The sequence below is a fragment of the Oryctolagus cuniculus genome, chromosome 20 (genome assembly GCF_051225735.1).
Source record: "Oryctolagus cuniculus isolate XC-2025 breed Fujian yellow rabbit chromosome 20, ASM5122573v1, whole genome shotgun sequence".
Taxonomy (NCBI): domain Eukaryota; kingdom Metazoa; phylum Chordata; class Mammalia; order Lagomorpha; family Leporidae; genus Oryctolagus; species Oryctolagus cuniculus.
In genome coordinates this window covers 40,569,677-41,137,603 of record NC_142886.1, presented here as the reverse complement: position 1 = coordinate 41,137,603, position 567,927 = coordinate 40,569,677, and the positions used below count along the sequence as shown (strand labels likewise).

At 51.0% G+C, this 567,927-nt stretch overlaps 3 protein-coding genes, 2 long non-coding RNA genes and 2 other non-coding genes across 36 annotated transcripts; 3 read left to right on the top strand and 4 right to left on the bottom strand.

Annotated features, from left to right (window-relative positions):
- Window positions 1–8,995: 8,995 nt before the first annotated feature.
- On the bottom strand, window positions 8,996–16,626 carry LOC149120149 (uncharacterized). Of its 4 annotated transcripts, XM_089322735.1 has the most exons (5): window positions 16,480–16,626; window positions 14,916–15,115; window positions 14,455–14,590; window positions 12,407–12,501; window positions 8,996–12,276 (listed from the first exon to the last, which is right to left on the bottom strand). In XM_089322735.1, the coding sequence occupies exons 1-5, from the start codon at window positions 16,503–16,505 to the stop codon at window positions 11,810–11,812; spliced, it is 924 nt and encodes a 307-aa protein (XP_089178861.1). In that variant the 5' UTR covers window positions 16,506–16,626; the 3' UTR covers window positions 8,996–11,809. The 4 variants fall into 4 exon arrangements, 1 of the variants encoding a protein (XP_089178861.1); XR_016226878.1 differs by lacking the exons at window positions 8,996–12,276; window positions 12,407–12,501 and adding an exon at window positions 12,511–12,955 and having other exon boundaries at window positions 16,480–16,624; XR_016226879.1 differs by lacking the exons at window positions 8,996–12,276; window positions 12,407–12,501 and adding an exon at window positions 12,968–13,581 and having other exon boundaries at window positions 16,480–16,624.
- Window positions 16,627–39,186: 22,560 nt separating this feature from the next.
- Window positions 39,187–39,259, bottom strand: LOC127484686 (small nucleolar RNA SNORD103/SNORD85). Its single transcript, XR_007911851.2, has one exon. It is a non-coding gene; the product is annotated as a small nucleolar RNA SNORD103/SNORD85 (small nucleolar RNA).
- Window positions 39,260–62,672: 23,413 nt separating this feature from the next.
- Window positions 62,673–252,728, top strand: RPS6KA5 (ribosomal protein S6 kinase A5). 6 transcript variants are annotated; one of them, XM_002719601.6, is made up of 17 exons: window positions 62,673–63,057; window positions 118,962–119,033; window positions 150,423–150,641; window positions 175,509–175,624; window positions 179,553–179,660; window positions 194,011–194,094; window positions 197,332–197,435; window positions 210,748–210,898; window positions 214,224–214,385; window positions 215,279–215,404; window positions 215,777–215,910; window positions 217,197–217,290; window positions 220,459–220,629; window positions 224,918–225,109; window positions 229,152–229,311; window positions 231,199–231,362; window positions 233,086–252,728. In XM_002719601.6, exons 1-17 carry the CDS (start codon window positions 62,955–62,957, stop codon window positions 233,320–233,322), a joined length of 2,397 nt encoding a protein of 798 aa, XP_002719647.2. In that variant the 5' UTR covers window positions 62,673–62,954; the 3' UTR covers window positions 233,323–252,728. The 6 variants fall into 6 exon arrangements, with proteins under 6 accessions (XP_002719647.2, XP_089178226.1, XP_051682093.2 ...); XM_089322100.1 differs by lacking the exon at window positions 179,553–179,660 and having other exon boundaries at window positions 62,690–63,057; XM_051826133.3 differs by lacking the exon at window positions 118,962–119,033 and having other exon boundaries at window positions 62,691–63,057.
- A 19,161-nt stretch (window positions 252,729–271,889) lies between these two features.
- TTC7B (tetratricopeptide repeat domain 7B) lies at window positions 271,890–517,424 on the top strand. Of its 19 annotated transcripts, XM_089322091.1 has the most exons (23): window positions 272,125–272,252; window positions 275,821–276,174; window positions 291,748–291,902; window positions 296,429–296,597; window positions 334,257–334,387; window positions 349,679–349,800; window positions 381,510–381,588; window positions 387,320–387,492; window positions 392,464–392,527; window positions 396,657–396,794; window positions 413,368–413,451; window positions 414,137–414,241; window positions 419,976–420,093; window positions 421,893–421,950; window positions 428,562–428,634; window positions 431,147–431,307; window positions 452,445–452,561; window positions 459,763–459,860; window positions 464,015–464,179; window positions 466,304–466,354; window positions 474,307–474,447; window positions 488,099–488,301; window positions 516,511–517,424. In XM_089322091.1, exons 3-23 carry the CDS (start codon window positions 291,753–291,755, stop codon window positions 516,730–516,732), a joined length of 2,622 nt encoding a protein of 873 aa, XP_089178217.1. In that variant the 5' UTR covers window positions 272,125–272,252; window positions 275,821–276,174; window positions 291,748–291,752; the 3' UTR covers window positions 516,733–517,424. The 19 variants fall into 19 exon arrangements, with proteins under 19 accessions (XP_089178216.1, XP_089178218.1, XP_089178210.1 ...); XM_051826141.3 differs by lacking the exon at window positions 275,821–276,174 and having other exon boundaries at window positions 271,992–272,252; XM_089322084.1 differs by lacking the exons at window positions 275,821–276,174; window positions 291,748–291,902; window positions 516,511–517,424 and adding an exon at window positions 489,898–500,161 and having other exon boundaries at window positions 271,892–272,252.
- Window positions 305,708–317,613, bottom strand: LOC108178639 (uncharacterized). 4 transcript variants are annotated; one of them, XR_016226470.1, is made up of 3 exons: window positions 317,285–317,613; window positions 315,470–315,622; window positions 305,708–305,982 (listed from the first exon to the last, which is right to left on the bottom strand). It is a non-coding gene; the product is annotated as an uncharacterized LOC108178639 (long non-coding RNA). The 4 variants fall into 4 exon arrangements; XR_016226467.1 differs by lacking the exon at window positions 317,285–317,613 and adding an exon at window positions 315,963–316,707; XR_016226468.1 differs by lacking the exon at window positions 305,708–305,982 and adding an exon at window positions 312,254–312,493 and having other exon boundaries at window positions 317,285–317,611.
- LOC127484670 (U1 spliceosomal RNA) lies at window positions 315,462–315,625 on the top strand. The gene has a single exon (XR_007911839.3). It is a non-coding gene; the product is annotated as a U1 spliceosomal RNA (small nuclear RNA).
- On the bottom strand, window positions 455,988–459,880 carry LOC149120148 (uncharacterized). Its single transcript, XR_016226471.1, has 2 exons — window positions 459,745–459,880; window positions 455,988–458,751 (listed from the first exon to the last, which is right to left on the bottom strand). It is a non-coding gene; the product is annotated as an uncharacterized LOC149120148 (long non-coding RNA).
- Window positions 517,425–567,927: the final 50,503 nt, after the last annotated feature.

Sequence of the window (567,927 nt, the reverse complement as noted above, 5' to 3'; positions counted from 1 at the left end):
ATCAGATTAAAGTTAAAAAAAATCTCAATAAATATGGGGAAAAATGAGCAGCATCTAACATTTATTAATAATAACTCATAATTAACTTGAATAAGAACTTGATTAAGAACATCTAACAGGGGAAAAGAAGAAGTGAAAGCCTACATCATTGTACTCATGGGTGAAATGATAAAGCATTCCCTTCAGTATTAGTGGAGAGGCCTAAAACCCTGCTATCATGCCTTACACCAGCCTGAGTAGTACAAGAAGAAAAGTACAAGGGGCCAGCATCGTGGCGCAACACTGGCATTTCATCTGAGTGGCCACTTTGAGTACTGGTTGCTCCACTTTGGGTCCAGCTCCCTGATAAGGCACCTGGGCAAGCAGTGGAAGATGGCCCAAGTGCTTGGGACCCTGCACCCATGTGGGAGGCCCAGGTGGAGTTTTGAGGCTCCAGGCTTCACCTTGGTTCAGCCCTGGCCATTGAGGCCATTTGAGGAGTGAACCAGCAGATGAAAGGTCTCCCTTTCTGTTTCTACCTCTCCCTCTCTGTAGCTCCGTCTTTCAAATAAATAAGTACATTTTTAATAAAAGGAAAGAAAAAAGAACGCAAATCAAAGTGTGTAAGAATTGAGAAGGAAGGAAAAATAAGTTGTGAATGTTGATTATCTCCATGGAAAAGTCAACATTTTCTACAAATAAATGAACAGTTCAGGGAGACTTCTGGACACAAAATCAGTGCATAAAAGTCCGTTGCAGCAGTGGGTATGTGGCACGGGGGTTAAGCTGCTGCTCGGGATGCCCACCTTCTATATCAGAGCGCCTGGTTGCAGTGCCAGCTCTGCTTGCTGTCCAGCCGCCTGGGAGGAAGCAGGTGAAGGCTCCGGTAGTTGGGCCTCTGCCACCCTGTGGGAGTCTTGGACAGAGTTCTGGACTCAGGACATCAGCCTGGCCCAGTCCTGGTTGTTGCAAGCCTTTGGGGGAGTGAACTAGCAGTCTCTCCCTCTTTCTCTGCCTTTCAAATAAGATGAAAAACACATAAATAAAAATATTAAACCAAGGATGTAAAATATCTCTACACTGAAAATTACAAAACATTAAAGAAGGAAAAGGAAGACACACATAAAAAAATAGGAAAATCTTCCATGTTCATGGACTGGAAGAACTGATATCATCAAAATATCCATACTACCCAAAACAATTTACAGATTCAATGTAATCCCAATCAAAATGCCAAGGACATTCTTCTCCAATCTGGAAAAAAATGTAGAATCACAAGATTTCTTGAATAACTAAAGCAATCCTAAATATTAAAAACAAAGCTGGAAGCATCATGATATCTGATTTCAAGACACATTACAGTTATAATCAAAACAGCTTGGTACTGGCACAAGGATAAATATTTCAGCCAATGGAGCAGATTAGAGGCCCTAGAAATTAACCAATGCCTCTATAGCTAACTAATCTTTGACAAATGAGTTAAAGTCACTCCTAGAGAAAGACAGTCTCTTCAACAAATGTTGCTGGGAAATTTGGATCTCTGTGTGCAGAAGTATGAAACAAAACCTTTTCCTTACACTCTGCATAAAAATCAACTCACAAGGGGTCATAGTCCTGAGATCATAAAATTATTAGGGGAAAACACTGCGTGGTATTAGCGTAGATGAAGACTTCATGGATAAGACCCCAAAGTATAGGCAGTAAAGGCAAAAATGACAAATGGGGTTACATCAAGCTAATAAGCTTCTGCACAGCAAAGGAAACACTCAACAAATAGAAGCAACCAACAGAATCAGAGAAAATATTTGCAAACGACACATCTGATAAAGGATCAATACTCAGAATACATAAGGAGCTCAAGAAACTCAACAGTGGGGCCAGTGCTGTGGTTCAGTGGGTTAAGCTGCCACCTGCAGCACTGGCATTCCATATGGGAACCAGTTCGAGTCCTGGCTGCTCCACTAACAACCCAGCTCTCTGCTAATGCACCTGGGAAGGCAGAAGATGCCTCAAATGTTTGGGCCCCTGCACTCATGTGGGAGACCTGGAAGATGCTCCTGGCTCCTGGCTTTGGTCTAGCCCAGCGCTTGTCATTGAAGCCATTTGGGGAGTGAATCAGATGGAAGAGCTCTGTCTCTCTCTCTCTCTATAACTCTGCCTTTCACATAAATAAATGAATCTTAAAGAGACTCAGCAACAAACAATTAAGTTAAGAAATGTGCTGAGGATATGAACAGGCATTTTTCTTTTAAGATTTTTATTTATTTGAAATTCGGAGTTACAGAGAGAAAGAGAGGGGAGAGGAGGGGGAGGGGGAGAGAAGGGGCAGAGGAGGCAGAGGGGGAGAATATGAGAAGATGGGGAGGGAGAGAAGAAGGGGAGAGATAGAGGAGGGGGAGAGAGGGAGGGGAGGGACACCTTCCATCCACTGGTTCACTCTCCAAATGGCTGCAGTGGCCTGACTGAAGCCAGGAGCTTCCTCTGGGTCTCCCACGTGGGTGCAGGGGCCCCAGGACTTGGGCCATCTTCTTCTGCTTTCCCAGGCCACAGCAGAGAGCTGGATCGGAAGTAGAGTAGCTTGGACTCGAACTGGTGCCCCTATGGGATGCCACTGTCACAGGCAGAGGCTTAGCCTACTATGCCACAGTGCCTGGCTCAACAGTGGTTTTTCTACTTACTACTTGTTGAATTCTTTATATAGTGGAGGGTTAAAAAGCTGTGATTATAAAGAAAACTGACAGCATGTCACTGTTAAAAGAAAAAGAAGAAGAGGAAGGAGGGAGAGTAGGTTGGGAAGTACCATTATGCTCTCAAGACTGTATATATTGGGGCTGGCACTGCAGCACAGTGGGTAAAGCCACCACCTGCAGTGCCAACATCCAAGATGGGTACCAGTTTGAGTCCCAGCTGCTGCACTTCCAATCCAGCTGCCTGCTATGGCCTGGGAAAGCTGTAGAAGCTGGCCGAAGTCCTTGGACCCTTGGACCCGCATGGGAGACCTGGAGGAAGTTTCTGGCTCCAGGCTTTGGATCAGTGCAGCTCCGGCCATTGCTACCATCTGGGAGGTGAACCGTGGATGGAAGACCCTGCCCCCCTCCCCCCCCCGCCTCTCTGCCTCTCCTTCTCTCTGTGTAACTGACTTTCAATAAATAAATGAATCTTTTAGAAAATTTATATATGACATACATACAATTTGTTCCCTTTATATGAATTTTAAGAAGTAAAGAGTCAATTGCATTTCTATTCACCAGTAACAGAAATGTACTTTAAAAAGATACCTTCTAGGATAGCAAGAATACCAAATAACCAAGGGTATATCTAACAAAACATGAAACCTCTTGATAAAGAATATAGTAAAACTTTACTGAAAGACAAAAGAACCAATAAATAGAGAACACATTCATGAGAAAGATTCAATATTGGAAATATCAGATCTCCTCCAATTGACATATACACCCTGGGTGGTTCCAGTTAAAATCCTAACCAGGCTTTCTAAAAGGAACTCTCAATAAACTGGTTCCAAAATGTCTATGTGAAAGTAGAGGGCCATGAAACGCACCATCACTTTCAAAGAAAAACAGACAAGTGTGCATGCTGGCGGAAGGCAGGCAGCTACTCCGCCAGATATCAAGACCCAAAACCACAGCAATTAATACTGAAAGAATTCCCTCAGCTCAACAAAAGCCCAAACCAGACAAATAACCCAAATAAAAGTGGACAAAGGACTGGCATGGATCTTTCTCCAAGGAGACATGCAAACGGCCAATAAGTACCCAAAATAATATACAGCGTTACTGTTCATGACAGAACCACAAATGGAAACCACAATGAGACACCACCTGCACATCCTAGGATGGCTGCTACCAAAACCAAAATCAGACCATAAGCCCCGGCCAGGGTGTGCAGCAGCTGGGACTCCTCTGCACTGCTGGTGTGCACGCCAGAGCGGGAGCCCCTGTGACGACAGCATGGAAGGGCCTCCACAAACCAAGCCTTGAAAAACCGCACGATCCAGAAATAGCACTGCCTGGGACACGCTCCGAAGCATGGAAGGCCGAGACGTGAGCAGGTGCCTGTACACGGGTGCTCCTGCAGCACCATTCACAGCAGCCAGAAAAGCAGGAGCAGCCCAGAGGTCTTGGTGTGTGGTACAAGGGAGGATCATGCAGCCATAAAAAGCCGTGCAATGCCGCACCACAGTGCTCTCTGCCTCGTTTGCCAAGGGACCACAGCAAACACAGCATTGAAGCGCAAGCATTCAGAAACTTTGTTACTTGATAGCGAATTTATGCCTGTTCCACTACTATACATCAGTCAAAACTGGGTGCATTATTTTGTGTACCACTTTCATGTCATTTTTCTAGCAGTGAGGTTTTTTTTTTTTTTATAGTTGTGATATCATCAGTCTGCAGTGGCTTTGGGGAAGAACTGGGGTTTCACACAGAAAATCTGAGAGTGTGGGAATAAATCCCAAACTCAGGTGCAGACGCCTGATTTTGGACAGACGGCACTGTTAATAAGTGGCCACAAATGTAAGATCGGAAACTGACTATCTTATAACAGTCACACACATTGAATTCAGGTTGATTAAGTACTTAAACATAAAAGATTGAATACTTAAATAGAAAGGACAAAATTAGAAACTTTTAGAAGATAATAGGAAAGACAAGAATATCTTTTGTACCTCAGGTTTGACATTTTCCTATATAGGATAATTTTGACATCAAAACGAACAACTTCTGTTCAAAAGTTACCATAACTAAAACACAAAACCAATCCCAATCTGTAAGTAGATATCTGACCACATAAAACTGACACGGGATTATATTCCAGAATACATGAAGGCTCTCCGTGAATCAATAAGGAGAAGACCAACAGCCCACTGGAAAATCAGGTGAAAGATACGAGAGAGTGGGCATTTCACCGTAAGGTAAAAACAGATGGTCCATAAACATGAAATACTCTGATTCAATAATAACTAAATACATTATAACTGTAAGGAGATCCCAGCCAAAGCCACGAAGCTGACAGAAATTAAAGTTGACAAGAATGATAACAAGCAAAACGCTGTCAGAAGCTGCCCGTGGAAGGGCTGACTATTAAGACCCCTTGGGGAGGGAGCAGTGTTATCTCACATAGTGAAAGTCCCTTTACACCCAGTGGCTCCATGCATAGGCATATTCTCTTAAGAGAGGACAGATGCGTGTAACACGTGCTAACCCGACAATGGAACGCCACACAGCGGGAGAAACGAGCCGCAGGAATCTCCATAAACACGAATTCCAGGAGCAGAATGCTGCAGGAAAGACATCCAAGCAGAGTACAGAGTTGTATTCTAATACAGAGCTTGTCGGCTCTGCAAACTAAATACATGCCTTAGAGATTTAAGGCTGTGTGTGTGTGTGTGTGTGTGTCAGGGGGTGGTTAGGACTGGGGAAAATGAGCACAGAATTGGGTGTAATTTCCCTCAGCTGGAGCGAGGAGGGCATGTGATTGGGAAGAAGCACACAGAAGTTTTAAGAAACTGATCTATTTCTTACTTGGGTTTGTTTTACTATTCTTTCAGCTGAACACATGGCTTAAGTGAGGATGAGTACAGCCATGCACTGCATAACATTAGCAGTTATCATTAGCAATAGACAATTGTATTCACGATTGGCAAAAAATAATTATTGCATGCATCTAATGAAATACCTAAGGTCACCAATTTTATAAAGAGAAAAGATTCAGCTCACAGTTTTGGAGTCCAAGTTCAAGTGGCCCCATTGGCTTTGACCTCCATGAGGGTGCAGATGGCAATGGGGAGCCTGGAAGAGTGAGGGAGCAAGGGAGCCAGGGGGGTGATGGGCCTATCTCGGGCTTTTATAACCATCTTTCACAAGAACTGCCTTCCAAGGGCACCTGCCCAGTGACCTAAAGAGCTCTTGCTAGCCCCGCCTCCTCAATTACATTAATCTCACCCTTAATCACGTTAAGTTTCCACCCTCTCAGTCATTAACTTAGGACTTTGGGGTTTGGGTTTAGACATCTCATGAGTCTGGGTACCAAATTGTATCCAAACTCCAGCAAGGATGTTTTAGTTAACGACAGACTGCTGGGGCCAGCTGTGGTGCGCTGGTTAAGCCACCACTTATAACACCAGCATCCCTTAGAGGAGCGCCAGGTTGCACCCTGTCTATTCTGCTTCTAATCCAGCTCCCTGCTCATGTGCCAGGGAAAGCAGCAACAACGGCCCAAGTACTTGGGCCCCAGCACCTGCATGGGAGACCCGGAAGAAGCTCCTGGCTTAGGATCGGCTAAGCTCTGGCTGTTGTGGCCATATGGGGAGTGAACCAGAGGGTGGAAGATTGATCTGTTTTTGTCTCTCCCTCCATTGCTCTGCCTTCTAAATTTTATATATATATATATATTATATAATATATATTTAAATGATAGACTATTTAGGACAATGATCCCAGAAGATCCTAATGGAACTGAAAAACTCCTGCCTAGGAAGGAAGCTGCCATAATGTTGCAATGCAACACGGTGCTTGGGTGTTTGTGAGGGTGCTGGTGCACCAGCTACTGAGCTGCCAGGCACAGGCGAACATGTGCAGTGCGTAGCACCAGAGTTTCATTGTGATTTTAGAGTGTTCTCCTTCTACTCATAAAAACGTCTGCGCCAGCAGGGGTCTCACACGTTTGTCTTGTGTTTCTGTGGCTCCCGATTCCGTCACGTGACTGGCCTCTACCCTCTACGTCTGAGAACATTCCAGCAGTCACACCTTGGCAACATCATCTCTTCTCAGGAGGAGCAGCAGCACGTGATGGTAAATGACAAAGTCCACAATTTTTGAAAAAGTGAGAAAGAGATCAAAAGCCTCTAGGTGAGGGCTAAGGATGCAGGAAGATAGTCAGGTCCCAAGTGAGCCCCATCAGAGTCACCCATGCCTTCTGTTGGAATGACCCAGAGAGAAGAGGACTGCTAACCTAGGGCTCCATGGAAGTCAACTCAGAAATGAAGTCGGGAAAGAGGAAGAGAGTGCCAGAGTCCCAGGGGGCAGAGAAAGAAGGAAGTCCCCACCCTGGCATGGGAGTGTCTCCGTCCAGCCTCTTCCAACTCGCACTCATGGAGGCGGATACAGTCCTGCTCTGGATTTCTCTAACATCAGTTGCAATAAAAAATGTCCCAAAACACCAGGGGCAGTGTTTGTAAGGGATAGTCCCTAGTCTTGGAAATACACTTGCTCGTGCCAAGGTGGGAAGGACAGCACAGAGACCCTCCTGTGCCAACTAGGAAGTGAGTGCTACCTGTCAGGTGGAGCAAAGCCACCGAACGCCCTCCTGTTGAATCTGGCCAGTCCAGCCACATGACCGGCGAGGCTGGAAATTTAGACCCAGTTAAAAAAGAAAAAGCAAGCAGCCGCAGCCAGGTTACTAGAGGTATCTGTCACTTGTTCAGCCTTCAGTCAGCTCTGGCAGAAAAGGGTGCAAATGACCCCACTTTAGTTTTCTGAAAGCGGGCAAATGAGAGAGCAAAGCCATGTGCTCCCTTACCTACCCATGGCCAGTAACTCCACTGAGCTGGGAGCCAGAAAATAATTTTTCAGGATTGCAAAAGTCAAATTCTCTGCCCCAGGCTAGCAGTGCAGGAAAAGGCTAGCAGGAGGACACACCACGGCGATAGGACAGCAACCCCCGGGCTTCTTCCTCGGGGTCCCCTCCAGCAGCTCCTGCTCTGCACACCCTGCCTGAGCAAGCTGCAGACAGCTGTCCACCAGGGAACAGCAGCAGGGCGAGTGCACCTGCTGGCGCGGTGCACCCAGGGCAGAGAGCAGAGACAGCTGTTAGGGGACATGGCAAGGACAGGGTCCAGATTCCAGAGCAGGACTTGGCTGCATTCCCAGCTCTGGCTGGCAGCTGCTACACTGGGGTGGCTCTGGCAATGAGACTAAAACTCGTAGACAGGGACTGGGTGGTTAGCAGGAGACTGCTCAATTGGCAAGGTCAGCCCTGGATAGCTTGCTTATGACTGCAAACCACAGCCTGCGAGAGCACACAGGTGCCAGAGGAATCTGTTCTCTGACCCTCCCCCACAGAAGGCAGAGGGTGAAGGATGGCCTTCCAGGGAGCGCTTGGCAGGTACACCTGGCTGCTGGCAGAACTCATCAGTAGCTACTCAGCAGCTCCCTGGCAATCTCCCTCGGCAGATCGCTGGGTGAGTGAAAACAAGGAGGCTCTCTCCCCTTCTCCCCTTTAGGAGGTACGTGTGGATCTTTCTTGCCAGTATCCTAGTTTTTTTCTCCACCATCAAATACTGGGGATGTTTGAATTCATCACTGAGCTAGTGGTTGGCAGATTATTAAGCGCAACATGCAGACCTGAGCAAGAAGAATGTGCATCAGCCTGCTCTGTTTCCAGGCAGGCAGCTGGTACCATGTTGGGGGTTGAGGGGTGGGAGAGGCACATTTCTGAAATGGCTTACAGTCAGCTCTCTGCGTCTGTGAGTTCCACACCTGTGGACTCAACCAACCGCATGTGGAAAATGCTTGGGAAAAAAGTGTGCCTCTGCTGAACACAGACTTGGCATTCCTAATTTACTCCTCAAATATTACTGTGATGTGACCATTTGCAGTGTATGCAGTACTATTCATAACCTAGGGGTGGCCGGAAGCATACGGCAGGACGTACACTGGCTATATAAAGCACTACCCCAGAGGTGCACACTCGGAACCGCGGTTAAGATGCCATGTGGGATATCCTCATCCCACCACAGAATGCTTGGTTTGAGTCCTGGCTTTGCTTCCGATCCAGCTTCCTCCTACGCCCTTGGAGGCAGCAGAGGGTGGCCTGAATCACTGGGTCCCTGACATTCACATGGGAAACCCGGATGGAATTCCTGGCTCCTGGTTTTAGTCTTGCCCAGCAGGTGGTGGCTTAACCTGCTATGCTACAATGCCGGCCCAAGTTTCTGCTTTAAAAAAAATTGAAATTCATTTATTTTAGAGAGAAGAAAGAAGGAGCATCCCATTTACTAGTTCACTCTCCAAATGCCTGTTACAGGCTGGGCTGGGCCAGGTTGGGCTGAAGGTAGAACTAGAATCTTCCACATGACGACAGGGACCCCACTACTTGAGACACCATGGCTGCCCCCTAGGTCCCCACTAGCAGGTCCTGGGTGTCTCAGTCGGTACCCTAACCCCTAGGCTAAACACTTGCAGAAATGTCCTTTGTTTTGAGCCACCACACTTACGGTGAGTCATTGGGACAGCCCTAAGAAATTATTACATGCCCGGGAAGTGTTTAGGGCAGGTTTTCTTCCAGCTGGGGGCTGTCAATCACTCTCTGGGCTGCGGGTGATCAGTCTGGCCAGCCCACTGCCCTGAGCACAGTGCTTGCTTTGGGGTGGCGGCGCGGCCCACACCAGGCGATGAGAGCCATCTTCCGGAGGCGGGGAGCTCTTGGAAAGAGGCATTTCTCGCCTGCAGAATTGCTCCGTGCAAGGGCAGTGTAGGCAGGAGCTGCCAGTAGTCATTTCTGTCACCCCATGGAGAGAACTGGCCTGGGAAGGCAGCCAACGCATCCACAGAGCCAAGACTAGGAAGGGGGACAAGGGCTCGATGAGGTCACCGCCGACCCTGCAAACAACCGCACCGAGCCAGGGATCCAATCCCCTTTCTGCTTAAATCAGTCTGTGACAGAATCTGGGCCATTCCTGAGAGCAGATTCGGAGCAAGCAGCTTCCAGGCTAGCAGGTGAAAACCTCACGACGATTTGCTTCTACTGAAGCACGGAATCAGAGCAAACTGGGAGGAGCCCCCGTGACACGCTCGCCTTGGCCCCCACGGCCACCACCGACCCTTTCTCCAAGCCTCAGGGGACCCGGGGTAAAGGCTGTTCACAGCTAAGTCTCATCTGCCTGGGATTAACAGCAGCGACTCCCGCAGACGACCCACTTCCACCTCCAGCCTCACGTCCTGATGAACCGTCAATCCCACAGGGCAAGTGCAGTAGCACAACGGATGAGTGGGCCGAGACAGAGGCAGCAGCAGGGAGGCAGGGAGGCGGGGGTTATGTTCCTTCTGCTTAGCTCCTTGAGAGTGCAGTCCTAGGAACAGCTAGCGCACCCCCAGCTGGCGGAGCATGAAGCTTCTGATGACCAAGGCCAAGCAATCCTCCCCTAAAAGGTTGACTGGGGTGGGGGTTTGGCCTGATGGTTAAGACACTGGGTAGGATGCTCACGTCTAGGACCAGAGTGTGCGAGTTTGAATCTTGGCTCCTAATTCCAGCCTCCTGCTAATATGCACCCTGGGAGGCAGCTGGCAACCGCTCAAGTAGTTGGGTTTCTGCCACCTGTGGGGGAGACCGGGACTGAATTCCTGGTTCCCAGGCTGGGCTCTGCGAAGACCCAATCATTGTGGGCATTTGGGGAGTAAACCAGCGGGTGGGCATTTAGTTTCTCTGTTGTGCTCCCTCTGCCTCTAATTTAGGAAGAAAATTTGGCAACACCCTGAAGAGTTGGTACAGTGGAGCCGATCTTAACGTGCCAGGCTCTGTGAAGGAGACATAAAACAGTCCCTTCCTTTACAAGCACAGAGCACCGGGAGCCTGCTGGGCACCGGGCTGGAGAGCTGGCGCTTCAAGGGGGGAGAGGAAAGTGCAAGTGCGCTAGGAGGTGGCTTGAGTCGAGCTGCACAGACAGCAGGAAGTCAGCGCCAGGAGGAAGGCAGTGCACAGCTCTGCACCCCTGGAGCAACGGCCGAGACGGGCAGGGGAACAGGGGAGACCGACCGGGAAAGGGAGGAGAGCGAGCTGAAGGGACGAGAACTTCAGGGCGAGCACCGGGCCGTGGGGGCATTGGAGGCAGCCATGAACAGGCAGCGGTGGAGGGTGACCCAGCGCCGCAGTCCAGGGGCCCTATGTCACAGCTGGATGTCATAGTCCTTTGCAAGCAGGACTCTCAGTGGGAGGGGAGTGAGAGGACATGGAGATTCCAGGAAGAGGCAGCCTCACCAGGACATGGCACCTGATTGAATACAACAGGTGCCAGGAGATGGAGGAATCCCAAGATGTTAGCAGATTTCTTTTTTCTGGCACGGGAAGCATTCCAACAGCAACACCCATGGGAATAAGGGCTAGCAGAGAGACAGGCCTTGGAAGAGACTGAAGAGGAGTTTGACCCTGAACAGAAGCAGGGGAGCCTGTGAGACGGCCGCTCGCAGAGGCCCTAAGGGGCTGGACATGCTGCCCCAGGTGTCAGGGAGGAGCAGCACAGGAGAGCTCGGAGCCAGCAGCTTGCCCTTGGCTGAGGGCACCAACAGGGAGGACAGAGGGCGCCAGCAGCAGTGGGCGGGCACAGGGCTGAGTGTGGAAGAGGAGGTTTCTGGGAAGGAGAAGGTGGAATCCAGAGACTAGAAGCACAGAAGGAGAGAGGCGCGAGTGTGGGTGCACCGGAGCCGAAGGTCCCGAAAGATGCGGCGGGGCCTGGGAGGAAGAGCAGCCAGAAACTGGATTGCTGCGGGTGCTGGAGGACCAATGGGTGGGGAGGCGGTGTAGACCGCCAGTGTAGACAATTCCTTCTAGAAGCTTGGCTGTGAAGGGAAGGAGGAAGAAGGGGGCTGCAGAGAGAAGGCCATCAGAAACATGGGATCAGGGACAGGGTGTTCTCCTGGCTGGAGAGACGGGGCGGGGCACGCGATGAGAGGTATTGAGAGAGAGGAGGCTGAAGACGTGAGAGAGCAAGGCAGGGAGGCAGGTTCCAGGGGGGACGGGGTCGGGGAGTCAGCCACGGGCAAGAGCACCCCTCCTTCCCCAGAGGGACAGAGGAGCCGAGTGGTTGCCAGGTGGGGCCTCACGCCCCCACTTTCCGGACCTCAGTGTTGTTCAGTTTGTCATTGGACAGGATGGATTCAGTGTCAACAGTGAGGACCGTGAGACAATGAAACAGATGTTCTGAAAGGTTGAGGAAGAGGGGCAGTCTCGAGGAGGGGTCAGTGCAGTGGAACAGGGATATCCAGGGACTTCTGGAATGCCTGCCCGGCAGCCTTGGGGGCAGAGAGCTGTCAGCGGTCCAAATAGACAGAGGACCAAGTTCCCCCATCAGCAGCCAGCAGCCTAGGAGGATCCAGCAAAATGTTCCAGACGTGAGGTTCAGCCAGGGAGCTTCACACAGAAAGGGGTGAACAAGGGTGATTGCAAGCAGATACAGAACGAGAGAAAACCCAGCCGCCACAGCCAAAGCGCACCCTGGGTTAACAGCCGACACGTGTCCAGTTGTTGGCAGAGGGTCAGCATCACTGTGTTGACACTCGATTCTCACTTTGGAGGCCAGTGGGGTAACAACAAAAAGCAGAATTTTAGAATCAGATGTGGGTTCAAATCCAGACTCACCATGTCCTTCTCTGAGCTCAACTGTTTTGTCTATAAAATATGAAAAACTCATGCTTACAGAACTTGAAAGGGCGAGATGAGAGGATTCGTGTAATATATTCTCGCTGGGTTGTCTGTCTTGTTAGCGCGTTGACTTCTGCCTCTGGAAGGTGCCTGGCACACAGTAGATACGCAAAAAGTACAAATTGTTTTCTTTATCTGTTAGGCAACAATCAAAGCGCCTTCCAGGCCTTCTCTTCTCCTCCTGAACTCATCCAGCCTCAGCTAACTGCAATCGTGGGAGTGGAACACTGAGCACTAACCCTTCCACTGAGCCAGGCTATTCCTTGGCAAGTGTGGAGGGTGAACTCAGACCAGGGAGACTCAGGACCATGTCGCCTCCCCTCAACCACCAAACAGGTGCCTTGGCATCTTTACCACAGCCTTGTGGGCTGGTAGGAAACTCCTGGGGAGGTGGGGAAGGTTCCCTCCACATACACAAGGACGGGTGCCAGTGGGATGGGAGGAATGCCGTCAGCCATCCAAACCCACAGTCACGAGGGACAGTGACGATCTACAGACAACAGCACGGATTCTACACGGCATGCGGGAGAAGCTCTTGGAAGAGCTGGAAGAAAAAAAAAAACAAACAAGTAAAGACAGAGCCCAACTCCACTCTTGCTGGGCAGTGTGGCTGGGGGGAACCAAGCTGCTCCCACCATGGGCAGTCATCCCAGCTGGCCACCGGAGCTCCTCACTCTGCCACCAGAGCTGTGTATCTGAAACATGAAGCCGAGAGCCAGCCTTGGAGTCTACTAGTGAGGAAATCCTCAGGTGAGACAGGCATGCAGCCAGCAAGAAGCAGAGCTAAGCTGGGGTGAGAAACTGGCAGGCTCAGTAGACACCAACCACCTCCACTCCAGGTCTAAAGCACGCGTCTGTAGCAACGTGGAGCCGAACCTGCTAGCTGTTCCCCACTCCCACTTGCCCTTTCTTCCCCTAAGAGGGCCCCTCAGCTGAGCCGACCCTACTGGGGACTATTTCTCCAAGCTTCCCCTGGCACGGAGTATGGCCAAGTTCTGGCCAATGAGCCACGAGTGAAAGGGTTTGCCCAACTCCTGCATTACAGCGTTGAGAAAGGGGATGCTCACCTCCTGCTGCTTCCCTCCTCTTACTGGTAGGAATGAAAGGTGGAGGTGATGAAGCTTGTACTGCGCACAACAGGGAGCAACAAGATGGAAGGAACCCGGGTCCCTGAAGGACATGGTGAATTGTTTTCCTGTCCTGATATACCTCTTAGCTATTAGGGGAAGAGAAAAATAATCTTCCATTCATTTTGGTATGAGCATTAGGTACAGTGGTTAAATGCCGCTTAGGACCTTCGCTGCTCCTATGGGAGGGCCTGGGTTTGAGTCCTGGCTCCACTCTCAATTCCAGCTTCCTGCAGATGCACACCCTGGGATGCAGCAGGCGACGGCTCAGTAGTGTGGTCCCAACTACCCCTACCCACACGGGGGACCTACACTGGGTTCCAGGTCCTGGCTGCCAACTTTGGCCTGACCCAGCCCCAATCACTGTGGGAATATAGGGAATGTACCAGCAAATGGGAGATCTCTCTTAAATAAACTTTTAAAAAATCTTAAGTTACTGAAGGACCACAGCAAGTCCCCGAGCATCTCAAGTTGGTTTCCTCTTAGTGAGCATGGGAAGGAAACTCAACCGGCTGACCTTATGGAGCTTCTAGAAGGGTAACACGAACTTATGTGCATTTAAGAAATGTTTTGAAAGCTATAAAGTGTGACACAAATGAAATATTGCCTTCAGGAAGGTTTGGAAATCCTTAAAACTAGAATAACAAAATAGGCTCTTTTCTTTGTCTTTAATGCAAATACCATCTAGCAATTTGGCAGATCGCCTGGGAAGGCTGCACAATCTGCCAGGGAGATGGGTACATTTGGTTTTGTGCATCTGTCATCCTCCACTGAAACAGGGAGATAGTAACTGAAATTAGTTCCAAGAATGCATACCTGTGTGCTTGATGCGAGTGCACACCCATGCACACACACTCCTATGCGCGCGCACACACACACACACACACACGGGCTCTCTGCAGAAGAAAATCATTACCTCCAACACCAGCGGTAGCCGCTCTCACTGCCCAAGGGAACCGCAGGTGCAGAAGCTGGGGGCGGGGTCAAGCAGTGCAAGCACAGCACACCAGAGGGCGACTCTGCCACCTCCGCAGCTCGGCTGACACGAGAACCTGGCGGGGCCAGACCTTTCAGACTGACCTGTGAAGTCTCCCATTTTTCCAAGAGTGCTAACATTTATCAATAACACATGTCAGGGACACTGACTAACGTCCCAGGTCCAACCCTGCAGCCGGCGGTGGCATCGGACTCTTTAAGACAGACACTTCATTGTGATAACCCACACATTCCAGGTTAGCCTTCTTTCCGTTTACTCTGCCCTGCCCCGCCCCGCCCCGCCCCACCCCACCCTTTGCCGGCCTCCCCTGTCCTACTCCTGGCCGCTCCTTCCCGATTGCACAGTGCCCGGTTACCCTGAAGGCACAGTGGCTGCCCTACCTTGTGCGCCAGTCGGTGCCAACATTCTTCCTGCTGATAAACTGCACCTGCTGCTCTCTGCGAGCACGCAGGTAACGTGTGCTTGTGTTCTCACAAGGTGAGGCGGGGTAGTCAGCTCGCCATCACCCACAGTACAGGAGGCGGACATGGATAATCCTTGAAGAGGGAGCTTCAGGAGCCACACCGCTCTGTCTTTAGCACTGGTGGAGGGGGGCACACAGGTCACAGACTCAGCACTGTGGTCACCCGTGTCACATTGGAGTAGGGGCCCCAAGTGGAGGCCGAGACAAACGGACTCATGACTGGAGAAAGCCCTGGAGAGGATGGAGCCCTGCCTCCAGTCCCACAGGGAGGCGGCCGCCCCGGCCACTGCATCGCCATCACCTTTCCTTCCTCCAGCGTAGGGAGGGACTTTGACCTCTGTAGCCAGGTGGCCAGCCTGCAGTCTCTGACCCCGCCTACCCCACGGTCACTCCCAACTTTGGCCGTGCGCACCATCGCCTCCTGCCCAGCAAGGTTGAGCGATGTCTTGCACAGTCGCCACTTCTTTGCTCTCAGGGAACCTTGGGGTTCTAAGGGCAGTGACTGGGACCGAAAGCCCTTGCGGGAAGGAGGCTGGGGAGGAGCCACTCTGCCTACGCTGCCGTCAGTCACCAGGAGCTGCCAATCAGAGCCCCACTTCTCAAGGCGAGAACAGATGGGCCCAAGGAGAGTCCCGGGTTCTGCGGGGCAGCTCCCTGGAACAGGCTCTCTGCAGACCACCTGGGCCCCCCAGGTGGGCGGGGTGAATGCAAATAAGCTAGGGCAGAGGGGCTGTGCAGCTTTCTCTCCCCTCTGCAGCTACTGCTTCTTGGAACGGCTGGGCTAGGGCTACACACAAGTCCTCTTTGTTTCCACAGCCTTCCAGAATGTGTGCCCGCCACTCGGCATAAAGGCCCCCTTTCTTCAGCTCACCCACACCACGCGGGCTTGTTCTGCAGGGCTGGTCTACAAGCCCGGGCCAGCCCCAGGCGCTGACTGTCAGCTCCACGGACAGCTTGTGCTCACTCACAGGGCCCGAGCAGCAGCCAGCTCCAGGCCTTAAAGGTACAGAGCGGCTGGTGGCCGGACCCCACGAACTCGGGACTCCTGTGGAGGTAGCTTGGCAAACATAGTTCAAGGACTTGGTCGATATGGCCTGGATCTCTTTGAAAAGCTCTGAGGTCCTTTTTTCCCCCAGGAGTTCCAGAATCCTCCAGGTGATTCTGATGGGTGGCCCGTCTCGGGGATCACCCTGCACTGCCCAGGATTCAGGCTGCGTAGCAGTCAGGGGGATCCTGCTGAGATGCAGATTCTGAGCCAGAAGGTCTGGGGTCGGCCAGGGTGAGGTTCTGAGCATGGCTCTGTGTTCCCACCGCCCACACCCAGGGTCTCCAGGCCTCGGGGTCCTCTCCCCCCGCAGCTCAGCTGTTCCAAGGGCAGCAGGCAGCAAGCACGAAGCGCTCAGGAGGTGTTGGGAAGATGGCGCTGACCCTGACTTTCCCGATGCCTCCCTCGAGCCAAGAGCAGCCTGGCTCCTTCTCACCTCCATTCCTCCTGCTTCAACGCCATCGGGACCGCCCTCGGGACCCACTCACACCATGAGATCCTTCACCAAATGGTCCTCACCCGCCCTGTGGCTCCACCTCCCCCCGCCTTTCACGCATCTCTGCAGCCCTGCCCCAGCACGAGTCACTCACGAAGGCCCGTGGATCGCAGGTGCTCCCTGTTGTTAGCTCCAGGCCTTTCGTGCCCCTCCGAGGCCGCCTCCTGCCTCCGCCCTTTCTCCACCTGGGAAACTTCTTCCCTCCGTGTCAAGCTTGGCACAGGTGTGACTTCCTGGAGGCAGCCCTTCCTGGCTCCTGAGACCAGCTGAGATGCTTCCTCTGTGTTCCCAACAGTGCCCCACACTTCCCCCCTCACAGCTCTCACCTTACGCACAGTTAACGTCAATTGCCTGTACCTGTGGCTGCAGGTTCATGGGGCACCAGGCTCACCGCTCAGTCTTTACCCGATTTCTACTGCGTGTTCATGAATATTGGGATGAGTGGGTGCATGACGGAATGGGTGTACAGGAAAGTTCACTTTTATTTTTAAAGATTTATTTATTTACTTTGAAAGAGGGAGAGAGAGAGAGAAGGAGAGCGAGCGCACTTCCCTCTGCTGTTTCACTCCCCGGATGGCTGCAACAAAAGCATTGGCTGAGGCTGAAGCCAGGAGCCAGGAGCTTCACCTGGGTCACCCACGGGGGTGGCAGGGGTCCAACACTTGGGCCATCTTCTGCTGCTTTTCCCGAGTCATTAGCAGGGAGCTGGATCAGAAGTGGAAAAGCCGGGACATGAGCTGGCGCCCACGTGGGATGCTGGCATGGCAGGCAGTAGCTTTCCCCGCTGTGCCTTGACGCTGGCCCCGAAAGATGTCTTTTATTTTAGAATCAGAAACCCTATCCGGGGCACTGCGGGACCCGCAGGGCCTCAGGTGCAGCTCTGCAAAGACCTGCACTGGCCACAGCTGCCACGCCCCTCCATGTCCCCAGTGCCAGAGAAACAAAGTCGACCGAAAGGCTGCTGTCAGATTGGTCCTAGGTACAAAGGAGCCAAATGCCATCTGTTACGTTAAAGTTGATGATGCCACAGCCAAAGCAGGGAAACAACCCCAGGGTCCAGAACAGATGAAGGAGCAAACAGGATGTGGCTTCTACGTACGGTGGAATACCATTCAGCCATCAAAAGGAACGCCATTCTGCTCCAGGCTACAGTAAGGATGAACCTTGAAGGCTGCTGTGACCTGAGCCTTGTGCCCCATCCCCGATTCACGTGGACACCTGATCGCCAGTGTGAGGTGAGGCCTTTGGGAGGTGGGATGAGCCTCTCTGTAGAAGAGGCTCCCGAGGTGGAGGTCATGACGCTGCTTGGGACGCCTGCATCCCGTATCAGAGTGCCTGCTCTGGGTCCTGGCTCCTCCACTTCTGTTCCAGCTCCCTGCTAATGCACACCCTGGAGGCAGCAGGCACTGGTTCAAGTACTTGGGTCCCTACTGCCCACGTGGGACACCCAGCATGAGTTCTGGGCTCCTGGCTTTGGCCTGGACCAGCCCTGGCTGTTGTGGCCATGTGGGGCGTGAAGCAGTGGATGCAAGAACTCCCTGCCTTTCCAATCAAATGCAAATGCATGACAGAGCCTGCAGAGAGCTGCCCTGGCCCTTCTGCTCTGCAAGGACACAGCAAGATGGGGCAGAAGGCGAGTCCTCGCCGGCAACCTGATCCACTGATACCTTGGCCTTGGCCTTGCTTTCTAGTCTCCAGCAAGAAAGAACAGTGGTCCGAGGGCTGGAGGAGATGGGAGTCACAGTCTAATGGGCACGAAGTTTTGGTGTGGAAAGGCACAGCGGTGATAGCTGTCCACCACATGAGCACAGTTAATGCTGCTGGGTTGGAGACTTAAAGATGATTCAAGAAGGGGCTGGCGCTGTGGTGTAGCAGGTTAAGCTGCCGCCTGCAGCGCATATGGGCACCGGTTCAAGTCCTGACTGCTCCACTTCCGATCTGTTCCCTGCTATTGTGCCTGGGAAAGCAGTGGAGGATGGTCCAAGTCCTTGGGCCTCCGCACCACAAGGGAGACCCAGAAGCTCCTGGCTTCGGATCAGCTCAGCTCCAGCTGTTGCAGTCATTTGAGGAGTGAACCAGCAGATGGAAGACCTCTCTCTGTCCCTCCGTCTCTCTGTAACTGTGCCTCCCAAATAAATAAATCTTTAAAAAATGATTAAACAGTTACATTTTACCTTATTTGTGCTTTGCAACAATAAAAACCATTACAGACATCGAAAGCTTTATCAAGCAGCAGTGCTGGGGCCTGAAGGTGCCTGGCCTTTCCTTCCCATTTCTGAGGGACTGAAGGCAGAAACGCAGAGCCCCGGGTTAAGCCGTGCGGGTGACCAGGTGCTGTGGCTCGATGCCTAGTCCCACTGTGAAGTACTGAGAGGCGGGAACTTCCTCCAGCGACATGGGATGGGGTTTGAGGTAGGAAAGGAATCGAAGGGAGATGAGTCCATGTAGTGGTGCCCTAACCCAGTGGGACTATGACTTAGGAGGAGCAGGAGGAGAGTCCCGGGCCAGGGCCATCTGTGTGGATTCAGGCCTCCCAGGGCTCTGCAAAGCCCCTAACCAGCAAGAAGCACCTGCAGAGACGCAGCCGCCGATCTGGACCTCTCCGGCGTCCAGAGCAGCCGGCAGATTTGACCTTCATTCTTCGTAGATTCCTCGGTGTGTGGTCTTCCCTGAGAGCAACTGGAAGCAGACTCGACTTGGACAGCACAGGTGCAAAGAACGAGAAATATTTACGATCAGTTCCTTAGTAGAAGGGATCCAGGCAAAGGCACTGAGGGAGAGAGAGATGACAACACCGTGAGGGTGCGACAGTGTACTCTGGAGAAGCAAGTGTTTGCGACGGGAGAATTTAGAGCGAGAATCGAGCTGTTGGTCGCCATCGTTCAAGCTGAAAGAAGGTCCCCTCCAAGCAAAAGGAATGAAACCCAGGTAACTGCTGCAAGCCAGGCCGTTATGGCTGTTTCAAAGTTAGCAAAGGGGAAGGCATGGGAAGGAGTTAAGAAGCTTGTCCCCAGGGAGGTTCCTAGCTAGGTGGGAAGCTTCTGGAAATGCGAGACGTTACAGGCTGGGTGTTTGTGTCCCCAGGACTCCTGTGTGGCAGCCTCAGCCCCCGGGTGGAGACAGAGCCTTCTGGGAGCTAATTAAGGCTCCCGGAGGGGGTAAGGGTGGGGCCCGGCCTGACGAGATTAGTGCTTCTCCCGGAGGGCTTCCTTCCTGGGAGCCCACTGAGAGGTGACCGCAGCCTGCAGGCCGGGACGAGGGCCCTCCCCACACCCCCGCCACCTCCCCCCGATGCGGGGCTCACGGGAAAGCCGCTCCGTCCCAGGTGTTCTGCACTGCCGCTGGAGCTCGGACAGTGGGGCTGAGGGGTTTGTCCTCAGAAGTGGACTTGACCTCTTGGTGGAATTGGGACTGTTAAAAGAGAGATCGAAGTCCTTTGCCTGTTCCAGCTCCGTGCAGTCCCCGCCCACAGTGCCCAGCAGCCCTTGGCGTCTCTTTGCTCTTTTTCTGGTCCATCCGAGAGGGTGTAAGGGCAGGCAAACAGCAAGTTCCCATCCGGGTGGGACTTGGACTCTGGCCTCGCCCCTTTCCTGTTGGGACAGGGTCTCCACCTGGGGGTCCGCCCCCTCCCCTGTGACTGCTGCACCTGCAGAATGAGGTCCCCTCACTGAGTCTAGGGCAGCCAGCGGGCAGCCCCACAGGCCCAGGAAGGGATGCAGGCCCGGGCTTGGCCACCACCTGGCATCTTCAGATGCCCCAAGGCACCCCAGCACCTCCTGCCACAAGTCCTCTCAGCGCCCAAGCTTTTCATTCGAAGCACTAGCCGCTTAGGGAATTCTAAATTTCTGAAATTATGCATCTGACTCTGCTACCTGACATCAGGCTGTGCAGCCTGGGCCAAAGTGACGGGTACACAGTAGGTGCTCATAGACGCTTGTTGAATGAATGACTCAACAGGAGCCAGAGGAGGTAGAGAGCGAGTTCTGGAAACTGTACCCGGAGCCTGAGCGCTAACTCACTCCTGTGTTTACTTCACGTCAACCTTAAGTCGTGCTAACAATAGGGGCCATTTCCAATCATACTGGTAATTACAGTCCCTGTTTCCTGAATGCTTACTGTATACCAGCGTCATAGTTTATCTAACTATTCCCATCTCAAAGATGAGAAAGCCAGGACTGGAGTCATGGTGCAGCAGGTTAAGCCACCGCCGCCACATCCCATATGAGTGTTGGTCCGAGTCCTGGCAGCTCCCTGCGAATGTACCTGGGAAAGCAGCAGAAGATGAGGCGGCCCAAGCGCTTGGCCCCTGCACCCATGTGGGCAGCCCGGATGCAGCTCCAGGCCGCTAGCTTCTGCCCGGCTCAGCCCTGGCCATTGTGGCCATTTGGGGAGTGAGCCAATGGATGGAAGATCTCTCTTTCTCTGTCTCTTCCTTTGTCTAACTCTGCCTTTGAAATAAATAAATGAACCTTTAAAAGATTGGAGAAAATGAGGTCGTGAAAGTTGGTTAAACGCCTTAGCTAAGGCCATACAGACATCAGGGATAGGCAGGGCTGGAACTGTTGCTCGGTTCTTTATCCGTCTGTATATAAAACTTTTTGTATGTAATTATGTATACAAAAGTCTTCCAAAAGTTCATGGAAAATCTAGATCATTAAAAATCATATGTCGATTTCAAGATTTTTTTTTACCAAAATAAAACTTATCCTTTATTCCTTTTTCCACAAATGTTGAGTATCCTCACATGCACACATACACACACACATGCGCACCATTGCATTTCCTCTCCACATAAACTCTGAGAGAAAATAGAGGCTCAGAGAGGTTCAGCAACCTGCATAAAGTCACACAGGTGGGAAGCCAGAGTCTAATTCCAAAGACCACTGTTGCATTGAAGAGCATCCTCACCACAGCTCGGGGGGAGGGGACGTCACCATGGCAAGAGTCAAGACATTCTGGTGGGTGGGCACCAGGGTGTGGCCCAGCGTTCTGACTTCACTGAGCAGAAGGCCAGAAGTTCCTTCCACAGGGGCTGGGCCCCCTCGGATGGCCCGTCCCACTGGACTTCCCGGCCGGCAGCTCGCTCGCTCTCGCTCGCTCTCTCTCTCTCTCTCTCATGGAAAGATTTACCTGCCAACCTCGTGGGCACCTTCCTGCCCTCCCCGGGCCTGATGGTGCCAGCCAGCTGCCCTCACCTGTGTGCCAGGTCCTCGCCTGGCTGGGAGCTGCCGGAAGCTGCAGTAGCCTGGCCTCGGGGGCACAGCAGGTCCTGGGCACACGGTGCCGTCAGGGCAGAGGGAAATCTGGCTACTGCTGGAGGAGGCCCTCACACGAGCGCCTTCGGCCCAGGGGCCCCAGGGCTGGCTGAGCTGCCACAGTACATTTCCCAGCCAGAAATAACGCCGTGGCCGCGGGGGCACTTCCTGTTTTGCACAGACCAGTTCTTGCAAACACAAAGAGGCAGGAGGCTGGCACACACTGGGCCTGCTCCGTGGCTGGGAACTGTTGGGTCAGGGCCGGGCGAAGCGGCCAGCTGGCCTTGCCCTCTGCAGGGCCCAGGCCGTCACGGGGGGGGCCCTCCCCCTCTTGCCCCGTGCTGCTGCCACTGCAGGCGTCCCCAGAGGCTGCTCTGCCTCCATCACCGATTTGCTCAGGACCCTTCCGTGGCCTTCCCAGCGTCCACAGAGCCAAGTCTAAAAACACAGGGATGGCGACCCTCCCTCTGGCCCCTACTTGCAGGGCTGAGGGTAGGGAGAAACTAAGGCAATGTTGAAGGGGGCCCCAAACAACACAGCGACTGAGAGGAGGACGAACTTTGAAGCAGCCAAGTGTTTGCAGAACAGCACGCGGTGTGCGAACACCCAGGTCTTCAGTGGAGACGGTGGGTGACTGAGCCTGTCCTTGGGTGCTCGCCTCCTCCCCCGCCCCGTCCTGGCCCCGGGGCCTCCTCACCTTGTCCCCAGAACCGTCTAGGAAGTTCCACCTGCTCACGGCCGCTCCTGGGTCCCCTCACCCAGGTGAGCCCGCTGCTCTGCTCACCAAAACTGCTTCGGTGCCCAGCTGCTCTGTTTCCCAAAACCCTTCCCTGCCTTCTCCCTCTCTGTGCGTCTTGAGTGTCCCCCCCCCCCCACCTTTTAAGACTTACTTATTTGAAAGGCAGAGTGACAAGAAGAGAGAGAGTGAGAGAGATATCTTCCAACCACTGGTCCACTCCTCAAATGCCTGCAACAGCCAGGGCAGGGCCAGGCCGAAGCCAGGAGCCAGGAGCTCCAGCTGGGTCTCCCACAGGGTGGCAGGGCCCCAGGTGCTTGGGCCATGATCTTCCACTGCCTTCCCAGGTGTGTGAGGAAGCTGGATCAGAAGCGAAATAGAGGGCTGGAGCTGTGGTGTGGTGGGTAAAGCTGCCGACAACCCATGTGGGAGCCGGTTTGAGTCCTGACTGCTCCACTTCCGATCCAGCTCTCTGCTGTGGCCTGGGAAAGCAGTGGAAGATGGCCCGAGTCCTTGGGCCCCTGCACCCGTGTGGGAGACCTGGAAAAAGCTCCAGGCTCCTGGCTTCAGATTGGCCCAGCTCCGGCCGTTGCGGCCATTTGGGGAGTGAACCAGCAGTTGGAAGACCTCTCTGTCTCTCTGCCTCTGCCTCCCTGTAACTCTGCCTTTCAAATAAATAAATAAATCTTAAAAAAAAAAAAAAGTGAAATAGCCAGAAAACTCCAACATGGGAGGCAGGCGTCCCAAGCGCCGAGCCCACTGCGCCACGAAGCCCGCCCACTCCTGGGAGTTCTCACTGCCTCGGCAGGGCGTTCAAGCGCCCTTAGCAGCAGCACAGAAGTGCACAGGTTCCTCCCGGCACTGCCTGCCCTCCTGTGGGAAGTCCTCTCTGCTTTGTGCGTCTGGCCCCTGCCCAGCCCCTGGCCCCACGTGGCTTGCACTCCCCACCATCCAGTGCCCATGTCCTTTCTTTCTCTCTGGCTGCTGTCCATCTCCCGGCCCCAGCTCTCAGCTGTGTGCCCGTGGCTGAGTTCCACAGCCTGTGACCAGGCCTGGTACGTGGCACACAGCCGGCCAATGTCGTCTAGCTGCTCTTTAGTGCAACCTCAACACACGAAGCAGGCAAGCAAAGCATTTCAGTTGGTGTGCAATCACCAGATGTTCGTGGTCACAGAGAAAGGCCGCGGGAGGAAACATGCGGGGTGCTTGAACGTGAACCCTGAGAATGCACTTGTGGCCACTGGGGGCCACCGCATAGCAGCCGCTTTGCACTTGAAATTTGTGCTGTCTTGGCATAAACTCAAGAGAGTGTTTATTTGCCTCAGATAAACAGCTACACATTCTAACTGTTAAAAAAACCTTTTCAATAGGTGCATTGTATGGTGTGGGAATCGGAAAAGCTCAGAGAACAGTTGCTCAGGTTGGCCTCGCAGAAGCTCTTGTAACTTCAAGAAGACCAGTTCCACATGAGGGATTCTTGACACCCCAGACACCCGTGGCCAGGGTAATTCCAGGGCGTGGGGGGCTGCCCATGGGGGGCTGCTCTGTGTGTTGTAGTCTGCTCAACAGCACCCCCAACTTCTGCCCGCCAATGCCTGTAGCACCTCCTCCCTCAGATGTGACAATGAAAAATGTCCCAGATGTTGCCATATGTCCCTTATGGGACAAAACTGCCCTGGGTTGAGCGCTGCTGCTCCAGAGTGGTGGGCAGAAGCCAGATTGGAGTAGGACGAGGAGGGGCGGGGTGAGGGAGGGAAGAAACCCTGCACAGATGCATGTACAAACAGGGTGGGAGCAGAGTGGCAAGGGACAGGGTTGTTGCTTTAAAACTGTCATTTAAATACTTCCAGACATGACGAGAGAGAGCAGAGAAGCTGTGCAGGTTGATGGAAGAGACACAGGACAGAGTGAGAGCTTGTTGATGAAGGAGAGAAAGATGGAAATCGATGGGGGTGGCGGGGAAGAGAGAGGGTTAATTGTGAATTTCTGGGGTAGACAAAAACTGGGACCCTAGCCACAAGTCGAGGGATTCGCCTTTGCAGGCGCTGACTGCAGTGAGAGAGAGGCCTGGTGCAAGGTTGGTGTAGGCAGCTGTGTATATTTGGCAATGGCAAGAGGAGGGATTCCCATCTGCCACCTCTTTTTTCCTAGCCAAGCATGTGGCCCGGTCATCGGCAGAGCGGGGTGGGGACGGGGGCTGGGGGCAGGTGGAGAAGGCACCCTCCGCGCTCGCCCGGGACTGCAGCAAGGCGAGCTGCAGAAGGGGAGCTCAAAGGGTCCTGTGGCAGCCCCCCCAGCCCACTTGCAGCCTGCGGCCAGGAATCTGAAGAGAGGCCGCCCTGTGTGGTACGCGGATTTTCTCCAGCAACGTCATCTGCTCTGGGAACAGCACGGAGCTGGTGGATGAGCCCTGGCGATGGGCATCAGCTCCCCCGGGCAGCCTGCAGGAACAGGGCCCAACATTTAGTTGTTTCCTCATCTGCCTGGGGAGAAACATGGAGTCTCTGTGCACCTTATAGATCAACAACCACGGGGCTGGGGCAGGCACTTGGCTCAGAGGTAATGACGTCATTTAGGAGATCTTCCTTCTACATTCACGTGTCTTGCTTTGATTCCCAGTTCCAGGGCCTGACTGCATATTTCAGCCAGTGTGACCCTGCGAGGCAGTACAAGGAGTTGGGTCCCTGCCACTCACCAGGGAGGCCTGGGCTGAGCCCTTAGATCTCAGCTTCGTCCATGCAGCTCGTTACAGGTGTTTGGGAAGTGAACTGGCAGCTGGGAGCTCTCTCTGTATCTCAAATAAATAATTAAAAAAAAAAAACAAAGAAAGAACCAGTGGGCCACAGCACTCCCTCATCCCCAGGACATGAGGCACAAATCTCTCAGACCGTACCCAGTTCCCTAAGTCCGTGCTCTCTTTAGGGCCTGAGAACCCCAACCCTGCCAAGACATAACCAGAGTCCACTGACCTCCCCATCCCTGGGGGTTGCCCCTGCTCCTCGCAAGTCATGCCTGTTTCCCACTCCCAATGCCACCTTCCTTTTGGCTCCTATGCCCAGTCCCAGACAGAGATTAAAGAAAAAAAGCAACACACAAAATTCTAAAGATTATGATCTCCTCATCTTAAAAAGAGGCAAGGTGGCTCCAGGACACGAAACAAAAGGAACCGTCAGCACAAGGAGTTTAAATTCCCCCCTAACACCTTCTTCTGGAATCTGTCCTGTCTATCCATCTGAAGACTTGGAGAGCAAGAGGGACTTTCGGAAGCCTGGGGCACTGCTCACTTTATTGGAGCCAGGAAGTCAAGTTAGATGAACAATCTCTGGTGGTTTCCTTGGACTTGACTCAAGAGCACTTTGATTTGCTGAGTCTGCGATCTGTGTGGCATTTGCAACATCCCGGAAGTGTTATAGTGTTACTCCCCCGCAAGGCAGTGGGTGGCTTTCCATGTCCTCACGGAAATGTCTACATTGTAAGGGCAGGGGGATCTCTGGCTTCTGAGGACCTCCAGGTGTGGGTGCTGGGCGGGCTAGCACCAGGGGGCAGCCTAACAGCAGAGAGGGGCTCTTGAATGAAGTGCCACAGCCCACACCCAGGAAGGGATCCTGCATGCTTCCATTTACATGGGGTGTCTAACATGGTCAAACTCCTAGGTTCAAAAAGGGGGTGTGGCCAGGAAGGTGGGCAGTTGCTAACCAATGGGTATGAAGTTCCAGGAAAGCCAGAGAAAGCTCTGGGGACTTCTAGACAACCCTGGACCTATGGCCAGCACCTGTGTGCTCAGACATCCCAGGGGGCCCCATCTCCTGTTCAGTGCTCTTGTTCCGTTGTAGCAGCAGCAGCAGCAGCAGCAGCAAGGACCCCTCCTGTAGGGTTTTGATTAAACACAGATTGCTGGGCCCCAGCGCAGAGCTGACTCAGCTCTGGGGAGCGGCACAAGAACTCCAACATCTCCCTCATCTGGGGAAGGCTGCTGCTAGGGGACATGCTTAACATTTTATTCACTTACTTTTATGTATTTTAAAGGCAGAGAGCGAGACATCGATCTTCCACCTGCTGGTTCACTCCCTAAATGCATGAAAGAGCCAGGGCTGGGCCAGGCTAACGCCAGAAGCCCAGAACTCCATCTGGGTCTCCCAGGTGGGTGGCAGGGGCCCAAGTAGCTGAGCCATCCCCAGGGTGTGCATTAGCAGGAAGCTGCTGTGGAAGCGAAGTGAGGACAAGAACCCAAGCACTCCGACACAGGAGGCAGGCATCCCAAGTGGCGTCCCAAACAGTGTGCCCCATGCCAGTCCTGGGAGACCACACTCTCTGTAAGCGCTGGCCTCAGTGGAGAGTGTCGGATTTGACTCTGAATCCTGGCCTCAGGAGATATGCAACTTGGACAAGTTACTGTACTGGGGCCACTGACTTGAATGCTCACTTCTAAAATAGGGATCCTCATCTTGCACCCTTGGAGAAGTTGTTTTGAAAAGCAGAGAGAAGTCATGCCAAGCCCAAGGCCCTCAGCAGGCACTCAGTAAGAGAGAGCACTGGCTATTTTTGTCCCCATTGGAATACACCTCCACAACTCATCGCTGTTGGGACTTGGCATTCCGAGCAAGCTTGGCCCCAGCCGTCGCGGGGAGGTTACTGAGTTGGCAACATCGCCACCCTCTCTTCCTCCTCTTCTGAAAAGCCAGGCACCAAAATAGCCCTCGGCACCCACCAAGGCACCGCCAGCAATGGCATGTCCTAGCGGAGGAGATAACTGATCACTTACAAACCTCAAAATATTTTAAGTACATTAACTTTAAAATCTGAGTCAGGATGAAAAATGAACTTGGGCTCATAGGAAGTTAGCACTGAGAGGAAACTTGAAAACCAGTGAATTTCCTCCTGAAAGGTGAAGAAACCAAGACCAGCGACTTCCTTGCCGGAGGTGGCGCAGCGAGTTAGCCGGCAGGTGCAGGCCTGGAAGCCAGTGTCCACCTGCCAGTGCTTGGCTCGGTCCTTCACATCCTGATCCTCAGCCCAGCTACTCACAAATGTTAGGATCTCAGAAACAAAACCACAGGTTCCCTGAGCCGGTGGGAGACCTGAACTTCGGAGTACTGAGTCCAAATGATTCTCACCCTGAGGCAGAACCCAGGGGCAGACAGCTGAGGATCTTCCAAGGGAACAAGGGAGATTTTTTTTATGCTTACCAGTAAGGGCCGCTGACCCCACACCTTGCCACCTCCCTTCTTAATTTGCCATTCACTTTGGCAGATCATAGATAGAACAGTTTCTTGGTTTTTTTTCTTCTAAAGTGGCTTCCTGCTTCAAGCAGACTCCTTCCTTGTAGCAGCGCACTTCAAAACATTTGAAATCCAAGCATGGTTTTTTTGTTCATAAGACACCTTGTCCATGAACTTCCCGAAGACCCCTCCTCACCCCACCCCCACCCCGTGCTCTTCTTCCTCTCTCATCCTCCTTTCAGGCTGCACCCTGTCCTGTGCCCAGGGCAGAATACACATCTTTTCCTCTTACTTCATGTACCAGGATCAGTAAGTCAAAGACTTACTCACACTCCATTTTCTCTTATTCTGTTGCTTTCTGTCCTTCAGTCAGCCAGTGCTTACCAGGGCCAGCACTCACTCACTCAGTCAGCCCTGCTGGCAAGGATGCGCCCCTTCTTGCAATCAACACACACGGCCAGCTGCACACAGACGTGCTGGCCGCTGTGCCGTGGGCACCAGCCCTGTCCTCGGGGCTTCTGTGTCCAGCAAGGGGCCAAACACACAGCAGGGTCGGGAGGAGACAGGTGGGGTGCAGGGCTGGTCCTACAAGCCTGGAGGAGCCGATCCTTTTTGGGAAATTTGTAAGCTGGTTGTTAAATGTAGCCATTATCAGAAATGAAAGTATGCAAGCTTACAGTTAAATATATTAAAAGCAAAGGCAGACTTAAGACCCCTCACTTGCTAGTTATATTTTTGGATGTTTTACTATTATCTGTGCTCTTGAGGTTATTTATAGGCCCTGGTGGAAATGTTACACAACGGTGCCCCACTGGGCATCTCCAGCACCGTGCTCAGTGCCAGCAGGTCAGTAGCTTGACATTGGCCGTGGTGGGGATGCTTGTCTTGTGAACTCGGCAAACATCACAAAGCGGGGCTTCCCCCCCGTTCTTCCTGAGAGCTGACTGCTCGATATCTATCACCCACCCCTGGACGAGTGACATCCTGTGAGCTAGGAAGAACCTGATGGGTGATTAGAAATATTCAGAGCAGGAAGCTTCGCACCTGTCCTTGAATACAAAGTAGAGAGAGAGGAGGTGTGGGGCTGGTGGGAAAAGCTGTCTGTCTACAAGCCCGTCTCATGGGGACTGTCCACCTTGAATTGTTTGGGGAGGGAATAACAAGGCATTTTAAACAATACCTTTATTGAGATATAATTCCTAAATGGATACAATTCACCTGTTTAAAAATGTACCCCTGAAATGGGGTCCCTACCCCTAACGGCTTTGACCTAGCCTTTCTCAGGTCCCAGTCTCTCTCCTTCAGCTTGCAGTTCATCTGTGGGCACTGTGGGGATTCCAGGCCAACTCCTGGCTAAAGAGGAACTCACTAAATTAAGGGAGCAGCATAAGGGTCAGGCTGCCCAGCAAGACTCAGAATCACAAAGACTCGGAATTCAGTTTTCACCTCCATAACGACCATCCTGATGCTGGACTCTGTTCCCAAATGCTTCACCGGAACCCCCAGCCCTGAACAAACTAATACCCAGTCTACCTGTACACCCCAGACTGGAGCCCACTTTGCCATCCACAAAAACTCATCCAAGGAAGGCCGTGAGCCCCTTGCACTAACCAGAGACCTGCCTGTGAGCTGATCACATACTGCACAACCCCAGCATTAACCCGTAAGATTCGTTACCTTAATTCCTTGGGGGAGTTGAGGACCTGAGTGACAGCTGTCCTGTTGTTCGCTCTGTGCACTGCAAAATAAACCCCTACTGTCCTCTACCACTCCAGTGTCAGGAACTGGCTCGCTGCATGTCGGGGAGCAGACCTAGCTTTCTTGGGGTTCTGAAACACAACTCTGTGGTTTTTAACATAGTCACAGTCACGCAGCCATCGCCACACCAATCAGAACATTTTCTTCACCCCAAAAAGGAAGTGCCGGGCCCCTTAGCAGTCACTCTCCATTCACCCCAAGCCCCCTTTCCCTACCAACCATGGGCAATCACCAACCTTCTTTCTGTCTCTGTAGATTCAAGGCTGTTTTTTTTTCAAAGCCAACACAGAAATTGTACTAGTTAATCTTGCAGGGTGTCTCATGGGTAGCGTGCCCTGTGCTAGCCTAGCAATTTACCCGGCTTTCCTTATGTGAACTCAGGAAAATTGCCCCTTGATCACGGTGGACCCAGCCCGCCCAGCAGGCCAGCTGGCTTTTCTGGGAAGGAGCAAAGTTCAGAGTCCCTGCAGGTGAGCTGAGCTGTCATTAGGGCTAGCCCCAGGCTGCAGGTGCAAGCAGCGAACTGGGTGGGTGAGGCATTCAGAGAAGCCAGCCAGGGTGGTGCTCAGCTGGACAGCGGCTGGTGGGGCGTGGTGGTGGGGAGCCAGGGCACTCCACCAGCAGACCAGGTGCTCTGCAGAACGGCTGTGGTCAGCCCACAGCCTGTGTGCTGAACAAGTGGCTCCATCGCCACCTCGGCCCCAGGAGGAGGCCCCGTGAGAGGGACTCACTCCCTGGTCTTCAGCGATGTGTCGCTCCACCTGCTCGGCTGATGCAATATCACTTGAGGGCAGGACACGGGCCTCCATCCAATGGCCCCTGAAATCCTCAGCCTTTCTGGTGAGTGTACCATTATCTCCAGAGGCCTCAGACGAATTCTTGGGATGGAGGCTTAGAAGGGGCTGGAGGGAAACTAGCACCTGTCTCAGGTCAGCAAAGCAGGGTGCAACCTACAGGCAGTGGAACCGGGGAGCTGAGCGTTTGGGATTGAGTCTCTCAGCAGTGGTGATGGTTCTAGGTGAGAGAGGGAGTGAGCGAGTGTGCCTTTGGGAAAGATGGGCTTGGGTGGAAGGCTGGGGAGGGAGGGAGGGGAGGACCCCTGAAGAGAGCCATTGAAGATGCGCACAAAGTTGAGAAAAACTCAGAGGGGTTGCTCTAATCTGCTCCCTTCTGCCACCATTACCCCTGCTCCATTGGCACGGCCCATTTCCTCTCTTCCCACCCCACACTATAAATAGCTGCAAGCCTCTGTCCTTTGCCTTGGGCATGGGTTTTTCTGCTGTTGCCACGTTTCTGAACTGAGTAAAGCATCTTTGGGGCGGTGGTTGAGCTGCTGCTTGGGATGCCTGCACCCCATATCAGAGTGCCTGGGTGCAATCCGACTTTTAAAGATTGTATTTATTTATTTGAGAGATAGAGAGAGAGGTCTACCATCTGCTGGTTTACTCCCCAAATGGCCACAACAGCCAGAAGTCGGCTGATCTGAAGCCAGGAGCTTCTTCCAGGTCTCCCATGGTGGTGCAGGGGCCCAAGCACCTGGGCCATCTTCTACTGCTTTCCCAGGCCATAGCAGGGAGCTGGCTCACCCATATGGGATTCCGGTGCCTTAGGAGGAGGTTTAGCTCACTACGCCACAGCTGGCCCCCAACTCCTCTATTTCAGATCTACCTTCCTGCTAATGCAGATGCTCAAGTATTTGGGTCTGTGCCACCCATGTGAGAGACCTTGATCAAGTTCCCAGCTCTTGGCTTCAGCCTGGTCCAGCTCTAGCTATTGATGGTGGTATCTGGGGAGTGAACAAGCAGATGGGAACATTCTCTCTCTCTCTCTCCTCTCTGCCTTTCAAATAAAATGAAAATAAATAAATAAATAATTTAAAAGAATCTCATTGGAAATCTACGAAAGAAATGGATTGAATATTGTGTATTTTTTTTTTAACAGACTTGATTCCAGTAGGGGAAAATGGCTCCCTTGCCAAAGAATGTGGAGTGTTTCTGACAACCATTTGCCCACCTGCAGAGATGCAGCGACATGCAAGCCCTCAGGGTGGCTCTTCCTGGCCGGTGGCCTTGTGGTGGCCGGCATTGAGAAGAGGGGGGGTTTTGACCCCCACCAAGACCAGCCCTCCGCCTCTTCCTCTTCCTTCCTCAGGCCCCCAGGAAGCACCAGGTCCCGACAATCTCCTGGGGACTCTTGAGGCGCAGTCCTCACTGTTGTCATGATGCTTACGGAAAACAGTTCTGGACGACAGCCCCGCTGGGGAACGGCATGTGCCCAAGGGCTGCTTTCCTGGCTGTGAGAACTGGAGGGGACTCCTCGTGGGGAGGGGCCCCCAGCTGGAGAGGCGCTGGGGCTCTAGACCCTGCCTGACAGCCTCACCGCGAGCAGGCTTCGTCCACTACAGCGCGAGCCTGTGCTGGGAGCGCGTGGCGCAGTCTCGCTGTAGCCTGTCCCATCTCGTGAGGGGGTGGCTGAGCTCTCTCCTAGGCTGGAAGAAACCCTGCCTAAATCCACAGGCTCCCCGACGCCTTCCGCCTCTCTGCCCACCCTGGCCTCCGGGGTGCTGTTTGCACACAGGTTGCTGTTGAATTTCTGTTTCTTGTTTTCAATAGTGGTAAAATACACACAATAGAAAATTTATCACTTTAAAAATTATTTATTTGAGGCCGGCACTGAGGCTCACTAGGCTAATCCTCCACCTTGCGGTGCCGGCACACCGGGTTCTGTCGGGGCACCGGATTCTGTCCCGGTTACCCCTCTTCCAGGCCAGCTCTCTGCTGTGGCCAGGGAGTGCAGTGGAGGATGGCCCAAATGCTTGGGCCCTGCACCCCATGGGAGACCAGGATAAGCACCTGGCTCCTGCCTTCGGATCAGCGCAGTGCACCGGCTGCAGCGCGCCGGCCGTGGCAGCCATTGGAGGGTGAACCAACGGCAAAGGAAGACCTTTCTCTCTGTCTCTCTCTCTCACTATCCACTCTGCCTGTCAAAAAAAATTATTTATTTGAAAAGCAGAGAGAGTTCCCATCTGCTGGTTCACTCCCCAAAAGCCTATGATGGCCAGGGCTGGGCCAGGTTAAAGCTAGGAGCTGGGAGCCCAGTCCAGGTCTCGCACATGGCTGGCAGGGACCCAAACACTTGAGCCGTCACCTGCTGCCTCCCAGGCTGTGCATCAGTAGGAAGCTGGAATTGGGAGCAGAGCCAAGACACAGACCCAGGCAGTTGGAGGGGGGTGATGGCGTCTTAACTCACAGGACAAATGCTGCCCCCAAATTTGCCACTTTCAGCTTGTCCAGTGTGGTGGCTTTTACGTATATGAATAATAGCGTGCAACCATTGGTGCTATCTAGCTTCGCCACAAGTGGAAGCTCTGTACTTATTAAACAATCACCCCTTATTCCTGCTCCCCTAGTCCCTGACCTGCTTCCTGTCTCTAAGGATTTGCCTGTCTGGGATATTTCCTTTAAATGCAACCATACAATATGTGCCCTTTCATTACTGGTTACGCTCACTTAGCATAATGTTTTCAGGGTCACTCATATGACAGCATGTACCAGTCCTTCATCCCTTTCTATGGCCAAATACTATTCCATTGCCTGAATCTTCCAATTTTTGCTCTCCTATCGCTGTTCTGTATCTTTACTACCCAAACACAGGCATCAGCCCCTTCTTCATTTCCACTGCAATCCCCACTCACAGCTTCCTAGTAGGCACAACGCGGTCACAGCGTTCTGTGAGGATTAAATAATACACCAGAGGTAAAGTGACCAAAAGCACTGAGCAACTAGTGCCCAGTCACATATGATGAATTATTATATAACCATTATAATTATTATGCAATCACTGTGATCGTATGAATCCCTCCTACCTCTTCTGTTTGGTTATTTCACAAAATATCTTAAATGCAATCACGGTTTGATATCAGCAGAAAAAGATGCTTGGGTTAGGTAATAATCTTTAGGATGACATTACATTGCCTACTGCAGTGGTTCCCAATCTGGGGTCTCTGTTATACTCACACACACACACACACACACACAGGCAACCCCAGATGTGTGTAGTCACTGCTGAGAAGGGCAAAAGCCACGCCATGTCAAAGCCTGTCATCGCCATGTGTCTTCCCAATCAACCAATGCTCAGAGCACACTCTTCTCACGGAGAGCTCTTCATATCTGGGGAGAGCCGGAACCACCAGGATACAGCAGCACTCAAAGGAACATGAACGATTCGATTCAGTGTGGATATCAAACCACGAACAAGAGTTCATTGAACGCCTGCCCTTCTAAGCACCACGGTAGGGAAGTGGGCATAGGAACAGACAGAAGAAGGTAGTTTATGTCCTGCACTCTCTGTAGCTGGGAGGATCAGAGCTAGGCCTGTGCAACACTAAAGAATGTGTCAGCATGAGATCAGCTGTTGTCCATGAATCCCACGGGTGATCAGTGAAATGAACATAAGCCAAAGTCATCAGGAAATGCTTCAAGGAAGAGTCTGAAGGATCGACAAGGCATGAAAGGGGGCCGACGCTGTGGCTCAGTAGGCTAATCCTCCACCTAGCGGCGCCGGCACACCGGGTTCTAGTCCTGGTCGGGGCGCCGGATTCTGTCCCGGTTGCCCCTCTTCCAGCCCAGCTCTCTGTTGTGGCCTGGGAGTGCAGTGGAGGATGGTCCAGGTCCTTGGGCCCTGCACCAGCATGGGAGACCAGGGGAAGCACCTGGCTCTTGGCTTCGGATTAGCGCAATGTGCCAGCCGTAGCTTGCCAGCCACTGTGGCCATTGGAGGGTGAACCAATGGCCAAAGGAGGACTTTCTCTCTGTCTCTCTCTCTCACTGTCCACTCTGCCTGTCAAAAAATAAAAATAAATAAATAAAAGGGGCTGCAGGTGGGCTGAGACGGGGGTAGCAAGGAGGATGGGCGCATAGATGTTGATTGTCCTGCCTGGCATCAGGGGTACGCTTTGGCAGACGTGTTCAATGTCTGTGAGCAGGAGGTGTGAGGACGGCGCGCCAGAGCCGCAAGAGTGATTGCCGGCAGCAAGGCCCTGGAGCTTCAGAGCAGAAGTGGGTCGAGTGAAGCAAATACAGACAGGCGGGGATGAGTCCAGGGATGAGACAGGCGGGGAGGAGTCCAGTGCCCTCACTGGAGGCTGCGGTCACTACAAGAACTGCACGTGGGATGGAACAAGGCTCCGTAGCACAAGACTGGTTCCTTACAGCAGGACCTGAGCGCCTTGCTCTCTGTCCAACCGTCCTGGGCCCAGACAGGCTGTGGGCCTTTGCCCAGTGCCAGAGCTCTGTGCCATTTCCGGGTTCAGGAGGAGGTGGGTGCCCTCTGCAAGTGGACAAATGTGCCCAGCTGGCTTTCTAGCTGTCTAACCCTTGGCATAAGCAATAGTCCATCATATGGTGAGGCCCATGCTGGCCACGCCTCCGCCCTCCTTGTTGGGTGGGTGGAAGACCCAGAGGCTGGGTGCCTGAATTCACCCCAGAGGATGCAGCCTCTGGGGCTTACCCGGAGATGGTCCCTGTGGCTTGCCCAGAGCCACCTGGGAGGACAGAGCCCTCCCCATCCTCACTGTGTAGCTCCTGGCAAGGCCCTTGTTGAAGAGACAGCCTGGCTGCACAGGAAGCGGTGGCCGTCTCCCCCAGTGTCCCCTCCATCCCATCTGTCCTGCAGAGCTGACCCATGCCATTCCTCAGCCCCAGCTAGGGTCACTGGAGGGGCTGGGGTGGCCCCCCGTGGCCACCAGGGGACTCTTTCTTGACACCTTTGAGTTCCTGCCAGTGGCTCTTTACTTGCTGGCCAGGACAGGCCTCATTCAGGGCCTCAGCAAGAGACAGAGTGTGCCCCCTGCCCCAGATGACCAAATACTGCCCAGCCCCGGAGGACGACTCTCTTGTCATCCTGGCTTAGGCGAAGAGTGGTGCTCGTGGTCAAAGCAAAGAAACATATATTTAGATTATTTTTAATTATTCAGTTAATTTCCAAGGCGGAGAGAATCACCCACCCATTGGTTCATTCCCCTGATGCCTGCAATAGCTGGGATTGGGCCAGGCTGAAGCCAGGTGCCTGGAACTCAGTCTGGGTCTCCCATGTGTGTAGCAGGGACCCAAACCATCACCTGCTGCTTCCCAAGGTGTGCATTAGCAAGAGGCTGGAATTGGAAGTGGTGCCAGGACTCGAACCCAGGCACTTTAATGTGGGATGTTGGCATCTTTACGGCTGGGCCAAATGCCTACCCCAGGAAGGATTTTTCTTTTTAAAGATTTATTTTATTTATTTGAAAGACAGAGAGGTTGGTCTTCTATCTGATGGTTCACTCCCCAGATGGCTGCAACGGCTGGAGCTGCGCCTAACCGAAGCCAGGAGCCAGGAGGAATGGGCGAGCAGAGGGGCTGCGGACGGCGTCCCTGGCGGCCCTGGGTGCCCTCCTGCCTCCTTTCTTGGTTGAGGAAGGGTCCAGCAGAGGCGGCGGTCCTCCCTCTTCAGGGCCTTGCTTGTGGTACCCAATGCTGGGCAGCTTGGGATCCCCATCACAGTATTATTAGTGGGTTCTGAGCAGGGTGAACAGAAAGACTTCTGGCTTGTGAGGGAGGGACTGTCCCTGGTTACATCTGCAGTCCCAGAGTAATTATTGCCAATGACCCCTGCCTTGTGTGGATGGGAAATCACTTGGTCACCCTCATTACAAGGGACAGACTCATATAAAGACCTCAAGGGGTGCAGTTTGCGGCCAGAACCACGGGCAAGGCAGCCGTGATGGGTACAGGTACATGGTCCCTCACTGTGGCTTTGGCTGCGTTCCCTCGCTTCAGGACAGGGCTGCCACCAGCTCCCGGGTCGTGCATTTGTCCATCTCCATCATCATCTCTGTTGCAAGTCCCCAGACATCCCCCAGGAAGGACCTGACTGCCCGCTGTGGGCAGAGGGCCTCGTGGCTTCAGAGGCTTGGAGCTCTCCAGGGGACCACAGAGGGGACGGAGGTAGAGGCCGATTTTAGGAGGGGTGAGAGGTGCGGAACAGTCAGTGCCCGTGCAGGCCTGGGGCGCTTCTCCCACCACTTGCTTGTGACTTACGTCCCCTCCCTCCCCACAAGGAGACGCCACTCACCCTGGGGTGGGAGATGAGAGGCCGGGGCTTCCCTGCTCGGGACGGAAGGGTCCCTGAGGAAGGGTGCTGCTTCCAGCGTGCACGTGGCTTCAGCTTGGGCCCCCAGGCCCGGAGCACGACTCCACATGCGTGTGCACATGTACACGCATGAGTGTCTGTGTTCAGACCCAGAAAGGGCCAGGGGCCAGAAGGCACTGGGAGCTGAGGGTGGCCCTGGGAGCCAAGGGGCCTCTACGCCCTCTTTCCCTGACCACAGCACCTGTCTCTGCGTGGAAGCTCCCCTCCCCTGGACAAGCCCTGACACAGGTTCCGAGGGCTCAGCTGTGGCCCTGCTGGCAGCAATGGCAACACGAGCGGTGGAGGACACCCTCACCCCACCCCCGGGGACCCGTTGACTTTTCCTGATTTCTAGATTTTAAAATTTTATTTATTTCAGGAGCGGGGAGAGGGCTCCCATCTGCTGGTTTACTCCACAAATGCCTCCAACAGCTGCGGTTGGGCCAGGCCAAAGCCAAGAGATAGGAACTCCATTCTGGCTCTTTCACATGGGTGGGGAGAACCCGAGTACTTGGGCTTTCACCTGCTGTGTGCCTTAGCAGGAAGCCGGAATCAGAGCGGACCCTGCGCTCAAACGCAGGCACTCCGACGTGGGATGCAGGCTTCCCAAGCGGCGAGGCTGAAGAAACTGCTCCGAACATTTCACTTTTCGGTATCGCTTACTGCACGCTCCTGAGGGCAGGGCCCTGTGTTCCACCCCGGGAAGCGGTGCCTGGCACACGCGCTGACTCCTCAGCAGTCACTTGCAATTCCCCGGGGAGCCCTGTTCTCCCGCTCGCCCCCTCTGCCTGGAACAGCCGCCTCTGGCCCTCTGCCTGCCCTGCTCCTCCTCATCCTTGGAGGCACCACTCAGTTGGCACCTCCCCCAGACACCTCCTCTGTCCCCAGCTGGGTTATAAGCCCCTTCCCTGGCTGGTTAAAGGGCTCTCTCCCCCACCAGCCTTCTGGAGGGTAACCCAGTTCCTGGCACACTGTGGGTGAGCAGTGTATATACTGAGTAAGTGGAGATGATTTTGTAAGGAATGTCTCACTCTGGGTGGAGATGAGTAGAAGATGAGTAGGACATTGATGGAGTACAAGAACTTCTTCGGGGCTTGACTTTTTTTTTCCTTCCTTCCTTCCTTCCTTCCTTCCTTCCTTCCTTCCTTCCTTCCTTCCTTCTTTCCTTTTTTACAGATAGAGTTAGACAGTGAGAGAGAGACAGAGAGAAAGGTCTTCACCCCCAAATGGCTGCTACGGCTGGCGATGTGCCGATCTGAAGCCAGGAGCCAGGTGCTTCCTCCTGGTCTCCCAGGTGGGTGCAGGGACCCCAAGCACCCAGGCCATCCTCCACTGCCTTCCTGGGCCACAGAAGAGAGCTGTACTGGAAGAGGGAGCAACCAGGACTAGAACCCGGCACTCATATGGGATGCCGCCGCCACAGGCGGAAGATTAACCAAGTGAGCCACAGCACTGGCCCGCTTTTTTACTTTTTAAAATTTATGAGTGAGTGAGCGAGAAAGCAAGAGCAAGAGAGAGCACACATTTCTGACCCTTCCCCAATGCCCATAGGAACTGGAAACTCGGTCTGGGTCTCCCGTGCAGCTGGCAGAGAGCCAGCTGCTAGAGCCATCACTGCCGCCTCCCCAGGTGCACAACAGCAGGGAGCTGCAGTCCAGAGCGAGTCGGGCACCCTGATGCGGGATGTGGGTGTCTCATCTGCCAGGCCAAGTGCCTGCCCCCGGGGCCTAACCGAAGGGGAGCCCAGGCCGTGAGAGCAGTGTGCGCCAACTCTGCAGCGAAGGGCCCAAGTCCCGGCATGCCTCTGACCTTCAAAGGCCGGACACGTGATCTGCAGCCGCCTGCAGACGCAGCCCTGCTGTGGGCCGTGGGATCGGCCCTGCCCTCTGTCAGGAGGAACGGGGAAGCCTGGGTTCCTGATCGCTATAAAGTACTGAGTCTCCCTCTCAAAGGCCACCAGATCTGATGGGGCTCTGAACCAGGGTGAAAGATGGAGCCTTCAGAGCTGTGGAGACAGCACTGGGGCCCAGGGAGGGGCCGGTCAGCTCTACCAGGGAAGGGGAAGAAGAGTTGAGTTGGCCCCGGAAGTCAGCAAAGGGTTCCTAGGCACAGGTCGGGGTGGGGGTGGGGGACTGCGTGGGCTGAGGCAGAGGCTAAGACTTTACAGCAAACAGCGCTCTTTAATTCATTAACTTATTTAATGAGCTGTGTATTTATTTGAAAGGCAGAGTTACAGAGAGAGAATTTTGACCTGCTGGTTCAACTCCCCAAATGTCCACAATGGCTGTGGTTGGGCCAGGCCAGAGCCAGGAGCCTGGAACTCCATCCAGGTCTCTCCCTTGAGCACAGGGGCCCACGTACTCAGCTCATCTTTTGCTTCTTTCCCAGGTGCATTAGCAAAGGGATGGATCAGAAGTAGACTCGAACCAGCACCCTGTGGGAAGTTGGCACCCTGGGCAGAGGCTTAACCCACTACACCACAGGCGGGCCTTCTCATTATTTTTTTTTTTTCCAGACTGGATCAGAACAATGCTGTCATCAACCAACTATGATCTAAGTGAGGGCAAGTACATATCATCCTTGCCACCCTCTCTATACTTTTAAACCCCACACTCCAGTCCCCTTGGTAAACACAAAACCTCCAACTCCCCCTTAGCAAAATTTGACACAAAAAAATTTAAATCCCGTGGGAAGAGAACAAAGCAAAGGAGTGGGAGAAGCATTGTGTTGGTGGCTTTCCATCTGCACCTCCTTCCTCCCACCCTCCTAGGGGAGCTCCTCTAGCCTCCCCGACACACCACAGTGTGGAGCCCCTTGGTGTGTGTGGAGTGGCACCGAGGCTGAGGCTTACAGAGGGGGAAGCAGTAGGGTGAGACCCAGGAGTAACACGTGGGGCGACCGGAGCAGTTATGACCATCGCAATAGTCCCAGAGACAGAGGGGAAGAGACGGATGTGGGAGATGAAGGCGGGGAAAAACTCACACTCGGAATTCGAGAGATGTGAGGCATGCGGGAGCTTGTGCCGTGGCCTAAGCACAGCCCTCATCCATTCAGTGTGTATTGTCAGCCCTACTGTGCTCCAGGCCATGCCGAGCACGGGGTATGCAGCAAAGAGCAGGAAAGGGCAGCTCCCTCCTTCCCTGGACCTCGTACGCTTGAAGGGGAGGACAATAGGCGGCAGTCAAGCAAGGACGCATAGGAGCAAGAGGGTTTCCCAAGGTGGTGCATGCTGGGGACGTGGCATCTGGGTTCTGAGATTGAGAGAGACGGGGGAAGGTGGGGGGAGGAGGCTACAGTAGACTCGGGGTTGTGGCTGTCACCGTAGAAGTGGCCATGCTTTAGGCAAGAGCTATGGGAAGATCTGAGGCAGGACATCCAAGGCCCCAAGGAATACATATATGGCTGGCATCCTTGTTCTTGGGATGATGGGAAAGCCACAGATGTCTCCATTCACTTTGCTGCTTCCTTTCTTGCTTGCTGGTAACAGGGCATCGGGTCTGGGCCCAGAGACTCTGTGTTTGGATCCCTCTTTGCTCTGAAAGTGTTGGGCAGCTCACAGCCCTCATGGTACAGGTAGTGTTTCGGGCAGGCTCACCAATACAACTCTTGTTCCTGTTCCTTCCCAAATGCGGATTTAGGGTTGGAAGGGATGGCAGGAATGCACGCTCATAGGATTTTCTAAACTAAAGATGCAAGACTTACTTGTCCAGCAAAGTTCACCAAAGGACTGTTTTGGGGGTGGGGAGACACTGGTGTAGGGGGTTAAGCTACACCTGCGATGCTGGCATCCCATGGGGGACTGCCGCTCCTCAATTCCCGGCAGCTCTGCTCTGATCCAGCTCCCCACTGTTGCACTTGGGAAAGCAGCGGAAGATGGCCCAAGTATTTGGGCCTCTTGCATCCACGTGGGAGACCCAGATGGAGCTCTTGGCTCCTGGCTTTGACCTGGCCCACCCCTGACTGTTGAAGTCTTTTGGGGAGTGAACCTCTCTGTCTGCCACTCTGCCTTTCAAATAAATAAAATAAATCTTTGTTAAACGTTTAAAGAATCAATCGCTTCTTGACCTTTTGGCTAAGATCAAGTTGTATGAGTAAAGTTTAAAGAATCTAGGAAGGACAAGGTTCTCCCATAGAATCTCCACCCAGGAACGTAGCACTGCCAACACCTTTATTTTAGCCTGGAAGACCATTTCAGACTTCTGAGTTCTGCAATTATAACACAATGAACTTGTGTTATTCTAAGTCACTAAGTGTGTGGTAGTTTCTTACAGCAGCAATGGAAGCTAATGCACCTGCTGAACCCCCTCAGGTTGCAGAAAAGTGACGCAGCCAGGCCTTAGCTGTGCCCTCAGCGATTGTTCCAGTCTAGGAATGCCTAGCACTCCCTATCCAGCTACTTGAATGCCGCCACCTCACTGCCGGGGGATATGCCTTCTGGTTTTTTCCCTCTTCTTCCTCATCTTCCTCCTCCTTTTTCTGTTTAATGTAATGTGGAGGATTTAAAATTTTTATGTTTATTTATTTGAAAGTCGAGAGATCTTCTGTCTGCTGGTGAACGCCCCACATGCCCGCAACAGCCGGAGCTGGGCTAGACTGAAGCTGAGACCTGGGCGCTCCATCTGGGTCTCCTGCCTACTGGCAGGGAGCCAGCTGCCGGAGCCACCACCGCCACCTCCTGGGGTGCACATTAGCAGGAAGCTGGGATGGGGGTGGAGCCAAGGCTGGAACCCAGGCTCTCTGCTGTGGAAGGCAGGGGTCCCGAGCTGCCTTTAAACTGCTGTGCCAAACGCATGCCCCTCCTGCTGTTTCTTAAACACCTTGGTTGACTTAGCTAATGTAAGACGTGTTTACATAGAACACAGAACCGGGCTTTACCCATAATGACGCTTTCTTCATAAATGCTTTTGAATAGATGAATGAAAAAGGAACAGTTTTCCAAGCTTCCCTTGTATTTCCCAGGAGAATAAACAGTGCACAATGCACACAACAGGCACTCACAGATCTGTTTACTTTTGCTGACGTCTAAGGCATTTTGATCAAGACCCCCGCTTTGAACTGGCTTCATATTCACCATATAGTTGAAGCCTGGTTTGGGATGAGTTGGTGAATAAAATGTTGGTTAAAATGAAGAAACATTAAAAATGACCATACATTCTCTAAATATTTAACTTAAAGCATATAACCATGTGATCATTCCACAGTCTTGATGGCAGACCAAGGACATTGAGGGCGGTCTACCCATAGGAGTTCCCCTTGGCCCTTAGTGCACAGATACCATGCAAAGCCCGTCTGTAATTTCCAGCATGGGTCTCTGTACAATCATGTGAGCTTCCTCACGAAGTCAAACAGAATTATCGAACGATCCAACAATTCTGCTTCTAGGTATATAGTCACACGGAGTGAAAGCGGGGATTCAGATCCGTGTACACCAGTGTTTACTGTAGCTTTATTCACAATAATGAAAAGGTGGAAACCACCAAAATTTCCATCAGTAGATGCATAAACAGAGTGTGTGCTGTGTGTCTTTTTGTGTGTGTGTTCTGTGTGTCTTATTCAACCACAGAAAGGAACACAAATTTAATATCTGCTAACACATGGGTGGACCTTGGAAACATCATGAAATAAGCCAGACAGAGAAGGAAAAATTTGTGTGATTCCACTTCTATGAAACCCCTGGAAAAGGAAGAGACAGAAATTGGAATAGAGGTTTCCAGAGGCTGGCAAGAGAGAAATGAGAAGTTACTGTTTAATGGGTACAGATTTTATGGTGGGAACACTGAAATGTTTTTGGGACAGATAGTGGTGATGGTTATACACCATTGCAAATGCATTTAATTCTACTGAGTTACACCTACAGATGGTTAAAGTGAAAAATATTATGTTATACACAATTTTTAAAAGATTTATTTATTTATTCGAAAGGCAGATTTATAGAGAGGGAGAGGCAGAGGAAGGGAGAGAGGTCTTCCTTCCTCTGGTTCACTCCCTAAATGGCCGCAATGGCCAGAGCTGGGCCAATCCAAAGCCAGGAGCCAAAAGCTTCCTCCGAGTCTCCCATGTGTGTGCAGGAGCCCAAGGACTTGAGTCATCGTCTGCTGCTTTCCCAGGCCACAGCAGAGAGCGGGATATGAAGTGGAGCAACCGGGTCTCAAACCAGCACCCATATAGGATGCCAGCGCTGCAGGTGGCGGCTTTATCCACTACGCCACAGCACCGGCCCTTACACACAATTTTTTAAAAATCCTACTCAAACCTCTTTTCTAAATCTACTAGTGCAATAAGATGAAACATTTACAAATTTTGTTTTGCGCAGGATTCTCCATCACAGTGGTGTTTATAGCTATAAAATGTCCTAAAGAACTTAAAAGTTGATTAGTAGGTTTTTTGTTAGGAAATTAGTGCATACACAAATTACAGACTATTAGGCAGTCATAAGAAACCATACTTACTAAGAGACTGCACTGACGTAGGAAATGCCTTTAATATAACATGAAGCCAAAAAAGGCAGGGTCTAATACTGTGCTTCATTTGATTCCCAGATGTGTTGAGGATAAAAGAAAAAAGTGGAATAAAATCACAGCTGACCCTGAAGTTTCTGAGTCCCCGATTCAACCACCTGTGGATCAAAAATATTAGAAACAGAAATAAACCGCATCAGCACCAGACATGTGCAGGCTCTTTCAAGTTGTCTGTTCCCCTAAACAAGAAGGTATAACAACCAAGTGCAAAGCATTTGCACTGCATTAGGTGTCTCGGTAACACAGAGAGGATGGGGAGCACACGGAGCGTGTGCAGACGTTCTGTGCAAATACTGAGCCACTTCAGTAAGGGACCTGGGCAGCTATGGAGGTGGGGGGGTCATTGGACGGGATGGATGTCCTGCAGACACCCAGGGGATGCCTGTCCTAGAAGGAGGTGCTCTAAGTAGTGGCAGAGGTGGTCCTTAGATGGTTGGATAAAAGATCGCTTCTCCCCGTCGATGTATTACTCCTCTGTGTGCTCTTGTGTTCTTCAGAGAACATAGATTACTTTGAAGATCAAAGACCAAAACCTCAGAGCTTCAGTGTGATGTGGTTCTGGCTTCTCTGGGGCCACGGCATCCTCGAGGGTCTGAGGTTATCTGCTTTCCTAGCATCTGTTCCCACAATCCTAGACGGGGAGGGCAAACCCAGGTTTTCAGAGAGGCGTCTGCTCGTTCGCAGAAAGAGGAGCCTGATCAATTTGGCGAATGAAAGAGAGGGTGGAGGGAGAAACGAAGTGAATGGGAGAGACCTGCTGTTGAGAAATCGCTCCTACTGCAATTTATCATCATTAAAAAAAAACAGGTTCTAAAACCGCAAGTTTTCGTTTTCAGCATAAAAGCAGGCAACCGAGCCCCTGAAAAGTAGATGTAGGCCAAGCCTGTTACATTGGGTTTTTGAGAGGAACTCACTTGAACCACTCATTAGCATACCATTTAAAGTGGCTTGGGCTGACATTCGCACCGCCTTTGGCCCACAGTTAAGACTACAGAGTGTAGTGCGTTAGGGGCTCTCAATGCGTATTGTGCCAGGAAGACACCGCAGGCAGGGTCTGGTTTGGGGGCCAGGGTTTGTGATACTCGAAAGACTAGCATTAGTGTGTGATGGGATCTCTCTGAAATGAGAATCCTATCACAGCACCGCCCCGTCTCCCAGCTCTACAGGTCTTCCTGCATGGTGGGCAGGACTCCCCACCCCGCACAGCCTAACTGTCCTGGTTTCCAGGAGTTTACAGTCCCTCAGCTCTCCCAGCTTTGTCATGCCACCACCCCCCCTTTTAAAGATGTATTTATTTGAAAGCCTGAGTTATAGAGAGAGATAGAGACAGAAAGAGAGAGATCTTCCATCTACTAGTTGGAAATGGTCACAACAGCCAGCGCTAGGCCAGGCCAAAGCCAAGAGTCAGGAGGCAGGAGCCTCATCTGGGTCTTCCACATGGGTTGCAGGGGCCCAAACACTTGGGCCATCATCTGCTGCTTTTCCCAGGCCGTTACCAGGGAGCTGGATCAGAAGTGGAACAGCTGGGACTCGAACTGGCACCCATATGACACTGGCTCTAACAGCTACACCACAATGCTGGTGCCTGTCATGCCTTTAAAAATTTTTACTTGCTTATTTTCATCTTATTTGAAAGGCTGAGAGGGGGAGGAGGGAGGAAGAGAGAGAGTGGGAGAGAGAGAGAGAGAGAGAAATCTCCCATCTGCTGATTCACTCCCCTAATGCTTGCAACAGCCAGAGCTGAGCCAGGTTAAAGCCAGGAGTCGGGAACTCTATCCAGGTCTCCCCCACGGGTGCAGGGACCCAGGTAGTTGAGCCATCACCTGCTGCCTTCCGTGGTGCTCATTACCAGGAAGCTGGGTCAGAAGCGGAAGAGCCGGGACAGCCAGGCACTCCTGGAGGGGATGTGGGCAACCCAAGTGGCAACTTAGCCACTGAGCCAGACACCTGCCTCTGTGCTGCGCCTTTTTCTTCTCTTGCTGCTCCCTCTTACTGGGATGTGCATTCTATCCCCCAAGGCCCCTGCTCTCCCTTCCCAGTGGAGTTGAGCGCTTGATCCTTTTCAGGTCCTAAAGAGGGTCCTGTTAGGACTCTGAGACACTGTGGCACACACTTGGTTCTGTATCTGTCTGCTCCCGCCCTGTCATGAGCTTCCTATGGACAGGCATTGTTTGGAATTCCTCTTTCTGACCCCTATACGCGTGCCACACATCAAAGGCTCATTCAAGATTGTTAAATGGGAGGCCAGCATTGTGGCATAGCAGCTAATGACACCACCTGTGACGCCTGAATCTCATATGGGCACAGGTTCAAGTCCCAGCTGCTCCACTTCCGATCCAGCTCCCTGCTAATGCACCTGGGAAAAGCATCGGAAGATGGCTGGGAGACCCAGATGAAGCTCATGGCTCTTGGCTTCAGCCTGGCTTAGCTCTGGCCATTGTGGTCACTTGGAGTATGAATGAGCACGGATGGGAGACCTCTCTATGTCTTGCCTCTCCCTTCTCTCTCTATAACTCTGACTTTCAAATAAATAAATCAATTTTAAGACTGTTGAATGAGTGAATAAACCACGCAGGCCAAGGCTGGCTGCTTCTTTGCTGGTAGTAAGGATTGATATCAAAGAAGAGATTATAAGACACATGTGGTCAAGACAAAGGGGCAGCCCTTACTCCAATTCCTCTCCTCACCCTTAGCCAGTCAGCCCTAAAGTCAGCCCAACCAAGAGTCAGTTAATTATCTCCCAGTGAGCAGTTCTTCTATCATCCGTCTTTGTCCCCTGGCAGTCACCTCTATCACCAATGGACTCCGTTATGCAATATCTGGGGCAGATGAGAGGCGCCTGATAAGAATGCAAAAAGAAACATCATCTGTTTGATTTGAATCCTTATTTGATGTCTGTGAGGGTTTTTTTTTTAGCACTGACTACACACCAGGAACAATCTAAGCACTTCATTTATATACGTATGTTAACTAAGCTAATTCTCACAACAATCCAGTAAAATAGACATTAGCACCCCCATTTCTCAGCTGAGCAAACTGAGGCACAGGGGTTCCAAAGCTAGTAAGTGGCAGTTCTGGAGTCTGAGCAGGGCAGTTTGACTGCATGGTCCTAACTATGTTGCTTGTACACACCAGCAGTATAGTATGTGATACGTAAGACTTATAACATGCATGCCCCAGTTCTCATGGGTGTGTTAAGTAAGAAGTCAGAAGTTTAGTCTATGTGTGTGTGAGAAAGGCCTGAAGACCAGCACCTACCGGGGAAACTCCAAAGCCCACATCTCGCACTTCAAAGTCCTGCTCAGAACCCGCTAACTGTCCAGGTGGTCTCAGCCCTTCCCCCAGCTAAAGCTCCCAGGAGAACTTTCTCTCCTCAGGACCAAATGGGTTACCTGACCTGATACCAAGGGCAATAAAACCTTCTCAGATGCCCCAAGGGAAGCCCCTCTACTCTGCCCAGCACCAGCACGGGAGGAATTTGCTAATTTTCACCCAACAAACCCTTCCCCTAGGACGCCCCATCCTTTGTCCTGGAGGAGAGGGGGAACGGGGTAAACAGACTCCCTTAAAAACCTAGGAGTCCAAACAGACTGTGTGCTCCGCTCTGCCTCTCAGCTGAGCCACCCGCGGGGCCTCCCAGGTGTGTTCTCTCCATTCAGCCACGTAACCTCGCTCTCCCCCAGTCCAAGGGACTGGGCACTCTCTCTCTCTGTCCCTTCCATTCTGACGATGCCCTGTCCCCAGAAAGCCTCATCACTCTGCTCTCTGTCTCTCGCCTGAATTCTTTCTTGCACGAAAATGAGAACCCCACGGCTTCCACGGCCTTCCCTCCAGTCACAGGTGAGAGTGTGCAATAAAAGAAAAATTGCACTTCAGGACTTGTTCTATCACTGACTTCCAGGGATTGGAAAAATGCTTCTGTGAAGGACCATATCATAAATATTTTAGGCTTTGCAGGTCTAAAGGCAAAACCAAGGATAACACACAGATGCTGCTCTAACATGAGAGAAAACAAAGGCTCACGAGTTGTATGGCTAAAACCAACATATATTAATTGGATGTGATATTTATTATACAAGTCTATTAATGGAAAGAAGGGACTTTTTATTTATTATTTTTTATTTATTTATTTTTTATTTTTTGACAGGCAGAGTGGACAGTGAGAGAGAGAGACAGAGAGAAAGGTCTTCCTTTGCCGTTGGTTCACCCTCCAATGGCTGCCGCGGCCGGCGCACTGCGGCCGGCGCACCATGCTGATCCGATGGCAGGAGCCAGGTACTTCTCCTGGTCTCCCATGGGGTGCAGGGCCCAAGCACTTGGGCCATCCTCCACTGCACTCCCTGGCCACAGCAGAGAGCTGGCCTGGAAGAGGGGCAACCGGGACAGAATCCGGCGCCCCAACCGGGACTAGAAGCCGGTGTGCCGGCGCCGCAAGGCGGAGGATTGGCCTAGTGAGCCGCGGCGCCGGCCCTCCAAGGACTTCTGATGATAGTCTCACCCCCTTTTGTGATGTGTCTGTTATTTTAGGTGTCTTGTTATTGAAATGGGTTTAATTAAATAAGCTGCAGTCCATTGCGTCACACGGGTTGGCCTCCACCCTGACATGGCTGGAAATTTCATCACAGAAAAACCTTGGGATATTTTTGAAGTTGCTTTCCTCTCCCTACCTTGTGCAATCCAAATGCATTTTTAGTTTCTCCTATGGAGGTAATGTAATCACAACACCGCCACCTTGCACATTAACTCATTTCATTCTCGGAACAATACCAACAGCTATTTCTCATTCTCCCAGTTGCACAGATGCAGAAGCTTGGGCTCAATGATGTCAAAGAGTTTCTGGTCCATTTCTCAATGTCCAGGCAGGCCTGGAGCTGATGGCTGTGGGGCAGCAGGCTACTCACACAGCGATGGTTCGCCCTGCACTTCCTAATCTCCGTGTTGCCCAAGCCAGCCGGCAGCGTTCTCCTGGTGGACAGGGCACACAGACAGCTCTGCAAGCGCCAGACTCGCTCAGGGGTTCTCATCTCAACCTCCCTCCCCCTCCTCCTCCATACCTGGCTAGCGCTCAGGAGGAAATGTGCTACTGGCTCTGTCATCCAAAAGGGAGATGATAGCTTTGAGCCAAATGACTCAAGAGGAGAAAAGAGGAGAGACCGGCTGGGTTAGGATCTGCGAGAGGCAGCAGGGCTGTGAGTGTTGCAGAACTAGGAAGTGATCAGACGTACCTTCTGGAAACTCTGGGGCTAAGCAGGTGTGGCTGGGGTTGTCGTAGTCACCCACTGTGACAGGTGGAAGGGGCCTGCAGCCGCGTCCACCTCCGATTCCTTTCACAACCTGTTTCAGGTATTGTCTCCCATGTGCAATATCTAGAGGCAGCAAGCCAGTAGCCACAGCTGGCCTAAGTCATGGTTAGCATGAATTATTTGCCAACATTTAAATTTTTTTTTTTTTTAGTTAGAGAGAGAGAGAGAGAGAGAGTGCGCAGTTGCTCTCATCTCCCATCATCTGCTGATTCACTCCCTAAATGGCCACAATGGTCAGAGCTGGGCAGGGTTGAAGCTAGGAGCCAATAACTCAATCCAGGTCTCCCAAGTGGGTGGCAGGGACCCAAACTATTTGAGCCACCACCACTGTCTCCCAGGGTCTGCATTAGCAGGAAGCTGGAGTCAGAAGGTGTGCAGAGGTTCAAACCCAGATACTCTGCTATGGGACACCCACATCTGAGTCATTTGTCTATTATTCTCTCTCTCTCTCTTTCTCTCTCTCTCTCTCTTTCTTTTCCCTCTCTCTTTCAAAATAGAGAAAATAAAAAAAAAAGAGAGAGAGAAAGAGAAAGGGAGAGAGAAACAGATTTTCTATCCATTGGTTTACTCCCTAAGTGCCCAGGGCACTGGGATTGGACCAAACCAAAACCAGGAGCCCAAAACCGACTCCAGGGTCTCCCATGTGGATGATAGGAACCCAAGTACTTGATCTGTCATGTACTGGGTAATGCATAGGTAGGAAGGAAGAATCAGAAGTGGAACTGCCTAGAACCCAGGCCCTCTGGTATGGTGTCGCTCCCCGTCTTCGTGGGGGAACGACACTAAGCCCTGCCTAAGCTTCATATCCGAGTCACGGCACCATTATGTCGCTCCCCCTCTTCATGGAGGAACGACACAGGACCCTGCGCTGTTCTTTCGTCTGCTCGGCCCTCCCCGGGTTTGCTGCTGGTTCTTCCCGGGTTGGCTACTATCCCTTCCACCTCCGTGGAAGGGCAGTTCCCCCTGGCCACACTCCCCACTTCCGCAGGGGAGCGGCACACCGCCGGCCGGCCGGCTCTTCTCGGGGGCTGCACAGGTGTTCCCCTTAGATGTTCCTGGTGCATGCCGTCTCTCTCCTCCTTTATAGTCCTCCTCCGCCAATCCTAACTCGGCTGCCCACACGCCGAGTACGCTGCTCTCCAATCAGGAGCAAGTCCTACAGTTTATTGGTTGAACTGGAGGCAGCTGTGCGGAAGCTGTTTACTTCTCTCCCAGCGCCATATTGTGGGAGAGCAGATGCATAGAATAAGTCTTAATTCCAGTAACTCAGTCCAGTCCGGGCTGCTCCCCACAGTATGGGAAGCAGAATCCCAAACAGTGTCAGTGCTTACATGCCTGCCCCGTGCCCACATCTTAAATTACTACTTCACCTGGATTTTAATATTTCTTGGAAAATCAGAAGATTAGGCTATGGTAGGCCTGTATTCCTGGGTCGCAGCAATTGGCTGCACCTGAGGATTGACTGTCACTCTGAATGGTGCACCACCCCCTCACCCTACTACCCTGCAGCTGGCTTCTTTCTCTGGCCTCGGCAAATATTTAAGTGTGCAACCTTGGAAGGAAAGAATATGATCCTCAGATGCTGTGAGCACTTAAAAGTGAGCAATTCCAAAATTTCTGTTAGAAGTAGGCCTGGGCTTCTCATCCTTCTTCCTCTTCTTTTTCTCTTTTTTAAGATTTATTTATTTGGGGGCCGGTGCCATGGTGCAGTAGGTTAATCCTCTGCCTGCAGTGCCGGCATCCCATATGGGCACCGGTTCTAGTCCCGGCTGCTCCTCTTCCAGTCCAACTCTCTGCTGTGGCCTGGGAGGGCAGTGGAAGATGGCCCAAGTGCTTGGGCCCCTGCACCCACATGGGAAGACCAGGAAGAAGCTCCTAGCTCCTGGCTTTCGGCACAGCTACGGCCGTTGCAGCCATTTGGGGATGAACCAATGGAAGGAAGACCTTTCTCTCTGTCTCTCCCTCTCACTGTCTGTAACTCTAATAAATAAATAAATAAATAAAATATTTAAAAAAGAGATTTAATTGAAAGATGGTTATAGAGAGAGGTAGAGAGAGGGAGAAGTCTTCCTCCCATTTGTTCACTTCCTAGATGGCTGCAACAGCCGAAGCTGGGCCAAGCCAGGAGCTTCTTCCTGGTCTCCCTGGGTGCAGGGGCCCAAGCACTTGGGCCATCTTCTGCTGCTTTCCCAGGTGCATTAGCAGGGAGCTGGAGTGGAAGTGGAGCAGCCAGGACTCAAACTGGTGCCCATATGGGATGCCGGCATTGCAAGTCGAGCTTTAACCCGCTGCACCCCAGCGCTGGACCCCTCACCCTTCTTATCTGTTCTTTACTGCACTGCTATGGGAGCACTGTGGTCAGTGGCAGGCGCCTCCACTTGGGAATCAAGGAGTGGGTTTGCAACCAGGCTCCAGCGTTCATTAATTTTGCCACACCAGGGAAGACAAGGCCATGTTCTAGATGAGGGGTTTCTCCAGAGCAGTGCACACACCCCTCAGCAGTGCAACAATTCAAGGGATGGCAGGAGGTTTGGAGAGCGCTGTCTGCAGCACACATAGAAGAATGCAGTGTGGGAGGAGGCTGATTTTTCTAGCTGAATCTCAGGATGTGACAGCACTCAACGCGGCAGAGGGTTGAGACCATGGGCAGAAAACAGGGCACTAGTTGCAAGTCTGCATATAGAACAAGTAGGTCTTGCCACCCCACCCCAAGCCCTGAAGTAAGATCTGTCACCTAGGAAAGACACTGTCAGATCTCACTGCTGAAAAAAAATTGAATATCTCTAAGAGAGAGAAATTAGCATATTTTAACATTCAGGACTCCTTAGTGCTTGGAGCCTTGCCATTAACAAGCCCTGCCAGGGGAAAAAGGGCCCGGACAGGCCTCTTCTGGGCTCCACTTTAAATAAGAATGGAAGTTGTGTGCATTAGTGCAGTGGCCAACCCTCTGCTTGGGACACCTGCGTCAGAGTGCCTGGGCTTAAGTCTGGCTGTGCTTCTGCATCCAGCTTCCTGCTAATGCGCACCCAGCAGGCAGCAGGTGACCACTTAAGTACTTGGGTCTCTGCCACCCCCGTGGGAGACCTGGATGGAGTTTCTGGCTCCTGGCTTTGGCCTGATGCTGCCCTGGCTGTTGAGGGCGTTTGGGGAATGAACCAGTGGATGGAAGCGCTCTGTCTCTCTGTTCCTCAAATAAAATAAAAAGAAAGGCCTAAGTATGTCAACGACGCAAAGGTGATCTATATAGAGAGAAACAAACTACAAATAGACAAAGAGAAGAGGGAGCAGCAGTGAAAATGAGTTCCATTTGCATTTGTCCTAGAAGGAAGAGCACAGACGAGCTATGACTGAGTCAGTAAACAGCGGTGGCAGTCTGCTGTTGAAAGGGACACCCCTCCCGTTTCCCAACCCTCTCATCTTCATCTCCAGTTTTCTGGTTCCAATTTTTCTATTTCTTTCTAAATTTAAAATCATGTTCTCTAGAGCCTGCATCATGGCACAGCAGGTAAAGCCGCCACATGTGATGCCAGCCCCCATACCAGAGTGCTGGTTCGGGTCCTGGCTGCTCTGCTTCTCACCCAGCTCCCTGTAACACACCTGGGAAAGCAGCAGAAGACGACCCAAGTATGGGGGCCCCTGCCATTCACAAGAGAGACCCAGATGGAGTCCCAGGCTCCTGGTTTCAGCCTGGCCCAGCACTGCCTATGGTGGCTATTTGGGGAATGAGCCAGCAGATGGAAGACCTCTCTGTCTGTGTCCCTCTTTCTCTGTCACTCAGCCTTTGAAATAAACAAACACATGAATCATTATAAATAAATGAAATCATGTTTTCTGTGTTTAAAAAGTCAACCAGTAACAAGGTGTAACTCACATTCATCTATCTAATTCCAAACTGGGGTCTTTCAGCCATTGCACAAAACGGTCCTTTTTCCTATGGAGCATTCGGGATCTGCTCTGGTTTGCTGAGCTCTGCAGATCCAGAGGCAATCAAGAGCTGCCACAGGGCGAGGACGCCTTTGGGAGTGATGCTGATGCTAACGATGACAACTCTCTTTGCAGATGTCTAGAGCAGAGGAAAAATGTGTTCCCTTCACGTTAGCTTTCCATTGCTGTGAAACTAAAGACCACGAAATGAGCAGCTTAGAAGAATAGCCGTGTACTGCATCACAGTTCTGTGGATCAGGACTCTGCTAGTGCCAATGGGTTCTCTGCTTAGTATCTGACAAGGCTGAAGTCGAGGTGTTGGGCAGGCTGAGCTCCTGTCCAGAAGCACTGGCGAGGAACGCGTGCAGGCTCATCGGGTGATCAGCAGAATTGAGGTTCTTGCAGGTGGAAGGCTGAGGGCCTTGCTTTCTTGCTGGCTGTTAGCAAAGCCTTGCTCTTAGCTCCTGGAGGCAGCTCTCAGGGCCTTCCCTTGGGGCCCCTTCCCTTTTCAAAGCCAGCGGTGGGATTCCGCTCAAATTACCACCTTTTCCAAGCTTGGAATCTCTGATTTCTCCACCTGCCACTAGCTGGAGGGAACTGTCAACTTTTATAGGTCTCATGTGACTGGGCTGGGCACACCCAGAAAATCTCCCTATCTGAAAGCCAACTAATTAGTAACCTTGATGACATCTGCAAAATCTTTCTTGCCGTGGGACATAGTCATAGGAGTAACACCTGGGGACAAGGGTCACGGGGCTGTCTTGTGGGATTTTGCTTTGCAGGCTTCTTCTATGTCAAATTAAGTTTAATGGCAAATAAAAGAAATGGAAGTACAATGGAAAGAATTTCTGAACTTCAGCTAAAAGTGCCACTATATCTACAAAAATTTTTTAAATTAATTATTTTTGATTTTTAAAGATTTATTTATTTATTTGAAAGTCAGAGTTTCACAGAGAGAGGAGAGGCAGAGAGAGAGAGAGAGAGAGAGAGAGGTCTTCCATCTGATGGTTCACTCCCCAGATGGCTGCAATGGCCGGAGCTGTGCCAGTCTGAAGCCAGGAGCCAGGAGCTTCTTCCAGGTCTCCTACGTGGGTGCAGGGGTCCAAGGACTTGGGCCTTCTTCCACTGTTTCTCCAGGCCATCAGCAGAGAACTGGATCAAAAGAGGAGCAGCCAGGACTTGAACCCATGCCCATACAGGATTTCGGTCCTGCAGAAGGCTTAACCTTCTACTCCACAGCACTGGCCCCCCAAATTCTCAAAATATACCTTTTAAAGGAAAGACAAAGTAAAAAAATAATCACTGGGAGGTTGGAATTGTGCTTGTGTGAAAACGTTGTGCTCACGTGCTTCTCTTTGGGGAGTGAATTATTTCTTTGCCGTGAGAGACGAGTACATTTACATCCTTAGAAGTCTTCCCACTGCCCTCTCCCCTCTCTTACCCATGAAAGTACTTTGAAAAATTTCCAAGAATGTGGATACCTGTAGTTCATTCCCGCCTTTATACTTAAGGAACAGCTTGGCAGAATCTAAAAATCATGACTCAAGTTTTCCCACCCCTAAATTGTGCAGACTTTGCTTCATTGTCATTTAACAGTAAGTGTTGCTCTTGACTTCTCGATTTGATGTATTCTGTTATCGATTGCTCTGTCCTCAGTTCACTCTCACAGTGTGTGCTGTCTCCAGTCTTCATTTCAGACATTCCTTCTGTTGCTCCATTGTTCTGTTTGTTCTGAATGCATCTTCAGGAATGCCAATTATGCGTCTATTGGACAGCCATTGTTTATTTTCCTTAACTGCCACATTTTTATAATTATTTTAATTTCTTTGTTCTTTTTCTATGTTGTTCCATAAGAAAACAGAGTGTTTTCACTTGGGTTCATTTGGGTTTTGGTTGATTCAGAAATGCTTTTCTCCGTTCCCTTGAGTTTTGTCACTTGAGTTTCTCCTTTGTTGTTCTATGATTCTATATTTGTATCCCTGAACTTCCTCTTTGATTTTTTTTAAAAAAGATTTATTTATTCACTTGAAAGAGTCACACAGAGAAAGAAGGGAAGGCAGAGAGAGAGAGAGAGAGAGAGAGAGAGAGAGAGAGACTTCCATCCACTGGTTTACTCCCTAACTGGCTGCAATGGCCAGAGCTGCGCTGATCCGAAGCCAGGAGCCAGGAGCTTCTTCCCAGTCTCCCACACGGGTGCAGGGGCCCAAGGACTTGGGCCATCTTCTACTGCTTTCCCAGACCACAGCAGAGAGTGGAGCAGCCGGGACTCAAACCAGACCCCATATGGGATGCCGGCACTAAAGGCAGTGGCTTTACCTGCTACACCACAGTGCTTGCTCCTGATTTTTTAAAAATATAGTTTTAAAGTGAGATCAGTTGGTAACTTCTTTAGTGCAAACGAGAATTATTTGGTAAATAACACAGGAAGGGTAGAAGGAGAACCTTGAGGCGGCTGGCAGCTTCCCCTGGCTGTGTCTCCAGGTCTGCTCACTTCCTTTCCATGAAAGAGTGTCTGAGACACTCAGTTTGGGCTTTCAGGAGTAAGTGAGGTCCCCAGCACTGGCCTCCCTCTCTTTGGATTAAAATCTAGCAATGGCCCCTCCACCACTTCACTCCCTCCTTGCCAGGGCACTTGCCCATTGCTTGAGAGGCAATAAATAACTCAGGCTGGCTTCTCTTTGATTTTTATAATTATCCATGGACTTATTTGAAAGACAGAGGGAGAGACAGAGAACTGGTTTATTCCCCAACAGCCTGGGCTGGGCCAGGACCTCCACGTGGGTCTCCCACAGGAGTGACAGGGACCCAGGGTTGCCTCCAGGGCTGCAACAGGAGGAAGCCAGAATCAGGAGCTGGGCGGAGCTTGACCCCAGGCACTGAGGCAGGGCGTGTGGGCATCCCAGCTAGGCCGGATGCTGGCTCCTCTCTTTGCTCTGGCCTCCCCTGGTACTTCACAGGAACATAGCCTTTCGTCCTGTGAGCTCTGGGGTCTTATTGCTCACATCTAAATTTGCACAATGTTTACCTTATCTGCCTATCACTCATATTAAACTCAATTTCTGATTTGTACTTATTTGGAAAAGGAGGTGTATCAAAATCATAAATGAAAAATACCATCCCTTGCCACAAAGAAGAAATAACTATTAAATTCATAAAAATCGATAGCATGGTCTAGCCAGATACAGTCATCTGCGGGAAGCTGACTCTGAAGTTTATACTTGCCTTGTTAGAAAGAGAGATTAGTACCAATTATAGAAAAGCTAAGACTATTGGAACCAAACCAAGACTTTCTCCTTGACTGAATCACAAAGGGAAGAGAACTTAAAAAAGAATCATTTTTCATTATGTTATTTAGTATAACTTAATGACTGTCCATGTATCACCTGAACGTCTCTCTCTCTGGTAATACAAGTCCCCTTTCCCTCTGAGAAACACCACGCCAATCCAAGAATCAGGGCTTTGTCCCTTAGGACTGCGGCACTGATGTCTAAGGAATTCATTTCCTGCTTGCAGCTGGGGGCAGTGGAAGCCGGCTCGCAGCATTTCACCAATTTTAGGACAGATTTTGCAGCATTCGCAGGGCATACTTTATGGTTTGTGGTTTGAGGCTCTGAGAGTTTCCCTGTTTCATTAAAAAAAAGGGGCTTTTGCTGTGTTTTTGCATTGCTTCTGAAAGATTTCAAGGGAGGAGAAAGGCAGGGAGTAAGATTGCTGTGGTGACCCACAGGTGGACGTGTCGTTTAGGTGACGTGCATCCTCTAAGGGCACTGGCAGCTGAGTGCTGGTGGGCACGGGTTCACACCGAGGTGTGGCCAGATCTCAAACCGGACTGTTCCGGCTCAGCCACGTGCTCCGTAGCATTGCCGGCATTGCGATCTGACGCTCAGCAGTGGCTGATGGCCGTCAGCGTGAACGTCACCCCCACCCCTCACCGTGTTGGTGTCTGTATCCTGCCTCTGGTGCCTGAAGCTTCCTGATTGAAACCACACAGTGCAGGCGCGGACAGGGCCAAAGCCAACATCACGATGTCGACGGTGCTGTTCTCGACTTCCTGAAAGCAGCTCTCTTATCTGAGTATGCATCGGAGTTCTTCAGTCCAAGGTGGTGTGTCGTGGGCTTTCTGGCGTTGCTGCATGTGGAGACGAGGGCCCCGGTCAGATTGCCTGTACAGGGAGATTATTCAGGCTCTAGCAGCTCACACTAAGTGAGGCCTCCTCCCCCTTCTTCCCCTTCCCCCACCCCAGGGAAGGGGCCATAGCTGAGGGCTGGTGAGGCCACACAGAACCGCACCCCAGCACAGGCCTACGAGGCTGAGTGGGGACCCCTCCAGCTACCAGCAGCCCGGGAGGAAGTCCATTCCCAAGGCAAACAAACTGATGTCCCAGCTCCCCAGCCTGAGCAGAAGCCTAGCTTTGTGCTGGACACTTCCCTTCCCCGGCCCATTCATGGACAGACCCTGTCCTCTCTCCTCTACCTCTGGGGACGGTGATGTGTCCCTCACTTCCAGCCGCCACATGGACCACAGGCCACTGTCTGTCCCCCTTCCATGACGCTTCCTCCCTGACTCCATGCCATCTGCTCATACCCACTAATCAGCTTATCCCATCAGTTCACCCCTACCCAATTATTTGGTTCTTACAGCCACTGAGTATATATAAATTTTCCTATCCATATCCCTAGCATCATCACTACCTCTGAAAAGTTGCTGTTTTTCTTTCAATTTTTATTTATTTACTTTCATTTTATTTGAGAGAAGGAGACAGATGGACACAGAGAGCCTTCATCTGCTGGTTCGCTCCCCACGTGCCCTCAGCAGTCAGGCATGGTTGGGCCCGGCCAAAGCCGGAAGCCCAGAACACCATCTGAGACTCCCACACGGGCGGCAGCGATCTAAGCACTTGAGCTGTCTCCCAGGGTGCACATCTGCAGGAGGCTGGGGCAGAAGCAGAGGAGCTGGGATTCAACCCAGGCTTCAGATAAGGGATGCGGGTGTCTTAACCACTGTATCACCGGCGCCTGCTCCCGGTGTTTTCTTAAAATTTCAGTTGCTGTAATCGACCCCGCTCTAATGGCTATACTACTGAGTGGCTATACTATTGAGTTATGCCTGAAGACTCAGTTGTACATTTTAGTCATCTGAGAGCTTTTAAAAAATCCCGAAGTCCAGGCCCCCTCCCAGATGAATGAAATCATGCTCCCTGGGCATGGGAGGCTTCCTCTTCCACTGCTTCTCTCTACTGTCCAGGTGGCTCCAGTGTGCAGCCAGGTGGAAGACTCACCCCTGCTAGCTCCTAGTTTAGATGCCATCATCCTAGCCTCCCAGGTTAGCAGCTGCCTCCTGGCTTCACTGCGTCTGCACAGTTTGGGCCCCCGGGGTCACTCATCTCAACCAGGTTGTTTCCCAACTGCTCATCTCAAACCCTTGGGGGAAACGTCAGTTGCTAAGAGACATGTCACCACCAGGACACAGGCTTTCTGCCTCCAGTGCAGCCCCTGATGCCGGGCAGCAGCTGTCCAACCCGACGTGCTGTATTCACTATGACAAAAACTTTGTGGGAAATAGAATTGAAAGAGAAGCTGGTTTTACAATGTTTATTTATTTTCAGCTACTCAAAAGGCAGAGAGACAGAGAAGAGAGAGAGAGAGAGAGAGAGAGAGAGAGAGAGAGATGGATCTTCAGTCTGCAGGTTTGCACTCCACACAGCCGCAACAACCTGGCCAAATGTGAGCAACCAGTGCCCAAACTCTTGGGCTACCACCTGCTGTTTACCAGGATGCATCAGGGGGAAGATGGATTGAAAGCCAAGGAGCCAGGACTTTGACCTGCACTCCGATATGGGATGTGGGTGTCCCACATGGTGGCTTATCCACTGTGCCACGATGTTTGCCTCTAAGCTTGTTTTTATGCCAAGAAATTTGAAACCTCTGCCTACGAGGGGCCCTCAGAAGGTTCATGACAATGTGTACTGTGTGTGGATTCTGGTTTTCTTGCACCAAAATAAATATCTTAATTCCATTTCCCCCGAATATTCTGAAGGTCCCCCGATTTGCCACAGTGGCTGTTCCCAACTGTTTGCACTTTCCTCAAATCTTAACTCAGCCCTTCCCACCTCTCTGTCACTGTGCTTGTCTCTCCGGAGAAATTCTTCTTCTCTGTGCGCACATTTGAGGGGCATAGGGCTCACTGCTGCTTTCTAAATGTTTCAATTCTGCAATTTTACAGTTATTTGAAAAGAAAAAGTAACGGCAGCAAACACACCCAAGCCCCAAGTACTCCCCATATCCTTCCAGCTGGGATCGTCTTTCTCTACAGTCCCACATTGCTGCTTCTTCTTCACCTCCCATTTGCTTACCAAAGGCACTTTGGAGATTGTCATCAGTGGTGTTCAAGTCAGCAAATTTGCTGGATCTTTCCAGACCTCACCTTCTAGGCCCTCTAGGAGGGGACACATCTGTCCACCCCTTCCTTCTGGAGAGAGAACTGCATCTGCTCATGCCCCCTCCCCAGGGTCGAGACTCCTGAGACTTGGGTCCCTGGCTCCTTTTTCCACATCCCCGCCCTGGTAATCCTATTCATGATCAAGCACACCAGCGATTCCTAAATCGCTATTTCTACCCTGGATGTCTCTTCAGAGCTCCGCGCGCATACATCTCTACATAGCAACTTAATAGTGGCATTCAGTGTCTCAAACCCGAACTCTTGATATTTTCTCTGATACATGTTCGTCCTTTAACCTGCATTTCTCGTTAAATGGTGACACTGTCTTCTCCCGCCCACCAGGTGCTCACGCTGGAAACTTGTGTGTCTTTTCAGACACCTCCTTCAACCTTGCCCACCAAGTCCAATCCCTCACAGGGTCCAAATTATACACCTGGAAATACTCCACCTCTCTCCACCTCTGCTGTACCCACTCTCATCTTCTGCCCTGACCACAGCAACAGTTTCCTAACCGGTCTCCTTGAATCCCACCTCACAGTCTTCAAACATCAACCACAGTGACCTTTTGAAATTATTTCCCCAATTATGTCATCCTCCTGTTTAAGTTCTTCCCATCACTTCCCACTTCACATGGGATAAACTCCAAAAATAAGACCGACCCCACACTTCATGACTGGGTCTCCCCGCCTTCTCCCCTCCCCTCATCCCTTGCTTGATGGATTAAGGGTCTCTCAGGCTCTCTGCCTGCCTCAGGATATCTCCAGTCCACCTCCCAAACCACCCACAACTCACCTGTAAAATAAGGTAGCCTAGATTAGGCTCTAGTGGCCAGCCATCCCTGCACCTCAGTATCTCTCACACCTACAAGAACTGATTTCTTGGGCACATGACGGCTCAGTGTTGGTCAGGTGGCCTTCACGTGAACGAAGCCTTTGTGGTCGCTGTGGAAAGAGAAGGCGGTGTGAGATTCTGGTCAGGCTTCACGATGGCACACACCATGTCTGTCCACACCCCACTGGCCGGATCCCAGTCACGTGATTCTAACCTAACTGCAAAGGAGGCAAAAAAGAAGAGGTCTTCCTGTGTGTCCAGGAAGAGGAAATGAGATTGGTGAGTATCAGGTTAGTTTTCGCCACATCCTGGTTAAAAATATTCATCTTTAAAGACTTGTCTTACCAATACCTCCGTACAAAGGCCTCTCTGCTCCTTCAGCCTAAAGGAGGCATCCCTGAAGTGCTCTGTTGTAGCACCCTGTCATTTTCCTTTCTGGCATGTTCACAATAATAATAATCACATTTCTCCATGTGATTCTTTAGTATTTGTGTCTCTTCCTAGACTGTAGGCACTCTAAAAGCAAGGATTGCATCTGCTTTGCTCCCATTGTGTCCCTACACCCATCACTGTACTGGGTGTACAACTGATGAAAAAGTTGTCGAGTGAACAACTGAACAATTGCACACAGTAGTTGCCTGGCCCCAGACAGTGCACCACCTGTGCAGGAGGAAGACAGGCAAGTGGGCGGTCATAGTTTAGGGGGATACATGCTGCCGGCAAGTGACCGGACGGAGCTGTCACAGTAACCTGAAGGGGCTCACAAGCCTCTGCTCTTTCCCCCAAGCAATGTAACCCAGAGATCTGCAAATGATGATCCCTAGGCCAAATGTGGCTCACTGCTTAATTTCGAATGGCCCATGAGCTAAGAATGTTTTTTTTTAATCAATTTAATTTTATTTACAAGGCAGGGGGATGGGATGGGAGGAAGGGAGATAGAGTTCACTTTCCAAGTGCATGCAATAGCTGAGAGCCAGGCCACAGTGAGGAGCCAGGAATTCCATGCAGATCTCCCACGTGGGTGGCAGGGAGAGGCATTTTCACGCCCCTCTCCGGGAGTGCATTAGCAAGAAGCTGGATTGAAGGTGGGGGAGCCTGATCAGGAACCCAGTCACTCCGACGTGCGATGCTGGTGTCCCGCTGGTGTCAAATGCTTGCCCTGGGTGGTTATATTTTTAAATGGTTGAAAAACCATGAATAGTCATATATTGTGACATGTGAATATGATGTGGGATTCAAACTTGGATGTCCATAAAAATGTTTCATTGGAACACAGCCATATGCTTACTGTCTGTGACTGCTGTTTGAGCTACAATGGCAGAGTTGAGTAGTTGTGAAGGAGATCACATGGCCCACAAAGCCTAAAGTACTTACTCTCTGGGCCTTAACAGAGCAGTTTGCTGACCATGCTTAGCTTAAAAGCTGATGCTGGGGCTGGTGCCATGGCTCACTTGGTTAATCCTCTGCCTGCAGCACCACCATCCTATATGGGCGCTGGGTTCTAGTCCTGGTTGCTCCTCTTCCAGTCCAGCTCTCTGCTGTGGCCCCGGGGAGTGCAGTGGAGGATGGCCCAAGTGCTTGGGCCCTGCACCTGCATGGGAGACCAGGAGGAAGCACCTGGCTCCTGGCTTCAGATCGGTGCTGTGGCTGCCATTTGGGGAGTGAACCAACGGAAGGAAGACCTTTCTCTCTTTCTCTCTCTCTGTCTGTCTATAACTCTATCAAAAAAATTAAAAAAAAAAAAGATGATGCCTACAGGAATTATGCCCAAGTACATACACTTGGAAGTCTCTCCTTTTCCCATTCTCGTATCTGCCTCAGAGTTCTGGTCTTGTAACTGGGCTCCCGCCCTGTTTTCACCGTAGTCCGCCCTTCTTATAAGCAAAGCTAACTGCCGAGAACAGCTTGGAGACTGCACCTACTGTGTGAAGCTTCCCACCGCGGACCAGATACAGCCTGCGGTGTCCAGCCTGGCACTGGAGGTCCCCGGTGACCGCACCACAGCTGCCCTGTCCTGCCGGGCGGCCGGGTCCAGCACTTCACCCACGCTCGCTCTCTGCTGCGGGCCTAGGCTCAGTTACTGTTTCCGCCTCTGGGACTTGCGTCTTGCCCATCTCTGGAGCTGGTTACCTCCAAGGCCTCCTTGCTCTAAAAGCCTGTCGCAGCTCTTCCCCGGGGATGGCCTGTTCCCTCTGCGGGATTCCACCACCTGTGTAGCTTGGCTTTTTATCTCACACTCTTACAGTATCGGCGTGCACACACACACCGTCGGGTTCCGCGTTCCTCTGAGAAGTGATCAGGCGCAGCAGCTGTGCTGTATGTTATTAGACTCTCCATCCTTTCGGCTCCCAGGAGGAGTCCTGCACAAAATGAAATTTTGTAAAATTTTTGCAAAATTCCTAATGGGAGGCTAGGACTGTGAATTCTTCTAATGCCCAAGAATCACCTGTATTTTAAGTCACTGAACTCGTTTAAGGCTCCCTAGTGCCAATGACGTCTTCCAGGGGGTCACGCACCTGCGGATCGCTGTCTGAGTACCAGAGGTTTATCCGCAAACACGTGGGTGACAAGCGCTTTCCTCCGGGCCCCGCCTCTGTCCACCGTGATTGGCGGACCAATCGTTCCAATCAGCCCTCCCCGCCTCTTTCAGCAGTAGCCAATCACAGGCCTCGAGCGCCTCCTGACTACTAGACACTGTTTACTAACAGATAGAAGCTGGGGAATAAGGGGTGTGACCGTTCTGGGGAGGTCAGGGAAGAGAGTGTCTCGGCTGCGCGTGCGCACCCAGGGAGGTGGGCGGGGCAGAACCTCGGTTCTCACCAATCGGAGCGGCCACGCTCCTCCCTCTCCTGCCTCCCCGCCAGGCAACAACAATTCGAGGAGCGGGGCGGGGCTGCTCGTGAAACGTCAGAGCGGGTTGCCCAATGGGAGCCGGCGTTGGCAGACGCGCGCGCCCGGCGCCCAATAGGCGGTGGCGGGCCGAGTGGCTCCTCTACCGTGCTGGCTGTGGGCGGAGCGGCCCGGCGGAGGAGGCGGTGGAGCCGGGGGCCGCTTGGTTGCGCGGTACTAGCGGTGCCCGCCGAAGGGGGAGGAGGCGGAGGAGCGAGCCGTGCGGCCAGAGCGGGAAACAGACTGGTCTCGGCGTCCGAGTTCTGAAGCCGCCGCGCCCCGGCTGCCGGGGCTGCCGCAGGGGTGGTGAGGGGACGGGTGGCCGCTGTCTCCCGCGCTCCCCCTCGGAGCGCCCCGTGGGCTCGGAGAAAGGGAGAAGATGGAGGAGAAGGGCGGCAGCGGCGACGGCGCCGCGGGGACCAGCGGGGACGGCGGCGACACGGGGGAGCAGCTCCTCACGGTCAAGCACGAGCTGCGGACGGGTGAGCGACCCCGCCCTCTGCCGGCCGGGGCCGGGGGAGGGGGCGCGGAGCGCCTGGGCCTGGCGCGCGCGGCGGGAGCCCCGGGGGTCTCGGGCGGCGGCCGCCGAAAGTTTTCCCGACCCCGCGACGAGCGCCCGTCTCCGGGGATGGCGTGGCCGCCCTGGCCGCGCAGGTGACACATCTGTCGCCGCATCCTGTCGGGGGCGAGAGGTGCGCCGTCCGGGGTCGGAGGGACCCGGCTTCTGCACCGCGCCCGCCGGCCTGCAGGTGGATCCCGGTGGGGGTGGGCGCGACCCCCGGGACGGGCGCTGGGGGAGCCTGTCCGCGAGTGATGGGGAGGGCTTGCTCTGATGTGCGAACGGCGCGAGATACTGCACTTGGCCTTGCATTTCCGTCAGAGGTCTCTTGAGACGCACGTTCGAAGCGCTTGCATTCTGCCGTCCGAGACCCCAGACTCGCCCGAGCGGCACACCTGGTAAATGCTGGCCGTGCGGGTTGTTCCTTGCGGAAAATGGCCAATGTGGCCCCCTCCATCCATCCGGTTCGGGTTTCGTCTTTGTGGAGCCCGGTCTCAGATGTAGGGACACTTGAGCATGTCGGAGCAGACCGTGCCTGCCAACCACTCGGTCGGCATTATTGTTTCAAATACTGGCCACGGCCCCACTGGCGTTTTGGGGTCGACTTCCCCGGGTTCAGGTGGGCGCCTCGCACACCTTGTTTCTGTTTTGAACAGAGTGTGAAGTTAGTCCGGGGCCGGCTCTTTCAGTTTTTGTTACATCTGCTGAGATCGCCAGGTAGCGAGCGTTTCGCCCGTGCCCTCGTGGTCCCCTGATGGAAGAGATGTCAGAGTCCTGCTGGCATTTTTACACCGTGTCCGTGTGGTCATCTGTGCCTCTGTTAGACGTCTTGAGTCGCTCACTCCGTATTTTTTAGTTCCTAACATGCCCTGTGTATGTTCCGTGTTTCGCTCTCAAAAGCCAAGGGATGTTTTCAGAGGGACCGTAAATCTTTTACCAGTCTGCATTTACCGGGTGTTGATGTCTGATCTGTGCCAGGCCCGGTGTCAGGTGCTTTCTGGTTTGAAGATTTTGGGTTTTTTTCGTGTCTTACATAATGATTCACTGATTTATGTATGTAGGGTTGCACTGTTCAGCGGCAGCCCTTCAAGTCAAATGCTCCTTAGTCACTGACCGTGGCGCAGTGAACCGCGTTTTGCTAAATGACCAAGGAGCAAACTACTTGTTACTGGGAGTCAACCAACTGTACAGTTTCTGAATTTTGCAAACAATGCTGGCTTTAGAGAAAACAATGAGTACTGCTGTATTCCCCTCCTCTACTCACAGAGTGAATCATCAGCTTCAAGTTTGCATTTTGGAAATTTTTCTGATAGAAGATGAGATTATACTGAATTCATTAGCACTGTGAACTAACGGTGAAGGGAAGTGAATAGTCATCTTGATTTATAACTGTTGAACACTGGAGTGACTGACCGGATACAGTGGTGAAAAACATTGTGAAAGTATAACTTGCAAGAATCACCCATCTTCAGCCAACTGCACTCCTGTCAGCCCAGGATGCTATAATAGGCACCAGAGTAATTTGATCTGATACAGTCCCTTCTCAGAATGGGGACGGGCATCTAGGCAGTGGGTAACTGCCCGTTTGTGCAGAACCCTGTATTGTGTTCCGTAGGATGAAGGCAAGAAGCAGTGAGAGCCACGTGCAAGGACATGGAAGTAGCTCCAGTTGGGTAAACCCAGCAGCATGGCCTGCCTGGGCATGGAGCTGGAAGACGTAGTTCTAAGTCCCAGCCCTGACACTTACTAGATACGTGGATTCAAGCAAGACCCACGTTCATCTACAGAATGGGAGAGTGGAAGGAGACACTTGGAGCCTTGCGGAGAAGGGTGCTTGACACGTTGAAGGCATCCATCACGTGTTGATTGAACGTACATCTAAAAATCGGGCCACGGGGGCTGGGGCTGTGGCATAGCGGCCACCTGCAGTGCCAGTATCCTATATGGGTGCCGGTTCTAGTCCCAGCCACTCCACTTCCAATCCAGCTCTCTGCTGTGGCTGGGGAAAGAAGCAGAAGATGGCCCAAGTCCTTTGGCCCCTGTACCCTCATGGGAGACCCAGAAGAAGCTCCTGGCTCCTGGCTTCGGATCCACGCAGCTCCAGCTGTAGTGGCCAATTGGGAGTGAGCCAGCGGATGGAAGACCTCTCTCTCTCTCCTTCCCTCTCTCTGTGTAACTCTGACTTTCAAATAAATAAATAAAATGTTTAAAAAAAAAATCAGGCCACAGCAGTGTCTTTAAATTGTGTAAATTAATCCAGCGTAATTGGAAAGCAGGTCAGTCACCTGGTGCCTAACGTGTGACACATCGCCTGGCTGTCACCCTGTTTGTGCCTGTCCTGCCTCTCAAGTGCAGTGTAGACTCTCTCTCAAGTGCAGTGTAGACTCTCAAGTGCAGTGTAGACTCCTTGTTGTCCTTGGTGCTGCCTCTCAGCCTGTGCACGTGTCCTCGGTGACCTCCGACACTCGGCACTGTAGTAACTCACTTGTCTGCGCTGGACCGTAAGGTCCCGGGGGCAGACGCCATGTCCTTCCTCTCCTGCAGCCATGGAGTTTGGTCAGGGCTCGAGTATTTGTTGAATGAATTCATCAAGTGGGTGAGAATACAGGAGCAAGTCTAGTGAGAATGTTAAGTTGTTGATGGACTGATGACAGTTGCTACAAAAACTGAAGAATGGAGGATTGGCACTGGGACATAGTAGGCTAAGCCTCTGCCCATGGTGCCTGCACCCCATATGGGCACCAGTTCACGTCCCAGCTGCTCCTCTTCTAATCCAGCTCTCTGCTATGGCCTGCGGAAGCAGCGAAAGATGGCCCAGGTGCTTGGGCCCCTGCACCAACATGGGAGACCTGGAAGAAGCTTCTGGCTCCTGGCTTCGGATCAGCCTGGCTCCAACTTTTACAGCCATTTGGGGATTGAACCAGCAGATGGAAGACCTTTCTCTCCGTCTCTGCCTCTCTAACTCTACGTCTCAAATAGATAAATAAAATATTTAGAAAAAAAATGCAGATCAATGTCACATACATTTCTTGAGCACTTTGTTTTCTAGCTTCTGTGGGACCCGATAATACCAAAAATAACTAAGAAAGTGCCATGCCCTGTGGCAGTAGGGGAAGAGCTGTGTGAGGCAGTAGTTGGGATTGATGGCCATAGGTCTAATAGAACACAAAGTATAAAGGTAGCAGAGAAGGGGTTGGGCCTTTCAGCTTTCAGATAATCGAATCTGACTCTGTTATACCGCAGTGAAAAAAGGGAAATATTATGGGAAGGATGGTAGGTCATTTGACTCTCTCTATTCAATAAGTGTTTGTTAACTCTTTGGTACTGGGTACTGGTTTAGATGCTGGAGTTACAAGGCCTACATCTCTGCCGGAAGGGCCGGGTTCCATCAGGAACGACTGCGACCAGGGACTTCGGTGGTCTGTCCCCACTCCTGTATCCCTGCGTGTCTCGATGTGGTGGATTCTCCGCTATGGTCCAGTCGCTGGGTGATGGGTTCTTTCTTCTCCACTGCTGTCCGGGTGTTCCCACATGCTGCACAGAGACCCCGAGTTTTACATGATACAGCTTCAGATACTAGAAGGAGTGCGTTGTTTCTTTCTTCTCAGCATCAGTTATAAAAATCTTGGGTTAGAACTCTTTTGGCCTGGCTTTGGACAGGAGTCTACTTTTGGATCATTCAGCTGAGGCCAGGGGAAGGCATCATGTTCTACTAACACGACAGCAGCTCTGATAAATGCTTGGTTGGGGCTCGTCTCAACCCTTAGAAGTGAAAGAGTTGCTGGGAAGGTATTTCCTCAGATGCTGGTCATTAAAATAGAGAGCCTGACACCGAGGAGAGTGGAACAAGGTTATCTACCGTAAACCCTAGCGGCTTAAAGTGGTGTGGTTTCTGTGGGTCTGAAATTTGGGCGTTGCTTAGTTCAGTGCTTCTGGCCCAGGGATCCTCCTGAGGTTGTGGTGAGGAGGCTGGCGAGGACTGTGTTCACTTGAAGACGTGTCTGGGGCTGGTGGTCCCCCTCCCAGGGTGTCACTCGTGTCTTCTGGCGGGATGCACTCATTCCTTGGCCTGGGGACTGCTCCACAGGGCTGCTGGATGTCCTCATCTCAGGGCAGTTGGTTTCCCAAGGACAAGTGATCCAAGAGAGAGAGCAAGGTGACAGCCATGGTCTTTTTTGGTTAAACAACTTTATGGAGATATAACTTAAGTACCACACAACCCACGTGCTTTAAGCATACAGTTCAACAAATTTTAGATTTATAGAAATAATCATCACTACCATCTAATTATACTTATAACATTTTTAAACTTAATGCATTTTTCCAAAGTCTGTTTCTGAGAGAGAAGGGAGAAAGAGAGAGAGAGAGGAAACTGCCATCCATTGGTTCACTTCTCAAACATCCGCAGTGACCAGGGCTGGGCTTGGCCACAGCTGTGAGGCATAAACTCAATGCAGGTCTCCTAGGTGGTTGTCAGGAACCAAGTTACTTGAGCCATCACCACTGCCTCCCAGGGACTGCACTAACAGGAAGCTGGAGTCAGGTGCAGGGCCAGGTGTCAGTCCCGGGCACTCTGATATGGGGCATGGTGTCTTAACTAGTGGCTTAGCCATTAGGCCAAAGGCTTGCCCCTGCAGTCTAATTTTAGAACATTTCCATCAGCCTTAGAAGAAAACTCGTGTCCATTTACATCAGGGCCTTTATTCCCACAACCCAGCCCCAGCCCTGGGCAACCACCAGTTTTTATTTCCTCTCCCTCCATATTTGCCTACTGTAAAATTTCAGGTTGTATAATTATCCAGTTGTAGTCTTGTGACTGACTGCTTTGAGCATCTCTTGGTCTCTTTGTTTTCTTTTGCTGACAGATTGCTATTCGTTGTGTCAGTTGTGCTGTGTCCCTCGGTTGATTGACATTTGGGTTGTTTCCCTTTTTGGCTGGATGAACAGTGCCGCTGAGCACTTTGTGGCCTGTGTTTCCTTTTGCTCTTAGGTGTTTATCAACAGTAAAGTGCCTGGATCACGTGGTGTGTCTATGTTTAACTCTGTAACAAACTGCAAACTGTTTCTCCAAGTGACTGTACCTGTTCCGGCCAGGGCCTGGGAGGGCTTCATCTTCCGAACAGCCAGCACTCGCCACATTTTGCTTGTGTTCATCCGAAGAGCTGTGAAGTGGTGTTTCACTGTGGTTTCCATTTGTGTTGCACTAAAGACCTTGAGTGTCTTTTCACACACTTACTGGCAGTTCCCTGTGTGTTTGTAGAGAGGTCTGTTCAGACCCTGTGGTCATTTTTTTAATTGCCTGAGTTTTGAGAATTACTGAGGTGTGGGAATTCTTAAGTGTATTTAGAATATAAGTCTCTTGTCAGACACATGATTTTCAAATATTCCCCCCAACACAAAAGTTTTGTTTTTATTTTTATTTTTTTTATTTATTTATTTTTTTGACAGGCAGAGTGGACAGTGAGAGAGAGAGACAGAGAGAAAGGTCTTCCTTTGCCGTTGGTTCACCCTCCAATGGCCGCCGCGGCCAGCGCGCTGCGGCCGGCGCACCGCGCTGATCCGATGGCAGGAGCCAGGTGCTTCTCCTGGTCTCCCATGGGGGTGCAGGGCCCAAGCACCTGGGCCATCCTCCACTGCACTCCCCGGGGCCACAGCAGAGAGCTGGCCTGGAAGAGGGGCAACCGGGACAGAATCCGGCGCCCCAACCGGGACTAGAACCCGGTGTGCCAGCGCCGCTAGGCGGAGGATTAGCCTAGTGAGCCGCGGCGCCGGCTGTTTTTATTTTTTTAAAATGTCCTGAGAAGCTCAGAAGTGCAATTCACCTTTTGTCTCCTCCCCCTTTTTTTGGCTTGTGTCCTATCTCAGAAATCACCGACTAATCCAGTGTTGTAACGATCAGTGCCTCTGCTTTCTCCTGAGAGTTTTATAATTTTAGCTGTTATATTTAGATCTTTGATGCATTTAGAGTTAATTTTGCGTAGGCTGTGAGGTAGTGATCTAGATTCATTCTTTTGCATATCCAGTTGTCCAAGCACCATTTGTTGGAAACTAGATTCTTATCCCATTTTATTGTTTTGCACCCGTGTTGAAAATCAGTTGGCCATACATGTATGCATTTATTTATTTCAGACTCTCAGTTATGTTCTACTGATCCCCCTCCCTCCCTATGCCAGTACCACACTAACTGGACTCCTGCAGCTTTTCAGTAAGTTTTCAAATTGGGAAGAATAAATCTTGCAACTTTGTCTTCATTTTCAAGATTGTTTTAGTTATTCTGGGTCCCTTGAGTTGACATGAATTTTAGGGTGGACTTGTTGATTTCTGCAAAGAAGCCAGGTGGTAGAATTCTAATAGGGATTGCATTGATTTGTAGATCAGCTTTGGGAGGGTTGATATCTTTCGACTTCTTTAGGTCTTTTTTCATTTCTCTCAAAGGTGTTTCATAGTTTTCAGAGTATAAGTTTAACTTCTTTTGCTAAATTTATTCAGAAGTATTTTTTCTTTATGATGCTATTATAAAAGCAGGTTTTAAATGTTCACTTTTGGGTTATTCATTATGTCTAGAGACAGCTTATGTTTGTGTAGTGAACTTGGCTGTATTAATTTCATAGTTCTGATGGTTTTGTAGTGGATGCCTTGGAGTTTTCTATTTACAAAGTCATGTCATTTCTGAACAGTGATAGTTCTTCTCCCTTTTCAATCTGGATGCCTTTTGTTTCATTTTCTTGTATAGTTTCCCTGGCTGGAGCCTGCAGTACAGTGTTCAAGAGCAAAAGAAGCCATCCTTTGTCTTTTCCTGATGTTAGGGGGAGGAGTTTAGTCTTCAACCACTGAGTATTTGGTTAGCCGTGGGTTTTCATAGATGTCCTGTAACAGGTTAAGGGAGTTCCCTCGCATTCCTGACTTGGGTGCTTTTCTAAATTATGAGGATATTGCATTTTATCACATGCTTTGCCTGCATCTACTGAGATGATTGTTTTTCTTCTAGTGTTGTTATTTTTATTGTATTAATTTTGGGGTGTTAATCCAACCTTGCGTACCTGGGATAAATCCCACTGGGTCGTGTTATCTAAGTACTTACTACCATAAGGCTGGTGTTCTGGGAATTTCTGTGGAAATTCTGGTACAGACAGAAGTCAAGAGTAGTGACTTACTTTTAAAAATTATAATCTGTTTCACCAAAGGATATGTGTAGAATCCCATTGAAAAAGAACATTTCTGGGGCTGGTGCTGTGTTAAGCCTCCACCTGGGCGCGGGTTTGAGTCCTGGCTGTTCGCTTCCAATCCAGCTCTCTGCTATGGCCTGGGAAAACAGTGGGAGCTGGCCCCGGTGCTTGGGCCTTTGTGCCCCTGTGGGAGACCTGGGAAGAAGCTCCTGGCTCCTGGCTTCAGATCAGCCCAGCTGGATCAGCCCAGCCGTTGCTGCCATCTGGGGAGTGAATCAGCAGAAGGAAGATTCTCTCTGTAACTCTGCTTGTATATGTATACATACAAGTTATCATCTATCTATCTATCTATCTATCTATAACTTGTAATTAGCTCTTTAGGAGCATATAACTACTACCTACAGTAAAATACATCAGAAGACTTCAGTATCAATTCTTGTGATCTTGAGTATAATGCAGCTTTACTTCTTATAAACTATCTGAGTGTAAATAAGTACTTGTGTGTCTGCAAGTGTGTGTTTTATAGAACTTCTCCCTTTTTCAAACTTCGCTCATTCTGAGAAGAGTAGGTTTTCTAGGCTGCATCAGGAAGGTAAGAACTCAGATCTTAGAAGAAAAACCCTTTTCACTCTCCCTTGAGGTTTAGAGATTAAGAAAATGATCCCTTGAGGAGCAGAAGCTGGTATCTCAGCCTTCAAGTTCAGGGCGACTTAAGTCTATTTCAGTTATATAATCTATAAGGGGAAACCTCAAGTGGTAAGTCTGATGTTGTAGCAGAACCAAATTAACTTGTATTGCAAAGCAAGGAAGTGTGTTGAAACCTCAGCTTCCTGGCGACAAGTGGTTGGATGAGCAGGACAGAGTTGTTTCCCTGAGAGAAGCTGATCCTTGGCGAGCACTCCTCCAGGGAGAAGCTAGCATAATGCCATCATGTGCTGGTCGCAGCTTCCGCACGATGAACTACATTGTGGGGAGATGTCAGTTCCAAAATGCAGTGCGGGGGGGTTGTCATAGTTCTCTCCTTTGGGCTCCCATAATGATTTACAGATCCATCTATGCACCTCAAAGGTGTGATCACTCCTACATTGCCTCTTGTTTGCCAAGGAAGATGAACAGGGTCTAAAATAGAATCTTGACCTCATTGTGTGTGTTTCTAGCAATGTCCCTCTTGGTTCAGACATAGCTCTTTCTCCAAAACCAGATGAGTTCTCCGATTTTATGTATTCCTAAAGTTGTGAGTGAGCTGATTCATCTGTCTTTCTTTCTTTCTTTCTCTCTTTTTTTCTTTCTTTTTTCAATATTCATTAGACGTCTTCCCTTGTGACTATAGGGAGAGAAAGCTCTTGATTTTTAGTATTGGTATTGCAGGGATTTTATTCTACACTCAAGTTTTTGTGTAGATGTGATTTTTTATTTAATCAATGTGTTCTTGACAGAAAATTGTGTAAATATTTTTGTGTATCAGATTATTTGCAATATAGAAAGTGCACCTGGTACTTGCAAGAATTCTGTCATTAAGCCTTGTATTTAAACACTTTTTTGATTAAATTTTCCATTTGTGACTCTCACTGTTACCTTGTAGATATGCCATCTTTACAGTTTGGGTAGCTGCACACAGGTACATGAGGGAGACTTGGTGGTAGGCTGAATAATGACCCATGACCCCCACCATCCCTGGAGCCCTGTGAATATGTCGCACATTACCTGGCAAAAGATACCCTGCAGGTGTGCTTAAGCACCCGAGATGGGGAGACTATCTTGGGTTATACAGGTGGGCCCGGTGTTACCAGTGGGTCCTTCCTTGTGAGACGGGGCCAGAGGAGGTGATGTGAAGACAGAAGCAGAGGCAGAGAAAGAGAAGGAGCTGTGGCAAGGAGACAGCAGAGTGACGGCACCGAGGGAATGGGGCAGCCTGTGGAGGCTGGGGGCAGATTTCCCCCTGGAGTGTCCACTAGGAGCACAGCTGTGTTTGATTTTAGCTCCCCAAGATGCAGCTTCAGACTTAGGATCGCCGAAACTGTAAGAAAATACGTTTGTGTTGTGTGTAAGCCATCAAGTTTATGTTCATTTTATAGCAGCGAGAGGGAACTAGTACATCCTGCTTCCGCTTGAGGAGCCCTAGCATCTGCAACCGAGCCACGGCAGAGTGGGAAGCAGTCACCTGGTTAGCAGCTGTCCTGGTAGGAGATGGGAGTCCTCCCCGCAGGGCCCCCGAGGAGCCGCGGGGCTGTGCTTGACCAGCTGTTCTGTTTTCCCAGGGACGCTCTGCACTGGGTCTCTGAGCGGTCTTCTTCCACCAGGGCAGGCGCGAGAAGGCTTCACATCTCAGGCCCACAACCACGTGAAATTGGGTCTGGCTGCGTCTTGAGTCATTTGTGCTGTTATTCTTGTTATTTTTCTTTCTTCTTTTCTTATGCTTTAATTCATCCTTGTAATCTGCCTTAAATATTTTCTGGACCAAGGCAGGAACAAGGTAAACATGTAATTAAGTGAATATATTTGTGTGTAAGCATATGTAAATGTAAGTAATATGGAAACTATGGGAAGATACTCTACTTTTTATCCAGTATTTTACTTCTTAAATAAAATCTTTGTCCTGTGGTATTCATGCGATCTTTGTTTTTCTCCTAACAAGAAAAAAGCAAGGGCTGCGATTAGTTGATAGCACTTCTCCTCTTTGTACATAATGATAAATCAGTCAAGCCAGGCACACCACAGGGATCCTAGAAGCGTGAGGCAGGGACTGGGCAGGGCCGCCTTGGCCCAGCCAGTTTCCCACACTCGTGGACTGTCCTATCCTCAGCTGGCCGGGCAGTGTGGTCAGCTGAAGCACTCTCTGCTCTGACCACATCAATAAGCTGTACCGGGAATGCCTGTTTTCCCTAAAGGAAAAATTATTTAAAGTATGTAGCGAGGATAATGTCTCACTTTGTATCTGAACATGATGCTGCATTCAGAGGGCTTGAACACTGAATCTCGGCAGTGTGTTTGCGCTGACCCACTCCCGTGACCTGGAGACTTAGGTTGGTTGTTGTTAAGGAAACATGATTGGTGCTAGAATGGGAACAAATCTAATGAGGCCACACATGATTCAAACTCCTAACTTTTGACCTAATTTTGCCATGTATCAGTTGGGCCCGACAACTACAGTTTTGTTCGTCTTTTAAGGATTTAGTGGATTTTGCCTGTGCCTCACATTGTCGTAGACATTGGGTATTTGTAGGGAGCATATTGGGCATAGCTCTTGCCATCACTGAGTAATACCTAAGAGAGAGACCTTAAATATGTAATCACCCAAATCTCTGGTGATTGCAGCTGGGGTAGGCCCTGTGAAGGTGCTCAGGGCTCGGTGGGAGAGCTTGGCCTTGAAAGCCATGAACTAATAATAAGTGTCAATAATAATTATTAATAATAAATTAGTTCATGATAATAAAGAATAATAATAGCACTAATAATAAGTGCCATAACTAATAACAGTGCCATTAACGAATTGATGAGGACTGCGGGCAGATGTCTGAAGCACCGTGCTCTAAGCAGAGACCTTGGCTGCCGTGGGGTGAAGAGTGTGGAGGACAAAGCATTTCTTTTTTTTTTTTTTTTTTTTTATTTATTTATCTGAAAGAGTTACAGAGAGGCAGAGGTGGGGTGGGGGAGAGATATCTTCTACCCTACCTGCTGGTCCACTCCCCAAATGGCTGCAATGGCCTGAGCTGGCCTGATCTGAAGCCAGGAGCCAGGAGCTTCCTCCCACCCTCCCACGTGGGTGCAGGGGCCCAAGGATTTGGGCCATCTCTTCTGCTTTACCAGGCCACAGCAGAGAGCTGGATTGGAAGTGGAGCATTCAGGACTTGAACTGGTACCCATATGGGATGCTGGCACTGAAGACAGCGGCTTTACCTGCGACGCCACAGTGCCAGCCCAGGACAAAGCATTTCTGCCAAAAGAAGCATCCCAGATGGTCCTGCATCGTGCAGCGGCTCGGCACACAGGGCTTCCTGCTAGAGAGGCCTCTGGCTTGAGCATCATAGTGCTCAGAAAATGGGGCTGGAAATGGAGCCAGGCTGTTTCATGCAGGCTTCTGCAGGTTCCAGTAGAGTGTGCGGGCAGTGAGCGCGCTGGGACACCTTGGAGTTTTAACTGGGGAGTGATGGGATTCGGTGCTGCATTTTGAGATGTGATTCTCATTGCTGTGAGGAGAATAGGAGGAAAGACTGTGGAAAAGGAGGCTGGTTACGATGCCGTTGCAGGAGTTCAGATGGAACGGGGAGGTGCAGATCAGGTCACAGGGGGGATTCAGCGCAGCGAGGGTATTTGAGGTGTGTTTAGGAGGTAGTTCAGCAGATCCGGATGTATCAGTGCCGGGCTCTCTGGCTGGAGCAGGTGCTGTTGGTTGAAATAGTGCGTTAGCTTTAGGTTGCTGTGTAAGAAGGAAATCACACTCAGAGTGGCTTGTAATGACTCCCACCTGTTGGTTCAGGAGCTTAGACTTCCTCAAGGCCTGTCTGGGGTTTGGTCACTGCGTACAAAGGCTAAAATCAGGGAGTTAGCCAGACTGAGTTCTTGTCCGGAGCTCCTGGGTAAAAGTCCACTTCGCAGCTCAGCTGGCGGCATTCAGTCCGTGTGGTGGTCAGTCTGAGGCTCCAGTGTCTGCGCTGGCTGTCCATCAGAGCCGCGCTCAGCTCCTAGGGGCCACCCCTCCATTTCAGACCAGCAGGAGCGTCTGGAGTCCTTCTCGTGTTTTGACTGTCTTCTGACTTCTATACTTTCTCTAACCTGTGGGCCCAGATTGAAGGAAGCTCATGTGATTAGTTTGGGACTGCCTGGATAATTTTTCTGTCATGAGATCAACTTAATTACACATGCCAAATCCCCTTGTCTCGAGAGTGATAGCTCATTTTACTCACTCACTCAGGAGGAGATCATATAAAGGCTGGGATCATCGAGGTCATCCTAGAGTTCTGCTTGGAATTCACAGGTAGTGAGCCAGGGGAGATGCATTTGGGGTGGGGGCGGGGGGGGGACAGAAAAGATAGGATGCCGTTTTAACCAATCAAAGTGAGCTGGAGGTGCCCTTGACATCTTCTGAGGGACGAGTCTGGTAATGGTAACCTAGGCAGTGAAAGCTTATTATGTGCTTTGAGTAGGTGCTTTCGTCAGCTCATTGGATCCACACAACCCCATGCAGTGAGTACTGTTGTTGTTCTTCCAAGTTAGAAGAGGAAACTGAGTCTCAGAGAAGTCAGGGTTGCCCAGGAGATAAGGAGAAGACTTGTTTTGAGGCGGTTGCGGCCCCAAGGCCACTCTAAACCACTGTGCTTTATGTCAGTGGGAGGTACCCGTCTGGAGCTTGGGAAGGAGGTCTCGGGTGCAGATAAGAATCCTGACGTCAGGACTGGTGCTGTAGTGTGGAAGGCTAAGCCTCCTCCTGCAGTGCTGGCATCTCATGTGAGCGCTGGTTCGAATCCTGGCTGCTCCGTTCTGATCCAGCTCCCTGCTAATGCAGCTGGGATAGCAGTAGAAGATGGCCCAAGTCCTTGGGGCCCCTTGCATCCATGTGGGAAACCCGGAAGAAGCTCCTGGCTCCTGGCTCCTGGCTCCTGGCCTAGGCCCAGCCCTGGCTGTTGTGACCATTTAGGGGGTGAACCAGCAGATGGATGATCTCTCCTCTCCTTCTCTCTCTGTCTCTGCTTTTTAAATATAAATAAATCTTTTAAAAAGGATCTTGGCATTGTTGGCAGTGAGCTGGCACTTAAAGCCAAGGTGGCAGGTGAAATCACCTTCAGAGAGGTTGCAGAGTGGAAGGAGAAGGAGAAGACTCAGAACCAAGCCCTGCAAAACTCCAAATGTAAGGAGAAGATAGAAAAGGACTTGAGAAGGATCCAGAGGAGAAACATCCAGAAGGAAAAGTCAGAGAAGACCTGGGAAAGTCATGGTGTTATGGAAACCAAGGGGCGAAGGTGCTTCAGGGGCAGGGTGTGCTTGTATTTGAGTTACCGCCTGGTAGCTTTATCAAGAGCAATTATGGAGGCATGTGGTGGGAGCCGCCAGACTGGAAAGGGTTGAGGAGTGAATGCGAATGAAGACAGCTTTTGAGAGACTTGGTTCTGGGGGGGGCTTAAAGGGAGGGTTTAGCTGAGAGGAATACGGGGGTCAGTTAGAGTTTGTTTATTTTAAAAGATTTATTTATTTGTTTGAAAGTTAGAGTTATATACAGACAGGAGAGGCAAAGAGAGAGAGAGAGAGAGAGAGAGAGAGAGGTCTTCCATCCGCTGGTTCACTTCTCAACTGGCTGCAACGGCCCATTCTATGCTGATCCAAAGCCAGGAGCCAGGAGCTTCTTCCAGGTCTCCTATGCGGGTTTAGGGGCCCAAGGACTTGGGCCATCTTCTACTGCTTTCTCAGGCTATAGCAGAGAGCTGGACTGGAAGTGGAGCAGCTGGGACTCGAACCGGTGCCCATATGGAATGCTGTCACTGCAGGCAGCAGCTTTACCCACTGTGACACAGCGCCAACCCCTATTTATTTATTTTAAGAGATTTTTATTTTATTCATTTGAAAGGCAGAGAGAGAGAGAGAGAGAGAGAGAGAGAGAGGTATCTTCATCTGCTGGTTCACTTCCCAAATGGCCACAATGGCTGGGACTGGGCCAGGCTGAAGCCAAGAGCCAGGAGCTTCTTCCAGGTCTCCCATGTAGGTGCAGGGGCCCAAGTTCTTGGGCATGTTCCACTGCTTTTCCCAGATACATCAGCAGGAAGCTGTATTGAAGTGGTGTAGCTGGGACTTGAACTGGCATTCATATGGGATGCAAGCATTGCAGATGGAGGTTTTACCCACTGCACTACCACACCGGCCCCGGGGAGGGTTTATTTTTTGTTTCCTTGTTTTAGGATGAGTGATGCTAAAACATTCTTAATTTCTTAAATATCACCAGCCTGTATCTATCACAGATTGAGAAATTGAAACTACCTGGGACGATCCTTTAATGCAGCGGTTAAGTGCTGCTTGGGTGCCTGAGTTGTAGCTCCAGCTGTGCTTTGGATTCCAGCTTCCTTCCTGTGTGCACTCTGGGAGGCAGCAGGTGATGGCTCTAGTGGTTGGGTCGCTGTCACCCACATGGGAAGCCTGGGTTGAGCTCTTGGCTCCTGGCTTCTGCCTGGCCCAGCCTCAGCTGTTGCAGGCATCTGGGGAGTGAGCTGGCAGATGGAAGACTGATCTCTGTCTGTCTCTGATGGGATGGTTGCTGATACTAAGATTCCTAGGAAGGGGATGGGAAGGAGTGCACACGGGGTGAGGGGAAGAGCGGCCTCTGACAAGAGAACTTCAGCAGAGAGGAGGGACAGGGACAGTTGCATTTGTGGATGTGGGGACAAGAAGAAATGGCGGTTTTGAGAGCATGAAACTTCTCTGTGAGTGGTGAAGGAAAGAAATTCTTTATTCAAGGAGAGAAAAATAGCTTCATTGTTTTTAGAACTTGCTATTCTGATCTTTATAAAAGAGTTCCTAGCTTCAGGAGGACACGCGGAAAGCTGATAGATGCCCATGCTGCAGATGCAGGAGGGCAGCCCCCGGGAAGGGGCTCCATCTGCGCTCTCTGCAGGGGTCAGATCCCCGAGCATGGGCTCTGGATAATGCCAAAAATTCTTAGTTTTGTCTTTTTGAAGTGTTTTATATTTAGTTCGGTTCTTCTAAGTTAAATTTATTTGGTACACGTTTGGGGGGAAAAGGCTGTTTGTTACTGCTTTGTAAGCATTTGTTTTCTTATTGACTCCGCTTTCACGTTGGCTCAGTCACGTAATTCCAGAAGCAGTTGGATGAGTAAACAGTGCTGTTTTATACACCACAAGTACAGTGAGTCTTCAGGGTGAGTGACCCCGGCAGTAAGAGGAAAGTGGGCAGCGTTGTTTTAAAATACGCAGACATTAGATATAACTTAGTTCTGCCTCCAGCAGAATGCCGTCCAGAGCCCTGGTCTGAGGCCCGACCACAAATCTCCACGGCGTCAGCGTAGCTGACCACCTGGCCGTTGGAAGGAACCCGATGTGCCTGCTGCTTGGCTGAGTTTGGAGCTCTCGTGTGTTCACTGGAGTTAGGCTGATCGGACCCAACAGGCAGCAGCTGAGATTTTAGGCGTCAGAGCAATGTGTGTGCGCTCAGCACTGGGCGGCTGCCCCCTGAACTGAGCTGAGCCGATCAACTGCCGTGGACAGAATTTCCCCGCCTTACAGAAATTAAACTCAAATTACAGAGGGAGTTTCTCTCCTCGGGCAAACAGTTGTTACCTCTCGACTGAAACCAAATTAGTCCGAGAAGCTTATGTTTTGTCATCTTGAGTAAGAAAAGACAAGGTTTTTATAAGGAAAGCTATTTGATGGCCTTATTAGGTTGGTCCCAGTAAGTGAGATTCCGAATACCTGTTCCCCAGTTAGCGTTTGAGAAGCAGATCCAGATATAAAGATGACTGAGTCAGCGTCTGCTGGAGTTGTCCACTTCTTCAGCCACTTCATGTTTTCCTCCCCTTTCCTGGTCCCCACACTCTCCTTCCCAAAATACACTGGAGTATTCTTGTCACGTAAAATAATCCAGCACTGGCGTTTAGCTTAGCACCTAAGGCGCCAGATAAGACACTCACATCCCATATGGGAGATGAACCTGTGTTTGATTCCTGGATTCAGCTTCCTACCAAGAAAACCCTGGCAGGCAGCACTGATGGCTGTCACCCGTGGGAGAGACCGGGCTTGAGTCCCTGGCTTCCAGCTTTGCCCTGACCCAGCCCCTGCCTGTGGACATTTGGGAAGGGAATCAGGGGATGGGAGCTCTCTCTTTGTATGTAAGAAGCTCTCTTGCTCTTTCTCTCTCTCTCTGACCTTCTAAATATTGCCTTCATTCCTTTCCACAAACGTTCTGTTTTTTTTTTTTAAAGATTTAATGTTATTTTTTAAAATTATTATTTTTAAAATTTAGAGTTTCAGAGGGAGAGGGAGAGATCTTCCATCTGCTGGTTCACTCCCCAGGTGGCCTCAAAGATCAGAGCTGGGCCAAACCGAAGCCAGGAGCTTCTTCTGGGTCTCCCATATGGGTGCAGAGACCCGAGCATTTCGGCCACTGCTTTCCCAGGTGCATCAGCAGGGAGCTGGATCGGAAGTGGAGCGGCAAGGACACAAAGCAGTGTCCGTATGGGATGCTGGCATCACAGGTATTGGCTTTACCTGCTAAGCCATGGCGCTGACGCCTCCACTAGCTTCCACTTCAGTTCCTTTGCCTTGGCTGTGCTGTAACATCAGGCATATGCGTCAGTCTCACCGCGCATGTGGGTCTTTCCTTATCCCTCTCCGACTTTCCAGTCAGCCATTCTCACTGGAGTTCCTAACATCCCCTCATTTTCCCAACCCAGTGGGTGGCCCCCATGGGAGTCTGATGTCCCTTCCCAGGAGCAGCCGGGACCCGCGCTGCCAGGCTGCGCTCTGACCCCGGTGCCTGTCGTCCGCCGCCGCCTCCTTCCCACGTCGTCGTCTCTCTGCTCGTCTCAGAAATACCGGTCGTCCAGTGCAGCGCCCGTTTCCTGTAGCTTTGCACTCTCTTCCTGGGAGATGAGCTGGTGTTGCGGCCCGAACGACCGTCCGGATCACCCCCTGATTTCAGCTTAGCTCTTTCCTGAGTTCCTCGTCAGGGCCTTCCAAGAGCCCCCTGAGCAGGACACATTTGGGCAGTCTGCAGAGAGCTCAGAGGTTCAGGTCCGGTGATGCCTCTGCCCTCCACTGTCCGTGTTCTGTTTTGCGGCATCGTCATGCACTCCCACTGGACACACCCTAGACTTCGTCCCTCTCGTCCTCTGTCCCCTCTCAGAGGTGTGAATTACATCTGAGAAGTCTCTGCCACTTCTCGGAGTGTTGGCTCAGTGTCTGCCCTACTGACAATATCCGTGTTGAGCTGCACTCCTCAGGTCTCTGCCCAGCATCCTGCATGTCTTACGTGATTCTCACAGCACACCTGCTGCAATGGTATCGTTTCTGACACTGCTGGTACACAGCCTCACGACCTGTCTTGCTCTGGAGTCCAGCTGTGGCCGTGGCCAACAGTTGTGTGTCAGCTTCAGCTCACTTTAGATCGATGGCATCCAGCTTCAAGCATACATACTGCACAGTGTTCACTGTCTGCTCCAGAACCTTCTACTCTGAGGCCCAGGAGCCTGGTGGAAGCACAAATGCCCATCCCAGCAGCGTAAGGGTGTCAGTGGCCCAGGGCAACCTTAATCATAGTGCATGGGAGCAGATGATAAACGCTGCTCTGTATCCCTCCTGGAGTGGAAACTTTCAGAGGCATTCCATACGTTCCTCAGGAGGTCCGGTCAGATCCGTCGGTAACGCCTCTTTGTATTGGCTTTTCCTCGTTCCCTATTTCAGTTTCCTCAGTTCCTCCTTGCTTCACACTGGGATCACCTTCCAGTTAAACCGCTGCAAGCACAGCCTGGAGTGGGAGATGGGAGTGGCTCAGTCGCTGGGGGAAGTGCAGCACAGGCCCCATTACAGGTGGGAGTGGGTGCTGATAACGCCTGATCTGTGTAACAGCACCTTCAGGGGCTTGGCGTGAGCCTTGAATGGAAAGTGAAGAGCTGGGTTGTGCAGTAGCACTGGGATGTGAGTGGTGTGGGGACAGTGGCAGTTCTTCGCTGGGCTGACTTAGCTTTGAAAACCCTGAAAGCCTCGGGTTAGCCAGTTGTCAACGCAGGGCGCACCGTGAACAGAGGGCCTCCGTGGCATCCTTTGGAAAGGTCCTCACTGATGTGGCCATGAAACTGGTCATGCTGAAAATCAGGCCCAGGATTTAATCGCAAAGGGGGCAGAGCTGTGTGCCTTCTGTGCTGGGTTTGTATCCTGGGTTAGCACTGGCCCCAGAACCACTCTGAGTGAGATTTGGAGGCAGAAGTGAAGTAGTGCCATGTTTCTCCTACACAGAGATGTTGGTGATGGCACTGGTGCAGCGGCAGCTCCCACCGTTGTTGCCAGTCTGCTGTGTCCCACCGTCGGCGTGCAGCAGTGGCCAGGCCTGCCACGCTGTCATCCCCTGTTGGGTCCCCTCGCTCAGCTCCTGGACCTCCTGGGCCGTGCGTGCAGCTTTTCAGCAGGTTCTCTGCGTCACCCAAGTGGGAGATGTGCAGTGGGGATTGTCAGACAGGGGCTCTTTGTCCTCTGGGTTCCTGGGACTCCAGTTTATCCTTGCTCCTCTGGCTTCATCGCCTACTTTCCTTTCTAACTACCTGCTCTGTTGTGTGTGGGCTCAGCTCCAGGTGCAGAGGCAATCATTTAAATAGACTACTTAACCAGTCCCCACGCCCATGTGGGCCAAAGCCTTATGTGAGTTCCTTTTTGTACATCTTTGGTAGTGGCTCTGCCTCGGCTGTGCACCCCTGACAGGTGTTCAGGGCCCCAGTTAGTACCCAGAATGGAAGGAGCAGGGCCTGGAGATCTCAGAAGTGAACATCTGGGTAGAACCTCAACCTGAGAATATTTTTAAAAAATGTGTTTTATGGGGCTGGCGCTTTGGCATAGTGGGTAAAACCACCAGCTGCAGTTCCAGCCTCCCGTATGGGCGCTAGTTCGAGTCCTGGCTGCTCCACTTATGATCCAGCTTTTACTGATGTGCCTGGGAAAGCAGTGAAGATGGCCCAAATCCCTAGGCCCCTGCACCCATGTGGGAGCCCTGGAAGAAGCTCCTGGCTCCTGGCTTTGGATCGGCCCAGTCTGGCCATTGTGGCCATTTGGGGAGTGAACCAGCAGATGGAAGATCAATCTCTGTCTCTTTTTACTCTGCCTTTCAAAAAAGTAAATCTTTAAAAATGTTTTTTATTTATTTAATTTAAAGGCAGAAAGAAGGTGAGAATGAAAAGGAGAAAGCGTGTTCTTTTCCATCCACTGGTTTCCTCCCCAAGTACCCACAATGGCTGGGGCTGGGCTAGGCTAAAATCAGGAACTGGAATTCCATCCAGATCTCCCACATGGGTGACAGGGACCCAAGTACTTGAGCCATCACCTGCTGCCTCCCAAGGTGTGCATTAGTGGGAAGCTGGATCAGAAGTAAAACAGACTCAAACCCAGTCATTATGGTAGGACATGCAGGGCTCTCAAGCACTGTGTTAACTGCTGTGCCAGACCCTTTTCCCAAACCTGAGGGAAAGAAAAGGTATTGGATGGAGCCAGGGTGGCAGAATACTGAGACTGGACAGGGGAGAAATATTAAACTTACATTTATTTTATTAACATGGGAGCACTATTCATATATATATCTCAGTGTCTAAAATCCTAGTAACCTGTTCTTTTTTTTTTTTTTTTTTGACAGGCAGAGTGGACAGTGAGAGAGACAGAGAGAAAGGTCTTCCTTTACTGTTGGTTCACCCTCCAATGGCTGCCGCGGCTGGTGCACTGCATCCGGCGCACCGCGCTGATCCGAAGCCAGGAGCCAGGTGCTTCTCCTGGTCTCCCATGCGGGTGCAGGACCCAAGCACTTGGGCCATCCTCCACTGCACTCCCTGGCCACAGCAGAGAGCTGGCCTGGAAGAGGGGCAACCGGGACAGAATCTGGCGCCCCGACCGGGACTAGAACCCAGTGTGCCGGCACCGCAGGCGGAGGATTAGCCTAGTGAGCCGCGGCGCCGGCCATAACCCGTTCTTGATATGTTGCTGGGATGGCTTTTTGAAGCTTGGACGTGAATATGACATACAGTAAATTAGAGAAATATGCCAGAACTGCTTGGGCAGAGTCCTGAGGTTGGAAGTCTCAGAGAAGAGACGATTGGACTGGGTTATTATATAAGAGGGGGCACACTGTCTGACCGTGATCCTTAGGAGAGGCCGATGAGAGCCTTCCATCACCAAGGTCGTAAAGAGTGCGTGGTGACGGGACACGGGCTGGAGCTGGCGGGAGATGCTTCAGCGGTCCCAGGGATCCCAGGCTGCCCTGCTGCCCCTCTGTGTTGTTTCACTCCGCTGACCTGCAGGTGGTGGGTGCGCGTGCTCACTCCCTTGCCAGTGTGTTCCCCTCCTTCCCCTGCATCCTGCTGTCGGGGGGTGCGCTCCACCCTGGTCTCTTAGGGAAAAGTGTGGGTCCTTTTTCTTCTGTTTCTTTTCTGAGTTCAATCAACTCTCGCTTCTTCCTTTTTTGTTTGTTGGCTCATTTCTGTTCCTAGTTTCTCTGCTTTGGGATTTTTTTTTCGTATCTTAAATGCTTACTTGGAGATTTTGTAATTCAGCGTGGCGTGTTGTGTGTGTGTCCTGTTACTGTTTGTTCGGCGCTCTGGGGTTTCATCAGCTGGAATGCTCTGATGAGCACTTTCCGACGGAGATGAAGCTTTTGTGTTTACCGTTTTGGGGTCTGGGCTCCTCTCCTGGTTGGAGCCTTCCGCGGCCCCCTCTGCAGTTTCTCTTGGGGGTGGTGTTGGGGGAGGGGAGGGATTGTTGTGTCTGTTCTGTCGGATCCTTCATTTTACCCCCCTGTCGTCTTATTAACCTCACTGCCCCTTTCCCAGGGTGCCCACCCTTCTCTGTCTGCCTCACCCTCCAACGCTGTGCTTCAGCCTGTTTGCAGCCCTGGCTGCTGCGTGTGTTTTGGCTTTAACTGTTGGGTCCATTCTGGGGATGCTTTGCCTTGCTGTGAGTCCTCGTGGCCCTGCACTCGTTGTCAGCGTCTCATGAGCTTCCCCTGCCTGTCCCCAGGCCTTGAGCCTGGCTGTGGTGGGTGCCATGTTGGAATCTGGTCTGTTTCTAGTGTTCCATCTCCTGGCACTGCTGAAGGCATGCTGTGGGTCAGTGTGGTTTTATCTGTTCCTTTGTTGGTTTGTGGTCTGTTTCCTTTCCTAAGGGTGAGCGGGGAGAGTTGAAGTCGGGCGGCCTTCCTGTTCCCACCGCCGGGAGGCGCTGTGCTCCTCCAGGCTTGCTCAGATTCCCCTCTCTCTGCCCTGATCATTGCAGCTCCACGCTCAGACACTTGCTGCTTCTTCCATTTGTTATTTACACTTTGCTTGTCTCGCCGTCCCCACAAGTCTGCAGAGGTCTCTAAACCAGCAATGCGTTTTTCCTTTTTGTGATAACATAGTAGGTAGGTACCCACTCAATGGATTAATTGACGTAAAGCAGCTTAGAGACACAGGCAGTTGATGAATGTCACTTCCCCATCAGCCGTGAATAATGTGAATATTCTTGGAGCAAATCGATCTTCAGTCTTAAAAGGAGACAAATACATAGAAAATTTGAATAATAGGTCTTTTAATATAATACTGAAGTTAAGGTAATAGGATTGCCACTTTCCCCATATAATTTATAATGTTAATTAATCTTTAAAAATTACCATGACATTCATATACCTCTTTTCCTATATCGTTGAGCAGGTTTCTTCTTCTTCTTCTTCTTCTTTTTTTTTTGAGATTTATTTGAAAGAGTGACAGAGAGCAAGAGAGAGAGGGCAAGAGAGATCTTCCATCCTCTGGTTCACTCCCCAAATGGCCACAACAGCCAGGTCTGGACCAGTCTGAAACTAGGAGCCTGGAACTCCATCCGGGTCTTCCACATGGGTGACAGGGGCCCAAGTACTTGGGCTGTCTTGTGCTTCCTTCTCAGGCACTTTAGCATGGAGCTGGATTGGAAGTGAAGCAGCCAAGACACAAACGAGTCCCTGACATGGGTTGCAGCTGTTGCAAGTAGGGACAGGCCACGGTGCCTCACCAGCAGCCCTGCCTGACCAATGTAGGCTCTGGAATCTGAAATCGTTCCTTGCCCTTCCTTCTTTCCTTTCTTTTCTCTTTCCTTCCTTAATATATGTGAGAAGGTTCAGTAAAATTACTGCTTTTAGGTGGATCATTTCAATGGATAAGTGACTTTCTACCCCTTTGCTGTACAAAAGGTATTTTATGTGTCACATGGCTAAAATTCCACATTATTTGGAGACCAGGAATGGAGTTCAAGGCTCTTGGCTTTGGCCTGGCCCAGACCTGTCTGTTGCAGCCATTTGGGGAGTGAACCAATGGATGAATCTCTCTCTCTCTGTATGTGTGTGCCTCTCCCTCTGTCTCTGTTGCTCTCCTTTCAAATAAAAAAATCTTTATTTCAAAAGATGCTGTTCAGAATGCCCTATTGAAAGATACTGTTGGGGCTGGTGCTGTGGTGCTAGCAACCCATATGGGCACCAGTTCTAGTCCCAGCTGCTCCACTTCCAATCCAGCTCTCTGCTGTGGCCTGGGAAAGCAGTGGAGGATGGCCTGGGTCCTTGGGCCCCTGCACCCACATGGGAGACTTGGAAGAACTCCTGGCTCCTGGCTTCGGATTGGCACAGCTCCTGCTGTTGCGGCCGTTTGGGGAGTGAACCAATAGACGGAAGACTTCTCTCTCTGTCTCTCCCTCTGTCTGTGTCTCTACCTCTCAAATAAATAAATAAAATCTTAAAAAAAGTTACTGTTGTCAGCAGCAGATGTGTGTCAGCATTGTTTCTCATTGATGTACAGGTTAGAGGGGAAATTAGTATGCAGATTTGATCAGAAATTTTGATAGTTTTGTTTTCTGTATTCTGAAATTAATTAGGAAAAAAGCAAAAAGGGAACAGAAACAAGCGACTGATAACTTGTTGGCCATAATGTGTAGACATTCTTTTCAATAATTTTTAATTTGCAAGGTAATTTTTAGTTTCACTCTTGCATAATTGTTTAACTGTCCCATCATACTTGTTTATTTTGACTATATTTTTGCCCGTACAAAAGAAATGCTAATTAAGTGGCATGGAACTAGAATCATAGTTTCTTTGGAAACATTTTAATGCTAGATAGATATTATCCCTGGGAATACATTTTGATCCTGCTATTTTTAGAGGAGTCATCTGTAAGTCATTCAAAAGATTGAGAACAAAGCACTCTGATCTTTTGAGGCAGGGCGTGAAATTTACAGTGCTATCGCTTGGCTATGATAACAGTGACCATGTAATTCAGGCAGGTGCTTTACCTGAGCGTTCTCATGGAGTGTTCAGCCGTCCTATGTAAAGTGTGTGTGTCTCTCTCTCTGTGTTACAGAAGATGAAACCAAGGTTGAGGACTTTGCTCAAGCTCACACAACTTCCAAGTGGCAAACTTGGACTTCAGAAACTGCTCCGAGCCAACACTTCCTCCATGACTAGTTTTTCGCCCACCAGAACAGATCATACCTTTAATTATTTATTATCAGTTAGTTTGTCACTATCCATTTTCAAATGGCAAAAGTGGTGAGGAGGGAGGGAGGTAAGCCAAAGAAGAGAGAAGCTAATATTTTTGTGTCTTTAGGAATTGCCTGTTACTTGATTTTAAGGGATCAATTAAAAAAATGTGGGGGTGGGTGTTTGGCTCAGTGGCTTGGGTTGCTGCTTGGAATGCTCACATCACACGTTGGCTGCTCCGCTCCTGCTGCATCTTCCTGCTGGCCTGTGCCCTGGGAGGCAGAAGTGATGGCTTAAGTACTTGAGTCCCTTTCACCCTTGTCCTCCAGAAAATTCTGGGTTCCTGGCCCAACCCTGACAGCTGCAGGTGTTTGGGGCGTGAACCAGCAGATGGGAGATGTCTCTCTCTCTTTCTGTATTTACCTTTCAAATAAAATGAAATTAGATAAAAATAAAACAAAAGCATAAATACTTTCTAATTTGTGTAGACAGTAAACAGGCACAAATCTACCAACTAGTGTTACCTAATCTTACTATTTGTGAGGATTAGTTCATGTCCATTTTTCAAAAAAGAAAGCATTACTAGTTTAGTTGAAACCCCTTTCTCTTTCTTTCCAGAAGTAGTCATTATTCTGAATTTAGTTTTTTTTAAAATCTCTCTTATGTTTTAATGCTTTTACAATATAGGTATATATCCTTAAACCATAGTCCCTAATAATGTTTTGTATGGCCTTCTCTTTACGTGTCTGCCACCGTATTGTTCTCACATTATTAAACACGTACCCAGCCTTACAGTCCATGTTGTTTTTACATAGCCCTCCTTGCCAACATTGTGAGAATTGTCATGTGGACATCTGTAGCTCTTATTCACTTATTTTCACTGCTCTACAGTATCCCGTTGTGTGAGTAGACTGTAATTTCTCTATCTGTCATCCTCCTGATGGAGAGTTAGATCCTCACTTTTTCATGGTTATGCACTGATGTTGGCTAGGGCATTGTCTATGTCCCCTTTTACATTGTTTGAGAGTTTATGGAATGGTGCTGCCGCTGTGGCGCAGTGAGTTAAAGCCCTGGCCTAAAGCACCTGCATCCCATGTAGGCGCCGGTTCTAGTCCCAGCTGCTGCTCTTCTGATCCAGCTCTCTGCTGTGGCCTGGGAAAGCAGTGGAGGATGGCCCAAGTCTTTGGGCCGCTGCACCCATGTGGGAGACCTGGGGGAAGCTCTTGGATCCTGGCTTCGGATCGGACCAGCTCCAGCCATTGCGGCCATCTGGGGAGTGAGCCAGTGGATGGAAGGCCTCTCTCTCTGTCTCTACATCTCTCTGTAACTCTGTCTTTCAAAAATAAATCTTTTTAAAAAAAGTTTATGGTATGAGTCTGGGAATACAGTTACTGAGTTGTGGGTGTGAGTCTCTTCAGCTTTGCTCTGTATTGCCGAATGGTAACCAGTTCATATCATCACCAACAGGACACAGGAGTTCCTTTTACTTTATTGTCAACTCTTGGTATTATCAGACTTTTAAACTCCTAGTGGTTTGGTGGAAGTAGAGCAGTTTCCCTTTGTGAATGGCCATTTCCCTGAGCACGGCTAGGTTTGCTGCCTGGATTCCTCTGTTGTGGAGTTACCTATTTATGTCATTTGCTCCCTTTCTTAGAGTTATTGGATTGCTTGTCTTTGAAAGGAGTTCATGATGCTACACACAGCAGAGATACGTGTTCCTGAGCTGATCCACGTTGTTGCCTGTGGGTACATCTTACTCATTATCATGCTTTAAAGCCATATTTATTCATTCTGCTGTCAGTGGACATTTGAGTTGGTTTGTTTTTTCCTACTGAACACCGTATTGCTGTGAACGTTCCTCTGGTGCAGCTCTCCTGATGTATCTGTGTGTGTGCTGGTGTGTGTGTATTTATGTGTGTATGTGTTACCTGCTTCTCTGGAAGTCAGATACTTCAGTGGTTGGGAGGAATATACATCTTCAGCTGTACTGAATGATAATGAATTTTTTTCTCAAAATAGTTGTTAATTTATATCCTTACAGCAGTGTATAAGTAATTTGTTCTTCATTCTGCTTGACAATGTTTATTGTCAGCTTAAGAAAAAATCTTTGCCAGTCTGATAGGTGTGAATCTTAACTCTGACCTTGTGATTTTGAATTTTTATTTCCCTGATTCCTAATGCAGTTGGACATTTTCTGTATGTTATCGGCCGTTTAGGTTTGTTTTTGTGAAGTGCTGGTGTCTTTTGACTGTTTCCTAATTGAGATGTTGTTGTTGTTTATCTATAGGAATTCTTTACACATTCTGGATTGTAACCCTTTGTCGACTTGGAAGTCCTGGCTTTTCTTGACAGTTCTCAGTTTCCCTGCACATCTGCTGTGCCTTTTCTGTGACATGAGCGTGTCTTTGCACCAGCTCAGATCTGCAGGACCCATGCTGTCAGCCAGCTGAAGCCTCCCCTGGTGGCCCACTCTCCTCCACATTCTTACAGCACCACATACATTTTGGGGTGTTGCACATTCTGTTTGGTGTTACGGGTTTTTTTTGTTGATTATGTCTATTCTAATAAGAGGGTAAGGTTTTGGGAAGGATCTTTTTTTAAAAAAAAGATTTATTTATTTATTTGAAAGGCAGGGCAGAGAGAGAGTGAGTGAGCTTCCATCCCCTGGTTGACTCCCCAAACAAATGGCAATAGTGGCCGGTGCTGGGCCAGGCTGAAGCCAGAAGACAGGAGCTTCTTCTGGGTCTCCTGTGTGGGGGCAGGGGCCCAAGCACTTGGGCCGTCCTCCACTGCTTTCCCAGGCACATTAGCAAGGAACTGGATTGGAAGTGGAGCAGCCGGGACTTGAACTGGTGCCCACATGATATGCTGTTACTGCAAGCAGGGGCTTAATCTTCTACACCACCATGCCAGCCCCCAAGGAACTGTATCTTCGTGGTCATTTCCCAGTGTGTATCGCAGTAACTGCATGATTTCAGCTGCAAGGAAGAGAAAACTCAGTCAACTACAATGGCTTAACTAAATAGGATTAAAAAAAAAAAAAAAAAAACCTTACATTACAGGCATCTTGATTCAGGGAGCCCATGTCCTTAGGAATCCAGGCTCTTTCCTTCTGCCTTGACAACCTTAGGGTGTTTTGGCTTTTGTCCTCTGTCTTCTATGTTCAGACAGGAATTTGCGGGACTGAAGAAAACACTTCTTGTTCTTGAGGTGTCTGCTTTGTATCTGGGATTTGAAGTCCTGTGCAGCAGACTTTGTGTGTGCTTAGTTTGGGGCCACATGGTGTCATATGGCCAGCATTTGTAGGGCAGGCTATGAAATGGAATGTTTGGCTTGCTAACCTCTAGACAAGGGAGAAAGTGGTTGGGAATGGAGTTAAGTAGGCCAACCGATAGTGTCTGCCACAGAAGGTTCTCAGTATTCTTTGAATTATTTTCACTTTTTAATCAAAATAATCCACAGAGGTACTTAGTCCAGTCGTACCATGGGGCTCAGACCAAGAGAAAAACACAATTGTCAGTCCTCAGCCTCGCCTACTGTTGCATTCCCAGTTTTCACTTTCTTCTAATATTGTCTCCCATTCTTTAGTCTCATTTTAAAGGTCTTGAGTCACGAATTTTGGATCTCCTCTATTCCTTTGCCATCTGCTTAATGGAACTGCGTTACAGTTTTGATTGAATCCATAGTCAGTCATTAATGGTTATATAAATTCTCTATGCTGAGCCAGATATTCTGTTTTTGTTTCCTTCCTTGTTTGATTTTCCTCCTTAAGCTCTCTGCAGTGTTTTCATTCGCTTAGTTTCCTTGAGTCTCTAGATGTTTCCACCTGCTTTAACAGCTCTGTGAAATAGTTTTCGGTCTGACACTCCACAGATCCCGTAACTCGTGAACTGTACCTCTTCTCGCGAGGACGTCTTCTGGGGCCATCTGGTCCCTCTTCCCTCAGCATCGGTCGATGTCTCAGCTGCTGCACGGTCGTCACCATGGGCTTCCTCTCATGCTCTTCCTTATTCCTGTTTCCTGGGTCCAGGGGCTTTCCCTTTTTTTGTATCTGTGGAGCATCCTCTAAGTAAATTATTGAGAAAATGCAGTAGAGATTAATTTTTTCCAAGTATTAAAATATCTTCCTTATGTCTATACTTTTGTCATAATTGGCTTGGTATAACATTCTAGGTTGAGTTGTCTGTCACTTGGGGTTGTGAAGGCTTTGTCCCACTGTGCTCCGGCTTCTGTTGACGATGCTGTTGGGGGAGCTGAAGCGCTCTGACTCCCACTGCTTTGTATTGCCTTTGAAAAGACTCAGGAAGGTTTTAGGATCTTTTTCTTATCTCTGGCTTGGAGTTTTGGAATTTCACGTGTATATAGCTTGAGGCACTTATTTTGAAATTCATTATAGTGAGTCCTGAGTATATCCCTCTAAGCGCTTCTGTTCTGGGGATATTTGAGTTATATATCTGATAATTTCTTCCTTTTCGTTTTCTGTTCAGAGTGCTGTTAGATACTGGCTACACAGGAGCATTTTGTAATTTTTCTTTTTCCTCTCGGATTTTACTGTCCAGACCTTTAATATTCCAGCCCCTCCTCCCCAATTTGAACATTTCAGAGAGTTCTCTTCCTTCTTTATTTCTTTTTACTCTGTTTCTATTTTATGGATGAAATATGTTCCCTGCAGGCTGCTGATTAGCTATGCTTTCTGTGGGGCTTTATTTCCCTTGGACCCTGGGCTGCCTGGATTCCTTCCCCCTGTTGATCGTGGTGGCTCGCGGGTCTGACCGGTGAGCTTTGGCTCTTCCTGGGGGGACACTTGCCTTGCTGGCTGGAGCCGCCCCTGTAGAGTGTCTCGCTGGAGCTCCAAGTGTCAGCCTCAGTAAGTCCTTTCCCAGCAAAGAAGCCTTCAGATTTCCCCCTGGGGACTGCTGGCCTGGCCCTGTGCTTCCTGGAGCTAGGAGGGAATGTGCAGACGTCTACCTAATTCTGTGTTTTCCAACAGTCCTCCTCCTCATCCCTGCCCCTCGTGTGCCGGTTGAGCCCCAGATCTGATCCTTTCTCCTGGGGTTGTTCACCCTGTGTGTCACGCATGTGCTGGGTGACCCCCAGATGTGATCCTTTCTCCTGGGGTTGTTCATCCTGTGTGTCAAGCGTGTGCCGGGTGACCCCCAGATCTGATCCTTTCTCCTGGGGTTGTTCATCCTGTGTGTCACACATGTGCTGGGTGACCCCCAGATCTGATCCTTTCTCCTGGGGTTGTTCATCCTGTGTGTCACGTGTGTGCCGGGTGACCCCCAGATCTGATCCTTTCTCCTGGGGTTGTTCATCCTGTGTGTCACGTGTGTGGGCATCTGGGGGACATCTCCTTAAACGGTTTTCGGACATTTGCTGTGTCTTTTCTTCAACTCCTTCCTCCTGGCCTTCTGCCCTCTGAGTCCTGAGCTATTCTGGGGTCCCCGGCTGACTCATCTTGCTCATGTGAACAGCTCCCCCTGCAGGCACTTTGACTTGAACCCTTTCTTCTCGCTTGGCCACTTAGTACTCTCACATGTTTTCTCTTCTCTTGCAGCGTGGCTTAGGGTTAGTGCTGTCGTCATAGGTTATTTATTAAACATGTTTCTGTTTCTTGTCTACCTTGTTTGGAAGTATAGAACGGTCTTTATGACCGGAAGTCAGTTACATGACTACTTTCAGTGCATGACGGCCACAGTTAACATACATTGTGCACAGTTAATGTACGTCGTGCACTGACAGCATATCTGACACCATTCTAAGCTGCGCACCTTCATTATCTTATGTAATCCATATAACATCTAGTTTATGCCAGGCTTTGACTTTCCAAAAACATTTAAGTATTTTAACTCTTTATCCCCACAACAAACGCTAAAGGGTCTGTCATTTTAAAAGTGGTATGGAGGCCGGTGCTGCGGCTCACTAGGCTAATCCTCCGCCTGCAGCGCCGGCACACCAGGTTCTAGTCCCGGTCGGGGTGCCAGATTCTGTCCCGGTTGCCGCTCTTCCAGGCCAGCTCTCTGCTGTGGCCCGGGAGTGCAGTGGAGGATGGCCCAAGTACTTGGGCCCTGCACCCCATGGGAGACCAGGATAAGTACCTGGCTCCTGCCTTCGGATCAGCGCGGTGCACCGGCCGCAGGGCACCGGCTGCGGCGGCCATTGGAGGGTGAACCAACAGCAAAGGAAGACCTTTCTCTCTCTCTCTCACTGTCTACTCTGCCTGTCAAAAAAAAAAAAAAACAAAAAAAACAAAAAAAAACAAAAAAAACAAAACAAAACAAACAAACAAACAAAAAAACAAACCGGTATGGAGGCACGGAGAGTTTAAGTAACTTGTCTGAGAATGGATAGCTAAGGAGTGGCACCTGGATTCTATCCTGTGTCGAGATCCCAAGCCTGTCTGTCCCAGATAGCTCCACACAGCGCCTGAGTGGAATTAGAACTCGCTGGACATTTGTATGATATTTTAAAGTATGCTTGGAGTTTTAATTTTTGAGTAAATGATATCTGGATAGGCTGTTTGCTTAGCAATTGTGCCTACTTGCTGTTCTTTTCTGTGTTAAATCTTAATACCAGTTTTCCTTCAGTTATTTTCAGGGTCAATAATATCATAAATAAGGACAGTTTAGTAAAGCAAAAAAACACTTTTTAAAAACTGGTGTGTTTTTCATGCTCCTTTTAAAAGCTGTGGAAGATGCAAACAATAATAAAGTCAATAATGGGAAAGCAGAATTAAATTTTTAATGTCATTCCCCATGAGGAGTCTATGGGTGTTCAATTTTTTATTATTCCAATGTTTCTTTAAAATTCCCATTTACAAGCACACAACAAAGAAAGAATTGAAAAAAATTGCATTTTTCATTGTAATATGAGCCAGATATTATACTTTAAAACCTGCCTTTTAAGCTGCTGTAGGTGTAGCTCAAATTAAGAGTGACTTGAACCTATATATAGATTAACTTCTTTATGTAAATATATATAAATTGATACATCATGTATATGTTACTTTGTCCTTTTTGTTAAAGTCAAGCCTAACTTTCTTTATAAGGGTGTTATAGTTGCCATCATCTTCTATAATTTCAAGTTTGCTTTGGAGATAGTTAATTTTTTTTCTCCAAGAACTTTAATTAGTCTTCATTATTTGAGTGAAATGTGTGCATTTGACACTTCTTACTGCATGTCATTTGAATTTCATTAGAACTGAGCTATTTTGCATATTGAGGTGCTACAGTTTTTTATGCCAAGCAGCACATTTGCTTATTGAGGTTACCAGTGTTTTCGGGGTATTTTAGGTTTCAGATGCAGCATATGGTGGGGATTGCTGGTTCTCTGGCACAGGCTAGGGCTCTGTGTGGTTGGGTGGTTCTGACTGAAGACGCTGAGCAGAGGTCACATGTGAGGCTTCAGAGCCATTGCGTTTACCGGTCAGTGTCACTCCTTTCAAAGCTTTTGTCTCCGTTGCGTCAGCCGCTGGCAGGACCCAGCTGTCGGCTTCTCTTTGCTCTCGGGTCTTACAGTGGGTAGACGTGGAGTAGAGGCCTAGCACTGCACGTGGAGAATGAGTGAGAAATAGCCTTACCTTAAGCACTGAAATTCGGGGGTAGTAGGTTCCTGCATGGCATGACTGTGAATGACAGAAAGGATTTTGGATGTTCCCAGCACAAAGGCATGGTAAATGTCTGAGGGGCTACATATGCCATTCTCCTGCGCTGGTCATTGCATACTATATTCCTGTGTTGAAATGCCACACTGTGCCCCGTAAATATGAGCAGTCATATATGTCAATTAAATTATATGTCAATTAAAAATAATATATTAAAAATGAAAAAAAAAACTTTTTGTGTGGGAAGGAACTGTGTGAAACTTCTCAGGGGCCAGTTCTATGGTACAGTGAGTAAGGCCGCTGCCTGCAGCCCTGCCATCCCATATGGGCACTGGTTCGAGTCCTGGCTGCTCCACTTCTGATCCAGCTCCCTGCTATGGCCTGGGAAAGCAGTAGAAGATGGCCCACCTCCTTGGGCCTCCACACTCGCATAGGAGACCCAGAAGAAGTTCCTGACTCCTGCCTTCTGATCAGCACAACTCCTTCTGGGGAGTGAACCAGTGGATGGAAGACCTCTCTCTCTCTCTCTCTCTCTCTCTCTCTGCCTCTCTGCCTCTGTATCTCTGTAACTCTGCCTTTCAAATAAACAAATAAATCTTTACCAAAAAAAGAAAGAAAAAGGAAAGAAACTTCTCAGACTGTGGAGCTGCAGAGAAATATTTGTTTAAGAGAAAGAGGATGGTGGTGTTTGGTTCTGCACTGCAGGTGTGGTTGGAGAGTTTAAACCTTTGAACACCTCTAAGAGACTTCCAGGCCAACCTGGAAGCTCCCAACTTGCCTGGAGGTTTTTTGTTGTTGTTGTTTGTTTGTTTGTTTTTTGCTGTTTTGTCAAAGTGACACTTAAACAGTGAGCAAGGACAGATGTTCTAGATCTGGAGCATAATGACAGACACCTGACTGCAGACCGGCGTGGATTCCCTTCCCCCAACTTAATGTCAACAGGTGCACATGAAACCATGCGTATTGCATGCCTTCAGCACTGCTGAGAGAGGGGGAGCAGCATAATCTTTAGATTACGTATTAGCGGGGAAGGAAAAGCAGTGCCAAATTCCACAGGGCTCCACTGCCCAATCCTGATATAGGGTGGGGAAGGAGAGCCTTAGAAGATTCTATAAAAAATCCCCCAAACTTGGGCAAAACACTGGCAGTTATCACACTCAGAAAGAGAAACTGTCTTCAGTGCATGTCAAAATGCTGAACCTTGACCTGGGCCTTGTGAATTCACAGATTTGGCCAAGAAAAAGGGCTTGGGGGCCAGTGTGTGGCACAGCAGGTTAGGCCGCCACCTGCGACTCCAGCATCCCATATGGGTGCCGGTTTGAGTCCCAGCTGCTCCACTTCTGATCCAGCTCCCTGTAATGCACCGGGAAAGCAGTGGAGGATGGCCCAAATGCTTGGGCCCCTGTGCCCACATGGGAGACCCTGAGGGTGTTCCGGGCTCCTGGCTTTGGCCTGGCACAGCCCCAGCCATTGTGGACAACTGAAGAGTAAATCAGCTGATGGAAGATCTCCAACTCTCCCCTCCCCTTAACCCTGCCTTTCCAATAAATAAAAAATAAGCCTTTCAAAAAAGAAAAAAGGAGAAGGACTTGGAAGGCAGCTGGACTGGAAGTGGCAGCCTCCAGGATTCGTTGCTTCCAGCGGGGAGTCGTGTGAACAGGGAGTGGCTGGGCGTCTTGCTGACCAGTGAGGAGAAAGACAAGGAGAAAACGACCTGCTTCTCCATCATCCCGTATACAAGGTGAACTTTGCGGAGTGGACAGGGGCCTTTATACCTGGAGTTCTGTGTACCAAATGCCTGTATTAGAACAAAGATTATTCTAAAGCTACTGTAAAAAGAAAACAGAAAGTGCAAATCAAGACATTCCCTCAAATCTGACCATTATGCAGAAAAAACCAGGAGCACAGTACTCCAGACTGAGTAAGTATCCTCAGAAAAGCTTGAAGCAATGTGGGGATAAAGTGCACTTGGAACCAAATGTTGAAAACAAAGCAGGAAATGCATGAGAAAAGGGAGGGAGTATAGTGAGAGTGGACTGGATTCCGTAAGAAAGGTGATGGAGGGGCCGGCTCCACTGCAGATCCAGCTCTCTGCTATGGCCTGGGATAGCAGTAGAAGATGGCCCAAGTGCTTGGGCCCCGGCACCCACGTGGGAGACCAGGAGGAAGCACCTTGCTCCTGGCTTCAGGTTGGCGCAGCTCCGGCTGTTGCGGCCATCTGGGGAGTGAAGCAGCAGATGGAAGACCCTCCTCCCTCTCTCTCTCTCTGCCTCTCCTCTCTCTGTGTAACTGACTTTCAAGTAAATAAATAAATCTTAAAAAAAAAAGGAAAGATGATAGAAAAGAATCATATTAGAAACGATGACTATGCTTAGAAGGTCTCCAAGTAAGGATAGGTTCAAATAAGAATTTAATAAGGGGCATTGGAGAAAAGCAGAGAAACAACTTCTTTTTTTCTAAAATGAGGTACAGAAGGAAGAGAAAAAATGTCAGAAAAAAATGTCTGAAATGGAAAGTGGACAAAGAAGATATAGTGTATGTAACTGGAGTTCTTAAAGATGAAAAATAAACTATCCAAGAAGTTGAATTCTAAGAATAATAAAAGAGGCTAGTGCTGTGGCACAACAGGCTAAGCCACCACGTGAGATGCTGATGCCCATATCAGAGCACAAGTTGAGTCTCCACTGGTCCACTCCCAGTCCAGCTCTCTGCGTATGCAGTTGGGAAAGCAGCATAAGACGGCCCAGTGGCTCCCTGCCACCCGTGTGGGAGATCCAGATGAAGTTCTGGGCTCCTGGCTTTAGCCTGGACCAGCCGAGGTGTTGCAGCTATCTGGGGAATGAACCAGTGGATGGAGAGCTCTCTCTGTCTTTCCTTCTCTTTCTGTCATTTTGCCTATGAAATAAATAAATTTTTAAAAAAGATTATTTATTTGAAAGTCAGAGTTACACAGAGAGAGGAGAGGCAGAGAGAGAAAGAGAGAGAGAGAGAGAGAGAGAGAGGTCTTCCATCTGTTGGTTCATTCCCCATTTGGCTGCAATGGCCAGAGCTGTGCCAATCCAAAGCCAGAAGCCAGGAGCCAGGAACTTCTTCCAGGTCTCCCACATGGGTGCAGGGACCCAAGGACTTGGGCCATCTTCTGCTGCTTTCCCAGGCCATAGCAGAGAGCTAGATCTGGAGAGGAGCAGCCAGATCTCGAACCAGTGCCCATATAGGATGCCAGCACTGCAGGCAGTGGCTTAACCCTCTATGCCATGGTGCCAGCCCCTTTAAAAATTAAGAGTAATAGGGACTGGCACTGTGGCTCACTTGGCTAATCCTCCGCCTGCAGCGCTGGCATCCCATATAGGCGCTGGTTCTAGTCCCAGCAGTTCCACTTCCAGTCCAGCTCTCTGCTGTGGCCTGGGAAAGCAGTAGAAGATGGCCCAAGTCCTTAGGTCCCTGCACCCATGTGGGAGACCAGGAAGAAGCACCTTGCTCCTGGCTTCAGATTGGTGCAGTTCCGGCCATTGTGGCCATTTGGGAAGTGAACCAGCGGAAGGAAGACTTTTCTCTCTGTCTCTCCCTCTCACTGTCTGTAACTCTAACTTTCAAATAATATAAATAAAATCTTTTAAAAAAATTAGGAATAATAAAAAACTTCAGTCTACACTTTTAAATAGCCTACCAGGTATTGGGAAAAGTTGATAATGGTACAATGATTGGATGACATAATGATCAACTCTGAGAAATATCCTAGTAATTCTATGATTAGCATTACTATTAGATTTTAATATGTAGTATAAGTAATATTATTCGACTTGAATGATTTTTAAAAAAATTCTCTGTGCTTCAGGCAAAAAGATAAGATAAATTATACATATCAGTATAATTATCACATCAGAATTCTCAAAAAGCAACATACAGAGTAGGCCATGTGGGGGCTACATGGTTTTTTAAGAAAAACATGAGCAAACTGCAAACCAAGCATTTTACCTAGCCAGCTGCCTTCCAGGTTAAGGGTGTAGAAAGTCTTGGGCATAGAATACCCTATACAAGTGGTCTTTCTGAAGAATCTATTAGACGAATTTCATTTAAATGGCGAGCACTTAATCCATTGACTTACAGAGCTGGAACCGGCTGTGGGAGCAGTATGTAAACCTTGCTGCAGCAGAAATCTAGTCCTCGAGGTATGGCCCACAGCAGCAGAGCTCAGAAATCCTGCAAGCCATGCAAGCGTTGCAGATGCAAGCATTTGTGCCCGCCCATGATGCACAGGTGGTAGGAAGGAGGTAAAGGCTTGGCTCCTCTAATGCTCAACCTCTGCTGCTTCTTTAGCTGCCACCCCGCGTCCTGCGTTGCTGACATTCTGCTGTTCTTGGGAAGATGTGGGCAGATGAGCATGCAGGCTGCTTGATGGGAAGTGGTTTAGCGATGGAGTGGCAGGCTCGGCTTTTGTGCTGGCTAGAGACGTGGACGTTACTGAATGCTCACGTGGTCATCGTGGACACACTCGCCAGTACACTGATGTAATGTTACAGTATTCGGGTCTCATTGTTCAGTTGCATCTTTGCTTTTGTACTCATTACATTCCTTTTTGTTTGAATGAGTTCCCTGATATTTATTGGCTCATTTGGGATGCCTTAAGCCAGTAAACAAGATTAAGGTCAAATGATTTCACATTCACATATTTTCCTACATGAGAAAAATTATAAGCAAATGGTTATAAGCCAACTAAATGAGGCATCCCTTACCATGTTTTGAAATGTAGATGCACATACATATATAACCTTAAGTCTGTGTGCAGCCTGATGTGTACAGCAGATTTAAATATATGTATATATGTATAGTGACCTAGTATGCATTCCTAGCTTTGGTCATGAGGTCATAGAAGGCCGAATATCCCAGTAGTAATAAGCATACTTGGCATCCAGATTTGTATTCTAATACCATTTTCTTTTTATTTTTTATTTTTTTGACAGGCAGAGTTAGACAGTGAGAGAGAGAGAGACAGAGAGAGAGAGTTATAGACAAGAGAGACAGAGAGAAAGGTCTTCCTTCCGTTGGTTCACTCCCCTAATGGCCACTACGGCCGGTGCGCTGCTGATCCGAAGCCAGGAGCCGGTGCTTCCTCCAGGTCTCCCATGCGGGTGCAGGGATGCAAGCTCTCGGGCCATCCTCCTCTGCCCTCCCAGGCCACAGCAGAGAGCTGGACTGGAAGAGGAGCAACCAGGACTAGAACCCAACGCCCCAACTGGGACTAGAACCCGGGATGCTGGCGCTGCAGGCGGAGGATTAGCCTAGTGAGCCATGGCACCGGCTTACTATTTTATTTTATTTTATTTTATTTTTTATTTTTGACAGGCAGAGTGGACAGTGAGAGAGAGAGACAGAGAGAAAGGTCTTCCTTTTGCCGTTGGTTCAACCTCCAATGGCCGCCATGGTTGGCGCGCTGCACCCAGCGCACCGCGCTGATCCGATGGCAGGAGCCAGGTGCTTCTCCTGGTCTCCCATGGGGTGCAGGGCCCAAGCACTTGGGCCATCCTCCACTGCACTCCTGGGCCACAGCAGAGAGCTGGCCTGGAAGAGGGGCAACCGGGACAGAATCCGGCGCCCCGACCGGGACTAGAGCCCGGTGTGCCGGCGCCACAAGGCGGAGGATTAGCCTAGTGAGCCGCAGCGCCGGCCTACTATTTCCTTTTAAAAGAAATTAAGAATACTTGCAAGAGAACTCGGGGACTTGTTCAACAGAAGAAAAGAAAGGGGGCAGACATGTTAGGGCAGTGAAGCCAGCTTGAAGGGACTTCCATGGACAGAATCTGGGACAATTTGTACCCTAAGATAATTAAGGACAGGAATGAATTTTAAACTGGTGAAAATGTAGCAATCTGAGTGGACTAGTAGACAGATGGGTAGGTAGGTAGTAGGTTAGTAGATAGATAACTGGGGAGAAGGGAGGGGTCTTCGCCGTGGTACAGTGTTGACTGATAAACTGATGTGTGCACCAATAGAGGATGAAGACCCCAGGAAGCAGAGACTGTTTGTGGTGATGGTGAGTGGTCCTCTTGACTCCTGGACCTGTGGATGCTGGCTCTAGGAGAAAAATAGCACCATTTATTGGATGCCCATCCAGAGCATATACAGTCTCCTGGTGAACCACCTTGCCACATCCCTGCAAGGTATTGGCAGCTCGCTGGTACTGTCGTTGAGTCTTCCCAAGGCCATTCCACAGTTCTGTCGATCCAGCTGCTTCAGAGTGGTGGAGAGCAAGTTACCAGGCGAGAACAAGTTAAGACCAGTGAATTCCCGGAGCAGGGGCTCACTGCCATACATTTCCTGGGAAGTGAATTCCTTGATCTCAGGCAGTGCTATGTGGAGTACCATGACAGTAGATAAGGCAATCTGTAACGCCATGGCTGGTAGTTTTGGCAGAAGCATGGTGTGTAGAGAAGGCAGATCTGTACCAGAATAAATGTCTGTTGCAGCAAAAACAAAACATCGCCCCTTCGGTGATGTAAGCAGTCCATTGTTATCAAACTGGCACTCGCTGGCTGGCTTATCGCTCTGGGCAGTGGTGCCATATCAAGACTCAGCGTTGGTGTCTGCTGCTGGCAGATTGGGCACTTGGTATCAGCTGTTGCCAGGTCAGCTGTCGTAAGCCGAAGTCCATGTTGCTGAGCCCATGCAAAAACTCCATCGTTAACCACCACGGCCACTTCATTCATGAGCCCATTGGGCGGTGGCAAGGATGGCTAGGGGAAGAGGTTGAGTGGTGTCTGCAGAATAGGTCGTCCCATCTACTTTGCTGTGAAAACCCTTCTCTGCAGAGGTCACCCTCTGATGGGCATTGACATGAGTCATAAATATTTCTGTGTTCATTTTTTTGGGTGCTTATTTAGAAAGCCTTAGCCACACACCTCTTCCCCAGACTTCTGGCCATCCAGTTTTCCAGTTATGTTCCTTCCAAGTCCCTGATCATCCAGCCACACTACTGGCTGTGGCCTCTGAGTTGGGGTGCAATCCCACGTCTGGTCTCTTCTGCTTCCAAGCAAAGTGAAAAGCCAGCTGCACTGCTCGGATTCTGCCCACTGTGCCCTTCTGCAGTGTCCTTCAGGGATGTCCCAGGCAGTGGCTGTAGTGCTGCTGCGGTCCACTTAGGTGTAGCCCCTGCATGTCACCTGGAGGCCATCATGAGCCCGTTTCCTGAGTTTCGTCTTCTGTGTCAGCTGAGTGTGAGGAGCTCTGCCTGAGGCCCTCGGTGCAGGCTGGTCTCAGAGGGAAGGCAGCATTGCAGAAGGCGAGACCGTGGGCATTCGCGCTACTTCCTCACACAGCTTTGCCCTCAGGGCCTGCTTGACCATCTTGTATATCCCACTTCCATTTGGTGATAGAATGCTGCTGTGCATGCCTGACTTTGTAGAGGGGACTCTGCTTTCCTTGAAGGTCAGTGATTTAAATATTAATCTCATCCAGAGAGCTCACAGAAACACCTAGAACAACGTTTTGCCAGGTTTCTGGGCACCCTAGATCTGAAAAAAAAAATTATACATGTGTGAGTGTGTGAGTGTGAGTGTGTGTGTGTGTGTGTATGTAAGAGAAAACAAATGTGACAGAATGTTAAAAATTACTGATTGCAAATGAAGGTTTTTTTGGTTATGAATTAATCAAAAAGATTATAATATGAAAATTGCCTATTATTCTTTCAACATTGGATTTTAAAACCGTTTTAAAAATACATTAAAGAAATTAACCAGTGTACTAGAACTGTGTTTGAGGCCCCAGAGATCTGTGCCTTTTTATATGGCTACTTAATTGTGTTGCTACCCCTGTGATGACACTGGCAGCACTGACTGCCTAACTTCAGGGGCGTGGGCTGCTGCACTTCACGTTTGCAGTGAGACAAGGAGGGACACTGGGGAGCTGACCTCTCCAGTGCCTCGGGTGCCTCCTGAGCCCGCATCGACTTTTCTTATAAAATCACCGAAGCTGGGTCAGAGCACAGTTGCAGCTGAGAAAGCAAACTTAAAGCCTGAGGTAGGAGAGGACAGATGGGACAAGACGGGATGAGTCTCCTTTCCTGGTCCCCAGGTCCCCCAGTGTTAGATTGCGTAGTTCTCTGGGAGTTAAAAATTTACATTTTTAAAACAGGATTATTCTTGGAAATTGAGTTGGCAGTAACCTTATGAAAGTTTATAGCTGTAAGCATAAATTAATACACACTGATATGTGATTCGAGGCTCTGCGTTGTTGTGCCAGTAGAAACCGAAGTGGCACTACTAGCAGCGTGCAGTCTGGGAAACAGAGAAGAGGAAGGGTGTTGACGAAGTGCTTCCGCACGGTGGGATTCCGTGGGGAGGTGACAGTGGCATTGCAGGGAGATGAGGGTGTCACTTAGGAGGAACAGAGTGCTACTGCATTTTCTTCAGCAAGTTGAAATCCCGGCCCTGGGAATGCTGCTCTGCACTGTTAAAAACTCTTTTATATCTTACGTGAAAAGTGTACTTCAAAATATGCCAAAAAACATAACAATGATTTTGGTAGCGCTTTGGAAACTGGACTGTTTGCCTTGTTGTAATGATTTAATTCTTCTCTAATTGTTTGGAAGTTATTGGGTTTTTGCTTATCAAAATACTGAAGTCTGACTTGTATTTGTCAGCGGGGGAAACGCCTTAGCTGAAGGCTAAGCAGTGCGGTGTGGCGTCTGCGTGGGGCAGATCTGCTCTTTATGTCTAGATTCGGGTCCTAGGCAGGGCCGTCTTCAACCTTTGTGTCTTAGGGTTAATGATTTATAAACTGAAACTAAGGGAACTTGCTTTGGAATATAAGTCTTTTTAAAAACCTCTACAGAATCCTTTTGATTTACTATATTGCTCCCTAAATTATCTTTTTCTTCACATTTTTGTGTGTGTTCAGTTTAGTGATAAGACATGGCCAGGAAATTAAGTATTCAAATACACTGTTCACTTAAATAAAGCTATATGTTTTGCTAGTTTTCAAATAATCTGACTACAGTAACATTGTTTGGTGTCCACTGGCCATCTTCCTTTTGGATCCCCACAATTCATGTCCTTTAAGAAAGTTAATGAAGTTTATGCTCACCAAATCTACACCTGCACAAGCCTGCAAATAAAACAATGATGTGGGGGTTGGTGTTGTGGCTCAGAGGGTTAAGCCACTGTCTGTGATACCAGCATCCCATAACAGTCCCAGCTGCTGCGCTTCCAATCCAGCCCTCTGCTAATGCACACTGGACAGTGGTAGAAGGTGGCCCAAGTGCTTGGGCCTCTGCCACCCACCTGGGAGACCTGGATGGTGTAACGGGCTTCTGGCTTCAGCCTGGCCAGCCCTGGTTGTTGGGGCCATTTGGGGTGTGAACCAGCAGGTAGAAGATGGATCTCTCTCTCTGCCTCTTCCTTTGTCACTCTGCCTTTCAAATAAATAAGTACATCTTAAAAAAAGGTGATGTGCTCTTAAGTAACATGCTATTAAAGACATAAAAACAACACAAGAATAATGCGTTAATAAACAAATCATGTTTCTATAAAAATGAGTAACTTGTTTTTAGATGATGTATAAGATTTATCCAAACTGCATGCATTTAAAAATAACTCTTAGAAGCTTTATATTGCTGTTTAGAAATATGGTTTTTCTAATAAGAATTTAATAAGTAAGTAAATATAAAACAGTGACAAAGAAACTCCTCCTTGAATTTGAAAATTTCTGTTATACAATATTCATGTTTTAAAAACTCTCATGTTCTTTTCTCTTTAGCTTCCTTTTTAAATTGAGGTATAATTTTTACATAGATTAAGGGTCACTCTCAGGCATACAGGGCTATGAGTGTTGATGTGCATCCAGTTTATGCACAACATTTTGAGTTTATTTTTCTTTTTTAACTTTGCAAGGTAGAGTTGGAGGGAGGGGGAGAGAGAGAGAGAGACGGAGAGAGACAGAGACAGAGAGACAGACTCCTAATTGCTTGTTTACTCCCCAAATGACTGCAATAGCTGGGGCTGGGCCAGGCAGAGTCTAGGAGCCTGGAACTCCATCCAGGTCTCTGACATGGGTGGCAGGGGCCCAAGTACTTGGGCCATCTTCCGCTGCTTTCCCAGGTTCATTAGTAGGGAGCTGGATCTGAAGTAGAGCAGCCAGGACCCAAACCCATGCTCATATGGGATACCGGCATCACAGGCGGCAGCTTAATTGGCTGTCCCGCAGTGCTGGCCCCAAAAGTTTATCTAAACTTGACTTTTATCGTTGGTACCTGGTGACCTCACAGTCACTCAAGGATTACCATTGTGAACTTTGGTGATTGCACTGTAGCCATTCAGAATGCATTTATTTTGATAACTTCCAGTGTTTTCTCCTTGTGCTTGGTAGGATATGAATGAGAGACTAAGGAACTTATTTTCCTCCCTTGCCTTACTTAGCACCTCTGTGTAGCCATCCGCATTTCTGGTCTTGATTTTTGTGTCGGACTGTGTCCTGTCTCAAGTCCTTCCTAGTCCATCTTCCACAGTGCTGCTGGTCTTTCTAAGGGGTGGAACTGATTACCTTAATCCTTTGCTTAAAACCTCCCACTGGCTCCCCAGTGCCTTTAGAAATATGTACTTTTTCAAACCAGAAACAAATTCTTGTAAGAATAAGTGTCTGCCTGGTGTCTTGCTGTGTCTTCCTTCCCCTTCCCGGATCGGCCTGTATACATTAATGGCAGATTTCCAAATGTGCTATGTTCTATGTTGTCTTTAAAAATTTTTTATTTATTCATTTTTATTTATTTGAAATGGGGAGGGAGATAAACATAGAAAGATAGATGAATAGATAGATAATGTCTCTCATCTGCTGGTTCACTCCCCAGATGTCTGCGACTGCCAGGACTGGAAACTCAGTCTGGGTCTCCCATGTGGGTGGGAGCTGAGCTGGCACCTGCTGTCTCCAGGGTGTGCGTTAGCAGGACGCTAGAACTGGGTGTGGAGCTGGAGCTCAACACAGGCACTTCAGTAGGGGTTGCAGGCATTCCAGGTAGAGTCGCAACTGCAGCCCCGTGACTGTTGTCTTGATGCTTTTTCCTTCTGACTGGTGGGGCTTTCTTCCCACTGTGCGGTCCATCAGCTGCCCAGTTTCTCCCAACCTCCAGATGCAGTGAGAGCCCTCTTAAACACTTCTAATTCTCCGTTTATCCCAGACATCTCTAAAGAGTCCTCGCTCCCTTGTCTCCTTTGGGTCCTGTGCTGCTTGGGATCAGGCATTGTGTGTTGGCACAATATTGGCTACAATTCAGGATGTTGGTTCAGTTAGTAGACTGTGGAGTCACAGGTAGAGGATTGTGAGCGCCAGAAACCTATGAAATAGGCGAGGAGAAGACAAATGTATTTCCACGGAAGTGGACGCCAGAGTTCTTTGTACCGAAGGAATTGCACTGGGGCATTTTTTTTTTTTTTACAGGCAGAGTGGACAGTGAGAGAGAGAGACAGAGAGAAAGGTCTTCTTTTTGCCATTGGTTCACCCTCCAATGGCCTCTGCGGCCGGCACACTGCGGCCTGTGCACCGCGCTGATCCGAAGGCAGGAGCCAGGTGCTTCTCCTGGTCTCCCATGGGGTGCAGGGCCCAAGCACTTGGGCCATCCTCCACTGCCCTCCCTGGCCACAGCAGAGAGCTGGGCTGGAAGAGGGACAACCGGGACAGAATCCGGCGCCCCGACCGGGACTAGAACCCGGTGTGCTGGCGCCGCAGGCAAAGGATTAGCCTATTGAGCCGCGGCGCTGGCTGGCATTTTCTTTATATCAAGTTCACATGGGGACGAGGAGTGCTGTGAGTGTGGGTGGTAGTCGGGCTCAGAAGAAACAAGGGAGACAAGAGCATGGATTTGCTGGTTTTATTCCTAATATGGAGGGCAGGGGGACAGAGAAAAGCCAGAAAAATGATGTGAAGCCAGAGATAGGAGAGAGAAAGAGCCACTTCCCCTGCGGCTGGATGGTGGAACTAGGGAGTAATTCTCCTCCTAGTCCCTGTTGAGAGCATTACTTCATTTTTGCCTGCTGTACCCCTCTTCTGCCTTTCTCTAGAGATTTTCACTGAGGTCTGGCGTGCTAAGGAGTGAGTTTTGTGTGTGTGTGTGTGTGGTTTGGGTTTTTGTTTTTTTCTTAGGAAGAAGGCCAGCAAGGACCCATGTTATGTCTGGATTGGTGCAGCATAGAAAACAGATGGTGGCGGTGGCTGTTTGGCATAGCAGTTGAGACTTGGGATGCCCGCGTCCCACATCGGAGTACCTGGTTCACATCTCAGCTCCACTTCCAGTGCAGCCTCCTGCTAACGACGCCTAGGAGGCAGGAGCTGAAGGCCCAAGTAACTGGGTCCCTGCTACCCCTGTAGGAGACCCAGATTGAAGCCTGGTCCTGCCCTGGCTGTTGTGGCTTCTGGGGGGGTGAGCCAGCAGATGGAAGATCTCTACCCTTCTTTTCCTTTTCCTTTCACATAAAATGAAAATAAATTTTTTAAATAGAAAAGAAATGCTGGTGGAGTAGCTCCAAGGGTTCTGAGGTCAGCCTTGCTCAGACCGGAGGAAACCCTGGTTGACAGCGGCAGGCTTTGGGCTTGCACAGCCGTGATGTTTAGTATCCCGGTCCATTTAGCCTAGACCACATGGAGCTAGCAACTGGGGTGTGCACGCAACAAGAAAGGCCCCGGGAATAGACACACCAAAATGAGGGCAGCTGCTATTAGGAGCGGGGGGTTACTGCTGCACTTGTTTCCTTGTTATAGTTTGTAATACATGAAAAGTTTCAAGAAGAGGAATATATTTACAATACACAGATGCCAGAAAGGGGAAAGTGAAACTAATTATTGAGGAATAGGGAACAGGGCTGGGACTGAAACTCCTTTCTTTACCAAAAACAGGAACTTTTAAATTAATGTTTTTTTTTTAATTGCTGGATTAATGTCTCAGGAAAAAAATCTGTTAGGTACGGAAAACTGGACAAGTGTTTGAATCAACAAAGTTTACATTTAGAGATGCATGGTGTTCTGTAGGTGATGGTTTTGCAGTCAACTGTGGCTTAATTATTTTAGTTTAGCAACAACCTGTAAGCTTCTGTTTTTTTAAGTTTATTTTCATCTACCTGAAAGGCAGAGAGGCAGAGATAGAAAGAGAGACATGTCTTCCATCTACTGGTTTACCCCTGAAACGCCCGCAATAGCTAGGGCTGGGCCAAGCCAGAAGCTGAGCCTCCCGTGTGGTGGCAGCCACACAAACACCTGGGCCATCACTGCGGCCTCCCAGGTGCATTAGCAGGGAGCTGGGTAGGAAGTGGAGCACCTGGGCCTTCAACTGCAGTCCAGTGTGGGATGCGGGTGTCCTGAGTGGTGGCTTAACCTGCTGTGCCACAGTGTCCACCCCACGTTAAGTTTCTATACTTTCTGGGGCTGGCGCTGTGACATAGCAGGTAAAGCCGCCACCACCTGCAGTGCTGGCATCCCATATGGGTGCTAGTTTGAGTCCTGGCTGCTTCACTTTCGATCCAGCTCTCTGCTATGGCCTGGGAAAGCAGTAGAAGAAGGCCCAAGTCCTTGGGCCCCTGCACCTATGTGGGAGACTTGGAAGAAGTTCCTGGCTCCTGGCTTCAGATCAGCACAGCTCTGGCCGTTGCAGCCAATTGGGGAGTGAACCAGTGGGTGGAAGAGCTCTCTCTCTCTCTTTCTGCCTCTCTCCTTCTCTCTCTGTGTAATTCAGACTTTCAAATAAATAAATAAATCTCCTCAGCTCTGGCTGTTGCTGCCATTTGGGGAGTGAACCATCAGATAGAAGACCTCTCGCTCTGTCTCTACCTCTCTCTCTACCTCTGTCTTTCAAATAAATAAAATAAGTCTTATAAAAGGAAAAGAAATTCAGCTGACTTTGAGAGTGGGGACCCTGCCCCGTGTGTTTTTATGATCTCAGCACCCAGGACAGATGCTCAGCGGATGCTTTCTGCGGTGTACATTGTAGTGAGTTTTGGACTCATCCTTTCCCCATCAGTCGCGTTCCTGCTCGGCTCTGATCCTCACAGCTCACAGCCCACAGCTCACTGCTCACAGCCCACAGCTCACAGCTCACTGCTCACTGCTCACAGCTCACTGCTCACAGCTCACAGCTCACTGCTCACAGCTCACTGCTCACAGCTCACTGCTCACAGCTCACAGCTCACACACAGCTCACTGCTCACAGCTCACTGCTCACAGCTCACAGCTCACACACAGCTCACAGCTCACAGCTCACAGCTCACTGCTCACAGCTCACAGCTCACTGCTCACAGCTCACAGCTCACAGCTCACAGCTCACAGCTCACAGCCCACAGCTCACAGCTCACAGCTCACAGCTCACAGCTCACAGCTGGTTTACTGCACTCACATCGTCTTTTAAGACGAACTTTTCCTTGTTTCTAACCACACAGCACATGACTGCCAGAGTAATTTTGCTAAAACATTATTTTCACCCTGTCAAAAACCATTATTACTTATGGATTCAATTAAAACTAATTAGTCTGCTATTCCAGGTTTTGAATCAGCTCGTTCCACATACCTATCTTACATTAAGTTTTTGCTGTTTTTCCCACATAAACTCATTATGGATAATTAGAGTGGTCCTCTTCTAATTCTCTGCTAGGAAAACGGTAATTTCCACTTAGGCCTCTGCTCCAGGTATTGGTCCAGCCCCAAATTCCTGGCCATCCTCTCATTTTTGCCAGTACACATCCTCTGCTTCTTGGTTCAAGTCCCAACTCCTTGGTGAAAGACCCAACACCCACTGGTAGGTATTTGTGAATTTAAATGAGTAGATGAGGACCTATATTCTCAATGAGCTTTTCTTTCCTTTTTTTTTTTTATATATTTATTTACTTATTGAAAGGTGGAGTTAAAGAGAGGGAGAGAGGCAGAGGTAAAGAGAGAAAGAAGTCTTCTGTCTGCTGGTTCACTCCTCAAATGACTGCAACAGCCAGAGTTGAGCCAGACTGAAGTTAGGAGCCAGGAGCTTCCTCCAAGTCTCCCACATGGGTGCAGGGGCCCAGGCACTTGAGAGCCATCTTCTGTTGTTTTCCCAGGTCACTAGCATGGAACTGGATCAGAAGTGGAGCAGCCAGGACTTGAACCAGTGCCCATATGAGATGCCAGCATTGCAGATGGCAGCTTAACCCACTGCGCCACAGTGCTGGCCCCTCAATGAGCTTTTTTTGACAGGAAGAGTGGACAGTGAGAGAGAGAGACAGACAGAGAGAAAGGTCTTCCTTTTGACGTTGGTTCACCCTCCAATAGCCGCTGTAGCCGGCGCACCTCGCTGATCCGAAGCCAGGAGCCAGGTGCTTCTTCTGGTCTCCCGTGCGGGTGCAGGGCCCAAGGACCTGGGCCATCCTCTGCTGCACTCCTGGGCCATAGCAGAGAGCTGGCCTGGAAGAGGGGCAACCGGGACAGAATCTGGCGCCCCGACCGGGACTAGAACCTGGTGTGCTGGCGCCGCAGGCGGAGGATTAGCCTATTGAGCCGCGGCGCCAGCCCAATGAGCTTTTCTAACCAGCATCTCATAACAATGCTGTCCTTCAGGTACCCACACTCCATGAACCTGTTTATTAAATTGTTTCTCATATGAAATGATTAATTCATTGCATAAATTCTGGTATTTGAATGCCTTTGTAATATACTGAGAAATATATTTGAAGTGGCTCAAAAGCACTGTCTCTTTATTTGTACTTTAATTGTAAAAGTGCTTTTAAATTAAGCCTTTTCTTAGCTTTAACACAAGTGAATCATTGGATCTAATCGAATGATTTCAGCACATGCTCTATGCAATTACATTTGTGCAGCTTAGCAGAAACTATGGCAACAGAATGAAAATGCATTTTACTGATTGTTTTCTTCCACAAGACTAGGAAGTTCCAAGTTAAACATCTCACAAGTTTAAAAAAATAGGTAGTATGCATTACATGCATTACAAATTATGTTTGATAATTGAATTGCCTAGATGGTTGGGTTAAGAAACCATTTATTGATCATAGGTTTGTGGCTGAAATCCTGATAGAGTGTGTAAAGGATTAACAGTAGTTATCACTGGGGCCAGCATTGTGGCACAACAGGTTAGGCTGTCTCAGGTAATGCCAGTCTCCCGTATCGGAGTTATGATTTGAGTCTATCACTCTGCCTTTCCAATACATAAATAAATCTTTTTTTAAAAAACAGTAGTTATAGTTGAGTTGTGGGATTATCAGAGATTTTCAAGGTCTTAATCTTTAGGCCCATGTGTTTTGTATGTTTTTCTTTTTTAAACAGTGAATCTGGATTATTCCATAACAGTAAAGTTATTTAAATCTGAGTAAGAGATAATTACTCTATTAGCCTAAATGTACTGTTGTTAAAATTCTGTTGTCATTACTTTACAACCATTAGGATGGTTACGGTCAGAAATTAGCAGGTGTTGGGGACAGTGCAGGGAAACTGGAGCCACTCTGTGCACTGTTGGTAGGAATGTAAAATGATCCATACAGCTCTGTGACAAACAATATGGAAGTTCCTCAAAATGTGAAAATTCAGATGAACATTTGACTCAGCAATTCCATTTCCCATAAGATCTCAGCTCTTCTAAGTATTGAAAGCAGAGCCTTGAGCTACACCTACACCCATGTTCACGCAGCATCGTTCACAATTGGCAGTGTTTGGGAGCTACCCAGGTGTCTGCGAACAGATGGATACCGGTGTCTGCAGGGGTCAAGTCCAGGGTTCCCTTGCTGTTGGACACTCAAGTCCTCTTTATAAACTTTGCATATAACTTATGTAATCCTGTGTATTTTAACTCATCTCTGGATTACTTTTTTTTCTTTTTTATTTTTTTGACAGGCAGAGTGGACAGTGAGAGAGAGAGACAGAGAGAAAGGTCTTCCTTTGCCGTTGGTTCACCCTCCAATGGCCACTGCGGCCAGTGTGTTGCGGCCGGCGCACCGCGCTGATCCGATGGCAGGAGCCAGGTACCTATCCTGGTCTCCCATGGGGTGCAGGGCCCAAGTGCTCGGGCCATCCTCCACTGCCCTCCCTGGCCACAGCAGAGAGCTGGCCTGGAAGAGGGGCAACTGGGACAGAATCTGGCGCCCCGACCGGGACTAGAACCCGGTGTGCCGGTGCCGCAGGGCAGAGGATTAGCCTAGTGAGCCGCGGTGCTGGCCTCTGGATTACTTTTAATAGTTAATACAGTGCAGGTGCTATGTAAATAGTTGTATTTTAAGGTAATAATCAGAAAAAAAGGCTGTACATGTTCAGTACAAATGTGATTTTTCCCCAGGTATTCTGTCTCTGCAGTTGTTTGTATCTGTGGGACCCGTGGATACAGAGAATCAGCAGCACTCTTCATGTGTCTGTGATTTTGACTGTGTATCTCTTATAAATGGAATTAGACTGTGCTTGCCTTTTTGCAACTGGCTCAGTTCACTTAGCATAATGTACTTAAGAGTCATCCCTGTTTTGCATAGATCAGAATCTCCTTCCTTTTTAAGCATGAATGATATTCCATTGTATCAGTAGGCTATACAGTAGGCCATCTGTATACCTGAACATGCCTATTCCTAGGCTTACAAGGGAGACTGTACTAGTGAGTGAACACCAGGGGTCCTACTTCAGGCTTCTGTAACAAAACTGCCAGAGATTTTATGGTTTCAATAACAAAAATTTATTTCTTAGATTTCTGGAGACTGGGAAGTTGGAGGCCAAGGTGCTGGTAGCTCCACTGCCTGGTGAGGGCCTACTTCCTGGTTTGCAGATGGCAGTTTTCTCACTGTACTCTGACATGGTAGAAAATGAAGACAGGAAGTGTGCTGTCTGGTCTGTTTTTATGAGGGCACTAATTCATTTTATCATGAGGGCTTTGCCCTCATGACCTAATTATCTCACAAAGGCCCCATCTCTAAACACCATCACATTGGAGATTGGGGTGTCAACATTTGAATTCTGGGATTACACAGACATGACCATAGCACCGTGTCCCAAGACACGTGTCCTCAGTCCACTTAGCTAACTACCATATGTCCGAAAGGAGAGCAGTATGGGGGAAAGGACAGTCTACCCCAAGGGGTCATGCTGTGCCAGATATTCAGGCAAAAAACCCCAGAGTCCTCGCGTGGAGCTTGCTAATCCTGACGACGCTGCCTACTGCACACGGTGTCTGTTCAGACTTCGGGACTGGTGGCTGATTAGGTCTGTGTTTCTCCTACCTTTGGGGAACCAGGAACTGGGCTGGGCAGAGGCAGGCCTGACAGAATAAAGAACCAGAGTCCCTTGTCTCCTACAACCACAGTGGACGTGAAGAACGGCAGTGGACAGTCGTGTGGGCCAGCGGGGCAGTCTTATTTCTGGTATGATCTAATTCCAGGATTTAGGTAGCCTCCTCTCTTCTGAACAGCATATTGTGGACTTCATTAAAGCATGTGAATGACTCACAAATTCTGCTTGGCTCATGCTTATTTCTCCTTTAGGGTGAAATAAAATGTGTAAATATTTTGTCTTGTTCTAATAAATGTTAGTATTGTTGCTGGGAAGTTTGGGCTTTTGTTCTTAGGGTAACAATTTAATTAAGAGAGATGTCTATTTTTATCATGCTCAAAGGTTTTAATCATGACAGTAGCATGAACATCAGAACTATTTAGACACCTGGATTCATGTTTTTCATTGCTTGGGATTCTATGTAGTAGATGTTTACCATTTCGATGTGTTTTGTCATTATAACTGAACAAATCTTTATAATTTAAACAAATACTCCCCCATGCTTGAGTACGATCCAGCTTTCTGTTGATCTGGTACTGTATTTATGGTCTTTTTTTTTTTTTTGCCTAGTGGATATAATATAAAGGAAATAATTATGGATATTTCAAGGTCTCTGAGATGGGCCTGTGTCATCTCACCTTTGCAATTTTATTTTACTTTTTTAGGTTAATTGTAAGTAGAAATCACCATTGAAACACTGACTGTTGGAAGACTTTTGCTTTTATAATTCAGAATAAACACCACTGCTGGCGGATTCCTTTTCAGAAAGCAGCTTTAAAACCCGAGCAAGGCTGAACGCATGGCACAGCCTCCTGAGAGCACTGGAGAGCGAGCAGAAGCGCACACTCCCGGGGAGCGGGGCGGGGGGGGGGGGGGTGCGGGTGCCCCCTGGAGGGGGCTGTGAGAAGTCTCTGCCTTTGCTCTGACGCTAGCTTCCGCTCAGTGTAGTCTACACTGTGGGGACTCTGGTGAAGAATAAACCTCTAGCCTCTCTGGCCAAGGGAACCAGAAAACTGAAGCCAAGGAACTCTGATCATGGAAGATAGTAGAGGAATAGCTGAGGAGGGCCAGGGTGGCGGTGGGGGGCGGGGTGTGCCTCATGGTCAGTGTCCTCACGTTGGGCCTAACCGCGAACCATGCTTGAGTACAGGAGACTCTATAGCGCAGGTGTGGTCTGGGACTAGGGCTGCCTCCCAAGAAACAGGGTTTGTAGTTCAAGTCCAATCTGACCTTTGCTGGTTAAAACAGTAACTCGCACTGGAGAAAAACAACAACCAAGGCTCTGCATGGGGTACCACTGCCCATGCTCAGGATGCAATGAAAAATTATCCTAGATATGAAGAATCAAGAAAATACACCATATCCCAGGCAGGAAGAAAGTCAACCGATTGTACCCTGAGGCAATGAGGTACTGAGAAAGCCAACACGAATTTTGGAGCTGCTCTTACAGCATCCTCAATGAAATAAAACATACTCTCAGTGACTAAAACAATAGGAGATTTTACCAGCTAAATAGAAAATAATGAAAAAGGAGGTCTAGAAATGAAAAAATGCAATACTTTAAAAATAAATACTGGATGGATTTAATAGCTGAATAGAGAGTCAGAGGGAAAAGTATGGGAACTGGAAGCTAAGGCAATAGAAATTAATGTCAAAAGCAGAGGAAATATATTGAAAACAATGAACAGACTCTCAGGGAATCTCAGGTAGTATCAAACAGTCCAACATACGTGTAATTGGAATCACAGAAGGAGAAGCGAGAGAGAATAGATAGAAAAAATTATTTGAAAAGTTAAGGCAGAAAATCCCCAAATTTGATGAGAAACAAATTTACAGCTGGAAAATACTCAATGAATAGAGGGTAGAATAAACCAAAGAAGTCTACCCCAAGGCACACCATGTTGAAGCTGTTGAGTGCCAAGCAGTAAGAAAAAAATGAGGAGAGGGTGTTCACTTCTCAAGGCAATGTGTTCTCAGCTGGATTTCTCACTGTTGGAATACTATAGCATAATGTCATTTGCATAAAGTAATTTATGTTTATACAAAAATAAAGAGAGGGATAGGAGAAATGACACATCTCTGAACAGAGGAGCTGCGATCCACTTCGTGAACAGCTGACTGCTCCTCAGAAGCCAGGCAGGCCATGAGAGTGGAGGACACGTTTCAGATTCTGGACGAAATGATCCAGAACTGTGTCTCAAGGAAAAATGTCTTTCCAGGGTGAAATTGATTCTCCAATTAGTGGTGACCATAGCATCTAAAATCACTGAGTTGTACACTTTAAAAGGGTGACCCTGGCCATTGTGACCAGCTGGGCCATGGGCGTGAAACAGCAGGTGGGAGATTTTCTCCCTCTCTCTCTCCTCTTTCTCCTCTCCCCACCCCCATACTCCCACTCTCTCCCTGTCACTCTTCTCTCTGTAACTATGCCTTTCAAATAAAAAAAAATTTTTTTTTTAAAGAAATAGTTCCTTGGCTGGTGCCACGGCTCCTTAGGCAAATCCTCCGCCTGTGGCGCCGGTACTCCGGTTTCTAGTCCCAGTTGGGGTGCTGCATTCTGTCCTGGTTGCCCCTCTTCCAGTCCAGCTCTCTGCTGTGGCCGAGGAAGGCAGTGGAGGATGGCCCAAGTGCTTGGGCCCTGCACGCCATGGGAGACCAGGAGAAGCACCTGGCTCCTGGCTTCAGATTGGCACAGGCTCCAGCCATAGTGGCCATTTGGGGGTGAACCAACGGAAAAGGAAGACCTAAAAGACCTTTCTCTCTGTCTCTCTCTCTCTCTCACTAACTCTGGCTGTCAAAAAAAAAAAAAAAAAGAAAAGAAAAAAAAGAAAGAAATAGTTCCTTACCTTTCCAATCTAGCAGCAAATAACTAGATATGAAGAAAATATATAGTATATGGGCAGAGTTTTTGGATAGCTGGGCTTTTACATGCTTAAGTAAATAAAAATTGAGCCCTAATGAACTAGGAACATTTTTTTTTAACACAACTCTTTAACAGTAGCTTAAATTGTTTTGTATATTAAAGAATTTAACATCTAAGTAGAAGAGAGCCAAGTCATTATTTCAAGAGTGATTGTCGGGCAGACCTTTGGCCTAGTGGTCCAGGTGCCTGTGTCTCACATTGGGGTGCCCAGATTTGATGACCAGCTCTGGCTCCTGGTCCAGAGCTTCCTGTTAATGCAGAACCTGGGAGGCAGTGGCGATGGCTCAAGTATTTGGGTTCCTGCCACCTGTGTGGGAGATCTGGATTGAGTACCTGGCTCCTAGCTTCGGTTCAAGCTTTTAAGGGCATTTAGGGGGTGAACCAGCAGATGGGAGCTGTCTTCATGTTTCTGTCTTTTTGCCTCTCAAATTAGTGATTTTTTTTTTAAAAAAAGATTAACTTATTTGAAAGAGTTAGAGGGAGAGATAGATCATTTGATTGATCAACTGATCTTCCAACTGCTGGTCTACTCCTCAGATGGCCTCAACAGCTAGAGCTGGGCCGAGCCAAAGACAAGAGCCATGAGCATCTTCCATGTCTCCCACATGGGTGGCACGGGCCCATACACTTGAGCCATCTTCTGCTTTTCCTAGGCCATTAGCAGGAAGCTGGGTCATGAGTGGAGCAGCAAGAACACAAACTGGCACCCGTATAGGATGCTGGTGTCACAGGTGACAGCTCTATCTGCTACATCACAGTGCTGGCACCAAATAATTTTTTTTAAGTTATTACTTGCAAACCTGGCTTTCAGTGTAATGTGCTTGACATACTAGAGGAAGATACGCTATTGTATGTTTACTTTAAGATACTGCCTATGTTTTGAGTATTTCTTTTTCGATATATATTGATGTCAATGAGAGCTATGTCATGTTCATTGATTTGTTCCCATTATAAACCATTATAAAATTATGCATTAACAATCAAACTTTTTTAAAATTTATTTTTGTTTATTTGAAAGGTGGGGTGAGAGAGAGAGAGAGAGAGAGAGAGAGAGAGAGAGAGAGAGATATCTTCCATCCACTGGTTTACTCCCCAGAATGGTCACAATGGCTGGGCCTGAGCCAGGGCCAGGCTGGATCCAAGAGCCAGGATCCTCCTGCTGTGCTGTTCATGGCTGTAGAGTTTCCTTTTTTGTTGTTGTTGTTGCAAGATGGAAAAGTTCCAGAAGTTGTTGCACAATCATGTACATACACTTAAAATGTTGATAATGGGAAATATTATTTATATATTTTTAACCATGATTAAAGACTTTTTAAAACTATGAACTTAATTAAACGTTGGAAAAACATTGAAACTGCCCCTAAAACTCTGAATTCTAGAAGTTCTATTTGGGCCCAGTTTTCTTAAAGTTATAGTCCCAAAGCATCAACCTATTTATGAACTCCTACTCTAGTGCTTACTGGTACTCAGCAAGCACTATAAATTCAAGTCATTTAACCCTTTCACAACCCTGTGGGGTGGTATTATTTTATTACAGACATTTTCAGATCCACAGAGAATTTGAAAGCATTGTATGTTGAACATCCTTATACTTATGCTCTAGGTTTTATAATTAACATTTTGTTGTATTTGCTTTGAGATGCATTTGTTCATACCTATATTCATCCATAAACCCCATCTTACTTGTTAATAAATTGCAGATGCCAGTACATTTTGGGGTAGGCATTTTTACTATCCCCATTTTACATTATTGGAAATTGAAATAGTGAAGTTAAGTAACATGATCAAGATCATACAATTTTTAAGTGGTAGAACTAGAATTTGGAACAAGCTTTTCCTTTTTTTTTTTTTTTTTTTTTTTTTTTTGACAGGCAGAGTGGACAGTGAGAAAGAGAGACAGAGAGAAAGGTCTTCCTTTGCCGTTGGTTTACTCCCCAGTGGCCGCTGCGGCTGGTGTGCTGCGGCCGGCGCACCGTGCTGATCCGAAGCCAGGAGTCAGGTGCTTCTCCTGGTCTCCCATGTGGGTGCAGGGCCCAAGGACCTGGGCCATCCTCCACTGCACTCCTGGGCCACAGCAGGAGCTGGCCTGGAAGAGGGGCAACCGGGACAGAATCTGGCGCCCCGACCAGGACTAGAACCCAGTGTGCCGGTGCTGCAGGTGGAGGATTAGCCTATTGAGCCGCGGCATCGGCCCTTTTTTTTTTTCCTTTTAAGATTTATTTTATTTATTTGGAAGGCAGAGTTAGAGAGAGAGAGAGAGAGAGAGAGAGAATCTTTCATTCACTGGTTCACTTCCTAAATGGCCACAATGACCAGGGCTGGGCCAGATCACAGCCAGGTGCCAGGAGCTTCTTCCAGGTGTTCCATGTAGGTGCAGGGGCCCAAGCATGTGGGCCATCTACTGCTGTTTTCCCAGGCGCATTAGTAGGGAGTTGGATGGGAAGTGGAACAGCCAGGACTCAAACTGGCACTCATATGAGATGGCAGCATTGCAGGGGCAGCTCTACCTGCTGCGCCAGAACCCTGGCCCTGGATCAAGCTTTCTTAGCCGCTCCTACAGAATGCTGGTTCACATACTATTAATAGCTATTAGCATGGAAGTAATTTTGTGATGAAATAAATCTGACCAATGCAGTATCTCCATCTTGAAGATCCATGTGCATCTTTTCATAGTACAAGATCTGAGGCTGAGGGGTAAAGAAATGAGCTGTTAGCTTAAGCTAACCATTTTCAAGTGTATTTGCCCAGAACACCGTGCATCTAACCTTTGGCCCTAACAGAACACTTGTCAACATCTTGTGAAATTCAGTGAAAAATGCTCATTTACAAGACACTGATCTTGTTTTCGACAGAATGCTTTTTTGAAGAGTTCGTATTTTGAAACAGTTCTAGAGTTCATTGAGACTGGTGCTTTTATTTCAGAGCTGAGACACAGGGTGTTCAAGTGCTGAATGAAAACAAACTCCTGTCCCGGACTTAGCAGCAGGACAGGGGCTGAAAACCCAGCCTGGAGCCTGGGGACGGCACTGAGCAGATGAATGCATCTTCTAAGTCTGTCCAGTTTTCTTTTCAGTTTGTGTCTATTTACATATTAGAATTTGGGGGGCCGGCATTGTGACATAACAGGTAAAGCTGCCACCTGCGACACCAGCATCCCATGGGCACTGGTTTGTGTCCCAGCTGTGCCACTTCTGATCCAGCTCCCTGCTAATGGCCTGGGAAAAGCAGCAGAAGATGCCCCAAGTGTTTTGGGCCCCTGACACCCATGTGGGAGCCCCGGACAAAACTCCTGCCTCCTGTCTTTGGCCTGGCCCAACCCTGGTTGTTGAGCCCATCTGGGGAGTGAACCAATGGATGGAACAGCCCTCTCTCACTGTAACTCTGACTTTTAAATAAATAAGTTTTTAAAAGAATAAATGGAAGTAGAATTTTTGTTCATTTTTGTATTATGTTGGTTAGTAGAGATTCTATTAACACTTTGTGTTAAACTTTGGTATGAATGATACATAGTTCTTAAATCCTAAGAAAAAGTTCTACTGTAATGTGCAGCATACAGAAATTTCAGAAAACTTAGCTGTATTGTATAGAAAATTATTTGGAAGTGAATCCCGATTTAGCCACCCACGTAAGGAGGTAGAACTTTGGTCCTCCAGAGCCCCTTGGTTCCTCTTCTGTTGCTGATTCCCTTACGTATTTTCCTCTCTCTCTCTCTCTCTCAGCTAATTTAACAGGACATGCAGAGAAGGTGGGGATTGAAAATTTTGAGCTCCTGAAGGTCCTGGGAACTGGAGGTGAGTCAAGTTTATTCCTATGGCAAAGGATTGATGTCCCCAGTACAGAAATCAATGAGAAAGTCAAAAAGGGTGAGAATCGAATGGGTGAGCTGTCAAGGAACATGAACAAGCCACTCATAGGAGAAATAAAAAAAAAGAATCTAAAGATTTGGCAAGGATTTAAGAAAACCAATCCTTTTTACTCTGCTGTTGGAAATGTAAATTAGTTCAAGTTTTACACAGAGCACAATACTTTAAAAATCACTAGCATTTATCAAGAGCTCATTACATGCCAAGTACTCTGTGAAGTGCTTTGTATTGATGACTTATTCAGTCTTCACTCAACTCTATTGATATTCACTGCACATCACTTACAATAATGAAGAGCTCAGGACCTCTCAGAAGTCCAGCAGCAGGGGTTTGGTTAAATGGAACATGGGCTGACATATTCTATAATCTCTGTGTAATGGGATTGAAATGATCTGTAGTTCCTAATATTTTGGAAAGCGTTCCAAATAGTAATTGTTCAAGTGGCTACAGAAGCACATGTTACAGAATGTCAACATGTATTTTTCTATGTAGAAAGATCTCTGGGCCTTACCCCTGAATGGTAGCAGTGGTGGTCTCTGGGTGGTAAGGCTATGGCTAAGCTTGGCTGTCTGGTGTGTACTTTGCCATGTCTGAGTATTTCCCAGCACTGTGCTTGCGACTTGGGGTTCAGCGTTGCCTCCCGAGCATACAGCCCGCGTGGCTGCAGATCCTCATGCTGAGACGAGCCCTGTGCTGATGTCACACTTTGCTGCCACTGTTGCTGAAAATCTTAATTCATGAACAAGGAACCTCACATTTCAAAAAAAAATGATTTCAGAGGCAGAGAGAGAGAGAGAGAGAGAGAGAGGCAGACAGAGAGAGAACCCCCATTTGTTCACAACTGCCCACAACAGTCAGGGCTTATTTAGCTGGAGCCAAAACTGGGAGCCAGAAACTCAACTCAGGTCCCCCACATGGGTGACAGGCACCCAACTACTTGAGCCACCTCCTGCTGCCCCCCAGGGTCTGCATTAGCAGGAAGCAGGAACCTGAGTAGGGACTTCAATCAGGGTACTTAGATATGGGATGCAGGCATGTTAAGCACCAGACCCCTGCCCTGACACCTCCTGTGTATCTATTTCCCTGGCCCTGTTCTGGGCGTGTGCCTGCCCCTCCTCAGCTCTGCCCTGGCATGTGCTGCGGTCCCCACTGCTGTGAGAACAGGCTTCTCTCCTTTTCCTTCCATCAGCCGCAGTGCACAGGGTAGCTGTGAGCTCATTTCCTCCACCCTCATCAGGCCCAGGGCTCTTTACCTGGATGGGGAGGGAGAGCCTCAGAGGACAGACGATTTTCAATCCGCACCAAAGTTTAGCTTTGTGTTCTGGGGGATGCTGGTCCTGTCTTAGACTTGCAGGCCCTAACAGACCAGATGGCAGCTGTCCTTAGTAAGGGTGCCTTGCAGAATGCCAGACCTTCTCCTGGACTTCCACAATCATTCCCAGACCTTCTCCTGGACTTCCACAATCATTCCCAGACCTTTTCTCGCCTCCCCTGTGTGTGCTTAAGCTCACATGGGCCCCTGTGTTTAGGTCATTCAGTAATGAGCTTCCATGCCCGGGACTTAGCTGTCTGAGTTTTCCTTATCTCACTTAGCAGTTTAGCCCATCATGTGGAACCAGCAGCTACCAGTGGATACACCTTAAATTTATCCCTTCCAACTAGAGCATTTTGTTGTCAGGAAGAGTTTAGCGTAATTGTCAACTGGCAGAATTTACCATGCATTCTCGCCTTCGGAGCACCCACCCGCTCCCTAAGGGGCGGGGCTTTAATGTCAAACGGGCTGGGACCGTGGCACAGCGGCTTAAGCCGCCACCTGCAACACCCGCATCCCATACCTGGGAGTTGAGTTCCAACTGCTCTGCTTCTGATCCAGCTCCCTGCTGATGTGTCCTGGGAGGCAACAGATGACGGCTCAAGTGCTTGGGCCCCTGCTACTCATGTGGGAGATCTGGATGGAGTTCTGGGCTCCTGGATTTGGCCTGGCCCAGCCCTGGCTAATGCAGGCATTTGGGGAATAAACCAGTAGGTGGAAGATCTCTCCACTTCTGTCTTTCTGCCTCTCTCTGTTGCTCTGCCTTTCAAGTAGATTAAAATAAATAAAATAGAAAATAAAGTCAAAACAATGTCCTCTGTCCTACCTTTATTTCCTACTTCAAAGGCAGTATCTGTTCCAAAGAGAAAGAGGTCACAGTCCTGTGGTGACTCAGTTCTCTTAAAAATAGTACTTGTGACATGTTGTCAAGTTTTACCTGTCAGTTATATGCACAGGATTTGTTTTGTCTACAGGTTTTTTTGGTTAACAGTGTTACTGAGATGAAATTCACATACTGTGCAGTTCCCCTGTTAAAGTGCGAAGTCCTACAGTGCTTCAGGACGTTCACAGAGTTGTGTGACTGTCACCGCAGTCAACGTTAGAACTTTCTGCTTACCTCACAAAGGAACCCTGAACCCTTTAGCTGTTGCTTCCCAGGCTACCACCCACCTGGCCCTGGACCGCCGCTCAGCTGCTTTCTCTGTGTGCATTTCTCTGTGTGGCTTGGGCCGGCTCCTCCAGGCGCCGCGCTGCGCTCTGGGCTCATGCGTGTTGCAGTGATCGGAACGCCATTCCCTTCATGGTTGAAGAATGTTCTCACTGGGTGGATGTGCCTCATTTTTATCCATTTATCAGTTGATGGACATTTGGATTACTTCTTTTTAGCAGTTATGAATGAATGTTGCTCTGAATGTCCACGAACGATGTTTTATGTGAACATGTTTTCATTTCTCTTGGGTATATACCCTAGGAGTAAATTGCTCGTGCAAACAGCAGCTCTATATTTAATGGCTTGAGAAGCTGCCGGACTGGCCTCCAAGGAGGCTGCACCTCACACGCCCTGCCAGCCTGTACAGCCATACAGCCTGTCCTTAGGCTGTACCTCGCACCCCCTGCCAGCCTGTACAGCCATACAGCCTGTCCTTAGGCTGCACCTAGTACCCCCTGCCAGCCTGTACAGCCATACAGCCTGTCCTTAGGCTGCACCTCGCACGCCCTGCCAGCCTGTACAGCCATACAGCCTGTCCTTAGGCTGCACCTCCTACCCCCTGCCAGCCTGTACAGCCATACAGCCTGTCCTTAGGCTGCACCTCGCACGCCCTGCCAGCAGTACACGAGGCTTCTGCTTTCCCCTTGGCCTCCTCAGTGCTCCTTGTCTCTTTTGTTTGTTGTCAGACGACTACTGGATATGAAATCACTTAGTTTGTAAGGATGAAATTCAATAAAACCTATTGTTGTCTGGCTTAAACGATTACATCGCTCCGGCTGGCTCACTGATTTTCTGTTTTCAGAATGTTCACATGAAGTCATGTACACTTTTAAATATTTTGAATGCTACCTTACATAACTTCCCTCTTAAATGTATTCCCATTGTAAGGAATCCTTGAGGTAAGAATGAACTTCTTGTCCCCCTCTTTTACTACAGGTTTGGTGATGGAAAAATATTACTTGGATAAATTTAAATTATAATCAGTGTTGCCTGGAGTGTTTTAGGGTCTTGATGTTTTCAGAGTCTGCCAGACAAGTTAGAATTCTAGTACCAGAGAGGCCTGCAACCCTGCCCAGCAGGAAATGAAGGGGAGCTGGACACAGGTGTTTGCAGGATGCCTCTTGAGTGCTTTTACCTGGTGGACAGCCTGAAGCCTCGTGTGAGTCCCTGACTGGGGTCCCGCACACAGGAAACTTCTTTATACTGGCAGATGCCCTTGGGGTCCTTGCCTGAGCCAGGTCCAGTTAGGCCTGCTCGACCACCCCTGTGGTGCTGAGAGCCTGACCTTGTGTTCTCCCCGTCTCCTGGGAGAACCTGGCCTGGGGAGCCCCTAATTCTTCCGCTGGAGGGTACAAATGGACACTGAGGTGACGTAGAATTATAAAAACCCATCACACGTGGCTTGTTTCTTTCCAATCAGAATTTATCTATCATTCAGTATTATAAGTCACCAGGAAGGCAGGATTTGGATAATCAGGCATGTTCTTAATGGGTAGATTTTCAGGAATAATGCCCTATACATTGTAATGTTTCTCTAAATATTGTTGAATCAATAAAGGAAGGAAGTAGTGAGTTCACTTATCCTATATAGTTAAAGGATTTCTGTAAACGATTTCTGTAAAGATCCTTGACTATTTGAAAGCTAATTGATATTTTTATTTGCAATATTTTGTCTTCCTGTGTTCTAGAGTTTAGAGCTTACATTCTTTTCCATAGAGATATTGTCTGCTTTCATACTATTTTACCAAAAGTAAAAACTTAGTGAAAATATTAACACATTCAAATGAAATTATTTATATATTTTACCTCTACTTTTAATTAAATCAGTAGTGCCAGTTTTATTCTTTTTTTTATTTGTTTAAAGACTTATTTATTTGAAAGGCAAGGTGTGAGAGAGAGAGAGAGAGGGAGGGAGGGAGGGGGAGGGAGGGAGGAAAGAGGAGAGAGATATCATCCATCTGCTGGTTCACTCCCTAGCTGGCCTCAATGGCAAGAGCTGGGCCCAAGCCAGAGCCAGAGCCAGGAGCCAGGAGCTAGGAGTTTCATCCAGGTCTCCCATGTGGGTAGCAGGAGCCCAAGCACTTGGGCCATCTTCTACTGCTTTTCCCAGGCCATTAACAGAGAACTGGATCAGAGTGGAACCCATATGGAATGCTGGCATTGCAGGCTTTATATCCACTATGCCACCCTGTCGGCCCCCCCAGTTTTATTCTCAAAATAGATTTTCAGTCATTATTTTGTAAAAGCAAGTTTTTTTTAAAAAATATTTATTTAGTTACATGAAAGGTAGAGAGAGAGAAATCTTCCATCCTGTGGTTCACTCCCCACATGTCTGCAATGGTCGAGGCTTGTGTTGACCAAATGCAGGACCTAGAACTTCATCTGGTCTCCCATTTGGGTGGCAGGGGCCTGAGTGCTTGGGCCATTACCTGCTGCTTTCTTGGGGAGCAGATAAGAAGCAGGGAAGCCAGGATTTGAACCTGCACTCATATGGGATACCTGCATTGAAGGTAGTGGCTTAACTCCTTGCACCACAATGCAGGTCCCAAGAAAATAAGCTTTAAGAACTTAGACGGTGATTATGTTTTATTTCAAACGTGGTTGGAGTGAAGCAGCATTTATTGCATAGTGATAGACAGCTTCTTTCTAGCAAAATAGAATGTCTACTGAACATCTCAAGCATGCTTTGTGATATTAATTTTCATCTCTGAATTTTAATATATGTAGCAAGAACCATGCAACTAAAACTGGTTCTTGATATGTTAACTTTTTATGTTGTGGTATATTCCAAGTGCAGAAGAAATAAAATAAAAAGAATATTTTCCTTTTCTGAGTAGATGACAACTTAGATAATCATTCTGGAAAACCAGTTTCATTCTTAAGCCCCTAAAGTATAATACCTTTTATTTATTTATTTTTAAAGACTTATTTATTTATTGAGAAATCAGTTACACACACAGAGGGAGAGACATCTTTCATCTACTGGTTCACTCTCCAGATGGCCATGAGGTCTCCCACATAGGTGGCAAGGGCCCAAACATTTGGGCCATTTTCCGTTGCTTTTCCCAGGCCATCAGCAGAGAGCTAGATTGGAGCTGGAACAGCCGGGAATTGAACTGGTGCCCATATGAGTTGCCAGCATTGTAGGCCATGGCTTTTACCCTCTACACCATAACACTGGCCTAGTAAAATACCTTTTAAAAACTCTACTCACTGCATGGATCGGCTAGCAAGAATTAAGGAAAACCCTCAGAGTCAAAAAAGAAGGCAGAGATTTTGCCAGGGAAAGCCACCAGTGACTTGTGAACCCCTTCTTAGAGCTCCATTGCCCTGCTTGTTGTGGGAGTCTGCATCTAGGCTCCATGAGGTGGAGGGGGCTGCTTCTTAGTAAAAGGCAAAATTAGAAAAGAAACCCAGCTTGCACAGGGGACAGGGAGGAAACTTGTGGCTCAGCTTTGGTTCTGGGTGAACACAACACAAATAAATAAAAGCTCTCCCTGAGCACTCGCAGTCATAAGCCACGCATCAGGAGCTTTGCGGCTTGACCTCATGTACACCTGTGTGATCCACAAAAATGTTATAAAAAAAAAGAGTCCAAATGTAGTTTATGTAGCATTGAGTTGCTAGTGTTCTCATGTGCTGGCAAAAGCAAATATAACTCCTCATGGAGGGATGAGCCCAGATCTGAAAGAACTCTCAAAGTTTCATCTTACTACCAAAATTAGAAACATCTATGTGAAGTACCATGAGAGAATGAAGTGGAAACAACAAAGCAGAATTAATCCCAAAGAGACTGTTGAGATTATTCGATCTCAAATATGATATAAATGTTTACATGTTTTTTTATTTTATTTATTTTTTATTTTTATTTTTTTGGACAGGCAGAGTGGACAGTGAGAGAGAGAGAGAGAGAAAGGTCTTCCTTTGCCGTTGGTTCACCCTCCAGTGGCTGCCGTGGCTGGCGCGCTGCGGCCGGCGCACCGCGCTGATCCGATGGCAGGAGCCAGGTGCTTTTCCTGGTCTCCCATGGGGTGCAGGGCCCAAGCACTTGGGCCATCCTCCACTGCACTCCCTGGCCACAGCAGAGAGCTGGCCTGGAAGAGGGGCAACTGGGACAGAATCCAGCGCCCCGACTGGGACTAGAACCTGGTGTGCCGGCGCCGCAAGGCAGAGGATTAGCCTAGTGAGCCGCGGCGCCGGCCTACATGTTTTTAAATTTGCTTTTTTATTAATTTATTTTTATTGACAAATGTATATATTTATGGGGCACAATATAACATTTTGATCTATATATGCATTGTATGAATATAAAAATTTTGAATTAATACATCTATCACCTCTCCTGCTTAGTGTGGTTTTTTTGTGTGTGTGATGAGGATGTTGAAATTAGCATTATATTTTGAAACTGTGGTCATCATACAGTGTATTAGGACACTAAAGTTTGCTACTGCAGTCTAATTGAAACTTTGTGTTCTTTTATCACCATGGTACTATTAAGGAACAGGAAAAATGAGTAGGCAGGTTTTAAAAAGAAGCAATACTAGTTCTAGAAAAAAATTTGTTCACTATCAGGTGAGATGCAGTTACAGAGAAAATCAATGAATTGAAAGATTAAGGGGGCCGGTGCTGTGGCTCACTAGGCTAATCCTTCGCCTGCGGTGCTGGCACCCCTGGTTCTAGTCCCGGTTGGGGCGCTGGATTCTGTCCCGGTTGCTCCTCTTCCAGGCCAGCTCTCTAATGTGGCCCAGGAAGGCAGTGGAGGATGGCCCAAGTCCTTGGGCCCTGCACCTGCATGGGAGACCAGGAGAGGCACCTGGCTCCTAGCTTCGGATTGGTGCAGGCGCCAGCCATAGTGGCCATTTCGGGGGTGAACCAATGGAAGGAAGACCTTTCTCTCTGTCTCTCTCTCTCACTAACTCTGCCTGTCAAAAAAAATTTAAAAAAGAAAGATTAAGGGAAATATGAAGAATGTAGAGTAAAAGGCAATAAAAAGATGACATGTATAATAGATTGAAATGTGGATGATAGAGAAAATAGGACATTTGTCTAATCAAAGTTCCAGAAGGAATTAATAGAATTAGGACTGATCCTGTTCAAACACAAAAAGCAACCAGAGAGAAAAGACTCATTTCTTAAGAACCATGATTAGATTAACAGCTGGCTTTCAGTGACAGCTATGGAAGCTGTAGGAGAGTGGAATCTGTGAAATGTTCAGAGAAAATAACTATGAATCCAGAATTACACGCCTCATGGAGAAGCAGTCCAGACAGTGGGGGAATCGTGACTCCTCAGGTGTCTGAAAGCTGAGTGTGTTTTCTGCCCTACAAGATGTACTTCTAGGTTGAAGGAAAATGATGCCAGGAGAGTTTCTGAGATAGAAAAAGGATCAGTGAACAAACAAAATCTAAACAATTTGATGATGTAAAGCAATAGTTATAAAGTTTTGTGTTTTGTCAAATTCAGAGTTGGTGAACTCAAGGGGCTTCCATAGCCTAGACAGCTCATAGCAAGAGTCTCGGGTGATTACTGACGTCATAAATAAGAGTGCCAATTGTTAAATCAACAGCGGGAGTCACTGGGTTCATGCTCCCCACGTAGGATCTCTGTCCTTAATGTGTTTAACTATGAAACTCAAAAACAACACTACTAGCCGAACAATACCCTATACCTGGTTCGGTTGTGTGAGTGCAGCCTGTTGAAATCCCTGCTTAATATATACTAAGTTGATCTTTAGTATATGAAGGTAATTGAAAATGAAACGTGATGAAGGGCGGGATGGGAGAGGGAGTGGGAGAGGGGAGGGTCACGGGAGGGAGGGAGGTTGGGGTGGGGGAGCCACAACAGTACAAAAGTTGCATTTTATATTCTACTTAAAACTATTGGTTGAACTCTGTAATTAATACACAGTTACTCTTGGGTGTTTAATGCTATAACTAGTACTCAAAAAAATCAAATAAAATGTTCAGTTATTAAAAAAAAGTTTTGTGTTTTGTGTTAGAAAAAGAAGTGTTGGACAAAATAGCGTATCATCTGGACGCTGTAGAAGTTAGTGTTCTGAGGTGGTATTCCACAAAGTTTGGTATACACATGAATCTTGGATTGTGCAAATTACCAAACTAATTGAAAAAGGAGTAGAAAGCCTGCCTAGTCCTATGACTGTTAAAGAAATTGGTCAGAAAGTTTAAAATGGGCCGGCACCGCGGCTCACTTGGCTAATCCTCTGCCTGTGGCGCTGGCACCCTGGGTTCTAGACCCGGTTGGGGTGCTGAGTTCTGTCCCGGTTGCTCCTCTTCCAATCCAGCTCTCTGCTGTGGCCCGGGAAGGCAGTGGAGGATGGCCCAGGTCCTTGGGCCCTGCACCCACATGGGAGACCAGGAGGAAGCACCTGGCTCCTGGCTTCGGATTGGCGCAGTGCGCCGGCCGCAACGCACCAGCCGTAGCAGCCATTTGGGGAGTGAACCAACGGAAGGAAGACCTTTCTCTCTGTCTCTGTCTCTCTGTCTCTCTCTCTCTCTCACACACACACACACACTCTAACTCTGCCTGTCAAAAAAAAAAAAAAAAAGTTTAAATTGTTCCCACTGGGAAAACACCTGGTACAGTTTCAAGACTGAGTTCTGCTAAACGTTCAAGTTACAGCTAACTCGTTCAGAGCACAGGAAAACAGGGGTGCTTCCTCTAACTCATTTTCTAAGGATGATATAACTTCAATTCCAAATATATGTAAGGAGAGTGTGAGGATGGAGAATTATAGTCCCATTTCACACATGTGCAATTTGAATATCAGATTTATAAAATTAAACCCTGTGTGTATTTTCTTTGATGCGCTAAGTGCTTATTGAATGCTTTCACCCGTTGTTGGCCTCACCCTTGAATGCTTGGGTCACAGGCCTCCAAGACAGGCCTGCGGCGGTGAGGGGCCGTTTACAGTGGGTCGCACTTCTGCACTTCCATCTCACGCTGTTCCCTGAGCTATAATGGGTCTATTGCCTGCCATGGGTGCTGCTTTTCCTTCTTAGTTGACTGTATCCTGCTCTTAGGGGAAGATGGGATAACTAAGAAATGTCATTGTAGGTATTTCTGTATTTAAAATCACAGTTTTGATGACTAAATGGAGTAGGTGGAAACTTTTATTATGAATATAATAAAATCTCAATTTTTTATTCAAAAATTTCACCACTAATCTTCCATCATTACCTTTTTAAGATAATTTTTTTCAGCACTACTTGCAATAATAGAAAAGCCTCATCAGATGTCTTCATGTGTCATGTAAGGTTTTCTTTGGAAGTGAAACTGAAAACTCTTCTGATGAATTAATTTTTAATATATTTCAACTAGAAAAAATGCTGTTCATCAGATATACTGATGGAATGCTTGAATGTGAAAGATTTACTTTTCGGTCTCATGCTTAAATAAATACAATATTCATTAAAAATCTCATTTACTCAGTGTGAATATTGTTTTGTTTCTCTTTTCAGCTATTTCCTTTGGTCTTTCAGTGTTCTGTTGATCATTTTCCTAAGTTTGAAACTTTGAAATAATTTTTTAGAATTTATTTTTATTTATTTAAAAGGCAGAGAGAGAGAGAGAGAGAGGGAGGGAGGGCAGAGCCAGGGAGGGAGAGAGAGAGAGAATGTGTGTGAGAGAGATCTTCCATCGGCTGGTTTATTCCCCAAATGCCCACAAAAACCGAGGCTGAGCCACACCAAAAATAGGAGGCCAGACCTCTACCTAGGTCTGCCATGGGGGTGGCAAGAATGCAACTGCTTGAACCATCAACTGCTGCCTGCCAGGGTGCACATTAGCAGGGAGCTGGACTCGGAAGCCAGGTGGGTGTCAGACCCAGGCCCTGCTGCGTAGGATGCGAGCATCCCCGAGTGATGGCTCAGCTGCTGTGCCGGGTACCCATCCTTGAAATAATTTTTGATTCTTTATTTTGATCTCTTGATTTCTAGTTTCTCATAAAGCCTTGTAATTTTTCTTTCAAAATGACCCTTGCGTTTCCTTTCTCTGGTCTTAGTGGCATCACTCATTTTACTGTCCGCATGGATTGTTGCGAGGGCTTTCTTCACTCAGCTGCCTTCCTGTGCAGTCTCTTCCATTTCTGGTGTTTTGTTCCATATCCTATAATTATTTTGCAACCTGATTAAAACATGACATCGTTGTGCAGTTTTCCTATTGAAGAACTTGTGGTTGCCTTTTGCTTCTGTTAATCATCCACGCCCGGATTCTTGCTTTGCGCTCATGTTCCCTGTCTTTCCGCTGCCACCCTGATCCCACCTCCTTTCTAGTGCTGCTGCTGCGTTCCCTCCACTCCTCTACAGTCACGGGTGCTCTCCCACCCGATGCCTGCTGTGTGTGCTCCCCCACAGGAGTGGGGCTTTTCACTTCGAGCTGGAAAATCCTGCACGATTTGCTTCCTTCTCTGAGCTGTTGCCCTGAGAACCCTCCCCAGAGGCTGTGGCACTGAGTAGTCCTCTGGATTCTCCTTCTCGTCGGCTGTCTTTCTTCTGGATTCCAGGCTGTCAGGGTGGGCCCCACACTGTATTTCTCCAATCGCTCCATTGCCCTCTTCCCAGAAGGATGGTAGAAGGTATTATTATAATACTCTGACAACCATATCATTTAAACTGATTAAACTCTACCATCATTCTTCCAGATAGACATCCCAAAGTGCTTGATGACCTCTGGCTCATTTTTTTTTTTTTTTGACAATTATAGACAGTGAGAAGGAGACAGAGAGAAAGGTCTTCCTTCCGTTGGTTCACTCCCCAAATGGCCGCTATGGCTGGCGCTGCGCCGATCCGAAGCCAGGAGCCAAGTGCTTCTCCTGGTCTCCCATGTGGGTGCAGGGCCCAAGGACTTGGGCCATCCTCCACTGCCTTCCCAGGCCACAGCAGAGAGCTGGACTGGAAGAGGAACAACTGGGACAGAATCCTGTGTCCATATGGGATGCCGGTGCCACAGGTGGAGGATTAACCAAGTGAGCCGTGGCGCCAGCCCCTGGCTCATTTTTTAGTAGTAGTTTATTTCACAGTGAAAGTTATTTATGGGAATGGTGCCTCTGCTCTTGTTTCTTCCCTGTTCTCTCCTGATACCTTAACTGCTGCCTTCCTTTTGACCATTTCCTTTCTTTGAGATGTCTGGCCAAATACAGGGGAAGAAAGTCTTCATGTGTGCATTATTCTGATAATGAAATGGAACTTGAAAATCTCAACTATGAGACTCAAGATTGTCTGAGTTGTCTCTGTTCGTCACATGTGAGCATGGGCTTTGGAGATCTGGTAGGGTCTTATCTCACCATGAGAGAAAGAAAGATGGTGCCATGTAACTGTAGGGTGCTGCCGCGTTGGTTCACCGTCTTGTGGGTTAGCTGCTGCCGCAGTGAGCACTCACTGTCTGGCTTTAGTGCTTTCACAGTCATGGAGTACCTGGGTGCAGCTTGGTCTGTTTTCTGTGGGGCTGGGTGAGCCCTAAAGATTAGAGGTGTTTGGCTGACGGTTCTGGAGGGTCCAGGAGGAGCACTGGCATCTGCCTGCCTCTGGCGAGGGCCTCATGGCACATGGCATTGCACGATGAAAGCTTGGGGACGAGTGGAAGTGGGCGTGTGCCTGTGTGAGAGGGAGAAGTGAGGACAGCAGGCCCAGCTCACTGGGTGGCAGGGTGCTCTGTGGAGAGTAACTCTCCCTGGAACCGCGTCAGCCCTTGCATGAGAGGGCCCCCAGGATCGGATTCTAGGAAAGGCCCACTACCTCTCAGGCTCTGCTTGGCGACCAAGCCTCCAGCACACGAACCTTTAGGGGACAAACCAGGTCCACAGTATGCAGGTATCAGGGGTGACTTGCTGTGGTGTAGCAGGTAAAGCTACCACCTGCAGTGCTGGCATCGCGTATGGATGCCAGCTCAAGTCCCGGCTGCTCCTCTTCCAGTCCAGCTCTCTGCTGTGGCCTGGGAAAGCAGTGGAAGGTGACTCAAGTCTTTGGGCCCCTGCCCCGCGTGGGAGACCTGGAAGAAGCTCCTGCCTCTTGGCTTTGGATCAGCCCAGCTCCGGCCGTTGTGGCCAACTGGGGAGTGAACCAGTGGATGGAAGACCTCTTTTTCTCTCTGCCTCTGCCTTTCTATAACTCTTAACTTTCTAGTAAATAAATAAATCTTTAAAAAACAAAACAAAAAAAGAGGGTGACTTGGAAGACCCAGAGTTGAATCCTGACATTGTTATTGCCCACTTGAGTTATTGGAGTAAATCATATGAATTCTGTGAGCCCAATTCCTTTTTGATGTAATTAGACCTATCTTACAATATTGTGTAAGATTGACGAGGTAATTGAAATGATTGACCTATTGCTAGATAAGCATTGTTTGTGGTTATTTTTTCTACAGGGGACTCCACTTGGAAGTTTTCACTGGAATTGGAATAAACAAAATTATTTAGGATTATTACTCATAAGGAGTGATTATTCATTACTTCATTTAGTCACTCACTTTGTTGGCATCTTGAAGTAATTTCAATTAAAGAGATGTTCAAAGAATAAAAATTAAAAAATATAAATGAAATGTTGATAATTGGAATTTATTAACATTTATGAGAAATATTTGTATGTTACCTTTAAAATATCCTCCCTCTCTCTGTCTCCCAAATAAAAAATAACTTTTGATGGAGTGGGTATTTTTCCTAATGGTCGAGGTGCTGGTTCAGTGCCCACATTCCACGTTGGAGTACTTGAGTTTAGCCCCCAGCTCTGGCTTCGCAGGCAGGAAGGAACTGCCAGGAAGGCAGCTGAAGGAACTGGGCTCCTGCCACACATGTGGGATACCTGAACTGAGTTCTGAGCTCCTGCTGTTGACCCCCAACCCAGGGCCATTGCTCACGCTTGGGGAGTCTGGGAGGTCTGTCTCTCTCTCTTTTTTAATTTAAATTTTATTTATTTATTTGAAAGGCGGAGTTATAGGGAAGAGGGGAAGAGAGGGAGATAGAGAGACCTACCGTCTGCTGCTTCACTCCCCAATGGCTGCACCAACCTAGGCGGGGACAGGCCAAAGCCAGGAGCCAGGAGCTTCCTTCGGGTCTCCCACAAGGGTGGCAGGGGTCCAAATACTTGGGCCATCCTCTGCTGCTTTCCCAGGTGCATTAGCAGGGAGCTGGATAGGAAGTGGAGCAGCTGGAACACAAACCAACAGTCATGGAACACTGGCCTTGGAGATGGCCATAATGTCAGCATCCTCTCTGCCTCTTAAATAAAGAAATAATGAAAGGCAAATATGCACATGAAAAAAGAGGTATGTAGCATATCAACTCACAGACTGAAGAATAAGGTCCTGGTCTTTGTGTAGTAGTATTTTTGAGTTTATGAAACCCTGAAAGAGTATTGGCAAAGTGCCTTTGTCATGTCCAGTGAGCAATGACCGGTCCTCACCTCAGTCCCTGATGCCCTCGTGAGAAGGGCTCCTTTTCCGCCCGGTTGCGGCGCCGGATTCTGTCCTGGTTGCCCCTCTTCCAGGCCAGCTCTCTGCTGTGGCCAGGGAGTGCAGTGGAGGATGGCCCAAGTCCTTGGGCCCTGCACTCCATGGGAGACCAGGAGAAGCACCTGGCTCCTGCCATCGGATCAGCGCGGTGCACTGGCCGCAGTGCACCGGCCACGGCGGCCATTGGAGGGTGAACCAACGGCAAAAGGAAGACCTTTCTCTCTGTCTCTCTCTCTCACTGTCCACTCTGCCTGTAAAAAAACAAAAAACAAAAAACAAAAAAAAAAACAACTTTTTTACAACAGATTTTCAAAAACACGTTTCATTTATTAAATAAGACATACATGTATTCTGGGTAATTTGCCACCAGAGGGTGCTGGTAATTGCACTGGGCAACTTAATGACATTGCTGGCTACTTTTTGGTGACATAATAGATGGAAAAAGGCCGGCGCCGCGGCTCACTAGGCTAATCCTCCGCCTAGCGGCGCCGGCACACCGGGTTCTAGTCCCGGTCGGGGCACCGGATTCTGTCCCGGTTGCCCCTCTTCCAGGCCAGCTCTCTGCTGTGGCCCGGGAGTGCAGTGGAGGATGGCCCAGGTGCTTGGGCCCTGCACCCCATGGGAGACCAGGAAAAGCACCTGGCTCCTGGCTCCTGCCATCAGATCAGCGCGGTGCGCCGGCCGCAGCACGCCAGCCGCGGCGGCCATTGGAGGGTGAACCAACGGCAAAGGAAGACCTTTCTCTCTCTGTCTCTCTCTCTCACTGTCCACTCTGCCTGTCAAAAAAAAAAGATGGAAAAAACTCAGTCATGTAAAAGTATGATGACTGAATAATCATTTGTCATTTTATTCTTTTAAGTGTTTGGAAAGTATCCCTATAAAATAATACATTTAAAAGCATGTATTCATTAAATTGTCAAAATTGTCATTCAAAAAACTTACAAACTTGTGTGTCTGTATACCCAGTATATCTTATGCTTCTGTGTAAGCCTATGATGTTTACGTAAATCTTAGTGGCTAAATGTTTGTGTCGTTAATTGTAATCAAAAGATGATTCCATATGCAAGTATTGATTGACATCATCTCTCTAATAGAAATACAATTTATTATTGTTGTCGTTATTGTGAAAGAGAGACAGATGGAGCTGTTCTGTCCACTGATTCACTCCCCCAAATGCCTGTGACAGCCAGACCTGGGCCATGCTAAAGCCAAGATCCTGGAACTTAATCTGTGTCTCCCACATGAGTGGCTGGGACCCAAACACTTGAGCCATCACCTGCTGCCTCCCAGGGTGTGCATTAGCAGGAAGCTACATTGGAGGTGGAGTAGCTAGGACTTTGAATTAACACTCTAATGTGGGAAGTGGACATCAAAGGCAGTGACTCGACCAGGCACCTCATGTCCACTCGATGTATTATTGATGTTGTGTTAGGTGTTGTTAGCTAGAGGCAGAGCCATGACAGTAGCTGCAGGTTGCTTGCTGGGTTGGGGTTGGGGAGGTGTTGGTGGCACAGCTGAGACAGCTCCTGTCTGCCTTGGGCCTTTGTCCAGAGGCAGTGTGGGCCATTGGCTGTCAACACTCACAACACCTGGGGTTTGGGTACACCTGTCTGTAGAGGTTGTCAGCATCCACTGCAGGTGGTCTATACCCCTGCCAGTGAGGCCCACTGATTTGTTAGGTAAACAGTGTGTTGAGATTCGGAGTGATTTCTGGGTATGCCTCGTGTGGTCTTCCTTCATCATTGTTTTCTATTACTTTTCTTTGAGTGAGATCCTCTTGTAATCAAATCGGTGGGTGGTTATCTCCAGGGTCAGCCCCTACTGGAGGACATGTTTTCTTGCAACTCTTTCTTGGAAAGAGAAAGAAAAAGAAAGCCACCCTGGTTTCCAAATCCTTTGGGACTAGGCCCAAGGAACAGCCAGGCGTTCCATGGGTCATCCATGTGGGGGCAGCCAGGATACAGGCTCTGGGCTCTGTGGCTCTGTGCAGCTGCAAGCTGGTCTGATTTGTACCGTGTCGTAGCTTTCTGTGACTCTTAACATACTAGAAGAAAGATAATTATACCTTTTGCCTTTAATTATTCAAGCTAATGCCGTCTGCGTAAGTAGTCCCTTAACTATCTTTATTTTCAGCCCTCGTGTATATCAAGGCTTTTCAGGAGCTGACACCATCCATGAGAAACGTGCTGGTGGGTATCCCTGCTTCTGCTGTATAGCAGTTGCTGATCATTAAAACGGCTAAGTGAGTGATTAGTTTAAGAACTATGATTGGATCACATCTGGAGTAATGGCACTCATTATCTATCTCTTAGCTAGAGACAAATGGCCTACCTTAGCCTATTTCAGAAATGTTTGGCTTATAATTTCAAAGGTTTTATTGTTTCTTTTTACTTTTGGCATTGGTTTTTGTAACCAAACCTGTTTTAGGCTCATTGTTTGCTTTCCTTCCTTCCTTCCTTTCTTCCTTCCTTCCTTCCTAAGATTTATTTATTTATTTAAAAGGCAGAGTTACAGAGAGGCAGAGGCAGAGAGAGAGGTCTTCCATCTGCTGGTTCATTCCTCAAATGGCCACAGTGGCCAGAGCTGGGCTTATTCGAAGCCAGGAACCTAGAGTTTCTTCCAGGTCTTGCACATGGGCGCAGGGGCCCAAGGACTTGAGCCATCCTCTGCTGCTTCTCAGGCGCATTAGTAGGGAGCTGGATCGGAAGTGGAGCAGCCGGGACTTGAACTGGTGCCCATGTGGCAGTGCAAGCAGCGGCTTTACCTGCTATGCCACAGAGCCAACCCCTCATCGCTTTTCTATAATGTTAGAAGACTAATCTATTTTTAAGCAGTCTAACTTTTTTAATCTTAGAAATTTTATTTTTATGGTTTTTCAAAATCTGGCCATCATGATTAACTTAAAATAGTCAGATGGCTCGAATTTTTCATCTTTATTTTAAAATTATGAAATGATTTGTTTTGCAGATTTTTTAATGTTTAAAATATAGTGTGCATTTGAGATCTCTATTTTGCAAAGAAATTTAGGAATCATTACTTTTTTGATAAAAATATAAAATCAAATGCATTTTATTTTAAATGTGCTTTGAAATTTACATATTTAAAATATTTAAGTATTTAAAGGAGATTTTAAAGTCAACAACAAAAAGAAGTGGAATCAGTGCAAGAGCCAGGTTAAAGGACAGTGAGAGATCTTGCAGACCTGGGGGTGAGACAGTCACTGTGATGAGTCTGCAGGGTAACTCTGCTCCTAAGAAGTCAGGCGAGAGAAAAACCTCTTCGGCTACATAAGGATGAATTAATCCAGAATGGTCCCTTTCAAGCCTTTATGACTTATTTTTATGCTGCTCAATAATGTGTATTTATGCATTCGTATAGACATGCGGACACACTTTTCCCACTAATACACAGTATTTGTTATCTGCCAGGCCCTATTCTAGATGCTTGTATTATTTAGTCCTGAAACCATATGACACTGGAACCATGGCTGTCCCTAATAAGGACACAGACTTAGATATGTCAGGTATTTTGTCTAAGGCCACAGGGCAAGCAGCTATCTAGAATTCATACCGAGGCAGCCTGTTGTTCTGCTCTGACTCCTGTGGCTCAGATCTGTCTACATTCACATGCGCATGCAGACGTGTATATGTTTTGTACAGAACAAGGAAACAGAAATTGGATAAAACACTTTTGGTTTATTGAGTTTTATTCCAGTTTTTAAATTTTTGCTAAAGATACATATGTATGTATGTATTTGAAAGGCAGAGCAGTCCTGCGCCATGTTGAATTACATTTGAGAAGGGGATGTGACCAGGCATTCTCATTAGTTGTGGCAGATGACAAAACTGGCCATATATGGACGTCACTGTGTTAAGATATTTTCCTGTTCTAAAACAGTGTCAGCTGTTTCCTAAGTTCACTTTCACTGGAGAATGTAGCCAGGACTCAGATTTAATAGCAAAATCAAAATTAAAAGAGGATACTTTGTGTAAGTTAACTGTTCCTTCCTAAGACGGAGAGGAGAGTGGTGGCCTGGCTCTGGGCTTTCCATCTGAGTTACTGTGTTCTCTTGCCAAAGACCCAGCTTCAACTTTAGGACAAAAATATCAGCTGAGGGAGGGTGTTCGGCAGTCCATGATGGAACCCTTTCTTTCATTTTGTCCTGTTTTCTCATGTGTGTGTTCTGTTTCTGCCCCCCGACCTTTTTTTAAAAAAAGATTTATTTTATTTATTTGAAAGGCAGAGTCACAGAGGGGGTGGGTAAGATAGAGAGATCTTCCATTCGCTGGCTCACTCCCTAGGTGGCTACAACAGCTCAGAGCCAGGAGCTTCATCCAAGTCTTCCATGTGAGTGTAGGGGCCCAAGAACTTAGACCATCTTTCTCTGTTTTCCCAGGCGCATTAGCAGGGAGCTGGCTCAGACGTGGAGCAGCCAGGATTGAACTGCTGCCCATATGGGATGCCAGCATTGCAGGTGATGACTTAACCCATTAGGCAACAACACTGGCCCCTCTGTCTCCCTTTTTTATGCCTTCAACATTATTTGACTTTCTATGGTTTGCCAACTCCAGAGTTATTTGCTAATGATACTAGAAGAGTAAAATCTGATGTAGTCCGTGGTTTTGTCAAGTTTTATAGTCTAGTGGAAGTTAGATAGTGAAGCAATACACCAATAAATGTAAAATCATGTGTCTGATTATTCGTATGATAAATACATGAGCCTATGAAAATTAGAATAAGAGAAATTGTCCTTGTCTGGGATGTCAGGAAAAGATGGTTGAGCCAAGGATGAAGGAGTTACCTAAGCAAAAGGAGGGAGGGTGGAGAGAGGGAGGTAGAAGCCAGATAATGTAGAAACTTGAGGTTATTCAGAATGCTTGTTGTCACAAGAGCAATGAGAGATCAAGAGCTTTGAACCAGAGGATTTTTTTTATCAGTTTAGAGGATGGCACAAAAGGCCTGTTTATTAGAATAAAGGTGAAAGCAAACTCCGAGGCGTAGTGAGTGTGCCTGGGGACCCCTGTTCACCACGACTGTGATCATCTGGAAGGAGGAGAGGGACGGTGTCAGCAGTGGAGAATATGGTGCTTGAGTTCGCAGACATTTGCTGTATTACACTGTGGTACTGTGGTTAATGAAAGGAAGTTGGCTCAACTGGGAGGCCTCGAAAAAAGGATACATGTGAGGTGGGTGAGTGGGCTAAGTTGCTATTGGGATGCCCACATCCCATATCTAAGTGCTAGTTTGAGTCCTGGCTTCTGATCCAGTTTCCTACGAATTTGCCTGGGAAAGCAGCAGATAATAGCCCAAGGGCTTGGGCCCCTTCTGCCCACAGGGGAGACCTGGATGGAGTTCCAGGCTCCTGACTTTGGCCTGGGCCAGCCCTGGTTGTTGTGGCCATTTGGGGAGTGAACCAACAGATGGAAGATACATTCTCTCTCTGTTCCCTCACTTCCATCTCTCTGTCTCTGTCACTCTGTCTTTCAAATAAATAAATCTTTTTAAAATTTGTATTTTGGGCAGAGCACTATTTTTTACATAAATATGTGAAAGTGCATTCACTTGCCTTCAGATGAAGGTACAAGATCTGTAAGGTTGGTCCATAAGCAGTAGTTTAGTCTGCACAAGTCTGTTTCTTTAATGTGTCATCTAAACACCTTCAGGTTCTTTACAGTAAAGTGAAATAGACACATTTGAAGTAACCTGAGTACAAAATCCTTTTAGATCTTCACAATTTTCCCTCTAGCCTTTTATAGTTGTTTCACCCACACCTGAGTTTCAGTCGTTGCCTTTTTTAAAGCATCTTGCTTTTATCTAGTCCTTGCAAAGCACTCAGCCTCATTCTCCTCTTTTCATCACATGCATATTTCAGTGGTTTACATAATACTTAATTTCATTATATAAGAATAACATATACAAGAAGCATCAACATGGCAACAAGTATCAGTGACTAGTGCCAAGCCTGCCGCCGAACTGCAGCGGGGCAGAAGCGTGTGAATGAACTACTCATAGGCCTTCAGTGAGCAGCTGCCCTGTTCACAGAGGGCTAGGGATCAGTCCGGGGCACTGGCTAAGTGGACGTCTCTGAAGAGACATTCTGCCAGGATTTTTTTTCCATAAAGGCAATAGTTTATCTGTTAGGTATGAGCCCAAAGTGTGGCATCTCTAGTAAGCAGTGTGTGCCATATATATGATTGGAAGCAGCTTTAGTAGAAGTTTCAGCGGCGGAAAACAGTGGGCTCGAGGTGACTGAGCCACTTAGGTCCCAGTGACAGCAAGTTGAGCACCAGGAGGAAAGATAGAAACCAGAAGCCTTTCAACAGTGACTCAATAGTTTTTTTTTCAACTTTTATTTAATAAATATAAATTTCTGAAGTACAACTTGTGAATTATAGTGGCTTTCCCCCCATAACCTCCCTCCCACCTGCAACCATCCCATCTCTCTCTCCCTCTCCCATCCCATTCTTCATCAAGAAGAATAGAAGATCAACTTAGTATATACTAAGTAAAGATTTCAACAGACTGTATCCACACAGACTCACAAAGTATAGAGTACTGTTTGAGTAGTAGTTTTACTGTTAATTCGCATAGTACAACACATTAAGGACAGAGGTCCTACATGGGGAGCAGGTGCACAGTGACTCCTGTTGTTGATTTAACAATTGACACTCTTATTTATGACATCAGTAATCACCCGAGGCTCTTGTCATTAGCTGCCAAGGCTATGGAAGACTTGAGCTCACCAACTCTGATCTTATTTAGATAAGGCCATATTCAAAGTAGAAGTTCTCTCCTCCCTTCAGAGAAAGGTCCCTCCTTCTTTGATGGCCCATTCTTTCCACTGGGATCTCACTCACAGAGATCTTTCATTTAGGTCATTTTTTTTTTTTTTTTTTTTTTTTGCCACAGTGTCTTGGTTTTCCATGCCTGCAAAACTCTCATGGGCTTTTTAGCTAGATCCAAATGCCTTAAGGGCTGATTCTGAGGCAGGAGTGCTGTTTAGGGCATTTGCCATTCTATGAGTCTGCTGTGTATCCTGCTTCCCATGTAGGATCATTCTCTCCTTTTTAATTCTATCAATTATTATTTGCAGACACTGGTCTTATTTATGTAATCCCTTTGACACTTAATCCTATCTTTCTGATCGATTATGAACTTAAACTGATCACATTAACAAGTAGGGTGGCATTGGTACATGCCACCTTCATGGGATTGAATTGGAATCCCCTGGCACATTTATAGCTCTACCATTAGGGATAAGTCTGAGTGAGCATGTGCCGAACTGTACATTAAAGAGTTCAACCAATGGTATTAAGTAGAACAAAAAAATACTAAAAGGAATAAAATAGTAAATTGTTCCTCAACAGTCAGGAAAAGGGTTGATCAAGACATTGTTTCTCATAGTGTCCATTTCACTTCAACAGGTTTCCTTTTAGGTGCTCAGTTAGTTGTCACCAATCAGGGAAAACATATGATGTTTGTCCCTTTGGGACTGGCTTATTTCACTCAGCATGATGTTTTCCAAATTCCTCCATTTTGTTGCAAATTACTGGATTTCATTTTTTTTACTGCTGTATAGTATTCTATAGAGTACATATCCCATAATTTCTTTCTCCAGTCTTCTGTTGATGGGAATTTAGGTTGATTCCATGTCTTAGCTATTGTGAATTGAGCTGCAATAAACATTGAGGTGCAAACAGTTTTTTTTTTTTTTTTTTTTTTTTTACCAATTTCATTTTCTTTGGGTAAATTCCAAGGAGTGGGATGGCTGGGTTATATGGTAGGGTTATATTCAGGTTTCTGAGGAATCTCCAAACTGAATTCCATACTGGCTTTACCAGTTTGCATTCCCACCAACAGTGGGTTAGTGTCCCTTTTCCCCCATATCCTCGCAAGCAACTGTTGTTAGTTGATTTCTGTATGTGAGCCATTCTAACCGGGGTGAGGTGAAACCTCATTGTGGTTTTGATTTGCATTTCCCTGATTGCTAGTGATCCTGAACATTTTTTCATGTGTCTGTTGGCCATTTGGATTTCCTCTTTTGAAAAATGTCTATTGAGGTCCTTGGCCCATCTTTTAAGTGGGTTGTTTGTTTTGTTGTTGTGGAGTTTCTTGATCTCTTTGTAGATTCTGGTTATTAATCCTTTATCTGTTGCATAGTTTGCAAATTTTTTTTTCCCATTCTGTCAGTTGCCTCTTCACTTTCCTGACTGTTTCTTTTGCAGTACAGAAACTTCTCAATTTGATGTAATCCCTATTGTTAATTTTGGCTTTGACTACCTGTGCCTCCAGGGTCTTTTCCAAGAAGTCTTTGCCTGTGCCTATATCTTGCAGGGTTTCTCCGATGTTCTGTAAGAATTTGATGGTGTCGGGTCATAAATTTAGATCTTTAATCCATGTTGAGTGGGTTTTTGTGTAAGGTGTAAGGTGTAAGGTATAAGGTAGGGGTCTTGCTTCATAATTCTGCATTTGGAAATCTAGTTTTCCCAGCACCATTTGTTGAATAGACTGTCCTTGCTCCAGGAATTTGTTTTAGATCATTGATCAAATATAAGTTGGCTGTAGATGTTTGGATTGATTTCTGGTGTTTCTATTCTGTTCCATTGGTCTATCCATCTGTTTTTGTACCAGTACCAGGCTGCTTTGATTATAACTGCCCTGTAGTATGTCTTGAAATCTGATATTGTGATGCCTCTGGCTTTGTTTCTGTTTTCCAAGATTGCTTTAGCTATTCAAGGTCTCCTGTGCCTCCATATGAATTTCAGCATCACTTTTTCCAGATCTGAGAAGAATGTCTTTGGTATTTTGATTGGTATCACATTGAATCTATAAATTGCTTTTGGGAGAATAGACATTTTGATCATATTGATTATTCCAATCCATGAGCATGGAAAATTTTTCCATTTTTTGGTATCCTCTTCTATTTCCTTCTTTAAGATTTTGTAATTCTCATCATACAGATCTTTGACCTCCTTGGTTAAATATATTCCAAGGTATTTGATTTTTTGTAGCTATTGTGAATAGGATTGATCTTAGAAGTTCTTTCTCAGCTGTGGCATTGCCTGTGTATACAAAGGCTGTTGATTTTTGTGCATTGATTTTATATCCTGCTACTTTGCCAAACTCTTCTATGAGTTCCAATAGTCTCTTAGTGGAGTTCTTTGGATCCCCTAAATAAAGAATCATATCATCTGCAAAGAGGGATAGTTTGACTTCTTCCTTCCCAATTTGTATCCCTTTAATTTCTTTTTCTTGCCCAGTGGCTCTGGCTAAAACTTCCAGTACTATATTGAATAGCAATGATGAGAGCGGGCATCCCTGTCTGGGACTGGATCTCAGTGCAAATGTTTCCAGCTTTTCCCCATTCAATAGGAGGCTGGCAATGGGTTTTTTCATAAATTGCTTTGATTGTATTGAGGAATGTTCCTTCTATACCCAGTTTGCTTAGAGTTTTCATCATGAAAGGGTGTTGTATTTTATCAAATGTTTTCTCTGTGTCTATTGAGATAAACATATGGTTTTTCTTCTGCAGTCTGTTAATGTGGTGTGGTGATTTAGAACGTTGAACCATCCCTGCATACCAAGGATAAATCCCACTTGGTCTGGGTGGCTGATCTTTCTGATGTGGTGTTGAAATCTATTGGCCAGAATTTTATTGAGGATTTTTGTGTCTATGTTCATCAGAGAAATTGGTCTGTAATTCTCTTTCTCTGCTGCATCTTTTTCAGGTTTAGGAATTAAGGTGATACTGGCTTCATAGAAAGAATTTGGGAGGATTCCTTCTTTTTTGATTGTTTTGAATAGTTTGAGAAGAATTAGAGTTAGTTCTTCTTTAAATAGCTGGTAGAATTCAGCAGTGAATCCATCCAGTCCTGGGCTTTTCTTTGTTAGGGGGGTCTTTATTACTGATTCAATTTCTGGCTCGGTTATTGGTCTGTTTAGGGTTTCTATGTCTTTCTGGTTCAATTTAGATAGGTTGCATGTGTCCAGGAATCTGTCCATTTCTGATAGATTTCCCTGTTTGCTGGCATACAACTCTTTGTAGTAATTTCTGATGACTGTTTTTATTTCTGTGGTGTCTGTTGTTACACTCCCTTTTTCAACTCTGATTTTATTGATTTGGATCTTTTCTCTCCTTGAGAGAGTTATAGACACTGAGAGAGAGAGAGAGAGAGAGAGAGAGAGAGAAGGAGGTCTTCCATCTGCTGGTTCACTTCCCAAATGGGCACCATGGCTAGCACTACACTGATCCAAAGCCAGAAGCCAGGTGCCTCTTCCTGGTCTCCCACACGGGTGCAGGGGCCCAAGCACCTGGGCCATCCTCCACTGCCCTCCCAGGCCACAGCAGAGAGCTGGACTGGAAGAGGAGCAACCAGGAGTAGAACCTGGTGCCCATATGGGATGCTGGTGCACTTTCCCCCATGGGGCTTCAAGCCTCGTTCCCTCTAGGGTCTTCCTGCTGCTTTTCCGCCAGTGTCTCAGGCTACTCTGGTTTCGCCTCACCTCTCTTTCCAGCGCTGGTGCGGAAGAAACTCGGCAGCTGGGCTCCTGAGCCATGGGCGCCTGTGTCCTCCATGTAGATCCACCGTGTCCCTCTAATTCTGGAAGAGTTTCCTCTGCCGTTTTTTCCCTCACTCTTCCTTGAGTCTCCACTTTTATTAAACTGTCTTTTCCTGGACTATCAGTGAGCGTCCTCCCTGTTCCGCCATCTTGGAGCCAACCCCCGACTTAATAGTTTTATGACTGGTGGCTACTTCTGCCAGAATAATGCGTGGAGACAGGTGTATGTACAAAATTTTGCATGTATTTAATTATATTGCATATAAATTGATTGCTTTTGCAGATAGACTATAAAATTCCTTTTAACAAATAGACCTTGTCATTTTAACACAAAGATTAAAGTCTTTTTTTAAACATTTGTAATAAACTTAAGTTTTTTTTTTTTAAGTGAAATGAAAAGATCCATTTGATTATGCTCAAAATAAATTTCAGCAAGAAGACTGCTTTTGCTCGACTTTAAAAAGATTGCAATTGTATGGTGAGTTCAGGGGCCCAAGCACTTAGGCCATCTTCCACTGCTTTCCCAGGCCTTTAGCAAGGAGCTGGATCAGAAGTGGAGCAGCTGGGACTCTAACTGGTATCCATATGGGATGCCAGCGCTGCAGGCAGAGAGGCTGAACCTACTACGCCACAGCACCTTTCCCAAACATATTCTTGTTTTAAAACTACTTAAAATTTTCTTCATTGTGACAAGAAGAGCTAAAAACTTGATCCACAATGATAATCATGGCAAGTGGAATAAGAGCCCCACATTTGGAAAAGCAAACTAGAAAGAAATCTACTCCAAGAAACCAGAAATTTCTCCATGACACTCCGTTTGCTTCCTTTGTTATCAAGCCACTTAGGTCATTATCAACAATTTTGTCCATATTATGCTGTCTCAGGTAGATTAGAATTAGAAATCCACCTTTCAGTTTGAACCAAAATATTACCTTCATAAGGTATCTGTAGTGTTCCTCCAACCTGTAGAGGTTTTTCTCTAGCTCTGGGTCATGATCCAGTTCTCACTTATGAAATGGCTGCTGGGCCAAAGAACACACAGATTTTCAGCAGCATCCAGAATGGTGCCTGTAGATAGGGTCTTGAAAGATATACCAGTAAGGTCATAGGTCCATGCCAACCTAAGTCAGGAAGTATTCCTTCCTGTTACTTGTTCGTAGAATTTACTCTCAGGCCGGTGCCGCGGTTCACTAGGCTAATCCTCCGCCTGTGGCGCCGGCACCCCGGGTTCTAGTCCCGGTCGTGGCGCTGGATTCTGTCCCGGTTGCCCCTCGTCCAGGCCAGCTCTCTGCTATGGCCAGGGAGTGCAGTGGAGGATGGCCCAGGTCCTTGGGCCCTGCACCCGCAAGGGAGACCAAGAGGAAGCACCTGGCTCCTGACTTTGGATCGGCGCAGTGCGCCAACCACAACGTGCCAGCTGCAGTGGCCACTTGGGGGGTGAACCAACAGAAAAAGGAAGACCTTTTTCTCTGTCTCTCTCTCTCTCACTGTCTAACTCTGCCTGTCAAAAAAATTTACTCTCCATCAATCTCCAAATGAGTAAAGCTCCCACCTCAAGTGCAGTCGAGCCGGCACTAGTCCTGGGAAGCCAGTGCCCTCAAGCCCTCCCCTGCTCTGGACAGTGTCTTGGAAAGGCCCCAGCGCTGATTAAGTTGCTGAGGTTCACAGCGACAGACAGGGCCTCCATGGGGTTGCTGACAGGGCAGCTAGTGCCACTGGGTGTTGATACAGAAATCTGTTGCCTGGCTAGGGCAGGAAGCCAGTCTCCTCACCTCAAACCCAGATGCAAACCCAGCTGTGCTGCCTGCTGTCCATCTCGGGGCCCCCATCTGAGCAGGATGTACAGCTGGGTATCTTGCTTGGCCGGAGGAGTTTCCTCTGACGATTCCCGACCGTCCAGTTCAGGATGGGGTCACTTCAGAGACCATCCAACAGGCGCAATGGATGAGGCCAGAAGTTGGCTGCACTTAGGAGCAGTGCATCATTTATCTGGTCGCAAACTAAAAGCAAATCTTATTGCCACCAATTCCAGCTTCAATCACCTCTCTTAAAATATTGAAAAGCACATTCGCAGTCCCTGGGCGGGCGGCGGCCGTGTTCCAGAGAAGGATGACTTCACTCTCGCTGTCTGCCTTGGGCAATAAACTGCTCCAGCCCGTGCGGTCCTTCTCCAGGTTCTCTGCAGCAGGGAGTGTCTTCTCCCCCACGGGGCTGTGTGGAGGCAGCTGTGTGTCGGTGATGCAGCCTACTCATGAGTCAGGACCCTTGTCTGAGATACTTGTTGTCTGCGACTGTGTGAGGTGCTGCTTGAATTTTATTGACCAGCATCACCAGGAGTTACCATGGATCCAAGTGCTGAGGCTTTGGTGCTAACCGTGGCAGCTGTGAAAGTCAAAACAAGAGATTTGTGAGCTTCCTCACAGCTGTTTTCTCTGGATGCTTTCTGAGAGGTGAATGTAGCTGCATTGGCAGAGGATGTGAGCTTGTGTTCATATCGCCAGGAAGCTTCCAGACGCCTTCCCGTGGCAAGGAGGGTGACCCCATTATTTGACCACACTGAGGGTAACATGGCACTCGGAGTGGTGTTACGTTACTTGACCATGTATGTGAACTGAGTATGCCACTCATGCTTTCCTGGAATGAAATACAACATTTTGGCCAGCGCCGTGGCTCACTAGGCTAATCCTCCGCCTTGCGGCGCCAGCACACCAGGTTCTAGTCCCGGTCGGGGCGCCGGATTCTGTCCTGGTTGCCCCTCTTCCAGGCCAGCCCTCTGCTGTGGCCCGGGAGTGCAGTGGAGGATGGCCCAAGTGCTTGGGCCCTGCACCCCATGGGAGACCAAGAGGAAGCACCTGGCTCCTGCCTTCGGATCAGCGCGGTGCGCCGGCCGCAGCGCGCCGGCCGCGGCAGCCATTGGAGGGTGAACCAACGGCAAAAGGAAGACCTTTCTCTCTGTCTCTCTCACACTGTCCACTCTGCCTGTTTAAAAAAAAAAAAAAAAGAAATACAACATTTTTTTTAAAGTAATAGGAAAGAATCAAAGAGAACATTTTTGCAAACACAAAGAACACTTCAGCAGAACCTCCTAGTGATGAGAGGTCTCTAAGTCCTGTTACTGGGATTGGCCTAAAGATAAGGCGATGGCATGGCAGTGTCTTTAATATTTGAAAAATTATTCTGATGGAAGAGCAGTGTTCTTTGTGTGTGTACAGAGGGTACAGAAAGACCAATGGAAGAAGATAAGGAAGCCTGTTTCTGCAAAATATAAGGCACAGTTCCTGATAGTTAGCCCCATCCCCCACCCCCGTCCCAATGAGCAAAATGGGCTGCTTTGCCAAAAGTACTCCTCTGAGAAGTAGTAGCACTGGGTCCATGCCGTGCTTACAGTTCACATCCACCCTGGGACTTGTGCCTGGCTCCTAGGGGAGGCAGCCAGAGCACAGCTGTTGGAGTAGGCCCTGACCAGGGGCTGTCGGAAAGTGCGACCTTGGGCATGTGACCCAAGTCCTCTGTGCTTCAGTTCTCATGTATTAAGTAGAGATGAGTGTCCTCATGCCCTGGAGGGCTGCTGTGGGAAGTGGCTGCTTTACTGCGTGTCTGAGTGTGTGACAAGTACCCAGTGCTAGTGCCAACACCCAGTGGTCTGTCACCTTAGCAGCACCAGCGCTGGAGGAAACAAGTGGAGGAGGCGGCTGGGCAGCCAGGTCTCACTGAGCTGGTGGAAAGGATCCCAGCAGTTGTGAGGACCAGTGGGTTCCATAACCTCTGGGGACCACGGCGCTGTAGAGATAGGAATCTGGGAAGACAGGAGTTTGGAGCAGGGCCCTGTGGATGGGAGGAGCACCAGAGCTCCTGGGCTGCTTGCAGGGGACCTGACTTCTCCCGTGCACACGGTGGCTTCTCCCGTGCACACGGTGGCCTCTCCCGTGCACACGGTGGCTTCTCCCGTGCACACGGTGGCTTCTCCCGTGCACACAGTGGCTTGCTCTGTCGCAGATGCAGTGTATTTCATTAGAACACTTTCTAACCTCATTTCGTTGCTTCTGGATGGATAAACTTTCTCGTTGTTAGACTTCACTGTGTTAGGTTCTGAAAGCTTTTTCCATATTTGTTTCTTTTCTGCCTCACTAAGGTCTCAACTTAGAATTGCTGTGTTTACAGTGAGATAAGACACACACTTCTGTGAATTTTTGCACTATTTCAGAACATGTTCAGTATGTTTACAGTGCTGGTTTTACTAAAGTCTAGGAGCTGGTGTTTAGCCCAAGTCCAGCTCCTGACTCCAGCTTCTTCCTAACAGAGTCTCAGGGAGGCAGTGGTGATGGCTCAGGTACTTGGGTTTCTGCTACACGTGTTGCGGACCTGGATTGAATCCTCAGCTCCTAGTTTGGCCCCAGCTGGGAGGCTGTTGCAGGCATTTGGGGGAATGAACAAAGGGATGGAAGTTCTCTCTCTCTCTCTCATATAAATAGAATTAACAGTTTTAAAAATCCAGAATATCCACTTCCTAGCATTCATGAGGATTTTTTTTATTTTATTCATCTGTAGTGAAGACTGTGGACCTTACAGTCACACTGCTTTCACTGGAGCCAGCTCTGCCATTTCTTGCCCGAGTCTTCTGTCCGATTCCTTCACTCTTCTGAAGCCATTTCTTCCTGAGTGACTGGGTTTATTGAAAGTTCCAGCTTCCGCGGCCTTTGTGAGGGCGCTACAGTGGAAGAGGCTCCCTGGGGCTGGTATGGCCTGGTGCCATGTGTCGTGTGTCGTGCCCAGCCAGCTCCTGATGTGCTGAACTGACAAATGTGCAGGACACGACAGCCTGTCATTCAAGGCTCCTTTATTCTAGTGGGTGGATTGTAATGAACCATATGCTGAATGCTGTAGAGGTGTGAGCAGAGGGTATGGAAGCAGTAGTCGGGGTCAAAGTTCAGACTGACTTGAGAGAGGTTGAATCAGCATTGTGACAGTGGGTAAAGCTGCTGCCTGCAGAGCCGACATCCCATATGCATGAGGATTCAAGTCCTGGCTGCTCTACTTCCCATCCAGCTCCCTGCTAATGCGCCTGGGAAAGCAGTGGAAGATGGCCCAACTGCTTGGACCCCTGCACCCACATGGGAGACCTGGATAAAGCCCCTGTTTCCTGGCTTTGGATTGGCCCAGCTCCAGCTGTTGTGGCCATTTGAGGAGTGACCCAGCGGATGGAAGATCCACCTCTCTCTCTCTCTCTCTCTCTCTCTGTAACTCTGCCTTTCAAATAAATTAATTTATCTTAAAAAAAAATGAGAATGGTTGAATTAAAGCATTTAATTTCAGAAGAGGGACTGGGCTTACCCATCCCTGGGGACATTTGCATTTTTTGATTCATCATTGTAGGGTTGGACTGGGACCTCCTGTTTCCTTCTTGCAGTGGTTTCTTTGCTTTTTTTTCCTTTTGTTTTCTGCCTGCCTTTATTCCCACCTCTTCCTGCTCTCCTTCTACTCCAGGGAAATAAACGCAGAGAACTTGATCTGCTAGCGGGGGCAGCATCCACCTGGCCACAGCCCCTCTGCTGGGGGAGCAGCACACATGGGATTGCGTCCAACAGACCCCTTCCTTAGGGAAAGTGTGGCTGGGTGCACCCAGTAAGCCGTGAATTACTGCCCAGAGATACAAGTGGATTACAATCTAGGATTTTTTCATGTTTATTACAGTCTCCTTTGTGTATATATTGTCAGCTGATGTTACTTTAGGCTTGTTTTTAATAAGTATACAGGAGTCCTTCGGGTATCTGATTTATATGTGTGTGTGAGAGTCTTATTAAGAACAGTCTTTGTCTAGAGCAATAGCAAATATGAGAGTACTACAAAAAGTTAGTGGAAAATTAAGAAAAAACTGCACATGGATTTCCAAAATGAACTTATCTGTTAATTCCATTTCCTTGTGAGCTTTTTGAAGTGCTTTTAGATACACATAAACATGTGTGGACGTGTGTGTGCGCACACCCATGCACACACACATACACACACATATACTCCTCTAGAAGTTTTATCTGATGGCAGAAATATCCCAGGTGTTCTAGAATTGGATTGTGGCTGGTTGATTATAATAACAGCTAGTTTCCTTCAGCTAAAAAAATTGAGGAGAAAATAACAGTAAGAGAGTGAAAGCATAATTCTGTTAGCAGTGGCTGGATATGTAAAATACAGAAGGCTAAGCCTAGAAATATATAGAGAGAGGTATAAAGGTATAAAGGTGAAGAAATCCATCAGAGAGCTATTTGAAACAGCACCAAGGATACTTTTTCCTTTAAAGAGTTTATGTGTGTGTGTGTGTGTGTGTATTAAATACATTTATTTCCAGGGGCTGGTGCTGTGGTGCAGTGGGTTAAAGCCCCAGCCTGCAATACTGGTATCCATCCCATATGGATGCGGGTTCGAGTCACAGCTGCTCCACTTCCAGTCCAGCTCCCTACTAATGTGCTTGGGAAGGCAGCAGAGGATGGCCCAAGTCCTTGGGCCCTGCACTCATAGGGGAGACCTGGAAGCAGTTCCTGGCTCCTAGCTTTGAATCAGCTCAGCTCTGGCCATTTCGGTCATTTGGGGAGTAAACCAGTGGGTGGAAGATCTCTCTCTCTCCCTCTCTCTCTCTCCCTCTCTCCCTCTCTCCCCCTCCCTCCCTCCCTCCCTCTCTTTCTGCAACGCTTTCAAATAAATAAAAAAAATTATTTCCAATAACTCACCATTCTGCCTCTATACATGTTAATTCTGTGTATTTTTCTTTTCTCGCTTTCAGCGTACGGGAAAGTATTTCTGGTTCGTAAAATAAGTGGTCACGACACTGGAAAGCTGTACGCCATGAAGGTTTTGAAGAAGGCGACCATCGTTCAGAAGGCCAAAAGCAGGGAGCACACGAGGACGGAGCGGCAGGTCCTGGAGCACATCAGGCAGTCGCCGTTCCTGGTGACGCTGCACTATGCTTTCCAGACAGAGACCAAGCTCCATCTCATCTTAGGTGAGTGCCGCTGGTCGGCGGGCCGGCACGGACGCCTTCCCTGGGCCCTGGGCTGTCGTGCACGCCGAGCGCGGCGTACTTTGGACTTGCAGGACGTGGAGCCTCGTCTTCTCTGTGCGGTGCTGTTCCCTGGAGAGCGGGCCTGCCTCCATTCCACCCTCCGCTGTTAACCTCAGGAGACGCCTGAGCCCTCGGAGTGCCTGCGCCTGGGCAGCCTGCTGACGGGCGGAGGGGCCACAGCTTCTGCCCTCCAGTTCTCAGGAGTGCACAGGGCTGGGCTGTAAAGGGGGCCTTTATGGAAACCAGGGATGAGGACAGATCAAAGCAGGAAGAAAAGACGGCTCAGAGAAGCTTTGCATTTCTTGGTTAGAAAACAAAGCCTCCGTGTCATGGGTTTGCCACGCATCGGTCAGCCCTCCAGTCCCTCCCGTGTCCACCAAGTCTTTTCCTTTCCTATTAGGGTTGGACAGTTATGGGTGTTGGCAACTGTGCTCAGCCCACACTGCCTGGGTGCTATGCAGGGAAGGTTCACCACCTTCCGTTCCTGCTGGAAGTCCATGGCAGCGCCTTCTGGTTTGTACTGTACCATGGTTGAATAGTCCACCTGTTACCGTTTTGGTCCCGTGCTTGTTTTGGTTTGCATATGCAGGTTACAGTTCCCTTCTAGAACTGTGTTGAGCAGTAGATGAGCTAGGATTTCATGTCGAGTCTGCAAGCATGAGCTGTTTCCCGAAGGCCCACAGTAGTCCGCTATCTGTGGTGTCACTGACCCTGCAGGATGCCCTCGTTAGTGATGGTAAAGATTCCAGAAGCTGCTTAAGCTTGAAAGTTAAGGTTGGAACATAGCTCTGACTCATTGCAAAGTCTGTCTTTCGTTTGCCATCCATTGCTGTTTGTATTCTTTGACTATTGATGGTACAAACTTCTTTTTTACATATGTGGCTATCTTGTTGAAAGCTCTCATTTTGGAAACTATAGTGTTATTAATAGGATGTCAAATTCCATCACTTTTGAACCATGAGGTTACTTGTCAGGCTCACTTTACAATGCTTACCATTGCTAACAATCCTTAATCTTTTTTTTTTTTTTTTTAAGATTTGTCTTATTTATTTGAAAGGCAGAGTTAGAGAAAGAGGGAAGGACTGAGAGAGAGATCTTCCATCCACTGGTTCACTCCCCAAACGGCTGCAATAGCCAGGGCTGGGCCAGACCAAAGCCAGGAGCTTCCTCCAGGTCTCCCACATGGGTACTGGGGCCCAAGCACTTGGGCCATCTTCCACTGCCTTCTAGGCTCATTAGCAGAGAGCTGGATTGGAAGTAGAGCAGCCAGGGCTTGAACCAGTGCCCATAATAGATGCCAGTGGTACAGTCAGCAGCTTAACCCACTGAGCCACCGCAGTCCTTACTTAATCTTTTACACATATTAGGCACAGTCTCTTCTGTCTTGTCCATGTAGTTCATGTCCTGAGCCCTGAATGTACCCGTCTGCTGCAGGGTGAGTGAGTCACTGCCATTTGTCGCCATTGTGTCATCCCGTCGCCTTGTGTATCTGCTGGCTGTGACTTACTGGTTTTTCCACCTGTATTTATTTAATACCTTCACTTGCATGATTAGAAGGAATGTTGTAGACAGAGCATTTTCACAAAAAGGTTTTGGACATTTTCGGCAGCAAGACTCTTCCCTCGGCAGCACCAAATGGAACATAGCAGCGCCAGGGAAAAACAAATAGAAACGAGAGCCCCTGCTTGAATCCCGTCTCAGGGGCCACCAGGTCCTGCAAGTTCATTCCTGTTCCTTACCCTGCACGAATTTCCCAGGAAGCCATGGGAGTCTGACCACTGGTTGAGATGGGACTATCTTGTTCAGGCTTCTCCTTAGACAACAAATTCATCAAAGGTAATTCATATGCTGAAGGCCCTTCCAGGCAGGAGCTGGTCAGAACCCAGGCTGCTCTGTGTGTGTGTGTGTGTGTGTGTGTGTCCCTCTTTGTTCTCTTATCATAACTGTACACAATATGATTTTTATTGCAAGTAGTGCAGTTTGTGTAATCATGCTTTTAACTGAAAAACAGAAGAATGAAATTTTTTGTGTGGGATTAGGAGGCCATTGTCTGTAGTCTTGTTGCTTTTTCATTGTTGGCTCTGCAGGTGTAACCCTGTTGCTTTCGTCACCTCTAGAGTGGAATGTAGACTAGACCATCTGTTCGTCCCACGGTGAGGCGAACCATCAGAAGGCATGCCCTTCTACCTCCTGCCCACGCAGATTTATCTGACACTGTTTCTCTCTCTGCCTGTCTATAGTGGTTGTTATTTGACTTTAAAAGTGAAAATTCTTTAGAAATTTAGAACAGGACTTTGTTATAAACGATTTCTGTGGTCCAGTTGTTCGTTTGCAGTGCTCCAGTGTGCAGTAGGTCAGTTTTCCAAATACTGTGTTGTGCATGTAGCTCCTGTGTTGGTTTGCTGGGGCAGCCGTAGATGGTGGCTTAAGGGAGCTCGTTGTCTTCCAGCTCCAGAGACTGGAAGCCCACGAGCAAGGAGCTGTAGAGCTGGTTTCTCCTGAGACCCCTCCTTGACTTGTAGACTTGTGGATGGCCTCGCCCCTACTGCCTGCCCGGGGTCAGCCCTGCTGCTCTTGTGCGCGAATTTCCTGTTGCCGGGAGGACACCCGTCAGACCGGCATAGCCCACTCTAATGGCCTCATTTTAACTCCAATATAGTCACATTCTGAGGGCTTCAACCAATGAGTTTGGGGAAGATAGACTTTAGCCTTCAACAGTCCCTAAAAGTTTGTTAATTGACTGTATCTAGTGGGTTTTTTTAAAGATTTATTTATTTATTTGAAAGGCAGAGTTACAGAGAGGCAGAGGCAGAGGCAGAGGTAGAGAGAGAGAGAGAGAGAGGTCTTACATCTACTGGTTCACTCCCCAGATGGCCGCAATGGCTGGAGCTCTGCTGATCTGAAGCCAGGAGCCAGGAGCTTCTTCTCCCACGTGGGTGCAGGGACCCAAGGACTCGGGCCATCTTCAACTGCTTTCCCAGGCCATAACAGAGATAAGGATCAGAAGTGGGGCAGCCGGGACTCAAACCAGTGCCCATATGGGATGCCGGCGCTGCAGGAGGCGGCTCTACCCGCCACGCCACAGTGCTGGCCCCCCCAGTCATTCTTAATTGGCTGTGCTAAGCTGAGATTACATAGATGACACCCTGAAAGTAAAAATATTCTCTGGTGTCTTGACACTGTGGATTTATAGAATATGTAGTTATAATACAAAGCATGAACTCCACTTCATAAAGTCCTTCCTTGTTCTCTTTTATTTCCGCACAGTGCTTTCTTCCACTGGGCTCCCGGCTCCCTGTGGCTGTGTCCTTGCGTTACTGTTTCTAGTCTTTTCTCAGGATGGTACTTCAGGGTCTGTCTTGCACAGAAATTAAGTGGAAGAAAGATGTGTGCTGGATTCCTGGTAAGGATGTTCCGTGTCTGTGTTTTTGCCATCTGTAATTTTGCAAAATATCCTTTCTTAGGAGTTGCGCCATGCTGACTCCAGAGCACTGCACGGGAGTGCCTGCTTCTGTGCAGAGTGTGTTGTCGAACTGGGGCATGCTTGCCGGTCAATCAACAAGAGACTCACTGTAGAGCTAATTTTCACTTTATTTTCGAGTGAGGGTGAGCATCTTTTCATATGTTCGAAGGGCTTTTTGTATGTTTTTGAGAATTACCTGTTTAAGCCCTGTGCCCACTGCTTTCACCTCAATTTTGGGAGCTCTTAGATTAAACATCTGTGATAGGCATTGTAAATATTTCCCCATTTTCCTTTTGTTTTTTACTTTGTTTATGATGTTTTTACTGTGCAAAAAATTTAAATTTGTGTACCGTGGAATTCATTTCTTAAGTTATTTTTATGGTTTGTGGATTTTGAGTTGTAGTCAAAGTTTATAAAGGAATTAACCATTTTTTTCTTTTAGTATTTGCATGGTTTTATTTTTGCACAGAGAACTTTGGTCCATGTGGAGTTTTTCTTTTAGTGTGATATGAAATGAGTTGGACTGAATCTTTGGAATAACTTCTCAGTGTCCCCAGCACTCTCTAGTACAGAGTCTGTGTTGACACCTGACCTGAGGTACTGCTTTCTTCGTGCGTTAAATTCTCTGATTTATTTAGGTTGATTTCCTGGCTTTCTGTTCTATTAAACTTGCTGAATCTTGTTCTGGAGCCATGCTGTTCTCATGGATCAAGCTTTTCTTGTGTTTTAATTCCTGGCAGGGCTAGTCCTCCCCTTATCTTTCTTTGCTGTTGTTTTTCGGAGGTTTTCGGAGGACTCTGCTTGTTGGCTTACTGTTGAACATGTACTATAGAATCAATTGTCTGTTTATAGATGAAGAAGACATTATGGTGTTTTTATTGGGATTGTTTTACATGACAGTTACTTTAAGGAGGATTGACATTTTATGATGATGGCGATTCCCGTTCAAGAACATGGCACCTCTTCTCATGTTGAAATCTGAGACCTTCAGGAGTATTTTAGCATTTTCTTCCTCCCCATGTGTCTTGTTAATCTTCAACATTCTTTCACTCCTTGGTCTTGTGGGTGGAGTCGTCTCTTCCGCCATAACTGTGGCTGAAAGCCGTTGGGGTTTCTAAGCCACTGTCTTACTGCTGTTCCTCACTTCCCACAGTCCTTGTAGCTAACCCTGCTCCTGCCCAGCCTGCCTCACCCTGTGTCGTTTGGCATAGATGAATTTTCTTTGCCTCTTGGTTTTGCTGAAGGAGTAAGTCGTGGAATCTTACATCGTTCTTGTTTTTTCAGAAGATGTTGTGAGAGCAGAGCAGACATGGAGATTTAAGTAGAGGCTGCTTTCGCAGCCCTGCTGGCATTCATGGTTCGCTTTAGACTTGCCACAGGGCTTGTTCCATTGGGACGGAATGTGCCTGCTTGGCACAGGCTCCTCCAAACGATAAGATTATTGTAGCGATGCTAGTGTCTTGCCAGATGCTTGCCTGTGACACGGCTGTGAGTAGCTGGTAATGGAGCAGACTTAGATGTCTATCAGAACTGTGTTTGACTGTGTCCTGCACTTGGCTTTACTGAGTTGTAGTTCCCTTCCATTCATTTGTATTCTGTCTGCCATTGTCTAAATCAACAGTTAGCACTTTCTCTGACCACTAAAGCGACTTGCTGGTAGGTATTTTAGGCTTTGCAGGCCTTGAAGTCTCTTTGATCATAAGGTAATGGGCATGGTAAAATTCCAACAAAATTTTATTTACGGAGAGGGGTGGTTGGCTCGAAATGTACTCAGGGCTGTAATGTGTTGCCACCCCCTCCACTCGTAAACTCATCTGTTGTAAATCACATTTTTAAAAATTTCTACAGCATTAGTATCTGTTTAGGCTGTTTTCCCAATCTTACAACTTGGAAACCATAGGTCCTTTATGGTTTTTTCTGTACTTGTATATTTTACAGAAACAGTAAGAGGTATGAAAATATTTTCATCTCTTCTCTCTTAAAACTCACTTTTATTTCAATGCAGTGGGAGGAATTCTGTGTGGGAAAGAGCCTGTAAAAACTGTTTTCGTTGGCTGTTGTCTGGTCTCTGTTAGTGGTGATTTTGTCAGAACATCTGCAGTAGGCTGTCAGATGCAGCAGTAGAATTCCTAGATGCTGGGAAGCAGCTCACAGAGATGTTTACAGAGGTGAGGCCTTGTGTGGTGTCAGTGGCGAGTGCCACCCCGGCCTGTGACAGCTCTGGCTGTCGTTGTGAGTCATCCCTGCAATGGGAGTCAGACGGTTTCAAACGTCAGTTTCACTTTTGAGTATTAGTTTCATGTCAGAATTTGCAAGGGCCAGGAGGCTCTCTGGGATGGAAACAGAATATTCCGGATGCCTTGCAGAGCAGTAGTATGAGATGGTAGAGAGTAACTGAAGGAAATCCTCACTTTTGAGTAAATATGACTTACTCACAGACTTTAGATATCCCAGGTGAGAACTCTGCAATGATTTTGATAAGCTGGGGTGCTTTTACAGAAATTGCTATTGGAATGTTGAGCTTTTTTAAAAGCAAAAAGAAGCAAAGAAGGGAGAAGGCTTTGGCTTGATGTTAAAAATGAAATGGCTTTCAGATGTGGCAGATACAAGATAAGAAGGCTGAGCAGTCAGCAGGGTTGGAGGAGGAAAGGGGGGAAGAGGAGATGGTGGGGAGGGGAGGGGGAGGAAGCAGTGAGAACCAGCCTGGGAGGGAGTTCATGTCTCGGCACAGCTGAAGGCCGAGGAAGATTTGTACAAATCACTGAGCAAGCAAAGACCAAGTAATGATGCAGAGGAGAGCGCGAAAGAGATGTGGTCTGATTCATGAGGACATATGGAAACCAGTAACAGAAGATGCTTTTATGTTTTTAAAGATGGATTTATTTTATTTGAAAGGCAGAGAGACAGAAAGATTCTTCTTCCTCCTCTGGTTCACTCCCCAAATATAACAGCCAGGGCTGGGCCAGACTGAAGTCAGGGGCCAGAAACTCCATCTGGGTCTCCCACATGGGTGACAGGGGCCCAAGCACTCGGGCCACCATCTGCTGCCTCCTGTGTGTATTAGCACCGAGTAGCTGGGACTCAACCCAGTGTCCCAAACGGGCTGTAGACAGCTTAACCCACTGCGCCCCAGTGCCCACCCCAGCAGTGGACTCCTTGGCAGGTACCACCTTAAGAAGAATGTGAGAGATGCAGTTGTCCTTAAGGGAATTTGAGGTAGAAAGGTTGTGTGGCTGGAGGTCGGTCCAAGGATTACTAGAAGTAAGTGGGATTTTGGAGAGTGAGGGCAGGAGAGACTCTCTTGAGAGCAGATGGAGGCTTTCTGTGTGTGAGCGCGGTGACTGCCCTCCCCAGGGTGGCTTGTGCGTAGCCCGAGAAGCTTCCAGCTGCTCCGTGGCCGTCCCTCTGAATCCTCCTCAATGGACGCAGTGCAGAAGAGGCTGCTTCTGCAGTTTTCAGTTCTTCAGGGCTTTTCTAACTCGGTGTCTCCATGGTTTTCAGTTTCTCCTTCCGCTGATGGGAGCACACAAACTGCAAAGCACTGGGGAGGTAGCTGAGTTTCACTCTGCGTCCAGTCCGACTCGCAGAGGTGTGGAACGGCCGAAGCCGTCCTGCCCAGGCGACAGTGTGCGCTCCTGTTCAGCAGGTGGAGTGTTCTCGCTCTTACTGTCTGGCTCTCAGGGCTTCTCTCCAGGGATGTGAACAGTGCAGTTAGCAAAGGTTGTCACATCTTGACAAGATGATTTTGACCACCTAATTGCATTGTTTTGCAGTGTACCAATGTAAGTAAAGAGTCTATGCTTAGGAAGTCATGATTTTGACTGAGATCAAATGCCATTTTACCTACTGTCAATCATGAGATATTATCAGAACTACTCATATTTGGGTAATTTTATCTGAGGGAATTGCTAGAATCTTGGGAATTTTGAGGACATCATCAGTTCAGATTTTCAGGATTTTTTTCACTGTTGTAAGAACCAAGTTTAGGGGCCGGTGCCGTAGCGCAGTAGGTTAATCCTCCACCTGCAGTGCCAGCATCCCATATGGGCGTCGGTTCTAGTCCTGGATGCTTCTCTTCCAATCCAGCTCTCTTCTGTGGCCTGGGAAAGCAGTAGAAGATGGGCCAAGTGCTTGGGCCCCTGCACCCGCATGGGAGACCAAGAAGAAGCACCTGGCTCCTGGCTCCAGATTGGCACAGCTCCGGCCATCGTGGCCATTTGGGGAGTGAACCAACGGAAGGAAGACCTTTCTCTCTGTCTCTCTCTCTCACTGTCTGCAACACTACCTCTCAAATAAATAAAAATCTTTAAAAAAAAAAAAAAAGAAGAAGAACCAAGTTTAATGAGCAGTGTCAAGACTACTGCTCTGCCCTCTAGTGTCCCGGCTTCCCATCTCACACACAAGCACACATGCATCTGTGCCATGTGCTATTCTGAATGGTGAAGAAGGAAGTGTGATTGAAGGTGTGGTGACCCCATCACAGTAAAATGAAATCTGCTTGCTGTTAAATATCTGGGTAAATTAGGTGCCGTTGAAATGAGATAGAAGTTGCATCTGTGGTACGATGGCAAAAATGTAACCTAAATTAAAGGAATATCATTCTGGTAAAATGGCAAAGAATTTTTTTAATGAACAATAAAGAATCTGGATTATAACATTATAATTTTAATTTTTTTCTAGAAGGACATAGTACTGTGTCCTGCATGTTAGTAAGTCTTGAGCATTCTAACTTGTAATTTCTCTAGACTTAAACTTTACCCAAACTTTTTGGTGAAGATTTCTTTTTTCCCTCACAATCGTGGGTCTGATATTCACTCCGTGTGGAGGTACAAGGAACCTTAGAGAAATCCCTTGTGAAGTAAAGTATGAGTCATCTGATAAATGATGCGTGGTTTCAGATTCAAGTTCTTCATGTAGACTTCCTGCAGGACTACGATATTGGCCCCTTGGATGCAGCAGGTGAACTGTATGAAGATACTGGTGATTTAAAGCTCTTCTTTTATTCAACAAATATTTGCCGACTTACTGCATGCCAGGTGCTTATCTGGTGAAGTTGCCAACAGCCTAGACAAGATTCCTGTCCTTGGGGCCATACAGTCTGAAAGGGGGACAGACATTAAACAAGTCAGTACACAATTGATAATTACCACTGAAATAATTATATGGAAGGAAATACAAAGGGTACTAATGAGAACATATAATGAAAAATCCTAAATCTAATCTGCATTATCAGAGAAGACCTTGGAAAAGGGATGTTTAAACTGTTCACTAAGGGGAAGAATAATTGTTACCTGAGCAAAAGGAGGGGACAGGGAAGGACATCTCCAGGCACAGGGCCCACAAAGCGTATGTGACAGCCTGGAGGTAGGAAGGTGTGGGGCATTGGAGGACTGCCAGAAGGTAAGGGTGAGTCCAGGCAGAGAGCCTGCTGCAGCGTGGTAGTAAACCAGTTCACAAGGGTCTTGCGAGTCTGGAATCAGATGAACTGGGTTGAAATCCCACCTTAGTCATTCATTGACTGCATGGTCTTGAGCAAGTCACTTAGCTACATATATGATCTTCTTTCTCTTCCTCCCTCCCTCCCTCCCTCCTTTCCTTCCTTCGATTTATTTACTTATTTGAAAGAGTTACAGAGCGAGAAGGAAAGACAGAGAAAGAAAGATTATGTATCTGTTGCTTCATTCCCCAGAAGACTGCAAAGGCCAGGGCTGAGCGAGGCCGAAGCTGGGAGCCAGTCCCTGACATGAGTGGCAGGGGCTCAACCACTAGGGCCATTTACTGCATTTCCCAGGCCATTAGCAGGGAGCTGGATCGGAAGTGGAGCAGCTGGGACATGAACTGATGCCCACATGGGATGCCAGTGTCACAGATGGTGACTTTCCCTGCTGTGCCACAATGCTGGCCCCTCAACATTCAGTGGCTGCACACAGCTGTGTTTCAGGGGCTCGATTTGGGCTGGTCTACAGGGAAAGTTCTTTCTCCAGTTGTGCTTCGCTCTTGAAATAATCTTTGTCTTGGTTTGCAAAGTGCAGCTGCAAAGTTAAGAGCTATGACGACCGAATAGCACTCATTGACTTGAGTAACGTGAGGACTTGGACGACGGGGAGAGTGTGGGAATGGGAGTTCTGCTGGTGTCTTAATGAGTGAGTGCAGGCTGTGGTGAGCACATTTGCAGCCTGCCAGAGATGCGTACATCCTGCCCGCAGGACCCGTGAATATGCTGGGTACATGGGGGTTAGCTTTTCATTACTGTAGCACATCTGAGAGGAGCTGTTAGGAAGGAAGTCTATTTCGGCTCAGCCTTGGGGGTTCACAGCCTCGTGGGTCTGTCATGTGGTGAAGCTGCAAGAATGATCACATGGTCAGCCGGGAAGCAGGGACGGGAGCATGTTGGCCATCTACCCTCTGTGTGGTCTCTCTTCATAAAGTATCCATGATTTGATCAAGGGCTGCACCCTGACTGTCTAATCTGACCGGATCACTTTGCAAAACTCCACTCTCAGATACCATCATTGGATTAAGTTCCATCCTTAATCCATTAACATTGGTTGTGGGGATCAAGCCCTTGCCACATGGGCCTTGGGGCACATAACTACTGCCCAAACTGTAAGATACAGCCAGTGGGAATGAAGGTTTCTGATCGGGGCGGGCATTGTGGTGCAGCAGTTAAGCTGCCACTTGGTATATCTGCATTCCATATTAGCGAGCTGGTTCGGGTCGCGGCTCCTCTACTTCCAAACCAGCGTTCCTACTAATGCGCCTGGGAAGACAGTGGAGGATGGCCCAATCCTTGGATCCCTGCCACCTATCTGGGAGACCCAGATGGAGTTGAGGACTTCTGGCTTTGGCCTGGCCCAGCTCTGGCTGTTGTGGGCATTTGGGAAGTAAACCAGCAGATGAAAAGTATTTCTTTTCTTCCCTCTCTCTCCCCTCCCTATCCTTCTCTCTTCCTCCCTGTCTTTGGGCCAGAGGTGAGGGAGGGAGGGAGGGAGGAAGGGAGGTAGGGAGGGAGAGAGAGAGAGAGAGAGAGATTGCTCATCAGTTGTGTTTGGAAAGGAGAGAGATCCTGCATGATGTGGGTGTGCCTAAGGTAGCTTTCAGGCCCTCCGGAGTGAAGAGAGGAGAGCATGAGGGAGGTGTGACTACAGAAGAGGCCAGGCTGGTGTAAGATGAGAAGTGTGACTCCACCGCATAGGGGCCTTGAAGATGAACACGGGTCCTGGGCCAGGGAGGCCAGCTGCTCCACCAGCGGCTGGAGACTCCGGGGGCCTCCCTGCTGAGAGCCTCCAAGAGGAAGGCAGCCCCGGTTCACCTCGGGGTTCACCTGGTGGCTCCCGCACCAGACTTCAGCGTCCAGAAGCACCCATGGGTAAACATAGGTGACCTCCGCCACTCAGTAACAGTAGGAAGTGAACAGCCAGCCAGGTGTGAGCTCTGTAGGCCATCTCTGTAGAAGTCTGAGGACAAAGGGAAGAAAGAAGAGGCCCACAGGATTCAGGGAGGCTGGCAAGCTGCTTTAAAATGGAAGAGTTTGTGGCTTTGAATGCTCACATTATTTGTGTGATTTCTGTGTTATTTTTGTGCTTCTTAGAGACGCAGTATCACAGGGCTTCATCTGGCACTCCGAATCCCAGAACATAAAAATCTTTACAAGCCAGTTAGCTGCACTTGAATAAAAACCCGATTTCTCTCTGTAATTTGAAAACTTGAGGATTGCTTCAAAATATCAATTATATAAGAAAATTTCTCTTTAGCTTAACAATGGCAAACTAATTAGACCCTAGTAACACTTCAGGTTTTTAAAATGATTTATTTATTTATTTGAAAGGCTGAACAACAGAGAGAAGAGACAGAAGTGAGAGAGAGAGAAGTCCTAGTAGTACTTTCTAGAAATATATGTTCAGCATAGATAAACCTTGAAATTATGCCTACATTGAGAGAGAGTACGTAAGTCAAGCCACCATAAATTGGGTTTTTATGTTGTCACTACAATTAAACTTGACAGTGTTTTTCAGTTCTATAAGTTGTAATCTATGTCTATAAATAACAGTAGCCATTAGTTACCATTTCATAAGTGTCTGTGGTACAAGAGAATTTCACGGAATTTGTGGAAGATGGTATTAAAAGGTGATGTGAATTTTCCATGAACTTTGTGAAGCTTCCTTATATGTGTGGCCCAACTCATTTGTTAGTCCTGATAACAATATTATATGGGATTTAGGGTTATTTATTGTAATAATATTTTGCAGATATAGAATATGAGCTATTATACCTATAAAGATAATTATAAAAATACAAAAAAAACTGAGCTATACCAATCATATTCGTGTAACAGAGAAGTTCCTTTTTGTGTAACCAGTTTTCTATACAAGGACCAGATAAGGTATTCTATTGTGTGGGCTGTAAGTAAATTTCAGTATAATTGTAATTTATAATGATATAATTTCAGTATGATTATATAGATGTAATTATAACTTGATAAGTGCTTTTTTGAAGAGTCATGATTAGTGGTATTTGATTGACAGCTTCTAAGAACAGGTGTTGGATTTCTTCCTTGTTTACTTCTAATCATTGTCATGAAGAGGGAGCGGTGAAGGTCTCTTCAGGAATCAGTCTCTAGATTTGTCCGGAAACTTCCGGGGAGAAGGAATCGGGGTTGAGAGACTTGCCTCTCAAGGGAGGTTTTCTTCCTGTGTCCCTGCTGCTGTCCCTCTCTCTTCTCCTCCTCTTTTCTCTGCCTGTTGGCCCGTGTCAGTTGCAGTTTTAGTGGCACATGTACTGTTTCCTTCTACTCCGTGTCAGTGTTAGAACTCCTAGATGAAGAATCTGCCCTAATGCTCCTCTGTGTGTAGTAGTCAGCAATGCTTGTAGCCGGCAGTAATTAGTACCTTCTGTGTGCTAGTGCTGGACCCTGTGCGTGCGAGGGAAAATTGCCCTGGCATTTGGTTTGCCTCACTGGTGGCAGATGGCAGCTTTGCTTTCTGCCAGAATACGTGTAAGTTCACTTTTGGAATCAAATGGGAGATCCGTAGTTGGAGGTGTGAATCAGTTGCTGGACTGCACTCTCTGTAAAGCTTCATTTTGTGTACTTGTTGTACACACAGCTCTCAATCCCACCTCCCCTTTCAACTCAGGCCCTTACAACCTCAGTGTCTTAGAGTTGCCTATCAGATCGGCAAACATGAGCAATATTGGTAATAACAAGAGTTGGAACTCTTTTCCTAAGGCATTCATTCGCTGTTGTTGGGTACATCAGTGGCGTAAGTGTTTTTGAAGAGCGTATTTCTGAAAAAGAATGGCAACAATCATAAAAATTTAAGATGTACACATGCTGCGACTCAGAAATCCAAGTTTAGACATCCGTCCTGCCGGTCTGTACCTGCCCAGGCGAACAGGATGCACACACAAGGATGCATCTCGTGGCCTCACTTCCCTCTTGCTTGCATTACTGTCCTGATTATAAGAATGACAGTGTCGACACAGACAGAGACTGTCGTCCCGAGAATCCTGAACGCCAGCGCCCTGGATCTGTAAGGGACGTGAGGTGAAGGTAGCAAATGACTCTCCTTTGTGGCTTTTGGGATGTGTACTACTTAACGAGTTTCAGGCACTGCTCTTGCTGGTTTTTGTACATGATCTCATTTAGTCATTGCAAGCAGCCCTTCTGGGAACGAATTCGTATCTGTGTTTTACAGATGAGGGATCTAGGAGTCCTGACAGACTCCAGGGCACAGAGAGCAGAGTGTGGGGCGGTGGGTGCCTCCTTCCCATGCAGAGCTGCGCCCCCATGTAGGGCCTTCTTTGCTCTCTATTGAAGAAGCAGCACAGTTTCTAGTAGCAGAAAATTAGAAACAGCTAGAACCTCCATTTTTTGAACTCTCTCAACCCTTTCCGGTCCATCTTTTACATTATTATTAGTCGTCTTGCCACAGAGCCAGGATGAGGTCACTCCTCTGCTCAAAGTCCCCCTGTTACTTCCGTTTCCTAAGATAAAGTCTACACCCCATGGTCAGGCTCTCAGGACGACCTGACCCCAGTCTCTGCCCATCCTCCCCACTTGGCCTCTCCTGCCTTGTGCTGCAGCTGAGCTATAGGCTCCGCCCATTGCCCTGTGCACATTCAGCCTTCTTTCCCCCTTGAATGCTGAAGTACTGACTTGAGAACAACTCTGGGTGTTGGCATTTCCTAGCTGCAGGATCCTAGCCATGTCGCTTGATCTCTCGTGGCCCTCTGCCATCCCAACTGTGGGTTGTTTGGTGTAAATGGACTGATATGTAAAGTGCTTAGTCCACCCCGGCACACGGTGATCCATCAATGTGGCTGTGCTAAAATAAAGCCCAGGGGTGGGCGTTGTGGCACAGCAGGTTGAGCCACTGCTTGGGTCGCCCACATCCCGTATTGGCATCGAGTCCCACTTCTACTTCCAATCCAGTTTCCTGCTAATCTGCCAAGGAGGCAGAAGATGGTGGCCCAAGAACTTGAGTCCCTGGCACCCACATGCGAGACCTGGATGGAGTCCTTGGCTCCTGGCTTCAGCATGACCCAGCCCTGGCTGTTGCAGGCATTTGGAGAGTGAACCAGTGGATAGAAGATCTGTCACTGTCCCTCTCTGCCACTCTGCCTTTCAAATAAACAAATACATCTTTAAAATTCCTTAAATAAAGCCTAGAAAAGTACAAGATGAGACTGGAACATCTTGTTGTGCTAGAGAGAAAGAAAGTGTGATAATGGGGGCGAGGGAAAACTCTTCCTTAGGGGAGAATGCCAGCCAGCGTAGAGAAGGAATTATGGAGCCAGAAAATCCTCGCTGGATGCTAAAACGAGTGGGTGATAGTTTGGTGCAGAGCATGTTTGTGCGTAGTCTCAGTTCATCTCCCAGCAGTTTACCAGTTGATTACAGAGGGAGACGCAGTGACTTCGCAGTGGAGAAGCCTGGCCAGCCCCTCTCAGTGACTGCGCCTTAATGACAACCATCAGAGTTAACACAAGTGTGGAGTAAACTCACGAGCATGCTTCATGGTAGCTAGTGAGAGGGTGATGTCCCTGCACTGATCCTTGTTCTAGGAATGTACAACCTGCGTCTAGCCATGAGAAATCATCCTGTGAAACCCAGATAGAGGGGTGGTCCACCCAGTAGCAGGCCTCTTGAAAGACAACAAGGTCAAGACAGGCAGACGACAGACAGACTTCTACTGCCCTGTGCATCCTAAACTAGCTCCTGGACTGTGAAGAGCATGACTGGGGCAAATGCCACAATTTGAATAGGTTATTATAGATAGGTAATACTGGTTTTTTAAATCAGAGTTAAATGTTCTGCTATTGACTGTTACACTGTGGTTATTCCAGAGAATGCCCTTGGAGTGGGCGTTGTGGCACAGCGAGTTACGCAACTGCTGGGGACACCCACATCCCATCCTGAATTTCCTGGTTTGAGTCTTTGTCTCTCCATTCTTCTGATCCAGCTTCCTGCTAATGTGCCTGGGAGGCCCAAGTACTTGGGCTCCTGCAGCCCACATGGGAGACCTGGGTGGAGTTCTTTGCTCCCGTCTTCAGCCTGGCCTAGCCCTGGGTGTTGTGGGCATTTGAAGAGTGAACCAGCAGAAGCGTTTAGGAGTAGAGGAGCACAGTGTGTCCAGTGTAATCGTAATCAGTTCAGGAGAACTAAGTGCATGCATGTACACAGAAGGGGAGGGAGAGAATGCTAAAGAAAAGGAAGCAGAAGTGCACAGTGGGTGACTTTTCTTATCAGGCACGCCAGGACTCCTTGCATCATTCTCACAGGAGTTTTTTGTAGTTTGAAATTGTATCGAGATCAGTTTTTAAAAAATAAAGTCTGCAGATCAGGCATTGTGAACTAGGAGAAATGTCCGCCAGAAGCCACTGGTGGGGGGTGAGGTTTGCTCCAGCTTCCCAGACTGCAGGCCGTGAGCAGGCTCAGACCCCTCTCCAGCTTCCCGATGTAAGCCGGTGGAACAAAAAAAAAAAAAAAAAAAAAATTTTCCAAAACAGTGTTCTTCAAGTGTGTCTTCTGGCATTGTCCGAAGCTGAAGTAGCGTATGGAGAAAGACGCGTAGATTCCACGTGTGCTGTTTCTCAGAACCAAACATGCGGTGATACTCCACAGTTTGAGGTTCTGATCTCTGGCAACAGCCGTGCCTACAGCTCTGCTGTGCTGCCAAATGAACATCCACCTGCTGGAACAGACACTGGGCTAAGATGAGGACCCAACAGGGAGAACGCAGGAGCCCTTCGCAAGGTGAAGGGAGGCCAAGTCCGTTTGTCAAGAAAACAGCCCTGGTCCACTAATGCAGATATAAGCTGCTGCCCTCCAGTTCTGTGCCATATAGCCTGCCAGCAATAATCTTAGCTTGGCAAATTTGGAAAAGCAAAAGATCACATTGTTTACAGTCCCATTAAAAACCGAGAACTCAGTCAGCTCGGGATAGGCCTTGCAGAGCGTCTCCAGCTGGCTACTGTGACGTGCCGATGAGCCCTCCAAAACCTAACCGTTAGTTAAGCATAGAAGACAGCGAAGGTCTGTGACAGATACACGGGACTGTAGGCTCCAGGACACGTAAGTAGTTGAAGGACGGAATAGGTAAGACAGTTTTTCTGACAAAAATGAGCAAGACCATTAGTTGCCGGGTGGCCGCCCCGATGGCTGACAGTGAAGCCGTCTTGGGAGGGGAAGGAGCGCCTGTGAGAGTGTGAGCGAAGCTGTGGCTGATGCCGCAGACTGGGGGCTCTCACTGGCGGGGGTGCTGCCTGCACCCTGCCACCCAGTGAGCCGGGCGGCCCGCTAGTTAGCAACCAGCTGACCTGCGAGTTCCTCTCTGCTCTGAATAGTGTGTTCTTTCCTTCGGGGATTATAGCATCATTGTAACAGTAGTTACCTTGTGGCATTGTTGATGAGGATCAGAGCTCTCCTATCTAAAGAGAACAGGCACCAAACAAGTGCGCAGTGTCTCTGGTTCCAGTGTCTGTTCTTTGGTCTCAGAAGCTCTGGGCTGCATGAAGACACAGATTTTAAAGGAGGTCAGCCAAAACACTTGTTTATGTCTCTGGATTCTCGTCTGCCAGGACCCTCGTGCACCTGCCTTGCTGATCTGGGATGGTTAAGATGCTGCTTCTGTGTGCACATCTGTGGCCGGCAGTGTGTATGGACAGTGCCATTTAGTCCACCGTCACTGTATGACCACCACCACAGCAAGCGAAATGTCAGTAAAAACTGAGTGCTCACACGCTAGTTCCAACATGCTTTTGTAATAGAATAAAAAGAACATAGATTTAAAGAAAAATAAAGAAACTACTCAGGCTTGTGAATGAATTTCCAGATACCTACTGGATCTAAACTTTATTTATTTAAAAGCAGACTCTGGGGGGGGGGGGGAGAGGGAGGTAAAGAGAGAGAGGGAGGGGAGAGGGGAGAGATGTCTGCAGGTTCACTCCCCAAGTGTCCTCAACAACCAGGGCTGTGCCAAGCCTAAGCCCAGAGGTGGAAACTCCACCTGGGTCTCCTGTGTGGGTGGCAGGAACCCAGCACTTGGGCCTTATCTGCTGCCTGGGTGCATTAGCAGGAAGCTGGGTCAGGAGTACAGAGTTGCTGGACTTGAACCAGGCGCTCTTATACGGGATGTGGGTGCCCACTGTGCCCCACATCCAACCGTCCACTCCTGGATCCATAGTTTCATGGAAAAGGCATCCAGGGAGATGCTTTGGCACCAGGCGGACGGCGCTGTGATCCCGGCAGTAGACCGTTTGCAGTCAGGTGCTCAGGTGCTCTACTCAGCCGGAGCCTTCTGCACCTTCTCGGTGAAGAGATGGAGTCGTTCCCAGCCAGTGTAAGAAGTCTGCGAAGACCCTGCCCGTTGCTGTCAGCTGGGGTCTGGCGTCTGCCCTGCTGACTCTGGCCTGTGATCTGCCTATGTTCCTGACGCTGATGCACCTTTCTAAGAGAATAAAAATGTAGTAAGTCAACTAGGAGTAAGAACAGCCCCGACGCTCTTGTCCACATTTTGTGTTATTTATTGTTTGCCTGGCTAAGTTGTTCCTAGTTTCAAGGGCAAGCCCTGACCTTATCCCGCCAGAGTCGCCAGATCTCTTGACAAAGAGGCACCAAGGTACCAGGGTCAGCCTCAGCACACTCTCCGCTGTGGAAGACGGAAACGCTGGGCTCTGGTTCACTCCCCTAAGCTCCAAACCCCACCGTCCAGTTCTTGGAAAAGAAGAGGGTGTGTGGCAGACGGGAACTTGCTGATTCCAGAACGTACCTTAAAGTTAAGGTGATCCAGACAGCATGGTGTGAGACCTGGATCAGCAGAAGAGAACAGAACAGAAGAGACTCCAGATACACACTCACACTCAGGTGATCATTTTATTTTTGACAAATGTGGTGAAGCAATTCTGCGGTGAAACAAATCTCTCTGTCCATGTCGCTGGGACCAGTGGATATGTGTGGATACAACTAGATAGCGTGGACAGTGAATCTCGGTCCTTACCTTGCTCTGTTCACAAAAATTAGTTTGAAAAAGATGGACCTAAGTGTAAAAGTTGAAGGTGAAAAGCCTTTACAAGAAAGTACATAAGAAAATAAAATTATGTGAAAATTAACATACTCCTAAATAACCAATATATCAGAGAGTAAATGAGAAAAATCAGAACTTTGATAAGAGAAAATTAAGATACTACAAAGTACAACTTTGGGATGCAGCTAATGCAGTCCTTGAGAAATTTATAGTTCTAATTGCTTGAATTAAAGATTTCAAATAAATAACTCAATCTCCCACTTTAAGGTGCAACAAAAACATCAAATTAAACCCTAAGCAAATAGAAAGGAGGGAAATAATAAATATCAAAAAAGAAATTTATCAAATAGAGACTGTGAAACCAAGAGAGAAATCAGTAAAAAGGTGGTTCTTTGAAATGATCAACAGATTGACAAACATTTAGCTAGACTGAGCAAAAAGAAGAAGAAAAGGGAAAAAAAAGACTCAAATTGGTAAACTTGGGATGAAGGAAGGGACATTACTCCTTAAGGAATTGAAAGACCTTAAGGAAAATACCATTAACAGCTGTATACCAGTATACAGTATGTTGTTACGTGTTTTCATGTTAGATTACTTGCATAACATTAAAAACATCCTGGTGGCCGGCGCCGCGGCTCACTAGGCTAATCCTCCGCCTTGCAGTGCCGGCACACCGGGTTCTAGTCCCAGTCGGGGCACCAGATTCTGTCCCGGTTGCCCCTCTTCCAGGCCAGCTCTCTGCTGTGGCCCGGGAGTGCAGTGGAGGATGGCCCAAGTGCTTGGGCCCTGCACCCCATGGGAGACCAGGATAAGTACCTGGCTCCTGCCATCGGATCAGCGCGGTGTGCCGGCCGCAGCGCGCCAGCCGCGGTGGCCATTGGAGGGTGAAACAACGGCAAAGGAAGACCTTTCTCTCTGTCTCTCTCTCTCTCTCTCACTGTCCACTCTGCCTGTCAAAAAAAAAAAAAAATCCTGGAAAGACACAAACTACTGAAACTGACTTAAGAAATATAACTGTTGAATAGACTGTAATAAAGAACTGTTACTACTGATACTATGATAACAACTATATGCAAGGGGCCAGCACTGTGGCAAAGCAGGTGAAGCTGCTGCCTGCATTGCTGGCATCAGTATGGACACTGGTTCATGCTCGGCTGCTCCACTTTGATACAGCTCCCTGCTCTCACGCCTGGGAAAAGCAGCCGAGCATGACCCAAGTGTTTGAGCCCCTGCTACCCACATGGGTGACCCGGATGAAGCTCGTGGCTCCTGGCTGCTGCCTGGCTCAGTGCTGGCTGATGCAGCCATTTGAGGAGTGAACCAGCAGAAGGATGATCTCTCTCTCTGTGTCTCTCACTCTTTCTTTGTAACTCTGTCTTTCAGAAATAAATAGATGAATTTTTAAAAACGAAAAGAAAAGGTATGTGCAAAGAAGAGCTGAGGCCCAATTGGCTTCACTGGTAAATGTTATCAAACATTAAAAAAATAATAATAAAAATACCAATGCTTTACAAACTCTTCCAAAAAGTAGAAGAAAAAAATCCTTCCAATGCTTCCCAATTTATCCAAAGAGGGCAATATTACCCTAATATCAAAGCCAAACAAAACAATTATAAGAAAACAACAGAACAATATCTCTTGATTATAAATGCAAAAATACGGAACAAAATCCTATGAAACTGAATGCAGCAACACACAGAAAGGATCATATGCTGTGACCGAGTGGGATTGATTACTGCTATGTGGGCTTAGTTGAACAACCAAAAGCCAATCAGTTTACTATACCAGATTGGTAGAATAAAGAATGAAAACCTTTATTATAGCAGATAAGCCTCTATTATACCAGATTATATAGAATAAAGGACAAAATTCAACACTCCATAGTTTTTTAAAAAAAGCAAACATTGCCGGTGCCGTGGCTCAATAGGCTAATCCTCCGCCTGCGGCGCAGGCACACCGGGTTCTAGTCCCAGTTGGGGCACCGGATTCTTTCCCGGTTGCCCCTCTTCCAGGCCAGCTCTCTGCTGTGGCCAGGGAGTGCAGTGGAGGATGGCCCAAGTGCTTGGGCCCTGCACCCCATGGGAGACCAGGAGAAGCACCTGGCTCCTGGCTTCGGATCAGCGTGGCGTGCTGGCTGCGGTGGCTATTGGAGGGTGAACCAACGGCAAAAGGAAGACCTTTCTCTCTGTCTCTCTCTCTCACTGTCCACTCTGCCCTTAAAAAAAAAAAAAAAAAAAAAAAAAAAAAAAAAAAAAATTGAACAAAGTGGAGATGGAAGTGAACTTCCTCAACCTGATAAAAATGCTTCGATGAAAAACTTCATATTTAATGGTGAAGACTGAATACTTTCCCCTGAAACCAAGAACAAAAAAAATGATATCAGTTTTCACCACTTTATTCAACACTGTGGGCAAAAAATGGCCACAAAAGTCTTCATGTTGAAAAGGAAGAATAAAAACTGTTTGAAAGTGCCATGAGCTTGTGAATACAGAGTGTAAATAATCCACAGACTAACAACAAGAACTAGAAACAGATTTAGCGAAGCGGCCAGATGTGAGAGCCACGTACAGAAACAATCGGGTTCCTGTATACTTGCCGTGAACAATCTGAAATAGAATTAAGAAGACAATTCCATTTACTCTAGAATCAAATAAGATAAAACTCTTGGGAATAAATTTAACCAAAGTACAAAATGTATACTCTGAAAACTGTAAAATGTTGTTGAAAAAAATAAAAGAAAACTTAAATAAATAGAAAGATATTCCTAGTAGGAGCTGGTGTTGTGGTAAAGCTTCCACCTGCAACACTGGTATCCCATATGAGTGCCAGTTCCTGTCCCAGATGCTCCAGTTCCAATCTGGCTTCTTGCTAATGGCCTGGGAAAAGCAGTGGAAGATTGTCTGAGTGCTTGGGCCTCTGCCATCCACTTGGGAGACCTGGATGAAGTTCCTGGTTTTGGCCTGGCTCAGCTCTGGCCATTGTGGCCACTTGGGGAGTGTGGCTGGAAGATCTACCTGTCTCTCCCTCTCTCTCTATAGTTCTGACTTGAAAGACACCCGTGTCCATGGGTTGAAAGCCTGAATATTGTTCAAGTGGCACTATCTTCCAAATTGATTTACAGATTGACGCAACCTTTTATAAAGTTTGGCTTATGTCTTCATAGAAGTTGGCAAGGTAACCCAAAAAATGTGCATGGAAAATCAAGGGCTAAAAACTCTTATGAAAGGGAAGAATAAACTTGGAAGAGTCATATTTCCTAATTTCAAAACGTACTGCAGAGCTGCATAATTGAGGAAGCATGGTGCTGGCCTAAGGTCAGCACGAATCAGTGGAATAGAATTGAAATTCTAGAAATATGCACACTGAAAGTCAAGTGATTTTTTTTTTACAAGGGTGACAGTGAGGAAAGAACAATATTTTTAACTCTTGATGCTAGAACAGCTGCATGCAAAACTGTGATACTGGACCCATACCTCACAGTGTATATAAAAGTTAACTCAAAGTAGATGAAAGACTAAAGGAAAGAGCTAAAACTGTAAATCTTCCGAGAAAATCTCAGGGCAAATTTTTGTGACGTTGTTCTATAATTGGCTAGGGTGATGGTTGCACAACTCTGGATATACTAACAAAAAGGCAGTGAATTTTACACTTCACATGGGTTAATTTCATGGTATGTGAATTATACCTCAATTAAGAAAAAAAAACCAAAATGGGTACTTGTGCAAACGCACACACACAAAAACCTTTAATGGGCAATTAACAACAGAAGATACAGAAATGTCCAGTGAAACAGGGAAGGATGAAGAGTATCAGTTATTCGGGAAAATTGCCAATTAAAACCGTAATGAGATACCATTGCATGCCAAACAGAATAGTATAAGTACCAAGTGCCTGCCTGATACAGAGATTCCCACTAACCTCTCTTATCTTTGCCATGGATTATTGTACCTCATAATGACACTCCAGGGGCCATCACGTCTGCTGTTATCTCCACCACTGTTACAGCCTGGACCACGAAGACTTGTACAGTGTTCAGCACGAACCTACAAAGTAAATAAATATATGCTTATCTTAGGACAAGCCTTCATGCTGGCTCGTCAGGTCAATCCACTGTAAACGCAAGAAGTGGGTTCCCTCACGTTTTAGGTCTGTCTCCTTAGATTTGTACTTTTCCCAACCTCCTCGTAAATGTAAAACAGAACCCTTTCTATACCCTGAGCAGCAGTCACCTCTAGGCTGTTGTTATTCTGTTGGTAAATAGCTGAAGCTCGGAGACTGATCTGCTCGAAGCAGGACAGCAGTGGAGCCAGTGTCTCTCTAGTTCAGGTCCAACAATTGCAAAGCCCTGGTGGTTCTGACTGTGTCCCCTTGCCTCAGGAGACAAGAGGACATGGTGTTTCCTGTAAGAAAAAAATGGACTGGCCTTTTGAGTTTCAGAGCGATCTTTTTCAGAAGCCATATTTAATGTATATCCCAGTATTAAGAATCTGTGTTCAGTTGTTAATGCAATAAGCCACTATTGAGTGCTTTCTGCATGCACACACCATGTTGGGTATTTAGTAGAGAATATATTGATCCTGACTTTTAAAAACTGAGTTTAGCGAAGAAAGCAAGTCTGCAAATAAACATTTGCAGTGTGGCAAGATAATTGCAGTGGTAGGCGTCTTTAATAAGTAGGATGGTAGCATAGGAGGAAGTGATCAGCTCGGCTGGATGCCCATAGAAGGTGAGCTGGTTGAATTGGACACTCAAGGCTGTGTAGGAGTTTGTCACTTGATACATGGCTGCCTCTTTCTGTGCTGTGACTGACTATGGAACCATTTATGCATAATTTATACTTCAATATCTTAGTGGTAGGGTTAGGTAAATAACCACTTAAAAATAGAAAAAAAAATCATTGTTACTTTGCAGGAATGCTGTGTTCCTTTACACCTTTTTAATAATTAGCTTTGTGTTCAGATATAATTAAAACCTCTTGGCAAAATACAGCAGCCTTAGGAGGGAATGCTTTTTGCTGACATGTGCTTTGAAAAATACATTGCAAAACAGCCAGCTATTAGAGTTCTTTAAATTCTGTTGCATCTGCGTTTTTTCGGAATTTAAAGCTTAACTGGGAAGATAAAGGAAGAAATTTGTGAATTCATGAAGAATTTGCCTGTTCTTTTATCAAACTCTGGTAAAATTGACAAATGAATATACTTTAGGACATATGCTTTTCATTTTTCTAGAAAATAAAGCTTTAAACTCTAGTTGTGACTGTAGTTTGTATATAAATGGTTTCATACAAATGCAGCAGTGTTTAATTTCTAATGAAACTATAGTTAAAAAATTTTGCAACATGTACTTAGCAAAAAGTTTATTAGCTGGGGCCGGCACTGTGGCATAGTGGGTAAAGCTGCCGTCTACAGTGCCAACATCCCAAATGGGTGCCAGTTCAAGTCCCTGCTGCTCCACTTCCAATCCAGCTCTCTGCTATGGCCTGGGAAAGCAGTGGAAGATGGCCCAAGTCCTTGGGCCCCTGCACCTGCGTGGGAGACCTTGAGAAAGCTCCTGGCTCCTGGCTTCGGATCGGTGCAACTCTGGTCCTTGCGGCCATCTGGGGAATGAACCAGCAGGTGGAAGACGTTCTCTTTCTGCTCCTCTGTAACTCTGCCTTTCAGATGGATAAATCAATCTTAAAAAAAAAAAAAAAAAAAAATTGGGGCCGGTGCTATGGCGCAGCAGGTTAAAGCCCCAGCCTGCAGCACCAGCATCCCATATGGGCGCCAGTTCGAGTCCCGGCTGCTCCACTTCCGATCCAGCTCTCTGCTGTGGCCTGGGAAAGCAGTAGAAGATGGCCCAAGTCCTTGGGCCCCAGCACCCATGTGGGAGACGCAAAAGAGGCTCCTGGCTTTGGATCAGCTCAGCTCTGGCCGTTGCAGTCATTTGGGGAGTGAACCAATAGATGGAAGACCTCTCGCTCTCTCTGACTCTACCTCTCTCTCTGTCTTTCAAATAAATAAACAAAAAATCTTTAAAACAAAAGTTTTTAGCATGAATGATTTTGAGCAATTGCTAATAGTCACCTGTGTGGTTGTTACCTAAAAGGGGGAGCATTCAGTTATCACTTTATCAATAGATGTCACCTTAGAGCCAGTTTTCAACATCATTTTATTTAAGTTACATGCTCTTGTTTATTTCCTGTTAGAGCCCTTTTGTCTCCATTTCATTGTTCCATACCCTTGGGGCAGACAGGGCAAACTGCAAGGGAAACGGGGCTCTTCTAGGTGCAGGTGCTTTGATTCGGCCACTTTTACTCCTTTTTCTTTGGGGCCCTGTGGGGCAGTCAGAAGGCTCCCTGCTGCCTGCTGCCCGTGTGTTGAAGTGCACACAGGTAGACCTAGAACACAGGGTGTCTGCCTACAGGTCCTCAGAACAGTGACTGTCAGCCATCACAGAAGCAAAGCTGGGAGTTTTGTTTTAGCTACTGTAGCAGCTGAGGGGCTGCTAGTGTGTAGTAAGCCAAGTGTTTCTTGTATGAGGATGGCAGAGGTTCCTGATGTGTTGTATTTAGGAACATATGTTTAAATATCTGTGAATTTCATGTAATGTGAATTTCATGTAATGTTTAATGGCATTACTCTGTGTAATCATTACCTTATGAAACTATTACTGTATGAATCTAGTCATATATTCTATGTGAAACCATGTGCTAAGAATTGTACAACAAACCATATTTCCAAATCAGGGCCTCGTGGTGAATCCAGAGTGATAAAAAGGAAATACTTCCTTTTGTTTATGAATGCAAGTCAAAGAAAGAAAACTGTATTTCGTTTCTAGATTATATAAATGGTGGAGAACTTTTTACTCACCTTTCTCAGAGAGAGCGGTTCACAGAGCACGAGGTGCAGATCTACGTGGGAGAGATCGTACTCGCCCTGGAACACCTCCACAAGGTAAGACGCCTCGCAGGGCGAAGTCTGCAGCCCAAGGAGCTCGTGTTTTGCATGTCCTTGTCTAGGTGGTGGTTGTGAATGCACACTTCCAGAATGTTCCCAGTTTTCTCACTCTAATAGTTCCTTCTTGAAAAATCTACTTTCCTATTGTCGTTGTGGTGCAGATTAAACCTGAGCAGTGTTTTGGCTTTCTTTGTGAAAAAAAAAAAAAAAAATCCTAATCGTTACTACAAAATATCAGTAGGATTAAAATATTTTAATGCTTAAAATAGCCTGTCAAATGAAACCACAAGTCATAATGTGTGTTTCCTCACTTGTGACATACTCCATTGTAGACTCTGCCTGTCCATCTTCATGGTGTCTCCTGATCAAGTGGGGAGTAACAATTATTTCTCACCCTTCACCCTGGCTTTCTCTTCCATTTGGTTTTGTCCCTAGTACCCTGTGTGGTCCAAAGCCCCACCTTTCTCATCCGGTTAGCATGAACTCAGTGCTGAAAACTTTTAAATAGAATTTGTATCCATGACAGTTTGAACTCTGTAAAAACTGATTTAGAACTTTTTTTTATTATGATTACCATTACTAATCTTGATTCATGAAATTTTGACCATTTTTTTCCTTAATGAGGCAGTATTATTGTAGAAGCGAATAACCATTATGTGGACTACTGGCCTGTGTGTTTTTCCTCCAAGATAAAATTACCAACATGATTTTTCCCAAAGGTATGTCAGACCCTGTGGAGACCAATGAGACCTGAGTCACTAAATTGGGAAATACGGGTCCATCAAGAAGCCACTCTTCTCTGTCATGTTGTATTCAGGTCCTACCCAAGCTTAAAATAAACAGACTAAAGTGCTGATAATAAAGCAGAGAGAGAGAGAGAGAGAGAGAGAGAGATGAAGGGCAAAGGCAGGGGAGGATGAGGTTTTTAATGGGACAAGAAGGTTGGAGTAGCCAGATGGAGGCAACAGTGGGAGAGGCTGTGAGGAAAGATGACGGGAAGATAGGAGATTAGGGGGCAGAGGACATTTGGCTCAGCAGGTGGGATGCTGCCACTTGGGATCCACGCACCCCATATTGGAGGAGTTTGGGCTCCCTGTGCCGCTGATCCAGCTCCCTGGGTGACAGCAGGTGATGGCTTAAGGACTTTGGGTCCCTGCCACCCATGTGAGAAACCTGGATTGAGTTCTGGACTCCTGGCTTCAGCCTGACCCAGCCCTGGCTATTGTGGGCATTTGGGGAATGAAACCAGCAGATGGTCTACACCTGTCTCTGGCAGTCTCTGTCGCTCTGCCTTTAAGTAAAAATAGTGAAAACAAATAAAAATTTAAAAAGAAAAGCAAAATGAAAAGTAAAAGAAGTTAGAATCAAGAAAAGGGTTCTTCTCACTCCAAACAGAAACAAAACTACACAGAGGGAGGAAGATGGTTCAGAACAGAAGAGTGAGAGAAAGGACAGCAGAACAAGGAAGGAAGGAGAGAAAAGGCACCGGGTGGAGAGAGTGGGGAGGCAGGCTGAGGCTCAGTGGAGAGGAGAGGGGCAGCCAAGCAGGACTTTGTACCAAAATCCTGGCACCGACCTTGGTCCTTCTGCTGGGATTATCCATGTAGTGACAACCTTCATGCTTATGGTTGTTTTTGTGGGATATAAAATAGGTAAGACATCTTTATTCAAGAAATGGATCGGACCAGGAGTAGTCTACAAAGACCTTTGAAATGTATGCTTGGGGTTATTGTATGTAATTAAAAATAGATTTTTTTCATGTATTTGAGAGACAGAGCGAGTGCTCCCATCTGCTGGTTCACTCCCCAGATAATTACAAAGGCCTCAAGGGCTGAAGCCAGGAGCTGAGCGCTCAGTCCAGGTCTCCCACATGGCTGCAAGAACTCAATGACTTGACTATCACTGCTGCATCCTAGGGTCTGCATTAGCAGGAAGCTGGAATTGGGAGCCGGAGCTTGGCTCTTCACTGTGGGACATGGGTATCCAAACTAGCACCTTAACCAGCTGGGCCAGATGCTTGGCCCAGAGGTAACTTTTTGTAATATAAAAATGATGGTATGAATCATCAGAAATACTGGAGTAAAAACAATAAAATACAAAGCCCTGATTAGGTAAGCAAGAAAATTCAGGTTTTGATGTGTGAAACTTTAATTCTTTTAAATTTGTTTATTAAAGGAAAGTCCATGAATATTCATTACTATTCAAACACAGAAGTAAAGAGCATATACACACATATAGAGAGAGAGAACTGAATGTATTTATATAATTGATGTGGAGTGAAAAGCAATGTAGCTCGGCTGCATGTTGCTTGGTCTCCCTGTCCTGAAAAGATTCAGATTCATACAACACAAAGCCAACAGTATTAATCTCGATGTAGCTACTTATACAAGGTTTCACAGGAAGAGACAAAAATGGAAGTCTCCCAGGAAATGATGAATTAAGCATATAGGAATTTAGTTTTCCCGTAATCTTTTTCTAATGAGATCTTTTTTTAAAAATATGCTATTGGTTGTTAGATGCATGTAATGTTTCAGGCCAAGTATCTGTTCAATGTAGAGTCTGTATGTTTTCCATGTAAAACACTATTAAAGTTCTTGGAGGAAAATTCCTAGTGTTTTTCTTTGTGTAGTTCTGTTTCTAATTTTAAGAGATTATAAAAAAACCCTGCTTTTTCATATAGTACTTAGTGTTGAGAAGAGCAATATTTGTAAGCTTAAAACATTTAATTCAAGCCAACGTAACTAAAAGCATGAACCAAATTCATGCAGATCAGGCACCTCTTACGTGGCTAGATTTGTTTATATAACGTAGCTGATGTATTAGCTGATGTGCTTTGGCAAACTTACATGCAAAATGGAATAGAGAACTATATAAAATGTTATTTGATTGATTATCTCTGCTTTTTTAGAACTAAAGATTGGCTAAAATTAACTTGTTATCTTCAGTCTTACTGTTTATTTGTTTTTTTTTTTTATTTTTATTTTTTGACAGGCAGAGTGGACAGTGAGAGAGAGAGACAGAGAGAAAGGTCTTCCTTTGCCGTTGGTTCACCCTCCAATGGCCGCCGCGGCCGGCGCGCTGCGGCCAGCGCACTGCGCTGATCCGATGGCAGGAGCCAGGAGCCAGGTGCTTTTCCTGGTCTCCCATGGGGTGCAGGGCCCAAGCACCTGGGCCATCCTCCACTGCACTCCCTGGCCACAGCAGAGAGCTGGCCTGGAAGAGGGGCAACCGGGACAGAATCCAGCGCCCCAACCGGGACTAGAACCCGGTGTGCCGGCGCCGCTAGGCGGAGGATTAGCCTAGTGAGCCGCGGCGCCAGCCTCAGTCTTACTGTTTAAAAGCCTGTTATTCAGCAAGGCTTTCTTAGTTCCCTATTTGACACATGGCATTGTACTCGGTACTGGATGAATGCATAAGAAATGAAGAATAGTAGGGTAGGAGAACAGCTGGCAAACAGGAAGGACCCTGCGAGTATCAGTCACTCGTGGGTAGGGGCCGTGCAGACCTGGGAGCCACGGGACTCCCCAGGAAGGGACAGCGTGTGAATCGGTTGCACAGGAGGGCCTCCTGCAGCCCTTGGGAAGTGAAGGACACTGGTGTCTTGGTGACACAGACACCAGAGGGCCATCTGGAGTGAGACCAGGAAGAAGCCTAGAGCCAGGAAGAAGCCGTGGTCACCAGGAAGCCACCGAGATGCTGCTCCATCGGGGGCGGTCCCTCATGGCACTGCGAAGGAAGACGTAACGTTGGGGAGGTGCAGGGGGCCAACTCCTGAACCGGGAGAGAGGGCGTGGCCCTGACTGGCACCGAGAGCCACCCGAGCATGCCGAGAGCAGTGCCTTTTTGTGTTAATGTAGATTCAAAAGACTGTCCTAATGACTTTTTTGGAAATTATTTTAAAATACCTATGTGTTTGTTTTCACAGTTGGGCATTATATACCGTGACATTAAGCTTGAGAATATTCTACTTGATTCTAACGGCCATGTGGTGCTGACAGATTTTGGTCTGAGTAAGGAGTTTGTGGCTGATGAAGTGAGTATTGCATTTCAATTTGAAGTTAGTAATAACGGGATGTAAACAAGGATGAAAAAGTAGCTACAGAACAGACATAGACATTTCACAGACATGGTGATGTGGGTTATGGGCTTGTGTGCAGGTCTGTCTAGGGAAACATTTTGGCATCAGTTACTATAAATATTTTCAGTTTAAAATGACCATGGAACAGCCTGTTGGAATACAAATAAACCTTTCATGGCTCTATCAGAATTTGTCAGTTAGAAAAACTATGCATTTACCATTCCCCGTGTAAGATATAACTGAAAAGTCAAATAACCTTCCAGTTCTTTGGGGAGCATAGTGGCTTAGATGGTAGCCAAAAGAGATCATAAAACGAAGCACAGAGTGACATTACAGTCATAACGTAGGACGTGCTAGAATGGCCTTTTAGATTCACTTGACAGGAATGAAAAAGCTCTGCTAGTTCTGATTCTTTAATAATCTTGTTGTCTTTTGCTCAAAATGAAATAAGATATAGTAGCTAATATGCAGATTTTAAATGTAGAGCACTTTATGTATGCAGTATTAATTGGAACTTGTTTAATATTATGAATACGTTTAATGACATGTAAAATTGTATATCTGTAGTGATTAAATACTATTTATGTAGCAGTTATAATAAAATTACATTATTACAACATTAGTTACTCAATATAACTAAGTAGATTTGAATTCCAATTTAACTTCTATTCAGGAGTTCGTTGGAATGGAATACAGGATCATAGTAAACTTTTTGCAGTGAAGAAGTTTGTTATTGTAAAACATCATTCTTTGGTTCCAAATTAGGTCTATTTGTTTATTTCTGATTGCTTTTTGGGATATTCCCAAAGCAATCCTAGGTGAGTAAGGTAAGTGCTGAAATTATAAAAACTAAAGGTCTCAATTACTTAATATTTACTGACCATTGCCACTATGCTGGGAACTGGACAATACAATGATAAGTAGAATCGAACTGATATCTGCCTTCGTGAAACTGTGGTTGTAACAGTAAATGTCTTGTCTTTGATTGGTGACTTTCAAGTTTGGTCTGTAAGATGTCTTGCTCCCTTGTAACAGCATGGGTGGCTGCTTCGGCAAGCCAAGCACCTTTCCTGTGCTTCCTGAGGGAAGCCCTCTGCGGTGAAAGCCAGGGGCCAACAGCGGGCAGCAGGCAGGCACAGTCTGGAGCAGGAACCAGAGGCTGGCGGGACTGTTTAGGCTCCCGGAAGCCCCTGAATCCTTTGCCATGTGTGAGAAGCCCAAAGCTGGTTAATTTGCACCCCTGGCGCCTGAGAACTGCTGCGTCCCTCAGAGCAGGAGGGTAGGTGTCACTCCCCGTCTTCGTGGAGGAACGACACAGGACCCTGCGCTGTTCTTTTGTCTGCTCGGCCCTCCCCGGGTTTGCTGCTGGTTCTTCCCGGGTTGGCTACCGTCCCTTCCACCTCCGTGGAAGGGCGGTTCCCCCTGCCACTTTCCCCACTTCTGCGGGGGAGCGGCACACCGCCGGCCGGCTCTCTCGGGGGCTGCACAGGTGTTCCTTCAGATAGATGTTCCCCTTAGATGTTCCTGGTGCATGTTGTCTCTCTCCTCCTTTATAGTCCTCTTCCACCAATCCCAACTCTGCTACCCACACGCTGAGTACGCTGCTCTCCTCCAATCAGGAGCAGGTCCTACAGTTTATTGGTTGAACTGGAGGCAGCTGTGTAGAAGCTGTTTCCTCCTCTCCCAGCGCCATATTGTGGGAGAGCAGATGCATAGAATAAGTCTTAATTCCAGTAACTTAGTCTAGTCCGAGTTTCTCCCAGTTGCTCCCCACAGGTAGGTGCTCTAAGGGCCCAGCGGGTTGGCTGCAGGTGTCTACAAGACAGGGCAAGCCCCCAGCTCCCTTCCTGCCCCTGTTCACACAGACAGAGGCACCCTCTCACCCTCAGAGAAGACTGAGAAGGTCCAGTAGTCAGAGAGGGTTCAGAGATGGGCACTGCTGAGGCTGGCAGCACAGGAAAGTGACCCACAGTACTGGGCTGTGCCCAAGGCCTCTTACCACCGCTTTGGGCCTGATGGCTTCCAGGGAGGGCGAATAGAGGATTCCTCTCTGAGAGCAGGAAGAACCAAACACCCATAGGAGCTGGTGAACTCACCCAGCCACATCGCTCTACAGAGAAGCCTGCAGCTGGATAAACCAAGCCCATTTGTGGTGATGTCACAGTTTCTTTTTATATTTTCCTATAACTGTGTGTTTACAGCATTACTGAGAGGGGGCCATAGACTTCAGCGTACTCTCAGGGGATCCTCGGCTTGTGGAGGTGTGGGAGTCCCTGGCACAGAGAGAGGTGCTGGTCACCTTTGGATCTCCGCGGAGCCATTCCTTCTCTGCCCATTCACCCTGTCCACGTTTGTTGAGGACTCCTGTGTGCTAGGTGTTATGAAAAATTGCCCACAGAGTCCTTATCTGTAGGCATTGTGTGTGTGTGTGTGTGTGTGTGTGTGTGTGTGATCCTTTGGAATAGTTGGAAACAGAACCAAAACCAAGACTAAACAGAAACAACTCAAAGTCGATCAATACAAATTAGACAGAAGTGTCGTGTGCCTAAATCAGCCGTGTCATGACTCTGGTGTTTCCTGCTAGTCAGGCCAACAGCCGTCTCTCCCAGAAACGAAGAGGCTCCCAATCTGAATCCATAACTTTTGAGTGCTTAGTTGTGTGGGTGCAAGCCCAAGTGGAGAAATGGTCGTTAGGTCCCTTTGCTGTTTGCTGAATACAGCCCAGCTGTGTTCAACCTAACTGTTAAGCCAGCAGGTCTGCTCCCAGTCCGTCTTTCCTCCTTAGCCCTGGAGGGCATGCTGGCTTCAGGCTTAACAGGGCACTGGTGGGAATTCTCTTCTGAGTTTCCTAAAATTGGATCTAATGACCCTTTGCTCCCCTGATTCCACCCTGTACGTGTTTAGCAAGTCTCCCTACCTCGGCAGTCTCTACCGTAAAGTATCCCCAGAAAACGATTTCTGTTTGATTACCCAGTAGTCCTTTCTGGTTCACATGTCAGCCCTGCTCCCTAGTGTCCAGACACCCTCTTTCATGGAAGGGTTTCTTTTTTCTCCATCCTTCCTCTGCCTCCTTGGTTTCTGTGTGGATCTCCAAGTGCCTTCTGTCTTGTTCATCCTCTTCCTCGTAGACCCTCTCTGGCATTCCAGCACGCCTACTCTCCTCTATCTTAAAATCCTAAAACTGGAGAGGTGGACGGGTGGGTGGATGGGCTTCCCTCAGAATCTGTCCTGTGATGCTGTTGTCCCTTCCTCTAGTGTCAGCACCTGTCCCTTTGCCATCTCTACTTACTCAGACAACACATTTTTTTAAGCATTTTACTTATTTGAAAGGCATAATTACACACATAGAGAGAAGGAGAGACAGAGATCTTCCATCCACTGGCTCACTCCTCAAATGGCTGCAACGAACAGGATTGGGGCAGGCTGAAGCCAGGAACCAAGAACTTCTGGGTCTCCCATGTGGGTGCAGGGACCCAAGGACCTGGGCCATCTTCCACTGCTTTCCCAGGCCCATTGGCAGGGAGCTGGATTGGAAGTGGAGCAGCCAGGACTCAAACTGGCGCCCATATGTGATGCTGGCATGCAGGTGACAGTTTTACCCACTATGCCACAATGGCAGCCCCATCACTCACTTCTTCATTCAGTCCGCTTTGACTTGCGCCTTCTACCAACTTAGCGACACTGTGCTTGCCAATATTGCCTTGACCTCAATTTTAATGCTTTTTATTCCTTCCCTTACTTGACTGCCTAGTGATGACCTCGATGCCTCCTGCCCTGGCCATGTGACTCGACGCTCCCTGACTTCTTTCTCTCACTGAGTTTTGCAGGCTCTTCTCTCCGCCCATCCTCGGTATTCTTGTTATGCCGTACTTTCTCCTCCCATGCTGCTGATCCCAAGATACACGTGACCCTGACCTCTGCTGGGCTCAAGACCCAGAGGTGCTGTAGTGTGTCTCCACCCAGGTCCTCAAACTCACCATTCCCTAACCCGAACTAATGTTCTCCCACACAGGTCTACTCTGTCAGCATATCACCACTTTAGATATAAAAATGCTGGCCTTATTTGGTATGAGAAGTGTATTTATATTTAATCTCCAGGAATTACTTTAAAAAAAGAATTATTTATTTATTTGAAAGGCAGAATTACAAAGAGGCAGAGGCAGAGGCGGGGTGGGCGAGGTCTTAGATCTGCTGGTTCACTCCTCAGATGGCTGCAACGGCCCAGAGCTGTGTTAATCCAAAGCCAGGAGTCAGGAGCTTCTTCTAGTTCTTCCACGAAGGGTGCAGGGGCCCAAGGATTTGGGCCATCTTCTGCTGCTTTTCCAGACCATAGCAGAGTTGGATCAGAAGAGGAGCAGCCGGGACTCGAACCAGCGCCCATATGGGATGCTGGCACTGCAGGTGGCTTTACCCGCTATACCACAGTACTGGCCACCAGGAATTTACTTTTATAGCTTTTACATTCTTTGGTGTTTCTGCTCATGGTAGAATTCTCATTTATACATATTCATTAATAATTTAAAAGGTATTGATTGAGTACCTACTGTGTGCCAGGTATTATAGTAGACCCTAGAAATGTGGTGAACATAACAAATTACTTTCCCTCTATATTCTAGAGTTATTTGTCAAGTATTAACTATTAATAGATAATAACTTACTAAGTAGATTTATATACAGGGTAAACTGGCTTATTTTATAAATTTTTAAAACAAAATTTCTATTATAATGAACACCTTATAAAATTTGATACTTTACTGATACTTTCTTTTCTCAACTGCAGAATTTGATGAATCCCTTGAGATTCTGAGAATAAAAGAAGACACTTCTGAATATCTGCAGTGTGTGTCTTCCAGGACTTTTTTGATCGTATGGTTTAGCAGACATGTGTTGAGTTCTTACTGTGACTCAGACAATCTGCTAGATGCTAGTATTTGATTCTAACACTAAAGACTTAAATTTCTTTTTGAGTCAGTTACTATATTGTTGAGGGGAATTTTATATTTTGTTTTTTAAATTCTTTGATATTAGTTTATAGAATTTCCTTATTTTTAAAAAATCTCTTATAATGTTTGCTTTTAAATCACCAATATTATTATTGATTTGTGACTTTTCTTGATCAGTTAGCCAGAGGTTTGGCTCTTTTCTAGTTTTTGATAAGGAATAACTTTAATCAAGCCTCTCAGTTTGTTTTCTGTTTCTTTGGTGATGCTCCTCTATTACTTTGTTCCTGTTACTTCCTATAAGTTTCTTTCATATTCTTTGAAAAAATTTATTTATTTGAAAGGCCGAGTTAGAGATGGAGAAAGCATAGGGAGAGAGAGATCTTCAATTTGGTTCACTCCCCAGATGGCCACAATGGCTAGAGCTGGGCCAATCCAGAGACAGGAGCCGAGAGCTTCTTCCAGGTCTCCCATGTGGGTGCGGGGGCCCAAGTATTTGGCCCATCATTTGCTGCTTTCCTAGGACTATCAGCAGGGAGCTAGATTGGAAGTGGAGCAGCCAGGACTCGAACCAGCACCCATATGAAATGCTGGCATCGGCCTTACACGCTACACCACAATGCTGTCACCTATATTCTTTTTTCTAAACTTTATGGAGTTAGACATCTAGCTCACTGACATTTAATCTTTCTTTTTTAATAAAGCTGTGAATTTCTAGGAACAGTTTTAGCTGCATCCCACGAGTTCTGATATGTAGCATTTTAATTTTTACTCTAATATTTATTTTTCATTCTTTGGGCCATGAATTATTTATAAATAGACTTTTAGGTTTTTAAATTCATGAGATTTTGGGTTACCTTTTTCTAAGTGAATTCTGATGTGTTCTGTGATTAAAGAACAAAATGTATAAAATTTAATTTCTGTAGAATTTGTGATTTGCTTTGTGACCTCAAACATGGTTGATTTCTGTAAATATGCCACATATATCTGAAAAGACTGTGTTCTCTAGGTGTTGGACTCAGACTTCTGTACGTATTCATAGCATCGATCCTGTCTTCCGCATCTTCACTGAGGTTTTTCCTGCTGGATCTGTCAGTCAGGAGAGAAGATGTTAAATACTGTGATTGCAGATTTGTCCATGTGCCCCTAATGAGATCTCCGTTTTTGTTTGATGTATTTCCAGGCCCACTTTGAGTGTGTCCGATTGTGACGATGGTGATGACTGCGTGACCCTGTCTGGTTGTAATAATTCTGCCTTGCACTGCGTCCTCCTGCTGTGAGTGAAGACGCTGCAGCTTCCTGCGGACCAGTGCTGCTTGCGCATGGCTTTTTCTCTCTCTACTTTCAGTCTTTCTTACTCATTACATTTCAGATCCCTTTTATTTATTTATTTATTTTTTATTTTTTTTGACAGAGTGGACAGTGAGAGAGAGAGAGAGAGAAAGATCTTCCTTTTGCTGTTGGTTCACCCTCCAATGGCCGCCGCGGCCGGTGCACCGCGCTGATCCGAAGCCAGGAGCCAGGTGCTTCTCCTGGTCTCCCATGGGGTGCAGGATCCAAGCACTTGGGCCATCCTCCACTGCACTCCCGGGCCACAGCAGAGAGCTGGCCTGGAAGAGGGGCAACCGGGACAGAATCCGGCGCCCCGACCGGGACTAGAACCCGGTGTGCCGGCGCCGCAAGGCGGAGGATTAGCCTAGTGAGCCGCGGCGCCGGCTGAGGTCCCTTTTTTTAATCTAGAAAGTTTCTGGCTTTCAGCTAGTGAATTAAATCTGTATATTTTGATTACTGATATATCTTATTTATTTCTTGCGTTACTTTATCATCCTTTCTCTTTGCTTTCCCGCACTCCTTCCCTGTCTTTTTATTTAAATGGTTAAGATCGCTTTATTTCATTTCCCCTAATGGTCTAGAAGGATGCACTGGTGCTGTCCATTAGTGGTTTTTCTCCTTCTGAAACTTTCAACCTGTGTACTGATGTCACAGAGCCGGAGCTATCCATTCTCTCTCAGATAGTTGTGATCATTATAAAAGCGCTAGAATGTCTTCACTAATGGGTTCTTGAAATTCATGTTGTTGTTGTTCAGTAGCTTAGTCACACCTTGTGTTATATTTCCCCGAATTAACCTTCATGTAATTAGTGTTTGCATTTTATAAATTCAGTGCTTGTCTACATAAGCTCACTTTTCCTTGTTTTCTGTGTTCACTCTTCTTACATCTTAGTCTTTTCTTTTGAGTTGTGTATTTCTATAGCACAACCTTTAGATTTTTTTTTTAATTTTATTTTGACAGGTAGAGTTACAGACAGTGAGAGAGACAGAGAGAAAGGTCTTCCCTCCGTTGGTTCACCCCCCAAATGGCCGCCATGGCCGGTGCTGTACTGGCCCGAAGCCAGGAGCCAGGTGCTTCTTCCTGGTCTCCCATGCGGGTGCAGGGGCCCAAGCACTTGGGCCATCCACCAGTGCCTTCCCAGGCCACAGGAGAGAGCTGGACTGGAAGAGGAGCAACCAGGACTAGAACCTGGTGCCCATATGGGATGCTGGCACCACAGGCAGAGGATTAACCAAGTGAGCTACACTGCCGGCCCCTAGATTTTTTTTTTAACAAGGATCAAGGAATAGTTAATTCTGTTGTCATCCTAAAAGGCCTTTATTTTCCCTGCACATTTAGTCATCATCTAGCTGGGTATAGATATGTATAGAAATGGACTTTGGCCTTTAAAATTTTTTGTGTATTTCTCAAGCGGTAGACATAGAAACATATACACAGAAAGAGTGGGGTGCTGTGATTGTGGTACAGCAGGTTAAGCCACCACCTGTGATGCCAACATTCTTCACAGGATGCTGGTTTGAGTCCTGGCTGCTCACCTCCAGTCCAGCTCCCTGCTAATGGGCCTGGGGAAACAGCTGAAGATGACCAGAATGATTGGGCCCCTGCTACCCACTTGGGAGACCCAGATGGAGTTCCAGGCTCCTGGCTTTAGCCTGGGCCAGCTCTGGCTGTTGTGACCATTTGGAGAGTGAATCAGCAGATGGAAGATCTCTCTATTTCTCTCTTTGTCTCTCCCTCTCTCTCTGTAATTTGGCCTTTCAAATAAATACCTAAATCTTAAAAAGAGAGTGAGGGGGCATGCACTCATCCACTGGTTCACTCTCCGAATGCCCAGTGGCCAGTGGTGGGCCAGGGCGAAGCCAGGAGCCAGAACTCCAGGGAGGTCTCCCAGGCAGACAGCAGAGCCCACTTGCTGGAGCCATCACCCCAGCCCCTCAGGGTCCGCATTAGCAGGAAGCTGGAATCAGGAGCCAGAACTGGGTATCAAATTCAGGTACTCTGTCAGACACAGGTGTCTTAGCTGCTAGACTAAAAACCCACTCTGCCTTTTGCTTATACATCTTTCTGTTAAATGAAAGATTCCAGAACAAAATAATCCTAAGGCTTAGGGACTTACTATGAGACAAACCCTCTTGTGACCCCTCCCAACTGAAGAGGTAGAAATTTGGCACTCATGAATATACTCGCACTTTTTTTAATCTTCCTGAAACTTCTGCAACATTGTGGATAATTTTGTTAAAAGTACCTTCTAAGTTACTAATCCTGTCTTTAGAGAATCTAGTTAATCTACTTATTTTTAATGCTTTTTAAAATTTCGTGTGTTCTACTTGATTCCTTTTCATATCTTTATAAATCTGTGCTGCTCCATTATTTTATGATGGCTTCCTTTCATATCTTCTACAACATACTGGTCTTTTACAGATTTTCCTCCAGCATCTCCAGTAACCCCCCTAGTCCTTGTGTCTGTGGATTGTAGTGACACTGAAACTTCAGGGCTTATCTCTGGGAGTCCTGGGCCAGCCTCTGAGTATGGCATGTGCCCAGGGAATTGCCATGTCTAACCAGATTTCTCGTTTGTCGTCTTTACTCTTCTGTGGGGAGAGAGCATTCAGATCCCAACTCTACAAGAGGCACGAGCCTGGGGTTTGGAAGTCCTGGGATGAGCACTTTACTTGCTTATTGTTGAAGCTCAGGCAAAAACAAACCTGTGCCAGCGGGTGAATTTATTTCTCTAGAGTTTGCCTTCACTGAGGGCTCAGCTTTCTCAGGTCTCAAGGTTTATGCAGGACTGGTAATTCTAGTCCACCACATCTGAGCCAGGGCCTCATGATTTGCTCTCAGGGGGATATTAAAACGTGAGACCTGTAACTCACTTCCCTCCCTCTGTAGCCATAGCACTGGGCCCTATTCCCACCTCTCTCATTGTCTGCACCCTTCTCCTGGCTGGCACCCACGGATCTCCCTTCCTGTCTTGTGAGCGTAGTCGTGGGTGATTAGCAGTGCAAAATTTACTTCTTTAAAAAAAAAAAAAAACAAAACTCAAACATAAGAACTATGTCTGTGTTGCGGGATTTGCCAAAACTGGAAGTCTTTCTAAATACAGGATGGGAAGAAGACATCTTTTCGTTGGTAATTTTGCATTTAGCTCATAAATTTATTTATTATAAGTGAATGAGCTTGGGACGGAACATTCGGAAATGAATGGTAGGGCTGGCCTGATCAGTTCAGTTCTGGTGAGAAGCATCTGCAAGCTGGGCAGTGGAGTTCCTCCTGGACCTCCCCTGGAGGGAAGCCAGTTTATTTCCAGTGTTTTGTGATCCTGATCACCGAGGAACCAGGAAGCTTCCCTGATTGGCTTATCGTTCAGGGCAGGGCGGGCTCACATGCTGCATTGGCTCTTCTCTTGGTCCAGTGGATTTTCACTCCCAGTCTGGAGAGCTGTCAGTCTAAGTCCTGCTGCTTATAAAATAGTGTGGGCATAAGGGTTAAATTGTAAGCAAATAATAAGCCATAATCATAAGATGATTTAGCTGTACTGTCTTAGCCTTCTCATAGCATAGTTTACGAGCTACTACCTGAAACCTTCCCTGCCTGGACCAGAGATTTTGGGCTGTGTGTTAGGGTGTGTCCCTCCTCTGTCACAGCTCCTCGGTTTGTCTTCTTGGTAGAATTATTTGTTTAAGACACTTTTTAATTAATTCACTTTTTATTTGAGGGGCAGAGAGAAAGAGCTCCTGTCTGCTGGTTCACTACTCAAATACCTTCAATGGCTGGAGCTGGGCTGGGGCCTGAACTGGGAGCTGGGGAACTCAGTCCATGTGGATTTCAGGAACCCAATAAGTTGAACCATCACTACTGCCCCCCAGGGTCTGCGTTATCAAGAAACTGGCATCGGGAGCCAGAGCTGGGTATCAAACCCAGGTATTCCAGTGAGAGAGATGTCTGTCGTCACTGACATCTTAATTGCCTGCTGAACACCTGCCCCGGTGGAATTAATTAAAAGGCATTCTTTATACACTGAAGATAACATACATTTTTCTAGGTGGATAAGTGAAGATTTCAAAGTTAAAATTGGTAATATTTTTACAAATAGAAGATAAACTCTTAGGAAATTGTGGTGGAATTAGAAACCAGTGGAGATAACACGAAAGAAAGCAACCGGATTTAGAGAGGGTGTGATGGCGATGTTCAGGAGTAACAGGCTTGAGCAGGATTTGTCTTGGCTTACTGTTCTCGGTAACCGCGACTTCCCAACACTTAAGCTTCAATTTTTCTGTCCCCTGAAATTTCTATCAAGTGATTACCTTTTATTATTAATGTGTATCCTACCCACTTCTCCTCCCTAATCCCTCCCCAGCCTGAAACCAGAGAAGCTAAAATGAATTAAAAGTCCAAAAACCAAATGGAGGGGTTGAAGGAAATTTCTTTCAATATTTGATTTGATTCTGAGCTTCCTCCAAGTTGAGACAATAAAGAAATGAGCTGCAGCCCAGCGCTGTGGCATAGTGGATAGAGCCAACGCCTGCTGTGCTGGCATCCAATATGGGTGCTGTTTCAAGTCCTGGCTTCTCCACTTCCAATCCAGCTCCCTGCTAATGCACCTGGGAAAGCAGCGGAAGGTGGCCCAAGTCCTTGGGCCCCTGTCCCCATGTGGGAGACCGAAAGAAGCTCCTGGCTCCTGGCTTCAGATCTGTCCAGCTCCGGCCATTGCGGCCATCTGGGGAGTGAACCAGTGAATGGAAAATCTCTCTCCCTCTCTCCCTCTCTCCCTCTCTCCCTCTCTCCCTCTCTCCCTCTCTCCCTCTCTCCCTCTTCTTCCCCCTCCCCCTCCCTCTCTCTCCCTCAGCCTCTGCCTAAGCCTCTCTGTAACTCTGCCTTTCAAATAAATCTTTTAAAAAAATGAGCTACATAGCTCTCATTGTTAGATAGAATAAAATGCAGTAACCAATGGTGATTATCAGACTTTTCCAGTACCAGTAGTAAGATAAGTATTTCATAGATCTTTTACATCAAGTTTAGGAACACCAAAAGAAGAGTCCAGATTTTCATGACTCCCAATTTGTAACATTTAATCTTTGCTTCTTATTGAGAAATAAATATGCATAGTTTCAAAATAATGGGGGGGTGGCGCTGTGGCTCAGTAGGCTAATCCTCTGCCTGCAGCACCGGAACCCCAGTTTCTAGTCCCAGTTGGGGCATGGATTCTGTCCCGGTCGCTCCTCTTCCAATCCAGCTCTCTGCTCTGGCCCGGGAGTGCAGTGGAGGACGGCCCAAGTCCTTGGGCCCTGCACCCGCATGGGAGACCAGGAGAAGCACCTGGCTCTGGGCTTCGTATCAGCATGGTGTGTGCCGGCCGCAGCAGCCATTGAGGGGTGAACCAATGGAAAAAGGAAGACCTTCCTCTCTGTCTCTCTCTTTCTCACTGTCCACTCTGCCTGTCAAAATAAATAAATAAATAAAATAATGGGGGGGGGGGCGGCACTGTGGGTTAACACCCTGGCCTGAAGCGCCTGCATCCCATATGGACACTGGTTCTAGTCCCAGCTGCTCCTCCTCCATCCAACTCTCTGCTATGACCTGGGAAAGCAGTAGAAGGTGGCCCAAGTCCTTGGGACCCTGCACCATGTGGGAGACCCAGAAGAAACTCCTAGCTCCTGGTTCCTGGCTTCAGATCAGTGCAGCTCCGGCCATTGCGGCCATCTGGGGAGTGAACCAGTGGATAGAAGACCTCTCTCTCTGTCTCTACCCCTCTCTGTAACTGTGTCTTTCAAATAAATAAAATAAATCTTTTTTAAAAAAATAATGGGATTGTCTTAAATGGAAATGTTTATATTTGCTAAAAAGATTAGTTTTCTAAATAAAATTCTGGAGTTACTTTTATTTCGTTCAGTACAGCAAAACTTTTATCTTAAAGGTGTCTTAAAAATCCCATGTGGATGCAGGGGCCCAAGGACTTGGGCCATCTTCCATTGCTGCTATCCCAAGCCATAGCAGAGAGCTGGATGGGAAGAGGAACAGCTGGGACTAGAACCGGTGCCCATATGGGATGCCGGTACTTTAGGCCAGGGGTTTAAAACCTGCTGCACCACAGCGCCTGCCCCTTAAAAGTATTTTTTAAGATGACAACAAATGATGTCAGTAATTTTTATTTTATTATAGCTATGTTGTGATTTTTGTTTGATATCTAAAAAAGAGCAATTACATAAGATACAGTAAACTAACCAAAAGCACTTTAGTTTTAACAAGCTTAGAGGGTTTTTTTTAATAATTTTTGAGGTTTTTAACAATTCAGTAAACAGATAAATGCTTCCTAGTGTATAATTTTTCCTTCTCTAAACATATCCAACAAAAGGTTAAAAGTCATTTACTGTCTTTTGTACACCTATTAATGTGGACTAAATTTTATTTACCATTTGTCCTTCTGGTAATTTTCCACATAATTAGCATTTGGTCCTGAAATGAAGGAAAGAGATCATGACATTTGGTTTATGATTAATATCAATTATTTAATAACATGGTTCTGCCAACCTAACAAAAAAGAACATTTCTTTATAGACCTAAGTATACTTCAGTTATTTCTATGGTTTCTAGAGGGAATAGTGATCTTTCAGTGTTTGTAGAACTTAGGAAGAATAATAAGCCATAATTTTATTTTTAGTTATAGAAGTATATACCTATTATATCGATAGTTTTAATACATTTAATGCCATGGTATATATATTCATTACATATAAATTCACTGCATTCCTTGTTTCTGTGAGATTGTGTAACCTTGAGCCAATGAAGCAAGAGACTTCAGCAACTTCGTTAGAGTAGTATTCTTTATAATAAATATTTTTATATTATTATATTCTTTATAATAAAAATAAATAATAAAATGATAATAAAAAGGAGTGTTTACTCTCCAGGAAACCTTGCTGGTGGAATCTATGAAGGGTCAGTTTTGTGGAGTTTTGTAAGATATTTCATGGCGCCAAAGTGCCTTTAAAGGTTCCCAAGGCAGCTGTGGGGACATGCAGGGTGTGCACTCCTTTTACAAATGCTTGCCACCAGGAGTGGCTTAGCTTTCAGATTGTTTGGGATTTTGGAAGATTTGCATGTGTAGTGAGACATCTGGGGGATGGGATTTGAACCTCAACAAAATTCATTTATATTTTATGTACTCCTTAAGGGCATAGCCTGAAGGTAATTTTATGTGATATTATCAATAATTTTGGGCACGAAATGGTTTCCTGGTGTGTAATTTTCCACTTTTGATGTCATGTCCATACTCAGAAAATTCTGGGTTCTGGAGCATTTTTGTATGTCAGATTTTAAAGTAGGGGTCCTCAACCTGTATGTATATTACTACAGAGGGATTCTTTTTTCCCTGTTTAATATATATGTGTAACTACTTATATTTACTCCCTTTTATCATGTTAGGGTAAGTCATGTGACACAGTCATTTAAAAAATTACTTATGTTTATTTTAATTAATTTTCAAGCCCAAAATATTAAATTGGCTCTTGAATTGTTACAGTTCTACAGAAGAGAAACATCTGTATTTAAGAGAGTCATTTTGTCCATCAGTAAAATCTCCGTTCTCAGTGCCAGATCTACACTGTAGATGGAAAGCCACAAGTGAATTTTTTCCATCCTTTTGGATTCCATGTCTCCCCTTCTTGGCATTGAGTCTTCCTTCCCCCTTCAGGTTTCCCAGTCTCCTATCAGAAGAGGAAGTCACCCACACTGCAGGGTTACGTCAGCTTGGGTTGCCCTACTAGGACTATTTGCATTCTTTTAAAAAAAGTTTTGTTTTTTTAAAAACTGAAATGCATGAAAGATGATGGATGAATGGATGGATGATGGTAGGGTTTCAGGCGGGGAAGTTTTTCTGACAGGATGTCTGTCCAGGACTTGTGGTCCCTCCTGGTGACCAGTGGGTTTGTAGGTCGATTCTACTTTGCGCTCACCACTGATGCGTTAACGACTTACTTCTTTGGTCGCTCACCCTGGTGGCTTGAACTGAATCCCTCTTTTGTTTGTTTGTTCAGACTGAAAGAGCATATTCCTTCTGTGGAACTATCGAGTACATGGCGCCAGACATCGTCCGAGGGGGAGACTCAGGACATGACAAGGTACGATCTGTTTTATGTGCTTCTTTATATATTTGTATCAAACACGCAGTGAGGACCGTAGCTACTAACCGAGGTTTATCTTCAACAGCAACTCTGCTTCTTGTTAAACTTGATACCTCAAAACTGACTAGCCCTTCAGATAATTTTTATTTTATTTCCACATAAAGAGCCTATATCTTCAGCAAAGCACCAACTATGACTCTCTTAAGAAAGTACTCTTTTTCGGTCGCGTGGGCCCTGGTGTTTCACAACACCGGTGAAGCACTCGGCACCGTGGAGGCAGCACCGAGCCCGGGGCATGTGCACGTTGTGCCTGCCTGAGTCGTGATGGCGATTCAGGACGGTGCTCTCTGGCATTGCTGATGTCTGGTAAAGAGACAGAGCTACATAATCGTTGCATCTCCTTGACTCAACTCAGGCTCCTCACCTGCAGGGTCCACATGTGTGGATTCAGCCAACTACAGATTGAAAATACTTGGGAAAAAATTCTGTCTGCACTGAGCAGGTGCAGACCTCTTTTCTCTTGTCCTTATTCCCTAAGCAGTACAGTGTAGCAACTATTTATAGAGCACTTCCAGCCTATTAGGTATTATAATTAATCTAGCTATGACTTAAAATATACAGGGAGATGTGCGTGAGTTACATGGGAATTCTGAGCCACTTCGCATAAAGGCCTTGAGTATCTGCAGACTTTGGCATCCCCAGGGGTCCTGGAGCCCGTCCCTCAGGAGTCCCTAAGGCTTTCTCATTGCCAGTTTCTGCCTGTAATTTTGCAGAGGTCCAAGGGACCATGTTTGTCCCTCCAGCAGAAGCAAACATCTTACAAACCTTGGAAAAAGAGAAACTAAGTCTGTTTTCCTAAGCCCTCTTTTTTTGAAGACTTATTTTATTTTATTTGAAAGACAGAGAGAGATAGAGACAGAGAGAGAGAGAGAGAGGTCTTCCATCTGCTGGTTCACTCCCAAACAGCCAGAGCTGAGCTGATCTGAAGCCAGGAGCCAGGCGCTCCTTCCTGGTCTCCCACGTGGGGTGCAGGGGCCCAAGGACTTGGGCCATCCTCTGCTATTCCCAGGCACATTAGCCGGGAGCTGGATTATCGGATGCCGGCGCTGCAGGCTGGGGCTTTAATCCGCAGTGCCCCAGTGCTGGCCCCCAAGCCTTCTTTTTCTTTTTTTTTTTTTTTAAACAAAAACCTCCAGTTTTTGGCCTCTACATTCTCCCTGTGCAAAGTGAAGATGATAGAGGCAGCTTTCTCAGTAATTATGCTATAAAATCTAGGTCACAGGGCCTTTTCTTTTATTCAAGGGTACAAAGTTTGTTCAGTTTTTCATAACACTTTTGCTTTATTAATAACTTTCTCCAAATAAGGGAATTCTGACTGTTTTTGGTCCTGCTCTTCCCCTCTCCTGCATCCTCTTTCGGTATCTGCCTGTGGGATTTTCTGGTCTCCCCTCCAATGACTAATCATACGTTTAAAAGCCCATGTTTCCAGTCTGTGTGGTATTGGTTTAAGGCCCATGCTGGAATCTGATTTTGGTCTCTGCATCATTTCAAATCCAGCAACAGATTATTCTGAGAGTTGACTCAAATGACAGTGAAATGGCTTCTGCAGCCAGATAACCATCCACTGGCCGGTTTTGTTTGTTTTGTGATATTCTTTGAAGCTGTTGGAGGATTTTCTGGGATTTAACTGTTAAAATTAGAAAATTATCTTCTAAGATTTCATGGAATTAAGGAGTCAACTTTCAGAGAAGACCTTCCATCCCTTCTAGAATTTCTGCATCCATGGGTGCTAAGAGCAGTCAGTCAGTATTCTTTCCCACAGAGGAACACCCTGGTGACTGTGAGTTGATTAAATGAGATAATGTATGCACAGCGCCCATTAGTGTTCAATAAATTCCTTTCCTCTCTTGATTTTGTTCTTGCACTTTTGTGTCATGTGTCAGCGTCCAGTGTTTTCTTTGAAATAGCTTCAGCCTCACACATTCTGTGTCACCTCTCTGAAAATTCAGCCCTGGAATTTAGAAGCTGGCAGTTTAACATTTTAATAGCCAGTGAATGTTTCTTATTGGTATAAGCTTGTAGGTTCAGCTGTTACTGACATCTGATTTGCCTACTTACAAAAGAACTAATTTTCAATATATCAAGACTCTTTAAGCCATATGTAATTTGCTGTGCTCGCACTTCAGGTAAGTGCAGTTATAAATTGTTCCAATGTAGGGCACATTTTATTTTCTACTGTTTGAGATCTATCCATCACATAGATTTATGTGATAGGTTCTGTAAGAGGAATTGATTTAGGCAGTTAGGAAAAAAATAACATCATTTTTGTTCTGTGACTTTAAGGAGTTTCGTAAGGTCCATAGGAGTTTAATACTCATAAAAATCACTAATTAGTACTCCCCCCCCACCACCATCATATGTCCAAATATTTCACCTACTTCAAATTTCAAAAAAAATTAATTAATATTTTTTTGAAAAGCAGAGGGAGACAGATCACACTCCTGGCTGCTGGTTCACTCCTCAAATGCCTGCAGCTGTCAGGTCAGCCTGGCCCTGGGGTTGGACCCAGGGGCTGAGAACACAGTCCAGGTCTCCCAGGCGGGGGCAGGAACCCAGGTAGATGTTCCATCACCACTACCTCCTGGCATCTACATTGGCGGGAAGCTGGAATCAGAAACCAGGGCTAGGAATTGAACCTTAGCACTCCAGTGCAGGTTGTGGGCATCTTAACCACCAAACACAGCACCCAGTCTTCTTCAGAAATTTCAAAATGGATTTCAGGTTAGAACTTCTCTGAACGAGGTGAAGCTTACTAGTTGAGGAAATGATTTCAAAGCTTTCTGTGCTGCAGTTGCCTGGATATTTTGTTCTCTAAATGTCTTCATTGTGTGTGCTAATTTAATTCTTCTTGCACAGAAAGTTAGTGTACAAAATCTTTTGTTACAATATTTTCCAGGGGCCAGAATGCCAGTTAGGACTTTTCCATATTGGAGACCTGGACTGAGTCCCAGCTCGTGGCCTCGGCCTGGCCTGACCCCAACCATCGCAGGTGTCTGGGGAGCGACCAGCAGATGGGACTGCTTCTGTTTGTGTGTGTGTGTGTGTGTGTGTGTGCGTGTGTCTGCCTGTCTCTCAAATTACAGAAAGAAAATTGCTTTTTAAATGCATAGTTTTTTCCTTCTTTTAAAAAATGTTTTAGTTGATAATGTATAAAACGGAGTTGCTGTTTTCTAGGCCGTTGACTGGTGGAGCTTAGGGGTCCTGATGTACGAGTTACTGACGGGAGCGTCTCCTTTCACTGTGGACGGGGAGAAGAACTCCCAAGCTGAGATATCCAGGTAAGACCTAGCAAAGTGAATGGACTGTTTTCTTGAAAGAGCTGATTAAAATTTCTCTAATTTCTTAACAGGAATGGACAAAATGATGTTTAGGTGATAAGTTTACACTTATTCATATGTATTTTTATATTTCATGTGTTCCATTAGCTCTTAAGTTTCATGGGATTTTTGTCATAACTTCTGTATGTTCCAAAGCACATTATCTTCAGCTGCTAGGTTCATCATATATTGAGAAGTTTATCGAATAGATACTTTTTCTCCCCTGTTTTCATTTTTCAACTCATGAACTTAGGCTCAGCGGAAAAAATACCATAAAATCTTTGGGTCCTCGCGGCGTTATTCCACCTGTGTCCTTCATGGTAGGTACTGCAGCCCCATTGTTCCCCCTTTGCTTGGGATGAGATCTGTCTGCCCACTAGATTGTGAGCTCTGTGAGAGCAGCGGGCATGCCTGCCTTTGATCCTCAGTACGTACTGTGTGGAATTTGGAATATTTGCAGAATAAAATCAGTAAATGAAGGACTAGCTCAACAATGGTAGACACTACACTAAGACTCATTTTGTTTTTGTCTTGTTTTTACTTGGATTTTATAACTTTGAGAATGGATTTGACATAACATTATTTTCAACTGAGATTCCACATGCAGCGAAGATGGAATGGCAGGGACTGGATTTACCCTGCTGCCTGCAACAGCTTTAGCAGTAGGCAGACACATGGCACCGGGGTTTGGAAGACACTGGACACCTCCAGCGAAGGACAAGTAGCCCTGAGCAGATCAGTGAGGGGAGTCCTGTGCTTGGCCAGCTTACTGCCTTGAGGGAGTCCAGGCTGCAGCACAGGGAGGGGAAGCCCAGATGGGGATGAAGACGTGGACTAGGAGTGCTCAGAAGATCCAGGCGGCTGGAGTTGGCAGGACAGAGTGTGGGAGAGGAGAGCGCTGCCCAGGGGTGTGCGGCAGTCCTGTACGGAGGGCTGATGAGCCCTGTGAGGGAGCTCCTCGGCACAGTTAGGAGACTGCTGCCCTCCAACTGCTCTGCGGTTTTGTAGCTTCAGTCTACTAGGCTTTTTCTCTTTAGTGGAAATTGACAACCTGAGTCTGAAATTCTCATGGAAATGCAGAATACTTTAAAAAGTTCTATTTTTTTTTTTTTTTTTAAGAAATAGAGGCCGGCACCGCAGCTCACTAGGCTAATCCTCCGCCTGCGGCGCCGGCACACCGGCTTCTAGTCCCAGTCGGGGCTTCGGATTCTGTCCCAGTTGCCCCTCTTCCAGGCCATCTCTCTGCTGTGGCCCGGGAGTGCAGTGGAGGATGGCCCAAGTGCTTGGGCCCTGCACCCCATGGGAGACCAGGAGAAGCACCTGGCTCCTGCCATCAGATCAGCGCGGTGTGCCAGCCGCAGCGTGCCGGCCGCGGCGGCCATTGGAGGGTGAACCAACGGCAAAAGGAAGACCTTTCTCTCTGACTCTCTCTCTCACTGTCCACTCTGCCTGTCCAAAAAAAAAAAGAAAAGAAATAGAACAATGTTTCAAGAATTATAAGCTATAATAAGACACTGTTGATATCAAGGTAGGCAATCAATGGAACAGAATAGAGTTCAGAAATAGAGCTATACATACAAGGCTACTTCAGAAAGGTTTATGGAAAATGGAAGTAGAAGTTGATTTTGGTAGAAAAAATTTGAAATCTGTGCATATTGATGGTCTTCAGAAAGTTCCTGGAAAGTGAATATTAGGAAAAAGCATGGCTTTCAGATTTAGGGGCATCAAAATAAACTTACATTTCAATTCTAGTTTTTCATGAACTGGCTGAAGGCCCCTTTTATGTAGGCAACTGATTTTTGACAAAGGTGAAAAGTCACTTCAGCAGAGAAAAAAAGCACGCTCTTCACCAAGTGCCAGACCATTGACTATTCTGATAAAGCAAAATGAACTTCAGTAAATACATCCGGTTCTCAAACGGACCATATATCTAGACAAAAAGCCTAAAGCTTACCGAACTTCCTGAAGAGCACGTGAAGAAAAGTCTTTTTGACCTGGAGTTAAGGTAAAGATTGCACTCTGGAAAAGAAAATATTGATGAGTTGGACTAATAAAAATTAAATACTCTGCTCTCTGCTCTGTTAAAAGAAAGACAAACCAGAGAGCACAGACCAGGATTTTAAATCATGACTCTGATCAAGGACTGCTATCCACAGTATCTAAAGAACTCAAAAAAAAAAAAAAAACGAACACCCCATGTAAAAGCAGGTGAAAGGTTTGAACAGTTTCAGCCCAGGAAGGTGTATGAGCAGCAGATGAGCACCTGTAAGGCGATCAGCGTCGTCAGTGTTAGGGAAGTGCAGGCTGACCCCACAGCGAGATTCTGTGATGTGCTCGCAAGAATGGCTGCAGATACAGAGTCTGACCGCGCCACGAGCTGATGAAGCTGCAGGGGCCGGCTGCTCCCACCCAGCAAGGGGAAAGGTGGGGTGGAGTAGACTTCCAGCACTACTGTATCACCTATCTGTTCCACTCCCAGGTAATCCCCAGAGAAATGAAAACAGGTCCATAGAAATGCTGTACATACCTGCTGGCAACTTTATTTGTAATAACCAAAAAGTGGGAATAAATATCTGTCCACAAGTGAGTGGTTAAACAAATTGTGATTTATCCATACAAGTGGAATATTACTTAGCAATAAAAAAGGAATGATCTTTTGATATCCACAGCAACATGAGTGGTTGTCAAAAATAATTAGAGTGAAAGAAGACAATATAGGGTTTATGCTGGATGATTCTAGTTCTAGAAATTTCCAGCTGATCTGTAGTGGCAGAGTCCTGGTTGCCTGGGGTCAGGAGAGAAGGAGGGCAGAAGAGAAAGGAGTGGGGAGTGACGGGCAGATTCATAATCGTGGCTGTGCTGATGGTTGCACAGGTGTATGCCTTGTCAACTGTATACTTTGTGGAAAGTTTATTGTACTAAATAGTTAAAAACTTTAAAATACACCTTTTCTAGGACAGGTTAGGAGGTAAATTCTATTTCAGTTTATTTAATACTAAAGTCAAGTGCACAAGACTTTTTTTAAATCATAGTGGCTTAAAATCATACCTATTACAAAACTCTATAGATACAACTTTTCTTATTTTAAATGGATTTTTGGACAATTTGAAGATGCCTCAGGATTATTGGAAACCTTGGTGACGGTCTTGGGAGTCTGGGTACCACTGCAGTGTCGTACATGTCATGGGGACAGAGGCCAAGGGCGCCCTTAGCCCTACAACATTCAACAGTCTCCGCTGACTAATCCACATGTACACATAATCATTTTTATAATCTCCTTTCCACACCAGGTCGGGTGATTCTGAACCAAGTGATGTTCAAATAAAAATTTTTTCCCATTTATGTCAATCAGTTAGCATTCTGATTTTAGGAAGAGAAAGAGATACTGAATCAGGTTGTCTAAAAATCTTAAAACTAGAGCAAATAGGTTTTTCAAGAATTTAAATAGGACTTCTTCCTTTAATCAGTTAATTATCCACTTTGTAATGTTAATAACCGTGTTTAAAGCTTAGTGTTAACCTGTGATTGTGTGTATGTGTGACTGAAATTTACAAACAGTATAATAACTGAATTATCCTAAATTACCTTTTCCTTTCAAGGTAATCATTCTGACTGTCTTTCCTGGTACAAAATCTCTTAGTCTGTTCTTAAAATATGTATCATTCAGATAAATGTATCATTATCTTGTCCCCAAATGTCTTAATTAGCTCAAGCTTTTTCTCATTATTGAATTCTTCCACTACCTGATTATCATGATCGTCTCTGAACTCTGCATACATCCTTTATTTTTAAAATTTGAGACGCTTCAAAATAATGTGCTATTCATGTCATCAGTGCGCCATCGTTGTCCGCAGGTGAGACTTCAGGTTCCGGGTCGTAATCAGATCTTACATTGAGAAAACAGTCTGCAGTCTCCTTTCCTCCCTGAGCCTGGTGGCCCCGCACTGTCCCGGAGAGGTGGGTCCTGCGTGTGACCCAGTGGCCAGGAGGCCCTGGCTGTTAGATGGAGCCCCCTTACGATAAACTCCAGCTGTCTTCCCGCATTCCTGCTGGTTAAGCTGTCCTCGAGAACATGGAGGAATCCTATGACTTCTTTCCGCATGTGGACTTGGGGTTTGGAGAGTGTTATCCAGTTCTGGTCCTGGTTCAGGCACAGTCGTTCCCGATTCCTCACATCCTGGTCCCGTTCTGGACAGAAGCTGAGGTGTTGGTCCTGGAGACCTGAAGCCTTGCTCTCGAGCTTTCCTGCGTATCCGTTTCTTATTCTCACGTCGTGTCTGTAGCACGTGCTTCTCTGGTGTGCTTTCCTCAACCTTCTGTTGCCTTTCTGTGTGGAGCCTCTTCTCCTGGGGTATGTGTGGGTACTGCCGGGCAGGCCTACCCGGTCCACGACACTGCAGGACGACCCTGTGCCCCTCAGGCTTCAGTAGCTGTGCTGTCTTCTCCCAGGGTGTGTGTGGGTGCTGCTGGGCAGGCGTACCTGGTCCACGACACTGCAGGATGACCCTGTGCCCCTCAGGCTTCAGTAGCTGTGCTGTCTTCTCCCGGGGTGTATGTGGGTGCTGCCGGGCAGGCGTACCCGGTCCACGACACTGCAGGACGACCCTGTGTCCCTCAGGCTTCAGTAGCTGTGCTGACCCAGTGTGCCCGCCTGAGCACCAGGACATACAGGTTCTTTGCATCTTTTCCATCCCCCGACAGATTCTTTCTTTGTCTTATTTCTTCTGCCTTTAAGATGTAGAAAATATTTGCCAAAAAATTTTTATTTGGTATTTTGTTATTCATTAATAAAATATGCTCTATTAATATTTCATTGTATTATTATAAGCATAATCTTACGTAAGTCCAGGCCTAAGTGTTACCAAAGTACAGGCATTCCACCATACCTGCAAGTTTCACACCTGTGGATTCAAACAACTCTGGATTGAAACAGTTGACCCCCCCCCCCCCGAAAAATTCTAGAAACCTCCCCTAGAGCAGAACGCGAGTGAGCCACATGCGAGCCGTGCACTGAGTCCATGCCGGTGCAGCGACAGCTGCGCACCCCTCTGTGGCCTCCGTGTCTCTCCAGCCCTCAGCTGAGCACTGGTTCCTGGTGTCTCCAGGTGTTCATGAGCTGTGTCATGAAGCCTGCGATGGCGGTGTGCGTGCTGAACATGTACTCTTCTTTTTCTTGTCTTTATTCCCCGAAAAGAACAACGCAGCTGTTTGTGTGGTGCTCACATCGTGCTACGTGCTGTAAGTAACCTGGAGGTGATTCATAGTGTACGAGAGGACTGCACGGGCTGTGTGCAAATGGATCATCGCCTGCGTTAGGGACTTGAGCGTCCTTGGACTTTGGTATCCAGGGCGTCCTGAAACCCTGCCCCGCGGTTGTGGAGGCACAGGGCTCTCGTTAGTGCTGCTCAGGTCAGGCTCAGCAGGCTGTAGCCTGCAGACCACATTCTTTCTGCCGCCTGTTTGTGTGAGCTAAAACAGGTTTTACCTTCCTGCAGGCTGAAGGAAGATATCGATGCATAGTGTTTTGTGACACGTGAGGATGATGTGAGTCCAAGCCTCAGTGTCCCTCAGTCAAGTTTTGGCCGAGCACAGCTGTCCTTGGGTGGCGGGTGCAGGCTTCGTCTCCAGCCCAGGGAGGAACTGGAGGATGAGACTCGGCCAGCTACAGTGGAGGAGAAGGATGTATTTGCAAAGTGAACGTACACACTCAAGAGGAAGGCCAGGCACTCCTGGGAGTGAGCTGCACCAGTGAGGTTCAGGCTCATCCCTTTACGTGATCACAAGAGAGCAGAGGAATTGAATATTCTGAGGGGACGATAGTTGGGGCAGGCTCTGAGTACCACCCGTTTTTTTCTTTTTCTTTTTTTTTTTTTACAGGCAGAATTAGACAGTGAGAGAGAGAGACAGAGAGAAAGTCTTCCCTCCGTTGGTTCACCCCCCAAATGGCCGCTATAGCCAGCGCGCTGAGCTGATCTGAAGCCAGGAGCCAGGTACTTATCCTGGTCTCCCATGCGGGTGCAGGGCCCAAGGACCTGGGCCATCCTCCACTGCACTCCTGGGCCACAGCAGAGAGCTGGACTGGAAGAGGAGCAACCAGGACAGAACCCGGTGCCCCAATCGGGACTAGAACACGGGGTGCCAGCGCCGCAGGTGGAGGATTAGCTAGTGAGCCGCGGTGATGGCCCCATCCGTTTTTCTTTTTTTCTTGAAGTCTCCAAAGTGTCATGCTGTCAGATGCATGATTAGTAGGAATGCTGGCCATGGTGATTTTATGATAATGTTATTATTTTGATGGTTAGCTATAGGTCACCACGGGGCCACAGCCTGTAGCCACGGTAGGTGTGTCCAGCTGACACCAATTCTGAGCAGTGGTTTTGAGGTAACAGCAGTTTGGGTTACCTGAGCCACAGCACGAAGCAGGGCAGGGTTTGGGAGGGTGCTGGGGAGCCACCGGCAGGAACAGGGAGAGGCTGCTGCCCACAGCCCCCTGCTCGCCTGTAACCCAGCCATGCTCATTCCTCCGTGTGCCAGAGCTGAACAGTTGTCGGAGACCAGATAGCTTGTAAACCCAGAACCGTGTCTGGCCCTGTTGTTCGTTTTCCACTGTCCATTGCCAAGTAACAAATTACTGCACGACTTAGAGGCTGAAAAGGAACAAGCATTTCTTACCTTGCAGTTTCCGTGGGTCAGGCCGGCCCCTCGCGGCTGCAGTCAGGTGTCGTCGGGGCTCTGGTCATCTCAGGGCTCCGCTGGGAAACGATGTGCTTGCACACCTGTGCGGCTGTCGGCAGGATCCGGTGCCTCGGCGTCGTAGGGCTGAGGCCTCTGTTCCCTGGTGGCCTTGTGTAGCGTGGCAGCTTGCTCCATCAGAGGCGTGAGCTGGAAGGCAAGCGGGAGTCTGCCAGGAAGAGGCACTGTCTTGTTCTCAGTAATCAGTGGGGTGGCCGCCTCTCCCTGCGCTGTGTCACACTGCCTGGGAGAAAGGCGCTTGGGCCAGCCCTCGCTTAAAGGGCTGTGGGTACAGAGGTGCAGCCGGCCCAGCGACCACCGACCACCCTGGAAGTCTGTCTGCTGGGGGCTCCTTACCAAAAAGATGGCCCTGCGCAGTTCAGGTGATCACTTTATCATTGTCCTCCCAAGGAGTGCTTCTCTTCAGGTGGTTGCTTTATTTTTTAGGTGATTACTGTAATACAGTGGGCTCATGTGAGTTACTACATTCTTCTGAATACGAAGTCAAGATAGCAACTCCGTTGTATTTTTGAATTCTATCCAAGTCAGCCCATCAATTAACACCTTGTGTTAACCCATTTGTGTCTTTTAAAGCTTTGTTTATGGATGTCTTGCTTTTGGAGTCATGTATAGAATAATTGCAGGTATCTTTTTTTAAACTCTGCTTTAATTCTTATTTAAGAAGAAATCAAATTTATTCTTTCCTTGGCCTTTTTTTCTTCCATCTTCAGGATAGAATCCTGCATCAGCAATTTTATGAAGCCTCTCTGATTCTCAGTCTGCTCTTCATTTTTTCCCTCATTTTAGGAAGAAGGAAAAAATGTCAGCATCTGTTTTTGCCAGGGCTTTTTTTAACTCATAACACCCCAAAATCTATTCATGTTTGGCCCCATAACTATTTATCTACACATTCTGCCTTTTTTTTTTTTTACAGACTTATTTATTTATTTGAAAGAGTGACAGAGAGAGAAGAGAGAAAGAGATCTCTATCCACTGGTTCACTCCCCAGACGCCCACAGCAGCCAGGGCTGGGTGCATTAGCATGAAGGTGGACTGGAAACCCAGGGCAGTTGGGACTCAGGGAGGAGGGCGACTCAGATGGCAGCTTACCCACCAAGCCGTGGCACCCGCCCCCAGCCCTTTTGTAATTTTATGTGTTAGAGAGGCAGAGTTACAGTGAAAGAAAGGTCTTCCATCTGCTGGTTCACTACCCAGTTATCCACAACAGCCAGAGCTGTGCTGATTCGAAGCCAGTAGCTTCTCCTGGGTCTCCCACGCGGGTGCAGGGGCCAAAGGACTTGGGCCATCTTCTACTGTTTTCCCAGGCCATAGCAGAGAGGTAGAGCTGGATCGGAAGAGGAGCAGCTGGGACTAGAACCAGAGCCCACATGGGATGCCGGCACCACAGGCAGAGGATTACCTTGCTGGGCCACAGAGCTAACCTGTCCCCCAGCCCTTCTGCAGGGTACAGTAAAACCCTGTCCAGATTCAAGGGTCCAAGATGGAAGAGGTGTGGCCAGGAGAGAGAAGGAGGCCCTTGGCACTCACAGCCCCAAGCTCTGTGTCTTCTTTTCTCTCAGTTTCCTTCTGATCCTTTTTCTCCTGCTTTGGGCAGTTAGATAAATAATTCTGTAATTCTGGGAAGACAAGGAAACCAGAAAGTGAGAGTCAGCAGCTCTACCTCGTGAGCTAGGAAAGACTGTGAGTGTTTCAGTGGAGGACAAGTAGAGAGCCCTACCCCGGGAGAACGCGCGCCGCTGGCAAAGCAGTGAGGAGCCATGTGCAGGCATCGCGTTCAAACTGTGCCCAGAGGGAGCAAGGCGCCGTCCGCGGGGCCCGGCGAGTCCCTTCGTTCATCGACTGTTTGTGGAGGGCTTGAGTGTGAGCCCCTGCTCCCTTGGAGTTTGCATGGTCGGCTAAGGAGAAACAATAAAGAAATACGTAAGATGCTATAAATGGATGCCAGGATGCCAGATAGGACAGAGGAAATGGGTAGAGTGGAGTGGGACGGCTCGAGACGGCTCCTCTGACAGACCCGTGAGCAGAGGCCGCAGTGGGGTCGGCGGTGGGCGATGCCCCGTGTCTGCTGCGTTGTCCTCAGGCGGGACACTTGTTATAGAGACAGTTCCTCCTGTGTATTCGTGAACATACGACACACGTGGACAGAGTTGCCGTGTGCACTTTGTCACTCCCTTGCCCGCAAAGGAACGACACTGCTCCCAGCTGATCGGTCTTCAGTAGACTTTATTTAAACAGGATAGAAAGAGAAACCCTTGAGCAAGGGGAGCTCTGAAAGAAAGGGGAAGCTCCCGTTACTATTTCACGAACAGCTTATACAGTTTATCATTGCAGAAGCATGTAATGCAAGCTTAGTCCATGCTACAGTCCATGCGGTGGGCTCCAATCGGGTGCCTGATCACGCACAGTCCATGCGCTCCTTGTCCAACCATAAAGGTGATCACGCGCCTTCATCCAATCAAGCTCCTGGTCATGTAGCAGGCGACTCGGGTGCTAACAACAAGCTTCCACCTGGTGTTTTCTCAGCCTTGGTCAGTGGGAAAAGAAGTATGGGAAGCCCCAAGGCCGTAGTTGTAGACTCAACCCTGGGGTTATGGAACATCCCGATATCGCAGCTCAACAGAAACCATAAACATCCACACAGCAGTAACTATTGCAAACGGTCAGCAAGCCAGGCCTTAGCATGTGGGCCCATGGCCGGCTCATGGGTCCCCACACACTTCTAAAGCATTTTATTATGAAAGCACTCAAACATCTGTCACACACACACACACACACCCTTGCTTCCTATCAGCCCTGCTAACACCCTTGCTTCCTATCAGCCCTGCCATTTAGCCGTCGAGTCTCAGCATAGCCTGTCTCACTCTTGTGTCCTGACCCTTTATCCTCTAAGATCTTAAGCTAACCAGTTGTGCTTTTCTCTAACCAGGTGGGTTTTCAGAAACTTTAACGTTCAGAAATAGGAAGAAAGTTTGTATTCATTTTATATTGATACAGATTTTTATTTCATTTTATTTTTCATGCATAGTTCTTCAGTCCACTTGGACTTTATTTGGGGTTGTGGTATAAGGCTGTAAGGCAAGGGGTTTTGCCCTTGTGCTTTTACTTTTCCACATAGCTGGTTTCTCTAACGTGTGTTGAACAGTGCAGCCTGCCTTTAGTTAACCGGCCACTCTTTAAGAATGTTATTGAGTTTTTATATATACCTGGGTGTTTTTTAAGGTGTCTCTTCTCTTCACTTGATTTGGTTGCTGTCTTGCTTTTATAACTTTGCTTTATAACACATCTTAATATGGAGCTGGGTGTCTTGTCCCCAACTTCATTTCTCAGAATTTTCTTAGCTGTACTATGTGCTTATTCTTGCAAATACATATTAAAGTCAACCAGGCTGTAAAATACCTTGCTGCCATTTTAATTACTGGTTCTATTTCCTGCTTTTTGGAAGGCAGTCTTTCCTTATCTAGAAGACAGGATAATAATAGCAGTCTTTTGATCAGTGTTGTGTGGAGTCAGTGATCCACGCACGTGCAGTGTTTAATGTGTGTATCTACTCAGAGCCTGTCCTGATTTTGCAGAAGGCTCTAAGATTTATTTGGGCCCTACCTAATTGCAATTCATTTCTGATGTTTCTCGGATCAAGTTTGAAGCAAGAAAAAAATAACTTTGGGTTATTACCACGTTAAATCAAATGGAGCTCAATCAGCTTCTGCTCATGTTGAAACGATGCAGAAATCAAGTGCATTGGAGGAAGTGACGCGGAACACCCCAGAAGTGGCTCCCTGCCTGTGTTGCAGGGCGTCCTCCACTCCCGTCCCCACATCTGCAGTGCCTGTTCTGTGTGGCCAGCCGTGGTTGGGTTCAGAAGGATTCTCACACCCACGCACCACCAGAGGCGGGATCTGGTGTGAGATTCACTTACTGTGTATTAGGGTTAGGACAGGAAACAGTGCATCAGTGGGTCAGCCTCAAACACGACTTTCTCAGGGATCCTTCTGACTGCCCGGGCTTGGCTTGCCAGCCAACAGAGGGCACAGTCAGCCCTTGGAGAGGAGATGGAGCGGGTGGGTGGCTCCCTCCAGCACGGGGAAGTCACCACAGTAACTGCAGCTTACATGGCTGTCCCTTGCACGGCATCCGAGGCCCCAGAGAGACACCACTGGGTTGAAGAGGGAGCACACGGAAGCTGGGGCTCCCTGAAAGCCCTGGAATGTGTCCTGGAGGAGAAGCCCCTGTGGCCTGTTCTCGCTCTCATGCACAGGCAGCGGTCTTCCAGTGGTAGCCGTCACATCCGGGCGCAGCTGCCGTGTCAGGCTTGGCGTTAACCTGGACCACCTCACAGAAATGTGCCATATAATTAATAAAAAGCGAAATCCGAGGTGGTCTTCACACAGAGGCAAGGTTTAGCCTACCGTGAGCCCTTTCTCCTCACCACCCCATCCCGGGTTTCTGATTCTGTTGTGGCGCCGCACTTCCCCACGGGAATAGTTTCAGAACTGTGAAGAGCGCTGAGGAAGCCCTGTGCTGCCCTGCAGCCCGGTGAGGTCCCCCGGCCTCCTGGAGCCCCAGTGACGTCCCCCGGCCTCCTGGAGCCCCAGTGACGTCCCCCGGCCTCCTGCGGCCCGAGTGAGGTCCCCCGGCCTCCTGCGGCCCGAGTGAGGTCCCCCGGCCTCCTGCGGCCCGAGTGAGGTCCCCCGGCCTCCTGTGGCCCGAGTGAGGTCCCCCGGCCTCCTGCGGCCCCAGTGAGGTCCCCCGGCCTCCTGCGGCCCGAGTGAGGTCCCCCGGCCTCCTGCGGCCCCAGTGAGGTCCCCCGGCCTCCTGCAGCCCCAGTGAGGTCCCCCAGCCTCTGCAGCCTGAGTGAGGTCCCCCAGCCTCCTGGGCGCTTACTGCTTTCATTTCTCATCTGCTGGGTTCACGTCCTGCTGGGCCTGGCCATGTATTGCTGCTTAGGAAAGGGAAGGATCTGGGGCTGCCTCAGTGGTTTTCCATGCTCGCCCATCAGCACTGTGTTCAGATTTGGACTCCAGTTCTGCCCAATGTGTTCCCTGCCCCGTCAGAGTCTAAGACCTCCGCTCCCCGTCTGCTGCACTTGCCAGCCAGAACTGCACAGCACAGCTGCTGTGTGTGCCCGGGACAGCCTCGCCAGCTTGTGTCTCTTCTCTCTCTCTCTCTCTCTCTCTCTCTCCCTCTCTCTCTCTCTCTCCCTCTCTCTCTCTCTCCCTCTCTGCCCCCTCTGGCCGTGGCACCTGTGCGGAGCCGCCCCTGGTCTGCATGCTCTTCTTCTGGAGGCAGCTCCCTGCCTGCCCCTGCTGCCATGGTGGACATCGTTGCTTTCCCAGGACTGGCTCTTCCTTTGCCCAGCGCCCGCCCTGGAGCAGGCTTTGAGTAGGGTTGCATGGCTCTAAGGTTTATGAAATCACAGATGACGCAGAGTCGGTAGCCTAAGAGGATGACAGCCAAGTGTACACCCCCCTGCCCTGATTCAGCAAAAGTGAGTATCAGCGGCAGTGTGTTCCCCTATATCCTGATCCTTTGCCAAAAGTTGAATAAAGGTGAAGAAAATGGGGACAGCTATAGTTATTTTCTCCTGAGAAACAGTTCCGAGCATCACTCTCACATATGTCTGTGCCTGATCTGGAAAGAGTCGTCTCTGTCATTGCTGGAACCCCTGGCAAGCGGTGAGCCATGGGAGAATGTTAAAGTACCCAGAAGAGAGGATATTGCTTGCTTCTTTGCTCGAGCTACCAGCATTTTCTTTATTGAGCGTAAACGACACTGCACACATCGTAGATCGTCAGAGCATCATAATTCCCATTGGAGGTAGATGGTGTTTACAGGTGAGGAAGCTGAGGTTCAAAGAGGTGAATTAACTGCGCGTGGGGCTGGCGTTGTGGTGCAGGGAGTTAAGCTTCTGCCTACGACACCAGCATCAGCTCCCTGCTAATGCTCCTGGGAAGGCAGCAGAAAATGGCCCAAGTACTAGGGCTCCTGCCACCCACGTGGGAGACCCAGATAGACTTCCTGGCTCCTGGCTTCTGCTGGCCCAGCCCTGGCTGTTGCGGCTATTTGGGAGGTGAAACAATGGATGGAAGATCTGTCTTGGTCTCTCCCTCTCTCCCTCTCCCTCTCTCCCTCCCTCTGTGTGTGTGTTTCTGCCACTCTACCTTTCAAATAAATAAATAAATGCTTTAAAAAATAATAACTGTGCCAAGGTCACACAGCCACTGAGCGGCAGAACCAGCCCTGGACTTGGTACAGGCCTGATGATAATCCCTGTTAGGACTGACTTATACTGAAATGTGATCCAGTATTTTTTTGTTCATACTCATTTGAGTTTCAGATATTTGATTTCATGGCATCTCATTTTAAATATCGGTTTTCAACTTTATTGGGATCCTGTTGGTGCTTATAAAATATTTTTATCTCTCTGCCACATGTGCTTTCATTTCAGAGTGAGTTTCACCTTCTACTAAAAATACTGTAGCGTCGTCCCCGGGTTGTTTTCACAGCGAGTTTTGTCTGCCCACAGGAGAATATTAAAAAGTGAGCCTCCATATCCCCAAGAAATGAGTGCGTTAGCCAAAGACCTACTTCAGCGCCTTCTGATGAAGGATCCCGAGAAGAGACTGGGCTGCGGCCCGCGGGATGCAGATGAAATCAAGGAGCATCTCTTCTTCCAGGTGCGTCTGTGGGACAGGGTGGCCCCTGCTGTTCGCAGGGTGATGGATCGGCTTTCTCGGGAGGTGAGCGAGTGCCGTCCCTTCCTGGGGACCGGCTCTCCCGTTTCCCCTTGCATTGTGCCTTTTTTGCTTTCCTTTCTTGTCACGACAGGGAGGGACCCTTTATGAAAGACCAGAATTGTACTTGCATAGACTACGTGGAGTGGGGGTGGGGAGGTCCTAATCGCGTTCTGTTTCCTGCGCGCTGGCGGGTTAGTTTCTGAGTAGTGATTTCCATTGGCAGTCTTGGGATTCAGACACGTGGACCAGGGAGGTTTTGTTCTATTCTTGACTTTTCTTGGTTCATGAGCTATTATGGCCACTATGTTTCACCTTTTGTTTTTTAATTTTTATTTCTTTGGGAGATAGAGGGAGAGAAAGAACCAGAAAGAGGTTTTCCATCCAAGGGCTCACTCTCCATATGCCCACAACAGCTGGGCCTGGGCCAGGCCAAAGCCAGGAGCCCGAAACTCAGTCGGGTCCCCGCGTGGGGGCAGAGACCCAAGTACTGGAGCCATCAGCTGTCGCCCGGGGGTGTGCACCAGCAAGAAGCTGGGCCTGGAACCCGTGGCCTGGGTGTCACCATCCCAGGCAGCGTCCCTTCCGCTGCGCCGGACGCCTGCCTGCTTCACTCTTTAGGCGGTGGTTTCGTGTCCTCCTCGCTCAGAGCCTGCGATTCTCGGTGAGGCGTCCGTGCGGGCAGTTACGCGTGTGCTCTCGTCCTCGTGCCGACGCTTCCTCATCCTGAAAAGGCTGCGTGAGGCCGTCTACAGGACACCCAGACGTCTGCTCAGTTTAGTGCGCTCAGCGTGCTCCCCCCAAAAACCCTGCTGTTTAGTAACTGTGGGGAAGTGAACGTGGCTGAGTTTGCTGGCCGTTTCCATCTAAGTGGTCAACCTGGGCGCCCTCACACCCCGAGCGAGTAATTCCGTCGTATCAACACATGCGCCTTCCGTGTGTGAGGTAGAAAGGGGCCATCGCACGTTTATTCTGTACTCTATAAAGCAACCTGTCACATTCCTTGCATCAAAACAAATGAAAAGTCTATGCCAAAAAAAAAAAAAAAAACTCTCCTGTCAAATAAGTTTGCATGTTGCTATGTATTGCTTTCTAAATATTTAAAACGTACTGACTAATGTTTAGAATTATCTCTGTATTTCTGTGCTCAAAAAGACCCATTTACTTCTCTCACTTTACCTGTTTTTCAAAATACCACTGCACATCTTGTAGAAGTCCAGTAGCTTAGTGAGAAACGCATTGAGAATAAAACCAACGTCTCAGTGTGCACATTTCATAAATGATAGGACTTGGAAAGATCACTGTTTGAACAAACTGTTTCAAATACCTTGTTTAGAAGTTTGGCTAAAACATTAACAATCAAGTAAAATTCAAGAAAGTATTCAAACAAAAATACCCCCAATTATATTTTCCTAGGAACTTTTGCTCCATTGTTCCTTGTGTTTGTGAATATTATATAGTATGTCATTAGTATTAGAAAATTTTTCCTTTGTGTTAACTCAGAATAGTAATTTGAGATTATCTACTTGTGTTGACTGTTTAAATCACAGGGAGACTTTCGTAAAGAGCAGAGTTTTGCTTGTAACTCTAAATGGAGGCCGGCGCCGTGGCTCACTAGGCTAATCTTCTACCTGCAGCGCTGGCACCCTGGGTTCTAGTCCTGGTTGGGGCGCCGGATTCTGTCCCGGTTGCTCCTCTTCCAGGCCAGCTCTCTGCTGTGGCCCGGGAGTGCAGTGGAGGATGGCCCAGGTGCTCCGGCCCTGCACCCGCAAGGAAGACCAGGAGGAAGCACCTGGCTCCTGGCTTTGGATCGGTGCAGCGCGCCGGCCGTGGTGGCCATTTGGGGGGTGAACCGACGGAAGGAAGACTTTTCTCTCTGTCTCTCTCTCTCACTGTCTAATTCTGCCTGTCAAAAAAAAAAAAAACTAAATGGATTTTTCTCCAAAAGAGGAAAGGAGGTGGAGGGGTCGTAACAGCATTCAGATTTCTGTTTTAAACGTTCGCCTGCCAACGGCGTGTTTCCTTCGATTGCCCCTTCGCCCTAGGAGTTGCTCTTCATGTGTGTGCAGCAGCCAAGCACAGCTCCTCTGCTGCTGACAGACGGGGTGGGGGTGGGGGGCAAGGCGAAGCCCAGGAGACAGTGCCCAGTCCTGGCCCCCCCACGCTGGCCTTCCGCTGACAGCATCGGTTCTTACCCCGGCCTCCTCTTCCTCTGGGTGAAATAACGGCGGTGACCAGAGGCTCTCTGAGACCCAATCCCACGGGAAACTTGGAAGATCTGTAGTTCAATGGTTTCCCATTTCCATTGCCTCCACACGGGAGCGGAATACATTTATGGTGGTTGATTGAACCAGGCATTGGACGGAGTCACATTTTGCCATCGCTGAAGTCAGCAGGCGTCTTAGTTACTATTCTAGCTGGTAACGCTTTTTCTCTCTTAATGGTACATGAAATAATGGTTGTGTCACCATCCGTGGTGACATCTGAAATCTGAAGAAATGTCACAGATCTGTAGGACTCAACTCAGTGAGTGTTATCTGAGGTTTTAAGTGACAGCGCATGGGAGTAGAATTGAGTGATGGAAAAACATCAGTTGCTCAGTACAGAGAGGGTTACTTCAAAAATTCATGAAAAGTTTATTTGGGTCCAAAAACATTTTAAAATTCACGATTTTTTATATATAATATGTACTTTCCACGAACATTTTAAAGACCTCCCATAGGTGGAAGAGGGATTGGCTTATCCCGTGGGAGAGAAGAGAGGCAGTGTTCCGAGTGCTGGGTAAGATGAGAGGGAGGAGCCAGCACGTCCGTGGGACCGGCTAGGTGCGGGGCGAGCGGAGCAGCACTGTTGATAGGAAGTAAGAAGATTCCCCTAGCTGGCAGTCATCGGGTCCGCTGCAGTTTCTGGTTTTCTTTTCTTTTTTTTTTTTTTTTTTTCCTTCACACCTTTTTCAGGCCAGCTCAGGATGAGTCCTTTATCTGGCATCTCTAAGGGGAAATGAGCATGTCTTGGCGCCCCCTAGAGGACACTGTGAGACTCTGCAGAGATGGAAAGCGGTCACCCTCAGGGCTCTGCCTGGGCAGGCGCTGGAATCTGCTCAGAAACGCGGGCTCTTGCTTGGAAAAAGAAATTCTTTCCATCATTGCTCTGAAATATCTGCCCTTCGTTTTAGCCCTGTCTGAATCTGTCTGTCTTCGTTATTCTTAGAAAATCTATTTTGACTTTGTTGATTTCTCTTTGTACCCATTTTCTTTCTCTGCTTCAGAAAATCAACTGGGACGATTTAGCTGCCAAAAAAGTGCCCGCGCCATTCAAGCCGGTGATTCGAGACGAACTGGACGTGAGCAACTTCGCCGAGGAGTTCACAGAAATGGACCCCACCTATTCCCCCGCAGCCCTGCCCCAGAGCTCCGAGAGGCTGTTCCAGGTAGCGTCCGCGCAGCCGTGCTAGAGCTGGTGGCTTTGTACCTGAGAGTCTGTGTATGCCCAGGCTCTCCCGTGGGAGTTACAATAGTGTGTTACTTTTGCCTCTTGTCGTATAAAATACCCTTCAGTCCACAGTGTTACCTGGTGCTTTATATTCAGGGAATAATGTTCATTACTTTCCAACTGCTACAGATTTAGAAAGGGCTCTGGATTTGGAAAAGGCTCTGTAGCAGACTGACGGTGAAATGCTGGACGTCCTCAAGCTCTGCTGCTGCTGCTGCTGCGTGTGCTCGCACAGTGGTTAATCTGGCCCCGGACCTGTCTTGTCCGTCCCATGTCACGACCCAGCCGATGGCTGGACACGTAGTAAACGATTTACAGAAGCGTTCGCTGATGAATTAGTGAGCAGATTCATCGGCTTTGTGTCACTTCATTAGATTTTCTCCCCTCCCAACGGTAATTATGCTGAAGAAATAGACTAAACGTCAAATCGTTGCAGAATTCGAGACCCACTTTAATGAAACTTACGTTTTCCCAGCCTGAAACCAGCAGCACTTCAGACTGCTTTGTCGTAGCACCTCAATGACATCTTTTTGAGGAAGTCAGTCGTGTCTGTAAGTGAACTTCTGTCAGCAGCACAGAAGTCAGATTTTGAGGGTGGAGTAGGGAGAAACTCTTGTTCTCCTTTATTACTGAATTGGTTGAATTCTGCCAGAAGATGGCATTATCTCCCTCTGTAAAGCATTTTTCTATTGATCTGAAATAACACCACATTTGGGGCTGCAAATAAGATCAACTCGGATTGCATCTCAGCACAGTCTGACCTGCCCCAGGGGGACAGCCTGCCCCAGGGGGACAGCCGCAAGTCTGTGGTCCTCGTCTCCTCTCTCTCAGGGCTATTCTTTCGTGGCTCCTTCTATCCTCTTCAAGCGGAATGCAGCCGTCATCGATCCGCTGCAGTTCCACGTGGGAGTCGAGCGCCCTGGAGCGACCAACGTTGCCCGGAGTGCGATGATGAAGGTACACAGATGTGGGTGTTAGTGATGTGGTGGTGGACCACATGAGGGTTGAAGTGCCAACAGTGGTTATGGTTAATACTCTCAAGTCCAGTGAATTTGACCAATGAGCAGTTTTTAAAAATGAATAACAGGAAATATTTCCTAGAGAATTATTACCAGTTTGAATGAGCTCCCTTTTATAATAATAATTATGTATTTTAAATAAAAGTGATAGATGAAAATAGAAATGAGCTCAGTAAGAGACAGTTTAGATTTTACATGTATTTCACAAATATTGATGAACGCTAACAATCTTACATTGCTCTACAGCTGTATTTATCCCTTATACATAGCTAACACTTTCTAAAGTTGAGCGGTATTGGCTTCTTATCAGGACTCTCCATTCTACCAACACTATGACCTAGATCTCAAAGACAAACCACTGGGAGAAGGAAGTTTTTCTATTTGTCGAAAGTGTGTGCACAAAAAAAGTAGCCAAGCATTCGCCGTCAAAATAATCAGCAAGAGGTATGACCGTTCCTAGCAGTCTTTCTTTGTATGTGCATCCTGGCCGGTGAATTCTGTAAAGTAAAAGCTGTCTGTTGAAAAGGAAGTCAGCAGAGGTTAGAAGGCTTTCACCCACAGGTTTAGTCACTGTACTTCTGGCTCTGTTAGACAGGTAAATCCTAGCCTGATATGCTTTGAGTTTATATAGAAAACTTTCTTGTGATGGTCATGTAGTTAATGTATTAATTTTGTATTTATTTAGTTAGTGATTTCAGCAGTTACTTCCATCTCTGTTAGCTACATATTTGAAGTGTTTTGTTTGAAGTTATTCAGTAAACTGCTGATTGCTGTGAGAGCCAGCTAGTCTTTTTGGTGACTGACCATTACCTTTGTGATCTTTTTTTTTTTTTAATATTTATTTATTCATTTGAGAGGCAGAGTTAGAGAGAGAGAGAGAGAGAGGTCTTCCATCTGCTAGTTCACTCCACAAATAGCCACAATGGCTGGAGCTTGGCTGATCCTAAGCCAGGAGCCTCTTCCAGGTCTCCCACGTGGGTGCAGGGGCCCAAGCACTTGAGCCGTTCTCCACTGCTTTCCCAGGCCACAAGCAAAGAGCTGGATTGGAAGAAGAGCAGCCATGTGGGACGCTGGTGCCACAGGTGGAGGCCCAGCCCACTACACCACAGTGCCGCTCCCACCTTCATGATCTGCATGCTTAATCCCAAATTGCTGGGCAAGCAGGGCGTCCATCTCTTCATATGACTAGTCTTTTCTCACTCAGAGATGAATGTTCCAGAAAAATGTATTGCTTTTCCTGGTGGTTGGTTTGATTCATTAAGTATAGAATGTGCATTCTGAATTTGCTGTAAGTAAAAACAAAATTAGGGTTGGAGCAATACCAGCATAGACATTTCAAGAGAGGTGGGCATTTGGCCTAGTGGTTGAGACTCCTGGATCCCACGTCAGAGTACCTGGGATCAGTACCCAACTCCAGCTCCTGACTCCAGTTTCCTGGGAAACAGCATGGATGGCTCAGGTGACTGGGTGCCTGCCACCCACATGGGAGACCCGGAGCCTGCCACCCACGTGGGAGACCCAGATTGAGTTTCCGGTTCCCAGCTTCGTCCCTGGCCATATCCAGCCTCAGTGGCCATTTGGAAAGTGAACTAGCAGATAGGAGCTGTGTGTGTGTGTGTGTGTGTGTGTCTGTGTGTCCCCCTTCCTCTCCCTCTCTCTCTCTCACATAAGTAGAATTTAAGTATATATATGTACTAGAAGAGACATGTAGACCTTGCTTCATCTTGCAGGATGGAAGCCAATACTCAGAAAGAAATAACAGCTCTGAAACTCTGTGAAGGACACCCCAATATCGTGAAGCTGCATGAAGTGTTTCACGATCAGGTATCCCACCCTGTGCTGCTGCATGTGCCGATTCACATACGAGCTTCTGCTGTTCATCACTTTGGTTGGTGGCTGCAGGATCAGAATCGGGGGTGTGGGACATCACCTGACCACTAAGAAGGCAGAGAAACCACCTGCCACTCACGCTCTTAGCCACCCCCAGGTCAGCTCACGCTCTCACGCCTGCCATCTCGCTCAGGAGGTGGCACGTGGGACCTGGGAGAAGGTCCCAGGCCAGCGCAGTGGCCCTGTCCCCAGCTACAGTGCGCATCACTCGTTAACTTTCCTCTCAGCTCTAGAACAGACCTTAGCGAGGCTTACGCTAGCCCTGCAGGCTGAAGGACAGCCAGCAAGCAGATGGCCCGGGACCCTCCCTTGCTTCCTCGCTCCAGGTGGCAACGCTGCTCACAGCCAGGCCTGGCCGTGCTGCTCCTTCTCCCCACCCCCCACCCCCAAGCCCTGCTGTCCAGAGGCGTGCCACTCTGACTGGGGAGGAATGCCGTGGTGTCAGGCTCACGTCTCCTCTCATCCCGTCCCCCGGCGTCTCTCGCGTGTCGGAAGTTGCTCCATTGAAGTGCTCTTTGTCCCAAGACTGGGTGGGATGACACAGTCCTACTGAGGAGCCAGAATCAATCCTGAATGCTCAGTTTTTCCCCAAGAAGAAGCTAAGATCCCAGTGGGTCGTGTGGTTTGTGCAAGGTCACACAGCAAGTCTGTGAAAATCTCGTGGGGAGAGCCTGGTGCCCAGTTCTGGGCTCTTTGTGCTGGTGTAGAGGCCCAGTTCTGTAGCACACTGAAGCCTCCCAGAGAACAAGGGCCCGGGCATCAGCAGCGTCATGCCTACCGCGATCGCTGCCATCTATGACCAGGTACCTTACGCCGCCCGGTGCTGTGCCCGACACTCCCCGTGTGCTTCCTTTCTCAGACCTGACCTCTGGGAGGGGGGACAGCGAAACTCGCAGAAGTAGCAGCCAGGTCTCGCCAGCTGTAAGTGGTCAGGCTGGGATCTGAGCCCGACAGCTTGGAGCTGCTTTTCTCTACTGCCTTAGGGGAGCAAGGAACAGCCGGGTCTTCCTATCAGGTAGTGAGTGCCCAAAAATGGCGTCATTGTCTACCTGCTCTCGGCTTCTCAGAGTCAGAAAAAGAGCGCCTGTGAAGCAGGGGTGCAGGGCACCTGCCCTCCCGCTCACCTGCCTCCCCCCTCATCCCACGACTCCAGTGGAACAGCTAGTGAGTGCCCTGTCCAGGAGACGTGCGCGTGAGAAGATGGTGGACACTGTCCTGTCAGAGCAGATTTAGAGGAAGCTGGCGTATCAGCCAAGGCACCGATGGGTGACCCTCGACAACCCTCTGTGTGGCTTTGCGGTCGTGCCCGGAGCTATACCCCAAGCCCGACATCTGATTTCTGTCCTTAGGACTCGTGGCACATCTCAGGAATGACGTCCCTCATTTTTTATTTACATTAAGTTGGTTGGGTGCTGTTTTTCTGTCCGAGACTTCCTAGAGTATAAACTGTCCCACGATGTACTTCTGTGTGTACCAGCGTAGATGTGTCGTGATTCTGATACGCAGTTGTTGAAGGACACTTAGGTTATTCCTGTCCACTGTGGGGTGCGACTGAGCATGGATGGCCTCCAGCCTTCAGCTGTGAGACAGCGGTTCTGTGTGCCCTCACCTCTGCCTCACAGAGATAAAGGGGTTCCCAAGGCAGCCGAAACAGAGCGCTGCACACTGAACACAGATTTATTGTCTGAAGTCCAAAGTCAGTCTCCGTGATTTAAAGCCAAGATGCCAGCCAGGCTGGTGCCTCCCGGGGGCTCTAAGGGGCCATTCGTTTGCTCGCCTCTTTCAGTGTCTGGAGGCTGCCCACAGCCCTCGGCCTGTGACCCTTCCCTGCCTCACTGTCATCTCCTGCTTCCATTGTTCATCCCATTCTGCTGACCCCAGCGACATTCAGAATCATCTTCTGTCTCAAGACCTTACTCACGTCTGCAAAGCCAACAGCTGCAGGGGCTGGGCATCTTGGAGGGCCATTGCTCGGCCTCGCACACGTACACTTTCTCCTGGTCACCCCCATTTGACTGATGTGGGTGCTGACGTTCACAAAAGTCCAGCACCGTCCTCAAGACCCTGAGTCACAGAGCTGGCTTCAGATCCAGCTTGGACTCCACGCTGTCTTTAACCCCGCAGGTGCCACCTTCATCTACACTTGTAGCATTCCTTCCATCTTGACTTTGAGGTAGAAACCCGAATTCGTTCTATCTCTAGTGGCCTACGAGCCATTTCTTATTAAAAATGTTGTCCAGCCTTCACAGCTTGTCCAGTATGTTTGCAGTGATATGCTTAATAATGTTTTCTTTATGAAGAAATTTTTCTGAGATTCGCTGACTCAGGAAATACATTTTGTTTGTTGGGTGACATTGGTCTTGCCGCCTGACTCTGAATAGTGATGTGACTTCTTTTTCTAGCCCTTTTGTGTTCCTGTGAGATCTGATAGAAACCCTTTGCTGTGTGATAGCTGCTGTGTTATTTATGGACATGGATGCAAAGCATAGTAAATATATAACTCACAAGGGTTAGTACTCTAATGAAGATAATGCCGTTTGGATCAAAGCAATTACTTAAAAACAGCACTCACGTAGTGGGTTATGGATGTTTGCAATGGTGGTCACAGGAACCCTGAAGCTGAGCTTCTGAACCCTACCAGGAGGTTCAAAGTGGCACCCTCAAACAAGACTTTTTCAAAAAGGTAATTTTGCCGTGAAGCAGGTGTGCCAGGGCTGTGTGGGCAGTCGTCTGTGCTCAGTTATCTTCTCTAGGATTTAAAACTGGCGATTTCACTTTATTGTCAGCACTGGGTCACCATTTAGAAAGCAAGCTGTGTACACTTCGATAGAGAAGCTGAGTGGAATTCACATGAAAGAATCAGTCCAGGAAAGGTTATAAAAAGCTTGAAGTTTTCCATTACCAAAATAGAAATCTAAGAAAGCCGCCTTGTCCTTCAGCTCCTTCCTCCCAAACACAAGGATTGCTGTGGATTATTTTGACAATGGCTTCTCTAAAGTTGCTGGCGATAGGTCATCGGCCACACCGGTTTTCCCTGCTGGCCGGGGTCTGCCCCTCTGCGGTGCGGCTCGCCCTCCCTTCAGTCCCGTCTCTCTCCCCCAGCTTCACACGTTCCTCGTCATGGAGCTGCTGAGCGGGGGAGAGCTGTTTGAGCGCATCAAGAAGAAGCAGCACTTCAGCGAGACCGAGGCCAGCTACATCATGCGGAAGCTGGTGTCCGCCGTCAGCCACATGCACGACGTCGGAGTGGTGCACAGAGACCTAAAGCCCGAGGTAGAACATCGGACAGTGCTCGCTTGTGTGATTCAAGGTGGCGCCGTTGTTCAGCGCCCCCCAAAACGTGTGGGCCCTGGGGGGGGGGGTGCATTGTCAGGGCTGTTCAGTTGATAATTAAAAATACGTTTCTTGGATTTTTTTTTCCTTTTCTATGTCAGTCTAAAATAAATCTTTTTTTTTTTTTTTGCCAGCTGATCATCTTGAGGTTATATTTGTAAGTGTGACAGCCTTTTATGGAAAAAATACTTTATGCAACTGTTGTGGACTAAAAATAGCAATGGGAATTTTTGTAGCAGAAAATAATATCCCTTCTATATGTGTATCAGCTTAGAGGTTTTTTTATGCTGTATTCTGAAAGTTTATTTCCACATTTGTCATAAAATTGATTAGTTTACATGTAGAGAGGGCTATAATTTTTATAAGCACTTAAAGAGTTCCTTGATTTAATTAGTTATGTCCTCTTTATGCTTTTTAATTCTCATTATTTTGATACTTATAGAACTGTGTAGTGATGTAGAAGCAGCGGCTTTTTAAATGCTTCTTCTTTCAAAAGGTTAATAAAGAAGGTCCTAACTATAGAATGATCCCTTTTTAGCATCAAAAATATGAAAATTCCTCCCTTTTAGAACATCAGTGAAAATTAAAAACCAAAAGCCAGTAATTTATAAAAAGATAACAATGACTCATCCTTGGCCATATGCAAAATTATATATATTTCCTCTCTAAAGCAGAGCTTTGTCTTGACTTATCATCTGATTATAATACATTTTCAGGTGTTTTTAACATATTGATTTGTTTGATGGTCCTCTAAGATATTTCTAGAACAGTTCTCTAAAAGCATTATTTTCCCTTTTACTGAGTATCTTGAATTGTTAGAGGAATGTGTTTTAAAAATGGAACTTGGAGCTCTCAAACACACAGTTGTTCTCGGCATGCCCTGGAGACTGCTCCGGGGCCGACCACCAGTCCCGACGTCTGCAGCCGCGCAGGTCCTGTGTGCGAACCGGCCTTGCATTTGCATAGAACCCCTGCATCCTGCCATGATGCTTTCCGTCAGCTCTAGGTTACTTGTAATACCTAATGCAATGCAAATTCCACGTGTAAGTAGTTGTCACCCTGTATTGTGTAGAGAATAATGGCAAGAAAACGTCTGTACGTGTTCGGCACAGACACATTTTTCGTGATATTTCGAAGCCGCAGTCGGTCGAGCCTGCAGATGCAGAGCCTGCAGGTGGAGGGCTGACTGTGATTGACTGACGTCCTGACAGTGTTTGGACGTCTGCCTGTGCACTCCCAGTCACTGGTCCCCATGTGACTGGCCATTAACCAGCAGTGGGTGGTGGTGTATGAGGTTGCATCCAGGAAGCGCCCCCTCTGCTTCCCGCCCCATACTTCTCACTTTCCGCACGCCGCCCACTGCAATGTGGCGCTCCGTGCATCGGAGATTAGCTGCCTATTTTTAAATGTGAAAGCACACCACTGAAATGTTTTCTTGATAGACAAGGAGCACGCATGCATGTTTTAATTGAAAAGATCTGCTCCCTGACTGTATAGAATTCATTTTCACATGTTTTATTCTTTGATAACTGGCCATCTGTCATCTCGTGAGTCCGAAATGAGGCAACTGTCTTTTCTGGCGCAGAGCAGCTTCGCTGTCCCTCCTCCCCAGTGCGGAGACTCTTAGGTAGCTACTCTGGTCTGTTAGAAGGCTCTCTTTCCAAATAGTCCTTTGAAGTGAAGCAGATTTGTCAGATTATCTAATATAATCTGCAGTTAAAGTCCTTAAATCAAACCAGATTATAGAGAGAGGAAAATGCACTGCTGAGCTCACATTTCCACAATAAAATGCTTTTCACTCCGACTTTCCAATGGCAGAGTATGCTGTCTCCAAACTAGACGTGTAATCCCTCTCCAGGTAACGTTTTACGAGCTGATGATCCGTCTCTTGCTGGTGGTGATGTGCGTGTGCTGCTGCACTGGCAAAATCTCCAGCTCTAGGTGAGCGTCAGATACATTTAGAAGCTGGCTGACGTTCCTGGTAGGCTGCTGTGTGTTTCAGAGTGATCCTGTCCTCTTGAAAGGCGGAGAAAAGTGACAGGTATCATATGAGTTCCAGGCAGAACTGGAGAGGAGCGTGAGAGGGGCTCGAGTGCTTACCCCACCTTCCCTGACACGAGCGCTCACGTCCGGGCAGCGTCGTGACTCTCCACTTCTGCTGTACTGGAGGAACTAGGCAAGTGGGCACTGTCCTCCAACTTCAAATGCTCCGAAAGAGGAGGAATGAGTTACGTCCCCACGTTAAACCTAGTGACCCACCCCACTCGCTCCACTTTCAGAAGTCCGATCACGGGGAGGCCTTTGGCATCAGGGTGGAGATGCTGCCTGGATGCCCGCATCTCACACTGCAGTGCCTGGGTTCAAGTCTCAGCTCCACTTCCAGTCCAGCTTCCTGCCAGTGTGCGCTCTGGGGAGAAGCCGTTGAGGACTCAAGTACATGGGTGCCGCCACCATGTGGGAACCTGGCTGGAGCTGCAGGCTCCTGGCTGTAGCCTGGTTCAGCCCCAGCTATTGTGAACATTTGGGGAGTGAACCAGTGGATGAAAGATCTCTCTTGCTCTGTCTCTCTTTCTCTCACTCTCTGCCTTTCAAATACATGAAAATAAATTAATTTTTTAAATTTGAAGTTATTATAACAAGAGAACCCAAATCAGGGAAAACTAATTTATTACTGATTTGTATATTTATTGTATACTAATTACTTATTTTTGTTACTTATTTGAAAGACAGAGCAGCAGGACGAAAGATCTTCCCCATGCTGGTTCACTCCGCACATGGCCACAGCAGCCAGTTCTGGGCCAGGATGGAGCAGGAGCCAGGAGCTCCGCCTGGGTCTCTCCCGTGCCCATATAGAATAGCAGCACTGCAAGCCTGGGCTTTAACCCACGCACCACGGTGCTGGCCCTCCGTTACTCTTTTCACTTCACTTTCCTCTCGCTGTTGATTTTCAGCTTTTAAATGGAAGCTTGAAAGGTTTTTCCGTGGGTCAGTGAAGCCTTCTATCATGTCATTCACTTCAGCTAGAATAGTATTAACAAAACAAGTGATGTTTCAGAGCTGGAAATAATCTGATGAATAAAAAGCATGACAGATTTTTCTGGCTGTCTAGAGACAAAATAGTCAAATGCATTTATTGTGGGCACTAGCCTGATGTACTAAGTAAAATGATGATTTGTGGGGCCAGCATTATGGCGTAGAAGGTTAAGCCACCGCCTGTGATGCCAGCATCCCACTTGGGTGCTTGTTCAAGTCCCAGCTGCTCCACTCCTAATCCAGCTCCCCACTAATGGCCTGGGAAGACCCCAGAAGGTGGCCTGAGTGCTTGGGCCCCTGCACCCACATGGGAGACCTGGAAGGGGCTCTGTGCACCTGGCTTTGGCCCAGCCCATCCCCAGCTGTGTGTCCATTTGGAGGGTGAACCAGTGGATAGAAGATCTCTCTGTCTGTCTCTCCTCCTCTCTCTGTAACTCTGCCTTTCAAATAAAAAGAAAACTAATTGAAATTAAAAAAAAAAGATGATTTGTATATCAGTACAGTTAGCGTTTATTAAGCATGTGACAGATAGAAGAGTAACCCAGGAAACCTCAGTGACCTCAAAGCCTCGGTACATGAATGACTCAGAAGAACAAAGTTTTCTGAATGTTTGAAGAATAACATCTCTGAACACCAAAATCTGGTTAAGTATTAACTGGTTTGGAGAAAATATTTCTGCAATGTAATGGATATCTTCACCCTGTCCTTTTAAATGGTATCTACTAGATATTAGAGAAGAGTTTTACTAGTGAATTTAATTAATTAATTACCCAGAGCCCTGGGCAGAGGTTCCTAGGTTAGGGAGGCACAGGGTCCCTGCCCTTCCTGTCTGAGAGGCGATGAATGTGTCAAGTGAGTAACCCAGAGGGCTCGCCAGCCGGCAGGGGACAGGAAGTCGTGCTCGGAGAAAATGGACAAGTTCTGACTTCGTGTGTGGGACAGTTAGGGTGGGAAAAAGCTCCGACCCCCTCCCCCAAGTGTACCTGATCCCGGTGGGCAGGTGCGCTGGTGGAGCGCATAGGAGACGGGGCAGGGGAGAGCACAAAGGGGCTGATGTGAGAAGAGGCCTGGAGAGCGGGAAAACGTTTCCCATGGGTGCAGAAATCCAAGTAACGCGAGAGGGGTGAAGCAGAGAGCAGCCGCGCAGAGAGGCGCGGGGTCAGGAGAAACTCAGGTGCGTGCCGGTGTCTTGCAGAATCTCTTGTTCACGGACGAAAACGACAACTTGGAAATTAAAGTGATTGACTTCGGGTTCGCCCGGCTGAAGCCGCCTGACAATCAGCCCCTGAAGACCCCGTGCTTCACGCTGCACTACGCCGCCCCCGAGCTCCTGAACCACAACGGCTACGACGAGTCGTGCGACCTGTGGAGCCTGGGCGTCATCCTGGTGAGCCCGCTCCGCCCCTCAACGAGGGCTGTTTCCCTCTCTTAACACTTAGCTCAGTGACCATCCCATGATACCCCATAATGCGCAAGTTTTATGTATCTATCACAAATACAAATGTTTAATCAAACTAAACACCCATATATTAGAGAAAATATAGGAATTTTTATTTTGGTTTCTTGTAATATTTAAGGTAGCTGCATTTTATATGAGAGTTATATGTTTTTTGAAGGAAGTGATAGTATATTTTCTTTTTTTAAAGATTTATTTATTTATTTGAAAGTCAGAGTTACACAGAAAGAGGAGAGGCAGAGAGAGAGAGAGGTCTTCCATCCGCTGGTTCACTCCCCAGATGGCCCCAACGGCTGGAGCTGTGCCAAGCTGAAGCCAGGAGCCAGGAGTTTCTTCCGGGTCTCCCACATGGGTGCAGGGGTCCAAGGATTTGGGCCATCCTCTACTGCTTTCCCAGGCCATAGCAGAGAGCTGGATCAGAAGTGGAGCAGCCGGGACTTGAATTGCGCTCATATGGGATGCCGGCGCTTCAGGCCAGGGGATTAACCCACTGAGCCACAGCACTGGCCACAGTAATAGTATATTTTCAAAAATGTGTATTATATTGGATATAATGTAAAAATAGCCAAGTGATTCAATAGGAAAACATTTTTAAAAACTTGTTCAATGGATTCCAGATGAAAAGTTTAATTAAAGAATATCAATTAGGATAAATTAATAATTTAATAGATATAGTTAGGAATATTTATAGTAATTTCTCGTAATTGTGGTAAGCCTGCTTTTCACAAAATGTCCCCCAAGCTGCCATGACCAGAAACTGAATATTAAACTAGAAAAATCTCAGTGTGTTTTCCTCAAAATAGCTTTGCTTTTTCTGCACAGAATTCATTATGCACACAGGGGAATTTCAGACAACATACGGGAAGGTAGAACAGAGAGAAAATCAGTCATAATCTCCCCACACTAAGGTGGTGGTGCTCACCTCCCTGGGGCCTCTTCTCACCGTCGCTACTTTGTATCTTTCCTACAGGGTTTTCTATGCATGTAGATATTTCTGGATTTTTTTAACAGAGTGGATGATGGTGTTCTACATGTGGTTTGAATTTCCAGAATGTAACCATTTCTTTTTACTAATGAGCGGGTAGCACTTTCCCATGAGCTGCACTGACTGTTTCATATTTGTATTTCCATTTGCCTCACGATCTCCTAGGAGAGATGTGTACTCGGTACCTGGCGTGCCTGCCTAGACTTCCTTCTGGAAGGTTCACCTGTTACGCCACCCCCACTGTGTGCACGGATGCTGGTGCTGTGCTGTTAGCCTTCCCTCTCCCTCCGTCACCACGGTTCTCATGCGTCTCTGTGTGCGTGGCCAGCGTGAGCATCTTTCCTGCGAGGACGTGTTTTTGTATTTTCTCTTTCCTGAATTACTCTGGTGAACCTCACCCATTTCCCTTTGGGGGAGATTTTTCTTACTGAATTTTAAAACTGGTTATTAAGAATTTTAAACGTCAGTGTGCCGTTAATGTTCTTTCTGGCTTATCAGTTATTTCCCAGCTTTGTTCATAGTAACGTGGGATTTTGACTCCGTGTTCAGAGGGGTTTGAAAAGGGAGCTTGAAAACAATTTCTGTGTAGGAAGAAATGTCAGTCTCCTGTGGTCTCTGGCGCTGATGTCAGATGGCCGCTCGACCCCGCCCCCAGTCAAGCCCGTCCCAGGGCTCTCTTAGAGTTCTCACATTTGATTTTCATCCTCCAGTCTGTCCTCCACCTGGGATTTGTGCCGGTGTCAGTCTGTCCCTCCCGGTGGCGGTCACTTGTCTCGCAGGACGGTCACTTGTCCTGCAGGACGGTCACTTGTCCCACAGGATGCTCTTCTTTATTTTTAAGCTTCACATGCTTTTCACCTCAGCAATTTTAAGTCATCACTTAGAATTTTCAAACTAAATTTACACACTTAGAAATATGATTATTTTAAATTAAAAAAAAATAATCAACCAACTTCTGAGGTTCCTTTTTTTAAGGGACTTAAATTGGCAGCATTTCTGTGAGAGGCATTGTCCGTACAACACTAGTCCCACCAGCAGAGAGCATTTCGTTGTCAGCTCTGATTTTCCCTTCCACTGTAAGAGGCCGCAAATCTAGGCCAGTGGTGAGCGCTCGCTGCGTGAGGCTGCAGAAGGCAGCCCCAGGCACACGGCAGTGTCTAAGAGCCTTGACTCCCTCCACGGAAGCAGCTTTGTGTGGCGGCATGGATAGGGGAGGTACTTCCTTCTTGCTCTGTCACAATTGGAAGGAAAACGTTACAAAAAACAGATTCCACAGGACAGACCACGTGGTTTCAGAAGCAAATGCATTGTAAGAGAAAATGTGGGGGCCCGGAGACTAGAAGGCCCTGAAGAAGCAATATTTGTACCTTACTTGGATCTTTATTCAAGCAGCTCTCACTTTAAGTTCTATTTATTGCATTCAGTTCTAAACCTAGTTCATATAATTATATGCAATGTGTATAATACCTATAGGGAAATAAAAGTACTGATTAGATATGGGCGATACAAACGAATTTCTGCTACTTGCTTTAGGTATGATAATGGCACTGTGATTGTGGTTCCTTAGAGTCCTTGCCTTTAGGTATTTGACAAAGTAGTTACAGATGAAAACCAGCAAGACGCAGACGCATTAACTGTTGAAAAAAAAAAAAAAAAAAGAATGCTTTGCAGACTTTCCATGTGAATGAGTGCCTGTCCCCAGAGCAAGCACAAAAGCTGCATGGAGTCTTCTGATTTGCCTTGGAAATCCATGGCCCTTCCGCACTTTACATCTGATAGATTCAAATGTGGCCATTTTAATATGAAATCAAATTATATTACCCTCATTGAGTAACACAAGTACTCCTTGTTTACAACCCAGAATATTCCATGGATGTACAATTAATTCCTGTCTGAAGATACAAAACTTTAATTAAAATAGAGCTGACACAGTTTACTAACCTGTTTCGGCTGCTATCACAAAATACCACAGACTGGGTGGCTTCAGCAAGAAAAATGTGTCCCCACACAGTTCTGAAGGCTGAGTCGTCTGAGACGGAGATGCCAGCAGGGCTGGCGTCTGCAAAGGGCCCTGCTTTGGGTTACCAATGTGGGTGGCCCCTGCCTGCTGCGTGCTCCCAGAGCCTTCCTTGGGCATGCTCACACACAGCCAGCTCTCTGGTGTCTTTTCTCTTAAGGACACTAATCCTATTGACTTCACTTAACCTTAATTATCTCCATAAAGGCCTTGACTCTAACTATAGTCACATTAGGGGTTGGGGCTTCAACATAGGGAAGAAGGGGGCCATTCAGTCCACAGTCCACGCAGTTAGCACATGTAGGACAGGATGGATAACCTGCTGAGCAGCATATAATGCCACTGAAAACACACTTTCTTCAAGTGTTTTATTCCAGAGACCTTATTTTTCCACCTTTTCCCAAAAATTTTATTTTGAAAAATTCAAAGCTAGAGAATACAAGAGTGTTCTGTGAGCATCTAACATTTCGCTGTTTTTGCCTTTTCTCTTTAATCCCCTCTTGAATGCATGCCGTCTCACTCCATATGTGTGTGTGGGTGTGGACATACATAATGCATATGTAGACGCACATGTATGTATATATATCATATCGAATGGACATATTTCCTTGTAGATGTCTATCGATACTTTCTGCTACACCATTTGCAATCAATTTGTAGAATAAAATCATTCTTAGCAGAAGCTGAATGCTAAATAGTCAACTCAAATTGTAACACGTTCTCCTCATGTGTAAAGGGGGACTACAGTAATTACAGCAGCAGCGTTGAACCTGGAAGCGTAGCGAGGCATCTCGGCCTAACTATTTACCAGGCCTGGCACGCGCTCCCTGCCTCAAGGATAGAAGTTGGGTGACCTTTTAGGCTCAATACGGCCGGATGTAACTGGTGGTAAATCACGCTGCTGGGGTTGCTGGCGTGCCGTTGACGGTGGCTTTGGCAGTCATTCCGTTTTGTACTTTTCTCTGTGACAGTATACGATGCTGTCAGGGCAGGTTCCATTCCAGTCCCATGACAGAAGTCTGACGTGTACCAGTGCCGTGGAGATTATGAAGAAAATTAAAAAGGGAGATTTCTCCTTTGAAGGAGAAGCCTGGAAGAACGTATCCCAAGAGGCTAAAGATTTGATCCAAGGTAATCATCTAAAGAAATGTGACGTTTTATTGCTATGTAAAGACTGAGGAGGAATCGCATCGTTATACCCACGTTTGTCTGTTAATTACCCAGAGTCTAGGTGTGTTCTGAATGCTGGCATGGGCTCTCTCCAGCCTCATTTCCTATCAGAACGCTGTCACTCAGTAATCCTACCCATCCTGCCAGCTCAAAGACAACTTCCTGGCCTCCTAGTCTTACACAACCAAAACAAACCTTTTTTTTTTTTTTTTTAACCATTCTCTCTCTCAAACATGGCCCTCCTCCCATCACCCTTCCTTTGGTGGGAGCTCTGCAAAGAAGCCAGATCCCTGAAAGACACGTGAGCGCCACCCTCTGCCTGCGCCTGGAACAGCAGCCCTCCGAGCCCACCCCTCCTTCCCGTCATCCACATGCCATTACCTCTGTCCCTGTCGGCGCTGTTCCGCTTCTGCCCTGCAGCCTCCTTCCAACTTGTCTCACTTCCCTGACTTGAGAGTGACCCTTCTGTTAAAAATCCTTTTGAGTGGGGTTGGCATTGTGGCATAATGGGTTAAAACACCGCCTGCAACGCTGGCATCCCATATGAGTCCCTGGCTGCTCCACCTCTGCTCCACCTCCCTGCTATGGCCTGGGAAAGCAGCAGCAGATGGTCCAAGTGCTTGGGCCCCTGCACCCACATGGAAGACCCAGAAGAAGCTCCTGGCTCCTGGCTCCTGGCTCCTGGCTGTGGCCTGGTCCAGCCCTGGACATTGGGGAATGAATGAGTGGATGGAAAATTGCTCTCTGTGTCTCTCCTCTTTCTCTTTGAGACTCTGCCTTTAAAATTAATAATAATAATAATGATGATGATGAAATCTTCAAAAAGTCCTTCGGATAGTCTGTGAGCTTCAGATCAAACTTCTAAGCATTCAAATTCAAACCTCTGCTTCCTTATCACCCAGCGCTGCCATTGCAGGTACTGGAATCCCTCAGCTGGACCAAGCTTCCAGAGTCCCCCAGACGTTCAGACATGCTCTTCTTAACCCCTGGAGCACGCTCGGTCTCTCTCCAGCTCCCCTCATTTTCCAGATTCAGCCTTTCAGGGCGCCCACACTGCAGGCCACGCCCCTGCCCTGGGCCTGCTCACGCACTGTGCCTGTGTTTCCCCATGGCATCTCCCCCAGTGTGTAAGAGCTCAGCGTTTGTCCCTGTATTTCCTAAGAGCGAGTCTCCACCTTCGCACCCTCAGTGCCTTACCACACTCCTTGACGAGAACATGGCCAGGAGACGTCTGGAGCTAGCCGTGTCACCAGAGGGAGTCTTTGTTTCCAGTGGTTATTTTCTCTTGCATGAAAAGCCAGTTCCCATAAGCCTCCCAGGAATAGGCTACCTATCATTAGCGTCCGTGTTCACGCAAGGATTTAAGTGTATACAGAAATACAGTTAGAGGCCGGTGCTGTGCGGCAGCAGGTAAAGCCTCAGCCTACGGTGCCCACATCCCATGTGGGCACCAGTTCAAGTCCTGGCTGCTCCATTTCTGGTCTAGTTCCCTGAATCGTCTGAGAAAGCAGCGGAGGATGGCGCAAGTGCTTGGGCCCCTGCAACCTCGTGGGGGGCCCAGAGGAGACTCTGGGCTCCCGACTTCAGCCTGGCACAGCCCCAGCTGATGCCGCTATTTGGGGAACAAGCTGGCCGGTGGAAGATCTCGCCCTTTAGCTCTCATTCTCTCTCTGTAACTCTGCCTTTTAATAAATAAATACTACTTTTAAAAAGTTAGCTCTGTAGGAATTTGAAGACTTATTAAAACCATCATGTCACTGTGAACATAACTGAGATTTATGTCTGAGACTGCTTTTAAATCACAATTATAGTGATAAATCATAAAACTGGAATATCTTATTCCCACAGGACTTCTCACAGTTGATCCAAATAAAAGGCTTAAAATGTCTGGCTTGAGATACAACGAATGGCTTCAAGATGGCAGTCAGCTGTCTTCCAACCCCCTGATGACGCCCGACATCCTGGGGTCTTCCGGAGCTGCCGTGCACACCTGTGTCAAAGCAACCTTCCACGTAAGGCCCGCGCAGGCTCGGCACACGCGGGGCGGCACGCAGAGGAGTGCGAGGTCTCGCTCTGGACCTCAGAGGTGCACTCAGTGACACATCTGAAGTAGCGCAGGTGTCCCCTTAGCTCTCGCCGTGCTCCTCTGAATCGCTTCCTGGTATGACCGTTAGGGACATGAAGTGCTCAGGGGTCAATCACAGCTGTCCTACAACCACGCGCTGAAACTGAGAAGAATCCGAGAGCAGACGATCATCTGGTATTTGACCAGTTGACGTTTTCAGTAATGAAAACATGCATAATAGAACTAGTTTTCTAGAACCAAATCATTTTTAATGATTATTTAAAAGGTAGAGTTCCAGACAGAAAAGAGAAACAGTGGGGGGGGGGGGGGTCTTCCATCGCTGGTTTACTCCCCAAATGGCTGCATCCTGTCTGAAGCCCAGAGCTTCCTCTGAGTCTCTCACTTGGGTGCAGGGACGCAGGGATTTGGGCCATTTCCACTTTCCCAGGCACATTAGCAGGGAGCTGGATCCAAAGTGGAGTAGCCGGGACTCAAACCGACACCCACATAGAATGCTGGCACCACAGGCCATGGCTAACCTGCTGCGCCATAGCACTGGCCTCATTTTCTTAAAAAGAAAAAAAACAAGCACAGATTGGAAACTAAGGCTTGTGTGAAAGTCCATTCAGCAACCCTCTAGGGCACAGGCTATCCTAGGGACTGGAAGAAATGAGGAGCTCCTTGGTGGTAAGTGTAGAGTGCAGGTCTGAGAGGCGAGACCACATGGCAAGCTCTGTGCTGTGCACATCCGTGCCAAGCAGATGCGAGCAGATGAAGAGAGTGTAAGGGGGGGATGAGTTAGGGAGAAGTAACATGACCGCTGATAGGATTATCTTAGGGGAGCCAGAGGAATGGCGCGGTTTCTTCACCTGCAGAAATGGATTTGAAAAATGGACAGCAGTGGGCGTTTGGCCAGGGGTCAAGACGCTGTTTAGGACATCCGCTTCCCACGTGAGAGGACTTGGGTTTGACTCCTGGCACCAGCTCCTGACTCCCGCTTCCTGCTGCTGCGGATCCTGGGAGACGACAGTGCCGGCTCACGTAGCTGGCTCCCTGCTCCGCAGCTGTCCCTGGCTTCACGCTTTGCCCCCCAGCTGTCAGGAAGCCCCCCGCTGTCAGGAAGCCTTTGGGAAGTGAACAAGTAGATGGAAGTGCTTGCTCTCCCCCTCCCCCCTCTCAAATAATCTTTTAAACAATTAATAGGCCAGGAGGTGTTGGGTGTGGAGCGAGAATGCGGGGTGATGGATCCTCCCAGGACGAGGCCGTCAGCAGTGACCGCGGCACTGCCCGAACCTGAGGCTGACACGTGAACACCGGGCTGTGGGCAGGTGGCAGCAGGGACCCCGGATGGGCCTGTCGGCTCTGGGCGGGGCTCTGCGGTCACAGGGTTACAGCCCAGGCTCTGCAGACGCGGCGGGAGGGCTGGTTCTCAGGCCGCTGATGCTACTCGGAAGCTTCCGGAGGGTGGAAGGTTTCTGCTTGAGCTGCAAGACGCCTTAGAGTCCCGACACCCGGGCAGTCCGGCTGGCTGGATTTAAACAGATGTTCCCGGACTGCTCCAGGAACTCCTCTGCCCCGCAGGGAGGCCGGGGTGTGCAGGCTGAAACGGCTTAGCTGCCCAAACCCCACGCAGCCGGGACCGCCTTCACACGGCTCCCTTCTCTCCCCAGGCCTTCAACAAGTACAAGCGAGAGGGCTTCTGCCTGCAGACGGTGGATAAGGCCCCGCTGGCCAAGAGGCGCAAGATGAAGAAGACCAGCACCAGCACCGAGACGCGCAGCAGCTCCAGCGAGAGCTCCCACTCGTCGTCCTCGCACTCGCACGGCAAGACCACGCCCACGGCGGCGCTGCCGCCCAGCCAGCCCGACGGCGGCCCCAGCGACGGCCTCTTCCAGTTCTCCGACTGAGGACCGCGCCCGCCGGGGCCGAGCCCTGTGCTTCTGAACTCCCGGCCCGGGGGTCTCCTGGGATCTGCCTCGCGGGAAGCTTTTCCGGAAAACCTCTGAGGTTATCCTCGTCCCAAAGCACTGGAGCAGGAAGGTTACTGTGAACCGGGCGCCGTGGCGCCTCGTGGCGGCCGAGCATGGCGCCGCCCGAGGGTTTGGAAGGAGCAAGGCGGGTCTGCCGACTGCGCAGGCGCGGCCGCCGCGGGGCCTTGTGGGCGTCACGTGGGGTGCGCGCCCTGGGCGGCGCGGAGGTCCTCGGAGGCGGTTGCGTGAGGAACTGTATGTGTGACTTTTGCCTATTTCTCGAGAGAGAGTTTTAACTTATTTTTATTTTATGGTTATGTATGATGGTAACTTGCTATTATTAATCTGTTTCTTAAAAAGTTTTAAAAAGATTTAAGAATTTAGGTCCCGTGCGCCGTGTCGGGGACCCACGTGAGATGCATGCTAAGCGCCGTCTGTTTTTAATTTTGCACTGTTCTTTCCTGGCGACTGGGTTTAATGGCTGTTGCAAGAAATTAAGGTACATGTCTGTTGTAAGTAATACTGCACTTTATAGAGGAGCGGGAGTAAAGAAAACGGACTGTAAAGTGCCCTGTTGGAAGCGTATGTACTGTGTCTTCGCCATCTCCTGTCATGTTTGCATCTGTCTCCGGTCCCTCTCCGCTTCGTGCAGACCGGGCGTGTGTGTGACGCGCTCTCGCCCTTCGACACCAATGTGAGGAAAACCTAAAGGGAAATTTACTGAACACTGTGCTCATATTCGTACACTGTGTTGTACTACAGTGAGCGCTTTCCTCCTGTAGTCGGATATTATGTACATACTATTTTAGGATCATACCTATGACTTGTTTGGACATTTTGCTGTTAATTTTTAAATCCAGAAAGCATATTTTATAAACTTAAGCAGAGCACTTTTACTGCTCAAGCTCTGAATTCATATAGCCAAGTGCTGTGCGATAGACGTTAGACTGAAGGTTGCTGCATTTAAAACACAGTTCATTCCCTATGCAAAAAAAAACAGTGACAGGATTTGTATGTTGTGTTTCTGTTAAAGCCATCACACGAAATATCAGGACTGAGAAGTGATCTTTGCTGTGTGTTTACAGGAATTGCGTTTAAACATATAATGCCCAATGTGTTCATTTCATAGTTTTTGTCAATGATAACCTCTTGAGCATTAGTTTGGAATTTGGGCATGATATTTATTTATTCCTTTCTTGACGTAATAGCAGCATTAATTTCAATCAGTTAGGAATACTAAAAAGGATTGCACTCTATGTATTAGTGTATTTATTACTAAATCAATGTATATATTAATAGCTCAGGCAAAAAAAGGCAAATATTAAAATATTTTGAAAATAATGTATTATCCTGTTCACATTTTTGTCCACAGTGCTTGTTGGGTGTAACTTTTTTATACTTTTCACTGCCCCAAATGGTTACATAATTCTGATTGAATTAATGAAAGTTTTGTGCTCCTGGCTTTCAGTCATTCCTAGTAATGATGGGAAATTTTGTGTGAATTATTACCAAAACAATGGCTGATTCAGAAAATGTGATGTCATCAGGCACAGATTTGTAACAATCAAGAAAGCATCTATTGATATTTACATTGGCTACATCTAGAAATGTGTAAGTGAGCTCCTCAAGTCTTGCTAGAAAATGCTAGTTGGAAAGTCCAAACCACAGAGACTGTTTTGATAATAGAAGTTGGTCCCTAAAAAAGCAGTATACCCCTGATGGTCAGGGATGAGATCCACTCACTGTGATGGTGGCAACTGATGGGGTTGCTTGTCTTTAATTTCCCTTGGGTCTCCTACTGGGGCACTTGACAGTGAAGCTGTAGGAAGGCAGCAGAGTGGGAGGGGCAGGTGAGGCCACTGGACCGAGGGGCCCGCCTGGGTAATCCAGAAAGCCCCCAGGGAACACTCAGTGCGCCTCGCTTTGTCAGGTGCCCTCGCAGAAAACCAGAAAGACGCCCTCTGCTGTGCGTCGCGGCGGCCAAGTCGTGTGCGGTCTCTAAGACTCACCAAGCTCTTCATTTAGTCACATCAGAAATAAACACTGAAAAATACTGATTATCAAAGTGTCGCATGAAAGGACTCTTTATTGCTATAAGTAGTAAAATGAAGTAGATGTAACGAAAATAAATACAACACTGAATTCTCTTTATGACATTAATTTCAGGGCTTCCTCCCTTCTTGATGAGATTAGATACAGTTTTCATACCAACGTAAATTCTGATTTTGTAATTACTTATGCCTAATACATTGAGAGTCAAGAATAAGAAAATGAGGACAATAGAGGAAACAAATTAAGAAAGACCAGTTTCTTCTAATTAGTAACCCGGATTCTGGCTGAATGAGGTAAATTCACTATTTTGAAATTCAGTAATTTTTCCAAACCTCTATAAAATAAGAAATCACAGAACTACTAGAATAGAAAAAATCAGTCTTCTGAGTTAATTTAAGCATACAGGTCTCTCTTGGAGTCACAGATTTCATTTATCCATCCAAGACTGCTTCTTGTTTTTTGTTTTTGTTTTTGTTTTTGTTTTTACATTGCAGCTGATTTCTTAAGTATGTAAATGGCTGCATTTTAAATATAAGGTAAATTATTTTAAAGAAGCCTACTAGGATAGCATTGGGGACTTTTTTTAAAAAAAGATACAAACCCTACTGTATCTCACTTTATTTTTTTAATAGTATATTCTCAAATACTTTATGGAAGTATTTGTTTTATTATCTAGTTTTTCATCGTGCCCCATTTCAGACACCTGTTTTTGTCATATTTATTAAGGACAGAGTGCTTTGCAATGTTGAAAATTTCTAAATTACTGATTCTACAAGTATGCATGACTTTCAACATTTTTGCCACCAAAATAAACATTTTAATTCCATTTTCCACAAACTGTGAAGTACCCTCATACGTATGCCTTAGAGCACTTGGGGTTCTCCCAGTGGTCCAGGCTGAGTATCTTTATCCAAAATACTTGGGACCAGAAATGTTCTGGATTTTAGATTTTTTTTCAGAGTTTGGAATATTTGCATATATGTGAGATATTTTGGGAGTGGCACCCAAATCTAAACAGAGAATTCATTTTTGTTTCATATGTATCTTACACACATAGTCTAAAGGTAATTTTATACGGCACTTCCAGTGTGTCTGCATTTTGACTGCAACCCATTACGAGAGGTCAGCTGTGGAATTTTCTAGTTGTGGATCATGTTGATCCTCAAAAAGTTGTGGATTTTGGAACTTCTCAGAGTTTGGATGATCAGATTAAGGATGTTCAGCTAGTAGCACGATTTGAGTGGTAACACTTGCAGTATTTCTTGATATCTAAGTAAGTTAAATCCAGAAATGCCATTTACATGATGTCAAAATAGTTGTCTTTTAAGTAAATTACCATAATGAGGTATCTTAAAATGTCTTTGAACTATCTGACACCCTAACACCCCAGTTTCTGGTCTTCAGTTAGTTGTATCCCCCACGTTAGTGGCCATCAACACTTGATACCTTTGTCTGTCACTGAAATGAATGGGAGAGGCTCTAGTGAAATTTGGAATTCAAATGTAAAATTATTGTAAAACCCAAGAATGAAACAAAAACTTAGATCAACAGAGGAAGTATGTATCAAGTATTTTAAATGGAAACGACTGAAAGATAATTGCAACTCCAGCAATATAAACTTTTATTAGCTGTCTTGTTAGGGAGCGCCACTCCAAATTGTGACGTTCTTCAGAGAGAATATTTTATGTAATTGTGGTTTTTAGGGGAAAAGGATATTTTCAAAGAGGTAACATCTTCTTAACATTTTATAAGTCTCACTCCAGTCTTCAGCTTCAGCACTGCTTACTTTTGGGTTTTCTAAACTATTTCTTCTGTGCTCTTGGCGTTGTGTGCCCAGCGCCCTGATACATCCGGTAAGCAGTCGCTGGCTGTTCCCAAAGCTCTGCCACCCACGGCTGCTGTTTCTTGACTGAACCAAGCAATGCCATTGCTGAAATGTTTTCCTTAGGTGAAAGGAGGAAGAAACTGCCGTGGCTGCCTAATGTCTGTGTCTTAGCGTCTTCCTAGGGGTGAACAACGGGTGCTAGTTGTTGCCAGCTGTGTCCTGTTCCTTATTACTTCTAACCACAGGGCAAAACGCTGATATTTCGTGTTTGGAAAGAGACTTCTATTACAAGACAACAGTCTTGTACTAAATAATAAGGTTACCCATCAGGCTTGATTCTCCTGGTGTGTTTCTGCTGGGATAGACAGAGGGACAGATGGTCGTGCTTTGCTGGTTTCAGTGCTACTTGAGTGACGAAAGCTACTGTGTAATGCCGTGGCTGCTGCTGAGAGCCAGGAAAGTGGGACAGTGTGTTGCACTGTGTTTCCTTTCCATTCGTTTCTGTTGTATAACACTTTTCATTTGTATTGTCTCATAAAATTTGTCCCTTAAACAAAAAGTCCAGTTTCATTTTTGTTCCTTTCATATGTTGAGCAGTTTCTAAATCTCATTTATATTTTGAAGTCCTCCTAACTTAAAAAAAGAACAAAACAGAAATAATAAATGTCATGACTTAAAAAAGGAAATTTAAGTTATATTAGTAGAATGCCGTGGTTTCATTCCCTAGCGGTTTCTACTTAGAGACAGACTGAACAAGTCATTTCTCTTTGCTTTATTTTAAAATCCAGTAAGAGGAAACCGGCCTGCAGTTTTAAAGTGCAGTTCTGTTAGTAACTGTACGAGGCTGGCCCTGTTCAGTGTGCCTCGCTGTGTTGGAAGGGGTCTGTGACAGTTACCACTAAAGACCTGTTGCTGGGGGTGACGTTTGGCCTCGTTGTTAAGACACCCACATCTCTTACCGGAGTTGCCTGTGTTTGAGCCCCGGGTCCAACTGCCAATGCCAGCTTCGTGTTAGCATAGAACCTGGGAGGCAACAGTGATGGCCAAAGCAGTTGGGTTCCTGCCCGGCGACAGGGAAGACATGGATTGGGTTCCTGGCCCAGCTGCGCTGTGGAGAGTGCATCTGGAGAGTGAACCAGCAGTAGATGGGGGCTCTGTCTCTGCTCCTTAACAACAACAATGAGCTACTGCTATGGTGGACCTTCGAGTATGCAGAGTAGGTTTTTCATTTTAGAAAGTTTTTATGTATTTGAGATGCAGAGGGAGACAAAGAGCTCCCGTCTCTGGCTCACTCCCCACATGCCGGTAACAGGACTGGGACTGAAGCTGAAGCCTGGACCTTGGTCCGGGTCTCTGACGTGGGTGGCAGGAGCTCAGGCACTTGTGCCATCACTGCTGGCTCCAAGGTCTTGGTACTGTACCACTATCCCATTGGCTAAAATTACAAATCCCAGTACGAGGAATGACTGAATATACAATAATTCTCATTCTTTGGTGAGTAAGAAAGGAAGCATAGGGTGCTTTATCACATAAAACGTTAATGCTTCAGTACTAACAGTTTGAAAAGAATCCCTAATAACTGATAACTTGGCTGGCATGGGTTGTTGAAACGAAGAGGGAAACACATACACATAGCTAGAGGAATTTCTGGCATTTTACTATGTAGCTGGTAGATATACTTCTGTCTAAATGATAGGCATCCTTAGGTGTGGAATTGAAATCTGGTTGAGAGTAATTTAAGCTGCAACAATCTAAGTAGCTGTTCTTCCACAGCTTTACAGACATAAGAATTTGTCTTCCTGGAAAGCATATGGAAGATGAAAAACGCTATTTGTTTTGTTCTCTGTGGACAGTCGAGTAAAAAGATCATCAAGCTTCAGCTCCAGGGAATGCCGTCCCCGTCCCCTGCGTGTGGGTTTTGTTCCTTGACCACGTCTGCGGAGTCCACACTCCGTGCGTGCCTCTTGCGTGAAGTTTGCTTTGCTGTAGTGGTCCACACACATCCACGTAAACCCACGCTGAGTACTTCTGTGAGTCTCCAGTCTGATGTACATGGATAGACTGTAATTAAAATCAGAGACACAAAGACTTGATTGGGACAGAGAACAGGAACGTGAGATGACTGGGACAGAGAACAGGAACGTGAGATGAGGGGCTGGCATTACGGTGTAGCAAGCTAAGCTGCTGCCTGTGACTCAGCATCCCATATGGGCACTGGTTCATATCCTGGCTGCTCTGCTTCCCACCCAGCTCCCTGCTAATGCACCTGGGAAAGCAGCAGAAGGTGGTCCAGGTGCTTGGTCCTCGGCCACTCACGTGGGAGACATGGAGGAAGCTCCTGGCTCAGCACTGGCCATACAGGCATTTAGGGAATGAAACAGTGGATGGAAGAGCTTTCTCCCTCTGTGTCTCTCCTCCTCTCTCTAACCCTGCCTTTCAAATAGATAAATAAATCTTTAAAAATAAGAAAAACGTGGGATGAAAATCATTTAGGAATAAGGAAATACGGTGCTGTTGTGAGATGAAATGAGTGGCTTTAACTCTAAGATATGAAAATGCGATTCCAGTGGCTATATTTTTTAAAATGTTGTCTACTCTGGGAGTGAGGGAACATGTTGGGGTTTTTTAAATTACTATAAAGAGAATGATTTTGTTGCATTCCATAGGGGCAGTTCCAAGAAGACAACCACAGTTCCCCCACTCCCTTGCTCCCCCCAATCTCCATCCCTCTCTCCATCAGTTTTGCAGACACATAACTTCAATCCATGCTGTATTCACATGCTTAATTTGCTACTGATCCTATATCCAAGCAGTAAAAAGTAAGACTGTGTTCCACAGGAGTAGTAACACGAGCTGAAAATGACAGTTGTATCCCAAAGTGACCATTTCATTCCTGTACATTTTTCTGTATTCCATATTAGTTGCCACTTACCAGAGAAAATATGATATCTGCCTTTTTGAGACTGGCTTATTTCACTAAGTGTAATGGCTTCCAGTTGCATCAATTTTGTTGCAAAACAGAGTATTCATTTTTATGGCTGAGTAGTATTCCGTAGTGTATATATACCACATTTCTTCATCCAGCCATCGGTTGATGGACATCTGAGTTGATTCCATATCTTAGCTGTTGTGAGTTGAGCTGCAGTAAACGTGGGAGTGCAAAATAACTCTTTCACATGCTGACTTAATTCCCTTTGGGAAAGTTCCCAGGAGTAGGATGGCTGTGTCTTACAGTCGATCTGTTTCAGATCTCTGAGGAATCTCCATACAGCCTTGAAGGAACTTGTTTAACGTGTCCACATGGGCTGTCTCAGGAGGTCCTTTTCTCCCAGGAGGCACATGTGGTAACTTTCTCCTCTTTGCTTCCCCAACTCCCCCAACTTTTTCCAGTGTTCCATGCCCTGACCATGGACACTGCATGGCCAGAGATCAGTCCAAATAAAGGACTGAGGCTTCATTAGCTAGTGATCATATTTTTGTAAATTCATTGTAATATGGCATGTCCACCCAGTGCCTGGATCAGGAGGAGGCTGCCGCTCCCTACCCAGACGGAGCCCGAACTCTGACTTCTGTCGTTGGGCTTGTTTCCTGTCAATGGAAGTAGCAGCCTGCAGTATTTTGTATTTGGGTTTATTTCATCAGCATCATATCTGTGAAATTCTTTGTTATTGCGTGTGTTGTCTTAATTGCTCTTTCTCATTGCTCTGTAGCGTTCCATCAGATGGATATATCGCAGTTTATTTATCCTGTTGATGAGCATTGGGGTCATGTATCATTTTGGGTTGCCATGAGCATTCTTGGACATGTCTTTTAATGGACATGAATGCTTGTTTCTCTTGGCTTTAGCCATAGGAGTGAAGCTACTGAGTCATGAGATGAATGTTTATTTAGCTAGAAGATGGTACTGAATAGGTTTCAACATTGGCTGTACAAATTTACACTCTTACCAAGAGTGTCTGTGAGGTCCAGTTGTTTCAAATCATCAACATTTAGTACTACCAGCCTTAGTAGATTTAGCAAGTGTATTTTTCATTGTGGTTGTCAAATCCTGTCAAATCCACTTCAGGGTGGTTTTAGCCATTCTGGCAAGGGTTTATCTGTGGTTTTAGTGGTATTTCCCTGATAAGTAATGATATGTGAAGCACCCTTTATATTTCTGCTAACCATTTGGGTACCCTCATTTATCGTGTGCCTGTTCAAGTCATTTGTTCACATTTATTGGGTTTTCTTACTGATTTTCAAGGGTCCTTTATGATTCATGGGTATGAGGGGTATTTTCCCTGATATATTGTTATAGATACCTTGTTTTTGGTTTTTGCTTTTCCACTTTCCTAAATGGTTTCCTTTGGTGACCAAAAATTGTATCAAGTCTAATAGGCCAATCTTTAACTTAATGGTTTATGGGTTTTATACCCTAACTTGATAAATATCTATCCTGAGATTATATTCTTATTTTCTTTTTATTTATTTATTTATTTATTGTTTATTTAATTAATTTTTTGACAGGCAGAGTTAGTGAAAGAGAGAGACAGAAAAGGCTTCCTTCCGTTGGTTCACTCCCCTGATGGCCACCACGGCCCGCGCGCTGCACCGATCCAAAGCCAGGAGCCAGGTGCCTCCTCCCGGTCTCCCATGTATGTGCAGGACCCAAACACTTGGGCCATCCTCCACTGTACTTCCGGGCCACAGCAGAGAGCTGGACTGGAAGAGGAGCAACCGGGACAGAATCCAGCGCCCCGACCGGGACTAGAACCCGGGGTGCTGGTGCTGCAGGCAGAGGATTAGCCTAGTGAGCCGCGGCGCCAGCCGTTCTTATTTTCTTTTAAAAAGCCTTATTTGTTACTGTTCACTTTAGGCCTGGGATCCACCTACTGAAATCGGTGTCTGGAGTGAAATAGTAGCCAATGTCTATTGACCCAGCAAATACATGGAAAAGCCCAGGGTTTTTACAGTCTTCGTATCTGATAGTGTAAGACATCTCCTTTAGGTTTTCTCCCAAATATTTTTGGTTATTCTTAATACTTTGCACTTCCATGTATGCATTTTAGAGTAAGTTTGTCGGTTTCCTCAGGTTGAATGTTTGGGTTTGATCAGTGTTGAATTAAATATACAGATCGAATTTAAGAGAATATATCGTTGGAATTTTGTGTTTTCTAATCCAAAGACATGGTGTATTCCTATATTTATTTAGGTCTTTGCTTTGTCTTAGCAATATTTTATAAATTTATATGTAGAACTAAGATTTATTTCTAGGATTTTGATGTTTTATTTATTATTTAATTCTTCTCTGGTGTGTAAAAATATAATTGATTTTTGTATGTTGTCCTTACATCTTGTCCTTGCTAAATCCACTTTTTAATTCCAATACTGTATAGATTCTTTAGAATTTCTTCATGTATACAGTCACATACTTTGCAACTAATGATAATTTCATTTCTCTTTCCAAGTTTTATTTTTTATTTTTTTATTTTTTGCCTTATTGAGCTGACCAGGATCTCCTGTAAAATGATTAACAGAAGTAGTGATAAGGGACTTCTTTGACTTGTTCTTGAACTAAAAAAAAAAAAAATCAGTATTTCACCATTCAGTTTGGTATTTGCTGCATATTTTATAGGTATCATTTATCAGATTTTTTCTTTTATTCCTAGTTTTCTGAGAGTTTTTACTAATGTTTTTTCTGCCTCAGTAGAGGTGATCCTTTGGTTTTTTCTCCTTTATTCTATAACAGTGATAAATTATATGTGTTGATTTTCAAAGATTGTGCACTTGGAATTAACCCCACTTGCTCAGATACATCATTCGATTCAACTTGCCAATCTTTTGCCTGAGACTTCTTCATAAGAAGGATAGACCTATAATTTTTTCTTTCCTTATTAACTTTGTCAAGTTTTGGTATCAGCATTATTCTGGTCTCTTAAAACAATTTGGCGGAGTGTTTCCTCTTTTTCCATACTCTGAAAGAGTTTGTAGCTGGTGTTATTTTTTCTTAGGTTTAAAGTACTTCACCATTAAAACCACCTGAATGAGACGTTGTCTTTGTGGGAAAGTTTCTTTAATTGGAGTATCTAGTCCATTTGGTTAGTGTGATTGGTGATTACTGTCTCTCTTTTTTTTTTCCGTTAAGATGTATTTTATTTACTTGAGAGGGTTACAGAGAGAGAGAGAGAGAAGGAGAAATAGAGAGGTCTTCCATCCATTGATTCACTCCCCCAAATGGCTTGCAACAGCTGGGGCTGGGCCAGGCTGAAGCCAGGAGCCAGGAGCCTCTTCCAGGTCTCCCATGTGGGTGCAGGAGCCCAAGTACTTGGCCATTTTCCACTGCCTTCCCAGGGACGTTAGCAGGATGCTGGACTGGAAGTGGACTTGAACCAACACCCATATGGAATGCCAGCACTGCAGGTGGTAGCTCAACCCACTAAGCCATAGCACCAGTCCCGATTACTGGTGTTAAGTCTACCATCTTACAGTTTGTTCACCATTGTCCTGTTTCCTCTTTGCTCCTGTATTTCTCTTTTTCTCTCTTCTTTAGCATAAACCAAGTATTTTTCTATTGTCTGTTTTTCCTCCTGTGTTAGTTTGTTGGAGATTTTTAGAAATTCAGTTAGCAGTTACCTTAAAGATTACAACATGCATCTTACCACAGTCTGCCTTAAATTGGTACATTATTATTTCCCAACCTTGGAAATACTTCACTACAATTTAAATCTGTTTACCTCCTCCTTCCTTTTATGTTATTAGTGTCATATGTTTTTACTTATACATTCTAAATGTACTTATATTTTAACCTTTACAAGACATTAATTTTAATGTTAGTATAGTAGTTCTATAGGTTGAGAATCCTTTATCCAAAATGCCTGAGACCAGAAGGGCTTTGGATCAGAGTTTTTGAATATTTGCATGGACTTTTTCAGTTGAATGTACCTAATGTGAAAAATCTGAAATCCAGAGTTCTCCAGCATTCAAAAGTGTTTGTGCATCGTTGTCAGCTCTCAAAAATTTCAGATTTGGAAGCCTTTCCAATTCAGATATTTTAATTAAGGATGCTCTGTACTGCTACAAGGGTCTGTATTCAGATTTGTTTATCCACATATTTACATTTTCTAGTGTTTTTCATTCCTCCTGTCATTTCTTACTTCCATCTGTTATTGTTTTTCTTCTGCCTGGAGTATTCTCTTTACTGTTTATTTTAGTGCCAACTCTGCTGTCAGTGAATTCTCAGCTTTGTTGTATGAAACCTTCTTTTGCCTTTACTTTTTGCGAACACCTTTATTGAGGTAAAATTCATGCATCATAACATCCACCCACTTGGAGTGTACCAGTCATTTTTGCCTCTATTTCTGACGGGTGTGTTTGCCCGGTGTGAAATTCTGGGGTCATGGTTTGAGGACGTCATCCCATTCCTTGTGCTCTGTGAAGTCTTCCTTGACATGTCTAATGATTCGCTCATCTGTTCTGCTAGGTCTAATGGGTCTTAAATATATTTTCAGTTCCAAAATATGAATCGACTGTCTTTTATCATCTCCAGGTCTCAGTCTTCTCCTCTCTCTTCTTGAGCATATGAATCAGAATAACTTTGCAACTCTTGTCTGAGAAATCCGGAGTCTGCACTGCTGTCACCTGATTGTTTCTCTGGTGCGCGTTTTCTCCTGGTTTTCAGTTGTTTGTTCCTGAGCTTGGCTCAATGCCATACATTGTGTATTAAAGATTGTAGAGGCTGTGGGTGATGTTATCTTCCCCTAAAATGCTTATGTTTTCTTCTGGAAGAGGTAAAGAACAGGTGGTCACTGTAATCCCACTGAAGCTTGATTGTAGGCTTTGTTAGGGCTTGTATATTTCAGTTTTGCTCTTACTCTTAAAACATAGCCTGCTTGGGGTCTCAGCTGGAATCGGGGGTGTTTAGCAAGGCTTCCCCTTGGTGGCCTTGAATCCAGCCTCTGTCTCCTTAGCGTCCAGAGCTGCTGAAACCTCGGCTTAGTTCTGCAGCGTCCCAGCTGCTGCTGTTCTGCTGGGTTTCCTGAGGTCCCCACTGTGCACCTGAGTGGAGTATGGGTCAGCAACACCTCCAGGGTTGAACTGGGAAGTGAGTTGATTGAAGCAGCCTTTTGGGTGCAAGTCTCTTGAGGTTTGTTCTTCTCTGGGATTCTGGCACCAGGTCCTGGCTACTTTCACAACCCAAACACCAGCTTCTGTGTCTTCGGCCAAGCAGGCCTTCTGCTTCGGCGAGGCCCTGGGTTGCCTGTGCTCTGACCACACTGCCCTCAGGGGACTCAGAGTGAGGGTGGAGCCTGCTTCAGGGGCTTCCCGTCAGGAACTGTCACTCAAGTCCTAGCTGCTCTGCTTTGCCCGATGTCTAAAAGATGGCATGTGTTTCACTGAGCTTTCATAGGTGTTTTGAACGAAAGGAAGTTTCAGTCCGGTTACCAGCCCGCTCTGTGGTGGCCACATGCAGCAGTAGGGTCCCAGCCGTTTCAGTCACCATGGTGGTTCCCACGTTGGCGTCTGGCAGCGATTGCTAGGCTGTCAGGAATTCATGGGAGGGCACCAGGTTCATTCATTTGTTGCCTCAACCACTGAAGGTTTTTAACTGACGTTTCTCTCTCAGGCCAGGTGCTGTTCCAGACATAGGCGGTATAGCAGTACTTAAGATCAGACCTCTGCCTCTTTGGGACTTAGAGCCTATTTTTAAATATCTGTTTATTTATGTTTCATCTACTTGAAAGGCAGAACAGCAGCGGGAGAGAGGTGGAAGGTGAGGAGAGATCTTGTCCCTCACTGGATCACTACCCAGCTGTTATTCTTACAGATAGGTTACCTAGTGATTTCTGAGACCTACTTGCAGTAATTAAATGTAGACTTTTCTTATGGAAGGAGGGTGAGAGGGAAAAACAGACCTTTTGGATGACTGTATCTTCCTTTAGGTATTTTTAGCCTTTTTTTTTTTTTTTTTTTTTTTTTTTTTGACAGGCAGAGTGGATAGTGAGAGAGAGAGACAGAGAGAAAGGTCTTCCTTTGCCATTGGTTCACCCTCCAATGGCCACCACAGCTGGTGCGCTGCGGCCTGCGCACCGCGCTTATCGGAAGGCAGGAGCCAGGTGCTTCTCCTGGTCTCCCATGGGGTGCAGGGCCCAAGCACTTGGGCCATCCTCCACTGCACTCCTGGGCCACAGCAGAGAGCTGGCCTGGAAGAGGGGCAACTGGGACAGAATCCGGCGCCCCGACCGGGACTAGAACCCGGTGTGCCAGCGCCGCAAGGTGGAGGATTAGCCTAGTGAGCCGCGGCGCCGGCCAGCCTTTTTTAAAATGTAGCAATCAACCCATTTCACAGTTCACTCCTTCTCCATAATATTTGGCTCCCCTTTTGAAAGCTAAAAGTGATGCTTAATTCCCTGTCTGTGAGTTTGTACAGCACACACGCTAGGCAAACAGGAAAAACTCAACTCGGAGCAGGCATTTGACAATTGGAGTTAAAATTCTTGAAGCTGATTTATGGAGAACAAACTCAGGTCTTAATTTTTACATGTGTCAACTCCAGAGCTCATAAAGAATCAGCCTCCTTGTGGTTTCCCATTTTAACTTCAGTTTTTGAAAAACATTTCACATGCAACTAAGCACTTATTAAATACTTTGCAATAATAAAAAATGGCTTGATGTTCTCAGTCTTCCAGAATAGCTTAAATGTCAGTGTTACCAAGAGAAAACTACTACTGCATGCATGTGACTGTGAACATATTAGAGGCAAATCAGAACTTTGACTCTTCTCTCTTTCCCATTCCCTGTGATGGGTAGCATTTGGATAGAGCGAAGTGGTGACCACCTCCAGCTGTTGTTACTTTCCTCTCTGCTTTAAAGGTTGGGCCTTACTCTCGATCTCAGTGACTTAGTGGCACTTCCGGGCTCTTTCACGTACGTTTTCTTCAGTAAGTGCTTTTCTAAAGTCTTGCTTTTGGACAGTTATTGAAAATTCTGTTTTCTATTCGAGCAGTCATTTGAATAAGTGTCTTTTCATCACACAACGCCCTTGAAATGTCAGGAAATTAGTACAACTCAGGATTCTGCCATTTTGCTAAAGTCAGTGGCTGTATTATCTCCCTAAACCGACTGTATACATGTAGAGTGTCCTTATCTTTGACCACTTGCATTCATTGGATGCAAAAGTTGTATCAACATGAGAGCGAACTTATGCCTTTTATCCATTGACGCATGAGTTTGGGAATTCCAACACCTAATTAGTAAGACCCATTTCTGACGTTGACCCTCTGCCCTGCCGGTGATACTGCTCGTACTGAAGTACTCTAACAATGATCAGTCAGCCAAAAGGGTGTGAGAAACTGTGTTCGTTTCTTAAATGAAGGCTGTAGGTACAAAGAATGCCAACTAGTGACACCACATTGGTTTCCTGAAGACCTCATAGAGCTGTAACAGGTGCTGACATTCCAGAGTTCTAGGATTATTTGAGCTTAGCGTCACAGGCAGTTTGGAATTTGATTAAAACAGACCTCAGAGTATTTAAAACATCCACAGGTAGTAGGTACTTTGTTTTAAGTAAGGAATGATTTTTATTTACTTGGCTGATTTTATCTAGACATTGTTAATAGGTTGCTTATTTTTTTATTGACCACTTCTTCATTAATATCTTTTTTTAAAGGTTTATTTATTTATTTGAAAGGCAGAGACAGAGATCTTCAATCTTCTGGTTCACTCCCCAAATGGCCACAATGGCCAGGGTTAGGCCAGGCTGAAACCAGGAGCCAGTAGCTTCATCCAGGTCTACCACATGGTGCCGGGGCCCAAACACTGTCATCTTGCATGGCTTTCCCAGGCACATTAGCTGGATTGGAAGTGGAGCAGTCAGGACTTTAACTGGTGCCGTGTGGGACGTGGGCGTCACAAGTGGCAGCTTTACTCACTGTGCCACAGTGCCGGCCCCCACTGTTAATATTTTAATAAGAAAGTTATTAGTCTACTCATTTTGCTAAGTCTGGGAGTTTGTTTTGTTTTGGGGGGCAATAACCTGATAAATATCTAACCTTTGAAAATATCATGAAAATGCCTTTGTCCCTTAAAAAGGTGTTAAAGCAGTTTTTCAAAGCCTATGTTGGGCGATCGGCAAATGAACAAATTGGCGAATTCTTTTTCCACAGTGGACTTGTGTTACCTACGGCATGACAAGCATAGCTGGCACTCCTCACTAACACGGTGGGCCGCTGTCTGTGACTCCTCTGCAGACGGAATGTTCTCCCCAGCAGAGGAGGACGGAAATTCACTTTTGTTTGAAGATAAATATTTTTAACATGCAGAAAGTGAAAGCGTATACTCGCCTCTTGTGGCAACCTCTAAATTAGCAGTTCCCTGGGGCGGCATCAGGCACCGTAAACTGTATCAGAGCACGCAGGCGTAGGGTGCTGATTTCGTTTTTTATTATTATACTTAGCACTTGACATGGAAAGTGTTTTCAAGGCAGATCTTATTCTGGAGAGTTTCACACAATTGCACTAAGACATAAATATTTGCTTCCTTTGAAGGCATTTAGACATTGGAATCAGCGGTTTGTTTTTGAGCCATAGATTGAGGAACCAGTGAGATGAAGTTTGCATTTTACAAACGTGCAGAAAGGAGGCAGGAATGCAGTTACGTGCTGTGCATCCAGACTGACCAGTTGGTGACTGAGCGCGTCACTCAGCCTCTCTGGGCCTCCAGTTCTTTGGGTCAAGTGGCCTGACTCCCTGCCTGGGTACTGGAGGGAAAACAAAGAGGAGGAGAACCCGTACGCTGTGTTGGTCCCAAGGACGGGCAGATATCGGTGCAGCGGAGACTTACTAATGAAGACTTCTGTTGTATAGCAGTTCAATTAAAAATGTCTGCTCTTGATTCTGTGTAGTGAATATTCACTAGCATTGGAAGTAGAAGCTGAGAGTAAGGTATGTGTCTGTTACAGATTTTTGATATTATCCTATTGGTCTAGGTATGGGTTTAAAATAGATCCCTGCACTTAGCTATTTTGTAGGATGTCCTGCCGTGTGAGCCAGCTTCACTTCAGAGGGCCACATAGATGATCAGATTGAACCATGGTCATGGGGCTGCTGTGGCACAGTGAGTTGAGCCACTGGCTGCAATGCCGACGTCCCACGTTGGAGCACTGGTTCAAGTCCAGCTGCTCTGCTTTGCAACCAGCTTCCCTGCACCTGGGAAGGTCGCAGAGGATGACCCAAGCATCTGGGCTCCTGCTACCCACGTGGGAGACATGGATGGAGTTCCTGGCCCCTGGCTTTGACTCGGCCATTGAGGCCATATGGGGAGTGAACCAAGTAGAAGATTTCTCTCTCTTTCCCTCTGTCACTCTCTGCCTTTCAAATAAATAAATCTAAACAAACAAACAGAAAGCGGTCGTCATGGCAGGATTTGAGCAGATCGCAGCAGCTGGAGTCCGGGAGCTCCGCACTGCCCAGTGTAGTTCCCAGCAGAAGCGAGGCTCCCCCTTGGCGACCCCACACTCACTTCCGCTTGCACAGCTCAACTGCAGCCTGTTCTGGAAAGGTGGGGCTGATGCCTTGCTGCTTTGATGTGCATCTTTCGTGCTGGGACGTCGTAGACTTGGAGCTGCTCACGTGTTGTTTTAGAACATGGGGGCACTTTCGGCTTTGGCGTGAACACCATCCTATTTAAATGGCCAGGCTATGTAATGTTTTCTGGGTTCCTTCCCCCACTTTGGCTTCCCTCACGGATTAGGTTGTTTTCTCCTTTTTCTTAATAATTTGAAAATACTTCTTTCTCTTTTTATCTCTTCTCCTATTTAGTATTTATGGAAGCAAGAAAGAAAAGTGTCAGTGTTTAAAATAGACAGCAGTCGTGACTTTGGTTCTTGTCCCAGCGACAGCAGCTAGGTTGATTTATGGTCCTTAAAAATGGGGAGAAGGAGTTCATGTCAGGTCAGTGCCTGGGGGAGTGCAAGCTCAGGGCATCCCAGAGGCAGGCGTCAAGGCTGTGGCTCCCTTGTAGGAAGCCCGCAGAGGACCAGCTCTTCCAGAGTACAGCCGAGTGTCAGAAAGTCTGGAACCTCCTCCTGCAGAGGACAATGGTCTAGTGTATGCCAGCGTAAGACGATGTGCACTGTGTCCTGGGGCAGCTTTGGGGACGTCACCCAGCGCTGACACAGAACTCCACCCTCTGTTCCATCAAGGGGAAATGTTTTTGTCCCAAATTAACATCCATAAGTAAATTGTCTTCAACGTCTCCTCTCTTTTGGTCTATACATCTCTCTCTCTCTCTCTCTCTCTCTCTCTCTCTCTCTCACACACACACACACACACACACACACACACCCTGGTATTCCTTCTTTCTTCCACTTACAGGAATCTGCTTGCTCTCGCTGCATCCAGATTACCATGTTACCGTGTGAAGAAGAGCCGTAAACACCACATCTTTTAGCCACGGTTGTCTTGTGTGCAGCCACCACAGTAACTGATTTGGACAGCTAGAAACAGCTGTTTGCTGTCCAGTCGCATCAGTACGTGGCAGTCCGAGGTGGCCTGTCAGGCAGAAGAATCACCAGTCTGAGTGGCTCTGTTTATAAAATAAAGATCAGTAGTCGGTGCCCTGCTTTCAGACTTTGTCTTAGACCCAGGACTGTGGGTCCATCTCTGGCAGAACTTCGCTTCCGGTGTCCCGGGGCTGGTTCTCAGGGTCCGCGCAGCCTTCTTGCTGCTGTGTGGGGCGGCTGATGCGCGGTGGCTGATTTGTTCTCATCCATCAGGTTGAGACCAGCGAGCCGCCCAGCACGCACGTCCTCCTGGGCAGCAGGGGGTCCAGCCCACGCGGCGGCATGAACCCCTCAGACTGACGGTCGCTCACCTTTTCTTGGGCTGTTCCTTGCCGTGCTCTGCCTGGCTTCCTGGGGTTCCTCACCTGTGTGTCTCCCCTGCTTCCACCTTCCTCCTGCTTGTCCTCTCAGACGCCGAAAGTGTTGTTAAAGTGTCTGTGGAACAACAGAATGAAAGGACATGTTTATTTTGGTGCAAAAAATTTTTTGAAATCCATGCATAGTTTTTTTTTATTTTTTTTTATTTTTGACAGGCAGAGTGGACAGTGAGAGAGAGAGACAGTGGGAAAGGTTTTCCTTTTGCTGTTGGTTCACCCTCCAATGGCCGCCGCAGCCAGCGCGCTGCGGCTGGCACACTGCGCTGATCCGATGGCAGGAGCCAGGTGCTTCTCCTGCTCTCCCATGGGGTGCAGGGCCCAAGCACTTGGGCCATCCTCCACTGCACTCCCTGGCCACAGCAGAGAGCTGGCCTGGAAGAGGGGCAACCGGGACAGAATCCGGCGCCCCGACCGGGACTAGAACCCGGTGTGCTGACGCCACAAGGCAGAGGATTAGCCTATTGAGCTGCGGCACCAGCCGCTTAGTTTTTAATAATACCACTTCCCATGAACTTTTTGAAGACCCCTTATACACACAGATTTCAAAAACTGCCCATAGCAACGTGTCTTTTAATTCTCTTTTTCCACAAGTTGAAGTGTGAGACTGGGAAGTCCATAGACAGAGCTTGCCTTGGGAGCCGATGATGTCGTCTTATTTGGGTGTAGACATCAATTTGGGTGGCGATTGAGCAGGTCTGCAGCACCTCGGGAAAACTCCCATGGGCCCAACCTGGCACCAGGCCCCTGCTGGCATGGGATCCGATTGGCTTGCCTGGCCTTCTTGCCAAGTCTGTCTAGAACTCAAAGCGTTCTAAAAATGCAAGAAATGTGGTGAATCTCACACCAAGAATCAAGTCTGTTGTGCCACCTTCTGTGCTGTTTACTAGCCTTAATTTCCGAAAGGAGTGACTTTTTAAATTTTGTTTGCCTTGATGCCCCTGCATTTTGTAAGGAAGAGATTTTCATTACCTGCTTTCCTGAATTCCATGTTTATGAATTTCATGGCAATTCTATTTTGGAAGTTGATTGATTCTAGCTGCACTAGAACCTTCAAGTATTGATTTATAGTGAACTTTCCTTCTTGGATTATTCAGGAAAACTAAATGGTACATATTATTTTTGTTGCTGTAGATATGTAAGGTCATTTTAATGTTCTTTGAATGCTTTATCCTGATGATAATTGGCACTGCCTTTGATTAAAGGTAAGCTATGTGGAGTTAATCATTTTTATACTGTGAGTTACTTACTGCTTGTCTGACAGTTACTAGAGGTGTGCATTTTTCCCTGAGTGGTCTTCATGCTGATTTTCCCTTGTTCAGGCAGGTCTGAATGAGTTACAGCATCTTGAAGACACACGTGAGTGAAAAGAAGTGCGTGTGTTTTAGGATTGTGGGGTTTTCTTGCTTCAAGAGTTTAGCCAGAAAGCTTTGTGTATGGGTTTAATTTTTAACAAAGCAGTAAGGGCTCACTTTTTACCAGTTTGTGTGTGTATAAAGTTGTATTTGTTCAAGCTTTAAGAAAAGAATAAACCTCTCAATGTGTAAATACCTGATACTTGATTTGGATTTATGGGCTTTTTTCCTGGGGATGGGGAGTGGAGGAGAAGGGCTTCTGTCGGTTGTTCTTCAGTCCCGTAAGATCGGGAGGGGTCATTGTTGTCGCGCAGTGAGTTGAGCTGTTGCAGTCGGGTGTCCTCTATGGGAGTACTGGTTTGAGTCCCAGCTGCTCTGCTTCCGATCCAGCTCCCTGCCAATGTGCCTGGAAAAGCAACAGAAGATGGTCCCGGTGCTTGGGCCCCTGTACCCACGTGGGAGACCAGGCTGGAGTTCTTTTTTTTAAATTTTATTTATTTTTTCATTTTTTGACAGGCAGAATGGACAGTGAGAGAGAGAGAGACAGAGAGAAAGGTCTTCCTTTGCCGTTGGTTCACCCTCCAATGGCCGCCGCAGAAAGCGCACCGCGCTGATCTGATGGCAGGAGCCAGGTACTTCTGGTCTCCCATGGGTGCAGGGCCCAAGCACTTGGGCCATCCTCCACTGCATTCCCGGGCCACAGCAGAGAGCTGGCCTGGAAGAGGGGCAACTGGGACAGAATCTGGCACCCCAACCGGGACTAGAACCTGGTGTGCTGGCGCCGCTAGGTGGAGGATTAGCCTAGTGAGCCGCGGCGCCGGCATCAGGATGGAGTTCTTGGTGCCTGGCTTTCGCCCAGCCAGGCCCCAGTCGTTGAGCCATTTGGGGAGTGAACTAGCAAATGGAAGATCTCTCCTTCTCTCTCTCTGTCCCCACCCCCATGCTCTGCCTTTTAAATAAATAAATGAATAAAGTTTAAAAAAAAGAGTGTTAAAGAAGCACAGTACACATCAGCAGTCCTCCATGTCAGCAGCCCGGACTGGCTGGTAGTGGAACTCTAGCTGTGTGCAGACCGCTGAGGGCGGAGCCCTGACTGGAGAGGGGAGCAGCCCCTGCCCAGTGTGCTCCAGGGCCCGCTCCTTGCTCTCTCACAGAAGCTCTGCTGGGCTTGCACGGCCTGAGGACCCCAAAGGGAACAAGCCCCTGAGCCAGTCTTCAAGGGAGGGAGCTTCCCCAAGCTCCCTGAGAAATTGTTACGTCAGCTGAGGATTGTGGAGGCAGTGTCCGCTGACGGAATGAGTCCAGGCTCAGAGCTGCGTGAGGTGCCCATTGCTGTGTGCAGATGACCCCCCGTGTTCGTGGCTTACAGCAGTAGGCGTTTGGAGCAGCTGAGCTGGGCAGTTCTGCTGGGTCACTCAAGCCTGCGGTCTAGATGAGGTGTGGCCCAGGCTGCCGGCATTCAGGGGCTTGCCTGGGGCGGCTGGATCTGCTTCCAAGGCTCACCTGGGAGGGAGCTTGCCCCCCCCCCCCCAGGCCTCTCAGGAGGGTTGCTTGAGTGTCCTGACAATACGAGGAGACTTCAAAGAGTTCATGGAAAAACAGAGTCCAAAAGTAAGTTATTTTGGTGTCCCCTCCAAACTTCCAATCCATGCGTAATTTGTTCATAGTAAGCACTTTCCGTGAACGTGTGAAGACCCTGTAGAGCAGCCAGTTCCCCTCAAGCTGAGGATCTGCTGCCGGGCCTGTTTCGCAGGGCAGAGGCTCCACACTGGGTTGCAAGTCCAGAAGACCTGAGCCTGCGGCCCCTGCCACTGTCCCCTGCAGGCACTCGGCTCTGAAAGCAGGAATGTCACTCGGAGGGAAGCATGCCATTGTCCCCAGCCCCAGATGTGTGGTCACCCAGGACTGAGGGACTTGGGAGAATGAGGGATGATTGCTAAAGGGCATACGGCTTCTTTCTGAAGTAGTGAAAATACTACAAAACTAGAGGTGTTCGTGTGTATCTGTGACTGTTCTAGAAACCATTGAATTGTACACTTTGTATGGGGAAGTATGTGGTGTGAATTATATCTCCAAATATCTGTTTGCTAAAGAGAGCACTAAAAACATAGCTATGTTGTTACAAGCCGGGGAGTTGGTGGTGCCGTGTTAGGACCCCCATCCCGTCCCTACCACCCCTGGATTTCCAGTGAGGTGGCTGCTGGCCTCGCTGCTTGATTCCCCAGTGTGTCCTATCTCTTAGAACTTGCTTTTCCGCTCCTCAGTAGGGCCTGGCTTTGTGGGGAGACAAGCGTTACTTCACACCTAGCTGACTACAACACGAACATTACTCCTCCCCCAGCAGGGACCAGAGGGTGCCGTCCGCCAGTGCCCTTCAGTGGGCAAATCTCCCCGCCTGCCCTCCTTTCGAAGTGGCAGTGCTGAGGACGAGGCCCGAGAGCTTTGCTCCAGACATGTTGATCCTTAGCCCAGCAGCTAACAGGAGAACTGCAGAGTGAAGTCAGCGTGCCCTCGACTGGCAGGCGAGTCGCTGTGTGGCCCAAGAGGAAGGTCTCGTTTGTGTACCAGCTAGGTCTGGCCTCCCTGCAGCTGGGCCTTGCGCAGTGCATGTATTTGTTTGTATTTTACCTCCAGTTTGAAATGTCAGAGCATCTTTCCTGCAGCTTTGTTTTAAACTGGATACATGCAGAAGATTGTGGGCTCCCCAGACTTGCCAAGGAAGAGGCTGGCGCAGCAGTCGCTCACAAGGGCCTGGCGTGGTCCTTTCTGCACGCTTCGGTTTTTTTAGTTCTTGGAAATTATCGTCCGGGCTCCTGCTTCTGGGACGAAGCTCCTGATTCCTGTCCCATTCTCCTCCCTCTCTCTAGGCCCTCAAGTCTCCTGACTAAATGGAAGAAGTTTACTTTTGCCACAAAGAATTGCCAGCGAAGGTGCAGTCTTCCACGGCACAGGGGACTGTGGCCCGGGGCGATTAGAGCTCAGCGCAAGCAGGGTTGCACCGCCAGGGCTGTTCGCAGGCTGCATCCTTTGATCAATTCTCTGACCCAACCGCACGCTCAAAACTGGGCCTCCACTTCGCATTTTGTGCTTCTTTGGCTTTGGTCAGCTACGCTGTGTTCCTCCCTGTGGGGAGCAACTGGGAGCAACCCGGACTAGACTAAGTTACTGGAATTAGGACTTATTCTATGCATCTGCTCTCCCACAATATGGCACTGAGAAGGGAGTAACAACTTCTACACAGCTGCCTCCAGTTCAGCCAATAAGCAGCAGGAGCTGACTCTGATTGGAGGAGAGCAGCGTACTCGGCGTGTGGGTAGCAGAGTTGGGATTGGTGGAAGAGGACTATAAAGGAGGAGAGAGACAACATGCACCAGGAACATCTGAGGGAACACCTGTGCAGCCCCCGAGAGAGCCGGCCGGTGGTGTGCCGCTCCCCTGCGGAAGTGGGGAAGGTGGCAGGGGGCACCGTCCTTCCACGGAGGTAGAAGGGACGGTAGCCAACCCGGGAAGAACCAGCAGCAAACTCGGGGAGGGCCGAGCAGACGAAAGAACAACGCAGGGTCCTGTGTCGTTCCTCCACGAAGACGGGGAGCGACACTCCCACTGAGGTGGACCTGATTCCACAGCCAGAGAGCCAGCCCCATTAATAGCTCACCCACGGACATGTCTGATTATTTTTTCTAGAAAGTTTTTTTTTATTTTATTTTTGACAGGCAGAGTTAGACAGTGAGACAGACAGAGAGAAAGGTCTTCTTTCCGTTGGTTCACCTCCCAAATGGCCGGCGCTGCGCCAGTCCGAAGCCAAGAGCCAGGTGCTTCCTCCTGGTCTCCCATGCGGGTGCAGGGCCCAAGCACTTGGGCCATCCTCCACTGTACTCCCAGGCCACAGCAGAGAGCTGGCCTGGAAGAGGGGCAACCAGGACAGAATCTGGTGCCCCAACTGGGACTAGAACCCGGGGTGCCAGCGCCGCAAGGCGGAGGATTAGCCTAGTGAGCTGCAGCGCCAGCCAGAAGTGTTTTTTTTAAGGATTTATTTTATTTATTTGAAAGACAGAGTTACAGAGAGAGGTAGAAACAGAGAAAGAGGTCTTCCATTCGCTGGTCCACTCCCCCAAATGGCCACAACAGCCACAGCTGAGCTGATCTGAAGCCAGAAGCCAGGAGCTTCTTCTGGGTCTCCCATATGGGTGCAGGGACCCAAGGAGTTGGGCCATCTTCCAATGCCTTCCCAGGCTCATTAGCAGGGAGCTGGATCTGAAGTGGAGCAGCTGGGACTCGAACCGACTCATATGGGATGCTGGCGCTTCTGGCAGGGGCTTTAACCCACTGCGCCACAGCACCCGACCCTGTCTGATGATTTATAATGCAAAGATGCTGCCATCCTAAGGTTGAAACAACCAAAGGCCATACACTGAGCTGCCATCCAGAGGTGACAGGGCTAACCTCAGACCCTCCGATTGCCTGCAGAGGGGTAGCCCTGGCATGCTGCCGTCCCCATCTCTGTGTTTACATTGCAGAACGCTGAAGTGGCAGGAAAACAGCCACCAGCTCAGCCTGAGTCCAGAACCACACTTCTGTGCCATCGTACTGACTAGAACACACCCATGGATGTTTCTGGTAAATACTATCAGTGTTTATTCTCTCCAACCTGCATAGTCACAGATGAAAACCACCAGTATGTTCCCCATTATGCCCTGGTGGAGGTTTGAGGTTCCGCCTGGTGTTGACGTGTGCATTGAGAACTCACCGAAAACACCCATCAAGGCCACCTGGCTTTCTCCATCAAGCAAGTAGCTAAAGAACAACCAGAACAATGCTTGAACCTGCCTAGCAAAAGCAAGGCTCAGCCTAGGGTGGCGGAAGGCCTGGAAAGAGCCCTGCCTGGAAACCTCACTTTCTCAGCAAGTTCAATAGCACCTGTAATATTGGCTGATTTCCACTGGAGAGTCAAACCTTTCTGGGCCTCAGTTTCCTTAGCTGTAAAGTGGGGGTAATAGTATTACCCATTAGTCTCTCTCCAACAGGCCCTTGCACTGTAGAAGACAGACGCACTCTCTGGAGTACATAATTGAAAGCAGAGTGTCAGCTCAAGAGTCGGAGGGGGTCAGAGAGAGAGAGAGAGCACTTCCCTCTACTGGGCTGTTCCCCAAATGGCTGCAACGCCTAGGGCTGGGCCAGGCTGAAGCCAGGAACCAAGAACTCCATCCAGGTTACCCATGTGGGTGTCAGGGGCTCAGTTACTTGGGTCACCTTCCTCTGCTTTGAACAGGGAGCTGGGTCAGAAGTGGAGCTGCCAGGACTTAAATCCACACTGATACGGGATGCTGGCATTGCAAGTGGTAGCTTAACCTGCTGTGTCTTAGCATTAGTCCCAGTGATTTTTAATTTCATTTTATTTGACAGGTAGAGAGAGAGATACTGTCTGTCTCCTGGTTCACTTCCCAAAGGCCACAATAGCCAGGCTAGACCAGGCCAGACCCAGAAGGCCAAGACCCAGTCAGGGTCGCCCATGTCAGTGGCGGGGACCCAGTTATCTGAGCCACCACCTGCTGCCTCACTGGTTTGCAGGAAGATGGAATCAGGCAGAGCGTGGACCCAGTCCAGGAGCTCCAGCGGGGGATGTGCCTGTCCCAGTGGCGTCAGGTGCTGTGCCATACGCCTTCCCCTGGAGCAGTTCCTTATAGTGTAAAGACTGCATACACAAAGTAGCTAATCCATTTGGGGTGCTCCAGAATCATAGATCACAAATATTAAGAGAGAGTCTAAAGCCGGCGACACCCACTACAGTCCTGATGGGGAGCCTAAAGCTGGAAGAGCCAGCACGGCCCACAGGTGTGGGGTGTGGCGGCCCTGCAGGAGGTGTGGACGGAAGGGAAGTTGTGGGCCTGAAGCAAACAGCACAATTTGAACCTGAACGTTCACCTTGACTGTGGTTATCATGAGGCTGAGTGGGGGGTGCAGTAGGCTGCAGCAGAATCCTCCGCTCCACACGCAGGGCTCCCTGTGTCGCTGCCGATGACCCATTTTGGATGCAGGGAAATCAGGTCGCACTGAACATTGTCAGCAACTTTAAAGTCCCATAGCAACTGGCCAGTGTCTCACCAGAGCGCACGCACATCTTGTGTTTACTTGTGGCCTGCCGAGGGTCGCCAGTGATCCCGTACAGATGAGCAAGTTGCGAGGCTCCAGCATAGAGCTTGGGGCTCTTTAAATAGATTTTTTGCACTGGGGACTCCAGCCATATTTCTTATTTTGGTTTATTTATGTTATTCATTTAAAAGGCAGAGAGAGCTCCCAACTGCTGGTTCGCTCCCACATGCCCACGGCAGCCAGGGCAGAGCTCCGCCGAAGCCTGGAGCCTGGAACTCCACCCAGCTGTCCAGTGTGGGTAGAAGGGACGCAGGCACTTGAGCCGTCACCCCTGCCACCTAGGGAGCAGAGCCAGCACGAAAACCGGGCACTCCGATACGGAACGCGGCCATCTCAAGCAGTCTTCACCACGGTGCCAGACGGCTGCCCACAGCTGCACGTGTGAAGTTTTATTTCTCGAGCTTAGTGGTAGCTCACAGATGCTCATTACAGGAGTCCTTTTGCCTTTTTGCGTGTCTGAAATAGTTCATGATGACTGTCAAGGACAACATAGGCCTAGGTCCCCTCAGCAACTAGCAGCCAGAGCTTGCTTCCAGCAGGGCTGCAACAAAAGGCATAAGCAACAGAGTTGTGTGCCAGCGGTCTGTCCACACCAGCTCCCTGAGCAACTGGAGAGGGGCCAGTCCGCCCTGAGCACGCTGAATGGCCAGAGAGGCCGCCAGAGGATGAACAGTTTAGCCCAGATGATCCCGGGGCGCCTGACAGATTGTACGAAGTTCAGTTCAAGCAGCTGTGTGTGCTCACCCGTGCAGGCCCTTGGGGCACAGGGTCTGGCAGAATGAGTGACCCCTGGAGCTAACCAGTCCACAGGCCCACGCTGAGCAGTGAAGGCGTAGGGGACGCCTGACAGTAAACATGAGGGTGTGGTGAGGGGCAGGGGTGTCAGGTCCCGGGCCTGAGGCGGAGCACATGGGTTCCTCGCTCTCCACGTTCAGGGCAGTTTTGCTTCTGTTCTCACGGCTCCCAGTGCCAGGGCTGGCGCCGCTCCGCCTGGGTCTGGGCTCTGGTTAGCTCTGTCCCTCTCCCCGAGTGCCGGTTTTGTTCTCTGATCTCTTCCAGGTCTGAAGGCCACCAACATCACTCACCACTCAAGTTCTGTGTTGGAAAGCAACAAAAACCACCTCTGAGGAACCCGAGCCACGAGGCTGGGTGACAGTAATGGAGGAGGCGGGACCGCAAAGCAGTAGACAGCCAGGCGCCTCTCCTGGTCTCCCATGCAGGTGCAGGGCCCCAAGCACTTGGTCCATCCTCCACTGCACTCCTGGGCCACAGCAGAGAGCTGGCCTGGAAGAGGGGCAACCGGGACAGAATCCGGCGCCCCGACCGGGACTAGAAGCCGGTGTGCCGGCGCCGCAAGGTGGAGGATTAGCCTATTGAGCCGCGGCGCCAGCCTCAACCTGGCCTTCTTGACAAAGCATCTGTCACCCCAGGCCAAAGCCGGGAGCCAGGAATTCAACCCAGGTCTGCCATGGGAGTGAGCCATCACCTGCTGCCTCCCAGGATGCACATTATCTGGAAGCTTTATCAGAAGCAGAGGAGGGCCAGCGCCATGGCTCACTAGGCTAATCCTCCACCTGCAGCGCCGGCACCCCAGGTTCTAGTCCTGGTTGGGGTGCCAGATTCTGTCCCGGTTGCTCCTCTTCCAGTCCAGCTCTCTGTTGTGGCCCGGGAAGGCAGTGGAGGATGGCCCAAGTGCTTGGGCCCTGCACCTGCATGGCAGACCAGGAGAAGCACCTGGCTCCTGGCTTTGGATTGGCACAGCGCCGGCCATTTGGAGGGTGAACCAACGGAAGAAGACCTTCTTTCTCTCTGTCTCTCTCACTGTCTAACTGCCTGTCCAAAAAAAAAAAAAAAAAAAAAAAAGGCGGAGGAGCCCAGACTGGAAGCAGACACTCCAGTGTGGGATGCAGGCTTAACCTCCACCCCAGATGGCTGCCTAAGGCTTTTAGAAGCGAGAGTGCCTTCAGCAGGCAAAGGCAGTCTGTCCTTGCTGCTCGGACCCCCTGTGGGCCCCGCTGCGCCTGGGGTGACGCCCGGGGCTCTCTGGTCCTCTCACCTCTCTCCCTGCCTGCCGAGCTAGCTTCCCTTCTCACCCTTCTCCCTGTGCCCTGCAGCCTCTCGGGGAGCCAGGGGGAAGAGCCCCATCTCGGCACCCCGTCTTCAAGAAATGATTCTGTAACTAAGGAATATGTTGTCGCTCCCCCTCTTCATGGAGGAACGACACTAAGTCCTGCCTAGGCTTCATATCCGAGTCACGGCACCATTATGTCGCTCCCCCTCTTCGTGGAGGAACGACACAGGACCCTGCGCTGTTCTTTCGTCTGCTCGGCCTTCCCCGGGTTTGCTGCTGGTTCTTCCCGGGTTGGCTACTGTCCCTTCCACCTCCGTGGAAGGGCAGTTCCCCCTGCCACATTCCCCACTTCCGCAGGGGAGCGGCACACCGCCGGCCGGCTCTCTCGGGGGCTGCTCAGATGTTCCTCAGATGTTCCTGGTGCATGCCGTCTCTCTCCTCCTTTATAGTCCTCCTCTGCCAATCCCAACTCGGCTGCCCACACGCCGAGTACGCTGCTCTCCTCCAATCAGGAGCAAGTCCTACAGTTTATTGGTTGAACTGGAGGCAGCTGTGCAGAAGCTGTTTACTCCTCTCCCAGCGCCACATTGTGGGAGAGCAGATGCATAGAATAAGTCTTAATTCCAGTAACTCAGTCTAGTCCGAGTTGCTCCCCACAATATGTTTCTTCCCACACTGAGCTGTCAGCTCCCCCTGCATGTCCCCAGCACCACAGTCGACACTGGTACGTACCTGATGGGCAGCTGCGTGGATAGAGGGCAGGGAGGCAGGAGTCCTGGGCTCTGGGGCCCTCTCTGGCCACAGGCTTACGCCCAGGCTGCAGACGGTCCCTCTAATGCCCTCACCCGTTCCGTCCCTCCGGTCCTCTCCTCTCTGCAGCCCGGCCAAGTCCAGGCCTGGTCTTGGAAAACTCAGGACCACAGCGAAGCTCTCAGCAGGGCCCTTCCTCACCTCCCTCTCCTCTCGCTTCCTCGCTTCTCTCCCAGCTGCCTGCGGGACCTCACTGGGCAGGAGCAGCTCCCTGCCTGCGGCAAGGGAAAGCAGCACAGGAAAGAATCCGAGCTCGGCAGACAGTGGCTTCAGCTGTCGTCTAAAGACACGTTGGTGTGTGGGCAGCCCCTGCCCAAGGCTGGAAGCGCGAAGGACAGCGGGGCTGTTGGAGGAGAAGGGTGAGGCTGTTGGGTGGAAGACTTGATGCTTCCAACAGGCCTCGAGGGTCAGTTTGCCTGGACGATTTGATTGCACAACCAAAATGTTTGAGGCCTGTGAGTAGGAGGAGGCCTGTGAATGGCGCTGTTAGTGTGGGGATCACCTGCTCCTCGGGCCTGGGAGGTGGCATCAGGTCAGGGCCAGGATCCCCGGAGTGAGGCAGGAGGTGATCCTGCGGGGAGCGGAGCTGGATCCTCACGGTGCTGGGAGGGAAGCAGATCTCTGCTGCAGGACCCACTGCTCCGGGCCACCGGGATCCTGCGAGCCGGGCTCCTTTGCCGCTTTGGGACAGTCGGAGCTCTGCAGAGACGAGAAAGGAGGAGAAGCAGGCAGGGCGGGACTTAATGTTCTTGTGCTTTTTCCCACGTGGACGGGCAGATTCCACACAGTCCTGGCCAAAGCCCAGCTGCTGCTGTTTCCAGAGGCTGACAAACTTACCTAGGTGCTGGTATGGAAGTAGAGGAATTCCAGATAGTCACAGCAATGGTGGGACACGGGAGTGAAGTTCAGAACTCAACATTTCCCAGTTTCAGTTAATACAGAGCTACAGCGTCAAGACGGTGCAGGCCAATGGGATAAGATTCAGAGCTGACGACGGAGCTCATCCAGTGAGGATCAGGTGACTTGAGAGGGTGCCAAGATCATTCGGTAAGGGAAAGAATTGGTTTTCAGTAATTGGTGCTGACCAAAACATGGGTGCCATGTGCAAATAAATGACACTGGAGCCCTTCTTCAGACCAGATACGCAATGTGAATTCAACGGGCTCTGAGGCCTCATCGTCAGACCAGATACACAATGTGAATTCAACGGGATCCGAGGCCTCATCGTCAGCGCTGACACTGCAGGCATCTTAGCAGAGGCATCAGTCACAACGTTGAAGCAGGCAGTAGTGTCTTAAGTACCACACCAGAAGCATAAGGGACAGAAAAATGAGGTGAACTGAGATGTATCCAAGATAAAAACATTTGCAATTCAAAGGAAACTGCAAAAAAAAAAAAAAAGTGAAAAGATAACCCAGAGAGTGGGGGAAAATATTTGCAAATTACATATCTAGTAACGGATGTCTAGAAATATAATGAATACTTATGACTCAATAATGAAGAGAGTCCAGTTTAAAAATGGGGTGGAGTTGGAATTCTCCAGAGGCAGACGGCCAGCAGGCACGTGAAAGTTGTTCAGCATCATTGGCCATCAAGACAAGACAGATCATAACCTCAGTACGGTGCGCGTCACACACAGGGTGACCGGAGTCACAACTGTTGTGGAGGAGGGCCCGGGCGGGAAGCCTCGCACACTGCTGGTGAGAGTGTGAAACGGTAAACATCCTGACAGCTCCTCAGTGCGTAAGCCCGGAGTGACCACTTGACCCAGCAAGTCTAGGTCCACACCCACGCAAATGGAAATGAATGCCCACGCAGCAGCTGGACACACACGAACACAGCAGCACCGCTCACAGCCCAGCAGCTGGTGAGTGGATGAACGTGGTATTTGGCCGTGAAACTGACTGGAGTGCTGATATGGGCTACGCACGGAGAAGGCACCTGGCACAGCAGCTTCCACAGTGCGGGCTGAGACGCATCAACGACAAGACGGGATGAGCTCCCCAAGTCACCGTGAAGCACCACAAAAGGCTGCTCTTCGCCCGTGAGTAAGAGACTGACCCTGTCCTGCTGCTGCCTGTCTTCCCTGGCCAGCACAGGCCTACCGGCAGCCATAAACACCACATCCAGACCTGCCGGGCCCCACGCTGAGTGCAAGGCTCCCACTTGAGAAAGGAGTGTTCAGCCCACAGAGCTTTCAGTCGTCATTTCTCTGGGCAAAGGTGAGCGTGCTTGGAGTGGAATAAAATGGAGGTCTTGGGTACATCTTTGAAAACAGTTCTGGGGGCTGTCATTCCGGCGTAGCGGGTAGAGCTGCCGTCAGCGATGTTGGCATCTCATATGGGAGCCAGTTCATGTCCCGGCTGCTCCTCTTCTGATCCAGCTCCCTGCTCATGCGCCTGGGAGAGCAGTGGAAGGTGGCCAAGATACTTGGGTCCTTGCACCCATGTGGGAGACCCAGAAGAAGCTCCCGGCTCCTGGCTCCTGCCTGGCCCTGGACATTTCCATCATCTGGGGAGTAAACCAGTAGATGGAGGATCTCTCTCTCTCTCTCTCTCTCTCTCTCTCTCCCCCCCCCCCTCCTCTCTCTCCTAGTCTTTCAAATAAATAATTTTAAAAAAGAGAAAGAGAAAGAGCAGTCTGGCGGGGCAATGCTCCTTCAGCCGCAGACATCCAGTCACCACTCCCCTGCAGGGCATCAGAAAGTAACCTCTTCCGGAGACGGGAGACGCATCTTTCTACTTTGAAAAGGCCCCTGACTTGTTTAAAGCTCACAGCGGTGCTTGATGGCTTTGCTGGTCAGGGGAGCCTGGGCTGTGGCTCAAGGTCTTGAGGGTCAAGTCCCCTGGGGACGCAGAGTCTCCCCCTGGCCGCATAATGGGGCAAGTGTCTTTGGTCTCAGCTCCCTTGTGTGGAAAACGTGAGCAAACAGGTGGTGTGGCCACCTGGGGCAGGGGCCCCGCCTAGCAGGAAAGAGGCCCGTGAAGATGGCAGCATCCGGATCGCAGGGCCCGGCTTGCTCCCCAGTGCTGGCGCCGGACTCCTGCTCCTGCTCTCCGGGACTGCACACCCTGGGAGGCTGCCCGGGACCGACCCCACCTGTCGCAGGCATGGGGGCGGGGTGCGAGCCCGCAGATGAGCGCTCTGGCTGTGTCCCTGCTTCTCTGCCCTTCCAAAGTAACCATCTTACAAAGTGACCGGCCAGCGCACGTTTAACAACGCCCTAGCTGGAGTGTCATTAACCCGCGTGTCCGGATGAACGCGCGACAGTCCGCTCCGGCACTTTGCCCCACTTCGCCCCGCGAATGAGTGAACGCAGACTCGGGTGGCGAAGGCTCGTTTTCCCGGGCATTTTATTCCTCCCCGGGGGCAGGCCGCGCTGCGCGCGCTCGGGGTTCCCTTGAGGGGGCACGCGTGACCCGCGCTCCCGCCCGCGCGCGCGCGCCGGCCGCCTCCCGCCGCAGCGCCCCGGCCAATGAAACGCCGCGGAGCTCAGTGAGCTCATCAGCACACGCGCTCATTGGCTGCGGCCGCGCCCCCCGCACCCCCCCGCCCCCCAGGCCGCCGGAGCTGGACCCGCGTCCGCGCGCCTCGGGCTTCTCTGGGGGCGCCGTCGCCTGTCTCACAAAGGCCTGAGCGTCCTCGGGCTCCGGCCGGAGCGCAGCTTTCCCGCGCTGCCCTCGTGGCTGCCGTGTCGCTGGGACAGCTCTCTTACCCTAACCGTGTTCTCACGGTGCCGAGAGCACTCACCCCCGCGCCCAACACGTGTAACGGGGCGCGATCACCCCTCACACACGCACGCACACGTGTAACGGGCACGATCCACCCCCCCGCACGCACACGTGTAACCCGGGCGCAATCACTCCCGCACACACACGTGTAACCGGGGTGCGATCACCACCCCACACACGCACACGTGTAACTGGGGCACAATCACCCACACACACGTGTAACCGGGGCGCACACACACACGCACACGTGTAACCGGGGCGCAATCACCCCCGCACACATGCACGCACATGTGTAACCGGGGCGCTCACCGACATGGGAGCTGTGGCCCGGAGCCTTCGCCTGCTGGGAGATCCTGGGTACCAACAAGGGAAGAACCGGGGTCCCTGCGCTTTCCGGGCGTCCCCGCGGTGCCAGGGCAGAATCCCGGAGGGCGCGGCAGGCATTTGGTTTGAGAGACCCCCCCCCCCCACACACACAAAGTGTCTGTCTGCTGCCGGCCAGCCAGCAGGTGGATAAGCTTCATCCCCAGCCCTCCGATCAGCTGGAGCTTTGTGGGGAGGGGAAGGGGGGGAGCACCTCACAGTGGGGGTGGTCTAGGGCTGGATGGTCTGAACTCCCACCCTATTTTGAGCCCAGCACTGCTGAAAATTTAATACTACCCTTAGACGGTGACTGAGCACACACTACCAAGACCTTGGAATTCTTTTCCAAAGCTTGGCTCAGAGACCACCTCCTCCAGGAAGGCTTCCTGGAACACCCCTAGCTAATCTCCAGTGCTTCTCTGAGTCAACTGGCAGAGCTGTCGCTCTTTTGTCTCTTTTCCCCACTAAGCTGTGAGTTCCTTGGGGGATGGGACCATGCCCCATCCTGCAGTGTGTTGTCTCCTCAAGGCCTAACCTTGTGTCTGGCACGCAGTAGGTGCTCAATAATTGCTGTTGACTGGAGCAGTGGAGCCTCAGCACCCTGGTGGCCGTGTGCAGGGGCCAAGACTCCCGAGTGTCTGTGAAGCCCCTTCACACAAAAAGGATTTCTAGAACCAAAGTGTTGGAGTGAACGCTTTAGAACCATTTGCTGATAGAACCCGCTAGAAACAGCCTGGCCCCCTGCGCCTCCCTGGTTCCTGGATTCTCTGCACAACCCCGGGGTGCGTGGGTTGGTCGGAGCATTCAAAGTAAGCGTCCCCGTGTGTTTCGCCCTGCACTGCTCGGATGCTCAGACAGCAGTCGCGTCTCGCTCTGGGTGTCAGCCCCTCCCTGTCGGCCGGTACAGCGTCCTCTCCTGTCCCTCGTGCTCATTGACACGTGCGTGTAGGTATTTTATCAGAGGCTCCCTCTTTTTTATTTTAAATTCATTTTATTTATTTGAAAGAGTTTTAGAGAGGTAGAGACAGAGAAGTCTTCCACCCACTGCTTCACTCCCCAAATGGCCGCAACGGCTGGAGCTGTGCCGATCTGAAGCCAGGAGCCAGGAGCTTCTTCCAGGTCCCCCATACGGGTGCAGGGGCCCAAGCATTTGGGCCGTCTTCTACTGCTTTCCCAGGCCACAGCAGAGAGCTGGATCGGAAGTGGAGCAGCCGGGACTAGAACCGGTGCCCATATGGGATGCCGATGCTTCAGGCCAGGACTTTAACCCGCTGCGCCACAGCGCCGGTCCCAGAGGGTCACTCTTTGAGAAAAGGTAGGACAGGAAAGTATTCTGAGTGTGAGAAAAACACTCACAAAGACTCCTATTACAAGCATTACTACAAGGTTTATTATTAAGAAGAATTCCTACTACACAGGCTTAAACCGCAGTTAGCTAGATTGCTATGGCATCCGGAGCTTAGGCGGGTCGAGGAGAAAACGCCCAGGGCTGCTGCGGCCTCATCGTGGGTGGGGGGACACAGACACGGGACATGACAGCCCAGAGAGGGGACCGACATGGCGCTCGGGGATCTTCCAGGGTTATGTGATGAGTTTTCTGAGGCTTTTCCCACTCTGAGTCCATACTCGCCAGGCACGGCAGTATTAGCTAAGATCCATTTCGGCGGGGCGTGCGTGCTGGCACTGGGAGTGGGGGCCCTGGGTGGGGGACGCTGGAAGTGGCTTCCAGTGTAGTTGAGAGTGAGCATGGAGCTTAGCGCTGGTCTCTGGCGGGCTTCATTATGGGGGTTAGCGGAGCACCCTGCAGCGCCAACCTACAGTATGTCTACACTCATAAAGCGGAAGTCACCCCCAGACCACAGCTTGCACACGGCTCTGGCCGTGCTGGGGCTCGCCCCGAGCTGCCGGCCAGCCAGCCGGCCTCCTGCGCCTGGCTGTGCCTCTTGAGTGGGTGGCGCCGGATGGTAACTTAGAAATAGCAACTCCAGTGCCACTGCAGAAACCCAGCAGGTTTCCCGCTGACTTGTCCCCTAGTGGCGGCCATGGTTCTGGGCAGCTGCAGGTGACCCTCGGGGAACCCCAGCAGGAGTGGCACGGAGTCCTGTTGAACCCGTCCCCAGAACCCCTGCTCAAAAACAGCCTGAGACAGCTTTGGCGAATGGCCGCCTCGTTCCTACAAGCACACGTGGGTGCTGGGGGGGTCGATAATCCAAGGGTGGCCGGCAGGCTGTGGGACATCACACGCCAGAGGGGAGGAGGAGACACAGTCACGCACAACCACAGATAGAGCCGGAAACGCGATGAGCCCGGGAGGAAGCTGCATTTGCAGAAGGCCGAGCCCGCGATAGCACGCGGATGAGAAGTGGCGGTCAGTCTAGCGGTCAGACAGTTGGAAGAGGAAGCCGGGCTGCGATGGCACAAGGCTCAGGAGATGGTTCCGCCAGGACGGCTGGGCTCTTCACTGGTGCGCACTGATCATCTTACTAGACAGATGCATCGTGGTGAAATCCAAGCCCGGCCAAGGGCACTACCGTTCCCAGTGCCTTGTGCCGGCAGGCCTGCAGGCTACCCTGGAGCACTGCCGTGGCGACCGCCCAGGGCACCCACTGGGGATGGCGCGCCCCTCCCACGGTCCCGAGCAGCTTCTCCTTGGTGCTGGCAGCCAGCTGACCGGGCTGCTGCCGCGGCAGGGTGAGCTCCAAGGTCAGGAGGGGTGGTTCCGTTAGCACGCTGAGGCCCTGTTTCTGGGTTTCCAGATCCTTCTTAGAGCTGCACCACTGGCGTCAGTAACTGCATTCCCACTCCCCTCTGGGTCTTTACGTTGGGATGCTCAGGCCTGGGGTGCACCTGTGCAACCGCAGTCTCACCACCTTCCTTCTACTCCTGTATTCAACAGCGATTTACTGAGCAATTACTACGTGCCAGGCACGGCTGCCAGTGCTGGGGACACCGCAGTGCACAAAACCACACAGAAATCCCTGTCCCGAAGGCGCTTACGTTTTTGTGAGGGTTCACTGGCCATCTGTACTCAGTAGATAAATACAGACCTGGTGGTATCAAGAAGAGAACTGTGGCACAGCAAGGTGGTGGGGAGGGGATGGCGGAGGCGGATTCGGATCAGGTGGTCTCAGGATATGAGCTGGGGCAGAGGTCTCGAGGCAGGGAGGGTCCAGGGAAGAGCCTTACAGGCCAGGCCAAGGGAGCAGTGGGGGAATGAAGGCCGTGGCACTCTCCTCTCACTGGGACTCCTTCCAGTGAGGTCCCCCAGTCCCCCCAGCCCCGCCCCCAGCCCTGCCCAGAGTCTCTCTTGCACTCTGTTCGCCCCCTCCCCTGTGCTGGTGGTGCAGGGAACCCAGGCATCCAGGGGAAGAGGACTGGGAGGTCTGCAGACCACCCAGGTCCCCCGCTGGCACTGCCCTTTGGCCCAAGCCTGCAGCCCACCTCTGCTGCTCCTGGCCACCCAGCCTTCCTCACTGGGCTTCTTTCCTGCCAGGCACGGCCAGACCTCTGGGTTGGATCTGGCCCACGGGCTGTGATTTTTCACATCCTTGTCAAACCTGTCATACCTGAATGCCTGGTGGAAAAAAGATACTGGCTTAATTGCTGTGATTTGCATGAGTGCCACCCGCAGGTAAACTCACGTGAAAACCACTGGGACTTCCCCTCGCGGATCACACCTGCCCGGGGCAGAGGCCTGCAGAGGTCGCAGGCCCAGTGGTTTCCCTCCCACACAGCACAGAAGGCTCCTCCGGCTGGGTCAGGCTGACCGTGTGTGTCATCTTTTGCTCCCAAGCCGTGTCCCCAGCGACCTCAGCGCTCAAGCACATGGGTCCCGGAGCACTCGGATGGGTGTGGGCTGCTCAGGGGGCCTGGAATGTGGTCCCTGTGTTTGCTGTGTTGTACACGAAAGCCCTGCATTGCGGACTGTGGCCAGGGGCTTAGCTCATTCACACTCCTGCCCTCCAGAGGTAGGGAGACCCAGGAGAGCTGACGTGTGTTACTTTGTATCAGTGCACACTAACCTTCTAGTGCTTCCCTGTCTCCCCTCATTCAACACTGATCTACATTTTTACTTATTTATTTTCCTTTTATTTGAAAGGCAGAAAAAGAGAAAGAAAAAAAGAAAGGATAAAAAGAGAGAGAAACAGAGATTTTTCATCCTCTGCTTCACTCCCCAAATGCTCACAACAGCCAGGGCTGGGCCAGGCTGAAGACGGGAGCCCATAGTTCAGCCTGGGTCTCCCACATGGGTGGCAGGAACCCAGGTTCTTGAGCTGTCACCTGTTCCTTCCCAGATTGCGTGAGAGCAGGAAGCCAGATCAGAAGTGGAGGAGCCGGGGCTCCCAGCAGGCCCCCAGGAAGTGAGCTTTTGGGCTCTGGGGCAGTGAGGACGGAAACCCCAACCTCACGGCGCGGCGGCGGAGGCAGCCCGAGGCCAGTCACTGCTTGGCGGCGTGAGAGGCGCCGGGTGACCTGAAAGAACAAAGGGGGGGTTTTACCTCCTTGACCAGAGCGGGGAGAACATTCCAGGCAAACGTCTGGAGAGACAGACGTCTGTGCTGGGGTTAGGAGGAAAGCAGCAGGGCCTGGGGGGTGGGGAGGGGTTCTCTCTTGCAAAGACCTCGCTCTGGCCCTGCCTGTTCCCTCTCCGTGGAAGCGAAGGCACCAGGGAAGCTAAGGGCTGCCTGCTGAAATCCCAACACCCCAGGGCCCGCCCCGTGCCTGAGGCTGGCACTCAATTTCCCTCAGCTCCGCGGGCCCTTGGGTGCCTGCAAGGTGAGCTGCTCCCCACAGAAAACATCTCCTCGCCCCTTCTCACAGCTCTCCGTGTCTGGTTCAGGCTCCTCGTAAACTGAGATCCACAACGATCATTTCTACCTTTCTTTATTTGAAAGGTGGAGAGATAGGGAGAGATCTCCCCTCCACAGGTTCACTCCCCAAATGCTCACAATGGCCTGGTCACCCAGAGCTTGGAACTCAATCCGGGTCTCCCACGTGGGTGTCAGGGACCCAAGGACTTGAGCCATCACTGCCGCACTAGCAGGAAGCTGGCCTCGGGGGTGAGCTGGGACTTAAACCAGGACATCCCAAGTGGGGTCTTAACCCCATACCAAGGCTCAACCTCAACGCTGCGAGGGGAGACCCACAGGGAGACTCCGGGACAGCCAGTGCAGAAGCCGCTCCGGCCCGAAGGCTTCCCTCGCACACGACAGACGTGCAGGACGCGGAATCCAGCACCCTCACCACCACCCAGCCATGTCCCTGGCCCAGCCCGGCCGCCTCTGGGCTGAAGGAGACGCAGCATTCTCAGCCCCGCGCCACAGTGCGGTCCCTAAATGTGGGTCGGATGACGACACCCCTGTCTCAGAGTAAAAGCGGGGCAGGAAGGCCACCCCCACCCCCGACCCGGTCTCTCTGAGCACAGCTCCTTGTTGCCCCCCCCCCCCCGCCCCCACTGCAACTGCTCTGGCCTCTTGGCTGTTTCTGGGACTCACCACATACACGCTAGTACCAGCGCCCGTGCACTTCCTGCCTGCCAAATGTCACCCCAGGGAGGCTGACCCTGGCCATTCATGGACAACCCCAGCATCCCCACCCCCTCAGCTCTGTCCTCCCCACTGGACCCTGTGTCTCCAAACGGTGGCGTCCACCCTCTCGGCGCCTGCGTTGGTCGGCCTGCTCTTCCCTAGGGAGGAATTCTGTTCCCAGTTGTGCCTCCAGCACCTGCCACACTGCCCAGCCAGGCAGGTGAGAGAAGGCACAGCTCAGACCCCTGCCCACCCCGCTCTCCATCTACAAGGCCCACACACCGAGACCCCTGCGGTCTCCTCAGAGGGCCTGGGGCTGGCACCCGAGTTCCCAGCGGGCTCTGGCCGGCCCCATTCCCACAGATGCCTCTGGAACCCCCGCAGGTGTCTGCCCCTGAGTGGCTCCTCCCGGGCCCGGAGCGATACCAGGACAACCCGGGGCGGCAGCACTGGCCCAGGGAGGCCCCGGCCCCGCACCGCAGCACACCGGTCCCGAGCCCACTCGTGTCTCCCGGCAGGGGACCTTCCCCGGGGCGCTGCCCTTGTGCGTGGCCTTTATTCCCGAAGGCCCGCCGCGCTCCGCGCCCGCACCCCGCCGGACCCTTCCTCACGTCCTCTGCCGCCCCAGCTGCCCTATTCCCCTCGCCCCGGCCCCCGCCCCGGCCCCGGCCCCGGCCCGCGCTGCCGCTCCGGCCCTGGCCGGCAGGGGCCGCTCCTCGCGGCGCCCGGGGCCCCGCCGCGCCCGCCGCCGCCGCCGCCGCCGCCTCCCGCCTCCCCGCCCCTTCCCCGGCCGGCGCTCCCGTTACGCCGCGGAGCCGGGAGCCCGAGCCCGAGCCCGCGGCGGCAGCGGGAGGCGGCGAGGGGGCGCCCCGGCGGCGGCGGCGGCGGCGGCGGGGCCTGCGGGGCCTGCGGGGCCTGCAGGCGGGCGGGCCGGGCCCGGCCAGGCCGCGATGGCGACCAAGAAGGCGGGCTCGCGGCTGGAGACGGAGATCGAGCGCTGCCGCTCCGAGTGCCAATGGGAGCGGATCCCCGAGCTCGTCAAGCAGCTGTCGGCCAAGCTCATCGCCAACGGTACGCGCCGGGCGGCCGCCTGGGCGGCTGGGGGCGCCGCGGCCTCCGCCCGCCGCGGGCAGGGCCCGAGGCGCGGGGCGCCGGCAGGGGCGCGGCCGGGCCACGGGGGCGCCGCGGCCCGGGGGATGTGCGCGGGGCGGGGGTCCTGGGCAGTCCGGTGTCCCGGGAGTCCGGCGTGTGGGGCCCCCGGGGGCCCAGGGGTTGTGCCCGCGTCTGGGCTGGGACTTGCAGGGCGGGCTCCTGTGGAGTCCCGGGTGCAGGGGCTCACGGTGTCAGCTGCAGCGCAGGGCCCCCAGGTGCTCTGGGGCTGGCCTTGGGCTTCTGAGAAGTTGGAGGTGCTGTGCTGTAGGAGCGCCGGCAGGACATGGGCGCCAGTGAGTGGAGGGAGTCCAGAGGCCGTGCGCGGTGTGCCCGGGCGTCAGGGTGTCTATATGGAGATGTTGAACAGAGACCCCTGGGCAATAGGGTTTGTAAACAGAGTGGACAAGGGGTCCCGGGGGAAGCTCCAGCGGGGGGTGTGTGGGAAAGCAGGTTGGGGTTCAGGTGTCCTGGGGTTCAGGTTGCACACCTGGAGAGGCCAAGTTGAGAATCCAGGGGAAGCAGAGTCAAACGGGAGGGTATGGTGCAGAGAGCTGGGAGCGTGGTTGAAGAATGCTGGACTTGGAGTTGGGTAATGGGGGGCCTGGGGCCTGCAGGTGCCTCTGAGCAGGAGTCTGGAGTTGGTCCATGACCCTGTTGACTGAATTGGTTCTTGCACCCAATCGAATCAAAATTGCATCCACAATCCCATTCCAGAGCACAGCTCCACGTGGCCTTATTTGTTTTGGAAGCAAGTACCGTTAATATTTGCTTGTCTTTTAGTACCCGCCAAAACCGCAGCCACCAGTAGACGGGTGGGAAGACTGAGGGCTTGTCCTGTGTCACCCCTGGCTTCCCTGGGGCCTGGCTGAGCACATGCTGGCTGAACAAGTGAATGAATGGGTGCCACTGCCCATTCAAGCAAGGACTCCAACTCTGTTTTTAACCTTCTCGCTGCACACTACCCAGAAATGGAGAAGGATGCGTGCGCGTCTTCTGTGGTGGTAGTGCCTCGGAATAGGAACTTGGTTCTCGGTACTCCCCGCTGTGGTACTTGCTTGGGGCAGGTGTTTCTTGGCCGTGATGGTGCTGGGGCGTGGAGGAGGCTCAGCCCCTGGCTGGCTCAGCTTGGTGGGAAGTGTCGGCTCCTCTCAGTTAAGCCAGCATCTGAGGGAGGGGTGCTCAGTGCCCTGGGCCCCCAGAGGCAGCCTGCCCTGCCCACCCACCCCCGTCAGGTTCCTTGGCTCGTGTTCTTGATTCTCACCTGCAGCCTTTTCTCTCTCTCCTTGGAGTCGGATGGCCCTGGGTTTACTCTGTTGCTTCCCAGCTGTGTGGGCATAGTGATGCCTTCTGTGTGGGCTGATGCGAGGATCTGATGGGCTCATTTGTGAGGCTCCTGTCTTTTCTCTTCCAAGTCCACTTGTTTCCTTCTCTCTGCTCATTCAAACAACCCATGTTTACACGCCCACCTGTGCCAGCCGCAGTAAGTGGGGAACAGCACTGACCAAGCCCTTGCCCGCGTGCCCTTACCCTCCTCTGAGAAGGAGACAGAGGAGAAGCAGATAGGAAATAAACAGCACACCTCCAGACACTGGACAGGGATTCAACAATTCAGAGGGTCAATGTGATGAGAAGAAAGGGGTCTCGGGTCGCAGTAGACCCTGGCAGGAGAGGCAGCTGGGCTCTTGGCGGCCTGGGCCTGCCTCGCTCACCGTCACAGCTCCTGCAGGGCCCAGCTCTCCTCCCATGGACTGCTTCCTGTGACCTAGGCTCATGCAGTCATGAGCGGGCCTGGGGGGCGTGAGGTGTGCAGGGCACTGTGGCTCCTGGGTCTGTGTGCAGGTTTGGTTTTGGGAAACTCCAGATCTCATGCCATATAAAGTTTTGTCCCGAAGACCCACATGCTGAGCAGCAGCCGCGTATGACAAAAGGTCACCCAGGCTTGAGAAGGTCGAAGAGATTGCTCAGGAAGATAAAAAAAAAGCAAAGGAGGCCAGCGCCGCGGCTCACTAGGCTAATCCTCCACCTTGCGCCGCCGGCACACCGGGTTCTAGTCCCGGTCGGGGCGCCGGATTCTGTCCTTGCTGCCCCTCTTCCAGGCCAGCTCTCTGCTGTGGCCAGGGAGTGCAGTGGAGGATGGCCCAAGTACTTGGGCCCTGCACCCCATGGAAGACCAGGAGAAGCACCTGGCTCCTGCCATCGGATCAGCACGGTGCGCCGGCCGCGGCGGCCATTGGAGGGTGAACCAACGGCAAAGGAAGACCTTTCTCTCTGTCTCTCTCTCTCACTGTCCACTCTGCCTGTCAAAAAAAAAAAAAAAAAAAAAGGCAAAGGAAAAGATAAATGAAAACCCAGAGAAAACCCAGAATTATTATGGCCCTCTGTGGGGGTTCAGAGACGTGTTTGAAGATGCTTCCTCCCCTTTCTTTGGCTGGTGGGAGCTGGTGGTGGGACATCGCCCTGGCTTTGGGGACACTGGTTCCCCTTAGGCCTCGTGGCTGCACCAGCACGGGGCAGACCTGCTTGGAGAGAGGAAAGCCAGTGAGCGCATGTTTGTCACACTGACAGCTGCTCTGAAGGCTGCCTCGGGCAGGAGGAGCGCAGTCTTTAAAGCTGCCCGGGGTCTGGTCCCCGGCTCCGCCACTTCTCGACTTTGTGACTTTGGCTCCATCATTTGCCTCAGTTTCCTCCTTTTAGGATGGGATTGTAAGACTTACCTGTGGGGGTTGTTGTGAGGGCTAAAGGAGCTAGTGTCGCCCAGGGCTGGCCACGGAGCCTGACATCCCAGTAGGCAGGCCATGCGTTTATTATTCATTGCACAACTATTTAGTACCTGCTGTATGCTTGCTGTTTAGACACTGGGGCTATTCCTGTGCATGCAACAGACGGAAGCAACACAAATTTCTGTCGTGTTGAAGCCCACACTCCAGGGGAGAGAAAGGTGGGGAGACAGACAGGAAGCCAAGACCTTGAATGGAACGCACGGGCTGTCCTGTGGCGGTGAGGGCTCTCAGAAGAATACGGAGGCGAAGGGGAGGGGGCTGCGGTGGGGGCACAGGGACTTCTAGTTTGCACCAGGTGGTCCAGGAAGGCCACACGCAGAGGGCAGCACCTGAGCTAAGATGCAGGAGACAGACGTGTGTTCCGGCAGGGAACTGGATCTGGGCGGTCTCGTAGGCCAGGGTGCAGGCTTTGGCTTTCCTCAGAGCGAGCTGGGGGCCACGGGAGGGCTGTGAGCAGAGGAGTCGCTGGTTCTGAGCCGCTGCTTGCAGAGGGCCTCCGTGCCCAGCAGCCGGAGCCCCCTGTGGGAAGGCGGCTGGCGGCCCTTCCTCTCTGCCCGGCCCCTGGGATACCCAGTGGTTTGAACGCTTTCCCAGAGGAGAAGGAAGTAAAGAGCAACCAAGTTGAAGACAGGACCCAGAAGTCCGTCTCCTGCCTCATCCCCCCCGCCCCCACTGTTACCATTTTAATCACCCGTCTCAAAAACCAGGTGGCGTGAGTGCCAGCCCTGCGCCAGGCCCTGACGAGTCCCAGCAAGAGGGCAGCATCGTGTCGCCCGCCCTCCCTCCCTGAAGCGCGTCCAGGCCAGCAGCGTGGACACCAGCGAGAACGTGAGACACTGTGAACTCTCGGCCCAGAGAGGGGGCAGAGGGCATATGGTGGCTGCTGCTGGCTCCACGCCGCCCTGGCCCCTGGGAGCACAGCGCCAGCTGTCCCCTCTGCCCGAATGTCACCCTCCAGCCCGAGTGGCGATCGTTTGACACTGCTGTGTGTGATCACGCGGATACCGGGACCTTATCCGTAGCCGGCTCGGCGACCTCTCAGAACCCACCCTTCCTCACGGGTAAGAGAGGGCCCAGAATCCGTGTGCCTTCAGTGTGGCTGGGCAGTCCGTGGGTGACATATGCAACCTCTGCACATGGGAGCTACAGGGGGCCTTCTAGAGTGTGTGGGAAAATGGAATTAAAACATTAATTTTGGTGCAGGTTTTTCCTAACCTGCATTTTCCAGGACCTTTGGCATTGCCCTTGAACAGGTATCATTTCTGCAGCTGTCTCCGTGTAACCCCCGGGCATGGTGGGCGGAGTCCGGGTGCCACCCTGGCTGGGCAAGAAGGGAGTGGGAGGCCTGGAAAGGACACAGCACAGCTGGTGCCTGGTCCAGACTCCCTGTGTAGGTCAGTGTCCGAAGCGGGCATTTCGAGGTCTGTGCCACACAACCTCCCTTCCGAGGCGTGCGGGCCTCTCCTGCTCTCCCCCTGGCTGCCGACCCTCTCAGGGAGCTCAGAACTCTTGGGCAGCGAATGGCGGTTTCTGCTTCAAGGGACCATGGTCCATCCGACTCAGGTCTGGAGCCATCTGAGTTGTTTCTTAGCGATGGGTCGGTGAGGAGATGGTGGCTCAAACAGGCCATCGGGGCAAAGCTGCTTACTGAATGTGTCTGGGCCGCAAGGTGGGAGAGAGGCCGCAGTCCTTGTTGTTGGAAGCAGGGCGGGTTTGGCATGGTGGCTTCCCCTTCTGGGGCGGGACTGCTCGTGCCTTTGCAGTCTGCCCCGAGCGGTGACATGTCGGTGGTGCGTGAGGGTCCTCTGTGGAAGCAAGGCCTGGGTTCTGCCGTGGGTTCCCCTGTGAGGTGAGGAGGTGGCTTGTTGGTTGGCTCTGGCTTCTTGGCCCCTTCTTGGGGCACGCAGACCCCAGGGAGTCAAACTGCTCCAAAAAGTGGGGAGGACACCCGTGGGACCCCGGTCACCTCCATCCTGGCCTTCCTGGGTCGCACCTTGGGGGAAGGCCATGTGTCCTACTCTTTGGATTCAAAAGGGTCATTCATTCCGTTGAACTGAGCACCGCGGTCAGGGCAAAGGACGTTGACTTCCGAGAGCTGCAGGCGGGGGGCAGGACTGCCTGGCCGCCCGCTGGCCTCAGGCTCTTCTTGCCCGGGGCAGCCTGTCCAGCACACGTTCCCTCCCCCAGAGAGCCGGGCCTCCTGGACCCTCCTACGCTCCTGCTGTCTCCCTCCCAGCCTTGCTCTCGCTGCCTGATCAAAACCTTACCCGTCTGCCAAGGTCTGCCTCAAGTCCTGCCCGCCGTCCCTGCGTCCCTCGGTCACAAGACAATGCACGGGTTCAGGACCACTGGGGGCCCCAGAGGATGCTGTCGGGGCCCCGCGGGAAACAGAGTGGGCGCGCTTCGACCTCTGAGGGTTTCCTCTGAAATAAGGTCCAATATAGTGAAGATAACAACCGAAGGCAAGAAGCCTCAGAAACCCATCGGACGGCGGGGCTTCCCGGAAGCCCCCAGCCAGCGAGTGGCAGAAGCCTGCAGAAGAACTGGGTGCGGAGCTGCTGGTGCTGAGGGTGAGGGCCACTTGGCCTTGCGGAGCCCGGCGGTGACGTGGCGGCACGCACGCAGAATGCGTTCTCTGCGGTGTGCCCCGGGGCGGTGCGGTTGTCAGCCTGTGGGACACTCGCGGCGCGCCCGGGGCCACCAGCGGCTCCGCATCGGCGGGGACCGTGCACCGGCAGTAGCCCTGCACCACCTCAGCCCAGCAAGTGAGCGACAGCAGAGCTCTGGGCTTCCGAAATGTCAGATGAAGCATCAGAAACCCCGAGAGCGGCGCCCAGCCCGTCGGGAGGACGTCGGGGCCAAGCGAGGAGGAGAACCAGACTCTGACGGTGGAAGCGCGTGGGCGCCGCCGGCCGCCTGGCCTGCGCCCCGGCCCGCCCCGCCGGCGATCCTAGCAGCCCAGGGGGCCTGGGGGAGCACTCCCGAGAAGCAGCCTCCCTCCAGCCCCGCGTGTGCCCTTCCCGCCGAGGCGCCCCCGGCCCCCGTGATCCTAGCAGCCCAGGGGGCCTGGGGGAGCACTCCCAAGAAGCAGCCTCCCTCCAGCCCCACGTGTGCCCTTGGGCCTGCGGGGTCACGGGAGATGGGAGCCGGCGCCAGCCAGAGGCTCCCTGGGTGGAGTCGCCACGGCCCTCCTCACGCCAGCGCGTGCTGCGCCATCTTTCCCGAGCGCCACACAGCCCAGGCCTGGCCCGCCCTCAGCGGCTCCGCTTGCCGCGTGCTCCCCGGAGGGCGGAAGCCCCTGGTCATTCGCTGGTCTGTGATTGGCTGGGCCTGAGCATGTGACTTCGTTGTGCCCAATGAGACATCGAGGGCGTTTGCGCTGTGATGGGCGTTGGCAGTCATGTCCCTGGCCCAAAGGGAGCAAGGGGCTTTCTTCTCTTCCGGGAACTTGTTTTGTTGACGTCGAGTGACCATGCGAGCCCCTGGCCCTCCGGTAGGCCGGGCCGTGGAGGGAGGCAGGCCCAGGCCCCGGGTGGCGTCGTTGAGCAGCCCTTCCTGGACTTCCTGTTCTGTGAGAAGGCGTCGGCCGCGCCGCTCCGGTTGTCGCCGGCTGCTGCCGGTCCTACAGCACCCCCCGGGCCAGCTTGACACTGGGCACCCAGGAACGGCCTCTGCTGGGGTTCCCATCAGCCTCGTGTGGGTGGGCCCTGCCCTGCTGGGTGGCCTTGTGTGTGGCAGGTGGTGGAGGACTGCGAGCCTTGGACGTGGGTGTCAGCGGTGTTTCCCAGCTGGGCAGCCCAGGCATAGTCGGGGGTGCTCGGAGACCTGTCAGAACCATCCCCCCAGCCCTCGAGTCGGGACTGTGTAGACGGCCCTAGGACGCGGCGCTGCCACCCTCAGGGTCTGTCTGTAGTGTGTCGGTGGCGAAGGTGCCGGAACTGGGCAGAGCAGACCGGTTGGGTTTTCGGAGGGCTGGGATCTGGATCCTCATGCACGTGCCCTCCTGTGGCCTTGGGCGTGTTCCTGACTGCAGGAGGTGAGGGAGAGCAGCACTGTTCCCGGGGCTTCCGTGAGCCAGGTTCCGGGCGGGGCTTCCCTGTGGCCCCAGTTCATCCTCACGGGGGTCCTGATCCTCACGCAGAACGAGTAGACCGAGGCTCGGAGGTGTGACCCGAGCTGGGGTCCAGCAGCCCATTTCTGACTGGCAACGTTGTTCTAGCGCACTTGTGTTTTCCTACGCTGGTGGCATCAGAGCTTCGCTGAGATGGCCTCTCAGGTTCCAGGTCGTGAGCCCCGCTCCCTGAGGCCCTGCCGCAGCAGTGGGCCTGGGGCTCTGCATTCCTAGGAAGCCCCAGGTGCTGGCTGCGATGAGGGGCCATGACACACTTTGAGTAGCGCTGAACTGTGGGTTCCTGGACCCAAGGCCTGGAAGTCTGCATTTTCACCTGAGCTGTCTGTCGGTGCCCTGAGCTGTCAGCCTGTCGTGAGCACCCCCTGTGTTTTAGCAAAGGGGAGAGGAAGCCTGGTGCAGGAGAGAGCCACGGGCTATGCTCGGTCAGGCCTGATTCAGATCCTGGTTCCGGCTCTTCCTGCTTGCTGGCCTTGGTAACTGTGGGGTCTCCAGCCTCTCCCTTCATCCCAGTGGTGGTTTTGAGGAGAGGATGAGGTAATGCAGTTTTACACCAGCATCATCTGACTGCAGCCCTGGCCGAGTATCTGGTGTGGAAGCAGCAGGACGGAAGGGTCCAGATGCGTGCTTCTTTGTTTAAGAAAAGAAAAGAGGTTTAGTTTGAAAGGCAGAGTTAGAGAGGGAGAGACAGACAGAGCCTCCATCCACTGGTCCTCTACCCAAATGACTGCAATGGCCAGGACTGGGCCAGGATGAAGCCAGGAGCCTGGAGCTCCATCCAGGTCTTCCACATGGGTGACAGGGTGCCAGTTACCTGGGCCATCTTCCACTGCTTTCCCAGGCGCGTTAGCAGGGGGCCGGGACGTGAGCCCTCGCTCATGTGAGATGCTGGCATTGCAGGTGGCTTAACCTGCTTCTTTACGGAGAGCATCCAGGGCAGGAAGGAGTGTGACAAGAACCGCAGTTGCAGGCATGGACGGGGGCGGGGTGGGGAGGGTGCTTTTCTTGTGTGGAATCAGCATTGTGGTGTTAGCCAGGCTACAGAACTGGGGCTGGAGCCTACATCTGAGGACTCCACGGCCCCCACTTGCAGCCGTCCATTGGGCACTTGGGAGCGGACATGGGATGTGGGGGTGCCGCGTGTGTAACGGGGCAGCAGAGCTGAATGTGACGGCTGCTGCCAGCTCCCAAGGCTGGGGCTTGGCTGTGTTCTAAGTTTGTATAGTATGCAGTCGGCGCTCGACCAATGAGTAAAGACCAGCTTGGCCCCTGCCCGTGAGCGACGTACTTGGAGTATTTACTCACAGACACTTTCTGATTTCCGACTGTGTGCAAGCCCCCGTCCCGAGTGAGCTCGGCTCCAGCACAGCGTGGAGAGACTTGGACTTAGAGGATGAGGGCTGTGGAGGCCCCGGGAAGGAGTGTCCACCTGCCACCCGGCCCCACCCCCAAGACTGCTGGGAAAGTGATTCTCTGAGACACTTGGCAGCTGGCCCAGGCCCTGTGGAACCCCCCTTCCTGCCTCTGTCCCACCGCACTCACAACCGGGTCGAGTCTCCTTCCTGCCTGCAGCTGCACTTGGAGAAATCCTGCCTCCCTTGAAGCTCCTGGGCCCCGTCTCTGACCTCGCTTGCTCCTGACCTCCTCGGAGTCGCCGTGGGGTGGCCCCACCATGGTCCCTGTCTCCCAGCAGACCCTGCCCCTTGCAGACAAGGCCCGGGCTGGGCTTGGCTCTCCAGGAGGTGCCTGCTGCTCCGTGTGGGTGGGGTGGGTGTTGAACTTGTCTGCGGAGCTGGCTTCCTGAGAGAGCGTTTCTACGGCTTCTGGGCTGGCCTGATAACACCCCCTGCCCCTGTGGTCACTTCCTGCCCTGTTGAGCTCTGGGGACAGGCAACCAGCTCTGAGATAATGACTTTCACAGCACCCTTGCTGTCCTCACTGTGGGTTCTCTGGGAGGTGTGTGTGTGAGCCCAGCGCACGTGCCCATTCAGCCAGCGTCACAGAAGCGCGGTCTTTGTCCCTGCGTTTTCCTCTCCCATCCTGTCCTTCCAGCTTCTGCGCTGTGTGTGGACGTAGGGAGGGACTTTGGCATGAAGCCTGGACTCCAACAACCAAGATCTTCCGTAGATGGTTTCTGCCAACTGCTCTTGGGTTCCTTAATCTTTGACTTTTGCCATCTTTGCTTTTCAGTCAAGAGGTCCAAGTAGCCAGGCATCCATATAGGGCCACAGTTGAAACAAGGACAGTCAGGGAAGCAGGGAGGACCCCGCGGGAGCCCTGAGTAGGGCTTGGAAGGCCTGGTGCTCGTGGCCGGCCTGGCCTGGGCCACCCTGTTCCAGCCGAGTCTTGTGAGACCAGGGCTCTTGGGTGGGCCCAGGCCATGAAAGGGAGGCATGATTGACTGGTTGTCCAAGCGCAGGGGCAGAGCATGAACGTGAGAGGGCTCGGATGGAGATGGGAGCTGGGATGGTGGGATTTGACCTTCAACACGCTGTGTGTGTGTGTGTCGGGGGGGAGGTGGCAGGGTGACGCTCTGAAACAGGCAGGGGCAGCCAAGCCTGTGTGCCCCTGTCTCATGGGCCCGCTGCTTAGCAGAGCCCGGCCTTGGTCCCCACCCCGCTGCTGGGGTGGCCCGCCTCTGCCGACACGCACCGCTGATGGCCTGAGGGCCCCGGCACTCCTCAGTGGGCCAGCGTCCTGCTTCCCAGCGAACAAGCCACAAGCTCTTTTCTCCTCTTCCTCTGGCGGCCACCCGTCCGTGACCTTGCCGTATGCTTCATGGAGGACAGACAGCGCCTGGGAAGCTCGTTGCTGCCCGGAGTCTGCCCGCTTTCCGTGCTGCTTGGGAGTGAGGCTCCTTCCCGGCCAGCAGCCCCTCGCCTTCGCTCTGAAGCCCTGTGTCCTCACCTCCTCAGGCCGTTCTCTCCTGGGCGCTGGCCCTGCTGGACTGCCCTGCTGAAAGCTCCGTGGCCCCGTGTGGTCTCAGTACCGCCTGGCTCTCCGTGCCTTTTCACAGCAGGCCAGCTCCCACGGGGCCTGGCTCCTGACACCACTCCGCCAAGGTCACCTTGGTGTTGCCAAATCCTGTGGCTGTGTTGGTGCTCTTATCTCACTTGATGTTCCGGCTGCTTTTAGCCTACTTGGCCCCTCCCTCTTCCCGGAAACGCTCCCTAATCCCCGTGTCAGTAACCTTCATGGTCCTGGTTTCTTTCTCAGGGCCTTCTTGTTCCACAGCCCGGGCTGGGCCAGGCCAAAGTCGGGAGCCCACGGCTCCACCAGGGTCCCACGGTCTCCACCGGCTCTGCTCTGGACCTGAGTTCTTGCTTGGATATTACCCGTCCTCTCACCCTGAGCTGGGTTTTATTCCTCCTCACCCCATCACTGGCCTACGGTACCAGTACCCACTCTATTGTGCAGTAATCTAAGATCTAGGATATGCCTTCAGTTCCTCTCCTTATCCATCGTGTGTTAGTTTTCTGTGGCTGTTGCAACAAATGATCACCCATTTTCTGGCTCAGAACACACCTGTATTCTCTGAGAGATCTGGAGGCTGGGAATCACATGTGGACCTCCCTGGGCTAAAGCCAGGTGTCAGCAGGGCTTGGGACAAGTCTGTCTCTCATCTGTTCCAGGTTCTCACAGCTGCCCGTGTTGCCTGGCTTGAACTCTCTTTTCTTTCTTCGAAGCCAGAGGTTTAACCTCCTCTGGTCTCCCCACGTCTCCTCCTCTGACCCTGACCCTCTGCTGCCCTCTTCTAAGAACCCAGAGGGGCCCACCCAGCTAATCCAGGATAATCGAGATCCTTCCCGTTCATCGCATCTGCAAAGTCCCCTTTACCGTGCAAGGTGCGTGTTCACAGGTCCAGAGGTCAAGGCGTGCACGATTTGGGGCCGTCTCTCAGCCAGTCTTGCTGATTTTATTTCACACCGTGACCTCGCTCAGCCAGTTCCGCCCTTCCAGCACCGTTTCTCACCTTGCCTGTGTCCACGTCGCAGCCACCTGTCGCCTGACTGCTGCAGCCACCTGTAACCACTTCTGTCCTTGCCTCTGCTCCTCCCCACCTGCGTCTGTTTTCCACACAGAACAGAGGGAGCTTTGGAACTTAAATCAGAGCATGTCATCCCCGTTTACAAACCCCGTTTACGAAGTCTGCTGGTTGCACTTAGAACACACGGCAGGCCCTCAGCAGGCTGCCCACGGCTGCTCCTCTGTCCTGGCCACCCGGCCTTGCCGCACTGAGGGCATGCCAACTTCCCCTGCAGGCCATTCCCCGAGCCCTTCCCTCTCCTGGACTCCCCTCTCAGATCTTTGGCTGATTTTGTCTCCTCCTTCCTCTCAGTCGCTCTGTCCCTGGACAGTCTCTCTCGGATCTAACTCCTGTGCCAGCCCGTGTTCGTCCTCTGCACGTCTGAGCGCTGTCTGTTTCATCTGCCTGCCTCGTCCAGATTGTGAGCTCCTTGCAGGCGGAGGCCTCTTCTACGCGCCTTTTGCTGGCAGGTGCCAAACAAATGCTGGTGATGTGTTAGTGTGCACAGTGTTTGAGCAGCATGGTTAGCTCAGCCCAGGGAGCTGGAGGAAGGCGCTCCTGGCTGACCTGAGGTTGTCTTTGAGGATGCCTGGGATTTGGGCAGGAGAGAGGAGGGAGGCACAGCATGTCCAGCACCCTCGAGTGGACAGATGGCCAAGGCCTTGCAGGACACTGAGGACCCAGAGCACGCGCGTGCAAGAGGCTGGTGGCCCAGGGAGAGCGGGAGGTGATCCCTTGGGAGTGACGCTGTTCGTAGCACTCCCTCCCTGGGCCCTGAGATGCTGGGTGAGGCTTGGAGCTCCTCTGGGTGGCCAGGCCGGACCCCTGAGATTCAGAGTGCAGCAGCACGGCGTGGGCATCTTTCTTGTTAGATTAACTGGCTGATGTTCCGTGTAGGTAATAGATGTCGACGGTAGCAAAAGTCAGATAAGCAGAAGGGCAGCAGATGCTCTTTGACTTGGGAGGGGCTACGTCCTGATAAATGGACAGTATCTGAGGTTGAAGTGCGTTGAATACTCCTAACATGCTGATCATCATAGCTGGGCCTCGCCTGCCTCACACCTGCCCAGACATTTCTCTTAGCCTACAGTTGGGCAAAGTCACCTAACACAATGCCTACTTTACATATGGTGACTTGTGATGGCGAAGACCTGCCATACCCAGCCTCGTAAGAGAGCACCATACCGTGTGGTGCTGGCCTGGAAAAAGTTCAGGCTAATTTGAAGTATGGTTTCTATTCAGTAAGCACTACTTTTATTTATTTGAAAGGCAGAGTTTTAGAGAGGCAGAAGCAGAGAGAAAGAGAAAGATCTTCATCTACTAGTTCACTCCTCAGATGGCCACAGTGGCTGGAGCTGTGCTGATCTGAAGCCAGGAGCCAGGAGCTTCTTCTGGGTCTCCCATGTGGGTGTAGGGACCCAAGGACTTTGACCATCCTCTACTGCTTTCCCAGACCATAGTAGAGAGCTGGATCAGAAGTGGAGCAGCTAGGACTTGAACTGGCACTCATATGGGATGCCAGCACTGCAGGTGGTGGCTTTACCCACCATGCCACAGCACCAGCCCCAAACATTACTTTTATAGCATTGTGAAGTCTAAAGCATCGTAAGTTGAGAACCACTATTTCTATAGAGAAAAATACTCCTTCCTATATTGTCTGCATGTCCCTTGCTCCCTTCCACAGAAACACCCAATCTTAGGAATTTCTTTTTTTTTTTTTTTTTTTCGACAGGCAGAGTGGACAGTGAGAGAGAGAGACAGAGTGAACGGTCTTCCTTTGCCGTTGGTTCACTCCCCAATGGCCACTGCTGGATCTTTTTTGAAATATTCTCTTTGTATAGTTGTAAGAAAGTATGTTGTCTTTTAGATATGATTTCTTTTCCTTATTTATTTGAGAGGCAGAGGAGGAGGAGGAGGAGGAGAGAGAGAGAGAGAGAGAATGCTCCCATCTGCTGTTTCACTCTCCAAGTGCCTGCAATAGCTGGGACTCAGTGGGTTGAAGCCTTGAGCTGGGAACTCGATCCAGGTCTCCATATGGGTGGTAGGGACCTAACTACCTGAGTCATCGCCTGCTGCTTCCCAGAATCTGCCGGAGTCAGGAGCCAGGAACTGAACCCATGCACTCTGATGTAAGCATCCTAGCAGTTTCCTAATCTCTAGGCCAAATGCCCTCCCCTGTTACTGTTTTCATGCCCAGAAATGACATATGATATACCTTCTTTTGTATCTTGAATTTACTGGTTATTACTGTGTAATAAACTATCCCAAACCTTAGTGCCTTAAATAGCCATTGTTATAAGGTTTATTTTATTTTATTTATCTGAAAGAGTTAGAGAGAGAGGTAGAGAGAGAGAGAGAGAGAGAGAGGTCTTCCATCTGCTGGTTCACTCCCCAGATGCCTCCAATGGCTGGAGCTGAGCCGATCCGAAGCCAGGAGCCAAAAGCTTCTTCCAGTCTTCCCTGTGAGTGCAGGGTCCCAAGCACTTGGGCCATCCTCTGCTGCTTCCCCAGGTCACAGCAGAGAGCTGGATCGGAAGTGGAGCAGCCAGGACTCGAACCAGCACCCATATGGGATGCCAGCACTGCAGGTGGCGGTTTTACCTACTATGCCACAGTTTTATTTATTTATTTACACGGCCCCAAGATTTATTTATTTATTTGAAAGCCTAAGTTACACAGAGAGAGGGAGAGAGAGACAAGACTTCCATATGTTGGTTCACCCCCCAGATGGCCACAATGGTTGGGACTGGTCTAGGCCAAAGCCAGGAGCCAGGTGCTTCACCCAGGTCTCCCACAGGGATTGCAGGGGTCCAAACATTTTGGCTATCTTCTGCTGCTTTTCCCTGGCCATGAGCAGGGATCTGGGTTGAAAGTGGAGCAACTGGAACACAAAGCAGCACCCATATGGGATGCCGGCTGCACCAGAGGCGGCAGCATTAGCTACTACGCCACAGCGCTGGCCCCTGATTTATTTATTTGAATAGCAATGAGAGAGCGAAAGCGAGAGAGGTCTTCAGTCTACTGATTCGCTCCCCAGATGCCCATAACAGCCAGGGCTAGGCCAGTCTGCAGCTAGGAGCCAGGAACTCCATCCTGATCTCCCATGTGGGCAGCAGGAGCCCACTTGGGCCATTATCTGCTGTCTCCTGGGTATTAGAAGAGAGCTGAATTGGAACTGCAGAGTAGCCAGAACTTGAACTAGGCACTCTGATGCGGATGCAGGCGTTCCAGGCTGCAGCTTAGCCTGATGTGCCCTAGTGCCTGCTTCCAAATCCTGCCTTCTGCTGTTTGTGACTCTGGGCTTGCTGGGGCTTGCTGATGCATCTGTGGCTAGCCGTGGGCCATGGGGTCACCTCGGCAGGCCTCTCTGACTGAGCTCTGCTGCACGCATGTAGCCTTCCAGAGGGTTGGCCGGGCTTGGTCCAGGCTGGCCCAGGCATGTCTCACAGTGCTCACAGGCAAGCAAAGGGGAAAAGTGGTGAGAAGCCCCTTTCAAAGCCTCTGTGTCCATCAGGGTGGCTACTGCCCTGTTGGCCAGAGCAGGTGCTGTGGCTCAGTCCAGGGTGTGTGCGAGAGGCCATGAAGTGGGCGGACTGTGGAAGCAGGAAGACATGGCCGGCTGCCATGGCGTTGTGTTGAGCCCTGTTCCCTGTGTTGTTTTCAGTGAGAGCGTGGTCTCCCAGAGCATGGCGGATGCGGATGTCATTCATCCAACAGGTCCTCTGTCAAGGACACCCAGCGTGGTTTTCCACCCTGTGCTGTTGCCAGTCGGGCTGTATGTGCCTACAAACTGGTCCCCAAGAGTGCCTGTGTCTCTGGGCTCAGTCCCTACAGCCGCCATCTGTGGGGCAGGTGGGACACATGGTACAGTGTATGAGTTGTTTTACGGATAGTGCTCACCTGGTCCCACAGACCCTGCTCACACCCCATGGCAGTGTGCTTTCCTGTCGCCATTCTGCAGGGGCAGGGCTGGGCCGCAGTTCCTTGTGAGGGTTTGGTTACCTGGGACGGACAAGAAGCCCAGTCAACAAGGAAGTAGAGTCCACGTGAGACCGAAGGAAATGGAGAACATGGCTGGCTGTGCCGCGGGACTGAGGGTGTGGAAGAACCAGCTCTCGCTTGAACAGGGCTTTGTTTTCTCCTTGGACACCAGTCACGGCGGCCAGGGCTTGAACAGGAGCAGGCTGAGCAGGCAGCAAGGGCGGACGCAGGAGGGGCTGAGACTAACACGGTATCAGGTTCTCCCTAGAAACCCCGGGAACAGAGGAAGAGCGAAGAAACCCTGTGTTTTCTCTTTGCCATCTGATCACATCTCTGCCTGTCAGCTGCTTATCCTGCAAGGAAGAAATGGAGGAAGGGGCAGCACTGCCACAGGCCACAGCCACAGCCCTGCCTTCCCTGGGGGCGTCAGGGAGGCCCAGTGGGGCCAGTTCCCCGTCCCCTTCCCCCTCGTGGTGAGGGCTCTTACGAGCGAGCGGTCTGTTTGGCTTCGGGCTGAATCTCTTTATAGGTCACTGGGGGAACTGGTTCCTGCAGCCTCATTTAACACTGCCCCCCAAATCCTGCCAAATGCCAGTGGGAAAGGGGAAACCAGCCCAGGTTACCCTAGCCCTCCTCACTGCGGTCCCCCAAGCATCCCAACACCTGGAGCAGGAAGGGAACTGCGAAACCACCTGTGCAGCCCTGAGCAGAGGCAGCAGGGTTGAGGGCTCGGCCGGGGTCACACTGCTGACTGACAGGGAAGTGGGGCCCTGCTTGTCGCTCCCCCTCTTCGTGGAGGAGCAACACAAGACCCTGCGCTGTTCTTTCGTCTGCTCGGCCCTCCCCGGGTTTGCTGCTGGTTCTTCCCGGGTTGGCTACTATCCCTTCCACCTCCGTGGAAGGGCAGTTCCCCCTGGCCGCATTCCCCACTTCCGCAGGGGAGCGGCACTCCGCCGGCCGGGTCTCTCGGGGGCTGCACGGGTGTTCCTTCAGCTAGATGTTCCCCATAGATGTTCCTGGTGCATGCCGTCTCTCTCCTCCTTTATAGTCCTCCTCCGCCAATCCCAACTCGGCTGCCCACACGCCGAGTACGCTGCTCTCCTCCAATCAGGAGCAAGTCCTAGAGTTTATTGGTTGAACTGGAGGCAGCTGTGCGGAAGCTGTTTACTTCTCTCCCAGCGCCATATTGTGGGAGAGCAGATGCATAGAATAAGTCTTAATTCCAGTAACTCAGTCCAGTCCGGGCTGCTCCCCACACTGCTGAATGCTGTTGTCCAGATGCTTTGTGCCTGGAGGGCAGTGGAGACAAAGAAGGGCGACTGCATGGGTTCAAATCCCAGCTCCAGGACAAATAGGCTCTGTGCCCTTTGGCATGTGGCTTCCTCTCTTGTGGCTGCTTCCCTGTCTGCGGGGTGGAGATTCATATTCCCAGCATCACATTGCTGCTTGCGGATTCTCCAAGTCACGGGAGCTGCTTCGCGCCGCCTGGCGCTTAGGAGGTGCCCATGTGCCTAGGCGGCTGGACTTGATGAGCATTGCACGGCGTCTGTCTCCCCCTACTAAGTGCAGGCCTGAGCACAGGGCTCACGTCCCACAGCACTTCCTGGCCCTGCAGGATCCCACATCACCTGGTAGCCAGCTTTTCCTGAGTGGAGTGGAGCCCCGCAGGAGGGTTTATTTTTGGCTCATGGTGTGGAGGCTCACAGCCCGGGGCTGGGCACTGGCATCTGAGGCAGGTGGAACGTGTGGGGGAGGGTCAGGTGCGCGCCTGGGAGCAATGGAGCTTGGCCAAACTCTGCTTAAATGACCACTCTTGTGAGAAATGCCTTCCCCGGGCATGGCTGCAATGACCTAAAGACCTCCCACTGGACCCACCTCCCAGATGCCGTGATTGGACAGCTCTGCTCTTAGTTCATCAGCCACTCAAGTTACTCCATTAACCATTGACACAAGGCTTTGGGCTTTAAGCACGTCCGTCAAAGCATAGAGATGACTGTTCTGGGCGATGGCAGATCCCAGCAAGTGCAGGAAAATAACTGCAGCACAGCTGCTGTTTTTCGGTACCTGCTTCATGCTGTGTACATGACACACTTGTACACTGTCTCTAATCCTTGCATTGGCCGGGTGAGGAGGCAGGTTCAGAGAGGGTTAGCATGTTGCTGGCTGCCACGCAGCTGCAGGCAAGGGGGCTGGGATCAAGCCCAGGGCTCTTCCCTCCACGTGGGGCTTCCAGGGCTTCTTGACTCTGCAAGCCTCGTGCCCAGCCCCACACTGCAGGCCTGCTGTCCCACCTGCAGCTGTGGGACAGCAGCTGTGCGCCGCTGTGCCTGGCGAGGGTGGACACACTCAGATCTCGGTCTTCGGTGCACAGAATTCTGCTGCAAGGCCTCAGTGCAGGAGTGGGATGGGGCCACTCCAAGGGCAGTTGTGGGGCTCCCCTGTCTGTCACCCAGTTCTCAGGACCCACTGTCCTCTCCTGCTGTTGCCCAGTGCCCTGGAAGCTGTTCTTTCCCACAATTCACCCTGCTGTGTGCCTGTTTCAGATGGGAGGATAAATTCGGCCCCTGCCGAAAATTCTTTGATCCATCTGGAATTAATTTTCTTATGTCCCTTGGGGACCCGTTTCCTTCCTGCCTCACTGTCGTGGTGTGTACCTGGATCTGTTATTAGGCACTGAAAGCTGGTTAGGTGACAGCTGTTCCTTTTCTGGCTCATGGCTTCCGGATTGGGACCCCCTGGGGTCCCGAGTAAGTGCCAGACCACCCAGAGGCCCCCATCACTGGTGAGGGGCCTTGCAGCCTCTGTGTGGTTTCTCTGACGTGAGCCCTCCCAGCCAGGAATTCACCTTTTATGATGGGGAGCCGAAAAGACGTAATTTGCTTGGGAGATTACACTGGATCCTAGGGGTTTTTCAGAATTTCAGATAAGCGTTTTGAAGCCAGCATGCTGTTTCCAGTCAGACCGTGAGCCGCCTGTGCAGAGGAGCCAGCGGCTGATCCTTGCCCGCCTGGCCAGGAGCTCCCTGCCCGTCCCTGCTTCCTCTCCCAGCACTGCCTGGCTCGCTCCTAACAGCCCTCTTAGAGTTCCTCCAATAGGCTGGGCCTTGTCATGGCTTTGCACACTCTGCTCCTCCTGCCTGGAATGCCTGTCCCCCCATTTCGGAACTTGGGAATCCTGCTCCCCAGGAAGAACACGAGTGTCAGGGACAGCCAGCAGACTGTGGCCCAGGCAGCCACACGCCTGAATCTGGAGGCTCTGTCGTGGACTTCGCTCACCATTTACTGGCCAGGCACTGTGCTCGGCCTGGGGTTCAGAGATGGACGGCACACGGGTTCCTCCTTCAGGCCTCAGCCTTCTGTGCCTGGACAGCTAGGGGAGGTTTGGGCCAGGGCTGGGCCGGGAGCCAGGAACTCACTCCAGGTCTCCCTTGTGAGTGGCAGAAACCTGATCATTCGAGTCATTATCTGCTGCCTCCCAGGTTTCGTGTCATCAGGAAGCTGAAGTCAGGAGCTGGAGCTGGGTGCCAAACCCAGGCACTCTAACGTGGGACGTGGCATCTTCACCGCTGGGCCTGGGCTCTGAGAGGAGACCATGGTGCCTGGAAGCCCCTCCCGATTTTTGATACGTTGCTCTTTTCACATTGTGTTGGTTGCTAGTGTCCACGTCCTGTTCCGTGACCGTAATTGCCACAGGCATGTCGCCTTCTGTTTATCCATGAGTGCCTGGTGTCCGGCAGGCCTTTGCCCACCGGCCTTCGCTCATGGCTCCTGCAGGGCTCTCTTGGTGCGCTGGCTCTCCTGTGCACGATGGGCTCCTGTTTCTGGGAGGTTCCGCACGGCGCCCTGCTCCCTGACTGCCACGTTGGCTGCTTCTATGTTCGGGGCTTGCACTCTGGGTCCCCGGGCACCCTGGGCATCGTTGCATCATCTCCTGGCACTGATGCCGCCACGGGCCCACCTGGTTTTCTTCCCATCTCGCAGGAGATTGGCTTTTTCTTCTCGGGCACCTAAAGAATTCTTGCGTCCAGTAACTTGGCTCCTCCCGGGACTCCAGGGCTCCTCTTGGGAGAGTATTTGAGGCTTCTCTGAGCACAAGGCAGGAGCACTGCAGGGACCGGGAGATGTCCCCTTCGGGGCTGACCGATCCTAGAACGTGGAAGAGGCTCTCTGGCCAGCTCTGGGCCGTTGGTGAGCCTAGCCTGCCACCCAGAACGTCAGCAGGTCCCGCTGAATGCATCATAAGGCAGCCCTGCTTTTTCCTGCTGACCTGCCATCTCCATGTGAATACTATTCATCTTTCTGGATCCAGTGAGTGCTGAGCCAACACCCACCGTGTGCATTTCTTCTCATGATCAGAATTCACGCCCAGACGGTGCCCACTTAGATCCTGTCTAAGGTTGTGAAGTTCCGAGGGGGCCTTGCTGGGGGCCTGGGGCCTCGGGGCTCCGGCACACAGACCCCTGTGTGTGCCACTGAGCGCCTCGCTTTGTGTTCACAGATGACATGGCCGAGCTCCTCCTCGGGGAGTCGAAGCTGGAGCAGTTCCTGAAGGAGCACCCTCTGCGGCAGGGGGCCAGCCCCCGGGGCCCCCGGCCGCAGCTGACCGAGGTCCGCAAGCATCTGACCGCTGCCCTGGACCGAGGGAACCTCAAGGTACCCGTGGGCCTCTGGGTCGGGGGAGGGGGCAGATGGTGGGGGGATGCTGGCCTCCCCTCCTCCGGGCTGGGTGTGGGCGGGAAGGAGGCCCGGGGACCGAACGGGCAGTGTTTGGGGCACCATGAAGTGCCCTCTGAGAAGCAGGCCAGCCCCCGAGCTGCCCATGTGTCCCCCGAGGCTGGCTCACCACCACGAGGCTCTCTCTGATGCATTGTCCTGCATGACGGCGCTGACCTCCCCACGTCTTGAAATCAACTTTCACGTAGGGCCCGGAGCTCAGTGGGGCTCCGGCAGAGACAGGCCTGTCGGGGAGAGGGCAGCACACAGCTCCCTGCCCAAGCCGTGTGCGTGTGACGGCCCCTCGGGCCCAGAGCTCTGTGAGCTCTTGTACTGGTGCCCCAGCGTGGGCAGGAACCAGGAGCTAAGCTCTACCCAAGCAAGGACCCCCTTCCTGGCCCCCGTCTACATGCTGTGCTCTCTGGTCTCCATTAACACTCAGGTTTCTGTCCCTGCTCACGTATCTTTCCTCCTTTGTCTCTCTGAAGCCTCTACACCCACTTCTGCTTTGCACAAGGGCCTCCTTTGCCTGCCCCGCCCCCTCACCCACTTAAGTCAGGTTTGCTGGCTCCGGACACCTCCCCACCCTGAGGTCCTGCTTTGCTGGTCTCTCTGCAGGCAGTGCACTCAGCCCCGGCCTGCTCATCCTGTAGGGCCCTTTGCATCCCAAGACGTGTTTTCCACAAGGACACGAGTGTTCCATGAACGTCAAAGCTCTGACGTCTTTTTCCTTTTAACCTGGACAATTTCTGCTTCGCTTTTCTCCTCTTCTGGTCTCAGAATCCTTCTTCGGCCTTTACTGTTGTGTCTGTGTGCATTTCTGTGCTTTCCCTTTCTCCTCTGCATTGGGAACTTGGGCCTGTGAGGGGCTGCCTGCCTCTGGGAGGCTCCCTGGACCCCTGCCCCACCGCAGCCCAGGGCTTGGGCCACAGGTGGTTCGTCGACCTGTCTTCATGTCTGCCAGTTGTGAAGCCGCTGGCTTCTGGAAACCCTGACCCAGCTGCCTTCCAGTGATCTGTGTGTGTCTGCACTGGCCCAGCGCTGGCTGGGAGGCGGCCAAGTGTCCCTGCGCCGCGAGCAGGGTGGCCTGCTGTCTTCAGGATTTGCTGCTGCGTGTGGGCCTTGACACCCTGTGCTCCACTCTCCTTGCTCGGTCTCTTTCTGAAGCCCGCACCGCACACGGGCTCGAAGCTGGGGAACAGTTGTCCCCACATCCACGGGTGCTGCAGGGTTGGGGTGGGGGCGGGCGGGCAGCCGGCACACGGGGCTTACGGTGATGGCTGCGGGGTTCACCTGTCCTCCAGGAGGTGTGCGGTGTGACTGGGTCTCGCTCATCCCTTTCCCACGTGTGAGCCCGTTTATTGTACCGGATGCTGGTAGCTTTTTGCTCCGCCCCCTCTACAGCCCGGTGTGGCAGAAAGAACGCTGGAGTTCAGGCGTCCACCGGTGAAGCCATGTGAGCTGGGAAGCTGCTCAGCCTCCCAGGCTTCACGCTTCCTGTGTGCTTAGCTCGAAGCTGATTCGGGCAGTTTTTTCAAAAGTGAGCAGCGCTAGCGGCTAGCGGCGGGTCGTTTACTGCTGCCTTACTGGTTCTGCCTGGAGAGCCCCCCGCCCTTGCCGTTTTTCCCGCCTCGTGCACAGTCGCCCGCTGTGGCGTGGGGTGTGCCCCGCTGGCACCAGTGCTTGAGGAACTTCCTCTCTCCTGGCACCTGAGTCCCGTGCGTTTCAGCTGGGCTGGGGCTGGAAGAGCAGAGCCAGAGCAAGAAGTCTGACTGAGAGCGCCCCGGTCCGGGTCAGATCCCTGCTTCTGAGTGAAGGCAAGAAAACCCTGCGTGAGCACGGCGGCCGCTGGCAGGCTGGAGCCCTGCTCGCGCCTCAGGCAGCTGAGTGACCTCGGCCGCACAACACCAGGGCGGCTCACCAGCGGGGCTCGCCGTGTCTCCCCTGTGCCTCTAGGCTGGCAATTTTCTTCAAGCTTACTTTCCACCTGGCCCTTCAGTTTGCTTTGTTTAAAGATTTTTTTCTTATGCTAAAACATACATAAAATTTAACATTATAATCATTTAAAATGTCATTTATTTTTTATGATTTCTCTTTTTTGCTTATTTGAAAGGCAGAGCAGCAGAGAGAGAGGGAGAGGGAGAGGGAGAGGGAGAGGGAGAGGGAGAGGGAGAGGGAGAGGGAGAGGGAGAGGGAGAGGGAGATGTCTTCCATCTGGTTTACCACCCAAAGGCATGCAATAGCTAGGGCTGGGCCAGGCTGAAACCAAGAACCTCGAACTCCATCCAGGTCTCCCATGTGGATAGCAGGAGCAGAAGCTCTTGGGCTGTTATCAGCTGTCTTTCCAGGCACATTAGCAGGGAGCTGGATTGGATGTGGAGCACCAGGACTCTAACTGGTACTTTGATTTGGGATGCCAGTGTTGTAAGGGGTGGTTTACCCTTGCAACACAACACTGGCCCTTGACCTTTCCTTCCTTCCTCCCTCCCTTCCTTCTTTCCTTCCTTCCTTCCTTCATTGATATTTGAATGAGAAGGAAAGATCAACAGAGACATCCCTTTTGCTGGTTCACTCCTCAAATGTCTGGTTATGCCAGGCTGAAGTCAGGAGCCAGGAACTCGATCTGGGGCTCCTACGTGAATGACAGGGACCCAGCCTTTTGAGGCATCACTCTGCTTCCGAGAGTGCACATAAGCAAGAAGCTGGACTCAGACTGGGGTTGGGACTCGAACTCACACACTCCAGGATGGCAGGTGCACCCTGAGCAGCGTCTTAACCGCTACACCAAGTGACTGCACACTCAGCGATTTCCGAGTGTCCCGCTCTGTGGCACCAGGTGCATTCCTCGTGCTGTGCAGCTGTCACCACCATCCCTGTCCAGAAAGTTGGTGTCTTCCCCGTCTGAACCTCCCCATGCACTGCCTCCGCTCATTTTGCCTTGAATCTCCTGGGAAACCTTCCCAAAATTCCCAGGCCTGGCCTGGCCTCCCCTGGTGGAGGCCCTCTGTGGTGGGCGCTTCCCCCAACCCCATAGCTTTTTTTCTGTCCTCTTAAGTCTGCTCCGATTTGTCTGTCCACAAATGTAATTTTAATTCTTGCAAATGGACCTCTGCCTTGGGCCACTAACAAACCCCTTTTGCTTTCTTCAGCTCCTTTTGTCTGTCCTGCTGCCCTGCCCAGTTCCACCTGTTGTCCCTGCCCCTTTGCAAGAAGTGCCCCGAAGCTGACCCCTGGGGAAACAGCTGCCCGCCTGTGAGAGCTGTGGTTTACACACAGCACAGCTCCGCGGTGTGCTTCTGCAGAGTGAGAAACCCAGCCTGCGACAGCCTGGGGTCCGAGGAGAAGCAAAATGAGTGGCCTCCTCTGTGCCCAGCTGACGAGGGGGGGAGAGGGAAGGGCGGAGATGGGCCTGTCGGGATGAGAGCATTGGAGCCATGACGGCCTCAGCCTCCCGGAGGGCTGGATCTGTGACCTCAGCTCCCCAAGTTTGCATGTCTCTGGAAAGAAAACAAGTCCTGATTTTTGCACCATTTGGCAAGTGTTTACTTGGATTATTTGGGCTATAGTCCAGGGCCAGGACTCCTGTGCTGTGGACAGAACCCGCCAGGGTGTCCAGGCAGCTTCCTTTGTGAGACAGGCGCACCTGTGTTTTCACTAGGAATCGGTCCTTCTGTCCTGGGCCCAGCCCAGCCCACAGCACCAGGGGAAGCCGTGGGGTTTGTGGGTTTTTTTTTTTTTCCACATCAGCTTTTTGGAATATCCTTTACCCAGAATGCTTCGGGCCAGAAGTGTTTTTGATTTATGTTTTTCTGATTTTGGAACATTTGCATAGGCCTTGCTGGTCAGGCACCTTTAATCCGAAAATCTAAAATCCAAACGCTCCAGTGCTGAACAACTTTTGGGTTTTGGAGCATGTTGGATTTCAGGTTTCAGATCAAGGACGCCCAGTCTGTATAATGCACATAACGTACAATTTACCCAGCTAAAGTAGGTGATTCAGTGGTTTTTTAATATATTCACAATTGTGTAATCATCACCAATTCTAGAGCATTTTTATCACCCCAGAAAGAAATCCTGTAACTGTTAGTAGTCACGGCCTGTTCTTCTAGTTCCCCAGACCTAGGCAAACTCTTGTCTTTTTTTGTGGCTAAATAGGGTGGACCACTCTGGATATCTCATATAAATGGAGTCTAGTAGTATGTGACCTTTTGTGATCGGCTTTTTCACTTGGCGTAATGTTTTTGGGTTCATGCACATGGGGTCTCTATATTTATTATGACCGAGTGGTATTCCACGTGGTAGCTGGCCCACATGTTGCTGTGTGCAGGGGCCATGGCCCTCTCCAGCTGTAGTGAACAGTGCTGTGTGAACAGCCATGTTTGGGTGTCTGTCCAGGGTGCTGGGGGCTTCACAGCGGGGCCCACGCCAGGGTAGGAAGACATTTGTGTCTCTGTTTTTCCTTCTAGTCAGAATTCCTACAAGAATCCAGTCTGATCATGGCCAAGCTGAATTACGTGGAAGGCGATTATAAGGAAGCCCTGAACATTTACGCACAAGTGGGCCTGGATGACCTGCCGCTCACGGCGGCGCCTCCGTACCGGCTGCGGGTGATCGCTGAGGCCTACGCTACCAAAGGTGAGGCCTTGCCTTCCCCTGCCTCGTCCTGCTCTGTGGAGCCAGCTGGGCCCTGGAGCCTCCTGTGGGTCCCCGTGGCCCTGGCTAGGGATGGACTCGGCAGCCGCCAGCACTGTGCGCCCTGGGTCACGGTAAGCCCACAGCCTGGTGCTTCTCAGAGCCTCAGTCCTTCGTTACCTGGAAGGAAACGCGTGGTGGTAAAGGTTCTTCCTAGCTATCGTGTGACATAAGAGCGGCTGTTGGTGGCAGCTAATCAGTGTACCACACATGCAGGGGCTCCCATCCAGCTGTCAGCGGGCTGGCGGCTGGCTGGGTTTTTATCTCTTCATTCCACCTCTGGGTTAGGACGGGTGATTGGTTGAGGTGTGGCAGTCACCGTATCCATCAATCCTGCAGGGGCTACCGTGGTCCCTACGCAGGGGCAGGACATATGGCTCTGCCTGAAGGAGTGGGGAGCTGGGGTGAGCGGATGCAGTCCCGTGGAGAGAAAGCCAAAGAAGGGCCTGGAGCTGCTGCTGCGTCATCTGTAATGGGCATCATGACAGCCTCCTCAGAGAGTCGCTAAGAGGATTAAGTCAAATCATGCGTGCAGTGCACTTACTTAGGACCTGGTGTACGCTAAAATGCCTAGTAAATGATTTTTTCCAAATGTCAGCACAAATGAGGCAGCAAATGGTGAAAGTCAGTAGTGGGTCACAGCTTTTCAGAGGCCAGTGGGGCCAGGAAAGCTTCCTGGAGGAGGAGGGACACTTTACACCAGACTGACTGACGCAGCTCCTCTCCTTCCTGCCACCTGCCGTCCCAGTCACGCATTGTGCCTGACCACGGCTGGCCCCAAGGCCAGGGCCCTTGGTGGCTTGGCCTGTGCAACAGCAGTGAGCTGGCCACCCCTGTGCTGTCCACATTTTGTGGCTGAGTCGTGGGCGGCCAATGGCCCAGCCTGTCAGGCTCCATGGTCCCGTGCAGTCTTGAAAAACCAGGGATGTGACAGGGATGATGTGCTCATCCTTTCCTTGGGGTGGGGGAGGGGTGGTCCTCAGGATCAGCCAGGTTCATCTGATTAATCCTCTACATGTCCTTGTGGGCTGTGAAAGCGTGCTGTGGCCCTTGACTGGCTACTCTTGGTTTTTTGAGGCCGTTTCTGGGGTCCTGAGAGTGCCTGCCTGTGGGGTGTCCTGGGGCCTGTGCCACAGCTGCCCTGTCTCTCTCTGGTTCTCACTCAGCTATCCATGTGACTGAGGCTTCTGGGAGGTGTGTGTGTGTGTGTGTGTGTGAGAGAGAGAGAGAGAGAGAGAGAGAGAGAGAGAGAGAGACTGATTGATCGATTGACTGATTTGGGGCCAGGAATGATATTTTGGAATGAGGACAAATCCTCATCTGGGGGCAGGTGTTGTGGTGCAGTGGGTTAGGCTGCCACTTGACATGCCCACATTCCATATCTGAGTGCCACCCCGAGTCCTGGCTACACTGTGCTCCTAATCCAGCTTCTGGAGGCACTGCGTGATGGCCCGCGCACTTGGTTCCTGCCACCCGTGTTGGAGACCTGGATGGGGTTCTTGTCTCCTGGCTTCTGTCTGGCCTAGCCTCAGCTATTGCAGGCATTTGGGAGGGAAATGGATGGAAGAACTGTCTCTCTATCCTTCTCTCTCTGCCTTTCAAATAAATAAATACATTTCCAGTCACTTGGTTGAGCTGATGCCTGGTGGCGTGTAGCCAGACTTGGTTTGTTGGGGGAAGGAGTTGGCTCTGGGGTCTTCATTTTGGCTCAGCAACAGAATGGAGGCTGACTGTCTGCAGGTGACTCTCATGCCTGGCCCTGGGTGGTTAGCCGTGGGCTCCTAGCTGTGACGCCGTGGCACTTGGCTCTTGGGACGCTGGCTCACTCGTGGGAGACCTGGCTCTGGCTAGTTTCTGCCCAGAGGAAGTGGCTGGTGGTTCCAGGAGACCCAGGATCCTGAGAGCCAGGTTGGCCAGGTGAGAGGCAGTGGCGTGATGGTTATAAGCACCCTAGATGAACCTCGCTCAAGTCCGTTTCTGCCATGCACTGGCTGTGTGGCATTGTGCCTGTGAACTCTTTGTGCCTCAGTTTCTGCATCTGTCACGCTTCCGTTGGGTTTTCCTGAGATAGTAGCTGTAAAATGCATACAACAGTGCCTGGCACAGAGGGAGTGTGACAGAGACGTTAGGGCATCAGGGGGACTGGAAGTGACATTCACAGAGATGTCCAAAGACAGGCCAGTTCTCTGTGAGGCAGTTAGGAGGCTTTCGGTCCTAGCTCTCTGTAGGCAGATGCTTGGTGTATCTTTGTTTACTGAGGTCTTAAGAATTTTCAAGGGGATGGGGACGGACCTTGTAGTGCAGTGGGTCAATCCTCCACCTGCAATACCAGCATCCCATATGGGCGCCAGTTCAAGTGCCGGCTGCTCTACTTCTGATCCAGCTCCCTGCTACTGTCCTGGGAAAGCAATGGAAGATGTCTCAAGTCCTTGGGGTCCTGCACCCCTGTGGGAGACCCAGATGAAGCTCCTGGCTTCAGCCTGGTCTAGCCCTGGCCATTGCAGCCATTTGGAGAGTGAACCAGTGGATGGAAGATTTTTCTCTCTTTCTCTGTCTCTCCCTCTGTGTCTCTAATTCTGTCTTTAAAATAAATAAAATCTTTCTAAAAAAAAAAAAAGTAGAAGTTTCAAGGGGAGATTGCCAACAAGAATGCATTGGGTGTGGGTGGACAGGGTGCCCCTGAATCAAAGCTGTGCACTGCTGGCCCGCAGGCTGCCTGAGATGGGCTTGGCTCAGCACGTTCAGCGCCTTTGAGAGCGTCACTGACATTTCAAAATTGGGGCCATCAGTTAACACTTGACTCTCTGCCTTCTTTGGGAAGAAGAAAGGAACTATCTCCTCATTTCCCAGGGCAAGATCAGGTCAGAGCTGAGTGGCAGCTGTCCCCAGCCCATGTCCTTCCTCTGTGCCACCTGCACACTGCTGTAGGAATTCGTCTTCCACGGTGACCAGACCCTACGACTGCACTGGACTCCACATCTGCTTTTCCAGCCACAGCCTGGAGCTCTTGGCCCAGCCAGGGCACGTTGGCCTGGGCTCGCTGGGAATCGGTTACTCAAAACCCCCGAAGGGCCAGCACCGTGCCAGGGGCTTTCCTGTCTCTCAACTCCTCTAAACCCCTCATTTACAGACAGGAGAAATGAGCCTGGGTGAGGTTGCCAGGGTAACAGTGGCCCAGGTAGACTGCGAGATTCCTGTGTGCATCGTGCCCCCACACCCTTTGAGGACCCCACTCAGTCTTCACAGTCATCCTATGGGGCAAGCCCTGGTTTTTCTATTTTACTAACAAAGAAAACGGGCCCAGGGAGGTTAGATGGGCTTGCCCAGGTTCCTACAGCTGGGATGTGGTCCAGCTAGGGCTGGGCCCTCGAGACGGTTCTGAGCCCGTGCTGTCACCCTGAGTGACGGAGGGGACTCAGGGTGAGTACTGTTTAACTCCAAAGCTGTGCTCCTAACACCTTGCTCTGTTGGCACATGGGCTGGGGCACACCTGGGCCAGGGAACAGTTCCTCAGCGACAGCACGGGGGTCCCGAGGTTTGCATCTGCACCTTCTCAGCACCGCCCCCGGTTCCTTTGCCTTAGCTCTCGCCCTTGCCTGGGTTTCATCCTGCGAATTCTGACCTTCAAACTCACTTGTCTTGTCTGCTCTGAAGCCCTCTGAGACGCACCCATCATATTCGGGGCTGCCAGGGCACAGAGCCTCAGGATTGCGTGGGGAATAGGCTAGATTAGTGGTAACGGCATCAGGTGCCCCTGCCAGTCTGAGCTCCCACAAAGAGGCAGCTCTGCCCCGACCACTTGCCATCCCGGGGACACAGCCCGGTGCCTTGCACCTAGCTGCTGTTCGAGATTACTGAACGCAGTTTGTGGAGGTCCCCTGCTTGCGTTTCTGCCTGAACGCCCACTGCCCCGCCTAGGTCAGGCTGTTCTGGTGCCTTTGCTCCGAGCACGTCATGCTCACATGTTTTCTTTGCCTGTAGGTAACACACTGACTCAGCCTTCCTGCTGGTTCTGAGAGCACCTGTAGGAGCCTGCTGACCTCATGCCCTAACAATCTGCCATGGGCCCCTTCCCAAAGCCTGCACGTTGCCGTTCATTGCCCCCCCGGGGGGCTCCTGTGCCGGCCTCCCCGCTCTCCCCGGTCTCTTCAACCTGAGCAGATGACAGAGGATGGGGACGGAAGCAGTGTGGCAGCTCTGCAGCTCGCAATGGTGCTGGGTGCTGGAGCGAGCGGAGGCCCCTGCTCTGCTACACACTGGGGAGATCTCAGGCACACTGATGTTCTCACGAGGGGGAGGGAGGCTAGGGACAGCGGGCAGGTGGCCGCCTCCACATTGGGCCCTGGACTACTGCAGCAGGCGTCCTTCTCTAGCGAGGACAGTGGGGGCTGGAAGAGGCCAGACTCCCTCCAGACAGCCTTTCTCAGCTGCCCTGGGCTGTGCCTCGCCACGGTAAAGGGACTGTAGACACCTCAGCCAACGTGAGGAGGTCTTGACAGCGAGCGGGTCTAGGCGGGCAGGGCAGCTCAGCCCCCTGAGGCCCTTGTCCCTCCTGGCCCTTAGGGTGCAGTCCACATCTGCAGGCCGGAGCCCGACTGCTGGCGTGCTGCAGCTCATGGAAAGGGGAAGAGAGAGACGTCAGGGGTGAGCGGAAGCCACACACCCAGGCCCTGCTGACAGCCAGTCTGTCGGTAAGAATGACTCCTGGGAGTGTGGCCACCGGACACCAGGGGACAAGGAGGAAGAGGTCGGGGCAGGCAAGCCTCGTGCTACACTTGTTTTTTGGGGCCTAGGAGAGAGGTCGCTTGCACTCAGGAAAAAGAATGGGGCACCGAGGACCATGGGACTGGACGGGGCTTGGTTCCCGCCAGGAGGAAATCACGGCGCTGGAAGCAGCAGGTGCTGCTCAGCTTCCTCTCCGGCTGCCTGGGGGCACAGCAGAGAGCTGCCCGAGCAGACGGGGTCCTCCCCACCGTCGTGCACACCAGCGTTGTCTTTCCCACTAGGGAGACTGCCAGGGAGGGGACGGGACCTGCCTGCATCCCGCATCAAGCCAGGGACAGGGCTGGGACTAAGGGAGGTTTCTTGGTAGAAAACCTTCTGCCAAGCTCAGGAGCTCTGTGCCAGGTTTGAAGGTAGTACCACGTGGGGAGCTCTGCAGGGCCCCCTTCTCTGCTCCTCTTTTGTCCCTGGGCCTGGCATCTCCCTTCATGCAGTGACCAAGGGCAGGGGGCCTTAGAGCCCTATTGCCCATGTCTGGTCACTGACTTTGTCACTTATTAGCTAAAGGATCTTGGGCAGAATATTTGCCCCTGGGGTGTGGCACCAGATGGATAGATTCTCCAGATGCCCCAGGAGCAGCCGGTTGTGGCGAGAGGGGCGAGGCTGCCTTTCTTCCACGAACTTGTCCATGGTCTTGCTGTCTGGCAGCTGGTTTGGCTGTTGAGCTGTGAGACCTGGATCAGTAAGTTTAGAGGGCAATCTTTAGGGAGGATCAAGGACAGCCCTGGGGCCTAGAGAGCTGCCTAGGGAAGGGAGAGTTGGTGGTGGTGCTGAAGGATGACTCAGGGGTGGGGGCAGCTGGAGGTGACCCTGATGGGACTGCTTGAGGGTGGGGCTGACTCCTGTGTCGTGCACTTCACCAGTCTTGCCCAGGGCTGTCCAGGGAGCTTAGAAATCTGGAGTTGGGCCATGTTAATGATTTTGTCACAAAAGCCTGCTCACATTGGGAGGGACCAGTTGGTTCCTGCTGTGTTCCTTTAAGAGGCCAGAACAACTCACACAACCGTCAGACGCAGGTCTGTCTGCATCCAGAAGTTTGCAAGAGGGGCCCTCAGGGGAGGAGAAGCCATTTCTGGATCTGGGAGCCTGGGGCTCAACCTGCAAGGCCATGCCTCTGCAGTGTGCTGGGTGTGGTGGGAACAGCAGCCGGAAGTGCGCACGGATCACTTAATGACCTCCCCTGGGGCTTCTCTCATTGCCTGAAGGTGGCTCAGGCACTCTCTCTGGACCACCCAAGGATGGAGTCCCTGCCTCTGCAGCAGGCAGCCCCAAACCCTGAGAGTGGTCCCCAAAGCTGCTGTGCTCTCTCAATATTTACAGAAAGTTTGGATCTCAGGAGCCCGTAGACCTCAGCTTAGTGCTATCCACCTTCAGGCTCATGGTCAGAGACTGTTCTCCAGTGAGATGTTTTGGGTTAAGGTGCCTGGGACCTGCTCACTGCCTTCTCTGGGCCCTGTGGATAAATTGACCAGAAGCAACCCCTGAGGATTGATTTCCTGTGTTTTTCCACCACACTTGCTCAGTCCTGGGCACAGGGGTTGTCTAAAAAAAAATTTGGAACAAGATGACTTGGAATTCTGCAGAGAGCAGTGGCTTTGACTTGAGGATTGTGGTGCTCCCAAAACGCTGTGCCATCCTGGGAGCGCAGCAAAGGCTGCAGAAGACAGCAGAACGAGGGTGGGTCTGCTTCTGCTCCTGCGGGCTGATTCCAGCTGCATCGGGGGAGGTGGGCCCCCGACTGCCTGACCTGGGGATGAGTGTCCTGAACATGCTTTCCTTTGCTGCTTCAAAGCTCCTTTTTCTGTCTTGAAATTAAAAAAAAAAAAAGAGTTATTTATTTTATTTGAAAGGCAGAGTTACAGAGAGGCAGAGGCAGAGAGAGAGAGAGAAGTCTTCCATTTGCTGGTTCACTTCCCAGTTGGCTGCAGCAGCCGGAGCTGCGCCGATTCAAAGCTAGGAATCAGGAGCTTCCTCCAGGGTGCAGGGGCCCAAGCACTTGGGCCATCCTCCACTGCCCTCTCAGGCCACAGCAGAGAGCTGGACTGGAAGAGGAGCAGCCTGGACCCAAACTGGTGCCCATATGGGGCAGGTGGCAGCTTTGCCCACTATGCCACAGCACCGGCCCCCGTCTTGAAATATTGAATACAGGCAGCAGCCCCAGGGCTAGTACTGAGAGGACCTGAGGCTGTGTTTGGTTGTGGTGGGAGAGGGTGCTGCAAGAGAGATGTGATGGCGGCCGGTGACAGGTCGGGAAGGTGGTCAGGCCCTGCCAAGCCCTCTGCCCAGCCCAGCCAGCTGCTTGGCAGATGGAGTAAAGGGGAGAGGTAGATGGTGCCAATCCAGTCTGCAACTCAGACTCCATCCTCCAGGGCCCTCCAGGGAGGGCCACAGCTGCTGGCTTGGGCACACGCAGAGGGGAACCATGTGCGGAGAGGGGACCCAACCCAAGTCAAAGCTCTTTTTCAAGGTGGGGGTGAAAACCCAACCACACCGACTCCTGCGGCCCTGGGTCCAGGACTCAATATGTGGTTCTGTTTCTTGGGCCACCTTCCCTCCGGGCTCTAGACCCTGGTTCTCTGAGGTGTGATGCTCCAGAATCTCAGCCAGATTGTCCTTGTGTCACGGAGGCCCCGTCTGGCTCACGGCCGGCACTGGCTTGGCCCAGCAGGGCTGTGGAGGAGAGGGCTGGCCCCACTAGGGGAACCCCAAGGAGGGCAAATCCCTCTGACAGATGCCCGCAACCGTGGCTCCTCAGAGAGGAGGCCTCTGCTCAAACAGGCTGTGCCCTTCAGCCCCGGACTCCTACAGGGCAGCCACTGCCCTATAGGAGGAACAAAGGGCACTTGGGACAGCCAGGGGACTGCTCTGAGTCTCTGCGCCTGGAGATGGCCAGGGGACCTGACTGTGTCGGGCAGGTGAATGCTGCAGGATTGGGGCTAGGGGAGAGGTCGCCAGGAAGGAGGAGCCGGCCATGTGTTTGGAGGGCTCCTCGCAGGAAGCAAGGCTCCTGTGTCCTGACCTCAAGGATAGGGAGAGCCGGGTGGTGGAAGCTGCCCCACATCCAGTGTGAGTCCACCTCTGGAAGGATCCCTAGCCTGCCCCGGTGCCCCAGGGTTGGGCTGCTCGGTGAGGTGAGGGTTCCTGTGGATCAGCGTTCGTGGAGACCTACCTGCAAGTCAGGTGTAGCCTGGGTGACTTACTTGGTTGAGTGTGCTCTCCCTGAGAGCAGTCCCCCACCTCGGGATTTCCATTCCCTGCAGAGGAGTTGAGAAGCTGTATGTCGGGGGGTGGGGTTCACAGCAAGCCCTGGGGACTCCAGGAGCCATGCTGTCCCCACGATCGAGCTGCCTCAGTGGGAGCAAACCCCCTTATTTGTGGCGGGGTGTTGTTGCTGAGGCTTGTATCGGAGAGCCTGCCAACCCCGGGTGCTGGTCATATTCATCGTTTAAGGCTCACTTTCTTGTCTTCATGGTGGGGCCCATGATACTGTTACAAGAATACTGAGCAGACCGATGAGACCAAAGGGGAAGAGTCTGACATGCATAAATGTGAGGTCAGAGGAGACTTGTGAGTCTGACCCACCTGTACCTGAGTTGGCAGCAGCAGGTTGCTGTGAAAATCATACCCTCTCCAACTCGGGTCCCCGAAGGCCCTGTGCCCAGCGGTACCTCTAGCTGTCCCTGGATGGACTGCTTGTCCCTTCTCTTACAATTTTATTTCATTTTTCTTAATACACACAAAAGACATGTCTGAAGAACAACAACAAAATGCATTGCTCTGTCTGCCCAGTGAGTTAGCTTCTGCATCTTCCACTCACGTACTTGAGATTTTTTTTTTTTTTAGTAAAAATGGGGTTTTGTCCCATGTAGCTTTGTGACCTGCTTTTTCCTCTTCCCTATGATCATGAACACTTGCAGGACAGCCGATGTATCTCTGCATCATTTTAGCTGCTGTGTAACATGACTGTGTGGATGAGGTATAGTCTCTGTTTGGACATAGAGGTTGCTTTCAGCTTTTCCCTGTTAACCCCCAGGCTGTGAGGACCACCCTCGGACCTAAAGAGAGCTTTCCAGAGGTGGAGTTTCTGGGGCAAAAGAGAACTCTTTCCAGACGGCCCTGGGGCATGGCTGTGGCTGTGTGCTGCACCCCTGCAGTGCAGTGGCCAGCGCCTCCCTTCTGAGGGGACCCCTTGGACTGCGTATGGACCTTTAATCACCAGTTGTGTGTTGAGTGTAGACTACTTGGCAAATAAAAGAAACACATACATAATGTATAATTAAATCCTATTTATATCTATTTAAAATATTTTTAAAAGATTTATTTATTCATTTGAAAGATAGTTACAGAGAGAGAGAGAGAGAGAGAGAGAGACGGAGAGATAGAGAGATATCATCCATCCACTGGTTCACCCCCAGATGGCCGTAATGGCTGAAGCTGCGCCGATCTGAAGCCAGGAACCTGGAGCTTCCTCTGGGTCTCTCACTTGCGTGCAGGGGCCCAAGGTCTTGGCCCATCTTTCACTGCTTTCCCAGGCCACAGTAGAAAACTGGATTGGAAATAGAGCAACCAGGACTTGAACCAGTGCCCATATGGGATGCCAGCACTACAGATGGCGGCTTTACCTGTTATGCCACAGGGCCGGCCACTTTCTGTGTTTTTTTTTTTAATAGCTGTGCAATGGTGTGCCTTGTGGCTATATCTTCTTCTTATTATTTTTTAAAAAGATTTATTTATTTAGGAGGCAGGTGGAGAGAGAGGTCTTCCATCTGCTGGTTCACTCTCCAGATGGCCAGAGCTGGGCTGATCTGAAGCCAGGAGCCAGGAGCTTCCTTCTAGTCTCCCAAGTGGGTGCAGGGGCCCAAGCACTTGGACCATCTTCTACTGCTTTCCAAATCACATTAGCAGGGAGCTGGATTGGATCTGGAGCAGCTGAAACTTGAACCTCTGCCCATAAGGGATGCCAGTGCTGTAGGCCATGGCTTAATCTGTTGCACTACAGCACTGGCACCCTGTTTGTTCTCATATAATTAATGTGCTCTGTAGCTTTTTTGTTCTCCCAATTTTTTTAAATTGTGGTAAAATACACATATAACACCCCCCAACCTTGGGGGTCTAGTGTTGCTCAGCGGGTTAAGATACCGCCTGTGACACTAGATTCCCATATGAGCACTGGTTCAAGTCTTGGCTGCTCAACTTCTGATCCAGCTTCCTGCTACTGTGCCTGGGAAAGCAGTGGAGGATGGCCTAAGTTCTTGGGCCACTGCACCCACATGGGAGACCCAGGTGGAGTTCTAGGCTCTCGGCTTTGGCCTGGTGTCGCTCCCCCTCTTCGCAGAGGAACGACACAGGACCCTGCGCTGTTCTTTTGTATGCTCGGCCCTTCCCGGGTTTGCTGCTGGTTCTTCCCGGGTTGGCTACCGTCCCTTCCACCTCCGTGGAGGGGCGGCTCCCCCTGCCACTTTCCCCACTTCCGCGGAGAAGCGGCACACCGCCGGCCGGCTCTCTCGGGGGCTGCACAGGTGTTCCCTCAGATGTTCCCCGGTGCATGTTGTCTCTCTCCTCCTTTATAGTCCTCTTCCACCAATCCCAACTCTGCTGCCCACATGCCGAGCACGCTGCTCTCCTCCAATCAGGAGCAGGATCAGCTCCTGCAGCTCATCAGTCAAATTGGCGAGAGGCAGCTGCGTAGAAGTTTTACTCCTCCCCAGCACCATATTGTGGGAGAGCAGATGCATAGAATAAGTCTTAATTCCAGTAACTTAGTCTAGTCTCAGTTGCTCCCCACAGCCTGGCCCAGACCTAACCCAACTGTTGCAGCCATCTGGGGGAGTAAATCAGCAGATAGAGATCTCTCTCTGTCTCCCCCTCTCTGTCTCTGTAACTCTGCCTTTCAAGTAAATAAATAAACACATCTTTTAAAAAAACTTACCATCTTGACCATTTTTAAGTATACAACTCAGTAATATTAAATATTTCACAAGTTTGTACAGTGATTGCTACCATCCATATCTAGAACTCTTCCATCTTTTAAAACTGAAATTTTTGCCTGTCAAAGACTCCCCAATACCTTCTCTACCCTTCTCCACCCATCCCCCACAACCATTCTACTTTCTGTGTCTCTGTGTCTGGCCACTATATTTGACCTCATATAAATTGAGTCAGATGATATTTGTCTTTGTGTGTCTGGCTGATTTCATGTAACATAATGTCCTCAAGCTTCATCCATGCTATCGGCATGTGTCAGGATTTCCTTCCTTTTCAGGCTGAATAATATTCCAGTGTATGTGTGTGCCACATTTTTGCTGAATCTGTGGCCTAACATATGACCCATCCTGCACAGTGTCCCATGTGCCCCTGAGAAGAACATGTGTGCTATTGTTGGGTAGAGTGGCTGTGATGTGTCTGTTAGATATAGTGGGTTTATTGTGTTGTTTAATCTTCTGTTTCCTCACTCATCTTCATTACAGTTGTTCTATCCATTATTGAGAGAGGGGTACTGAGGTCTCCAACTATGATTAAGGAACTGTCCTCTATTCTGTTTTTCCTTCATATATGTGTGTGTGTGTGTGTATATATATATATATATGAGAAAGGCAAGAGAGAAAAGAGCACTGACTCCCCTTTGTGTAATGGACCCATTCCTGCAGTAACTAACCCACTCACACACTGATGGTGTTCATCACTCACTATGCCTTGATGGCCTAATCACCTCTCCTCAGGCCCCACTTTCCAACACCGTTGCATGGGGATCAAGCCTCCTTGACATTTTGGGGGGACACATCCAAACCACAATGTTCAGACTTAAACATTGTCGCTCCCCCTCTTCGTGGAGGAACGACACAGGACCCTGCGCTGTTCTTTTGTCTGCTCGGCCCTCCCCGGGTTTGCTGCTGGTTCTTCCCGGGTTGGCTACCGTCCCTTCCACCTCCGTGGAAGGGCGGTTCCCCCTAGCCACTTTCCCCACTTCCGCGGGGGAGCAGCACACCGCCGGCCGGCTCTCTCGGGGGCTGCACAGGTGTTCCTTCAGATAGATGTTCCTGGTGCATATTGTCTCTCTCCTCCTTTATAGTCCTCTTCCGCCAATCCCAACTCGGCTGCCCACACGCCGAGCACGCTGCTCTCCTCCAATCAGGAGCAGGATCAGCTCCTGGAGGTCATCACTCAAGTTGGCAAGAGGCAGCTGCGTAGAAGCTGTTTTCTCCTCTCCCAGCGCCATATTGTGGGAGAGCAGATGCATAGAACAAGTCTTAATTCCAGTAACTCAGTCTAGTCCGAGTTGCTCCCAGTTGCTCCCCACAAACATTTCCATTATTCTCTCTGAGTTCACTGAGTCTTTCTCTTCCCTGCCTGACTTAACCTCGGACACCCCCTTGTGAGATTTTCATTTCAGTTACTGTATTTTCCAGCTCCAGGATTTCTCTTTAGTCTTCCCATCCGTTTACTGATTTTCCATTTTGACCGGTCTGTATTTTCTTGGCCTTCACGTCTTCCTTTGGTTCACAGAGAATCTTTTTTTTTTTTAATTTTTATTTATTTGACAGATAGAGTTAGACAGTGAGAGAGAGACAGAGAGAAAGGTCTTCCCTCCGTTGGTTCACCCCCCAAATGGCTGCTACAGCAGGTGCTGCATGAATCTGAAGCCAGGAGCCAGGTGCTTCTTCCTGGTCTCCCATGCGGGTACAGGCGCCCAAGCACTAGGCCATCCTCCACTGCACTCCTGGGCCACAGTAGAGAGCTAGACTAGAAGAGGAGCAACTGGGACTAGAACCCAGTGCCCACATGGGATGCCAGTACCGCAGGTGGAGGATTAACCTAGTAAGCCATGGTGCTGGCCCCTCACTGAGCATCTTTAAGCACAGTTGTTTTAAAGTCTTTGTCTAGTGGATCTGCCATCAAATCTTTTTCAAGGACAGTTTCTGCTTTCCTTTCAGTGGTCCATACTTTCCGCTTTCTTTGTATGCTTGGTGATTTGTTGTTGTTGAAAACTGGACATTTGAAACTAATAACGTGATAACTGTAGGAATTAGACTTTTCCTCTTCTCATGATATACTGTTTGGGTTGTTGTTGTTAATGCTTTTTTTTTTTTATTGTTGGTTGTGTACCAAGGATCAGCCTGAGAGGTAGAGATCTTCTCAGGTTTTTTCAGACTGCCTGCCTATCCTCCCCACCGCCCCTGCCATATATAGTTGGAACATCCTAGTCTCTAATGAATGGTTCCAAAATACAGAGAGTGAGTGAACAGAGAGAGAGAGAGAGAGAGAGAGAGGTGAGCTGGGATGGGGGTAGGGGAGGCATTGGCCCTTTAAATCCTTGGGAAGTCACTTCAGCTTGAGGGAGAGGGGCTTGCAACAGTGAAGGGCTGGTTCAACTCTCAGGGCTCCTGTCTCTCTGTCTCCACCTCTGTGACCAGAAGCAGCAATTGGAGATCAGAACACAGACTCCCGGTATTTATAGGGCAGGGTATTCTTTGCCCACCCTGGCTCCCACATGCTGCACGTTGGCTGTTCCAGGAACATGTGCACAGCAATTTGCTAAGAGCTGAGAACGACTGCGATTTACCGTCCAGTTTTCCTGGGAAGCTGCACGCCTTCGATAGACGGTAGAGCACCAACATAGTCACACCAGACAGATAATGCCAGTGCAACTGCTTCCTCTGTGGGGAAACAGATTCCTGGTGCTTCCCACAATACCTTCCCAGAATCCTGTTTATAGCTTTTTAAAACATTAACACATTTATTGACGCATAGATCACACCCTGTAGCATGAAATCTGACCTTTTAAAATGTATTCAGAGTTGTGTAACTATCACCACAGTTTTAGGAAATCATCACCCCAAAGACACCTGTACTCATTGCAGTCATTTCGCATTTCCCAAACCCAGTGCTTAACCAAAGCCCTAGTCCACACTAATCTGTAGTGTCTTTACAGATTTCCCCGTTCTGAACATTTTTATATAAATGGAGTCATGCAATATTTGACTTCGGCTTCTTTTTTAAATTTATTTATTTTTATTTATCTATTTTTTATTTGACAGGTAAAGTTATAGACAGTGAGAGAGAGAGACAGAGAGAAAGGTCTTCCTTCCGTTGGTTCACTCCCCTAATGGCCGCTATGGCCGGCGCTGCGCCGATCCGAAGCCAGGAGCCAGGTGCTTCCTCCCGGTCTCCCATGTGGGTACAGGACCCAAGCGCTTGGGCCATCCTCCACTGCCCTCTCAGGCCACAGCAGAGAGCTGGACTGGAAGAGGAGCAACCGGGACTGGTACCTGGCGCCCTGACCGGGACTAGAACCCGGGGTGCCGGCACCGCGGGTGGAGGATTAGCCACGTGAGCCACGGCGCCGGCCTGACTTTGGCTTCTTTCACTCAGCATGTGTTCAAGGTTTTTAAACGTTAAAGCCATGATTGATTCCTTTTTATGGCTGATTAATATTCCAGGTATGAATATAGCACATGTGAGACATTTTGTTAATCCTTTCATCAGTTGATGGACAGTGGGCTGTTTTCACTGCTAGGCTACTATGAGCATTATTGTACAAGATTTGGAGTAGATGTATGCCTTTGTTTCTCTTGAATATATACATGGGAGTGGAACTGCTAACTCATGTGGTAACTCGTGAGGAACTGGAAAGCATTTTCCGGAGTTGTCAGAAGTTAGGAACTTGAAAATAAGACAAAAGGCAGATCACAAACTCACCAGCCTGAACAGAGACAAACCCGAGAGGGACTCACTACTGGCAGGAATAGACAGTGCCGTTCTTGTACAGACTAGGTTTTCATATAGTCAGAGTTACTCCTTCCTCTTAACTGCTGGGTGAGCGGGCGACAGGCAGGGTTAAGCTGACTTGCCTGGGCTCTGGGGGTTTTGGGTGGGGTTGTGTTAACTGCTGACTCAACCATCCTAAGACGGCAGTGTGGCTGTAAGATGGCAGTACTCCTGTTCACAACCCATCACGGAGCAGCCTCAAGTCCTCAACCCCTGGAGGCTTCCCGTCTCTCCACATCCTGTCAACACCTGGTACTGTCTTTCCTTGGATGAGCGCCATTCCACAGTGTGTGAAGTGCAGCCTGCGACTTGTATTTGCCTTTCCCTAATGATACTGAGCAGTGTTTCTTGTGCTTATTGGCCATTTGCTTATCTTCCGTGCTGAAATACCTATTCAAATTATTTGGCAATTTTTAAAATGGGATCCTTTGTATTATTGAATTGTAATTATTTATTTATTTATTTAAAAAGCAGAGTTACAGAGAGGCAGAGGCAGAGAGAAAGAGATCTTCTATCTGTGGTTCACTCCCCAAATGGCTGCAACAGCTAGAGCTGCGCCAGTCTGAAGCCAGGAGCTTCTTCTGGGTCTCCTGTGCAGGTGCAAGGGGCCCAAGGACTTGGGCCGTCCTCCACTGCTTTCCCAGGCCATTTGCAGAGCGCTGGATTGGAAGTGAAGCAGTCCAGTCTTGAACTGGTGCCCATATGGGATGCTGGCACTGCAGGCGGAGGCTTGACCCACTATGCCACAGTGCTGGCCCCTGTAATAGTTCTTTATATATTCTAAATGCAAGTTATTATACAGATATTTGGTTTGTAAATATTTTCTCCCATTCTATAGGTTGTCTTTTCATCTTATTAATGATGTCCTTTGAATATAAAACTTCTTAATCTTGATTGAGTCCAATTTATGTATTTTCTTCCTTTTGTTATTTTTGTGTTTGTGGTTTTATGTCTAAGAAACCACTGCCTAATCAGTATTATGGAGATTGACTCCCAGGGCTGAGAATTTTATAGTTTTAACTTTTAAATTTATGTCACTGACACATTTTGAGTTGATTTTTTAAAAAAATATTTATTTATTTATTTGAAAGGCAGAGTTACAGAGAGGCAGAGAGAGAGAGGGAGAGAGAGAGAGAGATATCTTCCATCTGCTGGTTCACTCCTCAAATGGCCATAATGGCCAAAGCTGGGCAGATCCGACACCAGGAGCTTCTTCCGGGTATCCCATTTGGGTGCAGGGGCCAAGTGCTTGGGCCATCTTCCACCACTTTCCCAGGTGAATTAGCAGGGAGCTAGATTGGAAGAGGAGCTGCCTGGACTCAGACTGGCACTGCAGGTGGTGGCTTTACCTGCTACACCACAGCCCCAACCCCTTGAGTTGATTTTTGTGAGGCTGGGGTTCAACTTCATTCTTTCACATCTGGATCTCCATTTATTCCAGCAGTGTTTGTTGAAAAGACTATTATTTCCCCACTGTATTCTGCAACTTTGCTGAGCTCACTAATTAGCTCTCATAATATTTTGGGAATTCATGGAGAATCTCATATATAAGATTGTGGCATTTGCAAATAATAATAGTTTGTTTCTTCCTTTCCAACCCAGATGTCTTTGTTTCTTTCTGTTGCATAGTTATAGTGGCTGGTACTTCCATTACAATATTGAAGTAACCAGAATGTACAGTCTTATTTTAGGGGTAAATCAGTTTTCACCATTAAATATGATGTTAGCTGTGACTTTCTCATAGACTATCTTTATCAACTTGAAGAATTTCTTCTATTTCTAGTTTATAAGTGTTTTTATCATTAAAAGATGTTACATATTGCTAAATTCTTTTTCTATGGAGATGTTCATATAATTTTTGTGCTTTTTCATTTAATATGGTGCTTTACCTTGATTTTCATATACTAAATCAACCCTGCATTTATGGGATGAATCTCATTTGGGTGTGGTATGTAATCATTTCTATATGTAGCTGGGTTTGGTGTGCTAATATTTTGTTGAAGATTGTAACATCTGTATTTGTAAAGGATACTGACGGATTTTTGGTGAAGTCTTCAGTTTTGGTATCAATGTGCTACTGGTACCATTGGGTGAGTTGTGACATTGTGACACGTTCCCCCTCTTCTACTTTCTGGAAGGGCTGTGAAGGATTAGTGTTAATTCTTTAGGAGTTTTATAAAGTTCACCAACAAAGCCCTCTGACCTGGGCTTTTCTTTTCATTCTGAGTCTTTCGGTTACTCACTGAATCTTGCTCCTCTATTGTTGTAGTAGGTTTAAACAGCCTCCCCTTGCTCCCCACATCCTTCTGTATGGCATATTCCACTGGCTCACTGAGCCCTTCATCATGGCCATCAGCGCTGGTCAGAAAGTAGCTGTCTTCAGCGAGTTTCCAGTTTCATGGTTGATGAATTTGAAGTCTCCATTCTGTTTTTTGGTAATACTTTGAGCAGTAGTTTATCTCATGTTATGGAGCAAACCTAGTACTTTTATAGCCAAGTGAAGTAGCACTTCCTTTATTTGTAAGTGACTGACAAAATCACCCTGGTGGATAAGTCCTATTTTTTTTTCTTGCCAGGAAACTTCTAGCTGCTGCCAGGTTTTAAGCAGGAGGAATGACTTAGTTAAGTTTATATGCAAGAAAGATCTTTCTGGCATAGAGTGGAGAACAGATTAGAAGGAATGAGAGATTATAGGGATGGAGACTGGTTTATATATATGGAGAGGCAGGGGGCTGGCTCTGGGCCCTTCCTCTGTTGTTCTGCCTGTCGGGGGCCTAACTTCTACAGGCTGTTTCCCAGGTGCCCAAGTCCGGCGATTTTGATGGGCTTGGCCAGCAGGAGGCACTAGCAGGGAATTAGGGGGCAGGAGGAGCGTCAAGCCCGGTTATGTCCCCATCTGCTTCAGGCAGCACTTTCGGCAGCAGTTCTGTCTCTTTGGTTCCTCCAGCCCTGTTGGTTGTAGCTCCCATCTTACTGGCCCCGGCATCCTGTATCAAAACTCCACCTCCTCCCCCTGTTCTTTCCAGCCCTCAGGATGTTGGTGGCTTCCTGCTGTAGCTGGGCTCTGGGATGCAAAACCATCCTATGTGGCTTCTTAACTCTTTCATCTCCTATACAGACAACTCCACACATTCAGTCCCTTTTACCTGGGAGAACTAAGAGTGCTTCCTTTGTCCTCGCTGGGGCCTGACAGATGTCAGATACTGCAGAAACCTAGACTCTAGGTACAAAGGGGTGAACCCAGGTGGAGCAGAGTCAGCATCAAGAGTATTTAGAAGAGATTCAGGCAGTGTGTGTTGGGCAGCTGGTGTGGACAGGTGGCTGAAGGAGGCATCAAGGCAACTGAGATTTTCAGCTGAGCTCAGTGGACAGGTAGTGATGTTAAACCAGGAGGAGGGGCCATTTTCCTGGGAGAGTTGGGGAAGAGACTGGATTGGAGTTGAATATGGTGAAATCTCTGTGTCCACCAGGGGGTGCTGTCCAGAGACCCACCGGAATTCTGGATGGCTGCTCTGCCTAAGTGTTTCTGGGCTGTTGGTTTTGGGGGTCAGGATTCAGGGAATCCCTGTCTATAGGCGTAGGATGTGCTTACAGCCCAGGAAGGTCTTCAGAAGACAGAGCGAGAGGGCAGGAACTGAGCCTGCAGCCCTGTGAGCCCCAGCAAGTAACAGGGCCCAGCAAGGCTCAGGGCTAATGGAGGGGGAGGCACCCAGATGATACAGAGCCTTCACCGGGAGTTTGCGGTGCCCAAGACACACGAGCAATGGAACACTTGTGGTAGATTAATAGTCTCAGGGTGACATTGAATGTGGCCAGGGCAGCAAGTAGACTATGGCCTGAGTGTCAGGACAAGTCAGTCTGAGGTTTAAATGTACCATGGAAAAATCCACACCAGATTAATCAAGAGTTGATCCAAAAAGTCATCTCAGGTTCTCCCTGAGTTCTCCTACCAACCATGGCAAGTCCAGACCCAGCCATGATGTCTCTGGATTCCAGACCGTATGTAGTCTTGGGGCTGGCTGGCCACGTGTCCTGCTGTGCCTCACCCATGCTCACCACTGCTGCCTGTGCTAGCTCCCCACTCAGGGACACCTGCTGTCGTATGCAGACCTCTGCAGCTCTGTTGGTCCACACGTCTCACTTTCCTCTGGTTCCACCCCTATTTATAGTTAGTACCATCTAATCTGGCATCCCGTCTGATTATCTCACACCCGCCACTTGCCTCTTAAGCTAGACTGTGTAATTATCAAATCAGCAAATATACTTACCTGGCAGGGCAGACACCACGATCAGGCAGGTGCTTTTCCCAGGGCTAGGCTCTTCCATTGCACTGCGGGAGTGCTGACCCCTGCGATTTCCCCACATGTGGGAAACTCGACTGCATAATTTGTGGTAGTGGGGGACTGCATGCACGCTCTTCCCTGAAAAGAAAAAAATGAATCAGCAGATATGTGGGTACATGTCCGGGCTGGGCACTGAGGCCATGTCACATCTAAGCTGCTCGCCGCCTCCCTGCCTTGGCGCCAGGCACACTGCCTGCCACAGAGGACTGTCTGCGGTGGACCATTCTTTAGACATTTCACCCCGCAGTCAGAGGCGCACTGTTGAAGACAAACCCTTGCTGAGTGGCATGCGGAACGTATATTCAAAAGTACACCACTTTCCACGTTTGCTGAAGTGCTTTCCATTCTAGATGTCAGATTTGGAGCCTGACACACAACAAATAACCTTGCCTCTGACTCCTCCTGGACGCACGCTCACCTTCAGCTTGGACCACCCCGGGCTGCGGGCTGTCTGTCTCCGCAGCTCGTCTTTCTTGAAAGCCGGTGGCTCCCTGGCTTCCTTCCTGCAGGTCTCTCCTCTGCCCTGTGCTATCGGCTGCAGTTTGGGTTTTTAGGATTTGGGTCCTTCCTTGGGGTCTAGGCCTGCACAGAGCTGGCCAGGTTAGAAGAGGTGCTAGTTTGGACAAGCAGGACACCTGACTCCCGGAACTGGCTTGTTCTGCCGCCACCACTGCTCGGCTTCTATCATTTGCAAACCAGGTCGGGTGTTCATTTTCATCTCCCAAATGTTCCTGCCGCTTTGGGAATGAAAAAAGCCTCTATATTTGGAAAGCTCTGAGCTCTCTGGGGGCGGGAGCAGAGCACGGACTGTTCTGTGGAGAGAGGCGGGGTGGCAGAGTGTGGCTCCTGGCGTGGCTCTCCCGAGTGGGCTGGGAGCCACGGGGGTCCTGGCTGGGCCTCCCTGCACTGCCTGGCAGGTGGGGGTGAGCCGGCAGCGGCGGGCAGCCGTGGGCAGCTGCGCTCAGGCCACAGGGCAGCCTGCCAGCCAGAAGGGCTGGGCTTTGTGGAATGCCTACCGTGTGCCGCATCTGGGAGCAACGGTAGTAAATAACAACCACAGCATTTAAACAGTGTTCTAAGCACCTGCCCTTAACTTCCTTCGCCTTCACAACCACCCGAGAGACAGACGCGGCCCTCGGCCCTCCCGCCCCGTGCGGCCAAGTGCTTGTCTCCCCCTCTGGCGCTGGCTGGCCCCTTGTGCGGGACCTCCGGGGCAGGCGCCGCCGACCCCGGCCCGAGGGAGGCCCAGGCCGTCCTGGGTGCGTGGCTCTAGAGCCAGTGTGGACGCTGCGGGCCATGGAAAAGACGCTTTCTTACAGCGTAGACGCCCCTCGGGCTGCTTTAACAGCAGGGCACTGCGGTCCTCTGCGCGCGCTGGGAGGCCGAAGCCCACCGAGGGCTCGGAGGCGACGCGCCCCACGCGCTGTCCAGGGGCCCCAACCCGCCGCTCGCCGCCGCCCCGGGCGTCCCGCAGCGCCACCGCACCGCGGCGGCTGCCGCCAGGGGGCGCGGGAGCCCTGTCTTCGCCCGGCGCGCGCCACGGCCGCGCACGCGCAGAGCCGCGCCTCGCGTCCTCGGCCCGCTGTCCCCCCGCACCCCGGGGCCCTGCCCCCTGCTGCCCGCCCGCCTCAGGGCTGGGGCTGCCGCGGTCGGCGGGAGCTGGCCTCGCGGGGCCGGTGTGTGGTACAGCTCAAGGCAGGCGGGAGGAGGAAGGTGCGCCTGGCAGCCGTCCTGCCTGACCTTGAGTTCAGGAGAAGCGCGGGCTGAGCGGGAATGGCGGGCGGGCTGTCCCGGTGGGGCTGGGCCTTTGCCCCTTGCCGCTGTCCCCGACTCTGCCCGCGCGGTCGCTGAGAGGCCGTGTCCAGGTGCGGGAGAGAAGAGCGCCCTCTTTCTTCCTGCTGCAGGACTGCGGGAGCCCGGGCGGAGTTCTCCCGCGGGTTGAATGCAACAGAATCTGGTCCCAGCCCTTGGGACTGGGTATTTGCGGTGTCGTTGTGGGGCTGCGGGGCAGACAGGGAACGGCTGACCGGATCGGGGCGGCCTCTGTGAGTGTGGGCAGGTGCCCGACTTTCTCACCTGCAGAGGGGAAGCAGAGAAGGCCGGGGACGAGAACTGCTCTCCAGTGTTCGAAGCTTTGAGGCCCCTCCGGTGCGGTGGAAAAGTGGCTTTATCACAGGTCCACCCGTGGAGGGGAGGGCGGCGCGCCAGGGGAGCCCCGGCCCAAGGCCTGGCTTCTGCCTTGTGTGCCAGGCCCAGAACATCCCCGGGCACTCAACTGAGGGTAGAGCTGTGTGCTCGTTTGCTTGATGAGGAGCCAGCGGTGCTAGGAAGTCACGGAGCGGGGCAACGAAGGAGCCAGGGGCTGCGGGAGGGACGCTGGGGGCCGTGGGGCACAGGGGTCCGCCCGGAAGCCTTGCTGGCCGCTTCTCGGACTCTGATCTGGAGTTAGTGGCCGGCCGGTGGTGGGAGGTGTGCTGTGCTGCACGTGGCCCTCCTCTCGGGCTGCTGGTCAGCCTGCCTGTTTATATCTAGACGGTGTAAGGGGAGTAGGAGCCCTCTGTTGCCACTGCCCCACATTCGTGTTGGTTGTTTGTGTCAGGGCTCATCACTGGAGCTTCTGGTGAGGGTGGGCCGAGCACCTGGCCTGGCCCCTCTGGGATGGGGTGTCCATGGTCACTGCCTGCGTGTGCAGTGTCGTGTCTTGTCCTTCTCCTCCACTTCCCTGTGCCCAGCCCCAGCACTGCACACAGTGGGGGCTCAGTGAGAATCAGGCTGCTCTCTCCTTGCTAGAGAGGGTGTCCAGGGGCTACACTTGCTCTGTAGGACCTTGTGGTTTGCTGACTCTGCTCTTGCCAGGGAGGGGCCGAGAGCCAGGACCACAGCTGTACCACGCCGTGGGTCGCTGCCGTGTGGGTCTGTGCCACAGTGTGTTTGCTTCTGCGCTTCTTTCCGATGCTTTTCTGCAGTTTTTCAGAACCCTTTAAAATTGGAGGAAGATTGTCGTTGCCCCCAAGGGTGGTTTCTGTTACTGAGTGTTTGCCACTTGTCAGCACTGCGCCAGGCCCCAGAACAGTTGAAGCAAGTGCCCTGTGCTCGTTTGCTCGGTGAAGGACCAGAGGCCCCAGGGGTTGAGCAGCTGGTGAATGGAGGAGTGAGGATCTTACCCCAGGTCTACGTAGGCGCCCATGTGTTTTCACTTCCTGTAAGTTCACCCAGCAGTTTTGGTGTTAAGTAATAGATGTGATTTTTAGAAGATTAAGAATAATGCAGCATAGCACGGGGCTCCCAGATGATCCACCAGTTTCATTCCTGGGGAAACAGCTGAGAGAACTGAAGCCGGTGTCCATACAAGAACACGCGTGTTCCCCACAGCAGTGCTCATAAACCCCCAGAGAGGGAGCCACTCTGTCACCTGCTGACAAATGAGTAAAATGTGGGACTTCCGTACAGCGGAATAGTCAGCGAGAAAAAGGAACCACGCGCCGGAACCAGATGCACATGCTGATATGCTGTTATGAATGTGCTACATGACGCTGAATTATTAGTTTTAAATGATTGATTTTTGTGTGTGTTTAACTTCATTTTTTAAAAAAAACGGAATGCAGTTCTGATGCTTGTATGACAGCAGAACCTGAAAACATTATGCTGAGTCAAAGAAGCCACACACACAAGCTCACATACTGCGGTATTCCGTTTATATGAAATGTCCACAACAGGCAAAGCCACAGACACAGCAAGTAGATGGTGGTTGCCAGGGCCTGGGAGGAGGGCACCATGGGGAATAATAGCAAAATGACTCGGGGTTTCTTTTGAGGTGTTGAGAATGTTCTGGAGTTAGCTGATGGTTTCACAGCTATGTGAATATACTGAAACCGCTGCATTGTGCACTTGAAGTGCATACACTTTTTTAAAAAGATGTATCCATTGATTTGAAAGTTAGAGTTACATAGAGAGAAAGAGAGACGGAGATTTTCCATCTGCTGGTTCATTCCCCAGATGGCCACAACAGCCAGTTCTGGACCAGGCCAAAGCCAGGAGCTGCATCTGGGTCTCCCACGTGAGTGGCAGGGGACCAAACGCTTTGGCCACTTTCTGTGCTTTCCTCAGGCCATTAGCAGGGAGCTGGATCAGAAGTGGAGCAGCCGGGCACAAACTGGTGCTCTTATGGGCTGCTGGTGTTGCAGGTGGCAGCTTTACATGTTACACCACGGCGGTGGCCCCAAATGTGTGAATTTAATGGTATGTGAGTAATATGTCAGTAAAGCTGTCACTTCAATATCTATAAAAATAGCAGAACAGGAGTAAAATGCTGCCACTTGGAGACTTTCCAGACTATTGTTGCCTGAGGATGATAGTGATGCAAGTAGTACTCACGGTTGTCAGTTTCTGGTTGTGGAGTGCCAGGCACTGTTCCAAGCACGTAGTGTTCTTCACATGCAGCCAGCGGTGGATTCAAAGGCAGGAGGCTGCTTCAGAGCCCACGTTCTCCACTTCCATTATCCTGCTGCATGTGTGGAGACACCCAGGTCCAAGATACGAGACAGGGAAACATAGAGGCCAGAAACAAGACCGTCCGCTTTGGACCCGGCTCTGCTGCTGTCCCCGAGGTGCTATCTTGGATGATACTTAACAGCTCGGAGACCTGGCTCCTTCCCCTCTGATCTGGGGATGGCAGCAAGTGCTCCCTGCTAGGGTTTTTGTGAGAGTTAGATAAAAAGGACACCCAACTCTGCGAAGGGGTGTAGTGTGGAGCCAGCACCTGTACCCATTACTGTAGTACCCATGGTGTGGAACCAGCACCTGTACAGGTTACTGTTGCTCCCATGGTGTGGGACCAGCACCTGTACCCGTTACTGTAGTCCCCATGGTGTGGAACCAGCACCTGTACCCGTTACTGTTGTCCTCGTGGCGTGGAAGCAGCACCTGTACTGGTTACTATAGTCCCTGTGGTGTGGGACCAGCACCTGTACCCATTACTGTAGTCCCCATGGCGTGGGACCAGCACCTGTACCAGTTATTGTTGCTCCCATGGCGTGGGACCAGCACCTGTACTGGTTACTGTAGTCACCATGGCGTGGGACCAGCACCTGTACCAGTTACTGTAGTCCCCGTGGTGTGGGACCAGCACCTGTACTGGTTACTGTAGTCACCATGGCGTGGGACCAGCACCTGTACCAGTTACTGTAGTCCCCGTGGTGTGGGACCAGCACCTGTACCGGTTACTGTAGTGCCCGTGGTGTGGGACCAGCACCTGTACTGGTTACTGTAGTCACCGTGGCGTGGGACCAGCACCTGTACCAGTTACTGTAGTCCCCGTGGTGTGGGACCAGCACCTTCACTGGTTACTGTAGTCCCCATGGCATGGGACCAGCACCTGTACCGGTTGTTGTTGCTCCCATGGCATGGGACCAGCACCTGTACCAGTTACTGTTGCTCCCATGGCGTGGGACCAGCACCTGTACCGGTTATTGTTGCTCCCATGGTGTGGAACCAGCACCTGTACCCGTTACTGTAGTCCCCATGGTGTGGGACCAGCACCTGTACCCGTTACTGTTGTCCTCGTGGCGTGGAAGCAGCACCTGTACTGGTTACTATAGTCCCTGTGGTGTGGGACCAGCACCTGTACCGGTTACTGTAGTCCTCATGGTGTGGGACCAGCTCCTGTACCGGTTACTGTTGTTCCCATGACGTGGGACCAGCACCTGTACCGGTTACTGTAGTCACCATGGTGTAGAAAGCACCTGTACCGGTTACTGTAGTCACCATGGTGTGGGACCAGCTCCTGTACCGGTTACTGTTGCTCCCATGGCGTGGGACCAGCACCTGGTTACTATGTGGCATGGTGTCTTCTCACACATCCCAGTTGCAGAGTCTGCTTTAGTCACAATTTCAGGTTGAATGATAGTATCTCATTTGCTCACTGAGGCATTGAGCTGGAGTGGATTTTCAAAGATCCTTGCTGTGGCAGGTGTCTAATCCAAGGCATGACATCTTTTGTGAGGGTGTGTTTGTGTGTGTGTGTGTGTACTCATACCTCCCAAGAAGAATATACCGACTCCCAGAGGAAACTGCCATTCCGCCAAGGGACCAACCATGGCTCCCAGCCCAAGATTCAGATAGAAATCACAGAAGCTCTGGATTGCCAGGGACCTCACAGGTGATCTGGGCCAGCTCCGCCCACCTACCTCTCTGCACACCTGCCCGGGGCCTTGTCCTCCCTTTGACACCTGTGGGAGCTCAGCCATTCTGGAGGTGGGACTGCAAGGACAGCGGTCCGAGGCTGCCTCTGCCAGGGATGGGCTTTGTGTTTCTTGAATCTCTTTCCTGAATTTCTTTTTGGCCTTGGAAATGGAGATCCCTGGAAATTGCCTTGTTGCCTGTGAAACCTGCGCTGCTACCTGCTACCGTAAGGCTTTCCTGTGCTCCAATTAGAAACTCTCTCGTGGGTCACATTACAGCATCAGGATGCGGCTCTCCAGGGCGTGGCTTCCAGAGGTGCGGTGAAGGTAAACGAGGCAGCAGTGCCAGTGTTGCACTGTGTTACAGCGTTCCTGCCATTATATTTTATAGCCATTGACTGCAGTGCGTAACTTTATAGGAAATTAACTTCCTGTTCAATGTGACTTAAAAATATCAAAATATCTGCTGTGCCTGTTAGTGTTTTAGAGGCACGCACTCGGCCTGGCGTCTGACGTGATTTCTCAGCAGCCCCACTCTGTGTGACACAGATGAGGAACAGGAGGCCTGGCCGTGGGGGGGTGGGGGGTTGCCCAGGGCGATGCAGCTCTTGGTGCAAGAGAAAATCATACCCTAGGCTCTTCTGGACTTCGATTTCTATGCCTTTACAATTTGTCATTCATTTTTATTGTCATTGCTGTTATCGGGCACTGAGAATGCTGCTGTCAGCAGCTCCGAGAGACAGGACGTTGTGACCAGAGCTTGGTAGGCACTTAGACCGGGTGGAGGCCTGGCTTGATTGTTTCCTGGCTGTGCATCCCCGGGTTCACGCTGATCTGCAGGGCGCGGTGACACCTTTGTTGCAGGGCGGCTGTGGGGGTTAGAAGCTGTGCACAGCGAACCCCAGGCACAGGGCTGGGTGCCCAGTGGGGCTTTGACAAAGGAACCTTTATGATTATTCAAGCTATTCTGTCTCTCGTGTGCATGGGAGGCTTCTCCGTGAGAGATCTCAGAGGTAGACAGAGCTGAGAGAATGTGGGGTGCTCACGGCCCAGCGACACTGGATTTTCTGGCACTGAGATGTGTAGCTCCCCACCGTCTCAGCCCGGCCTCCAGGAATCAGCACCCCTTGGGGAAGTACAGTGCAGATCCCCGTCAGAGGCTGTGGATGTGTGATGTGGAGAGGAACAGGCCGCGGACTCCGGTTTGTCGTAGGGTGCTCTGCAGGTCACGTCCAGGTTGGGTCATGCAGAGGCTAGTCGTGCTTGAGGCTTTAAAAGTGCAGAGAGGCCCTCAGCCTGCCTCTCAGCTGCCCAGAGCCTGCCGACTGTGACCCACCGACTCCTGGTGTGCGTGAAGCACCTCTGCTTTCTCCTGCTTTCTCTGCTTTCTCTGCTTTCTCCTGTGGCCTCTTTCGGGACTGCACCGAGGGCAGGATGCACTGGTCCCGGCTCACAGGCTGCCTTGTGATTTCCAGTTCTGGCTCCAGCACAGAGCTGGGACAAGTCACCCAGCTTCCCTGCGACTCTGTGTCTTTTCTCACAAGGTTGGGATGGTGCTGAGACAAACAGTGTGAGGCCCGGGAAGAGCTTGGAGAGCAGCTGAGTGTAATGAAAACGGTGTTATCGTTGCTAATTTATTTAAACTATGTTACCTTTTTTTTTAGAAAGCTTTTATTTAATAAATATAAATTTCATAGGTACAACTTTTGGATTATGGTGGTTCTTCTCCCCATACCTGCTCTCTCACCCCCACTCCCCTCACACCTCCTACTCCCTCTCCCGTCCCATTCTTCATTGAGATTAAATTTAATTATTTTTACATATAGAAGATCAACTTTATACTAAGTAAAGATTTCAACAGTTTGCACCACAAAGTATAAAGTACTGTTTGAAACTGTTGAAATCCTTACTTAATGTATACTAAGCTGATCTTCTGTATATTAAGATAATTGAAAATGAATCTTGATGTGAATGGAAGGGGAGAGGGAGTGGGAAAGGGGAGGGTTGTGGGTGGGAGGGACGGTATGGGGGGAAGCCATTGTAATCCATAAGTTGTACTTTGGAAATTTATATTCATTAAATAAAAGTTAAAAAAAAAGTACTGTTTGAAGACAAGTTTTAATGTTAATTCTCATAGTACAACTCATTAAGGACAGAGTTCCTACATGGGGAGCAAGTGCATAGTGACTCCTGTTGTTGACTTAACAAATTTATGATGTGAGTGACCACCCGAGGCTCTTGTCATGAGCTGCCAAAGCTATGTAGGCCTTTTGAGTCCGCAGACTCTGACATTATTTATACAGGGCCATAATCAAAGTGGAAGTTCTTTCCTCCCTTCAGAGAAAGGTACCTTCTTCTTTGAGGTCTCTTCTTTCCACTAGGATCTCACTCACAGAGATCTTTCATGTAGGATATTTTTTTGTCACAGTGTCTTGGCTTTCCATGCCTGAAATGCTCTCATGGGCTTTTTACCCAGATCTGAATGCCTTAGGGACTGATTCTGAGGCCAGAGTGCTGTTTAGGGCATTTGGCATTCTATGAGTCTGCTGTGTGGCCTGCTTCCCATGTCAGATCATTCTCTCCTTTTAATTCTATCAATTATTATTAGCAGACACTTGGTCTTATTTATGTGATCCCTTTGACACTTATTCTTATATTTATGATCAGTTATGCACTTAAAATGATCACTTTAATTAGTAAGATGGCACTGGTACCTGCCAACTTAATGGGATTTGGAGTCCCATGGCAAGTTTTAGCTTCACTGTGCTACCGTACATAGAAAGTTATTCTCTCCTGTGGCAGTAAGATAAATTTGGGATCCCAAGGCTCCTCTGCATTCTTAGAGTCACACAGCATGGCCCACTGACCACTTTTATTGCTTGTGCTTTCAACCTGGCATTGATGAGTCAGCATTTAATCGCCACTCTTTCTGCACACAGCTTTGATTTTGGAAATGCAGGTTTTATTGAGATATTTATATTTACTGGGCAATGCATTGCTGTTTATCAAGTCTGTTTTTTCACTTTTGTCTTTGTCATGTATTTCTGTGGAAGAAGAGAATAACAAAAAACATTGTTGATGATGTCTTTCCAACTTGCAAGGCATCATCTGACATTTTTTTAAAGACTTATTTATTTATTTGAAAGTCAGAGTTACAGAGAGAAAAGGAGAGGCAGAGAGAGAGAGAGAGACAGACAGAGAGAAAGGTCTTCCATTCACCGGTTTACTCTCCAATTAGCCGCAATGGCCAGAGCTGCGCCGATCCAAAGCCAGGAGCCTCTTCCCGGTCTCCCATGCGGATGCAGGAGACCAAGCACTTAGACCATCTTCTACTGCTTTTCCCGGCCACAGCAGAGAGCTGGATTGGAAGTGGAGCAGCCGGGACTTGAACCGGTGCCCATATGGGATGCCAGCACTGTGGGCGGTGGCTTTATCCACTACACCACAGCGCTGGCCCCATCTGACATTTTAATGGCCAGTTTGGGCTGTGGCCTCAGGACCCTGCTTCTCAGTCTGTGTTGATGCGATTGCAGATCCTTGTAAACTTCTCCCCTTGTCCCAAGGGCCTGTAAGTGGCTTTGGACAGAGAGCTAAACATGGTAGAACCCAGCTGCCTCGGCACGGATTCACCATGATAAGTCAGTTCTGACTCAGCCTGCTGTCATTCCGACCTGTGCACAGGGGCACATCGATGGATTCCCCAGCCTGGGGAGAAGGAAAGGACAACACTTAATTCATTTAGTGCCACACAGGGCCTCCTGAGCAAGAACGGACTCCTTGGGGCCAGGGGGAGCCCAAAGTCCAGACCTTGAGGGTCTACATCTAGAACCCTCCTAATTAGAACATGACCCGCAGGGTCTGAATACCCATGGCCCTAGGTGGCAGATACTTGAACTCAGTAAAATACATACAATAATTAGACTGTATTGAAGTAGATTCGATTGTTCTTTGATTCAGTGGGCTGGGCAGATCTCTGAGGGCCATGGTCATCTTCACGAGCGTTGGTGGCCGGAGTCCAGGCTGCAGTGGTACAAATTGCTTGAGAGTAGACCCAGTTTTTCTGGACCTTTGACATACTCTGGGTGTCGCTCCCCCTCTTCGCGGAGGAACGACACAGGACCCTGCGTTGTTCTTTTGTCTGCTCGGCCCTCCCCGGGTTTGCTGCTGGTTCTTCCCGGGTTGGCTACCGACCTTTCCACCTCCGTGGAAGGGCGGTTCCCCCTGCCACTTTCCCCACTTCCGCGGGGGAGCGGCACACCACCGGCCGGCTCTCTCGGGGGCTGCTCAGATGTTCCTCAGGTGTTCCTCTTAGATGTTCCTGTTGCATGTTGTCTCTCTCCTCCTTTATAGTCCTCTTCCACCAATCCCAACTCTGCTACCCACACGCTGAGTACGCTGCTCTCCTCCAATCAGGAGCAGGATCAGCTCCTGCAGGTTACTGGTTGAACTGGAGGCAGCTGTGTAAAAGTTGTTTTTACTCCTCTCCCAGCGCCATATTGTGGGAGAGCAGATGCATAGAATAAGTCTTAATTCCAGTAACTTAGTCTAGTCCGAGTTGCTCCCCACACTGGGGAATTCATTTTCTTCATATTAAGTCCTGGATACCAATTTATGCATTGTTTGGTTATTTACCATGCACACAAAGGGAAGATTATAATAAAGCTTATCTGTTTTTGTTTTTGTTTTCTCTGGTGGCTTTAATTGTGTCTAAGTGAATTCTTAAAGCACATTTAAGAAACTAATCTAAAGTGCTTGCTTTTGAGGAGTTGTGGAGCAATTGTGCCAAGTGGTGAATTTATTCAGTTTGTCTCATATTTTTTTTTTAAAAGATTTATTTATTTATTTGAAAGTCAGAGTTAGGAGAGGCAGAGAGAGAGAGAGAGGTCTTCCATCTGATGATCTGATGGTTCACTCCCCAATTGGCCGCGACAGCTGGAGCTGTGCCAATCTGGATCTGAAGCCAGGAGCTTCTTTCAGGTCTCCCACGTGGGTGCAGGGGTCCAAGGACTTGGGCCATCTTCTACTGCTTTCCCAGGCCATAGCAGAGAGCTGGATCAGAAGTGGAGCAGCCAGGTCTTGAACCGGTGCCCATATGGGATGCCAGTGCTTCAGGCCAGGGTATTAACCCTCTGCGCCTCAGCGCTGGCCCCTAGTTTGTCTCATATTATCCTTCAAAGACAATTTTTACAACATCTTTTATTTATTTATTTGAGAGGCAGAGTTACAGACAGTAAGAGGGAGAGACAGAGAGAAAGACCTTCTAACCCCTGGTTCACTCCCCAAATGGCCACAACGGCCGGAGCTGGGCCAATCTGAAGCCAGGAGCCAGGAGCTTCTTCCAGATCTCTCACATGGGTGCAGGAGCCCAAGCACTTGGGCCATCTTCCACTGTTTTCCCAGGCGATAGCAGAGAGCTGGATCAGAAAAAGGAGCAGCCAAGACTAGAACTGGCGCCCATATGGGATGCCAGTGCCGCAGGTGGAGGATTAACCTACTGCACCGCAGCACTGGCCCCTGAATTTGTTTTTAAAAAATGTTTATTTACTTGAGAGGCAAAGATGCATGCGCGCACACACACTGCTTTCCTCCATCGGTTAACTCTTAGAATCCCCACAATGACTGAGGCTGAGCTGGAGCTCCTGTGGGAGGTGAGGACTCCACCCAGGTCTCCCACACGGTTGGCAGGAACCCAAGTACTGGAGGCATCACCGCTACCTCCTCGGGCCTGCATTAGCAGGAAGCTGGAGTCAGGACTCAGAGCCAGGGATGGGACCCAGAGACTTCCATGTGGGGCACAGGCATCTTAACCACTAGACTGCAAGGCTAGTGAATTTGGAGATGTAACAACAGAAATTATGCAAAATGAAAAAGTAGAAAGAACATAACTGAACTGTATGATGATTGAAAACCATAAAGTGTTAGATCTAGGAAGCTGAGTGAAGTCTATATACTTCGTAATCCAGACAGCTCACAACCAGTGGTGAAGAGGAAATCGTCAGGGCCAGCGTTGTGGCACAATGGGTTTAGCCACCACTTGGCAGTGCTGGCATCCCATATGGGCAGTGGTTCTAGTCCTGGCTGCTCCTCTTCCAATCCAGCTCTTTGCTATGGCCTGGAAAAGCAGTGGAAGATGGCCCAAGTACTTGAGCTCCTGCACCCACGTGGGAGACTTGATGAAGCTCCTGGCTCCTGGCTTCAGCCTGGCCCAGCCACAGCTGTTGTGGCCATTTGAGGAGTGAACCAGCAGTTGGGAGAGTTTCTCTTTCTCTCTCTCTCCTTCCCTCCCTCCCTGCCTGCCTTTCAAATAAATAAAATATATAATTTTTTTTAAAACAGAGGAAATCTTAAATACATCATTAAATACAAATGAACCAACACAAGGGTGACAGCAGATGTGTCATCAGAGACTATGCAAGTGAGAGTCCAGCAAGCAGAACCTTTACAGTGAAGGGGAGGGTAGGTGGTGAAGGTACACAAGACCAGCATTGTGGCGTAGCAGCTGAAGCCACCGCCCGAGACTCTGACGTCTCGTGTGGGCTCTAGTTTGTGTCCTAGCTGCTCTATTAACAACCCAGCTCCACGCTAATGGCCTGAGAAAAGCAACAGAAGACAGCCCAAGTGTTTGGGCCCTGCAACCCATGTAGGAAACCCAGATGAAGCTCTTGGCTTTGGTGTGGCCCAGCCCTGGCCATTGCAGTCATCTGGAGAATGAACCATTGGATGTAAGATTGTTTCTCTCTCTCTCTCTCTCTCTCTCTCTCTCCATGTGTGTGTGTGTGTGTGTCCTCTCTTCCTTCTCTGAAACTCTTTAATTAAATAAATCTTTAAAAAAATGATGGGGGGAAGCAAATTATCAACCCCCAATTCTGTGCTCAATGAAAATCTCCCTGAAATGAAGGCCAAATAAAGCACTCCTCAGGAATACAGTAGCTGAAAGAAGCAACCAGCAGCAGAATTACCCCGGAAGAAATGCTAAAGGAGTTCCTTTAGGCAGCAGGAGAACACTTCTAGAAGGAAATGTGGATCTGCCAAGGAATAAAGGACATGGAAATCATAGCTGTACTGGTATATACGGAAGAGTTCTTCCTTGTGACTTAAATGCCTTTAAATGGTAGCTAATTTGATTTTTTTAAATTTGAGAGACAAAGAGACACACACAGAGAGATGTATAAATAGACATTGAGAGAGCTGCCACCCATTGGTTCACTCCCCAAATGCCCACAATGGCTGGGCATGGGCCAGGCTGAAGCCAGGAGCCTGGAATCGATTCAGATCTCCCACGTAGGTCACAGGGACCCAACTACTGGGTCCCTGGGTGTGCATTAGCAGAAGGCTGGAATTGGGAGAAAAGCCAGGGCTCAAACCCAGGTACTGTGAAATGGAATCTGGGTGTCTGAATCACCAGGTGAAATGCCTGCCTTTACAAGTTTATATTTTAAAATACATGAAACAGAAGCTGATATAATTTCAAAGAGCAATCGGCAAGTGCGCAGTAATGCTTGGAGACTTCAGTGCGCCTGTTCCAATAGATGGTAGAACAGGTTGACAGATGATCGGTAAAGATCCAGAGGCTTGGAGCACCACAATCTACCAGGTCGACTTCATTGACATTTCTACGACATTCTACCCAACAACAGCAGAATACACATTCTTTTCCAGTATAACATTTACCAAGATTGGTCATATTCTGGGCCAGAAACAAGTTTTAGCAAAATTCAGAGGATTCAGGTATGTTCTCTGATCTGTGTCAGAGGTCCCCAAGACCACCCTCAGGCCACTGATTCATGAGAAAGTCTCCCATATCTCAAAAAAAAAAAAAAAAAAAAAAAAAAAAAAAAACTGCCCAGTGCATAGTTATGGTGTCTTGGAGCAAGGGATCACAGAATAAAACCTGTAAAGGCACAGAACAGAGTTCAAGAGGGTCTGGGCTAGACTTCCAGTTGTCTTTTCCCACTGGAGTCCTGTGGCTCATGCTTAGTTTTCCCAGCAGCAGTGTGTGGCGGCACATGTGGAGCCCTGCCAATCAAGGAAGCCCACCCGAGCCGCCCTGGGTGCAGGGATGTTGTTGGGGTCAGTCACAGGGGAAGGCACACTCGGTGAGTTGATTCTCAGTCTCCAGCCCCTCTGGAGGTCAAGCTGGCAGAGCACAGCCCAGTCCACGGTAGTTCACAGGGTCAGCATAAACCTGAGGCCCCAGATAAACAGAGATGTTCCTTTCTATGTTTCTGGGAACATACTATATGTGAAAATTAAAGCTGTGCTAGGGGCGTAGCAGGTAAAGCCACCACCTGCCGTGCCAGCATCCCATATGGGCACCGGTTTGAGTCCAGGCTGCTCCACTTGATCCAGCTCCCTGCTAATTTTCCAGGTCCTTGGGCCTCTGACTCATGTGGGAGACCCAGAAGAAGCTCCTGGCTCCTGGCTTCAGATCAGCCCAGCTCCGGCTGTTGCAGCCATTTGGGAAGTGGACCAGGGGATGGAAGATCTCTCTCTACATCTGCCTCTGCCTCTGCCTCTCTGTAACTCTGCTTTTTTTTTCCCCCAAGATTTATTTATTTATTTGAAAGTCAGGATTACACAGAGAGAGGAGAGGCAGAGAGAGAGAGAGAGAAAGAAAGAGAGAGAGAGAGAGAGAGGTCTTCCATCCACTGGTTTACTCCCCCAATTGGCTGCAATGGCCAGAGCTGCGCCAATCCAAAGCCAGGAGCCAGGAGCTTCTTCTGGGTCTCCCACATGGGTGCAGGGGCCCAAGGACTTGGGCCATCCTGTACTGCTTTCCCAGGCCACAGCAGAGAGCTGGATTGGAAGTGGAGCAGCAAGGTCTCGAACTAACGCCTGTATGGGATGCCGGCACTTCAGGCCAGGGCATTAACCCATTGCACCACAGTGCCAGCCCCTGTAACTCTGCCTTTCAAATAAATAAATAAATCTTTTTAAAAAGCTCTAACAGTTCTGGAAGAATACATAGGATAAAACCTTTGCAACCTTAGGTTAGGCAAATATTTCTTAGATAAAAACCCAGAAGTGGGGGCCAGCATTGTAGTATAGCCACTGCCTTCGATGCCAGCATCCCCTATGGGTGCCAGTAAGAGTCCCAGCTGTTCCACTTCCAATCCAGCTCCCTGCTAATGCACTTGGGAAAGCAGCAGCAGATGGCCCAAGTGCTTGGGCCCCTGCACCCACGTAAGACACCTGGATGAAGCTTCTGGCTCCTGGCTTTGGTCTGCCCAGTCCTAGTCATTTGGGGATTGAAACAGCAGATGGAGGATCTCCTTCTCTCTCTTTCTCTGTTTCTCCCCCTCTATGTAACTCTGCCTTTCAACTATACAAAATAAATCATAAAAAGGAAAAAAAAGCACAGTCCACAAAATAGAACATTGATAAATTTCTCTTCATCAAAATGTAAAGTTAATGATTTTCTAAAAGATATGTTAAGAAAAATAAAAAAAACATGAAGTGAAAGGAAGAATTTGCAGATCATAGACCTGAGGATTTGTATCAAGAATATATAAAGAACTGTCAAAACTCAGCAAGAAGACAACTGTACAAAAATGGGTGAAAGATTTTACTGGGTGAATCTTCAAAGACGACATATAGATAGCAAGTAAACAAATAAAGATTATGGAAATTCAAATCAAAACCACCATATTTCATATCCACAAGGATGTGATAATTAAAAAGGATAAAAAGTGTTGGTGAGTATGTGGAGAAATGAGCCATTAAACATTGCTAATAACAGAGAACATAAAAAGGTGCAGTTTCATTAGAAAGCAATTTGGCAATTTCTTAAAATATTAAAAATAAAGTTACCACCTAATCTACAAGTCGATTCCCAGGTATCTACTTCTGAGAAGAACGCTTGTCCACACACACACACACACACACACACAGAGTTGTCTGTGCTGACACACACAGCTGTCCTCTTCATAATAGTCACAGTGGACACAACCCACAGGTCTGTAACTGGCAAAGGGGTAGAAAAGATATAGCATATCCACACAGCAGTAAAAAGAAATGGAGACCTGGTAGATGCTATGGCATGGATGAACCATTAAAGTATTATGCAAAGTGGACAAGAAAGACCACCTAGCCCATGATTCCATCTGGATGAAGTGTCCCGAAGGTAAACCTACACACAGAAAGTGGGTTAGTGGTTGCCCGAGCTGATAGTGGGAAAAGGGTTAATTTTATTAGTGTAGAAAGGTTCACATGAGGATGATGGAAATGTTCTAAACTTGAATTGTGGTGAATTTATTAAAATTGTTAAATTGCACACATAAAATGGGTGAATTTTATGACATGTAAATTATACCCCAATAGAGCTGTTAAAAATGATACACAGTAATTAGGACGTTGTCGTATTGGCCACAAAAACTGACAAGTAGATCAGTGGAACAGAATGTAGAGCCCAGAAGTGGAGCCACTCAAATGCAGTCAACTGACTTGACAAAGGAGAAAAGAATTCAGTGGAGAAAGGATAGTGCTTTCAATGAATAATGCTGGAACAACTAGACAGCCATGGCGGGGCTGGAGAAATCTAAACACAGACATCGTACCTCTCCCCAGACTCAAAAAGGATCATTGACTTAAAATGTAAAATGCAAAACTTGAAAACTCCTATGAGATAACATAGGAGAAAATCCATGTGACCTTGAGTTTGACAATAAGGTTTAGATACAACACTAAAAGCATGATCCATGAAAGAAAAAAATTGCTAATTTGGAATTTTTAAAAATTTAAGTGCTCTGGGAAAGACTTAAGAGAATGTAAGCAGAAGTCACAGACTTAGGGAAAAGATTTGAAAAATAGTTATCTGTGATAAAGGACTTCATCTGAAATATGCAAAGAACTCTTAAAGCTCAACACTAAAAAAAAGTGATCCATTTGAAAAAAGGACAAAAGATCCGACTGGACACTTCACTAAAGAAAGATTTGAAGGTGGCAAATAAGCATACAAAAAGATGCTCAACATCATATGTCATTGGGAAGTGCAAATTAAAACAATGAGATACCACTGTATACCTATTAGAATGACTAAACAATAACGCAGACACCCCAGATGCTGGCAAGGATGTGGAGCAACAAAAATTGTCATCCACTGCTGGCGGGCGTGCACGATGGACCTTGAAAGACAATGTGGCAGATTTTTACAGTGCTGAACTTCCCATTCTTACAAAGCTATTCTAAATAAAAATGTATTTAGCTATTTCTTAGAAACATAAATCTACTCTTACCAAACAATCCGGCAAGTGCACTTCGTGACATTTACCAAATTGATTTGAAAACTTATATCCACAAAAGCTTGGCCCATGAGTGGTTGTTATAGCTTGATTCATAATTACCAAAACTTAGGAGCAACTGAGATACCCTCCAGTAGATGTATTAATAAATAGAGTATTATTTAGCAACTGAAAGAAATGAGCTATCAAGCCATGAAAAGACATGAAGGGACCTTAATTGAACATTGCTGAGTGAAAGAAGCCAGCATGATTCCAGCTGCTTGACTGTCTAGAAGAGAAAAGCAATAGAGACAGCAATGGGATTAGTAGTTGCTGGGGTTCAGGGAGTACTAGGTGGAGCTCGGGGCACTTTTAGGGTGGTGTATCTACTCTGCTGTACCTTGGTGGTGGATACATGATGTGATGCATTTGTCAAAACCCTGAAAATGTACACCACAAAGAATAAACCCCAATGTATGGACTTTAGTAAATAATAAATAAAACAACAACAAAAGCCCTATCACAATGAAATAGCGCAAGAATATACGGTTTATAGACCTATTTTACCCCAAGCTGCTTAAAAAGTAACAAAATCTTTGGCAGAGCCACTCCTGTGATGAAAGGGTGACCGCTGGGCTCCCAGCATGCAGTCGCGGGCTCCCTGCCGTAGCAGCGGCTTCTCTGTGGCTCCTGCTCTATCCCCACCTCTTGTGGTTTCCACAGCCTGCAGGGACTTCTGCTGTTTTCCAAGGGCAACGTGGCTGCAACTGTTACTAATTGGTGCACGTGAGGGGAAGGATTGTTCCCTGGTGTGTGTTTGATCCCACCACTTGAGTGGTGTCCACTCTTGAAAATATTAACTTACATCTTGGCTGTGGGTTGGGAGGCCGTTAACTGTCAGATTCGGGCAGCTCCCTTCATCTATCACAGAAGAGCTCAGCTTGTTCGTCTCTAAATGAGCGGGTTGGACTAAGGAATCGCTCTGGCCTCTTCCAATTCCAGGCCTATTCTGTTGCTGTTCTACCTTCTCCCACTGTTCAGCAGAGTGGACCGCGTGTGAGGTGTGCGTCCACACACCACAGGGTGCTTGATGCAGCAGTAGCCATTCTGGGGAGAGAGACGCTCACCGGAGGTCCCCCTGCCGAGTCTCCTTGGTCCTCATCTCAGCCCTGGAATCCCTGTTGTCAAAGAATATCTGCTTCTCTAGTAGCCTGTGAATATCCCAAGACCATCTTCTGTCCTCTGGAGTGAAGTTGCAAAATTAAGCCCTGTTAACAAACCACTCACCCTGTTTGTGTGTTTGCTTGTCTCTAGGACTGTGTTTAGAGAAGCTGCCTATCTCGTCTTCTACCAGTAACCTCCACGTGGACCGGGAGCAGGATGTCATCACCTGTTACGAGAAAGCGGGGGACATCGCCCTCCTGTACCTCCAGGAGATAGAGAGGGTAAGTGAGGGCCATTGTGTTCCAGCTGGTAACGTTTCCCCCCAAGTCAGATTGGGGACAGCTGTGGTCAGCCTCTGGGAAGCCTTCAGCTTGCTGCATCTGGGTACAGAGCGTGACTCAATGCTGAGGAGAGGATGGTGGAGGATGTGGTACCTTGTTAAAAACAAAACAAAACAGGTGCTTCCTTGAGGCACTTGGGCCTCCTCTGAGCAGAGGTGACAGCAGGCATCTGGTGACACCCTCAGCACCCTGGAGCTGGTGTCATTCCTGTTTCACGCAGAATCCGTCCTTGTGTGGACTGTGCGCCAGCCAGTGTCCAGCTGTAGCCTGGGAGGCTTTGCCTCCGTGGGTAAAGCAGAGATCTGAAGACTGCAGCCGGCCTGCTTGGAGCAGGTGTGCTTCTCCGAGGCCATCTGGGGTCATCCTCTTCCAGAGGTCCGTGGTCTGGAAGGCAAAGCTGACAAGAGAGCTGAGACGGAGTGAGCAAGAGACCCTGAGCTCATAGGCAAATGAGGCCAGAAGGCCAGTTGGGTGAGTTAGGGGTGGGCATCTTGTCTGTTTAGAAAGATCCTTATCTTGGTTCTGCTCTTAATTAAGTACTTTTCATTCTCAGCCTTGATGTTTCCATCCACAAAGAGTGTAGTAAGAATTCCTGCTTCATGGAGCTCCTGTGGGGATTATATAAGGTCATGCAAACAAGGCACTTAGCCCAGATTTGAGAACATAGTGCGTTCTTGGTAAATGGTACTTGTTTTTGTTGATACAATACCTCCTGGCAGTGCCTGCTGCTTGCAGACTCTCCTGGAGTTCTAACCAAGGCAGGACACTGACACCAACCCCTTCAGACCCAGAGATGTGAGGTTGTTAGAGGGGATCAGAAGTCCTCAAAATAATGAGAAGTCCTGCTTTTTATCAATTTTCTGGGCTCTCTGTTTCCATACAGATTAAAGCAGAGAGAGACTAGCAGAGTGTCTTGCGAGTTTTTGTTCTGTTCTGTCACGGGTCTCTGCAGTGTGTTGGCGTGTGCAGTGAGGACCAGAATTGCCTTCTAGGAGGCAGGGGAGCAGAGTGAGGATCCCAGAAGAAGAGGAGGAGGAGAGAGCGGTGGGAGCAGTGTTTGACCTGACCTTAACCACAGCATCTGGGAATCCAGGAAGATATTTGATTGTCTTTAGAAAAACGTTGTTCTGTCACAAAGTTGCTATGACAAGGGCTTTTTCTTGCTGTTAATCAGAATGTGTGATGTGCTCTTTAGGGAAATGAACGTGCAGACTGCTTTCAAAGCCCACGTTACTTCTGCTGAATCCTCCTCATTGGCTGGTGCTTGAGCGTGGACACGTCCATTGTCCCAGCTAAGCTGTTGTAGGTGACTACACAGCCATGGCCACGTAGGGGCCCTTATTATGCACTTTACTCTCCAAATGTCAGCTGGCTCTAGCAGGTTGGAACTGTCTTCTCGTGGCTGGGAGAAGAGGTCGTCTGCTGTGTGTCCGTGCTGATGGAGGATTGGCATATTTGCATGTACTTCTGCTGTATTCATTCCTAACTCCCCATTTGCTAGGAGGTTCTTCAGCCAGACCTTGAAGGAGACTCATATAATCAAAGAATTTGAAAGAAACATGATTTCTATATTAAAAAAAGTAGTTCTGTACATTGATAACAAAAGCTAGCTAGAGACTCTAGTGATTTTTTTTAAGATTTACTTATTTATTTGAAAGGCAGAGTTACAGAGAGAGAGAGAGAGAGAGAGGGAGAGAGGAAGAGATATCTTCCATCCCCTGGTTCACTCCTCAAATGGCTGCAATGACTGGAGTTGGGCCAGACCAAAGCCAGGAGCCTAGAGTTTCATCCCAGTCTCCCACGTGGGTGCAGGGGCCCAAGGACTTGGGCCATCCTCCACTGCTTTCTCAGGCACACTATCAGGGAGCTGGATTGGAAGTGGAGCAGCCAGGACTCGAACTGGCATCCATATGGGAGGCTTAACCCACTATACCACAGTCCCAGCCCCTCCCTGTCTCCTTTAAATATATGTTTTTTGGTTGGGACAAATGAAGGTCCTAGGATGTTAGATCTGAGAAGAAAACTGAAGTCCAGAGAGGGAGATCCCGGAGGGACACGGGACCTCTGGCCAAAGCTTGCAGTCCGACCCAGCTCTCCCGACAGCTGGCTCAGTTCCTTCTCCCAGGCATCTTTAACGGGCACAGAGCCTCACTGACAGGAAGCGCTCTAAAAGATTTGACCCTGGCGAGCTGTGGCTTCTAGTAGCACAGGGAGCAGCCTCCTGGCCTGGGGTTCAATCTCAGCATGTGTAGACTTTCAGGTTTCTGGCTGCTTTTTCAGGATGAGTTTCCTTTAGGGAAAAACCACCTGGGGCCTCCCCAGATCTCAGCATGCTGGGGTGTCAGCGATGAGAGACTGAAAGCAGCAGATCTCCGTTCTGACTGCAGCAGGTACTCGGGAAGTTCTCTGCTGGTCACTCAGGAGTCTGTGTGGAAAGTGGCCCCTCCCTGAGTGTGGTCTGTGGGCCTGGGGAAAGGCCAAGTTTTTTTTTTTTTTTAATTATTATTATTTTTTTTTTTTTGACAGGCAGAGTGGACAGTGAGAGAGAGAGAGACAGAGAGAAAGGTCTTCCTTTTGCCGTTGGTTCACCCTCTAATGGCCGCCGCGGCTAGCGCGCTGCGGCCAGCGCACCATGCTGATCCGATGGCAGGAGCCAGGTACTTCTCCTGGTCTCCCATGGGGTGCAGGGCCCAAGCACTTGGGCCATCCTCCACTGCGCTCCCTGGCCACAGCAGAGAGCTGGCCTGGAAGAGGGGCAACCGGGACAGAATCCGGCACCCCGACCGGGACTAGAACCCGGTGTGCCGGCGCCGCAAGGCGGAGGATTAGCCTAGGGAGCTGCGGCGCCGGCCAAGGCCAAGGTTTTTACGTTGTCGTGGGCAGGATAGTTACACGCTGCGCAGAACTTACATGAGGAGCCCCTTTCTTATCGAGAATGTTGAACTCAAGGTGATTTACACTCACTTAAAACAGAAACATTCGAGAAGCAGAAATAAAAGCCTTGCTGTGTGAGCTGCCCCAGGAAGCAGAAACCCCGTGAACTGACCCCACGCTTGTGCTGCTGCCCGGAGCACTTCCCGGCCGTTCCCCAGCAGGCACTGCTGCGTGCCGGGCCTTCTGGCGGGAGGATGTGATGTGTTGGTCCTGGCGGGTGGTTCCCCGCACTGGCGAGAATCAACTTTGGGAACACCTTGGAGGCCAGTCTGGAGTGTCACTTCCAGTGCTCTACACGGCTGGAACCCCTGGGTTTCTTTAACAGCGGGTGCGGGCAGTGGTCAGTGACGCTGAGAGACTCTAACAACAGTGAGGTCTCTGATGCTTTGCTTGTGTGTTCCCTGCCGTGCGTGCCTGAGCGTCCCCTCATGTCAGCTGACCTCAGCTGTGAGAGGCAGCAGAGCGTGGAGGAAAGTGGCCACTGCTGGCGGAGTCCCGGCCCTGCCACCGCTCAGCTGTGGCGCTTGGGGCAGGCTACTCAACCTGTCTGGGGCTCAAGAGCCACATCTCTACAATAGTGCTGATGGTTGCAGTGTGGCTGTTGTGAGGATAAAGCAGTTAACTGCTGTCCTTCGCAGCAAGCTGTTGGCACGCGTCAGCATGGTGTCTCTTCTTCTGTCACCCAGCCACGGAATCTCTTCTTCCTCTTCTTCTTCTTTTTTTTTTTTTTTTTTTGACAGGCAGAGTTAGAGAGAGAGAGAGAGGAGAGACAAAGAGAAAGGTCTTCCTTTTTCCGTTGGTTCACCCCCCCAAATGGCTGCCATGGCCAGCGCGCTGTGCCGATCCGAAGCCAGGAGCCAGGTGCTTCCTCCTGGTCTCCCATTCGGGTGCAGGCGCCCAAGCGCTTGGGCCATCCTCCACTGCACTCCCGGGCCACAGCAGAGAGCTGGACTGGAAGAGGAGCAACCGGGACAGAATCCGACGCCCCGACCAGGACTAGAACCTGGGGTGCCAGCGCCGCAGGTGGAGGATTAGCCTAGTGAGCCGTGGCGCTGGCTTCGGAATCTCTTCTAACCTTAGAATATTTCAGACATTCAGATACATGTCTGGACTGTACAGACCTGCTGTTTTACTAGGAATGTTCGAGAATTTTCAGAGCAGTGTTTCAGGAAAGCTTGGTTTTTCTCTTGTACTAAAGCTCCTGGAACCGCATTTTGCCTGGAGTCTTCCCATTTGGGCTCTGGACTTGGGCGTAGCCCTGTTCGCCCTTGGCCCAGTCGTTTCCACGTGCCCCAGCTGCCTGACTTCACAGCGGGCTGCTTCTGCATGGCCTGAGTCCGTGGGCGCGAGAACCAGCGTCTGCTGAGGTTGGCGTGGGTCCTGGCAGGCCGCCAGCAGCTTGCCACGAGCTCTGCTTCCCCCTGGTTCCAAACACAGAATCAGGGCCAAAGAAAATGTGAACACATGGAGGCCGTGTGCAGGAAATACCTGTGTAGTGTTGTCCTTGTTCCCTTAGACTCACAGAGACAAAGACTAATAGTAATAATGCTTCCACTGTTTGTTTTCTGAAGGAGAATAAAAGATGCATCTAAAATTGTGCACATCGGATGATTTAATCAAGCAAATCAAATTAGAGCCGAAAGAACCAGAGATGAGGTGGGTGGCCTTGATCAGTTTAGCTTAAGTGATGGCATCATGCCAGCAGTGAGAAGTTTCTTCTCATGGTGCAGTGATGGGAATAACGATGACTTCATCCCTGCTCTCCTAACACGAGCCCAGCGTTTGGCGAGCGCGGCCGACCTGCCTCTGTCCTTTGCGGGCAGCAGCCGGCTGGTCACGGCTTTCTTGAGCCAGGCAGTGCCAGGGTGGAACTTTACCTTCTGCTGACCGCTCATTTCTTTACCAACTGGTTTAGAAAACACGGTCAAGTGAAATTAAGGGGCGTCCACCACTGTCCCCCGGCTGCTTCAGTGCTCAGCTTTCAAGCAGCAACACCAGGTCCCTGAGTTGTGTCATGGCCAGCGTGGCTTTCCTCTGCCCACCCAGGGATCAGTCACTGGGCAGCACGGTCACACCTCAAGTTCATGATCCTGTCCTCCCTGCAGGAGGGACTGGCAGGGACATAGCCGAGGTGTCGGTCCCCAGCGGGATTAGATTAGGCTTACTGTGTGTCTTCAGTTCAAACCTGGTGTCCCGAGGACCTCGGTGCAGTGCAGCTGACGGGAACAGTGTGTGTGTGTGTGTGGGGGGGTTCTGCTGGGGGCACGCCCAAGGTCCGCAGCGCCACACTTTTGGCTTCAGAATGTGAGGCAATGGGGGAAAGGACAGATCCTTCCTCCCCGCCTTCTCCAGCCCCTGACTGTTCACTCAGGCCACAGCAGCCTTGTCGGAACCATGTGGTGCACCTGCGTAGCTGCTGCCTTACAGAAATGTCTAGAAACTGAGCAGCCCGGCTGTGGCTTCTCCCCGGTGCCTCTGACCCGCCGCCGTCTTGGACGGGCTGAGCTGGGAGCTGCGATGTGCCTCAGGCTGTCGGCAAAGCCCACAAAGCAGGAGAGAGCACGTGCTTGGCTCTATTTTTGTGTACTTCCTGTCAGTGTTTGCAGCTTTGAGGGGGGTTATGTCTGTCACAGCGTTTTCGTGGTTGTGCGGTATTTCAGGTGGAAGGCCTCTGTGGTGTAATTAGCCTATTATTGGGCATGGCCTGTTGTTATAAATAACGTGGCCATGCCAGCTTCCCTCAGGTGGCTCTTCCTGTTGCTTTCTATTATTTCCCAAGGGCCGAGTCCCAGCATGGGAGTATGTTTCCCATTAAAAGTGTTTTTTATATATGTGCCCGAGAGGCGTAGAGACAGAGAACGCTCCTGTCCACTGGCTCATTCCTCAAATACCGTGATGACCAGGGCCAGGCTGAGCCACTGCAAAGCTGGGATCTGAGCACCCAGTCCAGGTCTCCCATGTGGGTGTCAGGGACCTGCTGCCTCCCTGGATGTGTATTAGCGGGAAGCTGGGGTCAGGAGCAGGAGGCAGCTGTTGAAATCAGGTGCTCCTTCAGAGTGGGATGTGGGCGTGTTACCTGCTAGGCCGAATGGCCACACGAATGTCTTCTACTCTTGGCAGTGCAGGGGAGCAGTGGTGGTTTTGTGATGTTGACAAGGTTGCTATCGTATGGTACTCGGCTGGTTTGCTAGGGGTAAAGTGTACTATGTACTTTAGTTTGTATCCTGTTTTCTGACTAGTTAAATTTCTTTCTGTTTGCAGCAAGCATTTGGCCTAGTGGTTTTAGATGCTGCTTGGGATACCCATATCCCATATTGGAGTGTCTGGGTTCAGGTCCCAGTTCTGTTCCCAGTTCCAGCTTCCTGCAAATGCATACCCTGGGAGGCAGCAGGTGATGGCTCAAGTACTTGGGTTCCTGCCACCCATGTGGGAAATCCAGATGGAGTTCCCAGCTCCTGGCATTGGCCTGACCAGCCCTGGCAGTTGCAGGCTTTTGGGGGAGTGAACCAGTGTATGAGAGATTGTTCTGTGTCTGGTTCTCTTCCATTCAAATAAATAAATGAACACAATTTTTATTAAAAAATAAAAAGTTATTTTGAAAAATGTAACATTGAGATATGTCACAAATTACCTACTTAAATTATACAATTCAGTGGTTAATATATTTGCAGAATTATATCACCACTACCATTTAATTTCAGAAGACTTTTATCACCTCCAAAGGAAGTCTTGCTCCCATTAGCAGTCACTCCCCTTGCACATCCCGCTTCCCCACCTCTGACAGCAGCTAATCTAAGTTCTGCTCCTATGATTTGCGCATTCTAGATGTCCTATAGAGAAAGCATACAATGTGTGATCTTTCACGACCAGCCCCTTTGACATAACGTAGTATTCTCGACTCAGCAGTGTTATAGTGTGTGTCAGAACATGGCTTCATCTTATTGCTAAATAGCATTCTCTTGTATGGCTATACTAGATAGTAGTTTTCCATTCACCAATTGATAGACATTTGGATTGTTTTTCACTTTTGGCTGTGATGAGTATGCTGCCATAAATATTCCTATACAAGTTCTTGTTTGGACAAGTGTTTTCATTTTTCAAGAGTGTATTCCTGGGAGTGAAATTGCTGGGCCATATGGTAACTTAGTTAAATTCTTTTTTGTCCATTTTGTGTCCAGTTTTTAGAAGTACTGCTTTTCTTACAGTTTGAACAGACTATTAACCTTTTATCATATTCAATGTGACTATTTTGTCAGTAATTTTCCATTTTTAAGTTGGTCATGAATTTTGAATCCATATTTGGTTGAATCTGATTGTCTTTTTATTATATTTCATTTTATTTTTGGAGCTTGAATGTTGAGATAAATACCTTCTAAGATTTGAAAACTTTTCAACCATCTTCCATGTTTGATTTTATTTATTTATTTAAGAGGCAGAGTTACAGAGAGAGCGAGAGAGAGAAAGGTCTTCCATCCACTGGTTCACTCCCCAAATGGCCACAATGGCTGGAGCTGGGCCAATCTGAAGCCAGGAGCCAGGAGCTTCTTCTGGGTCTCCCACGTGGATGCAGGGGCCCAAGCACTTGGACCATCTCCCACTGCTTTCCCAGGTGCATTAGCAGGGAGCTAGATCAGAAGAGGCGCATCTAGGATACGATCTGGTGCCCATATGGGATGCTGGTGTCGCAGGCGAAGGCTTAGCCTACTACATCACAGCCTACTACACCAGCCCCTTCCATGTTTTTTAAAAATAACTTTTAATTCCCAGATTTGTGTGGATTTTTTTGGTGTATGACATTGGATATGACTCTAAATTAATTTTTCCCAAATTTCAGTGCCACTTTAAGTTGATTGCATCTTCTCTTTTGATAATTTGTTATTTATTTTTAGTGACTCGATAAAATTTTTGATACCACAGTAATTTATAACTTTCCTCTTTTATTCTACTAGTATTGTATTACACTTTTGTGATATTGTTTAATGAGTACTTCTCTATGACATGTTTTATCATCTGAAGGATTAGTAACTGCTTATTACTTTTAGTTTTCAGAAAATCTGTTGTTCGGTTTTTATACTTCCGATGAATTGTGGAATAATTTTGTTGCATTCAAGAAAAATTCTGCTGAGATTTTGTTGACTTTTTATTAATTACCTTATTGATTCATAAAATCATATTTAGTCTTCTCCCTTCTCTCTTTCCATTTTATCAAGATTTTTTGTTTTGTTTCCAGATCTTTTTCATTTTTATTTTGCTTTGTGAATAGGATCAGTTTTCATTACATGTTCACATTTAAAAAGCCTTATGATTTTTAATTCACGTACACAAACATTTATGGAGTACTTTCTGTGTTCTGAACACTGTGCTTAACTCCAAGGGCTCCAGAATGAGTAAGTACAGAGCCTGTCTCGTGAAGACACAGGTCCAGGCCGGTGTGGGTGCTTTGGTTGGGAGTCCTCTGGAGCTCTGTGAACCCAGAGGGGAGCTCAGACTAGTGAGCAAGCTCTGGGACAGCTCCTGGAGGAACAGCACCTGAGTGGAGCCTGGCAGGATGGCAGGAATAGCAATGCAGGGTCACTGACTGCAGCACTGAGCTCTTATCTTCCTTCCTTTCTTTTTCTTTTAATCTGAAATCTAAAAGAGAGAGAGAGAAATATTCTCCATCTGCAGGTATTCTCATTTTCCTAAGAATACCCATTATGGCAGAGAAATAGTTTCAGTTGTACTTTCTTCCTTTCCAATATTTTTCCATCTTCTTTCTCCATTATGCCTTATTGCAAGAATTTCTAGATCAGTGTTGAGAAATAGAGGTGGTCCTGTTTGAAGGTCACTCTTTATGTCTTCATTAAGATTTAAAATGTTTATATGCTCATTTTATTGGCATGTATATATTTGTAATCCAACCAGCCATGTGAGGTAGGTATTGTTATCTCCATTATACAGATGAGGACAGAGTAGGCTGCAAGATCAGAGAAGTTACCCTAAATCCACAGGAGTGTCAAACTGGATCTTGGACCTGAGCCTCAGACCAGAGTCTCGTGGTGGAGGGTGGAGGGTGGAGGGTGGGAGTGCGGTGTGTCTTCCCAGAATGGAGTCTCGGGTGCTCCAGCATGGAGTCCCTACTGTCTAGGTGTTGAACATGGAGTCCCTACTGTCTAGGTGTTGAACATGGAGTCCCTACTGTCTAGGTGTTGCTTCAAGGTCTTTGGCCCCTTCCCCAGGGCTGCCCTGCTTCCTTATTTGCTGGGTGGGGCTTTTGCCAACAGGGCAGGCTGCACCTTCAAGGACACCTGTTGGTAGTTTTCTCATCGGGAAGCGTTTCTCTACAGAGCAGGTGGTGGCCTCAAGACTGCCAGAAGTGCTGCTGCCGTGTGGGCTCTCTGCAAGGAAGGGGTTAAGTTAAAGAGAAACGCTGAGCCATGCAGTTCCTCTGCTTCACCTCTTGCATCTTTCCTGTGTGTTATGGTTCAGGTAATAGTTGGGTGTCCCTAAAGGCCAATGTGTTGGAGGCTTGATCCCCAGAGTTTTTGTTAATGGATTAAGGATAGAAATGAACCCAGTTATGGTGCCTGAAGATGGGCCTTGGAAAGGCATTGGATTAGGTGGATTAGGCTGTTGAGATGCCAGCCCTGTGATCGAGTCATGGTGACTTTATAAGGAGGGGCAACACGGAAGGCAAGTGTGCCCCATGTCTCCCTCCTCACATTGCCACCCCCACTGCCTTCATCAGACAACAGAATGATGGGGCCTCCTGGTGTTGAACTGTGAACCTGCACAGCCCTGAGCCAAAACACAACTCGAAATGCCCAAAGTAACAAAACATGGCAGACTGCACACAGGGAAGAAAAAAACATTTCTGTTGAAGATCAGCCAAGTGAAATTATTCAGATGGAAACACAAAATTTTTTTTTTAGAGAGGAGGTGGGAGAGAAACAGAGCAAAGCATCTAGTAGTTGTGGGAAAATTCCATGTGTGTCCTTGGAGTCCCAAAAGAAGAAGAGAGAGAAAGTGGGACAGAAAAAAACATGAAGAGGAAATGGCCAAAAAAAGTTTCAAAATTACCAAAGCACAGCAACGTGCCATACACAAGAATCTCAGAGAACCCTGGTGGGATGAATACAGGCTCGCACCTAGATGGGCAAACTCAAAACACAAGGTAACCAGAGAGAAATAAACTTTACATACAGAGGCGTGAAGATACGAGTGACAATAGAAGCCCGGAGGCAGTGGAGTGACACTTTCAAATACCAGAAGAAAAGCTCTAAGACATTTTAAAAACAAAATGAAGTCTTTTTGTATTTTTAGGACAAAACAACTTGAGAGAACTTGCTGCCAGCAGACCTACACAAGACACATTAAACAAAGAAAACTGTGTGGCCCTTCGTGCTGTCCACTCCCTTCCAGGCAAGGTCATGCTCCAGGTCCTGCTTGGGTTTGCTTTTGGCAACATGGTTAGACTGTATCTGGCTTAACTGTGCCACTTGGCTAAAAGCTGGAAGAAATTAAAAAGGACTTGGATGCCAAGGAGAAACCCCCGAGTCGTGAGACGGATGCCAGCCAGCTCTGCCTTCTGGATACAATGATTCTGTCTTCACCACCTGATCCCAGGCAACCTTGGTGATTTTCTTCTTTGCCTAGACCCTGTGTTGCCTCAGAAAAGGTGGGGCCCCGAGTTCAGAACTACCCTTGCATTCCCAGCACCCTGGCCTTTCCCAGTTCCTCCTTCCAGCTGCTCGGGAGGTCCTAAGGCTGGAATTGTGTGCCAGGTTAGTCAACACGACCTTTAATGGGTAATCTCTCCCTTATTCTTTGTGATTTCTACTACCTTTTGTCAAAGGAAAAATGGGTGAGTTTTGTATAGCTGATAAGTTAGATATAAATAATACTTATTTTATAGTTTGGCAGTGATAATGGGTGCTTTTTAAGCATTCGTTAGTAAATTTTGTTGTTTTGAAGTAATTAATATCTAGAAGCCAGTTTTTGATTCATTTATTTTATATTGTCAGGAAGCTCCATAGTTGCTAATTTAGCCAGTAAATTAATTTACTTTTCATTAACGGAGAAACTATATTCTAAGAATCCTGCCAGGAATATGCAGAATAGTAGTCTTTGTCTCAGAGTTCACAGTTTATTTATCATGCATGTTTTCCTTAATGATGTATTTGATCTGACTTGTCTCTCAAAAGAATCATGCTTGGGGTTGCAGGTGCACTTGACATTACGTGATAGATAAGTGAGAAATTGTCTATACAGGAAATTTTATGCATTTTCATGTTATAAAAAAGTATGAGTACATTATAACTTCATAGTGATTATTATAACAAAAACGGGGTCCAAACATACAATAAAACCAGCCTGTCAAGAAGAATTTCTGTTTCTCTACAGTTGCTGTTTTATTCTCAAATCAGAAGTTACCCTTGTGGTTTGTCAAATATCAAGTCATCAGTCCTTTTTTTTAATTAAAAATATTTGAATAGTTAACTTTTCCCATGGGTCGAGATACAAAATTTGGTTCCTGGTTCCTAGCTCCTCTTCCTCAGGCAGGCACTGGTAGCAGTTTGCCATGTGCTTCTGAGAAACGGCCTTGCCTAAACAAGTGGTACAACCATGCACAGAGGTCTGGCCCTCGCCTTGTTATTTTTAATGGACATCATCCCAGGTCAGTATATAAGGAACAAGAACCCTCAGCCTTTGTTGGCTGCAGTAGGTTCTGTTGAATAGGCACACCACAGATTGTTCAGCCTGCTGCTGGTGAATGTTTTGGTTGTTCTTTTGCTCTTACAATGATAACCTTAAACTTACTGTTAGTATAGATGTCAATACAAGAGCATACCTACAAGATAAAGTCTAATGTTCGCATTAAATATAAATGCCCCTTTCATGAGGTGCTTTGTTTCAGAGGGCTTATTGGGCAGCTCACTGATAATGCCATTTCTGGAGTATCAACAATCTGCAAGAATTATTTAGAGACAACCCCTCCTTTTTAAATCCAAACAGAGATGACACTGATTCTATATGTGATTATAAAATAAAGGATTTTGTTTCTCTTTGAAATCATTGATCTCGCATATATGGAGATAAATTTTATCCCTGTCATGGTTGTCTTTATGTGTTCAACAGATTAGGATAAAATTATGGTTTAGCTTCTTACTTAACAGTATGAAATTAGGCAAATGGCTTATTTTTTCTGAAACTCTTAAGTTATCTGTAAGATGTAGGTATAATACTTACCTCATTAGGGTTTTCATGGGAAATAATTGAGGTAATGTATGTGATATGTTGCTTTGCATATTTTCCAATAAAAATAGATACTCAAAAAAATAAAATTTGTATCCACATAATGATATAAAGATCATCACAAATGGTGACTTTCTTATTTTGAATGTCTTTAAAAGGTAATTAACTACTTAAATAAAATGTAGTAGCAATGTATAAAAGGATTTATAACATAGACATACACCGTGTGATGAATATAGCACAAAGCAAAGCAAGGGGAAGAAAGTGGGTGTATATTGTCAAAAAGTGCACATGAACTATTGTGGTGTTATATGAGGACAGACTATGCTAAGCTAAATATCTGTGTTATAAATCCCAGGGCAGCCCCCCCTTGCCCCAACACACACACATATGCACAAATACACATATACACAAAAGAGAGAAAAAGCCATAATTAAACAGCTAGTAGTGGAAATTAAATGGCATTATCAATCCAAAAGTAAGCAGAATTAGAGGTTAAAAAAAAAGAACAAGGAACAGATGGGACAATTGAAAAAAACTTAGCAACATAGTTCCAGTCATGTCAATAATTATGCTAAATGTAAATGACCTAACTACCTTAATTTAAAAGGCAAAGATTGGCCGGCGCCGCGGCTCACTAGGCTAATCCTCCGCCTTGCGGCGCCGGCATACCGGGTTCTAGTCCCGGTCGGGGCGCTGGATTCTGTCCCGGTTGCCCCTCTTCCAGGCCAGCTCTCTGCTGTGGCCAGGGAGTGCAGTGGAGGATGGCCCAAGTACTTGGGCCCTGCACCCCATGGGAGCCCAGGATAAGTACCTGGCTCCTGCCATCGGATCAGCGTGGTGCACCGGCCGCAGCGCGCCAGCCGCGGCGGCCATTGGAGGGTGAACCTACGGCAAAGGAAGACCTTTCTCTCTGTCTCTCTCTCTCTCACTGTCCACTCTGCCTGTCAAAAAATTTAAAAAAAAAAAATAAAAGGCAAAGATTTTCAGATTGGGCAAAGCCATATAATCTGTACCAGAAAACCACTTTAAATGTTAATATAGAAGTAAGCAAACAGCAAATGTAAATACCATGCCCATGATAATAATAAAAAACAAAACTAGAGTTTCTATATTATATTGGAAAGTAGATTTAGAATCAAAGAATGTTACAGTGTACAAAAGAAAACATTTTATAATGAAACGAGTCAATTCATCAATAACCCAGCATGAGTACTTAGTAGTAGGACTTTTAAACATACAAAACCAAATGTAGCACTAGACATTGTGATGCCATGGGTGAAGCTGCCCCTGGGACACCTACATCTCAAGTCAGAGTACTTTGGATCAAGTCCTGCCTGTTTCTCAACTAGTTTTGTGCTAATGTGCCTGGGGGGTAGCAGATGATGGCTCAAGTACTTGGGTTCCTGCTATGCACATGGCAAGGATAATGGCTCCTGGCTTTGGACTGACCCAGTCCTGCATGTTGTAGCCTGGCCCAGTGCTGGCTCTGTGGGCATCGCAAGTTGAGGGACATCTGTTGAAAAGATCAGATGCCATGATGAAGAGAAAGTCCTTTCAGGAATGCAAAACTGTGACATAGCATTTATTAGTATAATGAAGAAAGAAATCATATTATCTCACTAGATGCAGAGAAATAATTTGATAAAATCTAGCACTCATTCATGATTTAAAAAAAGATACAATAAACTAGAAATAGAAAGGAACTTTAGCTTTTTCAACCCAATACTGGGCATCTATGAAAAACCCACATCTAACAACATACATAATGGTAGAAGACTAAATTTCTTCCTCCTGAGATTAGAAACAAAATGAGCATTTCTGCCGTTGCCACCTCTCAGTACTGAATATATAGAATACTAGGCATTCTAACCAGTGCAGTTAGGTGAGAAATAAAAGGCATCAAGATTGGAAAGGGAGAGAAAGGAAACCTGCCTAGGATAGTGCTCTGTCCAGCTTCAACACTGAGATACCCTGGAGGAGAGGTATGCCGTGGTTTGGTCCCAGAGAGGAGGGATGCCTGGACGGTGCCAAGTTGGGAAGGAACCCTGGAGTTTCACTAAGATGCTGGGTTGTGGACCAAATGCAGGCATCGTTCACCTGGATGCATCCTCGGTGTCTTGTTCACTGTGTGCCGTCCTCTCTTCTACTCTGCAAGCTCACAGCTTGGAGAACCAGCAGTTTAGCTTCACCTCCACTTAGAGAATACTTTCAAGACTTCTGGGATATTTGGAATTTGGCTAACAACTGGGTCTTTTGAAGAGCTGCTCACTCACAACAAACGTGAACAGCATGTTTTCAGAATACTTGTGTGGTTTTAAAATGGGCCGCAGTGGGTTTCCCCTTGACGAATGCTTTCTTTGACTCATGAGTTTAAGGGAGCAGCATATGTGTGCTTGCCCTCTGCTGGAACCAACCCAAGTGCAGGACTTCCTCCTGGTTGCTTGGCAGTGTTTCTTGTAGGGCTGGGCAGTTAGGCCTTTAAAGCCCTGACAACTGTTGACAAGAGGCCAAGTTTGATGAGAGAGGGGGCTTCGGTGGTTCTTGGGTCTCCTGCTGAGAACAGATGACTGCTGCTCAGCCTGCAGGCCTCAGCTTTGCATCCTGGGCCGTGAGCCCCCTCCTGTTAATCCTAGTGCCGGTGCTCAGCCTGTGTGGGAGCTCATCAAGCCCACAGAGGATGGAGGCCATAGTCTGCCTGAACCCTTGGCACCCGATGACTCTCCTACCCTTTGCTGGGACCTGCTGCTGAGTCACTCAGCCTCCCTGTCCTGTTCTGGCACTCAGCAGAGCCGCTCGGCTTCCAACGCTTCTCCTGGCTCCATCCCTCACTGTGCCCTTCACCCCTCAGCTCCCAGTGACGGGAGGGGTGCATGTCCCTGGGTGGCTTGGTTGCTCCCTGTCCTGTAGACGCCATTCTCTCTGCTCTTGTGTTGCCTGTGCCGGTGCACAGATGTCTGTGTAAGGTAGACGGTTCTTCAAGTCGTGCCTTTAGAGCTAGGGATTGGAGGAAGTGGGCTTGGATGTGGATCTGATTAGTTTTCCCGTTTTCTCCCCTTCTAGGTAATACTTTCTAATATTCAGAACAGAAGCCCCAAGCCTGGCCCTGCTCCCCACGATCAAGAACTAGGGTTTTTCCTAGAAACAGGACTTCAGAGAGCCCATGTCCTCTATTTCAAAAATGGGTAAGCTTTCTTCATTTTTATTAAGCACTTCCTAAAGAAGGAAAGTAGAGCCTTGGAATGCTGTCTCCAGTTTAGTTATGATGATAAAGCAACTTTAAAGATGAGCTACAGTTGAAACTCTTTTTCAGAAAAGAATGAGCATTGAGTCTTTTTGTCTCTTTCTCCACCTGTTTGTCTTGCCTTCCCATGAGATTTGGAAGTGGGGGAAGGGGGTGGGGGAGGCTCCCACATGAGTATGAGTCGTAAGCGTGGGACACCGAGACCAGGCGGGCGAATCTGTTGGCCACCATGCCTGCCCTCCATGGGAGGGCACTGCACAGGTCTCCCCACTTGGCTGAAGGAAAGTCTGATGAGCTGGAAACCCTGGCCCACAGGAGCCTCTTCCTTTTAGAGGCTGGTCTGGTCACAGAATTGGATTCACCACGTGTCAGATGACCTTTATAATAGTGAGTGTGGCTGTGGTGCCACACAGAACATTGTATTTCTTTATGTTTTAAAAAGATTTATTTATTTATTTATTTGAAAGGCAGAGGAGAGGGAGGAGAGAGAGAGGGAGGGAGAGACAGAGACAGAGAGAAAGATCGATCTTCCATCCGCTGGTTCAGTCCCAAAATGACTGCAATAGCTGGGGCTGGGCCAGACCAAAGCCAGGAAGCAGGAGCTTCCTCTGGTCTCCCACATGGACCAGGGGCCCAAGCACTTGAGCCATCTTCCAGGGATTTCCTGGGTGCATTAGCCGGAAGCTGGATGGGAAGTGGAGCAGCTGGGTCTTGAACTGGGAACCATATAGGTTGTGGCCACTGTAGGTGGCAGCTTAACCCACTGCACCGTGCCGGCCCCAGAAATATTTTCTATTTGAGAACGGTTCCAGAACACGAATGGAAGGCGTAGGTCTGTAACGCATTCAATGTTTATTTTCCTGTTTGTGTTGCTCTTGTGGGAAATGTGCTGGTTCCTTTGCAGACCTTCTCATTTGTGCCTTGTTTTGACTTTGTGCTGCAGGATAGCCGTGCCTGAAGACCAACAGTAGGTGCCTGGTTCCCTGTAGCTCCTCCTAGGCTTTACGGGGAGGCCCTTAGGGGCCTGTTCCCCTTCTTCTAGGAATAGAACAGTAGTGCTGTGAGTGGTAGATAGCACACAAGTCCCAACCTTTGAGTGAATGAACAGTGGCATTGTTCCCTCTTCATTTTCAAGTTTTGCAAACCTTGGGGTGTAGCTCATGCAAGTGGTGCCTAGAGCCACCTGTATCCATTTTCCATTTCTCGAGAATAAATACTCATTGCCCACATCCTGTTAAATTCCATGTGAGAGGGGCCTGCGTCAGCTCGTGAGTGAAGCTCCGCATGGCCTCAGAGGCCCAGGATGAACACCCCAAGGTTCAGACGTGGGTTGGAAGCCTTGACACGAAGCTGCCACTCAAGCTGCATCTCAGCGGCCATTGACTGAGACCCCCTGAGCGATGGCACACGTCCCCTGAGCCGAGACTGACTGCCTTTTCCTTGTGTTATAAACAGCGGGCGAGAACTCAGAGTATCTGTCTAGTGACCTGGTGTTCAGAGGGACCGTCCCTTGCTCACCCCCCCCCCCAGCTGCAGGTGTGCATGTCTGGAGACAGCAGTGAATTCTCCTGGGGCTTCCTGGGTGACAAACCAGTGCCTGCCACTGAAAATGCTTTCTGTGAGAGTCATCAGGGTGGGCTGCAGGGCTTGTGCTGATGTGTGAAGCCTGTTCCTGAAGGAGGAGGGAGTGGAACTCTTGGGCTCTGACCTCACCTTGAGGAGCACTGGTGGCCTACTGGAATCGAGCAGCTTGTGCTGGATGATGGATCACAAGCAGTTTTGCTTGCTGACTCATTTCTCATTTTATGTCCCCAAGCCCAAGGAAATGTCCATTGAGACAGCCTCAGGGACCACCTAACTTTGCAGCCTTTTCTCTTCTCTTATCCTCTCTGGGTGGGCTCTGAAGACCAGTGATTGGATTGGGCCAGGTACTCTCAAAGGTGCAGGTGGAGGTGAGGGCCAGGAGGGCCAGTTTTGAGGATGCAAAGCTTGGACAGAGGAGATAAAACAGTGGAGGGGGTGGGGTTGGAACATGCTGTGTCCCTCAGGCTGCCTGACTCACACTGGGAGGTTTACTCTGGGCCTGAGAGCACTGGGAGGGGTGGGGGCGGTCATTGGTCAGTGGACTCCCACAGTGAATACCTCTGCAGATCAAGTTGGCTATAGGGGACAGAATGGAGGTAGCTGCCGTCCCCAAGCCCCAGTGGCTTCCTGCAGTTGCATCTTCTGATGTGTTTGCACTTTGTTGTCTCACTTCTGCTTTCCCGTCTTCATTATTCTGTGTTTCTGCAAGGATGTGATGGACAGCACGGACTGATGTTCAGTGCTAGGAAAATGCAGCGTAGACCAGCTTAGCTGTAGGGAGGGCAATGGTGAAAGCCCATGTTCTTCCCGTAGGGACGCACCTACGTATGTACTCTGCGGCTTGGCTGTCATCATCAAGAATTGAATTGTGTAATGCGTCTCACTCTACCATAACGCTCCCATCTTTTTCGGAGGTGGCTGCCAAACGGATGGTCTTGGGCATCTCGCTCAGAGAACCTGGAACCAGCGAGACTGTTCTGTGCACCCAGTGTTCTGACATCTTCATTGGTGCTCACAACATCAGCTCTGTCTTCCCCGTGCCCACCCCGGGAAGTGGACAGTGTTTGAAGAGGTGTCCCTGTGTGCAGAGTCTGAATCAGAGGGGCAGTAACTTGCTGCAGGTCACACAGCAGGTCTCACCTGGATTCCAGGTGCCTGGCTTCAGTCCTGTCACCTCTGTGGACTGCCAGAGAAGTGCTGTTACTCCGCATGGAAGGACTTGGTTAGGCCCTCACATGGTGTCCTTTACTCTGCCTCTGTGAGAGAGCACTTTTCTCAAGTATTTATTTATTTATTTATTTGAAAGTCAAAGCTATATTTATAGAGACAGACAAAGACAGAGACACAGAGGTCTTCCTTCTGCTGGTTCACTCCCCAAATGGCCGGAAAGGCCAGAGCTGTGCCAGGCTGAAGCAAGAAGCCAGGAGCTTCATCTGGTCTCACACATGGTGCAGGGACCTACTTGAGCCACCTTCCTCTGCTCCCAGGCCATTAGCAGGGAGCTGAATCAGAGGCAGAGTAGCCAGGACACGAACCAGAGCACATATGGGATTCCCATGTCTGTGTCCCAGGCGGTGGCTTAATCTGCTGTGCCACAAGGCCGGCTCCTGTGAGGCAGCTCTTGACCTCCAGAACTAGACATTGCAGGTGGTGGATCCCAGCTCTGCTGGTGTGGTACCTCTCTGCAGGCTGTTCTCCTGTCTCACCTCCAGCGGGTCACCGAGCAGGAAGTTGGGTGGAGGTGGTTTGGACTATAGGCTCCCCTGAGGTATGTGCAGCCATGTCAGTCAAGGAGGTGTTGAGGAAGGACTTTGGGAGTCCTGTCATTACAGTCAAACAGATAGGCCTCTCTTCACCACTGTGCGTTGACTTCAGAGAGTTTTTCACTTTCCCAGATAATCTTGTTGGCCTTTTCAGCTGTTCATCCCTGCTCAGTGTAGCCCAGACTGAGAAGGCAGAAAAAGGGGCCACGAAGCCCAGCATACCCTGTGGGCTGCCAAGAAGGGGTGCTTCCTGGGTTGATAGCCTTGGAGACAGCAATGGCAGACAGGCACCTACTGCCCATGTGATCATGGGGAGTGGGCCAACCTGTTGACACGCTGGTCTCCCTGGGCGCCAGAGCAACTTGATCTTTGAGTTCTAGCACTCAGGTCATCCTCCCCTTTGCTGTGGTAAGTTTTCATTTCTTAAACCACACACTACTTTTGCCATCACTGCCAATGCAGTGAATGTGAGAGAATTCAGACATGTTTCCTGCGGGCACTAATAAATACCAATTTGTTATGCATGAGACTCTGTAGGAGATACGGAGATGAAAAAGAAAGGACATTGCCCTCTGGGAGATGGTGGGGAAAAAAGAAAAACAGGACACATAGACATTAGTAACTTTAAAGATTTTAATATGGTTCTTTTTAAAAAGATTTATTTATTTGAAATGCAGAGTGACAGAGAGAAAAGGTGGGGGGATCTTCTGTCCGCTGATTTACTCCCCAAATGGCTGCAATGGCTGGGACTGGGCCTCCTGTGTGGGTTGTTACAGGGGCCCAAGTATTTGGGTCATCCTCTGCTGCTTTTCTAGGCACGTTATCAGGGAGCTGGAGCAGCCAGGACTTGAACCAGTGCTCCAGTGTGGGATGCTGGCTTTGCAAGCGGCAGCTTAACTTGCTGTATTACATTGCCAGCCCTTATATTGTGGTTCTATAAAATAATGAACAGTGAAAAAACAACTAATCACTTCAGATGAGCTGAAGTGTCCAGGCCTGTTTATTCATTCCATAAGGTCATTTGTTCATTGAATGATGATTGATTGTGTATCTTTTAGATGCCAAGTGTTTGTTAGTGGGTGAAGAGGAAGGACAAAGTGCCTGTCCTCCTAGAACTCATGGAAAATTAAGTCTCCTGGGGAATTAAGAATTAAAACAAGCCATTTGGGGGGTAATCTGTTTATGTTGTGAGAAGGACAGACAGGTTGCCATAGAAGCAGATAAGGTGACTACCATGCTGGGGTGGCCACATGGTTTGGAAAGGGGGACACGTATTTGAAGAAGTGGTCTTGAAATGGGATAGATGCACACATCCTGGGGAGAGCCAGGGGCACATCTGCATGATTGGTGGATTGTGGAGCCAGGTGTGTTTCAGTGTCGTGTGTATTCTGCAGGGTATACATTGACCAGACTGAGTGGAATGAGGGTGTACAGAGAGACTTTCAACACAGAATCTGTTGTCTAACAGTGTTCACTGAGTTCTGTTCTGTGCTAAGCACTGTCCTTAGTACCAGTGTGCACTGACCAGAGTACAAGACAAGTCCAGGCTCTCTGTGAGGAAACTTAATGTAATATAGAGAAGAAGATAGCTTAAAGAAATGAAAACAATTGAGGGCATGAATGAGGGATTTACTAAGGAGATAGAAATCATTATAAAGAACCAAACAAATTTTGGAGCTGAAAACTTCAACCAACAAAATAAAAAATTACCATTGAGACCGGCGCCGTGGCTCACTAGGCTAATCCTCCGCCTTGCGACGCCGGCACACTGGGTTCTAGTCCTGGTTGGGACACCGGATCCTGTCCCTGTTGCCCCTCTTCCAGGCCAGCTCTCTGCTGTGGCCAGGGAGTGCAGTGGAGGATGGCCCAAGTGCTTGGGCCCTGCACCCCATGGGAGACCAGGATAAGTACCTGGCTCCTGCCATCGGATCAGCGTGGTGCGCCGGCCGCAGCGCTCTGGCCGCGGTGGCCATTGGAGGGTGAACCAATGGCAAAAGGAAGACCTTTCTCTCTGTCTCTCTCTCTCACTGTCCACTCTGCCTGTCAGAAAAAAAAAAATTACCATTGAGAGGTCAATAGCAGAATAGACCATGTGGAGGAAAGAGTTTCTGCTCAGGGGGTGACCTTGAGATGAGACTGAGACCTGAAGGATGAGAAGGAACCAACCAGGCCAAGAGCAGGGATGGAGTATTCCCAGGAGAGGACCCCAAATATGCAGTGATCTTGACCCAGGGGAGAGGCTGATGTATTCAAGAATCTGAAAAGAGTGTGGGTAGCTAGAGTGTAGTTAGAAGGGGGAGAGTCACAGACCTTCTTTGTCTGCCTTCTCCTGAAGAATAGAAGTCCACCATGGTAGTGCGAGATGGGAGTGTGGTGATTCCCCAAGGGAAAGTCTCAGAGTCACCATGCCCAAGGGAAGATGCTTGCAGGTGGTTGGCCATGAAGGCTCACCTTGAGGGTGGCAGTGGGTGGTAGAGACGTGGTTGGAGTTGTGTTAGAAGAACTTGTGTTAGGACCTGCTGATGATTGGATCTGGGGTCCCAGGGTCAGGGAAATGGAGGAATCAGAGGAGACTCCCAGTTTCCATCTGGAAAAATTGGTTAGATGGGGTAGGGACACGTTTTAGGGGTCAGTTTTGGAAAAGAATTGGCCTGAGTACATGTTATATTTGAGATCTCTGTGAGACATCCAGTTAGGAAGATATTTGTGCACAGAGGGGGCTTTGAGTGTGTGACGGGGAGTTTGAGTGTAGTGATTCTGTCTAAAGTCCTGGGACTGGATGAGGCCGTGAGGGGCAGAGTGTGAAAAGAAGACAGTCCCAGGCCCTGTGTGGAGATCTGCAGGAGCTGGGAAGAGGAGCGCCAGTGGTAGGAGGGAAGCCACAAGGGTGTGTCCTTCTGAAAGCCAAAAGTGGACGTGTGCAGGGAAGGGGAAAGTGGCCACCTGAATGTTCCTGAGGTGTTAATAAAAGAGCCCAAAGCGTGGACATTGGGTTGGACAACACAGAAGACACCTGTGACCCCAAGAACACTTCTGCTGGGGTGATAAACGCAGAGGATAGATTGTGGATGGTGAGGAACCACTGATACCTGAGGGACTCTGTAGGCCACTTTCACTTTCTTTCCCAGGTTACAGTTCATGCTGGAAGGATGGATAGTAGGAACATGGTGAACTATTCAGTAACAGGCTAAAGAGTAAGGAATTTATACTCCAAGTGTGGAGAAGCCATTGTGCTACCGGAGATGGCTGCTCCAAGATTCTTTCCATCACGAAAGGAAGAATTCAGATATGAGACAGAGAATAGTGGTAAGCAAGGTGGCAAAGTTCAATGAAGAGAAATACACCTGACAGGCCAGGTGGGCATCTCGGGGATGCAGACTGGAGTTTTTATGGATATAAGTGTGGATCCCTCCATTTTTCCTACCCTCCTCCCTCTCCTGGGAAATTGTGGGGTGGAAGGCCTTATGGGCGTGGAGTTCCCTGAAACCCCGCAGGACCTCCTCAGCACAGTGAGATGAGACCTAACAACCTGTGGGTGCGGGGTGGGGAAAGAGTCCCCCAAGCTGCCACTGGGGAGGGACTGGAAGCCACCTAAGAGGGAAGGAGCAAGAGCAAGACTTCAGATGTGTAACTGCCGACCTGCGCTCACGCCTGCTTCTGCGTCTGTCCCCGTTCCACCACACAAAAATTCTCATTTTCTTTAAAAAGCCCCACTTTCTTTGGCCTTTCTTATACACATAGGGTAATATCTACCTAGCTACCTAACAGCTGGACCACAAGGGTGGGGAAGAGTTAGGAGTCCAGTGCCACCCGGCCCGCGTCCCCCATTTCAGTTAGACTTGGCTCATTTACTTGGCTTTGTGAACACCAGCCACGTTGTAACTGCAGTGGGAACGATGGTAGGATGGTGGAGGTGACTGACGGTGTGAGGAAGAGGGGGGATTCCCTTCTACAGCCGCAGAGCAGCGTGAGGTAGAGGCTGCAGCCTGGGCCACCTTGGGAATGCCGCGCATTGCTGCAGCGCACACGGGTCTGGGACTTGACTAACCCAGCTCACTGTATCATTTCACTCTGAAGTCGAGCTGATGATGTGGTGTCGATCCCAACCATCCTGGAGCTCCCCTGGCCACTGGAAAGCATCTCTCTGCTTCTTGTGGTGAGATCCAGAGAAAGCCAGTTAGGTAATCATCCAACAAACATTCATCGAGACCCTTACTCGGTTACTCACTAGAGCCAACCACCGTTCTGCATGAACAAGTCAGATTTAATCGCTGCCTTTGTGCAGTGTGCGTTTTATTCAGGTCACCCAGCTGGCTGGTGGCAGAGCCGGGACCTGCTGCTCCTGACACCCAGTCCTATCACGTTGCTGCTTGGACCACACTGACCATGCCAGTCAGCACCGTCGTCTTGAAAGTGGGGCTTCGAGCAGCATAGCTCAGTGGGGTGCATCACACATAGTAAGACCAGTGTAACTGTAATTATCTATGTGACAAAAAGCGTTAGCCAGGTATTCCCTGTTTCATTTAAATGGGAGCAAGATCTGTCTCGTCCCTTAATGCCTCAGTATAAAAACAAAGGCATCGTCTTCAACTTTGATTATGAAGCCCCAAGGCTACTTTTTTCAGTGGAGGATTACAGGAGAAAGATTGTTGCTTTCCATATACTATTTTTTTTAAAGATTTATTTTATTTATTTGAAAGGCAGAATTACAGAGAGAGAAAGGAAGAGACAGAGATATTTCATTTGCTAGTTCTCTCCCCAAATGGCCTCAATGGCCAGGCTGAAGCCGGGAGCCAGGGACTCTACCCAGGACTCCCACATGGCTGGTGACTTGGGCCATCATCTGCTACTTTCCCAGGTGCATTAGCAGAGAGCTGGTTGGGAAGTGGAGCAGCCGGGACTCAAACCGCTGCTCATATGAGATGCTGGCATCGCAGGCGGTGGCTTAACCCACCAGGCCACAATGCTGGCCTCTTTCCATGTACTTGAGCATCCAGAACTTGTGCCATCTGAACACTTTTCACAACATTCAACAAGGTAGATACATCCGGCTTGCCTGCCCTTGGCTTCAAAAGAATGGGGTAGGTCAACACAGGCCTCCAAAGTGGGCGTGTTTAGTGAACAAATTGTCAGTTTAATTGCATCTCACAAAGGACCCTCCTCACATGGTTTTACCCAACTCTATGCTCTTGGAAGGCCCACTATAATTCCTTTAATCAACATTAAGGAACTGGAATTCCCTGACATGGGAATTTTTCTAGAGTAGTGATTTTCAACTTTAATGGAGATGAAATGGGAGGGGAAGGTTTTTCACTTGTTTCCTTATTCATTCATTTATTTAGTCATCTGTCAATATTTGTGTGCGAGGACTAGGGTCAATTGATCTCTGTGGAATTGCCAGTCCAGCAGGAAAATAAATAATTACAAGGGGGCTGAGCCTTTTAGCCTTTTTTTTTTTTTTTTTTTTTTTTTTGGCATGCTTTAGCTTTTCACCTTGCAGTCCTTTCTTTTAAAAAGGTGGTTATATAATGTAGTGTCTAAAAGTGAGAGTTAGCTTAATATTTTTTAACATTTCCCAATGAGTCTAATATAACCAAAGACTGATTCCCTGGGAACTGCTGGTTCAAGACCTTACCAGGTGAGAGTATTTGCAGATGAATGCTCGGCCACGCTTTGGATGGGAGTGTCGTGAATGGACATGCACTGCAGACACAAAGCGTGGCCCTAGGGAAGCAGCCCACCACTGCTTTCTAATGACACATCAAACACCCCATGAATAGTGTCTGAGAGCGATCTTCTTAAGTAGGATTAAACACTCTTTTTAAAAAAAACAAACAAAAAAGACCGATTTATTTATTTTTTTGCGAGAGAGACTTTCCATTCACTGATTGACTCCCTAAATGGCCAGAAGAGCCAGGACTGGGCCAGGCTGAAGCTAACTCCATCCTGATCTCTCTCCCACTTGGATGGCAGGGACTTAAGTACTTGAGCCGTCATCTGTTGCTTCATAGACACAGTGGCAGGGAGCTGGGTTGGAAGTGGAATAACCAGGACTCAAACCAGTACTCCCATATGGGATGCAAGTGTCCCAGAGGTGGCTCACCTCACTGCAGCACAGCACCTGCACCTCGGCTAACCATGCTTACAACAGTTTCCTAGGCCACACTCTGCACTCGTCTGGTAGGAAGATGCAGAACCGAGCCACCAGTCACCAGCAGGGCAGTGTGTTCTTAGCAGTCATGTGGTCCCAGGAACTTTTCTCTGTGTCCTCCCTGCCTGGAGTGACAGCTCAGAGCTAGGGAATGGGACGCACGTGGACAGATATGCAACTCTGACCCGGGATCTTATGCGCCAAATTTTCAGGACCTCCCAAAGGCTCTGCTCGGTTTGGAGTCATCACACTCGAGGAAGCCCAAAGCCATGATGTCCCTGTTAGGTATTTATAGTTCCTCCCAGTCCAGATGCAAGTGATCAATCAGGGGTCATCTTTCTCATGAGCTCTGCTGCCCAGTAACATAACTGACGTTTTATCTCGGTAGGTTTCCAAGGGAACAGAACTGGAAAGTTAACCTCAGGTCGTATTCTCAAATGGAGGAGAAAAGGAAATTGTTAACCCTTTGCCCATATTGTTTTTTGTTTTTTCTTACTTGTTTACCTCTGTTCCTGTCCCTGAGAGGTAAACTCCACTTGGGTAGGAGTTTACGTCTGCTTTGTGTGGGGATTGGAGCTGTGCCTTGGTCAGTACCAGGTATACACGTAGCTGTGTATATGTGAATGAGTGAGTGAATGCACTTCTCATTTTTGGCTGAGATGACTGTGGCTCGTAGATGCCTACTGACAGTGTATATGTTCTATAAAATTAATTCGCTCTGCATATGTTTAAAGCTTTAATTTTTTAAAAGGCAAAGTGGCAGAGAGAGACAGAGAGAGGATTTTCCATCTGCTGGTTCACTCCCCACATGGCTGCTATAGCCGGGGTTGAGCCAGGCCAGAGTCAGGAGGCCGGAACTCCTCGTGGGTCTCCACAATGTGGGATGCCAGCTTACCCCGCCGCACCACATCTCTGGCCACTGTGCAGCACAGCACACGTTTGTTGGAAGCCAAGTGTGCTGAGCACTGTGCTGGGTGCCAAACAAGACAACCTGGCCCGGCTTCCTAGAGCTCACTGCTGTACCCGTGCAAGTCTTCCTGGGTGCGACCTCATTGTGTTAAAGGAGCCTACAGGGGTCAGGAGTCAGATCTCGCTGAGACATGGTCTGTCCTGGAAAGATCACAGGGGCCTCTGCTTTCTACTCTGTCTCTGAGATTAAAAAGAAATTCCCTGAACAGGCCCTGCCCAAGTCTTTATTCCCAAGAAATTCCTCCCTTGGAGGTATTTTGGCGCTTGTAGGCCTCCTTACTCACGCCCAGCTTGCATAGCTGGATTGGGAAGAGAGCTGTCATCTTCCCTGGTTTGGCGGAGAACGTTTGATCCCCCTGCCTCCCAGAGCTGAGTTAAGGCTTCAGGTGTGTGGCCCTTTGGGGCTGAAGCCTCACGGGGGGCCTTTGGATGCAGGAGGAGGGGAGAGTGTTTAAGCTGAGCCTCTGCAGGCAGCCCCTTGGGCACAGACCTTTGAAGTGACACATGTGTGTGGAGAAAGAGGAGTTCACATCCTCTCTGGGCCTCAAGGAAGCCAAGTGTCACCTTCCCTGCGCCTGGCAGACCGTGGGGAGCTGTCTTAGAAAGTCGGTGACGTCTGCGTCCAGCTGTATCCACGCAGGAAGGAGAGCGTGTGGGAGCAGCTGCGCCCCTCTTCTGGCAATGGCTCCGTGCAAAGCTCGCTCGCCTGCCTCTTCCCTCTGCTGGCTCAGGGGCAAGCACGGTCGTGTTTTATATAAGGGTGGCTGGCGGTGGAGACCCCTGGCTCTTCTTAAGGGGTATTTCCTTCCTGCTTTTAACAACCATCCTTTTTCTCTCTGCTCTCCCTCTGCAGAGAGCTGCTTCTAGTCAGCTCTCAGAGGCGATTGCAGGGAGATTGAACGAAAGCCCAGAAAATGATGAGACACCCTGGGCGAACGTGTGACTTTCCTTGGGTGTGACTGCAGCCTTCTAGGGGGAGAGAGGGGCTGCTGCTTCTCCCTCGGGAACCTCCCTCTCCGCGTGGCACTGCCTGCCTGAGATCTGCCCACCAGGAAGGAAATCTTGAATCTGACTCCGTGTGCTCTGGGCCAACTCCTGCATTCAGCGACAGCATTTTTAAAAATCAATTATTTTTCTCAATTGACATTTGGCTTTCCCGCCTTCCTCTCTGATTTGGGTTTACATTTTTACTTTCTCCTCCCAAGTGCCTTTGGTGGCGATCGTCTGGGTTCAGCAGGAACACACTGTACCTTTCTGCTGCCAGCTCTTTCTGCCTGCCCTCCGCGTAATCTGCGTGCTCCCTGCCTCTGTGCGGCTGATGACAGTGGAGGTGGCCGGTTCTCCTTTGAGTCTCCCTGACAAATTAGCATCAGACCCAGCACCCCTGTGTGCTGGAAACAAGTACCAGGAAGGACCCAAAACCGTGTTTCTTCTGAAGAATACCCAAAAAAAACTCATTAGCCAGACTGAGAAAAGTCTGAATTTCAGATGTTTTTAAAAAGGTGCAATTATATTGCTTTCAAGTACATTTTGAACCAGTAGATTAAACAGCAAAAAAACCAACTCTTGCCTGCTCAAACGCATGAATGTCTATTGCGAGCCTGCTGAGTAAGCCGTGGGAATATGAGATGAATAAAAGTGTCCTCTGAGCTTACGGGGAAGATGAGCCTGTCAGCAGACAACGTAACACACCATGGGAAGCACAATAATGAAGGGTTGTGCTGGCCAAGGAGGGTGGGGAAATGGAGCTGATTGCTTGGGGAGTTCATCAGGTGTCCTAAAAGAGCTGACATTTGTACTTGTTCTTGCAAGGAAGCTGAAGGAGAGGGGAGGTGGGCTGATGATCGTGGCTGAATGCTGGGTCGACCAGGCAGGTGCACTACGTGTGACTTTGAGGGGTAGCATGGTCCATCGTCCATCCTCACTCTCCCGTTTACTGGTGAATGACCTTGACAAGTTACTTGGTTCTCTGCTTCAGTTTCTTCATCTGTAATGGGGTATAATAACAAAGCCCACTTCAAAGGGCCATTGGGTAGCTTGAGTGAGTGGGTAATTGTAACATGGTTGGACAGTATCTGGCACAGAGTGAGGGCCATATGCATTGAATGAATGAATGAATGAATGCCCCACAGGGTATTCACATGTCCTCTGTGTCCCCATGAACAACATGAACAACAACACTACATGACAGGGTATCCTCATGAACCCCAAAATTCAAGCTGAGGGGGACAAATTGCCAAGAACTGCATACCTGGCATGTCTTGTGGGTTTATATGGGAAGAAGCAACAGGGCAGCCGAGGGACCTGACAACAGGAAATACATGGTAGCACAGAGTGCTTTGCAAGAAATCTGGGCTGGCCAATTGGAAATCGGTGGCTCAAAAGGAGGAGCTTTGCCAGTGAGGCAGAGGGGAGCAGAGCAGCCCGCCCTCCTGAGGACTCGAGACGAGCCCACTGTTGTCTCCCTTTGCTGTCTAAAGATTGACACAAAAGGTGACAGAGGCTGAGCCTGCTGTCTTTGATAAAACCCAGAGTCAGGCGGCCGATCTCCTAGTGTACTTCCAGCGTGCTGACTCGCTCGTCTTCAGCCTGAGCGGTACAGCAGGCGTCAACGTTCCTCCTTCCTGGGCAGGAGAGCCTAAGGGGAGGTGTTGGTGGAGAGCCTCAGAGCCTTGTTCTTGCACATTATTTTAAAATATCAGTTGTCATGACAATTTAGAAACCTGAGATACTGCAAATTATGAACAATTTCACATAAAGATAGAAATGAACAAAGCAAGCATAAGAAGAAAGGTGTTAATAGATCTATAGCAAGAAAAGAGATTCAATTAAAATTTTTCCTGTAAGTAATATCCTGGATCCAAGTGGCACCCTTGATGTGTTCTGACTTGGGCCCCTTTATGAGGAGAAACTACCTGGAGTGGGATAAAAACTGACCAAGAAGTTAATGCAAGAGGCAGAAAAAAGAGAAGGTAGAGACGAGAGTGGGAGAAGAGGATACAGTCATAAAGCAAGCTGTTTTCAGGTATAACATGTATAAAAATCACCTTTTATAATTGTAGATAAGTAATTTTAAATAAATTTCCACAATTCAGGTTTAGAACATTTCCATCCATCTAAAATATTCCTTGTGTCTGTTTCCAATTAATCTCCACTCTCACCTCCAGCCCCAGGCAACCACCTTGCTGTCCATCTCTCTAGATTTACCTTCTCTAAAAATGTCACATAAATGTAACCACAGAACATGTACCCCACCGTGTCTCACCTCCTTCACTGAGCTTCGTGTTTTTGAGGTTCACGTACATTGTGGCGTGTCAGTGAGTTTTCCCCATTTGTTGCTATGCAGTTATGCTCATTGTATGGACATGCCACATCTCATGCATCAATTCCCCAATGGATGGACAGCTGGATGGTTCCTACTTTTGGACTATTATGGATAATATATCCTTGGATATATTATAATAATAAATTCCCATGCATATCTTTCTGTAGATGTTTTTTTATTTCTCTAGGGTAGATTCAGAGGTGTGGGATCGATGGGTCATGTGGTAAGTTTATGTTAACTTTTTAAGAAACTGTCTGGCTGTTTTCCAAAGTGGCTATAACATTCTACATTTCTACCAGCCAGGTATAAGGATTTGAGCTTTTTTCTGTTCTCTTCAACACTGGCTATTGTCAGTTTTTCAAATTAGAGCCTTTCTAGTGAGTTTGTAGTAGTACTCCATTGTGGTTTTAATTTGTGTTTCCTGATGATTAATAATATTTAGCAGCATTTAAAAAATGTGCTTATTAGCTATTCTTTGTCTTCTGTGACAAATGTCTATTCAGGTCTTCTGCCCTGTTTTCACTTGGATTGTTTTCTTATTATTGAGTTGCAAGAGTTCTTTATATATCCTGGATACAAGTGTTTTACTAGGAATATGTTTGGAGAATATTTTTTGCTGCTTGTGTTTTATGTTTTCATTTTTAATACGGTATTATTTAAAGAAGGAAAGTTTTTCATTTCGATGAAGTCCAGTTTATCAACTTTTCCTTTTATAGATCATCCTTTTGGTCTCATAGCTAAGAAGAATTTGCCTAATCTGAAACCACAAAGATTTAATCTCATGTTTAATTCCAGAGGTTTTGCAGTTTTGGCCTTTGCATTTATATCTCTAATCTGTTTTGTGTTAATGTTTGTATATAGCATGAGATAAAGGCTAAGTTAAAGCTGGCGCCATGGCTCACCTGGTTAATCCTCCACCTGTGGTGCTGGCATCTCATATGGGCACTGGGTTCTAGTCCCAGCTGCTCCTCTTCCAGTCCAGCTCTCTGCTGTGGCCCAGGAGGGCAGTGGAGGATGGCCCAAGTACTTGGGCCCCTGCACCCACATGGGAGACCAGGAGAAAGCACCTGGCTCCTGGCTTCAGATCAGCGCAGCGCCAGCCGTAGTGGCCATTTAGGGGGTGAACCAAAGGAAGGAAGACCTTTCTTTCTCTGTCTCTAACTCTATCTGTCAAATAAAAAAAAAAAAAAAGGCTAAGTTAATTTTCTGAGTATAGGTATCCAGTTGCTTAAGCAGCATTCATTGAAAAATCTACTCTTTGCCCTTTCAATTGCCTTGTGTTATTAATGTCTTCATGTTATAAGTACAATAATGCTTGTACCAGTTTTTCTTTATCAAAATTGAGCATAAATGTAAAGATTTATTTCTTGGATCTCTATTTTATCTTACGGATACACATGTCTATCCTTAAATCAACACCTTTATGCCTTAGAAACTGTAGCTTTGTATTGTTTTGAAATTAGATAGTATAAGACTTCCACCCTTGTTTTTTTTTTTTTTTTTTTTGACAGGCAGAGTGGACAGTGAGAGAGAGAGAGACAGAGAGAAAGGTCTTCCTTTTGCTGATGGCCGCCGCGGCTGGCACACTGCAGCCGGCGCACCACGCTGATCCGAAGCCAGGAGCCAGGTGCTTCTCCTGGTCTCCCATGGGGTGCAGGGCCCAAGGACCTGGGCCATCCTCCACTGCACTCCCTGGCCACAGCAGAGAGCTGGCCTGGAAGAGGGGCAACCGGGACAGAATCCGGCACCCCGACCGGGACTAGAACCCGGTGTGCCGGTGCCACAGGCGGAGGATTAGCCTAGTGAGCCGCGGCACCCGCCCACCCTTGTTCTTTTTCAAAATTATTTTGGCTATGTTCTGTCTTTGAAATTTTCATGTCAATTTGAGAATCAGCTTGTCAGTTTTTACCCAGAAAAAGCCTGCCAGGGTTCTGATAAACATGGCAGTGAATCACAAGATCAGTTTGGGGAGGTCGCAGTAGAGAAGCTTTCTATCGGCATCTCTCCATTTGTTTACATCTTTTATTTCTCTCAGAAATGGCCTGTAGTTTTTAGAGTGTGGGTTTCCTGTGTTTTATTAAACGTATCTTTAAGTGTTTTATGCTATTATGAACAGAATTGTTTCTTAACTTCACTCTCAGTTTATTCCTTGTTATCATACAGAGATTCTGTTGGTTGTTATACGTGACCTTGCTAATCTCATCACTTCATTGTTGTAACTTTAGTGGATGACTTAAGATTTCTACATAGAGGATCATGACATCCATGAATATAAGCGGTTTGCGTCCCCCGTTCCAATCTGGGTGCCTTGTCTTTCTGTTTGTTGCCTACTGCTCGGGCAGGCACCTCCCGCCCCATGGCAAATAGCAGTGCTGAGAGCAGGCATCCTTGTCTTCCTCCTGATCTCACCCTTGATGTTAGCTGTAGGCTTTTGGTAGGTACTCCTCCATCACTATAATATTTCTGAACTTGAAGTCTTTCTCATCTGATGTTAATATAGACATTCCATCTCTGTTATGGATGCTGTTTACTTAGTACTATATATTTTTCATTCTTTGACTGTCAGCCTGTTTATCTTTGAATGAGTGACTCTGCAACTCTGAGGACATGTAGTTGGATCTTGCTTTTGTCTCTCACATAGAATTTTTGATTTTGAAATCATATATATTTAGTTAACTATTGATATGATTGGATTTACATCTGCTACTTTGCTCTTTATTTCTATATCTTTCTCATGTGTTTTTCATTCTTCATTCCTTTCCTAGCACTTTCTTTTTTGTTTAAAAATACTTATTATTATTCCTTTTAATTTCTGTCTTATATTTTTTAAACTATTTTTTTTATTTTATTTATTTATTTTGACAGGCAGAGTGGACAGTGAGAGAGAGAGAGACAGAGAGAAAGGTCTTCCTTTTGCCGTTGGTTCACCCTCCAATGGCCGCCGCGGCCGGCGCGCTGCGGCCGGCGCACCGCGCTGATCCGATGGCAGGAGCCAGGAGCCAGGTGCTTTTCCTGGTCTCCCATGGGGTGCAGGGCCCAAGCACCTGGGCCATCCTCCACTGCACTCCCTGGCCACAGCAGAGGGCTGGCCTGGAAGAGGGGCAACCGGGACAGAATCCGGCGCCCCGACCGGGACTAGAACCCGGTGTGCCGGCGCCGCTAGGCGGAGGATTAGCCTAGTGAGCCGCGGCGCCGGCCTAAACTATTTTTTTTTAAAGTTGCTGCTAGGGCCCACAATGTAGCATAGCAGGTTAAGCCGCTGCCTGTGTTGCTGCATCCCATAGGAGCACCTGTTCGAGTTCCAGCTGCTCCACTTCCAGTCCAGCTCCCTGTGAATATTCCTGGGAAAGCAATAGAAGGTGGCCCCTGCCACCCACTTGCGAGAACCTGGTGAAGTTCCTGGCTCCTGACTTATTGTAGACATTTGGGGAATGGCAAATGGAAGATCTCTGTGTCTCTCCCTCTCTGTAACTCTTTCCCTTCCGATAAATAAATACATCTTTTTAAAAAAAAAATGTTGCTTCTTTTTCTGTGGACTACAATCTGCATTTTAATGATCACAATTAATTTAGGATTAATACTAATTGAATGTCAATAAAATATAGCGACTTTGTTCCCACGTAGCTTCGTTTCTTCCCCTCTTGTGTTATTAATGTTTTTGTTAGAAATACAAAAATGCCATATAATAATTTCATTTTATATAAGCTCATTTTTTACAAAAGCTATAAGAAGAAAAGATAAAATATTTATATAGGCTTCTGTATTATCCTTTTTTATGTTTCTGGTACTCATTACTTTTTTCCTATGGATTCATATAATGCTCTGGTACATTTTCTTGTAACTTGAAAACTTCATTGAAATTTTATACGGGGTAGGCCTACTGTGAATTCTTTCACTTTTTTTTTTTTTTTTTTTTGTAATCTGAGCTTATCCTTATTTTGCCTTCATTTTTGAAGGATAGTTTTATCGGCTTTAAAACTTAATAGGCAGTTTCTTCTTTCTCCTCCCACTTTGTATAACTTCCCCTGGGCCTCATGAGAAGTTACGGTGAGTCTTATTGTTTCTCTGCGTATAAATAATTATTTTGGAGTTGTTGCTTTCGAGATTTTGTTTTTGCCTTTTCCTTGCTACAGCTTTATTAGCACGCATTTCTGTTCGTTTTTCTTCAATCTGTTTGCTCTCTTTTCTTCGGATGGTATAATTTTTATTCACGTGGCTTTTCCACCATCTGGAAGTTGCCGTTGAGCCCATTTAGGGTATTTTTTGGTTTTAGTTATACTTTCAACTCTGTAATTCCCATTTGGTTGACTTTTGTATTTTCTGTTTCTCTGTTGGCAGTCCTGTTTGTAAAGTCATTGTCATCTTATTTTTTTTAACGTTTAAGCATAGTTTGCTTTCGTCTGATCATAGTTAAAGTCGATTCTGTGAAGTCCCGAACTTGCACCACTTGGAATGGGTTTCTATTGACCACTCTTTGAGCAGGGTCATGGTTTCCTGTCTTCTCATATCTTTTTTTTTTTTTTTTATTTTTAATAGGCAGAGTGGACAGTGAGAGAGAGAGAGAGAGAGAGAGAAAGGTCTTCCTTTGCCGTTGGTTCACCCTCCAATGGCCGCCGCTGCGGCCGGCGCACCGCCCTGATCCGATGGCAGGAGCCAGGATCCAGGTGCTTTTCCTGGTCTCCCATGGGGTGCAGGGCCCAAGCACCTGGGCCATCCTCCACTGCACTCCCTGGCCATAGCAGAGAGCTGGCCTGGAAGAGGGGCAACCGGGACAGAATCCGGCGCCCCGACCGGGACTAGAACCCGGTGTGCCGGCGCCGCAAGGTGGAGGATTAGCCTATTGAGCCACGGCGCCGGCTCGTCTTCTCATATCTCATAACATGCGTGGTACAAAATGGAAGCACATGTAGTACGTGAATTAAAAATGGAAGGACACCGTTGATAGCAGATGTAGAAAACATGTTTTTTATTTGTTATTTTTTAAAAGATTTATATGTTTATTTGAAAGGCAAAGTTAGGGAGAGGGAGAGACAGAGAAAAAGAGATCTTCCATCTGCTGATCACGCCTCAGATGGCTACAATGGCCAGGACTGGGCCAGGCCAAAGCCAAGAGATTCATCTAGTTCTCCCAAGTGGGTGGCCAAGCACTTGGGCCATCCTCCGCTGCCTTCCCCAGGCACATTAATAGGGAACTGGATGGAAAGTGGAGCAGCCAGGCCGCCACCCAGTGCCTTTATAGAACACCAGCATTGCAGGTTGCGGCTTAACCTGTGCCACAACACTGGCCCCCAGAAGCTTTTTTTTTTTGCTTGACATGGAATATAGCAATTGAATGATTATGGAATGTTCTGTCATTTTCTGTATCCTTGAGACTCGGACTCTTAGTATGGGAGGAAGACAAAACAGATTTGGGACAAAAGAAGCCAAGGAAACACTTCAGTCCTGATTTTGAATGATTGAGTTGGTGATCTGGGGTATCTGTGTGTAAGCATGCATGCATGCATGTATGTAAAATATGCGCTCTGTGCATACACATGAATATGCTGGGGAGTGGGGCGGGTAAGAGACAGAGAGAGAAGTCTGGCTGCAGTGATTGACTCATTAGCAATGAACCTCCCTAGCTCCTAGACTGTGATTTTGAAATGTCATTTTCCAATAAAAGAAACTTCATCCTAGTTCTGGGACAGGAAATGTGTAAGATGAGCCTGGAACATCTTTACATGCATCCAAGTAACCAGGAAACTCTCAGAGACTTCTGTGTCATGTTAAAAGGACAGGCCAAATATGGGCAATTTGAATTTTAAGAAGTATAAAAATTGCAAAAGAGTCATCAAATGTATTTAAATTTATGAGTTCTAATTCAGTATCTTGAAAACTAAGTAAATGAAAGAATGAAACATTTTACTCATGCCAAACAGAGAGCCAAGTAGTAGATGAAAGGGAGCTCCTTCCTGTGAAATCATTCCAGCTAACGAAGGAAGACTCAGTGAGAGAATCGGGCTCTCCCCGTCGGGGAGCTCCCAGGGGCCGACGCCTCCGAGCAGTGACACCGCAGACCCCGCACACGCTGCTGCCAGCGCCTGGCCAGAGGGCTGGACCTTGAACTGAGGGGTGGTCAGGACCCAGCTGCCCCACGGTGGAACTGCAGAGAACATAGGTGTACTGAACTGACCCGCGAGCGTGCAGGTTTTCCAGAAACCACAGGTCAAACCGTGCAGATCTGTCGCGGATGAGTAGGAAGGGAAAGAAAGAGGTCAAGGTGGAGAGATTTTAAAGAATCATCAAGTACTTTAACAAGTGAGCAAGACTGAAGTATACCTTTAGGGATGCGTACGTGAGTAATTGACCCAAGGAAACAATCCACTTTGGATAGAGGGGCCTGTTAATTCCCGCGGGTTGAGTGGCAATAGTCTTTTCTTTCACTTGGATGGTGGTCACAAGGGTATTTATCTTACAATGATCCCTTAAATATGTTGGTTTTAGATAGTGTTCTATACCTATATGTTATGCAATGAAAAGGTTAAGAAAGAAATGAGAAGCCAGTGAAAGATGGGCTGGAGCAGTACCCTGTGCTGGGCAGGGCAGGGAGCCCTGGCCGGGGAACCCGGAGTCCTGCTCTGCATCACCCGCCCAGCTCTTGGGCTCACCTCCTTCTCTCCTCTGTGGGACTCAGTTTCCCTCCTTGCTGAGGGTCATGTATTCCTGCCTGCCATTTACAGTAACCGATTGCGGGTGGTGTCTCGCAGAAAGAGGGAGAAATGCTGACCAGTGTTTGCTGAGCAGTGGCCGTTATCTGCTGCCGGCTCCCCATGGCCCTGTAAGGTGGTTTGCACGAGGGTCTTCCTCTGTCCCAGCACGTGGGAACCCACTCTGGGTCCTGAAGGAACCCAAAGTCTTATGGAGATGGGGATTTTGTTGACAAGAGAGTGGAATAAAGGGCTGGCCTTCTGGTTGCTTGGAAGCAAATGAAATATTCCCCTCACTGAGCACATAGGGCCTGCTCGTATGCTTAAAAAGGCTTGTTTTTTTCAGGGGGGGGACTTGGGGGAGACAGCGTTGTGGTGTAGCCAGCCAGTTAAGCTACCACTTAAGCCAGCATCCCATATGGGTGCCGGTTCATGTCCCAGCTGCTGCTCCACTTCTGATCCAGCTCCCTACTAATGCACCTGGGGAAAATAGCAAAAGATGGTCTGAGTGCTTGGGCCCCTGCCACCTATGTGGGTGATCTGGAAGAATCTTCTAGATCCTGGCTTCAGCCTTGGCCCAGCTCTGGCCATTGTGGCCACTGGGAAGTGAACCAGTGAATGGACCATCTCTCTCTGTCTCTGTCTCTCTCTCCCTCTCCCTCTTCCTCTCCCCCTTCCTCCCTCCTTCCCTCCCTCCTTCGTTCCCTCTTCCTCTCCCTCTCTCTCTGTAACTCAACCTTTCAAACAATAAATATTTTTTTAAAGAGAAGCTTTTTTCTTTCCTTTTTTAAATATGGACAGTGTTCAGGTGAACTTGAGTCCACTGCCTGGGTGAGTGATGGTGTATTCCTACTGGGAAGAGCCAGATACCCATGGTGCTGTGTGGTGGAAGAACCCGGTTTAGGAGCTTGTCCTGCTGACCTGTGGGCAGGCCCACTTCCGTGTTAGCATTATCTCGTCAACAGCAGTGTCTTCGGTAGTCACCCTCTTGCTTCCTGCAGAAATTCTCACCTCCAGGGAGGGGTCCATGGATCCCCCCCATCTTTGGACCAAGTGCTCCCGGGCACGGAGCTGTGCTCTGGCCTGCGCTGCTCCTGGCTGCCCTCCTGCCGCTGGGATGCCTTTGCTGGTGTGCCGTGGAGCCAGTCTCCCCGCCAGTTCCTTCGCCAGCTTCTGCTCAGCAGGGATCGCCGTCGCCTTCTCTGGGCCCTGGCATCAGGTGGGGCAGGGTTCAGCCCGCAGCTCTCACACGTGGGCCGCAGGGTCCTGGGAACGTCACCTAGCCCTTCTGAGCCCCTGATTCCTCAAGTGCAAAACCACGAACGGGAAGGAAGCTGTGGCAGGGTATGTCTAGAGACCAGAGCGGATTTTGCACTGTCCTGTGTCAAACCAAAGATGGCCCTCTCACCACTGGCTGCTTTAGGCTTTCGTCCAGCAGACGTTTATATGTGGAGTGAAAGGCCGGATGGTGGGGGTGGTGAGGGGCTGGGAGGGGGAGAATTGACTGGGTTTCGAGCACCAGGTCAGGCACTTTCCAGTTGCCCCCTCGTTCACACATCAGGTAGGCATTGGTCCACTGCATGATGGGGACAGGCCAGGGGAAGCCGGAGGCCCCGCTCTGCCCTTCCCGGCGTGAGCCCAGCATCAGAGACCTGTTCCCTCCGCCAGGCTCCGTTGTCTCACGTTCCACCCTCTGTGATCACCCTGACCTCTACCCTTTTCTTCTCCAGCGCGTAAGCCTTTCCCAGGCCCGGGTCAGTGATGTGGTGTGACTCACAGGATGTGTGAGAATCCCATACAGCACCATGCTGCCACCAGCCAAGCAGTGCCGCTTCGTTTGTTTCCTTAAGAAAAATATGGGCAGCTTCTGTCTACCAATTCAATGGCAAGGATCCTTCCTGCCCTGCTGCATTGGCCTTTATGGCTTCGAGTTAGATACCTGTGGGCCAGGCCAGGCCCTGAGTGCCCCAAGTTACCGCCTCTTCCTGGGGTCTCACAGCCCCCCATACTTGCCCATGCTACCGGCTCGCTCCTCGTGCCGTTTGGAGCAGCGAACAGAGGTCTTTTCTTTCAGTTGATTCCCTTGGAGTTTTTTCTCACTTGTCATAGCTTTACAATACCCCGAGGCGTTTTGGAAATGCAGTTCTCCTGTTTTCTGCTCACTGAAACAGAAGAGAACACTGTGCTCTCACTGTCCATGTGAACTTTCAGCCTGGAGACTTGTGATGCATGGGCACGGGCCCTCCTCCCCTGACACCCCTGCTGCCTGCCTCCCTCTCCACAACCCTGTGGGCTGCGTGCGAGACCAGGATGGCTGAAAGTCCTTTTTCTGTGTGACTTTCTTGCCTAGAATTAATTGATGTTTGAAGTCCTATCATTAACAGAACAGTTCTACGCTCTAGATTACCACTCTGCTACACTGTTTCTGACTTTTTAAATGAATACCAGATTGGCCTGGTGCTGGTCAGTGCTCTGTGTAATTGACCAAACCCCATCTGAGGAGGTGGGCTTGGTCTGGTGGAAGTAAACTACACCTGTGCTCAGCTTTCTGTCTCTAGCTCTGTATTTCAGACTCATAGAGTCTTGGTGGCTCGCCACTCAAATTCACATTTTTCAGTTTGGTCTGGCTCATTTTTTTTTAATAAATATTTTGTATTTATTTGAAAGACAGAGTTAAGGAAAGAGGAGAAGAGAGAAAGAGAAAGAGATCTTCCATCCAGTGGTTCACTCTCCAAATGGCTGCAATGGCCAGAGCTGAGCCAGGCTGAATTTCTTCTGGATCTTCACGTAGGTGTAGGGGCCCAAGAACTTGGGCCATCAGCTGCCGCTTTCCAGGCACACAAGCAGGGAGCTGGACCGGAAGTGGAGCAGCAGCGGCCCTGGAACCGGTGCTCATGTGGGATGCCAGCATCGCAGGCAGAAGCTTAACCTGCTCTGCTGCAGTACTGGCCCCAGCCTGGCCCTTCTTGATTCACTCAGGATATTCTTTGAGTGTTTCCTGTGCTGGCTGACACGGCACAGTGAGGAATCACTTGCCACCGACTCCCATGCCTCTCTTGGTCAGCACTGCATTGGCCCTGCCCTGCCCTGCCCCTGTAGCACTGGGTGGAAACTCTTAAGAGATATCACCGTCATCTCCAGGAGGGTGATGATGGGGTCCAAGAGAAAGAGTTTTTAACTATCACCTGACATCCATTGTCTTTTTTTTTTAAGATTTATTTATTTTATTTGGAAGGCAGAGCTACAGAGAGGCAGAGGCAGAGAGAGAGGGAGAGAGAGAGAGGTCTTCCATCCTGTGGTTCACTCCCCAGATGGCTGCAACAACCAGAGCTACACCAATCCGAAGCCAGGAGCCAGGAGCTTCTTCCAGGTCTCCCACGTGGGTGCAGGGGCCCAAGCACTTGGGCCATCTTCCACTGCTTTCCCAGGCCACAGCAGAGAGCTGGATCTGAAGTGGAGCAGCCAGGACTAGAACTGGCACCTATACAGGATGCCAGTGCGGCAGGTGTCAGCTTTACCCACTAACACCAGGGTGCCGGCCCCATGATATCCAATGTCTTTTGTCATTGTGGCCCAAACCTGTGCATTAGCTAGGGGTTTTTTTGGACATAGTAGGCTTTCAATAAATAGCAAAGTGAATGAATGAATTAAGCTGGAAATTATCTTTTTTCTCCTTAAAAATTAAATGACTCCAAAGAAGTAAAATAGGTTTCCATGTGCTGTAAATTGATTGGAAATCTAAAAGTCTCTTGAATGATGGCACTACATGAGAATCACGGACCAATGGCTTAAATTCTTAACAATACTTAAAATACTTACTTTACAATACTTAAAATGTGCTTCCTATATCCATTAACTCGTTTGATTCTTACAACAAGCCAGTTAGGTGGGCCAGTGGCTATTTCCATTTTGCAGATGAGAAACTGAGGCACAGGCACTTGCCCAAGGTCAAGAAGTTGTAAGCTTGGATTGGAACCTGCACCGTCTGGCTCCGGAGTCTGTCCCTCTAAGTTTAAGTCCACAGATAAGTCCATGGTTCCCCAGGGGAATGCTCTGAAGCACAATCCTCATGCAATACACAAGTTTTGGTTCATTTATTAAAAGCAGTGTTAGACCAAGGAGTCCAAGAGTGCGCTGGATCCTGTTGGGCTTCTGGGATTAAACCGAACATAAAAATTCAGGTTCAAGAGGGACCACACCTGCTGCCTGGCTTGCTGCTGCACTCCCTGTGGCTGACCCCTTTCCTGCACATAGTAGGCACTCAGCTCATGCGTTTCTTGGGAATGAGCATCATTGTTCTTTGAGTTATCCCCAGAGGTTAAAGGGAAGAAGGACATGGGATGGGGCAAGACTTTCCATATTCCTGTTTCCTCGGAGACTCGGGCTTGGGGCGTGGAGAGGAACTGGCAGAAGGATGGATTATTCTTTCAACTCCTTCTGAGCTCCTGGGACAGCTGCATGCCTCTCATTTGTAGGCGTCCGCGTGCCTTGTTGGAAGGACTTGTTTATGTGTCCCTGCCCTGACCCACTAAGCAGGAACTCTTAGAAGCTGCTCTCCGTGCCTGCCGAGGTGCTGGTATGTCACTGCCTACTCAGTGCACTGCGTGCTGCCTGGCCAGCTGACCAAATGGCTAATTTATTCCACTTTGTCACAAGGATGCCTTCATCGCTAAAGAAGTCCAAGAAATGTTGTTAAGCCTCGTACATCTCTCATTAGGTTTGAAACGAGAGCTCTGGAAGCTGCGCCTGCTTGTTCACATCCCAGCATGGATGGCTGTAACACCCTGTGCCACTAGATGCAGGCAGCAGCTGGCTTGCTGCATTGGTCAGAGAGAGAGTCCTCTGCTAAGGAGGCCAAGGTTGCAGGTTTGATCCCTGGCCCCTAACGGCAGCAGCCATCTGTCTTCACGAATGTGTGTCACTGCATCTGAGGCAAACAGTGCATGCAGCGGAAAATCAGAACCCGTTCTGGGAAAAACCCCCGACAGCCGGCCACAAGTGTCCTTTTGGATCACAAAGGGTGTCTTTTTCTTCTCCCGCTTTCCGGATCTGGGTATCTGGTTCTGATTGCAGACATTTTTTTCTTCTTTTTTTCTTTTTTATTTTTTTTTATTTATTGACAGGCAGAGTGGACAGTGAGAGAGAGAGAGACAGAGAGAAAGGTCTTCCTTTTGCCGTTGGTTCACCCTCCAATGGCCGCTGCGGCCAGTGCGCTGCAGCCGGCGCACCGTGCTGATCCGATGGCAGGAGCCAGGTACTTATCCTGGTCTCCCATGGGGTGGTGCTTGGGCCATCCTCCACTGCACTCCCTGGCCACAGCAGAGAGCTGGCCTGAAAGAGGGGCAACCGCGACAGAATCCGGCGCCCCAACCGGGACTAGAACCCGGTGTGCTGGCGCCGCAAGGCGGAGGATTAGCCTAGTGAGCCACAGCGCCGGCCTGATTGCAGACATTTTCAAAAGAAATCATACCAAGGGTTACGTAACTGAAGCAGTTGCAAGCCAAGAACTAACAAACAGCAGTGGCCCTAGAAGATAAACGGTGTATTTCTGTTCTAGTATTGTGTGGAGAATGCCCAGAGTACACGGGCTGCATCTCCTGACGGAAGGCGTGTCTGCTTTTAGTGGTCTCTCTTGTAAGCAAGTAAGCTCCTTTCAGCAAGGAGATGGGAAAGGGATTTCAGAGCCCAAGTTGGCGTCAAAGCTCCCTGGACGGCAGAATGAGAGTTTCCTGAAGCCCTCTTGCGTAGGAGTGCGCTCACTCTGGTCTCTTTTGGGGTCCCCTGGCCTGGCCTGTGTGGTGTCTGAGGCAGCTGGGACCAGGAGAGGTGGACCCAGTGAGGATCTCTGTCCTGAAGACGATGGCAGACAGACACACAGCAAGGTCGGTGTGCAGACTTGGGAGCACGCGGGAAGCTGTGCCTGACTCCTGGGGAGGCTGGGGATCTCCCGTGGGTGGCCTTGGCCCCGTGAAGGAGGACAAGGAGAGTTCCTGGGAGCCTGCTGACAGAGGGAGCAGTGGGTGTGGAGGTGCCGGAGCAGGGGAGTTTCCTGTACTGCCTGAAGCTCTCAGTCCTCGTTATCCACACGGCGCTCTGGGCACTGTCGGGCCAGGTGCACCCGGCTACCGTGTAGTGCGGGAGGAGCGCACCCTACGGCCCTGCGCTATAAGGAATGCTGCTGCGGGCAGAAGAGATGCGTCCTAGTTGAGGGCGTGGCACTTGGCTGCCTGCTCCTCTGTGCTTTGTGGGAAAGAAAGGGAGAGAGAAGAGGTGGAAAACACATTCCCTGTGGTCTTGGTTGACTCAGCTCATGGTGATTCTCACTTTCATTCATTCAGCAAATATCTGAGTGCCTCCTGTATGCCAGGCAAGTGGCGTGGGGTACGCTGGTGAAGCCCACCCCAAGGTCTCTGTCTCAGAAGCGCCTGCATTCCTTGGCGGGGGGCGTCGGGGGAGGGGAGATGCAAGGCTCTCTGGGCTCCCAGAGGCAGGCAGGTGCCCCTTGTTCAGCAGTGTGTCCTCAGGGGCCAGCCTGGAACCTGATAGCTAATGTTGCACAATAATTATTGGAACAACCTGCTGCGTAAGTGTTTCAGAAGTGCTAGCTGGTAAGAAGGAAGGTGGAGAAAGCCAAGCAGTTTCTCTGCTCTGAGAGATCTGTTGGGTTGATTTGTTCTGCAGTTGATTTTTAGTTACAACATTCTCAGCCACCGAGGGGGGAGCATACTGGGTTCACTCTGGCAAGGCTGCTTTTTCCTTATTGCCAAAGAACTTGGCATCTGATGTGCAAGGTCCTTCCTTCACATCACAACAGTGGCGGGTGGTGTTGCATGTAAGCGTACTAGTGGCTTGGCTCAAACTTTGCAGTCAGAAGATGCTTCGGAAGGGCAAGTTTAAAGGGGAGAGTTGTCTTTCCCCACGCTCCTGCCAAACACACGTGCTGAGCTTGGCGTTCAAGCAGCCACCCTGACCCCGCTGAAATGGTTCTCAGGTCCTTAAGCTTCCCTGGCTTTCGGTACCCACTTCGATTCTGCAGCTCTGGCTTCTGTTCTGCGTGCATTTCCTCATTGGTTTGGTAGCGCAGAGGGGCCGGTGACAATATCAAAGAACTGAAACTGTTCCCACTTGTAAAACAGAGCAAGACAGAGTTGGATGCTGTGTATGTCAGAGTGTGGACGTGGTGGTCTGGCCTTGGAAAATGCTGCTGCAGGGCCCGAGGGGCACTGGAGCCTGTCCCAAGGATGGAGAGTCGAAAGGGGAAGGCCAAGTGCTGGGGTCTTAATGCCCTTCCTGGGGGTTCCTATGGCCCCTGGGAGCCAGCACTGATCCTCAGGACATCATATGTTTGAGCTCCGATAATGGCAGCAGACAGGCCTCGGGAGGAGGAAGAACAGATAGAAAAGGGCGGAGAGAATTGAAAATGGAAGTAGGTTGCAGGAGGAGCAGGCTGTGTACCAGGAAAGGTGGTGGGCTTTCCGGCCAATCAGAGAACAAAGATTTGACCAGGAAGCAGGCCTGAGCTCTGATCAGGAAGCCGGGAGCTGACAGCGGTGGGGGCGTGTGCAGACAGGATTCGCTTGCTCGTCTGGCTGAACAGGCAGCCGGCCCCGGGGAAGCTCGCCGGCCCTTTCCGCCTTGGGAATGGCCAAGCAGCTGGGAGGGAAACGCACAAGCTCAGGAAGCTTCCTGAAGCAGAATGCAGGGGCTGAACCCGAGCTCTGGCAGCCTGCCGGAGTGCCTGCTGCTGGAAGCCTGGCGGGAGCACTCGCCTTCAGAGGAGTCTGCCATCCTGATTCTGACATCACCGCGCTGTCTCAGTCAAGGGCGCTGAAGCGGAATAAGCAGCCGCATGTCCAGGGTGTGCAGAACCCTGAAAACCAGGGCGCTTCCTCGCCTCTCTCGTCTGGGTTTGGAGTCAAGGTTTTAAGCAACAGCTCACGCTGAAGTTTAATGGAGCTCAACATTTTAAGAATAAACTAATATTTTAGAAACATGTGGGTTTTGTTTATGTCCCTCAAGTTGGGTTATTTTGTAGCATTTAAAATGTAATTCTTGCAAGTTAATTTCCCTTTTTTGTTCCTTTCCATCTGGCTAGAAAAAAAAAATTGTTTCCTGCTCTGATGGCACCCGTGGAGATGACTGGTTAAATAACGCGATTAAAAATATTTGAGTACTATGGGATCTGCCAAGAATTGTGTGCTCACACACTTGGGACACTTTGAGCCTTTTCTTGTATGAAAATGTGCCGTCTTCCACCTCCCACCCTTTGCTTGGGTCGGATTGATCAAGGTCGTCCTCTCTGCCTTCCTCTGAGTGAGCCACAGCTCAGGCCTCCTGCACCCCTGCCCACCGTGGAGTCCTCGTTGAACCCTAACTTCTCACCAGGAATAAGCCCAAACCGTTAGGGAAAACTCATTTCTCCTTCAGAGGCTTCACTGGGGAGCCACGCCCCCTGGCTGGCTTTGCTGCTGACGTCAGGCGTGGCATCCTTCAGCCACGGAGACTCCCTCTGTACCTCCAGCAGAGGGCCTCGGTCCTGCGCGGGACACAGCACAGCACCCAAACAGGAGCTGCGTTTCCCTGCCCCTCGTTAATCTCTTGAGGCCGCCGAGGCCGTTCCCCTCAGGCACCGGACTTCTTCACCTGGGTCAAGGGTTTTGCTTTCCAATTTTGAGTCAGTTCCTAGAGTATCTCATTACCCGTCATCACTGGAACACACAGAATTTATTTTAAATAGATATAAAGTTCATGGAAAGTGAGATTAAATTTTAAGTGTTTATTTTGGTGCCAAAAATTTAAAAGCCACACATATGAAGGATCTTCAAAAAATAATGAAATGAATATTATGAAACAATTGCATTGATTTTCATCTTTTTTGCACCAAGGTAAATGTTTTAATCTCATTTTCCATGAGCTTTTTGAAGTGCCTGTACACACATTTATATACACACACACACACACACGCATTCAGTAATTTGAACACTAGTGGCACTAAATATGCACCTGAGCTCTTGAGTTCACATTCTGTTCACCTGGAGTTACATTTCTGTTCTATGGCTTCCACTTCTTATGCCCCGTAAGAAAGCAGAAAATGATAGGAAGCTCCCAGCCCGCTCTGTACCAGGCTTGTGAACCCTAGCAAGCCCCTTCACTGCTGTGCCATCATGGACTGAATTGTGTTGGGTCATTTTCACCTAGAAAGTTCTGTGCTTCTGTTACCATGTAAGTAGCCCATCTGCACGGAAGGCACAGGAAACATCCGAACAACCCATTCCCACGTGGGGTCTTCCTGAGTTACGGTGTTTAGATCTGGCCCTGCCATGCAAGGGTAATTTCCACCATGGGAAAGCAGCCCTTTCTTCCAGGGCCTCCAATTCACACTGCCTCAGTCACACCCTTTGTTCACACATTCAAAATGCCATTCCTTTTGCACATGGGAAGAGCTTAATCAGTGATCCTGGAATAAAATTAGACCTCCCTGTCCATACCCACCCCTTTTTTAGCTGTAGCTTAAGAGAACCGAGCTTCAGTCCAAAGCAAATGTACTTTGTTGCCTGTGAACACAGATCCTATAAAAACAAATGAAGGAGAACGTGGAGTGAATTGCATGTCCCCGGCCTGTTCTCTAATCTGTATTCATGTCTGTGTTAGATTTCCTTCAGTGCTGCTTGGCGTCCTGAGCACAAGCTTCTCTTTTTACACCACCATAAAGCTTCTGCTCTGATATCATCTGCTACGTGTGGGTGAGAGAAATATGGAGTATTTATGTACCTGTGCCAATAAAGCATTCCCTCAAAGCTCTGAGGCTGGTCTTGTGGAAGAGAACCCTGGAGATGTCAGGCAGGCATAAGATACAAATTAATAGCCCTCATGAGTGCTTGTAACTTAGAGAACACACATTTTGATTTAATACCTTTGTATGATTTAAAATGTCATCCAAGAAGACAGCTTAATACCTAGAGCACCTGCTGCAGCCCACAGAGCCTGGCTGACAGGTCTATACCGGCTGACCTGCTCTGTGGCTTTTTGGAAAGATGAGATGTGTCCTAATGAGCAGGTTATAAATATCCCTGAGTTATGTCATAGGAGGTGGCAGCACTCAATGTAAAGGGACTGGCTGGGAGGTGTTCCCGGCTGAACAGACCAAGCACAGCTTTCAGTGAGAACAATATGTGCCTCTGTGTGTGTGTGTGTGTGTGTGTGTGATATTATTTATTTCATTTGAAAGATGGAGCAAGAGAAACCAGGACACAACAACCAGGCACGGACCAAGTTGAAGCCAGAAACTCGATCCAGATTCCCACATGAATGGCAGGGTCACCTGCTGCCTCCCAGGATGTGCATTAGTGGGAAGCCAGAATCAGAAGCAGATTTGAACCCAGGCATTCTGATATGGGATGAAGGTGTCCCAGGTGACATCTTGGCCACTATGCTGAAAGGCCTGCCCCAGGCCCAGATATGTTGACCGGTTGTTATTAAAGAAGTACTCATCCCCTAATGAAATGTGTCAGCAAACATGTCCCTGTGGGGTGTGCTGGGGATGAGATGAGATGTGATCCCACTCAGGAGTCCCCAGGTCCCAGCTGTCACACCTGTGCTCTCTGGGGGACTTTGATCCTTTTGCATGTTTTTGTCAGCGCAGGGCTGGGAGGGGAGCTGGCTTGATGGATTTACTGGCCAGTGACTTCCATTTGGAAAGACCCAGAATGGTCGCTCAGTTTTCCTCCCTCTTATCTTTGTCCCGCCCATAAAAGTTGCTACAAGCAGCCTCTGTCCTCATGGCTGGTGATGCCTGGGTCTCCGTGCCGGTGTCACCACTCGCCTTGTGAACGGAAATGCAGCTTTGCAGGCCACTCTGGCAGCGCTGCTGTAAGCTTGAAGACACCGCCATCTTGCTTTTCTCCCCTCTTTCTTCTGTTTCTTAGTGAACTTAGAACTGATTTTCGGGTTTTGTTTTCTTGAGAAGATGTGATTGGGGTTAGGGAGTACAAAAGAGCATCACTCTTAGATCAGTTTTCAGAATTGACCAAAGATGGATGCATGTGCGGGACAATAGCTTAAAAACTAGCCAGCATCCTTCATGTAGACAAAAATGCATTAAAAGATGTGTATAAAATATGTGATGTTAACACAGTCCAGATGGAAACCCTGTCAAATTCTTTGTGCACACAGGAACTTGACGAGAGGAGTCGGGAGATTCAGAGAGATCCTCAGAGCAGTCGAAACAAGGACCACTCAAAACCTGCGAATGGTGAGTGTGTCCCATACCCAGCTGGGGCAGCAGGGCACCTGTTTCATGTGCGTGTCTTTACATTTAACATATATATAAATGTATGTACACACACATACACACACATAGCAATTCACCCATTTAAAGTATACAATTCCATGATTTCCAGTATATTCAAAGAGTTGTTCAGCTATCACTAATATTTAATCTTTGAATATTTTTAGCATAAATCAAAGAAATCTTACACTCATTCATAGTTAGTTCCCAATGTCTCCTTCCCTCAGCCCCTCGAAACCACTCATTTATGTTCTGTCTCAATGGATTTGCCTATTTTGGACATTTTGCATTAGGGGAATCTTGTAACATGTGGTCTTTTATGCCTGGCTTCCTTGCTTTCAAGAGTCCTTCGTGTTACAGCACATATCAGTATTCTTTCTTTCCAGATAATACTCCTTTGTGTAAATACACCGCATTTACGTGTGTATTTGTCAGCTAAGTCATTTGTTTCCACTTGGTTGTTCAGTGACACGCTCTGAACCCTCACGCGCAAGTTTTTCTCTCTACTTACGTGTTCTTTTCTCTTGGGTCTATACCTAGGATTGCAATCACTGGGTCCTATGGCAACTCTATGTTACCATTCTGGGAAGCTGCCATACTGTTTCCTAAAGCCAGCAGATGTGCTGAGGGTCCTGATTTCTCCACCCCCTCCCCAAAGTATGCCATTGTCTTAGCTGCAGCCATAGTCGTGGGTGTGCTGTGCTACGTCACTTGCATTTTCCCGAGGACCAGTGATGTGCGCATCTTGTTCTGTGCCTGTTGGCAGTGCTCTCCTGGGACATAAATGGTATCCTGAAAGGTAGACAGAACATAGACCCTCGGGATGCCAGTGTGTGTTGAAACGGGGGTTGTGTTCTTATGATTCATACCAAAACTCAGAGCAAGGTAGGTGTTAGATCCTGGAGGGTAATACTGTTTGGGTATTAAGCTTAGAAGAGAAATATAAAAGATGGTTAAGTTAGCTGGTTGATCAGTAACTTAGCTCTCCTGTTGACTTGAATGTTCTGACTTCCTTTTTAATGCTTTCACTTTCCTGGAGCATTCATTAATTGTACATTTGCAGGTTGCCCCGTGGAGCCGTAGCTGTCGGATGTTTAGGTGAAGGCCTGAGGCTTACTAGAACCTGCACAGATGCCACGTGTCATATTTGATGTGGCAGCGCCATATAAGAAAGCCATTTCTTCTGTCTTTTGTCATCCATGCTGCTTGTCTCCCTTTTATTATGAATCCCATAAGTCCTATGAGAAAACATTCATTTGGACAAGACTAAGAGATTCTTGTCATGAGAAAGGAAGCTATAGCTTTGGTGGACATCTCCAGAGTTTTAGGACATAGCTGTATAACTCGTGGGGCCAGGGCTGGACCAGGGCTGAGGCTGGGAGCTGGGGACTCACCCAGGTCTCCCACATCAGTGCAGGAACCCAGTTACGGAAGCCGTGACTGCTTCCTCCCAGGATCTGCGTTGGCAAGAAGCTGGAGTCAGGAGCTGGAGCCAGGAATCAACCCCAGGTCCCCTGCTAGGCTAAGGGCCTGCTCCCTTAGGGTCCTCTAAGGGGAAACAGCCTGCGACAGTATGCGTTCAAGTTGTTGCCGGGCTTTTCTCTCAAACTGACCTCCTGCCAGCATTGCACAGCACTTCTCAGCTGGTCAGTATGAACAGCTTCTTCCAAGCTTGGAAGCACAGTGAAAGAAACTGATTAAATTGCCAAGTGTTTCATAACCATTTTAAAAGCAAATTGAAAAGGCCAGCCTCCAAAATCGTTTAAATACAGCGCATTTGTTCATTGCCCTCTCTCAAGAGGATCTATTTTATTAAGGAAATGCATGGTTTCCCCATGGAGAGGTCTGAGCACACCGAATCGCTGCGGGAGCCTGCCTGGGGCTCGCCTCCATGATATTTGCATGAATTATAGAACATCTTCTATTGGCTGGGGGTTTGGATTTTCAGATCAATGTATTGTGGCTTTTAGAAACCCTGTGAGGTACAGTTGTGAAGCAGATATGTTAGGAAGGAGAGGGGAGGGGAGGAGTCTCCTTAGGATTTTTCTTTTTTTTTCAGAGAATGTAGGTGAAGAGGACCCCAGAGAGCACTGGGGAGGCGGGAGCTGCCTGGACAGCTGGCTGTGAGCCGGCTGGTCAGTGCACATGGGGCACTTCCTATCTAGGTCACTCACACCTGTGGTCTCGCTGATGACTATCAAGTGACTAAAGTTAACTGTTTCTGATGTTTTGAGTACATCACAGGAACTTTGGACAAATTTACATCCCTGTGTCTGGCCCCAGAAATTCCAGTGGGGATGGCCTGGGGCAGGGTCTGGAGTGCTGTCTGAGGTCTCCACAGATGGTTCTTTGCCCACCCTCGTTGAGAAGCGCACCTGGGGTCTCGCTCACTGGTGCCTTGGTTTTGGACATCAGAAAGCTGCTCTGAGGCACTCAGGAGACAGTTTTTCCCCAGCCTTCATGACTGTAGATTCTTTTTAGGTTAGCTGATAGTAACTAATGTATGATATTCTTCCGAGATGGAAAAGTCCCTTTGTAAATTTTGTCTGGTGCAAGGCTGTAGCAGAAAAGGATTTGGAAATACATCTCCAGAACTTCTACTCTTAGATATATACCCCAAAGAGCTGAAAGTAGGCATTCAAGCAACAATATGCAGGGAGTATTGTAGCAGCGCTGTTTACAGTAGCTGAATAATTCTATGAACTGACGAGTGCATGACAAAGTGTGGTATTGTCAATGCGAAGGGATTTGCTATACAGCCACAAAAAGGAGAGAGAGCATAAACTTTCTATTAAGTGAAGGAAACCAGTGGGAAAGATGCGTATTGTACACTTCCCTTGCTGTGAAATTCCAAAATAGGAAAACCCATGGAGGCAGCAAGTCCACAAGTTGTTCCCAGGACCTGGGAGGAAGGGACTGGGGAGTGACAGCTTAAAGGGTGGGGTTTCCTCTTGCGGTCATGGAAACATTCTGGAAGCTGTTGGTGGTGATGGCTGTGCCACATGGTGAATGGACTAAATGCCATTGGACTGTGCCCTTTAAAAGGGTTTAACATGGTGAATTCCACCAAAAGGGTTTTTTTTTTTAACACACACACTGCACTTAACGATGAGTGTGTCCATGAACACCCAGGACAGACCACAGGCTCGCTTCCTCCCCTTGACTCCAAGTTTGATAGCCGTTGATAATGTTTAAGCAATCAAACGACGAGCTACACAGAGACTGAGCGAGCTCGTTGGCAGCTGTGTTGCCCTCCCTTTCTGAGCCTCGTCTGATCCTCAGCAGACAGGGCCGGGTGTCCTTCCCAGCCCCAGGTGTGGAGGAAGTGATGCCTGATGCGCAATCACACCAAAGTCCCTTTTAAAGCCCCACGCCCACCCCTGGAAGCCAACCCCCGAGGGAAAACGGCACCTGGCGTGAGCTGTCCAGCAGCGCTCAAGCAAGTAACAAGGAACAGAAATGAAGCTTCACGATTCGGAGTGCCTCTATGCCAGCTAAAGCCAGAAAATGTACTTTCTGGTGTTCGTTAGTTTTTCCTTGAAGATTTATTTCTCAGCTACAGTGAGTGGAAGTTATTTTTGCCCGTTGAAGTTTCCAGCAGAAGTCATTAGCTTATATAGCTGCAATGAGATCAAAATGAAACTATAATGGAAGGTTTAAGAAAACAGCTCAGAAATTGTTTAGGTCCTGAAAATCGTGTTCTTATGAGATCTTTACAGATGGCTCAGTTGGGGATGATCAGAGTGCATTTAATTCCCCATTTCTATAGACATTGAAAGCCAGTGGGTCTTGCCTGGGAGTAATCAAGAAAATTTGCCTCCACCCAGTGCTTATCAGAAGCCACCAAGCTAGTGATTTGGTTGCATTTCATTTTCCTTGTGGTGTTGTAAGAGATTGCCCATGGAGGAGAGTCTAGCAGCATTCTCTTCTGGAACATGCTGATTTTAAGAAAGCCTCCATCTCGGGGAAGATCAGCACTCTTTGTCTACATGTTGCAGAGCCTGGGAAAGCCTGGTGGAACCTCTGCTGGGTGCCGTTGCTATCCCTGACCTGTCCTGGGCAGCCTGAACTGCCCAGGGCTGTGTATGTCTCTGGGGGGATTTTTTTTTTTTTTTAACTTCTGTTCTTTCTCCCTGGAAGAGGATGAGCTAAATGAACTCACATCAGTGAGTCAATCAATAAAATCTTTCCTAGTACACCCCCGCCCCATGCAGTCTACACGTACTGCTCCAGGCGGTGGGGTTACCGAGCGCTTGGGGAAGCCTGGCAGTCTGCATCTGATCCAGGAGCTCAAGAGCTGGAGGCTTCTGGGTTCTCCCAGCGAGGAAGGAGGTACCCATCCAGCTCTGGGACAAGATCTTTCTCAAGCCGGCGCCACGGCTCACTAGGCTAATCCTACACCTATGGTGCCGGCACCCGGGTTCTAGTCCCGGTCGGGGCGCCAGATTCTGTCCTGGTTGCTCCTCTTCTAGTCCAGCTCTCTGCTGTGTCCTGGGAGTGCAGTGGAGGATGGCCCAAGTGCTTGGGCCCTGCACCCCATGGGAGACCAGGAGAAGCACCTGGCTCCTGGCTTCAGATCGGTGCAGCGCCGGCCGTGGCAGCCATTTTGGGGGTGAAACAACAGAAGGAAGACCTTTCTCCCTCCCTCCCTCCCTCTCTCTCTCTCTCTCTCACTGTCTAACTCTGCCTGTCCCCCCCAAAAAAAAAATCTTTCTCAGTCAGGAGCCGTAGTCCCACCTTTGCGCTTCTCTCCTGCACGAAGCCGGGGATGCACTGAGAACAGGACACTCAGGTGCTGAGTCCCCAGGTGGGATCGTGCGGGGCTGACCCTTGGTGCTTCTGGGAAGGAGGACACGGGAAAGAGCTACAGCGGCCATCTATTGTCAGTGAAGAGATTCTTCAGGGATGGCCTGAGCTTAGCTGAGTACTGGCTTTTGCCAGGTTTGAGCTGGAGCAGGCATCAGCTAGGAGGTTATGAAAATACCTGGGGGCCAGCACTGTGACATGGCGGGTAAAGCCACCACCTGCAGTGCTGGCATCCCATATGGGTACTAGTTCAAGTCCTGGCTGCTCCGTTTCTAATCCAGTTCCCTGCTAATGTGCCTGGAGAGCAGCAGAAGATGGCTCAAGTCCTTGGGCACCTGCCACCCATGTGGGAGACCCAGCAGAATCTCCTGGCTCCTGGCTTCAGCTGGGCCCAGCTCTACCCTGGCCAATGCAGCCAGTTAGAGAATGAAGCAGCAAATGGAAGACCCCTCTCCCTCCCTCTCTCTCTGTCTCTGCCTCTGCCTCTCTGTAACTCTGACTTTCAAGTAAAACAGGTAAATCTTTAAAAAAACAAAATGAAATAAAATAAAAATCTCTGCAGGTCACCTGGAATTCCCAAGAGCTCTTGGGAAAGGGTTTAGCTTAAAATTCAGTTGTTTCGGATGGGAAACGTGTTCCAGAGTATAACAGAGACAGAGCGGCATAGAAAGTACATGAACCTTCGTTAAAAAAAAAAGGTTCGGGCATCTTAATGCATCATTTTATCTTTTTGTCATAAACTGGTATAATTGTCCTCCCAGAAGTAAACTTTCTAATTACGAGTCTTGGAATAGTACCTCGCATAAAATGATGGCCAAGACACATTTGTCAAACGGATGCCCAAAGGACACGAGAGAGATTCACTGCTGCGCTGCTCCCTCTCTTGCAGACGATAGCCAGGCAGCTGGCTGAGATCCTGCTGCGGGGCATGTGTGAGCAGAGCTACTGGAACCCCCTGGAGAGCCCGCCCTGCCAGTCGCCTCTGGACGACCCTCTCCGGAAAGGAGCCAACACGAAAACCTACACCCTCACCCGCAGAGCCCGCGTCTACGCAGGAGAGAAGTATGGGGGTTGATGTCCTGACTTGTAGTTTAGGGCACGGGAACACGGGGCAGAGGTCCCACGTGCAGGGCAGTAGGGAAACCTCATGGCTCATGGAGCAGGTGTCTGCGTGCTGCGGGGGACATTTGAAGTGGGAGCATGGCCCTCTCGGCCAGCGCTGCTGGGGTTGGGGATTCTCAGAACCCCGGCACCTCGCAGCACTCAGGGCAGAGCTGTTTGTAGGCCAGAGCTCACGTTTTTTCTTTTCTTTAGCAGTGGCTGATCCTTTTATTTACAATCTTGTTCTAGACGGAATTGGACGTAAGGGGGAGATTGAAGTAATTTGCAAGTGATTGGAAATATCTCTTTAGAACTTGTTTATCCTTGTAGGATTTGAGTTATGACGGGGACCCAGAGCCTCTACACTCTCAGTCTCAGTCGGGGCGGGAGAGGGGAAGAGGAGGAGACAGGAGGAGAGAGAGGAGAAGGGCTGGGAGCGCGGTGGCTGACTCTCCCCGACTTCTGCCATCGGAGTGCCTGTGCCTGCAGGGACAGGCGTGCTGGCTCCTCCAGATCCCTAGTTAGGCAGAGGAGAGTGTGCCTGCGTGAGCACAGAGAACCTCTTTGGTGTTACTGAGTTGTACAAATGGCTGCAAGACCCAGGCTGCTGCTTCGGAAGTCCCAGGGAAGGCACCGATGGAGACGGGGCCCCAGGGAACGCCACACTGACGTCCCAGACGAATGTGGCGACCTCCAGGGGGACGGCTGCCTCCGCATTGTCTTGAGCCGACCCCGACGTCTGTCCCCCTCACCGCTTCTGCTTCCGTTGCGGATTTAGACGAGGAAGCAAATCCTTAGCTTTCCCTGGGCTTTATTTTAGCTTCGTGTGCACACCCCTCTTCCACGCCCTGTTGAACCAGGAGTTTGTGTCATCCCCAGCCTGTGTTTACTCCTTGGTCCTTCTCTGAATTCCTAAGACATCTGTTCCAGCGATTCCCAAACTCACACTGTAAAAAGCTGACCTCCCATTGCGAACTGTGGAGACGTGGGTTTGGAATTCACTGTTTCAGTGACACTTAGGTTTTCAAAAATAGACTCTAGATTTGTTTTCCTGTTTTAGATCCTTCCTAATAACCAAGAGGCCAGGAACATTAAGGAGCCCATCTCTCACTCCCTCCCCAGTGCCCGGGACGTTAGGGGGGTGTTGTTGGGGTCAGTGCTGCTGTGAGCCTTCCTGCGCGTGTTTCTTCACACATTGCAGTCAGCTGTGCGAGGCTGCTGCAGGAAGCTCATGGGAAAATTGAATTAGAAGTTAAATTTATTTGGGTGCAAAAAACCCAATGTGAAACCTTTGAATAGTTTTTTCATAATATACACTTTCCATGAACTTTTTGAAAGGCCCTCATATTTCTCCTTTCATTTTATTCCTCCCTGGTAAGACATGTCTGAGGTGGCTTAGAAAATGAAATTCATCTAGATGAGATAATTAGCAGAAAGCCAAGCAGGAGATTAAAAACCACTGCCATGCCAGAGAGTGGATGATGAAAAGATGTCTTGAATGCTGGTGCATGCCAGGCTAAACTCCTTTGCAGGCACAGAAGGTGAAAATAATCCTCATGAAATACTCCGTGTGGGTCTGAGCCCCCGTAGCCGGTGCAGCAGCTTTTGGTAAGACAGAAAGATGAGGGTTGTTGGAGGCAAGCTGACTTCCCGCTGGCAGCAGAGAAGCCGCATGAACAGCCAGCTGCACCGCCAGTGGTGCACCAGCCCCCCTCCGAGTCGTCCTGTGGGGCCTGCCCTCTTGCCAGGAGCGGCAAGCCCTTGTGCAAGCTGCCATGCCCTGTGGAGTCACCGGGTCCACCCCACAAGCACAGCTCAGTGGGCCTGGGTGCATCCGCTGAAAGTCCCTTCTTGCTCTGTCATGAGGGGCACTTTTGCCCCACATGCATTGACACGACAGGGAAAGTGGTGGGAGGGCCTAGGTGGTCCTCGGAGTAGACCAGCTAGTCTCCAGTCATCACGAGGCCCCCTTGATGTTTAGTTGAAATTCCTTCCCCTTCCACATCCTTCCGCGCGGACGGTGATTCTGTCTCTGCATGGGTAGCAGACGTGTGACTGCAGCTGCGGTCTGGCCGTGGGCCAGAGGCTGCTTTTCTCCAGGAATTTCCCCAGTGCCCATCCAGGCACAGTCAAGCGACAAAAGGAGCCATCCCTAGACCATTGGGTTGACGTTGTCGTCATTGACAAACCGACCTTTGTGAGCTGGCCGTGCCCAAGGACTTGTGTGCACAGAGCAAAGCTGCTTCCACTCCCAGGGGTGCCACTGGCCTTTAGACGTCCATCTCAGCACTGGGCGCGCAGTGGCCTCAGATGACAGAAATAAAAGAGTTGGCTTCTTTGGCGTAATTGTTTCTGTCATATACAACCTATCTGGAGAATACTCTAAGAAAGCCATTATCAGAGCGCCCTGGCAAACCTTGATTGCTATTTATACATGAGAATTCTCACCCTCGTTCCCTGCGGCTTCTGTAGGATCACGTCATGAGTTGGCAAATGCATCCCAAGTCAGGAAGTGAGCAGCTGGCTGCAAGGCAGCCCTGCGTGCACACGTGGCTGGGATGAGCAGGCAGCCCTCCCAGCCTTAGCCCAGCAGCCCGGCCACCACCTCGTTGCTAGCTGCCAGCCCTGGGGAGCTCGTCCTCACCGCCTGCCGCTCCCATTGATCTCCCAGCTTGCCCTGCAGCCTCAGACCTCAAAGAGAAGAGCGTCAGGAAAGGAAGCCCAGCCTTGTTGAACATCTCCCACTGGGCTCCCACCGCGCTGAGCAAGCAGGGGGGCGGAGCGGCCAGAGAGGAGTCTAGAGAATTCAGAACCATGACGAGGAGGCATGCCAGTGTGGTTCTTCAGGCACGGCTCTTAAAACCAGCCCTTCTGGGGCTGGTGTTGTGGTGTAGTGAGTTAAACCATCGCCTGAGATGTCAGCATCCCACATGGATTCTTGTACGAGTCCTGGCTGCTTCACTTCCAATCCAGCTCCCTGCTGATGCACCTGGGAAGGCAGCAGAGGACGGCCCAAGTGCTTGGGCCCCTGCACCCATATGGGAGATTCAGAAGATATTCCTGGCTTGGGGAGTGAAACAATGGATGGTAGATGGATTGATCGCTCTCTCTCTCCCTCCCTCTTTCCCTCCCTTTCTCCCCCTCTCCCTCTCCTTTTTCTTTTCCCTCTCCCTCTCTCTGTAGCTTCAATTTTCAAGTAAATAAATAAATCTTAAAAAAAAAAAAAAAAAACAGCCCTCTCCCGGTACCGCCCCCACCTCTCCCCGCCAGCCCTGGGAGCTTTGCAGTGCTCCTGGGCACCCATCTCCCCTCCCACAATAGGGAGGGGGAGAGGAAGTGGAATTAGAATTAGTTAATGTGCCACTTGTTAGCAACACTGGTAAAAATAACACAACCTAGCATTTAAGCAGGCCGATGGCTCAAATGGAATTTGGAGATTATCCATGGGCTGAATTGGCTGGTGTTAAGTCACAATTAGCGTGGGCTCTCTGCCTTTTCAATTAGTCCGGACAATGCAGAACTGGCTGGCCATGAAAGAGTAATGAAGGTTACTGCTTTATTTGCCAGGTCCAATTGCATGGAAGCACAAGCCAGGATATCAGGAAATGATTGCTGGATACACACAGACACAGGGTGGTGGGAGGCACTGCTGGAGCCTTTAGATTCTGCTTCTGAGTTTAAAGGCAAAGGAATGTTCTGTCTTCTGAAAAACCCAAATCCCCCCAAGCCAGTGCCTTAAGGCGGTCACTGCAAATCCAGGAGTCTTTGCTCCTGGTTCCTAGGCCAGCCTTGTTGTAAACCCACAGCCCTGGAAGAGCAGCCCAAACCTTCTCAGAGAGGTTTCCCTACCTCTAGTGATGCTGGGGTTGGAAAAGGGGACCAGGTCCTGTACTTGGTCTGGCTTGTTCTTATCCTCTTTGATGCAGTACAGAAATTTCCAGCACTTCAAAGAGCAAGTATTTATAATTATTTGGAAAATGGGATGGGGTTTTTTTTGGCCTTGTAGGAGGGAAATCTTTTAAATTAAATGATCATATTGTTACTCCTGGAAGATGGAAAATTTTTCATCTTCAACGTATTCAGGAGCCTTTTAAAACAAAATCATTTTTATTTATTGTGAACTCTTCCATTCCATAAAAACATAGTGAGTTTGGTCCAATTCATGGTAACATTGACAATTCTACTCCAAGGATTCTAGGGCTTTAGAACAGGCAAAAGAAAGAAAGAGGGAAGACAGAGAGAGAGAAGGAAAGATGCTGCACGGCTTTAAAAGTGCCCACAGTATAAAAAAATAGGATATAGAGAATACAGACTGGGGTTATGCTTGGGTTTTTATTGTTCTGTAATCCTGAGCAACATTGAGCTTAAAAGCTTTTTTTTTTTTAATCCAAGATTCCAGAGTTCAGCCAAGTTCCATAAACTAGACCAAGGAGGCAGCACTTGCACGCCGCCCCTTAGGAAAGCATGTGGGCTTAGGTCAGACGGCTCATTGAATTCTTATCGCGACTCTGCTCAGACTCTGGCCTCGCCTGCGGGCTCTTCACCCGGCTAAGTGACAATGCCAGTGCGCGGGTGAGGAGCAGGAAGAGCACAGCTGAGCGGGGTGAGCAGAGGGCTTGTGGGGTTGAGCGACTGTCAGGTGCGCTGGTCGGAATCTGCCTCCATCGTAGTGCTCTGTTCTTTGGGCTGATAACCTGAGGCTTACAGCTTGCTTTCACCCGTTTGCCTGCCATTCAACTGTGTAGCTAACATGTATTAGTTCCATGGTTTATCATAGAAATGAGCAAATCAGTTCAAATGTCAAGTTATACAGTATTTTTAAGGGGTTCTGGTAAAAATCTAGATGTTTTTAGCATTCAGTTCCGCTCATCCATCGTGTATTTTGTGTCGTTTTGAAGCTGCCTTGGATCAAAGTTGGTTTTCTTTTTACAGCATTTTTTGTCCTCAAGAAAACACTGAAGAAGCCCTGTTGTTACTGCTGATTAGTGAATCAATGGTGAGTGGAATGTGGTTTTCCGTCATTCCTTCCTCTGTCCCTGTTGTCCAGGGTTGGCTGAGTGGTGGGGGAAAGCAGGAGAGCTTTAAAATGAGAGAGGTTTGCTAATTCTTGGACAAGCCAGCAACATCCCTTGGTCAGCTTGGAGCTTCTCTTCCCTTAGCAACTAAGGTACCTTACTTCCTTTGTCCATCAAGTATCGACGGACTGCTAACATGATTGCGTGTCAGTGGACTGCAGCTAAATGTCCATCCAGGGGGTGACTTTGCCCCGAAGGGAGGGAGAACTGGGAGCCGCGTACTTGCAGGGGTGAGTATATGAGCCTCTGGTCCTTGTGGCAGAATCCTGGTGAGACAGCCAGTCGTCTCCCGAGCTCCCACCTGTTCCCAGGCTGTGCGCAGTCCCTGTGTGGGAGAGCTCCCTCCTGCTACCTGGCTCTGCAGCTGCTTGGTCAGTGTCACACGTTCTCACCTGACTGACATGAGGAAGTAGAGGGGACAGGACAGAAATTTAGTTTCAGCCCTGCCCTGTGCATTAGCAGATGCAGCCTTTTCTAAAAAGTCTACTGAGGTCTGCAAACCACATGGTGTCTGAATCCTTCTGGAAGCCATACCTCCATGAAATCCAGGGAATAGACCATTTGCAGAATAGAACTGGACCAGAAAACCAAAGATCAGAACCAGAGAAACACATGGGTCCTGAGGAAGTCTAGGCCAGGGGTGTCGGCAGAGCCAGTGTGGAGGCTCCTGCCCGACTGCTGCGGAAGCGTGCTGGTGAGCATCGCTGTCCTTGGAATCCTTTCTCACGTGTTTCTTTGGGAAAATGGCGACATTGGCTGGGACGTGAGAGAGTTTGGTCCAGACCATCAGATTCCTTTGAAGCATTTTTTAAATGTTTGACCAGGATATCAAAATTTGTTTCTAAAATTGCATTACTCATCATGTACTGGGTGTTTGGCACTAGGCATCACGGCCCTGGCTGGAAGCCTGCAGCAGTGAGGTCCGCTGTAGTAATTAGCACCTTAGCAGGAGGAGGATATGTGCTGAGCACCTGAGCTGGGATTCAGAAGGACCCGGAGTTGGGGGGAGCTAGGTGCATTCCTTCCTTTTCCAGGTGAGGAGCCTGGGGCCCAGTGCAGGGCCCACCTCTTTCACCCCACCAGGCAGGCAGGAGAGAAAAAGATTCATAACCCCCTTTGCCTCCTCAGACACACAGTTAAGTTGGAGGTGTGAAAAAGACCTCAACATGGATCGCAGGAAGAAGGGCCGCGTGCTGTGAGCAGGGGACCAGAGGGGCCGGGATCCAACAGGGAGGGTAGCTTGCTCACCTCTGCTTGAAACTTAAAATCCAAGAAATGGCTTGGAGATGTTTACAAGAGCCAGGGCACTCGAGTTACTGCTGCTTCTTATTTGGAAGCCGTTTGACGTCATTGGGCTCACTTCCTCTCCAGGAAACAGGTTGCCCCCTTGGCTCATCTTTCCACGTCAGCTGCTAACTGAGGATGGTGTCGTTTACGTTCTTCTCCGCCTGGGCATCCAGGTGGCCAGGCTGGCCCTCAGTGGCACTCAGTTCCTGCTTTTCAAGTGAGCAAGTCTCACCCTGCGTTGCCACCAACTTGTCAAAGGGGGCCAGCTCATGGTGGCCTCCCCGCAGACAGCCCCTTGTCCCAAGCTGGACTTTTCACAGCTTGGCAGGTGGTTTCCTGTGGACAAACGTTGGTTATAGAGCAAAATTCTGGGAGTGATGACCACACATTTTTAGATTACTTGGACAACTGCGATTGAACATGTTGTGTTCTGCCATCAGATCACATGATCCAGTGTGGAATTTGGAAAATATGGCCACATCTCTAAAATACCCCTCTCCGTGTGGCGTGAATGTCTTTGGAATGCTACTGCCACCTCGCCTGTCCTTAACTGAAGTGCTAGACACTGACAATCCTCAAAGGTTGAGATCCCTGGAAGACATTCTGGTTTGGCTCTGTGGTATTTAGTTCCAGAAGAACCTCTTCGGGGGATGGTGACACCCAGTGGCATCATCAGTGAATATGAGGGACCAGGTTTCCAGCCACGATGGCTGTGTCCCTCATGGATGTCATTCCATAATCATGGAGGCAGAAATCTAACCCAGTGACCCATGGCAGCCTTTTTGAAAATTATCCTTGGACTGATTTTTCTGAGACAGAAAATGACTGCTTGACATTGCATGTGTTTTGGGATGTCTGAGAAGAGGGTATTCTTCACTCGTTCTGATGTCACCTTAGAAACATAAACTTGTCCAGTCGGTCCACCTGCAAGAAATCATGCGGAGTTGTGTGCACTGCTTTCCCACCACACATGAAAGTGCTTTTTCCCAGGAGAGGGAGCGCCAGAATTATATTTGCACACCTACCGCCCAGACGATTTCCTGGGATATTCGCTGCTTGTGGGTCTGTTTCAGGTGCTATATTATATTTTTTAACCAAAAGAGACTCATACTTTCTCTAATAAAAATAATTTAAAAAGGAATACATTTAGTGCAACTCGAAAATCTCTCCTAAATAGTATTTTGGGTATTTGTTGTTGTTCTCTTCCAGGCATTGGTCTCAGTGTGAACAGTTATAGCAAATTAAAAAAATGAGACTTTTTTTAAAAAGTGTATTTATTTACTTGAAAGTCAGAGTTTTGAAAAGAGAGAAACAGGGATCTTTCATTGCTAGTTCACTCCCCAGATGGCCACAATGGCCAGGGCTGGGCCAGGCCACAATCAGAAGCCTGGAGCTTCATCTGGATCTCCCATGTGCGTGGCAGGGGCCCAAACACTTGGCCCAACCTTTGCTGTTTCTCCCAGGCCATTAGCAGGGACCTGGATTGGAAGTGGAGCCATATGAGATGCCCATACCTGCTTGCCACTACGCCGGCCCCATAACGAGACCATTTACAGAAAGCTCTGTTTCCTTCAATGCTTCTTTTGTTGGGCTCCAAAGACACTCAACAAGAAAACTTAGAATGAAATCTTCCAAAGCAGCCTCGTTTCCCTGAGATGATGCACTTTGCAGGAAGTGGCCTGTCTAAAATATTCTCATTTGTCTTTGACATTTCAGAGCAAGGAGTTTTAGAGTAAGTGAGTACTGACGGGTGACTAAAGGCAAATGCCTTGGACTCACACACACAGAAAGCACTATTAGCGAGAGGGGGAGTGTGTATGCATGTGGCCTTTCCCAGCGTCGGGCAGGAAGGTGGACGAGTGACCCTGGAACCTCGTGGGCCACATTCACAGGAAAGCTGGAGGGGCCACTGCTCTGCTCCTGGGACAGATGGGTCTGGAGTCATGTGTTAGTTAGCAGGGAGGAAGAGGCAGGCGAAATCAGGTATGGATGCTGAACTCTGCTCGCGCGGCGTCCCTAACGCACATGCTGTGTCTGGGGAGTCGGCAGAGACACTGAGTCTCAGAAGTGATGAAAACAAGCTGCAGTCAGGAGCCCCTGGTGTCTGGGTAGATGGGATTCAGCAGCTCGGATCAGCCTGATGCCCTTCCGCGGTAAGCAGTAGAGATGGGAAATCAGCAAGGTGCTCTCTGGGGCCTTCGGGGGTTAACATTCAGACAACCCGCTTGCTTCTGGCTTTCTCTGCACTTCCCTGAACGAGATGGATTTGGCCTCTGTGGCTTGTCCTACTGACGATGTCACATGGGGACCTTAGCGTTGCTTGGGGAGAGAGCAGAAGAGTGCTGTGTCTCTGAGTTACCACAGGTGATGGGAAGTCCGTGGTGGGGGATTTCCCCCGCTCTCTGACAGGGAGTAGGAGCAGGACCACAAGACAGGTGCAGCAGAGCCTCAGACGACAGATGCCCAGAGTGCCGCATGAACCGCAGCCCAGAGAACTTTCCCTCTTTTCTCAGCTCCTGAAGCTTCCTCCATACACCTGCCAACAGGTCTCACCTCCGGGACCTCCATGTTTGGATCACACCACCTGCCCTGGGCTGTAGTACTTGGGGGATTTTAGATAAACGAACCGAGGTGCCAGGTTCTGTAGTCCCTCCTGCCCTAGTCTCCTGCCCCTCAGCAAACTGGCTGGGGCAGGAGGGCCCAGGCAGGGCTGCAGGCATGGGCTGGCTCACCACCTGCTTCCCTCTTCCCCTTTGTTTCCAGGCCAACCGGGACGCTGTGCTGAGCAGGATCCCCGAGCACAAGAGTGACCGCCTCATCAGCCTGCAGAGCGCGTCTGTGGTCTATGACTTACTGACCATTGCTCTGGGAAGAAGAGGCCAGTATGAGATGCTGTCGGAGGTACAGCCGCTGCGTCCGTGTGGCTTCCGGGGCTGGCTGGGGGCAGGAGGGAGTGGCTGGGGGCAGCGGCAGGTTGAACTTGGCAAAGAGCTACATGACCTGGCCCTGTGCCCCCTCCATCACTGGCAGCCACGTGACCTTGGGCCAGTCATTTCATTTTGGCAAAAGGGGAATTGAGCTAAATGACTGGGTAGAGGGGTTGACGAGTGGTCTCTTACTGCACGTGGTCCGTGAGGCCCCAGGCTGTGAGTCCGTGTGTGAGCAAAGGCAGGCATGTCTCAAGCCCCTTCTCTTTCAGGGTAACGTCCATGCAGGCAGAGCCTCCCAGCTGTGATGTTAAGGTCCTTCTACAACAGGGCCCGTCTGCGGTATCAGTGCGTGACTCCTGGAGACCTGGCAGCCTCAGGCAGGGTGGATCGTCAGGCTGTTAGAGCTAGAATTAGTCCTATGAGCTGGAATTAGAGACGAGCAGCTTTCACTGGTTCAGAAGGGGCCCTGGTAGACTCCAGACTCTCTGGTCTTCTCATTCCCTCGGCTTCTGAGAAACACTGAGAACGGAAGCTTGCCTGTCGCCTGCTTTCAGAAGAAGCTGCTTCATCTCAGGCTGCGGTGGTGCTGTATTATTGAGTCGCTGCCCAGAATGACAAATTCCACCATGGGAGGGCTAAATAAACAACGAGATCATTTCATCTTTCCTTTGGCAGAATAAAAAGATTGAGGTTAGAGAGAGCGCTTATTTGGTTAAAACGAACGTTTCTATGTGATTTATCTTTCTCTTTCTAAATTTATACCCATTGCAACAGCCCCTGGGCACGAGGACAGGGAACAAAATGCGGTCACAGACTGGCTGAAATCAGATAAGTGCCCGGCTGCCTGCCTGCCGGTGCCTCTGCACGTTGGGCAGGAACCTTGGGGAACAGATGAGCCTGTGTGGCCGCGTCTGTTTTTAGTCTTTGGTTTGGTGACTCTGCAGGGCAGTGGTTACTCAGCCTTCAAAACAGCCCCTCACGCCCCCGCTGTGTAAAGCCACACCAGATGCCACCCCCACCCCTGTATCTTTGGCAGGTGCGCCGGGATCAGGGGTGGTCTGGGCTGTTCATGGCTGAGTAGTTCGAGCCCTGTCCAGGTGCCTTCTCCCCTGGACCTGTCTTCCCTACCAGCTTAGTTGCTGTCAGTCAGCTGTGTCCAGTGGGTCGACTGGGGACGGTTGTGGGGACAGTGCCACCCAGCTTGCAGTCCCGTTCTTTTGAGGTAAACTTCTTGCCTCCAGACAAACCACTTGCCACCCACCCTGGGCCCAAGGCTGAGGAGGGTTGTGTCTCTGCTCTCCCCAGCTTGAAAGTTGCCTGTGTCCTGAACAGGTGCAAGGAGCCCTGGGTGGCCGGCTCGGTTGACAGGCTGGATGCCCCTGCCCTGGGCTTCTCGTCATTCCTTGAATGGCTCCAGGGGGACGGCTGTCACCTCAGCACCATTCCTCTGCCAGCCGGCAGCCCGGTGGCATGTGCCTCCTCCCGGCCCAGAATACCCAGGCCTTGTTTTCACCCAGATGGCTTTCATCCCCATATCCCTTGTGGCGGTGCCCTAACGCTTGCACCTCCGGATGGTCTGGTCGCCTGGGGCCTTGCAGCTCAAACTTTCACCCTGCAAGCCACATTTAAAATGGTAGAGACAGGGCTGGCGCCGTGGCTTACTTGGTTAATCCTCCGCCTGCAGCACCAGCATCCTATGTGGGCGCCAGGTTCTAGTCCCAGCTGCTCCTCTTCCAGTCCAGCTCTCTGCTGTGGCCCGGGAAGGCAGTGGAGGATGGCCCAAGTGCTTGGGCCCCTGCACCCACATGGGAGACTGGGAAGAAGGACCTGTCTCCTGGCTTTGGATCGGTGCAGTGCCAGCCACGGCGGCCATTTGGGGAGTGAACCAATGGAAGGAAAACTTTTCTCTCTGTCTCTCTCTCTCACTGTCTGTAACTCTACCTGTCAAATAAATAAATAAATCTTTTTAAAAAAATGGTAGAGACTGAGCCAAAGCTTAGACAGATGGGGGACAGGGAGACATACCATGGAGTATCTCTTGGAGCCCCTTGGGTTTTTGTATCATATCTGTGTGTTATCTATTAAAATACAAGCCAAGTTATCAGATATATCAAGTGGTGGAGAGCATTTACTTCCTGAGCGCCTGCAGATGCTGTCACATGCTTCATGCCAGGGGCCGTAACGAAGGCCAGGGAAGCAGCCATGAGCCAGGCGTGGCCCCTGCCACGGGGACCTGGGCCCAGGGAGGGCACAGCGCAGGCCGGGCGTCTGGCAGCTTCAGCTCCCTTGCTCTGTCTCCTCGGGCAGTTGAGCTTCCCCCAGCAGACATCTGACACCCATGCTGTCTCAGATGTGGCTCGAGAGAGACGCAGGCTCGCAGGGTCTTGAGGCCGCCTGGGCCATCCCCGGGTAGCTCAGTTCCTGGACACTGGGCCCGGCCCACCCTCTGCTGAGTGTGGCCTGCTCCCCCTTGCTCCCGGGCCACACGTGGGTCCTACTTTCCTTGTGTCCTCCGAGACTGGCCTTTTCTTGAATCCATTCAACCGTGTTTTCCTCATCTGCCCTTGTATTCTGGACTCTACATGAAGACTTGTACACTTGGATTTGTTTTTAATTGAGGTAAAATTCATGTAATAACATCTTAAAGTATATAATTTGGTGGCACTTGCTACATGCACACTGTTGTGCAGCTGTCCTATCTAATCGCGAAGGTTTCTATCACTGCCCAAGGAGACCCCGTGCTGTCACCCCCACCCTCACACCCCCACCTCTTGAAGGTTTCTATCACTGCCCAAGGAGACCCCGTGCTGTCACCCCCACCCTCACACCCCCTCCTCTTGAAGGTTTCTATCACTGCCCAAGGAGACCCCGTGCTGTCACCCCCACCCTCACACCCCCTCCTCTTGAAGGTTTCTATCACTGCCCAAGGAGACCCCGTGCTGTCACCCCCACCCTCACACCCCCACTTCTCGAAGGTTTCTATCACTGCCCAAGGAGACCCCGTGCTGTCACCCCCACCCCCCCACCTCTGTTGACTGCTGCTCTCCGTGGGCCCCACCAGCGGTTGCTGTCGCTGTCATTCGGCGCCGCGGTGTATTATGGCTTCCGGTCTTCACCTCCCGTGCCGTCCCGAGGGTGATCTTTCCCAAGCCGGGAATGAGTACATCACCCTTCCATGCCGAAGCACTCCGTGGCTCCTCCTTCTTTGCTTTCTCTTTAATTTGTGTTCTTTCCTTTTCCTCTCCTAATGGAACCAACTTCATCGTTTACCTTTCTGCCACAGGCAGCAGCCGTGCGTGCTGCTCGAGGAATTGGAGAATCGGATGGCGACAGCAAGCAGGCGCGCGTCGCTTGGAACCCAGCTGTCCTCATGGTTCTCCCATGTCTTCCGCAATGGCGCATGCGCATTCTGTGCATTTCAGGAAGGCTTTCCACGCTTTCAGTTGCCCACAGCCAACCACGGCCTAAAAATATTAGGTGGAAAATTCCAGAAGTTGAGTGTCATTCTGGGTGGTGTGATGGAGTCTCCTGCCGTCCCACCTAGGCCGTGAATCACCTGTTTGCCCGGCGTGCCCATGCTGCATACCCTGCCCACCTGTAGTCACTCAGTAGCCATCTTGGGTATCAGATCCTATTTCGGAGCTTGTGTGCAGGTGGCCCTTATTTAACTTCCTAACAGCCCCAGAGCACAAGAGCAGTGGTGCACAGGAGGCACTGGGGCACACCCAGGGAAGGACATCAGCTCCGGTGCTGGGGGGGAACGCCGCAGGGCATGTAGGGAACACCTGGCTAAGTACAGGGTTTGGTACTGTCTGTGTTTGCAAACATCCATGGGGGTCTTAGAACATATCTCCCAAAGGTAGGTGGGAGAGACGCCCTTCCTCTTCCAGTTTGCAGAGGTAGGTAGACAGTAGGCCTGAGGGACAGGGAACCCAGGGCTCACTCTCGGGAACCTTAGGGGGAGGAGGAGTTGGAGAGAAAGGCTGGGGCCAGACTGCTGAGTACCTGGCCTGGCTTCAGGCTGTGCTTGCGCCGCTGCTGCTGGGACCCAGCCACGTCACCTGGCGGGTGGCCTGGGAGCGGGTCCTGTTTGCCTCGGAAACATTGCGTAGATGTCACTTGATGCAGGTGAAACTTCCCATGGAACACCCACAGGGCTCACCCCGTCCTGGCCCCTTCCTTCCTTCCTTCCTTCCTTCCTTCCTTCCTTCCTTCCTTCCTTCCTTCCTTCCTTCTCGTGTCCCCACCCACCATCCACACCTCCACTGCAAGACACAACATGTTTTCCTTCTCCCTGGCTCCTCTCCCTGGCTGGCCTGGGCCCATAGGCCCCAGAAAGGGAAGCGGGGTGCCTCTGCTGCGCCTGCCAGCACGCCTTCTTTCCTGCTGTCCTCGGAGCCCTGAGCACGGGGCAGACCCAGCCCTTGAAGACCTGGTCCTCCCTCTGCCACCTTCCTGCCTGCTCTTTCAAGACCGGGCTGCTTTCCCATCTCAGGCCTGGCTGCCATGCTGTCTGCACACATCACGTCTTCCGTCTCTTCAGGGCAGATACCGGGTTGTACAGAGGAGACGCAACCCCAAAGCCCACAGCCTTGTCCTGACAGGTTTAAATATAAGCATGATGTTTACCATATCTCCAGTGCTAGTTTTCATGGTTTTTGGCTTTTTTTTTTTTTTTTTAAAGACTAGCTGTGAGCCCTGCTGAAAGGTTTGTGTAGGAAGGAGCACTTCTTTTTTTCCCCTTCAATTTAAACAGCAGCCCTGGTTGCCATGACAACCCGCGCTATTAAAAGTGAAGCAGCCAGTGCTTCTTCCTCTCTTTTTCAGAATGAACCCGGGCTGCCGAGGGGATGTTTCTTGAACCTGGCTGCTAATGGCTCCGTTTCGACAGCATGTTGTGGGGTCCTGGGTGAAGGCTGCGTGTGTGTCCCCCTACCTAGATGGGCAGCTTTAAAGTCAGAGGTGGTGTTTTTGTCTTTCCTGCTGAACTCGCGTTCATTCGCTTGTGGTGAACCCAGCAACAAGGCGATTCTGTGGGTAGAGCTGTGTGGCTACTGGCTGGACCTCTACCCCAAATAACGACTCAGCAGGGGCCTCTGTGAAGCGCAGGGCACCGTTTGTTAGTTTACCTTAGAGTCAGGCCTCTCATGCAGAAACCCTATCTCCAACTGCCAAGGTCTCTAGCGGGCAGCAGTGGGCGTGAGTGACATGAATGGAGCCGAGGCAGAGTGCATGGCTTACGGCTGGTGCTCAGTCAAAACTTGCTGACCACACCAGGCTGCCCGAGCCAGGGCGTGCTGGCCTCCGGCCCCCCTCTTTGCATTTAGAGGTGAACTGTCCCCGAATGTGCCTGGGTTTGTCTTCCCCAGGCAGGGCCTGCAGCCAAAGGTCATTTAATGGGAATTAGACAGTGGAGGAAGAGTGGGCCCAGCCAGGGCAGTGTCCCTGGACTGATCCCCGCCCAGCTCTGCCAGTCAGCCCGGCAGGACCGACGATGTGTTTTCGTGACAGCCTCCCCTGAAGACCAGCAGCCCTGACGGGGCCACTGGCATCCCCCTTCCCACCGTCCTTCCTTTGAATGAAGCTCTTCTTGCGGCCCGCAGTGAAAATGCTGGTGGCTGTGGGAAGAACAGGCTGGTTTAAATCCTTGAGAGAGATTTAGTGCAGAGAAACAGGTATCTAGATATTTAATCATGTTTTTGTTCTTATGTTTTGCTTTAATTTAAAAAAAAAAACACAAACCTCTTTTCAACCTTTTCTAAAGTGTACAGGTCCGTGGCGTTTAATGACATTCCCAGCGTTGTACAGCCACCGTCCCTGTTTCTAAATTCTTCCGTCATGCCAAGTAGGAACCCTGTGCCCACTAAGCAGTAACTCCCAGTCCTCTCCTTCCCCCACACCTCTGTAACCTCTAGCCTACTTTCTACCTCTGTGAATTTGTCGATGCTTAGGAACTTGGTATGAATGGAATCATGCTGTACTTATGCCCCCTTAATGCCCTCTGTGTCTGGCTTAGTTTATTCAGCCTAACATTTTCAAGGTTTGGCCGTGTTGTGATGATATATCTGACAGTGTCTCACAACTTTACTCCTTTTATGGCTGAGCAGTTCATTGTACATATATGCCACATTGTATCTATCTAAATCCCTTGCTCATTTTTAAATTGGGTTATCTCTTCGTTGTTGAGTTACAGTTGTTTATTGTGGATAATAAATCTGATCAGATACATGACTTGCAAAGATTTTCTGCCATTGTATAGGTTGTCAGTTCAGTTTCTCTATAAAAAATACAACAATGTTTATGTATTTATTCTACTTGAAAGGCAGAGCAACAGAGAAAGACAGAGACAGATCATCCATCCATTGGTTCACTCCCCAAATGTCTGCTGTAGCCAGGCCTGGGCCAAGTTGGAAGCCAGGATCCAGGAACTCGTCCAGGTTGCCCACATGGGAGGCAGGGACCCAAGCACCTGCTCCTTCCGGGATGCATCAGCAGCAAGCTGCATTTGAAGCAGATTCGCTGGGACTTGAGCCAGCACCCCAGCATGGGATGCAGGTGTCATAAGTGGCATCTGAACCCACCGCACCAGAGTGCCCACCCCCACCCCCACTTTCTGAATGATGCCCTTCGACGTTATCCGAAGGTTTTGATTTTGGTTAAATCTAGTGTACCTGTTTTTTTTCTTTTGTTGCTCATGCCGTCGGTGTCATGAAGATTGATCCCTGTGTTTTCTTTCTATGAGTGTCACAGAAGTTTTTCTCTTATATAAGTATTTAAGCTATTGATCCATTTGAATTAATTTTCATAAATGATATGAGGTAGGGGACCACCACCATTTGTTGAAGAAACTATTCTTTTCCCTATAGGGTGACATGGCACCCTTGTAAAAAAAATAAATCAGCCATACATGCATGGGTTTTGTTCCTACACACTTAATTCTGTTTCGTTGCCTGTATGTTTATCCTTGTGCAGTATTGTACTGTTCTCACTTCTGTAGCTTTGCAGTAATCTTTGAAATCAGGAAATATGAGTGTTCCTTTGTCCTTTTTAAGATATTTTGGTTATTTGAGGGCCCTTATAATTCTATATAAATTTGAGGATTTGCTTTTCTTTCTGAAAAAATTAGATTACTGGAATTTTTGTAGAGATTGCACTGAATCTCTAGCTCACTTTGGCTAACGTTGTCATCTTAACTGTGACTTGTGTTCTGCTGATTTGAGTTTGCATCTGAGTTCTGCTTTCCCTACTATGCATTCCTTTACTTCTCCTACTTGTCCTCTTATAGGGAAACCAGGGCAAATTAGAATCCACCCTCAAGGATTACTGTGAGGACTGAGAGCACGTGGAGTTCCTGCTTCTCTTGCTGGTAGTGTCAATAATCTTTCTATTGGAAAAATCCCCTCTGTAATGACCTTGTGGGGGATCTCTGACCCTCTGTGAGGAAGTGTCCGTTGTATAATGAAAGTCTCAGCTTTGGAGCTGGGCAGATCTGGGCTCCGATGCTGGCTCTACCCTCTCCGGATATGAGACTTCAGGGAAGATGCTTGGCCACTCTGAGCACAAGGCTTCAGCAGGCATAGTGGGTGTGAAGTGGCCAGCACAGCCAGTTTGTAACACATACCATTCCATCCCCCTTGGGTTCTAAGGGAGGATCGATCTGAACTTTGTCCCTCTGGAGTTTGTCTCTCTGGAGCTAAAGGGCTCCTCAGTAACAGCCCTCAAATTTCGGAAGACGGTTGTCACATTGTCCCTTTTCCCAGTATCAGGTGCCACCATTCCTTATTCCAGGGCTCAGCAAACATTCTGCATAGAGAATCAGATAATAAGTATTTTAGCCTTTGAAGGCCAAGAGACAAAATCAAGGACAATGTGTATGTATAAGAGAGAGAGCAAATCTCCCTGAAGGTTTGATTGATAAACTTCAAAATTTGAGTGCCGTTTTCATGAAAAGAATGAGGTTGTTTGCACAACACGGGGGATGACATTTCAGTTCAAAGTTCCTCTCACCAAGCTGATGGCCGATGTTCATCCATAAGAACCATCCTCCGCTCTGAGAAACAGGCAGTAACTCAGATGAGGCCCTCAGGCCGTGGCACAGTGACCTCTGCCCTGGTCTGTTCTGATTGGCTGCCATCCACAGACTCTTTGTGATTCACCCCCGTGGCCCTCCTTCAAGGACAGTCAAAACATTGGATCTTGACCCAATCTGTATGGATCCCTTCATGCGAGCACTTAGTGGGCACTTGCGTGTTTTGTACACAACAAACAGCCCATGTGTCCTGCGCTCAGCTCCTTCCTTCTCTTCGTAGTCTTTGCCGGGGAAGCTACAGCACAGGTGAAGGGCAGATGGGTGGAGACACGATGATCAAAGGTGAGAGGCATTTGAGGAGGGGGTGGGATAGGAATGGAATGCCCATTTCTTGGACTTAGTGCGTTTTCCAAGAATAACAAGGAGCAGCACTTCAGCGGAGTAGCAGGTGGCGTTGTGTTTGAGAAGGGCCCTGGAGCCCCCTGCTCACCCCACAGACATGGTCAGGTCCTCGCAGATTCCACGAGAGAAGGGCGTGTGGGCAGGCGGCATCCAGCGTCCACCTTCTATAATAGAATCTGTGACCTTTGAAGAACAACCCCCTCTCTCCTCCTCCTGCCACAGCCAGAGGCAATGCTATCCTTTAATTTAAGTGTTTGCCAATGCAGTGAACCCCTGTGACTCCTCTTTCTGAAGCAGTCTTGCTGTTCTAAAGGAAAGAGAAAAAGGGGGAAGAATGAGGTACAGACTTTGCTCTGTTTTGTTTCCACTGTGAGGGGAGAACACTTGAGCATTCCTTGACGCTGACTGTGTTTGCGCACAGCCGGTGAGGGCAGGGGTGGGGTCTTGTGTCTGTAGCTGAGAGTCCCAAAAGCTCAGCAGACCCTGTAGAGCAGGTCTCTCCCACCCCATTTGAATTTGTGCTTTGATGTTCAGCTCATTAAGAAATCAGAACTCAGAACTGCGCAGAGCCGAGACTGGGTCTGCCCCCTGATGACCCTGTCTGCGTTCTGGGTCTTCGTTTCCACACCTGTCAATTAAGACGGGCCTAGATGAGCCAGCACCCACTGAGATGTCTCAGCAGCTTGGAGAGCTTCCACTGCTGAAACACGGAGACAGGAGCCATTAGCCATGCACCGCGTGAAGCTTAAAGAAAAACATGGTCCACAGCCTCCCAGGGTCACATCCGTCAGCCCGAGTGCTGTGGTGTGGGGCACAGGCCATCCTGAAGCCTCGGAGGGTCTGTGGGGGCTCCAGGGTCCAGCCATGCTGTCCCCACGCGTGAAGTGTGGAGCCAGCTCGCTGTGTCATTTGCTCCCTTCCTAGTGACGAAGTTCGACCTGGGCTTCTGGCTGTGTGAGGGGCTCTGGTTGTTTTCTTATTGCCCCTTCCCCCATGGGTTTTGGATGCTGAATCTCACTCTGAAGCTCCAAAACCAGACTTTGGCAGCTCCGTGCCTGTGGTGCCGTGCAGCTGTCGCTGCCACGCACTCAGTGTGTGTAGCCAGGCTTGGCACACGGGAAGGCGACTGTGGAGTCCCCTTCTCGCGCGCTCTCGTTCCTGGAGCCCCTCCGAGGGGCCGTGTACAAGAGGCTGCAAAAAGAGACCGAGGCATTTTCGCGAGCGACATTTTGCCTGCCACTCAAGTGATGAGGATGCCATTTAGGGCCTAATTATTGCTCTGCCAGATAGTCATGGTGTTACACGAGTGCTCTGTGGCGTTCAGAGAAGGAGGCAGTGGTGTGGTTACAGCAATGGACCTATCTTTCCTGGTAGAAATAACACTGCTACCAAATCCGTCGTCTTGTCTTGCGAGGGAGGTGAGTCAGAGATGTCACCTGCTGCTCTGTGTGGGTGACTCAGGGATCTGAGCTGTGCATCATTGCCCCCTTCCCGGCCTGCACTGCCCTCAGCACGAGTGCACCCGGACCAGGACCTCGCCCTCTTCCCCGCCCCCTTCGCCATCTGCCGGGGTCCCTGCCCCCTTCCCAGGGGCTCTCCTCCCACCTTCCGTCGGATCCTGCAAGAGCTGCTCCTGCAGACTCTCTCTGGAAAGCAGCTCGGCTTCTAGAATGCTGGTGCCTTCAGTCTGCGCCAGACTTCTGGTGAGCATTTCCCAGGTGTTTCCTCGCTTGCCCCTGGAACCACCCTGAGCCCGCGACTGGGCTCCCCATCAGCACGCTCTGCCATGCTGGCCTGGTGATGCCGCAGCCTCTCACCCAGCCCCGTGCGCCAGACACGACCGTCTCGGGAAAGCCCATAGTCAGCAGTGCCCCTCCCTCTCTCCAACTGTTGTCCAAAGGGGGTAGGGGGCTGCTTTCGTTTTACTGCTTGTGTTCCTGTTTCCAGCCTCCCAACAGCCTTAACACCGGGCGTTTTCACTCTGACACATGCAGATAGGACTTAGGGTTCTTAAAAGGGCAGCCAAAAGGAATCGGTGAGCAGACAACCCATGTTAGGGGTGGGGAGCCAGGTAGCAGGTGTTCCTGGGGAGAAGCCAGCCTTTATCCTCAGTGCCCTCACCTGGGGCGTCTGCCTCTAGACAGAGGGATGGAGCAGCTTAGGGCGTCAATCCTCTTGATGTTTGGGAAACCTAGGGGAGGACAGGTTACAGATCCACGCACCACGCATGATGACGGGCATCAAGATTTCAGGAACATCTGGAGCTCCCTGGGCGCTTTTTCAGAGCCAGTGTGTGTTGCTGTGTGTCTTAAGATGCCTGGAGCCCACACAAGGCTCCTTGGGGCCAGTGTTTTGGCCTGGCAGGCTAAGCCACCTCCTGCAATGCCGGCATCCCAGGTGGGTGCAGATTTGAGTCCCAGCTGCTCCACTTCTGATTAAGCTCCCTGCTGTTGTGCCTGGGAAAGCAGCTGAAGATGGCTCAAGCGTGTGGGCCCCTGCACCCATGTGGGAGACCTGGGTGGAGTTCTTGGCTCCTGGCTTTGGCTTAGCCCAGCCCCCGCTGTTGCAGTCATTTGAGGGAGTGAACCAGTAGATGGAAATCTCTCTCTCTGTCTCTGTGTCTCTCTTTTCTGTAACTGCATTTCAAGTAAATAAATCTTAAAAAAAAAAAAAAAAAAAAGGACAAAAACCCTCATTTGAACTGGACTAAAGGCCTAATTGGTACAAGGCAATTTCTAGAAAAGTTCATGGAAAAAAAGTTCATTATTTAAAAAAAAAAAACTGCCCATGGCTTGCAAAGACTTTTTGTACCAGAATAGAGTATCTTTTAATTTCACTTTTCCATGAGCTTTTTAAAATACTCTTTATAATTATTGACTCAGATGTTTTAACTCTATGACATGCCATGGATTTCTGTGGGATGTTGGTTTTTGTTTGTTTGTTTTAAGATTTATTTATTTATTTGAAAGTCAGATTTACACAGACAGAAGGAGAGGCAGAGAGAGAGAGAGAGAGAGATGGGGGTCTTCCATCTGCTGATTCACTCCCCAGTTGGCCGCAATGGCCAGAGTTGTGCCCATCCGAAGCCAGGAGTTTCTTCCGGGTCTCTCATGCAGGTGCAGGGGCCCAAGCACTTGGGCCATCTTCCACTGCTTTCCCAGGCCATAGCAGAGAGCTGGATCGGAAGGGGAATGACTGGGACTCCAACCGGTGCCCATAAGGGAGGCCGGCACTGCAGGCAGTGGCTTACCCACTATGCCACAGCGCTAGCCCCAGGGCATTGGTTGTTAAAGTGAGGAGAGAGAGGTCCAGATTGGGGGGATGTGAACTGTGAACGAGGCTGCAGTGTGGAGGACGAGCCCGTCCTGCCTCAGCCTGGCTCCAGTGGGAGATGGGCTGTGTGTGCCGCCGGCCGCCCGGTGCTGGAAGGTTCTGCAAGCCGGAGGGACCTCCATCCTTCCCAGCCTCAGGATCCCAAACAGGCCGCAGGAACTGGGGCCCCATAGGCAGTGGCAGTATTGCTGAGTCTCAGAACTAGTTTGGGGAACACGTGGCCCCTTGAGGAGCCTGTCTTAGCTGTCAGCAGCCTGAGCGGGCCTGGTAAGGGGGTGTGCAGAGGCAGCAGGGGTGCTGGTAGGCATGCACACTCCAGAACTGCACTGCCCCGGCTGCATCTGGCTTTGCCACTGCTTGCTGAGGCCTGTGGGGTTGCTGAAGCCTCTGTGCTCGCGTGTCCTCACTGTGCGTGGGGGGCGATCCCCCACCTGCCTTGACCCTGGCCTCTCATGCGGGTGCCCGCATGCCGCAGTACTTGTAAGTCGAGCCTGGCTACAGATGCAGTGTTCCCCACAAGCTTGTTAGAGAAATAAACAGACACATGCATTCTCACCCAATTCTATGAATTTGTGCCCTGTTTTCAGGGCTCTCAGATGGAATCCTTTTCTAAAGCGAAGCAATGTTCTGCGAAAGGAAGAGTCATTTCTGACCCAGTAAACGTGAGGGTTCACGCACTGGGTGTGGATAAAGGATCGGAGTTACGCGGGTGTTGTTTTCTTTCTGATCACAAGAAGGCAAACATGACTGGAAGCGGTGATGGCTAGCCTTGACTTAGCGCTTCCAGGCCCACACCTGAGGCACGGCGGGAGCACACGCAGCCCTACAGGTCGGGAAATGCTGGAGCAGAAGCCGTGTGGCTCCTTGTTGGGGGCTGGAAGGTAGGGGTTGTTGGGAGAGGGGCTTAGGCGTTTGCTCAGGGAACCATCAGGGAGGAGAGGAACGTGTGGATCTGCCCGCTCAGCTCACGGCACCCACCTGGCGTGCAGGCTGCAGCAGACACCCAGGAGGCCAGGCCCTGCCTGGCTGGAAGCCCTCCTCAGGCCTGACCACTGGAGTGACATCCGCAGCCCCTCCCCTTCCTCCCTGCTCCCAGGTTCAGGGCCTGGCAGGCGTGTGACACACCCCTGCTGCTTCCCTTCTATCTGGGTGCCCCTCTGCCCTTACAAAATTGGGAGGGTTTTGGAGAGATAGCAGCCAAAATGGCAAAGGTCTTCTTGGGGTGCTCAACTGGGTGCTCCCAACATCCCCCACTGGCCCTGTGCTCTGTGATTCCACTGTTGGCGAGGGCGAGGGCCACCCCTTGGTACTCTCCTTCTGCACCGGGATGGACGTGTCCCAGCTTTCTCCCGTGGGCTTTCTCCCCTGTGGGATGATGAGCGTGCTAGCCTTTGGCAGGCAAGGAAATAGGATGCGCTCTTATTTATAGCATCCGGCTTTCTGATTCTGAAGACAGCTTCAGCTGCTGAGCTCCTCTGTTTATCAGGAAAACAGTTGAGATTTTTCATTCCTCCTGGCAAAAGGAGGAGAAAAAGGCACCTGAACACTGCCGTGTCTGGGTGTGCGTTGAATTCCTAGTGGTTGTGTTGCCTTAAGTAGTTGAGTGCAGCTCCCGGAACCACCCCCATCTTTGGTGGCTCCGTTGCCTGATTTCAGCCGCGGTGACATCATTCTTCCTTCCTCTCCTCCATCATCCACCATTGCTTGCCTTCCTCTTCCTAATCCCTGTCCTCCCTGCTCATCCCAGCCGGGCCACCTCTGACCTGCACCAGCTACCCCCAACCCCTCCTTGCCATCCTCCCCCCTTCCCCTACCACCCCAGGTGCTTCCTCAAGGCACAAAGCAGCTGCTTGTCACTTGTCACTGTAGCAGCAGGAGTCAGGTCGGATCCCAGCCCCGCCACTCCGTGTCCGTCCTTTTGGGGGGTGGGTGTCCAGATGGTATGAACAAAGCCAGGAGGTTGCAGCTTAACCACATACGAGTTGATTTTGTAGCCCCTACAAGAAATCTGGTGGGTGGTGGCAGTTCGAGGCCTGAGTGGCAGCCTCAGCTCTCTGACATCAGAGGCCAGGCACTTCCTGTTTCTGCCACATCATTCTGGATGCTTGTGATAGGAGAGAGTTAGCCTAGGACCACGAAACTGGAGGTACAATCACAGGCCCCCCACCCCATGTAAATTCTAGCTGTCTGCTTGTCGGTCAAGCCACTCCCATCCTGGGATGTATTTCCATATTCTCTCACCTGGGACTGGGTAGGGGTGGTGGTGGTGCCGTGTAGCCATTCTCCTCCTGACCTCATAAGAGGCTGGCAATTAGGAAGGGCCTTTTTCTTTCTGCAGGCCAGGAGCAGATGGGGTGCTGAAGGGGCTCTCTCTCTACCTCCCCTTCCCACCCCTTCCCCACTCTTCATCTGTGCCCACACGTGTGTGTGTGTGTGTGTGTGTGTTTGCTTTCTCACCTTTTAAATAAACCTTATCACTTTGTGCACCGCATGTATGCCTATACTTCTAGTGCTTCTCCAGGTAGAAGGCATAGACCTAGAACAAAAGTTAGACCCCACTTCAGTTGTCCACAAGCTTGTCCCTCCTGGCAGCCTCACCTTGCTGCTCCAAAGGCAGGGCTGGGGCCGAGCGTGTGCTGGCCGAGGGCGCGTTTCTCTGCAGGGCTCTCCTGGGAGCCTCACCCGGAAGCTTCTGGCTGCTCCCCAGTGCTCAGCGTGGAGTTCCGGGACTGCCCCTGTTGTTGGCTCATGCTGTTGTCCGTGTTGCTTGTGATCTGTAGATACCCGTCCTGAACCATCACCAGGCGTGCAGTAGGTGCTTATCCCCTGCTTGTCGCTTCAATTCTGGGTGGATTCTTACTAGGACAGATTTTCACAGGAAACCAACCAGCACACCGTGTCCTGTGATTTTTGTGTGTGTGTTAAAGATAATTTAAAATTTTGGAATTTTCTCTTGTCTCTGACTACCTCGCTTTACCGTTGTCCTGCGCCTGTTCCCTGGCCCTCCCTCCTTGACCTTCCGTATCCTTGAATCCTGACAGCCCCACCTGCACCCTCCTCTGCTGGGGCTGGTGTCAGATCATCACAGAGAGAAGGCAGCGGGGCCCACCCGCACCAGTGTCTGAGGGGACCCCGCTGTGTGCCTCTGTCCCATGCCCCCGCGGCTCTGGTTGTCATGTAAACCTTTCCAGTTCTCTGTTTAAACTCCCAGCCCCGCTCTTTGCCTCCCACCCCCCGACAGGGAGAGCAGTGCTGGGCGAGGGGCTGATGGCAGGGTACCTCTCAGGGACCTGCTCTGTCCACTCCGTGAGCCGATTTCCCACCTCAGTCTCCGCTCTCTGCTAGAAGGACAGGGCTGACGTCCCTACATAGGACCAGGGACTCCAGGCTGTTGCATCAGTGAAGGGCTCAGGAGGACAGGAACAAGGGGCTCCCCCACCCCACGCCCCACCTTACCATTCACCCCAACTCATCTGCTCATCAGCCTAGAGCCCCGGCACACCCCTCCTGCCCCTCCCCGAGCTCCATCCCCGGTGACCTCTGTTGTGACACCCCTGGTCCATCCCCTTCCATAGAGATGACGCCCAAGGTTCTGGCCTGGTGGCATTCTCTCGGGAGCTCCGGGGGTGTGGGGTAGAAAGGGGGGTTTGTTCTCTTCCAGTAGCTCCCCCACTTTTCTCAAGTGTGTGCCTAGATTGTCGCTGCTCGTCTCCAGTCCTTCCACCTGGCATTTCACACTCTTCCCTCTCGCAAACACACGCAAGGCCTTCTGTGCCATGGGTTTCTCCCAGGTGTGCAGGCAAGAAACTGGGGGGCCTCCTTCAGCCCCTCTGCTCACCAGTGCCCCCTTCCCCCCACAAAGACCTCCTGTCCTTGATTCTAACTTGGACATATTTCTTGGTTCTAGAGCCCCTGACCATTCTCTCCACCTTGTCCCTGGCCTGCCTTCATTGCAGCTTTAAACCTCACCACAGTCCTTATGATCTTTCTACAGCTCTGACGGGACCGCATCACCCTCTGTGCAGGGACCAGAGGCTCCTCCCTGGGCAAGCTCAGTGCCAGCACCAGGGAGACAAAGAAGCTGTGATTTAGTGGCTTCTGGCAGTGGGGCAGGGCTGCAGCAGGAGGGTGAAGGCATGACCTTCACAGGGGGTTGTGGTGGTGAGAGGTGCGGGGGCACGGAGCAGGGAGAACCAAAGCTGGGGGAGGGAGTGAGATGGGACAGCGTTGAGACAGAGCTGCCATAACGTGCCCTGGGACACGGCTCTGCCTGTGCCCTCCAGCCTGGTTTTCTGTGGCACCACCGGCCACAGCCAAGTCAAAGCCAGTGAAAGCTCGCCCTTCGCGCCCTCGCGTCTCTGTGCTGCCTCTCTTCCTGCAGCTCTGCTTCAGTCAGTCAGGGCCCAGCTCCGCTTCCCTTTTCCCTGGGTGCCGTTCCCGACTCCTGGGGTCCCTCCCATGGCGCTTGCTGTGTCTCACCCTCGAGTCCCTGAGCAGTTCTGGCCTGTTTGAGTTGTTGCATGCCTGCCTCTTTCCCTGTACCAGACAGCTACCTGAGATCAGGGACTGGGTTTTGGTGGAGTGAGTGTTGTCTGGCCTCGGGCAGGGTGCACGGTCCACGTGCAGATTCCTTGGCAGGAGGGGCAGGTGGAGGGTTACAGTGTAAGCGTTCAAGGGCAGGGGATCTTGTAGGATTCTCTTAGTATGTACACGCACGAATCCACACTGTCCAGCTGAGACAACTCTTAGATGTCTGTGTTTGTTTTTCTTCCCAAACCAGTGCTTAGAAAGAGCCATGAAGTTTGCCTTCGAGGAGTTCCACCTCTGGTACCAGTTTGCTCTCTCGCTAATGGCTGCTGGGAAAGTAAGTGGTCCTGGGCGATGTGCTTTTCTTTATGTCCGTGGCTGTCATTGGCTTTCCTGGAATGATACAAGCCACGCGGAAGGCTGACCCACCGTGTGCAGCTCTCCCGGCCTGCTTTCTTCATGAGCCATCAAACTGAGTTGTCTGGGGGCCGAGAGGACATGTCACTAAGAACAATTCTGAAACATTTGCCTTTTTCTAGCCCCTGTAACTTTGTCTGGGCCTGATCTAAAGCTTGGTCTCCAGGCTGACCCCGTCTCACTTGCAAATGTTAATGTATTCCTGAAGGAGACACTTTGATTATATTTGGCAATACAGTGTATTGGGCCACATGTGACACTGGTTGGAAGTGTGGGCTGGGAGCCCAAATGGACGTCTTATCTTTTATGATCACAGAAGCACCCACTGTCTGTTTTTTCTTATTGGTACAAGGGCTTCACCTGAAAGGAGCAAAGTTAAGGCAATGCCAGGGGGCACCTCCACTTGCTCAATGCATAGTTTACTCCCTGGTCACTCAGAAGCCCCAGGCTCTGGTCCTCACTGTCCCCAGGCCCCTGCTGGGTCAGGCTCACAGTTGGGAAACCTTATTCAGAGGGCACCTGCCCACGCACCCTTCTGGGAAGGTGCTAGTATTTGGTTCTATCGACAATTCTGAGTTTCACAGAAATAATCTCCTCTTGCCAAGTCCGCCCGAGCCGTGAAGGTGCTGAAGGAGTGCATCCGCCTGAAGCCCGACGACGCCACCATCCCTCTGCTCGCCGCCAAGCTGTGCATGGGCTCCCTGCACTGGGTGAGTCGGGCCATGGCCTCCAGGGCAGCTGCCGACCTTCGTCACATCAAGGCACAGAGAGATAGTGACAGGCATCCTTCAGCAACCCAGAGACCAAGCTGCCTCGGGCCCCAGAATGTGGCCCCCTGGACTCCTCAGGCCTCCCACCCCACACTGAGGCGACTGATATGTGGGCCACTCTGGGTTTTTCTTTTTCATGAGAATGTGCTTTAGAAGTAGCAATGGGGCGAGAGTGTGGCTCCCTGGGCAAAGATGCTACTTGCCACACCAGCATCCATTATTGGAGCACCAGCTTGAGTCTTGGCTGCTCTGCTTCTGATCCAGCTCCCTGCTAATATGCTAGGAAGACAGCAGAAGATGGCCCAAATACTGAGGTCCTTGCCATTCATGCGGGATGGAGTTCCTGGCTCCTGGCCTTGCCCTGGCTCAGACCTGGCTGTTGCTTGCATTCACAAGGTGAATGCAAGATCTCCTCCCTCCCTCCCTCCCTCCCTCTCTCTCTCTCTCCCTTTCTTTGTGTCACTCAACCTTTCAAATAAATAAATGTCTTTTTTTTACATAGTAGCATTGGTGAGATAGAATTGGAATTCACACTCAGATCCATCTCTGCAAGGATTGCAGGCCCAGGAAGCTGTGCTCCTCGGATTGTTCTCCGTTGTCCAAGCCTGGGTGTTGCTATAAGGTAGAAGCACCCAACCATCTTCATTCCAGTCCCTCACACACCTTCTTCCTCAAATACTCTTGATCAAGCTTGATTTTGGCATTAACCTGACTTGTAACCATTCTGATACCTACCTCAAAAATCTGAGTAAGAAATAGAAAGCTCAGAGCAGTCACTGAGCCAGTGCTGTAGGTAACTGCCGCATAGGATGGAGTTTTAATTATGTCCGCTGATTTCATATCAAGATGAGTGACAGGAAGAATGTGCTCCCTGCTCACTTGGGTTTCTCCCAGTCAGGGGCCTGCTGCTTGCTTTTTTCCCACGTGTGCTCACCTTGCAGGGGATAAGCCTTGTGAAGAAAGTGCTTCGTTTTTGTTCAGTTTTGCTTGGGAAAATGTAGAAAGAAAAAAGACATCTTGAGAGAGCAGACTGTCACCTGACAGTCAGGGAGTCGGGTGTGGTCCTGTAGGTTTTGACAGTCCGCACATTGTCAAAGCAGAGGGCCCAACTCGAGACTTCCAAGAGTGGGTGGAGGAGTGGACCCTGCCTTTGGGTTTGGAACTGGCCGTATCCAACAGCGACTCTGCTGCCCTCTGTCCAGCCAGGGTTGCTTTATTACTATAACCTATGCAGCCCTACGTGTCCAAAATAAAACTGTTTTTAAAAAACATTTATTTATTTGAAAGGCAGAGAGACACAGTTCTTCCATCTACTGGTTCACTCCCTAAATGTCTGCAACAGCCAGGGTTGGGCCGAGCTGAAGGCAAGAGCCAAGAGTTCCATCCAGGTCTCCCATGAGGGTAGCAGGGACCCAAGTACTCGAGTCATCATTTGCTGCCCCCAGGGGCATTGGCAAAAGCTAGACTGGACGCGCTGAGCAGCTGGGACTCAAGCCAGCACTCAGTATGGGATACAGTGTCCCATACTGCGGCACAACCCACTGCACCGTAATACCTGCCCCAACTTCTTTATTTTTCCTAAAGATCCAAGTACCAAGCCTTGTGTGTATTTTTTCTTACATTTTTGCTATTAGCAGTTTCATGTATTGAAACATCACATAGTATCCCATTAATATGTACAATTCGTATATGACTGTTGAAATTTTTTAAATGAAATTATTAAAGATGGGAAAAAACCAAGACTTTCCAAAAGCCATCACATGTTGAAATCTTGCTAATTTTAAAGCTAAGGAATTGAGCAAGAGGTCTTGTCATGGGTAAAGTTCACAACATGTACATTTCCTCACTAGAATCTGCTGGTGCAAGGTCCATGTGTTGTGTGTTATAAAACAAATAGGTAAAGCTTTGAAATTTTTTTATTAAAGGTTTGTTTATTTGAAAGGCAGAGTGAGAGAGAGAGAGAGCACTTCCATCTACTGGTTCATTCCCCAAATGCCCACAATAACCAGGGCGGGGCCAGGCAGAAGCCGGGAACCAGGAACCCCTCTGAGTCTCCTAGGTGGTGGCAGTGGCCCCAGTACTTGAGGTACTGGTACCATGTGCCACCTTCCAGGTTCAACAGCAGGAAGCTGGGTTGGAAGTGGAGCAGCCAGGACTCCAGCTGGCACTCCGATATGAGATGTGTGCATCCAAGTGGCTGCTTATCCCACTGTGCCACAACAGCTACCCCCTAGTTTTGTAACTACTTGTCACAAAAAGAATCCAAACCTACTTGCATCCTTAATATCATTTTCTTAAAAGGCCAAAGCATAAAACACCACCCAAGAACTTTATTCTTTTTTTAAAAAAAAGCTTTATTTATTTTATTTGAAAGACAGAGTTGCAGAGGCAGAGACAGAGACAGAGAGGTCCTCCATTGTCGCTCCCCCTCTTCGTGGAGGAGCAACACAGGACCCTGCGCTGTTCTCTCATCTGCTCGGCCCTCCCCGGGTTTTCTGCTGGTTCTTCCCGGGTTGGCTACTATCCCTTCCACCTCCGTGGAAGGGCAGTTCCCCCTGGCCGCATTCCCCACTTCCGCAGGGGAGCGGCACACCGCCGGCCGGTTCTCTCGGGGGCTGCACGGGTTCCCTTAGATGTTCCCCATAGATGTTCCTGGTGCATGCCGTCTCTCTCCTCCTTTATAGTCCTTCTCCGCCAATCCCAACTCGGCTGAGTACGCTGCTCTCCAATCAGGAGCAAGTCCTACAGTTAATTGGTTGAACTGGAGGCAGCTGTGCGGAAGCTGTTTACTTCTCTCCCAGCGCCACATTGTGGGAGAGCAGATGCACAGAACAAGTCCCAATTCGAGCAACTCAGTCCAGTCCGGATTGCTCCCCACAGATCCCCCTTTCTTTTTATTTTTTGGCGTTGATACGCGCCTGTCTTCGGTGTCCCGCGGCACACACTCTGCTCTACTTGCTAGAGCTGCCACAGGCTCTTACAAGTCCTATCAATCAGGAAAACCGAATCCGGGTCCTCTCTTCGCCATGTTGTGAGGAGGTTTTTAGGCGCTGATGCGTGCCTGTGTTCGGTGCCCTGCAGCGCATACTCTGCTCTGCTAGAACTGCCTGCAGGTGTTTACAAAACCTATCAGGCAAACCGAATCCAAGCCTTCTCATTGCCTTATTGTGGGGGAGACTTATTAGTGTTGGTTTGTGCCTATCTTCGGTGACCTGCAGCTCATACTCTGGTCGAGCTTTGCTGGCGCTTACCGCCTTAAATCAGGCAGACCGAATCCAAGCCTTCTAATTGGCATGTTGAGGGGAGGCCTTATTTTTCTCTATTTCTCTATCTCCGGGCATTCCTACCTCTCCCATTTCACTTCTATCTTCCAGCATTCCCATTTCTCTTTTACTTCACTTCCAAACTTCTGTTTCTCTTATCCCTGCGGCTTTCCGGCACCTCGCCCCGCCGGCGGGTTCCCGGCTCTGCGCCGCTTCAGCCCGCGCGCCTCTCTGCGCGGCTTCCCGGCTTTGCGCGGTCCGCGGTCTCCACGCTTAACCCTTTCGCGTCTGAACCACGGCCTACGCCAGCGTTCCCTATCTATTCACGCCCCGTGCTCTCTCTGCACGCGGCGGCTTCCGCGAGTAACACAGCGTAGCTTGCGTCTCCGCCACTAGGATTCAATCTAAGTTCCCCGGGCTAGCCTGGCGAATTCAACCCAGCGTACGTCTCCGCCCCACGATTTGGCTTCCCGTCCTTTGCTCCCCGGGCTAATCAGACGGATCCCAATCTGGCTTACGTCTCAGCTTCTGGCTTCAACTTTTCGCCCCCTATTCCCGGGCTAACTTGAGAATCCCAAAGTGGCTTTCGTATCCGCCTCGGCCTGCCCCCCGCGGCTTCAATTTCCCTAACATTTTTCTCTACCCGGTATGTTTCCCCAAGCTCTCCTCCAACGACATTCCTCCCTCATTTCTCCTGGCCTCTCCCCACAGTCCGCGTCCGAATCTGTTTGTTCTAGCTTTCACTTTCGCTTTCGACCTTAGAGATTTCTCCCAGCTTCCCCCCGTAGTCCGTATCCGAGTCTATGCCTAGGCTTTCAATAGCTTCTTCCGGCTCCTTTTTCGTCCGGCTTTTCCCTAGGCTGTTTGCTAGTCTCTCTCTCCGATATTTTCCCAGTTCTTCCCGTTTCTTCCCTCCTAAGTTTCCTATCCGTTCTAGGTTTCCTAATCCGTCCTAGGTTTTCTATCCGAGTTAGGTTTCCTATCCGAGTCACGTTTCTTCCCTCCTAAGTTTTCTATCTGTCCTAGGTTTCCTATCCGAGTCACGGCACCATTATGTCGCTCCCCCTCTTCGTGGAGGAGCAACACAGGACCCTGCGCTGTTCTCTCATCTGCTCGGCCCTCCCCGGGTTTTCTGCTGGTTCTTCCCGGGTTGGCTACTATCCCTTCCACCTCCGTGGAAGGGCAGTTCCCCCTGGCCGCATTCCCCACTTCCGCAGGGGAGCGGCACACCGCCGGCCGGTTCTCTCGGGGGCTGCACGGGTTCCCTTAGATGTTCCCCATAGATGTTCCTGGTGCATGCCGTCTCTCTCCTCCTTTATAGTCCTTCTCCGCCAATCCCAACTCGGCTGAGTACGCTGCTCTCCAATCAGGAGCAAGTCCTACAGTTAATTGGTTGAACTGGAGGCAGCTGTGCGGAAGCTGTTTACTTCTCTCCCAGCGCCACATTGTGGGAGAGCAGATGCACAGAACAAGTCCCAATTCGAGCAACTCAGTCCAGTCCGGATTGCTCCCCACACTCCATCTGCTTGTTCACTCCCTAAATGGCCACAACAGCCAGAGCTGGACCGATCCGAAGCCAGGAGCCTGGAGCTTCTTCCAGGTCTCCCATGCAGATGCAGAGGCCCAAGGACTTAGGCCATCTTCTACTGCTTTCCCAGGCCATGTAGAGAGCTGGATTGAAAGTGGGGCAGCAGGGACTCAAACCAGCGCCCACATAGGATGCCGGCACTGCAGGTGGTGGCTTTACCCCCTACGCCACAGTGCTGACCCCAGGAACTTTTTTTTTTATATGACAGGTAGAGTTATAGACAGAGAGAGAGAGAGAGAAAGGTTTTCCTTCCATTGGTTCACTCCCCTAATGGCCACCACGGCCAGTGCTGCGCCGATCTGAAGCCAGGAGCCAGGTGCTTCTTCCTGGTCTCCCATGCGGGTGCAGGGCCCAAGCACTTGGGCCATCCTCCACTGTACCCCCTGGGGCCACAGCAGAGAGCTGGAATGGAAGAGGAGCAGGTGGGACTAGAACCCGGCGCCCATATGGGATTCTGGCACCGCAGGTGGAGGATTAACCAAGTGAGCCACGGTGCCGGCCCAGCCCCAAGAACTTTATCCTTACAAAATATATTTAATTCTGCTTTTTAGTAGCTAGTACAACTTCATCACAGAACCAATCCATAAACAATAAAGATGGAAAGAAACAAAAAGCATGAGCGTGACTTTGGAAAAGAAGGCGAAAGAATGATTAGGGAAACTTTAAGGGGCAGAGGGCAGGTGGGCATCCTGAGGAGGCTCAGTGGGAAGTCGTCCTCAGAGAGGCACATCAGAAATCCTTCTTTGGCAGGAGATGCTTATGGGAACTGATGCTAGGAATTCTGCAGGTTTTGTTGTTGTTTTTAACTTGTCTCATTTTTCAGCTGGAAGAAGCTGAAAATTTTGCCAAAACTGTTGTCGATGTGGGAGAGAAAACATCCGAGTTCAAGGCCAAAGGCTACTTAGCTCTGGGACTCACGTACAGCCTGCAGGCCACTGATGGTGAGAGAAGCCCCGCCCCCGGGGGGCCCATGTCTGCTCGGCAGGACCCCACCGTCCCCTTCTGCCTTAGGAGAGTGCAAAGGATCATCCTGAGGCACCAGCAGAGAGATGGTTCTCTCAGCCCAGCCTTGCACCTGTCCCAGCCTAGTTCCTGGCCCACGCCATCCCATGTGAAGGGGCATTAAATCTTAGGAAGAGGTGCATAGCAGAGTTCAAGGGCAAACACTCCCACATGGCTTCCCTTAACTCCCTAACTGGATGGAAGCAGCGTTGTCCCCCTTCTCACACCTCCATTCACACACACGTGCAAGTGGGGCGTCTCCCCAAACAGCTAGGCTCTGAGGTGCTATGCTTCATACCCCTCGCATGTGCTTAGAGCTGTGTTGTAAGGGCTTCTGTCTAAAAGCCAGATCTTAATTATAGTTTGCTTGATGAAGTTTCAGCCATATGTTTACAGGAAATACAGATTGTTTTTCTGATTTCTTATTATTTGAACATGTTGTTAAATATAGCACAAATACCGAAAAAAAAAATCTCTGAAACAAATGTATAACAACGAATGAGTATGAAGCAAAATACCCTGCTCAAGAGCTCGAACCCCGCTGGCCACCCAGGGAGGCCGCCTCCTGTTCCTCCCATTGCAAGCCTGCCTCCCCACTTTAGGGAAAGTACCATGCACACTTCTGCAGTACTTACTTCTTTTTATTTACTTTGTAGTTTTGGAATCTATTTAACAAATTACTTCGGTCCTTTCCCCAGGTCCTAAAATATCAAAGACCCTGGGGAATCTGAGCATTGCAATTACCTTTGGGGGCTGAATCTCTGACTAAGTTTCCACATTCATAGGCCTCATTGGCCGTACACAAACCTTGCTTCAAATGTGGTAGACTTCCAATGAAGAGAGACTTTAGTGTCATGGATTTGTCTCTGTACAATATTCTTAGTTCAGAGCATACCCCTAATGGGCCCTGGAACTTTGGGAGGGTCACTTGGCCCCACTGGGTCTCCTCTTGAACTCGTGGTTCAGTTGAGTGGCCCTGCCATTCCCTCCTGCGGTCACTGTTGTTCTGTGTTGGGCCTGGGCGGTAGCCGTGCAGGGCTCTTGGTCCCGTGTCAGACTGGGAGCTGCCAGGCTGGAGTTATTGGACAAGCGCCTCGTGTGGCTTGACCACAAACAGGTTCCTCCAGGACCTTTCTTCTTGCCCCTTTTCCTTCCTAGGCAGGCTGAAGACTCTCACATGCCCTGCAGGGGGATAGTGTCAGCTCACAGCCAGGGGCCTCACAGTGTGGAGCTGATTTCCCAGTACCAGTGTTGGATATGCCTGCTCCTTCCATGTGTGCTCACCAGAGTATCAGTGGGCCTGGCCATTGCCCAATTGGGAATTAAACTGGTGTTTCATAGCATCAAGCTGGTGCTGTTGGCCCAGGGTCATCACTTGCTGGTGGTCTTGATCCAGCCCCACAAGGGCCACGCCTACACTCAGAAGGACAGACATGCCTCCTGGGGTTCCCAGCTGGTCTTTGGAAGATGCCCCCATAAGCCTGAGGCTGCAGAGAGTGACTTCCAGCTCCCACTGTCCCCTTGGCATGGTTCATGTGATAGCCACCAAGTGCAGGTCTCTCTGGGGCGGGATCGGGCTTCATGTCCTGTCTTCTACAGTGCCTGCTCTAGGACTGGGCACAGGGAATCTTAGAACTTGTTGTCTTTAAGCCAGTTGCATGTGTAATTTTTGTGATGGCTTATTTGTCAAAAACTCCCTGATCTCCCATGCCCCTGACTAACTGAGCCTTTTTCTTAGCTTCTTTGCGAGGGATGCAGGAGGTCCTGCAGAGAAAGGCGCTGCTCGCGTTTCAGAGGTGAGTGGGAGTTCATCTTCTCACTCGGCTACACACCATGACACCAAGTATGATAAGCATAAAAAGCAGAGATATTTATAAAGATTATGCAAACAGTGTGTTACCCCTGGGAGGCTTTGTCTTGAGCACTGAACGTGCATTATCAGAGCTTGCTGGATTACTTGTTGCCACATAAATCTGCCTTCTTAAGCTGTTTATCCATTTGGGGGTATTTTATTCACCCCAATAAAGCAATTCCAGCCTGAGAAAGATAGACGCTTTGTATGTCTAGAGAGATGATTCCTTTATTAAAGACATTCATCGTCATCTAGCAAAGGGCTCATTCCTTTATTCCTTTCTAGCTTTTTTTTTTTTTTTTTTTTACATGCCAAGCTGTAGGTTTTTGAGTTAAGAAATGGAAAAGCCAGATATTGGAAGCTGAATTGCTGTTAGGTCAGCCCAGAGAGCCTCTCACCCTCCACCACACCTTATGCTTCTCTCTTGTCATGCCTTTCTGAAATAAGGATGCTTTATAATTACAAACAGTGCTCTTTCACGTCCTCGTTAATTTGCCCCTCACCCCACACAGGTAGACAGGACCAGCAGAGAGACGCAGAAGCTGAAGGCGTTACCAGTCAGGGAGATATCGAGGCCAAGGTAGAATCAGTGGTTCCCGACTCTGACCCACCACACTGTACTGCCCTAGTTATTTTCCTCTGAAAGATATCATGAACCGTTAAAATGAACTCGCTGCCTGAAAGCATAGCTCCTTGATGTGAAGTCTAGACTTGGTACTGATCCTGCCACCTTAAATCTATCTGAATTTCCTTGATTTCTTTTTTTTAAGGTTTTTTATTTTATTTATTTGACAGGTAGAGTTACAGACAGTGAGAGTGAGAGACAGAGAGAAAGGTCTTCCTTCCATTGGTTCACCCCTCAAATGGCCGCTACGGCCAGTGTACTGTGGCTGGCGCGCTGCGTCGATCCAAAGCCAGGAGCCAGGTGCTTCCTCCTGGTCTCCCATGTGGGTGCAGGGCCCAAGCACTTGGGCCATCCTCCACTGCTCTCCCGGGCCACAGCAGAGGGCTGGACTGGAAGAGGAGCAACCAGGACTAGAACCAGGAGCCCATATGGGATGCCAGCGCCACAGGTGGAGGATTAGCCAAGTGAGCCATAGCACCAGCCCCGAATTTCCTTGATTTCTTGGAATCTTGTTGGAAACTTAGTTATTAAAAAGTTTCATGAAGTCCCTTGATGCGCGATGCCCTTTATTAGATTCTTTCCTCAGTGCTGGGGTTGCCATCACTCCCATCGAGGTGTCCTTGCACCTCTTGTTCCCTGGTTTGGGTTTGTCCGCGGCTCTCTCATCTCGTTCCCATCTGTTTTCTGTCAGCCTTGTGCACAGCTTCCTCTCTCTAGCCGGCCTCTGTCTGGTTGATGACACAGGCACCAGCCGACACCTGCAGACAGACCTCCTGTCTGCCTGCGGCTCTTTCAGCCAGGAGTGTAGAAAGCATTTCCATTTCAAATGATGGCGAGTTTTGAATTCTGCAGTCCTCCTCTGTAGAGCCCACACAAGGATGCCCAAGAAAGCAGTCACTGCATCTGCTTCGCGTTCCTGCGATGAGCACGTCCTGCGGCTCTCTCAGAACAGCCGGGCGGTGGTCTGCCGGGAGCTGCCAGCGTCCCTTTGCATTGTGTGACAGCTGTTCCCTTGGCCCGATTTCCCTTTTCTCTCTCTTTTTAGCTGAGGTCTCAATTCAAAGAGATTTTTTTTTTCAAATATTAGAATAAGGAGTAATAAAAGCCCACTGACCCAACTGATTATATGGTGGAAGGCAAACCTGAATTGAAAAAGAATGTTTTCAAAGGAATAAAATTATTTTGGTTCAATCATACATTAATTAACTAGGACTATCCTAGTGAATTGCAGTCCTAACAAAAATCTTTAAGGGAAATATTTTAAGTAAATAACAATGATTTTAATTACTTTTTAAATGGAAGTGCATAATTTAAAACTAGTAGGATGATAAATACTTTTTCTACTATGTATTTTGAATATTCTCCCCACAATTCTGCTGATACTATTGTTTTGCATTTTTTAATTTAAAAAGAATAATGCAACTCAAAAGGAATGGAATCACAGATCCAGCAGGTGAAAAGTAACTCTCCATTATGACTGCAGCCAGGATGCAGACGATTTTCTTTCTAGTGAACTCAGAGGTGATTTTTGAAGACATCCAAATTGCATGGCTGAGTCTTATTATGATAATGTCAGCTGTTCTTACAGAAACTGAACCCAAGCAACTGCACCACTTCCTTTGTGCTGTACAAAAGTATGGTGTAGAGAAACAATGTCGCCCAGCTTTGTGGAGGTGACGCAGTGGGTCTCAGTGGCCGCTCCTGTGGGCTCTCATGGCCCGCTGAGCACAGCAGGCCCCAAAACAGGTGCATCAGTCTCCAGTGCACAGAAAGCCGGGGCCTCTCCCCCAGGAAGAGGCGGCATGATGTCATTCGTGTTTGTCACTCACGGTGGCAGTCACACTTTGCTGTCCCCTGTCCCTCCTCACTTCAGTTTGCTTTGGTTGTGTGGTATACTTTGTGTGTGGAGGGTGACAAACCATTCCGATCTGTCAGAGACTGAGCAGCTTCCCAGAATGTGGGACATTCGGTGCTAAACCAAGAAAGTCCTGGGAAATCCGGACAAACTGGTCACCCTCTGTGTGTAACTAACGGCAGGTTCCTGAGAATTCTATCTAACCAGATTTGCAAGTTTCCTTTGTTAATTCATATGCTAACCCCACATCTGCTGCACTCAGGACTAAAGGACACCTCAGGGAGACGCGGCTGAGCGAGGTACATTGCTCAAAATCCAGGCCTGGGAACGACACATGCTACATTCCTCTCCATCTCCACCACCTCTTTTGCTGTCTGGTCTTGGGCAAAATGCTATGTAGTAGAGAAGTCAGGGATTGGAATTATTGTTAGAAAATGCCTGATGGACCAGGGTCTAAGGGATCAGCCTTCTCCATACTCTGGGTTCATTTCCACAGAAATTTGGAGCTTGAGTCCAGGAGAGTGCTGGGCTGGACCTCGCAGCATCTGGCATCTAGCCAGGTGTTCTGGCGGCCTCATCCCATGCCCCCACCAGCGGCCCAGCATGCTGCTCCCTGGGCTCTGCTGCCACTGCACTGTGGTGACCACTTTGGGTCTCCCCTCAAGAAAAGGCACTTGTATGATCATCTGCAGGCTCCCTGGAGGCTGACATAGTGCCTGTTATCCTAGTAGACACGGCATCATGTAGACAGATGTGCTTATGGTTGGGTGGATGGGTGGATAGATAGGGTGGCCTCTTCTTCACAGGAGAGAACTTGAATTAATGGGCACGGAAGTGCTTTGACAAGGGACGCATTTTGTGAGCATCTTTGTGACATGCTTAAGTCTCTGGACTTCTCACAGCAGCCTGGCCAGGTGCCCGCTGTGTGCGAATGGAGCGTTTGGGCTGCTTAGATCCCCATGCAGAGTTCGGCAGGCACAGCCTGCATCACTTGATGGCTCTGCCCGTGACACTCCAGAGGGCCTTTGTCACTGGAAGCCTTGCTGTGGAAGGAGTTGCACGTGACTGACACGCGTTTTCCGAGCCTTCTTGGCATCGCTCACAGCACTCTGTCAGGCTTGGTTTGCCATGCCCCTTGTTTTTTTTCCTGCATGGACAAAAGTGGTCAAATTCATTAGCCAAATTAGCAAAGTAAGGTTTTTAAAATGTTGAAGTTGGGCCTCACTAGGAACCTGGCAATGGGATGTGCAATGTTAGCCAAGTTGGAAGTCCTTCAGATCTTGCCCTGACGCATTCCAGAGACGTCAGGGTCTCCAGCACTTCTGGATGCTGTCTCACAGTGCAGGGTGGACAGGCCCTCAGCCACACCCACAGCTCGCCAGGCCACCACGCAGGTTAGCCTTGTCTGCTGGCAACCGTGATTTGATTTTGCTTTATTTGTAGAAAACATGAATAAGGCTGAGAAAATCAGAGCTCTGAGAAATATTGTTGAGGATTCTGGAAACCTGGCTTCGTTATTTGTTTAAGAAGACAAGATAAAATAGATTATTCCAACTAATTCAAAATCTCTTCTTATTGAATTTTGTATGCATGTTCCCTGAGTAATGGGGAGAGACAGAAGCCGTGACATTCCAATCTCAGTCATTATGAACACCAAAGAAAAAGATTCTTTGATGTACAAATTCATGAAAAATAATGAAAGCTGGAACATACTAAGTAGGGCTTTGATAGAAATGAGATGCTTAAAAGGGCCACACAGGCAAACATAGTCGCCCCTCAGTATCTGTGGGGGGCAGGGGCATTAATGCTAAGGCCACCACCTCCAGGATGTCCAAATCCTCAGATGCTCAAGTCCCTTACACAAGAGGCGGTGGTGTTTGCGTGTAAACTATGCACACCCTCCCACATACTTTAAATCATCTCTAGGTGACTTACAACACCCAAAACCATGTAAATGCTATGGGGAGAGTCGTTCTGTTGTATTAGGGAAGGATGTCAAGGTAAAAACTGTGCACATGTTCAGTGCAGACATAATTTTTTAGAAGATTTATTTACTTGGCTGGCGCCATGGCTCACTTGGCTAATCCTCCGCCTGTGGCGCCAGCACCCCGGATTCTAGTCCTGGTTGGGTCACCGGGTTCTAGTCCTGGTTGCTCCTCTTTCAGTCCAGCTCTCTGCTGTGGCCTGGGAGGGCAGCGGAGGATAGCCCAGGTGCTTGGGCCCTGCGCCCGCATGGGAGACTGAGAGGAAGCACCTGGCTCCTGGCTTCGGATCAGCTCAGCACCGGCCGTGGCGGCCATTAGGGGAGTGAACCAACAGAAGGAAGACCTTTCTCTCTGTCTCTCTCTCACTGTCTCTCTCTCTCTCTCTCACTGTCTAACTCTGCCTGTCAAAAAAAAAAAAAAGAGATCTATTTACTTGAAAGGCAGTTATACAGAGGGAAAGGGAGAAAGAGAGCGTGTGCATGTGAGAACAAGAGAGCGAGAATGAATCTTCCATCCACTGGTTCACTCCCCAAATGGCCACAATAGACAAGGCTGGGCCAAGCTGAAGCCAGGAGCCAGGAGCCAGGAGCTCCTTCCTGGTCTCCCACATGGGTTCAGGGGCCCAAGCACTTGGGCCATTCTCCACTGCTTTCCCAGGCTCATTAGCAGGGAGTTGGATCAGAAGTGGAGCAACCAGGACTCGGACTGGCACCCATATGGGATGCTGGCATCACAGGCAGTGGCTTAACCCATTGTGCTACAACACTGGCCTCTAGACACAATTTTTCAAAATATATTTTCCATCCATAGCTGGTGAATCCATGGACATGGAACTCATGGATATGGAGGACCACTGTACTCAGCCTCAGACCCTTAAACTAGGGGGAAAAAGTCGCACAGCCATGCAGGGGCCCCGTTCTGGTCGTGAAGGGCAGAGGCTGGCATCCGCTGCACTGCAGTCCTGCACAGGAGCTACCACACTTGCCCAGGCCGTGCCTCCCCACAGTGGGCTTGGCACGCTTTCTGATGACAAATCCTGGGAGACCTCCTGTCTCCCGTCCCCGCATCAGACAGGCAAGTTAACTCCAAGGCCCGGTTCCTGCAGAGAGCCCTCCTTGGCACGTTTGCCACAGTTGAATCCATACTGATTTGGTTTTCTTTTTTATCTTGGATTTGCATTATGCTCATGGAAGACACTCTTGTAGTCCCAGAATGTTGACACATCAACATGATGGTGTGTTTACGATCTGGGCCCCACCGTTCGTAATTAGTCTGCTCCACGGTGCCTTTTAAAGAAAGTAAAAGTTTGTTTTTCTCTTCCCACCAGACTGCTAAACTCAGAATTATGTCTTGGACATAGGCACGTTTTGAATGGCTCGTACTGAAATTCAGTTCACTTGCATGTAAAGGCGAGGGGGATCATGTTTGCCTCAGGAGGCCGTGGCAGCCTCGTCCCTCCCAGTGTCAGTGGCCAGTTAGTAAAACCCAGCCTAGTGGCTGGCCACAGAGTCTCACACATTACAGTTACGTAGACAGAGTTAGCCGACTGCATGCAGTCCAACAGCTTCAAAAGACTGAGCGACTGTCCTTCTCTCCCCTCGTAGTTCATCAAAACCAAAGCCCCATTTTACAAGCAAAGCTGGAGCTTTGATTTTCATATGGGTTCTCTGAAATCCAGAAATTTGGATGAAGTAGCGTAAAAGCCATGCCAGATTTAACCAAAGCAGCCTTGCCAAGGGCACACACGGCTTCACCAGAGTCCCAGCGTGGCACCTGGGCTCCGCCTGCTCAACCCCAGGGAAGTGACTCCTGGGGAAGTCAGACCTCAGGGCCTGGGGCTTCTCCCCGCCAGGCCCCTGCTCAAAGCCTGCAAGCTTCAAGGCTGTCATTTTGGATGCTAGACAGGACTCAGAGACATGTGCCTGCCTGATGCTGTGCCGTGGGGAGAGGAGCAATGCTTCCCGTTCGTTAACGGACAAAGGAGAGAACATGAGTGGGCTGGGTATAGACGCAAATGTGAACAAGACTGGTTTGATGGGGGAGGTGAAAATGGCCTCTCCCCCATACTGATTACCATCCATGCCTTGCAGGGCCCACAGCCTGTCGCCTACAGATCACCAGGCCGCCTTCTACCTGGCTCTGCAGCTTGCCATCTCCAGGCAGGTCAGTCCCTGAAGTGTCCCCTGCCCGTGACTGCTTCTGCTGCCCGGATGGAGGAGCGCTCACCAGAGGTTGGCTGGCAGCCGGAGGTCCTCCGAGGTTGCCGACCCCTCTCCGCTGTGTCGGGGAGGCTCAAGCATTGGCTGTGAAGACACAGGGGCTCCAGCCTCCGCTTTTGCATCTTACGTCCAGAACTGGGGTGGGCCCAACCTGGGGTCAGCTGGCGACAGGGAGGGCAGCGCAGGAGCTATCCACCAGCCTTTGTCCCCCCCAACAGGAGTGGGGGAGCAGAGCCCATTGCTGAGGTACAAGGTGGGGATTTAGTCACTGGTTGGGGCCTGGCTGTCGTCAGGGTATTAGTAATTGACTGAAGATGCCAGTGGGTACAGACAGAAGAAATCAGGCTCTTTACAGTCCACAGAACACAGGAACAAAGTCACACACAGTGGCCATGTGAGGTAGGAGACTCAAGGAGTATTCTCCTTGCTGGAAGGACAGCTTTGCTGGACTTCATCGTCCCCCAGGAAACTTCCGGAAGCTGCCTTGGCCATTCTTGAACAGTCCTGTGCACTCTCAGCTGTTTTGGAAGTCCAGCCACTTGGCCTGCCCACCAGGTGCAAGACACTGGTGGTGACCCCAGCATCATCCAGAATGCTGAGCAAGAGGGTGACTCAGAGGTCAGCTCCTCAAACGAGCCATTTCCTGGCAGCACTGGGCCACAGCGTGAGTCTGACTTCCAGCTGCTGGGAGTGGTAGGGAGAGTGGTTCCCACTGGCAGGCTGGGCACTGAAGAAACCAAGATGCCTTCCCCCCACGGAAGTGCTCAGCTGCATGGGCTGGTCAGGAGCTTCAGCGGCAACAGGTGTGGGCTGACAGCTCCCCTCTGGGCCCTTCACTGGGAACTTTGCTCCCCTCGTCCCTGAAGGGCCTTCTGGTGGCAGCCTGGACTCCCCCTGCCCTTATTCAGCTCTGTGCAGGGTCCGCCTTGCTCCCTGGGCTTGGGGAGCCCTGGTCATCACTTTGCCCTGGCACTTGGAACACTGTCTGACGTGTGGTCAGCATTCAGTAGCACTCACTGAATGGGGGAACCAGCTTCAAATTCCTTCAAGTCAGCTGTCCCTTCCAGATACCATTTTGAGCTCCGTATCAGTTTGTCCCTGATTGCTCTGGCCATCCCTGCCTTCAAGCCTTCTCCGTGACAGCCCGCTGAGTGCCATCCACGCGGCCGCTCGTCTCCCTGGGGCGTGGATAAACTGGTGGAGCCTTGTCAGTGCAGCCACGGCCTTTACGGCATCAGAACGGCAGAGCTCTGAGCAGTGTTCCCGGTGGACCCGGGCAGAGGCTGTGACCCTCTTGTCCTCGGAGCCTTTGCATTTGACCAGCAGAGCACAGGGAGGAGCTCAAGATCCGGAGTCGCACTTGGTGGTTGGGTGGCCCTGCACCTCTGCACTTCCGCTTCCTCTCTGTAAACCAAGAGTGGGGCCAGATCATCTCGCTTCCGGCTCTGATCAGGACTTGGTGGTTCAAAACAGAAAGCCCCCGTAGGCAGCATTTATAACCCAAATCCATCAAGAGGGAGCGAAAACTATAGGAAAGGGGAAGAGAAGTCACATCTTTCTACAAAAGGGGACAGTTACTGAGGGTTTGGGAAAAGGCCAGAGAGCTAAGAGGCCCCTTGCACAGGGCTGGAGTTGGAGGCGAGACAGGAAGGGGTGAGTTCTGATTCTCCTTCATCACTGTCAAGCCTGCAGGGCCCCAGGGTTATCAGCCCTGTGCTTGGGTGATTTTGAAGAGTTTTACATTGTAAGGTTCAGATGTATCCGTTCCTACCTGAATTTGGGGACATCCTTTTTATATGTAACATTTCAGTTTGTTCCAAAGATTAAGTTATTTTGGGTTGTAGTTTGGAAATGTGGGATTTATTTGCTTATTTTGATGTCTAATGCAGACCCAGGACAAAGGAACCAAGAAAGAACCTGGGGCTCTGATGGTTTGGAGAGCTGTGTTGAAGGCTTTGTGACTTATTGAGCACTTTAATTTCAGTAATGCTTTGAAAAAAAATGAGAAGAGTTCAGCTAAGGCAGCTTCATTCCCCTAAAAACCCCTGGCAAGTTCTGTGCATCTCCATATGCAGTGAAACCATCTTGGGCATAATCAAAAGTAGATCCGTTTTTGGAAAAAATGAGAAATGTTTATTTGGGAAGAAAAAGGAGGTCTGGTGTTGGCAGTTATATAGAGAAAGGGGTCTCTCATATCACTTCATCCGTCAGAGGCTCCGAGCAGACGAGCAGGCGACTGTTTTCCTGTTTGTGGTGAAAGTCCTGGGGCTGCCATAAAGGCTTGGCTTCCTAAGCCAATGTGTCACAATGTGAAACAAACTCTTGGTGCTTACAGAGAGTCCCGAATCCAAAGGATGAGTGCTTCCTTGTGTTTCTGTGGCTGCAATTGTGTGTGTGTGTGTGTGTGTGTGTGTTGTGTTTTCAAATTCTTTTTTTGTGCTTTCGTTCTAATTCAGATACCGGAGGCTTTGGGGTACGTCCGCCAAGCTCTTCAACTTCAGGGGGATGATGCCAACTCCCTGCACCTGCTCGCCCTCCTCCTGTCAGCACAAAAACACTACCACGACGCTCTGAACATCATCGACATGGCCCTGAGCGAATATCCAGAAAATTTCATGTGAGTGACCCTGAGCTTTTATCTTCCGTAGCTCGGAAGTTGCTTCTCCCTTCCTCCTCGCCGCCCCCTGCCCCCCATCCTCTCCAATCTAGTTTAAATCCTTCATGAACAGCCTCTTTCCTCCTCGTTTTTTCCTGATATTGAAAAACAGACTCACTCTGCTAGGTCATCTTTGTGGAGTTAAAATACTCCATCCACTCCTTCCCCATGGGAACTCGTGGGACACATGAGACGATTTTAGATGGATTGTGGGTGAACATTTTTATTTTAGTTGTGAAAAAAAAAAAAACGCATATCAACAGTGCATGTAACAATGTATTGCTTGGGAGAGGCTTAAGACTTTTTAGAATGAGTTGTTTTCATGTCAGTTTAAAGAAAAACATGAAGTAAATGCTAATTCCCATATAGTTGGAGATGGCAAAAGTGATGTGAAACCACGCCAGTGGCTTAAACATGGAGCATGTTGTTCTGTAGCTTGTGTGTCTGGTGTTACCAAGGCTTTCACGGGCTCTGGGTGATTATTCTGTTTTAGGTCGCTTTCAGCAACAGACTTTACTGCTTTGTGCGTTAGTTTAATTCTCTGGGAGGTGGGATTCCTTACTTTAACCTCTATTTGCATATAGCGTTGCAATGATCATTGTCGGCTGTCATATGCTTGACTTGTCTACTATTCGTCACATCGGTCCTCTGAGTCACATTTTGATTGAATCCATGAATTTGGAATTTGCTAGGCTTTTTTGAGTACTTTGTCTTTTGGGCTTCTGGGCTACCATTTGATCTTCAGCAGTAGTAGCTTAGTAACCAGTACACAATGGCCAGAAATAGGAAACACTCCTGAGGACTGGAAGCTTCTAATTGTCTGCATAGCTGCAGGGTCAGTAATGAGGCAGGGGATGCTTGGGGCACAGGACGAGGGAAGGAATGCAGAAGGTGACCGTGGCAACCTCCGAGTGGATAGGCTCTGGATCAGCTCTGGCTCGCTTGCTCTCTGCCTTGTCAGCTCACTGCGGTTGTAATCAGTGCTTGGAAAAGTGGTTCACACATTCTGTTACAGACATCTCTTTGTCTTCAAATGAAATGCTCAGAACCCTTGTGAAGGTGCAGGAGCCCCCTGGCTTGGGTTCAGCTGTTAATGCAGAGTGAATTCAAGAGCTTTCCTGCAGTGCTTTCCCCCTTGCAGATCTCAGACTTGCTCATTGGCTCACGCGCACACGAATACGCTTTCCCAGCTCTGCAGCCCCAGAACCTTACATTGGTTAAAACACTTTTAAATATTTGGGGTTTGTTTGGTTTTTTTTTTTTTAACCTTTCAGGAAGTGCAGCCGATAGAATTGAAGTCAGTTTCTCCCATCAGTACTTATGATAAAGTGCTCTTCCCGCTTCCTACCACACAGCACACACACCTTTGTTGGGGGTTAGACCTCAGCCTGTGGTTTCTGCTGCCGTAGCCCAGGGCGGCCTCAGAGGAAGCTTCCTAGAGGAATAGCCACCCCACGCAGGAGCCGTAGAGAGTGGTGGCTGATACGGTAACGCCTCCGAGTGACAGCGGCTGACAGCCTTTTCCTGCAGTGGAAGGAGGACCAGCAGCGGAGACGTTGTGAGGCACGGAGCCTGTTGTTTTCATGTTACGGCAGAAGCACAAGGCAGCAGGTCTGAGAGCCGCCCTTGGCTTGTGTGCTCTTCACGTATTTGCGTTTCTTCCTCTGTGATGAGACACTTCTTCTGAGGCATCCTTCAGTAAAAGTGGTCCCCAGATCCCATGGTCTCTTACCTGTCAACACCAGCCTAAACTTGGGCGACTGCTGGGTTGTGTTGTCTGTGACAAGCCCGTCTCCTGCAGACTACACCCCATGTGTCCCCCAGCCACACCCACCACGGCCGAGCACGTGGTCAGTGTTGCTGCAGGACCTGCTAACTAGCAGCAAAAACCCTTTGCCGTTAGGGTCAGTGCCGCCCACCTGTTGAACAGTTTTCAGACAGCTCAAGGCCCTCTTGGAGTGGCTGGTCCCTCCAGCACCTCTCGTCCTGCTGTCACCGTGGGATGAATAAAAATGTCAATGTAGAAGTCCTTTGAAAAAGCCCACCAGGGCGCAAGCAGTTCTGCGCTCAGAGGCGCCTTCTCAGCTCTTCCGTCCCCCTCAGCCCTCAGGAAGCACTTCCGAACCGTAGGGATCCTGTCTGCGGGGAACGCGGGACTAAGCTCACTGCTCTGGGGAAGCAGCCGGTGTCTGGGGTGTTCTGGGCTCAGTTCTGCACGGGAGGAAGGACCAGGGACTGGTGAAGAGCCGGGCCCTAGATTCAGACAGACCTGGTGCGGTCTCCAGATTGTCCAGACCAGCCGCTGACCCCCGAGTCTCCTCGGCTCATCTGCAGACTCTGAATGATGACATACCTATCTCAGAGGGTGCTGGTAAGAATTGATTTAGCTCATGTCCTTGAAAGCATTCGTTCCTGGTACTCACTCAGTGATTGGTAGGAATTCATATTACTACTACGGTAGTGTTTTCAAATACATGATATTTTAGCATCCATTAAAATTATTATTTTTAAATATTGACTAGAAACAAAAGAATGGGTTTTTTATAGCTGCTTTATGTAGCTCTGTATTCATAGCCTGATTTTTTTTTTAAGATATTTTTTATTTATTTACTTGAGAGGTAGAGTCAGACAGAGGAGAGACAGAGAGAAAGGTCTTCCATCCACTTGATTCACTCCCCAAATTTCCACAATGGCTAGAGCTGGGCACATCTGAAGCCAGGAGCCAGGAGCCTCCTCCAGATCTCCCACGTGGGTGCAGGGGCCCAAACACTTGGGCCATCCTCCACTGCTATCCCAGGCCACAGCCGAGAGCTGGATCGGAAGAGGAGCAGCCAGGACCAGAATCAGCGCTCATATGAGATGCCAGCGCTGCAGGAGGAGGCTTAGCCCGCTGCACCCCAGCCCCCACCCCAAGAATGTCTGTTACATACATATAAAACAGAGAGTGGACTTTCCCTCCAGCAGCTAAGACACCCACGTCCCACGTTAGAGGGCCTGGGGTCGACTCCCAGCCTCGGTCCCTTCCTCCAGCTAATGCAGGCCCACCACAGGCAAGGCTGATAGCCCAGGCGACTGAGTTCCTGCCACCCCCTGGGGAGACCTGGACCGCCTCCTGGCCCCACCCTCAGCCCCTGCCCCGCCCAGTGCCAGCCTTGTTCCAACCCCAGCCATCTGGAGAGTGGGCATTTAGACAGTGAACTAGTGGATGGTAATGTAATCATGCTCTCTCTCTCTCTCTGCCTCATAAATGCTTAAAACGTCAATAATACAACTAAGAATGTATACCTAATTCTTAGCTTAAGAAAAAACATTAATATTGCTTATGAATTTTCTGTGTATATTTATATGTATACAATTCATGTGTGTTTATATATTTTCCTGTGTATATTTCTTTCTACATGTTCATATATATATGTGTGTTTTCTGTATAATTCTATTAATTTCTTCCCTATCTTTGTCCCTTTGTCTCTCACCTGACAGGTTAATCACCCTTCTAAGTTTGGTAGTGATCACTCTCACTCTCATATTTCTATAGCATATATGTTTGTACACCTAAAAAAATTGAATTTTACATAATTTTTAATTGTAAATTTTTAAGTTAAATTTTTAAAATTAAATTAAGTTAAAATATGTAAATTTTACATATTTTTTAACAATAAGTCTTTCTATGACTTGCTTTCATTGCTCAACATGACGTTCCTGAGGTTCATCCCTGTTGCTCACAGCAGTTCCCTCATTCATTCACACTAGAGAGTAGTGTTTGATTATTTTAATATCCTAGACCCAGCTGTCTTCAGGTCTGGGCTGTTATGAAAAATGCTGCTGTAAATATTCTTGCTAGGTCTTCTGGACATGTTGGAGAATTTCTCCAGGTGTATGTCTAGGAGTGAAATTGTTAGGTCATAGGATATGTGCATGTCAACTTTATCCAGTCCTTCCAAACTGTTTCCCAAAACACTTGTATCAGTCTGCACTCCCACCAGCAGAGCCAGAGCCCCTGTGGCCCCATGGAACAATTCTTAGGGTTGCCACGTTGACCACATGGTTGCAGGCTGATACCACCTTGTGAGCTAGAGTTGCATGTCCCTCATTACTAATAAGGATTTGTTTCCTGGCTATGTAGTTTTTCTCTTTTCTGAGTATGTGTAGAGGTCCTTCCTCTTTTCTAATTGAGTCATCTTTTTCTTACTAATTTCTAAGATTCCTTTATATGCTGTGGCTACAAGTCCTTTTGTTGGTTGTATATATTGCAAGATTCTTCTCCCAAGTTGTGGTCTGTCTTTGCTTTCTTTGAACGCTGTCTTTTGATGAATAAAAGTTCCCCACTTTAAAGCACTTGATTTGTCATTCACTTCCTCTACGGATGGCACGTTCTGTGTCTGGTTTAGGAAACCTTTTCCTTTCCAAAAGTTATGAAGATCATCACCCCATTCACCTTTTAAAGGCTCGCATGTGTTCTCTTCCAAACTTGGATCTGGGAGTCCACCTGGAGTCCATTGCTTGGGGTGTGTTTGGTGGCCAGGATCCATCATAAACCAACCCCCATCTCCACCACCATGCACGGATACCCAGCATCCCATAATTAAGAAGCTTTCTGCTTGGCTCCGTTGATCCCGGTGCCCGTTCTTGTGTGACGGCCACACTTTGGTCCCCTAGCAGCTGTCTCACATGGGAGCCCCTCCCTGGATCTGATTCTTCAAGAGTGCATGGCTAATCTCAGGTCATTCACATAAATTTTCAAGTCAGCCTGTCAGATTCCATCAAAAAATTAAAACCTCTTAAGATTTTGGCTGAAATTATACTTAATGTAATACCTTAATTCGGGAGAATTGTATATTTATGACAGTGGGTTTTCTAATTCTCTCTGGCTGCAAGGATTACAGTTTCAAAAAGTATTTTTATGAAGTTTCACAGTTTCTGTGAAGGTTTTGCTTGTTTATTTTACCAAATTTATTTCATATGGAGTCAATTTACTAATTTTTAAATAGAATTTTGCATTGATGTTCGTGTGTGAAATACATCTGCAATTTTCCTTTCTCTTTATATTCTTACCAGACTTTGGCATCAAGGTTAGGCCTGTTTCATAAAATGAGTTGAAATGGTTCTTTCTTTCTTTTCATGCTTCGAAATAATTTGTGTAATGACAGAATTAGTCCTAGAATACTACGTTTTAGTAGAATTCACCAATAAAACCATGTGGGGCTGTTCTTTTTTCTTGGGAAAAAGTTCTGCTGCTTTTTAAAAAATTATTGTAGGATATGCAAGTTTTCTGTTTCTCATTTTAGTAAGCTAACTATATGCATATGTAAACCATAATATATAATATCTGTTTTTATATATGATCTGTTCATCCCATCTAAATTTAAACATTTATTGACATAAAATTGTTCATAAAATGTTTTATTTGCTGTCACACATCATCTATTGTTAAGCCTTTTCATTCCTAATAGGGTTTAATGTGCCTTTTCTTTTCTAGAACAGCCTTGACAGAGAATTGTTGCACTGATCTTACCAAATCACTTTTTTTTTTGGTCATCTCAATTGTATATTTTCTCTTTCCTAAATTTCTGTTCTTATTTCCACTCCCTGTCTTTGTTTGCTTTGTTTTATTTTGTTTACCTTCTTAATCTCTGACATTGGGTGTTTGGTTCATTAGTTTTTTTGCCTTTCTTATTTTCTGACATTAGTGTTTTAAGACTAAAAATTTCCCTCTCTAAGTACTGCTTTGGCTGTAAACCCCAATTTCAATATGTGATGTTTTATTGTTTAGTTCTAAATATTTTTAAATTTCTATTATTCTTTTTTGGCTCATTAGTTGTTGTAGAATGTTTTGTGATTGTCAAATATATGAGTTGTTTCAACTTGTCTTTTGTTACAGATATTTAACTTCATGGACTTGTATTAGACTTGTAATATACATAAATTTGAAATTGAATTTGTTTTATGGCTCAGCATGTGGCAGTTCTTGTAAATATTCTATTAGTGCTTAAAAAAAATGTCTTATGCATTTGTTGGGTAATTTTTTTATGTGTTTTGTTAGTTTAAGCTATTTTAACTATGCTTTTTAGATCTACATTCTTACTGATGTTTTTCATCTCCTTAATTTATCAGTTGTTGAGAGGAGGAATAGTGAAATCTACCAATAGGAGGGCACACGGGCCCATTTCACCACATATTTATAGCAACTTTTCTTTGTATATTTTAAAGCTATGTTATTAGATACATATAAATGTTGAATGCTAAGTCTTCCTGTTGTATTCTACCCCTCAACAATATAAGGTATACAGTGAATTTAGGTTCAGTCTATACAGGATATACACATGGACTATATCTGTAAATATGTGCACACATACTATAAGTATATACAAATGCTTTTGTGTGCTCACATATATAAGCTGAGAATGTTTTTCCCATTCTCCTTCAACTCTTTTCTGTGTTTTAGATAACTCTTGTGCTCATTCTGAATAGCCGATTGCTTTTTTAAATGCAGGATACTGGTCTTATCTGGAACATTGAGTGTATGTTCATGTCCTCTAACTACTGCCATGTCTTTCTCAATGTCTACCATCTAATTTGTGTTTTCTCTTTGGCTTTTTTCGTATGTTATTCTTTCCTTCCCTACCTTCTAGATTGATTATGTTTTTATTAAATATTTTTTCTTTACTAATATGGAAAAGAATATTTCTCTTTCAGTTGTGTTTAAGTGAGTGCCCTACGAATTGTAGTGAGTGTCTGTTGCTAACAAACTTTCCCAGTTGGTAGCTAAAGGTTTATTTGGCTTTATTCTCAGAAGAGATTTCCAAGCTGGACATACAACTCCGGGCCTGCACATCTCGTGGCACAGTGATCTTGCTCCTTCCATAGTTGTTGAGCACATGGTTCATTTTCCTCTGGGCTGTTTTTACTTTCATAGCTGAGATTTTGCATTTTCACTGTGATGCATCAAAAGGTAGATTCTGCTCAGGACTCCTTGGGCTTTTAAAACTAGGTTGATGTTTATTTTCTTTATCATGTCTAGAAAGTTCTCATCCACTGTTTCTTCAGCTGTTACTTCTCTTCTTATAGAGAGCGTGTTGTACTTTTTGTCTCAGTGTTTTGTCTATTCATAGTTAGTATCTTTAGTGGTGTGGTGGGTCTCACATTGCCATTTCCATGTCTGTCTTGTATTTTGTTGTTATTCCCTCTAAACTGCCTTCTTTTCCTGTTGAAAAAAAAATGTGCTTTAAAATTTTCCAACTATTAGATACCTAAACAAAAGGATGACCAGTTAATATTAACTCATTAGATATTGATTGTCTCTGACATACTGCAAATTTTTCCCAAAATAAAATTTAACAATGTGAACATTTTTGTAATGAACAGTGCTCATGTATTCTGATAGATTCACTGTCTACTATATTTGGTATGAGAGCCCTGATCTTGCTTCCTTTGAAATACAACTTTGCAGAAATTCCCTTTGATTTACATATTTTACTTAGTGATTTTCCTTATTGGCCCAAGAAGGTAGAAGCAGATGCCAAGTAATATTTAGAACGATCATCCCTCCTAAAGACAGTGAGGTAGTCTGGGGTCTAGGCTTTGGGGAGGCCCTTACACTGTATTCCTTTCTCTCTCTCTCTCTCTCTCTCTCTCTCTCTCTCTCTGTCTCTCTCCAATTTATTAATTTTATTTATTTGAAAAATAGAGAGATATAGAGAAATAGAGATCTCCTATCCTCTGGTTCACCCCCTAAATGCCCATAATAGTCAGAGCTGGGCCAGGCCAAAGCCCAGAGCCTAGAACTCAGTTTGGATCTCCCGAGTGGGTGGCAGGGACCCGAGCACCTGAGCCATCGCCTGCTGCCTCCCAGAGTGTGCATTAACAGGAAGCTGGGATTAGGAGCTGAACCAGGGCTTTGAACCTGGGCACTCGAATTCAGACATGGTGCTTCTACCACTGAAATTTACTTTTAGATAAAATATTGAGGTGAGACTGACAATTCATTATTTTTGGTCTTTGGAAGATGTGTCAGCTAACATCATGCTTAGTTTGCATTTGCACACCTTGGTGTTAACAAAATGTTAGTGTTCTGACTCAGCAAGCTCAGACTGGCTGCCAAGGCCAGGGGTGCAGCTCCTTGCCCTGAGACACATTGAGGGAGAGTTACACAGACAGAAGGAGAGGGGGAGGGGGAGGGGGAGAGGGAGGGAGGGAGGGAGAGAGAGAGAGTTCTTCCATCTGCTGATTCACTCCCCAGATGGCCACAACAGCCAGAGCAGAGCCAGGCCAAAGCCAGGAATCAGGAGCTTCTTCCAGGTCTCCCACATGGGTGAGGGTCCCAAGCACTCAGGTTGTTTTCTGCTGCTTTCCCAGGCACATTAGCAGGGAGCTGGATTGGAAGTGAAGCAGCCAGGATACGAACCAGCACCCATATAGGATGCCAGTGTCGCAGATGGTGGCTTTACCACTATGCCACAATGCTGGCTCCTTCAACAGATTGTGAATTGATTTGAATGCTTGTTTTTTCCTGTTTAAATAAAATACACCCTCACCCCATTCCTGTGCTGGCAGAGAGGTCATCACATCAATAGCAGACTCAAGAGACGTCAGATGTCACCACCAAGCCAAAGAAAGTGACTCTGAAACCACTGGAGATGGCTCTGGTGCGGGAGAGCCCTGGGGAGTGCGTTCTGGTCCATAGCCGTGACCCGAGGACGGTGACCCAACCCTCACTCAGCTCCCCCACAGTTCTGCTGCTGTGTGCGAGCTCCGCTGCTCTCCTTCATGGGGAAGCAGATTTTGTCAGACGATCCCACTTCTTCTTTCCCCACTGGAAACTAACTGTACAGACGGAAGTCAACATGTGTAACACTCATTCCCTCAGTCACTCATTTAGCATAACATCCACTAACATTTGTACATTGCCTTGTGGCAGGCACTCTTAATAACAGTTCACACATTTTTAACTAATTCTCATGTGAACCATCTGAGGGAGGTACTGTTATTATTCCCATTTTACAGATAAGAAAACTGAGGTGCAGAGAGATTAAGTAATCCATCCACCAGTGAGAACCCAGTAAGTGGCAGAGCCATAATCTGTACCCAGGCAGTTTGGTCTCAAAGGTGCCAGTCAGGCGTCAGGAAGCGATTTCTGCTCTCTCAGAGCTCACCACCCAGATGAACAGCATTTGTATGCTACCCCGCCTCCCCCGTTGAACTCATTAATAAACTGAAAAACACAGGATCATTCTTTATGTGACTGGAATGTGTGAGTTTAAAACAATCAGCACTTAGCCGATGAGACAGGATCTTTCTTAGTCTGTCCTACTCCCACGCACACACACTCTCAGAGAAATTAAGTTCCAGCTGAAACATTGTAGTGAGCACTGCTTTGATTAGTGAGGGCTCAGAGGGCAGATATTGAGGGCTATTTTTATTCCTAGCTGAGTGGTAAAGTAATGAATTTGCCCATTAAATTTGTACTTGATGATATAAGTCTGACCACAAGGAAAGAGGTTGTTCATGTCATTAATAGTGGAGAAGCGATCTCTAATTCCCAGAGGCTGTCTGGGAGGGAGGAGCACGGGGTCACCGACCCAGGGAGGCCAGGCCCTCAGAGGCACTCTGGGAAGGGGGTCTTTGTCCGAAGGAGAGTGGGTGGCAGCCTAGAAGACATGTGGAATGGGAGTGGTGCAGTCGCTTATTTAAAATCACAATAACAACAAAAAACAGATTTAAAAAAACGGGCCAAGGAGTTGAATAGATGTTTCCCCAAAGAGGATATACAATAGCCACCACACGCGTGGTAGGACTCTCAGCATCACTAGTCATTAGGCAGTGCAGATCAAAGCCACACTGAGATACAACATCTTGCCCGTTAAGATGACTGCCATCAAAAATCAAGGTCCTGAGCACTGCAAGAAGGTAGAGGAGGTAGAACCCTTGTGCAGCCTCTAAGGAGAGCAGCAAGCTGCCTCCTCCAAAAGTTAAAAACAAAGCTGCCGTATGATCCAGCAGCCCCACTTTGGGGCAAGGTCTTGAACTGATGCCGTGCGCCGTATTCACAGTAACCCCAAGGTAGAGCTGACTCACGCGACCATCAGTGAGTGAACACTGCTGCACTCACAGACACAGCCACTTGAATAGCACACACACTGGAATATTATTCAGCTTTAAAAAAGACGCTTCTGGCATATGCACCAGCGTAGATGAGCATTGGGGACATTTTGCCAAGTGAAATAAGCCATTCACAAAAGGGCGAAGAGTTTACGATTCCGCTTACAAGAGGTACCTGGAGTGGTCGAATGGAAAAAGGGTGAGACAAAAATAGGATGGTGGTTGCCGGAGCTGGGAGAGAAGGAATAGGGAGTGGTTGTTTAATGGTCCAGAATTCCGATTTTGCGAGATGAAAAGGGCCGAGAGAGAGATGGCGGTGAGGGTTAGGTGGCAGCACGGGTGTACCTGTCACCACTGAACTGCACGCCTAAACATGGCTGAAATGGTATTTTATGACTTGGTTATGACGGCAGCCTCCTGTCCTCTGGTTATCAATGCATCCTGCATTCTTGGAAGATGGAGGAGGTGAGATTGTTGGAGACCCTTCCGCCTTGACTCTCGGGCTCTGGGTCATTGAGCCTGCGCCCTTCTGGGATGGACTTGCTGGCTCAAGGAAGCACCCGCCATCGCCCACAGGCAGCTGTGTGAGCTTCCCTGGAGGCCACAGGTGTGTGGTTTGGCTGCAGTCAGCACAGATGCTTGTCCAGAGACAGAACCCAAAGGCAGTGCGCAGTGGCGTGGAAATGGAAAATTGGCTTTACGAGGCACAGGGAGAAGACCTGGAAGATGGAGAGGTGTGGCTGAAGCCAGTATGTTGGGGGTGGGATCGGGCCATTGGGGACCCTTTTCTCTTCAGAACTAGAAACAGCCATGGCCTGAGATCAGGAGTGGAGCTGGCCCAGATCCCTTGCCGCACACTGTGGTGACCAGGACCAGGCACGTGTGTGGCTGTTTGTCCCCAGGTGAAAATTCTCATGGAGCATCCTGCTGGAGAGAGAGCCTTCAGGGCATGCAGTCTGCCCGTTGGGCGGAGGGGGCTCAGGTGGAGCAGCTGGGGCAGGAGGGGCCCGCACCACGCCATGGCTCCAGGAGGCCCCTTTATGCTGGAGCCAAGTTCTCTGCATATCAGCCAGCAAGTCAAGGTCTAGAGGATCGTCTTGGGGATTCACGCAGGGTTTCCTGGAGAACTCAGGGTCCCCAGGACCTCACCAGCACTCAGCATGCTGCAGACCTGTCTGTGTCCATGCCACGAGTGGCTGGAGCCAGCAGCCCTGTCGGGGAGCCTGCACCCTGGCTCAGAGCTGGGCACGTGTCTGCTTGTGCGGCTGCACTTGTCCACTTTGGATTTCCCTCTGACCGGCTGTCCTGCCTGCGCCAAAGGTTCTCCCTCGCTACCTCCCAGCCTCCCACCACACTGAGTCCCCCGATTGGTGTTGCCACTGTTGCTGCCATGCCCTTCTTTAAAATGCCACCCTCAGGGGGTCAGAGGCAGCCACCCGGCCAAGTCATTGCCAGTGCAGGTGCCGCCTCCAGGATGCTCTTGAGAGTTGAGAGAATGGCTGAGGCGGGAGGGGGAAAGAAAAGCCAAACTGGGGTTTCTTGAGGTTATTTATTTCGGCTCAATATGTCAGTTGTTTGTTTGTTCTAAAAATACCACCAGAAAGATGGGGGAGAATGCCAGACTGTTGGCACTCTGACTGAAATGAGAGGCAAAGTGTAAGTGATACGGGCTCTGACAGGAGTTTCTGCCTGTCAGAAAGAGAAGGCAGGGTTAGGAGAGCAAGTGGTGTGCCCGGCTCATCAGACCTGGCCGTGGGTGCGTCCCCAGCCCTGGGCCCCGTGGGCAGCCTCCCAGCCCAGGGTGAGGTACTGCTCAGCTTTGAAGCGTCCCCCCTAGTACTTGGGCCTCCAGAAACTGTTTTGCTAAATACCTGTGGCTGTCATTTCCCCAGAACAGCAGGTCCTGGAGTCTGGATTGGGAAAACATCACACACACACACACACACACACCGATGAGGGAGGCCAGGGGGCGCGAATGGCGAGTGAGCTCCCCAGGTGTCCCCTTCCCCAGCACCTGGGCCCCAGAAGCAGTCACGTTTCTAGAGCTTCCTTGTTGGTTGAGTAACTCCCAGACAGCAGTCTGGAGGGGCAGGGTCACCCAGGCCACTGGCTCACCGGGGCTTTGTTCTTGGGCAAGGCAGATGGGCTGTGAGAAGGAGCACCCTCCTGGGAGCCCTCTCTGGGGGGTTCTGTGGGCTGACCGTGACCTTTCGCTAGGCAGTCATGATTCCCAACACTCTGTGAAGCCCTGAGCCCAGCGCCTCTTTACCTGTCTGTTCTGGAGGTCGGGTATGTGAGGAGCCACAGGGGCCGGGGGGGTGCCGCTCTGTGTTCTGCAGACCCCCGGACATGCCCTCCGTGTGGGTGACGCCGTGAGTGGTGCCCTCTGGGCTGCTGTGCTGTGGCCGCCCTCACAGACCCTCACTGGGGACATTGGAGGCCCTAGGCAAGGTCACAGCCCAGGCTGCAAAGAGATCCAGGCAGCCCCTCCGGAAGGCAGGCACCGGCTTCGTCGGAATGCTCTTTCAGAGTCCCCACTGAACTTAAGGACAGAGTGGACCTCCTGTGTTCCAGAAATTCGTACTGGAATGAAGTATCAACACAGGAGAGTTTAAGTGCAGGGGTCGTAGGAACGCGTTTCGCTGGAGATCGGCTCTGTCGCTCCCCCTCTTCGTGGAGGAACGACACAGGACCCTGCGCTGTTCTTTCGTCTGCTCGGCCCTCCCCGGGTTTGCTGCTGGTTCTTCCTGGGTTGGCTACTATCCCTTCCACCTCTGTGGAAGGGCAGTTCCCCCTGGCCACATTCCCCACTTCTGCAGGGGAGCGGCACACCGCCGGCCGGCTTTCTCGGGGGCTGCACAGGTGTTCCTTCAGCTAGATGTTCCCCTTAGATGTTCCTGGTGCATGCAGTCTCTCTCCTCCTTTATAGTCCTCTTCCACCAATCCCAACTCTGCTACCCACACGCCGAGTACGCTGCTCTCCTCCAATCAGGAGCAGGTCCCACAGTTTATTGGTTGAACTGGAGGCAGCTGTGTAGAAGCTGTTTCCCTTCTCAGCGCCATATTGTGGGAAAGCAGATGCATAGAATAAGTCTTAATTCCAGTAACTTAGTCTAGTCCGAGTTGCTCCCAGTTGCTCCCCACAGATCCCCCTTTCTTTTTATTTTTGGCGTTGATATGCGCCTGTCTTCGGTGCCCCGTGGCACACACTCTGCTCTACTTGCTAGAGTTGCCACAGGTTCTTACAAGTCCTATCAATCAGGAAAACCGAATCCGGGTCCTCTCTTCGCCATGTTGTGAGGAGGTTTTTAGGCGCTGATGCGTGCCTGTGTTCGGTGCCCTGCAGCGCATGCTCTGCTCTGCCTGCAGGGGCTTACAAGCCCTAACAATCAGGCAAACCGAATCCAAGCCTTCTCATTGCCGTATTGTGGGGGAGACTTATTAGTGTTGGTTCGTGCCAATCTTCGGTGACCTGCAGCTCATACTCTGGTCGAGCTGCTTGCTGGTGCTTACCGCCTTAATCAGGCAGACCGAATCCAAGCCTTCTAATTGCGGTATTGTGGGGAGGCCTTACTGATGTTAATTCGTGCCTGTCTTCGGTGACCTGCGGCGCATAAGCTGCTAGCCGCCCGCAGGTGCTCATCGCCTCACTTAATCAGGCAGACCGAATCCAAGCTCTCACATTGCAGTGTTGTGGGGAGGCCTTTCTATTTCTCTATTTCTCTATCTCCGGGCATTCCTGTTTCTCCCATTTTACTTCTATCTTCCAGCATTCCTATTTCTCTATTTCTCTCATTTTACTTCTAAACTTCTGTTTCTCTTATTCCCGCGGCTTCCCGGCTCCCGCCCCGAGGCTATTTCTCGGCGGCTTTCCGGCTGAGCCGCTTCAGCCCGCTTCTCTCTCATCTGCGCGGCTCGGCTTTGCGCGCACACTCCGCGGTCTCTCACTAGCCCTTTCGCATCTGAACCACGGCCTCGCGCCAGCCCTGTTCCCTATCTATTCACACCCCGTGCTCTCTCTGCACGCGGCGGCTTCCGCGAGTCACACAGCGTAGCTTGCGTCTCCACCACTAGCATTCAATCCAAGTTCCCTGGGCTAGCCTGGTGAATTCAACCCAGCTTACGTCTCCGCCCCACGGTTTGGCTTCCCGTCCTTTGCTCCCCGGGCTAATCAGACGGATCCCAATCTGGCTTACGTTTCAGCTTCTGGTTTCAACTTTTCGCCCCCTATTCCCGGGCTAACTTGAGAATCCCAAAGTGGCTTGCGTTTCCGCCTCGGCCTGCCCCCCGCGGCTTCAATTTCCCTAACATTTTTCTCTACCCGGTATGTTTCCCCAAGCTTTCCTCCAACAATACTCCTCCCTCATTTCTCCTGGCCTCTCCCCACAGTCCGTATCCGAGTCTGTTTGTTCTAGCTTTCACTTTCGCTTTCGACCTTAGAGATTTCTCCCAGCTTCCCCCCGTAGTCCGTATCTGAGTCTGTGCCTAGGCTTTCAATAGCTTCTTCCGGCACCTTTTTCGTCCGGCTTTTCCCTAGGCTGTTTGCTAGTCTCTCTCTCCGATATTTTCCCAGTTCTTCCCGTTTCTTCCCTCCTAAGTTTCATATCCGTCCTAAGTTTCCTATCCGTCCTAGGTTTTCTATCCGAGTCACGGCACCATTATGTCGCTCCCCCTCTTCGTGGAGGAACGACACTGAACCCTGCCTAGGCTTCATATCCGAGTCACGGCACCATTATGTCGCTCCCCCTCTTCATGGAGGAACGACACTAAACCCTGCCTAGGCTTCATATCCGAGTCACGGCACCATTATGTCGCTCCCCCTCTTCGTGGAGGAACGACACAGGACCCTGCGCTGTTCTTTCGTCTGCTCGGCCCTCCCCGGGTTTGCTGCTGGTTCTTCCTGGGTTGGCTACTATCCCTTCCACCTCTGTGGAAGGGCAGTTCCCCCTGGCCACATTCCCCACTTCTGCAGGGGAGCGGCACACCGCCGGCCGGCTTTCTCGGGGGCTGCACAGGTGTTCCTTCAGCTAGATGTTCCCCTTAGATGTTCCTGGTGCATGCAGTCTCTCTCCTCCTTTATAGTCCTCTTCCACCAATCCCAACTCTGCTACCCACACGCCGAGTACGCTGCTCTCCTCCAATCAGGAGCAGGTCCCACAGTTTATTGGTTGAACTGGAGGCAGCTGTGTAGAAGCTGTTTCCCTTCTCAGCGCCATATTGTGGGAAAGCAGATGCATAGAATAAGTCTTAATTCCAGTAACTTAGTCTAGTCCGAGTTGCTCCCAGTTGCTCCCCACAGGCTCTCCCTCCCTTCCTCTCCCTTTCTTTGTGAAATTAAACTACTGAAGCTGAGGATGGAGAGTAAAGAACTGGGGTGATGCACACACATCACCTGGGTGTCTGGTTGCCCACAGACCCCGATCCTGTGAGTGGCAGAGACAGAGGTTCTGTTTCCCATCATCCCCCGGGGATTCGGCGCTACCTGCCCCAGCCCTCGCTCTGAGCAGCCCCGTGTCAGGGGACCTCCCGTGGTCCTTTCCACTTTGGGATTATTTGGAGAAATCTGTTTTTCCTAATGAACCTATGACCAGTGTGTCCATATAGCAATTAGGTAAGCCAGGAGATCTAAGAAGTTGTGTATTTCCTGTGTAACAGTTGAGTAATTAGATCATTCATTCAAGTGACATTTATGGGGCATTTGCCATTCGTGAGGCTCTGAGCAGTACTTGATACCTGGCGAGAACGCGGTGGGAGCCAGCTCTACCCCTCCGCAGCCCTCCTAGCTGTTGTCAGAGGGTAGGGTGAGGTCTCTGAGCTCTAGCACCTGCCCAGCTGTAAAATGAGAAAACCCCACTGCGCTGTGTCCGGCCAGGCCTGGTGTGACACCAGTGACAGTGACAGCCTGGCCCACAGGTTGCTTGCTGCAGAAGCACCACCTACCAGGATTGGCCCGCTTAGGGAACCCAGCCAGGAGGGCCGAGGCATCAAAGCCCAGCAGAAATGTCGATGTCGGTGCATTGAGATGGGTTTCCTTTAAGCCACACTGAGACCTAAAAGAAACCGTGGCCAGCTCTGCGGGGTCGGTTGGATGGATTTGCTGGCGTATGCTTCCTCGCATGTCGCTGGGCTGCACACAGCCTGTTCTCCCTGCCTTTCAGACTGTCTGTTCCCAGCTGACTCATCTGGCTTCAAATTTCCATCCCTCTCCTCGTCACCACATGCTTCTTGCACATCGCTTTTGACTTCTCTTAACGCTCTGATCTGTCGGCTGCCAAACGTTCTTCCCAGCTTAAAATTTCATCTCAACGTCCTTGCCCCCCGCCCACCCACCTCTGCCTGCTCTGTTCTTTCTTTTACCTGGTGACAGATGCTCCCCGTCCTCCGTGTGGTTGGCAGCCAGCCCCTCCCCAGCTCTCCCAGCAGGCTCCCTGGCAGCGAGAGATGAGGAAGGTATTCAGGCCCCCCCCCTTGGCGGTGTCCCACGTGCTTTTCTGCACAGCTGTTTTGAACCCTTGCCTGCGTTCGGCAGGTCATCAAAGAGCAGGTCCCCGGAAGGCTGAACCCAAGCGCTCACAACAGATAGCAGCTCCAAATGCCACGTGCTGCAGGCTCCCAGGATTTCATTTCTAAGATCAGCTCGTGAGCGAGGGTCTGGCGTACTCGCAGGCGTGTTTCCTGCCTGGCGGGCTCCTTGAGCGCTTTTTTCAGTACTGCCGAAGAAGACGGGAGCGAGGGATTACTTCAGTGGGTCTCCAAACTGGGCCGATTTGTCTTCACTGAGAGTTCTCTGAATTTACATGTCCAGAAATTAGTAATATCCGCCTTCGTAGCTGTATCTCAGAGTCTGAGACTCATGGGGGCAGGGCCCCCGCATAGGACTGAACTAGAGGGAGGTGCCAGAGGCATTCTGCAGCTGGGTGGGGGCAGTGCCCAGGGAATCAGGATGCCTTCCCGTGGTGGCCACCGCGCATGAGCCCCAGCCCTGATAGGTGGCGCTTTGATTCATCCCACAGCAAGCAGGGAAGTCACAGTGCCCCAGCCCCCAGAGCCTCACCAGGGACACTGGTGGCTTCTTTCTAAGCTCAACGCTGAGCCAACCATAGTTGTTGTTTCAAGAATTATCTTGGGATTTCTTAAAAATAAAATCCCCCAGATAAGGCAAAACATTATTTTGGTTAGTCTTAATGAAAAGTAAAATTTTGAATAACTGAGTCCTTCAAACAATTTGAGTTTTGTATGCAGCAGGCTTTTGGGTGGAAGGCAGTTCACACACACACACACACACACACACAGCTGAGATCATTCTTTAGGGAACAGTGTGTGATACGTCCCAGAAGCAGCACAGTACACTATCCAGTTTCAGGGCTGTAGTTTTGCCCTAAGCTGAAGATCCAGCCTCACGTTGGTGGCCTTTCTGATTGGACTGGACGCTCCTTGCGGGCAAGGGGCTGTGTTTTATTTCCTCTTGTGTTCCACACAGCCTCTCACAGCAAGACTTGCACATCATAGGGCAGCCATTTGGCTGTTTCCCGCTCCACGTTTGTGTCTGTTCTCTCAGTCCCTCACTAGTGGCATGAACTGGGGCAGTTCACTCATTTCCAGGGATTTGTAAGGATCAGTGACTGAAGTGGCTGCCGCTGTTGGTATTGCTTACTTGCCTTGCAAGCTTACTTGGCTTGCAGCTGATCCTTCCCTAGATCGAGCTCCCGTTTCCTACCAATGCGTTTCCATTTGGAAGGCTTACTCTGTGTACCGAGGGGGCACTGTTTGCTCTGAATCTTGAAGGATGAGCACGTGCTTAAAAGACAGAAATGTTGGAAAAGGCGTTTCACAAAGAGGAAGCAGCATGTGCAAAGACCAGGGGCACAGAGGCAAGTGGCGGTGGCGGTGGGGGTGGGGGTTGAGGACCGCAGCTCCAGTGGGGGACGTGTGTGACCCCTCAGTGGCTGGGCATGTAGCCAGTGGCATATCACGAAAGGCATCACGCAGGTAACATGTAGGTTTCTGTCAACACCAAGTTGGTGTTTTGGAGTCAAGTTGGTATTTTGGCAAGATCTTTCTATTTGTCATTAACTTTCTATAAGTTTTCCATGAGTCTCTGAACAAAAATATTTCTTTTGGAAAAATTGGTTTATGGACTTTGAGGCAGGTGTAAGGGGCGAGTACCCAACACTCACTGAGCCTGTGACTTGTGACTGTGCTTGGAGGCACAGCTGACTGGAGTCAGGGCTGGACCTGGCCATGCGGCCAGCGCACGGCCTCGCCTGGCGGGCGCCCCCCCCCCCCATCAGGATGACAGTGACGCGTAGTGAAGCGTTTCCGACGCTGCCAGTTTGTCCCAGGCTTTCCCCTCCCTTGTTTCGTTGCCTCAGGGCTCCTCAGCAGATTGAATCGACAGCATCTTTGGACATCAGCTGCAGCCAGCTAGCACTCGTTGTTTGAGTGCTGTTTGTTGCTGTGCTAATGTGCCACATGCCCGGCCGGAGAGAACGGTGCTAAAACATTTCCCATTCTGGGGAAATGGTGGAAAAGCCACGCCCCCTTTTCCTGCTTTTCCTGGGATACCCAGGGAGAGTCAGAGCCAGGCCAGGCCGCAGTGGGGCCGCCACCTGCCCATGATGGGTGCCCTCTGCCTCCTGTCCTCTGTCTGCCCGTCCATCATTTGTGCTCAGCAGTTCTGCGTTGCTTTCCCTGTCGGGCCCCCTTAGATCCAGCCACACCTTTTCAGCTCTGTATCCTGAGTCAAGTGTTTGAAAGCTGTTATTTCATGATAATTAGAAGTTCTTTTTCCAGCCGAAAAGCCTTGCACAGAGCTCTTCCCCCCATGCTGAGGCTTGGGGATGCACTCTGGCGCCCTGTCCTTGGGTACAGCCGCTGGAGTCCTGCCTCATTGCCGTTAGAGCCACGCTGCTGCCTGCTGGCAGGAACCCTTCCTCCTGCCCCCACGGCCCTCCATGGGGCAGGCCAGCTCTGAGCTCCCCACAGCCAAAGTTGCTTGGCAGCCAGCCCTCATCCAAGAGTCTCTGGGCCTCTGAACAGGTGTCCACTGAACGCGGACTGATGGCTGTTCGACTGCTCCTCCTCCTTCCTCCGTGTCTCATCTCTCAGCTGACCCGGGATCTGGTGGGAAAGTGCCTCCACCCCGGTCAGGCCTGCTGTAGCCTTCGGCTGCAGCTGTGGCTCCGTGTGGCTGGTCCTGGTAAGGCTTCAGGAGTTTGAGGGCAGAAGCCAAGCCCTGTTCTCACACCTGGCCTTGCTCTGTGCCCACCTGCTTGGAAATTGGGGACCGTACCACTCCTATTACCTGGCCTGTCACCCATCATTGCAGGTTTCTGAAAACCAGGGCTGGGGAGGCTACAGCCCTGACCCTGCGGGAGCCACCAGCATACCCTTGGCTTCTGTTGTTCTGTGTGGAGGCCATGGTTGGCGCTAGCCCACTGCTGAGCTCGGTGGCCATGGCTTAGGACCCGTCATGCCGTCTGTCACAGGGGAAAAACACTGTGGTCTGCTAGGTGCTTTTGAGTGGGGGCATCACCTCCTGCACAGTTGAGAAATTCTGAATGCTACCCTAAATCACAACAGTTACCTTTTCCTTATCTTCCACGGCTCACGGAGAAAGTAACCAGCAAGCAATGCTTATTAAGGTCAACTCAACACAACTGGACAACTGGAGGTACTGGGGGAGTGAGGCCAGAGAGGGAGCGCGAGGGAATGTATGGCAGGAAGTCACATCCGGAGAAGCTGGAGGTTGCTGGGGTAAAGCCCCTGGCCCCTGCGTGACCAACACCACCCCCCAGGAGGGCTGGGTAGGCACATGACATGGACAGCATTTGTCAAGGGCCAAACACAAGGCCCTTTGATAAACGGGAGCTCCTCCCTCTCTTCTTGTCTTTCTTGGCCACAAACTCCGGCGCAGGTGGTCCCTACTGAGCAGAGGCTGAAAGCGGTAGCAGTGGAAGACTTCTCTGGTGAGGTGAGGTGAGGTGAGGCGAGGCGAGCTTTAGCTGCACTGGGGAAGCAGTACAGGGATCAGGTGAGTAGAGATTAAGATTGGGACACGGCGCAGATCGCCGTCGAGCTGTGAAAGGAGCGGCCGTTGTCCAGCGCCTTATGTTTGTAGGAGTGAAGGGTCCAGCGGGGTGCACAGCACGGAATAGGGTGGGGAGATCGAGAGCGAGGTGGAGGTCCCGACTTTTGTGTTGTGAGTGGTAAGGCATCATGAGCGTTTCTCAAGCTGGCAATGAGAACGGTTTCTGGAGACGTCGATCAGGAGCTTTCTGGGAGCTGGGAAGTCGGAGGACAGGGCTGAATCTAGGGGGGTGGTGACGAGTCCGCGGACCCAGACAGCTGACGTCGGCAGAGGGGCCAGGTGGGCTCTGGGAATGGGCCACAAAGGAAAGAGGGTTCTAAGCTTAGCCCTCAGATGGTCTGGGTGGAGGGTCACAGAAGTAGGGATGGTGATGGTGGAGGGAGTAGGGGAGTCCTAGACCTTCCCTGGCAGGGCTGGGGCGGCTCGGAGGGGAGGCCTGAGCCAGCGGCCCTCTCTTCGTGTGCCTTGAATGCAACTTTCTGGAGCGGAGGAGGTGCTGAGCGCCATCGCGGAAGCTGACCCGTGTGTGTTTAGGTCAGCTGAGTCTTGTTCCCCATGTGAGCGTGTCAGTAAGGTTCGCTTTTAATGGATTTTTCAAAATCTCACAAATAAATTGGTGTTGTCCTGAAAAGCATTCTCTTTGTAAAACCCCTGTGTTCGGGTACAGCGGGCCCCTCCGAGGCCTTAGGCCTGAGCACAAGGGCCCTGTTGTTCCGCGTCTGCCTCAGCAGTGAGACCGCACGGCCTCACCTTGAGCTGGGGCCCCGCAGACCCTGCTTCCCTGGGAGCGGGCGCCGGACGCCCCCCTCCTAGCCAAGTAGGGACACCCCCACCCCGGGCCTGAGCCCTGAGCCCACCCCTTTGTCCTGGTGGGGCTGCGACTCTGGCCTGAGGTGTTTTCTGCTCTCCACAGACTGCTGTTCTCCAAAGTGAAGTTGGAGTCGCTCTGCCGGGGCCCGGATGAGGCGCTCCTCACCTGTAAGCACATGTTACAAATATGGAAATCCTGCTACAACCTCACCAACCCCAGGTAAGAGGCCGGCCGTGCCTGTTTTGCGTGATTTTTGCATGGGCCCCTGCCTGTCAGGGCCGCCTCTGCTTGCCATTTGCAGGTGCTGACTCTGTCACCCCTGTGCACCCCCAGGTCCCCACGCGGGGCAGAGCGTGGAGCTTCACACTCCACTTATGGGAGGCTCAGAAGCAGCCACTGGAGCCCCCGGTGGTGCCATGGGGACCAATGAGACCCAACTCTGATGTCTCTGCTGGCCGTTTGCCTGCCTCCTTTACAAGCCAGCGCTTGTTCTGTGACTGTGCAGATGGCGCACAGGTTCCTGCGATCATGTTAAAGACCTGGGTAGTTGGAGCAAAGGGTTTTCTGCAATCATGTTAAAGACCTGGGTAGGCACCGCGCTGCATCCTACTAAGAAGAGAGACGAGATGGCCATTACCAGGAAAAAGTGTCATTGTCAAAAGGTTAAAAATCATGACTCAGACAGATCAAATCAGATTTTACTTAGCTCACTTCCTAAGGGGGAGCCAGCAAAATGTTAAGACTTGATCAGAGCATTTGGAAAACAGGTGTGTGTAGGCAGGAACACGGAAATGGTTCGGCAGGTGGGTGTCAAAACAGTGTCCTATGCGGCAGTGGAATGCATAGCTTGGGGTCATCGCTTCTGGGCGGCAGAAATGAATTGCATGCCTACCCAGCAGAATTCATGTTAGCTTCTGCCCTTACAGAGCCGTGCCATCACCAAGCCAGCAGGGAGGCAGTCAGGGGGGACCCACCCTGGGCTCCCACAACGCGGGGAAGGCAGGCTGGCAGAGGCCAGTACCCCCGACACACCAGAACCTCTTTGCCCGCTTTCAAGTCCTGGCCGGTTTTTCCTGATGGAAGCTAAGGTGGCGCATTGTGCCTCCTGTGAAGGCAGTGAGTTGTGAGAGGGAGCTAAGGAGCCCAGGGGGCTCTCAGGTGTGATCGGGGATCAGCCAGCTGGGGGTTCCAACAGCCCACCCTAGGCTCCTGAGAGTCTAGAGCCTACAGATGTGTCACTCAGTGGTAAATGGTCCTAAGGGCACAGCCTGCCCAGGAAGAGGCGGGCAAGTGCGCTGTGGGGGCTGGGGCGCGGGAATGCAGGCGAGGTTCGGGATTCAACAACAGGGCCTGTTAAGGGGCTAGGCCCCTGTGAAGTGACACTGAGCAGACCTGGGACCCCTGTGGGCCGTGCAGCTGGATGGGAGGGAGTGAGCCTGGAAGAAGCCAGTCCACACCCGGCAGGGAGCCACACACAGGACCCCTTGCAGCATTTCGTTGGGGGACCCCCTTGGGTGCAGGGTGCTCCCCTTCCCCTAGGTGAAAAGTAACCATGAGACCTTTCAAGGGTTTCTTCTAAGAGTCAGTATCATTTAAATGAAAAGACAAGATTCCACCCTTTTCTAAAAGTACACACAAAAACCAGAAAGTGCCTGTATTCTCTTCCCCCCAGCCCCGAGGCCCCCCGTGCTGGCCTGTCAAGTGCGCCGGGACAGGGGTCCTCCTTCCTCCCAGCCTCAAGGTGGGGCCCATTCCTCTGCCTGTCCCCCCTTCAGAGAACAGAAACCCATCAGCGCCGCGGCTGCTGCCAGCTCTCCCTCCGCTCTCCACACCTCTCCCACCTCCCCACGTTCCCTCCCACTTAGCAACCAAGAATATTGAATGTGAGGAGAAAAAAATAGCAGAATTGGGAAGCTTTTTAAAAATACCTAACCAAATGCCTGGGCTGTCGGTCCTTCCTCCGTTTCCTGAAGGAGCTTTCAGGGCCAGCACCGGCAGGAACCCGGCCCCAGGCCCTGGGGGAGGTGGGACGGAGGTGCCCCCCAGCCAGGGGCAGTGATGGAGCAGCACCTTGGTAAGGAGCTGCCTGGTGGTCTCTGTAAACTGTATTTTCTCTGGGATATAAATAAATGTTTCCCCCACCGCCCTTACCATTGTACAAATTTAGACATCCCCTCCTGTCTGCTGGGGTAAGCAGTGACCCTGGCGACAGAATACAGCCTCAAGGAGGAAGGGCGGTGGGCTCAGGGGCCCCAGGTGGGGGCGTCTGTGGGTGCCGCACCTGCAGCGTACTCTCAGGCCACACCGGGCTCTAGAAGAGGATGGAATGGCAGGAACAAGCGTCACGCCCAACAATAAAGCAAAAAAGGAACAGAACGCATTTTGGCAGGAGGCGGTTGGTTTCTACCCGGATTAGTCCCCTGCCAACTTCCTGGCTCCGGGTGCCCTTTTTCTGAGCATGCTCGGTTGTGGTGGGACCTTTGCTCCACCTGCCAGCATCTCCCAGTCTCCCCCACCCCCTTCCCAATCCGTCCTCATCTGCATAGGCCTCCAGGGCAGGAAGACAGCAAGGCCAGAGGCCGGGAGGAAGTCGTGGGCAGCACCAGGCAGCTGGTGACCAGACTGAGGTCAGCCCCTAGCTGCAGTGTCCCCGGCAGCTGATTCCCTCGTCTTTATTTCTGCTTGAAGGAAAAACCAGGCTGTGAGCTGGTGGCTGAGCTGAGCCTTGGGAGGCTTGCGGCTGGCGTTCCACCTGCACTTGGAGAAGGCTGGCCTCGCTGTGAGCAGAGCGGTGGGCGGCGCTCTCTAGAGTGCGCATTTGGCGAGGTGTTTGTCATTTCAGAAGCCTGGATTGTATTTCCCTAGGTCTGCAGTCTTGCTCGCACTGAGGACAGAGATCTGCCTCATGTGAGAAGCAGCAGGCTCCCTCCGTTCTTGCGCCACTCAGGACAGTGTGAGCTCCCACCAGAGCCTCCCCAGCAGGCCCCTGGGCTGCAGCGTCTCGGCAAGGCACGCTAACAGCCACGCTGATCGAAAGTTCCCCGTGCCAGCCTGTCCTCGGCCATCTGAGCGTGACCTCTGGTCCCTGGCAAGGGAGCCACTGCTCTTTCCATTTTGTAGAAAGGGAAAGTGAAGCCAGAGGCGGCTAAATCACTCGCCTGAGTTTTCCCAGTGAAATATGTAAAGGAGCAGTGATTCAAGCCCAGTTCTGTCTCACATCAAAGCTTCTTCCGTGACAGCACGGGGCTCTCTCCCGCCGACGGCCAGGTTCTTTGCCGTCCTTTTTGTTTTTTATTTTTAACCATGTCTCTCCCCCTCTTGTCACTGCTACTTGAACCATCCCCATAATCAGCCACAGGTTGTTGACGTGACCAACTGACGGGGAGAAGGTTTCTTCTTTCTAAGTCCTATTTTAATCACTCACCAGCACATTGCGTTGAAAGTTCACTCAGCATGCGCACACGCACATGCACACTTCCTCTGCTCTAAGCTCAGTTGGAAGTTGGAGACCCCATTTCATACTAACAGACACCAGTGTTTTCGTGGCGCGTCTCTTTATAAAGCATGTTCTCATTTCTTCTCAAAAGTGTCTCCACATTACTGGCAAATGTCATGTTATACCCATTTTTCTGATGAGAAAATTGAGGCTTGGAGCTATTAGGAACCTCCATTGCTTTTTTTCTTTAAATTCATGAGGCAGAGAGGCAGACAAAAAGAGCTCCCATCAGCTCCAGTGCCTGGGAGAAAGGGAGTGGTAAAGGTGAGAGACTAGAAGCCAGCTAGGAGCCAGGGACTCAGTCTGGATCTCCCAGGTGGGTGGCAGAGACCCAGCTACTTGAGCTATCACCTGCTGCCTCCCAGGACCTGCAGTGGCCGGAGACCAGAGTGGAGAACAGGACCGGGATCCACCCAGGGCACACCAGTGTGGGATCCAGGCATCCGCATCAGCATCTGAACTGCTAGGCTGAGTGTCTGCCTCACCTTGCTCCTTACAAACCAGGCCGGGGAGGCCTGGAGAGAAGCAGGAGTGCCTGTCCCACCTGCCCGCTCTGGTTCCCACCCAGGGCCCCTCTGAGCCGACGCTCGGTGTGTGCCATTGTTCCAACATTCCCGGAGCTGGAAAGGGGCAGAGCTGTGACCAGAACTCGGGTTCTGGCTCTAGTTGACCACTGCCTGCTGCCTCTTCTCAACCTCGGTGTGGCTCTAGAAGACGGGATTTCCAAGGAAGGCTCCCATTTCCAGGGCAGCTTCCACCTTCGTTATCGTTTGCTCCGAGTCTTCTGCTCTCATAGGCCACAGAGTTCCCAGGTGTGGACACTTGCACACGTCTGGACCTGCAGCATCTGGACCATGGATCAGGGTCTTTCCAGTGTCCTCCTCCCAACCCCTCTGCTAGCACCCTGCCCGGGAATGGTTCTCTCCCTTCCTGCCCTCCGCTGAGCAGTGCCCCTGGCAGACAGAGGAGAGGTGAGGGAATGGGTGTCCCAGAGCAGAAAGGGAGGCAACCTTAAAACTCACACGAGGGAGGCCTGCTGGGGGGAAGAGTTACAGAGACTCAGGCTGGCCCAGGCTGGCCCAGGCTGGCCCCTGGCCCTCCTGCCACACTCCGTGGGTTAAGACCCTGCACCATGAACGTGAAGAAGTAACAATTGCTTGAAGCATCCAGAAAAGTTCTCAATCAGTCATAAACCCTGATTATTTTTAGAGAGAAAGCATTCAGTGTGGAAACAAAGCCTATCCATTCTGAGTGGTTCATTGTTGCTTGCGCACTGTTTTCAGAAGGAAGGGAGGAAGACAAACTAATGAACGTAACCCAGGGTAGCGTCTCAGCCAGCGGAGGGCAAATAGATCCTATGTCACTGTAAGTGGGTGAGGCTCACGCATTAAGAGCATTGGTTTAGGCCGGCGCCGTGGCTCACTAGGCTAATCCTCCACCTAGCAGCGCCGGCACACCGGGTTCTAGTCCCGGTCGGGGCGCCGGATTCTGTCCCGGTTGCCCCTCTTCCAGGCCAGCTCTCTGCTGTGGCCAGGGAGTGCAGTGGAGGATGGCCCAGATGCTTGGGCCCTGCACCCCATGGGAGACCAGGAAAAGCACCTGGCTCCTGCCATCGGATCAGCGCGGTGCGCCGGCCGCAGCGCGCCGGCCGCGGCGGCCATTGGAGGGTGAACCAACGGCAAAGGAAGACCTTTCTCTCTGTCTCTCTCTCTCACTGTCCACTCTGCCTGTCAAAAAAAAAAAAAAAAAAAAGAGCATTGGTTTAGTTGGGGTTTGTTTTGTTATTATTTATTTGAAAGGCAAAGTGACAAAAAGAGAGGGAGAGACCGAGAGAAATATCTTCTGTCTGCTGATTCACTCCTCAAATGGCCACAACAGCTGAGGCCTGGCAAACCAGGCAGGAGGTGCCAGGAGCCAGGAACTCCATCCTGATCCCCCTCCCAGAGGGAGGGTCCCGAGTACTTGGGCCATCCTCCAGCCTCTTCCCAGATGCGTTAGCAGGAGGATGGACTGGAAGTAGAATATGCAGGATCCCAAGTGGTGGCTTCGCCTGCTGTGCCGCAACGCCGGTCCCAGGGTTTCCGACCTTTGGAGTAGATGGTCCTTAATTCACCCCCCACACCTCCTACAGTTGTGTCATATGGCCAGGAGTCAGCCAGCCATGGGTTGTCGGGGCTGTACTGACAGAGACCCCTGCAGTGGCCAGGAGTTGTGACTCTTCACAACACTCCATCTGCAGACAGTCCTAATCCTCAGAGGGCGAGGCAGCAACAGAGGCACAGGGAAAGTGGCCTTTGCCCAAGTGTCCCACTTGTTAGTGACAGGTTAGGATGAGAGACCAGAGGCCCACCAGGCTTCCAGGACCCTGGTTTCTGGGTCCTTCCCAAAGCCTCACGCACGGCGGCCACGCCTGTGCCCTGAAACCGGATGTGGCGGGCAGCCTGGCTCTGTCCGCCAGATCTTCCTCTGCAAAACCACTGCTCGTTGTACACCCCGTGATTCACGGCACTGAAGGTGTCACTGTGCTGCCAGGCAGAGCCCGCGCAAGACTCCCAGGTGGGGAACCATGGCAGTATTCAGATAATTAACTCTTGGTAACAACCACAGTGAAGAGGCTGCACGGACAGGCCGAGGCTCGAGAGCGTCCGTTATCCTGACTGATGAAAATGTGCGTGTACTTGAATGGTTTTTCCTGCTCAGAGACACTTACTGTTTCTCAGTAGTGGAAATAATTGCTAAAGCAGCCCCCAGAAGCACGTGTGTGGGGTGACGTCACAAGCGTAGGCTGACAAGGCCTCTGTGCCGAAGGAGGCCCGAGTTTCCTGAGGTTCCTCCAACCGCCTTGCTGGAGTGGAGATGGCAGCCATGCTGAGTTCCGTGCCAGATCTTGTTTGTACCCCTTTCAAGCAGCAGCTGCAAGGAGGAAGGAAATGGGGTACTTTTATTGTAAAACCTGAACTTCTTCACAACACGAAAAATCACTTGTAGCACCCCCCTCCCCCCAGGACTCAGAGAAACGCATTAAAGACTCCAACATCCAGGAACGAGTGGGGATCGTTTTAGAGCTGCTATGGCAGAATGTCATAATAGAAGGGGGAAAAGCAAGAGTTAAAAAAAAAGAGCAAGAATAAAAAAGGAAGTCTGCCCGCCTGTTTCCTTCCCAGGGAGGCCTGATGTGGTCTCTGTGTGGCATTGCCAAGTGGATGGTGCCAAGCATGGCAGGGAGGCGCAGGCTGGAGAGGGGGCCTCCGGGAAGGTGGGCCGTGCAGGAAGCCAGTGGCAGTGACGGTCTGGGGCTGGCACCCAAGTCTGCTCTGTTCTCTCCAAGTCCATCCGTGTCCCCTCGGGCCAGCTTCTCCAGCTGGGGAACACCAGACAGGATGGTGGCTCCCGTGCCGCCCTGTACTACACCTCCCTCAACCATGAAATGGAGTAACGTGCCAAAGGCTGGCTCTGGGGACCCAAACGAGGTTGTCACTGTGATGGCCCATTTCAAAATAGGGGCCTTAGAACCATCTGGAAAGCGTTGAAAAATGCAGCCTGCCCCAGCAACGCTGGTGGATGCAATGTGAAGCAGGCTGCCCGCCTGGGTGACTGGCAGAGGCTGCCTCACAGACAGCCTGGAGGACTGTCGGGGCTCCCTGGGTTCTAAGCCTTCCCCAACACAGAAAGCCAGCCCATGAGAACCTGGCTTCAAGTTTTCATCCTTGTATCTTAAGACTGGGGCAAGGGCCTGTGAGTGCGGCATGGCGGAAGGGACGTTGGTGATGTGGGCAGGAAGCAGGACGCCTCCTGAGCAGGACAGGAGGAGAGGCACTGAGGGCCGTCCCAGGGCGCGTGCCCTGCACTGGGGGAGCTGCTCTGCTGCCTCTCCGTCCCTCCCTCCCTGCCTGCCCGGGGTCTGACCGGAGCTGTGTTTTGCAGTGATTCGGGACGAGGGAGCAGCCTCTTGGATCGGACCATCGCAGACAGACGGCAGCTGAACACCATCACTTTGCCAGACTTCAGCGATCCCGAGACAGGTGAGAATCCGAGGCACAGGGCCAGGTGGTGACCAGCAGAGTGCCATGGGGCTGCCAGGCTCGGGGCTGGGAGAGTTCCTTACGCCGCTAGGTTAGACGCTCGGTCGAGGTGCGCTTTCTGCAGTCTCTTTCTGCAGTGGGGGAAGTGATACTGTTTGCCCCACACGGCTCTCTGAAATCTGTTCTCCCCTGGCCCTGAGAGCCTAGAGATTCAAGTGAAGATCAGACGGTTCCGTCCCCGTCAGGTTCCCTTCGGCTTTTCCGTGTCTCCTCCACTCTAAGTTTCGGTTTCTAATCAAGGTTTCAATTTCTAATCAGCTGCATGTGAACACACACACACACACACACACACGCACACACGCCAAGCAGGAAAACCCCATAGGGTGGCGGCAGGCTCTGCGCTGCCAGTTCTACTGTCCCCACGTTGAAGCCCAGGCACCTGCTGACTCCGAGCGAACATTCACCATGCCGGCTGCTAGCGACGACCCGCGGGACTCGGCAGACCCACACACCACGTTGAACTTCACTCTGAGTCTTAAAGATAATTCTAGAGCCTCCTGGGGCGCCTGCTCTTGTTGCTCGCTCTCCTCCCTCAGGAGACCCTGTAGGTTGGCGGGCTGGCCGGCTTCATGAAAAGAGCCCCAACCCCAACGTCCTTTTCCAATCCCGAGCCACGTGCTGTCCTCTGACAGAGCCCTTCCAAGGCACGCTGAGAGCAGCCCTGAGCCAGGCCTCACCTGCACCTGTGCCCTGGACACCTGTCCCCAGGTGGGAAGGGAGGACTCAGCCCAGCTGCCCTCACACCTGCCCACCTAGCACCCTTGCATTCCTGCACTAGGCCCCCTTGCACCAAATTCAAAGTCCACTTGAGAAATCTGATCCAAGGGCCCCAGGGCCGCTAAGTCAAGCAATTGTTGGATATTAGAACTGGAGCAAATGGTCAGTTAGAGCAGTTTAACCTGGCTGGCAGCCATTGCTCTAAATGCAGAGTGACCAAATCACCTTACCCCCAGAGGCCTGAGCCCTGGATTGGTCAGCAGGCACTGGTGGGCTTAGCCTGCAGACGAGGCAGAGCCCTGGCTGGTGCGGCACAGTGAAACTGCCTCGGGGGCCCAGTCCTGAGAGAGGGCCCTGCCGGGAACGGAGGGTCGGGCTGCTGGCACCGGGCACTGCAAGGTGAGGCCAGCGCGGGGAGAAGAGCAGGAGGTGAACCGCGTTCTGGCCCGGGCAGGGATTTGCGCTGATCCAGAACGGTTGCCGCAGCTGCCCCGCCGCCTCCTCACGCCCTGTGTGGACAGGTGTGCTGAGTCCTGACCCCCTTTCCTTCCAGCTGGCCCGGCATTAATTTCCCTAGAGGTCTCTCCCTCCATCACATGGCAAACAGCAAGTGGCAAAAAATAAAGGAGGCCCTTGCTATTCTGTGGCCCCTTGGAACATTTTTCCTGGCACCCCCAGGAGCCGTGCAGGCCAGGTGTGACTGGGTTCTGCCCAGCCCTCCCCCCCCTCTTTGCCCACTGGCATAGAGGCAGCCATGCTCTGGGGAGATGGGAGAGGTGCCCACGCACTCCCCCAGGGAGTCTGGCCTGCTGGTTCCTGTGCCCTTCATGAACAACAGGGGAAAGCCACAGCCTTGCAGGCCCGGCCAGGCCATTTGCTGTTACTGTAGAACACACAGGAATCCTCCCGATGCCTTCCACCGGCCTCGCTCCCAGGGCTGTGAACGGGGCAGGGAGACAGACGACGAAGGCCAAGTTCTAGGCCTTCCTGACTGCAGGTGATTTGTAAACGAGGGTGGAACGTGCTGAAATGGCTGTGTAAGTCAGAGACTCGAAAAGTAGGCAGGCCTGCCCTAGACGGCGCAGTTTTGTGTAACCGAGGGCGGCGCCTCTCTCACTCACACAGCTATGTGGACGGCTGCCTATGAGCCACCCACGGAGTTTATTTCCCTCATCTTGATTTCTTTGCAAGAGGAAGTACATTTATGTAATTTACCAGCCGAGACTCTTAACTTCAGACGGGGCCCTAGAGAAGTTGGGCTCCCGTCACGGACCCTCCGTCCGGACGGACCCTCCGTCCTGACGTTCCCTGGTGGTGACCATGCTCGTTGGCTTCCTGTTCCCTGTCCCCGGTCTTCGCAGCATTTGGCATTCTCCCTGCCCCTTCCGTAAGCAGGCACACGTGACAGACGCTGTCCAGCACCAGACCCCGCTCACTGAGGGTGCCTCCCCATCTGTCCCTGGAGAATGTTCCATGACCCCCATATTGCACACTCCAGGTTCCTTCCCATCCGGCGAGGTCTCAGCCACTTTCCTCTCCTTTGTCATGCTTCCAGCTCACGTGGTACCGAAGGGCAGTGGCTAATTTTGAATATCCAACACTGCTCATTCCGAAAAGCAACTGAGCTGTAGAGACCAGAACAGGAACCTTCTCCAAGGTCAGCCTGGTCCTGAATCAAACACAAGTGACCTGAGATTGGAGTCCGTCTGGGAGACCCCAGCCCTGGCAGGGGCAGCGTGTCCATAGCCCTGGTCCAGGCCACGCCCCGTGTTTCACTGCATTTCTAAATCCCCTCCGCAGGGCACCGGCATCTGAGGGCAAAGCCAGACAGTGTCAGCATCAGGAAGGGTCATGGCCAAAGCGAGGTGAAATCCACTCTCATGTTCCTGCCAGCTCTGGGCCCCTGGGCCCAGAATCCCCTGTTGTGTGGACCCCTTTGTGAGGCCACAGGCCCCCTGGGAGCAGTTCTGGGTTTCCCCAGAACTAAGTTTATTTCCTCTTATTTGTTATTTCTGGAGAATTTTCACACATGCCAGAATAAAGGGGCTCACGCGGTAAATTCCTGCTACCCGGCCACACTCCAACAAGCAGCGCCCTGTTCTGTCCTGCTCTCCTGTCGTGTGACTTGGCTTTTGCAGGATATTTTACTGCAAATCCAAGACATCACGTTCTGCTTGTTAAAGTTTCAGGGTCTGTGTCTAATAGATAAGGATTTCTTTTAAGACTTACTTTATTACGAATTTTTAGATTGTACCATTATCATGCACCCTGAGGTCCACAGCTCAGGTCCCATGTTCCCGACTCTGGAAGAGGCTGACTAACTGGAATATGGCTTCCCACCTCTGAAGCTGTCCCCATGCAGACCTGTGCGGTGACACGAAGCAGCAGCCACGTCCGCAGCTTGGGACCCGCCAAGTCCGCTGCGGCCAGCAGAGTGGGATTCTGCTTCATTAATTAGACGGATGTGTCACGCTGAAAAAGCCCCCCTTTGCTGAGCATGACTTCCCTTCTGATGTCACCTCTGGCTTCACTTCCCACCCCCACCTCTGCCATTCTCAAAGCCCCAGCCGGTGAGAAAGAGGAATCGAGTGGAGTGACAGTCTACTTTGAAGCTGTGAGTCATTGTCTTTGATTTGGAATAAGTTAGTAGTTCCTTAAATAGAGGATGAAAAAAATTTTTTTCTTCCTTTTGCCTTCAAAACAGGATGTAGGGTAAGGGGATTTGTCTTTAGTCATTGGTAGGTATTACTGGACAGCCACCAAGAGCAGGGCAGTTGTTCTCACTTGCAAGGTTGACCCATTGTATTTGGGAAGGGGTCTCACCGGAGCTGTGGTGGTCTTCACTGTTGCCAGGTGTGCAGGGGACAGCACCAGCTTCCTTTACAAAGTACCCAGCCAGCACCCCCAGTGTAGACCCCTGGGAAAGCCTAGCACCCCATCACTCTCACTGCACCTTGGATCACCTTGGTTCATATGAGTGCTTCTCACAAAAAACAAATCCATGGAAATTCACATCCTAACGCTCTCCAGCTAAAAGGCAAATAGTGTTCTCTAGAATGTTCTGGGTATTGTAGGTTAAGGATACATTACTTCAGTGGATCACCCTGCTGAATCTGTGCCCAGGTGAATCTGAGTTATTTTTATTCCATGGTGTTATTGCAGAACAGTTAAATAACCAGCAGAAAAACAAATTTGTTTTCTTCGAAAAGCACTTGTATTTTCATGTAGAAGAATGATTGTGTATTACATGACCTCATTTTCTTTGCAGCTTTATGTGAGTATATTAAAAGCTCATTGATTTTTTTCTTTATGTTTCTAAAGGTTTTTTTTTTTTTTTGCTTTTACCTTTTTTTTTTCTCTCTCTCTTGCTTTTTTAGTGTCAGATTCCTCCTCCTCCTCCTCTTCTCTCTCAAGAACCGAGTCTTCCCTCCACCTGTTTGTGTCTTCTCATCTTCATTCTCATCCCAAACCCGACACCTTTGTGTGGCCCCCTGCAGCTCATGCAGTCAGTGACTCTGGTCCCCGCCGGGAGCCCTCTCTCTGTAAACATGGTTTTTCCTTTTTTGTTCGACCTGCTTCATGCCTGATGTTTTGTTTGCTGATAATCTTCCTAACTGATAAGCTGGACTGGAAACTCCAACAAACTCCTTAGAGAGAAAACCTTGCAAACTGGAAAACACCGAAGCTGTTTGGGGCAGAGGGAAACCTGAGAGTCCCCGCCCCCTGCTGGGAGCAGCGCCACCAGGGGCTTCTCTGCTTCCCTGGAGTTGATGTAAACACATAGAAGTTAATCCCATTGACATTTAGAAATCACAATGTCACCCTAAACATTTCTAGGTTTCCATTTAGACGTTCATTCAAAAATTGATTTTAATTTAGAAATTAATCTATGTCAACCAGCCTATAGTAGTCCAGGCTGTAATCTGGAGATAAGGACTGTGTGTCTTTTACATGTGTAGTTGGCAAACTTTACTGTGCATCTAAAGCACTTGAGAAGTTCTGGAAGTCACCGCTGCCCAACCCATAATCCCACTGGCCTGGGTGGAGCCCCGGGGTCGGGATTTGCACCCTGACCCCCGTGATCCCAGCGCCCCTGGGTCTTGGGTCGCGTTCTGTGACAGAGTGCTTGCACTGTTTTCCATTTGCAAGGAAGGGAGTTGTAGAGCTTGTTATGAAACAGTGTGGGGAAATTGGACAGCATTTTAGTCTAATCTTGCTTTTAAATAATACGGAAATTTTGAAAGTCTGCTTTAGCGAGCTCTAGGACCTGTCAATTAAAAAAAAAAAAAAGATCCCTGTATTAAAATGCAAGCCTGGTTGGTAAGTCCTTAAATGGGACCTAAATGAGCCTCACCGGGCAAGTCCATCCTGATTCCCTTTCCCTCATTTATTTAATGTTCAATTTGCTGCCAGCACTGCCGGAAAATCTGCCCTCTGTGATTTGTAAGGGCTCGTCTTGTTCCAATGCTCAGTTACGTGCCACACAGAAGCTCCTAGGGGGAAGGGAGCTACAGGGAGCTCCTTCCTCCCAGGTGCTCATCCTCAGGTGGCAGCCGCTGCCCTGAACACACCCACAAAGTGGGCGGAAGTGGGGCTGTCACTCAAACAAACCATACCAAGAAACACACCAACCCCGCCTCTCCGCTTGTTACAGGATCCAAACGCTGCTTTGAAGGCAACCCCCAGCTTCACACAGTGTCCTTTTTAGTTTGCTTCTTAAAAATAGGCCTGTTCCCTCAATGCAGTGCCCAGGGGCTATTGGCAGCTTTGTTTTTTACAGAACAATTGATTTTTCCATTGACTTCTGCTGCGCTCATTGTATTCCAACGGCCTCTTACAGTTGTGGCGTGGCACTGGGTCTTTTCTGTTGCTTCCTGGCGGGCCCTGTGTTCCTTCAAACCTCTGAAGATGGGAGTCCCGGCTCTCCCAGTGAGGCACTGGGGATTGGTTGCTTTAGTAAGTGGGTGTGGCCAGGAGCACCCGTGGGCCATCTGCCGGATGCAGCCCGTGCATCCCCAGCAGAGCTGACTGCTTATTTAGGAAGCTGTGATTCACCTGCCTCCCCTCGGTGAGTGCCTAACCAGTAACCAGGTATCTTCAAGAAGCCCGAGCACCCAAGAATCCCTTCTCTTTTGCTATAGATTGCACAGTAGTTGGAGAGGGAGCAGACATCTGACAAACACAGAATTTCCTGGTTTAAATTGCAGCGAATTTGAACCCCAGACCTTCCACCAAGACAAGCAGATCTCCAAGGCCTGCTGCCCCGGCCCTCCCAACTGCTGGGATCCTGATGAGGGTTAACGTGTGGAAGGATCTGAAACCTGCCGGCTGGATTATTTTTTCCCTTCCCTTTGGAATTTCCTGCTCTGGGAACAAAACACGTTACACAGATTGGCTGGCTCCTGTGTGCTGGGTGAATGCTGGCGTGTGGAGGGGAATGCCCAGTCGGCCTTCCTTTGGTTTAGGAAAAAAAAAAAAAAGAAAGAAAGAAAACCATTGTTAGTGGGAAAATGTCGGTCATTCTTGAAGTGAAGCCTGAGTCCTGACAGCCAGACTTAACAGTTGGAAGGTTATTAGAACTCTGTTTGCTTTCCTTAGCCTTGACTTTGATTTCCCAAATGTTTTGTTTCTCGGTTTTAATTTTTGGTTTGATTTGTTGTTCCAAGGCAGCTCACCAGAAGCATACTTTCATGGTTTTCCCTCCCTCTTTTCAGTTAGTAAGTAGCTTGCCGACTCGTTCACCCTTCCGAGCTCCCCAGAAGCACACTGCCCTCCACCGTGGAATGTGCACTGTGGTTGTTGAGTGTTGGGGATGCTGAGATGGTGTGGACGTCCCGCTGCCGCCTGCCTGCCCACTCCCGCCCGCTCCGCCTCCTGGGGCCCGGCTTTCCTGAGATTCCAATGCATTCTGCCACAGCTGGGGTTCCATTGCCGAGGAGGGAGGCAGTACTGGTCCAGGGAGGACTACAGCAAAGGCAGTGTACCGCCCACCCAAAGAGGGGAACTGAGGGGAGGGCTGCCACCCTCGGAAACTCTAGGCAGAGGGAACCCACTGCCTCTTGCCATCCCTATCCAGGGCAGCCATGACCAATGCACACAAGAGCAGTCGTAGCCATCAGTTTTCCTGGAACAAGCTAAGTAGGCCTCATAAAACTTAAAACTGCATCTGCCAAGATTTCAGGGAGACTGCACATTCCCTTGCAGGTAGGAGCCATGCTTTGCATGGTGGTTTGAAGCCATTGGTAAATTGTCACATTTCCCAAAGACTAGCTCTTGGACCGCCGATTCTTCTTGTCTGATATTTTGGGGCAGTAGTCGTCTCCCGCCTAGAGGTTCACAGTGCTCATAACACATTAGGGGCACCAAGAAGCCCTGAGATGGAAAGAATCCAAGACTCTGTTTGACCTAATGTTTCCAAGCTAATTCCATTGCTCCTCTCCCCACTCCACCATGACTGCGTTTTGGGAAATGCTGATAATGTACATGGGAATCCAGTGCACACTTGAACCATCTGAACCTTCTGCTTGTGGTCTCAAGAGCTGGTTCCCCTGCTCAGACTAGATGTGCCTTTATTTCTGGCTCAAAAACATCCCTTAATGGAAGAGATCTGTTCAGTATTAGCGTCTCACTCAGATTCTTCATAAAGAAAGATTTCACTGCCAAGTTCCTTTCACTGTCATCAAAAACACTTGCTTTTTGGAAAGATGGGCTCCTTGGAAATCTTCAAGCAGCCCTTGCTGGTTAAAGGGAGACCTGATAGGTTTATGTGAGGGACTTCAGTACTTTCCGAAGAAACAGCTGCATCACTCTGAAAGGCCAGGACCCGGAGCCCAGGGCCAGTCCTGGAGGGGCCCAGGCACCTCCTTTAAACTCCTGGGACTTTAGTTCCCGTGTCTGTCAAATTGCAGGTTTGACTACAGTTCCGTGAACACACACCTGCAGGAACTGAGCCTGACCTTCGGCGCCATCAGGTGCCTTCTCCCTGAGTGGCAGCCAGGATGGAAAGCAGGGACGTTGGTGAGCAGGCCTTGAACCAGTCACTTATTTGAAAGGCAAAGCGACAGAGAGACAGGGAGAGACAGAAAGACATCTTCCATCTGTGGGTTCATCCCCAGCATGGCTAAAACAGTCAGGGCCGAGCCAGGCCAAAGACAGGAGCCTGGAACTCCATCCGGGTCCCCAACGTGGGTGGCAGGGGCCCAAGGACTTGGGCCATCTTCTGCTGCTTTCCCAGACCATAGCAGGGAGCTGGATCAGAAGTGGAGCAGCCAGAACTTGAACAGCTGCTCCGATATGGGATGTCAGCATCGCAGGCGGCAATTTCACCTCCTGCACCACAGTGCCAGCCCCAGTAGCCCCATTCTGGAGTGCTCCCACAGTTGTCATTTTAGAGAGAAATGTGTGTTGATGTTTTATTCTCCTCTGCAAGCACACGCTAAAACCAAGATTGCAACTAGGTTTTTGGCTCAGTTTTTCCCATCGCTGATTCTGGTAAAAGTGCTGCTCCCTTCGGCAATCAATCACCAGGAGAAGAGAATGAACAGATCAGTGAAAGACACACCTCTCAAGTGAGCGCAGATTTAGAGGCCAGTTCAAGACAGGGGTGTTTTTCTTTCCATGTGGTTAGCACTTTATTACTGACTGTATTTTCTAATGTCCAGGAAGTGACTAGTCAGGTAGCATATTTCACCCCCTGCTCCTGCTAAGTAGAATCAAGTGGTTTAAAAAAAAAAATCCATGTACATGTGAAAACATTACTCACCATGTTTGAGGGCTGGCAGTTTTTAAATTTCAGCCCTAATATATATAACCTTTTTAAACATAACCTTTTCTTGCTATTTCAATCCAATTTAAATTAATATAGTTCTCCTTAATTAGTTCTGTGGTGCCTTTGTTTAAATAAGATTGAATGGAATTATAGGAGATTGACAAGTCAACCATCAGTAGCACTCAGCCTCTCATGGATGTTGTGGCGTGTGTGTCTGGAATTAGAATTCCATCATCCCCGTGGCACGGCACTCAAAGCCTCGTGACCGTGTAGGGAGAGGAGGGTTTAGGTAGAGACGGAGCATCTGCCCCGTGTAGTCCTCCAGAAGGTACTATCTCCAGCTTCGACAGCTGGTGTCTCCCCCCACGCTTGTGCACGGCTTCCTCCCACGCTTCCGTGTGTGTGACCACCTGCCGGCAGCATGCGTGCTGGCCCCTGCATGGCTTCTGGGGACGACGTGGCTCCGTCCCTCCTGCCTCCATGGGATCCCTCCCTATAGCTTTCCCTGGGAACAGTTCTCCCCTCCATCCAGGAGATGACCCGTCCTGGGAGGTTTCAGCTGTGATGGGCATTCTGTTCAAGTCATTTGGGAGTGGGATCTCGTCCATTGCCCTGGGGAGTGTGTACTTAGAATTGTGAGTGAGAAGAACCCACAGCAGGAGACACCACTATCAGTGGGACTGGGTGGAAGGCAGCGGGGGCCAAGCCACCATCAGACACGCCACCGAGAGGGGCATGGGCGCTGTCACAGAAGTGGAAATATAGAAGGGAGACATGGGCTGGTGCAGTGTGAACACACACACACAACCAGCCTCTTCAGCAAGAGAACCACCTACAGCAAAGATGGGAGTGGTCCCAATTCCTAGGGAAGGGTCACCAAAATTCTTAATTTTTTTTAAGCACAGAGGAAATATGGCTAACTGAGCACTGAGATGAGAGTACTCTCCTATGCCTTCCTCTCCCTTCAAAGAAGAGACGACCGTTGCCCCTCTCCGGGCCCCCGCGCAGCACCGTCAGCCTGGTTCTTCCAGCGCAGGCAGCAGGTGTGCAGAGGGCGCTGGGCTGCCAGCTGCCTGCACTGCTGCACCACTCCATTCCCAAGCCCTGTGTTGAGACACAGAAATTCTTTTCCTGGTAAAAGTGAAATGTCTCGAGCCAGGCCCACCGGCAGAATGCTGAGTCATTGAGACCGCTGTTCAGTGCTCAGCGTCTTCAGGAGACGAGCGGCTGCTTTTCCCTTCTTCGTGTAACCAGAGGGCACGGCTTCTAAGAACTGGAAGCTGCATGCATGCTATTGGCAGGTGCCGTCTGGGGACTGAGGGCTACAGCAGAGTGGTTTCTGCATGCCCCGCCCAGGAGCGGCTCAGTGTCTTCAAAATCTGTGGCGAGGTCAGGTATCTGCTGCGGGGGCCTCAGGCAGAAAGCACGTGGGGGACTGAGATGGTACTTGGGGTGCGCGCATGTGTGCATCTGTCCCCCATGTGCGTGCACGGGAGGTGAGTTACTCCTCCAGGGCTGGGGAGCACAGAGCCTCCCAGAAGCCTGGGCAGCCACTGGAGCAATGTGTCTGCGGATTCTTTCCCCATCCCAGTTGTCCCTGGCTCCTGGCACACGGGATGTGCACCGAACCACTAGGTGGGCAGGGTTCATCTGAGATCTGGTTCCTCTTCTACAAGCCGTGAAGGCCCGAGGGGAGAGGCCGTTCCGTGCCACAGGACAGTAAGGGGCCGCCGGAGTAGGAGCGGAGCCTGTAGTCAAAGTACAGTTGAGCAAGCACAGCCAAGCCACTCCCTGACGGTGACGCTTTGCCGAACAGAACCATTCACTCTGCGATCCTGGTGAATGGTGAAATGTTGTTGCCCTGTCAGGGGCTGGGTGAAACTGACCACAGGTGCCTTTCTCCACATGTGGGAAAGCGTTTTTGGAAAGGCTTCGGCTGCAGAGGCACCAGTGTGCCGCTGGGGGCAGCTTTCGCTGCAGCCTTGGTTCTTGGTCCTCTGGGCCATGGAGAAAAGGCATTGCACCCAGGTCCCAGGGCCTCTGCAGCTCCCCCAGTCCTGCTCTGTCACCCACAGAGGTAGTCCAGAGAGAGCCAGGATCCCTCTGCTCCATGGCCTCATGTGCCCTTGGGCAGTTCAGCCACAGACTTGAGTTCATGCTCTTCCCTGCCTGCAGCGGCGCGGCTGGTGTGGCAGTGGCTTTTCCAAGGCACGGTGTCCTGTGCCGCATTTTCTCCCTGGGGGAGCACCGCCCGGCCCGCAGCCGTCAGCTACAGCAGGGATACGGCACCTCGAATGAGCCCACACCCTGTCCCTGCATCACCTGTTGAACCTGGTTGCTTGGAAGCTTATTTCTGCAGAGTCTTGGATTCCAAGTTGGGATGCGTCCTGGCGTCTTCCCTCTGATTGCTTTCTCGGGCCCCCGTTTGTCCATGCCCCCCTGCCGTCAGAAGTGTCCCTCATCCCCATGCCCTTTGCCTCGGCGAGAATGAAAAAGGCTCTGTAAAACTACAAGGGGTCTTCAGAAATGCCATGGAAAGTGAGGACTGGGAGAAAACCTTACGTGGATTTTCAATTTTTAAAAAACGATTTATTTTATTTATTTGAAAGCTAGAGTTACAGGGAGACAGCGGAAGAAGCAGGGATATCTTCCATCCACTGGTTCACTCCCCAAATGCCTGCGGTGGTCTGGGCTGAGCCAGGGAGCTTCATCAGGATCTCACACGTGGGTGGCAGGGACCCAACTGCTTGAGTTATCACCAGCTGCCTCCCAGCGAATGGACAAGCAGGAAGCTAGAACTGAGGGTGGAACGAGGACTCAAACCCTGCTATGGATGCAGACGTTCCAACAGGCAGCTTAACCGCTAGGCCACATGCCCACCTGTGTTACTTTTAAGTGAATAAATAACTAAATATTTTAAACATGTCTCAGTTTTAATATTGTGCATGTCAACATATATATAACCCACATAAACAATTTTTCGGAGTCCAGGGGATTCTGAGATGAAGAAATCTGAGACAGGGGCAGGTGTTGTGGTGCAGCAGGCTAAGCCGCCACTTGGGACGCAAGTGTCACGTATCAGAGGGCCAGTTTGAGCCCTGGCTACTTTGCTTCTGATTCAGCTCCCTGCTAACGCACCTGGGAGGGCAGCAGAGGATGGTCCGAGTGCTTGGATTCCAGCACCCATGTGGGAGACCCCAGTGGAGTTCCTGACTGCTCGTTTCCACGGTTGCAGGCGTGTGTGGAGAGGACCAATGGATGGAAGATTCTATCTATCTATCTATCTATCTATCTATCACTCTGCCTTTTAAATAAAAGTTAATAAAATTTTTAAAAAGCACCCACCCAGATGCACTGTCCTTGACAACAGGGTCTTCCCGGGCTCTGCTCCCCAGATGACCGTTGGGCCCGGGAATAGTAGAAGAGTCCAGGCTGGCTGGGCTGGTTTTGTAGGCTTCTCTTGACCAGGTCTTAGTGACTGCAGTCCCTGTCCCTCCGGGGAAGTGGTTCTTAGTCTTGGCTGCACACCAGAGTCACATCAGGGAGTTAACAGACAGATGCCCAGCCCCACTCCTGGAGTTGGTGATTGACTTGGTCTGGGGTGGAGCTGTGACATCATGATTTTTTAAGATTTTTATTTATTTATTCGAGTGATAGAGTTATAGAGAGAGGTAGAGACAGAGAGAAAGATCTTCCATCCACTGGTTCACTCCCCAAAAGGCCACAATGACCGGAGCTGGGGCTATCTGAAGCCAGGAGCCATGAGCTTCATCCGGATCTCCCATGCAGGTGCAGGGGCCCAAGGACTTGGGGCATCTTCCACTGCTTTCCCAGGCCACAGCAGAGAGCTGGATCGGAAGAGGAGCAGCCAGGACACGAACCAGTGCCCATAAGGGATGCTGGCACTGCAGGTGGAGGCTTGGCCTACTGTACCCCAGTGCCAGCCCCAACGTCATGATTTTTTAAATGCCCAGGTGATTATGATGTGATGTCAAGGTTGAGAACCACTGTTCGGGTAGTCAGTGAGAAGGTGATGATTCTATTTATTTATTTATTTATTTTTTTGACAGGCAGAGTGGACAGTGAGAGAGAGAGACAGAGAGAAAGGTCTTCCTTTGCCGTTGGTTCACCCTCCAATGGCCGCCACGGCTGGCATACCGCGCTGATCCGAAGCCAGGAGCCAGGGGCTTCTCCTGGTCTCCCATGGGGTGCAGGGCCCAAGTACTTGGGCTATCCTCCACTGCACTCCCAGGCCACAGCAGAGAGCTGGCCTGGAAGAGGGGCAACCAGGACAGAATCCGGCGCCCCGACCGGGACTAGAACCCGGTGTGCCGGTGCCGCAAGGCGGAGGATTAGCCTAGTGAGCCGTGGCGCCGGCGGTGATGATTCTATTTAAGTAATCCTTGCAGCTAAAAACAAAAGCTCAGGAAAACTACATCAAGTCCTGTAACCAAAGTCAAAATGTCATTTTCCATAAAAAGGTTAAAAATAACATAAACCTAGAAATATCAGTGGCTGCTTAAACATTTTGCTGTTTCGTGTTTTGAAAACGAGTAATTGGACGCACGTGGCCTAAAGCAGAGTGGATTCTCAGCCGGACTTCAGGTTCCCCTCGTGCCGCCGGTTAGAATCCTTCCACTCTGCCTCAAGACCGCTCTTGTCTCACACATCCTCGCAGGCTGTGTCTGAATTACTGGGGAAGGTGGATTTCCACCTGCCAGACCCCCCTGAAGGATTTGAGGGTACTGAGGGGAAGGGCTGTTCCTGTCCTACGAGGCAGTCAGGACACAGTGGGGAGGACCGGCCCGTTGCTGCCAGTACGCTTCAGGTGAATTCGCAGTGCTGCACTCCCACCCCCACTGAAGTCACACTCATGCCCATCGTCTTTGCGTCACCCGCAGGATAAGCGCCAGGAGTTTCTGCACACTGGGCATTTCCCTTTGTGAACAGTCACCATTTTAAACTCCCCAGTTAGTTGATAGTTACCGCTCGCCATGCCAGAGCGTTCGTCTCCATGGCAAACTCAGGCGATCACAAGTATGAACAGTTTTGAGACCGAGAATCCTGCTGTCAGCTCCGAAGCCCCACGTCCAAGAGGGCAGTTTGAACGGGTGAGCAACATGCCCGTGTTTCAGGGGTGATCTCTGGTCCTCAGCCCTCTGCAAGGTCAACACGAAGAGATGCAGGCTTTGCCGCATGCACTGCACCTGCTCCCTGGACGGGCACATGTGCTCAGTCCCCTCCCTTAGCCTGTGAGGTCTACGGAGAAGCCAGGCAGGTGCGTCTTCTGAGCTCCAGTGTCTTTGGTAGAACTCCCCCCTCCCTGGTGGCCTGGTGTTAGCCCCAAGAATGGACTTCTGCTTAGCCCCAAGGCAAAAACGTGCTCTCCCTGCAGTTTGTAACTCGTGTTCCTGATCCTGGGGTGTGACAAGCTGCACCCAGGGAGGGGGCAGTCGCCGGACTTGTCTTGGCCACGGCCAGTCCCTCTTCTCCACATACAACCCCAGGAGGCACACGTGACCCTTCCTGCTGTGGAGCGTCTAGGCAGGGGTGCTTTGCAAGGTCCCTTTTGTTAGCCCTTGTCTCACAGCTGTGTCTGTAGCTCTCCCCCTGCTGGCCCCCGACACGCGCACGGTGCCAGACTGAGCTCCTGGAGGGAGCACGTCGCCTAGCATGTGCTCTGTGTGTTGACTAGATTAGCTACAACAGCAGGATGGAAACCCAGGTTCCAGGCAGGAATGGTCGTCCACATCTCTTACGGACACGAAATCTCAGGAACGTGCCGGGGCAGGGGTGCGTGTGTACGTGTGCACCTGTGTCTGTGTGTGGGAGGAGGTGGTTTCGTGGTTGGCTGGGTGACCGTTTCCCTCCTGATTCTGTCTTCTCCAAAACCTCCCACAGGCTCTGTCCACGCCACGTCAGTAGCAGCCTCCAGGGTGGAGCAGGCTCTGTCAGAAGTGGCCTCGTCTCTGCAGAGCAGCGCCCCCAAGCAGGGCCCACTACACCCCTGGATGACACTGGCACAGATCTGGCTCCACGCAGGTACCACCCCACCCCACCCTGCCCGTGGGCCCCTCGACCCCCACTGCCGGGCCTGGGGCTGCAGGACCCTCTAACCCAGGACCCCTGCTGCCTCGGCAGCCACGCACCCCGCTGGGAGGCTCTCCGTGCTGGGACCGTGAATTGCTGGGCAGCTGCCTGGCCCTCCCCTGCCTCAGCGTCCTGACCCAGAGCCTAGCACACAGTGGCATCCGGGGAGGAGGTTCCAGTGGGGGTTGGGGGTGGGGCTGGTGAGGGTACATGGTTGAGGGGCTAGCGGGCTACGCCCCAGACTGGCTGTCACTAGCCAGCGGCACAGACCAGAGTTCTGGAGTTCCCTGTCTACCTCTGAGTTTCCATTTCTTATCTGTACCGTGGGGTTGAGGATAGCCCCTGTCTCCAAGGGTTGACGTATCTGTACAGTGGGGTTGAGGATAGCCCCTGTCTCCAAGGGTTGACGGGCACTGGGCCTGGCGCATCTTGCCAGGAAGTCTTAGAGTCTCTCGGAGACACATGGGCCCCACTCACTGTTCTGGTTGCACTCCTCGTCATCCACAGAGGGGAGGCAGGTAGAAGCAGCTGCTGACCTGGGCATCAGCCCAGGGCAGGGGGTGGGCACGCTTCCCCTGCCCCAGTCACACGTGGACGTCCACTCATTTATGCCCCAGGGCTTTTGTGTAGCTGGGGATCCCAGCATGCATTATCCGGGCAGTGCGTACCTCTCCGTACAGAGCCTCCTGGCCAAATAATGGCTGTTGATTCACGGACATACTTAGATCTCTCCATAAAAGGTGGCTTCTCTTCCTCCCATTCTGTGCCTTGGTCTGCACAGCCCCGGCTGGGCCTCCTGGGCCTGGACTCTCAGGGTGTGGGGAAAGCCCAGATTTGGCTGAGAGCAGCGCTCATTATGCCCTGGTAGCCCATCTGTGTGCTCCATGCTTGCCAAGGCTGACCGCGTGATGTCCAGCCTTGCTGCACACGACAGAGGACCTTCATGTAGGAAAACACGATAGGATTTGCCCGGCTTGGGCATGGAACAAAGCCACAGCCAGTCAGCCTTTCCTGTCATCCTTACCTGAGCCCTGACAGCTACCGTAATTTCTGAAAAGGAGAGCTGGGCCGTGAGCGTGCGATTGTTCCTCCCTGCTGCAGACTGCACTGGGCCTCTGGCAAAGAGAGGTCCCAGACAGGCTGCCTCCAGGCCAGGGGGCCGCGGGCATGCCTGTCAGCAGCTCAGGCTTCTGGCCCTGTCCTGCACAGTCACCTCCACGGACCGCAGCTCAGAGAGCAGAAAGGAAGGGAACCCAGCTTCGCGAGTGGCCCCCGTGAGCCTGGCTGGGCCGGCAGGGCCGGTGTAGGGAGCACGGTTGTCTCTCAGATCCGGCTGCAAGATGAGTTTTTGAAAAGGCTGAAGTCTAAAACCCCGGAGGGCTGGGGTCCTCCTTCTAGCTCCCTGACCTGACATCGGTGCTTCTCAGAAAGCACGTGGCCTGATGGCCCCCAGGCCCTGGAGAGCTCCCTGGAGAGCGTTCCTCCCCACCATGGCCCTTGGGGAAGAAATCCTGTAGCTGCTTTTGGAACACTGAAGAACTCCGTGGCTAAAACTGTTAGGAGCAATCCTTGGATTTTTCTATAATCACATAAGACCCATCTCTCATGACCTTGGCCTCTGGGTCAGAAAAGTCTTCATTTGCCAGTTAAGGCAAACAGGCTACAGTGCCTGTACCATTCTACAGGCTGCTGGCATTCAGGTGTGGGAAGCGGCTTTCCGCGTGGGCCCTGGGTAAAATGCGCCTGGTGTGTGCAGTTGACGTGTGGCATGAATGAATGGAGTCGGCCAGAATCTTCTCTTGGAGGGATGACTTTGTCTGAGTCAAGACCTTTTCTTTGAAAGGTAATTTCAGGAGAAAACAGCTTCCACGGACTCACAAGTTTTACCACATGTGGTTTGAGCTCATCTGCTCTGAGAGGCGAAAGAGAGGTGACTGCACCTTTTGATGAGTCATGGAAACCAGATAACTGGTGCCCCGTGTCCACCATTGGCGCCAGCAGCGCTTCCAGATTCCCTGGACTTTGCAAAGCTGTAGGAGAAATTAGTGGGATCGAGGCTGTCGCTCCCCGTCTTCGTGGAGGAGCGACACAGGACCCTGCGCTGTTCTTTCGTCTGCTCGGCCCTCCCCGGGTTTGCTGCTGGTTCTTCCCGGGTTGGCTACTATCCCTTCCACCTCCGTGGAAGGGCAGTTCCCCCTGGCCGCATTCCCCACTTCCGCAGGGGAGCGGCACACCGCCGGCCGGTTCTCTGGGGGGCTGCACAGGTGTTCCTTCAGCTAGATGTTCCCCATAGATGTTCCCGGTGAATGCCATCTCTCTCCTCCTTTATAGTCCTCCTCCGCCAATCCTAACTCGGCTGCCCACACGCCGAGTACGCTGCTCTCCTCCAATCAGGAGCAAGTCCTACAGTTAATTGGTTGAACTGGAGGCAGCTGTGCGGAAGCTGTTTACTTCTCTCCCAGCGCCATATTGTGGGAGAGCAGATGCATAGAATAAGTCTTAATTCCAGTAACAGTCTAGTCCGGTTTGCTCCCCACAGATCCCCCTTTCTTTTTATTTTTGGCGTTGATACAAGCCTGTCTTCGGTGTCCCGCAGCACACACTCTGCTCTACTTGCTAGAGTTGCCACAGGCTCTTACAAGTCCTATCAATCAGGAAAACCGAATCTGGGTCCTCTCTTCGCCATTGTGAGGAGGTTTTTAGGCGCTGATGCGTGCCTGTGTTCGGTGCCCTGCAGCGCATGCTCTGCTCTGCTAGAACTGCCTGCAGGTGTTTACAAAACCTATCAGGCAAACCGAATCCAAGCCTTCTCATTGCCTTTTTGTGGGGAGGCCTTACTGATGTTAATTCGTGCCTGTCTTCGGTGACCTGCGGCTCATACTCTGGTCGAGCTTTGCTGGCGCTTACCGCCTTAAATCAGGCAGACCGAATCCAAACCTTCTAATTGCGGTATTGTGGGGAAGCCTTACTGATGTTAATTCGTGCCTGTCTTCGGTGACCTGCGGCGCATAAGCTGCTAGCTGCCCGCAGGTGCTCATCGCCTCACTTGATTAGGCAGACCGAATCCAAGCTCTCACATTGCAGTGTTGTAGGGAGGCCTTTTTATTTCTCTATTTCTCTATCTCCGGGCATTCCTATTTCTCCCATTTTACTTCTGTCTTCCAGCATTCCTATTTCTCTCACTTTACTTCTAAACTTCTGTTTCTCTTATCCCTGCGGCTTTCCGGCACCTCGCCCCGCCGGCGGGTTCCCGGCTCTGCACCGCTTCAGCCCGCGCGCCTCTCTCATCTGCGCAGCTTCCCGGCTTTGCGCGCTCCGCGGTCTCCACGCTTAACCCTTTCGCGTCTGAACCACGGCCTACGCCAGCGTTCCCTATCTATTCACGCCCCGTGCTCTCTCTGCACGCGGCGGCTTCCGCGAGTAACACAGCGTAGCTTGCGTCTCCACCACTAGCATTCAATCCAAGTTCTCCGGGCTAGCCTGGCGAATTCAACCCAGCGTACGTCTCCGCCCCACGGTTTGGCTTCCCGTCCTTTGCTCCCCGGGCTAATCAGACGGATCCCAACCAGGCTCACGTTTCAGCTTCTAGTTTCAACTTTTCGCCCCCTATTCCCGGGCTAACTTGAGAACCCCAAAGTGGCTTTCGTTTCCGCCTCGGCCTGCCCCCCGCGGCTTCAATTTCCCTAACATTTTTCTCTACCCGGTATGTTTCCCCAAGCTTTCCTCCAACAATATTCCTCCCTCATTTCTCCTGGCCTCTCCCCACAGTCCGTATCCGAGTCTGTTTGTTCTAGCTTTCACTTTCGCTTTCGACCTTAGAGATTTCTCCCAGCTTCCCCCCGTAGTCCGTATCCGAGTCTATGCCTAGGCTTTCAATAGCTTCTTCCGGCACCTTTTTCGTCCGGCTTTTCCCTAGGCTGTTTGCTAGTCTCTCTCTCCGGTATTTTCCCAGCTCTTCCCGTTTCTTCCCTCCTAAGTTTCATATCCATCCTAAGTTTCCTATCCGAGTCACGTTTCCTATCCGAGTCACGGCACCATTATGTCGCTCCCCCTCTTCGTGGAGGAGCAACACTAGACCCTGCCTAGGCTTCATATCCGAGTCACGGCACCATTATGTCGCTCCCCGTCTTCGTGGAGGAGCGACACAGGACCCTGCGCTGTTCTTTCGTCTGCTCGGCCCTCCCCGGGTTTGCTGCTGGTTCTTCCCGGGTTGGCTACTATCCCTTCCACCTCCGTGGAAGGGCAGTTCCCCCTGGCCGCATTCCCCACTTCCGCAGGGGAGCGGCACACCGCCGGCCGGTTCTCTGGGGGGCTGCACAGGTGTTCCTTCAGCTAGATGTTCCCCATAGATGTTCCCGGTGAATGCCATCTCTCTCCTCCTTTATAGTCCTCCTCCGCCAATCCTAACTCGGCTGCCCACACGCCGAGTACGCTGCTCTCCTCCAATCAGGAGCAAGTCCTACAGTTAATTGGTTGAACTGGAGGCAGCTGTGCGGAAGCTGTTTACTTCTCTCCCAGCGCCATATTGTGGGAGAGCAGATGCATAGAATAAGTCTTAATTCCAGTAACAGTCTAGTCCGGTTTGCTCCCCACAGAGGCCTCACGCCCCCAGGCCCTGGGTTCTGGTGGCCCTGTGGATCCCCTTTCTCTTGGTGCTTTTTTCTGGGGCTCTGAGTGTTGAGGGAGCTCACGGTGGGGCCACATAGTGGAGAGGGCCCCAGATTGGAGCCTTGCAGGGGCGCTGTCTCTAAGACAACCTCACATTTCCAGCCGGTTGTATCCAAGGGTCTCTGGGCCGCTTGTGCAAGCACGTGAAAGACAAGGAGATCATAAGCAGACCGCCTGAGGCTCCACTGCTGTGAGGGGCAGGCCGGGGCCCAGCTGGGAGCACGGACCATGGAAGGACAGCTGTGAGCACCTCCTCTTCTGTCCTGACACCCCTGGCCCCAGAGCTGCAGAGTCTTTCATCAGGACCCACTCGGGGTGTCCATGTTGGTCCTTTGGTTTGTCTGGACCTATGTCACAAGTTGTTTTCAAGTGACACAGGCACGTGGCACACCAAGAGGTAGGACTGACATAAAGTGAAGAGGCTCCATCCACCCCTGAGCTTCATCACCCTCCCAGCAGACACCTCTGCCAACCGTGCTGTGCGCCTTCCAGTCCTACTTCCCTGTGCCTTGTCCCCACCAGCCATCCCTGGAGCCTCAGGGTTGCTCACACGTCCACACCTGGAAGGCTGTGGAGCGTAAGCGGGCCGTGTGTCATATCCAGCCCCCAGCGGACAGGCCGTGTGTCATATCCAGCCCCCCGCGGACCCGTGTCCTGCTCGTCTCTAGTGTTTTGCCACTGCAGACCTGGCTTCAGGAAGTCCCCCTGGATGTGTAAGGCAGACTCCACGGGTCAGAGGCTGTGCACTCCTTAGCTGTGGTGAACTTTGTCGCGTTACCTTCCTCGGAGTTGTGCCTGTTCACACTCCAGTCAACAAGGCGCGCCTGTCCATATCTCACATTCTTGCCACACCAGGAATGATCACATCCTAGCGCTGTGCGGCCCCACATGTAGAAGCCGGTGTTTCCATTGTCCATGCCTGGCTTTCATCCAGTTGTCTTCTTAGATACCGAGCTTCTCTTTTTCCATTCGTAAGCATTTATTAGTGTCCATAGGAATTTGCCTTGAGCCTATGATAAGCGCTGTAAATATTTCCCCCAGTTTTGTTTTGTCTTTTTTTATGCTCACTTTCCTGAAAGTTTGAAATATCTCCGGTGCCATTTGTATGTGCATTCTTTTTTTAAAAAAAATAAGATGTATTTGTTTATTTGAAAGGGAGAGCCATAGAGAGAGAGAGAGAGAGAGAGAGAAATCTTCCATCTGCTGGTTCACTCCCCAAATGGCCTGAACAGCCAGGGCTGGGCCAGGCTGAAGCCAGGAGCCCAGAACTCCATCTGGGTCTCCCACATGGGTGGCCAGGGTCCAAGTCCTAGGGCCTTCCAGGCACATTAGCAGGGGAGCTGGATGAGAATTAGAGCAGCCAGAATGCGAACCCGCACCAGTGTGGGATGCCGTTGTCACAGGTGGCGGCTGCACTCTCTCATAATGGAAGTCTGGGGAGGCTTTTCCCCCACTGCGCAGTAGGGACCCAGGCTGGCAGAAGTGGGTGCCTTTGCAGTCTCTCTGGGGCAGAAGTGAGGGGAGCTCAGTTGGAACATCTGATGTCACAGCTCTGAGACACCCACAGGTGCCCTGGGGAACGCAGGCCCTCCTGCCGGCCATGCAAACCCACCGTCACAGCAGCTCAGAGCCGAGCCAGAGCCTTCCCGGTGCCCGTCTTTCCACCTCCACATTGGGATGGCAGCTAAAAATGACTTTGCGGGAGGTGGCTAACTCCTGCCTGTCACTTGCTAATAGTTACAGCGTTGGCTTTGGCACCTCTCTCAGTTGAAACCAGCGGCTATTCTTAGATGTGCAAGATCAACTTTTCTGATTCCTGCTGGGGATGTAAAGCTATGATACTGTCACAGTCCCTTGCCCCTGGCACAGCCTGTGCCCTCCTCCCGCCCCTCCCGGGCCCCACCCCAGCACTGGGAGGTGGCATCAGCAGCAGGGTGGTGGGCGAATCCTGTGACCTGACCACCGTGCAGAGAGACAGCTCCCAGGAGTGCTTGGAGCAGGAGCAGGCTGTCCCAGGGCCAGGCCTGCCCAGAGGTGGGGCCAGTCTGGATGAGTCCACTCTGCCACACCTGCCCATTCTCCTTCCCTGGAGAGTTCTGATGAATGGTTAAACTTGCAGGTCGCTGTGTGTGTCACATGTTATTCCAAGGACTTTGTGTGTCTGACCATGTGTAGTCCTTATAACCTTATGAGGTTTATTTATTAATTTTTTTTGAAAGACAGATCTTTTATCCATTGGTTCACTCCCCAAATGCCCACAACAGCCAGGACTGGACCAGGAACTCAATACAGGTCTCCCATGTGTGTGACAGGGACCCAAGTACTTGAGCTTCCACCTGCTGCCCCACCCCCACCCCACCCTGCCAGAGTGTGCATTACAAGAAGCTGGAATCAGGAGCAAAACCAGGACTCAAAGCCTGCCGCTCCGCTGTGACATCCCCGAACATCTACCCCTCAGGTTTAAATAACCTTATTCACCCCTTTTTGCAGATGAGAAGCTGAGACTCTTATCTAGGGTAACATGACTAAGAGGCTGGGAAGCCAAGATTCAGACCCAGCTGGTGTGGCCCCAGCAGGCACTTAGTGGGGCTGCACTCCGCCCGTGGGCACCTCCCACACGCTGGCATCCAGCTGGGCAGACTCCCGCCCCCCTGGGGTTCACAGGAGCTGACTGGTCCCCTCCCAGGGAGCCACTGAGAACTGAAAGCCTCCCCCAGGCACATGAGAACAGAGGCCTGAACAGAGGTCAGCTCTTGACGGGAGGCACAGAGGAAGGCCTCGCGGCCGCGCGAGCACTGAGAAGTGGCAGGGACCCTGCGCTGGAAGCCTGAAGAGCGAGCAGCGAAGGGGGCGGAGGAGAGGCCAGGAAGGAGCGTGCCCCTGGGGGCCAGGGTGAGAGCTTCGACCTTGACCCCCACAGCATGGAAGAGCTCTGGGAGGGCTGCAGGCAGAGCAGGAGAGAGTCAGGCTGAGCGCTGTGGAGTGGTCTCTCCAGCTAAGTGGTGAGCCGAGTGAAGGAGCAGAGGAAAGCTGGGAGCAGGTGCCAGAGGAGGGCGGCGTCGGTGCCTGCGTGGCGTTTCTGAGGTCGAACTGTCGGGAGTGGAGCCAGATGCAGGGGAGGGGGACAGGGACAGAAAGAAGAATCCTGCACTGGGCCTGAGCTGGGGGTGACAGGTGACACTGCTTGCGTGGGGCAGCCTGGGAGAGGAACTGACTGCTCGGTCAGGGAGCTGGAGAGTCCAGCGCCTCGGGTCCTCGGGCTGTGCTGGTGACGATGCCACGCAGGCGCCTGCGTCCTCAGGCCCCCACATCCCACCTGGGCGGGAAGCAGTGAGGTCAGAGGGGCCTGTGGCCCTGAGCAGCCCCTTCCCTCCCATCAGAGGCTGTCAGCATTTCTGTGCCTGCGCCCTTTGCAGAGAGCGGCCTTTCGGAGCCCACCCTGTCGCCGGGCTCTGCTCTCGTGCCCAAGTGCGTTCTTACTGCTGGCTGGTCGGCTGTGTGCTTCCAGAGCCCACTTCCCTCTGCTACAAGTTCCCGCAGCCCCGAGTAGGTTTACAGGGCCCTGCGTTTCACTGTGTAAATGCCCCTGGAAGAAGGGACTGGAAGAAGGGACGGGGACCCGCCTCTTGTGCTGCGCCCCTCGGTGGAGCTGTGCACAGAAACCACGCCCCGACTCCGCCCCTCGCTTTGCATTTATGCATCTGCAGACTTTTCCTGAGCACCGCTCAGTGCTGGAGCCTCTGCTAGGAGCCGCCTCTGGGTCGGCAGGCAGCACAGTCCAGGCCATGTGTTTGGAGGCTTTGGGGAGCTCAGAACAATCCCCCTTCGCTCAGCTCCTGAGCTCGGAACCAGCTAAGACAAAGGAGGCAGCTGGAGTGCAAAGACCTGCCGTGTTCCAAGGGAGACTGACGTCACAGCTGGGTGGGAGACCCCATCCCCGCCTGCTGGCCTGCCACTGCAGGGGCAGAGCCCGGGGTGGCCTGCAGGAGGGACAAGGCACTCAGTGACTGCACACAGGAAGAGCAGGCCCGAGTCCTCCCCGAATCTCCCGTCCAGTGGAAGCAGGAAGGGGCCTGGGGAGGGCCCAGGCCCCTGCCAGAGACAAGGAGCAAGGACTGGTGCATCCTCTAGCGCAGTGATGTGACCGCGGTGGTGACAGAGGCCATACCAGGTGCTGGGGGAGCACAGAGGCGGCAGGGTGCCGAATCGCAAAGCCCTCTTCTGGGGGGTCCTGGGCTTTGAGCCGGGGACTCCCGGCGAGGGAAGCTTCGGAACGGCGCAGGCTCACAGGAAGTACCACCTGGCCTCCTTGTGTTCTGGGGCCCAGCACAGTGCTGTGCACAGAAGGCTATGTGCAGGGGTGGTCTCAGGGGCTTCCCTTCTCTTCCTCAACCCCATCCCAGACTCCTTGATTGGATCAGGAAGTCCCACCACCAAGGCCTCCTTCCTGGGGCCTGAGGCACTGTGTCCGGGAAGCTGTGGCTTCCTTCAGAGAGGAGTCACTGTTCCTTGTCATTGTCTTAAAGGAGCTGTGATAAAATGTAGAGGCTGGGCCTGGCTCCGCCTACTGTCCTGAGACTCCCTGCACCTCGTGCACCTGTCTTCTCTTGCAGCCTCCAGGAGCAGCGTCCTTGCCCCGGCTTGATGCCACTCAGGGCTCGCAGCCTCCGCTGGCTGGGTTAACCCTTAGCACTGCCCTTGGAGGGTGGAGGCAGGATCTGCCCCCGTCTCACAGCTGAGCAGGCCTGGAGCAGCTGGCAGGCGAGCTCAGGGATACTCTCGGGACGCTGTGGCTTGCAGACTGGAAGCCATAGCTACAGGCAAGGGGAGGGAGACGAACCTAGAGGGGACCCATGCTGCCTGCTCTTGGGAATCGTTTTGTAGATTTCCAGAAATACTTCTGGGGGAAAAAAAAAAAAGAGAGAGACTCCATTGGCAAAGATGGTTTGAAAATCACTGCAGAACTTTGTGCCCTGTCTCCTGCCCTTGTTTTTTGTTTGTTTGGATTTTTTTTTAAGATTTATTTGTTTATTTAAAAGTTAAAGAGTGACAACAAAGAAAAGAGAGAGTGAAAGTTTCCATCTGCTCGTTTAATCCCCAAATGGCTGCAAACAGCCAAGGCTGAGCCAGGATAACGCGAGGAGCTGGGGGTTCTAGTGGGTCTCCCACAGGGGGACAGGGGACTCAGACCATCCTCCACTGCCTCCAAGGGTTCATATGAGGAAGTGGAGTCAGAAGCAGAGCAGGGGCCTGTGCTGCGGCTTGGTGGGCTAAGCACTGGCCTTCCGCACAGGCCATGGTCTGTATCCCGGCCACTCCTCTCTGATCCAGCTCTCTGCTGTGGCCTGGAAAAGCAGCAGAAGATGGCCCCAGTCCTTGGGCCCCTGCACCCACATGGGAGACCTGGAAGAAGCTCCTGGCTCTGGATTGGCCCAGCTCTGGCTGTTGCAGCCATTAGGGGAGTGAACCAGCGGATGGAAGACCTCTCTCTCTCTCCCTCTTTCTCTCTCTGCCTGTAACTCTACCTCTCAAGTAAATAAATAAATCTTTAAAAAAAAAAAAAAATGTGGAGCCCTCTGAAATGGGATGCCCACCTCACAGGCAGCAGCTTAGTCCCCTGCACCACAACGCTGACCTGTGTCTCAGCTCTTGAGCTTGAGAGGAAGGGCGCGGGTCTGCGCGACTGCCTCGGGAGCCCGGGCCTAGACAGCCGCACAGGTTTCCTCCCTCAGCCTCCAGGGCCCTGGAAACGAGTCCGGAGGCGGATCCTCTCCCAGCCTTGCGGCCCCGACGTGAGTCCATGGGCCACTTCCACTTCCTCACCCCGAGAAGGGCGCCTGAGGACACGGTGATAGATGAGCCACTCGGCATCGCGTTTGGTCTCCCGGAGGCCCCTCCTGGAGCAAGCCTTATGTGTCCTGTGCCATGCTGGTAATTAAGGCTCCTCCCCACCTCGACTCCCGTGACAAGAATTCTGGGAGCCTGTGTCCCGGCTCCCCCAAAGCAGCCTTTCTGTCACAGTGACCTGGGCGTGTGCCCTAAGGTAGCTGCAGGCCTGGAGAGCTCGTGAATGCACACAGCCGCTCATCCCCAGTGTGGCAGCAGGTGTCAGGGACAGGGACGTTCTGTACAGCCCTCCGAGTGGCCACCGCGCTCAGGTAACCCAAAACCGCAGCAGGTCCCTGTTGGACTCTCTGGCGAGAGCTTCGGGAGAATTATGTTACTGAAGGCAACAGGCATTCCTGACTGTGTCGTTATGAGGGTTGTTTATCTCCCAGGAGGGACAAGGCCTGGCCCGGCCCATAATGAGGGCCAGAGAAACGCCCTTTGATGGTCCTGCGGTTCCCTTGGGGGGCGCAGGTGCTCAGCAAGGACCTCTGGAGTCGAGTCTCGTGAGAGGCATCGCCCCCGTAGGACCCAGGAAATTGTGTGGGGTGGCCCGAGTTTCTGTGTCTGCAAGGGTGGCTTGGGTCCCTCGGTGTCCCTGGGCCGGTTTGTCATTTCCCTGTGCTCCTGTTAGGAGGGCCCTGGCGGGCAGGAGGACAGACAAGGTGCAGGCTGGGCCTGTGCCAGGCTCTGGCCTGGCCTGGGGAGCCAGTCTTTGCTATGAATAGGATCGTCAGGGAAGAGGAGGTGGCTGTGGAGGGGACCAACCCAGGCGAGTGAGGTCAGGAGGTCAGCAGAGGGAACGCTGCCCACCACTGAGAGAGAGCACCTGCCCTCACGCAGCCCCCGGCTCAGTGCTGGAGAGGAGCACTGGCTGTCCGGGAGCACGCCCAGGACCCCTCAGCCAGAGAGCTGCAGGGCTGGGGAGGGGTCAGGTCAGAGAAGGCAGAAAGGCCTTGAAGAGGGCTGGGGTCAGGGAGGCAGGCAGAAGCCACAGAACGGACAAAATCCAGAGCTGGAACACCTGCCATGTGTGGGGGCAGCACTCAGTGCCAACAGGCCCTGGTGGTGCGGGGAAGCAGCTGAAAGGTCACAGGTCAGGGAGGGCAAGGGAGCCTGTCACCACGGGCGCCCAGTGCCAGGCAGAGGGATCTGGTGTACTTGGGCAGAGGAGATGTGCGCTCCATAGAGGCCTCGGGCAGAGGCTCCAGGCCAGGCTGCCTGTGTGCTGCTCTGGCTCTGCCTCTAGGTTGTCATTTTGCTCTACCCTGGGACGGTGGGTGAGTCAGCCTCTCTGGGCCTCAGTTTCTTCATCTGTACAATGGGGATAAAGCAGTATTTCGATTGGATCACTGTGCAGACTAAACAGGAAATGAGAAGACTTCCTGGTTCCAGGTGCACTTTTTTTTAAAGGTTTATTTACTTATTTATTTACTTGAAAGGCAGAGTTACAGAGAGAAAGGGAGAGAGCTTCTGTCCACTGGTTCACTCCCCAGGTAGGGACAACAGCTGGGGCTGGGACTGAGCCAGGCCAAAGCCAGAGGCCAAGAGCTTCATCTAGGTCTCCCCTGTGGGTGCAGTGGCCCAAGTACTTGGGCCATATTGTACAGCTTTCCCAGGCACATTAGCAGGGAGCTGGATCAGAAGTAGAGCAACCGGGACTCGAACCCGTGCCCATGTGGGATGCCAGCACTGCAGGCAGCGGCCTTTCTACGCCACAGCGCCGGCCCCTGTCAGGTGCATGTTACTCAGTGTCAGCTGTTGTCATTACTGCTGTTATTCACCCATTCAGCAACCACATACTGCGTCCCAACTCCACGCCAGACTCTGTTCTCAGCACAGTAGTCTGGGGCATGGGACACACAGGTGGGAGGACCAGGAAGGAAACAGAATGGCTCGTGCTGGGGGAGGGGAGGGGCAGTGGTGTCAGGAGATGGCCACACAAGGCCTCCTGGGAACAAAGACTGGAAGGCTTCCTGGAAGGGGTATGAGCAGGCACCAGGCCTCTGCCCCAGGGCTGGCTGGCCAGAGGCTGAGAGTTCACAAAGCGGACTCCAGGAGGCAACTAGGTGAGGCCTGTGAGAGAGCTGGTGAGACGTTCCCATTCCGCATTGTCATGTTCTGACATTGCTGCTTCTGAGTGTTCTGGTTTGTGCTGTCATGCACGCTCTCCGTATGCGTATGTACAGAACTCGGAGAGACCGGCACGGGGGTCTTTCACTGCCAGAGTGAGGCGGGGGGCCCAGGCGACAGTGATGAGATGGGCTCAGTGACCCCAACAGGGCGGCCTGTGAGTAAGGGCAGAGCAATGGAGCTGACCGCTGTGGCTGCAGAGGGGAGAGAGGACTCAGACGCGAAATGCTCCCAGCCTGGGGCCCCTGGGGTGCGTGAGGGGTTCCTGGGGGAGGCCAGGGCTGCAGGGCCGCTGGGGCGCCCCGCAGAGAGCCTGAGCCTGGCAGGAAGGTCACGGCCCTGCTCGTTTGGAAAGTGGCGGCCTGGTGTTGCAGAGGGTTCTGCTGGTGTGGCGCAGTTGAGAGTCTCCAGGGTGCTGTCACTTGCCCTGGCAGGGCCTGTGTCAGATGGAGCAGCCGTTTCACTTCCTCCTGTAAATGCGTGAGCTGCGGCCTTGCCGCGCTGCCTGGCGTCAGGAGAGCAGGCCCAGGGGCAGAGCCGTAGCCCTGCAGGGCCCTGCATCTCTGGTGGGCTTGTCCCTGTGCTCACCCGGCCCTTCCTCTGTGGTTGTTGGAGCCGAGGGCAGGGCTGGGCCGGCCTGTGTCCAGACACAGAGGCGCCCCGGGTGGGCCCTGGGGGTGGGAGTGCCACTGTGCCCTCTGCTCGGGGATGACCTGTGTAACAGCAGGTGGAACCCTCGACAGCAGCAGGCATGAGGGAAATGTCAGCCTGCGCTGTTCCCGCAACGGGTTGCATCAGCCAGCTCTGGGCCCTGCCCGATACTCACAGGGGCAGGCAAATGTCCCCAGCCAGGCTCATGGCGCCTCAGAAGGGCAGTGAACCAAGAAGGCCTCTTCTCTCTGCTCTCCCCCAACAGCGGAAGTCTACATTGGCATCGGGAAGCCCGCGGAAGCCACCGCCTGCACCCAGGAAGCTGCCAACCTCTTCCCAATGTCCCACAACGTGCTGTACATGCGGGGCCAGGTCGCTGAGCTCCGCGGCCACCTGGAGGAAGCCCAGCGCTGGTATGAGGAAGCTTTGTCCATCAGCCCCACCCACGTGAAGAGCATGCAGCGACTGGTGAGTGTGAGGGCCGGGCAGGGACCCCACTCTTGTGTGGGGGCTCCCCCTGGAAGCAGCAGGAGGCTCGTGACCCTCAAACCCTCTGCTTCCAAAGGCCGCTGCACCTGACTGGCCAAGCCGTCACAGGGCACGCAGCCAGCACGCCGTCCGACTTGCCGTCAGTGCACGTAACACCCCAGGAGTCGGCAGCAGCTGACCTAGCGTCCCACGGGAGAGCTTTGGGTCAGTGGGTTCTGGCCCAAGCCACCCTGTGGCCCAGGGTCTGATAAAGGCCCTCTGTGGCCTAGGGACTGTCACTGTCATCTTGGGCTCTGCACGGCTCACAGCAGCCACCTCAGGGGTGTGCACACCCCCAGGGATGTCAGTACCAAGGTCAGAGCACTCTGTAAACTGGGGGCCTCGGCAGCTTGGCCTGGGCCCCTGCTCAGTCACTGCGGTTTCCGTACTGCTAGCCCTGTGGCCCCAGAAATGCACATGGCCCTCTTCTGGATGCCCGGACAGAACCTGGGGTTGTCCCGCCGCCCCCTCACTGAGGACCACCTTTGAGAGGTCCTGGAGTGGCTGCCCCGCTGTCTCAGTGAGCCGGGAGCAGCCTGGTCTCAGGAGAGCTGCGTCTGTCTCCGGAGTGCAGCGCTGCACAAGCCCCGGGCCCCCTCTCTTCCCTCAGAGTCTGAGTTGGCGCCTGCAACGTCAGCCAGGTCCGAGGGCTGGAGAGGAGCCGCCCTGCCCACTCTGGGCCTGCACGCTCGGCCTCGGGGCTGAATTCCTGTTTTATTCTTAGCGGTAGGACGTCTCTGAGTGGAAAGGAAAGCCTCATAATGGGATTGGGGTGCCCTCCATGTTGTCAGCCCAGGAGCCCTGCACCCGTGATCTCCAGTGTGCGACAGAGCACGAGCACCGCACAGGGGCCCAGGGGCGGCGCGCGGTCCCTGTGCGGTCGGCCGCTTGCTCTTCAGCCTCAGGCGGGGCGAGTGCGTGTCCATGGTTTCCTACTGAGTAGTGAAATACTGCAAGCTGGGGCAGAGGCTAAGCCGCAGGACCGCTCCTGGGGGCCGGGCAGGTGGCTCTAAGTTAGACCTGCGCTCCCCTGGCCTTGGGCCCCAGCCTCCCTCCAGGAGCCTTGGGTCCCTGTGAGCTGGGCCAGTTCTTCCCCTGCTGTGCTGTTGCGGGAAATGCTTTCCCTAGCGGGGAGCTGAGCGGAGTTCCTGGCACCCACTGGGTGCTTATCAACTACAAAGCCAAGGCAGTCCTTTTCAGTTGTAAAGATAAATTAGACCCTATAGTACTCACAGCTACCCCCCCCCCATTTCCTTTTATGAGCATTCTGTAGCCCCGTACGGCTTTATAAATAATTTTACGTATTACCCAAACATTAGTGTGTTTGATTAAAAATATTACCTGGGCTTTTAATTTTTGTCTCCCTATTGTAAGAGGAATTTGTAAAGAGCTTTTCGGATCTCCGGGCTTTGTCTGGAGCTTGGGGAAGAGCTATAATCAACGCCAGGAGCCCAGCCTTTGTGTTAAATAGAGGCAGCGGGTTTCCACCCCGGGGCCTATGAATCATTCAGAGAAGCGGTTCTTGTTCATCCGCAGGGGGAACACAGGAGACAAAACACCGCAGAGGAAAATGGCACCGCGAGAGTTTTCTGTTTCACCTTGGAGCTTTTCAGGACACCTGAGCTCCCTGACAAATGCCAGGCACTTTCCTTTCTGAGAGGGGCAAGCAGGGAGGCTGGCGAGCGCGGGCCCAGGCTGGTGGCAGGGCCATGCCTGCTGGCGCCTGGGCAAGCCGCGGCCTGAGCCCCTCCAGGCCCAGACACGTAGGCCTTGGGAGATCTTGCTGGTGGGAAAGCGGAGTAGTGGTAGACTTTGAGACCCTGCCCCTGCGCTCTGATATGGTGAAACCCCTTCCTGACCGGAGGCAGGCTGAGAGCAGTGTGCCTGCCCAGCTCAGATTCCTGCCGTCAGACATACGCCCAGTGACTGCGGCCGGGGTGACGGCCAAGGGGGCCTGGAGCAGTGTTTCTTGGGAAGCTTATGAATGATGCACTATGACCTGTGTCCTTCCCAGCCTGCCCCCTGGGACCCAGCCCATAGCTGGGGGAGCCCTGCTGCAGTGCAGGGGAGGGGGTCCCCATCCTGCTGGCACCGCTCGGCCTGCCGGGCCCAGGAAGGGGCAGCCCCTGGTCTCCCCTGGTTCTTTGGCCCTGAGCTGGCACGACCCCTCCCTTGCCTATGTGTGTTTTTGTGACCCTGGGGGGTCACAACAAAGGGGGTGGGAGGAAGGGAGGCAGGGAAGACACCCTGAGGCAGAATCCCCCTCTGAGCCTCGGTCCTGTGGACAGGCGGGTGTTAGCACCGAGATGTCCCAGAGACAAAGTAAACACGAGAGCTGAAGTCTCTTGCCAGTGACACCAGGACTTGTCTATCCTCCCGGAAACCAGACTGCACGCAGGCCCCCAGTGGACAGGAAGGAAGGGACGGGGGTGAGGGGGAGCTCTCCATAGGGAGATGAGGTCAAGTCCAGGCCAGAGGCAGGGCACCAGGCCCCGAGGTGGCAGAGGGAGACAGGGGCAGCCACGTGCATCAGGGAAGCGTATGTGAGTGAGCAAGGGGGTGGCCTGTGCAAGCCAGGCTGAGCGAGGGCCGGGTATCAAGACTGGAAAGATTCTGAAAACGTGGCACCAGACACCAACAAAGAACCAACCAAGGAGGCCTCATGGGAAGGAACCGAGTGTGAGGCAGAATTTGGGCCCTGGAAGAAAACCCCAGGAGGCAGGCGCTTCTGCAGTGGTCTTAACTCTCAGAGAGGAAGGCGAGCCCGAGGGTCAGTGCTGGGCAGGGCCGGGGCAGGCCGGGGGTGGCAGTGAAGACGGGAGGGAAGGAGCTGTCTGGCACAGCAGTCACAGCGGGGGACTTCAGAGAATTGCAGAGGAAGGTCCACGCTGGGCCTGCTCCACGGAGAACACTTGTGGACTTCTCAGCTCGTAAGTGCAGGACATGCCCCAGTCACGTGGTCACAAAGCCGTGGTGACGGAGGGTGGGGTCCAGGGGCATATGGTAGTCATGAAAGCAAATCAAAGGTCAGCCCTTGGCCAGAGAAACATAAATTAAACCCCAGGGAAACTGACACTTGTCTAATAGCTTTAGCATATTGTGTGTGTGTGTGTGTGTGTGTGTGTGTGTGTGTGTGTGTGAACAGTCCCACACAGTGAGAAGGGAGAAGAGAAAGCGTATGTTTAGTGACAATGGTGAGTCAGGACAAGGCCAGGGGAGCCCCAGGGTGCCAAGTGTGGGCAGCTGTGAGGGGGGCAGTGCGCTGATGAGGGGGCAAGTTACAAAGTCACGTTGTTGGCAAGGGGAGGAGTCTTTTCCAAGAAAATAAAAGCCTATTTTCATTTTATTTTTGCCTAAGTATATATATTTACATTTAACTACCTGCTCTGTTAAAAAGCCTTTAGCACCCAGTGCCCAAAGTGAATTACTGAAATCCAAGCAATTTTTTTTTCCAAATCAGTTCCTGCATTCCGAAGTTGGGGGATGGGGTGTGGCAGTCCAAGGCAGGCTGGGGGCCCAAGGACCTGCATGCTGGGTGCCCCTTCCCAGGCCAAGGGCAGGTGCAGAGGCTCCGTGTAGCCGAGGACAAAGTCGCCAGGGCGGAGACAGACTGGTTGCCCTCCGATAAAGTCAGTCTGAACTCTGGAGGGCAATGCTGAGACTGGAAGGTGGGGAAGGAACCAGGGCTTTCGGCAGCGAGAAGGTGGCCAGGAGCCAGCAGAGCTGCAGGGCAGGCCGTGCGCTAGCAGGACGCTCGGATCTGCCCGCCACACATCTGACAGGTTGCGAAGAGTGCAGAACAGAAGCAGATGGCCAAGGTCAGCCACGGTTTGGAGAGGGGACGGCACAGGAAGAGAGGATAGGAGCCCCCAGGCGGCCTTGAGGATGCCTGGAAGCTGGAAAGGCCCTGTGCAGAGAACCACGGCAGGGGCAGCAGGGGTGCCTGTGAGACAGGTGCCCCACCCCACAGCCAGAGGAGGAGGGGGATGCGTCCCCTGCGGGGCGGAGGACCCCACCCTGCCCCTGCCAAGCCTGGGGACTAAACCATGGAATTTCAGAACCAGTGTCAGTCCGTCGATGAGAAAAATCTGGATTCGAAGTGCAGAGAGGCCACCTCCCAGGCGCTGATGTTCCCAAGATGAGGCTGGGGCCCGTGAAGGGGGCAGCGGGAAGTCCAGGGCTGCTGAGCTTCAAGCCGCCTCCAGAGGAAGCGGGGTTCCAGAGCGTTCGGGGAGTGTGGGGTGGGGCCCCGCCCTGGCTCCCAGGAGTGTGGCTGGAGGAATGGCCTCCATGTCAAGGGGTCCTGGGGATGGGATGCAGCCTGGGGGAGGGTGTGTAGGAAGATACATCCTTGTGCCTGGGAGCGTGTTTTGCCGATAGAACACGTTTGTCAAGTCTCCATCAGGGGTGTCTAAGAACCGATGCAGCTTTCTGTGCAGGGCGTGGGGGCCCTAAAAGAGCTTGCACGTGTTCTGTGGATAGACGGGAAGCCAGCAGACCTCTCACAAGCAGGAGGGCTTCAGGCTGGGGGTTCACGTGCAGACTGCCTTCCAGGGCTTTCTCCAGGATCTGAGGTTTTTGGAAACATCAGAAACCCAGAGCGACACCAAATATAAAACCTTGAGAAGTGGCACTGCCATTCTGTCCCAGGGGACTGCAGCAGCAGAGGACGGCAGAGGTGGGCTGAGCTGAGAAAGCACTGGTGGAGGGGGCTTCGGCAGCACCAGGGCGTGGGGTGCAGTGGGGTGCATGTGACAGCTTAGTTGCTGTAACAGCTCTGCAGGCTGACCCGACAAATCAAGGCCTGCCGTGGGAGCGGCCTTTACCCTGCCTCCCGGCTGGCGCGGCTGTTCACCGTGTGAACACGCATGCAGGGTGGCAGCCAGGGCTTTCCCAGGGTCAAGGAGGAGCACTTCCGCTCCACTCCGGCAGCTCACGTGGCCCAGCCGTGAGGCTCGCTGTCCCTCTGTTCAGTGAGACTTGGCGGGGAACTGCTGGGTCCCACATCTCATTGGTTGGCTGTGCGTTGTCCAACCTGTGCCCTGTTGGGGGTGAGAACAGCGTGAAAATGTGTTTCTCCAGAATCAGGCAGCCTGCATCTGTGCGTCTGTCAGGGGACCAGGGCCCAACACACGGGACAACTTCCCGGCCAGTGCCTCTCGAACCGTCCCTGGGAGAAACAGGTCTTCTGTCCCTGCTGTTCCCCTGGGAAGACCCAGGCACACTGAGGCAGGGTCGGTGCGCCCTTGCTGATCTCAGGAGAGGATCTCTTCCATCCAAAGTGTCAGTTTCCTCCGGGACGTGGAAAGAGCGACTGGCAGGAGACAGAACTCCGTGACAGGCCATTGAGGGGGCTCCGTCCACTACCGATTGCGTTTTCTTTCAGAAATGAAAACTGCTGTTAAAATTAAGCCGTACAACCTTTTCCCTGAAGAAAAGGCTTAGGAAGCATTTGGGCGTCACCAGCCTGTGCACCTGCGGGCTGGCCGATCATACAAAAGCCTCGGTCTCTGTGCCGCCGTTACTTGCTGTGATTGGGGTTCAAACTCGCAGTGGAGAGGAAAGAGCAGTGTTTCCTGGCAGGTGTGTCAGCCTTCGCTGCTGGTTCCATCTTCCCTCCCTCTCCCTAATGGCACACACTGGCGCCTTTGATGGTTTGATGTCCTTTCAACAATTATCAGCGCTTGGCACAAACACGGCTTTTTATCTGCAATGACACCTGAAACCTCAGACAACCCTGTCTGCACGTTTGTTCTGAAGCTGTGCGGCGAGAGGGGGAGTTTCTTGTTTGCCGATGGAGGAACCTGCCTTGGTGACCTGCCCCGGGTCAGAGCCTTAGTCAGCGGCTGAACCAGCACAGGGAGGGAGTCAGGCTGTGTCAGCGAAGCCACTTGAGAGTGCAGCACTTCGGGGACAAGACAGCGTGGAGGTTAAGAGCGCTGGGGCCAGCCTGCGTGGGTTCAAGTCCCAGCGCTGTCGCGTGCTAACGGTGTGACCTGGAATGAGTTCTTAATCCTGCTGGACTTCCGTTTGCTTGGCAGTAAAACGGGGATGATGATGGTGTCCCTGACGGTGTTACTGTGTGGGTTAACCCGTCAGCTCGAGTGTTACTGTTGTGCACTACAGGTGGGGTCACACCCAGGGTGGATGCTCCTTTGTATCACCTGACACCTTTGGGACAGGAATGGCTGAGTTTCATTGGCTGGAGGAGGAAGATTTGCCCTTGACCTGGTGTTGGCCCAAGGCTTCTCAGTATCCCTGGATGAATGTTCTAGGGCGCCTGGAGCCCAGGCTGCCAAGGCTGAAAGGAGTCCAGGGCAGGGTGGAGGCCCCGCTGGCATGGGGGGTCCTCAGGAAGAGACTTCTGGCTGCTCTCACCAGGGGCCGGGCCGGGCCTCTGTGCTGCACCGTCCCCTCTGGGCCACCCCAGGGTTGCCACAGAAGACATCCCCACACAGGTCAGGCCCTGGAGGGCAGCCTGGCTCAGAACACATGTCCGCTGAGGACCTCTGCCCCAGTCTGTTCACTGTTCACTGATCTGTCCATGCCTGGACAGCACGGTGGCCGGCGCAGACCAGGTGTGGGAGTGGCTGGGGATCAGGAGCCAGAAGCTGGGTGGGCATCATCAGAAAATACCATTTTTAAAAAATTTATTTTATTTTTCTTTTCAAGATGGGGGAGTGGAATCTTCCATCCTCTGGTTTACTCCCCAAATGGCTGCAATTGCCAGGACTGAGCCAGGCTGCAGACCAGAGCCAGGAGCTTCACCTGAGTCTCCCATGTGGGTAGCAGGGGCCCAAGTACTTAGACCACCATCTGCTGCTTTCCCAAGCACACAGCAAGTAGCTGGATTGAATATGGAGCACCCAGCTCTTGAACCAGCAGCCATATGGGGTGCTGACGTCATAGGCCACACCTTAAATCCACTGCACCATGTTTACATGGCATTTTTTAAAGATTTATTTATTTATTTGAAAGTCAGAGTTACTCAGAGAGGCAGAGAGAGAGAGAGGTCTTCCATCCACTGGTTCACTCCCCAAATGGCCGCCAACGGCCAGAGCTGTGCCAGTCTGAAGCCAGGAGCCAGGAGCTTCTTCTGGGTCTTCCACATGGGCACAGGGGCCCAAGGACTTGGGCCATCTTCTACTGCTTTCCAAGGCCATAGCAGAGAGCTGGATTGGAAGTGGAGCAGCCGGGACACGAACTGGCACGCTCATGGGATGCCGGCACTGCAGGCGGTGGCTTTACCTGCTACACCACAGCGCCGGCCCCTACATGGTGTTTTAAATAGCCAGGTTAACTCTCCTGGTGTGCAAAGAGCTCTGGGTATCTGTGCTTTGGCCCTGGCACTGTCTTCTCTGGCCATGAAGACAGGAAAGACCCTGAGGCTGAGCTGGAGGGTGCAACCACGTGGTTCCACGTGAGACCACAGACCCCTCTAGTGCCGTGGGCTGTCAGTGTGTTCACAGCTGGATCTCAGGAGTACCTGTTGGGCTGTGGGGCAGGGCTTTTGCCAGGTGTGTGTGGCACAGCCAGATCCCCAGCTAGTGCACAGCGCCTGCTGCAGGGCCCGAGCCTGGGAGAAGACAGTGACTGCCCCCCAACGTCCTATCCTGATGTCCCCAAGCACATGCCTCCTTGTCACATTTGGGAAGTGTAGTGGAGACTGCCGTGGGACAGTGTCCCAGGGGCCCCGCAGTGGTCTGCCCAGGCTCCTTGCTCTCTGGCCCCGTGGGTGGCCTTCAGGCAAGGGCAGCCTGCCACCTCGTGGGCCTCCAAGCCCAGCCTGCAGCTCAGTTCAGATGGGGTCACACTCTGCGGAGTTGCTCAGAGCACTAATGCTCATGAGAGACTCGGGGCCGCCCAGCCCCCAGAATGCTCACCTAGAGGAAGGACACATTCCTGTGCCACCTGTGCGTGCCCTCCCCACAGAAGCCCTCCCCTGGGGCCAGATGCCAGTCCCCGGGCCTGCCCCACAGGGAAGTTACCTGGGAAGCTGAAGTGGCCTGTGGCCCCATTGGGTGGCTGGAGGCACTGAGTCACACGTGTTGGTGTGGCAGCCTTCAGGGGTCCAGGCCACGCAGCTGCAGTTACACCCCCTCCTCTGCTGTAGCTGACGTCCATGTTTCCACGGCACCAAGACCGTCGTTTCACATCCGGGTCAGAGGGTGGACCACGCTGGCCACTGGATGATCGCGGTAGCCATGACCAGACTCAGGCAGTGGGGGAGGCTGCAGTCAGGGGTGCAAACCCAGCAAAGAGGACTGAGCGGGAGGCACTGGCAGCCGCCTGGGGTAGAACGGGTCACTTCTGCTGTAGCACCTCGCATCCTTTTGAAACTGCCTGTTTGTACCTTGGCGCTCTCTTCTGGTTGCTGGGCACGTGTGTCCTCCTTGCAGCAGAAAGCACATCCCTGGGGGTGGAGGACTTGGCTCTGCAGCCACGTGACCATTGCTCGGCTGTGGCTCCTGTGCGTGCCCCCTCCTGCACTGTGGGGCTGCTCCCGGCAGCTGCTTCTCCTTGGCTTGGGCATCCCTCTGCCGCCAAACTTGTCTCTGTGCTGGGCAGGGAGGCATCGGCCACTCTGCTCTCGCCAGGACAGACGCACAGACGCCGTCAGGCCCCGCAGCACAAGCCCCATGGCGCCTGGTATCACCAGGCGTTGCTTTCCCTGCAGCCTAAAGACAGAATGATTTCTGTGTTTATTTCATTTTCGGTTTTGGAGTCTTGGATGACTAATTATGGGCTGTGCAGTTCAGTCTCTCATTAGTAATTATTATCTAAAATCATTGAAGAATCTGACCTACTCTATCCAAGCCATTTATCCTTAGAAAATCTGCCCCACGATTCCAGCCGGAGCTGACACTTGGGCTCTGCCATGGTCCGTGCTCCCTGGATTGGATCTGGCTGCTAGGTTTCACTTTCCTGGGTTTTCTGTGTCTCAGACCCGGAAGGTTGCAGATTCCTCTTCCCCTGTGCCCCTCCCTGGCTTCCCCAGCAGCCTCTGACCTCAGCCAGCCTGGAAAGGTGGCATGTGGGGCCCACCTGGCCTACAGGTTCAGCCCATCTCACATCTCGATTGCTTTCCCATCACTGAGAGCTGGTCCCAGAAGACCTCGCCTACTCTCTGTCTCTACCTCTCTCTGTAACTCTGCCTGTCAAATAAATAAAATAAATATTAAAAAAAAAAAGATGCAGATGGAAACCCTCAGGCCTAATGCTCGCCAGGTGTTGTGGGTTTAGAATCCCATTTTAATTCCCTAACCAAGCACTCCTTTTTTTAACTTACTTTTTTTTTTTTTATTTGAAAGGCAGAGTTACAGAAGCAGAGGCACAGAGAAGTCTTCTATCTGCTGGTTCACTCCCCAAATGGCCACAAAGGCCGGAGCTGAGCCAATCCAAAGCCAGGAGCCAGGAGCTTCTTCTAGGTCTTGCACACGGATGTAGGGGCCCAAGGACTTGGGCCATCCACTATTGCTTTCCTAGGCCATAGCAGAGAGCTGGATCTGAAGCGGAGCAGCCAGAACTCGAACCAGCCCGTATGGGACGCTGGCACTGCAGGCAGCGGCTCTACCCACTACACCACAGTGCCACTCCTCAAGCACTCCTTTTGCAGATGGGGAAACTGAGGCCAGACAGGGGAAGGAAAGACCCACGTGAACCCCTGATCTCAGTTTTGAAGGTCCCGTGCCTGTGAAATGGGGCAGTAGCAGTGGCTTCATGAGGTGGATGTGAAAGAGCTCTCTGGACTGCTGCAGGGCAGACCCTGCCCCCTCCCCCGGGACTGGCCCCCTGCTGTGATGGGGGGCAGGACTTCTCGGGCCCCTCCCCAGGCAGCGCCTGCTGGGCCCCGCCCCATCCTCCTGGGAGAAGTCTGTCCTCCTGCCTCTCTGCCGACCTGGAAGTCTCCCTCCTGCCATGCTGATTTCTGAGCGCAGACGCAGTCCCCAGGCTCACCCGGGGCACCCTTCCTATTGCCAAGGGGTGGGGCCGGGTCTTCTGAGGGAGGAAGGAACAACAGATGTGCCCAAATCACTGAGTGTCCAACCTCTGGGCCCCCAGCAGGTCCTAACAGAGCCAAGGCAGGAACGCCTTGGGAGCATTTCCGAACGTCACGGATCAGTCCTGCGCAAGGCTGGGCGTGAGCACCTGTGTGGTGGCAGTGCTGTTCCCGCTCCCCCTCCAAGCGCAGTCCTTCAGTCCCTCGCTGCTGACTCAGGGAGCCCGTCTCCTGGTGAGCGTGGAAGGATTAACACGATGGTACAGGCAGGCGGCGGGGGCCTCATTGTGTGCTGGGTGCCAGACTCGGTGCTGGGGACACAGACGTGACCCTGGCCTCCCCTCTGGCACTGCCTTGCCGTCCAGAGGGAGGGGCAGGAGCTCCCATAAGCTGGGGGCTCTGACAGGCAGCTGGTGCAGCGCACGCGTGACCGGAGCTTGCGGGCCGTGTTCTAGCAACACAGTGCAGGTTCAGGCTCTCGTTCAAGTCCAGGGACAGATGAATGTGAAGTAATAAGCCAGCTGTCGGCGAGACCACACATGGCTGGAGACATGAGCTGGCAACGGGTGGCAGATGGTGGCATCGAAGTCCTGCTTGGTGTCTAGCTGTGCTATGGCGCCGTGGTTGGGTGAGAAACGTCCTTAGTTGAAGTACTCCGGGATGAAACCTCCCCATGTCTGTAAACTGCTATGAGCACGCTGACCCTCACCCCCAATGCTGACGACACAGAGGGGACAGAGGTTCACGGTTGCCATGCTGAGGGGATGAGTGTGCACAGCTGTCCGTGGTGTTAGCCTTGCTTCTTGGCTGCAGGCTTGAGGTTTTTCATGATCAAGTTTAAACCAGTGAGTTGATGCGATCAGCCTCGCGTTTGGGAGAGCTCGCTCTGGAAGCTTTGGAGGGCAGACTGAGGGGCTTGTGCGGCCTGCCGAGGGCTCTGCTACAGGAAACGTGTGGGCCGCCCACGCTTGGCAAGGGGAGTGAAGGGCTGGCTGACCCAGGCCTCAGCTTTAGTGCCTGGGCAGACAAGATGCCTTCAACCAGAGGGGCACAGGAGGGCTGGCTCTGGGATGGATACTGGGAGGCCTGAGTGGTCGTGCTGAGAGGGGTGACCTGGGCCGGCCTGGAAGAGATGGCCCACGGGATGTGGCCACGTGGGCTGGGGGGCGGGGGAAGCAGCATCCACCAGTGGCAGCAGAGGGGAGACGAGAGTGCCTGGGATATAAATCCCAGAGAAGAAAAAAAGAAAGGAGGCCGAGGCCAGTAGCCCAGGGAGAGCAGCCGATGTTTAGGTTCTGATCTTGGGAGCAGGTTTCTACATCCAGCTGCAGCTGGGCTGGGGCCTGGCTCTGCCACACATGTAACAGCCCACTCTGCCCCCGGCCTGCGGCTGCAGCAGGCCCTGTTCCCAGCAGCGACTTCCGTGGTGTCCACAAAGCCACCTGCAGAAGAGTGCCGGAGGCAGGGAGGGGCTGTGGGGCATGTGCTGCGCTTTGCTGAGCCTGGCTTCTTCCCTGTGAGAGGGGATGTCGGCATCCACCCCCGCCCCAGCCAGCCCTGCCTCCTGGGGGTGGGGCCTGGCTGAGAGCACAGGTTCGGGTGTAGGTGTGGGCATGTGTATGAGCCCCAGGGACTTTGCAGGTGTACAGGGCGCATGCCGTGCCCTGGCTCCTGGAGGAAGGATTCTCTCCGCAGCTGTAACAGCAGTGACAGGTTCTGACGCATGTACAATAAGTCTGGCTTCCAGCCTCGCCAAGAGGTCAGTGGTCATCGGTCCTTCACTGAAACGCTGGCCATCGCCCTTCCAGATGAAGCTGCTGGCCTGCCCCGTGGGGGAGCCCGTGTGTCTCTCTCCAGACACAGGGGAGCCGAGCTGCAGGGACGCAGGGCCCCGCAGGGTCGCTCATCCTCAGCACCCGCTGCTGGATCCAGACAGATGCCTGGGGCTGGAACCAACGTGCAAGCGAGCCACCCCTGCAGCAATCTCCCAGAACAAACCAGAAGCAAAACCAGCCTCCTCCTAAGGACAGTGTGTTTCTCCAGGCCTCTCAAAGCAAGGCAGGTCAATGGAGTTATAATTGGCTCTCTAATTAGAACTCCCACAAGCTGTTAAGTTCTTTACCTGCTGCCTGGCATCTCACACAAAGGTGACAAATCTGCCTCTGCCTGGCAATGATTAAAGGAAGCCAGCTCCAGTCCCACCCCTCTTGCCGACAGCAGCCCCCTCCAGCTCCTTGCTCCCGCCCACACACCCACCAGCAAGCATGACAGGGGACACAGGCTGGCTTACAGGAAAATCGGCTGTAGGGAAATGGGCTCCGAGAGCGGGGCTGCTGGGTGAGCTTTGGAGACTGAATGGGAGGAGGCCAAGCCCTCGTCCCCGACTCGCAGGTGTGGCAAGTGTTCTGAGGGTGTCTCAAGAACGCATTAAGCCTCCCACAACGAGTCGCACCCCTCCTCTCCCTCCCTGTGTCCTCAACACAGCACTGTCAGGACCGCGGTGTGCTTTGTGTGACAGGGCCGGGTCTGTCGCCGCCCCAGCATCTCCTGTGCCCACTCTGTCCCTTTGCTCCGGGGCTGGCGCCTCGCCGTCCCTGGCAGCCAGCAGATGCAGCGGTGCGTGCCGGAGCCAGCAGCCCCGTCTGCTCAGCCCTCCACAGCCCCACCTGCAGTGGCTCCCCTTGGCAGGTTCACATCAGCCGTGGGAGGGGCATGTGGATGGTGGAAAGACAAGTGCTGCCGACCAGGGCGTTTTTCCCTCGGGAGCCCTGCATCCAAAGGGTGGGAGGGGAGGCAGAGCCAGGGGGCGCGGCGGACACGAGCAGAGGACCCCCACCCCCACCCCAGCCCTGACTCCCGGGACAGAGGGCGCTGGCCGTGCACAGATCTGAGGGAGCTCGCCTGCCATCCAGGAGGAGACGGAGCGGCTGCAGAGCGGGGGAGGCAGCACAGCTCAGGGTGCCCAGGCCAGGGAGGGGGAGAGCCGAGCTTGAGTTGTGCCCTCACCAGACACTGGCAGTGGGGGTGACTCGGCTCTCTCACTTAATCTCTGTAGCACAGAAGTGAACATTCCCACCTCGCAGGTTCGCCCAGGGGCCACACGTGGCCCTCAGCACTTGCCCTGTCCGGGAGCTTCGCCTGGAGCCCCTGTGCCCCCCTCCCCCTGGCACAGAGTGGCTGTGAGAATCGTGTGTGGAGTGGAGAGGCCTCAGGGGCCGACGAGGAGGGGTGTGGGCACCCCCGTGGGCCTGTCCCTCCCCTCCCCTTGAGAGAAACCAAAGCAAAGCAGGGAAGGGTCCCCATGGGCTTCCGGGGTGCTGAACCCCTCAGCTCCGGGGGACAGCCAGAGCCCGCAGGACAGGTCACCTCTGGCTGTCGGCAGGCGCTGTATGGGCCCCGGTGCCTGCAGTAGGAGCCGGAGAGCAGGTGGCCACAGGAGCAGTATCTCCGGGTGCCTTCCAGTGTCCCTGTCTCCTCCAAGTCATTGTTTAAGCCCCCAGGGACCGTTTCCGAGCTCCCTGCCTGGGCATCTGGCTCCTGGGAAAGCTAAGGATGTGCTCGTTAGCCGTGAACCATTGCACGGTAGGCGGCCTCGCGTATTACTCAGCTCGGCGCAGGGGAGCGGCCGCTTGGTGGGGCTCATCCCCACGGCGCTGACTCGCGGCTTGGAGGGAACAGCTCTAATCTCGATGCTGATTTATTCCACGTTGAGTGGCAAATGATAGGCACGCAACCGTGTGGGAGAGAATGTGCCAGGCTGGGCCTCCGCTCCTGCCCAGGGCTCCAGCCTCAGGAGTGCATCCGTTTCTGCACCGCCACACGGTTCCCCAGCCCGCATCTGGGGGCCCTGAGGAGAGAGCTCCCGGAGCAAGAGGCCCAGTTTCTGAGCGAAGGGCCTGCTTCTCTCGCCCTCGCTGGATCGCAGCCTTGGCTGTGCTGGTGCATCCAGGACTGCTGTGCGGTGTGTGCAGGAAGTGGCCAAGGCCATCGGCAGGGCTGCTGGCCTGTGAGGTCCCTGACCCCGCCTCCCACCCAGACTTGCTTCTTTGCATTCCAGCCCTCCCTTTGTTGCAGAGTGTCTTGTCACTTCTGGCTGTGCCACCTGCAGCACACCAGGATGACCCCACCCACGGCGGCAGGATTCAGGCCCCGGGGTTGTCCAGAGAACTGCTCCCTCCAGCTGCAGCAGGGGTGGAGCAGGAGGGCCTAGGGTGTGCAGCTCCAGCAGGGCCCATCCTCCTCCTTTCTGGGGAGGCTCGGGCTGTGGGGAGTGCTGTGGCCGGCCTGGCGTCGTCCCGGCAGCTGCAGGCGGCCGGCATTCACCAGTGGAGTCCAGATGCAGGCTGCATCCCTCGGTAGCCTCAGGGGTGCCGCCTGGAAGCCGTGCCTGCTGTCCTGGCTAGGGGAGCACCCTCATTCCCACCGCCCCCACAGCCCTTCCGCAGTGGGCCCAGAGGTAGGGCTGAGGTTTCCACGCTGGTTCTCAAGGTAGATTCTGGGCTGAACAGAGGAGGCGGCTGGGGCAGGCCTGGGAGCTGACACCCACTCCACATCAGCTGAGTGCCCCCAGGATGTGCCAGGGGCTGGAGTGACTTGCATTAGTGAGTATGCCTGCCAGGTCCCAGGGACCACCAGGTGTCAGGGAGGCAGAGATGAGCCCCACAGCCCCTGCCTCCAGGGGCCTGAGCCGTCTCCGGCCAGCAGCCGCGAGTGCTCCTCGCACCGAGCTTTCCCGAGCTCCCTGTAAACCCCACAGCCCTCTTGTGGCTCCACTCCACTGCTTCCTTTCATTTTTGTTTTCTTTTTTAAAAAACATTATTTGGAAAGTCAAGTTACAGAGAGAGAGGGAGGGACAGACAGAAAGAGATCTTCCATCCACTGGTTCTTTCCCACAATGGCCCCAACAGCCAGCACTGGGCCAAGGAGCCAGGAGCCAGGAGCTTCTTCCAGGTACCGGGGCCCAAGCATTTGGGCTATTCTTCACTGCCTTCCCAGGCCATTAGCAGGGAGCTGGATCAGAAGTGGAGTAGCTGGGACTCGAACCAGCACCCATATGGGAGCCAGCATTTCAGGTAGTGGCTTTACCTGCTATGCCATAACACAACTCCCTCCTCCCCCGTTTTTAATTTTTTACTGGAAAGGCAGAGAGACAGAGAAAGAGACATTTGCTCTCAGTGTTGAGTGATAAGCGGTCAGCCCCAGAACAGAGAGCACCTCCCACAGGTGCACCCTACCCCACCTAGGGACAGGCTGAAGCTGAGGCCAAATGAGGGTGTGTCAGGGTCAGGGGGGAGGGATCCCAGCCGCCGAGCCTCAGGACCTCAGCTGTGGTCCCCAGACCTCCACCCTCCGGGCCTGGTGCTCTCAGGGTTCCCCTCAGGGCAGCTCCATGGTGGTCATATGTGAAGGATTTCTTTGTGGAGACCCACAGGGAGCCCATCCGACCCTCCCCCCCATCAGAGCCCTGCAGTCGTGTCCCCTCCCTCGTGTCCCCACCCTCTGCCTGGGCCTGCGGCTCTCACCTGTGCATGCAGCACCCCCCCCCCCAGCCCCTAGAAGCCTGGGCCTGAGGCAGGGCCAGGGTCACCCAGAGCCTCCTAAGTGCCTCCACTTTCCAGCCAGCGCTCATGCCCAGGGAGCAGCTGCCTCCCCTGGAGGTGGGGAGGGCTCCCCAGGGAGGTGATTAGCACCAAACTTTCCACTGTGTAGATGTCGGGGCCGTGGGGAAGCGCTGACTTCCAGGCCACGCTGGGCTGTTGCTGGGGAATAAGTCAGCCAGGGAGATGTGGGAGCGAGGCAACAGGCGTTCCTGCCGGCTGCCGGTGGAAAAGTGCGGGCAGGGGAGCCCCCGGGCAGGCGCGGCAGGTCCCAGGGCATTGCACGGCTCTCCTAGGAGCTGGCAGCCCCGCCTTGGAGCCACTGCAGTGGCAACAAAGCCAGGTTGGGGGCAGGGAGGCCAACTAAAACTGCCCCAGCCAGGGCCCCTTTGGGGGACCCCAAGGCTTGCTCCTCCCAGGGACCCCACACACGCAGGCACACACAGCAGGCCTGGGTCCCTGCTCACTGATTGTTGTGGGCTGCTCCAGGGGCCTCGCTGGCCTGACCTCTCTGTTAGGGCCCTGCAGCCTGCAGTGCAGGTGCCTGTGCCGGTGCTCATTGCATTAGCGAGAGCCACGCCCCAGGCTGCAGCCAGCAGGGAGCTTGCCCGGACCTGGGGCCCTGGAGCGCCCGCCCCCTCCCCGCCTGGGTGTCCGCAGACTCTGTCTGCGGCAGCATCTGGCACCCGGGTGCTGGAACGTGGGGTGACCTGTGACTCCGGCAGGCTGGAGCGGGGCAGCCCCTGGCTTGCCTCTGTTTTCTTGTCCAGTCTTTGCAGCTCTGAAGTCCAAGCAGACCTATGGCTGCCGCCATGAAATCATCCGACACTGTCGAAGCCATCTCTCCCTCTCGTTGTCCCGACCATTCAAGGGCCAGTGAGGGGATTCTGAGTTCTTGGACAAGTGGGTTGTGGCTGGGGCACAGACAGCCCCATGGCCTCGATCCTTGGGTGGCAGTGATGGGCAGCTCCCATACCTCGTGCATGACTGGGTATCTGCATGAGCTCATCACCCAGCAGAGAAAACAGAATTGGGGGAGGGGGTGTACTCTTGGCCCCAGGCAGACGCTGCCAGGGCGAGCTGCAGGGGAGGGAAGTGGCGGCCCGCGCCCCATCCTGCTGCTCTGTCTGGCGGCACCCAGACTGTGAGGCTGAAGGGGCTGCCCTGCGGGTGGCCCTCCTGGCCCCTGGCGGGTGAAGTGGGCGTGCTTCAGGCTGCCCAGATAGGGACATCACCATCAACCGCCCCACCCCAGGTCCTCTGAGTGACCTTGGGTCCCGAGAGCCCATGGCCTGGTTCTCCTGGAACCTGGCACCGTGTGTGGAGAAAGGACTCGCGGGGCCCGGACGGACCAGCAGGGCACCAGCATGCCTAGCACTCTGCGCCAGGAGGATCCCTCCCTGGGCAGCACCAGCCGTACAGGGAACCTTGGCCCGTGGCGCCCAGAGCCAGTTGAGCCATCAGAGAAGGCCCCGGGCTGCATCCCTGCACCGCCTGGGTGCCTGACTGCCCTCCTAGAGATCCTGGGAGTCTGACCCAGAGCAGCGGGCCCTGACCTGGGCCTCAGGAAGCCTGGGTTCCAAGAGCCACCTCTCCTCTGCCTGGCCAGGGACCTGAGCCCGTGCTTTCCCTCCCAGGAATGAGATGCATCACTTCCGGGCCCCTCCCTGGCCCTGCCCATTCAGCTGTGAACGCCGAGGGGCAGCTGCTGCCGGAGGACTTGGGCACGCAGGGCCCGGCGTTCAGGGTGCTTCTAGGGCAGGAGCGGCAGCTCCCACTCGGGTTCCAGGTCTCCACTAGAGCCGTCTGGCCATGAAGCAGCCACCCCCACCCAGAGCCTCACACTTCCCAGTCACTGTAGGAAGCACAGGAGTGTGGCTTTATTTCTGGAAGGTCCTCCCCTACCTCCCCTCTACCTCCCCTACCTCCCCTCTACCTCCCCTACCTCCCCTACCTCCCCTACCCCTACCTCCCCTACCCCTACCTCCCCTACCCCTACCTCCCCTCTACCTCCCCTACCTCCCCTCTACCTCCCCTACCTCCCCTACCTCCCCTCTACCTCCCCTACCTCCCCTCTACCTCCCCTACCTCCCCTACCTCCCCTCTACCTCCCCATACCCCCCCTACCCTTACCTCCCCTACCTCCTCTACCTCCCCTACCTCCTCTACCTCCTCTACCTCCCCTACCTCCTCTACCTCCTCTACCTCCCCTACCTCTCCTCTACCTCCCCTACCTCCCCTACCCCTACCTCCCCTACCTCCCCTCTACCTCCCCTATCTCCCCTACCTCCTCTACCTCCCCTACCTCCCCTCTACCTCCCCTTCCTCCCCTACCTCCCCTACCTCCCCTCTACATCCCCTTCCTCCCCTTCCTCCCCTACCTCCTCTACCTCCCCTACCTCCCCTACCTCCCCTCTACCTCCCCTCTACCTCCCCTACCTCCCCTACCTCCCCTACCTCCCCTACCTCCTCTACCTCCCCTACCTCCCCTCTACCTCCCCTACCACCCCTATCCCCCTACCCCTACCTCCCCTACCTCCCCTTGCTCTCTGGCGGATGCTGGGACTGCACCCACCAAAGACACAGCCCCTGCCCAGCTCAGGGAGCATCGGGGCAGATGACAGCCTGTGTCCCTGAGTCCCTAGTACCCAGTACCAAGACACCCACAGTGCTCAACAAGCGTTTGTAGCAAGAAGGGAAAGAACCACAAATGGCTTTGGTTGGGCTCATTGTGTGGGCTCCGTTTGCCCCGGCCCTGTAGGGAATGCTCACTCACTGCACTCTCCCACCCCCTGCCCCTCTGGACGCCTGCACAGACAAGGGCAAGCCTCGGGGCTTGGGAGCTGTTGGCACCTTGGCTGTGGTCCTTCTCCCCTAAGTGTCCCCCACCCATTGCCAGCGACTGTCCGCTGACAGCCATCACGACCTGTGGGTGTTTTAGCACCAACACTAAAGTCCTCAGTTTTAAAGAAATGAGACCAGAGGGAGTTCAGGGCTAGGTCTGCAAAACCCACTGGAGGCTGGCCAAGCCCTTGGCTTCCAGCCAGGCTACCTTCATCCTGGCTGCTGGGGTTTGCACCAGCAGGGTAAGTGCCTCCAGAATATTCCAGACCATTCTAGAAGCAAGCAGCTTCAGAAGTTTCTGCCAGCTGGATGCTGTAAAAAGGAAGAGCCGTGCTCACCTTTTCCTGGGCTTTCCGGTGCCGTGCGCTGAACCCGTAGCAAGGCCTGCTTTGGGGGACTGCGAGAAGCAGCAGCACTCAGAGCCGGGAGGTCTGCCGCTCCGTTCCTCTGAAACCCCAGAGGAGAGCGGTCTGTCCGGGAAGCCGCCACATCCTGGAGGGCCCCAGGGAACACGAGGGGTCAGAGCCCACGCGAGCTCCGCGTTTTCAGCTGGCATGCATGCCGCCCGGGGAGGTAGCAGGCTTCTGCAGGCCGGCCAGCTGGCTAGCAACAGCAATGGGGACCTGGGCATCCCCTCCCAGGCCCCGGGATGTGTGCCTGCAGCCTCGGCTTCTGTCTCAAGGAGATAAGAGGCTTTGGAAACACTGAGTTCTGTTTCCTTCTGCGTGGTGCTCAGCGCTGCAAAGGCCCGGCCCCCAACAAGCACCTGTCTTCAACCCCTGACCTGGAAAGGGGCCTTATCAGCTGTGTCTGTGGCCCCCCGAGTGGGCCTGGGGGCTGGGGTCTTCCTGAAATGCACAGCCCAGGCGGAGGAGCAAGAGGCGCCTCCCCTGCCCCACGTTCCCTAGTGGGTCCACAGGGCTCTGAGTTGGGACGTCTGTGTCCGTTAACCGGAAGGAGAGCGAGGGAGGAGCCGGCCCACGCTTTGGTTGACACTGGAGCAGGGAGACTGGGGGACGTTGGCCTGCCCAGCCCCATCCTAGATGGAGGGGGCCATTTAGTGCAGGAACCGGGCTCCCACTCACCGCCTCAGTGCCCGTCCCCAGGGGGCGGCAGCCTTTGTCCCTGCCGCCTCTGCCCTTCAGCCCGGGTTCCTGCAGCAGGACACGAGCTGCCTTTGTTACCCTGAAGGGTGAGTGGCCGCAGGAATGTTCTGTCCCGGCTGGGGGCCTGGCGTGGGAGTGGAGGGGCTCAGAGGGCGGGGATGGCTGCAGCAGCCGCGTGAGGCGCAGGGGCCGCGTGCAAAGTGGGGCGTTGCTAGTTCTTTCCCTCCTTGCCACAAACACTCGCTGAGTGCCGTGGGCACCTCAGCGCCACTGTGCCACTGCGCCACTGCGCCGGGTCCTGGGGAGCTCCTGCCGTGTGTGGCTGGGATGGAGACGAGGTTGCTGGCTGCAGGGGGACTGCGTCAAAACTGGGTGAAATGGCCTGAATAAGAAGCCAGTGTCGCCTGTCCCACTGAGGAAAGGGTGGAGTCACCTGACTGCCAGAGGGTCCTGCTCCAGGGAGGCCCCACTCAACCCTAGCCTGGCCTGGGAGGGGCTGAGCGGCAGCACATGGGTCCCACTCTGGTGGGCGAGAGCCATGCAAGACGTTGGGGGAGCCTTGGAGCCCCTGGCCTGGGGAGGGCGGCCTTCCAGGCTGGCACAGGGCCCAGGACACACACAGGCCCCCAACCCTTCCCTGGCAAGCCAGCGCCATTTCTGAATGCTCAGAACAGAAACGAAACACAAAACAGAACCCCGTGGAGAGCAGGCCTCGCCGTAGCTGCTGGAACCCAGGTAGAGCAGCCGGCCCAGCCACCAACCCCACCTCACCCATGTGTTTCCAGAGCTTTCTCAAGGTCATGGTGGAAACAGGGTGGGACTGGGGGGCTGGCCCCTCAGCGGTGCCCACGAAATGCCTGTGCACAGAACTCGCAGTGCCTTTGACGCTTGCCAGGGAAGCAGGTGCCTCCCTGGGCTCTGCGCTCCCATGGCATCCCTTCAAAGCTGTCGTCTCCAGTGGTCCCCCTTTGGCAAAGAGGAGCACCCCCATCCCGACCCGTAAAGCTTAACCTCAGCCAGCTGTACCAGCTGCTGGCCCACGAACACGTGTGAAACCCTTCAGCCAGAGTCTCTGTGTGTGGCTGTAGTGGGCCACAGCACGCCCTGCGCTGGGCAGACTTGCACTTGGTCAGTGGTGGCTTTGAACGGTGTCCTGTCTCTCAGAGCGCCAGGAGCAATTCATTTATCCCGCTCTAATTTCTGGCCTCCCGCTCAGGGTCCAGCCTGGTGGTGCAGAGGTTGGCACGGCTCACCCAGGCCCTGCCCTCCAGGCGCTCGGAGCAGAGCCCCTTGGGTTCACAGAGCTGCCGCCAGGCCCCTGTGATGAATGCTGCACGGGACAGTTAGGAAGGCCCTCTGTGACCGGTGGAGGGTGCGGGTGACACGCATGCACACGTGCACGTTGGCAGCCTATGTCTTGCAGGCTCCTTGTATTGGGGGAAGACCCCAGGCAACGCCGCGGTGAGCCACCCCTGTGATGGTGGCGTTTCTGACCCAGGAGTAGGCAAGGAGAGCCTGGAGTGCTCCTGCCCCACCTGTGACACCAGAGCCCTCCCCCATCCCTGGCCCAGAAGCCCCTGCAAAACCCAGGCTGGCTCTGACATGGCCAGGGCAGTTCCTGCCCAGAGAAACTGTGTGCGAGGCTAGGGGTAGGGGGTCTGCAGCATCAGCCAGGCCCTGGCAACAGAAGCACCTGGGGGACCCCACCCCACCCCTGCACCCGAATGCTTGTTCTCCAAAAGGCTGTGCCCGGGGAAAAGCCACAGCCGCCCGAGGGACGGCCTGGCCCCCAGCAGGGGCCGAGCCACGTGCCTCTGTTTTAGCCATGGCTTCTCTTTGGGAAAGAGGCTTTCTTCTGAGGATATTATCTCCCTGTCCCTGTACCCTAGGGACAAGCATGGTCCGTGACATGCCCCTGAGCCCAGCTGAGGGCCCACTTTGCTCCGGGGCCGAGCCCCAAGGGGATGTCCAGGCGCTCCCGAGGGCTTCTGTGCTGCTAACTTCTGACTTGGAGCCGATGCAGGCCCTGCCGCTGGCCCGCCGCCCTAGGGCTTCGATGCTTCCAGAGCCAGGGCTGTGGGCCCGGCAGCCCTCCCGGGAGCCCCCACGTGTGCCCTCAGCCTGCTGCGAGCTGTTTGGTCCTCGGGCAGTAATTACCACGGCGACAAATGAGAGTGAGGAAGATGCTGATTGCCCTCAAACTAGCCAAGTCCGTTTTGTCTCATTTGAAATCATGGGTTTAATTTAATCCCTTATTTCCAATTTGGTGCCTCACCGAGGTCTTATTTCTACAAAACACCTGATTATAATAATTACAGGCTTGGAAAGCCGTCTTCATCTGCGCCTGATGAGACAGCTTAAAAGTTACCTCCCCAGCGACTCCCTCTTCCCGCTGCAGGCCGGCCCCGGCTGGCTCCAGAGGGGCCAGGGCTGGGACAGATGGGGGCTGTTTCCACGCCCCTCTGGAGAGGAGAGAGGGCCTGGCATGAGGGCACACGTGGCACGGGTTCAGGTCTCAGCTCTGCCATTCATTGCCTGTGCAGGTCTTCCTGTCTATGAAGCTGAGCCAGACAGCACCCGCTCCTGGAGGTGGGCGTGGTGGACACAGAACCCAGCGGCAGGCGTATTCCAAACTGCTTGGTGTCCTTAGTGATTTTCACTGGGCCCTGAGCCCTCCAGGAGCTTCCTACCCTCTGTGTTGTCACAACCGCTTTGGGCCATCACTTGGTGGCTTTGTGTTGGTTTTGATACAGAGGTGGGAGTGGCAGGTTACATGGTCGTGAGACAAGTCAGCTATCGGTATCGGTATCTCTGCCTCCTGCCAGGCTGGGAGCCACGTGCCTCTGCGTAGCACTGCCTGTTGGGGGAGCGGAATGTAGTATGGCCTGGGCTCCTGGGGACATAGGAGGCTCAGGGTCTAGGGCAGAGAGCTCTGGCAGGAAGGGCCAGGCTGACTAAGGTGAGGGAGACTGGGGGGTCGAGGGATGCTGGGGGCTGCATCCTGCAGCAGTGCATCGGCTGCACCAGCGGGAGGGTGAGCCCAGCTGGCCGTGAGAACAGCTAACTGCCAGCCTCAGGAGCCAGGAGAAGCGGGGAGACAGGCCTGAGGCCTGGAGACTGGGAAGCTCTTCTGTAGTGCAGAGGTGCTGGCGGCTGCCAGGGAGGGGGGAGGGCAGGCCCCTGGCCCGCACGGAGGGGTCTCGGTGTTGTGTCACCCCTGGCAGCAGACACGTCCAGTCCCAGCCCAGCCCTGGCCGACCTCCTAGCAATACTGGCTCCAGGCAGCGGCCCAGCCCCCTGGTCCTGGTGGTTCCCGTCGTGTGACTGATCTCCAAGCTGCTCTCGGTTCACTGGGGAGAGGCCTGTTTTCCTTTCGCATGCCAAGCCCACGCTGGCAGCCCCTGGCACGTCTGCGAAGCCTGCCTGAGAAGCCCCAGTGTCAGGAATTAATTCCACTGAACAGATTGCTCAGGAAGCTTCAAGGTCGCCTGGACACAGCAGCCTGTTCTGCGTCAGGAATGCAAATCCAGGTGCATGCGCTGGACATTTCCAAGCCCTGGGAACCCTGGCACGCTGGAGAACAGCCAGGGCTCCGAGCTGCCCTGCTCAGAGCGTGACGGGGCAGGTGGGCTCATCAGGCTGGTCTCTGCAGGGCTCTTGGGGGCAGGCGGACGCGCCCCTGCTCCGGACCCCACCGCAGGCTGTGCCCAGATTCAGCAGCCCAAACAGAACTCCCAGCAGAGGGGCTGTGGGCTCTGCCCAACCCCAGCAGAGTGGAGCAGCCCCTGCTCCGGGAGCCGTGGCCCCCGCCTCTTCCTGAGCCGAGGCGCTGGTGCTCTCAGGTCTCCGCAGCTCCCTGGTCCACTTTCTGGCTAATAAATACCCTGTCCTTTGGCACTTGCGACTGTCCCCACGCCTCCAGATCACAGCCAACTGTGGGCTGCCAAAGGGCGACACGCAGCCCTCCATGAGCCGAGTGCGGGATGCTCCCAAGCAGCAGGCAGGAGCCAAGGAACGCGGAGCCGTGGAGAGGAGCCACTGCCCGCCATCGCATGGGAAGGAGCAATGAAGTCAGCAGTTAGTGGTGGGAGAGACGGAAGGCGCCGCGTGGCGGATGCCCATTCGCTGCTGCCTGCTGTAACTAGGTGACTGCCTGAGCGCACTGGGGCGAGAGCCACGCAGAGCTCTCCTCCAGGGTCCGCGGGCTGCCTCTTAAAGCAACAGAGGCCCCAGGCATGTGGCGGGAAGAACAGGTGTCTTTGGCATCAGTCGGGCCCAGGCTGGCCTGCAACTCAGTGTTCACCAGCGCTGTGACCTTGGGCAAGAACTTGGCCCCCCTGCATGTTGTCTCCTCCTCTCTAGAGCAGTGGGAAGGGGAGATGAGCCTAGCAGGGTGCCTGCCAGGGAGGAAGGAAGCAGCACGGGGCTGAGTGGACAGTGGCAGAGCCCAGCGGACCCGAGTCCTGGTCTCCACCTGCAGCCGAGCCAGCAGGGACACCTCCCCCGGTCTCCCACGCTGGCTCGCCCCTCACCACCATCTTCCAAAAGCCTGTAGGGTGTGTCTTCCTGGTGGGGTCTTCTCTGAGGGCTGTGCTTGCTGTCCTGATGGCCTGGAAGGGACGGCTGCTGCCAGGGCTCCCTGCCACACCCAGGCCCCTCCCCACCCTCACCCGGCTCCTCTGTCCGTGATGTTGGAATGCTCTGGGGCGAGCTGGGGCAGGTGCCTTCCCCTGGAGGGGAGTGCAGCCTGCTCTGCCTGGCCCCTGAGGTCGGGAGGGGAGGGTGGAGCGTCAGGTTTCTCCCTCGGCAGTGTGGGTCTGGCTCACTGTTGGGACATCTGCATCCCCATATCACAGTGCCTGAGCTTGGGTCGCAGCTCCTCCGCTGCAGACTCAGCTTCCTGCTAATGAGAGGCAGCAGGTGGTGGCCCGAGGACCTGGGAGACCCGGATGGAGCTCTGGGTTCCTAGCTTCAGCGGACCCAGCCCTAGATGGTGCAGGCATTTGGAGAGTGAACCAGTAGATGGAAGATCTCTCTCTACCCATATCTATCTCCGTATTCCTTTCAAATAAAGTGAAAAAATGTTTTTAAAAAATCCTCCCAAGGAGTCCAAGGTGGTGAGTGTACTCCCCACCCAGAGGATTTCCAGTTGCGGGCCTGGGGGCAGGAGGCGGGGCCTCAGGACCCGAGTGGGGGTAGGAGCACCCAGTGTGTGGGGCCTCCACAGCTGGGACTCTCTTCGGAAGCACTAGAGACAGGCCTTGCCCCCCGCGGGTGTCCTGGCTGTGCCCTTGGGAAATTGCTCTGGGAGTCCCCCCTGAGTTAAATGCACAAACCTACACAAGCACTCGCCTGCTGCCTAGGAGCCTTCGCTGTCAGCACAGGCGCTCCTTGACTTTGGCGGTTACGTCCTGTAAACCCCACATAAATGGAAAATACCGGAAGTCGAGTGCATCCTAGCTCCGCGAGGCAGCGCGGTGGAGAGCCCCAGTGGCCTGCCCTCGAGACCGAGACCGCGGGGCTGACCGGGGAGCTGCCCTTGCTGCCGCCGTAGAAAGCGGCAGATGCTTAGCATGAGCCCCTGGAAGGATCCAATTTAAAATCCCAGATACAGCACGGGAGGAAAAGAAATCACAACTCAGAATATGAAGTGTAGTATGGGAGATTAGTTTACAATTCAGCCTACAGTCTCCTCTGCATCCATTTCACTTTTTCTCTTTTAAGATGTATTTATTTATTTATTTATTTGAAAGAACAACAGAGAAGAAGGGAGACAGAGACTTTCCATCCATTGGTTCATTTTCCCAAATGGCCACAGCAGCCAGGGCTGGGCCAGGCTGAAGCCAGGAGTCAGGAGCTTCTTCCTGGATGCCTGTGTGGGTGGCAGGGGTCTCAGCACTTGGGCCATCTTCCGCTGCCTTCCCAGGCGCAGTAGCAGGGAGCTGGAAGGTGAGTGGAGCAGCCGGGACTTCAGCTGGCGCTGTGATCTGGGATGCCAGCTGCGCCACGGCCCCAGGCTGATTGGGTTTCCCTCTGGTGCTACTGCGCAGTCAGCTCAGCGGGACCAGGGACACCGCGGTCAGGGTGTGGGGTCCCGTGCTGTCAGGAAGCAGGGTCCCAGGTTTGTCCCCTGTCACACCCAGTTAGTTCCCTGCTTCTCCCGCAGAGAGATGGGGGGGGGGTGGCACGAGGAGCAGACCTATAGAGAGGGGAATGGGTCTCGTGGACCGGGACCCTGTGCACCGCGGCCCAGCCAGCCTTGGGAAGCAGTGAAACACGTGCACATTTCAGAAGCCAAGGTGAAACCCACCTCCCTCCCCCCCCCCACTCTCACCCCCTGCTCCTAGGTCTCTTCCCCAGGAGGGCTCCCTGAACTGCCTTCCCCTCCCAGAGCTGGGGTCCCTCCCCAGCTCCGCAGGCCGTGGGTCTCCTTAGCTGTCACTGACCACAAGTCCCCCCCAGGCAGCATCCCAGCTCCTGTGCCCGGTGCTCATGGGTGCAGGCGACCCCCGCGGGCCAGCCTTTCTGAAAGTGCGCATTAACCCCCCCTGAACCTTCCTGAGCCGCCTCCTTGTTATTCTCCTGCCGTTTCTTCTCTCACCTCCTCTTCAACGCTGCGTGCCTGCTCCTATTCCATCACGGAAAAGTCATCAAATACGGGGTCTGAGTTTTACTAAACGTGGTCACGTGGCTCAAGATGATAGTTAAGGCAAATTGCAAAGAATGGAACTGAGCGTGTGTGCCTTTATGAAAGGGTAACTTTCTAAGCTTGGAAGTAACAAAATCACCAAATATCAACTAATTTAATTTTTTTAAAACCAAAAAGACATTTTTAAAGAAAAAAAGGTCAAAAAGTCCAATGACCGGACTAGATAATTATGATAGCAGGTAAGTATTAATTAATCTTCCTAAGCAAAAGCACAGAAAATGTTTAACCTCAAATGCTGTTCAAGAGATGTCAGTTTCAGCAGGGAGTTACATCCTGCACTTGGGCATCAGCAAAAACAGAAAGCAGTGAGAGGGGCCAGCACTGGTGCAGCGGGTTAAAGCCCCGGCTTTAGTTCGAGTCCCAGCTGCTCCACTTCCGATCCAGCTCTCTGCTGTGGCCTGGGAAAGCAGTGGAAGATGGCCCAAGTCCTTGGGCCCCTGCACCCACCTGGGAGACCCGGAGGAAGCTCCTGGCTTTGGATCAGCTCAGCTCTGGCTGTTGCAACCATATTGGGAGTGAACCTATGGATGGAAGATCTCTCTCTCTCTCTCTCTCTCTCTCTCTCTGTCTCTCTGTCTCTACCTCTCTCTGTAACTCTCTTTAAAATAAATAAATAAATCTTAAAAAAAAAAAAGCAGTGGGGATAGGAGAATCATCAGCCCAACCCCTGACTCTGCCAGTGGCTGAGGCACTGAGGCAAGCCTTTGGGGATGAAATTGGCAAGGTGTTTGGGGAACCCTAAAACGTCACACCTCTTACCCCAACCCCACGCTGGCGGAACCTGCCCTAAACAGAGGATCTCCACAGGATGATCTATCGGAGTCTTTTTTTTTTTTTTTTTAGATTTATTTATTTGAATGCCAGAGAGAGAGAGAGAGAGAGAGAGAGAGAGAGAGAGTGAGTCTTCCATCTACTGGTTCACTCCCCCAAATGGCTGCAACAGCCAGAACTGCACCAATCTGGTGCCAGGAGCCAGGAGCTTCTCCAGGTCTCCCACGTGGGTGCAGGGGCCCAAGGACTTGGGCCATCTTCTGCTTTCCCAGGCCATAGCAGAGAGCTGACCAGAAGTGGAGCAGCTGGGACTCAAACCAGCGCCCGTATTGGATGCTGGCACTGCGGGCGGCAGCTTTACCCGCTACGCCACAGCGCCAGCCCCTGTCTATTGGATTCACTGAGCCTCCCACTGGCCACCGAGGGGGGGGGGGGACATTGGGCTCCCCGCCCCCACTGACCTACGCCCAGAGCAGTTCCCTTGTGCCTGTTTAATACACAGACTGTGTAAGTATTCTCAGCAAGATTTCGTCTAGCCGAAGGTTTCCACGTCTATAAAGGAGATTTGAAATCCATTGATCTAAAAGAACAGCGCACTTTCTGAGAAGATGTCCATCACAGTGTGACTACAGCAAGGGCGAGCCTGGGCTGAGGGGGCGCCCACTGCAGACGTGCCCAGATGCCTCATGGGAGTGAGCGCGTGTGTGGGGGCCAGCCCTGCAGCACAGCTGACACCGCGCGGTGACGGCTCTGCGGGGCGGCGCTCCAGGCCAGCAGGGGCGTGGTCAGGGTGGAGGGTGCCAGCCGCTTCACAAAAATCCATTACAGCATCAGAATACCAAGACCACAAACGGCGTTTCTATAGGCTGCGCAAAAGGGACGGCAGGTGCCCCTCCACGCAGGCAGGCGTCAGCGGGCCATGGGGGGCGGAGCCAGTGCAGCCCGGGGCCTTCTGATTGGTTTACTCCTTGTTAAGTTCTCAGATGAACCCCGGGGTTCGCGGGACTGAGCAGCACCTGAGAGCCTCCTGTGTGCCCCGCCCAGCGGAGGTGCTTTTCCCCCAGGAGAGGTAGCGCCCAGAGCCCCTCGATCTGATTGTCTGTCTGTCTGCACTGCCTGCAGGCCCTGATCCTGCACCAGCTGGGCCGCTACAGCCTGGCGGAGAAGATCCTCCGGGACGCGGTGCAGGTGAACTCCACGGCCCACGAGGTCTGGAACGGGCTGGGCGAGGTCCTCCAAGCGCAGGGCAACGACGCGGCCGCCACCGAGTGCTTCCTGACCGCCCTGGAGCTGGAGGCCAGCAGCCCCGCCGTGCCCTTCACCATCATCCCCCGCGTGCTGTGAGCGTCCTGCCGCCCCGAGGGCGCACGTCTGCCACACTGAGGCCCCGTGGGTGCCCCAGGGACCGCAGTGAAGGAACCAAACCGACCCCGCTGTGTCCACACGCACCTCCCTGTCCTTTGCCAGCCCGGCGATCGTTTCTGAACCAACACGTTGTGCTCAGTGGATGATGTGCCATATTTTGTCAGCTAGCATCGAGTTTTCAGTAAAAAAAAAAAGATGATGGAATTAATCAGCACATGTAGGAGAATCTATTACAAGTGGAAGGCGAGTGGCAGAGCAGATATTTTTATCAGAGCTGTCCCCTCCTGCCCACCCCCGCTCCTGCCCCAGCGCGGCCCAGAAACCAATGTGAATTTTCTGTTCCCCACCTCAGCACTAGTCTATGCCGGGACACCAGCTGACAACTTCTTGGTTTTATTGTCAATGATTGTACCACGTGATGAATTACTGTCCTCACTTAGAACAAAGCGCGAGTCCAAGAATATTTATATTTTACCAATATATGCCTGTTACGAGAGAAGGAAATATGAGTTATTTAAGTTTAACTTTTTTATGTGAATTCAGAGTTTATTTATCGATGGAAATATGTACAAAGAAGCTGCAAATGGAATATTTACCGACATTCCTTATACATGACAGACACTTGGCTAAATGGGAAGATGATGTTAATAATAAAATGATTTTTAAATGGACCCCTGGCCCGTGTCATCCATAAAAGCTCGCAGACCAGCGGGAGGTCGTGGCTTTGTTCCCCGATGAGGGGAGCTGCCCGTGCCTGGGTGCCCGCCCTGGACAGGTCAGCCTGGACATGAGGGGGCCCAGCAGGCAGGTGAGGACCCTACACGGGGGTGGGCCAGTGAGGCAGCTGCAGAGCAAGCCCTAGGCCTGGGCCTGGCTCCATCTCTCCCGACCGGAGCCGGCCCGGCTGGCTCGAGACTTCTTTCATCCAAGCCTCTCTGCCTCCTGTTTGCAGCAACAAGCCTGGTTTGGGTTTGGGAATTCTCCTTTCCCGACTCTCCCCATGTTGTCTGGATGGGGCTTTGGGATTAGAGCATATGGCTTGAGCCTGGCCAATCAGCATCCTGTATTCACGGCATGGAGGTTCAGGAATGAGCATGTGACCTCGAGTGGTCCAATCAGGATGGGAGCTGCAAGGACGGGCACCTGCTGCTTCCTGCTGGCCCTGAAGCTCCCAGTTGAGGCTAAGAACACGGCAGCCCTCCTGCCACCGTGATGGGAGGACGCCGAGGTGTGGGAGCCAAAGACGGTGTCCAGCAAAGTGGACAGCGAGGCCAGGAACCCCGGAGAAGCTGAGCAGGCTTCTGTAACCCCGGAGCTGTCGGCTGAGCGCTGCAGGGCTGCCCCGCCAGGGCGGTGTGCACATTTAGGTACCCTGAAGCCTGGGAGACCCCGTCACAGCCCCTCCGACACCGAGGCAGGCAGGCGAGGGGTAGCTGAGCTCTGAGGAGGGACAGCCTTTGTGGGTGTGGCGGGTTGGCACCCCAGCCTCAGCCCGGACCCTGTCGGGCAGTAGCTGGGGCTTTGGGAGGTCAGGAGTCATGGAATTGTCAGTCAGACCCTGACAGGAAAGCGCAGGTGCACCGTGTGGGGTGGCCTGCTCCGGGTGGAGGTCCAGGGCCCAGCCATGCCATCCACGCAGATCAGAATCAGGCAGGCAGGAAGTTGCCCCCCACCCCGGCTGGTGAAATCCTGCACACATCAGCCCCTGCAGGGCGCTGGGGACGGGTCCCAGTCACCTGCCTGACATCTGTCCCCTCTGTAGCATCCCGCGTCCCTCAGAAGGGCATCTCTCTCTGACTCTCACCCACATGGCTCAAGGGTGGCCACGGGGGCATGGCCTTGGCCACCAGAGCCCTACACCCCGCTCCAAGTTCCATGACGGGTTCAGGTGTACATCTGTAACCCATGCTCAGCTAGTGAGAGGCCCTGGTGGGAATTGGTTTGGGAAATGTTAGAGACCTCTTCCTGCAGAGTGTGCTCGCCTAGTGTCACGTCAGGTGGGGCTGCTGGTGACTGTTTGGCACCAAGTGGGACAACCTGCCTGCGAGTGATGCCAGTTTGGGAAACGAGGAGAAGGAGCAGGAGTCACCGTCGGAGCCCTGGAGCCCGAAATTTTCCCATCGTCCTGTGAGGCCGCACAGCCCCTGCTTTGCCTACAGCGAGCCTGAGTGGGCTTCTAGCACTGAGCCCCAGAAAGATGCCTGAGAAATGCAGGGGCTCCCTCTCCCCAACCTGGGAACCCCTCCAAACGCCTTGGCCCACTTCCTTAATCCCACGCACTCCCAATTCTGCATTCCAGTTTTTTCCACTCAAACTCAGCCTCTCTGCCTTGCTCCCCAGCACCCCGGCCCAGCCCCCACCTCACTGGCCCTGGCCGTGCTGCCCCCACTTCTGCCCTGACCCCCCTCAAGTGCTGTGTGGAGAGCTGGATAGGGTCTCCGTCCTCTGCATCCCTTGCTAATCTCTTGCCTGGAACCAGACTCCGTGTCCCGGCGCCCTGGGGAGCCTGGCCCGGCTGCATCTCCCCCAACATTCTCGCTGTTCTACCTACCCTTCTGGTCTCCAGTGTGCTGAGCCTCCTGGCTGATGGCACGCATGCATCCACCCATTCATTCAAAGCGAGAGAGCAGCCCAGGCCCCCCGCAGGGCCTCTCGGGTGGAGCCAGCTAACTGTTTGCGGGTTACGGAGATCAGGACGCCAGCGGCGTCTTCAGGGGTGAGGGCCACATGATTCTGCTGTCCACAGGGTGGAACCTGGGAGACGGGGGCCGCTGCGTGTGGGCAGCCACAGTAGGCGGCCGAGTGGAGAAAGTGCTGAGGCGTGGTGGGCGGCAGTGCCGTGAGGACAGAGCCGGGGGCTCTGCCCACAGCGGGAGGCTGCGTGTGAGGGGAGGTCCAGGGTGAGGGGAGGAGGGAGCTGTCGGGTGCAGAGAGGGGCCAGGTTCCTCCCAGGAGAGACCCCAGGGTGCAAGCCAGGGCAGCTCTCAGTAGTGGGGACCCCGAGTCAGTGAGCAGGCGCTGCCCCCCACCAGACCCCCAAAGCCGTGAGAAAGATGTCCCCACTGTTTGGTTAGGGCAGCCCAGGCTGACTGAGCCCAGGGTACAGGCAGCCGAGAGTGGGATCAGGAGAAAAAGAAATGGGAGGGGTTGGCACTGAGACACCACCTTCTAGAACCTTCCTGCAGAGAGGCACAGAGAGCCCCCATGGGGAGCAGGCGAGGCAGGGGCTGTGTCTGAAAGCACCCGCCGAGGACACTGGGGTGAAGGGAGGGTGCTGGCAGGGCGACCCAGGGACGGGAAGCTGGGGGGAGGCCAGGCGAGCCTGGAGGTGAGGGTGGGCGGAGCCCTGGGGACCCCAGGGGAGAGGAGGCCCCTCTTTAGGGCCAGGGCAGGCCCCACCTGGCTGCCTCCCTCGGGCCGTGGGCCTGGGCATGGCTGGGGCTCTCAGACACTCGGGGCTGGGAGAGGTGGAAGCGCAGCACCTCCCCAGGTGTCGGGAGACCAGACCTCCTGTCCTGTGTGCCCGAGGGAGGGCGTGCATGGACATGTGTGTGCATGTGGACATGCATTGGATACGTGTGACTGTGTGTGTGTGCGTGTATGGATACATGTGTGCACCTGTGGACATGCGTGTGCAAGTCCAATCTGGGACCAGCGGCAGCCACGCACGGTCCTCCTCGATGCCCCCTCCCATCTGCCCACCAAGGCAGCCCCAGCCTTTGCCAGGCTCCCCACATCTCAGGAGTCCTCCGCCCCCGCCCCCAGTACAGGCTGCTGGTCACACGCTGAAGACTTGGGGGCCGCAGAGGGAGCACCAGGGCAGGGGCGGCCCCCCAGGGCACCCTCAGCTCCCTCTCTCTCGGGGGCTCCACCTGCCTCCGTCCTGCCCTTCCCTGCCTCCTCCCCATGCCAGCAGGGGGATGGTTGCCCAACATAGGGCCGCACTGGTGTGGCATTGCAGCGAACAGCCTGGCCACCGCCCCTCTGCAGGCTGCTCTCATTGCACACCCCCCCCCCCAGGATTCTCCCCCAGGCCCCCTCTCCCTGGCTCCTCTCCCGCTCCCTCCTGCCCACATGACCACAAACCCTAGAGACCTGGTTTGAGTCCTGTCAAGGGGAGGCAGCAGGGGGCAGGCCGTGCAGGCTGCCAGGACCCTCAGGGCTGCCCCCACCTCCACCGCCAGCAGTCACTCATTTCCGGGGTGGGGCAGACAGGACTGGGCCCGGGACCTCCCAGTCCTGGCTCTGACAGGCGTGGGCCCCTGCAGGGTCTTCTGAGGGCCAAGCTGAGGCTGGGAGACTATGTCGGCACTGTGCCTTCCGGGGAGCAGGGGGGTCCTGACCAGTACCTGGCCCACTCTGGCAGTCTCCTGGGCTGAGGCGTGAGCCAGCGGACGTCAGGGGCGGCGGGCTACCAGGCAAGGGCCTCAGAGCCAGATGATCTGGCTTGAAGTGGGGGTGGCCATGGGGGCAGGGATGGGGGGGCAGGAAGGTGGGGAGGTGGCTTCTGCAGGTCCGCCTCGGGCCCGGAGCCCCAGCTGGCGTCTGGGCTGCCCACAGCCTGCGAACGCCTCGGCTTCTCTGACCACTACTGTGCGGCACCTGACCCCTGACCACAGCGGGCTTTCCTGCTGACCTCTGGGCTGTGGGTCGAGCAGACCTGGCTGGAATCCCAGCTCTGTCTGGTCCCGCGACTTTGGGCCTAGAAGGCATCTCAGGGAGTGGCAGGGTGAGTGTGCCACATGTGGGGTGTGTGGCCCACAGGGTGAGTGTGCAATGTGTGAGGTGAGTGTCCTGCAGGGTGAGTGAGCCACGTGTGGGGTGTGTTGTCCACAGGGTGAGTGAGCCACGTGTGGGGTGTGTTGTCCACAGGGTGTGTGCCACGTGTGGGGTGCGTGGTCCGCAGGGTGAGTGTGCCACGTGTGGGGTGCGTGGCCCGCAGGGTGGGTGAGCCACGTGTGGGGTGTGTTGTCCGTAGGGTGAGTGTGCCACGTGTGGGGTGAGTGTCCTGCAGGGTGAGTGTGCCACGTGTGGGGTGTGTTGTCCGCAGGGTGAGTGTGTCACGTATGGGGTGCGTGGCCTGCAGGGTGAGTGTGTCACGTGTGGGGTGAGTGTCCTGCAGGGTGAGTGAGCCACGTGTGGGGTGTGTTGTCCGCAGGGTGAGTGAGCCACGTGTGGGGTGCGTGGCCCGCAGGGTGCGTGGCCAGGGACCAAGGGGCCCTGGAGCGGGACAGAGAGGGGAACTGCTCTCCCCCTCCCCCCACCCCACAGTGGTTTTCTGCAGAGATGCGAATGGAGGAGCTGAGGGTCGGGTGGGGCTGGGGTGCACCTGGCCCACCCTGCCTGCAGTGCCAGCGCAGCGGGGCACGGCCGGGGGCCTCTCCTCATCTTGGCTGCCTTGGCCTGGGAGAGTCATCTTGGCCTGGGGCCACATGAGGCTGAGGGGGCAGTGCAGGGCAGCCCCGCGCGCCCGCACCACCTGAGGCTGCAGCTGGGCGAGCTGAGGGCGCAGAACTGGGGCCACCTGGGCTGGGGCTCGACTCGGGGCCGGGCCACCTTCTCTAACGAACCTCAGCTGAGTCACGCGTATCTGTGGGTCTCAGTTCCCCTCCCTGTGGACGGGGAAAACACGGTCGCTGGAAAGATCCAGAGTGTGTACAGCGCAAGCACAAGGTAGGGCATCCAGCGTGTTCTCAGTCAGGGAGCCTGCTGCGCTGTTGTTGCTGTGTATTTGAAAGGCCGAGAGACAGAGAGGGAGAGAGAGGGAGAGAGAGAGAGATCTCCCATCTGCTGGTTCAGCCCTCAAATCCCACTAAAGCCAGGGCTAAGGCAGGCCGGAGCCAGGAGCCTGGGAGCCCCGTGCAGGTCCCCGTGTGAGTGTCAGGGACCCGTGTGCTTGAGCTGTCACCTTCTGCTTCCCAGGAAGCACATTTGCAGGAAGCTGGAACTGGAAGCAGAGCTGGGACTCGAACCCAGGCACTCCGATCTGGGAGGCTGGCATCTTCACCACTGCCCCAAATGCCAGCCCCTGGAGCCGGCTCCCAAGTGCCTTTCCCAGCAGTGTGTTGGGGTTGTGTCAGGCTGGAGCCCAGCCTTACCCTCTCATGCAGCACCACCGGTGATCCACTCCCCAGACCACACAGGAAGCCGGGGGTTCCAGCCTGGGCCGCAGCCCCCTCCCCACCCCACCCTGCCCACCACCACCAGGAGAGCATGGCTACTGTACAGGTGGACTCCCCGGACCCACCCCAGCTTCTGGGGCACCTGGCCCAGCCAGGCCGTCCTTCCTGTGTACCCAGCAGACTCTGGCCAGGCACAGCGACCTTGACCTCAGCAGCCGGTGGTCTAGCTGGGAGCTGGGAGCCAGGCAGCCAGCAGTAGCTGAATAAGCCAATAAGTAAGGCCATTGGGAGAGAGGTGACATGGGTAGGGACAGCTGGAAGTGATGCGTAGGAGGCTCCCTGAGGTCCCAGCAGCCACCTCGGTGAGGCTGTGACACCGAGTGGCAAGGTGTCCCCCGCAGAGGAGCCTGGGTGCTGCCCGTGGGAGGGGCTGTGAGCTGACCTCCCAGAAGTGAGGTTCTGCCGCTTTGGCCTGCCTGACTGGGCCCGGCCAGTTAGCAAAAGGCCTGACGCGTCCTCCAACCAGCAGCAGGGACGCCACCACGAGAAGAGGAAAAGGCCACAGTGTCCACACTGGGACTGTGGCCACCTTAAAATCCTCTCTAGAGGCTGGCTTGCTTTACTTTAGACACAGTGGTCCAAGGATAGCTACATTCATTTTTGCAAATATTTTTATGTAACCAAGAGTCGTTTTAAAAGCAGTAAAGTTAAATAACAATAAGTACAGCTCAAAAACAATGAGACTTTTCAGCAGAAGTGTCTTCGAATTCCCTGGCTTGCTGCTCTACAAAGTTTACAAATTAAAAGTCCTTGTTTTAACATTTTGTAGGATTTATTTATTTGAAAGGCAGAGCAACAGAGAGAAAAAGAGAGGGAGGGAGGGAGGGAGGGAGAGAATTCACTCCCCAAATAGCACAACAGCCAGGTCTCTGGTTCAGGCCCAGGCCGGGAACCAAGAACTCCGTGTGGCTGGCAGCGGCCCAGATACTGGGCCTGCATTGGCTGGTTTCCCAGCTGCATTAGGAGGGAGCTGGGTCAGAAACAGAGCAGCCAGGGCTTCAACTTGCGCTCCAGTACGGGACGCGGGCTCTGCAGCTGACAGCGTAATCTGCTGCGCCCTACACCGGCCCCTGAGTATTTTTTTAAAATATTACACTAGCCGGCGCCGCGGCTCACTAGGCTAATCCTCCGCCTTGCGGCGCCGGCACACCGGGTTCTAGTCCCGGTCGGGGCGCCGGATTCTGTCCCGGTTGTCCCTCTTCCAGGCCAGCCCTCTGCTGTGGCCAGGGAGTGCAGTGGAGGATGGCCCAGGTGCTTGGGCCCTGCACCCCATGGGAGACCAGGAAAAGCACCTGGCTCTTGGCTCCTGCCATCGGATCAGCGCGGTGCGCCGGCCGCAGCGCGCCGGCCGCGGCGGCCATTAGAGGGTGAACCAACGGCAAAGGAAGACCTTTCTCTCTGTCTCTCTCTCTCACTGTCCACTCTGCCTGTCAAAAAAAATAAATTAATTAATTAATTAATTAAAAAAAATATTACACTAAACATTTGTTCCCTGTGTGATTTTTTTTTTTTTAGTTTTTTTAAAAGATTAATTTATCTACTTGAAAGGCAGTTACACACACACACACACACACACACACGGCAGAGAGAGAGAGAGAGAGAATCTTCCATCTGCTGATTCACTCCCCTAATGGCCACAACGGCCGGGACTGGGCCAGACTGAACCCAAGAGTTTCTCCCAGGTCTTCCACACGGGTGGCAGGGACCCAAGCCCTTGAGCCATCTTCCACTGCTTTCCCAGGCACATTGTAGGAAGTGGAGCAGCCAGGACTCAAAACAACACCCATACCGGATGCCGGTGTCGCAAGTGGAGGGTTTACCCACTAGGCCACAACCCTGCCCCTGGTGTGTTTTTAATGAAGTCCTACTGTCTATATAACACTTGGTGGGCCTTTCCACTTAAGTCCTCTGTCGTGAGACTCTTTATAGCCGAGGCAAAGACTGCACAACCGTGGGTCACAGGCGCCCGCAGAGCATCTCACCCACGGCTTACGTCAGCCACCACGTGCTTCACGTGGAGTCGGTGGTGCAAGCTCACGTTGGCTGAGCACGCTTATGCAGCCGGCCTCGCTCTAAGCGTCCTGCATGGATGACCACACCTAACCCTCACGGCAGTCCCGAGACAGGACGGATGGGAAATGAAGTCTTCCTCACAAGATAATCCAACTCCGCCCAAGGTTGGGTGATCAGTACCATGAGGGTCTTTCATTAAGTTCGTGGCGGGCCACGCTGTGGCATAGTAAGCTAAGCCTCCACCTGCAGTGCCAGCATCCCATAGGGGCGCCAGTTCGTGTCCCGGCTGCTCCTCTTCCTATCCAGCTCTCTGCTATGGCCAGGGAGAAGCCGTGGAAGATGGCCCGAGTGCTTTGACCCCTGCTGTCACGTGGGAGACCCAAAGAAGCTCCTGAATCCTGGATTAGGATGGGTGCGGCTCCAGCTATTGCAGCCGTTTGGGTGTGAACCAGCAGGTGGAACACCTCCCTCTGTCTCTCCCTCTCTCTCTGTAACTCTGCCTATCAAATAAACAAATCTCTTAAAAAAAACTTAATGGAAAATGAAATTAGATGGTAAGTTTGGGGCAGACACCCCTTGGAACGCCCACGTCCCATACTGCACCACCTGCTCAGGACCTGGCTCCACTTGTGATGCCAGCTTCCTGCTATGCACACCCTGGGAGGCGCAGTGGTGGCTCAAGTACTGCGGTCCCTGTCATCCTGGCCTGGACGGAGTTCGAGGCCCCTGGCTCCTGCGTGGCCCCGCCCTGGCTGTTACAGGCATTTGGAAGTGAACCGGCCAATGGCAGCTCCCTCTCTCGGTGTCTCTCCCTCACAAATTAGAAACATAACAAGTGCATCTGAGTGCACACAATTTTGAAATCCATGCTTCTTTTCACAATACACATTTTTCCACAAACTTACTTTCTTTTTATTTTTTAAAGATTTATTTTATTTGAAAGACTTCCACCTGCTGGTTCACTCCCCAGTTGGCTGCAATGGCCAGAGCTGTGCTGATCGGAAGCCAGGAGCCAGGAGATTCTTCCGGGTCTCCCACGTGGGTGCAGGGGCCCAAGGTCTTGGGTCATCTTCCACTGCTTTTCCAGGCCATAGCAGAGAGCTGGATCGGAAGATGAGAAGCCGGGACTCGATCTGCCACCCCTGGGATACCAGTGCTTCAGACCAGGGCTTTAACCCACTGTGCCACAGTGCGGGCCCCTCCACAAACTTTCTGAAAACCCCTCGTCCATAGGGTTTGAACCCAGGTCACCCGACCCCAGAAGGCACACGCTCAGCCACTTGTCTCTCTCCAGCATCTCTGCTTGTCCGTCTCAGGACAGGCTTCCAGGGAGAGTCCTGGTTCATTGGCTTTCACTCACCGAAGGCTCAGCGCGTGCACGTCCCGTGGCTCATCTCACTCCTCCCAACTCCACGCAAGTGAGCAGTACACTGGCTGCTTGGTGTGAGCGGGTGGGGTCTGTGTGGCGGCCATGCGTGGCTGCCAGTCATTCCCGCTAGAGAGGGGAGGGAGGGCTGTAGGCTCCTCCCCACAGGCTCAGCTCCCGGCCGGCCGGTGCTCCAGGGAGCGGGAGGTACAGCCTCCCGCCAGCGAGCAGGTGCGTGTCCTGGCAGGGCAGAGTCCCAGCTTGTGTGCTCACAGGGTCCACACTGGAGGCTGAAGGCTCAGAATGCTTCTGGCAGGATTCAGGGTTCAGATCCCTCCCTGGTCAGGTCAGGCAGCAAAGTGTTCACAGGGTTGTAGGCCCAGGACAAAGACCCTGGGGCCTGGAGCCTCGCTGGGGGCTGCTGGAGGCACATGCGCGGTGTCGCTGGCCGTCCTGGCCCATCGCGCAGCCGGAACACCACAGAGCCGGCCCTTTACAAGGAGCGGAAGCGGCTTGGCTTAAGGTTGGAGGCGGGATGGCCGGAGCCAGGGGCTGGCACCTGCAAAGGCCCTCTTGCTATGTCATCCCAAGGCTGACGGTCAAGAGACAGGGCAGGAGAGAGGAAGAGGGGCCCGGCAGTGATAATGAGCCCTGGGTACTCCCGCCATAAAAGTGTCAGTCCACTCACACGGGCAGAGCCCTCGTGGCCTACGCATTCTGAGAGCCCCGCCTCTGGATGTCATTACAGTGGCAGGTACTTTTCTTTTCTTTTCTTTTTAAGAGTTCTTTATTTACTTGAGAGGCAGAGTTATGACTGAGAGACAGATCTTCCATCCACTGGGTCACTCCCCAAATGGCTACAATGTCTGGAGCTGGGCCAATCTGAAGGCTGGAACCAGGAGCTTCTTCCTGGTCTCCCACGTGAGTGCAGGGGCCCAAGCACTTGGGTCATTTTGCACTGCTTTCTCAGGCCATCAGCCGGGAGCTGGATCAGAAGTGGAGCAGCCTGGACTTGAACCAGCGCCCACATGGGATGTGGTACAAGGCGGAGGCTTAGCTCACTACGCCACATCCAGCCCAGGCAGGTACATTTCTAACACATGTTTCTGGGGAGACAGATTTAGACCACAGCCCCACCCAGTGCACACACCCATGACCCCGTAACTTCACACACACACACACACACACACACACGGCCTGAGGGGATAGCGCCGCCTCCAGCCCCAGGGCTTTGGCGGGGTCCTTTGAGATGCTGCCTCACTGGCCCTGGGCGGTGGCGTCTCCCCGAAAGGCCAACCCCTCACCCCTCGATGACACTGAACTAGACACACAGATGCATTGCACCGTCCTTGCCAAAGTCTGTCCAAGAAACTGAAGACAACTGGAAAGGGGGACCCATTGTGCAGCCTGGCAAGCTGAGACGCAGAGCGAGGAGGTGACCTGGCAAAGAGAACAACTGCGTTCCATCCAGGACCCACCTGCTTCCACCCTGACCTCCCTGCGGGAGCCCTTCACATCGCGAACGCCTTCATCCGAATCACTACATCGTCCTGGCCTTCCGCTCCCGCCTACCAGGGGCGAGTGTGTCCGCCCAGAAGGGCCCTAGCTCCTGACTGGCCCCTTGGAGGGCCATTGTAGCCACGGGAGATCTGGACTCCAGCTTCCCTGGGGGCTCCCAGCAGGGGTGTGGGCCCGTCTACCTTTGGGCATAGCCCATGTGTGCGGGGAACGGGCAGGCAGCAGGTGTCCCACACAGCTGTCCACGTTGTCCACAGCGAAACCTTATTAGATACAGAAGTCTGTCATTCACTCAACACTGCTGACCTCCTGGGGCAAGCCACACCCACTGAGCATCGGCCTGGGCGTCCCCCCAGATCTCTGCCCTGCGCCAGTGCCCCGAGCCGTTCTCCTGTCTGTGTCCCGACACCGGGTCGCATGGCTCCGGGCCTCAAAGACCTCCTCTGGAAACACGGGGAAGGAGGGTTTCCACTCAGCGACCCTTGGGCCTTTGTCGCTGCGATATGGCCGCGGTTAGACTGCTGGAGCCTGCCCCGAGGGACTGAGGTAGGGCCAGGGATCAAGTGAAATGTCAGCGTGGACTGCCTGCTGTAGAAGTCTCAAGTGACAGCGAGGCCAGGCTTAACCACGAGAGGGTGGGCGGGTCTTAGTGACTGGCACCTGTAGCGCCCTGTTAGACAGGGGAACGGGCGTGGCCTCCCAGCGGCGCGTCCCGCCAGGCAGGTGCATCCTCCGGCCCAGCGCCCCGCCCACCATGAGAAGAATTGACCAAACCAAACCCAGGAACTCGCCCTGAAACCAACCAGCTCTCTCCAAAACTACTCAGAGTGTGAACAACAAAGAAAGGCCCAATGCCCAGCAGGGAGGCCTGCGGAGAGGCAGCAGCCTACCACGGTGAGGCCGGTTAGCGACCGACATGGAGACAGCTGGGTGAAGCCTGGGGCTCAGTTGTCCGCGACGGGCCAGTGTGACGGATGCACCAGCCTGTCTGAGGGCAACCACAAGGCGCACCAAGGGACGAACTCACGGGAGCCCTGCCGTCCTTTGCAATTCTGCGGTGCATTTAAATTTTTCTAAAACTAAAAGTCTATTTTAAAAAGAAAGAAAGAAAAGCAGAGTGAGGTCTGGGCCAACGAGCCTATGAAAAACCACTTACTGTCCTGGGTCACCAGGGAGATACAAGGTCAAAACCACACACAGTGAGAACAGCGAGACTGCACTGCACACCCCCACCCCACCCCCACTGTCTGCAATCCGAACAGCTTGGAGCCGGCAGGGCTGTAAGACAGTACCGCCACTTGGAGGACATTTTGGCAAGTCTTAAACAGTTAAACGTAGAGGTACCAGGGAATCGTTTTCCTACTATTCCCCCAAAGAAAATAATGTCTAGGGGCTGGTGTTGGGGCCCAGAGCTTACGCGACTCAGGCGGGGCCGGCATCCCGGATTCCAGTCCCCGCTATTCCGCTTTGACCCAGCTCCCTGCTAACGTGCCTGGGAAGGCGGTGGAAGATGGTCCCAGTGTTTGTTCCCTGCCACCCGCGTGGGAGACCTGGACGGAGTTCTGTCTCCTGTCTTCAGTCCAGACCCGGCTGTTTAGAGAGTGAGCCAGTGGATGGAAGGTATCCCCCCCCACTTCTTTCATTCTTTCATCCTGACTTTCAAATAAATAAATAAATCTTTTTTAAAAAAATACAAGTCTACATAAAGATTTGTACAATAATGTTCACAGTAGCTTTACTTATAATGTCTCCACGCTGGAAAGCAATGCAAATGTCCATCACAGAAGCGTGGGTAAGCGGGCGCCCTGAATCCTAACCGTGGTGCTCCCTGGGACACAGCCCGCACCTCCCCGCACTGCAGCCCGGCGCTATCTCAGAGAACAGGGCGGCTTAGGCGGAAGCTCCTCCCGGGCCAGCTGGTTGGAATGAGTGAGATCCCAGACAGCCGCCAACATGTCCTCCAGTAGACCTCATTTCCAGGCTAAAACTCAATCCTACCGACAGTTGACAGTCGTCATGACAACCAGCGGAGACTCTTAAAGGACAAAAAGAAGGCAGCTCCCGGGCTCAGAGAATTACGAAGCCCCTCTCCCAGGAAATCCACAAGTACCCCTCCCGCTAATTAGCATGCCCCTCCCCCTCATCCCTGCGGCCCCATATCCGGGGCTCCGCGGCCCAGCAGGTGGAGAAGTGGACGCCCTAGCTGGGCCCCGCTGCTCCACGCCTTGGAGCTGGGTAAGCCCGTGCTGTTTACGCTCAGCTTCGGTCTCATCGCTGGCTCCAGGACGCGACGTGGGGGCCACGATGGGCTACCGCTCGGCGAGGGGAGGCATGAACTGTTGGCAGGTGCAGCAGCCTGCGTGAATCGCAGCCCAAGGCGGTGAGGTCTCAGGGCCAGGCAGGAGCGCTCGCGCTGTGATGGCGTGGACAGGAGACGGCAGGCAGCGAGACCTGCAGGGACAGGTGGCTGCCTGGGGGTAGGGGGCAGGAGGAAGGGGCTGCATAGGTCACGTGGAAACTGGGGGTGATGTGTGGAACTGGGTGAGGGCTCCATGGGGTACACTTGTGTCAGAGCACATCAAACCACACACCTTACGTATGCGCCCTTGTTACATGGAGACCTATACACACACACACACGTGTATACACACATACAGCAGTCTCCTCGCTGCAATACGGGGTGGTCCCCACGTGCCTCACACCCCCTACCCCAGTGGCTCCAGGCTGGCCAGAAGCCCTCAGCCCCTAAAGCCCTGGGGCCCAACTCCTGCCCCTCCACGACAGTAGATGGGGGCTCCCCCCGGGGGCATGACCCACGGGTGCGGGGAGTCCATGTACTCCCCGTCTTTCTTCTTCCTCAGGAAAAAAGCCTACTTGATGCTCCGCACAATTGTCTAAAAATAGCCCGGGTCACCACGGCCCGATTCCTTTTTAGGAAGGGTTTCGGCAGCCCGACCCGGCCTGGCCGCTGCCTCAGGAAGCGGAGGCTCGGTCCAGTGGGGCTTTGGGCAGGGGCCGGGGACGAGGGCCATGAGGACCGTCCCTTGCTCCGGCCAGGCTCCCCCGCCCCTGTCTCCGTTCTCACCGAGAGCCAGGCTGCCGGCAGCCCGGGAGCAGGCCGTGGCCTCCATGTGCTCGCGCCTCGGCCGGGCCTGCAGCCCCGGGGGGACTCAGCCCTACCAGCGCCGGGGGCCTCAGCGGCCTCAGCGGCCCCAGCGGGGAGGTGGAGCTCTCTGCTCCCTTGCACTGCCCACTCCCGAGCAGGGACAGGCCTTGGAAAGCACAGAGCGCCAAGCCCTGTGTGCGGATTATGGAATCCACCGACCGCGTTAGCCAGGGCCCACTGGTTTCCACTGAGGAGGGGTTCGAGAGGCAGCTGGCACCCATCTGAGTCACTGTCCTTCCTGGGAGAAGTGTCCAGGCATCCCGGGCCACTCTGCCACCTCCCTGTCCCCCCCCCCCGAACCTCCGGACCCAGAGAGAGAAAGGACACAGCAAGTCCGGACTCCCAGGGCCCAGCAGCGGCCTGCTCAAGCCGGCTCCCCTGCCACCTGTGGCCATCACGGGGCAAAGCAGACGGGAACCCTGAAGGCAGGGCCCGCGCGCGGCCTCCTCGCTGTCCGGTTCTGGTTGCCAAGCAGAGCCTGAGGGCTGGGGCCTTTCCCAGAGGCTCCTGCGGCCTCCACGCCACACGGCCCGTGGCAGAGCCTGGACGGGGTCAGAGCGCCTTCTCTCAGCACCTGTGTGCCTGTTGCTCTTCTTTTTTTTTTTTTTTTTATTTTTTTATTTTTGACAGGCAGAGTGGACAGTGAGAGAGAGAGACAGAGAGAGAAAGGTCTTCCTTTGCCGTTGGATCACCCTCCAATGGCCGCCGCTGCAGCCGGCGCACCGCGCTGATCCGATGGCAGGAGCCAGGATCCAGGTGCTTTTCCTGGTCTCCCATGGGGTGCAGGGCCCAAGCACCTGGGCCATCCTCCACTGCACTCCCTGGCCACAGCAGAGAGCTGGCCTGGAAGAGGGGCAACCGGGACAGAATCCGGCGCCCCAACCGGGACTAGAACCCGGTGTGCCGGCGCCGCAAGGTGGAGGATTAGCCTATTGAGCCACGGCGCCGGCTCAACCTGTTGCTCTTCTTAACCTGAGTGCTGAGGGTGGTTTTTTTTTTAATCTATTTGATTTTTAGTAAATTTATTTATTTTTACTGAATGCCTGCAACAGCTGGGGCTCGGCCAGACCAAAGCCCGGAGCCAGGAACTCCCTCTGGGTGGCGGGGGCCCGGGTACTTGGGCCATCACCTGCTGATGAGCCAAGTGAGCTCAGAGCGACTCAGCGCCTCGCCCGTCTGCCAGGCCCCAGCGCCCAGCCACCCCACCTCCCCTGCCCCTCCTGCGGGGAGCCCTCCTCTCCCGCAGGGCAGGCCGGGAGGGAGGCGTCCCTGACCGCAGGGCTCTCTAGCTGTCTGGGAACAGCGGGGACCTGCCCACCCCCCAGAGGAGCCCCAGCTGAGAGGGGCGAGGGGGGAGTCCAGCGTCCCTGTAACCTGACAGCCCATGCCTTTTCCCACCTTTAAAATCTCGAAGCGTGCCTTTGCTATACCCACGGAGAAGCGCTCTGGAATGCAACCCCTCGAGCCTGGGCCCTCTGCACCCTGCCCCCTCGGTTGGGAGGGTGGGCACACCCCAGCCAGGGCCCCCCCTGAGCCAGGCACTGGGCTCTGCACCCTGTGTTTCTGGGGGGACCCGTGCACCCCCGAGGTGTGTAGCACCCGGTGCAGCTGGCCCGGCGGCTACGTTTCACAATGAACCATCCTCATGAGAAAGCTACGAGACAATGCCTAGCTTGTTTCCCATCCCTGTAACCCTCGTCCGTGGAAGTCCCGAGTGTGACTGTGTGCAGACAGGGCCTTTTCGGGGGGGCGGGAGGGAGTGAAGTGAGGCCAGCGACTGGCAACCGTAGGAGGAGATGAGGACACACACAGGGACCACGCGAGACACAGGACACGGGCTTCCCAAGACGTCCACTCTGTTGTCTCCTGAGGCTCAGCGTTCCACCCTCAGGAACCGTGGACTCACGTGGCTGATGGCGTGGCCACCGTGTCAGTCTTGGTGAAGCCGCCCTCAGCGGCGAACGCCTGCCCCACTGCAGACACAAACACTGAGGCCTCGCAGAGCGGTTCAGAAACTGATCCAGGACCACCCAGCCACGAGTGGCAGGAGCAGGCTTGGCAGCCAGGTCGTCTGTCCCCGGAGCTCTTCCCACCGAGTTCCCTCCGTGCCTCCAAGGCTCACTGGCCCTGCCGGCTCCTGGACTGGGTCCGGCGTCCCCGTGCGCACACAGCCCCAGGCACACAGCTCCCCTTCGAGCTCCTTCGCACCCCACCTCCAGCTGTCAGGGTGCCTGCCACGGGCTGCTGTTGCCCAGGCAACCACCACAGGCCCAGGGCCTGGAGCCAGAGTGCCAAGTCCCCCATCACCCAACCCAAGAGCCACACAGACAGGGCGCCTCTCAGAGGACTCACGAGGGCAGGGCAGGGCGCGGGGCGGGGCCCAGCTGTGGCTGCACTGAGCCGGGGGTCAGGGAGGAGGCTGCCCTGCCCTAACTCCCTCCGAGAACATCCACCTCCCCCGAGAGACCCCGGGGCACAGGCATGCTCGTGGTACAGGGGCTCCAGAGGCCAGGGAGAGAGGACGGCCCCTCCTCGGTCTCTACCATGCCCACCCCCAGGGCCGGGTGCTGGAGACCGCAGCCCCTCAGCCCCTGGCCTGTGGCTTCTCCCACTGCTTCTAGCCAGTTTGCCTGCAAGCGTGGCCCCGCGCTGCCTGCCCCGGGCAACCACAAGGACACGGGTGCAGAATTCGCCCTGCCCGTGCTCACGCCACAAGCCGTGCCCGGCTGCCGGCTCAGGGAAGGCCCTTGAGCCTCTTCGGTTTCCTCCATGGGAAAGCGCAGGCCAGCGCCACGCTCACCTGGCACCAGCCACGCCCTGAGCACGCAGAAGGGACTCAGCAGGTGGCCCTCCCAGACCCCTGCCTCCCAGCCTCCCAGGGGCCACAGCCCTGGGCCCTGAGCCAGGCCTGGGCCTCCATCGAACTCTGCTGTGTGACCTTGGCCCTGTCCCTTGCCCCCTTGATGCCCCTCCTTCCTCCGCAGCGACTGAGGGTAGTAAAGGCGCCTGCCTGATGGGGTTTGGGTGAAAGCCCAACATGGTTGGGGACAGGAAGCCCAGAGCCCCCACGCTGCACGCATCCGCTGTTGAGGCCGGGGTGGAGCTCCGTGCAGACAGGGGTTGGGGGCCAGCTCCTGGTCCCCTTTCAGCCGTCGAGGGCCCGTCCGCTTTCCCACCCCGGCCTCAGTTTCCCCAGTGGGTTGCAACGAGGGTGAGGGTCTCCACGGATGCTGCCTCGCTGCTGCCACCTCTGTTGCAGCCCCGAGTGACCACGTGATGCCAGCAGGTGCCCGGCCCCTGCTCGGTGCCCTGTCCTACGAGGGGCTCAGGCTGGCCCTGGTCCCTCCCGAACACCTCTGTGAGTGCGGGGAACAGATCCTGCCAGCTGGGGCCCGCTCCGCGCCAGGCCCCCACGGCCCCTGCCCTTGCAACGTCACCGTCCCCAAAGGCTGGACGCCCACCCGGGCCCCGGGGATAAAGAAGCTGCGATCAGTCCCGAGGCCCCCATGGCCACCCCCAGCCCCGCCCCAGAGGTTCCTGGTGGCTGTGTGACTTGCTCCTGGCGGGGGAACAATTTCCCCTCTCCTCGGCCACTCTTTGTTTTAACGACCTCTTGGCTCAGGGCTCAGGCTGGGTCAAAGACTCCCTGGGGACGAGGACGGCAGGTTTGGTCGTGCAGGGGAGGCCTGAGGCTCCCCCGGCAGGTGCAGCTTCCGCAGGCCCCAGCAGACTCCGCAGCCTCCACTCCGTCGGCCAGAGATGCAGGAGAGGAGGGGAGGGCCGGGAGCACCAGGAGGAGAAGGGAGGCTTCCCCTGGGGCGTCTGCTGTGGCGGGACGACCTCTGGAAGGAGCCCGAGGTCTCCAGGGAAGAGCGTGGCCGTGGGGCCCGGAGCCTGGGCACTGCCTTCCGCCGCCTCCCCCTGTTGCAGGTCCCCTGTCGACCCCCAGGCCGGGCCCAGCGGGAGAAGCCCAGAGGTGCCGTGAACATGGGCACAGGGAGAGGGAAGCTTCCGGGGGAGCAGCTGGACCAGGGCTGCAGCTCGGAGACCGGTGGGGGCTGATGGGGGCCTGGGAGCTGCACCTGCTGGCGGCAGCCAGGAGCCTCCCGCGTGGTAAACAGGAGCGCGGCCGCTCTCCCTCCTCCCCTGGGGCTGTTGCCCATGCGACTGCGGGTTGGAGAAGGGAGCGGAGGGCACCAGTGCCGCCCTGGGGCCCCGGGGAGCCGGAGGGAGCAGAGGAGTCTGGGAGAGTGGGGGGGGGGGGAGGGCGGGGGCGAGAGAGGCCCACCCGCATCTTGGGGGCAAAAGAGAAACTCCCTGCGAACACGGTGGCCGGGGTTTGTCCCAGTGAGCTCGGGTTCAAACACACAGGTCGAAGTGACTGTGACACACACACACCCTGCACACGCACACGCGTCCCTGTAGGTATACACGGCCCTGCACCCCGGCACACAGCCCTGCCACACACACACCAGATGGTACTCACGGCCAGGCTGTATCAAGGGCCCACCCTGCCCAGGCCGGCACCACACTAAGGGCTGCACATGGGCTCACACTGAGCGCCTCCCCCTCAGGGCCCCACAGATGTTTTTGGTGGCAGGAATAGAATCCAACTAACCCGCAAACACAGTGATTGCTTGTTTCGTCAGACCCTCGGCACGGGCAGCCTCGGGTGAGATCCTCAAGTACCCAGGTTCTTCCATCTCTCTGCCCACCATCAGCACAACCAGGGCCTCATGGTTGCAGGACGGCTGCTGCAGCACCAGATATCATGTCTGCACTCCAACATGAAAACCAGGGACAAACAGCCTAAGAGAACTTTCCTTTCATGCCCATTTTCTTTACGAAGCCTGCCATAGATGCCCGAACGTTTTCCCTTACACGTCATTGCCTGAAATTGAGTCAGTGGCTGCCCCCCTTTGCAAAGGAGGCTGAGAAAGGGCAGGGCTGGCAGAGGGGCACGGGGCCTCCACGACTGACTTAGGCTGTGTCCCCCGGGGCTGGGCACCAGCTGCCCTGTAGGAAATCAGGAAGAGGCGGGGAAGCCCCTGAGCGCCCTTCACCATCCCTCCTGCAGGGGGCAGTGTGAGGGCAGAAGTCGGAGAAGGCACCAGGCCCTGAACTCCCTGGGGAGGGGGCAGGGCGCGCCCCCCCCCCAAATCCCAGTGCCCCAAGGCCTGGGGCCCACTGGGCGGGTCCTGCATTCCCCCTACCCAAGCTCAAGACATCTGGCGCTGTGGCCACCCCCTGGCTCGTTCTCCGGGGTCCTTTTTTGCTGTCCAGGCCTCCCGGACACACACCTGGCCACCCAGCTCTTATCATGAGGGCAGCCTTGCTGATGGGGTCATGGCCACCTCACTCCGGGAGTCCTGGAGCCCGCCCAGAGCCCCTTGGGGGGCACTGGAGAAGGTGACCTGTGGACCGTGGCTGGCCGGACGTCCTGGGATGAAAATGGGTGGCTAACCCTCCCCGGGGACTGTGCCCCCACTTGGATTTGCCCCAGAGCTCCCTCTTGGGGCTCTGCCCGTGCCCTGCGCGGGCCCTGGGAGCTCCTGGTCCCGGGCGCGGGTGCTGGCGGGAGCCCTGCGGGAGGCAAGGCCCCATCTCTGTGTGCACAACCTTCAGTGTCTCCGGGGCCAGCAAATGTTCTGAGTTCTCTTCCGGGCTGGCCCCGGCCCGGCAGCTGTCAGGGAAGCCGACTTCCTCCAACGTGCTCGGCCCGCCTGGCACGGCTTCTGGCCGCGTCCCCTGCCGTCACCTGACCCGGCCAGGGCGAGCACCTCCAGTGCCCTTCCTGGGGGCTGTCGCTCCCCGGGTGAGTGTGGCCGTACACCCAGGAATGTGTGTGCAGGGGCGTGGGGGGCGGGGAGAGGAAGTCCTCGCAGGTGTGCAAGTAGGGTTGTGGGGGAGGGGGAGTCAGACGTCTAAGGTTACTGAAGGTCATTGCTCTCAAAGGATTTGGCTTTTTGCCTGCAGGTGACTTGGAGCCCTGAGCTAGGGGAGGTGGGAGGACCCAGTGGGGTGCTCAGCTCATCTGCCTGGCCCTGGGCAAGAGCTGCCCACCCTGCAGAGAGGGAGGGAAGGGGTCGGGTGAGCCCAGCTTCCCATGCAGCCACTCACAAGCTGCTTGGGGCCCTACTGTGTGCCCAGCCTGTGCTGGAGACGGGCTGGTGGCATCGCGCGTCACCATCATGGCGCCCCGGTTCCCACTCGCCGGGTGCGACTGTGCCCTCCCCGGGGCCTTTGTCGATGGCTAGAGGCCTTCCGGTGGACAGCTGGCAGGGGTGCCCGGCATCCGTGTGTGGAGGTGCTGCCAAAGTTCCTACCACGCCCAGGACATGAAGCCACCCAACACCCCCCAAGGTCAGTGGTCACCTCTGGGCCCAGCGAGCTGCTGAGGGCTAGCGTCTGCCTGGTCGAGTCACGGCCCAAGGCTGGGGGTAGCAGGAAGCGGTTGAGCACAGGGACCGGAGTGTGCAGCCACCCGTCAGACCCCGTGGGGACGGACTGGGCAGCTATGGAGCAGGGCATGCGGTCCGTGGCTCTGGGGTGGCCAGAGCCCACTGGCCGTGCGTCAACGGATGCGTGGGGACTGCTGGCCACGGAGGGTCCCAAGGTCGCCAGGCCCTCCGGGAGCCTCCGCAGGCTCCAACAGGGAGGATTTGTTCATGCGTGAACGTCCAGCTGCCTCCCCTGCCGCTCGCCTTCAGAGAGCAGATGGGAGGCCCGGCCTGCGCCCCCCCCCATGCCTTTCCTAACCACAGCAGTGAGGCCCAGCAGAGGGCAAGGGGCCAGAGCAGAGCCCACCCCTCGTCCCAACCCCCCGGAACCTTCCAGCTAAAGCTCACGCCCTGCACCTGGCCTTCGGATCGCTTGGCCTTGCCTCAGCTGCTTTTTTTTTTTTTTTTTTTTTTTTTTTTTTTGACAGGCAGCGTTAGACAGTGAGAGAGAGACAGAGAGAAAGGTCTTCCTTCCGTTGGTTCACCCCCCCAAATGGCGCGCTGCACCGATCCGAAGCCAGGAGTCATTCCTCCTGGTTTCCATGCTGGTGCAGGGCCCAAGCACTTGGGCCATCCTCCACTGCACTCCCTGGCCACAGCAGAGAGCTGGATTGGAAGGGGAGCAGCCAGGACAGAACCGGCACCCCAACCGGGACTAGAACCTGGGGTGCCGGCGCCGTAGGCAGAGGATTAGCCTAGTGAGCCATGGCACTGGCTGCCTCAGCTGCTTTTCTAACCACACCCCCGGAAGTCTCTCTTGCATCCCTAGACTCCTCGGGGGCCTGTCTGTGCAGGAGTCCAGGCCTCTCCCCGAGTGCTCCATCTGCTGGCGCCCCCTCTGCCAGCCCCTGCCAGCCTCCCCACCCGCAAGGTCACTGGGATTCCCACATCCAGGTCTGCCTGTTCCCGCTCCGTGCCCCAGGGCTCCCACTTCCAGACGCAGGCCCTAGTGAACTGGACTTTATTGTAAGTGAAAACGAGTTTGTAGATTGTGTTTGTTTAAGTAGCACAGAAAGGGACCCAGCGTTGTGGTGCCGTGGGCTAAGCTGCCACCTGCCACGCTGGCATCCCACATGGGAGCACTGGTTTACGTCACAGCTGCTCCACTTTTTTTTTTTTTAAAGATTTTTATTTATTTATTTATTTGAAAGGTAGAGTTACATTCAGAGAGAGGCAGAGACAAAGAGAAAGGTCTTCCATCCACTGGTTCACTCCCCAGGTGGCTACCAGTGGCTGGAGCTGGGCCCATTTGAAGCCAGGAGCTTCTTCCCATCCTCCACTGCTTTCTCAGGCCACAGCAGAGAGCTCTATCGGAAAAGGAGCAGCCAGGACTCGAACTGGAGCCCATACGGGATGCCGGCACCGCAGGCAGAAGCTCAGCCCACTACGCCACTGTGCCAGCCCGCTGCTCCACTTCTGATCCAGCCTCCTGCTAATGCCCCGAATGGAGTTCCTGGCTCCTGGCTTTGGCCTGGCCATTGCAGGCATTTGGGGAGTCAACCAGCAGATGGACAATCCCTCTCTCTCTCTCTCTCTCTCTCTCTCTCTGCCTTTCAAATAAATAAATTTTTAAAAAATAGCACAGAAGATGTCAGGAAGAAACCAGAGCCGTCTTAGCTTCACTCAGAAAGTCCCGCGCCGTGGAGAACCCTCTGGGGACCTCCCTGCCCGCGTCCGGATGCACGCGTGCACCGACCCGCCTGTGGCACGGCTCCACGGAAATGGGACGGCTCTGTGGGTCCGCTGCCCTCTCATCTGTCCACGTGACACGGAGAGCTTTCCAGGTCCCCACGAGCAGCTCTGTCCGAGCCGACTCGAGCTGCTGGAAAGTATTCCACTGGAAAGAGGAACAAAAATCCGATGGCCCAGTTCCCCACCCACGGACACGTGCTTGTCTCCGAGCCGTGCTGTTAGCTGGCGAGCGCCTGCGGGAGGCACTTCGCACACCTGTCCGATTATTTCCGCACGGCTGGAACAGGTGGGACACCGGCCCCACGTCAGCTTTTGGAAGGGCAGTGCCACTTTGTACTTGGAACCAACAGTAAGAACACAAGTTAATAATGGCCACTGTGCATTTGCGCCTTTTAGGTGCAACGACTCAGATAATCCTCCCCACCAACCTACAGGGTGGCCGCTCTCACTGCCCATTTTACAGACGAGAAAACTGAGGCATGGCTGTCTGCAGGAGGTCACAAGCTAGTGCGTGGCAGAATGCCTGTTAGCAACTCGCCCACACGGGGGAAAACACTTCTGAGCTTTGGCGCATCCAACAGGAGGGGGAGGTTTCCCGGCTCGTGTCTCCATTTGTGCCCAGGGCGAGGGGCGCCTTGGCCGTGGGCATCCGTTCCTTTATCAATGACTTTTCCTTGTTTCTTCACTGTTCTGTCGATGGGGAGTAGCGCCTCACACACACACACACACACACACACACACGACTCAGCCAGGCCTCGGGGGGGGGGGGGTGCAGGGAGGTCCCACGCTCAGGTTCCCAGGCTCAGCCCGGCCTGGAGCACGTGTCCAACAGCAGGGGGCTCTGGGGAATGAGACCCTTGTGTGAGAAGGACCCTGGAACCCGTGGCACTCTGCAGGGGCACAGCTAAGTCATCGGTGACTGGGACCGCAGTCCGCCCTCTCGGTCTGAAGTAACAGCTCCTTGTTTGCCCAGGCTTATCGTTTACCACGTGAAAGGCCTCACACATCCATTGGATTTGAAGCCCAGGTGGCCCGGCCCTTGTTACAAACGAAGAAACCGGGATTTATAACAGAACACACAGGAAGTGTCCCGGCCAGGACAGGCATGGAACCGCACCTGCTCCGTCTGATTGACAAGGTCAGCTCAGAACCCTCCTCTCAGCCTCGGTTTACTGATCCAGAGAACGGGAGAATTTCCTACCTGTAGAGGCCAGGGGCCGCCACGTGCCTGGCTCCCCAGCATGCCCCAGAGCCAGGCACACGGCAGGCCTTGCCCTCACCCCCCTCTCCCCTTCCCCCGCGCAGGCCCTGGGCCAGGTGGCCCTGCCTGCCAGAGAGCTCCCAGCCGGGCTGAGCTTGGGGAGGGCGCCCAGGGAGCAGCGGGCGGGCGGCACAAGGGCTCCTTTGTGCCGGTTGCTAGGGGCCCGGCTGTATTTACTCAGCCTTGGTAAACAGGAGGTGCCCGGAGGCCCCGCTCTGTTGTGACAACTCCTGGAGCATTTGCTTCCCTCCCAAGGTGCCAGCTCCGGGTGCTGTAGGTGAGCCCCACCATCCCACCACGCGGCGGCTTCCCCCGGGCTGGAGGGCGGGCCAGCGCCACCATCGTCGCCACTCAGCGCAGCCCTTGTGGCTCAGAGTGGGGGGCCAAGGCTGGCGGCGGAGGGTCCCTAACCCAAGGTCACAGAGCGGGGACTGGCGGAGACCGGCCAGACCGCGGAGCTGCCTGGGGAGCTGTCGCCCTTGCTTGGCTCTCACGTGCTGCTCGCCAGCCGTGCCCAAGTCCCCGTGCCATTCCCGGAGATCCACCCCGCTCACTTCCACTGAGCAGGGCCTAGAACCAGCAGGTTGTGGAACAACGAGAGCCACGGCCAAACAAGGGGCTAACCAAACAAGACACACGGAGAGAGGTTGTAAAAGCCCTGGCGTTTCTTTGCAACGCTTGGAGTGAACACAGGACCACTCCTAACTGCCGCCCCAAGGTGGAGGCAGGACAGGGCCAGGGGTGCTGTGAAGGCCCTCTCCACTGTGCCTGGGGCCGGAGCCTCCTTCCAGGGACGGTCGAATGCTACCCTGCAGTCCCCGACGTAGCAGAGGCCTCCGGTGACAGGCCCAGGCCAAGGTGGCCAGCAGCCAGGGCCCCTGCATGCCCTCCAGTCTGTGTCCTCCCAGCGCCCTTCCCCTCAGGGAAGGACAAGCCATGCTCTGGGCCCACCTCATCCCCCCCTGGGACTCAGGAGGGCTAGGAACTGGTTTCTGAGAAGAGCCATGGCCCCTGAGCAGGTGCCCGCCAGGTGCAGCCTGGGTGGGGTGTGTCTCCTGGCCCGGACCCCGCCCTGTCCTTGCTGCACACCCCGGAGTCCACAAACAAAGGCTCTGTGTACCTTGGCCCAACCTGCACTTGCTGCAGGGAATCCTCTGCTGTGTGCACTTCCGCAAAGGTGGGGGCCGGCCACATGGGGAGGCCTCCTGACCCCAGGGTCACCCTATCTTGGCAAGCAGCCCACAGCTCAGGGCCGGAGGTTACCAGGCTCCTGCCCTGGCGCTCAGCCTGGCAGAGGAGGGTCGGGGCGCGCAGGCCCCGCACCTGGGGAGGCACACCCAGGGAGAATATGCTTCCTGGAAGGGGGACTCCTACTGGCCCTGCGCGCCCCGCCCCCTGCCCACCTCCAGCACCCTGTTGTAAGAAGATCCTGTTGGCCTCAGCCAGATGGTGGGTAGGGAGAAGGGAGGGGAGCGGGCCTCCTCCCCTGTGCGACACCCCACCCCTGAGAGCTGGCCATTGCCCTCACCTACAGTCAGGAACGGCAATGCACGAGGTGCTGTCGGTGTGCAGGGCTGCTGACTGGACAGTGTGGCCCACATTCTCCCGCAGCTGCCTTGCAGAAGAAAGCAGAGTCTCTTTGTCCCATTAAGCCAGGGACATCCAGGGCAACGCAAACCCCCTGGGCCTCGGGGCTAACAAACAGTCCCCAGCCTGCAGGACTCTCGTAGCAAACGCATCCGGGCGTCTAGAGTGCCTCAATAGCACCTGGTGTATCACAGTCACAGCGTGAGTTTGTCAGATAAAAGTCAAACATGGTAATGGGATGATGACAATGAGAATGACAAAGATTACAGGATGAATCTGCCACGGGACAAGCAAAACGGCTCAGGCCTGTGGGTTCCTCAGAATCCTGCAGCTGACACCTGTCCAAAGTCCCTGGGTTCTGGACAGGGCAGTTAGTCACTCTGAGTCATGCTGCCTGAAGGTCCAGCCTGTCCTGGTCCCTGGACAACTGCCTAAGAACGCTCCAAAGGCCGGGTGAGCTCAGGTAAGTGCCGAGCGCGCCTCCTCGGCCCTCCCTGCCCCTGCCTGGTGACTCACTCAGGCTTTTTAATCCTGGGCGTTCAATCCCAGCTGCAGGTGTGAGAGCGCAAACCCATCACCATCAGCTGATGTCATTAATACAAGTTGGCTCTGTGCAGGGTGCATACACGTGGGAGGGTCCAGCCCCCCAGGTCCTCACAGGTGAAGGAAAGACCCGTGAGCTCATCACCATCATGGGACATCTGTGTGGCAGGGCCTGCGAGGGGCTAGGGGCTTCCTCACGCCATGACGGCTGTGTTCCCAGGGTGGGCATCCCGAGACCGAACAGAAGCTGTGTCACCCTTTATGGCAGTCTCAGAAGTCAAATACCCTCACTTGCGACATGATCATGGGCCCACCAGGATTCGAGGGGAGAGAAAAAGACCCCACTTCGCAACGGGAGGAGTATGGGCACCACACTGGAGAAGAGCAAGTCTTTCGAAGCACAACTTCCGTATCTAGGAAACAATTATTGTGCACCTGCTATGAGCCCAGCACCAAATACTGGGGGTGTAGCAGTGGTCAAGGAGACAAAAGCCCCCGCCCCATGGAGCTGACACTCCAGTTGGGCAGTGAGGTCATCAACCAAGTCAGCAAGCAAGCTGATGACGCCTTCAGTGAAGGTGCGTTGGGAGACAGAAAGCCGAGAGGCAGGTGGAGGGCCAGTGCACATGCGCACAGGGCGGCGTGAGGATGGGCCGTGGAGAGCTCTGGGGTCAAGATTCCAGGGAGGTATCAGCTGAACCAGAGGCACGGAGGAGGCGTGAGGGGGGCACCCATCAGGGGACTCAAGACACAGCCCAGTGGCCAAGGGGCTGGAGTTCAGAGAGGGAGGGAGTGGGAGGCAAGGAGAGTTGAACCTCCGGGCCAATTTCTCCCAACTCCTCGTCTCTGTTCCCACACCTCTAAGAACGTGGCACTCACCCTTCTGTGGCTCATGGGTTTTCTCCTTGTCATGAAGGATAACGAGCCTCCTTGTAACCTCCTCCCCATGATGGCTCGACCCTGCAACCACTGAGTGGCCCCCATCATCCGGTCATGTTCTGGGGGGTTGCCTAACTCCCTGTGTCTTCTCCACACTAAACCCCACCCCATTCTTCCAGCAATCGGTATCCACTTCAACCTCGCCCACCCTCACCATGCCAGTCATTTGCATCTGTGCCAAACCACAGCCCAGGGGCCGAACCTGGCCCACGGCCTGTTGCCATAAATAAAGTTTTATTGGCACAGAGCCACACCCACTCATTTGCTGTTGTCCCTGGCTACTTCTGCGCTGTCGTGGCAGGTCTGAGTCGCCGCGGCGCAGACCGGATGACTCACAGAGTGTGAAACACGGACTCTGGCCCTCGACAAGGACAGCTCTCTGTGCCTTAAGTTTCTGGCTGCTGGGCAGAACATACACTGTAAGGGGGAGGAGCAGAGGCAGAGGCCCGTCAGGAGGCTCCACCCCCTTAAAGACATACCATAATAAAATCCCAAAATGTGGTATTTTCACACTTTCGCTACACATGCACAATTCAAGTGTTAATCTACACAAGCACGCATGTTTTAATTAGACTTTGGAGGAAGGCAGCCTTCCCAGCAGTTAAGACACTACTTGAGACGCCTGCATCCCGTACTGGAGTGCTGGGTTTAAGTTCTGACTGTGCCCCCAACTCTAGCTTCCAGCTAATGAGCACCCTGGGCAGGTGATGGTTCACGTGGCTGAGTCCCTGCCACCCACGTGAGAGACCCAGACCGAGTTCCTGGCTCCTAGCTCTGGCCTGGCCCAGCCCTGGCTGTTGCGGGCATTTAGGGAAAAAATGGATGGATGGGAGATTCTCTCTCTCTCTCTCTCTCTCCATCTTTCAAATAAATAATTTGTAAATGAAACAATGAGTTTGACTTGACCCTCGAGCTCTTGGGAAGGATTTCAGGCCACGTCTCTACTTGAGCCGATGCAGGCTTCCTTGTGTGTCCATGAATGACCAACACACAGGCCTGCGCTCTGCCCTGAATCCCCCCCTCCCACCTGCCCGGAGAGCCACTGGATGGGAACAGAGCAGGGCAGCATCCGGAGTGAACATGAAAACCGCAGATTCTTAACTCTGAAGAATGCAGCTGCTAAGAACCGCAGGAGCCGCAAGGCCCTCAAAGGGCAGGGTGCTGAGCCGGCTGGCAGGGACCGGCCGTCGCGTCCACACCGAAGAAAGCGACAAACTAGCACCCTACCCACCCAGCCAGCCAGGCCGGCCTCCCTTGGAAACTCGGGCTCTCCCCCAGCTTTCCAAAGCAGTTTTTTTAAATTGTCACTATGGTCATGAGGCATGAAAAGAAAGCCCTGGATTGTTTTCAAGGGAGAAAAGGCGTAGAGCGTTGCGATTTCAAGCATGCGCACTCGGTCCTGGGGCCCGCGGTAGGGGGAGCACGCGGTAGAACTCACCCGCTTCACCTTGACCTCCTTGGATGGTACCTCCCAGAGCCTGTGCCTCTCCGCAACTAGACCTGGCCTCTTTGCCCTGGACCTGGGCCTGTGCATGTACAACGGAAATTCCAGGCCCCTCCGTGCAAAGGCTGCTAGAAGGCTCCATGGGACGGTGGAGGGGGAAGCTCAGGACAAGCACCGCCCGTGTCCCAGCGCAGGGCCGTGTGCAGAAGGAGATCGTGGAAAGAGACAGCCGGCGTCCTAGGCACGGCGCTCCTGGGTCACAGCCGCCCACACCGGGAGAGAGGGACGGTGGGCGCTGGGTGGGTGCCACAGGTGTGCCAGCACCTTTGCAAAGCTCCGTGAATGAAGCCCACGGGTGAAGAGCTAAGAAAGAGAGCGGGGAACGCTACCTGGGGAGGGTCAGCCTCTGCTCCTTGGCCACAGAGTGCGGATGGGAGCAAAAGGACCCCCTGCTCCCCGGGGGGCGCCCTGACCTCCCTACTCACCTCCCCCGAGGTTCTCCGAGAGCTCAGACCTCGTGCATTTTCTGTGTCTTGGGCCTGGCAGGGTGCCTGGATGCTGGTTCTGAGCCAAATTTGCTTCCACCTGCTCAGGAATGTGCCCAGGGCCACATCGGCGTGGGGAGGCGGCTGGCCCTGCCTGGCCCCTCCCCGGCTTCCACCTTGGGTTGAGGTCATTTCCCCTTCTCATCTGTTCCATGAAGAAAAAAAAAGTCTCTCACCAAGCTAATGGACAGACACGCACTGGGCAGAACGAGGCTCCACAGAGATTTGGACAAACCCAAGGGCAGCATGCTGAGCTCTGGGTGGGGTTTAAGTAGCCAAGGTCAAGTTGGGGTCTGGCGATGACCTAGGCAGCTTCCTTAGAAACCTCTGAGCCCCACTTCCTCTGAAACTCCCTGAGCATCAGTATTTGAGGGCTTCTTCGTAACCACAGACAGATGACTGGTTTACTGTCTAAGGTCAAAACAAGCAATATAGACAAGGTCAAGCAGCTGGGACCAGCAGCAGCAGGTGCCCCCTGGGAGCCCCAGACTCCCTGTGAGAGCGCTGACCAGCTCAGGGGGAGTGAAAACCCAAGCACGTCTCTCCGGGAATCCAGCCACCCGTTCACCCATCCTCCTGTTTTTCCTCCTGTCTGCCCTCACATCCATCCGTCACTTCATCCCTTCTTGTTTCCTTTAGTCCTACCATTCTGCCATCCAATCCAACTCTTCACGTCTGGTCGCCCCTTCTCCCTTCCTTCCTTTCTTCCATTTTTCTATCCTTTGTTCCACCCATCCACACTTCAGTCTTTCCTTTATCCACCCACCCACCTATCCATCCATCCACCCACCCACCCACTCATCATCCATCATCCATCCACCCATCCATCCTCTATCCATCCACCCATCCATCCATCCACGCACCCATCCATCCCCCCATCCACTCACCCATCCATCCATCCACCCATCCACTCACCCATCCATCCACTCACCCATCCATCCACCCATCCATCCATCCATCCATCCATCCTCTATCCACCCCCTTCCATTCAGGACCCATCCATCTTTCTGTTCTTCCATTCACATGCCCTTCTTTCCTTCCATCTCCATTGTGCACTATGTTGTCTAACCATACATCAGTCTTCCCTCTCTCCTTCCTTCCATGTGCCCATCATTCTGTCATCCAATCTCCCATCCTCCCATTTGTCCCCTTTTCCTCTCCATCCATCAGCGTGCTCACTGACTACATATACATCAGCCTCTACTTGAGTTGCATACTGCTTATCCCTAAATAGGCACATCTATATTCATGTCTAAAATTTTCAATCTGAATAAACCATGAGTATATTCTAGAAATATCTCATAGGGAAGAGAGACTCAAAATGCTTTAGAGATGCAATATAATACATGCACTCACCAGAGCTAGTGCAAGCCAGCAGGGGCGCTCCAGCACTGTTTCCCTGGGTGCTGTTGAGGGATTTGAGGAGAAGGTGCGCATCACGCAGACAAGGAAGGCACTCCAGTTCAGAGGGAATGGGCAAAGGCACAGAGGCAGGGAAGGATCAGGGAGGTTTCTGAAACATGAAGGAGAGTGTGCAACTGGAGCACGGGAGTGTGGGGAGGGAGGAGCCTGGGGAGACGAGTGGGAGTCCCTCCAAAGGCCATGCAGGCCACGTGGAAACATCTGGACTTTGTCCCAGGGACAATAGGAGCCCCAGAAGAAAGACCCATCTGGCTGCAGAGGGGAAGTGGAGTGAGGGTGTGAAGGGGACTGACCACTGGTAATCTGGAAGGTCCCTCGGGTAAGGAGCAGGGGAGAGGGGATGTGGTCTGGCCAGGTGCCTTCTGAGCACCAGGTCCTGACTCCACTGTAGGCCCAGAGATAACACAGCAAGCAAGTCACCGATGGCCCTGGCTTCCTGCGACCTGGCAGTTCCCACTGGGCAGGTGAGGTACCTGAGGCTGAAAGAGGCGAAGCCACCAGCCCCAGGATGCACAGGGCACTGGTGGCCGGGCACGAATGGAGCTGAGGCTCCAGGGAGCTGCTGGGCACTAAAGTGGAACTAAGCAGGGGCTCGGGGAGCTTGAGGAAGCTTGGGAACCATCCCAGCTGTTGGGTGACTCAGCAAAATTGCTCTTCTGGGTGACTCAGCAAAATGGCTTTTCTGCTGGGTGACTCAGCAAATAGCTCTTCTCTTACAGCCCAAGACCGAAAGCTGAGGTGGGAGAGGCGTGTGAGACCATCTGGGTAGCCAGCTGTCTGTGGCAGGGCTGCCCCTGCCCTTCCATAGGGCTGGTCAGCATCCCCACCCTCTTCCTGCTGGAACCTACCTGCCTCTCTGTGGCCCCACTGAACCCGGCCTGCCTCCTCTGCTTGCTTCCTGCTCCATCCCTAAGTTCCCACCACAGCTCCACTGGGTCCCTGGGCAGCTGCCTCTCCCCTCAACCAGCCCCTGGACCTCTGGCTGAGCTCACCCTGGACCAGCTGCAGGGTCAGACCTGCCCTGTGACCATCTGAGCTCATGGACTGGAGTAGGCTTTGTGACCCTGGGCCGGCCTGTCGGAGCTTGCTGAGCCCAGCGTGGGTCAGCCTGACTGTGATGATGATGGTGATGTGTCTTGGGGGTCCAGACTCTCCAGGGGTCAGCACACATCCCCTTCACAATAAGTCTCCAAAGTGGGTCCTGTTACTCTCCCCTCATCTGGAGCTGAGGAACAGAACAGCAAGGGGGTCAGTCACTTGCCCAAGGTCACACAGCTAGGAAGTTCTGGGACTTGGGTCTGAATTCAGACTATGTGGCTCCAGTCTCCACAGCCCCAGTGCTGCCACCACCAAGCCTACCTTGCATGTGCCCAGCCCCTCTTATCCTGCTAGCCTTCTTCCTTTTACCCCACACTCTGACCACTTTTAATCTACTATAGAATTTTAGATTATGTTGTCTCCACTTTATTGACTATACATTCTCTGGGGCCATTCTCTGGCTATTTTTTCTGCTCACTGATGAACCCTAAACATCTACGACAGGGACTGACACAATACAGACGCTCAATGCAGGTGATGAGGGAGGCACGGAGCTGCAAGCCAGGAGCCAAGGGCCTGGGGATACCCCAGCAGCTGGCCAGGAAATGGAGTCCCCCAGGGGCTGGCTTCCTACTCAGTGTAAGGGATCCAGGCAAACTCAATCCAGTTTCTGCCTCCTCCTCTCCTACCCTCCCCACTCTCAGGCAGAGTGGTTATACCTTGGAGGGGACATTCCTCACTATACCCATGTGCACAAGCATTCCAAGAACCTCTGGAATTATACCAGAACTTTGGGGTCACTTGTTTTTTAGGGAGAGGAGGAGGTTTTTCTTTTTCCCACAGCATCTATTGCCTTCTGATGTGCTATATAAGGGACTTACATCTGTAGTGTTTCTGCATTTATTATGTATTATTCCCCAGGTTATCGAAGGGCTTTCTGATCTCAAGCAGGAGGGAGCCGCTTGTATCAACCAACCCACTGCTTTCCTTCAGTCTGCAGGGTTCCTCGTGTTGCTCACCTGGCTCCCCTTGGGCCTGTGACTGCAGCCTTCTCCCAGGTGCAGAGGTGGGGGTCAGCATCGGGAACCTCAGCCAACCCCCACAGACTGCCCTGCCTAGGCTCCTAGTGCAGCGGTTTCTCCACCCCACCCCACCCTTCCATGTCTCAGCCTTCGCCTGGGCTGCACTCTTGGGGTTAGCAAGAGCAGGTGGCCACCATGTCACTGTGGTGCTCTCCGTGGTCCTGAACCGCCCTGCGGGTCTCTGCTGGGGTAAGGTGGTTTCTTGGTGAAACAGATATGGAGGAGGGGATCACATGAGCCCCTCCAGGTGGTTCTTCTCTCCTTCTACTTCCTGGAACTCTAATCCTACTTCTTTTGTTTCCGTTCGATCTTCATATCTCTGAGGTCTTGACTGAATCAGCACCTTCTCAAGGAAGATTTCTTGGGTTCTATGAAACTGAGGTGCCCACGGGGCTCTGCGCCCTGTGCTTCCCACATTCTGGTGCGTGGTGATCACCTGTCCTATCCCACCACTCTGTCCCCCTCACTGCTGGGTCCTCTGCATAGAGATGATGACAGTGCATCTTGGTTGAACAAGTGCATGAATTCATGAGCGAAATGAGTACATGCTGGATCACCTGACGGTTTGCTTCTACCCTATGATGAGGACAGGACTACTCTTCCAGGTTCTGTGCTAGGAACATGGGAGAGAAACAAGAGTTTGGCATGGTCCTTCTCCTAAGACGTAAAAAACTGTTGGAGGAATTTACAGTAGTTGATCACCCAAGCTCCATTTTACAGATGGGAAGACTGAGGCTCAGGGAAGTGGTGTGATTTGTCTGTCATTGCATAGCTTGGGAGTAACAGGGATGGGACTTGACACCCTTCCCTACCCTTTGACTCTGGACCTTGTCCCTATCCCTTGCTTGTGCCATCATTTCCCTCTCTCTAGACATTGAGTAATGAAGGCATGGGGCTAGATCTATCTCGAGGGGAACATCTAAACCCCAAGACTCCATGGAAAATTAGGACCCTTGGGCCAAGGCTCTATTTTCAGGGTAATAGCAGGGAAGGCCCTTGGCTCCCAGTGAGTCCCCTACAGACCAAGTTTTATCTTGGGAAACTGGATGGGAGGCCCCTTCTTTCCAAGAGCTGCATTCTTGGCAAGAACCATAATGATCTTTCATACTCCCAAAATGTCTGGACAGTGGAGTCTTGCAGGAGGTTAAGGTCAGAGCTCCTGAGACAGCCCCTGTCCCATCCCCTGGTGGGCCCGTGGGCCATGGGGGAAGTTTCTTTGGTCTCTACCTGGAAACCTTCACCTGCAATGTTCTGACAGGTGGGGAATGTAGGCCCAGAGCTAGCATCGGTGTCCAAATGAGGGAACTGTCCCAGGTGGCCATCACACAACCATGAAAGTCCCAGAAGAGTCTCATGTCTGCCTCTGGGGCAGTCAGCATTGGCTTCAGTGGTCAAAACTGGCCCAGTGTATATGCAGTTACTGAACCAAGGTTGTTGGCTCAAAGGACGAAGGGTTAGACAATATGGCGTCTCAGTCCATTTGAGCTGGTTTAACAAAATATCATAGCCTGGCTGTTTATGAACAAGAAAACTCTCTCGCCATCCTGCAAGTTGAGAAGTCCAGTAGCAGGTGTCAGCATGGCCAGGTTCTAGTAAGGGCTCTTCTTCTGGTTTGCAGACAATGCCTTCTTGCTGTGTCTACACCAGTGAAGAGAGAGATCATTCTTCTAAGGGAGCAAATCCCAACTTGGGGGCTCCACTCACCACTTAATCACCTCCAGAAGACCCCGTCTCTGAGTCCCAGCACAGTAGGGGCGAGGGGGTCCACCTATGAATTCTGGGGGGGGGACACAAAAGTTCCATCTGTAGCCCCCCTCCACTGCTGCATCTGGGGGCGGGGAGCAGAAGGCCGAAATGGTCTCCCTGGGGAACTTCTGCTTCTCTGCATCCCCCCTGGCTTTCAGCAGCTGGCCTGCTTCTGTTGGTGACGCCCCCGGATGCACCACACCCACAAGACTCACAGCCAAGCCCAGGAGAGAGACCTCAGGGGATTCGGGAGCTGTGAACTGAGGGACTGCGGGCCCAATCCCACCTGTAAAATGGGGTGGGCTGCATGCTCTGCAGAGGCCCTGGCTTCCATCCCAGGTCCCGCGGGGGCAGGGCTGGGGCTCCACAGAAAGTGGCGCTGGCCCCGAATCCTGGAAGCAGTCGGAGCTGGCCGCCCACGCTCCGGCAGGCAGGAGGCCGGGTGCTGCAGCCTCGTTGCCAAGAGCACAGAGAACTTTCCACTGAGTCCAGGTTTCCATCACCATGGCAACAGCTGGGGGGGTGGAAGCGAATTCCTCAGAATTCCTGGGAGCTTTATAGGGGGGAGGAAGAACAAGAGAGGGAGCCCTGAGCCAGCCCTGGGAGGTCAAGGGCAGCACCCAGTGGACCCCACACTTCCCCTCTGCCATGCTTGTTCTCTCCCCTGTAGTCTTTGTTGTGTCTCCTCTGCTCCTCTCTCCGTATCCCTCTTGGCTTTCTCCCTTCCTCACACCCTCCCTCATGGGAGCCATAGCTAATACTCTAATTACAGACAAGTGCTATGCCCCGGGCATCGTTCCCAGGGCCTCGTACCTGCAAACTCGTCCTCTCAGCCCTGTGAGGTAGGCACAGGACCAGCCCCACTTTGTGGATGAGAAAGTGGAGGCCCACAGAGGTCTAGTGACTTGCTCAGCTCACACAGTACGTGGTGGGCTCAGGAGTGCACTTGGATTCCAATGGCCTCAGCCTCAGCCACTCTTGGGCCAGGAGAACCAGGGGCATAGGAGGTGTGTAGGAGGGGTGTAGGAGGCGCAGTCCACGCTCTGCAGTCTCCCCAGAGCCTCCCTACATCCCCATTCCCTGTGCACCCCACACCAGCAAGGGCAAGGGCAGAGGGCGAGCTGGGCTTCCCGCACCTGGCCAACGCCTCATCTTGGCTGCTGGATGCTCTCATTCAGGTCCTGGAGGCTCCGGAGCTTAGCAGTGGCATTGGGAACTCTGGGAGGCTACAGACATGAACGCCATCACTGCACCTCCCCGACCACCAGCCTGGGGAGACACAGGCTGACCCAGGGAGCCCGGTCGATGCTACCCCATCTTTAAGATTCTGGGGGTTCCCTACTCCCTTCAAAGACCCTCAAGTAATGAGAGGGGCTGGTGGGAATCAGAGACCCCAGCGTTGTGGGGACAGCAAGGATAGCAACTCAATCATGCCGGTCACTTGGTCCGACCTCCACAGTGAGCCATACAGCCAGGTGAACAAAGACCAGAACCAGCAGGGGACTGGGAAAGATCTGTGTCACCCTGGGGACACAGGATCTGCTCTTATGACTTTGCTGATGGCCGACTCAGGGCCCACGTTGTGGAGGAGTAGGTAAAGCTGCCACCTGCGATGCCAGTAACCCACATAAGCATAGGTTCGAATCCCAGCTGCTCCACTTCCAGTCTGGCTCCCTGCTCTTGGCCTGAGAAAAACAGTGGCAGATGGCCCAGGTGCTCAGGCCACCCATGTAGGAGACCCAGTTGAAGCTCCTGGCTCCTGGCTTTGGCCTGGCCCGGCCCAGCACTGGCCGTTGCAGCCATCTGGTGAGTAAACCAGTAGAGAGAAGGTCTCTCTCCCCCACTCTCTGTAACTCTACCCTTCAAATAAATCAATCTTTAAAAACAAAGAAATAGAGATGGCCGACTCCCTTGCAGCCTGGCTCTGCCTGTTCCGCACTCCCTCCTGGTTTCTGTGTCTTGAGGCTGTTGCTACCCTGTGCACTGCGTGCCATGTGTGTTTGTCTTCTGTGCCCGTACTTCCAGATCTCTTGCTCAAATTCCCAAGATAGAGAGCCAGCCTGGACATTTTCGTTACTGGCACCATGATTGGGCAGCACCTCCCCTCCAGGCCATCCCATTGGCTGCTTGCCAGGCTACTGATTGGCTGCCCGTGGTCAGGTGTTCCTCTCTGTTCCAATCCACTGTGGCCAGGGAGGCAAGATCTCATGTTACTAAGTATTGTTGCTAAGGTAATAGAGAATAGTTCCTCATGGGGGAAGCCGTTTGGAGTTGGGGGTTGTTCGACCTGAGGATCCACCATGCCAACTTACAGCTGGGCCCTATGCCCACTCTTGGTGTTGAGTCTGTCACTTGTCTACATCGGTGTGGCCGGTCATGTGGGATTTCCATGATCTGTAACCAGAGCTCTGTGGCTGGGCGCCCATTTCACAGGTTCATTGCAAGACTGCATGACTCATAACCCACTTCAAGCTTTGTCATGACCTTACAGAGTTGAGGTGAGGGGAACCAGACGTAGCCCCAAGAAGCCCTAAGGTCCCACCAGCAGAATGTGCCTTGAAAGGCTCGCGCTGCATCTGCAGTTGGTGGTGGCTACTCCAGGTCCAAGGGCCAAGGCTGGAAGGGCCCAGACATCAGCTCATCCAGCCCCCTCCCACCATTTGCAATAGAGGAGGACCCCAAGCACATGCCAGGCTCTGAGAGCCCGGTCCTGAGCCGGGGCCCCCATGAGGAGTCTGCTTGCCGTCACCCACGTGGGGGGCCGGGTCTGCCATCAGAGGCCTCCCTCGCCTTTTGGGGCTTTTGCCACACTCTCCCATCAAGCCAGCCCTGCAGCTGTCTCCCCGCTCCTGGAGTCTCATGATCAAAGGAGCTGAGGCTGCATCCCCAATGTACTATTTGTGCCTCACCGTGTGGGCAGGGTGTACCAGCTCCGCGCCAGGACGGGAAGGGTGGGAAGACACGGCTGTCGCGGGAGGCGGAGGACATCTTGCTCCAGAGGGGGACTACATAGAGCGCCCAGGCCGACTTCCCCGCCCCCCAGACTCCGACGATGCAGAATCCCCGCTTTGGTCTAGGCCGGGGTCCTCCTCAGCAGGAATGAAAACAAACCTGCTTGCATGTTCCTGCCCCCCAGCTCTCCGGGACTGCGGAGCGGGCCTGCATGACTTTCCACACTGAGCTCCACCCAATCTTTCACCCACCCAGGTGTGTCTCAACCTCGAGAACCTTCACCGGTTCTCGATGCCTGTCCTGTTCGTCTAAAGTAGGGGCAGTCGACAGCCCAAAACCAGCCAAAGCTGGCTTACCGCCTCTGTCTTTTTTAAATAAAGTTTTATTGGAACACAGACATACTCATTTGCTTACTGTTATCTGCAGTCGCTTTTGAACTACAAAGCCCAGGTTAAAAGGTTGCCTACCTGGCTCTTGCAGAGCAGGTCTCCTTGCCCTTGTTCTGAAGCCCCCGTGCTCCCCTAGGGGGTACAGGAGACCCGAGGCAGGACTGTTTATGGGGGGTACTTCCTCGCTCTCCTTGAGCCCCACATGTAGCCCTTGGTGTGGCCTCAGAGGCTGCGGGCTTGCAGTAGTCTCTGCGCAGTATGGACTCCCAGAAAATGTGTGTTCAACAAAACTGCCGGGTCACGTTCGCACAGCCTGTTGCTAGGGCCTGTCGCCAAGACAAACTCCCTCGGTGCATGTATCTTGGTTCCGTTTCCCTTTGCTGCCTTGTCCCAACTTCTTGCCCAGAAGAGATGACTTGGAAGGGCGGCTCTCTCATCCATCTCTGAGCTGGCCATCCTGGCTTGGTGTTTTCCATATATTTTCTCAACTGATTTTCTGGGTGTTCATCCAAGCTGTCAACTTTAGAAGAGCCCTGTGGCCTGTCACCGGAGACCTCCACGCCAGGGTGTTATTGATCGGCTCATCAATGCTCCTTGATCGCCATCACTCAGCCTGCTGTGACCCGTTTCCGCCTGCAGCATCCAAGGGGCCATGTTGCCTTCTTGTCATTGTGTCAAAGACCAGACTGGGTTCCTCTCCCAAATCCAGGGGCCGCCTGTTAGAAAATGGGACCGCAGACTAAAGGGGATTTAATAGCAACCTAATTGATGTTATTTTCTTACGGAGGGCAGGGGACTAACTAAGCCCAGGAGAGTGCTGGTCCAGGATGACGGGGGAATTGGCGGGAGCGCCAGGAGGGGGCGCTCTTCACAGACATCCTGACATTGCAGATGGCGCATTGGGTAGGGTTGCTAATCGCCACAGCCAACAGGCCCAGACACGCCGCAGATGCCTGCCATAGTTAGTCCCCACTCCCACCAGTCCTGGGGAGGTGTTCAGAGTCAGGGGGGCCAGCTGTCCATTGGTGACCCAGTGACCCTCCTATGGCTTGGCCATCCTGTAAGGGCCTCTTCCACCAGCTGACTGAAGAACTCACAGCCCTGGACCACACAGGAAATCCACTTCCACTTCAATGAAAACCTAAAGGACCCTTTCCTGGCTTTCACTGCCTGCTCCTCCTCTTGCCCTTGACCATGCCTCCAGGCTCAGCCTTGGTTCCCCTGGTCACGTGCACAGCCTCTCTGTGCACCCAAGGGCCTGGTCTGGGGTCTTGGCTGCCGTCCACATCACCCAGCACAGGGAGGCAGAGCCCCTGTGCAGCTGGTGTGCGCCCCATCATCCTCCCGTCTGCGAGGAGGTGGGCGTTGTCCCCCAACCCCATCCTGTGTCGCGAGAGAGCAGGAAGCAGCAGCTGGCAAGCTCACAATTGGAGTCTGCCCACACAGAATCACAAATCCCTCGCTCAGAATTTAAATGTGCCCAGCACCATGGAGAAGGCAGCCAGTCCCACCGTGGAGAGGAATCCATCAGACTACGGGAGCTGCAAGCCAGGTCCCACAAGGGGCTGAGGCTGAACACTGGCAACCTTGGCTCCTCTTGGATCTTCCCTGTGAGCAGTTTTCTTGGAATCTGTGTTGGCAGTTTGTGCTCCTGCTCCTGGCATCCAAGGCCTTCGCCTTCCAGCCCACCCCTATCTTGGTTCTCTCTAGCAACTCCTGGAGTCACGCTCTTCCCTGAGACGAGGTCACGTAGGGTCCCTGCTCAGCAATATGACCTGAGGCAAGCTCTCTGTGACTCCAGTCTCTATTCGTGTGCGACAGAGCTGGGCATCACCAGTTAGCCAGGGTGTCGCGTGGATAACACGGCGTGACCTGCTCCAGAAACGCTCACTCCCGCTGAGTCTTCCCCTTTCCCACCTGGGTTCTTTCTCACCGCCCCCCGCCCCAGACCTCTTTGCCAGGGTGCCATTCAGTGAGGGAGAAGCGCCTATTTGTGATCTGGGTAAAATGCAAGGCTCCATGTAAATTTCTCTTTGCATGAAGCTGCAAGACTCAGCCCAAAAGTCAGCTCAAGGAGATGCCTCCTCCTGACTTCCGACTGGAGAAAACAAATCAAAATCCTCACCCTCAGCAGACTTCTCACAATGGCTTGGCTGCCCCAGCTTCTCGCACGCCCTGAAGCTGCAGCCCTCCCCACCCTGCAAGCCCACCCCGGCAGCATTGCTGGGAGGAGTGGGGCGCTGACCACGCCCAACTGCTACATCTGCTCATCAAGCCCTTACCTCTACGGGGGGGCTTCCCATGGGTCTCTGGCCCCCTAAGCAGAAGGCACTGTAGATGGGGGGGCGGGGTTGACTGCTTACTTTATACGATTTCAAACGGACAGAAAATGCACAAGAACAGTACAAGCAGTTCTCTCATATCCTTGACCCAGATTCACTAACTGCTCACTTTCTTGCCCCATGTGCTTTCTCTCTCCTGCTATACATGTGTAAATATATAGTACACATATTCTATTGCTACGTAGTAAACATATTTACAGCACATATTGTAATTCTTAGATATGCATTACCCTCGTACATGTAACTTTTTCCTGAAAAAAAAAAAACACATGCAAAGAAGTTGGAGCTATCGTGTCCTTTATTCCTAAAATTTCCATGGGAATTTCCAAAGCAAAAGACCATTCTCTTATAGAACCACAGCCCAGTTATCAAAGTCAGGAAGTTAAGCATTCTAGCAGCGCATCATCATCCAGTCCTCAGACCACAGTAAATGTCGTGAACTGTCCCAAGGCTATGCATTGCTGTTTTCCCAGTTCAAGACCCAGTTTGTGGTTTTGAATTGTATTTAGCTGTCATATTTCTCTAGGAGGAAATATTTTATATTTTGGGTTACTTGTCGACATCCTTACCCCCACCCAGAAGTGCCTAGAGCAACACTGCGAACTGAATAACTCAGTAAACATTTGGCCTGAATTGTAAACCAAAGGTTTAAACGTAATAATTGCATGGGACTGGCACTGTCGTGCGATAGATTAATCCTCCTCCTGCGGTGCCAGCATTCCATATGGGCACTGGTGCTAGTCCTGGCTGGTCCTCTTCCAACCCATCTCTCTGCTGTGGCCTGGGAAAGCAGTGGAAGACGGCCCAGGTGCTTGGGCCCCTGTACCCTCATGGGAGACCGGCTCCTGGGTTTGGCTTGTCGCAGCTCCAGCCGTTGTGGCCATTTGGGGAGTGAACCAATGGAAGGAAGACCTTTCTCTCTGTCTCTCCCTCTCACTGTCTGGAACTCTACCTCTCAAATAAATAAATAAAAATCTTTTAAAAAAAAGTAATAATTGTGGATTCTCATACTGCATGGCACACACTGTTGGTTATGTCCTTCATAGTGGTTCCTCCTGGATTGATGGGGATACAGGGGGTTGGATGAAAGGATGGGTACATGGATGAGTTACAGGTCAGGGATGGGCAGTGTGGGGCTAACTGGGTGAATATGGAACAGCTGGATAGAGGGAGGAAAGGCTGCATGGATAGGTGGATGGATGGATGGATGCATGCATGCATGCATGGGTGGGTGGGTGCATGGATGGGTGGGTGCATGGATGGATAGATGCATGGATGCACAGATGGATGAATGGATGGCGGATGGGCAGGCCGATGGGATGGGTTCAATGGATGGAGAAAGGCAGGAACTTGTGGATCTGCGGATGGATGGTTGAGGGGGTGCGTGGTTAAATGAGAGGAAGTAGTGGGTGGAATTCTGTGTGCCTGATGTTCACAGTGGTTCAGTAAATGCGGTACTCGTTCAGGCGCCAGCTCCGCGTCCTTCCAGCTTGGACACTTGGAGAGTCCCTACCCCACTGGGGACTCCACAGTGCTCTCTGTGAAATGACCGGCCAGCCTTCTTCGTCTCTTCGTCTCTTCCTGCTTGGACCAACTCTCGTCTCAGAAACATGAAGTGACTTCCCCAAGATTATGACAGAGTCCAGATTTGAATCCAAGCAATCTGGTTCTAAATCAACTGGTTTTTTTTGTTTGTTTGTTTTTACTATTTTCCTTAACTGCCACTTTTGGGACAGCAAAAAAAAAAAAAAAAAAAAAAAAAAAAAGCTTTTGGGGCTGGTGCTGTGGCACTACAATGGTCACCAGGTTCAAGTCCCAGCTGCTCCACTTCTGATCCAGCTCCCTACTAATGCACCTGGGAAAGAAGTGGAGAATGGCCCAAGTGCTTGGGCCCCTGCGCCCACATGGGAGATCTAGAAGAAGCAGCTGGCTCCTGGCTCCTGGCTCCTGGCTCCTGGATTCAGCCTGGCCCAGCCTCAGCCATTGCGGCCATCTGGTGCCAAGTCCTCCACTCCCCACACCCTCAAGCCACTGCCCAGCCAACCACTCTGAGGCCCCCAACCCCAGGAAGCACCTGGGCTTGTTCCACAATTTTCTGCCTTCCCCCAGAGCCGGAGAGATGACGCAAGAGGCATTTTCCACGGGCCCCTCCCTGCTCACTGTCCTCGTAGCTCAGTCTCCATCCCTGCCTGTCCCTGTCCCCAGTGCCCTCTGGCACACCTCACCCCCACATGCAGGGCAGTGTGCAGGACCACCTGCCTCCTGCATACGCTGCAGGGAGCAGGAAAGGTACTGCAGCCCAGAGGCCCGGCCACCTTCCAGCCTCGTGGGAGGGAAGTGTGTGCACCTGCCCACACGGCCAGGCCTTGGGCTCCATTCCCACGGGTCTCAGGGACGCGAGATCTCCCAGGTGTGCTCAGATGAGTGTCACTTGCCCCCTGGATGCTGCGACAGGGATGCTTTACCCCCTTGAAGAGGCAGCAAACGGGGCCACTGGAAATAAATGAGGAGAAATGAAAAACGGTTTTTAAAAAATTTGATATTTAATGTTGCAGAAGCACTGTCAAAGTAACAGTCATGAAAATTCAGCTGGACCGGGGTCTTCTGGGCATGGCACTGTTTCAGTTTTGCATGGTGTGGGGAGGGTGCTGGAATCCCTTTGAAATGTAGGGGCCCAGAAAGTCTTCACGTAGGGCTGCCTTGGGGAGCTGGTAATAGCTTGGCTGACGGGCCTGAGCCGCCTGGGGCAGGAAGAGCCAAGGCCGGGGTGGGGGGCCCCTGCTTCAGGGGTTTCAGTGCCTGCTGTGACAGCCACACCCACATGGGGCTTCAAAGAAGTCCAAGGGCTGCTCCCCCTTCTTCAGTTCCCTACAGCTTAGCCTGGCTAAGGGCACCCCCTGGTCAGGAGTGGGCTCACCCCCACCCCACCCCCAACAATTCACAGCTCTCTGAACCAGACAGGGCTGCCAGGCCCAAGACCCTGAAAGAGCTGAGCCAGGAACTGCACGCCGTAGGAAGTGAAGAGCCTGTGAAAGCCAACCTCCGTCACTTGTTCCAATGCGGAACCAGGAGCCTCTGCTAAGAGCTGTCTTTGGCAGTGACCCAGAGCTGTCGCTAGGCCAGGAGTTCGCTTTGAGATTGGAAGTTGGAAGAGCCGGTTGCTGTGCTACCGCTGAACACTTCTGCAGACATGTATCCAGGGCGTGAGCTCAGTGCACCCTCATACTGCATCCCCCAGCTGAGCTCCTGCTCAGGGCGCACAGCCTGCCATGGCAAGAAGAGGTGTAAACAGAGAATGCACACCCTTGTGTGCGGCCGGGAAGAGCTTGTACTAGATGCCCTGGAAACAGAAGACAGACGGCGCCTTCTCCCCCCCCCTCCAGGGAGGTTGGAGTCTCAGCAGGGAGCTGGCATCTTGAGATGGGCTGGCATCTTGAGAAGAGGGAGGAGTGGGAGGGAGAAGTCGTGATTCATGAACTTGGTATTCCTCAGGGTAATGCTAGTTGCTGCAACAAGCAAACCCTGAAAAGGACAAGGGGTCAAACACGATAGAAGGTTTATTGTTTATCCATGGGAAATCCAAAACCACGATCCTGATTGGCAGGTGACTCTCTCCACGTGCTGACACGGGACCCCCCCCCCCTTGCATACTGTGACCCACGGTCTCCACCTTGTTCTTCTGCATAAGAAACAAAAGGCATGTGGGAGACAGCTCAGGGAGATTGGTCATGAGTCAGCCAGAAGTGGCACACGCCACTGTGGTCATGTCCCTTTGGCCAGCACACTGCAGGTACCTGGGCACACCCAGCTGCATGAAAGGGTGGGAAATGCTAAGTTTATCCTCAGGAAGACGAGACGGGTTCAGTGAGCATCTCTCTCTCTTCAGTGCTGGTACCCTCATCAGCAGTCCCGTGGAATAAAACACTATCACCATCTCCATTTTACAGGCGAGAAAGCTGAGGCTTCAAAAGGTCCTGCAGTCTGCCGGAAGCCCCAGAACTGGCAAGGGTGGAGCTGTGATCGCACATCAGGTCTGTCTGTGCGGGTCCAAGTCCTCCCACTTCGCTGTTTATCAGGATTCATAGATCCTCGGGAAGAACACGGGCGACTCACCGACCAAGGGAGGGTGAGCCAGGAAGGAGCAAGGACGGATGAAGAAGCGAGGGCAGGAGATGAAGTCCCCGAGGTCTTTGCGGTTTGTGCTGTCACCCCTGCTTGAGTCATGGCTGCATGACCACATACAGGTTGCAGACAGGCCCCACCCGTCTCACTTGTGAACACAGGTCGAGAAACCTTCAATAAAAGACTAATAAAAGTAATAGCAAGCGAACACCAACAGCAATTAAAAAGTAGCATATCATGACTATGTAGCATATGTTGGAGGTGTTAGCCAAAGCAGTTAGACAAGAGAAAGCAAATAGAGGTGTAAGAAATACAAATCTCTATTTGCAGATCATATGATTAAAAATATTGGAAAAAGCCGAAACAATATGGAAAAACTACTGCAAGCAATGAAAATTTACTAAAGTAGTAAACTATAAAATTAATAAGAAACTGAAACTAAACAAATATAAAAGATTAGCAATTAGAAAAACTAATGGAAGCACATACTCCAATTATAATAGCAAAAATCAAAATAAAATATTCACACATATACTTAATGAGAAACTTACAAAGTCTATAAGAAGAAAACTAAAAAAGATTCTAAAAGACACAGATGTGCACTTAAACAAATTGATCTATCTACTATGATCTTGGGGGAAAGTGGATGGAAAAAAAATCAACATCATAAAAAAAGTAAGTACCACAAGTAAACTTCTAAATTTAATAAGAAATCTCCATCCCCCCATCCTGAAGCAGTAGAGGTTGATTATAAAATTCACATGGAAGAAAACTGGTAGGAGTAGCCAGAAAAAAGTAGCTAAAAATGAAGAGCAACCAGGGGTCTTAGCATTGTAAGATATTAAACACGTATTTTCCACCTCTATAATTATAACTCTGTATAAATACAAATCAACCTATTTATGGTACATAGATTCAAAATCCAGGGATGGCTCCATATACACATGGAGATTTAATATGTGAATAAGGCAGCATTTCATGATAGTGAGAAAAAAGATTTTAGTAAGTCTCATTGGGACAACTAGATAGCCACACAGGAAAAGAAAAAAAAATCTTGACTCCCATCCTCACACTACACACCAGGATAAATTCCATGTGAATCATAGACGTGATTGTAAAAACTAAAGCAATACAAATACAAATAATAAAGCAACTACAACTAAACATCCAGAAACATTTTCAAAGTCTTCATTTTTAAAAGTTGTAAACACAGTGAAATATCACTGAAAAGAACTCATTAGGAAAATAGAAAAAAAGACATGAATATATAGTTCCCAGGAAAAATGCAAATGGCTCTTAAACCTATGAAAAATAGAGAAACCCAGATACCGCATCACACTGGCAAAATTCCAAAATTTGACAACATGCTCTTATATTGGAGAAGCAGGCACTCTCACACATGTTGGTAGGGAAGCAGAAATAAGCGACTTGGGAATATCTAACAAAAGCACATAGCCAGTTACTTTTTGATCCAGAAATTAATTCCATTTCTAGGGTTCTATCCCAAAAGCACACTGAAAATGATACAAAATTATGTAGGCATTCTTCAAAGCATTATTTGTAGCAAAATACAATAAATGATCTATATATGTCTCAACCAAGAATCAGCTGAATAGACAATGCACATCCATACCGTAGACTACTATAAAATAGAGGAGTTATATAAAATAATGAGGACTATCTCCAAATAAAGCTACGACACAATTTTCAAGACGTAGGAAGAAGCAGGGTGTGGAGTCGGGTGCAGAGTCCGCTTGTTATTGTGTACAAACAGGGAGAAATACACACTCACACACACTTGTATTTGGTAATATTTGCAAAAAGAAATGATTAAAGGAATTCCAAAACTAATGAAAACAAAGGAAGCAAACTTAGCTACAAGCACACATTCCTGAATGGACCTTGCTTAATAGTTTTGTCTTGGGATCAAGTGGGAAGAAGCAGTCACCAAAGAAGGAGGTACCTTTCTCTGAAGGGAGGACAGAACTTCCACTTTGTTATGGCCTTGTCTAAATACTCATGGAGTCTGTGGATTCAAAAGGCTCCCATAGCCTTGGCAGCTCATGTCAAGAGCTCCGGGTGATCATTGACATCATACATAAGAGTGTTAATTGTTAAATTAACAATAGGAGTCATTGTGCACTTACTTCCCATGCAGGACCTCTGTCCTCAGAGAGTTGTATTATAACAATGTCTAAGTGCTCGCAAAAGAGGTATCATTCTTGGGTGCTTCTTTAAAGTTAATTAAGTTTCTAAGAAAAGTGAAATTAACTTCAAGATGCAATGACTTTGAACGACCCTTGTCTGGACTGTTGAGGAACAGATTTTTTTGTTTTGTTTTGCCTTGTTTTTTTTTTGTGCAAATTGTTGAACTTTTTACTTAATATAGAGTGGGTCTTCTGTGAATAAATTTAATCGAAAATGGATCTTAGTGGAGAATGGGACTGGGAATGAGAGAGGGAGGAGGGTGAGGGGCGGGAGGGAGGGTAGGGTGGGAAGAACAACTGTATTCCTAAAGTTGTACTTATGAAATGCATGAAATCTGTACTCCTTAAATAAAAAGTTTCTTTGGGGGGAAACTTTTTAAGAAAAGAAAACCAAAGAATCTGTAATTTTAAAAAAAGCCACATATGAAGCTGGGAAAAAATGAACCTAATCATGCATCATATGATTTCATGAAGTTGACAGTGTAACCATAGGCAGAAAAACTGTTTCAAATGACTTTAAAGGGTGCTGGTATGGTTATTTTGAAGCTATTCTTTTTTGTAAAGATTTATTTTATTTATTTGAAAGGCTGAGTTACAGAGACAGAGGGAGGCAGATGGCCACAACAGCCAGGGCTGGGCCAGGTGGAAGCCAGGAGCCCAAGCACGTGGGCTATCCTTCGCTGCTTTCTCAGGTGCATTAGCAGGGAGTTGGATGGGAAGTGGAGCAGCTGGGACTCAAACCAGCGCCGATATAGGATGCTAGCACTGCAGATGGCAGCTTTGCCTGCTGCACTACAGCACCAGCCCTGAAGCTATTCTTATGAGTATATGTGTGAATAGTTGGATGGATGGATGGAGAGATGGATGCCGGATCAGAGAGGGACAGAACAAGTTATTTACGGAATTAAAGAAAAGTGATGTAAATGTTCTACTTAACAGTCAAAGCTTTACCACAGTCTCTGTAATTCAATCTGAAATGTCAGGATAACTCCAAATTTATTTTCCTCTTCAAAAAATATTTTTTCCTTAGCCTTGTCCACTGAAAAGTCTTGGAAGCAATAATAACCAAACAGCAATAAACACAATTGATGCCTGGATTGTGATCGCAGTACATCCCACTGGGAGAACCTAGGGCTCCTTTGGAGAGAGGACTGACATTAGAGCTACGGCTGAACGTGAGCAGAATGAGCCACGATCTGATTCTGAGGCTTGACAGCAGGAACTGACCAAAGATTACGGCAGAAGCACACGAGAATCACCTTGGATGAGCTACCACTGGCCCACCACGGGAACATTTACTTGTCAGGACTAATAAAGACTCACATGGATCAAAACACTTCAGATGTGTTTAAAAATCTGCTAATCATAATGACAATTTTAAGAAAATCCTTATTGACTGCTTGGATCAACTGACTCAAGTGTTCATTATGTCTTTCCTGCACACAAACTCATCTTTGGGATAACCACATGGTTGATACAAGAAAGCTCTCCTATATACAGGATTAGAGCTAAGAAAAGCAGGAGAATGATAGGATGTTGCCATGGTGACACTTTGTGACATAACAGCTGTGTCTATTCTATGACTGCTGAAAACACTAGGTAAAAACTCATGGAGGGGTGGGTGTTTGGCCTCGTGGTTAAGATGTTGGACTGGGATGGGAGCTTGCTCCCCCTCTTACTGTACACTCATGGTGGACGGAGTGTACTTCACCCATTGACTTTGGGCTTGCCCATGTGGCTCACCCAAGTAACACTGGACTATTAGTGGCCAGAAACTAAGCAGAGGCATGGAATGTGCTTGCCCTGCGGAACTCTGAAGAATGGGCCCCCTCACTCTAAGCCCTAGGACAAGACAAGTGGCATAGATCCCATGCCCCAGGTAGCCAGTGGGCCGTGGAGAATGAGTACTGTGGAGAGCAGATTTGAATCCAGCAGACTGGGTCTGGAATTAGAACCCAGCCCTGCATAGCTGAGGTGCACTTCATGAACATGATAACCACTGGGTTTAGGAGGGGTCTGTTAGCATTATTGTGACAATAGCTGCCTAATACAAGACTCCTTTCAAAATGTTCGTGGGAAAGTAGAATTAAAAGATCAAGCACATTTTCCATGAACTTTCCGATTACCCTAGTACACCAAAGAACAAAAAGGGGCCAGTGTCATGGCACAGCAGGTAAAGCTGCCGTCTGCAGTTTATGGGTGCCGGTTCGAGTCCCGGTTACTCCACTTAAAATCCAGCTCCCTGCTATGGCCTGGAAAAGCAGTGGAAGATGGCCCAAGTATTTGGACCCCTGCACCCACGTGGGAGACTCTGAAGAAGCTCCTGGCTCCTGGATTGGCCTGGGCCAGCACTGGCTGTTGTGGCTATCTGGGGAGTGAACCATTAGATGGAAGACCTCTCTCTTCTGTCTCTCCCTATCTGTCTCTGTAACTCTGACTTTCAAACAAATAATCCACATCTCCTCGTGGGTGGCAAGGAACCAACAATTTCAGGCGTCACTGCCGCCTCCCAGGGTCTGCGTTGGCAGGAAGCTGGAGTCAGACCTGTCTGGCACCCAGGCACTTCGATGTGTGACACAACTGTCTTAGCCAGCATTCTAATCACTAGGCCAAATGCCCATCCCTAAAAGGCCTGCTTATTTTTTATCCAGTTCCACCATTGTCTATCTGCATGGCCTTAAATGTCAGGTGCCTCCCCTGTTAAATCTCTCTGCTTACAAAGCTTATTTGGGAGACTTGTGCACAGTTGGACTGACTGACCATGCAATCCTTCTAGCCAACCATCACTCACGCACTCAAGCTCACCAAAGGCCCCCACCTGTGACTCTGTGAAAGCCCCCTACAGGCAGGAGGGAGGTGGGGGCTGTTCAAAGGAATTGTAAGCCCCTCAGAGCATTTGTCCCCTCAACCTGTCCAAATCAAGCTTAGAATTTCTGTCATGTGTAGTGTTAAACACAGATCATCATTTTGAACCTAATACCACACACAGAAGGGTTTTGGAGAACTGTTTGTGTTTCTGAGCACGTATTTATCTAATCAAATAATTTTCTGTGGCTATTTTTAAGTGCTTCTTTGGCTGCCCGAAGGTTCGAGCTGTAGGAAAATGCTGAATCCTAGGTAAGGATTCTGGAAGCCGTCGACGGTACACTAGCGAATCTCAGCAAGATGAGGAAGTGGACCGTCATCGGGGGCAGTACCCCAGGGAGGGCAGTGCCCATGTCCTCGAGGGCAGGAAGCCCGTATTAGCATTCTTGTGTAAGAACTAGGAAGGGGCCGGCGCCGCGGCTCACTAGGCTAATCCTCCGCTTAGCGGCGCCGGCACACCGGGTTCTAGTCCCGGTCGGGGCGCCGGATTCTGTCCCGGTTGCCCCTCTTCCAGGCCAGCCCTCTGCTGTGGCCCGGGAGTGCAGTGGAGGATGGCCCAGGTGCTTGGGCCCTGCACCCCATGGGAGACCAGGAAAAGCACCTGGCTCCTGGCTCCTGCCATCGGATCAGCGCGGTGCGCCGGCCGCAGCGCGCCGGCCGCGGCGGCCATTGGAGGGTGAACCAACGGCAAAGGAAGACCTTTCTCTCTGTCTCTCTCTCTCACTGTCCACTCTGCCTGTCAAAAAAAAATAAAAAAAAAAAAAATAAAAAAAAAAAAAAAAAAAAGAACTAGGAAGGAATTGAAGATTTGCTGGTAGGTTACAGGCTGACCTGGACGTGTCCTCGGCAGGTGCACACAGTGCGGAGGGATTAACGGCAGCACCTCCCTCGTCACTGCTGGCACGTGTGGCACTTCTGGTTTGCCTGGGCAGCGGGCGCTATGAACTATCTAATTTTCATTAAATCCACCCTCCCCACGGGGACAGATGGCTTAAAAAGGCTGCTGCAAAGAATCGATGGGCAGAAGCTGGTCCTGGCCGGGTAGGGAAAGAGCGAACAGCGGCACTGGCCCCGCTCTTCTGAGGACAGCCCTCGCTCCCAGCCGCACGGGGAGCTAAAACCGGAGACAAACCTGCAAGCAATCCCCTCCCCCACCCGCCCCGCCCCCGGATGCGGAACTCTTGGGCAGACTGTTGGAAACGTGGATTTATGTCCACCACCGCAGCCCACGTAGAGCGAGCAGGGAGCTGTTCATTCCTGATAGTTCTGCCGGTGCGTGAGTCCCAGGCACGGAAGCACACACCCCTGGAGGACAGCATGCTCAAACACTTTCCTGGGGTGGGGGTGGGGGTGTGCGGAAGGGTGCAAAATCAGAAAGTCTGATGGGAGGGGGCGTTTTGTGCAGGGTTGAAGTGTCTATGTACTTTCATTTTACTTAAAAGGCAGAGGGGAGTGAGAGAGAGATCGAGAGATCTTCCATCCACTGATTCACTCCCCAGATGCATGCAACAGCCAGGGCTGGGCCAGGCTGAAGCCGGCAGCCAGGAGCTCTACCCAGGTCTCCCATGTGGGTGGTGGGGACTCAGCACTTGAGCCATCATCTGTGCCTCCCAGGTGCATTAGCAGGAAGTAGGATTGGAAGTGGGGTGAGGTAGGGTGCTGGTGTCCCAAGTAGGGGCTTAACCTGCCACACCACACCGCTCACCCCTAAGAAAGTGTTTTTGAAAAGAATTGGATGATGGTCGAAGACCTCCAGGAAGGAGGAGAACGATTGGAAACGGGCAGATCAGGAGAGGCAGCTTGGCCCAGGGTTAGAGTGTGGGTTTGAGCCCCAGCTCCTTAGGTAACTAGGATAAGCCAATTTACTCAACTCCCTGCACTTCAACTTTCCGAACAACGTGGGTAATGACTGTACCTTTCCCTGGGCCACTGTGAGGCCTCAACGAGTCAACCTCTAAACCCATGCCTGGCTCGCGGTAAACACTCCCACAGAGCCTGCCATGTAAGTGCCAAAGTCCCAGAGGCTCTTACCAAGTGGAAACCCTGGCTATGAATAAACAACACGTCAGAGCGCCAGCCAGCACGGGCACTGTGCATCCCAAGCATGACCTGCTGGAACGAGAGTCCAGCACAGCACACACCAGGCTGGGCACCGCCACTGGACTCTCCCCTCCTGTGGGGTGCACATGACATCAGCCACTCTGTCAAGTCCCACGCTGGCTCCCTGGACAAGGAGGGTGAATAAAAGGCAAG

What these genes read in the sequence shown, in the direction of transcription:
- LOC149120149 (XM_089322735.1), bottom strand. Translation starts at nt 16,505, where the DNA reads ATGGCGTTGAAGCAGGAGGAATGGAG. An exon ending in TTGAAGCAGGAGGAATGGAG is followed by an intron (nt 15,116 to 16,479) that starts GTGAGAAGGAGC and finishes CCCCTCCACCAG; the next exon opens with TGCTAAAGACAGAGCGGTGT. An exon ending in GGCTACCGCTGGTGTTGGAG is followed by an intron (nt 12,502 to 14,454) that starts GTAATGATTTTC and finishes ACTGTGTGCCAG; the next exon opens with GCACCTTCCAGAGGCAGAAG.
- RPS6KA5 (XM_002719601.6), top strand. Translation starts at nt 62,955, where the DNA reads ATGGAGGAGAAGGGCGGCAGCGGCGACGGCGCCGCGGGGACCAGCGGG. An exon ending in TCCCAAGCTGAGATATCCAG is followed by an intron (nt 197,436 to 210,747) that starts GTAAGACCTAGC and finishes GTCTGCCCACAG; the next exon opens with GAGAATATTAAAAAGTGAGC. An exon ending in CCCGGAGTGCGATGATGAAG is followed by an intron (nt 215,405 to 215,776) that starts GTACACAGATGT and finishes GCTTCTTATCAG; the next exon opens with GACTCTCCATTCTACCAACA.
- TTC7B (XM_051826141.3), top strand. Translation starts at nt 272,132, where the DNA reads ATGGCGACCAAGAAGGCGGGCTCGCGGCTGGAGACGGAGATCGAGCGC. An exon ending in GTCCTCTATTTCAAAAATGG is followed by an intron (nt 349,801 to 381,509) that starts GTAAGCTTTCTT and finishes TTGTGCACACAG; the next exon opens with GAACTTGACGAGAGGAGTCG. An exon ending in CCACTCAAAACCTGCGAATG is followed by an intron (nt 381,589 to 387,319) that starts GTGAGTGTGTCC and finishes CCTCTCTTGCAG; the next exon opens with ACGATAGCCAGGCAGCTGGC.